The 571,240-nt window shown below is 38.0% G+C and overlaps 17 protein-coding genes and 2 long non-coding RNA genes across 50 annotated transcripts; 8 read left to right on the top strand and 11 right to left on the bottom strand.

The window, feature by feature from the left end:
- Positions 1-2,166: 2,166 nt before the first annotated feature.
- On the top strand, positions 2,167-24,477 carry LOC114151508 (occludin). Of its 2 annotated transcripts, XM_028028768.1 has the most exons (9): positions 2,167-2,406; positions 9,273-9,884; positions 10,629-10,820; positions 11,247-11,414; positions 18,038-18,192; positions 21,124-21,339; positions 22,078-22,249; positions 23,336-23,377; positions 23,475-23,573. In XM_028028768.1, the coding sequence occupies exons 2-9, from the start codon at positions 9,291-9,293 to the stop codon at positions 23,571-23,573; spliced, it is 1,638 nt and encodes a 545-aa protein (XP_027884569.1). In that variant the 5' UTR covers positions 2,167-2,406; positions 9,273-9,290. The 2 variants fall into 2 exon arrangements, with proteins under 2 accessions (XP_027884569.1, XP_027884568.1); XM_028028767.1 differs by lacking the exon at positions 2,167-2,406 and having other exon boundaries at positions 9,291-9,884; positions 23,475-24,477.
- A 5,065-nt stretch (positions 24,478-29,542) lies between these two features.
- On the bottom strand, positions 29,543-41,611 carry nr2f6b (nuclear receptor subfamily 2, group F, member 6b). 3 transcript variants are annotated; one of them, XM_028028775.1, is made up of 6 exons: positions 40,615-41,611; positions 39,833-40,514; positions 38,025-38,119; positions 34,312-34,640; positions 32,109-32,355; positions 29,543-29,980 (listed from the first exon to the last, which is right to left on the bottom strand). In XM_028028775.1, exons 2-6 carry the CDS (start codon positions 40,099-40,101, stop codon positions 29,706-29,708), a joined length of 1,215 nt encoding a protein of 404 aa, XP_027884576.1. In that variant the 5' UTR covers positions 40,102-40,514; positions 40,615-41,611; the 3' UTR covers positions 29,543-29,705. The 3 variants fall into 3 exon arrangements, with proteins under 3 accessions (XP_027884576.1, XP_027884577.1, XP_027884574.1); XM_028028776.1 differs by having other exon boundaries at positions 39,833-40,509; XM_028028773.1 differs by having other exon boundaries at positions 39,833-41,611.
- Positions 41,612-58,400: 16,789 nt separating this feature from the next.
- On the bottom strand, positions 58,401-70,787 carry ushbp1 (Usher syndrome 1C binding protein 1). Of its 2 annotated transcripts, none has more exons than XM_028028546.1 (14): positions 70,573-70,787; positions 69,622-69,845; positions 69,397-69,536; positions 68,064-68,227; positions 67,208-67,396; positions 66,868-67,124; positions 65,508-65,648; positions 65,326-65,414; positions 65,134-65,251; positions 64,821-65,055; positions 62,821-62,976; positions 62,078-62,175; positions 60,587-60,709; positions 58,401-59,237 (listed from the first exon to the last, which is right to left on the bottom strand). In XM_028028546.1, the coding sequence occupies exons 1-14, from the start codon at positions 70,576-70,578 to the stop codon at positions 59,072-59,074; spliced, it is 2,106 nt and encodes a 701-aa protein (XP_027884347.1). In that variant the 5' UTR covers positions 70,579-70,787; the 3' UTR covers positions 58,401-59,071. The 2 variants fall into 2 exon arrangements, with proteins under 2 accessions (XP_027884347.1, XP_027884348.1); XM_028028547.1 differs by having other exon boundaries at positions 69,622-69,748; positions 70,573-70,786.
- Positions 59,149-62,921, top strand: LOC114151380 (uncharacterized). Of its 2 annotated transcripts, none has more exons than XR_003596929.1 (3): positions 59,149-59,262; positions 62,559-62,684; positions 62,805-62,921. It is a non-coding gene; the product is annotated as an uncharacterized LOC114151380 (long non-coding RNA). The 2 variants fall into 2 exon arrangements; XR_003596930.1 differs by lacking the exon at positions 59,149-59,262 and adding an exon at positions 60,630-60,741.
- A 969-nt stretch (positions 70,788-71,756) lies between the features above and the next one.
- Positions 71,757-77,511, top strand: babam1 (BRISC and BRCA1 A complex member 1). Its single transcript, XM_028028888.1, has 9 exons — positions 71,757-71,899; positions 72,872-73,325; positions 74,168-74,226; positions 74,310-74,430; positions 75,130-75,208; positions 75,282-75,306; positions 75,395-75,524; positions 75,609-75,695; positions 76,994-77,511. The coding sequence occupies exons 2-9, from the start codon at positions 72,879-72,881 to the stop codon at positions 77,192-77,194; spliced, it is 1,149 nt and encodes a 382-aa protein (XP_027884689.1). The 5' UTR covers positions 71,757-71,899; positions 72,872-72,878; the 3' UTR covers positions 77,195-77,511.
- A 3,987-nt stretch (positions 77,512-81,498) lies between these two features.
- Positions 81,499-87,933, top strand: plvapb (plasmalemma vesicle associated protein b). 2 transcript variants are annotated; one of them, XM_028028385.1, is made up of 10 exons: positions 81,505-81,619; positions 81,726-81,955; positions 82,523-82,693; positions 83,113-83,170; positions 83,456-83,687; positions 83,778-83,997; positions 84,775-84,924; positions 85,418-85,513; positions 85,683-85,784; positions 86,161-87,933. In XM_028028385.1, exons 2-9 carry the CDS (start codon positions 81,752-81,754, stop codon positions 85,734-85,736), a joined length of 1,185 nt encoding a protein of 394 aa, XP_027884186.1. In that variant the 5' UTR covers positions 81,505-81,619; positions 81,726-81,751; the 3' UTR covers positions 85,737-85,784; positions 86,161-87,933. The 2 variants fall into 2 exon arrangements, with proteins under 2 accessions (XP_027884188.1, XP_027884186.1); XM_028028387.1 differs by having other exon boundaries at positions 81,499-81,955; positions 83,116-83,170.
- A 1,818-nt stretch (positions 87,934-89,751) lies between these two features.
- gtpbp3 (GTP binding protein 3, mitochondrial) lies at positions 89,752-110,843 on the bottom strand. Of its 3 annotated transcripts, XM_028028796.1 has the most exons (12): positions 110,587-110,843; positions 109,354-109,622; positions 108,740-108,826; positions 107,746-107,828; positions 106,942-107,061; positions 101,861-101,933; positions 100,965-101,108; positions 97,932-98,097; positions 94,908-95,038; positions 94,546-94,720; positions 93,268-93,528; positions 89,752-90,617 (listed from the first exon to the last, which is right to left on the bottom strand). In XM_028028796.1, the coding sequence occupies exons 1-11, from the start codon at positions 110,667-110,669 to the stop codon at positions 93,297-93,299; spliced, it is 1,563 nt and encodes a 520-aa protein (XP_027884597.1). In that variant the 5' UTR covers positions 110,670-110,843; the 3' UTR covers positions 89,752-90,617; positions 93,268-93,296. The 3 variants fall into 3 exon arrangements, with proteins under 3 accessions (XP_027884597.1, XP_027884596.1, XP_027884598.1); XM_028028795.1 differs by lacking the exon at positions 89,752-90,617 and having other exon boundaries at positions 90,920-93,528; XM_028028797.1 differs by lacking the exon at positions 89,752-90,617 and having other exon boundaries at positions 90,920-93,528; positions 109,354-109,533.
- Positions 110,844-112,680: 1,837 nt separating this feature from the next.
- Positions 112,681-114,978, bottom strand: LOC114151219 (uncharacterized). The gene is made up of 2 exons (XR_003596902.1): positions 114,644-114,978; positions 112,681-113,748 (listed from the first exon to the last, which is right to left on the bottom strand). It is a non-coding gene; the product is annotated as an uncharacterized LOC114151219 (long non-coding RNA).
- Positions 114,979-115,075: 97 nt separating this feature from the next.
- Positions 115,076-157,985, top strand: ano8b (anoctamin 8b). Of its 2 annotated transcripts, XM_028028298.1 has the most exons (20): positions 115,076-115,436; positions 137,728-137,838; positions 138,676-138,808; positions 142,349-142,487; positions 142,725-142,821; positions 142,923-143,039; positions 143,459-143,586; positions 143,680-143,841; positions 143,925-144,077; positions 145,018-145,144; positions 145,232-145,287; positions 145,365-145,439; positions 145,600-145,734; positions 148,323-148,570; positions 149,612-149,771; positions 149,844-150,233; positions 152,151-152,342; positions 152,484-152,615; positions 153,431-153,541; positions 153,807-157,985. In XM_028028298.1, the coding sequence occupies exons 1-20, from the start codon at positions 115,277-115,279 to the stop codon at positions 154,548-154,550; spliced, it is 3,570 nt and encodes a 1,189-aa protein (XP_027884099.1). In that variant the 5' UTR covers positions 115,076-115,276; the 3' UTR covers positions 154,551-157,985. The 2 variants fall into 2 exon arrangements, with proteins under 2 accessions (XP_027884099.1, XP_027884100.1); XM_028028299.1 differs by lacking the exon at positions 145,600-145,734 and having other exon boundaries at positions 115,077-115,436.
- Positions 157,986-159,016: 1,031 nt separating this feature from the next.
- Positions 159,017-163,575, bottom strand: dda1 (DET1 and DDB1 associated 1). 3 transcript variants are annotated; one of them, XR_003596921.1, is made up of 6 exons: positions 163,241-163,575; positions 162,746-162,826; positions 161,324-161,375; positions 160,968-161,029; positions 159,643-160,797; positions 159,017-159,552 (listed from the first exon to the last, which is right to left on the bottom strand). XR_003596921.1 is itself a non-coding variant. In XM_028028463.1 (5 exons), the coding sequence occupies exons 1-5, from the start codon at positions 163,247-163,249 to the stop codon at positions 160,690-160,692; spliced, it is 312 nt and encodes a 103-aa protein (XP_027884264.1). In that variant the 5' UTR covers positions 163,250-163,575; the 3' UTR covers positions 159,017-160,689. The 3 variants fall into 3 exon arrangements, 2 of the variants coding, with proteins under 2 accessions (XP_027884264.1, XP_027884265.1); XM_028028463.1 differs by having other exon boundaries at positions 159,017-160,797; XM_028028464.1 differs by having other exon boundaries at positions 159,017-160,794; positions 163,241-163,573.
- A 1,309-nt stretch (positions 163,576-164,884) lies between these two features.
- abhd8b (abhydrolase domain containing 8b) lies at positions 164,885-173,048 on the top strand. Its single transcript, XM_028026955.1, has 5 exons — positions 164,885-165,158; positions 168,690-169,493; positions 169,627-169,797; positions 170,450-170,666; positions 171,614-173,048. Exons 2-5 carry the CDS (start codon positions 168,700-168,702, stop codon positions 171,839-171,841), a joined length of 1,410 nt encoding a protein of 469 aa, XP_027882756.1. The 5' UTR covers positions 164,885-165,158; positions 168,690-168,699; the 3' UTR covers positions 171,842-173,048.
- A 2,909-nt stretch (positions 173,049-175,957) lies between these two features.
- ptprc (protein tyrosine phosphatase receptor type C) lies at positions 175,958-199,849 on the bottom strand. Of its 7 annotated transcripts, XM_028027957.1 has the most exons (32): positions 199,543-199,849; positions 194,369-194,383; positions 192,012-192,185; positions 191,687-191,857; positions 191,496-191,519; positions 190,785-190,808; positions 190,357-190,629; positions 190,028-190,261; positions 189,818-189,931; positions 189,465-189,596; positions 189,205-189,345; positions 188,672-188,848; positions 187,669-187,874; positions 187,524-187,584; positions 187,312-187,420; positions 187,064-187,101; positions 184,860-184,969; positions 184,583-184,673; positions 184,058-184,134; positions 183,583-183,619; positions 183,398-183,495; positions 183,143-183,268; positions 182,884-183,041; positions 182,119-182,254; positions 179,822-179,971; positions 179,442-179,532; positions 178,777-178,913; positions 178,504-178,629; positions 178,279-178,401; positions 178,002-178,159; positions 177,741-177,876; positions 175,958-176,933 (listed from the first exon to the last, which is right to left on the bottom strand). In XM_028027957.1, exons 1-32 carry the CDS (start codon positions 199,598-199,600, stop codon positions 176,616-176,618), a joined length of 4,023 nt encoding a protein of 1,340 aa, XP_027883758.1. In that variant the 5' UTR covers positions 199,601-199,849; the 3' UTR covers positions 175,958-176,615. The 7 variants fall into 7 exon arrangements, with proteins under 7 accessions (XP_027883758.1, XP_027883760.1, XP_027883759.1 ...); XM_028027959.1 differs by lacking the exon at positions 190,785-190,808; XM_028027958.1 differs by lacking the exon at positions 191,496-191,519.
- A 37,152-nt stretch (positions 199,850-237,001) lies between these two features.
- LOC114150452 (receptor-type tyrosine-protein phosphatase C-like) lies at positions 237,002-242,421 on the top strand. Its single transcript, XM_028026849.1, has 10 exons — positions 237,002-237,015; positions 237,111-237,224; positions 237,520-237,651; positions 237,771-237,911; positions 238,268-238,444; positions 239,242-239,447; positions 239,550-239,610; positions 241,555-241,666; positions 241,767-241,804; positions 242,117-242,421. The coding sequence occupies exons 3-10, from the start codon at positions 237,552-237,554 to the stop codon at positions 242,128-242,130; spliced, it is 849 nt and encodes a 282-aa protein (XP_027882650.1). The 5' UTR covers positions 237,002-237,015; positions 237,111-237,224; positions 237,520-237,551; the 3' UTR covers positions 242,131-242,421.
- Positions 242,422-244,462: 2,041 nt separating this feature from the next.
- nek7 (NIMA-related kinase 7) lies at positions 244,463-322,390 on the bottom strand. Its single transcript, XM_028027791.1, has 10 exons — positions 322,092-322,390; positions 300,977-301,064; positions 290,548-290,688; positions 289,623-289,685; positions 284,036-284,146; positions 277,631-277,739; positions 274,834-274,941; positions 265,445-265,539; positions 250,763-250,876; positions 244,463-248,415 (listed from the first exon to the last, which is right to left on the bottom strand). Exons 2-10 carry the CDS (start codon positions 301,034-301,036, stop codon positions 248,305-248,307), a joined length of 912 nt encoding a protein of 303 aa, XP_027883592.1. The 5' UTR covers positions 301,037-301,064; positions 322,092-322,390; the 3' UTR covers positions 244,463-248,304.
- Positions 322,391-333,432: 11,042 nt separating this feature from the next.
- Positions 333,433-348,222, bottom strand: lhx9 (LIM homeobox 9). 6 transcript variants are annotated; one of them, XM_028028124.1, is made up of 6 exons: positions 348,151-348,222; positions 344,437-345,060; positions 343,561-343,763; positions 342,426-342,784; positions 338,630-338,832; positions 335,959-338,085 (listed from the first exon to the last, which is right to left on the bottom strand). In XM_028028124.1, the coding sequence occupies exons 2-6, from the start codon at positions 344,614-344,616 to the stop codon at positions 337,831-337,833; spliced, it is 1,200 nt and encodes a 399-aa protein (XP_027883925.1). In that variant the 5' UTR covers positions 344,617-345,060; positions 348,151-348,222; the 3' UTR covers positions 335,959-337,830. The 6 variants fall into 6 exon arrangements, with proteins under 6 accessions (XP_027883931.1, XP_027883925.1, XP_027883929.1 ...); XM_028028128.1 differs by having other exon boundaries at positions 344,437-344,695; positions 348,151-348,219; XM_028028125.1 differs by lacking the exon at positions 348,151-348,222 and adding an exon at positions 347,961-348,119.
- A 1,080-nt stretch (positions 348,223-349,302) lies between these two features.
- Positions 349,303-362,477, bottom strand: c9h1orf53 (chromosome 9 C1orf53 homolog). Of its 4 annotated transcripts, none has more exons than XM_028028133.1 (4): positions 362,070-362,477; positions 358,956-359,057; positions 356,661-356,750; positions 349,303-350,091 (listed from the first exon to the last, which is right to left on the bottom strand). In XM_028028133.1, exons 1-3 carry the CDS (start codon positions 362,307-362,309, stop codon positions 356,679-356,681), a joined length of 414 nt encoding a protein of 137 aa, XP_027883934.1. In that variant the 5' UTR covers positions 362,310-362,477; the 3' UTR covers positions 349,303-350,091; positions 356,661-356,678. The 4 variants fall into 4 exon arrangements, with proteins under 4 accessions (XP_027883934.1, XP_027883933.1, XP_027883932.1 ...); XM_028028132.1 differs by lacking the exon at positions 349,303-350,091 and adding an exon at positions 353,053-353,966; XM_028028131.1 differs by lacking the exon at positions 349,303-350,091 and having other exon boundaries at positions 356,505-356,750.
- Positions 362,478-371,563: 9,086 nt separating this feature from the next.
- On the top strand, positions 371,564-512,859 carry dennd1b (DENN/MADD domain containing 1B). 2 transcript variants are annotated; one of them, XM_028027618.1, is made up of 23 exons: positions 371,564-371,959; positions 373,553-373,617; positions 399,048-399,091; positions 422,895-422,944; positions 425,093-425,212; positions 431,039-431,108; positions 432,810-432,890; positions 434,931-434,990; positions 439,392-439,445; positions 439,996-440,106; positions 452,333-452,433; positions 455,633-455,678; positions 458,591-458,692; positions 471,275-471,400; positions 475,783-475,884; positions 482,390-482,480; positions 485,746-485,786; positions 488,800-488,835; positions 489,197-489,253; positions 491,978-492,067; positions 504,813-504,898; positions 505,663-505,885; positions 506,860-512,859. In XM_028027618.1, exons 1-23 carry the CDS (start codon positions 371,943-371,945, stop codon positions 507,718-507,720), a joined length of 2,634 nt encoding a protein of 877 aa, XP_027883419.1. In that variant the 5' UTR covers positions 371,564-371,942; the 3' UTR covers positions 507,721-512,859. The 2 variants fall into 2 exon arrangements, with proteins under 2 accessions (XP_027883419.1, XP_027883420.1); XM_028027619.1 differs by lacking the exon at positions 434,931-434,990 and having other exon boundaries at positions 371,566-371,959.
- A 303-nt stretch (positions 512,860-513,162) lies between these two features.
- Positions 513,163-541,755, bottom strand: crb1 (crumbs cell polarity complex component 1). Of its 6 annotated transcripts, XM_028028278.1 has the most exons (14): positions 541,487-541,755; positions 538,151-538,387; positions 536,612-536,807; positions 535,874-536,013; positions 535,613-535,795; positions 532,429-533,388; positions 529,422-529,975; positions 528,453-528,624; positions 525,945-526,902; positions 523,881-523,925; positions 522,665-522,787; positions 521,681-521,807; positions 514,416-514,682; positions 514,220-514,322 (listed from the first exon to the last, which is right to left on the bottom strand). In XM_028028278.1, the coding sequence occupies exons 1-13, from the start codon at positions 541,566-541,568 to the stop codon at positions 514,443-514,445; spliced, it is 4,017 nt and encodes a 1,338-aa protein (XP_027884079.1). In that variant the 5' UTR covers positions 541,569-541,755; the 3' UTR covers positions 514,220-514,322; positions 514,416-514,442. The 6 variants fall into 6 exon arrangements, with proteins under 6 accessions (XP_027884080.1, XP_027884078.1, XP_027884081.1 ...); XM_028028279.1 differs by lacking the exon at positions 514,416-514,682 and having other exon boundaries at positions 513,163-514,322; positions 541,487-541,754; XM_028028277.1 differs by having other exon boundaries at positions 514,200-514,682.
- A 726-nt stretch (positions 541,756-542,481) lies between these two features.
- Positions 542,482-564,180, bottom strand: fam163ab (family with sequence similarity 163 member Ab). The gene is made up of 5 exons (XM_028028284.1): positions 563,304-564,180; positions 547,142-547,207; positions 547,042-547,063; positions 546,177-546,291; positions 542,482-545,115 (listed from the first exon to the last, which is right to left on the bottom strand). Exons 4-5 carry the CDS (start codon positions 546,267-546,269, stop codon positions 544,717-544,719), a joined length of 492 nt encoding a protein of 163 aa, XP_027884085.1. The 5' UTR covers positions 546,270-546,291; positions 547,042-547,063; positions 547,142-547,207; positions 563,304-564,180; the 3' UTR covers positions 542,482-544,716.
- Between the last annotated feature and the right edge of the window lie 7,060 nt (positions 564,181-571,240).

The raw sequence follows: 571,240 nt of genomic DNA, 5'->3' as shown, positions 1-571,240 counted from the left end.
GACGCCTTCAGCACATCATCACAACAACATTCCTTTATCAAGCATTCAACATTTTTACCAGCAACTCCCTGAGAAATAGCTTATGAGCTCAGAAGGCTCTCGGTTCCACCAGGTATTTGCTAATTGCTGCTGCTAGTCTACAGGAGTTATGGAAAGCCCAGCTTGGAGACTGCAGCTTTGGGAAAGAGCTTTGTTGAAAAGGTGGTACTCGGTTATATCACTCGTTTTCTACACCCAGAATAGTTGCCATGGGAGATTAAAGGATTTGAAACAAGTATGTCTTTTTCTTTTTTAATGAGTGAATAAAATTATGTAAATTTAAAAAAAATTATTTGACATCTTTATTTCAAGACAAAAAGTAGTTCATACAATTTAGAAAAGTGAAAGTAAAACCAAGATTTAAGTGCTGAAGTCCTTAAACATTACAATTTAGTAAATTCACAGAGTACAGTTTTAGTCTAGAGTAATTTCCACTGTCAGCATAGTAGTCTAATTTCTTGCATATTCAATATTTAATTGATATTAAAGCTCTATTGGAGAGAACGTGATACAAGATGCTACAGATTTGCTTGTTAACATGTTTATTTGAAGACGGACACAGATGACCAACCCCCTGCTTGTCGATCACTTTGCAGTGGGGCCCTAGATGAGTGGTTTTCCCAGGACGCCAAACAGGCTAGGACCGCCTCTGGTAACTGCAGTTAAAATAAGTCATTTGTTGAAATCCTGGAATGACTATTTAATTGTTTTTACAGAGGAAATGTCAAGATGAGGTTTGTAAACTTGGTGGAAGAGATGCCGAGACGCAGAGACTGACAGCAGCTCAATGTTAGCTGTAGTGATGAGAAAAATGCTGGCGACGGTGAGGATGATCAAAAAGAAACAGAGGGGGAAAATAATAATGAAACACAATGTAAATGTTTTTTTTTATCGCTGTTTGTTGACATAAAATTTCTGTGTCGCTTTTAGTTCATCGTTTACGGCCATACCACCTGAACACGCCCGATCTGATCTCGGAAGCTAAGCAGGGCCGGGCCTGGTTAGTACTTGGATGGGAGACCGCTTGACCCCCCAAAGTCCATATCCTGGGTCATGATCTCCAGGGGTAAAAAAATAAAAAAGAGAGATCACAGGTGTGAAAAACCCTGTTGACCTCCCCCTGTGCTCCTTACCAGGCGCTGTAAGCTTTTGCTGACTCTCCCACAAAAATGTATTTTGTGAAATATGATACGTAAAATGTACCAGAGGTATGAATAAATGTAGAAGTTCTTGATCTGTGCTGAGTGTAAAAAGTGTGAAAGTACAAGTCGTTACTTGTACTTTCACAAGTAATGATTTGTGAAAGCCACCAGAGGGTATTGAGTAATAAAAAGTCACATTTAACATCATACATTAGCGCAAACATCCTAAAAATTCCTAACAAACATTTATAATTTGGCATCACAAAACTTTTGATTTAAAAAAACACTAAAACAATCACAAAATCCTGAAGGAACAGCTATTTATTGATATTTTAACAATTTAATTGGTTTTATTAATGCATTGTGGCACAACCTGCCCTTTTAAGAACGTTCATATTTTTGATACGGCCCAAAATGAAAATAAGTTCCCCCCCCCACTACGCTAGATGTTTATTTTGGGATTATTTATAATACTTTCAAAGGATTACCTGTAAAGTTTTAAGGGAATGCTGCCCTCTAGTGGATGGCTGGATGAAGTACTGCGGACTACATAATGCAAAAGATCAACTTTACAAATGTAATTATAAGTTGGTGTTTAGATCAAGATGTTTTGGAAATCATCTATGAACATTAAAAGGGCTGAAGTTTCGAAATAGTTGCTATTTTTAACAATGTATTCAATACTGATGTGGGAAGGATGAAATAACTTCCAGATTTCTGCCTTATACTTTATGAAGGAAGCTAGAAATAATGGAGAACTAGATCCACCTTGATCTTAAAAATAGCACTTTGATAAATTTATATTGTTAGATTTAGAAATGAAGTTTTGCTGTACCATCCATTATTTCGCATGGATTTAAAGTTGCGCTTCTTCTCAGTGTTGTTGCTGTGTGAGACAGAAAGCCTGACCTCTAGCGGATGAAACGCGGAGGTGTCGAGGTGTTGTGCGGTGGGGCTCATCACCGCGGATAGGCGGGACAAAAAGCAGAGCACTTGTTCGGAGGCTGCAGCAGGAGAATCGTTCAGTTTGATCAGGACTGACGCTTCAAACGGAGAAAAAAAAACGGCATTTTGACGCAAAAAAGAGTGTGAGTAACAGCGACTTTAAAACAAGACAATGTGCTGAGAGTCTAACACCTTACCTAAACTGAGACGAAACTTTGGGCGGAAGGTGAGACTTTAACTGGAAAAAGGGAACAGGCTGACCAAGTATTCTCCTCTTCAGGTAAGACCAAAAAGTAGATAAAAGCGATTGTTACCTGCTATTCATTTCATGTTTTTGGACAGTCTTCTTTTTAATTAATCGCATTAGATATAATGACATTTTATGGGCTGATTAGAAAATTAGTTCTCTCTGTCGTTTTAGTTGAGGATTAAACCTAAAACAGACATTTATCATGTGGAGGAACGAGGAGAACTAATTTTGATGTAATTTGACTGAATTTTTTAAACTCTACTATTGAATCTGATGCTGGAATGATTACTTAATACACTTAGGTACCAGTTTACTGGTAACACCTGGCTAACATGGGTATTATTAAAACTCCAGAAGGATTATGTACTAACGTTAATTATGTACTGTCTACTAATCATGTGCTTTTTATTTATAGACCTGTTTTCATACACAATGAGGGCAACTCAGAATGTTTAAAAACATAAAATAATCAAACCTAACCAAGGCTAATTATGAATAAAACAGAAATGTGTAGGTAAAGGTGACATGGGTTTGAAGGACTGAGGAAATGCAATCGTTTTAATAATTGGACATAAAGTTAGACATATTTTTAGATGCTCTTAAAAATTGTTAAAACTAGGATCACAAACACGTAAAAAAAGACAAAAAATAATTAAATTTGACTTAAATACTGTGAAAAAATAATGGTGTGAGGCTTTTACTCATAATGGTAAATGCCTGAGATATTTGATTTGTTTTAGTTTACCTGCTGTTTTCACAGTTTATCAGTTTTCTTCTTCAGTTACCTAATCAATCAACCAATCAGATCTCTTAAGAATTGCTTGTTCTTCAGCATTTTTGGTTTGGATTTTAGCTGAGCGATGCTCATTAACTCAGGAAGTTCTAATTTTCAGAAGACAAGGGTGTTGCTTAAACACACACCACAGGAATTTATACCATTTTGTTTTTCATTTTTCTGTCAGCTGTGATTATGTTTTGGTACCTCAGGAGATTTTGACTGTGCAGTGTTGTTGTGGGCTCGTGCTGGAAGCCTTGGCTGACTCCTGGGTGTGTGTCAGTGGGACCCTGCCTGCATTGGTCTGTTGCCTAATTATTTTTGACTGCTGTGCAGCATGTGACTGTATAACTGGAATTCCTTTATCAGCGGCAGATGATAGAGTCTCTGTGTTTCCGTGGAGTTCAGGCTGGTGGGTGTCTGACCTGACCCATGACCGTCGTCCAAACTCATTGCTTTTTTCCTCAGAGCAACAAAACATGGAAGCCAGCTGTAGACAAATGCTTCTTCCATACTGGGACGCAAATACTTTAAAAAATACTAAACCAATAGTTCAATGGGTTTTGGTAATATTTATGACCGTACTAGTTCGACTCTCGACTAAAGATAAATGTTGCTAAATATAGCAAGAAAGTTGCTGAGTTGGCAACAGTGGGGTGACTACTGTTAACTGCAATAGTCAAACTTCTCACAGCAGAATAGAGCATGACAGTTTCTGATTTTAGGTCTGTGGTGAGGTAGATCAGAGCATGCAAGTCATGTAAGCATCAGCCGATAAACGATATCCTAAAATTAAGGAATTCGGAGCTGATAAATCAGCTGGCCGATAAATCGGTGCACCCCTAAAACACATGGAAACTGATGCTCACTAACTGAGTTAAAACCAAAATAAAATTGCTTATGACAGTTTTAAAAGTTGAATTTCAATACCTCGAAAAGCTTTTTTAAAGGAAATCACCTTTAACTTCTCTCTCCATCACACATTGTGTGATGCTTCTGCTCCTAATATATTTAATTGTTGATCAGTCATGATAAATGCTGCCTCAGGCTGCTGCACAATTTTGATAACTAATGATTTAACAAACATATAAAAGTAGGTCAGTTTTTTTTCTCTTAAATAAGAAGTTGGTCACAGTGTTTCATACGGAGCCCTCTAGGGGACATGGGGAATTTTTTTTCTTTTGCGTTACCTCGCAAAACTTTTGCGTTACCTCGCAATACTTTTGCGTTCCCTCGCAAAACCTTTTGCGTTACCTCGCAAAACTTTTGCGTTCCCTCGCAAAACCTTTTGCGTTACCTCGCAATACTGTACTGGTCAGTTATGCAGCATAATTGAATACTGTAAGCCTTTCTTACGGTGGGCGCCGTACTTTATGCTTTAATATAAGGTTATGTGAGGTTTTTCCATGAATGTTAGTATCTTTTTGTGAAATATCTGAAGTTTTATATCTTTCTTTAGGATAGAAAGGCACCACAAACCTACGATATAAACAGAAACTTTCCGTAAGTAGGAAAGAAATAAAAATACATTATAATTTGGACTATTTCTGAGTTATTATCGCGGGTAATAAGTCATCTGACAGTTTTGATTGTGTCTCTGTTGTGTTCGTAGTCTGAATGGTTTAAAGAGCTGCTTTCAGTGCCGCTCCATCTTAGCCTTAACAGACATAAACATGCAGTAATAAATCGATTTTCAATCAGTGTTTTGCACCAAACAGTTTTTACTGTTAACAAGTTTTTATTATTAAAAACACGACAAACTAATGATGGTAAAGGACCGCACTGGGTTAACTCTGGGAATCTCATCTGTCCGTTTATCAATCAAGTCCAGATCATTTCTTTGTTCTGTCACAATTATCGATTTATTCCATTTTGATGATCAGGTTCCAAACTTTGCAAGGACTGACCTTCCTAATACACACAAAGCCAGTATCCTTGCCATTCATACCTGGTGACGTCACGCCCACATCGACACACCCACCACACAAGTGTCAAAGTCGCTGCTCCTGTCATATCAATAATTACTTATTTCATTCATATGGCTCTTACAGAGCCTCAGTGAAAACTTGTTTATTATTATTAACTGTTTGGTGCAAAACACTGATTGAAAATCGATTTATTACTGCATGTTTATGTCTGTTAAGGCTAAGATGGAGCGGCACTGAAAGCAGCTCTTTAAACCATTCAGACTACGAACACAACAGAGACACAATCAGAACTGTCAGATGATTTATTACCCGCGATAATAACTCAGAAATAGTCCAAATTATAATGTATTTTTATTTCTTTCCTACTTACGGAAAGTTTCTGTTTATATCGTAGGTTTGTGGTGCCTTTCTACCCTAAAGAAAGATATAAAACTTCAGATATTTCACAAAAAGATACTAAAATTCATGGAAAAACCTCACATAACCTTATATTAAAGCATAAAGTACGGCGCCCACCGTAAGAAAGGCTTACAGTATTCAATTATGCTGCATAACTGACCAGTACAGTATTGCGAGGTAACGCAAAAGGTTTTGCGAGGGAACGCAAAAGTATTGCGAGGTAACGCAAAAGTTTTGCGAGGTAACGCAAAAGAAAAAAAATTCCCCATGTCCCTTAGAGGGCTCCGTAGTTTCACAACTGGCCCTCACTACGTAGAAGAACAAAATAAATTTTGAGTTGGAGTACTTAGTTTAATAGGAACTCTAAGTCAAGGATGATTGCCTAGAAAAATCTCTGAAATGATTTCCTGCCAGTTATCTACAAAGTGCCATGCAGGAAGTAAACTGGAGGACACTCATGCAAGACAGCCTGCGGATCAATAATAAAAGTCACCTGACACCCATCCACCTGTCCTCTGCTCTGTGTCTCACCTCACCCCCCTCAGGAGCTGCACAAAGGAGCCCTTGTTTGATCCCTGGACATGCCCCAATTTTCTTTTTTTAAAACTCTGAATCCATGGCAACGCTGTTCGTGTGACGAGCAGCCTTGACTTCTGGCCCTTCTGCTCCCGAAACAAAAGCTAAGAAGTTGTGTTGGGAGGGAGAGAAGCGCTGGGGGACAGAGGATGAAGGAACGGCGGGGGAGGGGGCGTAATGGGAAGGTGTCAGGGATGGAGGCTTTGAGGCGAAACCTCCTCTGCTGTGTGTCCCCACGACCTATAAAGAAGGAGAGTTATGAAGTGTGAACGGTGCCAGCAGCTGTTTGTCTGTCTCTGTGTCAGAACCTCTGAATGGACCGCTGTGTTGCTCCTGGCTTCCTTCACTGTTCTGCAGAAACCAGAATGTGAACAAAAATGTGTTTGGAGGTTTTTCTGTAAGTGTAGAGCAAAGCTATTGAGTTCATAAAGGAGGCACTTTTTAATGTCTTTGATATCAATACACTACAGTCATATTCAATAAATTAAAACATGCTTTCTGATGAAGCTCATTTGTCACATTAAAAGCAGCTGGTATTATGCATACCTTTAATTAAACTTTCTCTATTATAAAGTGTTTTTTATTGGTCTGGTGTAATATTAAAATTTTAAATGTCATATTTTTATTAACTAAGTGGAAAATCATCATAATTAACACAAAACTGTGTGTAATTAATCTAATATGTTTCACTTGGTGATAAAGTTTCTGAAATTAAATGACTTTTCAATAATATTCTTATCAGTTGATTGGCTCTGTATTAGTTCTGAGAACATTTGACATTTCAATCGGCTTAGTTAAATAGTTAAACCTTTTTTCAGCAGGAAAAATCATGGAGAACATTTTTTTATTTAAAATGTCAGCCTCAAAGTGCTAAAATCATTACACCTCCACCACCGTGCTTGACAGTTGGCACGATGTTTTTGTGCCGACAGGTTAAACTATAAACCAATAAAGTGCTAATACCATCTTTAAATAGACACAGAGCTTTGGTGCTGTCATCGTTTAAAAGAGAAAATTAATTTAACAACTTTGAATCAGCTGGTCCAGCTCAAATTTTTGACAAGAAATTATTGACTTAATTACTTAATTATTAATCAATAACATGTCAATGGTCTGTCCTAAGAACTTAAACTAGAAGTGACCAATATATGAATAAAAATGTCAAAACTGTCAATATATCACTGTTAAAAAGAATGAAAATTATTTTTTCTTTCCCTTCTTTTATATGGATGTCAGCTGAATATCTGACTGTTGTGCTATCAGTTAAATAAGATAAGAAATATTTTCAACTTGTAACCTTGGGGTTTGGGAGTATCTGCTGGAATTTTTTACCACTGATACTTTATCTATTCATTTAGCTACAGACAAAAATGAAATATGTGTTTCTAGAGTCTCAAAGATAGCAGAAAAAGGATACTAGTGGAAGTTTTTCTTTTCAACGGTTCATTCGTCCTGCTGCCCGCTTGGTTTCCCAGTCATACGTGTTTCCTGCCCACTCCCTTTAGGGCTCTGTGCAGAAGAATGGGCATTGTTAAATTATATACACAGTGGCCTTGCATATCGCTGCAAGTTTGTAGCAGAAAACATTTTAGCTGCTTGAGTGAATTTGAAACCTTCAAAATCTTTTTCACAGTGTGGGCTGAGCGATAGATTTCTGCAGCCAGAAGAGACAGAAAGGAGAGGATTGTTGTTGTTCTGTTTCTGTCCTGGTACCAACATCTCCACTGCGTTCTGCCACACAGCTGCTTCAGAGACTTCAGTCTAAACCTGCTGCTGTACTTCTTTCTAATAAAGGCAATCACATGATTTAAAAAATAACAAAGTGCTTTGCAAAGGGTTAAAACAGCTTGAACTTTTGTTAGGAATTTTGTCAAAAACGAGCATAATCATGATAATTAAGTTAATAATGAAGGAAATGATGCATGGATTTTAAAGTCTGGGCTGAACGGTGAGCAGGTAGTAGCAATTGCTTTACAACAAGAACGGCCTGGGTTCAATCCCAGCCTGGGGTCTTTCTGCATGTTCTCCCTGTGCATTGTGGGTTATTTCAGGGTACTCTGGCTTCCTCCCTCAGTCCAGAAACACAACTGTTAGGTTAATTGGTCTGTGAGTGTGTGTGTGCATTGTTGGTTGTCCTGTGTGTCAGAATTTATTTCAGGTTAAATTCTTGATTCTTGGTTAAATTTAGATCTGAACTTTGACTGGGCCAATGTAACACATAAATACGCTTTGATTAAAGCCTTTTAATTGTTAGTTTGGATTATTTTGAGTTGTGCAGCTGGTAGGTGAACATTTGCCCTCGTTGTAGGTCTTTAGCCTCTGAAGTGTTTTCTACTACAGTCGCTCTGTATTGTCAGATATTTTCCCAGCCACTATGACCAACTTCTTTGTCCTGCTGAAGTAAAGCAGACCACAGAATAATACAGCCACCGCTGTGTCTCTTGTAAGGGAAAATGTGTGCAGAGTGTTCTTGATTACATCCAGGATATTATTGCATGTTGTCAAAAAGTCAGACTTTAGTTTCATCTAAGATAGTCATCTGAGTATCAGTTTGCTAAAGGTCACATGTTGACATAGCAACATAACAAAGAAGAGAAAAAATCAAAAAGTACAATTCATAATGATCCTTTTACTGTTTCTCTAATAACTGCTCTCTTTCTATTTTTGTCAATCTAACCCTGCTTTAAACCTTTCTATAAATGTTTCTCTGATTTGTTTGGGGGTTTTCTTTGTTCACCATCAGGCTGAACAAAGAAAACTAATTAGCCGACTCCTGAAGGCAGCTATTGGAACTGGACTTTTCAGACTTTTAGTTTTTAAAAAGATTTAAAACCATGCATCATTTTTCTTCCACTTAACAATTATACTATTACTGTTTATTTTGTGTTGCTCTGTTCCATAAAAACATAATAGTACTCTGACATGTATCATTGTAATGTCACAAAATGTGAAAACGTTGAGAGTTTGAATGTTTTTGTAAGGCACGGTATTTTGAAGAACATAGCAAAGTTTTTACCCCCACTGGTCTTACTTGCCTTGAGATGGTAAAACATTTACACTGCTCTGTTTCTAAGCCTCATTAGCCATGGAGGACACGCCTCACTAACCCTTATCTTTCCACCCAGCATTATTCATATCAGTTTTGCTGAGAAACTGAGTCAGACTGCTCTTCTTGGTTTGGTTCTTACCACTCTCTGATTCTTCACGTCTGTTTCCAGTTCTGGACTCATCCAGCGATGTTTGACAAGCAACATTACGAGAGTCCACCAGTCTACAGCCCCCCCTACAGCCCGCCGTCCAACAACGGCTTCGGTCCTGCCGGCAGCTTCCATGGCCCTCAGAGTGACTACAACGCATACCCACCTCCGCCGGGATCTTACTACATCGAAGACCGGCCGCAGCACTTCTACAAATGGCGGTCACCTCCTGGGATCATCAAGGCCATGATGGCTACAGTGATAGTGTTGTGTCTGGCCATATTCGCCTGCGTCGCTTCGACTCTAATGTGGGATATGCAGTACTCATATGGAGGCGGCTACTACGGCTCCGGTCTGGGCTACGGCAGTGGCTACTCTGGAGGCAGCTACGGCTCGTCCTACGGAGGCCTTGGAGGTTACGGAGGTTATGGAGGTTATGGAGGCTATGGGAACTACTACGGCTCCTACGTGTCTCCTTACTCGGCCAAAACTGCCATGATTGCCATGGCAGCTGTCAACTTTGTCAGCTGTATGTCATTCTTCATCGCCAGCTTCTCTAAGTCCAGTGTTGTCCGTGGCCGAAAGTACTTCCTGGCCGTCCTTATAGCCAGCGTTCTCATGGGGGTCTTGCAGGTAACACTAAATATTAACCATTATTTATAATACATACACTGTATGCTATCTGTTGTGATATATACTTACAAAACTTTTATGATTAAGGAAAACACAGTTCGACAGTTTTTATAGAGGGTCAGGGAACATGTGAGGCTTACTTGTTGATCATTTAAGCTTTAAACAACAATATTTCTACTATTTAAGCATCATTAATGTAGAAATTATTTACAATATGTTGTTTTTTTATTCATCCCGTGGATGAATTATAACTCACCAAGATATTTTTTTCAGTGCACCTCAAAATGAGTAGCATTAGTTTTGTCCAACATAGAGAGACTTTAAAAAAGAAACATTAGATTTTATCTACCACACTTTGAGAAGGCTTTCTGCGATCAGTCATTAATAATTAATAATTAATTGCATTTATCTTGATTTGTCTTCTGATTTGAGAAATAATCCCATTTCACTTTGGGTGCATGCGACACACTGGATCTTTTTTGAAGGGTGTTATCCATCCAACCACAGACAATAGTCAAAATATACATTAAAATACATTGAAAAAATGCAGCATTGCAGAAGGTTATAGCAGTTTTGCTCCTTTTAACCTGCAGTAGCTCAGCAGGTAGTTATCTGGTTTAGTCATTCATGTACTCTACCTTCGTTCCTGCCATATGTTCAGTTCAGTGACGTAACGAACAGATAACTCAGGAGTGGCTCTGTGTCAGTATGACTAAATATCTATACGTTTTTTCTACTTTTCAGGGCATCATGACCATTGTCTACATTGTCGGAGTAAATCCCATGGCCCAGAGCTCTTCCAACATTATGTATAATCCGATGCTCATGATGTGTCAGAGCCTCTATCAGACCAGCTACTCACAGATGGGAGGACTGGGAGGTTTTCCTATGTACAACCAGTACCTGTACCACTACTGTTTTGTGGACCCCCAGGAGGTCTGTGGCTTTTTCTGTTGATACTAATTAGTCAACTTCCAGAAGTATTCATATACAAAAATGCACTTTAATTTGTGGCTAAATGAAGATGATTTGTAATGCACTTAGTCTGTAAATAAGGAAAAATATTTCAAGCTTAAAGTATTATTAACTTGTCTTAAAAAAAATTTAACAACTGTGAATACTAAACAAAACTGACTAAAAAGTAAAAACAGTCCAGGAAGCCAATAAAGTGCAAGAAAACTTAAAATCATTATCTATGCTTATCTGATTACATTTATTACACTTTTAATTAAAAACTGTTCTGTGTTTGTTGAAAGTATGTGTGCGCCTCTGTTCGTTCTGTACCAGGATAAATTAACTTTATGGCTCAGCTTATCTCTTGAGAAGTTTCTGGATCTGATCATCGTGTTCTTGCTTTCTCAGGCGATTGCCATGGTGTGCGGATTCCTGGTGGTCATTGCTTTGGGCGTCGCTGCTTTCTTTGCTCAGAAAACAAGAGGGAAGATCTGGCGCTACGGAAAACCAAATATCTACTGGCAAGAGCCTCTAGTTGGTGGGAAAACGTCAGAAGGCAGAGACGTAGAGGAATGGGTAAGAGATATAGCTGTCTGACACAGACACAGTTTACGAGGGATTTAAACTGAAGGAAAGAAAAAGACCCAAACTGACCTGAGGCTGTGGATGCACAGCTTCCAGTCAGGAAACAAGGTCACTCAGTGTTTAAATCCTGGAATACAACGTTCACAAACAGATTTGATTAGATTATAAAATGCTGAACCGCTGTTGGTTAGGTCAAAGATTCAGCCACAAAAAGTGACCTATTCTTTTAATCTCTGTCAAACTGTGTACCCTTTTATGTCAAATTGTTTTCCATCAGCTTTGTTTTTCTTTGCAAAGTTAAGTGGGTGACTGAGTAGGTCTGGAGCAAGGCAGTTATTGCACGGCGCAGGTAGTCATCAGGTGTAAAAACAGAAGGTGATTCAGGTGCTGTAAATAACCTCACTGAGGTTTACCTTTACCTGAAGCTGCTCTGCAGTTTACAGCCCTCAGCTGTTTCATTGCTTTTTTTAAAGTTTAAAGGTCAAAATGAGCTCCTCATGAGATCCAGGGAGGACATGGTCACTCCTTGGCGACAGTGTTTCCTATAAGAGAGTCACTTTGTTCAGAGTCAGAGCTGATAGCAGCCAGTGATTGTATTCTCCTGGTTCATAACCGGGTTTCACTCTGTGTAACCATTAACTACCCTAGAAGATACAGAGAGGCTTGCTGGTTTCTCTCTGCTTTGTTTGCTTTGCATTTTTAAGCGTCAACAACGCTCTAGTTAAATCGCACCAATATGCGAGATATGGGTTAATGAATAACTTGTCATGTTTCAAATATTGTTTATTTCTTCTCTGAGAAAGAGTATTTTACTAAAGCAAAAACATGTGGAGCAAGGAGTGGAGTGTGGTTTAGCAGATTATTTCTCTTTCATCTGCCAAAGAACGTAGTGAGAGTAAGGATGAAATCTCCACAGTGAATATTGTCCACATCAATTGTTTGCAACAAGCCACAGAGGGATGAAAACCAACATAAGCAGGAAGCAAATGCATGGATGTTTACATTCAAGCAAATTGTTAAAATATAAAATGTCTGACAACTGAAAACAAAGGTTGTTTAAAATGGTCAAACTATTAATGATTCAGAGCAAAAATACTGCAGGCACGTTTTAGTATTTTTACCTGGAGAATCAGGTAGAAGAAGTCTGTGCATGACACAACAAATTTCACTACTATATGAACGATGCTTAATGATTTCTGTAAATGAACACACACATCTGTTTCTTCTTCTGCTTTTGTTCCACTCTAAAGTCAGCTGGAGGGAATAATCTACTTCCTGTATCATTCTCTGTTTTCAGCATCAGCTGATAATGACGCACACATGAGGATGCTCCTGCATCAAAACAGTTTGATTTCAAAGTGTTTCTCCTGAATGGAGAGCTTTGCCCGAACAGAAAGGCACTTTTAAAATAAAAGCCATTCAAAAGCTGTAAAAACAGCATGTTTGGATTTGCATTCAAAATTAACACTTAATTTCTGACTATGTGTTGACTTTGCAGGCCTGGATGCATGTGATCTGAGTGCTGTAAAATACTCACCTCTACCCTATTTTAGGTTCATTCTCCAGCTGTAAAAATATATATCCTGGTCTTTTTGTTTACCTCTCTGTTGGACCTTGGTCTGTACACATCTTCAAATAAAAACCAGAAATAAACCCTTACACATGAGCAGCAGTTATAGAAGTGCTCACTGATTTTGAAACATGAATGCAAGTGAGAAATATTGACTTCTTTTCTTGCTGTGATATTTCAATGAATTAAATATATATTAGTTTCTCTATGATTAGATCAGGTCAGGTGAGGTTACTGCTCCCATCCGTCTGAAAAACAAATAGAACATGAACTTTTAGTCAAGAAAAATTAAGTTATCTCACAATATGTAAAAAGAAAGCAAAATACCACAGCAACTAAATACACCACGACTATAAATCCAGGAAAGGTAACATTAAGGTTTGGGTTTTAACCATCAACGCTTAAAGGAAAGTAGTGACTGAAACTGTGCAAAAGTTTTGACCCACAAAATAAAGTTGTGGGTTTTGTTTGGTTGAGAAAATAGTGACTAAAAACTCCTGAGAAAAAAAAAACATTAAAAGAACATCAGTCAATAAATATTTTATCTATTTTTCACCCTTCTTCTCCGAAACTTTTAGGTTTGCTCCAGCTGATATTTGGTTATTTTTCAAGACAGTGTGGGATGTTTTTCCACTGCTTTACACATTGACTGCTCATCAGCACTTCACACAAACCCAGTGAAAAACAAAAGTAAATTTAAATATCCTTTTAACTTCACCTATTTTCACAGCAGTGCCATCATATTTATACAGCATGAAAACAGCTAACATTAATTACTTTCACTCAGTTCTTATTGTTTATATGGAATTTGTAAAAAATATTTTTATTTTACATTATTGATGCAGTGAGTGAGCCTTATATTTTTGTATCATGTCTGGGGAAGCTTATTATTTAAATTCATGAGTCAATCAAAGACTGTGCAGCTCAGTCCGCCTCCTGCAAAGCCTGCTTGCAGAAGGAACTTTAAGCAGATGTGTGGTTATATTGGATTATATAGAGCCGTTTGTTTTGAAGATGGGGTGTCATTGCCTCATGAACGGCATCGTGCGCTGAGAGGTGGCTCCTGTGCCTAGCAGAGTAAATCCTCTGACTAGCACTTGTGTCTAATAATGGAGCGGTTCTCAGTGATGTCATCCTCATCTTATTGTTGCTTTAGTCATGTTGTGCCACCAGTCCGTTTGAGAACTTCAGCGTTTTTCGAGGAAATGATGAGAAGGAGGTATGGATAAGGATTAGAAAGGCTTAGGAGAAGGCACAAGAATTTTGATAAAATACGAGCCCTGGAAAATGTGATGTTGCTAACGGATTATTATTTATTCAAAGATTAAAAAACGGCACCCATTTGGGTTGGGCAACCTACTTTTTCTGTGCCTTAAGACTGTGGTGTCTTCTGAATCCTTTATATGCTTCAGCCAACACATTCAAGTTATATTTAAATTTCTTATCTTCCACTCCGCACTTCAAGCAAATCCACATGGCTGTTGGACTTCTGTTACACTCTGCCAGGAAGAGCTGAAGGCCGTGGTTAGTCTAAGGACTTTTCTGTGTGGTGGAGACTGGGGAGGCCCGGCTTGCCCTGATGACCTCACACACAGGCTTTATTCGGCTCGGCCGGGGGGGTCTGCATTGTGTCTGCAGCATGAAGTCATCAGAGTCAGTCGTAGAAGGACTGCTTGTGTTCTTCAGATGGAGGGAGGCAGCGCTCTGTGTTGGTGATGGATAAAAACATCCAGAAGATGAATAAGTGGGAGAGTTTCCTAAAGATGCTGTGCTGCTTCACAAAAACAGCATCAGTTCATTTCATTGGGGTTTTCTGTGTTAGTCCAACACAAAGTAGTTCATAATTTGAAGTGGGATGAAAATACTGCAGAATTTCTAATGTTTTTATTTTACAGGTAAAGATCTGGAAAGTGTGGCATGCATAAGCCTGTAGCAGTCAGCTAATTAACTGGAGTCCACATGTGTGTGATTTAATATCAGCCAACTCTTTGGCCCAAATAAACCCTGTGCACCACCCTGAATACACAAACCACACTGAGAATGGTGGTGGCAGCATCATCCTGTGGGGATGTTTCTCTTCAGCTTTTCTTATTAGAGGCCACTGAAGACTTGACACTTTGTCAGAGGGTCGGAGGCAGCACAACGACTCTAAACATACAGCCAGAGCTACAATAACATGGTTTAGATCAAAAGATCTTCATATAGTAGAATGGTCTAGTCCAGGGGTGTCCAAAGTGGGTCCTCGAGGGCCGGCATCCTGGATGTTTTAGTTCTCTAACTGGTAGTACCAACAACCTTTTCAGCATGTCAATGTTGTTCTTAGGGCTTCTAATGAGCCATCATTGGATCCAGGTGCGTTAAACCAGGGAGAGAACTAGAACATGCAGGATGCCGGCCCTCGAGGACCGACTTTGGACACCCCTGGACTGACTAGTCAAAGCCCAAGCTTAAATCAAGTTAAGATTATGTAGCAAAACTTTAGAAGAAGATTAATGTTCACAGACTGAACTGCTGCTAAGATTTGAAAAACATGTTGCATGTATTATTTTACAATCCACTTCACAATTATAGACAACTGTGTTGATCTGTGACATAAATCCAAATAAAATAAAATAAAATGTTTGTAGGTGTGAATATTTTTTTACACAGTACTGCACAGTTTACTGTATCAGCATCTGTTTAAACTAATGACATTTATTTTCATAACTTACCATAAACTAAAGACACTGTTCCCTTAAGCATCATGTGACACTATGGATTAAAAGTGAATAAAAAATGTAAGCTTATTCAACTAGCAGTATATTAATGTACAAAATCCAGCAGCAGTTTTGTTTGAAGTGTAAATAATAGTCACCAAGATGACAGGTTTCAGTCTCATTTTTATCTAGTTACACAGCAGCAGAGGCCCCATTTATTAATATATTAACATATTTGAGAACCGGACTTTATTATTGAACTTGTCATTTTATGCTCCTTGGTGCAAATAGTTTTAGTCAGTGTTTTTATTTATCGTCCTCCGGCTATGCATAGCCTGTCCCAGCAGAACGATTCTTCCTAAAACTCATGACAGAAATAAAAAGTGGCTTCAGATATGCGAGACTTTCTGTCTAACTATTGCTTTCTCCTTCTGTTTTGTTTATTTCCTCTAAACTTATGACACTTTCCGTCTGTCAAAGTTTCCCATCTGGGAAACTTTTGTACTTTGGTACTTTTATTTGCTGAAAGATTTTGGTTTTGTCTCCATATTCCGTCCTTCTTTCCTTCCTCGGGTTCGTCCTCCTCTCACTCTGAACGCATCCTGTGCTCACAGTTGATTGGTTTTTGTGTTGCACTCTGGGAAAACATTGTTGAGATTCTTACATGAAAACGTCTCCAAACAGGATTCACCTGCAGCTACAAGAAAGGGAGACGCGCAGAACTCAGCCTGCTCCACCCACCATGATTATTGTTTCTGGAGGGTTGGGTGTTATTTTAATGATTTATACATTGTAGTTCTTTCTTATCCTATTGAAATGCTGTACTACAAGATTTTGTGAAGATATTACATAGAAAATGCAGGATGCTAAATTTTTTTCTTTATCATTAGTAATTTATATGCTGGCATTGATCAGCCATAGGTTTTGGCTATAACTGTATTTTAATTTTGGCAGAGAATCGTCTGTATGGTTGCTGTAATCGTCTATGTATCCAGGAATTACGTAATAGTCCCAGTTTCAGCCCTTAATCTGACAAAAATATTCTAAGTAGCTGATTATCTTAAGTTTGTACTGAATATTCCAGGAGAACATTTCACGACTATTAAACTCAGGTCCTATTCAAAGCCCGTCCAACTTCATACTTAAAGTACTTTTTTATGATTTCGATTTTGCATTAGGGGCTTTATTTTTATGAGGCTTATGAGTCTATTAAAGGCAAAATACAGAAACCCTTTAGGATTATATTTTTCTTGCATCATAATATCTCTGGAAATCCTACACAGGAGTAAGCTTCTCACTGTTGTAGTCTTCTGTAATCTCTGTTTTTTACATGTTTTAATACAGTCTGTGTGCAAGAGTCTCAGTTGTTTCAACAACTGATTTTCCTGACATAAATGTCTAAATGTTGCTTTTCAAACTCTGAGATTGAAGTGGATTAAAATTACCTTATGAACATTTGTACATGCATGTAAAACCAAAAACATGCAACACCAAAAAGGACAAAAACAATGAAAACATGTGAATTAGTTTTAGTTGGTTATTAGATTATCTACGCAGGCCAAGCCCATTCTGCCGGTGATACAGCAGAAGGTGATCAATATTTGTTCAAGTGTTTAAGATAAACGAACTGAACTGAACCCACCCTGAATCTTTCTTTGTGAAACTTTCTGACCTCACAGGAAGGACCTGATGATTGTTTTTACACTTTTGTTCACTTTTAAAAGGAGGAAGAGAACATCTGTTCCATGTGTATGAAAACATAAGGCAAGAGAAAACAAAATAGTTTTTATGTGTTGTGTTTGCAGTCTGGTTTTAGTTGCTTTTTTTAGTTGTTTTTCAAATATCGGTCATTTCTTAGCTTCACCGTTTCATTAGGAGATTGCTGCTCAGCGTTGGGGATTATAATCTGGCTTGTTTTGTGTCAACTAGTCCGAATGCAGATCAGAGCCAAGCTAGATGGGAGTTGGCACAAATAAAATGTTTAGAGAATTTAATAGACATTTAATGACTAATAAGTTCCATAAATAATGAAAGTACTATAATAAAATAATAGAAAATAAACTCACACTGTAGCAAAACTAATGAATTCCAGGAGGAATTGTTAATTTTTCAGATGTCGCCCCGTACTGTTTAAAAGCTGTTGAGCAAACATTGACTATAGATGATATATGGGCTAATGAAAATGTCACAATATGAGAAAAACAAAGGAAGACATGTTTATTTATGTAGGATGTGAGTCAGAGAGCTTGTGCTTGTGGAGGTTTGGCCCTGACTCTTTGTGAGTAACGCAGATGTTTGTTTTTGTTTGCTCAGCCTTTTCTCTTTAACTTTCTTCCGGCTTGCTTTAGGTGAACAATGTGGAGGAAAGCCGCAGCGTTCAGGATGCGCCGACTCTGCTGGTGTCCGAGAAGGGAGGCGGTTTGCTCAACGCCTCAGCCAACAGCGTCAGCTCCTTCCCCCCCGCCAAGGTGGACAGCACCTCCTACAACGAGGACGATAACCAGTAGGCGACCCTGTTCTCTCTTCTCTTTCCTTTGTTCTATTTCAGTTTTATCAGATTCACAGATTTGGAGATACAAACATTATATTACAATAAGTAACAATGCACAACTTTAAGATGTTTTCAACTTCTCTACAGGTTTTTGTATTTAAATAATTACATTTAGTTAAAGTTAAGCTATTTTTTTCTTTTAAATTGCTAGGATGTGCAAATCAGTTAGACCAGGGGTGCCCAAAGTCGGTCCTCGAGGGCCGGCATCCTGCATGTTTTAGTTCTCTCCCTGGTAGTACCAACAACCATTTCAGCATGTCAATGTTCTTCTTAGGCTTTCTAATGAGCCATCATTGGATCCAGGTGCGTTAAACCAGGGAGAGAACTAGAACATGCAGGATGCCGGCCCTCGAGGACGGACTTTGGGCACCACTGAGTTAGATCCTCTATGCTAGCTGATTGCATTTGAGTCTGCACAGATAATTTTGAGAGGAGAGCACCGATAAATCGGCCCTGATTTCCTTAATTTTGGCAAAACGGTGATCGACTGGTAGTTAGTTACATGTGAAGCAGATCTTATCCACCGACACTTTGTACCTCAGCATAAGTCTAAAATCAACTTTTGTCCTCTTCTGTTCTGCTGTGAGAGAAGTTTGACTGACAGACCGGCCCACCAGGTCATGTTTGCACATTTGCAGTTAACAATAATCACCCCACTGTCACCCACTCAATGACTTTCTTACTATATTAAGCAAAATTTCAGATAAAAAGATCAGTGTCAGCCAAAACTGGAATTGGCAGGTCAGGCTTTTTAAAGATCGATAATCTGTGATCGGCTGGAAAACTGCAATCGGTGCACCCGTAATCTTTAACCTGTGTGGGTTGGATAAAATCCATAATAAATTTAAATATGTCCCCAGTTCTTGGTCATTCATGAACCAGTTTCCATGCACAGTTTCCTACAGTGCATGGAAACTGCCCTACAGACTAAAATAAACTTTTTCAGATAAATGCCTCTGAACTCACTGATATCCTCATCTCAGAAGTAAATAAACTATTAATCTCTAAGTATTTTTTTCTCCACATATTTATCCACATTACCAGCGTGAGAAAGTGCAGGATTACTGCATGTAACAGTTTTTTTCTCACTTCCAGATGATCCTGTTTTTACATGCAAACTCCATTTTATAAAACTGTCAGTTTTTCTATATTAAAGCAGCAGGAAAACAGTGGCGGCAACACAGGAGTCCGTACAGCGCAAAGCCTTTTCCCACAATGAGTGAATTTCTAAACATGTGACTCAGAAGCAGCTCTAATCACTACGCTGCTTTAAAGCCCATAAAAACATATTGCCCTGCCCACATGGAGAGCTGTTTGTGACCTTTGAGCCTTTGTTGGATTAACTCTCTCTCTCTCTTTTCCCCTCTTGGTCATTGGATTGTCTGAAGCAGAGGAGAATAGGCTGGATATTTATGAATAAGTGCGCTGGCTGGTCATCAGAGTACAGAACTTCTTAAGCACCTGATTGTTTTTGGTTTCATCATGGAAGAAATATTTAAGGATTGTCTAGACTCTGCACAAAAACACAGGCCTGAGTCTGTTTGAGTCAAAGTAGAAAATAATGTAATGATTTCCTCTCCTGCAAAGTAAACAGAGCTGGTTTCATAAGCAGAAGAATGCTGGCCTGCGGTCCCGCAGTGTGCTCTGCTCCTGACATAATTCACTATGTAGTAATAGCCCTTAATATCTGTGCCGTTGGATTTGGATTTCTCCACAAATCCCTACAAACCTACGAAATTGAATGGGCTTCATCATCCACAGCTTATTACAGAGGCGTACCTGCCTCCTGTTCACTGAGGATCTCCATATGCTGTTCTCAGAGCGAAGGGCGTCAGCTGCGGTGACCATGTAAACGCTTTCCTTCCTCCGTTTGGAAGTTATCAGTAAACACACTGATCTCTTCTGGGAAGTACATTTCTTCCTTAGAAGGCTTTTGTACCTCACAGCAAGTAAAGAAGGAAAATAACCTCAGAATAGTTTAACTTTATTAAAAATGTTTCAGTCTACCATAATATTGTGCAATTTAGTATTATGAAAATAAATTTGATTAATAGAAATATGGCAGTTTAGAAGTAAACTCAAGTTTTTCTGTAAAAGGTTTTTATCCTAGGAAGAGGCGTTGTTTTTTCAGCTGTATTGAAATTATAATTAATGTATTTCGCAAAAGTGCAGTGGATACATTTTTCTGCATCAAACGCGTCACATGATCAACAACCGGATGTTACTACTGGCGACAGGAGGATGATGGGGCAGCATGTTTTTAATGACTTATTCACATGTCATTTTTATTTAACATCGTAATTGCAAAGTTGTGTTTTTTTCAACATTAGCGGAATATCGACAAAAATTTGCGCACATTTCTGAAGGAAACGCAGCTGGTTTAAACGCTGACTCCGTGAAAATTTCACATAAACAGCCTGTGTCCAAATTTTCTTCTAGGACTTTAAATTTGAACCAAATTTATATCCAATTCCAGTTGAAAAGATAAATAAGTATAAATAAACTTAATAGGACTTGAATTGAAACCAGGGTTAAACGTATCATGACATATTGAAGATGATCTGATCTGTAGCTGGATCTAAAATGCTTTAAATTTAGTTTAAGCGATGCGAAAATACACAGCAGATTACACACAACAACCGTTCAGGTCATGTCTAATGACAAATTTGACCCTGGTTGACCTTAGCGTGTTAGCATTAGCTTCTGCTAAATACTATGTTAGAATTAATTTTTATGATTACCTTTACAGGGTTAGCGTAACTAGCTTTTTAGTCCAATAACTAAGTAATTCTTTGTATGTTCTTTTTTCTGAGGTTTCCACATTTCTTGTCTGGTAGCTTAACCTGTCAGACCCAATATTATGATGTAATCGTTTTCCTGCAGATACTCTGAAAAAATTACGAGCCGTCCATTAGAGGGGTATTCCCACGGCGGCAGGACGAGCTCCAGCCCCTCGGAGGAAACGGGAGGCCGCCGGCCAGCCGCCAACAGGGGCAAGAGGCGCAGACGCAACCCTGACATGGACGAGTCCCAGTACGAAACGGAGTACACAACTGGAGGAGAAACAGGAAACGAACTGGATGCAGAGGAATGGGAGAGGTGAGAACTAAGTTTCTGTGACAGAGCTACCTTTGGGCTTCTGACTCACTGCCTGGATTAGAGATGAAAACGCAATTAAGAACCGAACATGTAGATTACAGTGAAGCTCTGTTTCTCCCTCAGGACCAGACCCACATTTTCTAACATAAATCAATAACTGTAAGCTTTGGGAAACAAGCTTATGTGACAATAATTTGATGCAGCCAGGTTTTAAAAATGTTCTTTAAGTGTTGCGAGGAGCAAAAAGATGGTGAATGCCTTCACAACATGACTGCAAGAAGTTAGTGTGTATTCCTGGGTTAATCCTCTGAGGCACGCTCCTTCACATACTTGTTTTCAGTCGGACAGAAGTAGGACAAAGGTAAAATGTTGAGATACACCGGCCAATCTAAAATATTTTTATCTGCAAAAAAACAAAGGCAGTACTGTTCTTTTTTTTTTTGATGGATGTCATTTTAAATCCAACCCTAAATAAAGATATTACAAGATTATCCCCATTTATGCATCAAAGAAAGCATCCCTGACCTTTATGTGACTCAGAGCGAATTGAAGTTCAGTTCAGTTGTTTTATAGACTGAGACAAGAAATCTGTCTGAACAAATATTTCAGAAAACCATTTACATTTGAATATTGACTCTACTGAATATCATGATTGTAGATTTCTCAGATTGAAGAGTGTAATTTTTAAGTCTGATCTTTTTAATCTTTGTTTTTTCTTTGTGTTTGTCTGCCTAACAGTGTGTACCCGACGATAACTTCAGATTCTCAGAGGCACGAATACAAGAGAGAGTTTGATTCAGACCTGCGGGAATACAAGCGCCTGTGTGCAGAGATGGACGACATCAACGACCGGCTGAACAAACTCAGCCGGCAACTGGACACACTCGATGAGAGCTCAGCTAAATACCAGGTTTGATATCATCTTATAACCATATTAGGCTGAATGTTTAAGCAGAAGCGAATTATTAATAGGAGCTGGACGTGTTGTTTGTCTGCTGGATTCTTTAGCTCAGATTCTTCCCTTATTTTGCAAAATAATGTTCAAGAGTCAGGAATGAAGTTTAGAGGCAAACCTTCAACTTTTCAGCTGAAAAATGATGAAAAAGATTTTTTCTGGCATTTTGTAAGCATAAACTGGACTAAAGTTGCTACAGTTGTGACATCAGTTTATCAAAGACCTTAAAATGTTTCATATTTGCACAGTTTTATCTGCCTCAGCAATTTTCAAGACAGATAATGAGATTTGTTGTGTTCAAGACTTAAGAATACACTAATCTTTAATCTTTGCTGGAATACATTGAAGTTAATAAAGGTGCTGGGATATTTTTGGAAGTGTATAGGAAGGGATATTGATTAGTGACTTGCTAATTTATTCACACACCTGTTGAACTTTTTCACATTTTGTCAGGTTTAAATCTTCAAAGTGTTTTTTGGGGATTTTGTGTTATAGATCAACATAAAGTGCATTACTGGATCGGTGGCCCTGCAGGTTTAGATCTGGAGTCGAACGTTTAAATCAAAGAATATTCAGTTAGAAAAGTTCACACTTTAACATTGATGTCTCAGACTCTCTCCATCTTATCTGTTTTCCAAAGAACAAATAAACTAAACCTTTCCAAAAAGTTTTAGTCTGTAAATGTGCAAAAAGCTGTTAAAAACATGTTCTGTAAACACAGTGAATGTTGAGTAATTGATTCTGATTGGTTGAATTCTTATACATTCCACAGTTTTCAGCTTTTTGTGTTAAAAATGTTTTAAATCGTATACTTGTCTCCTTTCCTTTTCACAAGTATGTGATATTTTGTGCTTCTCTATCAAAAATCTCCCATTAAAATAAAATGTGTTTCATTTAATTTGCTAACCTAGTGCTTTAGGATGTTGCTGAAATATCTTGGCTCTTTATTTCTTCTTTACTGCTTGAGGATTTTTCTTCTAGAGAAGAAGAAACAAGAATCTGTAAATAACACATAATGACCCATTTGTTATTGTCTCTCAGGTTGTTGCAGAGGAATATAATCAGCTGAAGGATCTGAAGCAGGTGAGCTGAACTGGTTTATATAATCTGCACTGGGAAGCAGTTTTCTGTAGATTCCAGGTTGTTTTTTATTTGGCTAATTGAGCAAACATCTCTGCAGACTTCAGAGTACCAGTCTAAGAAGAGGGAGTGCCGTAGGCTGAGGCACAAACTGTTCCACATCAAGCGAATGGTGAAGGACTACGACAAGAACCACTGAAGGGTCCGCTCTGTTCCAACTCTCCGCTCGGTGGGCCGCACTGCAAAAACCACTCACCCATTGCTACATCGAGCTACACTCCCTAATACTTCAGAGACTGCAGCATGCTGAGGCCAAAGTTACAGCACACACACACACACACACCCACGCCCCCACACCCATGCACACATCCAGACTCACACTGCACTCAGTACAAAGCACAGAGAGCTTACCTGGGAAAATAATGATTAAGAGTTGTGTTTACTTTCATTTTCTGATCACTAACCGTCATTCGTCTGCTTATTGGAGCAAAATGAAGGCGTTGTTGACAGCGGTAGCCTCTCCTGATAGAACAGAGGAGAAAGCAGTCGTTTGAAACCGATTTTCAGTCAGCTGAGGTAACACCAAGCTGCGGACGCAGGCAGAGGTTGAACTGCTAACAGGGATTGTTTGGCAGCAAATATGCAGCTCTGTTAATCTTTGGTGTAGTCTTTGTTGCAGACGTGCTTCACCTGAGCTTTTTTCACATAAGTGTCAGTATTTGCAGCCACCTTAACCATCAGAGAACTGCCAGCCTGTGGGAACGTTGTACTGTTTTTGTTTTTTTATTGACTAATAACTGTGATCAGACCAAAAAGTGGATATACTGTGTTGTACTGTACATACTTTAAAGGAATTAATGTCATACTACATATCAAGAACAAACAGAAATTATGTCTGCTATATCTAGATTGTAGAGCATTGTTATTATTATTATATACGGACGACTTTTTAATCAGTGTCATTTAAAATCTGGTTAGTAAAATGAATCAAACTGGTTTTATGTTCTCTATCATGAGCACTCCACTGTAAACCTACCCTCAACCATGTTCTTCATTTCAATCTGCTGTAATATTCAAATTTTTCTGTCAAATGCAAAAAAAAATCTGCTGTAGATTTTAAAATTGCCTTTAATTTGTTTTGCATTTTCATTTTTATAGAGATTTTTATTGTCTTTTTAAAAAACTGTTTTTGAGCCATTTATTTTTGTAAGACATTTATTTTCATTGTTGCGTCATAAAATACTTGTTTTTTTCTTTTTTAACTGTACACCTGCATAAATTATGTTGTCTACAAAGCGTTAATTTAGCACCTAATAAATATCTAATTCTCAACAACATGCGAGTTTCTGCTGCTCTCAGTTGGTTCGGTGAAACCGGCCGCTCTGCATGTACTGTGAACGTCCAGCAGGGGGCGCAGGATGACTGGATCTACAGCGACCCAGCGAACAAGTCCGGTGAGTCTAATGCTGACTGCTGCTGCCCTCTCGTGGCAAACCAGTGAAATGATTTCAGTTATTTATGTCACTTCTATCTGCCGCTCACAAACCGCGCAGGATTTCAACCAATGTCCAGTTTAACTTCGCAAAAACTGTTAATCTGATGGCATAATCTGTGCTATTCTCATACGTTTCTGTCAATCTCTGATAAAAACGCTAGATTTTCTTTCTTTAGGTGTCAAAATGGATGATTTGAGATGAAGCTGACTGATAAGATGAGGACTTGGAGGCATTAATCTTTGATGTAAGTTCAACTTTTTATTTTATTTGATCATATTAGTTTGTTTCATACATAAGTGAACAGTTAAGTTTACATGCAGTGAATAAAAATTACATGTAATTTATATTGATTAATTTATATTTATATTATAATTTATTTTCCCTCCCTGTCTGAATTTAAATTAGATCAGATGTCTTTTATTTTAGGACAGTTAGAATGAGCAGAATTATTTCTGTTCGCTAAATGTCACATTAATGAGAGAAAGAATATGTGAGGGAGTTATTATTATGCCATTAAAAACAGAAATGTACATGTATTTCCTGGAGTTGTGGCTGAGTGAGACGGTTTAAAGCAAAACCAATGCACAAAAATAACAAAATTCACACAGAAACATAAATATAAAACTCAAAATAAGCAATTTTGACAATTTATCACAGAAAAAAAATTATTAATTTTTATTGTTCATTTGGAAGAACAATCTGTGCCTAAGCTTTAAATGTTGCGTCAATATTTCCACATAATGTTCTTTCCTCATGCCGCCATCTATTTTATGAAGTGCATCATTTCCTCTTGTAGCAAAACTGCCCCACAACATGATGCTGCCATCACCATACTACACAAACCTTACAAGTTTCCCTCTTTCCCCCACTTTGTAAATGTATCTGTTCCTGTTTTATAGTCAATAAAAGCTGACCTAATTCAGCGATCTCAGCAAGAGAGACAGCTTACAGCTTTAAAATAAATATTTCACTGCAGTAATGTAAACTTTTTAAATCTAATCTAATGTGAGGGTTTTAATTCATCGGAAGGAGATCCCACAATAAGAAATAATTGCTTTTATCACAATCACTTGTGTTGAATTTATTAGCACCTCCAACAATTACTGTCAAATAAATGAAATCGAACCATTTTCTTTCAAATTGACTGAAATTTTCTAAATTAAGTGGCACGTCTGGAAACTTTTCATTCACATTGGGTAACATTTTGTTTTTCTGGGGCGACACAGAGGTCCATTCCTCATCAAAAAAAGAAAGAAAAGAGAACGAAGGCTCAGGAGGTTGAAGATAGAAGAAAAGTTTGAAATAACCCGTAGATAAATAGTGTTAAAGTCCACAGCTTATGAAGGTTAATCATAGAAACATACAGTACATCTATTTACTGTGATGCAACAAATAACGAGTCAGGCAGACAAACTTCTTTAGCAGTTTTTAGTTTTGGCATGAAACATGATTCTTTTACATGTAAATCTACTGCCACAGTTAAATCACTAAAGTCAAAAATACTAGCAAATAAACACAAACTGTTGCACCAGGGATCACGGCTCTTACTGCCTTTTTTAAAAATCTTATAGCAGAAAAAATAAGTCACACCAAAACATGTTTCATCAATTATTAGTTTGGCAAAAATAAAGAGTTTCTGTTCACTGAGCTGCGGTTCATAGTCTTTATGAACTATGAAGTACCTGGATCCTAAAGTCACACCTAATCAACGTACCGTTCATCATCATCATTATAATAATCTAGAGACGACTCATCTCTTTAAGGGGGAGTAAAGTGGGGAAGAAATAAATCATCTACTCTTATAAAAGCAAAGGAAACAGCATCCAGGTAGCAGAGTCGTCATAAAAGATTCACTTGAGTCGGCCATCTTGTTTCATCCAAGGTGAGGCTTAAAAGATCCTCAAAGATGCTTCAGGTGAAGTCCGATGCCGCGGTTGATCCCTTTATCATGAACACATCAGTAAGTTCACCACACAATCTGTGTCTGGTGAAGAAAACATGAGGTAATAAAAGCATCCACAGGGATGTGACTGTCTGAACAACCAGGCTGTGTTTTAACGTTTAATACATTCGCATCATTGCGGAGAAACACGACAGGTCCCCGTCTTACAAAGAAAAAAAAAATGCTAAGGTATTTGCAAAAAAAAAAAAAAGTTGAGCTAACACTTTTTATTTCTGTACAGTGCTGTGAACAAAATCCCCTCCTTACAGCAGATTTTTCTCTTCATTTTCACAAGAATCAAATTTTAATTTCAGATATGTAGCTCTCCATAGCAGCCTGGGCAAATGGAGACGCAACTTGCTGAATCATGATTTAACTAGAAAGCTGAGCTCAGACCCAAAGAGTCAAAAAATGAGTGAAACAAAACATGTCTGGCAACATAAAGACGTCTAAAAGCGACACATCATGTAATGAAATTACCTATGAGAACAAAGCCTGACATCTGTCAGTGTGGAAAGAGTTACGAAGCTGTTTCTGAGGCTTTTGAACCCCAGAAACCCAGAATGTGAGACACTGACCACAAATGAAGAAAACATGGAACGGTGGTGAACCTTCCTAGCAGTGACAGTCCAAAGAGAAGTACTTCAAAAACTCTTCCAGGACGTCACATCTAAAGCACTGCAGACATCATGTTTCTCAGTTAAGAGCAATTTTAATTGTCCTACATCTTTGTAGGTTTAGAGAAAGCGAACACTGCAAATACACAAAACCTTACCACATACTTCAGTTTCTATTGCTAATACTTGGTGCACTTGAACTAAGATGAAACTAACTTAACCCTTTCAGACCCAAGTTTCAAATCTCTGTCTAAATATTTTTGCTTATTTTAATTATCCTCCTAATTGTTCTTTAAATGTCCTGTGAGTAAATATATTTGCCCATTTATCCACAACAACTGGAACTTTCAATATCTAGCAAGTTATTTTCGAAATTTACCGTCTATTTAAAGAGCGCCCCTCAGATTAATTTTTATTTTTCGTCTTAAAAATTTACAGGTAAAATAATCCAGTGGAACTTGCACTTTTTATTAATAAATATTCACTAAAACCAAGCAGAAAAGTCATTTGTAAGTCACTTTTGTCTTATTCCAACTGCGTTAAGTACTTGCACTAGAAACTAGACCAAATATACTTGGTTATATTTAGTTTTTTTGCAGTGAACAATTGAGCTTTTCAAAACCAAAACAGGCTGTAAGGGGGTGAATAGTTTTTCCACAGCACTGTAACAGACTCGTATTTACATCTCCTGGGTTTGTGATCCCTACAAAACGTCCCAGCCCTGATCTGGCTGCTATGGCTTAATTTAGACTGGACGACAGAGACAGGAGAGCACACAGCGCCGGGTTCAGCTGGAGTCACATTGGGGGTCATATGGGAGGAGGTAGAGGAGGCACATGGCCTCATGTGAGAGAGCAGTTTAATGGAGGCCCTGTTCGCTCAGAGGGAGACGAAGCCAGAGGAGGGATCGCCACTGACGGCGCTGCAGACTTCAGGAACGCACCGCTGTTTCCTTACTGCCATAACGACAAAATCAGGATCCGAAAACCAGAGTAGGGCTGGGCGATAAAACAATTTTTCATCATTTAATATTTGGAAAACCTTTTTTTTTTTTTTTTTTTTTCCACCATTTCACTCCTTTGGTTCAACTCATTTTCATTTTGGGTATCAAAATCACCAAAGAGCCGGTTGTGGCAGAATGTACTAATAAAACTTCCCATTAACAAGCTGTAAAAGTATTAATAAAAAGCTGGAAGCTGAAATTAAATAATACTGAACATGTAATTTGCCAGCATATAGATAAAAACGACTTTTGTTTGACTAATAAAATTATATGTAAGAGTCTAAAGGGCCACAAAAAATAATTCTGGTGGGCCAGATTTGGCCCCCGGGCCTTGAGTTTGACACACGTGGTTCAGAGTGATGTAATCTCACCAAGAGCCGCCATCTTGTTTGACAAACGTGTTTTACAGCTTCTGTTTGTTTGGACCATGAATTCAAGTCAACTTTACAGCAAAATGGGTCAGGCTAAGATGTTTTTCTGTTTTCATTACGAGAATAAAATCAGAATATTAGGAGGATGAAGTAGTACTTTTATGAGAACTACAAAAAAAATAAATAAATAAAAGCCTTCTTATTAAAATGACTTTTTTTCTCATACAGTACAGACCAAAAGTTTGGACACACCTTCTAATTCAATGGGTTTTCTTTATTTTCATTACTATTTATAAGGCAATAAATCCCACTTATTAACCTGACAGGGCACACCTATGAAGTGAAAACCATTTCAGGTGACGACCTCTTGAAGCTCATCAAGAAAATGCAGAGTGTGTGCAAAGCAGTAATCACAGCAAAAGGTTGCTACTTTGAAGAAACTAGAATATAAGGGGTATTTTCAGTTTTACACTTTTTTGTTTAGTGCATATTTCCACATGTTATTCAAAGTTTGATGCCTTCAGTGTGAATCTACAATGTCAATAGTCATGAAAATAAAGGAAACTCATTGAATTAAAAGGTGTGTCCAAACTTTTGGTCTGTACTGTGTGTTTTTCTAGTAAAGTTGCATTTATTCTGCTAATATTATGACTATGTTCCTGTAAATAAACTGGCCCTAATATTCTGCCATGCAATTAACAGAACGAATGACTAAAATAAAAGCCGCTTTTTGAAAATGTTTTTTTTTTAAAGAAAAAAAAAAATCAAGTAAAATCGGATCTGGTATGAAAAAAATGGTAGATTTAATTTTTAAGCCCCGCTGCCCAGCCCTAGCTCGCCTCCATGGCGACGCCTCCTTACAGTCTGACCTCAGCCCGTCTCTCTCCGACCCGGCGGGCCGTTCACTGTCCCGTCGCGTACGGCCAGCTGATGGAGCTCCCTGACAGCTGCATGTCTCGGATCAGCGTCTCGATGGGCGTCTTGCCCACCAGCCTCATGAAGAAGAGCTGAGAGATGAGGTTCGCCGGCACGGCGCGCAGAGCCGGCAGGCGCAGCAGCAAGCGTCCGAAGCGCTGAGGCTGGCTGGGGTACGTCAGCCGCTCGTACTCGGTCAGGGCGACCTGCGCCTTCTCCTGCAGCGACTCCACATGGGCCGGGTCAGACAGGCCGCACGCATCTGCCAGGTGGGAAACAGAAACCATCTGAAGGACTGTTCTGCTGGAAACGGTTTAGTTCGTCATAAATCAAATATAAACACAAAATCTTACCAAGTATTTCTAGATTTTAGTTAAAATGTCTTATTACAAGTGAAATAAGACAAAACTAAAATACAGCTCTGCAAAAAACTAAGAGTCCACTGTACTGAACCCCACTGAAATATCCTGGTTTTTCCACCAAATATTGATTTCTGAACTCTTCCTGAGTTAAAACATTAGTGTTGTTGTTTCTAAATGAATATAAACTTGTTTTCTTTGCATTATTTGAGGTCTGAAGCACTGCATCTCTTGTCATTTTGACCATTTCTCATTTTCTGTAAATAAATACAAAACTTTTGCTTGGAATTTCAGAGACATGTTGTCAGTAGTTCATAGAATAAAAGGACAATGTTCATTTTACTCAAATATATACCTACAAAAAGTAAAATCAGAGAAATGATTATATCAAGTGGCCTCTTAATGTTTTCCAGAGCTATACAAGTGACTTTTCAGCAACATACAGGAGGTATTTTATGTCAATAAATCCTTAATATTGATAAAAAAGTTCTGGTTCCACCAGCAGATTATTTCACTTATAACAAGGGAAAAATGTCTAGTAATAAATGAAATAATCTGCCAGTGGAACCAGTACATTTTCATTAATATTAAACTACTGCTTGACTGCTATGTTTGGCAGCGCACTTCCGCTAACCCGCTAACAGTGAAGCTAATTTTTCATCTAGCGCTTTAGCATTTTCGCTAGCAAACTCAACTTCCTCTAAACTAGTTTTCAGGGCAAATTCTAGGAAAGTGTGAGGAAAATATTGATTGATAGCAGCCACTAATTTATAATATTATGCTTTATTATTTCTAGTTCATGTCTTCCTGACATCATGCAACCATAATGAAGAAAATCTGAAAATAATTTATTGGAGAAAACGGAAACACAGAACCTTAGAGATCCCAGATAGCATTTTTTAAAATTATTTTGTTGATGCTGAAATAAAATAATGTTCTTCACATAAAACAGTTTCTTCATTTGGATTACTCACAGATTAAACAACTCATTTCTCCAACAGCCTGCTGGGAACAAAACGCCTGCAGGCTGACAAAATGCTGACAAAACATATCTACGTTTGTTATGTCGACACAACTGGTTCTTTTTTTAAGTTAAAGTGCATTTTAAAGCCTGAGTGATTCAAAGGTCAGAGTTCAGCAGCTTGGAAACTAAATACTTTCACCTGAAGGGGATCACTTACTGGGATGTAAATGAATAAAAAGAAGCAGCTAAAGTCAAAATAAAGACCTTCAGATAAGCAGTATATAATGAGGAAAAGCAATAACTGAATATTTTTGCACATCTAAAATAACATTTTACATATCAAGAGGAAATAACGGCACTTTTATTTTATTTTATTTTCTAATCCCCTGCAGATGCTTGTAGAAGAGTTTAACAAACTGAATGAACTCATCCATCAGCCACAATAATGCTTAAAATAATGTCATTCATTTCAAGGTAAATAGACGTACAAGAAAACATTTCATTGCTGATTTTTAAACACCTGGTTTTGAAAAGCTTCACACCTCTTGATTATTATTTCTCCCATTTTATAAAAATGCAAAAGCAGGTCAGTTTCGTCTCTTGCACTTATTTAATGCATGATAAAAACGTAGTAATTTCTAGTGTTTACAGACTTTTTTGATTTTTCTGACTGATTGTTCTAAACAAGCTGAGAATCAGTTGCTTTCTGATTTCCAGTAAATATGTATTAAAATGTATTTTATGTATTTAAGGTGGTAAAAGTTTTCCTCTGATTTCAGCCTTTGCGATGAGTAAATGACGTGTTTTTGTTGTTTCTCATCTACCTAATAGCTTGTTGACACACGTCAGACTACTGCTTTAAAGGAGTTTTCCCATTGTTTCTCCCTATTCACTAAGGTCAAAGGTCAAACCCAAACCAACAGCCCCCCTGCAGCTGGCGGTGTTTTGTTTCTGTGACATTTGAACCCGGTCCTAAACATCAAATGGGCTGATTTGTTTTGGTTTCCCCTGAAGGAGCCTGGAGTCAGATCGCAGCGCAGATATTTACAGTAAGCGTTCAGACGTACCGGGGGAGAAGAGGGCGATGGCTTTGAGGCAGCTGTACTCGGCGGAGTCCACCTGCAGCCGGTTCAGCTTGTCCACCTGGTCCTGGAACACCCTGACCTGGTCCATGAAGGACACCACGCGCTCCGCGGACATGGGGGACGAGTGGAAGCCGGCGGCGGCCAGCAGGGGCGCCATGTGCAGCGGCAGGGCGGATTGCGCCGCGTTCAGGATGAACAGCTCGCTCCAGCTCAGCCTCAGCAGCGCCACCTACAGGCCGACATGCACAGAGTTAAACAGGGAGAAACTGTCTGACCAAACGACAAATTTGCTTTATTAATGTATTTTTATTCATTTGAACTGAAGAAATTACATCAGATTTTTAGACCTTAACGTTTTATTTTATTAAATTAATCTGCTGTTAGCTGATGTTAGTTGATCAAAAATGTTGCTAGCTAGCTTAGCTTAAGGCGTTCAAAGTCCCACAAACCACAATTTAAGAATAAATTAAATTAATTAAAATGGCACAACAACTTAAACACACAGTGATTTTTTTTATGCTTTCTGTTTCACACCGACTCATTGACTCATATGTTAAAGAACCAGGATCATGTTTCCAGGCACACGGTGCCATTTTATAGTACAATCAACTTCAGTTATATAATGTGGTATATATCAGATATGACCTAAAAGAAAATTGATTTTGTCTCTGTCTCTTTAAGAAGCTGGTGCTCTTTCTGAAACTCTGCCTTCATGAAGTCATCACAACATGGCTCCCCTTTAACAAAGTTTTAACCAGAGTTGCACTGAGAATTAGCTTCTATAATGAGCTCAGCACATGTGCAGTTTCACCAGATGTTTGCTAATTGCTGCTGGCTAGTCTGAAGGAGCCGACTGAGGGATTCACGGGAAAGAGCTGGTCTGTGAGGCGGAAGCTTGGAAACTGCCGCTCTGAAGGAGTTTAGCACAGCCAAATGGTTGCCATGGAGATGAACAAATTTCTCAAACATGCATGAAAGAATCAAAGCAACACTCCAGGTTTGTTTGTGATGATGGAATAACAATAAAATCATGATGTAAAGCTTGAAAATGTCTTTTTAACATAACACTGCCCCTTTTGAATACAAACAAGCTGCTGCTGGCCACTCCCGCCCAACTCAACGTTTAAACTCGCAAGGGAAAACGGCTGAAAACAGATGAGCAATTATACAACCGTACATCTTTGAAAGGCAGAGTTGGAGCCTCCTGCACAACCAACATGAATGCAGCAAGTGGTTTCTGGATGGCAAGTCAACAACAAAACACTTGTCTTTTTGCTTTTTGCTGGATTTGCTAGGTGACGGCCGGGTTTCACTGTGGTTGCTAGGTAACGCCTGCTGATTTGTGAAGGTTTTTGATCGGCTCATTTTAAGCAAAGTAAGGTAAGGTCATTTTATTTATATAGCACATTTTTAGCTACAAGGCAATACAAAGTGCTTTACAGGAATTAAAAGAAAATACAAGCAAAATAACAAACCAAAAGAAAAAGCAAAAGAAGAAAAAGCTAATAATGTTGATCCAAAGTAAATAAACTAGAATCCTACTCAGGGTCGAATTCAACCCTGAGTAGGATTCGACTCCTACTCAGTAGATAAGTATAAGTAAGTATCCTCTGGTCTAATTCATTTTCTGGTTTGGAAGAATAGGAGTCTAAAAAGTACTTGCTAAGGTCGTTTTTCTGGGTCCCAAGTTCTAATCCCTGTTCTGGGTTACTAAATAAGTGTAAGTAAGTAAGTATCCTCTGGATTTCTGGGTTGCTAGATAAATATAAGTATCCTCTGGACTTTCTAAGTGTGCTCTAAATTTGTAAAAGTAATGAGTACTCCACAGTTTCTAAGTAATAATAAAAACAAAATGTTCCTGTTCTGGAAGAATTTTTCTGGATTCTAACTTCGTTCTAATTCCTTTTCTGGGTTGCAATAACAGGAGTCTCTGCATTTAAATAGTGAGTATTCTACTGTTTCTAAAACATAGGCTACAGAGTGACTAATAAACTAGAATCTCTGTTCTAATTCCTTTCCTGGGTTAAAAGTGAGTAATCCAGTTTCTACCAAATTAAAATAAAAAAGAGGAAAGGACACACTAGAGCACTTGGGTTGTTTTTAGAAACAGTTCAGACAAAGACGACCGTACAAAAAATTTGCCAAATGTGAATTTAACATGATGGGTTTTAAATGTCGGACTGACCTGCTCTGAGACGGGGAGTTCTGGAAAGTACGGGATGTTTCTGGCCCACTCGATGGTGCTGAAGAGGAGGCGGGCGGCCAGCTCACAGATGCTGTCGATGCCCATGACGGACGCGCCGCTCGCCGACGCCTGTATCTGCGCCTGAGTGTAGGGGGCGCCGTAGCGGCTGTTGCTGTACGGCTCGGCCCGAAGCAGCTGGGAGATGAGCTCCGACACCGGCTGGCCGTTGAAGTATTCCGCCCCGATGTGACCCGGACCCCCAGGTCCTCCAGACAGGGAGTTCGGACTGATACCTGAGTGAGACGGAGGGATTCGACCTCGCTGGACAGCTGCAGGGGAGCAGAACAGAAGAACCGAAACGTTAATAAATAAAACATTATTGCCTTAAGTTAAATAAGAATCCACAAAAAGTTTATATTTTATGCTGTTTATATGCTATAGATGATATTAAATGATTTATATATCAAGTAAATGTAATTTTTAAACACTTTAGGTGTTGAAATACCAATAAACTTAATAGCAAACTTTTGCTTTAAAAGTTGATTGGTTGCTTGTTATTGCAGCAAACATTTTTTTACAGTTAATTAATGCAGATGGTTTTATTTCCTCCTGGTAAATTCTTACTTTTGTACCAAATGTCTACAAAGTGAATCTTAAGTTTTTCTTTTCTGGTTGTATTCGTGGCCTCAAATTATACAACAGGTCTAGTTGAAATAAGCATCGCGATACAAGAGTTTCATACCAGTCGATATTGATAATTATTGATTAGCTTTTTGTTTTAAATATCTGAAATACTGCTAAACTGGTGGTTTTCCCTCCACACTGTTTTTTTAAATTTTTAAGCAAACCTTAAATTGCTGCCGCGCCAGTTACTCAGTAGGTTGTTGCTAGGCAACCAAAGAGTGAGAGAGTTAGTTGAAGCCACCGACCTTGCTTAGTTGGCCCTCAAAGGTTGAGCAGGTAAAGCCTTTCCTCTGCCTACATCTCCCAGAATGCAGTGCGGTTCTGGATCAGTGAATATCCTAAATATTGAATATTCCATCAGACGTATTATCTATTAATACTGAGATTGTGTTTATCGCGATATATATTGATTTAATGATACAGCCCTGCATATATTATATAAAGACTGTGACCTTTTTAACTTTAGTCTGTTTTTTGATATTTTATGTGACAAAACAACACAATTTGTTGCACAATAGTGAAATGGTCGGAAAGCTTTGAACACCTGATGCAGTATTGTTCAATTATCCTCCATTATTATCAGGTTGTTGAGGCAAAAGCGCAAACAGAAGAGCCCAAATTTTCCTGCATCTATATATTTTCTCTGTAAATATTGTAAAATATCGTAAATATTTGTATAAACCAAGAGGTATTTAATTATCTTTATTTGACTTTGTTTTGAATTTCTTTGTTTTGTAGTTGGAGTGCTGATTGACTGTAACAACTATTTTGTCTGATTGTTTTTTTTTTTAGATTCAATCGGTGACAAACGGAAACTCTGGGTGGTGAATCACCATCATTGATGTGCATTAATATGGTAAGAATGGCCTAATCCAAGTCTTAACCAAAACTGAATTGAGAGTTTAGGACATACGCTCTCCAGATGGTCTGAGTGAATTTTAACTTCTTTTTGAAGGATAATATAATTGAATTTCAGACTGTAGATTTGAAAAGCTGCTGGAAATAAACCTCAGATTTGCAGCATAGATTGAACCAAACATGGTTCTACAAAGTTCTGGTTAAAAAAGGCAATAAAAAAATCACACTTTTCTGATGTCTACTTGAATAGATGACCTAGTAAAATTGATCAGTACAACTTTCTAGATTGGTAAAGTCCAGAAAAATAGTTTAAGTTACGACTGTAAAGTCACAAAATGTGAGAGAATTCAGCACTATTAAAAAAACAAACCGGTTGATATTTAAACAAAAAGAAATACATTTAATTGATTACAAAATTTAGCTTGTAGTCTGAATAATATTCCAATGCTGATTTTTACTTTATTTCCTTTTACTAGTGGAGATGAAAACAAACTGCACTGTTAAGGTTTTGACAAACATGACAGAGTTGCAGTCATATAGCAGCAGAGAGAGAGAGAGAGAGAGATTTCCTCCTGGGTTAAAAACCGGCTGCAGGTTTCTCCTCTCGGCTCCGCTCTCTTCTGAACCGCACCTCCGATGGAAGAATCTTTCAGAAAGCGGTCAGCTGACTGGGTCAGAGGTGAAGCGGACGCTTCCAGGTAATGTGGAAACAGTTGGTCACGCGTCCAGTTCATTAATAACTGTGGAGCGCTGCCCCCCGCTGTGGGCGCCACAAACTGGACTTAGATTACAACAAAAGCACATAAATCCCAGGTCCAGCTGGAGTTTCAGAAACTGACTTTAATCTGACTGTGTGACGCAGTTTCTAATATATAAATCACAGTTTTTTGTGATCACACGCCTAATTCTTAGGTGTTAATAGCTCGTTATGTGGGATAAATCTGTGGAAACAGTGTGACACACAGCTCGTAAAGACGAATACATTCAGTGCAATCATTAACTTTCTTGTTTTTTACTCCTCTGAGGATTAAATGCAGCTGGATTCCCTGCAGCAGCCGTGCTGGAGGGAATCCAGCTGCAGAGTGAAAACATGCTGAGAATAAAGACTGTCCTCAGGTCACATGGCCGGGCGCGGCATGATCTTACTAGACCATAAATTGTCCCAGGAGTTATTGCAACGATTGATAATATTGTTGTTTTGAGACCATTTTCAAGTAATCTAATAGCAATGGCACAAAAATGCAAGAACACATTCTCAAAGATAAATAAACTTTAAATTATAATGGAACTGGAAGACACTTTAAATGTCCAACATAAATAAACTAAATGACAGAAACAGCAAATAAAATGAAATATGAAGTTTCTGGAAACAAAAAAGGATAGTTGAGACCAAAACACCAGACTGAAAAGTTTTATCATCCAGTTTTCAGTAGAAAGAGAGAAAACAATTAAATATTGAAATGGAAATTATTGAGCTTCTCTTAATTTATTATGTGACTAACTGATTTATTGCTTATTACAACAGGTCTAGAGCAGCATTCTGTCTAAATTATTAGCATTAGTTTGACCTTACTTGGATTTAAATCAATTTGAAGTTTCTCTGAACTTTAAACTGTATATTAAACACAATCTAAAAACAACTCGGCTATTAAAAACATTTAAAATGTCGTCATTTAAATGTTCCCCACCCCATTAATGAAGCTGAAGAGCTGCAGAGACAGACTGATGCATCCTTGATGCACAAAGCAGCATTATCACAGATCCTTCCTCCCAGCAGCTGTGAGACTCCATAGCCATCACTACATCCCTGCTGCTATTTGCACATCCCTGTTTGGTCTTAAAATATAAATATTTGCTATCTTTTATGCACACATATATAAATGCACCTGTGTATGTTTTTCTTTAAATTATTTTACTGAATGATTTCCGCCAAATTAAAGACAAACAACAGAGAAGGTTTGAGGTGCAGAGAAACCTCAAACCTGTATTTCTTCAACAACGCCTTGACGTTGTTGGACGTTTTAACAAAATCCCAACAAGTTTCAGGTTTCAAACACATTGAAGTTTGTTGCAATGTGACAAAATGTGTAAAAACTGAAGGTGTGTGAATATTTTTATGTACGTCTGGAGGAGAAACCAGCTTTATGCTGCGGTGTGAGAAGCTTTGATACCTTCTTTCCGCATCCCGACGCGAAAACACTTCTTAAGACGGCAGTATTGGCACTGGTTACGGTGATGCTGGTCAATTTGGCATTCTCTGTTCGATCTGCACATGAGGAACAAAAAAACAAATTAAATACATTCACCTTTTTTTTCATGACATAGTGAGGAAACAACTTGAAATGTAAGCCTGCCTCCTCCTGTTGTGAGTGAACTACATGAACTGGCTGCAGAACTACACAGACTGTGACCTTTGTAAATCATCAGCGTTACACACCCTCGTGTTGCTTTTTACAGCAGGTTGAGCTCTGCCAACGTTTTACAGGGAGCCCTTTTCAAGCCCAGATGCAAGAAGAAGAAGAAGAAAAAAACCCATATGGAGTTAATGCACTTTTTTTTCAGAGGAATAAACAACTGAATTTGGCAGCTGGGAGAGGAGTTGGTATGAGCAAAGGGCTGAACTGCAGCGCTGATGTAGCTGCGGTGAGGAATAATGGGAATGTTGACCTTCTGAGGCAATCCATCCTCACATGACAAACCTTCAGGGCTTCATTTGTGCTCCTTTTGTTGCCTTGTCTCAAGGCTGTTTGTGGGATGAAGCTCAGATTTAAAGATATTGTTTTCTCCTGACTACATTACAGATAGGATCATAAAAATCTTGTTGTCTACTTTTCTGTTTATGTGTGTTTAAGGGGGGAAAAAAACACAAAATCAAAGTATGTTTAAGAGATTTACTTCTTCTAAGAAAGTGTTGTGAGTTGAATCACATTTTTATTTGTTTTTTATCAGAAGGAATTAGGGCTGCAACTGATGATTATGTTAGTTGTTGGCTTCAGCTAATTTTATAATGTTAAAAATACAAAATAAACAAACCAGTTCCTTGTTTAAATAAGAAAATAAACATTTTAGTGCCTAAAATCCAATAATGTAGCTTTCCTTTAGTGTATGCTTGATTAGTTGCACATAAATTGATCATTTTTGCATTAACTGATTATTAATTTGATAGTAAAAGGTGCTTAATAGAATGTTTTGTTTTTGTTAACAATTAAAGTGACAATAAGATCTATTTACATTTCGTTTTTAGGTATCTGTAAGGTTGTGACTGCACCAATTATAGCTCCACAAACACAAACACTGCTCTTGAAAAACATTAACATTTATAATATGCTTCTTTAGGTCACAAATCTCATAAATACGTTTGCTTTGTATCACTAAACTGCACACATATTTTCACATTTATTGATATTTATTTATACTTTAATTGAACAAAGTGGGGAAAAAAAGTACAATTAACAATCCCAACAATACGAACAAATTTGGGGGGGTTATAAGAAATTTATCACGATACACAATACAATAAATACCCTCTCGTAATTTGAACTGGGTGAAGCTAAAAGTAGCTTGAGGAGTTCTGGGCAGAACATATAATTCGCCAAAAGAACTAGCACTTTTTTAAATCAATATTTAGTCATTATTGCTTAAAACAAGCTCTTATAGCTGAAAGTTACTTGTAAGTTAGTTTTGTCTTATTTCAACACATTTGTACTAAGATATCTGCACTAGAAACTAATCAAAAATATTTTGTAAGATTTTGCCGTAAATTTACAGACAAATGTTTTTTTATTATCTTAAATATAAAATACCTAAATTACATAATTACTGCTCTGATGGTGATGTTCTTTCAGCAAGTGGCCCTTTTTACAGTCTTTATACTCCAGTTGACGATTAATCGATTGCTAAATCAGTTTAGGTTAATCACGACTAATGGTGATTAACCGATTTGGTGCTATTGAAGGGTGGATTTTCCAGCAGCTCCTACCTGCAGGAGTAGTTCAGGTTCCTCCTGATGCTCCTCTTGAAGAAGCTCTTGCAGCCCTCGCAGGTGAACACGCCGTAGTGCTTCCCGCTGGACTTGTCCCCGCACACCACGCAGTCCACCACGCAGGTCTTGTCCTCGTCGCCCACGTCCACATCGCTGCTGCCGGCCTGCGGCGAGTCGTTGTCCTCCTCCCTCCTCAGGTACGCCTTGTCTCCCAGCCCGTTGGTGTCCCCGTTGGGGTTGCCCCATCCCCCGCTCACCATGGCCATGTTCTCAAAGACGCGCCGCCCCGTGAGAGGATCATACACGGACCCTTCGCCGTCTCAGCCGGGTTTCACGTTGCCCCCCTTTCAAAGTTGGAAGAACTGGCTTCAGACTCCGAGGTTGGGACGCCTGGTTTGAATTTGAGCAACTTTGTCCTGGAAGATCTGAAAACAGGAGACGAAGTTGTCCCGATTCGCCTGCGTTGACCTTTATCCCTTTCGCCGTCTGGCAGTCCTGACCCGGAGGTCCTTCCTCTGCGATATTTTTCCTCTCCCTTCTTTAATCCCTCCGCTCTCTCCCTCTCTCTGCTCTTGTTCAGCCCTGACCTCTGATCAATGGCTCTTGAGCTCGGAGAGAAACTTCAGACGCGCATTAAGTGGTTCAGAGTTCAGGCAGGAGTAAAGGGTGCAGCCCTGCTCTTTTCACAGGAAACAATAAATTACTCTTTGACTCTTTCTCCTTCCCTCTCACCCGCTTTCTCCGACCCCGGCTATGAAAGGAAGAAGAAAATACCTCACCTGCGATTGAGCATGATGAAAAGGGACGCAGATATTGGAAAAAATCTGCCTCCTCTCTTCTGTTTCAGGGCAGCACTTTCCCCTCAGCGCGTCCAGCAGGTGATAGAAAAATAAAACCCAGTCAGTTCTCCTTCAGGCAGGGTTAAACTGCCCTGCCCTTTCCTCTAACTTATAAACTCGTCCAACCAGTTCCTGCCGTGCTGAGGTGCTATCTTCTGATCTGAGCTCTTCCAGTCCAGACGCACGCTGAGGCTTTTTTCAGAAATGCACAGATGGCTAAAAGAAATAAGTGTTTTATTCTTTTGCTTTTCTGTTTTCGGAAACTATCTTTTTCTTCTGACTCAGCTGGTTTCTGGAGCAGCAAAGTTCACCAAAGACGTCCTCCTGCTCTGCCCTCTGTGACGAAACTCTGTTTTCTTCTGCTCCTTCAAAGCCAATGGGGTCAGAGGATCAAATGTCAGAGAAAAAACAAGCCAAAACAAAGGCTGAGTTGAGAAATCTCCTCCGTCACAGTCTGCTCCCCTTTCCCAAAGTCATGTCTCAGTTGTCTTGTTTTCTCAGAGCTTGTCCATCCTGCAGTAACATCTAGAGGCCAGAACCTCCCCGCTTCAGCTGTCAGAGACTCGGGCTTTTACTGCTGCGCTCCTCGCTCCTCTCTGATCGTCCTTTTCCCTTTTTTTTTTTTTCCAGCCGGCTTTGGCAGGAATAAATTAGGCGAAAACACAGAGCGCTCCTCTTCTGTTCGAGCCACGGCAGAGATAGCCTCCTCTCCCTCCGCTGCGCTCCCTCCTTTAGGGAGAGTGAGCGTGTGTCTGTGTGCTGAGGGATTTGACACTGCTATTCAAGCCCTGCAGTTGCCATGGCTCTGGATGCCTTATAAGGCCAGCGGAGTCAAAGAGCACCGAGTGGGCTGCGGCCAAACCCACACACACATTGAGAAAGAATGCCGGGCCGCCTGACTGGCTGCCTGCGTTCCCCCGCTGACCCCCGGGCCAGCCTGGGAGCGCGGGGAGGGAGGCGGGGCGCCGTACAACCGTGGCTTCATGTTCTCCCCGCCGCTCCATTCCCAAAGACCTCCTCCGGCTCTGTTGACCCAATAATAACAAGGAGGCCCTGTTGTTGTTGAGCAACTTGTCAAAAGGTTATATGATACTCTGCTGGCTGCTTTTCACACCTGCCGCTCACACTCACAGGTCCAAGTGAAGGATGTCGCCGATCGGATGGCGTTCGTTTTTAAAGGAGTCCTACCAGTCGTTTTGATACCTCGATGAAGAATTTCATACAGACTTTATGTAGCGATGGTGGGCATTAATCGTATTAGTAATCATAACATTTTGATTTATCATTGTCCCAATAAACTCCAATTCAGGGTTTTATAAGCCTGGCGGGCCACCAGGCTTTGCTTGTGCTCCCACCAGGCTAAGAATTGTTTGTTTATTTATTATACTTTTTTTTTCATACACTAGTAACTCTGGAACCACCTTTACTGGTCTACACGCTAACAACTTCAGCAAATAAAGCGACAAGTCACAGATAAAAGATCAACAAATTGCATACGCTTTAATTAGGACAAAATGACTGAAACAACTTGTTTTGTTTGCCTTTTTTAAGACTTTGCAGTTGGTGTTTAGGTATTGCTAATAATGTCTAACATTTTCTGTCAACTATAAACATTTAAACTCAAAACATGGTGGGCCGCAGGATGACTACCCTAGCGCTGCCCCTACCACCAAGATTAGCAAGGTTTTTTGCGGGATACTCTAAAACGATGTGAAAATGTGTTATTCTCCCCTGTTTGTTTAATGGAAGTTTCTATAAATGTCACTAAATCTAAAAACATGGTTAAATGCAGTAGTTACTGTGTCCAGTTTGGTGATACAAATCACACTTTGTCCTAAAGAAGCGTATTGCAAATGGAAATGTCTTCCAAGAGCAGCATCTGTGTTATGGAGCCAGAGAGTTAAATAAAATATTAGTAATAAATGGTTCTTATCATTACCACCAAATATTGTGATAAAACTTTAAGTCCATGTCGTCCAATCCAACATTAATATTTGTATTAGGCCTGCCGCAATAAACAATAAATAAATTTATCTCATGATAAATTAAGACAAGCTCAATAATTTCCATTTTGATGATTTATTGTTTTCTCTTTTTTTACCAAAGCCTGGATGACAAAAGTCTTCGACCTGGTGCAACCCTGTTTTATTTAGAGTCTTCATAATTAATTTTATTTGTTGTTTTGTTTATTTATTTTTGATATTTAAAATGTCTTCCAGTTCTAGTGTTAAATGTTCATTAGAATTTAAACTGCACACAGTTATTATATCTTTAAAAACACAGTATAAAAATCAAGTATAAAGTCTCTGGAACCAAAAATATCTTAAAAAATAGTAATTCAGCTTAGCCAGTGAAAACAGGCAAAAGTTAGGGCAAACTAACTACTTTGTATTGGGTTTTAAAATGCTTCCAACATTTTTCAAAATACATTCAGTGCATTAATTGATTTATTGTTTATTGTGACAGGCTAAGGAATAACGCGATGAAAAGAAGGTGCTCTGGTCAGTCAGATGAAACTACATGCAAACCGTGTGGAAAAAAACTAGCACTAAACACACCAGCAGTGGTAGCAACATCATGTTGCAGGAATGCTTTTCTGGTCAGAGTCGATGAAAAATGGATGGAAGTAAAAGCAGGAAAATCCTTGACTGGGACAGAAGCTCACTTTCCTGCACAGCAACAACCAATAACATAGATTCAGAGCCACAATGGAAATCATGCATTTCTATTAAAACACTCTCTGTTACATTTGTCTAAGCTTCAGTTATTCTGCAAAGTAAAATGCACAAAATTTGTAGTTTGTTCACTGAAACTATTGTTTTTAGCACTTCTAATCAGAATCCTGCATTTTAATTAGCATTTTTTAAATAATGCATATAAATTGTTGAAAAAAAAGACCGCAGAGTCACACACACACTTATTTTGCACGGTACATTTATAATAGTTAAGTAGTAAAGACTTAAACTGCAGCAGCTAATTTAAAATAAAGTGATCAAACAGTAGCTTCACACTGAATTTCCCCAACAGAAGAGTGCAAGGACTGGATCTGCTGACGCCCTCTGACCTCTAAACCCAGACTTGTGTGCAGGAAGATGAGGCACGTGCTTCTGCAGTCCAATAAAAGTCATGTGCCGGTCATGAAGCCATTTAACCTGGCAACTGCATCTCAAAAAGAAAGAAAAAGGAGCGTGTGAGTCATTTAGTGTTGTATTTATTAGACCAATGGACATGTTTCTCATGATCACAAGAAGACTGCTTAAACTAAAAGTTATCTTTATTACTAGTTGCTTCTTAATCGGTCATAAAGTTCCCACTGGCAAAATGATTTTAATGCTTAACTCAAAGTTTTCAACTTTTTGCTGCATAATAAAATGTTTCGAATGTAAACTGAAGGTTTGAATTGTTTATACAAGTTCTTAATCATATGCAAAACACTGATATATGACTAATATTATTGGTGTATTAATGATTGTCATTAAGGAAGCCAAAGTATCATAACGCAATGGTAATTTTACAAAGAAATTCCTCCCTTCCTTTTAATCTCTTGTTTTTGCTTATTTAATTTTCCCGCTGTAAAAATATTCACTTCAAATTCACAGTAAACATCAGTATTTTAAATTATAAAATCAAATTTAAAGTCTGAAAATATGTAGGAACCCCGACCAAATTTTTTAAAAATATATAATATTCAAAGTGACATATTATTTCAGCAACAGCACGGATTATTGTTGCTTCTATATTCTAAATAAAAACGAGAGGATCATGTTACAGTGGACCTCTGGTATTTGTTGGGGTTAGAGATCAGCTACCCGTAAATAGCTGAAATCCGCAAATACTTGAGCCCCTCTTTAAAAGCAGCGGCCTACCTTAATAGTTCAAGCACAGAATATATCTTAATCAGACCCTCCAGTATTTCTCAATAGTATTTTTCTTTCTTTCAATCAAAATCACCGATTTTATGGTCCTACTTTTGAAATACTTGTCCTGAATACCTTTCACTTTTTCAACTCAACATAGTCATTTTGAAACATATTTGAGGTGCTTAAAAAAGTACAAGTGACTACATCAAAAGTAGTGTTTTTATTTATTGCTTATATGTGCTTATCTGTGACGGTAAATGTGATTTTTTATTTATTTATTTTTTCGCCATATTGATAACTGACTGACTTGACATCAGGTAAGGCTGAAGTACAAGTAAAAAATACCTAGAAATGCCATATTTCTGACATTTTAGTGGAAAATTTGCCATAAACGCAATAAAATGCAGGAATCTGTTGATTTTGCGTCAATTTCCACTAGCAACATCAAGAAAACTGGACAGACTGTAACTTAACATGCATTAATGCACTGCTCAAAAAAATAAAGGGAACACTTAAACAACACAATATAACTCCAAGTAAATCAAACTTCTGTGAAATCAAACTGTCCACTTAGGAAGCAACACTGATTGACAATCAATTTCACCTGCTGTTGTGCAAATGGAACTTTGTACAGAACAAAGTATTCAATGAGAATATTTCTTTCATTCAGATCTAGGATGTGTTATTTGAGTGTTCCCTTTATTTTTTTGAGCAGCGTACTTACAATGGACCTTACCAGAGGGGCCGCTTTTCATTGGCTGATGCCCATTCTACATGGTCGTGTGCGTGGCCGTCTCACAAACACACGCATGTTCCTGAAGGTATTGCTTTAATATTGAAACCAATATCTAGATTAATCAAGCTTTATTGCTTTCCTTCATTAATCCATGAGAAAAAGTTTATCAGAAAAGTGTCAAACTGTTGATTAAGATATGGATAATTGCTTATTACGCTAGATTTCTGCTTCAACAAACAATGTCACAACAATAAAATAAATACGATATGTAAAATTTGAGGAATGTCCCTTTTAGATGGAAAAAATAAAACATTGTACTATGACTCACAGGTCTAACTGTAATTTGCCACATGAGTCACTCAGCCATCGTCTTGGCGGTTGGCAGAGCTCCTGCTCTGTTTTCCCTGCCGAACCTGCAGCTTTGTCTTGTGAAGGTCTCCGTGAAAAGAGGAGGTCAGAATAAACAATCATAGCCTCCATCCAAGGTTTAAAAATAACAAACTCCAAAGCTGGAGAAGGAGGAAAAAAATCACAGACAATCTGAGTTATTCACTGCCTCTCCCAAGATGGTTTAAAGAGCCTCTGTGTTCACCAAGAAGTGTTTGCTCATCACATGTTTTTACAGGAACCCCCCAACCCGAATGACAAAAAAACTAGTCCCTGTGGGCTTTAAAAGAACTAGTTTTCTCTCATAAAAGCCAAATAGCCAGAGAGTTGGATGTTGATTAAAAAGCTGGCAGGAAAGGAAAATATTTCACTCTTTTTGTTGTTGATTTTCTTCTTTTCTTCCGCCTTGTAATGTGAGCATTTGGAAACTTTAACCCACATCCTTCACAGCAGGACCCTTTGAGCATGGTTAGACCTTTTGTTTGACTAAGAGGTTAACAGGGAACCCTGCTAAGCTTCTGTAAGTTGAATTAGTATTTTCCCTTAAGCTTCTCTCTGTACGTGTTTTACCAGAAGTCTGACCTTTGTGCTGCTCTTATTTCATAGATCAGGTTGTAGATCGAAACTAAACTGCACAGTGGAAGTAGTAGCTATGTCAAGTCACTTGTGAAAAAATGCAGATTCAATGCAAAGCAGAAGCACAAAACCTAATATGCTGTGCAAGAAAAAATAAAAAGTTAAGAAAAAATAGAATCATAGTGCTCAATGAGTAATACAAAGTTTCATTTCCAGTCACTTTAAATCATGATTTCAAAGGCTTGCAATTTTAATTTTACTGATGTCATCAAGAATATGCAAGTTGCACAAAAATCATAGTTTGGTTTGTTTTTGTTTAGCTTAAATCAAGAAAAAGAAATAAAAGTGTTCAGTATAAAACTGAGAAGAGGTTTGGATAGATTTTTTAAAGTTAATAAGACTGTATAGACATTTGAGAGTCTAAGGCACTGTAGAGTTGTTTTGATAATTTGATAATTATGTTTTGATAATTAGACATTGCAGTGTACGAGATGTACTTGAATGCACCATTAAAGCACAGCTGTTGAAAAATCCCCTCTGTGTCACCTGGCTGAATGTTTCAAGCAGCTGGATTTGGATTTTAGCTTGAAATCATATCAGGTGATTCAATTAAGTCCAGAATGTGGCTGTTTAAAAAATGATTGCTGCGTGAGAAAACCTTAATATCTTCAAATATTTGAATTTGAATATTAGAGTTTGGTGACTTCTATGAGTCTTTTATGTTTTGTTTGTGGAGTCACTTGTTAAAGTTGCTCTACAGAATGTTGCATTATGCCATTTGGGTGAAGTTGTGCCAGAATTGTTTTGGATTCCTTCATCTATTCTGCTGAATTAAAACAATTCTGCAGAGAAGAAAGGACCAAAACCCCTACACAGTGATGTAGGTAACCCAGTTATCACAATTGCTTAATTTAAGAGGAAATAACTTTTCACATAAGGCCAGGTAGGTTTGGTTTTGGGTAACTTTTTTTCCCCTTTTAATTTGCTAAATCATAATTTTTTTTCCTAGTTATTTTTGAATTATGTGAATTCTGTTGTGATTTGATGATCTGAAACATCAACATTGTGATAAAAATTATTAGAAATTTGTAGGAAAATACATTTTTAGTGCAAATTTTGTGCTGTAGTTTCAAGAGTACCAAACTAAATCCCCATTGTAGTTTTATTCAATGTTTGAAAGACTCTGAGCATTATTCATTAGCAATTAAAAGCAACTAATGACTAAAAATACATCTGGTACTTGTGACACATTAAAATGAAACTAAAAATGTCACTGAGAGTAACATCTTATTTAATTCTTTGACATTCTTGGTGCTTAATACTTTGACGACAATTCACACAGACGTGCATCTTATTTATGGATTTCTCTTTCTAAAGTTAATTTAAACTTACGTACATAAAACTAAACAAGCAAAAGTGAGATCAAGTTATTCCGGCTGCGTCAGAGTTTTTTATGTTTACAGGAATCTGAACGAGTAACTCAAAGGTCAGATCTTTGACTTCTGAGTCGTCATGTGTTTTTGTCATCTGGCTTGTTTGCTGTGTGAGGGTAAAACAAGAGAGTTGGAGCACATTCCTGCCTATGTAACAGCAGAACATGTGCAGCTTACATATCTGTAGGTCTCTTTGTGTGTGTGTGTGTGTGTGTGTGTGTGTGCGTGGGTGTGTGTGTGCATGTTTGCTCTTTGAACTGCAGGTCAGGAATGCAGCTGTTCTCAGCGGGAAGTCGACTGTGGTGGGGTCTGTACATTCTCTGTGCTTTCGGCAGTGAAGCAGATTAACCTTCTCTATGTTAATCTGAACAAATCATTACATACCTACACAAACATTTAAATGATCTCAAACTTATCTCTGCACATCTCCTTTGGTTTGTAGCACCTCAGAATATGGAGAAAATGCTGGATATTTAACAGTGTTAATAATAAATCTGCATTGTTGTTGGTATGAACTACATCCTTCATAAACCAGGTGGAAAACGACAACACTAGAAGGTCAACATACTTAAGGGTGACATATGAAAAACATTACCCTGGCCCTGAGGTTTTATTGGAATGTTTCCCAGTTAATAAAGCAAAAATGCAGGAACTTTCAGCAACTGCAGAATCAGGATGAGGTGCAACAGAAAATGGCCAAATAAAATAAATATCTGTCATTAAAATCAAAATCAAAATCAAAAAATAACATCCATGCTGGTATATGTACAACTTTACTATTGCACAATTTTTGTCTGTATTAGTAAGTTGTCTGTCCTTTAATGCACAGAGACATGCATATTTCGTACATTTTTAATTAACCACATTCTTCTGAACTTGAGTAATTTCTAATAACTTTTTTATATATAATTTTGCCCTTACAATACATGATTTTTACTTTTTATTCTGTCTATATATAAATTATACTCTATCTTGTTGTCATTGCTTGTCTCTTTGTTTCTGTTGCACAGAAATATCCGCATTGCCTGACAGTAAAGGATATTTATATTCTATGTCTTCTATTTCTATTTATAGATAATTAGTTGCATGCTAAATGAGACAAAAGTTGCAAAAAGCAAAAATGTAGAAAAGAGAGAAAGCATTAAAGTGCTGCAAAATGTTTTAAGGTAATAAATGAACAAATAAAAAAAGCTAATATTAACTCCACTATATAATAGTTAGTGGCAACTTTTATAACCTTATATGTTTTATATACTGTTTATGATTTAGGTCTTCCATCTGAATGTATTATGATTCAGTTTATTCCCCTTAAGCAGAAAATTCAGAGTAGATGTGATGTAGAGCTGTGTATTATCTGTGTAGTTATGGTAACTAATTTTATATTTGTAATAATATGAGCTAGCAGGAGGATGTAGATATTAAATAAGAGAGTCCACAAGACTGAACCCAAGATAAATCTTTAAGATGCTGTTTGTTCATTAAGCTGCAGTATGTAACCTTTATGAAAAATATGCTTTTTTAATAATTATTGAAACTGTCACTATAATGTGATGGTATAAGACAGGTAAACTGTGAAAAAAAAAATCAAGATCCTCTGCCTTCTCCCAGTGTTTCCAGTGCGAACAGCAGAAATACATCACTCGGTCAGAAACAACCATTCAGAGCCAAGAGCTGTCAATCAACACTCGTTCCCCTTTCTCTCAGCTACGCTATAACTTCTTTCCAGTAGCAGAGCCTGTCATGAATTTTCAGGCTAGTTAGTTTAGCCAACAATGACTGCTGATAAACAGTTTTTCTGAAGCTTTCAAATGTTTCTCTGCCATTAGCACAATGAGCAGTGCATACAGCGATAAGACCCTCCTGATTGACAGCGATAAGACCCGCCTCCTGGCTCTGATTGGTTGTTTTTGACTGGAAGCTACATTTCTTTAGGCTGCAATAGTAGCTCAGGGAGAACGTGGAGGAGCTCGACCTTTTCACACATTGTTTGTCTCATATTAAAATGTCACAACATGGTCACAGTTTTTTAAAAATATGTTAAAAAAACTAAAATCATAATTTTATGAACATAATTTGCGCAGCCAGGCAGTTCATTGCATTAGCCTTTTAGTTTAAATAAGCTATTACCTATTTTTCTTACTTATTAACCATGTTTAGTATACCGAATGGAGTAAGTCAATTACAGACAACATGATGCTTGTGACTTTCCACACGCTAATGACTACTATTTAGCTAAGCTTAGCATTGATGCTCATGTTTAGCATCAGAACGCTGGGTCCAAACCGACGGGCACACTTTGGCAGGCCCCGGTTAAATTTCTTCAGGAATTTTCTAGTTGTTTGTTATTGTTTTCTAACAAACTACCGCCGATTTTACTGAGAATAAATTACACACAACTGGCTTCTTTTTCGTGATTTGGCAGCTTGTGAAGCTCTGGTTGTTTTTTTTAGTGCCATACCGAAAGGAGATGAAAACTTTGAATACTTTTTGAAGGTGTTAATAGAAGGTGAAAAATTAATCCATTGATCAGATTTTTGGTGGCTTTTGAGCCCGACTGTTTCTTTAGGCATGGAAGCTGTAAGAGTAATTGGACTAATGTCTCCATATACAACAAACCCGACTACTTTCTCTTTGATTCCCTAAATCAAAGCTGGATCCATTTTTTTGTTGTTTTTTGTGTGTCAGATGGACTTGACTTTACTTTGAGCTTACCTTGGCGGCTGGGTTATGCTGGGAGCTGCTTGTTTGCAGGTCTCATCTCTCACCAAATGTTAGTTGAGGGTTGCACACCACCAAGGCTTATAGAAACCTGCACAAATATCAGATTTATTGACTTCGCCAGAAACATTTTCAGTTCTTTTGCACAAGTATCTAAGAGCAAAAAATGTCTTGCTACATTTTCTTTTATCAAAATTGTTGAGACAAAAACTCTTTCATCATATGTACATTTCTCCACATTCCTGCAGGTAGTGTTTGTATTATTAGCTGAGCTATATATAACCCAGAGGGAGAAACATTTCATGTTTGTTCACCATACAGAGAGAGAGGCGTAAGGAGTGTTTCTGAAACAGTTCCTCTGACAATGGATGAACTGCATTAGTTAAAATGTACAAGAATTTAAAAGTGGGGTTAAAATTTAACTCTGAGGAGTAACTCTGGGTGAACAACCAACAGCACATGACTTTGTGCTCCTTCCTCATTAGACCCCATGCCCTTTGACCCCAAAGCCAGAAGAAAAATCATCTCTCCTCTCTTCCCCCTCACAGCATCCTGCACATCCTCAGGCCCTTTGACCTCCAGCGAATGGCGGAGCAATCTAAAATAAACAAGGCAGTGGAACCAGGCAAGGAAAAACATCTGCTGGGGTGACTCCACAGCAACACGTGATGTCCAATCAATATTTGCCGTTCTCTAATACTCAAACCTGCAGGGACGTTGGTGGGAAACTTCCCTTTCCATTGTCATTCAAACCAGATCTCTTGTCTCCACTGTTTGCTGAGGAGTCGATTGAGTTGTTTACAGTAGCAGCAGAACTTTTCCTGGATGTCTCTGCTGTGCTGATGAGATTTCTGATTGAAAATAGCTGTAAAGGTTTTCACATCCCTGAACTGATTAAACATTTTATCATATTATGCCCACAAATACAAATTGAAGGTGTTTTATTAGGGTTTACAAGCTAGACCCCTAAGTCAGAAGTATCCAAAGTGTGGTTTGTGGGCTATTCATGACCCTCTGGATGACTTTAGGCGGTCCCCCAACCTCAATTGGAGAAATACCAAATCTGTCCTGCAAACATAGTTGGTTGATGCAAATGGACACTTTTCCATTTTTAGGGTAATTGTTTAAAAAGATAAATAGTTTCCCATTTATTACCAAAGTTTTTGCATTCATTTTAACATTTGGAACTAAGATTACATTGGAGCCCCATCTTTTTGTGTTTTCACCTTTTCCTAAATTTTTCTACAGACTGAATTTTTTTCCACAAAAGGACAATAAAGAGTATTTGTATTTCTGTCATCTTGGATGTAGTTTATGCAAGGTTGTAAGAATAGATGTGCGTTCCTCTATTTTATTTTCTTTCTTCCATTGCTGACATGTTACAGTTAAGCTCAGAATATCAAAGACTGAGTGTGATCGGACTGATTTAAGGTTTTTTTTTTATGTTTGTGTGCGATTGCATGGGGCAGCTCTCATCTTAGACTTTGTGCTCATATCATCACGTAACCCCTGAAACAATATATCATCTTTATGACACCCATTACCTTCAAAGCTGTCATTCACTCAACAAAACATATGGAAACAGATTTAAAAATAAAACTCTGATTGCATGGGTCATTTTCACTGAAAGTCAAAGAGATTTATGTTCCAAAAAAACGCTACATAGAAAGTAATTATCTGGCAGGTTCATCAGAGTTGTTGAAACAGTTACTAATCACAAGTTTCCAATGTTTCCTGTTGAAGGTAAACCTTTCTCCCACTGACATTTTCAGACAAGGACTTAACTGTCTGCACCACCCAAACGGTTTCCCTCTGTTCCTAATCAGCCTCTCTCTTCTCTCCTGTAAATCTGCATCCAATCTGTTGCTCCCAGTGTGTGGCCTTTGTTACACCAGACATTGCCTCTAGGTCACATAAGATGCTTAGGATGACAGACAATTAACCTAATCAGCTCAGTGAACAAGACTCAAATGCTCTAACAGAATTAGGTCGAGGCCCCTCCTCCTGCCGTCTTTCCCCGTTCTGAACACCTCCTCTCTGTAATCTACTGCTCTCACGCTGAGATGAGTGACCTCATTAGGTCTTCCTTTCTACGGTTGTTGGGATCTTCTGTAAGTTTATCTCCCTAACCGGCAAACAGAAGCGTGGCTTTGTTATCACAAGAGAACCCGGTCAGGAGGTTATTTAACTTCAGCAGCGTTTGAATGTAGGTCAAACTGTGTAAAGCCAATGAGAACACATTATGCAAAGAATGAGGGAATCTGTTATTATTATTATCTGGGTGTCAGAGTTGAGTAGTAACAAGTTACTAGGTACTTGTTTAAGATATTACCCAACTTAAAACAGTTTAAAATAATGTATAAAAGGTTGGCTTTTGATTAGTATAGGAATGAGGACTAGAATTGAATGTTAATTAGAATTACTACTGTTATGTAATGTGCTATGTAATTAATTGGTTGTTAATTGTTATTGTTTTAACTGGCATTTTGTTTGAGTAGATGAAAGAAGTTAAGAGGGAAAAAGGGGCTGGATTTTATAAAAGTTTACCTCTGTCCTTTTCAGATAAGGAACTGATGAATAACTAGCAGAGGGTTTATTAATTTAGGTTATTTATTTAGTTGATCTTGCTTTGTTGTATTTCCACTTGCTTGTTTTGTTACTACAAAGGTCTGAAATAATCTAATAATAATAAACATTTATTCAATTACATTCACTTTCAAAAAAACAAAAAACTTTTAGGAGTATTTATACTGCATTGTGCTCTGTACTTTTACTCGAGTAACTTTATTGTAAAGTATCGCTTCTCTAATTTGAGTAAAATTTCTTGATACTTTACCCAAAAATTCACCAGATACAGACACACACCTGCTGTTTTTAGTAACTATTTTCATTTTGGTCCTTAAAATACCAACATTTCCACATAAGTTTATACTTTGGTCCATCTGATTATATAATTTTTATATCTTAAATATTGTTTTGATCAGTTACTCAGTACTTCAGTGGACATTTTACCAAATACTTTTTTACTCTTGATGGCTACTTTTTACTTTTGACTTATTGCTACTTTTACTTGAGCACAATTTCTGCGTATTCTGCCACCTCTACTGGGGGTTCAGATGAACAAACAGTAAACTGGACTGAACTCATAACACCGATTCTCTTTACAGGAAAGGTCAGCGCAGACTCGACCTGCTGAGGAGTTCTTTTGGAGTACTTTGAACGCTTCTGAAGGCATCAGCCATCTTTTTTTTGGTGTTTTCTGTTGGAGATAAGCCGCTCTACAGCAGCTTATCTCCAGCTGAAAGGAAGTGGTTAGGTAAGTTAATCAGAAAGTCCAGCTCTGTCCTAGGATTCCCTCCAACTCAGTACAGGTGGTTAAAGACAGAAGAACTCTGGATAAAATGACATCCCTGATGGACAATGTTTCCCACTTGTTAACTTGTTTACTGTAAATTTAGGGTTGTTCCAGCTGATGTTACTTTCAAATAGTTAAAATAAAATGGCACACTTAAATACCACTTTGCATTTCAGAATCCAATTTTTTGTTTTTTGGGTTTACTCCTCCTTTGAGGTTAAAATCATTAGCCATAACAACACCAGTGTGATGTAAGCTAATTACAAACAACACTAAGACAGTAGACATGTTACAGTCATAGGGAAGTTGGTATTGGGGGACTCCGAATGAAAATCTGCTTAGAACCCCAAAAAGGGTTGGACTGGCCCTGCCTTAATGTGAGGGGTCTAAAGCAAGCCATTGTCGAAAGAAAGCAATGGAATGTACTGTTTACAGTTTAAATTAAAATATTTAAGCTTTTTGCCAACATGAAAAATTTTAGTATTTGTGGAAAACTACCACCCTAAAGACACCATCCTCACAGTGAAACATGGAGGTGGCAGCATTATGCTCTGTGGGGGATTTTCTAATTTAATTTCCTACTTTCTTTTTCATATTGTCCAATATTTTAATTTAATTCACCCTTCAACTCTTAGAGGTTTTTAAACAGTGTTTTCTCCCTAATCCTGGATGTGAAGCGAGCTCCAACCTGCTCAGGACTTTATTTAATCTAATATTGAAACATGATCTAATGTCAAAAACAATTTTATTCCCAGCATACACATTTCTTTAAGCATCTGTGTTGGCTTGCTGCCGAGCTGCTTTGCTGATTGTCACTTTCCTAGATTAAAATCGCTTTTTTTCCTCCCTCTCTCTCAATCTTTCATCAAGCTGATGAGTTTTGATCATCAAGCAACTTTCTCAGTCAAATGTCACGCATACATACCATCCTGCAGTAAGCATGGAAATCACCTTACATGGACTTACATGCAACATGGTTTTACTCTTTATCCTCCGCTCCCCATGTCCATCCGGTCTGAGCTGTTTGCTCTCATTATCTGAGTGGGCGAGAGCACAAAGCGGATGTGCCCGGCCATTTGATTGAGGTCAAAGCCTTTTTTTGGTGTGTGTGTATGTGTGCTTTTTTTTTTGTTTTTGTGCCTCTTGCACCCCTCTCCACCCTCCTGACCTCTGCTTGGGTTGACTTGTGTCGGAAAGCTCCTAAGAGCGGGGCGATCGGGTCATGGCGGCAGCGCAGAGTGGATGGATAAAGAGCAGAGGAGGGGATGAGCGGGGATATAGAGTGGCTGTGACAGGTGAGCTAATGGCTTGGAGAGAGGACGCTTTCAGGCGGTGATCTCTTGATACAGCTTACAGCGGGACGACTTATTAAAATAAGGGATAAATGCAGAGAGCAAATGAGTTGACCTGAAACCCAAAGGTCGCCCCCTTCGACTCACCTCCTCCTCCTCAGTGTGTTCGTGTCTGCAGGCGTCCACCCCCACACTGATTGACAGCCACTGCCGTTATCTAATAATGGTGTGGGTATTTTTCCCAGGCTTTATAAAACTCTGCTGTGCTGTGAGGGGGGAGTGAAAAATATCCTGAAATATGGAGCTCAAAAGAAAACAGAGCAGATTCATATAGATGCTTGCTTATTAAAATGAAGACTAGGAGACAACTTTATTGTTGGAGCAATGTGTTTCAGTCTGTGGCCTTCATTCGGGTCTTTACTAAACACAAGGCAGTTTAAATAAAAATAAACGTATTTTTAAATGCATCAACTACAACCCAGTGAGTGCAAACCTTCAAGGAGACATTAAAATTGAGGCTGAAATTATTTCTACATTTTTCTCTTCATTTAGGAGTTCACTGTGTGCTGGCTTTAAATATAAATCATAAAAAGTAAACTTTTTATGCTGAACTAGCATAGAATAGAAACAGCTTTTATTGTCAAAGGAGAACATTCAGGTGTGACAGCAGCAACAGGTATAAAGGTTCACATATCTTTATACCTGGTATGTGAACCAGATATAAAGTGTTGAAAACAACATATAAAAAACAAGATTAGCAATAACAACAGTGTACAACTGAGTCTGATCACTTTTTCAATGAAGTCCATTATTTGATTATTTCTTTTATTTTGTTTGCAGTTTAAAGTGACCATGTCACATGTTGATTTAAACATGCTTTGAATGAAAGAGAGTTGAAAAGAATATTATGTACTCCTTTAATTTTTATCATAGGCGCTCTTCAACTGCGATTATCCCTGATGTGTCTGCTGTGTCGCTTTGTCTTCATGATGCTGCGTTTTCTTTAATGCTCTCTAACCAACTTTTTTCTTTCAATTAAACATTAATGAACTCAAATTAGGCAAAACCTGCTGTTTGTACTGGAGAAGTTTTGGGAAGATGAACACTGCCAAAGTATGTCCACACTTTTCAGGTTTCTATTTTAAAAATCATGTAATATTTTAAACTCTCATTTATATGTGGCAGGGTTTAATTTTAGCAAAATTATAGATGTGAATTTTGTCAAAATTTGTTTATATATTTACTGACAATAGCCACCAACTTCATTTTCTTTCTTGTTAAAATAAATACAGTGACCCAGAGTGTGTCTGTCGTGAAGTCAACGAACATATTAGAGCTACATAATATGCATTTATACACTATATTTGTTTTGATCTCATGAAATTTAAACAATATTAGGGAAGTTTAAGGATGTCATGAACATGACAAAATGTGGAAAGCTACCTTTGCACAATACTGTAAGTAAAAAAAGAAGTTTATATACTTTTAAGATTATTTTGTATCTTAGGCTTTAATATAAACAATCCTTCAATGATCTGATAAAACAGAAAACATGTTTTTAATTTTAAAAATATATTTTTGTAATAACTTAACCTAATTATTTGGATTGATTGAAAATTTTCCGTGCACCTCTTATGACATGATACTTCAGTTTTCCTTCACTTCTCACTTTAAACTTGTAAAATGTTTCCCTCAAAAGGCCATTTTTGTCGTTATTGTTTCGCCTTTGACTCGAGAGTCACCCAGAGGTTACAGCAGCCATGTTTTCCACCAACCTTTGATGAACTAAAGAGCTTAACATAGATCTCGGAGAGTGGCAACATAAAATTGAATGATAATTGCATCATGCACTCTAATGGCAGCCATTACAACAATAGCGTTGGTGACCTGGAGGTATGGGATGAGAGGGAGGAAAGGCCCACTGCGCTGACCTCCGCTCAGGAAAGGGCAAGCTCAGGCAACAGTCGGGGCGTCAGAGGCCCCGCCGCCTCGTCTGCCACTCCGAAGCTTCAATTCAGTGCCTGACACAACAGCCAAGCATCGCTGTGACCCTGTGGGTGTGACACTCAACCTTTGCCTTAACCTCCTGAACCGCCGGTCACAGCTGCAGCGCGAAGGTCAGGGTGCAGGGTCGACCAGGGGGGGGATTGATGGGTGAGAGATGAGCTGGGAGAATATGGAGGGGCAGGAAATTGAGAAAAAACACTGGAAAATGGACAATTGAGTGAGAGGCAAAGAGAAGGTGATAGAAGAGGAAGATGTGCTTCACTTGCAAAAGATAAGAGAAATTCAGTCAATTGGTTGTATCTAAAGAAAGCAACATATTTTCACATTTATTTATAATTCCTACTGTCGGAAATACTAAAGGTCACGGATCTACCTTTAATTTAAAAAAAAAAAAAAATTACTTTACATTTTTTTTTTGCATCCCAGTAAATGTTTAACTGTAATCTGCAGCGGGAAAAAGTTTTTTCTCTCTCTTTTTTTTTTTGCAGTTTGGTTGAGTTGACCTTTTAACTGAACTGTCAAGCGTGAAAGGCGAAGAACGTGAGACCACGGAGGTGCAAAGAAGACAAATGGGCTTGGCGTAACATTTCGTGTGAAGATCAGCCATTGTTGCGGGCCCCACCCCCTAACGCCGTTGGAAGGAAGGTTTTTATGGGAAAACGAACATGTCCGCTGTCACCTACCTCAAATCATCTGACGGTTCATTCTTTATTTAAACTGCATGACAGTTTTATTTAATGTTTGAGTTTTGCTATTTCAAACGGTCAGCTCTCTTTGTTGTGCTGCTGTTTTATTTTCCACATAGGCTCAATAAGACAGATGGTACAACTGCTACTGGTTAGAAAAGATTAAAAAAAGAAAAATTCTCCTTTTATGGCAGTAGTGTAGCTATAGCTGAATTAATTAAAATACAATCTCTAATTTGACTACATTTCTAGTAAAAACTTTCTTGAATGAATAAAAATCAACAATACCAGGGCTTTGTTGTTCAAGTCTATTTAACTTTTTTACATTAAATTAAGTGACTAAGTTTCTCTTTTGGGATATTTATATGATTTAAAGAAAAACTCAGTTTTCTAAGACGCTTTTCAAAATAGGAAAGTCAAGAAAAGATGCCATTCAACTAGCTTTGATATGTGTTATTCTTCAGGTCAGGTAATGGCAATGCAAAAGTATTTGTCTACAATAATTAAGCAGTTTTGCACATGCTCACATGTGTTTGGATTCAGGTGTTTACAGATATACTCTATAATAGGCTGCAGTTTCTACTAAATACCTACTTGTACTAATTAGATGTGAAACAAAATAAACATTCTTGCACTGTACAATAATCTTTCTTTTTTACTTTCTTTATATATAATATATAATGTACATACACATACATATGAAGAGTGCTCCTTTTATTCTTTATTAAAGCACATATATTTAAACTTAATGTCTGCAAACTGTGAGCACTTGAAACCAAAATCAAATTTGTTTGTTCAAAACATTTTGGGCAATAATGGTGATTCTGATGCCAATTGAAAGCCTTTTCTGTCCTACCATCCTGAACATAAACATGTGGAGTTCTTAAACATTTGAAACCGGTATTATGCAGAAAGATATTGCATATAATATGCATGGTGGAAGCTGTATGGTGCTGTGGGTCAGTTTCTCTACAAAATGGGTTGGCCTGGATTTTTTTAATTTATAGTATATATTTTTTAATATATACTACAGTATATGTATACTTCAAACAAAAAATTGGTTGTGATTGGGTCCTTTTAGCAGGATGGTTGGAAAATCACCACAGAAATGATTCATCAGACACAAGTGAGTTGAACGCCACTGATTTATAAGAAATATTTGCAAAAAATGATTCATTTATTTGAAGGTTTCCTTCCTGTAGTTTTACCAGTAATAATAGAAGTGCTACAAGTATTATATAAGAATAATTGTTTTTAAAAACATAATTTATACATCAGATTTGCACATGAAGCTTATGCGAACAGATTATGCGAACAGCTTATAGCTGCTACGGATCTATCTTTGTTTTATAAAATCGTCTCTTCCTTCCTCCACTCCGCTCCTTCCTCTGCAGCTTTGGCTGCTTCACTCTGGCTGTGTTGACTCTCCATCATGGCGGCAACCTTCTGCTCCAGCCGCCACACCTGCTCCCGATACTTCCTGCGAATCTGCCTGTAGGAACTCAAGGCTTTACTGGAATAAAGCCATCAAAATCTGGGTTAGTTCATTTATTTCATTCAACCTTTAGGTAATTTGTATTTATAATACCAACCTGATAGGGAAGGGCAACACATAGGAAGGGGAAAAGACAATATTATGTAGTTTCACAGTCAATAATCACATTTAACTCTTCTTATGCCTTGAACAGTAAACAACACTAAAAGTATAAAATGATAACACTTAGTAAGGTTAGGTAATACTCTTACCTCATTAAAACATTTTCATTCTTAATACTGAGATACACTTAAAACAAATTAACTAGTAAAGTTCAGCTATAACATGTACAGGCATCTGATAATTATTTCTTTACAATGTCTTTAGAATGACCTATATGAAAGTACACAGTATTAAACCTCTCTCCAATCCTTTGCTGCAGTGTAGTGGAAAGACTGTTTTCCATATTTTGATTTGATTTCTGGAACATTGTGCAAAATATTTTGAGCAGAACGATAACTGATGCTTATAAACAACCACATGCCAATGAGACTTCCTTTGATTAATTAAAGATGACCAATTACGAGAAAAACACAAACTGCAGTGATGTGTAAGAAAAGGTTATAAAATGTATAGTACATAAAGTTTCTATAGTGCGGACATAAGAACATGCCTGTAATAAATATTTATATAATCAAACTTTGGCATAACGATCATCTATACAAAGATTTTCCTTGCAGAACTAATAAAAGATGATCACCAGCGTTGGGTAGTAACTAGTTACATTTACTCAATTACATTTACTTTTTACTACGCTATACTTTTTCCCTGACTTGAGTAATTTTAAAATAAAGTATCTCTACTCTTGAGTAAAATCTCTGGATTTCCTACCCATGGAAACAAACATGTTTAAACCAAAATATCACCAGACAGACAAACACCTGCAGTTTATGTTAAAGTTTTTTAATGAAAGAAACTGATAACTTTATATTTTGTTCCATCTGATTATGTAATTTTTAAATATTAAATGATTGATAATTTGGTTACTTTTCTACTCTTACTTGAATAATTTCTTGGATGGATACTTTTTTCTTTTACTTTTACCTGCGTAAAAATATGTTGAAGTAGTGCTACTTTTACTTGAGTATACTTTTTGTCTATTCTGCCCACCTCTGATGATCACATATGATACAGGATGCTGAGTTTGGACTTAAATTTAAGTTGTGAAAAAGAGAGAATTATCACGCCAAATTCCCAGACATTTATATTCAGTCATTTGCTGAATTACTCCACCATCCCGGTTTGTAATGGTTGGGAGTAACAGTGATTATAAGTGACCAGTTTTCTTAAAGTGAGCATTGAAGCAGTGCGTTGCTGTCGATATTTACCTGTGTGCCTGTGTGAGGCGAGCGATCTGCTCTGCGTTGTCCTTCCTGTGGGGGGCGCCGTCTGCAAGAGCCGAGTTCAGCGAGTCGTGGACCATGGCCAGCCTCCTCTTCAGGGCTTGTTCCCTGGCAGATAAAGAAAACAAGTGGATCAGAAGGTAACTCAGTTAACAAAAGATGTTTGCTCACAGGAATAATACAATCGTTAAGAAAAGAGTTATTTTATTTACTTCATCCTTGGCCCGACAAGGAGCCTAATTTAAAATAAAGCGTTTATCTCTCAAGGTTAGAAGAGAAAGAGGAAGGTCTCTGGAGTATGCTTTATGTCAAAGTCTGTTACCTAGCAACAGAACAAAACCCAGCATCACCGCTTATCACCTTTTTTTTATTCTGGGAACATCACTCCAAACAATAGTTTCCTCAAACAACAAAAACTGTGCTTTGGAGAGATTTTACTTCTGTGTATTTTATTGGGATTTCATGTGATAGACCAAACAAGGCGGTGAATAATCTCCAAGTGGAGGAAAAATATTACGAGGTTTCCATATTTGTTTACAAGATGCTGAAAAGTGTGGTGTGAACTAGTGTCTAAAACCAGTTATCTTTATAAGTCTACTGCTGGAGTGTCCAAAGTTCTGTCACTCTTAAAAAACTAAATTCACAAAATATTTTATTGAGAACCTTTTTTTGCGGCTCAACAACAAACTAAACAAGAAATATTTTAAACAAAGAATGTAAATTGTTGTAGATCCAAAATTTCAAAAAATGATTTTGCATGAAAGAAAGGTGACCACTTTACTAATTTAGTTTGGGGTCAACAGAAGAAAACTAAAAAAAGATGTAGTTTATTCTCAGCAATAAAAACATGATTTAGGGCTCTCTTTATTTGAAAAACTTTCAAGAATGTAATTAAAAGCAGATTTGGGTGTACCAGAGTCTGCGTTGATAAATACTTTGTGTTGTTTCTACATTTTTTGTGAGAAAATTTTACTTTGTGGGTAACAGTTTTGACCTAATTGAAAAAAGTCTCTGTCTGCATCCAGCCAGCTGTGTGGTGGGACAAATTTGTATCATTACGTCATACGAGCCGCAAAAAATCAGTTCAGGTGCCGCAAATGGCCCCAGGGCCGCACTTTGGACACCCAGGACTACTGGTTTTCTTCAGTCAGACTGCAACATGAAGGAAAATTATAGATGTGGAGAAGCAAGGGTTAAGCTTTGAACATCTCACTAAGTAAAAGTAGGCCGATGAAAAGTATTGATAATATCAATACCGAGTCTGTATCAGTATTGGATCAATACTTGAGAAGGTTGTTAATATGGTTTCATATTCTTGAAATTTGACTTTATTTTTGTACTGTAGCTTCTCATCTCTGAATAGAACAGAAAGCATTTCTTGGTTTAGATTTTAAAAAGTACATATTATTATGTATATAACAGAAATATAACAGGAAGCCATTAAACTCTGGTCGTAGACATGCGATCCGGTCTCACCTCTGTAGGACTGCCTGCAGCTCTTTCAGAATGGGTCGGGTCAGAGAACTCGTGGTTTCGCCGTCACTAACGGCTTTGGTAGCGTTTTCACCAAACGTCTGAAACATAAATATGATAATGAGCAGAAAGAACGTCTAAAAACATCAGACATAACAATTCAGAAGGTTTCCTGTCAACAAATCATTCCAGGTTCAGAGCAGAAATCTGGTTCCAAAACCCACTGGATCCATCCGTCCATCCATCCATCCATCCATCCATCCATCCATCCATCCATCTGTCCATCCATCCAACTGTAGGTCCATCTGTCCGTCCGTCATTATAAAATGATATTTGTATGTACATTTTTGAGGAAATGGATAATTTAACATAATTTGTAAAAAAGCTGAAACATTCTGTGAATTATTTCCTGAGTTGCTGTATAAAACTCAGAACTTGTCCTCAATGTCAGTCACTCGTGCTGTTTTTTTCTGTCTTCTGACAGACTGAGGTGAGAGGTGCGGCGTGACTTGCTGCTGCAGGGACAGGACGGCCGAGCAGAAGACCTTGAGGAACTAAAATATCTGACTCGGCCTGGAGGGATTCTGCTTTGGAAGACGTAATTTCCCAGGTGAGAGAGCTGGATTTGAATCGGATCTCTCTCATGAGCCCCGACTCCCTCTCGGTCCTTTCACCTTGACTTTGTATTATTGCTCTTTTTTTTTTTAAAATGAAGTCATCTTTGCTGCAGTTGGAGTCCTTCATACCTGTTCGGTCTTCCGATCTTCCGCCTCGTCTCTGAGGTTTTCTGGGATGAAAACTCCAGCTGCTTCCTGCGACTTCTGACCCATTAAGCCCCATTCAAGACATCGCAGCTCCTTCTCCTTCAGACGGATTAAAGCTCGAAGATCTGACATCTCCTCCTGGACAAAGGCAGTCAAACCACAATCTATGATAAACAAGGGCAATTCATAGCAGCATAGTTTGTGTTAAGTGGCACAACTAAAAACTTTAATAGTTAAAGGAAGCCAGAAAGCAAAAATCGAATGTTATTTTTGACTTCGACAGTAGTAGAACAGCAATTTCTAGCTTTTATGACTGATTGCAGCTCCATTTAGTTTATAAATATAAATGTTTCAATTGGTTGTGAGCAACCAAAAATATAGTTAAATATATTTAATACTAGGATTCCTGTCTTTTAGTATTCATTAAACTGGTCTTCTTGCAAAAGTGCTGTTGTAAAAGTGTTTTAGTGTTGAATATGTAATAAAAACTGCTGGCTGGTGAAAGATTTAGAGCCCTGAAACTGAATATATTTTCATAATAATCAGGCTGTATAAAATATTTAAAAGATTAGACTGCTACTTGTAAATGTGTTCATTTTTAAAAATTTTGTTAAAAGTTTTGATAAGATGCAGCAGTAAATGAACTTTTCACAGCTTTTTGTTACTGTTTTGATCAATTTGCATATTTTTGTGCTAAGTAGGTAGCTGAAAATGACACAAAACAGGCTGATGACAGCATATTTTTCACCAGTGTATACATTTAACCACTGAGCAAACAAAAACAGGGTTTACAGTTCTGTTCATTCTGTGTTTTTGATGAAATACAAACCGTTAGCTGTTGCTAAAAAGCCTCATTTATTGCAAAAACTGGACTCTAGAGATCACTGGATGTCCAAGTCAGAATACTGGTTTCCAGGTGAATTTTGTTGATTTTTTTCCAATTTTGACTTTGGAATCTTTTAGTAGGAGTTTTAACAAACCTATTAAGAGAAAAATAATGGAATTGGATAAATATAATTAGTTCGTTTTGCCTTGAAAGTTGGAGCGCAAATGTTGGAATTACGCCTCAGTTAAATGTGTTGCTGTGGAAAGTCTGCTGCTAACAATTATTAGTAATAACAGCTTAAGCAACATATTGATCTACACTGAAAGACAATCAAATTGTCAGAAGTGCTAATAAAGAGTTTTTACCAGCAATGTTCACTTTGTTTTCAACACACTGCAGTCATGTTGGAATTGAAATGCTCAGAAAAGTCTTAGTTTGCAAGTTTGAGTTCTGTCTTTCGGGGAAGTTCTTGTTTAATTTTCAAAGTTTTAATAAAAAAAACAGTATTTGACAGTTAGACTGTAATACAGTCACATTAGAAGAATATTGGCACTACAAGGTTGACACAAGTTATGTAAATGAGACCTATTGCTCTTCCTTGCAGTCTGAACTCAACGTAATGCATAATTATAGCACCGTAAATCTTTGAAAAGCAGAAGTAGAACCTCCTGCACAACCAACAAGAATGCAGCAAGTGGTTTCTGGATGTTATGTAAGTCAATAAAAAAACTGTTGTCTTTTCCAGCAGCCATTGTACAGCACATACAGAGGTAAAACCAGTTGAACAAACTGGAGCTCTGCTTGGGTTCTGGGGTTTCTATAGGTAATGGGTTGTGCCTGCTGATTTGTGATGTTTCATTGAGAAGGTTTAGAAACGACTCATTTTTCCAGACACCAAACACATTAACTTATTACCATAAGATGGCTGGATGGTTTTATTAATGGCTTGTGCTGTTTTTAGAAGAAGTAGAGAGAATGGAACAACAAAAACATGCAAATTATGAATTTAGTATAAAAGGTCCCCTTTAAAACTTAGCAATGGGTTTTGAAACTCAAAGCCAAAATTTGTTCTATGTTGTGTAAGAAAATAGTTTTTTGTTATTGCAGCTAATAAAGAAAACTGACTTTTGTTAAAAAACAAAAACAAACCTCCTACCCTGACTGAGATCAGCTCGTGAAACAGCGATGCTTTCTCCCTCTTGCTCTCAGGAGGTTTGGTGTTGTCCTTCATCATGTGGCCCCATCTGGTACCGACCGGTTGACCGGTTTCTGAGCTCAGTCTGACCTCAGCTCCTGGACCTGGCTTTGCTGGGCAAATGGCTGACCGTTCCCTCTTCAGTCGCTCGATTTGTTGTCGAAGAATTGCTTCCCGGTCTGCTGGATCTGGAGTTCTGTGGCGTTAACAGATTTCGACTTGTTAATATATTTAATACGTCTTGTCTATATTTCTGCATCCTGACAAACGTCACCTGTGCCTCGTGTGACTCTGGGTTTCCTCTGTGACTCCAGCTGTGCAAAAGGAGGTGGATAACTCCTCAGTTCCCATCTCCGGGTTCTGAGCTGATTGCTGCATGTCACACACTGGCTCTGGTTGGAGGAAAATGTGTGATTCAGAATCACAGTATTTTTATTTATTTCTTTTGCTAAAACTTGATGATCACCTGCTGAGTGTATCTGCAGAGAGGGGCTTTGCTGCAGCTTGGCTTCATAAAGAAACAGCAGCTCGCCGTAGGCCTCCTCACACTCCTCACTGTCGGACAACAAACACAGGACAGAACCTCTACTCAAAATATTTGTGCTAGCAAGTTTAAATGTTAATGTGTCAGGTGTGGATGATAAATACCAGTATCTAAGAGCCATCTGCAGGGCAGAGCAGTCAGACTCCAGTCGGCACAGTTTCAGGCTGATCTGCTCCGAATCCGCCTTCCTTCGCTCCAGAGCCACAGTCAGACGCTCGTTTCTGGCCTTCAGCCTCTCAATGCATCTGAGACAACAGGAGGCCGGATTTAAAGCTTTTAACTGGGTATGGATGATATATCGACATTAACATCGGTATTAGTGATGATAGTGACGCTTTACCATGTCAGTATCAGTAAAACTAGGCCAATATTAACAACTAAGTCAGGGGTGGGCAATCCTGGTCCTCGAGGGCCGGTGTCCTGCAACTCTTGCAAGTCTCCCTGGTCCAACACACTTGAATCCAGCAGCTGAATCACCTCCCAAGTGCAGTCAGGTTCTCCAGAGTCCTGCTAATGACCTCATTATTTGACTCAGGTGTGTTGAAGTGGAGATGCATCTAAAAGTTGCAGGAGTCCGGCCCTCGAGGCCTGGAGTTGCCCACCCCTGAACTAAGTGATGCAACTCAGGATTTGGGGAGTTTAAAGCAGAGAAGAAACGTCAGCAGACATTTTTTCACAGTGTCAATAGGGAAATATAGACAGCTCTGGAAAATATGAAGAGCCCAGTGCACTGAACCCCATTGAAAACCTTCTGGTTTTTCCACCAAATATTGATTTCTGAACTCTTCCCGAGTTAAAACATTTGTATTGTTGTTTTCTTTGCACTATTTGCGGTCTGAAAGCACTGCATCTTTTTCGTTATTTTGACCATTTCTCATTTTCTGTAAATAAATATTACATTTTTGCTTGGAATTTCAGAGACATGTTGTCAGTAGCTCATAGAATAAAAGAACAATGTTCATTTTACTCAAATATATACCTATAAAAAGTAAAATCAGAGAAACTGATTATTTTAAGTGGTCTCTGAATTTCTTCCAGAGCTGTAGATACAATATATGATATGCAATATTGGTAAATACCGGTTATTAGTCATATGAGGCATATTACTGTCGAATATCGGTAAAGTAATTGGTGTTCCTAGAAAAAACAAACTTTTTGACAAAAAACAGCTGGGTGTTTTTTAAAGCATTTGGGTTCTTTTTAGAAGCAGTAAAAACCCAGAGCTTTTTTTCCCAGAGCTGTAGGCTATGTCATGCATCAACATGACACACAGCTCATTAGTTGAGGTCTTTTATATGGAAGATTTCCCCAAATGTTTCACATGTTAACACACGTCATACTTCCTACATGTAAAACACATGTTCACAAGTTTCTACAAGACCAACCAACCTGTCTTTCAGTGTCAGTTTACAGCTGCTGTTCAGTGTTTTGCTCTGGCTTGTTTCTGATAAGTCTTGGTCTCACCTGTTCAGTCTGTCGGTCTCTGATTCCAGGCTGATGGGGCTGAGGCAGGGACTGCTCGGGGTTACGCAGCCCAGCGGAGTCCCGTCCCCACCCAAAGACAGAGGAGTCGCAGCTCTGGACATTCTTCTGTGGAGTAAAGGTGAACCGGGGTAGTAAGGCGGCGATCGGTCCGGACTGAGAGCTCCTGAAGGAGGCCGGTATGAAGGAGAAAACCTGTCAGACCTCCAGGCCTTGTGGAGACCAGCCAGGTGGATCACCTAAAAAAACCCAACTCAATTTATTCTGATTCTAAAAACTGTAGAGTTAAAGCAATGAAACAAGACAAAAACATTTTCCCCACCTTGTTTTTCTCATCTTCCAGTGAGTAAATGTTACTTGGAGCTTTCTGCAGCTCTTCATTGTGACTCGGCGTGTTGTTCCTGAGAACAGATTCGTGTTTTTCCAGATCCAACAAGTCGTTCAGGTTCTGGTCCTTCGGCATTCCCACAGAACATGAAATCCCAAAGTCTCTTTCCATCTCCTCCAGCATCTGCAACCAGCGGAATATATTTACAAAACTCACCGGTATTTATTTAAATTCACGGCTGTAATAACAAATATTTCAACCAGAGGTGGGTAAAAAACCAAGAAATGTACTCAAGGTGAAGTAGCACTACTTTAACGTATTTGTACTCAAGTAAAAGTAAAAAAGTATTTGGTAAAAAGGCTACTCAAGTAACTGGTCAAAACATCAATCAGTTAATATTTAAAAATGACATCATCAGACGGATCAAAATACAGTCATGTGGAAATTTTTTGGTATTTTAGATCAAAATGAAAATAATTTATATCAATAACACAATTACAAAACAATTCAAAAACAACATTTCTTTAAAAATGAGACTTAAATAAAAACTGCAGGAGTGTCTGGTGAATTTTTGGTTAAAACAAACTTGTTCTGGATTCAGTGAAATCACTCACAGAATATATAAATATATATATAAAGTAGAGTATCCGAAATATTTTTGAACAAGTAAGAGCAGCAATATTTCATAATAATGTTACTCAAGTAAAAGTAAAAAGTAAATCGCAGTAAAAATACTCCACATTTCTTTCAAAACTTTACTCAACTAAATGTAACTGAGTAACTGTAACTAGTTACTACCCAACTCTGATGTCAGGTTAAATGTTAGAAATGTTTCCCTGCAGTTCATCACCTGTGTGGCTTTGGTCCAGTTCTCCTGAGCTGCTCTCAGGTGCTCCGTGTCCTTGTTCTGGTCGGAGGCTGTGATTGGAGCGGCCCACGTCCTTCTGAAGCTGATCGAGTCCTCCACTGATGATAAAACCTCCTGCAGCTGCGTCCAGACGACACCGCCGCCCCCTAGCGGGTAAAGAGTAGAGGTGCAGTAACGTTTAAAAACTTTATGAATCTTTAGCTCAAATTGAGGGGCTTTTGTAGTAATAACTTTTTACCAGAAAGGATATGGGAGTGTTTTTATGTAAAAGAGACAAAACTAATGAGTTCTATAATAGGCACAGATAGTATTTAATATTTTTCTTTTTAGCCGTTTAGGGTTTGCTTTGTTTTTGTGACATACTTTTCTTTACAATAGCAGTTTTCTAATGTTCAAACCCCTTAAAAATAGAAATAAACTTATTTCTGATGCTTAATTTCAAGTTTAAAAAATTTTATAGAGTATTTTATAGTTATAGTACAGTATTTTATAACGGTAACTGTATGTAACCATTTTTGCTCAAACTACTCTCTCTGTAAGAGGATTCACAATTTGGAACACACTCCCTGTTAATTTAAAATCTATAACCAGCTTCAATATGTTAAAAAATAACAAACAAAACTCTGTCTATGAAAAAACCCAGCATGGTATCCATATCTAATGTTTATTTTTTATTGTCATGTTTTTAATTCCTTCATACAGATTAAAAAAATACTAGTTACATTAGCAGATTATTTTACTTATAACGAGACATTTTTCCTATGTGATAAGTGAACTAATCTGCTAGTGGAACTAATACTTTCTAAATCAATGTTAAGGATTTAAAACAGCCTTCTGTATCTTGCTGAAATGAACTTGTATGTTAATTTTGTCTTATTAGATACTTGCAGTACAAACTAAATCAGAACTACTTGGTAAAATGTTGTGTTTTTGCAGCAAGAAGGTCTTGAGCTCAAATTCTGACTGAACTTTTCTGCCTTCTTCCTCCCACAGTCCAACATCATGTCTGTTAACTGGTCTCTTTACATTCCCTTTGGGTATGACTTGATCAATGTATGATTGTTGTGTCTATACAGTACAGTGTCATGAATAGGCAAAAAAGTCTGTTGTGTAAAATGTAAATTTTGTTTTGGAAACTAACTTCAAACTGACTCAACAGCATTGTTTTGCTTGCATTTGCATTGCTTTCAGTTCCTGAAATTCAAATCTGTTTTGTTGTTCCTCATTTACATTTCAATGCATTTTACATCACAAAGCTGGACAGCTTGACATATTTGTTCCTAAATCAGTCAGAACAGCAGTTCCTCATGCCCACCTTGGTTGGTTGTTGGATGTTTGGATGCGGCAGCAGAAGCAGAGCTGCTCTCTGGGCTCCTTCTGAGCAGCCGGTGAGACAGGAGGTCCGGAGGAACCAGAGGTCTGGACGGACGTGGCGGTCTCATGTCTCCTGGATCACTGGAAGAGTTAACCCCTCATACGAGTCATACCCTGAATCATGCATTATCTCTGAAAGAATCATTTATTCAGGAACTTTACTCACCTCGGAGCCTTTAGCGACCCCATCTTCTTGTTTAGATCAGCGATGATGCTGAGCAGGGTGCTTACTTCTGCTTCACACTGAGCCACCTCTGCTGGTGTGGGCTCATGGCCAATCAGAGGCTCAGAGGCTTCAAGGTCAAAGGTCACAAAGTCACCATGGCTCAGTACATCCTTGTTAAACAGGGAGCTGGTATCAAGGCTGTTACATCTGCTTCTTTTGGAATCCTATAGAGACCCAGTCAAGAAATGACCTTAAATATTTCAACATTTTCTTGCTAAATTATGACTTTTTAAGACTCAATCTAAAGGTTTTGCTCATGCTATTTGCTTTGGATTAAAAGTCTGTCATGAAGCTGGCATCAAATTGTTAAGCCATTGTTCAAGGCGGAAAAGGAGGAAACCAAAAACATCCTGAGATCCAGCTTCCTGCCCAACAAACATTTGCAGATCACACCATCTATTGTTTTCACTAAGATTTTCAGATAAATACCCACAGCACAAAACAAATCATTGTAAACTGCAAGTAAAAAGAACTACTTGGAGAATATCTGGATTTCACACATGCATATTTTAACTGCTTGAATTCCAACATATTTTTCTGTTGACCAGAAAGGACAGCATGTTTCACATTCCTGATCCCTGATTTTCAAGAACTCCTCATCAATGTCAGAGGCTATCACTGCATCTCAGGCATTTATTTCTTTAGCCAATTAAGTGGTGACATGGTTCTTTCACTGACATGAGAGTGGAAAGTAGCAGAGGAAAATATTTACCGACTCCTCAGTTCCACAACAATTATCTTTCAAACATCCTGCCAAGAGCTTACTTCTTAAAACAGCTGGAAACACTTTAAACAAGCATCTATTAAAGTGGAACTTGGTTACTTTACTGTACTGGCAGTGGAACGGATTTCATCTAAAACCAAACAAACATTTCAGCATGGCTCACTTACTTCCATCTTTCTTGTTTTTGATGTCTCCAGAGTATTACAATCCTTAACATTTGGGGAAAAAACAAAACAAAAAAAAAACGTGGATATTTTCTTCTTGGTCCTGCTGTTTTGTGCAGTAAGAGGCCAGAGGTCAGTCCCTGAGCGAAGGCAGCAGATTGCCGTCCTGCTGCATGTTTGTCTAACTCTGTTAACTGTGATGAATGAAGTCAGTGGGAAACACTCAGAGAGAGATCCACACCCATTCCCCTTCACTTTGTGTCCTTTCCTGTTTTGGTCGCAGTTAGTTTCCATGCAGTGTCAGCTCCTGTCTGGGTCTTTGGAAATGTGTTTTATACTTAAAAAATGGTTGTTAAAGGGGCAACATTAAGCATTCACCTGCCACATATCGCCATTTTATATCACAATCAAGAAACTATGTTACCTTTAGTTGTAATAAAAATTTTATAAATATGAGACTTTGAGCTTTTCCACTGCAAAAATGTGAGTGAATCCTGAAAAAAGGCAGAGGATTAATATTTGGAAAAATACCTCAATCCCACTTTTTCGTATGATGTGGAATTTGTGATCGTGTGAGTATTTTTCTTCCACAAGTTGTGGGAACCTTATAAGAGAAAAAGGCATTCTGAACTCTTAAAGTAACATAATATAAATGAGTGTAGTCCAAGTAAAGGCTAGAATTATTTAGTCTGAAATTCTTCTACTGCAGTAAAAGATGACTTTATGGCTTTTATGCAACTTTGCTATGGGTAACGATAAGTGTGGCTGAAGTATAAAGAAATGGGTTAAATGTGAGGCAACAGAAGTTTAGTTAACAAAAGAGAAACTGTACAGTTAGGAGCATTGAACTTGGACAATACAATAAGTTTACAAAAAAGGCAAATTTTATTGCCATAAAAGTAGAAAGTAGTAGGAGAAAAACACACATTGATACAACATTGCAAAAGGTAATAATTTTTTATTCAAAATAGAAGATTCTTGTTTTGTAAAGTTCTTTCATATTTACAGGCAGTGAAGAAAAGAGATTCTAATATTTGTTTTAACTGCATTCACTCTATTTTTTTTATATAATAAATTGTTATTGTCGTTATCACTGATGTTGAAGGTTATTTTATTGTGCTCCTGGCGATCTACAAAACGGAAAAACTTTAAATCAGCCCAAAAACTTCATTACCCACAATGCTGGGAGGACCGAAAGTTCCGGCGGTGTTGTTTCGAACAGGAAGCTAACCGTTCAAAACAAACGTTAGCTCAGCTTGTGATTTTTTTTAGCAGTATATATGACAGTTTGTTGCACATAAAACAAAGACGCTTCTTTTTTCTTAAAAACGTAAGTAGTATTTTTCCGATTAATATATGGCGCTTATATATTGAGCTGCTTGTTAATTTTATAGAAGCTAACTAATGCTAACAGCTAAACTTGTTTTTATGTTATCAAGAGTCATTCTGTACAACGTACCTTTTCAGTACAAAGTGTTTGTTCAACTCCTAAGATCGGTGTGGAGATTTAAAGATAAAGCTAGTTACATGTTCACTTAGAGAAAAAAATAACTGCAGAAATAGTGCTGTGATTTGGTAAAATAAGCCATAATGTAAGATTTAGGACAAATAACGTCCGTCTGAAAGGTAGAGATGTTTTATTAAAAAGGAAAATATGAGATATAAGTCTGGGATTCAGCCAATTTTAAATATTTTGTATGTCTAAATAACTTCAAATATAATTGTAAAGTTTATTTATTTGTGTATTTCTTCTCAGAAATTGGAATCATATATAGATTGATTTCACCCAGAGTGATACATCTGAATATTAGCTTATCAGGATTATGGTGTAGAAGTGGATAGAGTAGCCAAAAATTACTCAAATAGAAATGAAAAAGTATATAAGCATTGTTTTTTAAAGCTACTCAAATAAATTTAATGTAATGTTACTACCCCTCAACTAAAACTTCAGACCAGTCTATGATGATTTGGATATTTCATTATCCCAATTTTGAAAAATAATTTTGAATAGAAATATGTCACATTAATTGAGTTTTCAATTGTGGATTTATATTAACTGTATTGTGATAGCCATCAAAACTAAAACAACTAAATGCTTCAAATAAATCAAATCTTGTGTACTGAAACACTTGTTTCACTGGTGGAATTTAATTGGTGAAATAAACATGTTCTGCAGTGATTTTATTTTAATTCATTCTTAAATCCTTTCATTGATGTAAGTGGTTTCTTAGTTTGTTCTTCAGTTTTAAATGCTCCATCTACAGCAGACTGGACTCATCACCTCCACTTTGTTTGCATCCAGTGTTTCCATGGAGACTCCAGAGCCAGGCCCAGCTGATGGAGAGGAACGTCCAGTGGAGCTGCGACCCCGGACGCGCTCCAACCCCGAAGGTGCCGAGGACCGACGCAGCAGCACTGGCAGCCTCGGAGGCAACGGGAACCCGACCATGCCTCAGCCGGCAGTGGGGAACCGCGTGGAGGGCGAAGGCGAAGCCTCGACCACCGACAGCCCTCTGAGCTCTGTCTCAACAACGGTTTTGGCCGCTACATCTCAGGCCGTGATTCCCCCTGTCGCCGTTTCCATGGCAGGTGGTTCTGGAACAGCAGCTGGCACCACGGCCCAGCTGTCAACTGCAGCTGTGACGGTCAAAGAGCGGCCGAAGGCCCCTCACCAGCAGCCCGTCCTCAGTATGTCCATTCCTCCACCGGCAGAATACCAGCTCCGAGTTCCCAGAGTCAACTGTCCAGAGAAAGTGGTAGGTCCACTGTACACATAAATACTTTCTTATTCAAGAAGTTAAAGTGATCAAGAAAGCAAATCCTCAAGGTTCTGTTTCTATGAAAAAAACTGTAGTTTTCACCTGGCTTTATTAAATTAAATAATTAGGATGTTTAAATCTAACCTCAAAAGTAGAAAGGTTTAGTGTTAACACAATTTGTTGAGTTGTATTAACTTTCCTGGATACCACATTAATCTTGGGGCAAATTTGAGGTCTTCCATCTATGGGTGTGCATTTATTGTATTCTTCTTTTATTATAAAATTTTTCATTTTGATTTATTGTTGCCTCAATAAATTTCCATTAATGATGTTAAACAAACAAAAAACAGAACTGACATGTTATTTTCTTTTACTATTTTCTCCACTGTTTGTTCCACAATAACATAAATAAATATCAGTAAATTTGAAAATATGACCAAATGCAGTTAATATATGCAGTTTAGTGATATAAATCATATTTCTTTATGTAAGTGGCTCCCTTAAATGGGAAGAGCAGTATTTGTTTTTGTGGCACTATGATTACTGTGCCATTCATGCCATACAGTTAACTAAAAAAAACTCATAATAAATCATTTTTTTATCACAATTTTTATTGTTATCGCAGTAGTAGCATAAAATATACAGATAAAACTTTCATCTGAATCTTTGATGTTTTATTTAAAGCAAATTACAAGATAATGAAAGTAGCTCATTTTTATTATGCCCAGAGAAGCTATAGAATTGAAAAAGCGCGTACTTTCTTTTTACTGTGATGTAGATTTACATATGACTTCATTTTAATGTTTTCTGTCTTTCCTGCCTTATTTCCCTCTGTACAGATAATCTGTCTAGATCTTTCTGAAGAAATGTCCTTACCTAAGCTGGAGTCTTTTAACGGGTGTGTAAAAACACGGTAGACTGTCTCATTGTTTCATGGCTTTTGAGCTTAACATTGCATCATTTCATTGTCTCTCTGTTTAGATCTAAAACAAACGCCTTGAACATATCCCAGAAGATGATCGAGATGTTTGTGAGAACAAAACACAAGATCGACAAACGACATGAGTTTGCTCTGGTTGTCATCAACGATGATGCTCTGTGGGTCGGTACACGAGACGCTCAGTCACTGAAACGCCTGCTGGATGTTTGATTAATCTTGGTTTAATGTTTTATAATTTTTATCTCTGGTCACTCAGTAAAAACAAAACCTGAACTTACAAATATGATCTAGTATTTAAATTTGGAAATCCAATCATTTTTATGACTTGTATAGTTCTGTTCTAAACACAAATTAGGAAAGATGGACAGATGGAAGGATGGAAGGAGGGAGAAGGATGGAAGCAAAAATACAAAGAAGGAACAATGGAAGGAGAGATGAAAGAAAGGAGATATATAAGGACGAAATGATGGAATGAGAAAATGAGAGATATAAAAGGAAGGATAGAAAGAGAAATAGAAGGAAGATAGAATAGAAGGAAAAATACAGAAGGAAGAATGGAAGCGGTGATAGAAGTAAGAAAGGAAGTGTGGATAGGAGAAAGGAAGGAAGAAGACAAGGAAGGGCAGAAGAGAAGGAAGTAAGGAAAGAATGAGTCAGTAAGGAAGAAGGGAAGGAAGGACATATAGACGATCTCTGGGTCTGGAGATATTCATTTTTTTCATAGTTTATTTTTCTTTCCTCTTCAAAACCCTGCAACACAAAAACAATTACAGCTCATATATTTTTGCTTTTTGTGTTTTTATTTTATTTTATGAAGTTTGTGGAAATTTCCCTTCATAATTGTTTTGTTTTTTGCCCCAGCTGTCTGGCTTCACATCTGATCCCAGAGAGCTGTGCAGCTGTCTGTATGACCTGGAAACCAATGTGTGCGAGTCCTTCAGTATCCTTCCATCAAACATTCACCAAAATAGCTTTAATACTAAAATCAAGTTACCCTTAACCTAAACATTTAGACCTGGAAGATCTCCTTAACGTCATGTAAGCTATGTTTATGTTTTTCTAATTTTCTCAAATTTGTAACTTAAGTAGAAATTTTTTACGTTTTAAAATCTTGTGTCTGTTGCAGTCGTCAGAAGATTGAGCTGCCGTCGATGGAGAACGTTCAGACCATCCCGCCTCCCTACGTGGTGCGAACTGTTCTCATCTACAGCCGTCACGCGGGGCCCTTGCAGTTCAACCCTTCAGAAGCTCTCAGTGTGAGTCACTGCTCTGTCTGTGGTGTAGTCAAAGCATCTGCCTGTTTTATCTTGTGGTGATCAAGTTTTTTATTCCTGTTTCAGAAAATGCTGCAATCTCCATATTTCTTCTTTGATGTTGTTTATTTGCACAACGGGATGGAGGAACAAGGAGATGAGACCAGCTGGAGGGTGAGTGTTTCCTTTAGTTTTTTTAAAGACAATATTACATTTTCTTATTTTCGAAATGTATGTCTAAATGTTCACTGTGAAATCAATGAGGTCAGAATTTACCTACAAAACTTGCAGGATGGATGGACAGTGAATAAAAACCCAGAATAAATTGTTCCTTCATTGTCATCCAAATGTAAAAACTGTTTAAATTTGCATATTTTCCAGACTGCATTGGAAATTGTGTGTTTTTCATATTTTTCTTACCAAGTTGCATTTTTACGGCCTGTTTGTTTTTAAAGAAGCATTAAAGTTAACAGTTACGTCTCTGTTCCTGTATGGTCACTTAAAATAAACATATTGCAGAAGATCATCAGTGTTTGGTGAATACTTTTCGATGCAGCACATCGGAAAGTATTCACAGCGCTTCACGTCTTCTGCTTTTTGATATGTTACAGTCTTACTCCAAATTGTATTATGTCAGTTATCATTATCATTATTATAAAAAGTGCTAGTTTCACTGGCATTTATGGAAAAAATATCTTGTTATAAGTGAAATAATCTGCTAGTGGGACTAGTACTTATAAAAAAATTAATATTAAGGAATTATTTACTTATAACAAGCTTCTGTATATTGATGAAAGGTACTTGCAAGTTAGTTTTATCTTACTTCAAGTGTACTAAGATCTTTGCACTCAAAATTAGACTAGAAATACTTGATAAGATTTAGTGTTTTGCAGTGTTTTCCACATTCTCTGTTTTACTGTGATACAATAGTATTTATGCCTTCACTGCAAAAAACAAAACAATACCAAATGATTGTTGGTTTAGTTTCTACTGCAAAAAAGGAAAAAGCAACTTTTTGACAATATATAGAAGCTTGTTTTAAGTTAATAATTCCTTAATATTGATGAAAAAATACTTGTTTGTAATAAGCAAATTATTTAACTTATAACAAGATTTTTTCTCATATTATAACTGAAATATCTGTCTATGGAACAAGTACTTTTTCATTAATATTAAGGAATTACTTACTTAAAGCAATCTAATATATATTGCTGAAAAGTTACATATAAGTTAGTTTTGTCTTATTTCAAATATACTAAGATGTTTGGACTAAACCAAAAATACTTGCTAAGATTTAATGTTTTGCAGTGGCAAAGGGACTCAGACTTAAGGTTGTTTATGCAAACTTTAATAAACTGAGACAAATAAATTATCAGAACTACTTCACTTCTTTCATTCCTTTACATTTGTGAGATCTCTTTAAGTTGAGTAGTTCTTTGACCATCTTTTAAAGTGTTTCTTTGGTTTCCCAGGAGACCTACTCTTCGTTCTGTACCCTGGACTCCAAAGGCATGTGTTATCGCTTCGAGGTTTCCCTGAGTGGACCCGCCATCGAGCTGCACAACTGCATGGCCAAACTGCTCGCTCATCCTCTGCAGAGACCGTTCCAGAGCCACGCGTCCTACAGCCTGCTGGAGGGGGACGACACCCCGGACACGGAGGCTACAGTGTAAAACGGACAAATTAAAACGGCCTCACTCATCTGTGAATTCCACACATGCTGCAGATTCAGCAGAACTTTTTATTTTACTTTATTTTTTATCTGAAGGCACAATGTTACTGTTATTGTTTTCTTTGGTTTTGAACAAACGTTGTGAGAATATATGGGAAATGAGGGTTTCAAGAAGTCACTGATTGTAACCAAATTGTTCTGTTATGTGGTGGTGAAAGTTACTTGAACTGTCCTGGTAATGAGGGAGTAGATGATGAGAGTTCAAATAAATAAAAAATAACCTAATAAAGAGTGGAAGTTGCAATGGTTGAATCGTCAGGTTTTGCAAAGATCTCTTTCATATTTGTGTTTTTGCTTCTGAATGTAATGAATTTGAAAGTTTGATTATTTACAAACAAAACAACATCCTGACTGGCTATTTTAATTTTGAGAGACAGGATGTCAACAAAAGATTCATAAAACACACATTAAATAAAAGTTGCAGATTAATTTGTATGTCAGGATTTGATCAGAAACATGTGACTTATAAATTATTAGAAAATATGTTTCTTTTAGTTTGTCAGCAGGTTTGGGTTATTTTTGTTCCTCATCAAGACTTTTTAATTCAGTGCCAGAGATTAGCTTTAGCTTAATGTTTTTCTTCCTGAGCTGCTCCTTTGTTTCCATGCTGGAATGTTTTCTGGGGACTAAATACTGCCTGCCACAGCTTCTTAACTGGACCTCTCCACTCCAGAGGGACTCATAAATAGAACCTTCATCAGGTTAAAGTTGTTTTTATCTGTATAACTGTGAATTTATTGCAAATTATCTGAAAGACTCAAAAACATTGGGTTTAAATAACTAACTCCCACCTCAGCCATACTTGATGTTACAGTCTGTGATCGATATGTCGAGTAACAAATGTCACAAGCCAGATAAGCACAAACCTCGCGAAATTTCTGTCAAATATCTCTAAATTAGCCTCCTCACAAATCTGTAAATTTGATTTTGAAAAATATCTAAAACCATCACAGAATCCTGGAGGGACTGATCAATTTGAAAACATGTTCAAGACTTTAATTTTAAGAAGTATTTAATTGAGGAGACGGCTATTAATGTTTTAACAGTTTGCTAATAGATTTTATCAAAGTATTCTGGCACAACCGTCACTTTGAGAAATTTTATTTTCTTGACGACGCCCACAATGAAAATAAGTTTGACATCCCTGATTTCAAACTTCGTTTAGAATATGGCCAGTTTTCTTCACTTCGTCGCTGCTGTACGTCACACAATGCGATCGTGTAGGAAGGTTACACAAACACATTGATGGTTTTACCTGAAATGTAGCTATACCCACAACAAAAACTGCACGTAAAAACTTTTTGGGATATATTGAAAAGGCATATTTAATCCTATTAATCGTATTTTAAATTATTTAGCTGGTTTGGCCAGTAGATGGCAGCAGATTCCACCTTGAAATACATCCAGCTAATCAATCAATCAAATTTTATTTGTATAGCACATTTCAGCAGCAAGACATTTCAAAGTGCTTTACATCATTACAAACACAGAAACACAATGCAATATAGAATCAATAATCAAAACAAAGCATTAAGTCAAGTTCCATCCATAAATTTGTAATTGATTACATTTCAAATACAATTTTGTCACGGAATTTAAGCGCCTGTTCTCGCAGGACTCCGTCGTCCTTTTTTTCAACGGGTATTCGTCGGGCCCCGTCTCCCTGAACAGGAAGGCACCAGGCTCCGTCCACCTAACCACGGAATTTTGCGCGAGGACTCCGCCGTCCTCCACGGATTTCGTGCAATATTTTTACCTGTTAGAGTCTAGAATTGACAGGGTTTTCTGTGCGCGCAGTGACCCTCAGTCACTCGCCATTTTTAAATTTGTAATTGATTACATTTCAAATACAATTCTAAACAGGTGGGTTTTTAGTTGAGATTTAAAAGAAGTCAGTGTTTCAGCTGTTTTACAGTTTTCTGGAAGTTTGTTCCAAATTTGTGGTGCATAGATGCTGAAAGCTGCTTCTCCTCGTTTGGTTCTGGTTCTGGGGATGCAGAGCAGACCAGAACCGGAAGACCTGAGAGGTCTAGAAGGTTGATACAATAAAAGCAGATCTTTAATGTATTGTGGTGCTAAGCCGTTCAGTGATTTATAAACTAACAACAGTATTTTAAAGTCTATTCTTTGAGCTACAGGGAGCCAGTGGAGGGACTTTAAAACTGGTGTTATGTGCTCTATCTTCCTGGTTTTAGTGAGAACGCGAGCAGCAGCATTCTGGATCAGCTGCAGCTGTTTGATTGATTTGTTGGACAGACCTGTCCAGAAAGGCCCAACATGTTCTGCTGTCTCAACAGAACTTAGTTCAAATTTTCTAAATCCAGCAAATGATAACTTGAACACACATTTTTTGGATTCCTGTGCTGTGTCAAAAACTCTAGAAAAGTCTGAGAATTTTTTTTAAAAAATTCATATTTTGTTTTATCTTGTTATAAAACACAAAAATCTGAATTTTCTAGAAAAGGCAAAGCATTTTTTAAAATAATTATTCATATTTAGATAACCAGTTTTAAAGTTTCAAGCTAAAAGATAAATACAGAAATGGCTTTTTCAGGGATTTTTATGGCTAGATAATTCACCGATTATCTGTCTCATACTGTCACAACATAGTGATAGAAACATAATATAAAATCAAGCAAGTGTATTTGTTAAAACTATCATTTTGTTGGGCCACAAGCACTTTTGACTGAGCAATGTTGAACACCTCTCCATCAGATAGTGTAAATGTGCCACTTATACATCAATTGCCTGAACAATTCTGCAGTGCTTGAGATATATCCACTTCCTGTCCGGTTGGCTGGTTGTCTCAAAAGGTGTCAGTCTCCAACCGTTTGACTTCCTGCCTTTGTTCAGAAGTCATCAGTCTGCGCTGCCGCTCTATCTTCATAAATTAGTCTTTTTCCATTTGAAGGAAGACTGTCAGACATGTGTGGGCGAGCAGGAAAGCGTGACCTGGCGCTTAGAGAACCTTTGGCCCGTCACTCTCTTCCCAGCGGCCCGTTGTGTGCCTCTTGTCATCGGCTCTGATAACGGCTTGGCTGGGATGGAGAGCGCCCAGAGGGAGACTTTGTTATTCCCTCAGCTCTGAAGAGTGACAGCTACCTATTGTTTCTGTTCTCTCAGTCCTCCTCTGCCTTGACTCCTTTCCACGTAGGCTCAGCACAGGATGTGGGGGAAATTTTTTCTGTATTTGTTTGGCTTTTTCTGCTTTACTCCTTAACATGTTATACATTGTTCGTCCTTCACCAGGGAATAGGATGAGGAATTCTGCTCCTGCTATATTTAAAAGTGGCACGGATAGGTAATGCTTCCTGCTTTCTTGAGTCACACAAGTGGAAGTTTATTAAATGTATCCACATTATTTACCAAAAATATGCTTCCCACAGTTCTACAAATACTAATTTTATTCAACTTAGATAATCTACTGTTTGTAATTTACATACAAAGCATTCTTTAGAGTTGAAATGATTAATGATGAAGAATCGATTATTTAAATAATTTGTCATCTATTCTAGTAATTGATTAATTGTTGACTGCAGTATCAAAAAGGCTATGTGCTGAAAGAACATCCTCACAGCAGGTAATTAAGCATTGATATTTTGAAGACTCACCAAAAAAATATCTGTGTGACATAATATTTTATGGCTTTTATCACAAAAGGCCATTTGGGATAACTGAAAGTAACTTCTGAGAGGACAGCTAAATGGGGTGAAAGGTCAGAGATGAAGGTATTCTGTTCACAATAAAACCAAACTGCAGTCAAACAGTTCATAACTGCATGCTGATAAAATAGCGTTGTCCGGTTATCTGCTGATAAAAAGTGAAAAAAAGAAAATCCTGAAAATGCATGATTTAAAGGTCACATTTTTAATAAACAGCTTCAGAAAAAATATGAACATTGAACCAGAGAAGGGTAAACTGTACTGAAGTAGGACAAATTTGACATATTTTTACTCAAATAAAAGAAATGGTAGAAAAAATTATATTTCCACAGACCTTTAGCTAGATAATAGCCACATATAATGTCTTAAAAATCTGGATTTTACTCATATTTAGTTGATGTCAAACATCTGTGGGGGAAAATATACAGTAAACCATTCTGTGTTAATACTTGTGGAGAATTTTTTCATTATTATTTAAGTTTCTGTGACAATAAAGTGTTTTCTGTTGCATGGAAAGTTTTTGAGCATCTATGCTGGTCATTCAGGAAGTAGAGAGGAGGGGGCGTCCAGGACGAAGCCTTTATAAAGCTGTTCCCTTCACACTCATTAGGCTCCCTGTTCACATCTCTGCCTGATCATTTCACATCTTAAAAGACAAACAGAAAACCAAGGATTAAAAAAATATAAAACTCAGCTTCTACTTGGTAAACATCTGCTTTTTCTTTGCAGAGAAGATCAAGACTGAAGAATTTTGAAAAAATATTTTCTTTGCTATCAAATAATTTCTTTTACTGTTATCACAAAAACCAGCTGCAAACATTTCACCACCGGCTGCCATGTACAGCTCCAGCTGCTCCCGGGTCAAGCTCGGCCCAGAGGCCCGGCAGCCGCTGTACAGAAACAAAGGAAAGAGCTGCGGCTACTACATGAGGATCGTTTTCTTCTTTTCATCCCTCATCCAGTCGCTCATCATCGTCAGCCTGGTGCTCCTGCTCATCTACGGACAGCCAGAAAAGTCTGCAGAGGAGGAGCGGGTCAACGTGAGTGATTTCCTCTACGACTGCGTAAAAGTTACTTTTTTCATAAAGTAACTAAGAGTGAAAAAGTATTTGGTAAAAACGCTACTCAAGTAATAAGTAACTGTCCGAATATCAATTATTTATCAGATAAAAAAAATATAACTTTTTTGTTTGGGAAATTTTGGTATTTTATATGTAATTATTCATATAATTACAAAATAAGGAAAAATATTATCATTACAATTTATTTAAACATAAAACTTTAACAAAAACTGGTTAAAAGTTTGTGTCTGTCTGGTGAAATTTTGGTTCTTCATTCAGTGAAGTTACTTACAGAGGAGAAAAGTATCCAGACATTTCACAATACTTCATAAAAATCTTCTCAAGTAAAAGTAAAAAGTACATGTTTTATTATTATTTTTTATTTAATCTGTACTTACAATGAACGATCTGTTCAGAAAACATTAAAACGCCCTACAGCTTAATAAAAATACTCTTAAAAGTTCATTTTTTCCATAAAGTTTCTCAAGTAAATGTGAATATCCCACTCTGCATTGAACTATTGCTGATTCTTCATGTATTGTGCAGAAGTTGGAGCTGGAATTTAACAAGCTGAGCACAGACAACATGAAACTGACAAAGGAGAAAGTCGAGCTTGGAGCAAAGCTTGCTGCTTGTTCGGCTGAGAAAACGGCTCTGCAGAAAGAGATGGCGAAGCAGCAAGCTGAGGCCAACTTCACAAAATTCAGATTCAACTCTGTAAGTACAGAGAATAAACAAGAGGAAGCTGCCTTTTTCTCTGTCAAGTTGCAGAACTGCTCTGATGCACTTTGTCAAGATAACCCGAGATCATCTCATCATTCCCATCTTCACTTTCATTTCTGTTTTTTAATGGTACTTCTGTGGAAAAGGATTAAAGACTCTCAAAAATTAATTCTGGCTTTTTTCCCCTCAGATTTCTGACTTGATCTCAGAAGATGAAAGTCAGAAATATGAAAAAAAAAGTAAAAATCAGTCAGAATTCTTTTCTTTTTTTATTTGCTCTCCTCTGTCCATTTCTGTTGTGTCTCTGTTGGTCATCTTCATAATAGGTTTCATAATAGAAATGAAAACCTATTCATTATCTAATTCAGCTTCTTTTATGTTGTTTTCTTTTTTAATGGACGAACCTTGAAAAGCAGAAAAGCATCGCTCCTATGCGCTGTCCTCCCTGTCTTCCACCACCTACATATATCCGTAAGTTCAACACTGCATAAACATCTCTCAACGTAACCAACAACTTTAGCTGTGACTGAAACACTAAGAGTTCATAAGCAGTCCAAAGATGCTTGTAAGGTTTTAACTTTTCAAGTTTTCCAGGACTGAATAAGAATGTAATATGAATTTATTGCAAGTGATTGTCCTGCAGATCCTACTAATGTCTACTAAACTGACTAAAGCATGTAGAAATTATGCAAAACTGAATTCTAGTTGTTAGAATTGATTTTCTTGTGACACAAACCTTCCATCTGAATCCTGCAGATAACGCAAAGTGTCAGGAACTCATCCAAAATGAGACAGCACTTGTTAAATCAAAAGACAGTCAGATGGTTCAGAATCTGTTGTCCCAGAGGGACAACGCCATCAGAGATCGAGACAACGCCATCAGAGATCGAGAAAACGTCTTCAGAGATCGAGACGTTCATCTCATGGAAGTCAGGCAACTGCATAGAGATAAGACTCTCCAGGAGGAGAAGCTCACCACCTACAGAAGGTGCCGTCCTCTTGTCTGTCTGTCCAGATGGTGCATTTGTCCTAAAATGTAAAGAACAATCTAATGGTGGCTTTTTTTTTTTCAAATCAGGAAGTGCAAAGAAGACTTTGTTCAGGCTCTGAGTGGGATCCAGACTGTGACCACCAAGTTTTTGAATAAGATCGACAACCTGTTCCCTCACTCGCTGACGTTCCACCTCACCTGCAAGAGCCAGAAAGAACAACTGGAGACGATAAAAAGCAACTGCACCAACCTGTCCAGGGATGTGGAGAACAAGTTCCAGCCGTATCTGGACCATGTGGGCGAAAAGGTGCGTGAATGCAGGCTGGTTTACCCCACAAGCATAAAGAGATTGAAAAAACCCCCATCAATTCTGCCTTAAAAACATCCAATGCTGCAGCAATGTGACAATTTCTCCTGGTTTTGGTGAAAGTGAAGTTTTTTCTCTAGTTTAGTAAAGCAGAAAGAGTTTGGCTGCCTCATGGTTTCATTTAGCATTTGCAATGTTAGTCTAATTAAAAATCTAAATACAGACAGAAAATCCCATCATAACACCAAAAAGAAGAGATAATTAGAATAAACAATTTCACCAAATAATAAGTTAATACTATTACTTAAACCTCACAGGTAATAACCTCGGCCAAATCAACCCTGAAACTTTCCCACAACACGTTTCTTCCTAAAATCCCCTACAAAAAACAAGCTGAGCAGGAAACCTGTTTCTCCAGGGAGGAAGTTTACTCACGGCATCATTCCTGATAAATCCAGCTAAACAACAGATGTCCTGTGAGGCAAACCCGAGGTCAACGCCGAGGTGAAGCTGTCCGCCCTGCTGATGCAGCAGGACAAAAGACTAAACTTATCTTAAGCAACATGTTGTCAATCTTTAAAAAGCTCCAAAGGACAAACAGAAAGCTTTGCTTTTACATGATTTATTTTAGTTTCTTCACCTGATAAACTTTAGCTTTTCCTTTCAGAGTTCAGTTAAACTGACCTGTGCGCCCCATCCCAGATTAACTAGGGAAGGAAATGAAATATTCATTCAACTTTTTGTTTTTTAAAGAGAAAATATGATTTTATCCTGCAGATGACTGAGGTTCAATGGCGGTCCAGTCAGCTAGAGGTGCAAAACTCGGATCTGACCTCCAAACTGCAGCAGTGTGAAGACAAATACAAGACGGCAGTCGCTAAAGCTACCATGGATTTAGACGAGCAGCAAAAGCTTCATGATCAACAGGTAGGTTCTGGAGCAAAACTCTGAGAAAAGCCGTTTTCTTCAGTGACAAACCAAAGTTTAAAGCTGCAGTAACTTTTACAAAAATATGATTTTTACATAGTTGTTAAAACTAGTAGGAGACATACAGTATTTCCCCAAATAATCTTCTACTATTATCGTCTGAAGAAACGCACTGCTCTTGGTCAAAAACAACCAATCAGAGCCAGGAGGAGGGACTTAGGCGGAGAAACAAATGTTGCAGAAAAAACGTTTATCTGCTGTCGTCGGTAGTCATGCTAACTAGCCTGAGCTGATGGGGAGAAGCAGAGCAGAGAGCAAGAGGGGGAGGCTGTGAGCGGCGCGTACACAAGGATGATTGACACTATACTGTCACGATGTAATGATAACTTTAATAAATGGATGAAAAACATGTTTTATAAAAGTTACATACTGTAGCTTTAATGAATAAATTAAATGCATTATTTGTTTTAAATTGGTGCATCTTTTGTTTTAGTTAACGACATTACTGAAAGAGAAAATCGATCAGGAGCAACAACTGGCCCAGAAAGACACAGAGATTCAAGCGCTGCGTCAAACGCTGCCCAGCAAGGTAAGATACAGAGGAGCAATCTCTAAGTAAATATATTGGTTCACATATTGTATGTAGAGCTGTCCAGATTTAAGAATTTTGGTAAGGCAAAAAAGGTAAAACTTCACTGTGAGGAAGTAAATGCTCGATCTGTGGTTAACAATAATTAAATCATTCAATCTTTTCACAGGCTGGCCGACCAAACGCTGCTTTCCTGCAGACTGTGCCTCAGCAGGGGAGGTAGGCTGCTACCAACATGTCTGGCGCAGTCAGCTGCAGCAGACCTGAAGTGGTGAGTTCCCACTATGGAAACCTTCCTGATTAACCTTCAAATCAAACCTTGATTCAATCTTTTTCATGTTCTCATTTTGCTTGAGAGGGAGAGATAAAATTGACTCATCATTTTGCTTCATTAATCCTCTAACAAGCAGGAGTTTGTGTGAAGCTGCTCATAATTAAACGTGTTTTACTGCATCAATATTGCAATTAATCCCATTTTTCAGCAGCAACAAACAAAGTTGCTGCTCATCGTTTAGAGTAAAACTGCAGTTTAGACAATAATACTGGAAATTAAAAGACTTGACTATCTAGTCTATATTTTTTCTGCTCTTGCATGTGTAGTCATTGGTTGAACATGTGTTAATAAATGTTATTTTTATATCTTTCAGGTTGGTTGATATGAGTTGTGAATCCATCTATTACCTGTAGCATCGATTTCCAAAGCACAGAAAACCCACCGCAACTTTGACTGTGAACTTTCAATAGACATGTTTATGTTGCTATTGTTAAGCAATTTGACAAAACCTGTAGATATCATTAGCATAACAAAAATACACTTTTCTACATTTCCAGTATTTTACAGAACGTACTAAACACAATCTGATTATTTTAGTCTAACCTTAAATGTAGATGAAAGTGCAACAATTTCCTGGTTAAACGGAAGCAAGTAGAAATGTTATTTTATGAGATGTAAGACTGAGTTAGCATCAAGCTACTGCTAATTAAAGGAGCAGTATTATGTATTTTTCATTTTATAGCAGAATCAATCAATCTTCAGTCGTTTCAAAAAGGGTGTATATATCAAAATATCTTAAAAGAAATTTGACTTTGCAATTCAACACTTTGAAATTGGGCCTCTGTCTCTTTAAGAAGCTTCTGCTCTTTCCGACTCTCCGCCTACAACAATGTTTCTCCAATAAGCCGTCTACAATCGTTTTCAAGAGCGTTGCAATGAGAAATAGTTTTTATAATGAGCTTAGCAGACTCACAGTTCCAACAAGTGTTAGCTAATTGGTGCTGCTGCTAGTCTGAAGGAGCAGTGTGGGGGAGGCGCTAACCCTTTTGATGGGGGAATAACATTATAGCATGATATAAATGTCAAAAACTACATTTTACATAAAAGTAACTGATTAATTGATCATCAGTAAGTGTGATTGCTTTTATAAAGATGGGACTTCAGCCAAATTCCTGGTCTAGTTTGTAAACATGATGAAAAAACCCCAGAGGAATACAGGTGTAAATATTTTTCTTGTGCGTCGCTCACAAACTAAAAATGGACTCTGACTCACTCCAAAGCAGGTTTGCCCTCTTATTGTCTCAGCGGTCGTAAAAATGCAACAAAGACTCGAGACGAGGACACAGAGTCGCTGTTTTGTCTCCTACAAGCTAAAACAGCAACATTTATGTTTCCTCGTGATTCATGAGCAGTTTGCACAAAAGCACAACATCAAGTCTGGAGTTAGCTGCTCTATTTCTATTTTTGTGTTTATGGTGAGCTTAAAAATAGGTCAAATCTATTAGCTGCCTGTTTTATGGCTTATTTTATAGTTTTAGTAACTATTATAGGAACCGTTCTTTAGCTTTACAGCTTCCTTTTCCTTCCAGAAGTTAATAGCACAAAGGTTTCTGTTGCAGGAAATAGATGCTGGTCCTTTTTTTTACTATCATTAGAGGTCCATTTTGGTACACATGAACAAGAAAAGAGAAAAAATAGAAACATTGTAAAAGGAAAATTTACTCATCAAGTTCAGGATCAGGTTGAATTCTCCTTAGAGCTTGTGTAAATATTGTACAGATTATTCATGCTGGTGAGTAAAATTATACATTTATTATTCTTAAACTACATTTTTCTTGCTTTATTATAGTGAATTTACATTTAAATATTTTCCTTTTACTAACGTATCTATGCAAATATACACCTTCTGCTTAACTTTGAGGCACCTATAATAATCTGACTTAAATTTCTCTTTTAAATTTAGGATTTATTTTGAACTTTGAGTTTAAGCAACCCGTCTGCTCTGAAATATGTAAATAAATTGTGTTATTATATTACATATGGCTTGTTGAATCAGAAGTGAAAGTTGCTGTCCTGCCACCAAATGATGAAGGAAAATGAACCACTGATGTTGATAGATCTGTAAATAAAAACTGTTTTGACTTGACTATCTTGCGTTTGTGTGTAACTTTAGGTAAAAAAAAAAAAAGTCTCTTATTTTCCTCACAGGAAATTCAGCAGACATCACTCAATGGAAAAGGAGTATTAGTTGTAAAATACAAATTTTCAGCTGTTATTCATATGGTTTGTTTTAGATGAAGAGCTCCAAGTCCTTGTTGCCATTAGCAGAATTGGAAATATGTGGTAAAATTGAATTATGGAACAATAATTATTCAAAAAGAAGAAAAACGTTGCTGAAGGAAAGTTAAAAGTCTTCTTGGAAGAAAAGGATTTGGACCAATGAGACCGAAATTATAACTTTTGGTTGCAACAGGAAACAAAGAATATTAGAGAGTTATATAGGACCCCTTCTGTCAAATTTTAATCGGAGTTTGATTGATGAGTGATTAATGACCCTAATCATTAATTGATTTTAATTTCCGGTCACATGATGCCCCTCCCCCCATCCTGTCACGCCCCCCCCAAAACCCCATCCGATATTCCTTCACCTTCTGACCTCTGTGTTTTAAAAATAATACAATTAAAGAATGAATAAACATTATGAGTTTTAAGAGTAATACAATAAGTGTTAAATAATTGAGAATAATTTTGGAAAACAAATTTTCAGTACAACTTAAATCATCAGCTCGCAGACCTCAACCTTCTGGATGGGGTGCGGTCACCATGCTCAACGGTTATCGGCTCGCAGACCTCAACCGTCCAGATGGGCTTTGGTCACCATGCTTATTGATTATCAGCTATCAGCTCTCAGGATCTGCAGCACTCCATCTGTGTGCCAGTGGCACATGTGACCACTTGTGAGCAAATTAAAGTACAGTGCAATTAGAGCACAAAAAACAATAAGTGATCATCAGTATCAAGATTAATACATAGATTGTCACCTTTCCTAGATAAGTTTAGATTTATCCATGCCATCTGTGTGTGCATGTGTTTGTGTGTGTGTAGGACATAAGGACTGAGGGTCAGCAGTGACCCCCTCCCCTGCCCTCTTACTCTGGATGCGTGCGTGTGTATATGCGTGTGTGTGTGGGTGTGTGTGCATGTGTTTGTGTGATTTCTCCATGTGACAACAGCCACCCTTTGATTTTTTCAAAAACTAAGCTTTGGTCTCATCTGACCAGAGCACCTTCTTCTACATGTTTGGTAAAGCACCTGAAATAAAAAAAAAAAACTATAGTATTTTTGTTTTCTACTTGCATAATTCAAAAGGCGTGTGGGGGTGTGTGCGTCCAGGCGCAATAGTAAACACATACCTCTACAGAAAACCTAGAGTTTTAACTGTTTTACTGCTTTATTTTATGGTAGCACGATTAGTCAGTGCTGACTATGAGTTTGTGATTTCCTTCATCACTTAAATTTTAAACTCTTATAGACTTTTTTTTTCTGTAACACTAGCTAGTGTGAAACATTGCAGTAAATGTTCATTTGTACTTCGTTCATTTGTACTTCGTACTTCGTACTTCTGAAGAACATGTGACAGACAGTAAACAGGCCTAAGTGAGGCTGCTCACTTCACAGGATGGGGGGAAGGGCATCATGTGACCGGAAATTAAAGTCAATTAATGATTAGGGTCATTAATCACTCATCAATCAAACTCCGATTAAAATTTGACAGAAGGGGTCCTATATAACTCTCTAATATTGCTCAGTTTCATCAGATTTAACTGAGCCTGAACTATTCACCAAAGAACCAGCAGAAATGAGTAAATCTGGTAGAAACATCCCAGAAAACATGCAGCAGTGATTGAAGTGAATGGTGGTTAGAGAAAGTATTGAATCATGAGAGCTGATTACAAATGCACTCCACACTTTACAGATTTTTATCTGGAAATTATGTTGAAAACTGTGCGTTGTTTTACTTTCACTCCACAGTCACTACTTCACGTTCATTCACCTTTTTACATGTTTTTTTTCTTATGGATGTGACATATTTATATTATAAATGTTTACCGTAAATTACTCTTCTTTTAGATTTCAGTGTAGCTATTGTATTTTTTTAATCCCTTCCATCAACTTGGTAGGAAACTACAGATGAGAATTAGCCTCTCAGGCTAAATCTGGCATATTTACATGATGTATTCATGTTGATTAATATGAGTTCTCCCCTTTATAAAAATAAAATTATCCTGAAATTCATTACAAGAAATGTCCAAGGAAATACTTTTGGAAATAAGAATAATGCCTCAATCCTAACTTTTCTAAAAATATTATGTACCAGTAATTAGATTAATTAGAAATTAGCATGTTTTTCTTACATTTAAAAGTCAGTTTATTTTGTTCAAGTGGTTGGTGGCAGAGATCCTGAGATATTTAAGCCTTATGGAAACCAGTTATAATTCCTGTAGTCACAACTTGTTACCAGTAAAGAAGCCAGAGACAGAAAGAGAAAAACCGTTTGCTGCTTTCCATACTTCATAAGAAAACAATCTGTCAGGCTCACTTTTCTGATGAATGTGAAATCTACAGGTGAGTCTGTCTGCTTTCTGTTGGCAGGAAATCCTTTGTTTGAAATAAAGTGTTTGTGATTCCATGTATAGTCCTGGATGCTCTCATGCACACCGATTCACATGGATACGGGGCGGACCAGGCTGGATCCAGCTACGTCAACACTCACATCTCAGGATGGAGACCATTCAAAACCACAGGAAGCTGACAGACAGTTTAAAGTCCCTGCGATGAGTCAAAATGTGACAAAAAAGTTGGGCATCAGTCAGAAACCATGTGAAATTATGTTAGAAATATTTACCTGTTATGAGTCCTAATTTATTTATTAGACTTTTTGTCAATCAGATTTTTAAATCCCAATTTTCTAAGTATCTCAGAAATTTTCTAGAAAAAACTTGGAAATAACAGTTTAAAAAGATGAAACTATGTTTCAGACGTTCTACTTTCAAAGTTTTTTTTCTAGAAAAAAGAGCTTTTGTTTTCTGTCTACAATGGACCTAATATGCCATCATGCAAACATCAGCCAGTTTGGATAAAAATCCTTTATTACTTTGCAAGAAAGATGAATACATTTTTTCTGGGTCACTTTTGGTTGAAGCATCCAAATCAACAAAATAACTTTCTCGGAAAAACATGAAAATTTAGAAATTTCTAGCCAGAGCTAAATGTGTGTAGATATTTCCAAAAAGCCAATAACAAAGAAGCAAAATTGTATCGAGTTGTGCTGCATTCACAACAAACATTTACATCCAAAAGCATGGCTTAAGTATTTAAAGACAAAGCTCCAAAATTTCTAACCACAAATCACCATGACAGCAAATCCCACTTTTAGCTCAAAGTCCCCCAGCTTTGTCATCAATCAGAGAAAACATGAAAGAGAATCAGAGAGTTGACAGAGCAAAGCGGCAAGAGGAAGAGTCGCCAGCTCAGACTGAGTCAAACAAATGCAGAAACATCAGTTACGCCGGTCTGCAGCGGGCCGAATGTCGTCAGAGACAGGGAGAGAAAAACCAGGGGAAGAAGGGTGAGGAGTTCAACAAGGAAACATAAATATTTGATCAAGGGCAGATTGACAGGCGAACAAAGGGTGCAGAGATTATTGCCTCCAAAAACGCCCTTTTCCCACTGAAGGGAGAAGGGTTGCCCCTTACTACCTCCGTCTCCATTACAAATGTGTGCAAAACTTTATTGATATAGCGCTAATGTTGAAAAAACAGAATTTCGCAATAGTGGTGCTTGTGTTAAATAAGAAAACGTAAATAAAACCACAAGTTAATAAGTTTGTTTAAAAGATAAGATGGATGTCAGCATCCGTCTTCCACTTTCTGTCGTCTTTTCCGCCTTCTGTAACATCCGACATCAAAGTGTTTCTGTTGCAGTTTTGCGAAATACAGTAATTTTGATACATCATAGCGTAAAAACTTTTCATCAAAAAACTGCAGTATTTTCGAAATTGGTCTGTTTCCATTAAACAAATGTATTTTTGTCATTCCAATTTGTGCAATTTTATGGTCAATGGACACTCAACCATTGTCCTTCATCCAGAACTGGAGTGGAAACTGAGTAAAGTGAAGTTAAAAAACAAAATTATATACTAAATGCAATCTTACAATTCAATTAAAACTCAATTCAAAAAATATTTATTAATCCAATAGGAAAATAAAATGTTGTAACTTGTTTTACACAAAAACATTATATTACTTTTAGGGGGATAAAAGTAATGTAATGTACAGAAGATAAAATGCTTGAATTTGATCTAGTAAATGATAAACAGAATCATAGTTGTCATCACAATGTTATTGTCTGCAGTACTACAATCACAAATTAGTGCTTGGATTCAATATTTGGTACAAATTATTACTATTGGATGTTTCAGCTGGATGTTTCTGTTTCTGTTAATATCTGTAAATACAAAGAGAGAACTAAGCCTGAAGACGTCAGGAAGGAAAATTCTTCAGTTACTTCAAATAAATACAAAATATATGTATAACAAAAAATATGAGTTTATGATAGATAATTTACTCCTCTACCTACTTCAACCAAGATACAATGTTTCACTTAAACATTTGGTCCTTTAACAGAGTCTTTCTGTTTTGCTTATTTGTTGAGTTGAAATGTTGTAAATCATGAAACAAATAACAGATATTCTGAGTTTCAGATCATGATTTCAGTTTTTATGACAAAAAGTATCTGCCCAAATCAACTTATTCCTATTTAAAAGTCATTTCCTATATGTTTGGCAGCAACAAATTAATTTATAGAAACTCGCAGTGAATTATTTTCATCGATGCGTATAAATTCAGTCACACTGGAGGGTTTTCAAGCGTGTTAAGTTCACGCCATTGCCTCTCAATTAGTAAAAACTTTGACTAGGCAACCCTAAAACCTGTAAAGAGATGATAGCCAGATATTTTCTGTATTTGTTTTAACATGTGGACCTTCCTTTATAGTTGTCAAACATCAAGCAAAGAAACATTTACGAATAAACAAGAAATATATATATTTCCATGATAAAAGTAGACATCCGCACCCTGACCTTGTCGAAGGCACAGCTGATTTTGTTTTGTTGTGCTGCTGCCCTGAAGGACAATAATTAGCCTTGGGAAAGTTTTTCGGATGATGACTGAGTACGTGCCAAACACTTGTTCAGTATATTGGGCCCCTGAGACATTGCCATCATCCTAAAACTATTTCAGCTGGATTTAAAAAAAAAATGCCACCAGAAAAAATATTTTTGTCCTGGGAACGGAGGTACGTCAGCAGCCAAGAACACAGAGCCGACTATTTGGACCCTGAAGCATGGCACAGAGCCCGGGCTGTTCACTAAACGGTTCTGTGAGAAAACAGCCTTCCTCCCTGAGTGGGCAGTGATCACCTGTGTTCTGTGTTTTCACTCTCGCTCCTTTATTTTCCGATGCAGAAGTCTTTGAAGATAATATCCAGGATCTCCTCTGCCCCGACTCGTCCTGTGATCCTCCCCAGGCTGGTGAGCGCTAACCGGACGCCCTCAGCTGCCAGAGCGAGGTCAGAGTCGCGGTACTGCCGATACTGAGCTAGCGCCGCCACGCACTGCTGCAGGTGGGCCCTGTGGCGGGCCTGGGTCAGCGTGGGTGCTCCGGAGAGAGGGTCACCACACCTAGAGAGGAAGTCAGGAGAACAAAACGAACGAGAGCAATAAAACGATCATTACTTTTTGTGCTTCAGTTTGCCGAAGAAAATCAGACCAAGAATAACAAACATGAGGTTGAAGTCATAAAAGCTCATCAGCAGCAGAAAACAAACGCGATTTTACTCACCATTACTGTACATGAAAGAGGCACACAAAGAAAAAACAAGTGTTCACGAAACGTTTCACCTAAAACAGGACATGTATGGAGGTCTGTCATAATAACAAATTCTGATGGACGAAAAACTGTCGTAGTAATTAGGTTATTAGATTACTAATAATCTCAGTAATTAATGTGCTAGTAATTATTGAAATAAACGATAATATTGTTATTTTGAGACTGTTTTCGTGCCTAATAATGCAAGTTCCCTCCCTAATTTAGTAAATAACACTTAATACCGGAACTGAAATACATTTAAATATTCAAAATCAAACAAAACAACCAAAACCAATAAATAAAACAGAAATAAAAAGAACACACAACACAAACCATAAATAAGATTAATAATCAAATCTCTGTAAACAAAATTACCATCCAAAAAATATTGAGCATCAGAATTAAAATTAAAATTTTAATTTATCACACAAGTAACTGATTAATCCCTTACAGCGACAGGCTTAAATGTACATTATGGTCAAATAGTCATTTTGTTGTTTAACTTTTTAATAAAGATGTACCGATACAAAAATTTAGGCCGATATTGATATAAGATATTGTCTGTTATGGTTGGTAAACAATATTTACCAATATTTTATATATATTTCACAACCGTTTTGACACCTTTGGGGAAAAACCCTACCAGAAACAGATAAAAGTAAACATCAGTTGTTCATATTTGCCCAGTTTTATTTATCCGACCGATATCAATGTGTTACAAAATTTACATTATCGGCCGATACCGATGTTGACGCCAATATATCCTGCATCTCCCCTTTTAACTCCCCTAATACTAATACTGATTTGAGGTGATGAAATAAAAAACGTACATTGTTTTGACGCTGCTTTGCAACACAGTGAGGAAGTCCTTCAGTCCTTCGTTGGTTTGACAGGAAATCAGGCAGACAGGTGGGAGTCCAGAGACTCTTCTCAGTTCCAGATTCAGCTCCTCTCTGTGAGCCTCAGGGAGCAGATCAGTTTTATTCAGCACCAGGAGACACCTGCCTGCAGAACCAACACAAACGTATCAATAGTGTAATGAGATTTTAAGTGATAAGACTATGGAAAACGATTAGTCCCACTGAAACAAAAGGATTTTTGCTCATCTCACAAACACAAATTAACTCATGGTTCAACATTCAACATTTTACTAAAGATACACAAACACCTTGATGATGTCATCATGACGTACCTGCTCCAGGCTGGTCCTGGGAGGACAGGACGCTCCTCAGGTGCTCCAGCAGGAGCGCTGCAGCTTCCTGCTCCTCCGAGGGGAGGATGGTGGAGTCAACAACCAGCAGAGTCAGATCAGCCTGCTGCACCCTGCAGAAAACACAAACAGCATCCAGTTTTATCCTGGAGAATATTTATGGCACTTTTGTAGAGTTGGAGACAAAGACATTTTCTTTTTAAATTCTCATACTTGGCTAAATCCCTGTAAACAGAAAATGTTTTAGCTTGCAGAACTACTTCAGCCAACTGTCACAGCAGAGTATATGATCTGGTCATTTAAAAACCAAAATATTTTAAAGATAGTGGACTGAAGCCACAGTGATAAATAATAATAATGAACATTGATGAACATTCCCACTACTAATAATGTTCCTAGCATATTATTTTTTACTTTCTTTGATTGTTTAATTTACAATATAATTTGTTATAATTTCTGTCCCTGAATCTCATATCATCAGCTGAAGGAGCCTTACGACCAACACTGCTGCAGGCACAAAGTGTGACTGTAAATATGAAATAATTAAAGTTTTATTTATTTCAGAGTCTCATATTTAAAAGGTTGTCTTTAGATTACACTGTTTTATTTGCATTGAATGTTTCAATGTTTCTAATTCATTAATAAAAATAACTGATTTTCCTTCTATGATTTAATGTAATTTACTTATTTTTTGTTTCTATTCATCTAAAAAGATGGTCAACAAATGACAATTTTCAAGTCAGTTTCAGTAGTTACAGCTGTCATCTTAATTGTTTTGTTTAATTTAGGAAAGGAGAAGCTTCTCACTGAATATGTCAGTCATTTTTGCAGAGTTTTTCCAGTGGGACTTTCTGAAAAGATCTCTCATTTGAAGTCTGGGATTTTTTACATTATTATTTAATTTATCATTGTGAAAGGAATCAAAGTGAAATACTGCCTTGCATCCATTTAAGCGTAAGGTAGCGGCAGGAGTGGCAGCGGATGCTTGTATTCACCACGTCCTTCCTGTAGTGACCCGGGTCACGAGCTCCAGTCCTGCTCCCTGCAAACCGGTTTCCTACAGAACACAAAGTGCTCACCCTTCCTATAGAGCCACCTAACTGGAGCAAAATTACTCTAACATTTCTGTGTTTTTATCTTCGCTTTGATCTAAATTTGTTCATTACTACGGACAAACAAAATGCAAGAAACAGAGAAATTTGTTTTTTAAAATGCACCGATTTATCGGTCTAAATAACCACCGTGCTTTTCTTTTCTCCTGTGAGAGAGGTTTGACTGACAAACCGGCCGACCAGGTCATGTCTGCACATTTACAGTTAACAATAGTCACCCCATTGTTGCCAATTCAGCAACTTTCTTGAAATATAGAGCAGCAATTCAGACAAAGAAATGGTATAGGCCAAAATTGGAATTGGTAAGTTGGGCTTTTTAAAAGATGGATAATCAGCGATCGGCCAGAAAACTGCAATCGGTGCACCCTGGCAATGTTTTTTGGTATGGTGGGGAAAAAGAGCAGTCCATTATGACCTATGGAAATACAGCTCTGGAAAAAATGAAGAGACCACTGCACTGAACCCCATTGAAAACCTGCTTGTTATTCCACATAATAGTTTATGTCTAAACTATTATGTCTAATAGTTTAGACATATTGATGTCTAAACTCTCCCTGAGTTAAATACATTAATATTGTTGTTTCTAAATGAATATGAACTTGTTTTTTAGCAATATTTGAGGTCTGAAAGCACTGCATTGTTTTCCTTATTTTGACGATTTCTCATTTTCTGCAAATAAATACAATTTTTTTGCTTGGAATGTCAACGACATGTTGTCAGTAGTTCATAGAATAAAAGAACAATGTTTATTTTACTCAAACATATAAAATCAGAGAACAGATCATTGCAATTAATTTCTAAAGTTTTAGTAACATATACTGCTTTTTTGTACAGGAAAAGAGGTAGCAAAAAAGTGGAAAAATTGCAACAAATATTCTGGCCAGCTGCACTAATATCCTCTCTTTAAGGTGTGCTATCAGTGCCTCACAAATCCCATTTTAAACCAACAACACACACTTCCACAAAAATAAACATTATAAAGTTTTTCACTCTTGATCTTCTAGTTTCTTTTTATCACATTTTATTTGACTGTTAAGACACTTCAATGACTAACATTTTGTTTTATAAGAGCTGTTAAAATATATGTGACATCAAAAGCTATCCTTTATCACCAAAACAGAAGGCTAAGCCCTGCAGCACTCTCTAAATCTTTTTTATTGCTTTCTTTGCAGCGATACAGACTGGCTGCCAAAAACACAAGTAGTTTGGGAAACACTTGACATTCATTTTCTAAGGGAAGAAAATAATGATTTAAACAGAAATTGTTGAAAAGATTTTACATATTTACACCTAAAGTTCTTTATATTAATCATATTATAAAAATAGAGCTACTAGTTGATTTTGATAACAAGATCAGCTTATTTTTTTGGATATTTATGTCACAGTCCAACTAATTGTTTTAACTTGTATATATTTTTTCACTTGAGTGTCTGTTCTGTAAAGCAGTGATGACAAATCCAACAAGTATTCTTCGCTGATGTAAATACTGGATGCCTCTAAGAGTGAACCATCATGAACATATATCATAACACTTGAAAAACTCACAATGAGGAATGGTGACTCTTCATTGCACAACCTCCTGGGTGTGTTTGTCCCCTGTATTTATAACCGTGGCTCAGCAGTAATATAAACTGAGGCAGCTACACAGACATTACAGAGATGACTGATTTCTTCCTTTCTTTGTTTTCCAGAACATACTTCTTTGGTCTCCAAAGTCATTTGTTCAGCTAAATTATCCGCGTGAACATTTGCTGAGGCAGCATTCAGCACACATCGTTCCGTAGAGCTATCCTGTTTAACCAACATCGAATTTCTTTCTGGTTGTGTGGATTTAAATTGAACAGAAATTAACTGTATTGTTAAGAAGTTGTTTTGGTTTGCTCCCTCTCTGTACCTCTCTCTGGCCCGACGAACCCCCTCCTGCTCCACCAGGTCTGGGCTGTCTCTGAGGCCCGCTGTGTCGCTCAGCAGGACAGGGAAGCCCCCGATGTCCAGCGCCGACTCCACTACGTCTCTGGTGGTCCCAGCAATGGGAGAAACAATAGCTGCAGGTCTCTGGCCTGGGATAAATAATAATAAAAAAAGTTAAAATACAGTTGAAAAAAACCACACATTTTTTTCTTTTTCTTAATTTTGCTTAGTTAAAATTATCAAAATTATTTCAATTATTATTTCCAGAAAACTTGGCAAGACTCACTTTAAAAGACCGTTATCCCAGATACTAACCAAAAAAAAATTTGATTTGGGGGAAAGTTACAAAAATAAATGTCTAAAATATGTTCCTGCTAATGTGTTTTTTTATTCAGTGTATGTAAATATTTAATTACACTTTTTAAACCCAACCATTATTACAAAATTAAAATTCAAAGGAGCAGTGTCATGTATTTTCCAGGCACATGGTTACTGGAAAATAACTTGATTATAGCACAATCAAGTTACCTTCAGTTGATATAAAGACGCCGTATGTATATAATATGAGTTAAAATAAATTTGACGTTGCAATTTAACGTCTTGAAATTGGGCGTCTGTCTCTTTAAGAACAACTTTTTGAACAACATGGCAAACAGAACGACACATCATCCTGACCCCCAAATTCTCAAACTTTAACCTCATTGTTTTTCTGAGGGATGAGCAGGAAACACAAGTGTGACTCCCTTTTAAACTGTCATGACCTGAAGAATCTCCTGGAAACAGCCTGGTGCCTGATAACACAAAATACCTTCCAGAGGTCCTGAAGGGTTTAGGGCAGAATGAGTCAAAGCTGTTTATGAGGCATGAATGGGGACAATTCGTGGTTTTCAGATTATGTTTGCTTTAAATACAGAACTCAACGTAAAGACGTCAACCAACTGTATATACAGCTCTGGAAAAAATGAAGAGTCCACACTGCACTGAACCCATTGAAAACCTAATGGTTATTCCACCAAATATTGATTTCTGAACTCTTCCAGAGTTAAAACATTACTGTTGTTGTTTCTAAATGAATATGAACTTGTTTTCTTTGCATTATTTGAGTTCTGGAAGAACTACACCTTTTTCCTTATTTTGACCATTTCTCATTTTCTGCAAATAAATGAAAAAACTTTGCTTAGAATTTCAGAGATATGTTGTCAGTAGTTCATAGAATAAAAGAACAATGTTTATTTTACTCCTATACCTGTACAAAGTAAAATCAGAGAGACTGTTCATTTTAATGGTCTCTTATTTTTTCCAGAGCTGTATGACATAATTTTTGTCCACCTAAACTGGACATGGACCGGTTTCAAAATAGTGTCTGATCTTCCAATCACTTCTACTAAAACTAAAGACAATGACTCTGAATGTGCTGCCACGATAAGATGTCATCTGTCCAATAACTCCAATCAAGAAATTTACTTTCTATTAAATATCCCACACTCAGCTGCTGTAAAAGGGGATTTATTATGCAAAATTCACATTTTTCATTTTTTGTGCTTCCCTTTGGGTCTCAACTGATTCTAAAAACAAAGAAACCAGTAAAAACCAACCAAGTTAATGTTGTTGTTTTTTTTTGGTGTCTGGAAAATTTGTCATTTTGAAAACCTTCTGAATGCAACGGCACAAATCAGTAGTGTTACACTGTTAGGGTCTACAGAGGAAACCAGAAGTTTACATAAACTATGTAAAAAGTGTCTGACATGAAATCAGAAAACATTTTTCCTGTTTTAGTCAATGAGGATTACTAACATGTTTTTATTTTATAAATGCCAGAACAATGAGAGCAACAATTTTTTAAAGGCAATATTTTATTACTTTCTTTAAAGGCAAAGGTTTACCAGTAAAGTCACAAAAATTTGGGACATTCTTTGTAAGGTTTAATTGAAAAATGCATATGTATCTTTTTATATAGTTTAGGTAAACTTCTGGTTTCAACTGTATTTCAGAAACCATTGTGACATTTTTTATTCAATCACAAACTGCAACACTGGTATATGGAATAATTACACACTGACATGTGCTTTTTACACATTTTAATTAGCAGTTTTTATTTAATTATCTGTATATTTTATATCTTTTATTGGACTGTGGCATTTTTCTACTTGACAGATAGAAAAATGGATTTGTAATTTGAGCCTTTCCAGTCAACAGAAAAAGAAAACCCCCTTTTCAATTTTGCTCATTTAAATTTTATATTAATACTATACTATGTAAAATAATTTTTGAAGAGTCTCTCTTATGTAATCTTTATTACAAAACTCGTTTCTGCAGGTTGGATGTGAAACCAAAGAGACAGTTAATCAGAACTGGACAGGATAACCGGATTATTATTCTAATAGCGAATCTCTGCCAAGTTCCTGTTCCGGATTGGTTTATATAAACCATTCCTAAATGACTCCAGGAAACTAACGTAATATTAAAACAACGTCTCATGTTGACACCATGTTGTTTACACAAGTGGAAACAAGTGGAAGATAAGCTGGAAACCCAGCTTATCTTCCACTGAATCACCCTTACGGGTGATTCAGTGGAAGATAAGCTAACCATTTTCTGCACAACAAATAATGATGATTGACACAATAAGCTATAAACTCAAATATATTTTAGTTGAACAGAAATGCATATGTGACCATAAACAGGCATTTTAACACGTCATATATTTCTGAGAGCTAATTAGTTTTATCAGCGGTTTTTGATATAGTAGCACAGATTCTTGTGTCTACTTCCACTGAGTGATACTTCAGACTGATTTTATTTAATCTGTAAAGGAAGCATGTTTGTTTGTTTCTTTATTTGGACCCCTCTGGATGACTCAAACATCTCTGAGTCCATGCTAGGTTGACAGATTTAGCTTTTTTCCCCTAATAAATCAAGTGTGATTTAACAATAAGTCTGTGTTTATGTTTCAGCAGACTCATTTTAAGCTAATCCATCATGTGTGCTCATGCGTTCTGCTTTTCTTGGCTCTTACAGAGTGTGTTGAGGAGGCTACTTTTCCCTGCGTTGGTGGCACCAGCGATCACCACATGAACCCCGCTGCGAAGCCTCTCGCCTCGCCGCTCATCCTTCAGATGCTGCTCGATCTCTGCTTGCAGATCACACACTGAGATGTCCACTAATGGAGGAGGAAAAAAGTCACTGCACAGAACAGCAAACGATGGAGGGTTTAGAATCACTTTAGGGCTCTGAAGTTGTAGTTTTACAGAGCTTGTTAAGTTTTGAGTTGCGCAGACTCTTATAAAGAGTTAATTATACAATTGATTCAGGCAATTATACAATTTACTTGTGGCACATTCTTCAAACTTGTATATTAAACCTTATTCACTCATGAACAGATAAATAAAATCCAGTGGATCAAACTGCTTGTGTGTGATTTAATCTCAGTATAAATCCTGTTGAAAGAATATTAGAAAAAAATCAAAGGGTGTTTCCTTAGACAGTTAAAAATTTTACTAATTCACAAAGGAAACTCACCTCGACTGTATTGAACTAGAATGTATGCAACTGAATTTATCTGGATAACATATAAATTGGATTTTGCAGAGTTTCTTAAGGCAATAGTTGTTGTGAATTTAGTTGAATCCTGGAATAAACCGACAAAACCTCTTCAAATCAGGACAGAGGTTGACATTCCAGCAGGAAAACAGCAATAAACATACAAATTCATATGTTAGAATTGCCTAGTTATACCACACAGACAAGACTTAAAATTTCATGCTGAACTGTAACCGCGGTAAAATATTCACTCAGGTGAGTTGAACTGAATGAATTGTTCTTCAAAATCTAAAGTAAGTTATAAAGAGCCTGAGTTATTGGGCTCAAAGTGAATCTGCTGCGGGATCCACTCCGGCTGTCATTCACACACACCTTGGTCTAAAACTCCTTCCTCGATGAGCTCATCCTCGCTGAAGTCTATAAAGGCTTCGACATGGGCTAAAGTCTGAAAAGAGGCAGAAACAGTCTGAGTACAGCATGCAAGGACAGGCTGTTTTAGACAAATTAACAAAAAAAGACACCATGATAGTCCCACAAACAGTCTTCTGTCTCATTATACATCATTAATGTCAGAAAACAGAGAAAAGATGTGACAAAAACACAAAAGAGCAGAACTGATTAGAGTACAAAGTGCAATAATTTCAAAATTATTCAAACCTCTTTTTACTTTTTCTTGGGTTTTAATCACCAACTTCAATACATTTAAATTAAATGTTAATGGGTTGTCCTGCATTTATAGGTATCAGAATAAAATGGCTAGAAATCAAATGAATATTACTCTTTTCATGATGTTTTATTTGCAAAACAGTTGCAATAATTTACTAATTCTGCCAGTCTTTTTCATTAAATCCCAGTGAAATACATTAAAATATGCGTTTGTAATGTTGCAAAGGCTTAAGGTGTATGAATATTTCTGCATGTTCTCGCAGAGGATCCATTTTATTTCTGTTTAAAAATTCTAAATGTCAACACTTGCTATGTGCAAAAATACATAAATGAGGTTTAGAAGCACAATTATTTAACCAATAAATGGAATCAAAGGAATCGTTTCTTATTTGCAAGTATAATGTTTTAATTGACTTATCCATCCAACACTTGCTTTTCTAACTGGAGACAAAAAAACAGCTGGTTTCTTTCAGGTCTAAATGAGATATATACAATTTAAAATACATGTTTACTTAACATACTTAATTCACCAAAACTAGCTGAATTCAAGATGCAATGTGTTAAAAACAAGTCCAACCCCAATTCAGCCGCTTGCAGAAACATGTGCAGATGTAATAACTTGAAGTAATTGTCCTTTTAATGACGAGGCTAATATCCTTACTGTAGCCTTATTGTCTGACATGTTTCTGTGGAGGAAACGTGGCTATCAATGTTGTTCCAGTTAATTCATTTATGTCCAGCCAAGAGATTTTAATCAGCTAAGCTAAATGCCTTGTTTCTTTTCTTTGTCAACCACTCTGTTTTTTTAGTTATTGTTCAACAGAATTAACACGTTTTTAACAAGATAACATTTGAACCTTAAATATTTTGGCAGGCAGAAGACTTCGACTATATGATTGCTTTGAGCAGGATATTTAATTAAACTGTCTTAAAGTGTTTTATGTCTTTAATCAGCTGTGATTCCGCCCTAAACAAGACAAAGTGACTTTAAAAAGTGAAATGGGTCTTTATCTTGTGCTTGGAGATAATTTAATGTGCAGAAAATAAGAAAATAAAGAGCTGTATAAAATTATGTGCTCCCTTGGAGACTTATAAAGAGTTTGGTTTAAAGAATCAGACCAAAATAAACAGAATAAATACAAAAATTCAGCTTTAAAATGCTTCTTTAACTGAAAATCAACAAGTGGTGAAAAACATCCAGTGTTTTCTCAAAATGACACGCAAAGGAAGAAAGAGAAAAAGAAATGGGAGAGGGCCTATTATTGTACCTTGTGGTGCCCCATAAAAAGAAAGTACAAAGAAGGACATAAAATAACATATGCCAACTCAGGCCTTATCTCTCTCCATTTCTACTCAAAATCTTGATTAATTTTCCCCTCGGTGCTACGTGGTTCTTTTTTAATCTTAATCTAAAGTACATAAGGAAAAATGCTTCGATATTTCCCCCCCAACAAGATCGGCATCTTGATAAACATTAAGGAACATACACACAATAGTAGAGTAGCTGCAGAAAAACAGGAAGCATCATACTCCAGCACTTAGCCCCATGTTCAGTTACATGGAAAGGCATTAAAAACGTTGCATTGTTTAGGTGTCAGATAAAGATTTGACCTCTGTCATCATACAGATTGTATACTGCTGATTAGCTGTGTTCTCAGAAATCTGAGTGCAGAATAACAGACCGCACATCCAGCTTCAAGGAACCAAAGCTGCTGACAAGCAGATGAAACAAAGCTTCTCAGGGGAGAACACCTGGATCGGCTGGTGGGGTCTGCTGCCAAAACCATTAACAGTGGAAGAAGTTCTGGCCAACTTCCACTGGGATGAAACCATTCACCTGCGGTCACTGACCTTCTGTGCTAAGCTGCTTTCACAGGATATGTGAGAAAAACTCAACTTTTGTAACCATTAAATCTAAATGAGAAACACATACATCCAACGACTCCTTAAAAAAATTAGGAGGATGTTCAGTCAGAGACATCATCAGTACTCACTAGTGCATTTGGACCTGTTCATGTACCTGTTATAGAAGTGCAAATTATAAGCTTATTTCAGAATTTCTTACTCGACATTGAGCAGATCCATATTTATTTTTTCTAGTTGACCTTAAAAATTATGACAGAGTATAAGGGCCGGTCTAAGAAAATTCAGTTTTTTCAAATTACTAGAATCAAGCCATAATATTATGAGAATAAAACTGTATGACAATAAAGTCATAATACTACAAGAAAAAAGTTGCAATGAGTATACAGTTCTAATTTTACTAGAATAAAGTTGTGATAATGCAAGAAAAAAGTCATAACAATATCATAATAAAGTATTAGAAGAATAAAGTAGAAATTTTATGAGAATTCCTACACAAAACGTCAAATCACTGCTATGAAATGAGAAATGTTGAGAATTTTGTGAAGTAATACGTTGGTATTGGTTTTACAAGTATGGAAATACTTTATCATTCAACACATCAACATAAAATTATTACCAGTAGCAGTAGCAGATTGTGCAAACTAGTGAGTCTATTTTTAAGAAAGAAGCACACGGAGTCGCCAAGCTGGTCATGGTCACACCAAATGCTGATAAATGTAGAAGCTTTGTTCTTAATAAAACTACTTTTTTCTTGTCATTTTATTACTTTCTCATAGTAATATTTGTATCAGAATATAAATGATGATACTTCATAGAATAAGGAGCCTTGCAAAAGTATTAAACCTTTACATTTTTTGTCATGTTACATTTATAAACGCCAAATCAATTAAGACTTTACGCTTTTGACAAATACAAAGTAGTGCATAACCGAGACGTTAAAGGACAAATTTGAAGTTCTATGCGATTTTTACAAATTATATAATAGCATAATATGATGGTCGTGTAAACAGCAAATAGAGTCCACCTGTGTTTAATTGAATGTCAGTATAAATCCCACTAATCTTGGAGAATGCTTTGTAATTATGAGAAATTAAAAAGCTTTATCTTAATAAGTGACCACTGGGGGAAGGAGAGGTTTAGTCACTGAGTCAGTAAAGATACTCAAGGTAACTCTGGAGGAGATGCAGAGATTTGCAGCTCAGATGAGCGAATCTGTTGACAGGACAGCTCAACGAGAAAGAATGCAGCTGGAAGCGGGTTTTCGTATTAGATAAATCAAACAAAGTGATTATGTTTTCAAGCACAGTCATATGTTATGCAAGAGAAAACAACATTTTAGTTTTTTTAGTGAAGGTAAAATTCAGTGCTGTATAGAAGTAATCAAATGTTGCACTTTAGTCAGTGTTCATACAGTATTAGCATCAGAATCAGAAATCTTATTTTCAGCATGAAGTAGCAGAATAAAAAGTGCCAAAATAATCGCGTTTATCAATTAATTTTTTGACTGTTGGCATTTAAAAACACACGTACTACATGTCCTACAGCGACATAAAAACAGGAAGTCTCTGATTCCGTTAAGAGCAGCTGTAGAGATAAAAACAAAAACAACAAAAGCTTTGTGTGGGAGTGAAACCGCTGAGGTCTGACCTGCAGCTCGACACGGACCGCTTCTTCCCAAACTCTCCTCGAAACAATACAAAAATCAAAGAGTTCAGCTCGCTTTTTATTCCAGACACTTAAATAACTTTAATAATCTCCATTTTTATGCAACAATTTTGTCATCAAAGTGTTTTTATAGATATCTCCTATAGGGAAAAGCTCAGGTTGTTTTTTTTTTTTGAAAGATGCTTCATGTTTTACACTAGTACTTCTCTGTTTAGGTGAGGAAACTGCAACACATACAGCAGCTTAAGTCCAGCTACATTTAAATCTAATATTTCACAAAATTTTTATATGTTGGGTCTGGATTCCACAAAATGTCTAATCCAACACCAATCAAAGTGGTCAAGCATGACAATATTAATCACCTATACCTAATCCCACCATGTGACCACTTGTGTTTTGTCCATTCTCCATTTTAATGGAGGATTAGATTAAGATTTAATGATTTCTTATACTTTTTATAAGAACTGAATGGTAGTTGTCTTTGTTTTGTATTTATTGTTTTGAATTTACTGTATTTATTGGCAGAATTTGTACTGCTAAGTTTAACCTTTTGTTTGTTTTTAGCAAGGCAAATTTTTCAACAAAGAAAAAGAGACAAAATAGCCAATTTGGTGATTCTGGCGCATTTACACAAACATTTATTCATGTGTGTTGTTGCTACAAACAAATTAAAACATTTCAAATTATTTTGTGCTTCAGCTCAGCAACTGTAAATCAAATTTTACTTTTATTATCTCAAAAGAAAAAAACACTACAGCAGATATAAACGCAGTGCTTTATAATAACATTAAAGAAAATAGACTTAATTCAGTTTGCAGAGGAACTGGCTCCTAATCAGAGGTGAAAACCTCAATTTTCACACATCCTTTCTTCACTCTATCAGAAGGTCTACCTCAGGAGAGTCCAAAGTGTGGCTCGGGGGGCATTTGTGGCCCTTGAAATTGTTTTGTTCGGCCCCTGACCACAAGTAAAGAAAAGTAAAACATTTGGCAAACAAAATAGAAAACAATTGATGACCCAAAATATTTGGAAACTGTTTTTTTTTTTTTTAATAAGGCAACAGTTCAAAGTCCTTTTTATGTTTTGGATCTTTGATTATTTACAGATTTCTTTAATAAAAAATTGTTTATTGTTGAGGAGATAAAACTAAAGAAAAAAACAAAACAACTTATTTTTGCATTTTTAAATTAATAAATTCTGTGGCCCATCAGTAGTTTTAATTTGCCAGTTTGGGCTCTCAGGGCTCACTGACTTACCCGTTTCAGCCTGTGGCTCCAGTCCTGATAGAGTCGTCCCAGTTCTCCTGACATCTGTCTGAGAGCTTGTCTCCGCTGAGCCTCCGTCTCTGCATGGATCAGATCCCCGAGGCCTTCCACCTTCAAACAGAGTCACCCAGAATTACAAATCTGCATGTTTTTATTACAAAACATCTGCATTTATCTACATTTGTTTATGCAGTACAATCCATTTTAACAGGATTGAAAAAATGTCCTCTCTTAATGTTCCTCGTGAGTTCTCTATTAAATAAAGCTAAGTTTATGAAAAAAAATCTTAACTCGAATTATAGCAAACAAACCTTTTTGCAGTTAATATAATACCTGGTATCTTAGCAACTGCATTCGCCAATCTGCAGGTAATGCTATAAAAATCTAAATATTTTGTAAAGATGATAGTATATACTTAAGTGGATATTGTTATAAAAAGTCCTAGTAATAACTGGATTAGAATATGACAAAAGATTGAATTTATATGATATGAAAGTGTCTATTTTTATCTGGGAAAGCGTTCTGTACATAGCTGTTTATTTTCTAAGGAAAGTAAACTTTTATAAACACACAAAGCTGCAAATTTCAGTACATCACCTTTAATCTATAAAGGCCCAATAGCTGCATTTATGCATGAACCTATCACAACCCAGTGAAATAAACACCAGTGGGTAAATTTTCTGTTAACATTTCATACATTGGAATCGGCTTCATTAGATTTGACTCTTCACCCTACTAACTAACAAAACCTAAACACACAGGGTCAGAATGCTTTTACGCTCTCCTCTGACTTACCTCCGTTAAATCGAGCTTCCCTGCATGGAAAGCCCTGCGCGTGAACTCCCCAGCGTCAGCAGGCCTCATGCCAGGCACGCTTCCTGAAAAACACACACGCTAACAAAAATTAAGAAAAGGCATGATGTATGCATGCATCATGCATACAAAACATGCACACACAACCACAGGACAATCAAATAAAGGGCATCAGGGCGTCACGAGAGGTAGATCTGCAGGTTAACAAAGGTTGGGTGTGCATTGTTCGCTCAGCTGTTTTTCAAATTTCTTTAGGAGACCAAAGGGAAGACAAAACTATGCATGACAAATACACAGCAGAGAAAATATGTTAGATTATTATATTGGAAAGAGTTATTAGACTCTTTCCACAGTACAAAAACATGACTGCTAGATTAATTTTGTTTAATTTAAATGGCTCTTAGCTATCACTGAGTGCAGTCATGGTTTATGTTGCCCTGCGATGGACTGGGGACCTGTCCAGGGTGTAACCTGCTTCTCGTACAATGACTGCTGGAGAAAAGCACCAGCCTCCCTCTTCCCACAAGGATAAGTGCGTATAGACAAGGGAAGGATGGATAAATATCACAGCATGGATTATACAATATAAATATTCCTGAATAATAAAAATCCCGCAGCTCATGAACTAGCAGCCCTCCACTTTGCCTTGAGCAACACTGCCCTCTATGGAGTCCACAGAGAAACTGCTGAGAAACGTTCTCTGAAAATCACAATAGGACTGGTCATGCCTGCCAGTGCAAATATTTTAAGTACCTAAGAAACGTTGATGCTGGTGTCAGTTTTCCTTTTTAAGTCTACGAAATGACTCTGAAGCGTAGAGAGTTTATAATCACACTAAAGGCTCAGTGCTTGAGAAAGTGAGGCTATAAATACCCGCAGACGGAGCCACTGGCACTCTGAAACCGAGCGTTACTTTACAGTTTATAATCCTGGGTCATGTTGTGATACATAGAGATGCAGGAGCAAGAGTGTTCACCTAGAGCTTGTAAGACAGCAGTAATGACAGCAGGACCACCATGGATGTGGAACTCCACACTGTCTTCTCCAGTGAAACTATGAGGCGCTGATAACAGAAAAACAAAATTATCATCATAAGTTAACCAACAAATACCCCCTCTTAGACTTTTAGTCAAGATCTTCTCTAAATCAAGAAACCTCCAACAAATTCCAAATAAATGTTTTATTGTAACAGAATAAAGCTACAAAATAACAAAAACACGTAATCCTGCAGAAAACTTGAAGCAAGGAGGGTGTAAGAGAGTGAATGATCTAGAGAGAAGTGGTAAAAGATCCGTCTCTCTGAGTATGATTCAACCTAAAAAAAAAAAGTTACATCTTTTGAGATTCCTTAATGTGGAATTTCTTTACCTTCTAAGTAAAAGTACACATTTCACCTGAGTTTATGCTTTCAATTTTTTGAAACCAAGTGGTTTTGGTACAGAAGTTATCTGTACCAAAACCACTTCTGCATAATTTGAAACCATTTCCTTTGTTATCTGAGAAAACAGTTTTGCATCAGTAACCTGAAGTATTATGTCACAGCCAGAATGATACCAAACAAACAAGATCTGAAGAGTGTGGGAGTCTAACCTGGGAACCAGAGGACCAATCCGCGGTCCAGTACTTCTTTAGAGTGGGGGTCTGTGATGCTACGTAACAGCGCAGTTCGTGGAGGAGGCAGCTGATTTCCGAGCCCAACCATACATCTTAATGCTGTGGCTGCGGCAGAACCACTGATGCGGACCACTGCTACCCCACATCTGCCATGACCTGATGACAAAGCGAAGATGGTGTCAGCATCCGCTAGTCCAGCCAGAACTCTGCCTCCACAGGACAGACGGCGATACAGAGGGATGTTTCTGCAGGAGGAAAGGTAAATGTAACCTGCGTTTTTTATTTGGACTCTTTAGTCATGTCAGGCCAAGATGTTAGCAAACATATAGTACATTTTACTGTTAAATAATTTTATGTGACAAAATACTTTCTTGCAGTTACTTCCTGACATGTTAGTTAAGATAACTACATGTTATCTTATCTTTCTAACTTACAAATACTTAGGATTCAGGAAGATATTTTTTTATTATTTATTACGGTGTAATGGACTTGAAACCTAACGTATAAATTAAGATATGTTCAATTAGATTAACTTTACAAGATTGTTTTAGTGTTTCGATAGTGATTAGAGCAAAAACGAATTGTTAACATCATGATATGAAATATCTTTAAGCAAAAGTGATAGTAAGCATTTTTATTATGTTGGATCCCAACTTTAAAAAAAATATGTTTTAGATTTTTAGATATTTTCAATGGCAAAAAACCCTCCATTATTGCTTCTTTTGTTGCTGCCTTGTGTGTTTAGCCTATAAAACTGATCTGAATGTAATGTGATTATTTTGTATAACTATATTAAATAATTTGCTTTGAAATTAAACTCTTTTGAAAGTTTTATTAATATAGGTAAATACCTCTGGAAATAGTTCTACGACCTTATTTTATCACTGTGCTGTGTCCCTGGAATTTTTAAAGGAATAAGCCAAAGAAACTGGGACATGTTGAATCTCTGCGCCGGTCTGTAGGTTATTTTTAATAGTTTGTGATGTGCAGACACAACATTGAATCATCTCTTGAATTGTAACGTCTTATTAACTAAAAATTGTCACATAGTGGCTTGCAATAACTGACAAAGCGGGCAAAAATAAGCAGCTTACGGTTCTTGAACAGCATTGTTCCTTCGTGAATGATTTTCTATAATTTTAAAAAACACAACGCCCCTGCATACATTTAGTTTGAGTTATACAAATAAAACATAAACAGTGAACAAACCTTGTCGTAAGTGTGCGGATCACAGCTCTGTATATTCCTCCACAGACAGCTGAAACTGGCAGCATTATTGCAGAATAATACATTTAAACTTTAATTTATTGGCATTTTATTAAGTAATCTGAGATCTTCTACACCGTCGGTACATTTTAACCTGTTAACTGCAAACAGGTGATTATGAGAGCGAAATGTTTGCTAACATACGGACAGGTGACAATCTAGGACCTTCAGTAACAAGCAGACCCATGCTGTCGGCGTGTTCTTCCTGTTTCTGTCATTTTCTCCAGGATGTCTGCAATTGGTCAACACTTTTTTACGCAGACATGTTCTCTATTTCTATTCGTCTAATCAACAGAGTCCCGCCCTTTGTGCATCGGAAAATTAGGTCCGTAAATACTGTTTTCCTCAAACGTTCCGCCCCTTTTTCTGACTGTTCGCCGGGACAGTTGACAACAGAAGTGGAGGGGGAGAAGCTATTATTTTTTTATTCATTCCTTTTTCTCTTTTCTGCTCAATTTATGATGTCAAAAAACGTATATTACAATCCAGTGCCTTGTAATACTGGGTTTTGAATATTCACTAAAGATTTCCAAAAACAAAAAAGGTGGAGTGGGAAGAATCTTCACACTTTTACTCCAACAGTGAATTAAGGTGTTGCACTTTTAGCTTCAGCCACATTGAGGTAGGATCACAACTGTCATCTTCTAGATCAGAGGTCTGCAACCTGGAGCTCTATAGCTAAAAGTGACTCTGCGGTGCACTTAATATATTTAACAAATAATACCCTGTATTAGTTAGTTCTTTCATTTGTTTTATGCTCACATGAAAAAACAAAACAAACATCAACAACACTGGCCACATTCAGGTCCTCCTTTGGTAAAATTTCTCTATTACCACCACTGCATCTGTCTGAGTATATTTTAAATAATTTGCATGTTAACAAATCAAATCTTATGTCAACAGGACAAGTTAATAATGTATTGCCAATATGGTAACAGCCACCTTTAATTTAGTTTGGTAAAATAGTTAAAACAGATCATAAATGATACAATAAACAATCAAAAAGACAAGTTTAGGTTTTCTTTAATTAGCCTCAGTGATAGATTGATGGTGCAGTTCAACACAGGAACCATGAAAAACATAAACATATAAGAGGTGCACATGACTAAGTAGATTATTTTGATGTCTGCAGCCATCAAAAAGCATATGACCTCATGAATGAAACATAATTCACATAAGTCAGTCTTTATACCAAAGGGAAATCATCAGACACAGAACTAAATGTGGTGAACATTTCCAAATCTACAATTGAAAGCAGTGAATGTGTTTGGATTCTGTTTTCTTAGACTTCAATGTAATCAAAATCCTTTTAAGCTGAATCTTTTGTTTTGAGTTACTTACATAGATATTTATGGTTTTGGCTTGCATCAGTCTATCTCTATTATTCACAATGTTTTAATCATTGTTTAAACACACAACAATCGTGCATGCCGCAGAATAAAGTCACAGCGTCCAGACTTCATGTGCACTGATGTGAGTTTGTGGCCCACTGCAGAGTCTTGCAGCTATCAACCCTCTGAGCTGGTGAGTAAGCAGAAATTCTGCTCCAATTGGACTTGCCTCTGAGTTGTGAACCATGATACCAAGGGGAGGGACGTCAACCTGACAGAGTGGCTGCAAGGAGAAGCACAATGGAAGAGGTTCCTGATTGTGTCCACACAGAACATGTACAGCATGAGGCTTGGGAGAATTTTTTTAACCTTAATTTATAATTTATAGCATGCTCTATGTGAGCAAAAGGCATAAAGCAGCTGCTACCTCACAGCTCCTGAGTTCTGTATAAACGCTTTGAAATGACACCCTGGGTGTCATTACTAATGACAAAATTCTCCTTGTAAAGAATAATCATATATATTTGTTTGTTTATGCACATCTGAGATGCAGTTTACCAGCTCCATACATACATAAATAATATGATCTGTACCATAAATATTTGTTTTGATGTATATGTATTTAATGCATAAACCACTATTGTTTTATGACAGACCACAGTCTACAAATTGAGTTATATCTGTCAGCAAACATGACACAATCTTCTGCAATGATACAATTTATATTTATTCTCAGACATGTTTAATGAGACATTATAGCAGTTCATAAACAATCTGCACATTGCCATTCTTGATGAACTGGAAGGTGACGTACTTGTACCTTTACCTGGACACTGATGAATATTTAATCAACAGCTATATTTCTGCATTATTAAATAAATCATATAGCCTATTTAGTTTTCCAGGAAAGGGTGAGATAGTTAAAGAGATAGAGACTAGAAGACTCCACTACTCTGCCGAAGAGGACTATTTTTATTCTCTAAATTTAAAATCAAATCTATGTCGATGTAATTGGGGTTTTTTTGTGATAAGATTGGGCATTTTATTTTTTTCTTTTAATTTAATGTTATGGTTCTGCTAGACACAACATATATTCTATTAATATTTGTTAGGCAAATGCAGGAATGGTCCAGAAAATGACACTGATCAAATCCAGGACAGGAATACAGGTAAAAGTTAAACTGTTATAAGTTCCCTGAAAACAAAAATATCAAATTAAATTAAAAGTGGTCGATATATGATGGTAACTTTGTGCTGTACCTTTTCTATTTTAAGAAAACCTTTGTAACAATAACTGTAATGAAATATGGGTGACTTAAAACAACCTTTTCCCTCACTTTCATTGTAGAAAAACGTAATTTTTGTTCTTTTTCACAACTACTTGAACAACTGTGGAATCTGGAGATTATGTTGCAAAGAAGAATTTTTCATAAAATCAAGAAAATCATGGACCATCTTGTTCATGAGACTATTAGACAAAAACAGTTGAGTGCCTTCAGTCAGAAGCTTCTTCAGACTCGCAGTAATACAGACTCCTACAGGAGATCCTTCTTGCTCACAGCATTCAGCATCTACAAAAACTCTGAAGAAAACTTGGATATGACTTACAACATTTAGCTTCCCTTTGGGATCAATAAAGTGTTTTTGAATTGCGTTGAAGTAAATTGAACCACTTTTCGTCTCTGTCAATCACATCAAATACATATGAGATAAAATAAAGCTTGTAGTTGTTATGAGACCAAATGGTAAGTTTGCCTGCAACACCACCTGGTTCCTCATCCGACCGTCGGTCTTGCCTCAACCCAAATACATTGCAACAGACTTGGAGAAAAGACAAAGTTCCCGGAGGGATAAAGAGCTGGGTTTTTAAAGGATTTAAACCCGTTCTACTTTGTTACTATTCTAAGGAGGATTTTTCCATAAGGACAAAGATTCTGACCAAGGCTTCTGGATGTTCCTGTAGCTAAAGATCCATCAGCAACTGGGTGTGAGTTGAATTTGCCCCCAAAAATCTATCTCAGAACTTGCGACATAAGTTAGGGAAAGGAGACAGCATGGTATGGTTGTACATGTGGATCTTATTATACTGTTCTCGAATTTATATACAATTGATTATTGATTTGTATGTCACATATCCCTGCTTAAGCTTGCTTAATAAATTCATACTCTAAAATTCTAATGAGGTTGGTGGACATTGGAATTAATCGAGTCGTTTAATCATTTTTCAGTTCTTTTAATAAAGGTAAAACTAATGTACATGGTTCTAGTAAAGAGGAGGCTTCATAATTTCCTTTGGTGAGAGTAAAATAATGACCCAGGGACTTACATCCAAGTCACTAAAATTAGTCTAGCCGGTTCCAAGAGCGAGTTATATTTTAGAAAGCGAGCTACCGTTAACAGGAGTGGTTATTGGAATTATGCAGCTGTGAGGGCTACTCAGCTGATTGTTTCTTAACTGAAAAGGGTCGTAGCTTCTGGATTGAAGGTAGTTAGAGCTAGACGAATCGCTTTCGACACCAGTTTGAATAGATCATCTCTTATAGATCTCGTTTAGGGTAATACCCAGGTCTTAGAGATTTTCCGGACCTGTTAGACAGAGAACTGGTCAGTAGTCAGCCCCGGAGGGTTGTGATGAAGTGGGCGGGGCTAGCTATTGTAGGATAACGGACACAGTAAACAGCAAAATGCGCACTTCTCTGACTTCTTGCAGCCACGTAGAGTGATGAGTATAAAGGAACAATGCACATTTTTGCTCAGTTAACAATGTGAGCCATGCAGCAAACAATCATTCTGTATTTCTATTTCTGGCTAACTTACAGAGTTCGCTGTATGGTGATATTATTACATGTCTGTAGGAGATGAACAATCAAGGTCATGCACGTTTTAAAATGACTATTAGGAGTTAGTTCGCAGCTTCCATGCAGTTTAATTCAGCATGAGATGACTTTTGAGTAACACCTGCAAGTCCACTGTAATAATCTAGGACAATAGTCAATTATCAGGGTGAACCGCTGTAAGGTGAAATGAGTCTGTCATCCAGCCCCCTCCCCCCGCCCTCCCTGTCTTTGTCCCTCCTCCAGTCATCATCGGAGCAGCTCTCTCCATCTAGCCGCGCATCCAGCTCCAGAGCCCCGCCAGGATGATTCGCCGCCGCACCGACAACCTTCACTTCACTTTCACTCCTCTCCTTTAACAGAGCCCCTTCCTTCACCCATGCGCTGCCTCTCTCCTGAGATGCGACACCGCTGCCTCATTTCCCGGACGATACCTTCATCTTGCGTCGCTCCTCGCTGATAGAGAGCATGCCCGACGCGGGGACGGGAGGCGCTGCGGCCGCCGAGGGTGCGACCACCTCCGGCGACGGCTCCGAGAGCTCCCGCCACCGACACCGAGCGCAGCAGGGGGACTTGGAGAGGCCGGAGCCGGGTTCTGCCCCGCAACAGAGCTCCTCGGGAGTCCTGGGTGAGTCGCTTCGCTTCGGACGGTGAGGCTTGGAGTCGGAGGAGAGGACAGGTGAAACAGCAGCACCATTCCTCCTCCTCCTTTGTTTCCCCAAAACGATCACATCGTGTCACTTCAGGCCTGTAATTCATGGTCTTACCTGCACTTCTTGCCCGGAATATGTCTGTTTTTGCCTCTACTTAGGGAGATGGCTTCATTATGCACATCTAGAGCTAGTTTGATATTATTGTTGAGTAATGAGGAGCTTATTACCACCTCCTGTCCCACCATTCTTACTACACTGTTCCTCTGAGCCCCTTTTCTGCTGCATAATGTCTGTAAGGCCTGCAGCTGTTCACTCTTCTTTGTAAACAAATATTTTCATCACCCAGGTATTTTCTGAACTATTGCAGATGATGCCCTGCAAAAGTATTTCACTTTTATTTTCACTTTACAACCAGAAATCTGTGGAGAGCTGTGCATTCAGGCCCCTTTCCACTCTATTACCCCTAAGTAAAATCTAGAACAACTCAATCTGTAGTCACCCTATCGGAAAACTGCGTGTAATTTAATACAAAATCCAATAATCATTAAAAAACATCAAGTTCAGTTAATTTCAGAGTACGACAACCTACCAAAACAAGGCCGTCCACCTTAATTTGCAGGTTATTGGAAATGATAAAAAATAGCAGGCTGGTGTTAAGTCTGTAGGAGCTGCAGAAATTCACAGCTCAGGTGGGAGAATCTGTCAATTGAAAGCACGAATCAAAGTGCTTTAGAAAAGAAAAGAATAGTTTAAATTGAAAAGACTAAAATTGCTGATGTGTACTATGCTAAAACAACCAAAGACAGAGGACAAATAAAGACAAATTAAATCAAAAGGCCCTAAATGTCGTCATTTAGAAGTATATTTTAAAATAAGGCTGAACAATAAATCAATAACAATATATACTGCAATTGACACATGATCAATAGTATGGAAGAGGGCAAGATGTAAGACATTGTTGATAGAGAGCTACAAGAAGCCTCATGTGCACTTTAGAAGAAACCTTGTAGGATGTTTTTTTCTTTAGAAAAGACTGGGAAACTAGTGAGGACAGTCCTGGACAAAACCCGGTTAGAGGTTCTCAAAGGCTTGAAGGTCTCAAAGGCCCAAACAGTGTTATAATGGTATTATTTAGAGCCAAATGTTGTCGTGTTTGGAGGGCTCAATCAAAGTTCAGACCTAAATCCAATGGAGAATGTGTGGAAAGACTTATTTATTGCTTTTCACAGACACAAGCTGCATTTCCAATACTAATGTGTGCAAAACTTTGTGAATATTCTGCTCATTTCAGAAAATAAATTTTTGCAGTTATGGTTTTCCATTTAAAATCACACATGAATAAGTTTAACATAAGTAATTAGAAAACATGCTGCGCTATCCTCCTCCTGCTACTTCCTGTTGTTTTTTCTGCCAGTAGTAACATTAAGTTTTTGATCACGTAACTTGTGCGTTGCCAAAAAGTGTTCCCATTGCAATTTTGCAAAATACGCTAATTTTAATACAGCCAAAAAAACCCACCTCATCCTAGTGCAAAACTAGTGTGACTCAAATTGTTGAAACAAATTTCTATCTTTAGATGAACAAAGTTGGTAGAAACTTCCCCCAAAAAGCTCGCGGCTGCTAACCTCGTCCTGTTTTTTGTATTTCTCAATTATCACATAAAATCCTAAAAAGAAAGTAGAAGTTTATGGTTGTAATGTGACAAAATGTGAAAAGGATTAAATAGTATGATTTACTAGGACGTTGCTGTAGATTGCAGGTGGATTTTTCACCGTCTGGCCATCAGTACCAGCTTGTTATGCAGCATGAGAGGTTGGACTACGTATTGTGTTTTGTTGTGGTGCTGTTCATTCTTTAGACTCTCCTAACGTGATGATGATCATGTTTTTGTGCGATTCAGCTGCCTGAGTAAAATGTTATGGTTTTGATATTTCTGGATCAAACCTCATCGTTAGGAGAAGCCTTGGTTGGACTGTTTTCCTGCATGCAGGGTGCAGAGACGGCCTCCGTGCTCGATGCCAGCACTGCTGCAGAGTGATGCAGTGGAGCTGTCAGCTGCACATGAGAACTCCTTTCCACAGTCGGTGGAGGTAACCTGAGCAGGCAGCAGCTGACTGGACGAGCACGCTGATGTCATCCTCCTAAGAGGGTGGCACCACCGGGTGTTTGAATGGGTCACGAACACTCTGGAGGGTCAGTGCAGCACAGATTAGTTCAAAGACTTCATTTGTTGGAGGCGGTAGAGGAACAAAGGAAAGGACACAGAGCCTGAGACGTTTAAGAAAGAATACAATGAAAGAATCGTGACTTTTGAGATAATGTGTTGATGTTTCTTAAATACCATTGTATTGAGTTAATGGCAAATCAACTAGTAGGTGTTAAAATAGGGCTGCATGATATTGGATAAAAACTGATGGTGTTTTTATCTAAGCCTGTGATATTGCAACATAAAAACAGATGACTTGAACAGTACCTTAAGTTATGCTGCACTCCTGCCATTTTGTTGACAATTTGCACTGATCTTATGTCTTACTGTGAAAGTTACAAGTACGACTTTTGTCTCTATTTGATATTTATGCTTGTTGGGCTGCAAAATATTAGACATTTTTGCGATGGGTGATAATATTTGATCAGTTGCCTGTTTTATTTATTCCTCTCTTTCTCATCTGTGCTTGCATCTCTCTGTGACATTTAGCATTTTTGGTAATGTCATTAGCGTCTGGTGTGAGACTGTCCAGCTGGCTAAATATGACATTAGCATGAATAATGCTGGAATATCTTAGCAGACAGTTATTGCACTCCAAACATTGCGATGATGACATATTATGCAGCTTTACTGTAAAGCCTTAAAAGCTTTACATTAATCGCACAAAAGTGAGGTAAAAGAAACACACAGATCTAGAGAAAAACAACAAATCAATTTTTTATATAAATTGTATTAAACTGATTATATAAATCAGTTTAATCTTTCAGGTAAAGTCACAGTGATCATACAGAAAACCAATGAAATCAAGACATTTTAAATGTATTCTTTCTTGATTTAAACAGGTTTTTATATAAAAAACACACACTCTTTCAATTCCAGGTAGTTATCTTACAGGACATGAGTCCTAGTGAGCATGTTAGATTTAAAACTGAGTAACAGAAAAGTTAGGAAATATCTGAACAAGCATGTCTTTTGGGAGCTTTGCTATGAGAAAACTTCTTCTTTTTAAAAACAGTATAGCAGCAAAATATTGATTTGTTGAGTAGGAACTCAGTGAACCACTTCTAGAACAACAGTATTTGAACAATAAAAGTCCTTTATAAAATCATCCTAACCAAACTGGGTCATCAGCGAGACAATGATCCCAAACACAGCAGCAAATTTACAACAAACTGAGTGAAAAAGAACTAAATTAAGGTCGTGCAATGGCCCTGTTAAAGTCCAGACATCACTCTGGCTGATAAGCTTAATGGGGAACTGAGGAGAATACTAGCAAACGTCACTGAATGAAAGCTAATTTGAAAGGAAGAGTAGTTATCCAAAATCCTTTCACAACATGAAAAACTGATTCTAGAACTGCTCCTCTCATGGTGGCTGCATGTTGGAGTAAGTTTGTTTCTGATTTATTCTCTTTGTAGGTTTCTGCTCACAGTTTTTTAGGCTGAAGGGTTGCATGCATGGACAGTTATTGCCTCTGGTTTTGGATGCAGTGGAACTGGAAGGATTTTTGTTCTCACTTTTTTACTTTCTGACAGTTATTATGATGATGGCAACATATTATTTTTATAATTGGGAGTATCTGATTATTATACCTGAATTATAAACCCAAATCCTTGAAGGGTTAAAAAGGAGGCTTCATGGATGCAAAGCAGAGAGAGGGAGGAAGTTCAAACATCTCTTCCATTGATCATAACAGGCAAGGATCATATCCCCAACTCCAACGTCTCTCTGCTCAGCTTTCTAACCGTATGGCCAGACAAAGATTTACAGGGGAGTGGCAAAAGCAAATGAGGTGGATTAGCAGTGCTTGGCAACAACAGTCTTTAGTCAGAAGCTTTTTCAAATTTGTTGCAAGACTGACTGCTACCGGAGAACCATCCTGTCCATAGCATCACCATCCACAACGATGATTATAGGATTATATTAGTTACAGCAAAATTTAATTTCCCTTTGAGATAAAGTACTTTGAGTTGAACTGAATTGAATTGAATTTAATAGAGATGAATTGAGAGAGCTATTGCTGGTTATTGGTTTAATCATACAATGTAGATAGTTTTTACAAACAGTGTTTTTGGCTTGATTTTTCTTGAAGAAAAGAAGAATTAGGGGCGTTGCTGTGTGTTTTTCTACATTTGACGTTACAATTAAATGATAGAACTCATTAAATAATAATAATTTTGCATGGCTTGATTCGTAAAACCCTGGAACTGAAAGGAGGTGTGCTTTCTTTTCACCTTGACTGAATCTCTTAGTCCAGGTTTTTCCCAGAGGGAACTTTGTTGCTGGAATGCATGCTAAATGTGGTTTGTCTTTCTTAATCAAAGTATGGTGCTGAAATACCATGATATCACATGACCACCCTCGCATGTGTTGCTGTCAGTCAGCTAACAGCAGGAGCGCCGACTTCTTCATTCATTGGAGATTTGAAAGGATTTTCTTCTCTGGAGTCTTAGATTGTCTCCATCCGTCTTCCGTGTTTTCCTAATCCTGCCACAGTAGACCTCAATGACTTTGATCCTTGATGCCACCATCCTTTGTAGCTCAAACATTCGTTTCAAAGATTAATTAATCTCTCGTCATTAAAAATCGCAACATAAAAGTCACAGCAATTAGACCGTGTTCCCGGTGAGGCTGGCGTTGATAAGGTTCTGTGTTGTGGAAATTAGGTCATGTATTTTCTGGCTGTCCAATCAGCTGCCAGGGATATTTGAAACATATGCTTATATTCAATCTCGCTTAGGAAAAGATGTAATGTCCAAAGGTTGGAGGCAGAAATTTGAAGACTTTGCTGACATTTTGACAGATATAAATTAATTCTAACAAACTTTGTTGTAATAATGAGGTAAATTTAAGTGAAGACAGTGTTTTCCCAGGTTCTATGACATACATAGTATCTGGTCACCCCTGCAAATCATTAAGTGTATAAAATCCAGCACTGTCAGGTGTTTTTTGTCAGACTCTTTTTCTGAGCACAATTTCAGTGAATTTCAGTGTGGTACCATGATAGTTTGCTGCCTGTGCAATAGATTGAGTCATGACATTTACTTGCGACTAAATATTCCCACTATCGGCAAAATGTGAACAACAGCAACTCAGCCGTGAAGTAAATTCACAGAGTGGGGTCAGCAGATGTTGAGGCGCAAAGTGACCAGAGGTCACCAGCTTTCTGCAGTCAATAATAAGGGCTCTCTTTTGTTTGTCAAATGAGAATTCAAATTTCTTTAAGGAGGGAAATTATTTTGGTTTCAAACTTTCTTCATCTACTCTCTAAAAGTGAAAAGATTTCTAAGTTTCCCACAGAACATACAGATAAATACATCCTAGTGAAGCAATCGAGATTTTATTGAAATCAGAGTTTTGTGTTATTGTGGGATGAGATTTAATTCAAATTCACTTGTTCATTGCTAATTAAATAAAACCCTTAGCCATGTTACAGCTGTAGTTTTAGATGTAATATGCCAACACTGTCTTAACTACAATGTAATCACATTTTGCGTTCATGTTTTCATCTGCGTTCTGGACCAATTCTTGCATTTTCCTTTTGTTCCAATTTATATAATGCTTCATAAAGTGTTGAAGAAGGTTTTGTATTTATGTCATGATCTGTTTGCTTCTTTGTAAACTTAATTATTAACTCCGCACTTGATGCTTGCCATTAATAACTGCTCTCTATAATCTGGAAATTGCATGGAGAGAAGGTCTGAAGTGGAAATCTGCACTTTGGCTGTGGTCCAGCCACTTAAATAAAGTTGAATACTTCAGCTTTACCTCTAACAGGTTCTACAGTATGTCACATGGGTTTTTCTGAATACAATGGAGGGAAAAAAGCATTCCTCTGGAGTGTCGAAAGGAAAAGCTGTTTTCGCAGCAGCAGACAGTATGAGCTGCTGGTTTTTGCCCTCCGACATCTTCATAAGTGAAGGGGCTGAGGAATGCTGTTCTGTATGATAAACTACCAGCAGTATTTTCGCCTAATGACTCCCAGCTTAATGTGTTTCTCTGCTGCATCTGCTTCTGAGCCTACATTGGTTAACCGATGCGTTTTTTGTTTTCCATGCTCTTCTTCTGTGGTGGAGTATGTGCTGAGCTGCATATTAGCTGCACTTTGGATGACCTTGCTGCTGCTGAGATTTTGTCTTTATTAACCTGAATTGAAGGGTCAAGTACACATCTGGGATATTACTTTAGGAAAGAAACAACAAAATAACCATCATAATAAAATCACAGTGTCACAGTGATGTTATAGTAATTAGCAGCAATCAGGGCTCATCAAGGCTATCTGGGTTCTGTCCTTTTAAAACTGGTGTTTTATGTTGCTGCAAATATAAACTATAAGTTTCTATGTTCCTCAGAGCAACAGTGATTCGTCTAATTGCTATTGATGCTAATCTGACTGTATTAGGCGTATCATGTTTTGGCTACACATTAATTGCTGCCTGTCAAAATATAATGTTTCTGTCATAATTTACAATTGTACAGTCTCAACTGTGTCACTTTAATTTTCTGTGCCACATTTTCTGTGTCTTGACTTCTTCAGATGGAGTAAATGTTTCGTTGGAATAAATGAGTTAGTTTACAAGTCATCACATTCATTTGTCTTGTTTTTGATGACTTCCTTATCATTCAATCCCTTCAAAGGGGTTCATATATCGTTGACTCTAAACTTCCTCATACTGTGAAGAACATTTAAGGAGATACTATCTTTAGTTAAACTGGTTAATCAGGCTGGTGTAGATGTTTGGTTTCCCCTTTGCCTGTTTTATGAAGAAACTGTGAAGAACCGCTTTCGTTTTGTTTCTGCAGCTCTGTAGATGGCCAAACCTGGAGCTATTAGAAGTCGAGAGATGTTTCAGGAAGCTGCAGACAATTTCCCTAAGTTGTGATAAACAATTTGCCTTGCAAGTAATGATTTGCTCGCCCTAAATTCTCATGTTTTTAATGTATTTATTATCTGTTCGTACATAATGCATCTTTGCCTTCAGAGACGCACCACCAACTTCTGAGTCCCTTTTTATGCCGTCTTGATCTTCACACTTTTCCATTTATAGCCATGAAGATTATCAAACCTTGTGCAGAAAAATGATAATGCACACCCGAGAGCTTAAAATACTTTAAAGTACAGATAGAATAGCTGCTGGTGTTGCCCATTCTGTGCTTTCTAAGATGTGCAGCAGAGATTTTACCACTGAGTTTAGGCTCTGATCAAAGCAGTGTGTGACCAGGCTTCTTATACTGCGAGGAAGAAGTGGGAATAAAGGGGGCTTGGCGACCCTGTCCTTGATTTTCTCTAACTTCACTAAGCTTTGGTTTGATTTGCCTTTTTCCTAGCTGCTAAGCACACCCTGCAGACAAACAATGACCTTGGTGAAGAATGCTGCTTTTAGACTTGGTGGCAGAGAATTGCTCCACATTCGTTCCGTTCCCCATCCTCAACAACTGGAGGGCTGGGAAAGTGCAAAGAGGATTGTTCTGTCTTCCACAGCTCATAAATGGACGTATTATCCATGTCTGTGTCTGCACAGAGGCGCTCAATGTGAAGCTGGGGAGTTTTAAGCCACTTTATTGCACATCTTGTTCCTCTGCCGTTCTTGTTTATCTGATAACACCCTCCTGTGACTCATTTGGTTTGGCCACTCTTTTTGATTTGTTTGGTAGAGGTGCAATCAATTTTCATCCTCACCTCCTTATTAGCCTCTTCAGGAGGCTAAATTTCAGAGCTAAACCTCAGCATAAGGCAGAATTATCCGTTTGTTTGCAGACATCCTGCTGCATATCTTAGGATTGTTTTATTGCTTTTTTCTCTACCAGTTTTTTTATGTAATGAATGAAAGGTGAATGAAGTTTACTGCAGATTTTGCGATGAAATAAGAATTTATTGCTATCCTGTCGGAGAGTAAATCTTTCATCTTTGATGGCAACAAATCATTTTCTCCTTTTTTGTCAATCTCAGAAGCTGGCAGCTGTAGAGGACAGTAAAGCTTTTAAATTTTAATAAATTGCAGTCTGTGACGTCTCTTACGATATTTATTTCTTATCTTTCCTGAATCCATCCTCAGTCACTGGGGCGCCGAATAAATTTAATGGCTCTGTCCTTCTGTGTCTTCATGATGCTGGTACATTTAACCTTCAAAACCCATCCACTGAGCTGAGGGTCGACCACATCTCTGGAAAGAAAGCACATTCAGGATGTTACACTGATTAGATCAGAAAACAAACAAGCTAAAATAAAAAAAGTCCCAAAACAAATGCAAACAAAAATCACCTCAATCCATTTTTATTCTGTGTTTTATGTAGCTGTGTTTGGTGCTGTGAAAGACTTCATATAGTAAGCTAAATGTTTGATGTGTTAATTAATTAATTTTAGCAGCATACATGGAGATAAATAAAATGTAGCAATCTTTCAGTTTAATTTATTCATTATACAATGTTGTGAAAACATATGTCTGTGTATAAGCCTATTTACATCATGACAGTAGGATATAAATGTAGTTTGATTTTGCTTATTTGTCACATAGGTGTCATAATCCGTAGGTAACTTTTAGCTTCATTTGTTTCTGTTTTGATCTTTTCTTTATTGTCTTGCTTAGATCTTGCCTTAATTCATTCCTCTGTTTACTTCTTGGTTTAAGCTTTTAGATTTTTGTTTCTTTTATTAGTATTTCTTGTAGTAATTGTTTATGTTAATATTTCGTTTTGTTACTTTTTGATAGTGTCGGGGTTTTTCCCTTCATTTAATTGTATTCTCTCTTCCTCCTGCTCTGCTTCTGTTCCTCCCCTCAGCGTGTTTCTCACAGCAGCGAAACACACTGTGGTGAAGAGGAATCAGGTTTTTTATCTCTTCATTCTTCTTCTGTTTTTGCTTTCCCTCCAGCTGTTCCTCATTCCCTTGATTACACCTGATTATGTACTCTTCTGCTCCCCATTGTCTTTGTCGGATTCTTCCTCGTGTTATTTCTTTGCTTTGCGCCACCAAATCTTTTTAAAAGTGTATTTTTAAACTCTTTATTAAATTGGTTGTTATGAAACTTACGCCTTCCTTTCTGCATTTTGTCTGTCATACATTGCAACAGAATAAGCACTAAATGAAGTTTTTAAATTATGTTTTTAGTAATCAAAGCTCTCATTTCTAACCTGGCCTTATGTTAAAGTAATTTCACTTAGATTGATCACTTGATTCATTTAATTTCCCCTTAAACAAAAAACTGGAGTCTTCCTCTGTGCCTTCAATCTATAATGCACAATCACTGTGAAGAAAACCTGGCTTGTTCTTTTTTTTTTATTAGTTATAGGGTCTTCAAGCGTTATTGATCAACCGCCTCTTAATTGGATTTAAATCCAGGCTTTGACTAGGCACTCCAAATCCTTCATTTTGAATCTCCTTGTTGCTGAAATCTGCTGCACAGGCAAATTTGACTTGACTGCTTTTTTTTAAGTAGCTCGTTCAGAGGTACACTGTAAAACATTTGAGCTGCATTTAATTGTGTTTACTCTCTTATATGCTTTAAGTCAAATACATTTTGTGAATTTTAGATTTTGAACCTAAATGTGAGTTTGCGAAAGATAAGCTTGGTATTACGTTGTGTTAAGCTTTTTTATTAATTTAGTCAAACCTCCAAGAGTTGAATAAACTAGAGTTTTTAGGTTAACACTTAAAAAACTGAGAGAAGAAAAAGACAGGAGTGGGAACTATTTCCCAGAATGCTTAGCGGCATGTGTTTGTATCCTGACATGGAAGTGTGTTACATTGATCTGACTCTTGTTTTATTAAGACAAATGTTTATTTTTATGTCCTGTTCACACTAAATGTTTCTGAGCTGAATTCATTGCGATGTTTAATATAATTCATTATCAGATCAGAAATTTTGTTCATTCAATTTGAAACAAAAATTACAATTTTCTAAGGTAAAATAAGTAGCTATTTTAACTTGATATTGTGAGAAGAAATAAAAGAGATTGTGGCTCTTTAACTTGGTGAGGGCAGTTTTTTTTCTTCCATATTATGAAATAATTATTTGGCTTTAATTCCAACATTAAGTTAAAACTTACAATTCAAAATGAATTGACTTAAAACACAATGTTTAGACAACTTGTATCTTATTAAATAAACTTCATAAACTTTAATTTCTGAGTTAATACCAATTGGGGATATGATCCTTGCCTGTGATTGGCTTAAATTGCATTTTCAAGGCAGCAGGTGGATTTTCATGTTCAAGTTAAACCACCTTCAGATGTTTTGCAGTGTAGACATCTTGGAATGTTTTGGAATATTTTGTGGCTGCTTAATACAAATGATTCCTTAGCTGAAGATCAAAAACTGATAAACCTTCTGGATTTTCTGGTAGATAGCAGAAAACATAGTTTTATTAATTATCCTGGCCCCGAAGCAACCAGACATAACAGGACACATATCTGCTAGAAAGTTTCTATTTTGTCCTAAAAAAGTCAACTTCTAGATATACATATTACATATGCCACTTGTTGTATGCATTTAATTGTTGATTGCCAAGAATAAATGTTAAGTGGAAGAATGTGAAGTCACTAACTGTAACTGTGTGGAAACAGAGACTAAAGAAGGTGAATGATGGAAAAAGTGAAAGTGGATCTTTTCAACTAGAAGTAGAACATGATTAAACTTGTTTCTTAAAGTAGATTATAAAAAGTTTTGGAAATACTCTGGTAATGTTCTGTTTTGAATTGTTTAAACTTAAATAAAGAGTTCCAAAATAAAAAGTAGTTACAACTTCTTAGGGTTGCTCAGCAAATGGCTTACACACATTTTACACCACTGGGAAGCTTGCTCCCCAGTAAGGGACTTACTTTTTTAATTTCATTTATTAATTTCTAAAGAGCTTTAAAACATCCAAACAAGGAAACAAAAGTGCATAACAATAAAAGATTAAGAGCACTAAAAAGATCACAGAACACACAACGCAAAATTTGAATGCTAAAAAGTAAAAGCCTTTTGGTGATGTCGCAAAGATCCAAAGGAAACTGATTTGGTTCTCGGTCATCCCAGCGTTCAAACGTAGCCATTGGAAAGTCCAATATAAGCTGAATGAAAAACCCACAGGACCTGCAAATACTTGTAAGTTCAGATAAATGTCAATAAATTCTAAAACAATCAGGAATTCATTGTAAAGAATATAAAATAACCTCCATGTTTAAGGACTTTTTGATTGTGGCATTTAGTTTATTATCGCTCAGGATGGAGATTGTAGGTTGTGTGTTTCATGGTGAGATTGCTTTGGCTGCAAAGAGGCAACGAAGCAGGATTGCCGCATGGCAGCAATGAATAAATTACTAGAACTTACTTGAAGTGCTGCCAGTCCAGTGTGGCTCTTATTGGTGTGACTCCAGTGTGACTATAAATTCTCTGATGACCAAGCAGCACAAGTGCAGGTTAAGTGCTGAAGGGACTTTATGAGATCAAAAATGCTGGGAGTTTGAGAGACATTCAGTAGAATCTCAATAGGACTCAAACCAAGATCTAGTAATTCCCTTTTATGGAACAGCAAATGGAACCTCTAATGCTCATTTTCTTTTGTCTAAATGCTCACAAAGAACTGAATAAATCGAGATGTACTGTTGCATATATTTTCAGTTATCGAAGGCTTAGGGATTCAGTGCTGACTAAGTTATTAGTAATATCTTCGTCTGCTTCTCGCTGAGTAGGTAAGGAAATGGGAGGGGTGTTGTAGTAATCTACAATAATCGCTGGTTCCTCGGGGATATTGATCGGATTCTGAGGCTTCTGCATCTTTATTGTCCAGAAATAGATCATACAGATCAGCTATTCAAGTCCATCTGACTCAGTGCTGCTGGTCCTGTAAAATTCAGGATGATTTCTAATAGATGTTGGATATAAACAACAATTTACTCAGTGATTACTGGGTTCCACTGGAAGTTCAGATTATCTTGTTGATATCATAATTAGAACTACTTCCTGAGATAGAAACACAAACTGAATTTTCTTTATTTTGATGCCAACCAAAGTCTTCCATTACTCTCAGTAAGTCAATTAACTTTCATAAAATGGCTTGTTATGTAACGTCACTATTAAGACACAGGCTGACATCAGGCAGATTTACACCAGCAGGGTTACATTAAACTCTAAGTTAAAGGTTCGGCAGTTTTCCTTTGGTATTGTTTAAAGCAAAGGATAACTGGAGATGAATGGAAAGGAAAGGAAGGACTCAAAATGTAGAAGTAACTAGATTATTAAAAACTGAGGTGTGGTTTTGTACTGGGAGATATTTCCCAAAATGTAATTATTTTGTTATCCATCTATCTCTATCTTTAGACTGCTTTTTTTGTTTGGTGCCATATTTGTGTTCTTTTGTATCTGTTTATGTTTTTTTTCTGATTTTGTGACTTTTCATTCTTCGATTGAGCTGCACAATATATAAAATCGCAATCATCATCACAATTATCAATACCTATTATATCAGAGCTGGACAATAAATTAATAACAAACAATATCGTAAAAGGCATGTGATCAATATCAATAGAAAATATGTCCGATAGAATATTCAAATGTTCAATCCAGAACTGCATAGCATTCTGGGGGATGTAGGCAGAGGAAAACCGTCAGCTGCTTTACCTCTCACCAACCTAAGTTAGGTTGATGGCATCAACTAAGTTTTCTCAACATGTGTTTTTTAAAGTATCCTGCAACCAAATCTTTTATTCAGTGAGAAATGTCCTGTACTGCGGTGACTCTTAGGGCTGTTCAGTACAACATAGAAAGACCGCTTTCATGTATTAACATTGCTTAGGAGTCTAATCCATGTTCTTTTGTTTTCTGTTCTTCTGAAAAGCCTTCTTCCACACTAGCGGTTGTTCCCAGCTCTACAATGACGTCTCTGTGCTCCACAAAGGCCTCTATTCATTACTTTATATTTATCAGCAGCACTCGGCCATTCATAATTCCCAATCCTCCTGCTTGACAATGTTCAATTCAGCTGGTTAGATAAGCAGTGAAATAGTACTTTGCACTAATGGGGCATGGAAAGGTCTGTCTTTCACCTTGGTTACCTGAATGAAAGGCACACAACTTTATTTTCTTCATTTAACCTCGGCGTGATAATGCGGCCGAGGTAACACTGAGATATACCAGCTGACCCTGAATTATCCACCAATTAGCCCACTTGGCAGGAGGAAAGACACTGTGGGAAATAAAGGAGGGAGATTTATTGAGTCTGAGTGAGGAGAGCAGAGAAAAGTGATGAAAAAGAGAGAAATAAGATGGTATAGGGGAAAGTGAAACTTCAACTATTCTGCTGTGTGAGCGTTATAACTCCTCTTCCCTTACATTGTCTCACCATGTCCTCTTCCTGGCGCTCAGCCATGGGTGCCTCCAGTGTCACATACAGTCATTGGTATTTTGAAGCCAAGGACAGGTCCCTATTATCCTCCTTGCCACCGATAATGAGGAAACCAGAGTCCTGACATCCACGAAGGTTGACATCTTTGTCCCATTTGTCACAGGGGTGGAACAGATACCTTTGTCTTCCTACCAGAGAAAGAAAATCCTTATCTAAACTAAACGATGTGTTATTATAGAAAAGGTAGTTTTACAGATTTTTCTGGCCATTTGGCTATTGTTTAACGTTTCATAAGATTGGAAGATATAAAGATTCAGTGATGTGGAGGCTGTCCCATCCCACTCCCGGTAAAATGACTCCTGCTCCTGCATGGCTCCCATTTCCTTCTTCATTTAGCCTTTAGACAAAGCACTTAACTTTTATTTGATCTCCCCATTAGGGCTAGACAATAAAACAATATATATTAATATAATACATCTGATAGGATATTCAATATTACACATTGAATATATTCACTAGATATTCACTGAGCTCTGATCAAGAACCCCACAGCATTCTGGGAGATGTAGGGAGAGGAAAGGCTTTAGAGAGAGTGAGCTTAAGCAAAGTTGGTGGCATCAACTAACTCACTCACTCTTTGGTTACCTAGCAACTCACTCGTTCTTTGGTTACCTAGCAACTTGTTGAGTAACTTGCACAGCAGCAGTTTAATGTTTCATCACTGTATCTGATAACTGCTTAAAAAAACAACAACAATGGTGTGGAGTGAAAACTGGCTACAAGAGAAAAGGTCAGTTTGGCAGTATTTCAGATATTTAAAACAAAAAACAATATTATTGATATCGACAGATATGAAACACTTATATGATGTTTTTCTGCAATATCGTCCAGCCTAGAGACCCATTTTAGATTTCTTCGTTTTCTGCAATTTTGTTTGAAAAGATGTGGCAACAGGAATAGTTCATCTGTGGTTATAGAGGCATTTACTACAATAATCAAAACAAAAAACTTTCACTAAAACAGGCACGAAACACCACATCCACTGTGGGCTTCTGGGACATGCAGTACTTTTGACTTTAGTGAGTCTCTAAGAAAAAGGCACAATCTTTTATCTACTGAAAGTATCAAGGGAAATGTAGTTACATTGCAAGAATTGGCAATTATTCCTTTAGACTTTAAACACAGCCCCTTTAATAATCTTGGGAAGATTACAGAAAAAAACTACAAAAGTATATCAATAAAACTCAGTGCCAGCAGTTGAACACATGCCAAAGACAAACATATTTATTCTTTTGTATTCACTTTCTTTGGAAAAAGCCAGAGAAGGAATGAGGAAAGCCACAGGAGGAAGTCATTAACATAACTCCTTACTCCTTACAACTGGTTCTACAAAGAAGTATGACTACCAAAGAGATTTAGCAAGAAAATTTTCCTTTAATCTACTCTCAAAATTCTAATTCTTAGTTTGCAACATGAATTAAAACAGAAAACCTTCTCTAGTATATCAACAAACTGCTTTTTTAAAATCAAACTTTTTCTGAATTTAAATAAAATTACAGATTGTTTAATTGGTAGCTGTTAGCTGTTTGTCCCATCAGAGATAGCTGTTCATACTAAGCCTTAGCTGTTACCTTGCATTAGATGCTCTGCCCACCATAACATGGTCTTTCTTCTTTATGTTACTACAAACCACAGATCAATGCTCTTGGACGCTAATAGTAAACACTTAATGGACTTGATTAAGCTTTTCCCTATAGTGCAGTGATTACTCAAAACTTGAATCAGCTGTCAAACTAAATCCTGTGTGTTATTTTTCAAAGAACGGGCAACATATTTTATTTTTTAGTCTATTAATCCTTAGAAAAAAATCGGAATCATTCAATATTGGAATCAGTAGGTCAGATCTCCAAGAGAAAAGCCTGATCGGTGCATCTCTGCTCTTCAGTGAAGTGAAACTGTAAAAAGTTCAGCTCACTGGAACAACTGAGTGTTTTAGACCAGGTTTATTTGTAATATCAGTATCAAGCATTCCCGCTCTTCTCTGTCTCGCTGGAAGGCTGCATCCAGATATGCTCTCAAGCGCAATGATGACAAATACCTCTTGAGACATCCTGACTGTGAAGGCTGCAGAGCTGAGACAGACATTAAAGAAATACAGAGAGAGAGCGAGAGACGGATAGATCTGGCCTGGAGGGAGCAAAGAGAGGATTTGGAGGAAAGAAAGAGGCAGGAATGATGCTGGGAAAAACAAGCTAAGAAGAAAGAGAGGAACATGTAGAGGGAAAAGAAAGAGAGGAGAGGCAAAAGAATCTTCACTCATTTATTGACAGCTGCTAGTAAAAACACAGCGTTCAATCTGTTGTGGTAAGATTATTTCTGTAAATGTTTGCCGACTATGCAGTCAGGTTGCAGTGCAGGAAAATAGAGAAAATGTTGCAGCATAGAATAAAGTGAGTCAAGAGTTTTATTGAGAACAACAGGAGGGAGAAAAAGGTGAACTGACGTTACGTTTTTCTCTAAGATTTTTCTGGTCTATTCACTCTTCATTTACAAGTTGGTTTGAGCCACTGTAGCACTCCCATTATCTTACTTTTATATTTTACCAGAATGAAAAAAACCTCATTGAGATTAAAAATCTAATTTTCAAGGGAGTCCTGGACAATGCTAAGCTATTCTAAGCTTGAGCAAAAATACTACAGTACCTCAGTGTTTACACAAAGTTACAAACATGATCTAATTGTTTTAATTCTACAAAAGACAATTACTTCAACTGTTGATAAAATAACTCATCTGAGGTTACAGATAGAGTAATATCATTTATACCATCTATACAATTATATCTGCACCCACTGAGCCACCCTGTGTTCCCATGACTTTATCCACCTTAAAATATATATTTTTTATTTGTCATTGTGTTTCTACAACACAATAAAATTGTTTTGGTACCATAACAGATAAATAAATAATAAAGCATATAAATTGTATTGCTAATGTTTCAATCAGTGCTTAAGAAAACACCTATGAAAACAGGTCCAGTTGGAGAAATGTTACCACACAGGATGATGCTGTCTCTACCATTTCCAATGATAGTATGACTAATTTACTTATGTAAAGAAATAAGCCCTTTTATTTTATAAAAATACATTTTAATATATTTTGTTTTGAAAAGGTTGGAGTAAATAAAATTTGTTTTTGCACATTGACTAGAATTACCAGCATTTCTGCAAAAGTGTTTTTCACTAAAACACTTAAAGATGTGCATATTTAGAAGAATTAAACTTTACCTGCAGAGTGAAAACTGATTGTAATGATACTAATGAATATTAAAACTTGAGTCAGGACGTCAGTGGAGCATAAAGACCCTCCTAGTTATCAACACAGCTCACTGCAGACATTAAAAAGCATCATTAACTCATTGTTAATGTGACCTTCATTTTTGCGCTAAGGCGACTTACACTCGATTGATCTGGTATTTTAGATCACAGCCTGTCACACACACATAAACATCCCAGAAAAATGCTTTATAGAGCAGCTTAGATCACAGACAGACTTCCTGTGTGATCCTCCTGCCTGGCTGCAGTCTGATAAGCATTAGCCCTGGAACCATCATCTTGCTGTGAAGGCCGTGAGTAAAACAGGCTTTATCTGTTTCCACCGCCGGTCCTCATGTAAGCCACTCCGCAGCGACCTGGATTCTGTTGCACGGCTAAAGACACTTTTAAACTTTTTTTTTCTCAAATAAATATGTCAATGACTAGTCGATCAAAACATACATTCTTTGTAAAACTTATAAAGTGTTTATCATGTGTCTAGTTGATATTAAGAATGACCCATGTTATCATTCATGGCTTTAACAGCGGTTATCTAAATTGTTTTCACCTTGGCCTGCTTAGATTGTTGTAAGAAAATATTTACACTGCAACTTTAGATAATTACAGTTTGTCTAGATAAGTGGCATCCACACTTTTTACAGCATGGCCTAAAATTCCCAAATCTTTGTCTTTAATGTGTATGTTTTGCAGTAAACTAAACATTCTAACAATATATCTATTTTCTATACCTGGACAGGTCAACAACCATGCACACACACTCACGTGCAATTTAAAGAGAACAATGAACCTTTTAGTCATGTTTCTGGACTGGGAAAGGAAACTGGAGTTCCCTGAAACAAACTACTAACCAAGAAATGCACAGGGACATGCATTGCAGAGCCAAAAATAAAAAGATAATCTTACATGTTTGGCTTATTGAAACACTTAGCTTCTTATATATATTTTTTTACTGTCAAGAATTTTACTTTCTTCAGCAAGAAGCAGGATGTGTCACTCTTTCTTAGAAAATACATGCAATATTTTGCAAATGTTAATGATTGATTGATCCAAAGTCTGTTTCTGAGTGAAATATGAAATTACAATGAGGACAAAAAAAACATTGCTAAATTTATTGAATCTACTTTGCCTTGCCTCTTACGTTCTATTTTAATTGGAATAAAATTCCTATTGGAAATCTTCAAAAAATACATAAAAGCTACATAAAGCATTAACGTACATCAATCATTGTGCTAAAATATTGTCTGCAGCCACACAGAATCATTCCAAGTGTAGCAATTGCCCCTACATCACATTTTAAACAAATCTTGGCTAAATAGTATTCTCTTGACAGCATTTCAAGGAGGTTCAGGCCAGAACTTTGACTGGTTGAAAGAAAATTGTGGATTTCTTTCTTTTTTTCTCATTTTTTTGTAGATCTCCTACTTAGATTTGTAATCATTGTCTTTTTGGCTGACCTATTTTCTGCCGAGCCTCCGCTGTCAGACCGATGGCTTCATGGTTGACTGTGAATATTTTTTTGGAAAACTCAATTACTGGTGTGGCTGCATAAACACAAAATGATATCTTGTAAATTATATTACAAGACTACCTTCATACGAGAATAAAGTCATAATATTTCGACTTTATTCTCATATCATTTTGACTTTATTCTCATAATATCATGATGTTATTTCATTTTTTTTCATTTTCTTACTGTGGCCCTAATACTCCTTCATAGTAATCACTTGTTATTCTGTAAAAATTGCATTACCTCAATGCAATTGAGGTATTGCAATTACCTCAGTTAGAGTCGATACAGATCTATACCCACCATGGAGGTCAATGCTCTCTGGCTTCTATGCACTGATTGACAACAGCCTTTATTTGGGATCTTAGTTTTAGTTTATGCAAACACAGACACAAATCTGCATCATGCCTTAAATGTCCAATCTATCCTGGGTAATACCACACCGAGCAGCAAATCCATAAAAGCATGCAAAGTGTCTGAGCCGCTCTCTGCTGGGATTCAGAAATTGAAGCCTTGCAGAAGTGTTGAGGCCTATTCACCGGCTGCTCCTGGAGTGTGTTTGTGTGAGCTGCTCTCTGCGGTGAATACAGGACTCATTAGAATGGCTGTCATGTCACAGCAGAGCCTGCAGCATTTCATCTAAATCACAGCTGAGTGACCAGTTATGTTTCTGCTCTGGGAAAACCACTCAGGATGGAAAAGCAGAAAACGAAAACAACCCACCTCACTATGCTTCCCATCTATTTGTTGCCAGTCAGAAATAGATGTGAAATGGTGCAAAGATGGGGAACAATGGAATTTAAACTTACAATGCCTGAAAAAGGTTTTAACAGATTTCTTCCTTTTGCTTTTGTTTCAGCCAAAAGTAACCTGAGTAAATGCAAAAAATCAGTTTTCAAAAACCTCCTGTCCACCAAATATCTTGCAAAGGTTTTGCAATTGGTAAAAGTGAGATGGAGTCATCTGTCCAGATGAAATGGTAACAACCAGTTTAAGGGAGGTTCTTTTAAAAAGCCAAACAATGCATTGAAAGTAATATTTTGCTAATTTCTTTCATAAACAAAACTAAGCTTTAAAATTTGTGTCTTAAAAAATATATTTGGTTAAAAGGCTATGAAACTGCCCTGCATCACAGTTATTCCTACTTAATAAATAACCTCAGCTTTGCTCATTTTCAGTTCATCAACATTTATTATTTCTTAAGACTTTTTAACTCTACCAGGAGCATCAATCATAGCTAAAGAAGAAATTAAGTTTAATTTTCTGTCCTAATGCTATAATTCTCTATCTAGCTCTGATTTAGCTTCCAAAATCACTTTAGAAAGTGTTTAAAATGCAAATTACTTCCCTATATTAGTTTGTCTTGCTGTAAAAACTTGAACTCTGGTTGAATACAGATGAAAATGAGGTTGAAGATTATTTCCAGGGCAGAAAATCAAACAGTAAATCATAAAGGGATAGAACTGGGATTAAGACAGCAGACCTAATTTCCCTGAAATAAACCATAGTTCACTGCCAGAAGCCCCATGACAGGTTTGTTCTTTGCAGCCGCATCACGTTGCACATGTTTTGCATGGTCACAATGCAAATATAAGTGTTGCTAGAACTGTGTGTTGTGTTTCCTCTGAAGCCTCCCACTTCTTGGAAGGGGAGGGACAGATTTTTGTGACAGGTGTTTCCTGAGAGCCACAGCATCATTCTTACAGCAGTGATATCCTGCTAATATTTATATCTCTCATGGCCTTGACCTTTCTGTGTTGTGTGCACATCAACAGTATAAACTATTACTGCAGTGACAAAGAGGCAGGAACCTTATTAAATTATTACAAACCTGTTGGATTTCAGTTTAGTCTGGATACTTTAAATAAACCAAAATAAACAAGTAGTATATCATTATAATTTGGGGACTGTGATGTTAAGCAGCCCTCAGTGTGATCTTTGGAAACAGACCAATGTTTTGGCTCATCTTAGAGCCTTTGTCTCAGTTTTTTTTTTGAGCTGTTGAGGGATGGAAATTTACTCCAGGCTGCTGTCATTATTGTTCAGGAGTCAGGAAGCAGTTTTTACGAACTGTCCGCTGACAGCTGAGCACAGCGTGGCTCCACTGTGCTCACAGATCTGCTTGAAACTGTTTGCACTGGTGCATCAGTGTAAATGTGAACTTTGGAGGAGATGTCAGAGTGAAGAAAGAACTTTAAATATATTTCCAGTGAAGAGTTACCGTATCCAAGTCAAAGAAATGTCAGCTGAGTGAGTTAACTTGTTGGGTTGCATCACAGTAAAGATATTAAAGTTTGTTTTTGGCCAAATAAAAGTCAGTTTAAAATGAATTGCAAAAGTATTCGTACACTCTGAGATTTTTCCATTGCCTGTCAGGTTACAGCCACAAGAGTGTATTTTATGTAATAAATTTACACCAGATAATGCAGAATTGTGAAACGGGAGCAACATTTTTCCTGCTTATTTTAACAAATAAAATCTTTAAAATATGTTTTGCCCATTCTACTCTGCAAAATAGCTCAACTTCAGTCAGATTGGACATAAAGCATCAGTAAACATCTATTTTTAGTTCTGACCTCAGGATTTCTTTGATTTAGGTCTGGACTTTGACTGGTCCAGGACTATTATTTGATTAGAATCATATTATTGTAGCTCTGGCTATATGTTAAAGGAGACTGGTCTGCTGGAAGACAAACCTTTAACCTGTGTCCAAGTCTTTTAGATGGTTACCTTGCATTTAACTTTAAAAAAAAAAAAAAAAAGACTGCAAATACATACATATTGTTCTTTGTCGTCTTTTATTTTCTCTAAATTGTATATGTTTGTACAGTTTGTATGTATGCTGTGAGTGCTTAAAAACCAAAATCATATTCCTTGTTGAGCATACAACCTCTCAGAACATCTGGATTTATACTGAGATTAAATCAGTGGAAAAATAATTACTTATTATGTTATATTTGAAGATCATTTTATTTAAGGGTATCATAGTAAATGAGGGGGGTGAAAACAGTTTTGTATCATTTTCATTCTATTTCACAAAAGTACTTTGCTTTTGTCTAGCAAATAAAATCCCAATGAAATACATTTGGGAACATTTTCCCAAATGTGAAAACATTCAAGGGGTGTGGATACTTTTGCAAGGTTCTGTACAAATGAACTGAATGTATGGTTTTGTAATAATTAGTAAAAATATAAACCATCAAATCTTTCTCCAAACCTCAAAATGTAATTCATTATTCAGATTTTTTGACAAATTTCCTGGAAGCTCAGGGCATAAAACAGCCCTGACAAATCACAGCAGTTGGTCTCTTTGATCGAGCTGAATCTATTTGTGGGGGTGTGTTTGTGTGTGTGTGTACTTGTTATTGTTGCCTATTTAGGACATTTTCTGGGATATTTACCAACCTTCTGAAGACCAGTCGGTCTTATGGGGAAAAAAAGAACTTGGTCGTGATGTGGCAGATACCCATTTCTAGGGTCAGGGGTTGGAGTTATTGGAATGGTGAGGTTAAGGTCAGACTTAGGCAGAAATGCCATTAGTGAAATAAATGGATGTCAATACAAAGTCCTCACATGGGTAGTATTAAAATATGTGCGCGCAACAGTTCAAACAGTGCAGACAATTTACAGCCTGTGGTCCTGGCAGGCCAGGATTATTTCTGTCAGTGCCGTGTTGTGAAGCAAAGCAGTGTGACATTTAAATCTGTCCTGATGAGAAGGATGGTTTTATTTGTGTTTATGTGTCTCTTTGTCTCAGTGTGCTGGAAGTTTTTTTTACAAGCTTTTGGAAAAAAAAGGTTCCAAATGTCAGTGATCTGTACACATGTTGACTTTGAAATGGTGACTGTCTCCTTCTTTTGCCCCCTCCCCTCCACTCTGTCTCTTTTTGTCTTCCAGATAAGTTGTTTGGGAAGCGTCTGCTGCAGGCTGGGAGACACATCCTGTCTCACAAGTCTTGGATGAAAACGGTGCCCACGGAGAACTGTGATGTCCTCATGACGTTTGCAGGTCAGAAGCTTAAAGACGCCCACACAGATGTCACAACGTCTAAAGTTTGGGTTTTTAAAAAAGGCAACAATAAAAACATTTATCTACTTTAAAAAAAAATGATCAGGTTTTCCCCAAGGAGTGACCTGCTGATTTTGAACTCTATCATTTTCAAATTCAGCTGCTAAGTGTAATAATTGACTAAAGAAAATTGTTTCAGCATTTCTGAAAATAATGGATTGCTTCACTAAACTTTATCGGACGTTTTCTAAACTCAGAATAAACGTATCAGGGTAAACAAAGCAAAGTGTAAGGAAAATGTAAACTAATAATCAATATTCTCATCACATTTTCAGGAACTTTATCACAATGGAATATTTTCCTGCTCCTTTTTCTGCTTTCTTCTTTTTCTGTGTAACCCTAACTTGCTGTTTTTTTATAATTACTTTATCAACTTTAACAAATTAAAAATGACAATATAATTGTAATCTACCTTCAAATTAAGACATTTATATTTAGTCATATTGCTGAGATGAGATTAATAGTCAGGGGTTTACAGGAACAAATTTGCTTCCCAGTAAAAGCTTTTTAATTAATTTTATGTTCATGATCAAACAATATATATATATATATATATATATATATATATATACAGTATATATTCTCATCACATTTTCATATATATATATATAGGAAGCTGACTTATTGAGCCTAGAAAATGATTACTACAGGATAAATTCCTGTAGTTTGTTCAGTATTCTCAGCAGACAAAGGAGTAAATGTTAACTATGGATGAATAATGTTGAGCTTGCTTGTTTATGCATGAAAAATTCATTTGTGTTTCTTTTTTTGACGCAGACACTACAGATGACCACACGTTGCTATGGCTACTAAACCACATCCGGCTAGGAATCCCAGAGCTCATCATCCAAATCCGGCATCATAAGCACACCAGAGTCTACGCATTCTTCATCACTGCTACGTATGAAAAGTAAGAAACCTGCCAGGAACAGAGCTTTGGAGGTCTTAGTTTGAAATAGTATTTTTTAAAGCATTTATTGTAGCTTTTATTTCTTGAATTATTCGTCAATAATGTTATAAATATCATTAAACTAAAAACATGTGAGGGGTGTTTAATTTTTCTGCATTTTATTGGCTCTTTACATCTCATATTATAGATCCTTGACTGTAACAAAAGACAACTTAGTTTTGTTTTCTGTGCATTCGCATTTGTGGATTTCTTTGAAAGTTTTAAGTTAAAATGTTTCCTTTCCGAGCAGAATGACGATGCAAACTTTCTGTAGATGTTATCAGATTGACTGCTCCAACCTTGTGCTCTAAAGGCTGTTCAGCTGTGACTATGAATTAATCATTAATTCACATTCTGCAGAACTTACACAAGAAACTACTCATCTAACTTTCCTCCATAACAAAATTAATATCAAACAAAACTATGCACAAATGGCTTATGAATAATGCTACATATGACGTCTGTCTGCAGAAGTTCTAGATGCAGTTATTGTAGACGATTGCTGAAACTTCCTTTTTAATGGCTTCACATTGAGCTGCTGCTACAGTTGGCACAGCAGTGTTTAGAGTTTCATTAGTGAAACTGCCAAGATGTTTGGTGCATTCAACTGCTTCTCACTGCAGCTTTAATTCAAGTCCTGTAAAGTGGTTTGAACTGTATTTACACTGATTGTGCTTCATACTGTAGAGTCTCATTTTTCCTGTTTCCAGGAAAGTGGTGGAAGAATCCTGAGTCAGTTTTATCTAGGCTTTATTTGTTTAGATGGCAGCTCTTTGAGGCCTCTCCTCTCTTGATAGCTGAGGGTTTTACTTTAAAAATAACCTAAGAGTGGAAAACTGCCTTTGTTGAGGATTATGCTGACATATGCTTTGAGTGGGGTTAAACTGTGGCAGGAACTGCATCTTCTGATTGGTTCAGTGTTTGCATGCCAACAGAATAACGACCCTGTTTCAGGTTTTAGCGGTCAACAGAGATTTGCAGCAAAAAGAAGCTACTGGTTTATTAACCAGTCTTGCTTTTAAATTTTACTAATGTACTCCTCAAGGAATTGGGTCAGGAGGTCAAACATCCTGCAAAGGTCATTTTACTTTTTAAATAGCAACACTGAGGAACAGCCAAAGATCCAAATACAGACTGTTGATGGATGGATGGATGAATAGTTATATAGATGGTTGGATGATAGATGGATTGATATTTTGATAGTTGAATGGATAGATGGATGGATGGATGGTATAGAGGTATCAATAATATTGAACAATGTCAGGATTTAAATTGTTGCTAATGTTGCTCTTCAGGGTTTTTATTATTTTACGTTTTACAAAATAATCCTTTAATTGAAAACATTAACATTAATTTAAAACACGTCTTCTTCCTCCTTCTCTGTGACTTCTTACTACAAAAAAATCCTGTTCCCCTTCCCTGACGCAGCATTTATTACCCATTCCTCTGCTCTGACTGTGCATTTTACAGCATGCTGTCCAGTTCTGCTGAGATTTATTACTACACATTTTATGTCTGATAGGCATTTGTTAAATTAGCATACGCTTTAGCAGCAACGGCCTCCTCAGCAGAGTTCTGCTCCTTTACAAGGTTACCTTTGTGCACAATTTTCCTTTAACTCAATCCAGGTCTATCTGCACCAGAGGACAGAGGGTAAAATGTTTAATTGAAATAATAAGAGAGCATCTAATTTAGTTTCCTGGCTATAGCTGGTGCTTTAAGTTCTGAATGAACCTTAATTGTACTAAACATTTAGTTTAAGTAGATAGAGCCATTTTATTGCGATAGATAAGCTAAGTTTGCAGCATTCTGCAGTGATACAGCAGCTTGCACCTTACATTTTCATTGTCATCCGTCATGGCGCTGTCTGTACTTTATTGTACCGCCCCTGCAACTACATGCAGTTGCATGATAGATGGATGTTACAAGCCCACCTAAGCTGTACTCCCACTTGCTTGCATAAAGAATAAATATATATATATACAGAGGAGAGCAATGGAAGCTGATAACCTCCAGGGGAAAAGAGGGAGAGTCATGATTTATTAGCAGTGCAATTTCATCTCAACGCCTTTAGGAAGGACATAAAGAAGGGATGCAAGAGGTATGGAAGGCAAACAAGAGGTTAAGACTGATAGAAGTTTGAAAACTTGACTGAGAGGAAAGCAGATAGAAAATGTGCATGAATAGAAAAAAATGAGGAGCTGGGGCTTAGATCAAGGGGTTTAGAGAAAGAAGTAATCTCTGTTGGTTTTGCATTGTCCCTATTGTCACCGTTTCCACTTGACTTATTGAAAGGATTTAATAATATAACTAAAATTTACATATAAATCTGAATGAATACAGGAGTGTGCAAAACCATTACTCATGTTTGATGACAACAGAATTCAGCCATCTCAATTATTTTTGCTTTTGACTGTCCCACTAGAGAGAAACTACAACACCACGACATGCAGAATCTGCCAGAACAAGGATAATCTCAGTAGAAGATCTTGTCTAAAGATCTTCTAGGTTGAATAAAGAATGCAGTATTCTGTCATTTTTAATCTCTGTTTAACTGTGGTGAGATTATGATGGCTTGTTACCAGAGAGCCTACATATCTAGTCCTTACAAAATATTTTTGTCTAATTTCTAGTGCAAATATATTAGTACACTTGAAATAAGACAGAACAAGCTTACAAATAACATTTCAAAGAGCTATACGTGCTTGTTTTAAGTCGGTAATTCCTTAATATCGATTTAAAAAGGGCTGTTTTTTCTGGCATGATAAGAATTTTGATTTATTGTTGTCACAATACATTTCAAAGTAAAACAAAATCTGACTGAAATGTTATTTTTATTATTTTCTCCCATTTTCCCATGAGAGCATAAAAAATCAACAAATTCAAAAATAAAGTTTAGATAAAGTCTCCATGTGTAGATTAGTGATGCAAATCACATTTCTTTAAATAAGTGGCGTCCTGAAGAAGCTTACTTTAAATAGAAATGTTTTTCAAGAACAGTATTTATGCTTGTGGAGTTATGAATGTACCTAAAAATATGTAATTAATTCTAATTGTTATTGCTTTCACAATAATACTACAATATAAAGTGATAAAATCCTAAATCCATATTGCCCATATTGTTCAGGATGATATTTGATGTTATGGATGGAGTCTTAGTGTAACATGTAAGGGGTTCTTGGTGAAAAATAATGAATTTTTTAACAGCATTTTGTTGGTCAAATTTGACCTAAAATAGCTGAAATAGTTTTTTTCTGAAAGGAAGGAAACACTCCTGCTTTGCTGTTACTATGAGATCACTCGTAGTATTGCTCCCTCCGCCTACATGTTTTGTTGCAACAGAATGCAAAAGCTCGAGGGTCATTTCAGTGTGTGAGTTCTGGGATGTGCAGGCAATCAGTAACAAAAGGAGATTTAACCAGAGCAGATTGAGATGAAAATGACGAGTCACAGATCTGAAACAAAAAGTGAGGGAATAAAACTGCATTCATGTTGTTGCAGTTTGCTGCGAGGTGCAGAGGAGATGGGCCTGAGGAAAGGGGTGAAGCCGGAGTTTGGTGGAGGAGCACGGAGCTTCTCCTGCGAAGAGGACTACATCTACGAGAACATTGAGAGTGAGCTGTGCTTCTTCACCTCACAGGTCAGTCTGCAACCCTCTCTCTTTCTCTCTCTCTCTTTTTCACACACACACACACACACAGACACCCCTACACACCAATGTTACCAACAAGGTTCTATCAATCTAACCTGCCAAGAGGGGACTTCTGTTTCTGTTTTTTTGAAAAAGCAAAAACCCAATATAAAATTAACTTTTAAGTTCTGTTATGCACATGTGTGAAGGGAGTTCATGCATTCATGTGTGTCTCTCTTGTTGCAGGAAAGACAAACCATCATCAAATACTGGCTGGACAATCTACGTGCCAAGCATGGCGAGGTTCTTCATAATATCAGCTTCCTGGAGGGCCAGCCAATCAGTAAGCTGAAGCTGTTAGTAGGTTTAGGGTTATTTGATTGTTTTATTTCTTTGGTTTGTGTTTGTTGCTGTCTCTAACGGTCTGTAACCGCCTCTCTGCAGTCCCAGAGCTGAGAGCCAGAGGAGTGATCCAGCAGGTGTTTCCTCTCCATGAGCAGAGGATCCTCAACCATCTGATGAAGTCCTGGGTCCAGGCGGTCTGCGAGAAGCAGCCGCTAGGTCAGCAGGTCCACATATCCAACCATACATACAAACATCCATCCATCCATCAATCCAACCAACCATAAATCCATACATACAAACATACATCCGTCCAACCATACATCCTTTTATCCATTTTTTGTCCATCTGTTCATCCATCCATCCATCCATGGATGGATGCAATTATCCATTTATCTATCCATCCCTCCGTCCTTCCGTCTGTCCTTCCATCCGTCTATCTCCGTCCGTCCGTAGATTCATAGAATTATTCATTCATCCATCCAGGTATCTAAATAAATATTCCTCCATCCGTCCATCCAACATTCACTCCATGAAAATGACTTTTGCTTAAAATCTTTAAATTAAAGCATTCAGAATAAAAAAATTATGAACCTTTAAGTTCATTTTTCAGCTTGTTCTTTTTATATTATTTACAGACGACATCTGTGACTACTTTGGGGTGAAGATAGCGATGTATTTCGCCTGGCTGGGTTTCTACACCACCTCCATGTTGTATCCTGCTGTGATCGGCTTTGTGCTGTGGATGCTCACAGAGTCGGATCAGGTGAGAACACAACATTTGGTGGCCTGAATTATTAACGGGAAGACACCGCCGCTTGCTTGCTGCCACAAACACGCGCCTGTTTGTGTATCCCAGACGAGCCGTGACATCTGCTGCGTGGTGTTTGCGCTGTTCAACGTGGTGTGGGCCACCCTGTTCCTGGAGCGGTGGAAGAGGAGGGGAGCCGAGCTGGCGTACAAATGGGGAACGCTGGACACGCCCTCCAAATCACTGGAGGAGCCGCGGCCTCAGTTTCGGGTGAGAGGAACTGGATTTTATTCCTCCCCGTTTCCATAGGGACTCCCTGCTGTTTTGAGTTGTTTAATACTCTCTGTGTGCAGGGAGTGAAGCGCTGCAGCCCCGTAACGGGATGTGAGGAGTTTTACTACCCGCCGTGGCGCAGGCGTGTGTTCAGGTGGCTGGTCAGCCTGCCCATCTGTATCCTGTGCCTCTGCTTTGTCTTCCTCGTCATGCTCATCTGCTTTGAGCTGCAGGTCAGGTTTTCTTTAGTTACTTGCTACTTTAAATGCAGTAGCTGCGTGCTAAGAATTTAAAATGTTTGGTAAGCTGCAGTTTTGTAGCTGAATTTGAAGATTGATGTTGTAGTTCAGCAGTGGATGAAGTGTCAAATGTGCCAATGTTTTAGATATAAATTAAGGATTAACTAAAAATGTGGGAAAAGGAGAAAATAATTTACCTATAGCTATTTAAATATTTAATTAATCTCATAATTAACAGTGATGTTTATTAAATAAAATTATAAGTTGATATTGTTAAACTAATACTTTATTATTTCATGGCCAATTTCCCCTTCCGATAATTTAAATTGTCACTCTGGCTTATCACAAATAATCTAAAATCTGACTGTTTAACCTGCAAATACAAGAACAGCTCAATGAATTGTAATGTGAATGAATGAATCCAGTGCAAAACATGATACATTATATAGTTCACAGACATAATTATAATTATGACAATGCTTCTCTAGTAAAACTAATTTTTATTGATTGTTATATTTAGATTTTCTGAGAAACTAGGTTTTGGTTTATCATAAGCTGTATCTCATGAAATGCAAAATTAATAATTGCTGGAATTACAGGACTATTTGTAGTGAATCTGTATGAATTTCACTTTTTTAAATTAAATAAAATAAATGTATTGATATTATAGTTTTTTGTGATGCATTTGTACATGTACCTCAAATCATCTTGACTGAAACTAAACTAGCCCTACCCTCTAACTTTGATAGCTTAGACTGAGAGGTGAAATGGATGAATGATTTAAAATAATTAAAATAATAAAAACTGTGTAATAATCAAACTTTTGTTTCAAAAAAGATAAATATATTATTATTGACATGTATATGTTTATATATGTTTATATAAATATAAATATGTTTAGTTATTTATCAAACAATTATGTCTTTTGTTGCAGGAGTTTGTGATGGGGATCAAGGAAATGCCACGCCTGGCTCGCTTTATCCCTACAATCATGCTTGCTATCACTGTGAGTGCATGTGACGAGGTGTACAGGAAAATCGCCTGCTGGCTCAACGACATGGGTGAGAGTCCAGCTTCTGGTCAACACAATACAATTAGCTCTATTGATGTTTCCTGAGCTTAACACATTCTGCTCCTCCATTCTGTAGAAAACTACAGACTCCAGAGTGCCTATGAGAAAAATCTCATCATCAAAATGGTTCTTGTGAGTAAATTATCTGTCTAATTTTTTCATGTAGTATTTAATCAGTTGTTCTCACCTTTCTTTTGTTTTTCTTTCAGTTTCAGTTTGTAAATTCTTATCTCAGCCTTTTTTACATTGGATTCTACCTCAAAGACATGGAGCGTCTGAAGGAGGTAGGAAACGACTGTATATTTGCTTCAAGCATTACACAGGCTTACACAGTGTGTGCTAGCATCATTTTATCCCCTAAATGCTTTGCTGTGTCTGTCTCCTCGCATTGACATCCATGCCCATTCATCCACACATCCATCCATGTTTGTCTGTGTGCGGAAGATGCTGCTGGTGTTGTCTCTGTTACGAAGTCTGCAGCGGCAGGTCCGGGAAAATCTGCTGCCTTACGTCCTCTTCAAGATCCAGATGGTTGTGGTCTCAGTGCCCTGGTTCTTCAGGGCTTTGCTCAAGTCTAAAGTATGACTTCTGTTGACTCCTGGAGGGACTGAAGGTCCATTTTGTCTCACTCTGTCACCTCTGCTTTGTTCTGGTTTGTCTGTTGGTGCGGGGAAACTTTAATGCTAAAGATGCAACGATTTTAAATATGTGCCTACAGTTTTTGTGTCTTTTTACTGAAGATGGTAGACCCTTATCTCAGAGACCCCTTAAACCTACCGATAATCCATTCAACCTTCCTGTTATCTGATTAAAGGCTTGCTCTCTTGCAGCCTGAATGAACTGAGACATTGAGGATGTCTGAGGAAATACGTTTTCCTTTAAATAGCTACTTGTTGCTTCTTTCTTCCTCTGAATTTATTTTAAACATCTTAAAACATCTGAAAATTGCTTCAGCTAAGCCCAAAATTATTCATACTCCTGACAGATCAAGGCTTACGGTATTATTTTAACGTGTTTTGACTGAAAGTAGTTTTTAGATTTTTGAAAAGCATTGCCATTGTCATGACTTGATATCGTTGATGGCAAGGTCATAACTAAAGATAAACCTTCATGAGCACAAGGCAAAAATCTGTTCAGGCATTATAACTACAGCTAAAAAAGTTTTTTCTTTGATTATTGAGACGGGTGTGAATAATTTGCAATTTTTTATTGAAATATAACAAAATAAATACTTTTTCCAAACTTTATACTCTTTTTGCAGTATTTTATTTTTTTAGGACAAGACCTGTCTCATTTCCTTCTACATCTAAACCTTCTAGAGGTGTGAATAATTTTGGGTTAACTGTAGCTTTGTTACTCAGTAACAGTGTCCACACTAAAGACATTTTGTGGCAAAGATTTCAGAGCTTCTGACGGGCTCATCAGCTCCAGCCAATACCTCAGTGTTGCTTTATGTTTTGGATGTTTTCCTGTATTCTTGTACTTGAAGCCTCTGTTTCTTTGTAGCTGCTGGAACAAAAGTCTACAAATTTGCCAGGATCGTTTCTTGCATCGTATAGCATCAAACCTTTTTGATCTTTCTTCTTTGAGGTCACTGTATGAAGATGTTTTCCACTTTGTTTCCATATTTGTGACGGCCTTTAGGAAATTTGATCTTTCCTTTTTGTCATTTTTGTTTGCATTTTTGTTTATTTCTCTGCAACATCTGACAGTCTGCAGATCTTGTTGCTTCCTTAGTTGGATTGGTAATAGTTTTCCTTGTTCCTGTCTCTACAATCAACTTTATTCCAATATTTGTTGAGCTAAACTCATTAAGAAGTCTATGCCCAACAACTCGTAAGCAGAAAGTGAAATAAGCTGAAAATATAATTTATTGTGACTCTAAAATTAAACAGAAAACTTCTTAGTAAAAACAATATACGTGAAAATCTTTAGTCAGCTCTTTTGTTAAACTCTGTTTGTGACTGGCTGGTGTTTGCTCTGGCTGTTTCAGCTGGTATCAACAGAAGGACAAAAGCTCCTTTCCTCAGTTTCCTAGAAACTGGATGTGACATTGTATCCAAGTCCTGTCAAGAATTTATTGAGGCTTAATTTGCTTTAGTCTGCTGTCCTTTGCACTTGCCCTAACAATGTTACCATACATACAGTGTGAGCCTTTATCTATGTAAGCATTTCTGTTTACATATATATTGCAGAATGAGTAAAACAATTCCGGTATTACTGGGCAGTTTAGTGCAGTTTTAGCAGTATTTTTGCAAGATTTACCAGTCTTTTACCAGTATTGTGGAGCCTGTTTCAATCCCAGAGATTTAATGCAATTTAGATTTTTATACATATTTCAAACAAAACCTTTTGTAACTTGTGGATTATCTGTTTTTCAGACAACTTCTGACTAGGGGTGGGCATTTATGGTATCATTTATCAATTGTAAAAAATTTCTCATTGTTTTAAATTCTGACTTTCTTCATAAATTCTAATTAATGTTGAACAAAACCTCATCAAAATGACAGTATTATCTGAAATATTAGTTTTACAATTTCCTCCATTGTCTGGAGAAAATTGTAACGGTATCAACAAATATCATTACATTACATCATTCACCATGTCTTCAATTTAGTGAAATAAATTAAATAAATGCATTCACAGCTATATTGTAAGTAATAATTTGGTTATCATCTTTCTTTAAAACCAATATCAAAATTGTACCACAAAATATTGTGATAATATTCTAAGTCCATATCTCCCACCCCTCTCACCTTGGTGGGCCCCATAGTGGCCCTCGATGTAAATAATACTTAATCTTGGATACATTTTTGTTTTACTTCTTGAGGTTTTATTGCTCAGATTAGGAAACAAGCATTATCTGAAACAAATAAGTTGCAACTACAAAGGTTTTATTTTGCAAAAATTAAAACATCAGACAAGTTTCTTGTTTTCTGACCGGTTTAAGTGCTTAATTAAACACAAAAAATTAATGGCATTCAAAAAAATGTTCTACTTGCTATGGTTTGTCTTTTGATTGATTTTAGATTTGGTGAATTTTCCTAATGGTGGTATCCTGTTCTTTCTTCTAAAGCTCTTGCCTTTATCTGACACCTTGAATACTCCTTTTGTTTTCTGCTTTCCTCTCTTGGTAAAAAAACAAAAGTTTTCCCTCTTCTTGCCAGATGTTGGCCACTCTGCTCATCATCCGCCAATTCCTTCAGAACGTGAAGGAGGTTCTGCAGCCTTACCTGTACGAGCGCCATAAGCTGGGGGAGCTGTCAATGAGAGCCGTGTGGGACCTGGTGTTCTCCGTGTTGCTCAAATACGCCCGGCTGGCGGCCGGGAAGGTCCAGGCCTTGCCAACGGACCCGGCCGTGCCTGGACCCGGACTGAGGGGCACGAGACCTGGAGTGGGGAATACAGAACGAAGGTCAGCTCCATCAAAATTAGCTTTTAGATCAAGCGGGTCCAAACCATTTGTCATACAGGTTAAAATTGTCAAGTCAAAAGGTATTGAGGGCCAAAAGAATTTTCATATTTTCTAATAAGAACTTGTACTATAGTACTTTAATTGAATAAATTAAGCAGTCAGATTTTCTTTTGTGGACAAGATATGTGTAAACTATTGTAGAGCTAAAACCTAAGAAGGGTTTTGCAGATTTGTCTTGCAAAATCTGCAAAACAAATTCTGACATATATTAAAATAAATATATGTGAGGTGTTTATTGAAAAATAAATAGCAAAAACGTAGTCACTTCAGAGGAATAAAAGCAGGATTTAGGCAACTGCATAGATTTCGGCCTTACAAAAGAAGGCAAAAAGTATGGTTATGTAAAGATGAATATTTTGGGATGTGTTAGGCGAAATTCATAATTTGCACATTTTTGTACTCCCATTAATGTCTCAGCTGCTTCTAAAAACAGCTCAAGTACTAAAAGAAACATCCAACTGAGTTTTGGGAATACATTTGTATTTTTTGGTGTCTGAAAAGTGAGCCAGAATGTATAATCACAAATCATCTAGCAACCCCAGTGAAGCAAGTGTTTTGTTGTTGACTTACCATCCAGAAACTACTTGCTACATTCATGCTGGTTGTGCAGGAGGCTCTACTTCTGCTTTTTAAAGATGTCCAGTGGTACAATTGTGCATCTATTTGCAGCCATTTTCACATGCGAGTGTAAATGAACATGTTTTTAACTTTATATTATTCCTGAATTGCAGCCAGGGGCCGTAAATGGCCCTCATGCCACACTTTGGACCCTCATGTTTCAAATGAAACGATACTGTGCAGATGAGTAACTGACACTAATCATTTACTCTCACATCTGCTCGGGTTCACTCCATTTTCCTCCACCATTGTGCCGCTTGCTGTTATGATTCATTCCTGTCAGACGTTTAGAGAATAGCTCCAGCGAGCTGCTTACACTCTCAGCTTGCCCGACAATGTAACCGCTCATTTAACTCCTCGCAGGGAGAAGAAGTGTTTGAACGGCGGCTGTGGAGTGCCTGATGAGGAGGAGGGAGGAGAGCGGGACGAGGCTGATAGCGGGAGGTTCAGCGAAGGAGAGACGGAGGAGGAGAACGTGATAGACTGTGGCCTGAAGCTGAGGAAAGTCAGCTTTATAGAGAAGGTAGAGAGTGGAGCGTCAGATGAACTTTAACTTGTTCTGAGAGTAAAAATAACAACAGCTGCTGTGTTGAAGGTGGACAGAAGGCCGGCCTGTGGTGGAGCCCCCATGGAAAACAGCTTCCTGGAGGAAGGGAGCCCCACCATGGTGGAGAAAGGAATGGACCCGGCCTCTGTGTTTGAAATGTGCGATGACGACGACGATAATGGAATCCATGATGTGAAGGACTCGGGAGGGGGTGGCGCCGAGGGGCTCAGTGCTGCCGCTGCAGCCGTTGGAGGCAGCGCCGCCTTGCCACCGTCTGCCTCAGACGGCGCCGCGTCACTGCGTCACAGAAGAAGAGGCCAGAGCGTAGAGAGGACAGAGCCTAAAACCAAACGGGAGTCATGGATGGATCCTCCGGAGGAGACGGAGAGCATAACGCTAACTCAGGCTGAGATGGAGAGCTGCATGCAGACCTACGCTGTAAGAACGCACAGCTGTCAAACTGAGCCTCATTTTGGGCCACATGAGATTATGAATCTCATACTGGTTGTGGCAGAAAGTATTGCTAAAACCTATTAACAAACTGTTAAAATATTAATAAATAGCTGTCTCTGCTTTTGAATTTTTTTTCACACCATACAGGTAAAAGCTGCTTTGATTTGATTGATAAAATAATATTTAAATCCTGTTATCTTGACGGTTCTATTAATGCATCGTTAGAGTTTAGAGGGCCACATAAAATGTTATGGCGGGCCGGATTTGGCCCCCTGGCCTTGAGTTTGACACATGTGCTGTAGAGGTTCAGGTCCTGCAATAACAACCAGAAATCTGTCAGAGTGTCAGGCAGTCTGCCAGCAACACCATTATGTTACGCTACTGTTATTGTTTATTTACTGCAGCTCATCTTCCATCATTACAAGATTAACTGAATGGGAATCAGAATTGTGGTGTGAATTAATTAATTTTTCACTCAACAAAGGGAAATTTATCATTCAAGTCAAGCTTGGTTAGCAAACAAAACCATAAACAATGAAGTATAAATGGATCTTTAAAGGTACAGTATATAATTTGTACAAAAATATGTTTATTTACATATTTGTTAAAACTGTCAGCATGTTGTGACAGTTTAATGAGAGACAGATAATCTGTGAAAAGTTTCAGCTCCTCCACCTCCTCCCAGTGCTGTTATCTGAAGAAATACATCAAACAACCAATCAGAGCCAGAAGGAGGTTCTTAGTGCTGCCAGTCACCATCCTGCATGTGCTGCTCAGTGTGCTAATGGCAGAGAAGCAACTTACTTTTACAACTGTTTATTTGTTCTCATTGGTGGCCATGCTAACTAGTCTTAGCATTCCTGTCAGTCTCTGTGGTGGTGAATCAGGTGTAGTATAGCAGGTGTGAGCATTGCATACATGAGAGTGATTGACAATGCTAAGATCCTCCTCCTGGCTTTGATTGGTTGTTCCTGATGAAGCGTTGTATTTTTGTAGATCACCACAAAATTATAGAAGGCAGAGAAGCTTGATTTTTTTCACAGATTATCTGTCTCATCGTGACAGTTTCAACAAATATGTTAAAAAGCACTTGTTATAAAAGTTACATATTGCAGCTTCAATAAAGAGAAAACATGATAAAAGTCAAATTATGTAAAGATGTTAAAAATATATTATAGCTCCATGAAACATTTGATCTCAGTAACTCCAGGTCTCAAGTTTCATTTGTCCTGTAACTTTTGCTCTAACACACCTGAATCGGGTCAGACTGCTCTCTCGGCATGTCCGCAAGTTTTGCAAAAACCTGGTCATTAACTGTTCATTTGAATCAGGTGTGTTAGCGTTGGATGTGAAAACCTCTTTATGAACACACGTCTGACTGGTACGCCTCCTTCTGGCTGACAAAAGTATGGTTCTCAAAATATTAGTGCAACATGCTAGATTTCTTTTGTGGGAGAGCAGTGTGTTAATAATGTAGTTTTTACTTTGGTTTGTTATTTATTTTAGATGTCTTAAAGGGACAGTGCACATTAAACAACATGTGTTTCAGTCCATCATGCAATTATGTCTGATTTAGTCATCTAGGTTCAGTTTCGTCTGCCGTCTCTGTCAGACTGAAGGTATTGAACAAGATTAAAAATATTAAATGATTGTTAATTTAACAGATTATGTGATTGTGTGTCAGATTTGGTGTCAACTTTGTCGATCAATTCAAACAGAAAAATCCTGTTTGGCTCCTAAAACAACACTTTTACACTTTCACTCATTATACATTCATATATTATACAATCATATTTTAGCTGCACAGACAATTCATCAATATCACTAAATATTCAGAACTTTGTCACCAAGAACTTTATCTATATAGCAAATAAAGAGATTAATGTCTCACCTGTTTTTTAGGACACCTTCCAGGACTACCAGGAGATGTTTGTCCAGTTTGGCTACGTGGTTCTCTTCTCCTCTGCCTTTCCTCTGGCGGCCATGTGTGCGCTCATCAACAACATCATTGAGATCCGCAGCGATGCCTTTAAGCTGTGCACCGGGCTGCAGAGGCCGTTCGGACTCCGAGTGGAGAGCATTGGCCAGTGGCAGGTGAGGCTCATTCAGTCCAGAGCTAAAGTATGATAGTATTTATTTAACTTGCAAATTGCATAAAATTTTTTATAAAAGTAAAAAATTTTGCAAACAGAAACAACAGAGCTGACTGAGTTTTTTAAAATTATTTCTTCTCAGACGGCGATGGAAGCCATGGGCCTGATTGCCATCATAGTGAACTGTTACCTGATTGGTCAGTGCGGTCAGCTGCAGCGGCTCTTCCCGTGGCTCAGTCCGGAGATGGCCATCATCTCTATTGTCATCCTGGAGGTACCAAAGAGCAAACAGCGTTTAAATCACCCAGTCAAATAATACTTTTTTTATAAATACACAGAAAATGTACACATTCCTAATTAAGACTTTAAAATGTGCACAACATTTTAAAATTATTTTATGCAGTTGTTCCCAAAGGTGTGGTTGAAACCCTATTGTGGGTGGTGAAAGGTCAAGTCTTGATATGATTCTAATAATTATGTTTAAAAAAATATTGCTAAAATAACTCAAAATAATTTTTGTACAAAACTATTTTTTAATGCATTTTTCTGGATGTTTCTTCATTTAACTAAATCACACTCCCACTTTAAAAGATGCTATTGATCCCTGTTGACAGTGATTATAGGGAAGGACTAATCAATGCTCTACAGTGTTATACCCTAATATAATAAATCATTTCTACCAATATATCTTCCTAAATGTCCATATTACACCTTATTTGGTGTTTTTATATATAATAAAAATTTTTAAAAAAGTAAAATCTCATTACTTTTCAGACATAATATAATGAAATTGCTCTTATAAATTCTATATTCCTAAGCTGCTGCTCCAGTCAGTATTCTTTAGTTTTAGCTCGGTCAGCTCTGCACGCTGTGGCTGCTTGTATCTGAAAGACAAGAACAGCTTGCAGCTCTGTCCTGGCCTGATTAGGAAGTCAGGCGTAACCAGGAGGACAGTTCACAGCCCACAGGTTTTGGTGCAGAAATTACCTGAAGTAAATGTTATGTTGAGGCTTTATCATCCTTTCTAATATCTAATTCAAACATGGTTCATTAACTGCAGGAATCTCCTTCTAAATGTGTTTCTTTCAGCACTTTGCGATCCTCCTGAAGTACATCATCCATGTGGCCATTCCTGACATTCCTACATGGGTCATGGAGGAGATGGCGAAACTGGATTACCAGCGAAGGGAGGCTTTTAAGGTAAAGGAGGAAGCAATTTGTTGGGGTTTTTGAGGTCCATCTAGCATCTTCACTCCAGTACTTTGGTATTATGTGGAGGGAAAATGTTTATTTTATACCTGATTTATTTTAAATTTCGAAAGTGAAAAGGTTTACAGCTGGACATAGAAAGAAAAACTTCAGACGTCTTCCTGCAGTGAGGGGATTTGTAATATGAGCAGAGCGTTAGTTAGTGCTGATCCTAGTAAACACCTAATGTGATTTTTATTTTTTCTCTTCTTTGCAGAAGCATGAGCGGCAGGCACAGCAGCATTACCAGCAGTTGCAAAGGAGGAAGAGGGAGGAAGAGGAGAGGCAAAGGCAGGCGGAGCATATGGCGCGCAGGGAGAGGGAGCGGGATGACAGCAAAGGTGACCCGTCTGGGGATCACCACCATGACAAAATTCACGGGAGCAAATCTCGCTCTGGAGGCAGTGGAGGAGGCGGGGCCAGCGGTTCTGACAAACCCAAGAGGCCCAGCTCCCTGCTGGGCAACAACAACGTGATGAAGCTGAAGCAGATCATCCCACTGCAGAGTAAGTTCTCCTCCAGCGGCGCGCGTTCCCCGCAGTCGCCCACCGGCAGCGAGCCAAAACTCCCCGGGTTCCTCAGCTTCAAGTTCCTCAAGTCACCCGAGAACAAGAAGGAAGGAGCCGCCGCTGCTGCCGCTGCTGCCGCATCTGCTGCAGCCAGCACCAACACAGCCGCAGCATCATCATCATCATCCTCATCAAGTAGCAGCTCTCAGGAGCGTTCTCAGTCACCCAGTAAGGCCTTCAACCCTGGAAAACTGTTTAACTTTGGGAAATCCGAAGGGGGAGCGTGTGTGAACGGGGCTCCGCCGCCCAGACCCGGAGACGGAATGTCGTCGGAAAGACAAGCCTCCCGCTCTGACTTGAACGGTGTTCCCGACGAGATCCCTTCTCCTCCGGGGGAGGGATCTGAGAACGGACATGCTGCAGATTTGGACCTGGCCAGTTCAAAAATCTAGCAGCTCTGGAAGAGGAAAACTACATATCAGCCGGAGTTGATGTGCTTTACTGTGAGAAAAGGCCCGAAAAGTTCCTGTTTGTGTAGAGGGAAGCAAACAGGAAAAGATGAATCCGACGGAAGATGACTGTTGTTCCGGTCAGGTTTCTTGCAGAGAGACAAAAATAATCTGGCTTTGTACGACAGACACAAGTCCTTCTGTCATGACCGACTAAATCACACTCACTCAAATTCTTCCTTGTCTGCAATACGTAAAGAAATGCATGAGCTGCATTTCGACTATTTTAAGCCTTTAAAGCAGAGAGCTATGTTTCCTGATTTCCTTTAGTCAGAAATTGTAAGGATCTTGGTGGCCTCACGCGGAAAAAAATAAACAAATAATAAGCCAGTTGTGAAAGGATAGGGGTTAAAAACAAACATGGAAAGATTTCCAGACTTCATCCTTCCCAACACAAGTAGATATTTTATCTTTCTTTTTTTTATTGTGATTAATTTTTGGGCCCTTCTCTTTTGTAATAAATAGAAAAGCAATATCAGTCAGTGTTTTAATGATTCTCAGCAGTCACAGCATAAATCACCAGCTTTATTTTGAAAGCAGAGGTGATGTCTGAGTGTTCAGTTTCCTTCCCTTTCTGTAACAGATTTAAAAAATCACAAAGTAAAGAGCTTAGTAATTCAAATCACCTGTACCGACATTTTCCCCAGGAGAAATTTAGAGGCAGCGGCTGAAGGTGATGTTTGGGAAAGTGGAGCATGGATGATGCCTGTAGTGAGCCGGGTAAACACAGATGGCGCTCCGTTTCACACACTCCAATCTGACTGGAGTGTGTGAGGAGGTAAAGAGAAGAAAGTTGCACTAAACCCCAACGAGAAGCTTGATTCCAGTCTGATTCATTACATTACAGTATGTTACACAAAATCTTTTTGTTTTTAGTATCCACTGCTCCCTCCACACTTATTCTCTCTTGATGTGATGAAGCTTTGAAATGAATTAATCTTTCCCTAAAGCTGAATAATCCCACAGTAAAAGCTATAGAAAAAAGACTAATCTTAGATATCTCCTATGAAGAAGAAAACGTTTTGATCTCCTCAGCGCCCCCTGCAGGCTTTCAGTAGCACTTAGCTCGTCTTCTGACACGTCCAGTTCCCTGCAGAAATCACAAAATGTTTGTTGTATTTTAATGTTCATGACACAATCTAGCAAAGTTCGCAAGGCTATTAGATGTAAAACGGACCCACAGCATCACAGATCCTCCACTGTATCTAATAGTATTCATTCTTTGTTTCAAGAACTAGAATGTTTGCTGCCAAAAAGGCTAAAAAGACAGGAAAAGTATTTTTTCCTCCATAATTTCTGTTCTTAGACTTGATGATCGTAAGATGCAGTTTACTAAATGAGCTTTGGAGATTTTTGTTTAAATTTTTGCCTCCATTACCTTTGTCGTCTCTTTGAACAGTGGCAAGATTAACTTGGATCCTCCACCTGCCCCTATAACTAAGAGGAAAAAGATCTTTGTGTCACACCATATTAATACCCCAGGGAAACAAAAGTCCAAAAACATTAAAAACTACAAAGTAGAAATCATTCATATTTTATTACTGATGTCTATCAGTGAGATTTTAGTATTTTTCTCAGTAAACTACTGGAATAAAAGATAAATAATTTTTATTTTAAGGCTTTTTTTACACTTTGTCAATAAGTGTGGAGGGAGACGTTTTATTTTATCTCTGCTCTTAGCAGTTCTGATTGTTAAACACTGACCATACATTTTGTTTTTACAGTACAGTACCAGTTTTTTCCATTCACTTTATTACTTGCATCTTTTACAATTTTTTCAACTACATGTAGTATTTTTCAGGTTGATTTTTAATTTGAGATGTATAGTATTCTACAATAGATTTAGACACTAAAGAGAGAAAGGAGAAAATTGTTAAAACAAAAAAGTAAAGATGTATTCCCTGATCTTGTTGGAGTGTTATGCCTCAGTTGCCATTTTATTTTGTTTACAGAACCCTAAAATTTGAAAACAGGCTTTTAAGAAAGCTTTTGCAAACTACTCTATTATCATTTATATAATCTGTTCAGTTAACTTTATGTAAACTCATCATTATACAAAAAGTAAGTCATTATGTCATGATTTCCAGAAGGTGGTGCAAGCTTATAAAAATAAACATTTACCCATAAAACCATTCTGTGGGCATCAGGATGCAGCAGCAGCACAGGTTTAGAGGGAAATGCTTGGTGGAGTCATTACACTGTAAAACACACATTTTACATGTTTCAGGTGCCACTGAACTGTCCTGTGGGTTAACAGATGGAAACATTAACTATGCATTTACACACTTTCACCTCCAACAAGCACTTTGGCAATAACACTGAGCGGAAGCAGATACTGTAGATCGACATTGAGCAGCACATCTATATCCGCCTTTCTTCAGTTCTCTTTTTTTTTATTTATTTATGGAGAATCTTCACTGAACCTGTTGAAATAATGTCTTATTGTTGCCTCTGCCTTGTCAGACCAGTTTGAAATGAATAAATAAAAAAAGATTTAATGCAATACAGAAAAAAAAATCACAAGAGGGTAAACCATGTTGCAGCATCAGTATAAGCGTGTTCTCTTTAACTTCTCTGGACGCTGTTTGTTATAAATGTAAAATAGGAATTCCCGGGATGAGAGGAATATATTGTCTTTGTGTGTGTTGTTAAAAGGCTGGGACGTGAATTAATAAAGGAAATCGGTGGAACGACATAAACAAGATGTAGATGTTACAATGTAGCTGAGCTCAGTCTTATTAAAAAAAACCCTCCCAGTTTGCTGCATTTGGATTTCAGGGATGAAGAACATCATGATGCATTTGAGTCCCTTCGTCATCATCATCTGTACACGTGTTTTAGCAGAAGGCTGGGATCGGGCTGTTTGCTGAAGCTGTTAAGTTTTTATGTACAGTTCCACCTTTTCCTGTTCAAGCAACAAATAGCAAAATAATTTCTTTTCATCATAAACTCAAGGCAGCTGGAAATTTAGAACAGATGAGGGATTTTGATGAGCCTGAGTCACAGAAGCTGGCTTTGATCGGGTCGAGCCGTGACGTCCCTCAAAGGAAGCCTCTTCCTCTTTAACAGGAAATCAGTGCGATTGAACCAAGTGGATTTATCAAACGCGTCACCTTCTGGAATTTGAGTCAGATGTGAACGGGTGAGGTTCTCAACACAGCTTCATTAAAACCCGACCTTAACCTCAAAAGCCAGATGTTTTCATCACAGCCTCACTGACACGACATTAAACGCTCTTCCAATGTACAAAAGAGAAAAAACAAAACGCTCTTTTAAAGAAAAAGACTGGGAAATGGGATTATTTATTTCTGTTAATTTATTTTGTCATATTTTTGTAAAATCTGAAAAGAATAGTTAATAAAACTCTTTTCAAATGCATTTCATGTGTTGGGAGTTTGTTTAGCTGAAACAGTTACAGTACTAAATGGTATGTCAGGGCTTTTCTTCTTTTGTTCATTTTTATTTTATTTATTTCAAACAAGTTCTTAAAAACAACAAAAAGCAATCAGTAGGACAGAAAATGTGCATATATAACCAAGAAAACAATAATTAGTTTACCACTACTTTTCTGTTCGAAAGGAGTAGGAAGAAGCGAACACTTATTTAATCCTACCACATATCCAATTTAATGAAATATATTAATTGATGACTCAATAATTATCAAAAATAAACACTTAGGGTTCTGTGGAGAGGTTACATTTAGAAAACATTTTACTGGCGGTAGATAACAGTATCTGGCAAAATTATTAAAAATACTTGAACTTTTCTTTGACTCATATCTTCAGTTAGGATTACCAAATTATTTCTATTTGTTCAATATGTGGAAAATTAAAAATTTTGGGTGGGGGATTTTAGACAACCTGGAAAAGCCGGGGTGATTAGTAAATATGAAAGAAATATAGTTTCATTAGAAAATCTGATGTTGAATTTATCTTTTGTAATTGATTTTGTAATTTGATTTTTTTTTCTTGCTTTAAAGTCACCATCAAAAATTTTACCAGAAAAAAAAATTTCCTTCAAAGAATAAAATTGCCTGCTAATGTGGTGGACACTAAAACCATCCCAACAGTGAAGCATGGGGGTTTCTTTTCTTCAGCATGGGAAGATGGATTAATTTAAATACTGAGCAACTCAAGTAATAATCAAAATTAACAGAAATAAACACATGAAATGTGTCCTGCATCTATCTTGTATGTAATGAGTTTTAATTGCAATTAGTAAAACTTTTGATTATTCTAATTTATTGATGTGACTATATAACCATTCAAAATTAGAAAAATAAATCATAGTGAATTGTTAGATTTAAGATATATTTACCATTGCCTTTCTCTCTGCCCAGTTTTCTATATAATTTAGCTTTCTTTTTCCAGACAAAAACAAATTCAGATTTTAAGAACCACGTAACAAAATCTAGTTTCAGTGAAGCTTTATTTGAGCAAAGTTTAAAGGAACATCTGATCAAACACACAGTATGGAAGCAAGGCCTAAGGTGGAGCTGAACAGTCTATCAGAGCAGAAGCATGTCATGTTTTTATGATTTAAAAAAAAAAAAGGATATCTACACTGCTGCATCGGCTGTTAAAACATCAGGCTTTGACGTGACTCTGCTGGGCAGTGATAACAAGAAGCTTCATCGCAGTGTAGCGGTTTATGACCCCAGAACAAACTGAAAGTAAGTACGCTGCTTCCCATGCTCCATGTGCATTCTGTGGCTGAAAACGCTAAAATATCCCTTTTAAATCCCACTCTGTGATAATTCATGCCAGATCTCAAACTTAAAAAAACCTTCCGAGACTGGAAGATGCAGAACGTATCCAAGCCGGGGCAGCTAAAGGGATTCGGACCACGATGACGAGTTGTAAGGCCTCTAGGCCAGGCGTCTCAAACTCCAGTCCTCGAGGGCCGCAGTCCTGCAACTTTTAGATGTGCCTCTGCTGCACCACACCTGAACAGAATAATTAGGTCATTAATTTTCTGGAAAACTGATCTACACAAGGAGGAGGTCGTTAAGTCATTTCATTCCAGTGTTTTGTACCTGTGGCACATTTAAAAACTGCAGGACTGCGGCCCGTGAGGCCTGGAGTTTGAGACCCCTGCTAGGCTGATACCTTCGGTTCTGTAACAAAACATCCAGTAGTGAAAACAACATGCAAGCCAGAGAACATCCACTGGGCATCAGGGTGCTACCTTTCCTATCGCATCCATGGGTGTTTTTATTTATTTAGGAAAACACAAACTTGTTTAATTGTAATGTTAACTATTTACACACACAAAAATCATCTTTCCTTTCATGTAATTAGATTTTTTTTTTTTTTTTACCATCTGTGCTTTACGGGTCTGAATTTCTTCCTTTAAGAAAATAAAATTTTTTATAGCCATAATCACTGAGATGCTAGGTGTGAAAATGCATCTCAGACAAATCAACCTAAATCCTATGAGCACAAGTCCCAGATTAAAACACAGATATGAATATAGTCGCATCTTATGGAGGATTTTGGAAGAAATGGCTCTACTTTGTGCTCTTTGTCACAGTGCATTCTTGGTTCTGTGGATTTTCAGAGATGCTGAAGCGCCCCCATGTGGTTAAAAGTGGGCAGTGAAACCGAGTGGGCACTGCGGCTGGCAGGAAGCTCAACAACGACAAGTTGTAATAAAATTAACAGAGTAACAAAACGTTCACGTGGATCAGAGCGGATCTACACAGGTTTAGTTTTTAAACATAGCTTTTTCTGTCCAGTGTGTCTCCATCTCAACTCTACACACTTTAACACTCACCCGCTTCACACAAACGGAACGACACGCATCCACAGCGCAACACACATACAAACACTTACAGGTGTACAGGCTCACCCCAGGAGGAGTCGACATGTCTATCAGAGCCAAAATAAAAACATTATGATGGATTTTGACTCGATCTTAAACACAGTCAGCCAGGAAAATCCTGATCAGTGCACCTCTTTTCAAAATTACCACGTATTTTTATTCAGGTTCACCTAACTTTCTGTGTTCATCAGTTCACATAGGCTACACCCTGTATGTGCACATGCTATTTCATCCTCTCACACACAAACACACGCACACTTTATGAGTCATCATTCATCTCTTGGCTGTCTGTCCTGGCGATTTTCCTCGGCGGTGCCGGGCTGTCCCCCTCGCCTTGTTCCTGTTCCCTTTTCTTTGCTGCATTCTGCTTAAAACAAAACCACACGTGTGTACACGTCAGCGATAATCCAGCCATGACAAGACAATTTTTAAAATATAAATAATCTATTCAACACACAATTAACTAACTAATACTGATTAAAAAGAAATATTTGACTAAAGGTTTAGAAAAAGGTGTAAATGAAGGCACTTGCTCACCTTTTTGTCCCACTGCTGATGCAGGTAGCGCAGGAGGATGTTAGTTTTCTCTGTTGCAATAACTGCAACGTCAAAAAAGGAAGATCGGGTTAGTAGTTCTTAAAGGAAATTAACATAATAATATCACGTTAATAAAAGCACAGATTAATAACTGCACAAACTTTATATCATCATCGCTCAGACTTCTTTTCTTTCCTGAGTCAACAAAACCTCAACCTATTCTCGATCCCCCCACTGCAGCCAGGCACTTCTCTTTGAAATTTCATTGATTATTCAAGTGTTTATATCACCATAGTGCAGGCTGTTATAATAAATCTGCTAGTGCAGCCAGTCTGAAGCAGCTCCCAGTGACTCACTCTGTTCAGAAGGGTATTCCCGGGTTGGGAGGTAAACAGACGGCCTTCGGTTCTGCACAACAAAACACAAAGATGAAAGAAAGAACATTCAAGACTTATTCTCGTTTCCTAAATAACAAATTCCCAATTCAGTTCAAAGCAGTGAATAACAGTTTTTTATTTTTTTTTACAAATTGCATCAGCTTAATTTACAACATAAATGTACATTAACCATAAGTAGTATGAGAAATGTGCAAAAACTTCAACTTTAATCTTAAATTTACTCAGAATAACTTTTGATTAAGGGTTTATGGAGAAAAATAATCTGAATTTCTTTTTCTCCAATACAACTAGATTATTAACAGCCATTAATAACAGTCATTTCACACAGCGGATGAACAAACTGTTGTATGCAATGACAATCTAATGCTGCCCCAGCGCAGCATTAAAAGGCGTCTGGGGGAAATAACAGCAGCAGATAAAACAAAAGCCGGCCCATCCTTCACATTTATGTTGTATATTTTCAATTGCAGACAGTAAAGAGTCAGTTGGGTTGTCAGATGTGACCAAAAAAGAAAGGGAGTCCAGGAAAGAAACATTAAATTTTGATTTTAATTTGATATTGAAATTATATATTAGTACTTTCAAACAGATGGTGTTTTTTTAAATACATTTCAAAAATTCTTGTGAGGTTTTTAAAGCCCATTCAAGAGGCCAAATACACCAGTGACCAGCAGTCTAAATGCATGGGAGCTGGAACAAATTAGTTTATCCATTGCCACAGTGATGTCATGCATTGATATGATGGTGATCGTATTTCCCAATATTCACTCTGATTAAATCATCCTTTTTAGACATTAAACTCAGAGGCTAATGTTCCAATAAAACATCTACTGTAATGGGATTTATTCAATTTTTATTTCTGCATTTCATTTCAAATAATAGTAAAAGCCAGGAAAACTGCAGAGCTGTGTGACAGACTTTTGTCATGGACATGAAATAAATAATAACTGACCAAGATGGAAAAGTTTCTTAAGACTCCTAGTTATATATTTAATGAATATATTGTTTAAAAACCAAACACAAAACAGAAAATCAAATGTTTTTTCTCTTAAATGTTAAGCTGGATGCTGCTGTTATTTCTGTTGAACAGAGAACATAGGAAAAATATTTTGCAGATGACATTGTTATGCAAAGAAAAATATTAGTGAGCTATAATTTGTTTTGTATACGAGTTAATAAAATATGTGCTGAGTTACTTAACATAATTTGAGGGATTTTAAAGTAATACTAGATTTCTAATGATGCAGAGTGAAAGCTGTTACTTCAGGCTGCTACTGGAAAATCTTAAGTGTTTTTATAATGAACACTTTATATTTAACAATAAATCATAAACATCAAAGTACTCAGTACTATTATTATCCATTTACAAATATTACTCACTGATGCTTTACAAACTGAGTCTGCATGGAACCTGCTGAAGTTGCTTTTATTGTAGACTGGAAGTCCCTTTAAGAAATCAGCCTAAGGGAAAAGATAAGAGACGGTTATAAAAAAACATTTTGATGAGCAATATCAACGTTTTTACTTTCGTTTCCTTGAAATATGTGAAAGAAAAATCCCCAATTATTGTCTAAGCTGGACATCACCATCTGTTTTAGATCAAAGACTGGGCGTCACCTCCTCTATACAAAACTAGAAACGTACATTTATCCTGCTACTGTCCCTAAAACATCCACTGTGACCTGGCAGCACTGATCTGAGCCGGTGTTGACCATGAACATTTCAGAGAACAAAAATGCCGGTTTGGCCTGAAAAGAAAGAGCAGGTGTGGCAACCAGCAAGCTAACATTTAGCTACACTTAGTCAGAACGCCATCACATATTCTCTGTATTTCAGACAAAAGCCAAAGGACCAAACATGTTGTAAAAGGAGTACCTTCTCCATGATGACGATGGCAGAAATAACGTCTAAAGTCGACTCGCCGACTCGACTCGGTGTTTGTTGTGCTGCTCGTTATGGCCGCGATAGCTAACAGGCTAGTCCACCGAGGCAGCTAACCTGACGAATTTTACTGCAAAACACTGCAACGACCTTCACATAGAACTTCTGGTGTCCATTATATTTAGATATATATCCAGGTGTCAACTAAAAATGATACAACACTCATAAAACAAATCAATCCAAGCAGACATCCCATAAGCTCGTAAAGCTATTTACATATGACTCCGTCGGCTAACATGATAGCTGAATGGCAGGGATGTTTACTTGGCCACGCCCTTAAAGCAGCTATTGGCTTACTCGTGCAACCACGTGATAGAATCTTGTCCAGACAACCAATCAGGAGGCAGATCACAATTTGCCCTGTTGACGGGCCCCGCTCTTCGACATGTTGAGTAGTGATGGGAATTTCGTTTCTTTGCAGGATCCGAATCAATTGGCTAAACTCATTTAAAAGATCTGACCCTTGCGTTCAACTCTCAAATTGCACAAGTAATTGCACCTCTTGAACCTCATTTTCACATTCTAACAAATTATAAACACAAATGTCAATGTGTTTTATTGTAAAATACAAAATGTAGCCTAATTGTTAAATGAATGGATTTATTTTTGCAAAAAAAAAAAAAAAAAATTTTTTTTCAGATTGTACTCACCCCGAGACTGTACTATACCTCGCAGAGCCACTTCTTTTCTGCAATTGCGAATTGTTTTTAGGCATACCTCTGCTTTCTTTTTCAAGAAAGCGGAAACTCAGTGAAATCGGATAATGAACATTTAGTTTTCAACTTGTCACATCCATTTGGATTAGCCCAGTTTGACATTCAACTGGGCTATTATAACAAATCAATATGCTTTGACCTGATGGATATGAAATATCACGTCATTCAGTTGTATTCTGAGAGTATGACTTATAGAAAAAAGAATAATGATGAGTTTAGCAAATTTAGAAAGTGAGTGAGATGAACCAATAGCCTCATACTGATAACAGTGGTTTATTTTAAAACATGTTTTACTTAAAATGTTATTTTTAGGGGCTTTATCTCACTTTACGAGCATTGTTCCACATATCTATATTCCACTTGAAGATTGGTTTAAAAAGTTTTAAATATTAAGAATATTTGCTAAAATATTTTAAAATTTGACAGAAAATATTCCAAAAACTTTGACATTGCATTCAGAGAAACAGGGTACGTAGTGTGGTGGGTCTGGTTGCTATACACCGTCAGGGCAGACTTTCTACACACTTGTTTTTGTTGAGTAAAAGCCATGATGGACAACATATGATTCACCATGCAATATAGTAAGCATGAGGTCACATTTACAAAGAGATTGAGATGCTCTACGGGGAGATGGAAGGTCAGTGGAGACCATGTGATGCTCAGAAGGTATTTGAATCCAAAACTTTATTTCTGCAAGGCCACATTATAACACATTTTCTCAGTTAAACAAGCTTCCTCTCGTGAAGAGTTTGATATGCTGTCTTCCCCTCTTTAGCCAGCAGGGGGCAGCTCTTCACACGCTCATCAAGGACCAGAGGCAGATGGATTTAAAGGCCTCTGACACAGACGGAGCTCTGGAGCGTCTCCAGCCGCCTTCACTGATGTCCCACTATGAAACTGGAGGACTGGAGCTCCTCTTTGATATTTGGCTGTACCTCTGGTCCCTTAGAAAGACATGTTGTCTGCTGGCACACACTGGCCGGCCGCCATGTGGTGGCTCCCGACAGGCCAGCGAAATCCAGATAAATTAGATTATTGGATTGGCTACAACAGATTATAGCTCTCCTTCGATGCTTCATAAGAAAGCGGCACCAGTTTGATCATAGGAGGTTTTATGAGATAGAGCCTTGATAAAGGTAAGCTTTCTCCTTCACTTTGGTGCAAATTGTTTTAATCAATATGTTTAGTTTTGGTTGTTTCAATATTTAGTTTGAACTCAAGAGAAAGGTTCCTGCATACAAACCAACCAGAGCTGCAAGCTACACATTTTTAGTTGAAAATGTTCTGGAACTTCCCTCATTTTCTGCAACATAAAGCAGGGAGCACTCTGTTCAAATGAGCTTCACTGTTGCAGGTGAATAGATGGGAAAATGCCAACCTTAGCAACAAAAACACTGCAGCTCGGTTTTAAATACTAATTTATTTCTCAGTGAGGAGCATGCTTTCAATCCCACATTGTGTCAAGATAAATTGTTATGTGTTCAAAGTTTTGGTAAAAGTCTATTAGACCTTACATTCCAGTTTTTATAATAATAATAATAATAATAATAATAATAATAATAATAATAATAATAATAATAAAAGATGCATTTCTGAACTTTAACTTAAATTTAAGCCAATTCAAGCAGGCGGAATTTGTTTACTATAAACACATTACTGCAACAACTGGTAACAATTACCACTGTTTATTTTAGATTTTACCTTATTATAGTAAACATGTATAAGTGATCTTTAATAAAAAACTACAGGCTTTTACAAACCAGGTCTACATTTATTTCACTAACAGGTTGCAGCCTGTGAGTGAAGTAGACATTAGACACTTCTACCTGGACACCATGCAGTGGTTGTGTGTAACATGTGCATTGTTATGTCATAATCTTCTACAGCCAATGACAACAGGGGCACTAAAACCCCAGTAAAACAAATGAGGATCACCACATTATTTAATTTTTAATGATGTTCATATGCTCAGTCACAATAATCACCAAAGTAAAAAATAACCAAAAATGTTTAAATATTTTCTATTATTAAGGTTTATAAATTGCATTACTAATTGAACAGATGGTAATATGTTGATCGCATCAATCCATGTCATATCCTTAAAATGCATTAGCAGTAGTGTAAGCAGCTGCTAATATTGAAACAGTAACATCATATTTATCCTCATCGTTTTTCAAAAATGTTACATTTTCTGTAAGATTGAAGTCTTTCACTTCCTAAATCACATATTTAAAGGAAGAAGGAAATTCTGTATATTTCGTAGAATTAATCTAATCAAGAATTAGTGTCATACAAATTACACTAAAGACCGTTTTCTAAAGCAACAAAGACACAAACATGTCTGTTGTGTTGGTTCTGATTTGTTCTTTTATAGATTTCTGGTTTTTGTTTGAGGCATTGCATGTTTGGAAAGTTATTCTCTCTGGTTTTGGATGCTGCAGCTGGAAGGATTTTTGCTCTTGCATTGATACTTTCACTTAGCAGCTGTGGTTCTGGACAAAGAGGCCAGTTGGACTGAACATTTTTTTGTTTCTGATTCAGTTCTATGATTACCCTGGATGGTTCCTTACTTGCTCATCTCTCTGACTCCACTAGACAAAAAAAGAGAAAGAAAGTCTCTCTTACCCTGAGCATGGCGCTAATGGGGAGGAAAACCAAAACATTTCAGAACTTTGCAAATAAATTAGATGAGCATGGTGAAGAAAATGTGGGAAGTGAGGTATTTGTCTTTAATTAATCACCTTTTTGCTTACATTTTGATTAAATATTCAATGACCGTTTTCAAAGTAGGAGCAACCCATATCCTGTTATTTTTATTTAGCCCAGGGGTCTGCAACATGTTGGTGCAGAGCTGCAAGCAACTCTTTGGACTTTCCACAGTGGCTCTTAAATACTTTGACTTAAAATGATTTTTTTTTAAAAAAGTCTTGTTTTTAAATCAGTATAAAATGGAGCTTTTAAGAGTTTTTAACTTTTTCCACTGAATAATTTTCCCAGTACATGTTACTAAATGCACCAGTAATATTTATTTAAATGTATTTCCCTTGTTGTTAGTCTGTGCAAATATCAACATCCCATAAAAGAAATTTAATCTATCATCTTTTTTTGTAAAAACGTTTATTTTAAAACCTAAACATAGAAATAAAATGGTTGTTCTATAAAGATTGTAGCCTTCATGTAGTAGATATTCATTAAATTCTAAAAAAAAAAAGAAACAAAATGTAAAAAAAAGAAAATAAAATCATGGAATATTTTGTCCCTCTGAATAAGATTCATTTATCTGGACCGAGGACAGAAATGGCTCCTTGGATTGTAAAAGTTGCTGATCCCTGTCTGGACCAAATAGAGAGAGAGGAAACAACCCAAAAAAAGTTAAAGGAAGTTATTTGTGTTTCTTGTGAAACAACCTTGCAAAACTCTTTTAGTGTGTTAGTTGCTAATCCCTTTCCCACAAAGTCAGATCACGTTGTTTCAATAAAGCTGTTTGTTTATGGTTTGTAAGATTTAAAATAAAGGATTCACATGAAAATGATATTTCTTTGTGATTTCAACCTGCAGATTCAGCGCTGTTAGGAAAAAAAAAAGTATTTATAAGAGTTGCAGGAGTGTGGGATGGAATCATCTATAACATTATTTCATCATTTATTAATATAAAATTGTCACTAATATAACAATTTAATAACTTAAAGACCACAAACGGACAGCTGGATAAAACACCTATAAATTCCTGTAATAAATGTAAATCTTCTTTACCTCTTATTGTAAAGAAGATTTACAATAAGAGGTAAAACAGCATACACTGCTCTACATAGCACCCCTATGCAGACTGGGGTCTGCAACTGTAGCCAGTGTAAATCAGCCAGCAAAGCAGAGGCTGCAACACATTGTGCCCAAAACAAAAGCAGCAGCAAATGGAATTGGAGTGTAAAAAAATGCAGAAACTGAAACAGCAGCAGGTGTGACTGTTTTTCATCAAGATGAGGTGGAGAGATTTGTTGTTTGTACTTAGAGTTTAATCCCCTCCAATGGGGAGGGGAGCAACGGGAAGGTAAGATAATGCCACCTGCATAGAGACTTGCAGACCTTACTGCTGCTGTAGTTTCTGTGGCTCATAAACAACTGAAACTAAACTTGTGGCTAGCTGCTTTTCTTTAAAAAGAAACTATTAAAACTAATTTGGTCCATGGTATTACTAATACTGTACTTAGAGTCATTACAATTTCTGGACATTTACCATTTAGTTTCATTAACATTCTTTATTTGAACTTTATGAGACTAGATACTCCTGAAATGATACAATTATCTCCAATATCATCCAAAAGGAGCTGGTTGGTTCCCCTGCAGCCCTTCAGCGGACTGCACTGCTGCAGAGGGATCACATGGTGGACAGCTTTAACTCAATGAGCTATAACTGTCTGTAGCTATTTATATCGCCAAATGCTGCCGTAAGAAATGCGTAGAAAATCACAAAGGATTCAGTTGTAAATAAATACCTGAGTGTAAAAGGGCAAAGCTTAGCTAGGTTTAAGTTTAGCAAAGTAAAAAAAAAAAATATATATATATACATATACATATATATATATAGTCTAATAATAAAGCTTAATGATAATTAAGCCCATATTGTATGCCATCATCATATTGTATTTCTTTGTCTGTTGTCCATCCAGACTGGCAGCCATGCTGACCAGCTTTATTGAAGGCCTCCTCTGCTGTCTCACCTCCAAACCGGCCAACACTGTGGTTCCCGTGGAAACCTCTGAGCCTGCAGATGGGTACGAGTTTGTGGAGGTGAAACCAGGCCGTGTCCTGCGGGTTCGACACATCATCCCTGACAGACCGGCGGTGGAGGAGCCCTCGCTGGGTGGGATCGTGAGCTGCAAAAGAAAGATCACAGTCTACCGCAACGGACAGCTGTTCATTGAGAACTTGGGCGAGAGGGCGAGCGCGGCGCTGAAAACCTGCCAGAACGGAGAGACTGAACCCAACAGCACGGTGGAGGTTGAACTGACAGACTGTCGCAACTCTTCACCTCCTGTCAGCATCCCCGAGGCCCGGTCAGACTCTGTCGCAGCTGGAAACAACGGGGCATCTGAAACTGGGTCAGCAGGAGAGGCACCTGCTGCCGGACAGGCCGAGCAGTCCCAGCAACCCCGCAAACGAAGGAGGAAGCCGAAGCGCACCGTGGTGATTGACTGTGAAAGGAGGATAGCAGCCTGTAAAGGAACACATTCAGATGTTGCTCTGTTCTTTATCCACGGGGTCGGGGGGTCGCTGGATATCTGGGGGAGTCAGCTGGACTTCTTTTCTCGACTCGGGTACGAGGTGATCGCCCCGGATCTGGCAGGCCATGGAGCGAGCTCATCTCCACACATAGCTGCAGCGTACACCTTCTATGCCCTGGTGGAGGATATGAGACTAATCTTTAAGAGATATGCAAAGAAGAGGAACATCCTCATAGGACATTCATACGGGTATTATTAATGTTTACACCTTTATATCAACTATTAATGGAAAAATTTATAAAAGCTTCATTCTATTTAGCAGGTTACCACAAGATTACTATCTGTTCTATATTATAACCCTCATTCTGTTCCTATCTTCCAGCGTGTCTTTCTGTACATTCCTGGCTCATGAGTTTCCAGACCAGATTCACAAAATGGTGATGATCAATGGTGGTGGTCCCACAGCGCTGGAGCCCAGCCTGTGCAGCATCTTCAACCTGCCCACCTGTGTGCTTCACTGCCTGTCCCCACTGTTAGCCTGGAGCTTCCTAAAGTAAGACACATTTTTATTCTGATTATAGATGTCCAGATCAGGATTTTTGTTCTCAGTGAGTTACTTTAGATCATTTGCAGGTGTTGTGGTTCAACACAATGTCTGCATTTTTGCAGACTACATCCCATAAGTACCATAATGTTGACACAATCAATGCTACTAATGTGGTTTAGGCTGATTATACACGTGGTGAAGTTGGAAAGAAGAGATTCTGTCAGGATTCTGGTGTGTGATTAACAGGTGGAAACTTTGAGCAGAAGCTGGCTTAGTTTGAGCTGACATCTGCTGGCACAAGAGACGGAGTAAACAAATCTGTTTACAGGAAATTCTGTACAGTGACATTGCCATTGTCCTTTTCCTGTCATTTTCAAAACATAAACAGAATAACCTATCAATTTCTTCTTAATTCCAAGCAAAATAATTATGTGAGGAGTATGAAAAATTTGGGTTTAGCTGAGGTGACCAGAGGGAAGAACAAACTGCAGAAGGTAGAAAAATAAAATCTATCACAGTTAATTCTTTACAGTTTCGTCCACATTGGGAAGCTTTAGACTTTAGACTTAATGCCAGAAAGTGGGTGATGCAGTGTTTGGCACCATTTGTTTTCATTTATGTTTGTAACTTAGATAAATCTCTGCTTCTGCCTCTGCAGGGCGGGCTTCGCTCGGCAGGGATCCAGGGAGAAGCAGTTGCTGAAAGAGTACAATGCCTTCAATGTGTCGTCATTTGTATTGCGTGCCATGATGAGCGGTCAGTACTGGCCTGAGGGGGACGAGGTTTATCACGCTGAGCTCACGGTGCCCGTCCTGCTGGTTCATGGCATGCATGACAAGTTTGTCCCAGTAGAAGAGGACCAGCGCATGGCTGAGGTGAGGAGTGACCAAGGCTCTGGGTACAGAGACCAAACAGCTAATCTCGTTGAGGTTGAGTTTTTAGTTTGGGTAAAAAAAACAAGCACAAGATGAGAAAATGTTTGAATCAGTAAAATTGATATGATTACCCCAGAGGAAGACAATGTCTCTCCAGACCAATTACTTTGAGAAAGACTGAATGATTTCTACAAGACAACCAATTTGTGAAGGTCTTAAAATATCACAAACACACATATCACATTTTACAAAACTTGGGTTAAGCTGAGGTGACCAGAGGTAGAAATTAATAAATGGGTTTACAAAATAACTAGAACCTATGGTTTTGGCAAACATACCATTGAATATTTTAGCATGTAATGACTGCAGCAGGCTTGATTGATGCTAGTTCAAATACAAAGAAACTCTGGATTTTTCTACACAAGCAAATCATTTTACACCTAAAGAAATCTCATCCAGGTGTCGTAACAATGTGAAAGAGTCGTTTGAATTTGTATTAACACATCACATTATTACTCACATACAAGGGTGCAAAAAAGTGTTTTGCTCCCTTTCTGATTTCCTAGTTTTTTCCTGTTTGTCACACCTAAGTGTTTCTGAACATTAAACCAATTTGAATATTATGGTGCATTCACACCAAATGCTTTTTGAGCATCAGGCGCGTCTCATTTACATTCAAAGTCTGTGGAGCATCGGACGCATTGGATGCGCTCGCGTCGCGCTAGACGCTCGATGCTCCTCCACATAGACTTTGAATGTAAACCAGACGCGCCTGACGCTCCAAACGCATTTGGTGTGAACGCACCATTAGTGAGACAACATGACTAAACACAAAATGCAATTTTTAAATGGAGGTTTTTATTATTAAGGGTTTTACCCGAGTTCACAACATTCATGTTTCATGAAAAATATTGACTGTACCTCTTCTTTTTTACTGTTTCTGTCAGATTCTTCTAATGGCGTTCCTGAAGGTCTTGGAGGACGGCAGTCACATGGTGATGCTGGAGTGTCCTGAAGCTGTCAACACACTTCTGCATGAGTTCTTCCTCTGGGAACCAGTCACACTTCCACCACCAAAGAAAGAGCCCAAAGCCCGTCCAGAGACCGCCAAACCTCAAACTGACAACATTTCTGAGCCCGCCACAGTCCGGCCTGCAACCGCCAGGCAAACCTAATCAAACTGAACAGAAACAGACTAAAGAACGCAACTGATTGAGGCTAAAACTGAAGCAGGGGTAAATGTAAAACGTGGCTCATCCACTTCCTGCAGAACAGAGCAGGTTTGAATGGGACAGAGAGACAAAGCGGACGATTTATCTGAGCTCCTCGGGATTACAGTTGGATTTGTGGAGGTGGGACACTGCTGTTCTGGTTTGGTTTCAGTTGCAGTTTGAAAAGAGCAAATCAAGTCAAAGACTGTTCGAATGTCAGTTCAGAGGAGTTTATCCCAAACATTCAACAGAGGATCATGTGGTTGTGCCTTTGAAAAACTAGAAAACTGGTGAAAATCAACCAAGATAAACAATGATATGAAACTGGCAGGAGAGTAAATCAGATTCCGTCCGTCCATTCGTTATTTTGTCTGAGATCAGGTCACAGAGCTAACCCTCTCACCAACAACACTTTCCATCTCATTGGGGTCCCAAAGTGTTTCCATGCAAACCTGTGGTCTCCTCCCAGTTAGACGAGTCAAAAAAATCTCCAAATTGAGGTTGGTCAGATGCCACGATAACCTCAGTTGACTCCTCCCAACGCGGAGGAGAATCACCTTGGCTCTGATTCCCCAAGGATGATGGATCGACCCATCTAATCTCTAAGCTGAGTACAGGCACCCTGCAGAGGAAGATGATCTCAATCATTGAAGAATGTCTGAATCTATTTCTCATGGCCATACAAGAGACAGACTGGAAAAATGAGAGCCTTGCTTTTTGGATCACCACAAGAAGAGCAGAACACTGTCTGTAATACTTCAGATGAGGCCCCAGTTCATCTATTAATTTCCTTCTCCATCCTGCAATCATTCGTGAACAAGACACCAAGATACTTGAACACTCTGCTGGAGGCAGACCAAATCCTGAACAGGATTTTGCCAGATGATAGCCAAGGTTTGCACTTTTAGAATCAAACTATGATGCAAACTGCTGGAATCTGATTGTTTTTAGTTTTTCTACTGCTCAGACTTGATGAAAATCTTTCTTTGCGTGTGTCTTTTCTTTGTTAAATTGTAAAATAATACATTTGTAAACCATACTGAAGAACATGACCATCAGAAACAATTGTTTGTATAATAAAATTAGTCCTTGACTGTTTGAGCTCTGGCTGGATTATACAATGGAGTATTAAGGTCATTGCAGATAAAAGGAAAAAGAAAATATATAAAAACTGCAGACATTTTGAGATTAATTTCACATATTTAAAAGAAAAAAAAACTTAAATATGTTTTAAAACAACATTTCTCTGATGTTGGAAAGTTGAAAGTTTGCAAGATTTTCTTTTTGTTTTTTATTTTGTTTTAATTTGAACTCTTCCATGGTCTTAAGATATGGGGTAATTTGGTCCCCGAACTTTCGTGGTCACAAAAACCCCGCGTGCGTTTTTAAGAGATTTTTTATGTGCATGGTTGCAAGAACTGACGGTCCGCTGGAATAATCCGTCCTTCCCTCGCTGTCTGACCGTGACATCTGCTGTCCTCCTGAGCGTCGCTCTAACACCGTGGGAGGGAAATAAATATACGATATTAAAACTAAAATATCCTGACATTGTAAAGCCAGAAATTATAAGAAAAAATGAATTTATCAGAAAAATATCAAAAGTTTTTCATTATTAAGTCAGAGATTTGTGGCAAAATTGACAGAAGTCCTCTAAGATTGAGGTGGTAAATTTAAGAAAAAAAAATTAAAAGCATAAGCAGCAGATCTGGGCTCTTTTACTACATCAGAATGACATCTTACGAGTCTGACTTTGACTTTGTCTGACTTTCTAATCTCAGTAAACTTCTGAGGTTTTTTCTTAAAGGTTTCTAACTTTATAATGTCAGAAAATATCTAAGGGTTAAGATTATAAATGTATACTTTTAGTAAAGGAAAATTATTTTCTTCTTGCAAATTTTCAACTTTATTCCAGAGAATATTGAAATATTTTTAGTATAAATATTAAAGTTAAAATTCAAACTTTTTTGGTGGAAATTTACAAAAGATTTTATTTTATTTTATCTACATTAGCCGTAATACTCCTTCATAGATTTTGAGCCTCATCTAAATGTAAATTTGAGCATCCTCTCAGTATTTTTGTGTCGCGCTCCAGGGTTTTATAAAAACAGACATGTTAATGCTTGTTTGTAGTAGTTATTGATATACGGTACTGTAGAAAAAGGTACTAGAGGGCTGTTCGATTATGTTCTTGCAAGCTGAAAAAAAGGGATTAATGAATGCTGCTCAAGACAGGAGTGAAATTAAATCTACTGCTTCCTGAGATGATGTTCATTCAACTATACATCACTAAATTTAATTAGCAAGTAAATTACCAATATATATACAAATAATTTCTAAAAATATATGTTAATTCACTAAAACTGTGAACACTTAGGATACAAAGCAGGGAAAATTACAATCCAGACAGTTTTAAAGTATTAAAAATATTCTCTTTAAAACCCTTAAGGCAAAGTCATCATATTGTTTAGTTTATAAACTGTGTATTTCACCAAATGACTTTAATTTCATAATAAACTGTGCATACTACAGACATGTGTTTAAAAATTATACAATAGTGATGATACAATTGGGTAGTTTTTTTTAAATATTTGCACTGTTTTGATACAAAAAATAATTGTTTACAGTTAAATATGGATCATTTTATTAAACCTGTTATAGTTGTTTCTTCCTTTAGTTTAATGTACAGAACCAGTCGTGATTGTTGGCACCACCTGGTAGAGATGTACAAAGCCTTAAAATAATTTCCATTTTCCTCTGGGGAATAAATCTGAGACACAGGTGGCATTAAATGAGTCAGATGCATGCTATTATTTACAAAGGAAATTACCGCAAGAAAGTGGTTCAAGCTCAAGTGAAAGGTCACTTTCCTGGAACAATGTGTCCTTTTGGGTTCACCAAGTTTCCATAAAAAGAATATACTTTAAGACTTCAGTATCATTACGAGGGGTGCCAGTCATGGTGGAGAAAGCTGTGTCAAAGTCAGCACTGTACATTTTAGCAGCCCTTGTATTCACAAAACAATGCAAAATCATTGATAGAGTGTATTTAAAAATAAAAATTTCAAGGTTTGGGAAGCATTTTTTAAAATTTAGGTAATTACCTCTGCTCTATAGTGTTTGTTTCCAAAATCTTCACTATGGTAAAACACAACACATGCTCTTGTTATTGTGTTTAAAGTTCACAGTTGGATGTTTTTTATGCTTATAAGCCAAAAACAACTGGGTTTTTTTTGACAGACCTAAACCCTTCTAGGCAAAATTTGATCTAAATCCAAGATCTCACCCACACAGGGTCTGCATCAGTTTTTCTAAATGTTTAGATGAGCATCCCTGTTTCATTGCATTCTTTTTATTTGTGCTGCAGTAATTTGTTTGTATTTTTGCAAGACAACACAATTGATAATTTTTGAAATGTAGTTTTTGGTGTGCTTAGTTATAGAAAGTGCTTTTATATTGCCATTTTTGAAGTTTATTTAGAGCTTTGACTGAATTTTCGAGCTGATATTTTATTTAATATGCAACTTTAATCAGAAAAAACATGCAGCTGTTTGATTCTTGTGCAAAATTGAAGGAAACACTTTTCTCTTGTGTCTTAAATGTTGTAATTGTTTGCCTTTAACAGTCACAAACTGATTACAAAAAGTAATATTTATCAAAGGAAGTAAATATGTTTTTTTTTTTAGGATTTTTCTTCTTGTTTTTTACAATTCCTTGTGACAGTAAAATAAATTTTTATCAAGTCTGTGTGGGATTTCTCCATGAAATTAACAATCTCATTCACAAACAGAAGTGAAAGTTTTACCACATATTTACCGATATTAAATTGTGTTCAACTATGTTAGTGAACATAAAGTAATCTATCAGAATTAGTCTGGTTGAGAGTTTATTATGTTTAAATCATAATATGGGCAAAATTTTAAAAATCTTGGGAAAGTAAGTCAACATCCAAAGAATGGTTCTGATGTTTTCAGGACTGTAAGCAGTCATTTTTTCAAGTACAACTTCATGATTTATTGTTGATGTTGGCAAGCGAAGTTTTCTCATACTCCAAAAAATGTTTATATACTACATGACACCCAGAGGATTTTAATAAAATATTGTTTATTTCTGCTGGCAGAAAGGATATAACAATTTTTTCAGTATAGCACAGAGATGAGAAATAATTAAACATGTCCCTTTGAGAAAAAGTGGGAAATATGTTTTGGAAATCATTAGTACTATTATAATAAGCAAGTCTGCATAAATAAAACATTTTTCATTGTATTTCAGAAAGGAAATACAGTAGTAAATAATGAAATTTGAACTTAACAGCTAAATTATTACGATATGGCAGATGTACAATATGTAAAGGCAGACTGCAGTGTGTGAAAATAGCGAGAAACTAAAATATAAACTAAATTTAACCTTACACAAACTTAGAGTACCAAACAAAAAAGCTCATCTAATGTGTATTTAAACTTCATCTTGATCCATAGTTTGACAACAGCAGTTCTATTACCTTTCCCAGCAGGAAAAATAACCTTTTACTTAGAAACTTTATAACTTATAGAAGTTCAACATATGGAAGTAAGCATCAATATTTGATCTAATTCTTTTTAATTTTCACTCTCCATCTCATACTGAGTTAAATCTTTACACTGTTTATACATTCATAATGTATTTTTTTATTTATTTATTTTTTATAAAAGCATAAAACTGAAGTATTAAAGACTCAGGAATAAATGTGTCCCCTCATCATCTCAGACCTCCACAGTGACTGTGGGGCCGTTGCTGGATTCCTCCTGTGGTGTGGACTCCTTTGCGGGTTCCTCTTCTTTCTTTTCCTTTTCACTCTCAGCCACCAGAGGAGTGCTCTCTGCCTCCGCCTGCTGGTTGCTGCTGGTAGTGCTGGCTGGCTCCTCAGCCTTCTTCTCTTCTGGCTGCTTTTCTGCTTCTGCGGCTTTGGTTTCGTTAACAATTTCAACACTGGCGACGGCTGCACTCTTTACTTGTTTCACTTCCCCATTCTGGACGGGGAAGGCGCCCTCTAGAGCCTTGTAAAGGAACTGGTACTGCTCCTGAAAGTGATATGGACGAATTTTACAGGAGAGCGAAAGACGTATTGATGCTGCTGAGGTTTTTACTGGAGAAGAATGGTGCAATTATGACAATTAATCAGATTTTAAAGTCCATCCATAGTGCCAACAATTAGTAGAAAAGTCATCTACTCATTTCTAGTGTTATAAAAATCTAATCAAAATGTCTAAATTTATCATTTAATTTGATATTACACTGAATATTTAAATTTTAGTTTATAATTAGATAATGGCTCTTTTGCTGCAATTGCTTACCAGGACACTTTTTGAAGTTGAGAATATTTTTGTTTTAATAATACATCCAAAGCAAATATACGCCTTTGATTAGAAAGGTTTAGTTTGGAGACGTGATTTAAAAAATAATGATAATTCAGAAAGTAGTAGCTAGAAATGTTTAATCTGTTAAAGCGAGATCATTTGTAAGATAATTTTAAGAACATAACATAAATTTATCTTATGTTATATTAATCAAACATATTAATTGTTTGATTAATATGCAATCAAACAAGTTGCGTATCCTGCTGCAAACTGCTTTAGCAAGCTTTTAAACAATCAAAAATATTAGAATGGTTTTATTAGGGGGTTATTTATTTATTTCAGTTATTTATTTTTTAAAATGTTGAATTTCATGTATTTATTCCCATTATACATAGTATTGGCAATAGCATTTTAGAGTTTTATGTAATGCTTATTTATTGATTATTACTAAAGTAAAAATAACCAGTAAGGATAAAGTAATAACTCTTCTAATGTCGTTACAACCTATAGGAGTGAAAAATGTGTTTGTACCAGGCTGGTGATCATCCCCTTCCTGTCCTTGCGTAAAGTTTTGACTACTTGGAAAACATCAACCAGCTTCTCAGTCTCAGCGCTGTCCAGCAGATTCCACAGACCACAGAAAATTCCCGAACGTGTCGATCCGTCACTGAGGAGATGAAGAACACATATTAAAAAAGCTGCTGGTCATCAAATTTTTCAGAATTAACTTTACGTTTTTATCAATAATATCCAATTACTGAACAGCGGCCGGTTTGCGGGAGGCTGCCTTACTTGCAGTGGACGAGAATCGGCATCCTCTGGGATTTGCTGCCGACGCAGCTGCGTTGTACTTCCTTTGCCAAATCTACGAGTTCCTGCGGTTTCTCTGGCAGACCTGTGCCCTCCCACTTCAGGAACTGGAAATGTTTCACCTGCCGACTATCTTTTCGCTGTTGACAGAGTTGTTTTCATTAAGCAAACACATAAAACCAAACCTACGAGTAAAATTAATGCATAGAATTGGTAAATATGAAAAAGTGGCAGTCATAAAGTCCAGCTCTGATGTTACCTTGACATGTCGGACCAGCATGGTGCGGGTGATGAAAACTGGAGTAATTTCTGTACTTGAAACTTCTACCTCAAAATCTCCAAACGTCTTCTTTTCTTTTCTCCAGTACAGAGGTTCACCATCCTGTCAACAAGAGCAGACCAAAGAAAACAAGATCATTTACTCTAAACACTCTTTAAACGTGTGCAAAGATGCATGATAAGAAGTGAAAGAGGCTTTTTTTACCTCTTTGTGCTCTGAAAGCATGACAATAGTGGATAATTTCTTCTGGTGAACCATCGACCAGAAGTCGGTGAAGGAGTCTGGCAGTGGATCCTGGGCTGCGATCAGAGAACGAGATCCCCAGTAACCCTGAAAAACAGATTAAAAACAGTAGAAAACAGATTAAAAACAGTTCAGTTCAAACAATCAGAAAGTAAAACTCTAACAAAGATAATCAGCCCTCCTTTTTTTATCTAAAAAACCTTAATATATTTACAGGTGAGAATAATAGCATACATTAATGTGGGAGGCATTGATGTATCTAATGGAGTCTTCGTCTTCTTCATCTGACGAGTCCTCCGGTTCTTCATCATCAACTTCGCTGTCCTGACTGTTGTCTTCTCCTGTCCTCAGTAACACTCGGTTGTAATCATCTGAAGATGGGAGGTTTAGAGAAGGACGTTGAGACACAAGAGAAACGGATAAAAACAAATAATTTTGAAGAAACACAACCAAGACAGATGTAGAGCAGAACATCAGTAAATTAGGTCGTCTTCCTAGTTAACTCAGGTTGTTTTTCATAGTGGCTTTCAGCTCATTTGTTGACATTAGGATGATTTACCATTTATCAGTTTAGGTCAGACCAGTTTACTGGCCAGTCCAAAGCTTTGACTCCAGCTGCAGTCCACACCTTGTGAACTCTCACAAACGTTTTAATTGACTTTGCTTCACTATCCTATGAATGCTGAATTTATGCATTCATGGTTGACGGTCCATCCTTTCTTTATCCGCACTTTTTCCTTCCATTCAACTTTTCATTAATATGACTGGATATAGCTCTCTGTTAACAAACGTCTTAAGCAATGTTTTTTGTGGCTTACCACCCATGTGGAAGATGCCTGTTACTGGCAATTTCTGAAGATATTCATATTTATTAAGATGCTTCTGTAGCAGATACTTACATGGGATAACAGATGAAGAGCGATTCATCTTCTTGTTTTCTTCTGTCATCCCTATGTTACAGGTCCTCCAGTTTTTAAAAGAAGGGAGTCGCTGAAATGCAACACAAAGATTTTTTAAGTGGTACAAAATAAAAAGTAATTTAAACTGAAATGTTTTCCATTTAGGCTCTAAAAACAGACTGGAAAGAGACTAATGTGGACTTTTTAATAATGACAAAAGATGTTTAATCAATACTTTTTTTAAATTACAAAACAAAATGACGAATCCCTCACTTATGCTATCTTATTTCAGATAGGCCAACATGTACAAAAATAGTTAAACTAGCTTAATAAATAAGCTTTAGATAAATAAATGTTCCAGAAAAAAGAATAAAGCATACCTCAAACTCTTCCTCCATAAGCGTGGGTTCGCTGTCGGAGTTCTTCTGTTTGAGCGTGTTCAGCATGCTGTGCAGCTCCGACAGAGCGATCTCTGTCTCTCCAAACTGGTTGTGCTCCAGTAAAGCCTGATGGATCAGGATGTACTGGGCCTGCAGATGACACAATTAACCACATCAACCCCCAAATAACAACCAAAACATTTATTGATTTACTGGATTTACTCCTTTTATTAAACTGAAGTTTTTCTTTTTTTTTGCACTGTTGGTTTCACTTTGAAACACGCCATCAAACATCAAAATGGCTGACTCTCCCATGTGATATCAGTGATCTTTTTTTTTTCTTGAAAAATTTAAATATTATGTCACATAACGGAAAAAGAGATGGCAAATATAGTGCCTTGAAAATTTATACCGCACAGCTTTGTCTCCTTTGACTATACCATTCTAATACATAAATATGTTTTGACCTAAACTTTTCCAGGCTGTATGCTTAACATCTTAAATAATTTGCAGATTTTTCCCACCATAACCACATTTTTTACTGTTAAAAAATATTCATACACCCCAGCAGATTTAGATTTTAAATTCAATGTACCATAATCTTAATCTTAACCAATATGTTTATTCTGACTGAGCTGAAAATAAAAAAATAAAAAAATCAACTGTGTCTGTATTTGACACATATCTCACATAAAGGTAAGTGACCACAATTATTCATCAGACTGACAGTCTGTGGGAGAATTCAATGACCTGCTTCATTTGGATTAGGTCATGCTCCTCTAACGCTCGCTAACTACCCAGATTAACTGCTGTTTACACCAACTCAACAGGGGAAAAATAGCAGCTCTGTGGTTTGCTTGCTGCAAGTCATTGCTAAAAGCACGCTCAGTGAGGCCCTGTGGCTTCACACAACTCAGGAAGCACTGAAAAGCCATTTCTGAATGCCTTCTAATTCCGGCGACAACAGTAAAAAGCGAAACAAAAAAATACAAAATGGTTCCCACAGTGAAAAACCAATGAGGATGTTGGAGAAAGCCAAATGTTACACTGGTGCAACTGATGATTGTGAGACATGAAAAAAACACCCAACAAGGATCATGATCAAGACCTATCCTGGAGAAAACGAACCATTCCAGTAGCAACATCTCAAAGCACAGAGTCAAACGGACTCAGCATAATGCTGGACTCCAAGGCTACAGACTGACAAGGAAAATACTTCTGAGAGTAAAGCACAGCTTTTATAAGATCTTATCTGGTTTTGTTTTGTGGTCAGACAATACAAAAAGGGAATTATTTTGACACAATGTTGTATTCTTCATTTGGTATAAAAAAGCAGAAACATTTAAACCAAAGAAAAATCCCCAACGATTATGGTGATAACGGAATAATTTAGTTTTTTTTCAGCTAACGAGACCTGATCAAAGTTATGGACATAAAGAAAATACCAGACCAAGAGTTCTGACGACAACACCAGGCAACCTGCAATGAAAATCTGATCTTTTCACACAATAATGACCTGAAACACACAGCAAAGTGTTTTAAAAGTGATTTGCAGGGAAATATTAATATTTACAGAGTTCAGACTTAAATCTGATGGGATATTTGAGAAAAAAAGATTTATTAGCAGTTATGAGAAGGTTTTGGCTCCTGCCATTAGCAATAAAGGTGTTTCCACTGATTACTGAGAATGTTACAAATACTTTTAGAAATGCTCTGTTTTTGGTCCAATTTGTTTATTTTTATTCTGAACAAATATGTTAGAATATTTTAACAGCTGTGTCTCAATTTCAAATAAAAAGAAACTTCATTAGTTAACTAAAAATAAATTTAAATATTACAGTATTTGATATTAGCTCCATACATCTATATTTTTTATTCAGAGGTACAAGAATAAAAGGGTATGAATACATGGATATGCCATTTATTTGCAAATATTCCCATAAAAATACACATAAAGTTGTTTTTGTAATGTGGAAAAGTATTGTTTGTACTGTTTCAAAGCATTTTACATGTAAACAAAAGCATTTTCATCTCTAATTGTGATGTTTGTAGGCAAAATATTATTCCTCGTTCTGTCCCTGCATGTATAATAAATGCCATAAAATGGATTAGATTGAATGTATTTTTATTTATTGTTTACTAAATATATCCTTCTTGGTTTTCAAATACATTAAATGTTTTTTCCAACTTGTTTTGTGTTTAATTTTATTGGATATTGCTTTATTTATGCCCAGGACTTTGATCAGTTCATTTTTAAATATGCTTTACGATGATTGGATGCGATCTGCTGGTCCTACCTCCACTTGGACCATCAGGCATCTTTGTCTTCGAAGTTGGACAACGTATCCATAAATGTCCATCCTGCCCTCGGCTTCCAGACCCTCCATCATGGCATCGATGCCGATGTAAGTGCCGGTTCTGCCGACTCCAGCGCTACACAGAACAGAAATAACAGTGTGTTTATTTTAAATACTACACTTTGTTTGAAATGTGCAATGGAGAATTAAAAGTAAATAAGAGAGATGAGATTGGACCTGTCACAATAACAAATTTGCTGGATGATAAATTGTCCCAGTAATTATTGCGATAAATGATAATATTGTTGTTTTGAGACTGTTTTCAACTAATATATTGATAATACTATAATAATGCAAGTTCGCCCTCTCAATGGCCAATAAACTTTAATTTTGTAAAAAGCACTGGAACGCGAAGATATTGCAAATATCCAAAATTAAATATAATAACCAAAAACAACAAATAAGAAGGAAATAAAAAAAATGCACTAAAATAAAACCATCAATAAAATGGATTATGAACTCTCTGAAAACAAAATATCCCTTCAAAATTTATTGATCAGATTGGAAATTAGGGAGCTAATTTTAAATTTATCATGCAATTAATTAATTCATTGATCACTGCGACAGACTTAGATGAGATCATTGGTCCAAGTCTTTTGCAGACTAAACATATGATAGTAACAAAATTCAACAAACTTAAAAAAAATCTGGAAATAGATTAAAAGAATGAGAATATTTTAAATGACCATTTGATGTTCAACATGCCTGCAGTGAACAACGATGGGGCCGCTGAAGACGTTCTTGAAAGCGTTGACCCGCCGCCTCAGTTTCAGGAGGAGGTGCGGTTCTCCTGGGACGCCGTGGTCGGGCCAGCTCATGAACTGGATGTGAGTCACTTCCCTCTCCAGGTTCTTCTCTCTCTTCTGCAAAGTCAAACATAAACAGCTGTATAAACACCTCCACACATCTCTGCAGTGAAATTCTGAAGCGTTATTCCTTTCTTAGTGTCTGAACACAGACTCACGTTAGACAGGCTCAGATGGCGGATGGTGTAATCTGGGCAATGTTCTTCTGAGGTCAGCTTCACTATGAACTCCTCGTAGAGCTCAGTCTCTCGATCAAGAGAAGGCCAGTACTGGGCACACTTGATCTGCAAAACAACAATTAACCGACATTAGAAGGTTAAATAAAGTTTATACATTTGGCAAGAGACAAAATGTGTTATAATTGTCAATTATTTTTCTCAAAATTAAACATTTCTGCAGTTTGAGGTTCTCACCCTGTTTCCTTCTTCACAGCGGGTCACCATGACAATAATGGACGACTGCTGCTCCCAGACCATCCTCCAGAAATCGCTCACAGTTTCGTCCTTTGGTCCTGCAACAAACACACAGAAACACAGAATAAGACGTGTTACACTCTGTGGGCACTTTGTAGCAAAAGAAGAGGAAAATAAAACTTTACCTTGAGCTGCAATGTATTTTTTTGGCTCCTTGTATCCCTGCAGGAAAAAGAACATTGTAGTTATAAATAATAAAATTGTTGAATGTTGTAAATATTTTTTTCTCTTGTAGAAGTTAGTGGTGTTACAGTTAAGCCAAAAATGATTCATATCTAAATTTAGATTTAAGTTACTTCCATTCAACCAACGTATTCATTTAGAGAAAATGCCTGTTTTTATAAACAATGTATTTAAAAAAATTTAATATTGAATTTTTTCTATTATTAACCTTTTCAAAAGTAAAAACGAAAATCTTTCCAGCAATTAAAACTTTGTTTTAACTGCTGAATAGCTTTATGCGTGTTTCCAAGATTTGAGTTGGGGTCTATGCCACTCCAAACTCTTAGTATTAATTTCATTCAAAAGAAACATGTTGGTAACATTATGTTTAAACCTAAATCTGCCAAGATTGTGAATATAATTTTACGTTTAACGTACGTCAATGAAGCTGGCGTTAATATAGTCACATCCTGCTTCTCCGTTTCCTGTGGCCAGTTGGACGCGGTTGTAATCATCTAAATGAGAGCACAGAAAAAGAGAAATGAAATGCATCACACAGTAGATTTTAGTTCTTCATACCCACAGATAACAAAACTGGAGTGTCTGATATTTATGCAGATGATCTTTAAGTTAAATTTTGAAGTCTTGATGTAATCTGCTGCAGACAATAATAAACTGTAATAAACTCATGTAGCTTTGGTCATTACAAGAATAAAAAAATGACAGACATACAACTTCTGCAAATATTTAAATGCATCTGAATGAGCCAAGACGGTAGGTTCGAGTTTGGCCTTCCTGTTCTGATGTCATCACTTTATGACAATGCTGCTCAACAATGCATGGAGTAAAGAACGCATCTTTAAATGAGCTTAAATCTAACGGCCAAAATGTTACTGTATGTCTGATATGTGTGAAGCAGAGCAAGAAATAGCTCACAGGTGTTGCATCATTTCTCTCACTCACATGGCAGGATGTCCACATAGCGGTTCTTTGGGGCGTTGCAGCCCTTCTTAGCTTCTTTCACTACGTATCTTGAGAAGATTCTGGGAATGCTCTGCAAACAAAAACAAGTTTTATGTATAAAAAAACCTAATCAACGCTTCAACATTAAGACTTATAATATTCTGGTTCCTTCATTCATTAAATTAATAAATTATGCGCATGATATGTAGTTATATTTTCTGAGAAATAAGTTAGTTATATAAATATTACTATGTTTATCTAAAAGATGAGTTATTACCTGAAATTCTCCCAGGAAAAGCCTCGCTTCATCTGCTAGCTTCCTTTTATAGGTTTCCAGCAGGAGTTCTGCTGGTATCGGTTCAACAGGCATCAAACTATCTTCATCATCTACAACAGAAAATAAGACGACAAACATTACCAAAATTCAGCAACTCTTCATCTGACGCTTATCATAAATAGTTTGTAAAAATATCTTAAATCTTTGAGTGATTTAAACTGTATCATGACTTGTATAATAAAGATTAATCAATGTGTTTGCTTTGTTAAAATGTGAACTAATGTAGAGAAATAGTTAAGGGAAAACAGAGAAGCTGAGGTGACTGAGTTCAATTTATTTATTTATTTAAAATAAATGTTTTTTTTGTGTGACAAACACGTAAGAATAAAAAAGCCTTAGCTGTGAATAATATTCTTAGACAACAGAAGATATTGTAGGGATAAATGATGTAACGTGACTCGTTATTAGTAGTGATTTAAAGTCCCATTTGACCATATCATAATAAAAAATGATTCATTATCTTAAAGTAAATTGCTATGCTTTTCTATACATGGGTTAATTGTGATATGAGTTGCCAGTTTTAATTTCTTTTTATCTTAAAAAAATATTTTTGAACTGAATTGAACTGACTTGCTATAAGCTTAATTGAGAAATGAAATCACTGGAGGGTTAAAAAGTGGTGACAGTGACAAGATTGAATAGAGATTATTAACCCATATACTCCAGTCACACTATTACACATCTGCTCTTATATTTTAATATTGCATTAACTCACCTCATTGTAATCAAAAAGTGCTGCAGTTTTCCCCTCATCTGCGTTTGAGTCTTACATAATTTATTTAATCTGAAGCTAAACGAATCTGTCAAGGATTTTTATTGGACAAGTCAAAAAGCCATACGTTTTACTTCATGTTGTTACAAATATTTTCTGCTCTCATCATGATTTCCATTATTTATTGGATGAGAAAACTACTGAAATTAAGAAAATGAAGATTTGACCTGATATAAACAATCTGTAATTAAATGGAAATAAAAAAAATATAGCATTGATTTAGAACTAGAGGTTTGAATGTCCACAACAAGCAACAATTGAGAAAAATGGCATTAATATGGAAAACGTATTGAGCCAACAGTGGATGACTTAGCTGTGAGAATATTCATACTCATTGAAAATGTTTTATTTACTACGGGAAGTATAAAACCTCACTAACTCATGATTAATTTTTTACAGCTTTAAATAGTATTTTCTACTTCCAAACTGTTCAAACTGTTTCTAATAGAAAAAGTTTGTGTGTTTCTGTGAATGGAGTTGATGTGTGGAAAAGTTTGAGCTTAAAGTGGAATAATGTCCAACAAAAACTGAGTTTAAAAACAGAAACACTTGGAACATGACAGTCACAAAAGATGAAGAAGATGTTTGAAATTTGATGAATAATTCTGTCCCTTATTTACTACTCCCTTATAAATCAAATTTTGTAATTAAAATTGTTAAATAACATACAGGCTGAGTGGGATAAATTAAGTTACATCTCCTCCAACCTGTTTTTGAATATGTAAACTAAATCACTTAAACTGTGACTATACTGTTACTTTATTTTATTTGCTTGTATTGAGTTTCAGATTACTTTCTCTGTCGTTATATCTACATTATACATCCATCATCACAACAAAAACAACCTGCTAAATGATTCTGCATCATAATACTTCATGTTCACAACATTTTAGTTACAATTATTGATTTTTTATACAATAACATCCATATAAAGATAGATGCTGACCGATCCCAAATTAAAAAGGCTTTTCATTTTGCAGCACTAGCAGCTTGGATTCTGTTTCAAGACAAACTTCATTTGAGAGTTGGTCTAATTTTATTGCTTCAAGGGTTTTATAAATGAATTAGCAGAAATAAAGTCCACATGTCATTGTTTAAATTTACTTTAGGAGTTTTTATTTAATGATGTTATTAATATTGCACTGTGTTTTTTGTAACTAATTCTTTAACTATACTGTTGTACTCCTTTTGTTAAATAAAGGTTAAAAAGAAGAATAAGATAAGCAGCATGTGACAGTAACTATAGGAAGCTTCAATTGTATCTGAACCTCACTGCATTGACATAAAAGGAAGGATAAAAACACAGTTTAAGAAAAGTAAAAAGACAAACAGAATTACATCATAATGAATACAACTCATAAATAATACTCACTTCCTTGGGCAATTAGTGACATGTTTTCAGTCAGATCACTGCAAAGAAAAGACCAAAGACATGTTTCAAAGAAAAAGTAGGATGATAAAATGTGAACATGAAAATTGTTTCATATACTAAATGAAATTCTAACAATAAAAATAGTAGTTTGCAATAAACAGTTTCTTAAAAGCCTATTTAAAAAGTCCACTACAGTCACAACTGAACAAAGAGCAGAACCAGCTGCTGAGGAAACAAAATGTCCTTACTGGGACTTTCTGTTTTTCAACACGTAGATCTTATAGAGGACCAGAAGAAGAGCCACAGAGGTGATGATGATGAGGAAAACCAGAAATCCAATAAGAGCTTTGTCATTATCTAAGAAATGATATTAAAAATCAAACCATTTAAGAAGAAATTTGTAGAAATGCATTTGGAAAGTGTGAACATGTGGAACATGATTTAATGAAATGGTACGTACATTTAGTGTCAGCCTGTTTACTCACAAGTGAGCTGGTAAAATCTCTGTTGACAGTAAACACCTACAATAACAGAATGCTTCTTCAAATTAAGTTGAGTAATAAGATCAGAATTTATTCACGAAACAGGCCCTGATTATTACAAACCTCCACTCTGTAGGTTGTTAAGTAGCTCAGATCTTCAAATTTAAATTGACATGTTTTGCTCTCCTTTCTGCTGCCAGTAACGCCTTGAAGTTTTGCACTGAATTTTCCGTCTGGTCCATTAAAATCCATGTAATTTAATGAACATGTCACTTCGATCTTATTGTTCTCTGGAACTGTCACGACAACGTTATGAGGTTGTTCTGGTACTGAAAGAAGAGAGAGGATAAATATCAAGACACACATGGAGAGGAGAATCTTTTCTTTCTATAAGAACCTTAGAAACAAACCAAAACATAAAAAAGATTAAAAAAAAACATGACCCAAGTTTGTAATTGACCAAACATTGAACAAAAATTTTAAAATATCTGACTTATTTTAACTTACTATGACACCGTAATGCAGATAGAGTTATGTTAATATTTTATCTGCTGTCCAAAATAAAAAAATATTAAGAGAACTCAACATTGCTACATTGTTTTTTGTTGTTTTACCAACCATATTTGATTTACAAACATGGATTTCTCTATTATGCAGCACAAAGTCACACCAGCTTTGCGTTAAAGCTGGTGTGACTCTCCAGGTTTAGACATAATAAGGATGAATTTCTGGGTCTAAACTAACTTGTTATTATTTCTGTCTCCACAGAACTTTACAATGATGGAATATGTTGAAATGCATTTTGTGTTTTGAAAACAATATAACTTTTTTGCATGAATGGAAAACCAGATGAAATAATAATGACTTTCAATACTGTAATAATTCAACTGAATTGCAATAAAACTCATTTAAAAATTAGATCGGATGAAGGATTGACTGTGTGTCTAAATTTATGACTTAATTTGTTAATTGGATTTCCTAACAGATAACATTTACTGTTTATACCCTTAGCCAAACGAAGCATAAAAACAAAGAAACACACAAATTTATATCAAATTAATTTAAAACAGATAGTGTTTGTAGATTGTATTATTATTTCAAAAACCACTTTTTCTTGGTTACTTACTTCCAGACTTAGTCTTCCCTTCAACTCTTGTTTCTCTAAAATCACCTCGTCCAGTGTAGCTGGAATGAACTTTACATCTGTAATTCCTGAATGGTTTAATTCCTCTGGTGAAGACACACGTTGTTTCTTCAGGTCGATTAATAATTCTTTGTTCCATTGTAAAATATCCTCCATCACCTGTTTTGTGATTGGTTTGACAACAGCAGCTTGTTATAAAAGATATTTATAATCATGAAAATTATTAATATGTTGAAACAGAGTTTGGTCTGTTTTTCATGCTAAACATTAAATAAAGAAACATTTCCAATAAAATCATCCTCAGGTCACTGATAGTTTAGAGTCACGGCTTCACTGATCACATCTGGTTGTTTTACACATTTTTATCTCCTCTTGTGTAAAAGACATAGAGTTGATAAATTTACAAATGTTACACTAATCAGTTTATTTTAAATAGAAGTTGTGCTAATCCAAATGTATTAACATTATTTAATGTAAATATAATATGGAAGACTAAATCTACTCATTTCACTTGCCTTTCTCTTGCTGACAGCTGCAGTGATAAGAGAGATCATCCAGTTTGTTGAGAACATTTTGACAATTATTACTCATTGTTTCCCAGTTCAGCTCAATGGAAGTATTGGTTGAACTGGTCTCCAGGTTGTTTACTGTAAAATCTGTTGCAATAAAACACAAAAACAATAAATAATGTCCTGATAATGTTTTTCTCTCCATGTTGTGTTAGTAACATAAATTTGTTCTTATTTCCAGTGAAATGCAGTAAATACCAACTCACCACAGTTAATGTTGAACTGGACAAGTGGAAGTGTCTTATTTATGGAGACATTGTTCATCTTGATGTCACCAGTACAGCTGTAGTTTGTGAACGGCTTCATGTCAGAAAGTTCAACAGAGTCATTGTTGATTCCTGAAGAAACACAAACATTTAGTCATTTCTGCAAGATCTGCTGTCTGTATATTGACAGTGATCAGCTGTTTGCTTCATTCTTTACATTTTGACACAATTTACAAAGAGAAAGGGTTAAAACATTTTGGAAAATATTTATAATGTATTGTTAAGGCAGAATATGTAGTTTTCTACTCTAAATTGTTTTTAAATTGTTTTTCATAGATGTAGTTTTTACTCACCTGAACATTTATACTCAACCCTGAGATCTTTACAGCTTGAAGGTAATGTTGCGTTTATCTTTGCAGGAAGTTTATCAGGTTTAGTCTGGTTTATGTCATTTGGAATAATAAAATCTGAAGAATAAAAAAAATACCAGTTTAGTGTAACTAATATCACATCCACAGATTTGATCATTATATTAATTATTATTAATATGTTTTTGTTCATACCAACATTGAAGTTTTCAGATATGGTAAATGTGGCGTCTGAGCAGTTTTCTGTAGGAAACTTCAAAACTAAATCTGAACACATGTCGTCATAAGCGTGTTTGAAACGATATGATCCATTGTTAAAGTCTTCAATTGAAACCTTGTTGTGTCTTGATAGTAATTTGCTGATGTTCCAATCACTTTGGTAACAGAAATATCCAGGAGAGCAGGAACCGTTTTTAATTTCTTCTTTAGCTGAAACACAGAAACAACATTTGTCTCAGTTCTACACAGAATCTCATTTCAGTCAATAATAAAAGTAAAGATAAAATATGAAACATTTTACTCACTCATTCCAGTTGTTTTTGATGTTATTGTATTTTCAGTTTTGTTGCAGGATATTTCTGTACCATTGGAGCCACTAAATGTGACACGTAGCTCATATTCAGTGCACGGCTTCAGAAGTTTGATGTCATGACTTGAGTTTTTACTGGTGGAGGAAAAATTGCCTTTCCTTTCAAATGGACCTCCGACCTCAGCAACATATATGATGTAGTCAGCAGGAGCGGAATTTGTCATGTTTATCTTTAGACCAAACTTGACATTCTCAACACTGTAGGAACCTGGAAAGCAACAGTTTTAAATTTGAGCTCAAATAAAACCAAACCTAAAGTTTTTATTTCAAGCTGTTGGAATTAAATTAAAATGTTAAAAAAAACCTCAGGAGAAAGAGCACTATTAATAAATTCATATTTATAATCTCAAATCTGATACTTACACTTTGGATCTGTTTTGGGTTCAGCTGTTGGAAAACAAGACGGAAACATTTAAAAAGTCGAGAAGTGATAAAAAATTCTTTAGTCATTTTAAACTGAAATTATTTAGTCTCTGTTACTTCAGCCAACCTGAAATCCAACATCTAAAGTGTAATCCATAATAAAACTTTACTGAAGTCCTTCAAAGTAAAAAAAATAAATTTAAAGCTTCAAAGCGCTCTTAATGGCGCTCGGCTTGTAACTGGAAGTGATGCATCACATTTGTTTTTTTCTTAACTGCGACACTAAACTTAGCTGAATTATGTAAACGTTTTTGCACAAGAAAAGTAATGTCTGATTCCGATTAATGTATTTTAAAAAACTTCACAGAGAAATTTTAGAAAAAGTTATTAAAGAGTAAAAACTAACAATAAATTGATAGTAATAATTTTAAATTTTTCAAGAACAAATTATACTTTAAGGACAGAAGCTGTTTTAAAACCTTTATTTTACATTCTCTAACACTGAAACATTCTGTAATTCCAACATTCTGTAGGAACCTGCAAAGCAACAGTTTTAAATTTGAGCTCAAATAAAACCAAACCTAAAGTTTTTATCTCAAGCTGTTACAATTAAATTAAAATGTAAAACCAATTCTTTTGTTATTATACAATCTCAGAAAAAAAGAGCACCTTTAATAAACAATTGTTCAAAACCTCAAATCTGATACTCACACTTTGGATCTGTTTTGGGTCCAGCTGCAAGAGGGAAACATGAAAAAAGTAAAAAAGCTGAAACACATTCTCAAACCATCTTAAATCTACAGTTACCTGATCTCTGTCTTGGCAGACCTGCAGTCTGTAATCCATAGTTTGTATCTTAACAAACTTGTTAAAGTCTAAAATTTAATATTTAAAGTTCCAACCTGTGGTGGCAGTCTTGGTTGTGTTTGGATGAGGTGAGGGAGTTGATTGAGAAGATGACTGGTTGGTGATTGAAGTCTCATTTGAGATGTTTGCAGGTGAGGGGTTTGTCTGAGAGGATGGTTGCTTGGTGACTGAAATCTCTTTTGAGATGCTTGGAGGTGTGGTACCGACTGCAGGTTGGAGAGCATGCGGAGGTCATCATCAAGCTGAAGAAATCCACTACCAAGTTTCTTACCTTCTACGATTCTTTAAGAACAACTAATTTTATCATTCAAAAACTAACACAACTTTCTTAAAACCATAAACTAAAGCTGAATACATTACCAATTGTTTTGGTTGAAGAGCTTGGAGGATTTGAGGTGGCGGATAGAGAGGTGAGTGTGGGTTTGATTAAGAAGGAAGGTTTGGAGGTTGCAACAGGTGGTGCTGTTGAGATGCTTGGAGGTGAGGCAGCAACAGGTGCAGGAGAACCTGCGCCAGTGTGTGGAGGTGAGATGGCTAAAAATATAAAAATCAACATCAATAACAGTTCTTCTTAGAACTGTAAAGAATTGAATATTTAGGTGAAGGAACTGATCCTCTCCATCCTCAATGTTTTACAAGACATTTGCTCAAAGATATTTAAAAACGTACTGTAGATAAAATGTGAAAAAAGTTGATTAATTGATTGGAGTATTTATAATCTATCTATATAAAAAATAAGAAATGCTCATTAAGAAAAAATCTATTGCATTTAAATACTTACACAATGTCCACATTAATGTACAGTGTTACTTTTATGGAGTTAAACCTAAAGTTAATGTCATGATGCAGATTCACTGAAAATAGGAAAACTCTTCAAACTGTCAATGAACCAACCTAACACCTGGATTAAAAACTCATTAAAAACTGCTTTTTAATGATCTCACCTCAAACTAAATGTCTAAATGTCATCTACATCACTATAGGGTAAAGCAGGTTCATTTTAAGAGCATCATTCATGTACAAGTTGGTCCAAAGTTTGTCTTTTTTGTCACACAAAAAGAGAAGCAAAAAATTATAAAGCATGAAAGCATGAAAGCATTGGAAAAGAGAAAGAAATGTTTCATTTTTTTCATCAGGAAGATTCTTTGATCAAAAGCTGCTGGGAACAAAAACATTTTTTGAATTTAAAGAAGCCAACAGTTTCACAGGTTTTCAGGGAGTTTCTTCTAGATCTAGATAGCATAGAGACTAAATGCTGTCTTTACTTGTTTAGTTCTGGTCCTGCAGACACAGAGTGAGCAGTTCTCTGAAAACCTGAGGAGTCTGCATGGTTTATACATGATCATCAACTCACAAAGACAATTTTATTATTTATAGACCCACCAACAGACAAATCTGTTCCTGTGTTATAAAAATGCATCCTTACTTAACACCACCTTTTGCAGGTTTTAGTTTATTGTTAAAAATAATCTGGTGAACCACGACTCTAATTTATTTTACCTTTGAGACATTTCCATTTTCCATAAAACATCTGCATGTAAAAACTATAAGATGCTCTGTAGTTTTTTCCAATGACTTATAGATTTAATCTTAGATTTATTGTTTATTGTTGGACAGCAACATCATGCAACATATTTATCTTGGCAGGTCTGGATAAACAGAAATGAAAAATTCACTATAATTTGAAAAAAACAAAAGCATAGCCAATTAATAGCACACAACGTAAATGTTAGCTGCAAAGCAAAATTTAATGAAATGAGCACAGAAGTGAGTTGTTTCACAGCCTGTCATAACAAGGGGGTAAGTTCAATATCTGGAGTAAATTCACAAAATAATTTTGTGCATTTACAAAATTATTTTGCAAATTCACAAAATAATTTCTGTCAATTATTTTGTGAATAATTCACAAAATAATTCACAAATCTACATTAAATCTACAGGTGATTTCTGTAGACTGTGCTTATAGTTTTCACAGCATTCTGTTTATTCAACCGATAACTGATGTTAAATTGACAGTTTCATTATAAAAACTTACTTTCAACGCTGCACATAAAGCAGGTTAAGTTTGTGCTCATTTCAGTAAAACGTTCAACAGGTCTCTGAGCAATGGGCGGTTCTGCATTGGAACAAACAGGGGCCAGTGTCTCTGTAGAACTGATCCTGGTCTTTGTTATGGACCCGGTACTGAATAAATAATAAATACATTTTAATGGTGATGTGCGCTGACACAAAAACTGTCACTAATTGATCCCTTGAACCAATTTAAGCTTTTATCTTCACAGTTTTACTTTAGAAATAATTTTAAAATGAAGGTATTCACTTTTAGCTTCAGCTGTTTTTAGGATAAGATCACAGTTTTCATCTTCTAGATCAAGTGTCTGCAACCTAAAGCTCCAGAGCTCCAAGTGGCTCTTTGGCTCTGTGTTTCACTTAATAATAATAAAACAATTCAATATTGCCCTGTTTTTGTTGTTGTTCTTTTATTCTGCATCCCCATGAGAAAACACTGGCCCCCCTGGTAAGTTTGGTCTAGAACCGCCGCTGTCTCTGAGTCTGGTGGTTGTATATGAACACATTGTAGGAAGACTGAGTTGCTTTAAAGGTTTGGGCAACATGAAGCAAAGCTGGTGGCTTTTAGGAACTAAATATTTGTATTTAATGAATAAATACATATTTAACCAAAATTTTATTTTGGCTAAATATGAATCACTACTTACTTTTGCTCTCTTCACCTGAAAATATACAAAGAAAAGAAAATTATGTAAAGAAATCATACACACCATCACACTAAATAAAACAAGCAATAGTTTTTGTTTTATATTTCATTCATCTGGGATCATTTTCTTTTTGTTAAAAACAAAAGAAAAATGTGAAAGCATTATCAGCCCAAAAGAGGAAGATGGCCGCCTTATCTGGATGAGGCAGCTCTGTCAAACCTGGTTGCCTTGACAACATGACAGAACCACACTTGCTATTTCAGTAAGCACACCACCACTTCCTGCCTTGCACTAACATGTAGACACCCAGTACTTACAATACTGCTGTCCAAACCACCACTCATGAATAAAAACTAAACAAAACGGAAAAATCTGAATAAAATTTTAATTTAAATAATTTGTATGATGTATGTTGGGTCTCTGTTTTTAGATCTTGTTGAGGTTGATGTATTTCTTATTTTTAAATGCTTATTTAAACACAATTTAAAAAGAATAAAAACAACTTTAACTAATATTTTAACGTCTGTTTTAAGCGTCCCACAGTGCTTCAGTTTTCCTCCTGACAAGTGATGAACAATGTGATCAGGGTCTGTCAGACAGAGAGAGTCAGGATGTGGTTTGGTGCGTTGTTGTTTCACAGCTCTGAGCAGAGATGCACGCTCTCTGCAGTGACATTTCACCCCCTCGTTCAGACTCACTGTGTCAGTTATTAGAGCACTGGTGAGAAATGATTCAGTTAGTGAGGGAAGAGGTCGATCTGCGCCTCTGCTCCACAAGCAAAAACTTCATTATTTTAAATAGTTACTGGAAAAATGTTGAATATTTAGCAGAACAAATGTGGATCTAATCTCAAAGTTAATTTTAGTTAATGACTAACTGAGGGTTATGCAGCTTTTAATCAGTTCTCTGATAAGTTAAACAAGTGAGAAATCAATCTAAAATGACTGGATTATAACTCATTACCTATATTCTATGTTGGTTTATGTAAAAAAAAAAGATACATAAGAGTTATAAAAAGGAGAATAGACCTTTAGGTTTTTGGGAATTATACATCTTAACTATTTTTTAACTTTCCTGATCTATTTGATTATTCTACAGGTAAACAGCACAAAACTAAATGAAATGTATGAAAAGTATAAATTAGTTTCTACACTTCTGTGGCCCAAAACACACAGGTTGTAAAATATGTGTGTTCAAAACTTTATTTTGATCCAACATTTACTGACTTTCTTAATACTTCAAAACAAAACTACAGAATAGTTTGTAACTACTGAAACATCAAGGCATCATTACCATTCTGTTTATTGGAAACTCTCAGTTTCCTCTTCATTACCTTTGATAAATAAACAACAAATATCTAAAAATTAGAATTTGTCTTAAAGGCAAACCAAATAATACAGGATTTATTAAAATAACTAACAAATTATTGTTGTTTTAGAAACAGAAAATATAATTAACAAAATTCATAAGCAGAGATTTAAATTAATAAGATTGAAAGTATTTATTAAATTCATTCACTAAAAGGAATCAGGAATCACCACAGGACTAAAGAAAACAAAGCAGAAATTAGAAAATACATCATTTCATATGTGTTCTGCTCCTTATTTACAGTTAAACACAAAATTACTAATAATCCCGACAGACTTTGATTTTAAATTCTGTCTTTTAACTAATAATTTTGATTCCGACTGGAAATTAGAAAAATAACAAAACAACATAAGAGTGGTGTTAATTTAAATATATATATATTTGTATTTATTGACATTTTATTTAAAATATATATATATATATTTATATTTATACCCTTCTCTAATTAATGTGAAATATTTTCTTCATTGGCAGTACAGCAATAAAACCCTACTCGTAATTACTGACCGGATTTTTACATGTTTTCACTGTTTTTATTATTTACTATTGGAGATGAGCTTCAGCTAGTCTTTTACGTTGGAAGGCCTCATGACCATCACCCTAATATTTTGCTCTCTCTACTGATCCAATATGTTAATTATTCTTCCAGTGAGAAGAAGTGTGTTGGTAAAATTTAAACCCACATTTTAAAATGTCAAGTGTTCGTGAAGGAACTGATAAGAAGAGAGAGGGGTGGGTTACTGATATACTGAAAATCCATTATTTCTACTTTACAAGCTTAAATTTAGGTTCAGCATTTGCAGCCAATCTCATGACTGTAAAACATCATAATCTAAAATGTACCAACTGAAGATTCTCTGATGAAATTTAAAATGATCACCTCCCTTACACTGACACATGGTTTATGTAAAAAAAGAAGATGTTTACCAACGGATTAGAAGAACTGCGTGATTTAGTTCAGGATTGTTTACTGTTATCATTATTTGAGAAGCCAAAAATGTGAAGTTTATATAATTGATTGCAGAAACATTTTTGGTTATTTTTCTACTCAGAACAAATCTAGAAAAATATGACGAAAGCTTATAGTTTGTTAAATTGTTCATTACCAGATTGTTACAATCTTTCAGCCTATTGTCTGATAACTCATAATTTATGTATAATACATTCCAAGCTAAAGTAAAAGCACCGTAAATACTGATAATGTGTTAATAATGGAGTAGGTTTTGAATATTTACACATTTATCTGTACATCTAACAAAATTACAATTGTCTCTTAATTTCAGTTTAACCGGTCAATGTTGTTTAAGTGTTTAATGAGCAACATTAAACAGTGTATGTTGTTTAATGCTGCTCATTGTAAGACTGCCCCTACCTTGAGTTTATTTAAAACAAGGTTAAAAACCTTCTTATTTGATGGTGCCTATTCTTAATTTTTTTTATTCTATTCATTCACTATATTAAAAATTTTAATGTTCATTTTTAATCTGCTTGATTTTTTTTAATGTTGTTTTTAATTTTCTTGTACAAACACTTTGAATTGTCTTTGGCTGAAAGGTGCTATATAAATAAAGTTGCCCTGCCTTGCCTAAGAGAGTTTGGATAATTACTAAATCTTTTTGTCATTGTAAAATATTTTTTCTCCCTAATAATAATGTGTCTGCCCATTATTATCGGCTCACATCAGGGCCCAAACGTGTACAAAGCACAGGCAAGCTCTAAGCTACATTAAAGATAGTACAGTAAGGCCTAACATTATGAGAATATAAAAAAAAAATATTCAAAACTTGCCACCTTTAACATTATTTTCGAGATTTTCTTTAAGATCAACTCATTTCAGCTGTTTTCAAGAACGTAACGTGAAGTTTCTGTCGTCCTTTCGAGTACTCTCTGTTCCACTCTCCGCAGGGCAAAGTGTGACACAAATGTGTGATTTCCACACTTTCGTTTTGTTTAAATGAGATTTAGAAGATGAAGAAAATAAAAGAAGAACAAAGTCAGAGTGTGGAAGTGTCTGAAGTAACAAAAGCTAAATGACCAAACATCTGGACTTCATTTAGTCATTTGAGTTTGACCTTCTGCAAAAGCCTGAATGAAATGTGTGAATGAGTTTCTCATATTCTGGATGTTTTTGTGTCTCTGGTTTATTTTCTCTTGTTACGACTTTTTGTCTTCTCGCAGAAAAGGCCTTTCATTATGTTCAACAGTTCTGACCTCACTTCTTCATTTTTCAGACAGTTCCCATTTCTTTGTCACGAAAACTAAAGCTCGCAGCGCTCGACCCGGCCCGGCCATGCCAGGAAGTCAAGGCAGCCCAGAATGGAACAAGGAAGTGGTCACAGCTCCGTCCCGCTGCAGCTACTGCAAAATGCATGTTAAGAGGCGCACATTCGCCGGGTAGCATTAAGGAAATGAAAGGCCTTTGCTCTCTTCATTAAAATGTTGGAAAACCTTAAAAATGATCAAGTGAAAGTAGAAAAATGGCTGAACAAGGTGGTTTTTAACAGAATTTATATTTAGGAGTATTTCAGGTTCCAACTTTGGTTAAACTAGAATAAACTAAACTAAATATCAGCTGAAAATGTTTTATTCATTCTTTAGAACAGCTGTCCTTACTTTAATTTATTAAATAGAGAGTTACAAAACAAGAAAGGGGAATATTTACATAAATAAAAGACATCGGTTGTTGTGGTGCTCCATAAAGACACACCTAACAAAGCCTTGCTGAAAATACTGTACAACTTGCAAAACAAAACAAGCGACAAACTCTGACCCTGGCTGCAGAAAAAGACAAGAGAGCAAAATAATAAAAGAAGCATTTATTTCAGCTCGTGTGCACAGACGTCTCCCTAAAATAGAAAAAAGATGTTTGATGTGTTGAACGGTAGCAGAACTGTGAGTGCTGCTGCAGGCAATGAGGTGAGCCTGCACACCTTCTGCATGCATCCACGCACACACACGCAAACACCCCTCCGCCCCCCTCCACACACACACGCACACATAGATGTTTGTCTTAATCCAATACCGACAATGACAAAGGTTGAAGTGAAGAGCTCGCAGGGACACACCCCACAAGACAAAAAAAAACTAACGCAGATAGACATGTACACACCTTCACCCACACACACACACACACACGCAACCCCACTTACAGTGTAGGATCACACCATTACACACATGCACATTGTCAAAGCAGAACAGAAACATGATTGCAAAAATTCCCTTCGCTTTTACGGCGTGTTTTAACCAGCATCATCTTATTAACTGCAGCCTTTGATTGAACATCAGTGTTTATTCTTTTGCCAAAGGCGGCTGATAAAACCTGTCACTTTTCAGCTCCTCACATCTCACAGATGTGCGGCTCTACTGTCTGCCGTTCGTGGGGGTTGGAAAAGTTTAAGAGAGGTGAAGCAGCACAAAAACAGAGAAGCAACTCAAAGGTTTGATATACTGTAGCTTGTCATCCCTGCCCTCAGTTTAAATGATTACATTTTGTTCGGTGATGTTTTCCACTTCTTTTGAAAGAAAAGCTGATGACAGATTCATGTCTCACTCCAAAAAAAAATCCACCTTTTACCATAAACATCATCACACACCAAACAACAATCTGCTGCAAGTTCAGAAACTTAACTAAGGAGGTTAGACATCATCGCGTGAATGTTTTTTTATTTTTTTAAAGGAAACTCATTTTTAGACAAACTGTCAGTAGGCAAGAGTGGTACACAAGAAGACATTGAATGCATCACTTCCCTCCTTACAACCAGCTCATAAAAAAGCTTCACTTTTATTATATTTTTTGGAGTACTTACAGCAAGCCAAACCAACCATCAGGACCAGCAAGATCATCAGACCTCGGAGACCCGCCATGTCCGGGGTGTAAGGGTGTGTGTGAGCACCCACGATTCAAGCCGAGTCGGGTCCAAAAGAGGACGAAGAACAAATCGGACGCCAAACCTAACCTCTATTTCTAATATAAACCCCCTAAACGTTGATTTGTTTCAAACTACATTCGCTTTATCTGTCTTATCAGAAGACGCAGCTTCCTGGACTTGTTCCCCAAACCCTAAACCTTGCTTCTGGTTTCAAGTGAAGCAAATGGGAGTGATGTCACACATCGAACTGAGAGCCTGCCTTCACCTTGGCTGTCAGTGGCAGGAAGTTTCATTTCAGCTACGCCACCAAGAACAGGAAGCCATCTCTTGTCTGATCTTCGCTTGCTTTTGCTTAAGTGTGAAAACACTTCAACTTACAGAAAAAAAAAAAAAAAACATGCTCACGGAGCAGCTACTAATTTTCATATCTTAAGGATAACATTTGCTGGTTTTCGGTAAAGTGGCAGATAGAAAATTAGAAGACAATCCTGTACACATTGAGGACTTTGGGTTTTTGTCAGCTGCTCCTTTAAATAAAAAGGCCTGAAGAAGTGAAATTTCTCAGAAGACCTTTTGGATCTTCTCATTGACTCCTCCTCACAAAGCAGCTAACAGGCCCATCGATGCTCGCTCATGCACCAACATTGTGCCGTGCAAGCTGCGGCCCTTCCGCTTGCACACTTTCCTCCATGTTTTGATTTCCCGCTCTTCTTCCAAAGAGACAGACGAAAAAAGAAAACACGTGGCCACTGGCTGCAGAAGGGAATATCTTAATTTCTGCTGCTCATTTTGTGTGAAATAGCTACATTTATGAGCGCTTTCAGATCTCTTCAAAGTCATTGATTGCGCAAGTTGTTTGATCATCACGCTTTGCCCCGAAGCTTAAAATGCTTTACTTCTGTTTACATACACAAGAAAATGGGGGATAAAAGGGGAAGAAGAGGAGTAAAAACTCTCCGGGGAGCCAGGCTCTCACACCGGGTGGTGAGCTGACGTGAATCCAGATGAAATGAGGCTTTTCATACGTTTTTAATGCAATAATACACGGGACTCCTTTTTAGAGCTTAGATAATTGGAGCTGAGCTGACAGAGTTTTACTTGATCCTGCTGTGGGTTTACACCAGGCTCTGCATGGTGGCAGGATGATATGAATCCACACCATATCCTGTCAAACATCTAATATTCTTTTTATTTATATTAAAGAAGAAACTTTCTTTTACAGCTACAATTCAGTGTAAATTACTTTCAGGTCAAAGTGAACAGAGAGAAACCACGTTTCTGCCAGAAAAAAAAATCACATTTTTAGTATGAAGATCTAAATATGGATTTCCTCTGAGATCTCTGAAGCACATGATATTTGGCTATTTCCACTTCTGAGACTTTAGCCTCTTTTATTCAGGAAGTGGCTCTTAAGCAAGCAGCAACATGTTTAAGCAACCAAAAAGGAGCTTTTCACAGCTTTCTAATTAAACAAGTTGATTCTGATAAGTCACAAGACTCCCATTGCTGTTAGTTATCTTTTTTCAGAATGCAAAAAATTTTACCACAGTGTTTCCAGATCAGCCTCACCGACTTATTCTCAACATTAGAGCATCGGCCCAACAGTAAGGCTTGCAGTGCGTGCTGATTATTACAACTCAAGCTCAATAAGTGTTAAAGCCACAGCTGTATTGTTGAACCTTTGGTTAAAATGTGTCTCAGTGAACACAATGCAAACATGTCACTGTATGACGAAATCCCATCTCAGTACAGTCAGCTTAGTTTGCAACATCATCAAGGGTTAATATTTATATTTATTGATAAAGTTACCCTACAAACAAACATATATTAAGTTGAAACCGTATATTTACATACACTGCCTATCCTGTATGACTAAATGCCTCCAGAATGAGAACATTATGTTGCTGAAAGTCAGATTTTTAGAATTGCCTTTAAAATCTCTGACCTGAGTCAAATGTTTTGTGTATCTTTTGCACAAATCCCCACAATTCCTTCAAAACACTGACTATAACAAATTTACTGACATCTCATCGTCCACTTCAAACCATTTGGACCCAAGACTTAGTTTGTCTTTCAGAGGTTGCATAATTATTTCTACATAATGTTCTTTCCTCGTGATGTCATTTATTTTGTAAGTGCAGCACTCCCTCAAACAAACCCCACTGCCACTCTTTTACTTCACAGTTGTGATGGTACTCTAAGGCCTCTTTTCCCTCAAAACGTGATGATGATCTGACACTAGGACTAATCAATTAAAGAAAGGTTTGGATCCCAGGACAAGGTGGTGAAGGCTGGAACCAGGAGCTCAAGAGGACCTGATATGGAAAGTGTGCATATGAAACATAACCTCTGTCAGTCCTGTATGTTGGGAAATGCCAAAAATGGTGCCATATATGTGTTGTTCAACAAAGTTTGTGTCTAAAGATCAACAAGGAATTTCCACAATTGGGCCAAATTTGCTAATGATTTGGTTGTTCTGATAAGGGCTGAAGTTTGAAAAAATTTTTTTTTTTGCTGTTTACCTGAAGTCTTGCCTACAAAACCTTCCATCCATACATATAGAAGATATCCACTAACACACACCACAGTGGCCTTGATACCCATATTTCACATCTCTGTCCACTTAAAAAAAGGTTTCCTTGCTGGACAATCCCATGATGTTAATGTCACGCAAGGAAGCTGGAAGATGTTGCCTTAAAACACATCCAAAGATGCTCCACCATCCACCAAAATTGTTGTCAGAAAATTACAAAGCCATGACATCATTTGGGCTTTTGCAACATAGCAATTTTAGTGTCAAAAACCCAGCAGACTTTGAAGAAAGCTTAGCAAATAGAAACAAGTTTTGGTGATTTTGACATAAAACAGGAAAGGATTAATCTGCTATTATTGTCTTATCTCTTAGAGAGAGTGAGAGGTTTTACTAATTCCTCATGTATATTTTTTTAATGTTAGAATATAAAGCTATATTACTTTGCTGTTTATTTAAATATTAACATACATTTCTGGTAACCATTTAAATGTGAAATAGTTTATTTTTAATGTAAAAGAGGAAGTTAGTCGTGGACGTGACACGACTAACATAAAACAGGAAAATGTACATATGTGGCATTTTGGCTTCTTACAAAAGCATAAAAGCATTCAGATCAATCAATTGTAATTTTGAAAGTTAATCATGTAGGATTTTTTTCATACAGATGTTGCAGGCCTGTAACTATAAATAATGGACGACTGAATAAAGACGTACTGAAAGTTTTTTTTGTGTGACATTTTCTGCGCCTCTCCTGAGCGTCGCACTAAGACCTTGGTAGGGTTAAGACATTTACCTGACTTGAATGGCATGTTCCCTTGTCTTTTCCTATTTTAAAGACTTTTATAATCAAACAGTTTTATTTATTATAAAACTTTGTTGCATAACAAAATAATGCAACAGAACACAGAACAATCAAGCAAATCGGAAACACACATGGAGATACAGCTTTTAGTTTTAATGCTCCACTAATCTGGAACCAACTTCCAGAAAACTGAAAAAGAAAATGCTGAAACAATAAGTTAATTTAAATCAAGATTAAAAATCCTTTTGTTCAGAGCTGCCTTCAATGAATTACAATTGCAACATCAAAAAGTGTTGTCTGTTTTTCAACTTGCTGTTATTTTTCCTTACTTTGCCACTGCAATGTAATATTTTTAATTATTTGTTGCTGTATTGTCAATTTAATCATGTAACCACTCTGAATTGTCTAATTGCGGTAAATGTGCTATACAACAAAAATAGCCATGGCTGCAATTTAAATATGTGTTGGTGTAAACATATTTTACAGTTGACTTGGCTTACCAACTGCAAAATATGTTAACCAAAACAGAGAGTTGGCTTGCTGTATCGTGCTCTGACTTAAATTTTGTCAGGATGTGAGCAGAAATGCTACTAAGAACCAGAGAAAGTGGTCATCATCCCATGACTCTCTGTGAACTGAATGTTCTCATTTCCACTTGCATTATGTTTAAGAGGAAGAATTTCTTGCTTTGACTTAAACACATAAAATGAAAAATGTATGAGATCAAGTCCTTCCATCTACAACTACGTCCTACAATAATTCATCATAACGTTGTGGAAGTTTTAATACAGAAATAGATTTCAGTGAAGCAAGACTTCCTCATCATTCAAACAGAAAGGTAGCGTATAAAAAGATCCCTAAATCACATCACCCACTGACAAACTGTTCAGTAGTCCTGTTGAGTTTTTCTTTATCTTTTTTCAACGTAATCAAAAATCCAAAACAGGATTCATGTGGCCTCAGAGATGACTCAGTTCGTGGACAGAGTCAGCTGGTTGCTGCATAAGCACAGATCTGAGCTTTCTTCTGAAATTCAAGTTGCTATGGTCAGGAAGAGGGAAAAGGTTAAAAAGTCAAATGTGCTGTTTGATGCTGGGCAATGCACAGTGAGAGTGGTGTCCCAAAACACATAACAAATATAATACTTTATGAATGTTCATACATTTATGCAACATAGCAAACAGTAATGCTGGACTGTAGTGTGAAGAACTCTGAACTTCGCTGAGGTGAACTGGTCCTTGTCATCCGTTGTTTCAATACTGAGAAGGCCCCAGCACCAAGCAAGTTTTCCAGTCAGTCTATGATGGTGTGTGCAGTGATGGAGTGCAGTTGGCAAACCTCTATCTTTGGTTAAATGACAGTTTCTCAATTAGCTGATCCACTTTAGGTACTTTCTCCAACCCAAAGTCACAGAGTGTAGCCAGTTCAAATAATGCTGAGTCATAGTGGTCAACCGACTTCTGGCTTTTGGGCCCTCTGGTGAAAACTTGAACACACCGCACAAATCTAGCTGCTCTCACCCAGAAGCTTTTGAAGATAACTCAAACCTCTCCATTTTACATATAACAAATTATTTCTTCCAATAAAAGTAGTTTTACACACTAGCTGTATGCTGCTGCGTGTCAAATAAACATTTTTACAAACATACAGCCTGTACTACAGGTAAAGAAAAGTTGTAAATAATCCATCACTAACCAGGAAGTACTAACTCTGAGACTTCTGGTTTCCAGATTTTCGAAATTAAACTGAATAAACAATGCACAATCCTCTAAAAAACAGTGTCGCATTGAACGAAAACGTCAAAGGCTCTTTAGGAGCCATAACAGCTATTATTAGCTGGTCAAAACAATTTTTCTGGCATTCTAGAACTACAGTAATAATCTAGACACTTTGCACTGCATGAGATGCGTTGCAACCCATGCTGCATAAAGCTATTCAGTAGGTTCCAGTTTGACATCTTAATACATTTTTTTAAATCAGTCTAGCTGTTGCTGTGGTTAAGTCAAAACCTCCGTTTGACTTGCTGAACAATGACTGTTCTCCCAGAAGCCTCTGCAGACTCAACCAAACTCTAATCTTTTGTCCATCAAAGATGGTAGACCTGGCCCAAGAACAAGGCCTGAACAATCCTTGTGGGCTGTGGTTGCATTAGTTATTTGTTTGTATCATATGCTATGGTACGCTGTCTATTTTGAAGCAAAGCTCTGCAAGACCGACTCTCTGAACACCCAAAATGCTGAGTGTTAAAACTGACCCGGTTAGCTCAGCAGTGTCATAGCAAAAGGTAACTGATCATCTTTGCTAGTGGCTTCAAAATTTTAGGTTTCTCTTGTTTTTTGTCTTCCGTCTTGTTAATCTCCTCTACTATAATAAAATAAGTCAAAAATCCAAAGTAAACAATTAAAATGCTACTTTTCAATCAATCAAATTTTATTTGCATAGCACATTTCAGCAGCAAGGCATTTCAAAGTGCTTTACATCATTACAAACACAGAAACACAACACAACATAGAATCAACAATCAAAACTTGACATTAAGTAAAGTTCCATCAATAAATTTGTTATTGATCACATTTCAAATACAATTCTAAACAGGTGGGTTTTTAGTCAAGATTTAAAAGAAGTCAGTGTTTCAGCTGTTTTACAGTTTTCTGGACGTTTGTTCCAACTTTGTGGTGCATAGATGCTGAAAGCTGCTTCTCCTTGTTTGGTTCTGGTTCTGGGGATGCAGAGCAGACCAGAACCGGAAGACCTGAGAGGTCTGGAAGGTTGATACAATAAAAGCAGATCTTTAATGTATTGTGGTGCTAAGCCGTTCAGTGATTTGTAAACTAACAACAGTATTTTAAAGTCTATTCTTTGAGCTACAGGGAGCCAGTGGAGGGACTTTAAAACTGGTGTTATGTGCTCTATCTTCCTGGTTTTAGTGAGAACCTTTCTGTCTTTAAGTAGTCTTAATTGATAACAAGTCCTTGTCTTTTTATTTTTTATTTTTAGTTTGAGCTCATCAGTAACAAATAAACATTGAGTAATAGGTTGTTGGTGTGATTTTTCTCTTTAAAGTCATTACTGACATGGGGATAATATTATTTGAGTCACAAAAAAAGTCCTCTTTGCACACAGCGGCAAAATTGGAAATCATTTTTATGTTTGTGTGCACAAACTTGGCCAGTAAAACTGATTCTAACTTTATTATATAATTAAAAGAGCTTATGCCCATTACACTGCATAGGTATGATAAATTAATCAGTCATTCCTTCAACATTTTACCATCTTGATGTTTCCTATTTCATCTTGTTAGATTTAAGTCTGACTTATTTGGTACATTTAAAAGCAATAAATGTGACATCAAAAGATTTACTACCAAAGCAGATAACATAAAACACAATAAATGAGCAGAATATAATAAATCTGAAAATCACAATACAGAAACTTAACTCTATGTATTCCAATTGCGCTTGAATCTTAAGGGGATCTTAAGCAGAGGCTTAGAAGTCTGCTCTGCTGTGTGTCTGTGCCAAGGTTGTTGACAAGATTTGTGGCAGCTACTGAAAAATCTCAGCAACCTTTATTTTTAAATTTTGTGCCATGACATCGAAGAGAAACTGACTTGCCGACTGAAGTGCTCTGAGAGGCGTGTTCATGCTAAAACATCCAGCTACGTATGATGGGGTTCGACAATTTAAAGCTTTAAATTGCCGTATTAAAGCTATTTAAATGAATCCAGAAGTGGACAGAAGAAGAAGCCAGCTAAGAGACAAGACTGAAGCAATATGATCACAACAAAAGTAAAACATACAGAATTAATTTAGACCAACATTAAGATGTGTAAAGTCTGAAAGACACAAAATAAAAGCACTAATAACTTCTTGTCTTGTTAGTAGGAATATAAAATTTAACCTCACATTGGTAATGTTACCGATTTTATGAAAGCATTTATCTACTTCTCTAATTTGAAGGAGCTCTCAAAAACAAACCTCCAAACAGCAAAACAACAAGGAGTCAGAGGACAAAATGTGGCGGAAATGTTCCTCAGAAGAGAAGATTTACGAGTGATGTGACTTTAATTTACCCTCTTCTCTAACCCAACAAACTGGGCCACAATTTTGACCAAATGCTGTTTAAAATGCTCAGCCTGTGTACCCTCATACAGCACTAAGACTGAACAAACAGCTTGAATTGTGTTTTGTGTTGCCAAGATGAAGGTAGTTTAACTACAGCAAATGCTACATAAAAGACATGGGTATTCTGAGTATGCATTATGTTAACCTCGAGCTGCAAAATGTTTTATTTTATATTTATGTAAAAAAAATAATGGATGAATAACTTTTTGTGGCTAAATATCTGTTTTCCCTCAGCATGTTTAATTATTTTTTCATTTACTATCGTTGGATAAGCTCAGTGAAATGCATAAGCTCAGAATCTCATGCACATCAGAGGGAAACCTGCACAGCTGCAAGGTGAAAGGAAAGTTGATGTCATACCTCCCACTCAACAGTCACTCTGTCTGAGGAGATTCCAGGATCTAACCTCCACATTAAATGCAATTCTTGTGGCATTACACCTTCTCTTAAAGGGATCAGTTTCAAAGTCTTGAGGTCATCTTTCTTTATGGTCAGCCGGTAAAGTGAAATTAACAACTCTGTTGGGTTTTACTAGTTTCCAGAAACAGCAGAGTAGGAATTAACACAATTGCTTGTGTTAACAGTAAAAGTTGCCTCTGTTTTCTATTCTAAGCTCCTGCTGTTTATGTAGGAGTGGAGAAGGAAGGTGTGGTTTTACATAAGAAACTGTGTCACAGCTTCCCCAATTTCGATTTTTTTTACTTCAGTTTTTAACATCTTGAGTGGCTGACCAAAGTGTTTATTTTTGTAAATCAAACTTCATCTCCCTTAAAGCTTTATTGTGTCATCAACAGTCCTTTTTCCTCTTCTTTTTTTCGTTCTCATTTCTGAACCATATATTTTTTCAACTCCATAAAACAGCTAAAAATTGGTGAAGGAAGAAAGCCAGAGACTACCTGTTGAAATGTGTTGTTAGTTCCTCTCTGCAGTCACAGCTGCAACCACAGGGTGGTGAGATAAAAATGGATTGCAAACAATGCATGTGTGTGTGTGTGCACTACACCCTGATGCACTTACGTTTCTTCCTCCCGTCTTTGCACCCACACTTTGTAAGTGGGTTAAAACTTTCAGTCAACATCAGAATTAGTGCTGCCTGGTGACTTCTGTACTTGAAATGTCACTGGCAGATAATTTGGTTGGGGATATGATATGCTGCACAAAGATGACGCACTTGTAAAATTTGTGCAAAAGATCAGCAAAAGATTATCTGCTAAAGTTAGGAAAGTAGACTTCTCATAATGAATTGTTGTTTTGTATTGGATATGTGTGTTTGTCAACTGCTTCAGACTTTGGATATCCACTAACAGATTCATAAGATGGTCAAATGAATTAACGAACAGTCAAATCAAGCTTTTGTAAAGATTCTAATCTTATAATTCAGGAAGATGAAGAACACAAAATAGAGTTTTGGAGAAAGATGAGTCAACGTTTATCAATTGTTTGATAAACAGTGAATCAATCATTCACAAGGCTACTGCTCAATCCATTTAGGTATCTAAAGATGTTGGTGATGACTTGCAGAAGTTCCAACCTAGCAACAGAAAGAGGAAGGGCATTTAAGTGCCTTTTTACGCAGCATGGTGTTAGTGCAAGATGGGCTCCTTCGAATATTACAGGAACTACTGATGTACTGATATTTAATGTGCCATAGGAAATGAATAAAGAGGGAGTGACATTGCATCTAGTGTGTTGAGCCCTTGATGAGAAAATGCCTCCAGTTTGTGAGCTACAAGCATGGTTTTTTAGAAAGAGTTGACTAGAAGTCAAAGAATTTAAAACGTTGACGTATGCTTTGAGATCACTGTTCTGTTTAAATGCTCAAAGTCCGTGCTTTGGGTTCCTTACACACAGCACGATATTTTCTCCTGGGATTTTCTAATTCTTGAATGAATCCACCTTGCCATTTGGTTGGGGCTGGGCAATAACGTGATTTTATTTATTAATCAAATTAGCTGTTTATGAAGATTTCATTTTTATCATTGCACTCATTGGGGTTTGGTAGTTCAGACTGATGCCAGCCCACCCGGGGCCTACCATCTTGCTTAAAACGCATATTTTAGGTCTTATGTTTACTCGGACTTTGAATTTAGGTCATCTCTCAGGAGAGATGATTAATTATTTGGAAAATATTTTCTGCCATTCATAACCTTCTTTAGAAAAAGAAGGGAAGAAAAAGAAAACTAATATCCGATTTGGTATAAAGCAATCTGAGATTTTACGTTTAAGCCATATCGTCCAGCCTTACCCTCCACATCGTGGGAAGTTAATAGTCTTGGAATTTACCCCTTCAATATTTAATAACTGCCTAACAGTGGAAACTGAAACTGCAGTGGCTGCTGCCACAAGTCTTGCTGTACGTTTTCTTTTGCTGTCAGTTAAGGGTTTCTGACCACTTGCCTTCTCAGGAATCTGGTGGCAGTCATTGAGGGCTTCCTGTCTCTGCCACTCCGGGTTGTGCAGCCACTGTCCCATCCACACCCCTCACTGCGTCTCTACGAATGTTAAGTGACTTTTTGCATGTTTATCTTGGTGTGCATTGTCTTTGAGCTCTAGTCTCTTGAGTTTGCCATACTTCTGATGTGCAAACGTCTCAACAGTCCAGGTTTTTTGTGGGTTCTGTCTATAAGCAGAGCCAATTCAGTCAATAAAGCTGTTGAATGGCTGCATCAGGCGACATACCACATTTGCATATGTGTGCTTTGATTAAGAATGAAAAACTTTTGAGACTACAGTAATCACTGAAAGTAGAATTTAGTGATGAATTTGGATTAAATCCTGGCTTTACTAGTTTTATCTCACTATTTATTGCAAATGTGAATGATTCTGAATTTTACTCAGACATGTTCTTTGCAGTCAGGGTTGAATGTTTTAGTCACAACTCTATGCCTTGAACAATTTATGCTGTTATGGAGGCACTAGCGAGTTGAACCCTGTACTTGCAATAAACGAGCTAGTGAGTGTATTTTCAAAAGAGCTGTGTTAACACTTTTCTGAGTGTTAACACTCAGTCAAATAAAACTGATGGGGTGGTGATGGCATATGAGGTTGCATGTGACATAGGTGGCTTCTGGCTCTAAAAATACAATGTCCCAAGTGAAACAAATCATAAAAGAGCTTGCATTACTTGAAGATTAAGAGCAAAGTTTACTTTGAGTTAAAGACACTTGATGAATAAAATTGTTAACTCAGAAAACAGTTTTGACTCGGCTTATCTTCATTTTTGCCGCTAGAGGAGTTAAATGACAGTGAGACTTCAGTGGGACTGTGCGTAGTGTTTCAGATCATTGTCAGAACAACCTCTTTTACACTTCCCCTTTCTCCTTCCTGTCTGCTCTCTTTAGATCACTCCGTCTTTGCACACTGTGGCACTCTCAAGTTTTCTTTATACACCCCTCTGACTGAGTATACCACCCACGAAGCTATGCCTATCAAACTTGAAAAGAATATTTTACTATAATTTTGGTTCTCAAATCTGTACAGAGCACCAGTGGGCCTCATGTTGCGTTGATTAAACCAACAAAGTCAGCTTCCACCTTCTGAGTTTCACAACCCATCTGTGTCTTCTGCAGGAAGGCAAATAAAAAAACCACTGGAGGGCAGTGTGGCCTCATGTTACACAACAGCTGTTCCTCTTTTTCATACACATCTCTCCTCTGACTTGTTTTTTTTTTTTTTTGAGAATAGCCAAGCAGCTGAATGCATTTCACACACACACAAACACCCCACACACACACGCTCAGTGTTGCGATTTGGACTCTTTTTGGTTCCTCTCTGCAGATGACTGACAGGTTCTTAACGAGAGCAGCCTCGAGCGTTTGCCCTCCAGGCCTGTACATCAACCATCAACATACAACGCACGCACTCACGCACATGCACGCTCACTCCCATATTTATAGGTGCATACACACTCATGATCCAAACACACACATATCCACTCTCCTTGTTTTTGACTTATTTTTTTTTTGCAAACATTCACCATCCCATTTTCCAGGCTTGATCACTCAGTCCATTGCTGAGGAAATGTTTGACTGTCACTGGGAGACGATCAGGTGGCCCAGCATTGTTATGTTTCTATGAGGCAACCTCAACCAACATGGAAAAAATGCCAGCCACACCGTTCACAAAGGCTCAATACAAACAGCACCAAACAATGCGACAAAGGCCAAGCTGAAGTCCTTGTGGTCCATAGTGACGAGCTGGCATAGCCAGAGAGGTTAGATGGAAACCAAGAGCAGCACATCCCCCCTTCCTCCCACTCGTGATTCATCCCTCCTCTCACCTTTATTACCTCTCTTTTTTCTGAACAGGAGAGAAAACCCAATTAAAATACTATGTGGATGGATACGATGAAGAAAGACATACCTCCTCGGTGACATTCCTTCTACCCCCCGTGAGGTGACAGATCTGGTGCATTGAAGAGGAGGAGAAGAATGGGCAGGCTCCTACCCTGTACTGCTGCTATTAAATGTTGATGTATAATATCAAATTATAATGTACACCACACTGGGAGTAAATGTGTAAAATAAAAACCTGCTGCAGATTCCCCTCACATACATACATATACTATTTGTTTGTATGTTGCTGTAGCAGAGATTCCCACATGCCAGACAAATACCTGATACAGCAGGAGGTGGAGGATGTATCTATTTTTTACATTTCACTTACAAACACACATACACACACAATAACAGATTCAGGTCTTCCATGTGCATCACTCCCTCTACCCCCCACTTTCTCCTTCTCCGCTCTTGTTTTTCTCTCGTGCTGACCCAACATCCGGTCCTCCCAGGAGATTCTGCTTTCTGCTACCAGACCGGGCCTGAACTGCGTGCTCACACACACACACGCACACAGAAACTCTCCACACTCCGACTGGCTTTTTCTCTCTGCGGAGACATGAACTGCCTGTCAATCCAGCAGCAGTTCAGTGCAGACCTCACTGCTTCCACATTGCAGGGGTCAGGGGCTCGAAATATTTGTGTGAACAGAAAAAAAACATGGGGTCAAGGAGCTGGACAAGTGTGAGGACTCCTCTATTCAGGCCCATTAAATACGTTGCTGATATTTACCTGTATGTCAGGAATGCATGCGCACACCCCCAGCAGCAGAAGGTGGAAAACAATCAACTCCGATCACAAGACAGCCACATTATAAGCATATAAACATCTCTATTAAATGTCTCTCCTGCGAAAATATCCTTAAGGGATTTCAAAAATTGCAACAGAGCTCCCATCAGTGAGAAAGTACAGAGAGACAGGAGTATTAGCAGTATCCTCACACACATACATATACAGATCTTCTTTTGGGGCTTTGAGTGGCCATTTAAAAATCTGCACGGCAGTTCACTGACCCAGCACTAACGAGGCAGCGATCCGGGCCTTTGAGGAGTAGCGCCTCTTATCTAGTGAATGCACAGAGCTGGCTATCTGCTGACCGAGTTTGACCACTGCTTAAGCTGATTAGCCTGCCTTCCAGTCAAGTTACAGTAAGCAGGAATACAATGAGAAACATTTTCCACATGGAAATTTTTAAACTGTGAAATGGATGTTACCTTTTTCCAATCGGAAATGCCAGCATCAAAATCCCAAGCTCATATCAAGATGTATAAACAACAGCACACTTTTCACTTGCAATCTGTCAAGTTAGGTTGGATAAATGGTCAGTGGTTGAGAGATGGCAAGGCGGGCATGTGATGGCCTAAGTGTCAGGGACTCAGAGATCCACTCGTTTAATGAGAATCTATGACCCGGACTGATAAAGGGCCTGACTGAGAGACTGTGACAAGGCCTAATGCTCACATGTACAAATGATGTGGGTGATTGGCTGAAGAGGGTGGAGGACATCTCTGTGGAAATGATACCCCGACAGGATATCTCAAACAAGGGTCAATTTTACAAAAAGATGCAAAGCACGAAATATAAACTTTATAAGGAAACAACTTTGTTCAACACATTCAGAAAAAATTTTTATCTGAAGTTTTGATGGAAAGAAAACATCTATTGGCAATTTTATTGACACAAAGTTTTTTTTAAGTTCTTTTCAGTTGTTCTTTTTCTTCTTATTTTTTTTCTGCAACATGGGGGCACTCACCTTGACCCTCAATCTGAGTGTCAAGGTTACTCAACAGATTTATTTTCACAAGCATATTCATATAAAACATCATTAGAAATTTTTTTGGGTTTATATTAAATGTAATGGACACAGAGACAAAAACGAAAGCGAGAAAGGTGTGGAAAAGCTTTAGAAGGAAAGGAGATAGGAGTAGAGGAGAGAAATAAGCAAAGGAAGAACACAAGTCAACAGCCTTGAAGTCTCCCACTAAACCTTCAGAAAGAGAAAAAACAAAACCAAGAAACAACGACAACATATGCTTATATAATAGTAACAGTTATAACGTTTTGAAAAGTACAAGGTACATAATGCAAGAGGTATTTAGTGGCAACTGCAGCTCAACAGAGCGCATCTGACAAACACCTGTGTGTGTTTATGTGTGTCAGTTTGCTTGTGTCTATAAGGTTTCTCCATAAGAATGTTCAATGCGGGTGTGGGAACCCACAGGTCTGCCCACCAGGATGTGAGGACAACCTGAGGAAGACCAGAGCCACAGACACCCAAGGGCCCTCAAACCCCAGCTGTGAAAATGCATAAAACACAGGGGGCTGCAGCAACAAGACCACAGGCTACACCGGTAACCCGCGACACTTCAAGCAGACCTGTCCAAGGATATAGGAACCCAGACCCAAAATCACACCACCCCTCAGCAGAGACCTGGTGGGTCCTCTCAAGTAGCTACCAGGCAAGGCAGCACATGATCAAGCCCCAGACACAAAGAGCCACCAATGTCACCCCGAAGGGGAAACTCATCTCTGGACCCAGAAGATGGTTCCCTTCATTTCTTGGTGGAGACAAGCAGACAGTCTAAACCTCCATAGCATCAGAGCAGCCCATCAGCCCCTGCAAGGGCCATGCACCACCCAAAAGACCTGGGCCTGGACGGACTCTTTCTGATTCCATCTGGAGAAGGAGGAGAAAGAGTCCATGCAATCTAAACGAGCCAGCCAACCAGAGCAGACCCAGGTTGAAATAGTCCCAATCCCCCAGTGAGCTCTAATCTCAACTCTGAGGACTTTCATTCAAGCCCCAAAATGGGTTCCCCGACAGGTCCACCCCGAATCAGCACACAAAAATTGAACATGCAACCCCCCACACAGACGTCACAAATCTCATATCCACAAGGGGCACTGCAGGAAAGCTACAGAAAGCTGATGAGGACACACCCGCATGGTGCAAGCTCTGCTGTCCAAATCCCCCACTCCAAGGAAGCCTCTGCCGTATCCTGCCCCCAACCACACAACGTGCCACAATAGCAAGGTTGCATGACATTATCCAAGCCTCATATGCAAATGCAATCGATCAGACGCCATCAAGCCAGCAACCACACAAAACCCCTTTAATCCAACACCAGGACAAGAGCAGTTACCCCCACCAAGCATCTTTGGCAGGAGGTCCACACCAGGTGGTTAGCATAGCGTAGCTAGAAGAGCGGCAAGGTAACTAGCCTATGGAATTTCATAATTTTTTTTAAATTACTAGACATGTTTTGGGGGGTGATTGGATTGATATGAGGGCATTTATTATAGCATTAATTTATGCAGTTTATTCTGAATTTATATCATATTTTTCTATGCAGATAAAGTGTGAGAGTTAATTTAGCCCATCAGGTGCTGAGTGTCATTTACACTGACACATTTACAAAAATGCTGGTGATGTTAATTACCTTATATAATTGTACCCCTCCCCCTCTAAAAATAAGAATTAATTTAATGAGGAACTGGCTTCAAGCTGTGTAAATGAAGTAAAACATACCTAATAAGATTTTTAATTTGTGAAAATTGAAGGGGCATCAGATTTCCCTGGTGTGGTAATTGTTCAAAGATCTACAAATATTAAGACACCATCCAAACAGCACACAAATGCATGCAAAACCACACTCACACACAGCCTTTGTTATTTTGAGAGCATTTGTCTCTGTACGGCAGAGAGGGGTTAAATCCGATTGAGTCGATATCACTGGAGAATAGCACATACGGTGTGCAGTCTGAGTGTGTGCACAGGTTGTGTACGTGTGTGTGTTTGTGCGTGAGCAGCATGGAGCCTGGGGACTTCCTCCCTCTCCGTCTGCAGCCCTCAGTTGAAATAGAATTGAATAGTCTGAATTCTCGATGGTAAATGTTCACAAAGTCAATACGAACTGTTAAGTCTCCCCTGCATTGGGGTTAGGGGCATTACCATTTCTGAGACTTCAGGAAAACACACACATTCACACACACACCCCATGAAGGAATACTCGCCAGACACCCCAAGAGATGCTAAAATATTTTTGAGTCCTTTGCAAAATGCTTACTGTACATCCTGCTTAAAAATTCTGTTTTAGCGTAACTCAGTGATTGAAGGCTTGTTTTCAGTTTTGTTCACTAATGTCAGAACAATGATGATGGAGGGAATGTGCTGTTTTTAAAGTGACATCAGTGCCTGAGGGACAGTGGTTATTACTGATGTAACTATGAATCAAGACTCAAGAATCTTCAAACACAAAGAAAGATGGGAATTGTATAACTTACAGACTTCCCTTATGGAATATCTGTTGTTTTTTTAGGTTTTGTAAATGTTGTCAAAATTTTAACAAAAAAAATCCCACACAGATTTTAGAATATTTAAAATTCAACCAAGTTTCATAGTATGCTGCAAGCCAACAAATGGATGCAACTTATATCTATAGGTCTCATTTAATGATGAGACATTACTAAAGAATGTCTCATCATTAAAAAAATTATGTGATTTATAGACTGATTTAACTGAAAATATATTAGTTTTGTCCGAAAAATGAACATGGATTAATTTCAGATTTGACCTTTATAAACAAAGGTAGTTATAATTGTTAACTTATGCTATTTCATCTTTTTTGGCAGAAGTATTGTAATTTCTTAATTTTAAAGAAAGTAATTCATTCAGATCACAGAAGGCAATCAGGATCATACCTGGTCAGTATGTGGAAGGACAATGTTCTCTCCATGCATGCGTGGGTTTTCTCCAGGTACTCTGGCTTCCTCTCACAGTCCAGGAACGTGGTTGTTAGGTAACTGGTCTTTCTAAATTGCCTTAGGTGTGAGTGTGCATGTGCATCCACACACAACCCTGTAAGGATAAGCAGGTACAGACAATGGATGGATGGATGATTGGATGACTGCTATTTTATTGCCTAAACTGCATCAAGGTTTGATAGTAATGATTCACAACAAATTTAATCTCAAGACACTTCACAAGAGAAACAGCTTCTATTCTATAAAATCCAGTTTGAAGGAAAAACATCTGAAAAGTGTGGCATACATATGCAACTAGCTCCATGACTCACTAATTTCTATTACATAATTTTGCTGCAGTTACATCTTCAGATCTTTGGAGTATTTATCCATCAGCATTAAACATCTATAAAAAGAAGCTGAGTCAGGCTAACAGGAGAATGTCTGCAAGCATTTCTTTCTAAACTCCATTTTCTCCAGGTCTGAACTTCATCCATCCATCTTCCTCTCCCCTATGACCAGTTCTCATAAGCTGTTAAAAAGGAAAAAGAATAAAAAAACGCCCCCAGTATGTGTCCAGGGTTAGTTTTCCTCTCACTTAGCTTTTTGCATACAAGCAGAAAAGTTTACCTTCTTCTTTCTGTGGCATCTCCTACTTGACCATTAGCAAAACGTCTTATGACTTTCTGTCATTTTTCAGTAATGCCTGGATTTATAGAGTGTATGACCAGTAGATTCCTCTCTACCTCTCCTTTAAACTTCTCCACAACTTTTTTCCCCCAGTTTGCCATGTTCCTTGGTCTTCATGATGCTGAATGTTCACTAATATTCTATAACAAACCTGAGATTTTTACTGAGAATCAATTACACACAGGGGTGCTAAATTTACTAATCCTTTTGCAAGGCTCAGTTGGATTGTAAAATATCTTTTCTGTGTTAGAGACAGCATCAGCAACAGTTTAGAATATTTGTGTCCATTACTTTAAATAGCAAGCTCTTTGTAAGATGTTCCATTTTGTATTTAAAGATTTGTGTTATTTGGCTATTTTTAAGGTACATCTGTGTGATTTTCATAGCTAGATTTTGTTTTTATATTCTCTTATCACATGAAGTGTCTACCAAGTGAACGCTGCAAACATTTGGAGCTCTGTGCAAGCCTTCAGAATATATCCTGCTGCTTTTTGGCTCAGGTCGGTCGCAGGTTACTACCATGTGTGCAGTGTTCACACAGCGCTTCTGTGTAGAACCAAGATAAGTTCGTTTGGAGAAATTTGCAACGCAGTGTGGTGGTGAGCTTTTACGAGTGCTGAAGCCTCTAATATCTCCTGCTGGCCATTAACGGTGGGCCAGCGTGGACCTTTTACTGCGCCGCGGCATCTCATTGGAAGAGCGAGCCATAAAACCCCAGGCCCTGTCACTCAGTGTCATTTAAACCAGGACTGATTGGAACTTTCTCTGGCCTTTGCTTTGCCTCCTTCCTCCCCGCTTGCGTTCTTTCCTGGCCGGTTCATGAATAATGAATGAGGATATATGCAGGCTGGAGCTCAGATATTAATGGAGCAGGAAAACAGAAGGAGAACCATCCTTTGTGCTGCCAGCCATTTCCTTTTTTACGACACTGAAACTGCCCCTGCCCAATTCCCCTCTTTTTCCTACCTGGCCTTTTCCTCCATCTTTTCTTCCTCTCCCTCCTTCTAAGACGAAGCTCAGTTTCTGTCTCTTTCCAGCCTGGAGTTATTCTTTTCTCTTCTAGTTGTCACTGTGTGGCCAAAGGGTGGACAGGGACCAGGAATTGAGAATGTGTAACTATAAATTATACAAAGAAAAAGGCCAGACACAACTGGAGGACAAAATGAAAAAAAAAAAATTGACTTGCTCTATTAGCAGGGTGCCTATTGTCTGTTACAGCGTCTGTTTCATTCAAGGGCATGGCACAGAGTTTACTTCTTTGTCTGCCCTCATCCTGTCTCTCCTCCAGCCCTTCCGATCCATCCGCTCCGGCCAGAGCGTCCGGCCAAACCCTGGAAGTCAAGGACAAAAGGTACGGCAGAGTTAGGTGGAGGGCAGCTGAGTGAACTCTGCCCTCAGAACGCGTTCTTATTCAGCTCCACTACGCTGTTGCATGGTCTAAAAAATATTTATTTTCGTAAATAAATAATATCACAACTTTAAGAATGCATTGCAGGGTAAAAGCTCAACAGTTACTGGGACCAGAAAAGGTTTTCTGAAACCATGAGGCATTAGAGGAGCTGGCAGTATTTGAAATCTGGCAGAACCAAGGCCCATCCTTGGATGACTTGCCCAATAAGGCCAGAGGGCGCTGATAACGGGCACAGCCTTATAACCCTCCTTGCGTGCCAAAATGTCTCTGCGTACTTCACATCCGCACCTTATAAGGTCAGATGGGCAGGGAGTCGCTTCTCTTCGGTCCAGAATGCTGTGAATTGGCTGCTGGTGGAGGGTTGTGGTAGGCAGGCCAGATCCCACCGTCCTAAATCTCTGACCCAGAGCTGTTTCATCGTCTCCGGGACCAACTGTCGCCTCAGATGACCAGTTTATCCCATCAAAATGAAGTCCAGCTCTAATAAAGTCAATACCTTTCTGATAATGTAAGGATTGCTAGTAATACTTTTTTTATTTTTAAGCAGCATTCAATTTTTATGCTTCACTAATCTGAAACAAACTTCCAGAAAACATGCTGAGTTCCTTCAAATAAAGGCTAAAAGCCCATTTGTTTAGAGCTGAATTTGATTATCAGTCTGTTTTTCAACCTGTAATCTCTTTCATTTCTTTGCCACTTGAGTGTAATGTTTTGCTTGTTTTTTTAAATTTTGTCTTCTTTTTAAACATGCAAAGCACTTTAAACAATCCCGTTCCTCAAACATGCTGTACAAATTAAATCTAAATAAAATCTGAAGTTAATTCCTAACTGACTTAGATGCAAAAGTGATGCTTTAACCGCAAACATCAGTGCATTTTAATTGGGTGTATATGTTACAGATGCCAAGTGCCAGGACTGCTGTAACAGTGATAAGCACAATCTGAAGAATAGTAAACCAGGATTAAGCAATGACATCCGAAGCGCTGCCTTTAGGATCCAGATGGAGTCTCATTTATTTGTTAACCAACAAACCTTTTACAGTGTGTAACCAAGACATAGTGTATTAAACAGAATAAATCATTAGTTTTTTTATTTTTTATTTTTACTGCATTCAGCTGCTTATAAACTAGTCTAAACATCAAAATGTATACTTTTTTAAAACTTAGTACTGATCAAAATAGAATTACAAAACTTGTTCCAACTTTGACCTCTGAATTCCCACACTTCATGAACAAAGACTAGTTTCTCTACCTTTAGCTTCAACTAGATTCACTTCACTCTCAGGCTCTAAGCTACTTTATGAGTCACCAAGAAACATGCACTGAATATTATTCTAGCAAAAGAAAAATAAAACTCTTAAAACCCGGAGTTAGTAACATATTACAGTTTTCTAATCACCTAAACCCAGCGACACTTTCCCAGCTTGTAATTCTGTCAATCTAAACGTCGGCTGATAAAACGTACAGCTATTAGCAGAAAGATGGACAGAAACCGTAACACAATGCTATCTACTGATCAAGTAACAGGTAAACATCTTATATGATAGTTTTGATATGTTTTCACCATGAACTGACCTGAACAATAGTTAAACAAGACTCAGCAATGACAACCGAAGCTCCGCCTTTAGCATCCAGATTGCTTCTGAGGCAGACAGGAAGTCCGCCCCAAAATGAACCCAGGAGCAACGCTTCCAAACAAAAGTTCCGCTTCGACTCTACTACTGCTCCCTTCACACGCCAAGCGCTATAAATGCAGACAGAATAACATGCCAAAATGTAAACAAAAATAATTTGTTCATTTTTGGGAGAAACTTGAATCAATTATATATGAAAATATTTCAAAATTATAAAACAACCAAAATAACGTGGTGACATTTTTAAGTGCACTGTACATACAGTATAACAGATTAACACAAACTGGTTCATAATTAAAGTGAAAGATAAATTAAATGTATACATGGTTTTGTTTTGTTTTTAAAATTCAAATCTGAAAAGTGTGGCATGGGTATGTGCTTAAGCCCCCTTTACTCTGATTTCCTTAAATAAAAACCATCACAAGTAATTTCCGATAAGAGTCGCTGTCTGTAATTGAATCATATATTCAGCTGTGATGTAAAGGCTTCAGAAATTTGTCAAAGAGTATTAGAGAACAAACAGCATCATGAAGATCAAGGAACACAACAGACTGATCAGGGAGAAAGTTCTGGAGTAGTTCATGTTCAGTGCATAATCTGAAAATAGAAAGATTCTGATACACCTGCAAACCTGCACCAGCACAAGACATGGCCACCCACCTGGCTGTGTAAAGAGAGCATTGATATCAGCCAAGAAGCCCATGACATGAGAAAGGGACATGGAAAGCAGGGGGAAGCATTTGATCAGGTGAGATACATGGAAAACCATTTTTTTCAACAGGAAGATGGACAGAGTTTAAAAAAGACCAGTTATGGGGGGAAAAAAACTGTTTGAGGTTATCATTGCAGCAGTACAACATACGACCAGAGCTACAGACATTTAGTTATTTTAAAAAAATCTAGCATGTTAGAATAACCCAGAACTAAATCTGACTGAGATGCGGCAAGACTTGAAAATTTATGTTTACATACACATTTAATCCAGTCTAGCTGAGATGGAGCTAATTTGCATATAAAAATGGACAAAAAGTTTCGTCTTTGCACATCTAAATGGAAACAGGAGACAGTGGTCAGTGCTGTCTGTCACCCTATTAACATTTCATCTCTATATTCATTTATTCACAGAGGCATTACTATTTCTGCGCACACACGCGGTTCAATTTGAACTTTGCACAACTTGCTAATGGGACGTGCAAGTTGGCAGCGCTGTTTTGCTGTCCGCATACTCCAAAGACTCATATAAAATATATTTCCTCAGCGAGGAAAGGTTTTGATCTTGGAAGTGAAGCAGAGTGTCAGTGAAATAACGTCGAAAAGGCGTACAGTTCAAAAAGTTTAAAATCTAACTTTTTGTGTTTGCTTGGGTGAGCGTTTCAGCTAATTACGCAGAAATCCCTCACGCTCACTGTTCCAATCCACCGGCACTGCTGTCTCAGCAGAGGACAAAGAAAACAAAGGAGACTGACAAACAAACAGTGAGTGAAAAAAAAATGATATAAAAGAGCGGAAGCTTTTCTTTCCATATAGCAGCAGAGCTGAGGCGACGGTGGCGTTTAATCAGTCGGTTTTTGCAGCGCCGTCAGCGTGAGCAGCCTCGGCGGTGCAGCCCTCTGATCAGTGCTGGGAGATGAGCTCCCCGCTGAGCTGCTGCCGCCCCTGAACCACAGGTCAGTCCTTGGTGAGTAGGTTTCATTCTGCTGTCGCCTTCTTAGTGCCATCTCCTTCTCTCATTAAGATATAGTTTGTGTTTGAGTGTGCATTTGCTCATGCATGTGGGCTTGTGTTTGGTGTGCGTGGAATAACTGCACCCCAGGAGTAGCCTAAAGGGGATGTGGATTCCCGGCCTCCGCTGAGATGCAGCAGCACAACCAGGATTTCTACCAGTGGGGGGCTTTCTGTGGGTGTGTGTGCAATCCGCATCAAGTGACTCGGTGCCTCAGGGTCAGACACACACACATGCAGGGAAGGAGCTGGTGCTGCAGCAGGGTAAACAAGAGCAGCCTGTTAGATCTTATCAGCCTCATCATACGCTTTATTATGCTGATTTGGGAGTATACTGTAAACTAATCAGGAACCCAGGAGTCACGGGGGGACACCCGGCTTAAAGGTTAGGCGTACAGAGAGAAGAAACTTGCTTTGCATCTAAACTCTCAACTTTTCATCTTCTTTCTGTTTTTTCTTCTTTTTTTTTGCTCACAAAGCTTCACTGCAACAAAACGTTGCGAGTTTGTAGCAGAAAGGTTGTAACCTTTCACCCCTGGGCTTGAAAGGTCCAAATCATGCCTGCCTTGGTTCATTTCAGAGGTGTGTGGTGATTGACTGGGTCCAGAGAGCCTGCTGCGGCCTGGGGATTTTGAACTGAAGTCAGGACTCTTTCTGCCTGTCGCTGTATGCTAATATTGGCCTTTAAACAAATTCACAAAACACACTTCAAGCCTCATGTTTGTTCACTTTGCATAAATGCATATGATTCTTATTCTGCGCCCAACATCTACAACGACACGACACCACAATGTTAAAAAGTTCACAATGTCTATTAATTTTGAGGCATCTGAATAACACCTCTGTGTTTATTAGTTTCACTGCATGTAAATAAATATAAAATCATTCTTCCTTTGTGCTTTGTTAACTTTCTAAAAAAATAGTTGGTGACTTTTTTTTGGTGCAATTTTTCACAGTTCAACCTTTTCCGCTCAATTTGGCTTTCTGTCCGTCCATGTTCTCGTCTCAGCAACGTTTAACAAGCAGCCTGAAAGAAAGCGCTCGCACCGAAATGTGGCACATTAGCAAGCCAGAAACCAAGAAGCAAACGAGCTGGATGACTGGTGAGAAAACGCTGTTGAAAAGTGGGAGAGTTACCCTTTTTCTGGTCTCTGAGACAGAGCATAAACAAGAGCAGTAATTAACAGTTTTGTGGAAATGCAGGGATGGAATGGGACACAAAAGCAGCCTCTGGCAGATCTGTCATCACCATCAGCATCAGCAGCGGTGTGCATTTAAAAATATACTGAGCTCATCTGCAGCTGTGCAGAATAAAATCAGTTACAGTCATAAAGTTAACTGCAGGAAATACAGAGCAGATTTAAACTGAATTTTACTGAGTTTATGAGTTTAGAAGATGTGTTTAAATTTAAATTTACACACATCTTTTAATTTTTTTTAATGTTACAAGTAAAATGTGTTCCTAATTTAGATATTCACAACAAATGTTAATTGCTGATCTGCACAACTCTCTACAGCGATGCACATGAAGCTGCATATTTCAGCACTCCGTTGTCTGGATGTCCAAAGTGAAGCCAAGGGGCCGTATGTGGCCCTCTGGAGGATTTTGTTTGGCCCCTCAGCTCGCAAATATAGGGAGACATTTTTACAGATAAATAAAATCTTAAAAAATTTTAGGTATGAGACAAATTATTTTTCTTTTATCCACAATGTTTTTATTTTTCACTGATTGCACTTTGATAAAAACCGCAAATACTACCCAGTTTAAAAATAAAAGAGAAATGAGAACAATGATAAATGATAAAGCACAGTTGCTTTATCATTTTATAAAGCAACTGTGTAAATTTTGGCTCAACAATAATTTACAGAGTTCTTAAAAAGTAGACTGCCTTATTAAAATATTGTCTATTTAGCATATCGTAGAAGAAATAAAAACAACAAATGTTTTCAGATTTATTTTTCAGTTTTAACTAAGAAAAAAATGTGGCCCTTTGTTTCTCTTAGTTTGACAATTTTGGCCCTGAGAGCAGAAACTTTGGACATCACTGCTCTGAAGTCACAGCTGTAAAAAAATCTGCAGGTTTTAGATCAATATATAATTCCATCTTCCAAATTAAAAGGATGCCAGGTTCAAATTCTTGAACAAATCCCATTTCGTGGGATTATTTACATTTCATATTGTTTCATATTTTAGTTCAGTACTTTTAACTGTCAATTCTTTTTTTCTTTCTTTCCAGAACATTTTGCACAAAAACACAACATAAATCTAGTGGAGTCTAAAAAAACTGCTGTTGTCCACAATGAACAGAGACATCCACAGCACAGACTCAACTATATTTTACAGGAAGATGAAGGCTGTACCTGAGGGTCTGTGCCTGAACTGCTCTTGTGCTATTCAGGGCTTCAGAAAGCTGTTGTATTTTTTACTGCCACCTGGGGGCAGTCTGAAAAATATGTTGAGGTAGGTGACATGGAGGCCTTTTTTTAAAAGCTGCTAAAAAAAAACAAACAAACAAGAGCCACAAATGGCAAAAAACAAACAAAAAAAATGTTAGTTTTTTTAGTAGTGATAGAAAAAATAATTATAGCAAAATTGCAGCTATTATTTCTGCTTTTTGTCAGTGCTGATTTTTCCTTTTTAGTTTCTATGCCCCTTTTGTGAAGAGATAGCTGAATATCCTCTACCTATTAAATGATATACGCCTGAGGTTTGTCTTACTTCTGCTAAACTGAAAACAAGCATTCATCAGAGGAGTGTACAATGGTAACTCTGGAGGAGCTGCACAGATTCACAGTTCAGTTGGGAGAATCTGTTAAACTTGTTGAATGAATCTTTGAAGTGGGAATGGAAACCGTAAAAGATCCTGTCTGCATTTTACCACAAGCCATAAGCTATGTAAAAACAAACATAAGTGCAACCAAGTGTTAAAACACAAGTAAGAATGAATAAATATTGATTTCTTATTTGATTCTACAATGTGATTAAAAATTAAATATAAGCTCATAAATATTATGTAAATAGTGTTAAAAATCCATAGCAACTGTGCAATACACTTTTAGTATTCATTTTGGTGACGGCCTGAACAACCAATAGCTGGTATGATCTGAGAAAGGTTGATTGTGCAAAATATGTTGTTCAAAATATTAACTTTATGTTTATTTAACTCTAAAAAGCTTCTGTTGTGAGCAGACTGGAACCCAGAAATCCTGATTGTGTCATCATGAAGCATTACTGTCTGCTAACTATCAAGGGTATTTGAAGTAGGCTAACTTAGGGGTTCACACATTAAAAAAGTGGTGATCCAGCCAGGATTCAACAATTTGAATCTAATTTGAATTCATTGCAGTTAGACATTAAAATACCGAATGCAGTCATTCTCTGACTACATTTTTCAGTTTCTTTTGCAAAATTAAGATGCATTAGATTTACATCCTGAAAATCTTGTAATTGAAAACATTCAGTAGGGATTTCATCATTAAGCGTGATCATGTCTCCACATACTTTTTGCCTTCTCACTACAGTCATGCACTCATGTGGCCCAATGGAGAGAGAATCAGCTGTAATCTGCACCTGCACACTTTAGAGCACCTTGATATAATAAGCCGTCTTCAGCATGTTGGCACGGGCTGTCAGCAGGAGATCGTGTCTTGGTTGAAAGCAAACGGATCCTCGGCCCCCCTCCTCTAACACAGGAGGCTCCAGTGGGGCTGTCTGTCGTTTAGGACTCGTAAACAAGGTGCATGTTGAGAGTCGGAGGGGTCCTGCTGCTTTGGAGTTTCCTGTCTGCTGTCAGAGAACAAGCAACGCAGAAGAGCAGCGGAGAAGAGAAAAGACGAGGACAAGGCAAGGAAAGATGGAAGAGGACAAGACAACAAGACAGAGGCAGGCGTGTGAGGAAAAAGGAACACACAGGGAGGGAAAACATAGGAGACAAAACAGGAGAGGAGGGAAGAAAAAGATAGAAGACAGAGGAGGACAAATAGGGAACAGGAGAGGACAGAATGACAAGTGAAAGATTTCACGGGAGCAAAAATAACCAAAATGTTACATTCTCAGACAAATGATGAGTAAATGATAAAAAGATGATTGATAAAAATATCTTGGTAAATGTCCGTAAGGTGAAAGACAAATATGCTGAGTCAGGTGAGCCGGATCTCCAGAAAACTGGAGAGAACCAGGAGCAGATGAGTAAAACAGAATGCAGTTACGGACACCGGAAGAGAGGACAGAAAAAAATGGATGAATTTGGGTTTATTTGATAGTACTGTGTTGAAGCTTTAAGCAGCACTGGCTCAGGTTTTCAACCAAACCCAATGGATTAAAATGGACTAATATCTGCTGTTCAGCCTGTCATAGAGGGCCTAATCCTCACAGAGCTGCACAGGAGCAGGGATGAAAAGTATATATGTGTCTAAATGTGTGTCGGAGTGTGTTCAAAATGAGTTTCCATGAACATGTGTGGTAAGTTTTAAGACAGGAAAGTAAGAAAACTGATTATCCTCTCAGGTATTCATGGATTTCCTTTAAATGCACATGCTCTGAATAAATCCTTCAACTAGAAAGTGTACGCAGAAAAGCTAGTTGTGTTTAGAAATCAAATAGGTTTTAATTTTTGAGTAAATGTTTGGTTAAAATTTCTTTTGTTTCTGTCCCAACAGCATCAGTCCAGTAATTGGGTTGAAAGAATAACCTAGCAGTTTTTAAAAGACGTGAAAGATCAACCTGAGGTCTAGAGAACCAAATTTCCCCCATTAGTGGAGGAAAAAACAAAAGCAAATGGAATATCAGAATGAGAGAATACAAAGTGCCGCCTTTAGTTGCCCCCAAAAGAGGATGAATAGTTTTTTAAATTGAATTTAATTGAATTAAAAGACAGAAAAAAGCAAAGAGCAAACAGTTAAGAAAGAAAAGATTAAAAAGACAAGATCACAAACTTCATAAGGAAGGACAGGAAAGATCAAACAGAAAGAAAAGGGCACGACTTAAAGACAAATCTGAGCAAGATGAGACTAGAGACAAAACATTAAATCCAAAAGATAAAAGAACACAATTAAGACAGAAAAAGACACAAGAAGACTGGGAAAAGATGAAAAGAAACAGAAGAAGACAAAAAAACCACCTCTTACATGGAGCAAAAGAGTGACCAGAAAAGAGCTAAACTAATGGGACATATATATGAAAAATTAAGAAAATCAATGATCTAAGGAGGACAATCTGAAGAGGCAAGGACAAGATAAAGAAAGGCCAGAAACGGCAAAACTGAATGAAAATGAGAACAGGATTAAAAAAAACATGAAGAGACAGAAACAGAGAAAAACAACAAAAGACAACAATCATTCACAGAAAACCTAAATACGACCCAACAGGAGAAGGACAGTCGGAGACAGTGTCCACTGAGTCCCTTGATGACCCTTCATCTGACAGCACCACCTCCCTGTACATCATCTCTGTGTGATTCTTCCAAAAAAGCAATGCCTTTTGTTGTTTTGTGTGCACTCATGTACGCGTACAAAAAACATTTCGGCTTTCCCGCAAACACACACTGACATCCAGACAAGGCGCTCACCTGGAGGTGGTGGGTGGGAGTGGGAGGATGGGGTCTGTGTTTAGCTGTGGGCCCTGCAGACAGGGCGATCAAAGGCTCCTCAGTCTTTGTCTGCTAACGTTGAATAGACAATAGTAAAGAGGGCTCGCTTTGATTTCAGCTCACTTTTATTGATCACAGAAGAGCAGGGATTGAAATATGAGAGACAGCCCTGAACTGGATTCTTCTTTAGCTATTGATTATATCCAGAACAGACGGCATTTCACGATGATCCAAGTTTTTATTTTATCCTCTTTCTTTTTTTTTTTTGAACTATGAAAAAGTGTGTCTGGCTCCTTGCCTGTCTTTTTGTGCCGCTCTTAGCACTCACTACCTTTATTTTATCAGACAAAGCCTTGTCTTAAGTCTCATTTTCTAACTGCTTCTTAGAGTTGACACCCCAAACTTATTTAGGATGTGCTGACAGAAAGTCAGCCAGCTCCATGTGTCTCTTTTAAAAAAATCCTTTCAATAAATCAGACTTTTAGGAGGACATTTTGTTTCCATACCCTTAGAGACGATACAGATGGCAGGGTTTGAAAGCAGGGGACCCGATAGCAGGTGGAAAGGGTCAGTGGGAACATGGAAATGCTGCACAGTGACCATCCCACAGAGCTTTCCTTCTCTGCATGTTCAGCTTGACTCCTCAAATGGCTTAAATTTAATAATTGCTAACAGTTGAATGGGTCAGAATCTATTTATGAAGTGAGATACAAAAGTTTCTCTTGAGTTTATGTGCAAGTTGCAACACATTTAACTTCTAGTTTTCAGATGCTATGCTACTGACGAATATGATGATGAAATGAACATTTGGTTGAAAAGGTGTTTCTGTGCAAACGAATGCCACACTTTACAGAGATTTGTTTGGTTAAAATAAATAAAAAAAATTCCACTTCCCAATTAAGCACAACATATTTTGGTCTATTATGTTTTTATGGTGTGATGTATTTTGAACCGCCTTGTTGCTTAAAGGTGATATACAAATAACTGAACTTATTGTGGGAGACTCCACCTCTAGTCTTCCAGTTGAACTTTAAGACACTCCAACACAGCCGGATCAAATTATTGAATTATCTCTTCACGTTACCATGGAGATTGGCAGAGGCCTGATTTGATTCATTCATTTGATTCAGGTGTGTTGAGGCAGGAATGCATCAAGGGTCGGAGCATAAAATACCAATGAAATACGTGATGGATTGTGGTTAAATGTGGCAAAATGTTTAAGGTATGAATACTTTTGCATGTTGCTGTCAGAAACATTTTAAAAAAGAGATAATCTTCATATTAGCATGAAGCAGGTCCTTGGTTTGACTCCTGACCTGGGGTCTTTCTGCATGGTGTTTGCATCTTCTCCCAGTATATGTGAGGGTTAGGGTGACCAGACGTCCTCTTTTTCCCGGACATGTCCTACTTTTCAGACCTAAAAAGATGTCCGGGGGGAATTTAAAAATCGTCCGGGATTTTGGTCAACTGCCTCAAAACACATTACATAGCTTACAGTGCATTGTTGGGCACTGCGCACGGCGCTGCGTGTCATGTAATCCCTGAGCCGTGTCAGTGCGGGCAGGGCCCCCCCCCCGCTCCAAGGTCTTCTGGTTTCACCCCTCCACCCCCCCAGGTTGGCTGCAGGTTATCCGGGTTTTCCCAAAGTGAAATATGGTCACCCTAGTGAGGGTTCTCTGCAGGTATTTCGGCTTCTTCCCACAGTCCAGAAACATGACTGTCAGGTTAATTAGGCTCGCTATTGTCCTTAGGTATGATTGCATGTGTGATTGGTTGTTCAGTTTGTCTCTTTGTTGCCTTGTGATGGACTAGCGACCTGCCCAGGGCTTACTCTGCCTCTGACCCAATGACTATTGGAGATATGACCCTGCAAAGATAAACGGATGTAGAAAATGGATGGATTGATGGATAACCTTCATGCATTTAGTCCCAGCTAAGCATTTCATGGCAGAGGTAAGATCTTTTCCCTTCATCTTTAGGAGTTCCTCTTCAGGGCCTGTTTAAGTAAAGCAGACAGAAGTAGTTATTTGGGGACAGCTCTTGGTGAGTTTATGGCCTGAGTGCTTATTTTATTGGAGCTCAGCACATGTGTTGAAGGACAGTAAGAGAAATGCTTTTTCAACGTCTGGCATATGGCTGCAATGCAAGATCTTTTAAAATCTTGATGTATTTTTAAAAAGTTGGACTTTGACAGAAGACATGTGATAAAGTTTTAATTATGAAGCTGGAGTCCGGGGGCCAGTTGTTGCTTCGTTGTGGCCCCTAAATGTTATTAAAGAAGGAAAGTGATAAGTCACAGCAAACAGTTTTGGAAAAACAGCGACTGATATCCTGCTCTTATTCAATCTTTAGTTTATAGTTGAGCATAAAATGGGGAAAAAAAGCAAACAATGTAAATTTGATGTTTTTATTTCAAAATCAGGTTTTTGTGGCCTACAAGAGGACTGTTCATTTAATGTCCCCACCACCAGAACCAAACACAGGGAGGCAACATTGAGTTTCTTTTTTTGTCGTTTGCCTTTGGGGGTTTTTCTACAGCATTTCTTTATTTTCTATTTTTATTGTATTTCTTTTTTATCTCTTAGCTTTTCTAAGAATTATTTGGAACTACCTTGTGTGCGAGCGGTGCTTTCCAAACCGACTTCTCTTTATCTAAAACTGTCGGTGTGTGCTTGCATATTAAACGACAGTAAAGAACTAAGCCTGAGGTCAGTTGTGGTAAATATACAGATAATCTTTGCTTCTAGCCTGTGAGAGCATTTTGGCTGTGGTTTGCAGGCTGACTGCTGACTGGTTAACGCAGAGGGGGAAGAGATGGAGGCATTTAGTCTCATAGGAAGTGAATAAGCAGAAGTGTGTCTTGCAGTGTGTGTGCATCTGCTGCTCTAATAAAAGCCTCTCAGTGAGGATCAGGTTTCTTTTGAACATGTTGAAGACGACATTTGCTTCCAATAGTTTATAGTTTCTGGAAAGGCCCGCTCCGGAAGGCTGAGCTGATGCTTCCGAGTTAAGTTTTGTGGGGTTGAGTTTTATAAAGCCCCCGTAGCCCTGCTGGATGGACAAGAGAGAGGCAGTGCGTGCCTTTTAAAAGCCCCTGATGGGTTTAGTGAGCCACTTGGCTTTTTATTTTGGCTCAGCTCACTGCAGGCTTCTTGTTCTTTACCGTGCCCCCTCCGTGCCGGCCTGGTGGTTGCAGATTAAGGACGTGCAGAGCAGGAGTCACTCATTACACCGCTGCTCTGTGTGTTTGCGTGTGCGTGCCTTTGTATGTGTTGGTGTGTACGCAGCAGCGGTGATGAGTGACGCCAGTTGTGGCCTGCTGGTTGTAGCTTCCTACTGATAAATGACTGCAGGGACCGTCTTTCTCTACCTGAACCTCACAACGTTGTCCCCAGAGAGCAGCCGCTGACAAATATTCTAACCTGAAAACCGAGCAGGCCTACAAGACAAGTGTTTCATTCTAAATATGACTTTAACCTGCTTAAAGTTACTGAAGTTCAAACAATAGCAGCCTTCAAATGATGTGCAGGAGTGCGCTGCCGGTTCCCGCACGTGTTTGGAGACCGTCCCTGGTGATTCCCATCTCCCAGCAAACTAATATGTTTGAAGCCGGAGCTGCCACCGTCAGGCATACCCCACGAGCTATTTCAAATGTGCAAAAAAATATTGATATTCCTGGCTTCTAAAAACAAAACAAACAAGCAGAGGGGAGTAAAATAAATAAATCTAAGAGGATGTCCCTTGGAATGGCCTCATTCTTCCTCAGAAATCACCTGAGACACCCGGTAAACTTCTTTTTCCCCAAACCTTCACTTTTACACAATGCTTGTAGCATTACAGTATTTATTTATAGAAATGCACCTCTTTCTCTGTATTCTTTTTGCCAATAAGTTCTAAAGTAAACATTCTCAAATTTAAAAGGAGATCATAACACAATGGATACATGTGAATTCATATATAATTGTGAAGAAGTTTAAAGAAAACATTGTCTTGGTGTTTGATCGATTTCAGCTCAGCTTGAAATCGATTCTAGGTGTCTGTTTAAAATGTTACATTTTATGTGACAGACCAACATGTGAAAAAAACTACAAATCTTCTGCCGTCTGTCGGTTGTGCACATAGAGAGATTACATTTATTTCACTTTTTTAAGCAACATGGCTCAAGCTCAATCAGATTAGGTGGAAAACATCTGTGAACAGTAAATTTGTCAGGTTTTCTAACATGTTTGCCCATCTTGTCATTAATTTAATAATTTATTAGGTGGAAGTTAGTTACGCTGGATTTTATTTAGGTGTATCAGAGTACAGAAGCTGAATATGAGATTTGTTTGTTTGAAAAACCTATTGATGATCATGTATTATTTTCCTTCCACTTCCCGACTAAGCCCTGCTGCATGATGGGAAAACACTAATAAAAAAAAGAGGGATATCATTGTAAAGTGACAAAATTACAGAGCAAACCCTAAACAAGTTTAAGGAGTTTAAATACTTTCGCAAGACTGAAAACCACCATACTAAGAAAACAGTTCAACATGTGCTGGGTTTCCTCAGTGAGAGGCATTTCTCATATAAATGTCCTGAGAACATGTTGAATGACTCATCAAACCACCTGGCATCATGTGGTATCTGCCACTTAAGAGCTGTGAAATGTGACCTCATCTTAATACTTTAAGCTTTAAACATGGCATCTGACTGTTTTACAGTGACAGGCGAGCCATTTTCAGCTTAATAGGTCCATAAAAAAGCAGATAAAAGCGGATTTCTTTTCCAGAAAAGAATGCTTTAAAATGCACTTTTCCTAAAAATATATATAAATATCAAGATTATTAACAGTCAGCTGTGGCTTATTGTGGCTTATAGTTAGCGTCTGTAATACTACATCATGTTCATTTGTTCAGTTTCTTTTCCTTTATGTCACCTGGATGTTTAAGTTGCTCAGTCTTGGTGCAGTAAGGAGTTCTCACCACAAGAGGGACTTACGGATGCATGGACATGGAGCTGATGACAAACAAAAAGGTAAAGAAAAATGGATCAGAAACAAACTTTGTTCTAAATGTTGAAATGACAGCAATCCTGCAGAGTAATAAACTGTAGGAGGGGCAGAGCACACAGATGGTGTGAAAACCCAAACAACTTGTGTTTAATTCCAGATACTTACTTTTGTTTGTTTTCACTGAGTTGAGGGCTCCATGGGAGCAATTTTTTCCGTGATGAATCTGAACAGGAATCTCTGTGGAGTTCATTACAGTGAAAGAGCCGGTGCCCACTCCCACTGTTCGCTGGCCAAGAGGGAATTTGAGGACCCAGAGGGATGTTTAGGGAGGAGAGTCCATCAGGATGGGCTGCAGGGTGAGAGGGAGACTGGAGCATGGAGCTAATGATCTGAAACAAACACTAACAAATCAGCAATAATTAGGAGAATGGCAGAAATAAAAGAAAATTGGCTTTCAGTTAAAGATTGATCGTTTTTGGCTATGCAGTTAAGGATGCTTTGTAACTGTACCTTCATACAGTCAGTATCATACCTGTGCTGCACACATCATACACTCACTTCATTTAGATACAACATAAACACCTCAGATTTGACCTTTTACCTATAAGAAATGCTTATCTGAGCCTCCTCCAGAAATACTACCTGGACTTTATCTTTTATATTGAGTCAAACAAATGATGCAAATGATGCAGGTGGCAACATGAGATTTATTTGGTGAGATCAGTGTAACGAAACCACACAGAAAACTGCATGTTCAGAAAGCTTTGTATTTCACATTCTTATCACTCATTACGTTAACCTATAAATGGAAGATTTGTGAATCTATCAGTCTTACTGTTTTTACATCAATGACGTGAGGAAATAAAGATCTGTAAAATAACCAGATGTGATCAGAAAAGTTGTGACTCTAAACTATTACTGACCTGTAGATGATTTTAATGGAAATATTTTCTTGACTTAATGGTTAACATAAGAAACAAACTCTGCCTCAACATTTCTTTAAAGTCAATGATAATTGCTTTAAAGCAATTATCCGTCTGACTTCATGTTTTTCCACAGTGTTGTTAATGAAGAATAGATGGTCAACTTAGCAGAGAGTGAGTAAATTTCAGATGGAATCACATGAAGATAATAAACAGCATGTTTATTGTGAATTTTTAGTTATATAAATTCATTGATATTTCCTGGATTTTACTCCAGATTTTCGATTGTTTCATGTTGGAGAAAAGTAAAAATGAAAGTATATTGATGTAGTCTTAATGTAATGACATATTTCCTCTTGCTGTTACAGTCTATGTTAACATGCCACTGTGTTAACATAACACGCGAAATCATAACGACTACTGATGAAGATCTGATGGAGTTGCAGATCAAAACACTGTTTAATGTTGTTTTATGACATTACACACATAGTGAAAATACGAGAGAAAATGATATATAATGCTATATTTTCATTTGCTAGTCATGTCACATACAGATGTAGGTAAAATAAAGATGAATGCAACTGTATGTAAATAGTCTAAACTCAGTATTAGTTTTATTTTTAAGTCATAACATTTACTTGCTGTATCAGGAGAAACTGAATGATGAATTTTTGTTTCTCAAACTGAGGATCTACACAGCTGTCTGTAACATTAGGAGATACTGAGGCATTAGGCCATAAAACCTTGAAACTTTAAATGCCTGAATCACTGAAAAGAATTTCAGTTCTTAATGTATTGGAATCAAAGGCTAATTCATGAATTAAAGGAATGTTAGACTTCTTCTGGGTCTAATGGTGCACTTACCTTTAGATGAAAAGGTCAAGACATGATATTCTGTAAAAAAAAAAAAAATTCAAATAAAACATGTCAAGAAAAGAGAATAACCCTAAATGTAATAAATATAAATATCCTGTCCTCTGCTACTACAGGACAGCATTACTTATCGTACTGTTGCAAATGGATTGCTATTCAATCCATTAGTTTGAAACCAAATGGATTGAATAGCGCTGTTAATTAAAAACAGACATGCCAATAAATACATAAATAAAACACATTTCTAGGTCATTTTATAGTTGATGCTTGAATATCACTATATTTATACATGTAGCATGTAAAACAAGCTGCAAATTTCCTCTAAATGATCTCTTTTTTCTAGAATATGGAACCGCAGCTTTGTGCTCTTCTTTCACCACACCACAGAGTTCTACCTCTGCGTTCTCTGTTCGGTAAATCCAGAATGCATTTCTGACATGTCTGCACTCATTGTCGGCTAACCACAGCACTGACATGAAGTAAATTCACACAATCATGACATGTTTTTACACATAAATAGAAAATAACAGTCCTAATAACTGCCAGCTACACAGTTTGGTCCAAGAATATTTATTATTATGAAGTCATTTATCTGGTTTTGTTTATTTTTTCTTAATTGCAGAGCAAAAATACAACAATGCAAAAATTCACAAATATCTATATTGTATGTATATATATATATATATATATATATATATATATATATATATATATATATATATATATACCAGGCCTCTGGTAGAGGACCCGAGCTCAGAGGATAAGAACCACCCGCGGTGGGTGAGAAGGGAATTTTTATATACTGTATATATATATACACTGCCTGGCCAAAAAAAAAGTCGCCACCAAAAAATGGTCACACTCTCTAATATTTTGTTGGACCGCTTTTAGCTTTGATTACAGCCTGCATTCACTGTGGCATTGTTTCAATAAGCTTCTGCAGTGTCACAAGATTTATTCCCATCCAGTGTTGCATTAATCTTTCACCAAGATCTTGTATTGATGATGGGAGAGTCTGACCACTGCGCAAAGCCTTCTCCAGCACATCCCAAAGATTCTCAATGGGGTTAAGGTCTGGACTCTGTGGTGGCCAATCCATGTGTGAAAAAGATGTCTCATGCTCCCTGAACCACTCTTTCACAATGTGAGCCCAATGAATCCTGGCATTGTCATCTTGGAATATGCCCATTCCATTTGGGAAGACAAAATCCATTGATGGAATAACCTGGTCATTCAGTATATTCAGGTAGTCAGCTGACCTCATTCTTTGGGCACACAATGTTGCTGAACCTAGACCTGACCACCTGCAGCAACCCCAGATCATAGCACTGCCCCCACAGGCTTGTACAGTAGGCACTAGGCATGATGGGTGCATCACTTCACCTGCCCCTCTTCTTGCCCTGATGCGCCCATCACTCTGGAACAGGGTAAATCTGGACTCATCAGACCACATGACCCTCTTCCATTCCTCCAGAGTCCAATCTTTATGCTCCCTAGCAAACTGAAGCCTTTTTTTCTGGTTAGCCTTACTGATTAGAGGTTTTCTTACGGCTACACAGCTGTTCAATCCCAACCCCTTGAGTTCCCTTCGCATTGTGCGTGTGGAAATGCTTTTGCGTTCACAATTAAACATACTCCTGAGTTCTGCTGTTGTTTTTCTTCGATTTGATTTGACCAAGCGTTTAAGTAATCGCCGATCACGATCATTCAGGATTTTTTTCAGACCACATTTCTTCCTGGAAGACGATGGTTCCCCACCATCCTTCCAGTTTTTAATGATGCGTTGGACAGTTCTTAACCCAATTCTAGTAGTTTCTGCAATCTCCTTAGATGTTTTCTCTGCTTGATGCATGCCAATGATTTGACCCTTCTTAAACAGACTAACGTCTTTTCCACGACCACAGGATGTGTCTTTTGCCATGGTTGTTTAAGAAATGAGGAGTTACTCATTGCATCAGCTGGGGTTAAATAACTTGTTGCCGGCTGAAAGATAATCGCCTGCAGTACTTATCCAATAGGAGGCTTGTACCTATTTGCTTAGTTAAATCCAGGTGGCGACTTTTTTTTTGGCCAGGCAGTGTATTTAACCAGGTAAACCCCTTTGAGATCTAGATCTCGTTTTCAAGAGGAACCTGGGCAAAAAAATTTGCAATACATAGCAACCTGGTTACAAGATAAAAACAATTAATACATATGCACAAGTATAAAACAATAAAACAATTTAAAAACAATGACACTGTTTCATAGAATCTTGTTGCCTATCTTTAAGAACTGCTCGAAATTAGTCCAGTGAAATCATTTCCGACATCTTAAGTACAGACTGCAACTGATTCCAACACACTGAATGCCTGCTTTCTCTTTTCAGTTCGAAAGCGTGGGACATGCAGAGAAATAATGTTATATGCAAGCCCAGAACAAACTGTACGGTTTATTAAGACATTTTCAGAGCTGTGTGGTCTATGTGTGTGGTTTTCTACTTCCTGCTTTATGTTTTGCAACAGAAAAGCTAAAAGTTTGATACTGCAGCTCAGACCACCTCCCAGGTGCTGATGGAATAAAATATTTTGCATCAGTTGTGTTACTAAGACAGTTGATGCTCCTGGATATGGCAGGTCTGTGTGGTGTTATCTTGTTGATATGGGCTGTAAATGCCCTGGTCGCGGGTAAGTAATATTTAACTGTAACATAATGACCAAATTTGTGTTGCAAGAAAAAAATAACATGGATTTGAGTAAGGTTGTAAAATTACAGAATGTTGCAGTGTTAGAGAATGTAAAATAAAGGTTTTAAAACAGCTTCTGTCCTTAAAGTATAATTTGTTCTTGAAAAATTTAAAATTATTACTGTCAATCTATTGTTAGTTTTTACTCTTTAATAACTTTTTCTAAAATTTCTCTGTGAAGTTTTTTAAAATACTATGTTAATCAGAATCAGACATTACTTTGCTTGTGCAAAAACGTTTACATAATTCAGCTAAGTTTAGTGTCGCAGTTATGAAAAAAACAAATGTTGTGATGCATCTGAAAACTTCAATGTTGGTATGAACAAAAACATATTAATAATAATTAATATAATGATCAAATCCGTGGATGCAATATTAGTTACACTAAATTGGTATTTTTTTATTCTTCAGATTTTATTAATCCAAATGACATAAACCAGACTAAACCTGATAAACTTCCTGCAAAGATAAACGCAACATTACCTTCAAGCTGTAAAAATCTAAGTGTTGAGTATAAATGTTCAGGTGAGTAAAAACTACATCTATGAAAAACTATTTAAAAACTATTTAGAGTAGAAAACTACATATTCTGCCTTAACAATACATTATAGATATTTGTAAAAATGTTTTATCATTTTCTCTTTGTAAATTGTGTCAAAATGTAAAGAAAAAAGCAATGAATAAAATGTTCAGGAATAAAATATTCATGGACATTTATAAACGTGCACTCTATATGGAAATATACTGTACAGTGCACAACTGATCAGTTTGAACAGACAGCAGATCTTGCAGAAATGACTAAATGTTTGTGTTTCTTCAGGAATCAACGATGATTCTGTTGAACTTTCTGACATGAAGCCGTTCACAGACTACAGCTGTACTGGTGACATCAAGATGAACAATGGCTCCATAATTCAGACACTTCCACTTGTCCAGTTCAACATTAACTGTGGTGAGTTGGTATTTACTGCATTTCACTGGAAATAAGAACAAATTTATGTTACTAACACAACATGGAGAGAAAAACATTATCAGGACATTATTTATTGTTTTTGTGTTTTATTGCAACAGATTTTACAGTAAACAACCTGGAGACCAGTTCAACCAATACTTCCATTGAGCTGAACTGGAAAACAATGAGTGATAATTGTCAAAATGTTCTCAACAAACTGGATGATCTCTCTTATCACTGCAGCTGTCAGCAAGAGAAAGGCAAGTGAAATGAGTAGATTTAGTCTTCCATATTATATTTACATTAAATAATGTTAATACATTTGGATTAGCACAACTTCTATTTAAAATAAACTGATTAGTGTAACATTTGTAAATTTATCAACTTTATGTCTTTTACACAAGAGGAGATAAAAATGTGTAAAACAACCAGATGTGATCAGTGAAGCCGTGACTCTAAACTATCAGTGACCTGAGGATGATTTTATTGGAAATGTTTCTGTATTTAATGTTTAGCATGAAAAACAGACCAAACTCTGTTTCAACATATTAATAATTTTCATGATTATAAATATCTTTTATAACAAGCTGCTGTTGTCAAACCAATCACAAAACAGGTGATGGAGGATATTTTACAATGGAACAAAGAATTATTAATCGACCTGAAGAAACAACGTGTGTCTTCACCAGAGGAATTAAACCATTCAGGAATTACAGATGTAAAGTTCATTCCAGCTACACTGGACGAGGTGATTTTAGAGAAACAAGAGTTGAAGGGAAGACTAAGTCTGGAAGTAAGTAACCAAGAAAAAGTGGTTTTTGAAATAATAATACAATCTACAAACACTATCTGTTTTAAATGAATTTGATATAAATTTGTGTGTTTCTTTGTTTTTATGCTTCATTTGGCTAAGGGTATAAACAGTAAATGTTATCTGTTAGGAAATCCAATTAACAAATTAAGTCATAAATTTAGACACACAGTCTAAACTTCATCGGATCTAATTTTTAAATGAGTTTTATTGCAATCCAGTTGAATTATTACAGTATTGAAAGTCATTATTATTTCATCTGGTTTTCCATTCATGCAAAAAAGTTATATTGTTTTCAAAACACAAAATGCATTTCAACATATTCCATCATTGTAAAGTTCTGTGGAGACAGGAATAATAACAAGTTAATTTAGACCCAGAAATTCATCCTTATTATGTCTAAACCTGGAGAGTCACACCAGCTTTAACGCAAAGCTGGTGTGACTTTGTGCTGCATAATAGAGAAATCCATGTTTGTAAATCAAATATGGTTGGTAAAACAACAAAAAACAATGTAGCAATGTTGAGTTCTCTTAATATTTTTTTATTTTGGACAGCAGATAAAATATTAACATAACTCTATCTGCATTACGGTGTCATAGTAAGTTAAAATAAGTCAGATATTTTAAAATTTTTGTTCAATGTTTGGTCAATTACAAACTTGGGTCATGTTTTTTTTTAATCTTTTTTATGTTTTGGTTTGTTTCTAAGGTTCTTATAGAAAGAAAAGATTTTCCTCTCCATGTGTGTCTTGATATTTATCCTCTCTCTTCTTTCAGTACCAGAACAACCTCATAACGTTGTCATGACAGTTCCAGAGAACAATAAGATCGAAGTGACATGTTCATTAAATTACATGGATTTTAATGGACCAGACGGAAAATTCAGTGCAAAACTTCAAGGCGTTACTGGCAGCAGAAAGGAGAGCAAAACATGTCAATTTAAATTTGAAGATCTGAGCTACTTAACAACCTACAGAGTGGAGGTTTGTAATAATCAGGGCCTGTTTCGTGAATAAATTCTGATCTTATTACTCAACTTAATTTGGATGTTTTGAAATCTAACAAGAAGCATTCTGTTATTGTAGGTGTTTACTGTCAACAGAGATTTTACCAGCTCACCTGTGAGCAAACAGGCTGACACTAAATGTACGTGTTGTTTATATAAGTAACAATCAGTATAAATAACAGCAAACTCAGCTCTGCTCACTGTAACTTCAATATTAAAGGCTGATTGACCTCTGTTCACACAGACAACAGCAACGAAGCCCTCATTGGCAGTTTGGTCTTCTCAATTATCTTCATCATCCTCTGTGCGGCGTTCTTCATCAGGAAGAGGGGAAAATCCAGGAAGTAAAAACTTTTCAGCTTTCATATTTCTGTTTGTTGATTTTCATTGTTAACTTGATCATGTTTTCTAAAATTAATCTTCTGACTTGATTGATTTTCTCCACAGTGTTAATGAAGAACAGAAGATCTTCTCAACAGTCAGTGAGTAAATTTCAGGCAGAATCACATGAAGATAACAAGCAGCATGTTTAATATAAGAGTTTAGTTAAATCACCACATGATGTCTGTTAGATTTCCTGCAATTCATAGCGTGTTTTAGATTGTTTTACGCAAAGTCAAAAAGAAAAATCCTTGACAAGGTTTTCATGCATTTTCTTCTCCATTTGTTGTTACAGTCTATTCTAACATGCCGCCTCCCCAAACACAATAAAGGCGACTGATGAAGATCTGATGGAGCTGCAGATCAAGAAAACATTTAAAGTTTTTATTTTATTATGTCTGAGAAATTTAAATCTTGAATACTGCAGCCGAAGGTACAGTAACTGTCCTCCCTAAATCCCAGACATGATTTGTTGGACTTTTCAGTTCTTTGTATTTTATTTTATTCATTCTTATGTTGTATATTCTACAAGTCAAAAAAAAAATAAAAATGAAGCAAATCACCACTTGAATTTTTTAAAATCAAAATCTAAGTAGATTACTAAAAATACAGAAATTGTCTTCATGTTTCACGCATTATTAAAACCTGGAAGAACAGAGGAGATAAAATGTGGCTGAAAAAAAATTATTCTCACAAATTATCACTTAAACATGACATAAAATTGTAAACCCACAGCTGAACTCACACATATGTTCATGACAGAAAGTGAAAGCATTTCAGGGCACTTGGACAAAACCGCTGTGTAGCTTTGAGAAAACCACTGAATTCATGTCTAAAGCCGACAAAAGTTATTTCACATCTTTATTGCTTCTTTTTTAGGTTTCTGCTTTGATAGTGAGCACATCAAGCTCTAAACGCAACCAAATGTATTACTGCTTATCTTTGCACAAAAGGCAATATATTATAATATATAATGTTCACATTGTTTGTGTTAAACTATGCCTGAGAAAATTATAAATATTACATCACTCACTTTCTTCAAATTTGCAAAAATGAATCCAAATGGAAGCACAGCATGAATGAGATTCATGCCAAGATGTCATGTGCCACATATTTTTACTTATTTGTCATCAATAGATTTTTATTTTTATTAATGACAGAATATTTTTCTATGCTTTTACCGATTTTAAAAATAAATAAGTCGTAAATGCATCCATGATTTTAAAAAACTCTCTTTTATTTCTTGTATCAGTGCCAGATAAAGTTCAACAACTGAAAGTCCACCTCATAAAGTACAATGTGATCAGAGTAACTTGCTCCCCGCCAGTCGGTGGATTTAAAGGACCAAAGAAAATTTACATCGTTCGTCTCATTGGTGACAGAGAAGTAAAGGAAACTGCTGAGTGTTATTTTGAAATCGGAGATCTGAGCTACCGCACATCCTACACAGTCCAGGTTTGTGTTCAATCTTGTTATATTCTCTGGATAATTCAATTTTTTTCTATTTAACCCTTGATGAGGAGCATTTCTCTCTTCGTAGGTGGTTGCCTTCAATGGGGTGTTTGAGAGTGAAGCTGAAACAGCAAACGTTTCCACTCGCTGTACGTGTTGCTCAATAACTACAACAAAGTGTGAAGAACTTCACACACCGATCAAAACGAAACACTGCGTACTGTAACTCATGTTTTGTTTGTTTCATGCAGACAATGACAAAGCTCTTAGTGGCATTTTGATCTTCATCCTCATCATTCTCATCATCATACTTGTAGCGCTGCGTCTGGCAGTCTTCATCAAAAAGCGAAAGAAGTCAAAGAAGTAAGACTATTTACTTATGTTGATCTGACATTATAACACTGACTTTTATATTTTAATCATTTATCAAAAAATAATCAAAACTGATTGCTTTTCTAAACAGTGTTACTAAAGAAGAAGTTATGCTCACATCAAGAGCGAGTAAGTTTTCTCAATAAATTTCATAAAGATTTTATTTTAGAACAATGTGGTTGATTCAAGTTGTTACAACATTGTCCCAAGTTATTATGACTTGGGTCAATGTCATTTATATTTTATTTTATTACAAAATAAAATGAGACTTTTGATTTCAATAAATAGCTCTGTAAATTTTAATAATTTTCTGTTGTGATGGAGATACAGTACTTTCTAATTAACCAGATATATAATTGTGAAAATCCTCTTTTACTGTAGTGTCAGATTTCCTGTTTGTTGTGCTTTATGCTAATAAATATCTTTCTAAATATTTATTAGAGGCTTACATATGAAGACACCGTGGCGCTGAAGACCAATTCATCATTTGCTGTCTGTGCTTGAATATCAAGTTCGTTTGGAGAAGAAATTCAAAACATCCACGCCAAAATTTTCCAGATTTTGATTTTAATGTTTTGTAATATATATATTTTTTTATTCAGATGTTACAACTGTCTATAGCTGCGGTTGTTACTAAATGAATCTATCTGCTGCTATAGATGCATATGTTGTTTATCGCTGTGGTTTCTCTGTTCTCTTTGTTTCTCTTTTTCTGCAGGTGTAGAATCAAATAAACAAAAGAAGCATAAAAGATATTCTCCTTATCTAAGTATGCTTATACATTTGATGTTTGTTTTCACATTTATAATATATGTGTGACTTTTGGAATATGTACAAATTTCATTACTTCTTAAAAATGTCAAATAAAACAGTGATCATTGTTCATTGATTTTCTTTGAATCATTTCCTTCCACTGTTTTAACCTGACGATATTCCACTTCAATCATAATGAGGAAATAAAAAGCAAAACAAAAAAAAAAACTTTGGCACTAAAGTAGATTTTTTTGGTCGATCATATCTACTAATATTTTCCATAAAATTCACCTATTTGTGATTTTTTTAGGGCACATTTAAAATATTCTAAAGAAATTTAAAGGATAGACGGTAGCGGCTCTGTGGTGATCATTATTATTCCACCACCATGCTTGACATCTGGCCTTGTAAATGTTTTTCTTTATATACACAACTTTATTTGGCTTTAATTAAATGTTTAACTCAGCAACACCTGCTTACCAGTAAATTTCACTAACTGATCATGATACCCACAGAACATGCCAGCAGGCTCCTCATCAGAAACTTCAGAAGACGACGTTACGAAAATATTTCCTGTATGAAACAGAACAGCAAGAAAAAAAAAAGTCTGCTTCCTGTTGTTAAGTGGTTGCATTTTGCATGCAACCTACATATCTTTAGACAAATAAACTTTACAATGAGGAGTTATTTAAATTCAGCATCCAATGAGGAGTTACTTGGCCTTTGTGCAGATACTTGGAGAAAACAAGATTTCATGTTGGACACAAACAGCCTGAAATTTTTGCCCGTCCCTCAGTGTTGCCGTCAGTCTCATGGCAACATCACTGAACAGTTTATATCTAATCAGTTTTGGAGAAACATCCAGTTTTTGTATCAAATGCTCCAGAATAATTGTTTTGTTCCCTTCTTCTGACTGATACCTTTCTACAGTTAGATCTTTGCAGTTCTTTTTAAACTTTACTGCCAGTGCTGGTTATGTCTAAAGGATGTAAATGAGGAAAGCTCTACCAAGAAGGCTCAATTTGATTTCTGGTTCATCAGATTCACTATATTTGATGGCAGGAATGAACTCAAGAAGACTGAATGCTGATTCAAAGATGCCTTAACAGCAGCTCTACTAGAATTGATGTACAACAGTTGTTTAAAACCATTTGGTAAATGACAAATGGTGCAGGAACTTGTTTAAATGAAAACATGATCAGAGTAAATATTTTAACAATACACCCACCTTTTTGAAATACACTGACAGTCTAACTCCTATATGTCACTTTGAGCACACTATGCACCTGCACAATCACAAAACACCAATAAAGGAATGAATATAAAACTACAGACATTTAAAACTACCTGTGGTTTCTTCAACAAATAGAGTAGAAATACAGCTTCCTGTTGATTCGGTGAGTGAAGAGTAGAGGCAGGTGTACAAGGCTTCATCTCAGTCCTTTAACAACAAAACAAATGCTAAATTCAAAAGGTAGACTGTTAACATAACCTTTTAGATGTGATTTACAAATATGTGACTTTATAATCTGAACTGCTGAGGTATTAGCTCAATATTGGCAAAACATAAAGAAAATTTCATAGATGTAGTTACTTATAAAGTTAGGAAACATCTAAAGGTATAATACTCATAACAGTAACACATTTTAACACTTAATCAAATGTTATTTATTTATTCAAATGTTGCAGCACTGTGGCATTCAAGACTGGAGTTGCTCACCTATTTTATCGTCTTTTGAAATGAGAGTCTCACATATCTACACCGAAGGGAAACAGGAAGTAGTGCTGATACATTTAAATGTTTCTAAACAATATGATGAACTTTAATAAAGTAACATAACTCTCCCCACAGAACAAATGAAAAGCTGGATTTGTAGAATCACGAAAAGAACCTGACAGTAACCCTGAATACCCATGAACTGTTTCTTAGAAAATGTTAAATTTTCTGTCTTTTAACATTATTTTATTGCCTTATTCGGCCACATTACTGATAATATAGCATCACAACAACAAAGAAAACAAGTCTCAGTCAGCTCAATGTCCACAAAAATGTTAAAGCTTTATTCATTTTTAATTTGCATACATTGCATTTGTGATATGTGAAGTTCATTTGTCATAAAATGCTGACAAAGCAACTAAAGCTACCAAGACAATAAATATCGCCAATGTTTTCATTTTTACTTTCTGGACTCTTCAAAAAAAAAACTTCAGTGGGCATGCAGGAGAAAATGGACGAAAGCTAAAAAGGCACAGTCAGGCAAGTTACAAATAAAAATACCAAGAATACCAAAATCCTTAAAGCAACTCAGAATTTCATCTTCTTTGGAAAAGTAAAAGAAAACTCCACCTTTGTAGGTGATGTCTGCACAGATCGAGCTCAATTTTCTATATATAATATGCTTCATATTTCAAAGTAAATGCACTTTATGTGAATTTACATACAGTAAAATGCTTTAATTAATTATGTATCCAGGAAATATCAAGGCCTGCCTCCTGAAGGCGCTGCAGAGTCAGCTTTAGTACTTTACTTTCAATGTCGATTTGCCAAATTAAAACAAAAAACCCACCAAAACCAAAATTTCAAACATTAAAGCAACAAGTCCCAGACAAATACTAAAGAATACTGAAATATTTTGGTGCTATCTGGATACTCATTTTTAGAGCATTATCAGGACTGTAGCTGAGGGGAAGAAATTGTTTTATAATAAAAGAGTCGCAGAAAAGAGCCTAAATCCAAAGGAATATATATACTTGCAAAACACAACTAGCAAACACTGTATTCGCTGTAAATCTCTGTATTTCTGTAACTATAAACACATCATTAACATATTTGTTAACCAACCTTTCTTTTCTTGCACATGTAAGTTTTGATTCTGTATATAACACATATGATGCATTGGATGTTAAGGAAACAGGGGTTTAACAGTGTTACTAGGGGGTTTATTACACACTAAAATAGTGTTATTAATCACTATACATTTACCTTCAGAACGGTTTCATTATTGAAATGTAAACCAGTTACAGTCAGTGCTAGCTTTTTATGAAACACTGGTGTAAACTATGAAACTGAAAAAAAAAAACACATACTAACCAGTAATCCATCCCAAGAACCCAGTTCGTCTTTGGTATGAAGAGTAAACATCCCATCATGGCTTTTTCCTTTAAACAGGGCTTTATATATGGTCAATAAAATCTACTTTCACATAGATTGATGATAATGTTTGAGATTTGTCTGATACTTTGACTGAGAACACAATTTAGGCACACTGTGGTGTCTTCCTAACACGGACGGCTTGACATGCTATATTTATAGCATAAGAGAGAAAAACGCTGCAATACTAACGAGGCTGCCTTGAACTTGACCACCTGTATGGAGGGTCAGATGTGTCTGCTGGACACTGAAATAAAGGAAGCTTTATTTCATGTTCTTAATGTTTTCTTTGTGACTTTTACAGACCCAGAACAACGTGACACTTTGTACCTCGCTGGAGCTGAGCTAAGAAGAAAACATGGTGTCACGGGAAGGGTAAACAGCAGATATAAAACTGCTTTTGTTACAGCTTCAGCGACTATGGGGGCTGTCAAAAGAGACATTGTGAAGTTTTCAGACAACACAAAGGTGTCAAAATGACTAACATTCAAAGTGTTGTGGAGACATTTGCCCGTGTTCTCCCCCAAGCACGTCTCTAGTCTATCCTGTAAATGATTCTTCCTTTTCTAATACATTCATTTGACATAACCCTGCCAGCCTTGCTTTGCCAGGGTAAAAAAGTGCAACACAACAACATATCAACCATCAATTGCTCTGCTTTGTTTCAGATTTGCTGCTGTCACTCAGTGAAAACAAATCTCCACCAGAATTTTAAGTTTCTCAGGTTTTTCCACCGTAAAGCGTTGTCTGAATTTCTTTACACATTTAAAGCTAATACGGCTTTTTTTTTTTTTTTGCCAAGTATCTATTTTCTAACTAAGTGTTAACCTTCTCCACTTAGCAAATTTTCAAAACAAAAAAAAAAGATAAATATATTTTCCATAATTGTTTTTGTGAGCAGAAAGGGTTCGGTGCTAAGGCCTCATACTCTGCAAGAACAGAGACATGGTTTGGGAGTTCTTGTAGCTTTTTTTTTTTGGACATGTGGCTCCGCAGTGACGCAACTACCGTGCAGAAAGAAAGAAGGTTCTGGGTTTGAATCCCCGTCTGCGGTCTTTATGCATCAATTTGTATGTTCTCCCCAGGAATGTCTGGCTTCTCTCAGGGTTTTCTGGGATCCTCTCACAGTCCAAACACATCACTGTTAGGCTAATCGGTCTCTGTAAAGTGTCCCTAAGGATGAGAGTGTGTCCATGGTTGTTTGTCCGGTGTGTGTCTGTGTTGCCCTGCAATGGACTGGCGACCTTTCCAGGATGTAACCTCTGGAGATAGGCAGTGGACTCCCACCATTTTGCAAGGAAACGTGTGTACAGACAACAGATAGATGTTTTTGACATCAGCTGGGCAGAACCTTTTACATGTTACTTGTTCTTGCAGAGAACATAATGACTTTTAGTTGGGCTTGTCCTAAGTCTCATCTTTCTGGGCTTGTTGTAATATTTATTGGGCCTTGCAAAAGTATTCATAAGCTTTGAACTTTGTACATTCTAGCATATTATAGACACAAACTTTAGTGCAGAGGTGTCCAAACTTTTCACTACTAAAAGGTCAGCTTAACCGTAATTGAAGGCCACAAAATTTGTTTGCTGTTTTAGTTCAGGGTCTTTTTTTTGCAAAATGTGTTCTTGTTACCTGTACTAATAAAACTAATGATTATTTCTACTATTTTTAGATTTATGTTGAGCACCACCACCACCAACAACAACATCATATGGGTTCTTTAATTCAGAAAGAATTACTTTATTTAGCTGAGTTTAGTACCTCAAGTAAAAGTCATTGGATGTTTGCTGTCCTGTTTACTATAAAATTGAAATAAAAGAGAAAGACATGGTTGACAAAATTTTGTTATACTTTCCATTCAAAGAAAAACAATCAAATTCATCTGTATGTTTTTTAACGAAATCACATAATTGCAAACTTTACTATTTTGTCTGCACCAAAATCAAATTTGTGCCATTTTTGTTTTACAATTAAGGGCCGCACAAAATCACTTTGTGCCACACTTTGGACACCCCTGCTTTAGTGCATCTCTTTGGGATGCACTACGCATACCTTATGCCTTAAGTAAGGCATAATTGTTAAATTAACCGTGCATCAGTTTCCTTCCACTTTTTATTATACACTAGTTGTGTTTCTTTGTCATATAAAGTTACAGCAAAATACTCTAAAGTTTGTGGTTGTAATATGACAAGTGGAAAGGAGTATGGGAACGTGTGCATGGCACAAATAATAATCTGGGAGCACTGATATGTACAGCCTGCATAGGAGAATATTATTTTTGTTTCACAATGCAATACTGTTCAAAACCTTGCAAACCACTGAAAACACATGAGAGGTTGTTGAAAGGGTCTGAAAAGTCACTATTTCTACCAACTAATGTCACTGACTGAGGTAAATGATAGTCACAGCTGCAGGATGGATGCCAGCAAACACAAGCTGAGACAATTTTTCAACCTCAACAAAAGAAAAGTTGAAATTCAAATCCTAAAATTGAAAATCTACCTACTGAGAGAAGAACATCTAGATCACTGACTCTGGTCTGTTTCATAAACTTTACCCTGGTGGTAAAAAATCTGCTTCATGTACCAGGTATCACCAGGAGCTAAGCTCTGGAGGAAGTTTTTTTTTTTTTTGTAAAGGGCAAAAGTTGTGTTTGGAGTCCAACATAAAAGGCAGGAGTGGATGAGTGGAGGAGTTCTGCAGGGTGTAGTGTGCGACTCCAGGCTTAGCAGCCCTGTGTGACGCCCTGCATGTGTTTGGCGATGCCGTACACGTAAGCGATGTCCGGTCTCTTCTCCGGGTCGGGGTTGATGCACATATCTACCAGGTTCCTCAGCTGGTGAAAGGGCAGGGTGGGCAGGTAAAGAGAGAAATGATGAAACAGTTAATGATGCTTTACTACCAACATGTCAATTTTAAAAGGAAGAAACATCATGCAGGTTGTTCCAACACAGCAGCAAAACCAGGAGGCAATGGTGATCTAATCGGGTTTTGGTCAGATGAATCCACTTTAACCCGAGCTCACACATGCACACCTCCCGGTGCCACTCCACCGACACCCAGGGACATCAGTTACACCCGAAGCAAAACGCAGCAGCTGATTGGAGCAGAGAGACAGGACTATTGCAGCTGGGACAGTCAATGCCATCATTAAAAAAAACAAAAAAGGTAATAAAAGATGCAATGGGGGAAAAAAACAACAACAAAAAAACACATCTATACAAGGTCGCTATGGTAACCGTCTGTCGACTTCCTGGCTGCTGTTGCGTGGCACCGGCTTTTCATCAACCGTTGCGTGTAGGGGTGCATGTGTGTGTGTGCGTAAAAAGGATGGTTAAAAAAAAAAGTGAGAGGAAGATGCAAATTCAGACGGTCTGAGAATTAGTCGCATGGAGAGGAGACGGAGGGCGTGCAGAGAGGCAGATATGTAAAATATTCATGCACTTCTTTGCATGGCGAGTGGGGTGGGGGGTGGGAGGAGTGTCAGGTGGAGAGTGGAGGGGTGGGAAAGCGAAGGAAGGTGGTGGTGGTGAAGGAGCGGGGAGCGGAGATGGTTAAATGACACAACAAAGATGAGCAGCTGACAGTTTGCTGCCGATCCTTCAGGAGCATTGTTTACATCCAGACAGGCGCTGCAGGCACCCCCCTCATCTCCATCTCTCCATCGCCCTGTCTCCCGCTCTATCATTCCCGCTCTCTTTCGCTTTGTCTTCCTTTCTCCAGGATGGGGGTGACATGTGGGGTAACGCTTAAGCTCAGCGTGGTGTGTGTGTGTGTGTGCAGAGAGAGTTGCTGTTACAAATATACACTTGCACATTTTTTGGCAAGTTCAAAAACACACATGAAGATGCCACAAAGGCTCAAAATACCTCAGTAATAGCTCTTATTCCCCTAATGAAGTAATTACTGAGGCATAATAGAAGCTTATTCTCTTCAGGATTTATTATTAGACTACAGAAACGTGACTAACAATATTAAATACTTAAGTCTGACAGTAAACTTTAGTGAATCCAGGAAGTTAAAATAATAATCAAGAACCATTCAGAGCATCTTGTTATTGGGCATCAACATTTAAATGGAAAACTGCATAAGGCAGGAGCTACTGGTCCTCAAAAGGGACATAATGACCAACCTGCAGGACATTAACAGTCAGAGGCTAAAACAGCCCAGTCAGTCCCAGTACATCCTTCTCTTTACCACCATCAGATTTAGCCCAAAATAATTCATACTGATTCTGCAGGTTTCTTCTGACTGGAAGTGAGATTAATGTTTTGGAGAAGCTCAGAAAGAGTCCCAGCTAATTATGAAAAAGAATATAAAATTTCCATTTGCTGATTTGATTTGCTGAACTATTAATAGTTCACCAAATGTTCACTTTAAGTGTTTTTACTCTTTACACTTCAAAATGTGAAAGTACTATGTTTACATCCATGTAATTTGCAAATAATTGAAGAAAATAATTACTGCTCAGATCAAAAACTGGACATAAAACACCATCCTTAATACAGTACAACAGAAACATGGATTATAATTGGGAACAAAAAAGTCTTTTGTACTAAAATTTCAGCAATCAAGCAAATTTGATAACAAAAATCTGTAATGGATGTATGGTAAACACCTACCATACATCTGTGGATATGTCTCATCAGTGTTCTGAAGCATTTGTCTGAATACATTTAGAAGAAAAAGAACCTCCACCCACATGAAGACGACACGCAAACAAAAAGCCACGCAGATTCTCATGCTTGTCATCGGTAATCAGCAAAAGGGCAAAATGCAACCAGAAGTCTGACTATGTTACATTTTTATGCACGAGGAAGTCTTCACAGAAGTAAAGTAGATGATTAAACGATGATTTTTGGGAAACTCTAGCCCACTTAGTCTGACTCTCCTCGAAAGCATGTCCATATGTTTTTTATATGTGAATTTAATTCCCAAATGGATAAAATCACTGCCAGCCTTTTGATCAATTATACACCATTCACTGGGTCAGACAGATGGGTGGATTTTCAGAAAAGAAAAGTTACAAAAAGAAATGAAAAACAGGGCAGTAAAGTGTTTGTTATGCTTGTTTCAAGTACTAAGAAACCAATATTGTTGCGTCCTCTTGTAAAAACGCACAAGTCTACATATATTTAATGAAAAAGCAGAAAAAGGCAACAGATAACAGTAGAAGTACTTACCTCTTCTGAGTAGTGATCTGCGGGAAGAGGGGGGTAGTCACACTGTTCTATCTTCTTGCAAAGCGAGTAGAGGTTCATCTTATCCCCATAGAAAGGACTCTGTAAGGCTGCCATCTAAAGCATAGAGATGTAAAGAAATAGAGAGGAGACGTATAGAGAGAAAGGAGATAGAAACAAGAGGAGAGCTGGTGAGACTACAAAGACAAAAAGGAAGTAAAACACTCAATCAAACTCTCAACAGGTGGTACAGGCTGCACCGGGTGTTGGAATCAGTCTCTGCACAGTTAACTGCTCTCAAAGCATGAGGTTTAAAGGACCATGGGAGTGTGAAAGACAACAAGTTGATCAGTCTAAAGTTTTTTTTGTGCATGGCAGATCAGTGTACCATCAATGTTTATGTGAATCAAAACAGAAAAATCTCTTAAAAATTGTTCCCAGCAGATGTTTTTTTATTCCCGCTTGCTGGTCTTTTCCTTGGCACTACATCACAAGGCTGTGAATGAACATGTGAGATGCAGCTTTAACTGAAGAGGGGAATGGACACAAGACCAAATATTATTTCATTTTTCAGGAGCAGCAAGAAATGTGCAACTTCTAGACAAGTGAATGTCAATATTCAGAGCAGACAAAACTAAGATGGACTGCAAAACAGAAATACATGGGAACAGGTCAAAAATCCTTTCTGCCTCTAAGAATACTCTCCCAACATGATATTTTCTCTTACAATTGACTCACTGTTTAAAGCAGGGGTGGGCAACTCCAGGCCTAAGGGGCCGGTCTCCTGCAACTTTTAGATGCATCTCTACTTCAACACACCTGAGTCAAATAATGAGGTCCTTAGCAGGACTCTGGAGAACTTGACTGCACTTAGGAGGTGATTCAGCTTTTGGATTCAAGTGTGTTGGACCAGGGAGACAACTAAGAGTTGCAGGACACCGGCCCTCGAGGACCAGTATTGCCCACCCCTGGTCTAAAGGCACTCCAATTAAAATTAAATTCTTATGTTTAAAGTAGATTCTTAGAAGCTTTTCCAACCAGGAATGTGACATTGCTTAAATTTATTTTATCAGGTAATCTGATATATTCATGTTCGAATAATGTATGTACAGCATTACTGTGAAATTCATGTTCTGATTATTTCCACTGTGCTGACTTTATAACAGTTTACCGGTCCAAATATACAGATTTTCAAAAGTGAGAATTTCAAAGAGGATGACTGTCAGTTTCACTTTCGGTTTTAAGCGTCCAGCATGCTGAGGTGAGCAAATCTTTAGTGCAGACCGCAGAGTACGCTGCGACAGTATTGGGAAATAGTGATGACGTTACTTCTATGAAGCCTGTAATAATTTTTGTGGCAGTGTACCACCTGCTGTACTGCAGTAATTTTCCTCTCAGTCAGTGGAAAATATGGTTACTACACACAGGTATGCATGATCATTTTTGAAAATACAGTAATATAAAAATGTGGTCATACCGCCCTGCTCCATACCAATATTGTGTGTATTGCTGCCTTCCTTTTTGACCAGCATTATGTTATTCTATCTGGTTTTCTGCTTGTCTTTTGTTTCTGCTTCTATATAAAGCCTTACTGCTTTGCCAATTTTCAAGATCCAAATTTAGTTTAAAATTCCACTCTGAAAGCAATCTTGATGGTTGCTTCTGACCTTTGGATGGGCTCATTGTGAAAAACCAAACCTGCAAAGAGGAGCTATAAAAAGGAAAAAAAAATTCAGAAGAAACTTCACAGGTTCATCGGCGGGCAGAGGGAGTTTTAACACAATATTTTCTCAACTATTTTTCAGCTGTCCATGTATTGTTTTGGAGACAAAAGTATGTGTTTGACAGGTTGCTAATTTGGAGTGTGAAAGCTGACAAAGAGGAAATTTTCACATGTGAATCAAAAAGGAGTACTTCCATACAGAATACATTAGCTCAGTGAAGGTGCTATATTATAAAATGCTTGGCACCATGGAGAGAAAATATTTGTGTGAGTTGGACCAATGAAGAAAAGTGGCTGCAGGATAAATGACAAAATAAAAAAAAAATGAGATTCTGGGTAATAAATGTAAAGATTTCCAACCACAATCATAACATAGATCTGTAACTTTTCAATTCAGTTTACTTTTGTAGCGGAAGATCACAAAAAATGTACTTTAAATGCAAGTATACATAATAAAAGAGTTAAATAGTATTCAGTCCAAAGTCTAAAATCAATTAACTCTATTCAAACCAAATCAATTTCTATAATCAGGTTAACATTTCTGTCAGTCTGATGCAATGCATATTTTGCAGAGGAAACTTTCCATTTTTAACAGGAAGAAACCTCCATCAGGAAGAAACCTGGACATTTGATGAGACCAGAGAGCTGAAATGACAGGAAGAGTCCAAGAACAACCACAGAAGGACTGTGGTCGGTTTAACCGACCTCTTCTGCAGGTCAGTTAAACCTGCAGAAGTTTATACAAAAGACCTCGGCAAAAGTCTTGATTTTTAGACTTTTGGATAAGTTCGGCTTCACTTGTAAAAATTGGCCGATCGCTGATCTCCCAAAATTAAGGAAATCAGCACCGATATATTGGCTGGGCAATAAATTGGTCGGTCTCAAATCACTTCGCAGAAATCATTTCAATTCAGTCACACACACATGCATTTCAATTGATTCTAGTTATCAAACAGTACATTGTGCTCAATTAATTAACCAGAGTAGATTAAAAAGTTTCTGTCTAAGGAAACCCAGCAGATTGTCTTGCAGCTACCATAAACTGAAACCATAAAATCAGTTTGGAAACTTTAAAGCATTGACTTTATCCTCACCTAACTTTCTGCTTCCTGCTGTGCCTGCCTCAGTAGGCTTTACATCATTTTCCTCATCCTGTTGTATATTTTTCTAAGGTTGTAGTTCAGATATGTGTGTTTGAGTAATTGTGTCCAGACGAGAGAGGCCCACTGAGATTCTATGGCTGTCTTCTTCACTTCCTGCTGGCAGCTTCAAGTCAAAAATCTGTCAATCTGCTCAGTAGAACCCATGTTGTTTTTGGTCTCTGTGGCATCAGTGTTGACATATCAGCCACTGAAAACAGAAGTACCAAAGCTCCATTCAAGCTTGAGACAGAGGACTGTTTGAGCAGTGGCAATAAATTACTTTAATGGAATAAAAAAGTGTTTTTATTTGAGTATTTCTTTTCTTTCCAAACAACAACCTTAACTATTGAAGGAGTGCTAATGCAAATCGGTGCAACGGGTCATTAGTATAATGACAAAAACTGTTGTTCCCATAGAAAGTACTCCTTGTACAGTACAGTTTTTGACACGTCTGTCAATGATAAATGAAACCTGCATTTAAACTGGAGATATGATGTGTTCTTTCTGCTCTTTCTTTTCATTTTAATAGAAACTACCCCAGTCCCAATGTCTCTTTGTTTAGCTATGTTCTTTTGTGTTGTGTTTTTCTTTTGACACACAACATAATTATATACTTTTTACATGATATAGCAATCCAAAATATTACAGGTACTTTAATACATATATTATTTTATTAATGCACCATTTGTTTAAGTTTTCTTCCGTTTTTCTCATATAAAGTACTCATAACTCAGTTCTTCTGGGGTTTAGTTATGAGTCTGTCATGGACACATCCATTAACAAATCCCACCACAACCAAGTACATTCTAGTTTTTCTTTTATACAAAAGTACTCCTGTGGTTAGCTGTCGGTTTCCTTAACCAAGCTCTTTGGCAGAGACATTGCTGCCATTAGCTGTGTCATTAGTTTTATTTTTTATGGAAAGTTGACCTGGCCCATCAGGTCATGTCTGCATGTATAATTAACAATAGTTACACCACTGTTGCCAATTTAGCAACGTTCTTGCTATATTTAGCGACATTTCAGACAAAAAAAATAGGTATCGACCAAAATTAGAATCGGCAGGTAAAGCTGGTCAAGATCGGTAATCGGCGATTGGCCAGAAAACTGCAATCGGTGCATCCTTAAAAAAACTAAATGAAAATAATTTTTTGCATGCTAAAATGGTCAATTGCATTGAGGCAACCCTTCAAAATGTACGCCAGATTTATTCTCTGCAAAGTAGATAACTATTTTAGAATGCAATAATCGTTTTATGGGCAGTTGTGGCCTCTAAGCTCTCTCATCTGTACCTCCTACATTCTGTGATCTTTGGTGTTTTGGACAATGTCGTCATTGGTGTCTAGTGTGAGCATCTGCTGCCATGAGATTTTGTCCAACTGTCCAAATATTAAATTAGCATGAAAAATTTCAGTTTAGAATGGCTGAAATATATTAGTAAACAATTATTGGACACCAATAGTTCTTTGAAATATGAATGTTGCAGTCATTGATGTTGTGATGGCGATACCTTCACGATATACCATATCGTGGTATATCGTGAAGCCTTGTTCTCTAGTCATACTGTTGGAGACCAACATTGTCTGTAGGATGTAAGTTAAATTTATCAGTCTAGTCAAAGTGAACAGAGTTTGTAATAGTCTTAGGTGGGAGGAGTGAAATGTGGGTGAAAGGTTACATCCTGAGTGTCGTGGATATGTCTTATTTAAATGAACATATGATCTCATTAATAAGAACTTCCAGCTGCAGCAGGATATAAATATGTCACATGTGATGCAGGAATAGAAAGCTAAGGTATTTTTCATGACCAATTTACTAGTGCATCTCTTTCCAACAACTAAAGTTGAAGCTTTAAAATGTCTAAGATCAAAGAAGAGATCTAAATGATCCCTCACTGAGTTGGCTTCCTTCACCAAAAGACATTTTGTTATAAAAGTCAATTTCAGTTGTTTTAGAGCGGTCCATGTGGAAAACACTCCTAATTGCTTTGTAAGAAATAAACCGTGTGTGTATTTTTTAAATTAACCAAGTGCCTTTATGCCCAAATTTCTCGGAAAGCGTGGAGAAAAAAGACTGAGACAGAAACATGGGGGAAAAGAGGGGAGGGAGAAGCAGGCAACTGCAGACACCAGGAGGCAAAGGGTTAAACAAGACCCCCTCGTATTTTCATGCATCTTCTGCTTTTGACAGATGAAAAATGTCAACTGTCCTGTTTGTATTTGCGAGTTTTTGCACTATTCATCTGCTTCATTAGTGCCTGCTGCTCCTAGCCCCTGACAGCTGCCGGCCCCCTGCTCTAGGAGTGAGTACACACACACACACACACACCCGCACGTGCATAAAGATACATACCCACACAAAAACAGGAAAATACACACTTGCTCCTTTTTCAGACTGTGTCGTCGCAACGGTTTAGATGATTGACTCACTCCCTGACCTCTGAGGCCCTGGTGTGTGTGTGTGAGCCTGTGTGTGCGCACCTCGCGGTGTGCGTGTGTGTGTACACGGTTCATTGATATTCGGGAAAGACACGCTGCACACGCATGCCTGCTGTCTGTCTAAGGGGAGTGAGCTGCTGGTGGCAGAACACACGCACAGACACGCATCTCAAAAACCACACACACACAGCTGTATTTCAGAGAACTCCCCCTGATGTAGCACATTACTAGTTTCCCTCAGCTGTCACAACTAAAACATAATCCATAAAAATTACTCGAGACAAAACAAAATGAACAATAATCTTAATCCTCAAAGATCCCCTTGATTTAATATAAAAAGTTAATATTATGGGCTCTTTCTACTTAATGTTACTAATGCAATAATTTGTACCCAATTTAACAAAAGAAACTCTACTAAGTTGGTCAGATAGCAAAAGAAAGACTAAATTATTGCACCCAAATGACTTCATTATGCACCTAAATGTGTGCCAATTATTGCCAATACAAAGAAAGAACAATCGCTCCTTTATGACTGGAAACATAAAGTACAAAATCTCTCCATACAACTCAGGGTAGCATAAGTCCAAAGCTCAGCAGAATTTCAAATGTGTAGGCTGGAGTTCAGACCCCACTAACATGATGTTGTTAGTTGTCTTCAATGGACTGTAAAAAAATAACACCAAAAAGTTATTTTCTATTAAACAATTTCTACTAATTTGGAAGGCGTCTGACAAAAGAAAACAACAAAAAAAGTGTACATTTCCTTAACTCTTCATTTTCAAAGAGCACAAAAACTAGAATTGCACCAATGAGGCTTTAACTGACTGATGGCAACTTGTAGTTTTCTTTGACAGCTAACCTGCTTATTCCAGAAAGGAAATTGTTTAGAAAATCTTAGAAAAAAAATAATTTTTTCCTCCAAGATTAACAATTACCAACAGGATTTCAACAAATTTAATTTTTATTCAACCTTTACAGGTACAAACACTGTGTATAAAGAAACAAAACATTGGTGCAAGGGTTATTGATTTATTGAATCCAATAGGAAATACACAGATAGGCATGAAATTATTCAGATTTGGATTTAAATTTGCCAGCATACTTCTTCTGATCAGGAATAGTATGAACACTTAGAAGCTGTCCGACCAGAATCCTAACTGGGCAGCCATTTAATAAAAACAACTGCTGAAAGTTGCCTCCTGTAAAGTATAATAATAATATATGATCATTGAACCAATCTATGGCCATTATTTGTTCATACTGCATACAAAATATGCTACAAAAATATTGCCATTACAGACCATAAGATATCATACATGATCAACCTAGCTACTACCCTTCTCAGGATTATGCTCTTTTTTCTTCAAATCTGCATTTCTTTAGCTGTCTTAATTTGAAATTGAATTCTATTGATTTATTTCTCTTTTTATTTTAAGAGAAATATGACCATAAACCTTGCTGAAACCCACAGGCCACAAGTTTTAGCACAGAGTGCTTAACCTTTTATTATTAATACCTTAAACAGTGTATCTTTAAACTGAGGTTTGAAATTTTGATTCATCTCTTAAAAATACTCCAATAAAGCTCATCATCAAAACACAATCAAAGAGAGAACCAAAAAGACTATCCGTCTTTTTCAGCTAACTGGCCATGTTGTGCTCTCCGTAGCCTATGCATGTAAAACTGGCATGGCTACTTTGTAAATGTCTGAATGGGGGCTTTCCATTTTAATTACATTGATCTGGGTTTCACACTCCAGCTTCTCTCCCTGTACACCAATTAGGAAGAGCTACGAGAGGCAGCCATCTTCCTCCTCTTCCCCAACCCCATCATCCCTGGAGTCTTCACATCCTGGGACTAAAGGGCTTCTCACAACTTTTCACTCATTTATGAACACACACATTACCGTAATGGCAAAATAAACACCTAAATGTTAAAATGCTTCCATGATAAACATATATTGGTATACAGAATGTTTTAAGACACATAAAAAGTGAAATACTACTGTACAAGTGAAACCCGTGACTTCTTAGATGCTGCTGGTCCTTCATGAGTCTTTATGATGATATATTAATCAAAGTAACAAGTTACAATGTTGGGACAGTCATTAGGCATATACCTACACCCAGCGGAGCTATCAGTGCCCTACTTTAACACACTAAAAAGGGAAAGAAAGGGAGGAAGAAAGGGATGAGTGAGTTGAAAGCATAGAAATGTTAAAGTGGACTGAATCTTTGAAGAAAATCTTTTTAGGAATATGTTCACCAGAGCCAAACTTACTGCAGCCATACTGAGTGGAAATATTTTAATTCTGAAAATTAAACATAGTTTAACATCTTTTGAGAAAAGAAAAAAAAAACTTCTGTTGAAACGAAAGTAGCAAATTTTAAAAGCAAAACTATATTTCCTTTAGGAACACACCAGCTCCAACCTTTCACCCCTAAGACTTGCATTCTTCAAGCACTTAGAAAATATCCTTGATGGACGTCTTAGATAACATAAAACTATGACTTTATCCCACACTGATGGCATTCTGAATCTTGAACATATGAATGCTTTTTAGACCCTGAAGTGAAATTTAAAAATTCTGAAACCATTTTAAAATAATCAAGTTTGGGTTAATTTTACTAGTGATTAAAGTCTGAAAGGGAACTCTCTTTGTCAATCAAATTAATACTTGTTGTAACCCTGAATATGAAATATTTTAGCTTGGGGATAGTTTTATCGTCAAGGGCAGTTCCTTTTCCTTTATTGTCTTCAGTTTAATTTGGTAGAAAAAAAAAGTGAAACCAATTTTCTTATTTGCTGATTAACAGGATGTAGCAACTCATTTCCCAGAAGTCCTCTTCTGATTGGCTGATCAGGGTCACGTGACGACTCTTTTCCTTTAAGACAACAGAACAGCTGTTGGATGTGAAGAGGACTTTGTAGAATATGTGGGGGACCTAAAGATTAGGGTGATGGAAAGGAGGGCTTTCCACCTTTCCACAAAAGGAAACAGCAAAAATAATTTTCCACTTTCTTGAGAGATGCCTGTCTCTGATAGGGGTGAGCAATATGGACCTAAGGTTTTGTTACAATATTTTGCGGTATTGTAGTAATAAAGATAAACGTGATGACGGGAACCATTTACAACATCTGCTTTAGGTAATTACATGACTCTGTGTGTCACAACTATTATAGCCCCACTAACACAAATGATGCTCCTGAAAAACATACTCATTTGTAATGTGCTTCTTTAGGAGATTTAGAAGTCTGAACACGGTACCTTTATTTTCAAGTTTATGGGTGTTAATGACAATAAAGGTAGTTTAAAAATCATTAATTAGAATTTATTGTGACAGCAATAAATCAAAATGGTTATCATAAGAAATTTATCACAATAAATTATTCACAAAATGATAAAGGGCCACTCCTAGTCTCATAAGTAAACTTATTTTGTTGATCATTTTAAATCTGAATCTAGCAGGGGCTTGAATAATTATGAGATTAACCTTACATTAATATAGATTACATTAGAATATTCAGACAAAAGGAAAAACATGTTAAAACTGAAAAAACAGGGCCTCAAACCTTGTATGCAGCAGACTACTGACATGTTTTAGAGAACAGAAAAAAACGTTATAAGAGCTAAACAAAGGGAAACCGCAGAGGCAGCTCATCACATGCGAACGCCAGATGCTGAGAACTCAGTATTTTGGGGTCTCGTAAAACCAACACCAAAAACAAGGCGGGAGGGAAAGGCGGTGTACATGGGCACAGTCAGAGGTATAGATGCTTTGGTTTCATACAGGAAGGAGACACATTCCAGAAGATCTATTCAAGATATTTTTCAGCTATAAACCGTAATGCATCTGTATGAACAGGAGTGTAAAATGCATCTCTCTTTACAGAAAACACAGTAAGTTCGAGACTTACTGATCGAATTGCATGGGGGTATTGACCAGGACCAGGTGTCTCCAGCTTTGCTCGGTGCCATGTGACCAACCTTGTGATTTACTTCCTGGCGCTCCATGGGAGACATCCCAACAAGCACCCCTGTTTAGCACGCCATAGTAAGTTTGGGTGAAGGGCAGAGTGCAGGGTCAGGGGATGTAATAAGGTTGGACATGAAGAGAAAGGGATCAAACAGAATGGAAGATAAAGATGGACGCAGATACAATGGTGAGGTATTGACGGGCAGACCCTTCGGACCTCAACTCAACCCCCGGGCGCAGGAATGAAAAATGCAGGCTCCCTCAAACGGAGCCGCTTCACACACAAGGAACGAAAATCCCTGCACTCATTCATAGATGAGAAAACGCACCAAAAAAAAAAAAAAAAAAACCCAGCGCAATCTTCATTCCCAACTGTGCTTTCGTAGTGAAATCAATGAGGAACAAAGGAATCAGAAGTGGATTTCTATGTGAATTGCCTGGAGGTTAAGTGAGGAAAAGAAGGCATGTGGAAGGGAACTTTGCAGAAGTTAGAGTAGAGCAGAGAGGAATGAAGGCTCACGTTCTGAGAAAGAGATACTCCGTACTGTGGAGCCGTCTTGCTAAGAAAAGAGCGGAGCACGAGCCTGTTCTTCAAAGAGAATATGCATGGTGTGGTGAGTACTGCTCTGGTAACAATACGATTGTAAAATCTTTATCTCCACAGGCTTCGTGCATGACTCACCTTGACCTGATGGGGGGAGTTCTGTGTCTGCTCTTGTACCTGTAACAATTTCTCTCTGAATGAAACCGCCCCATCATTCTCTTTGCTACAGCAATCCATAACTCAACTCTCCCCATTTGTTATTCTCTCTTTCTACTTTTCTACTCTTCTGTCTCATTTCGTTTCACTCTCATGACTTTTTCTACCTTAATGCCCTTAACCTTTTCTACTTTTCTTTAGAGATTCCCATACTTTTTCACCCTACATCTCCATGTTTGTCTCTGAACCTCCTCTAGGAGCAACAAGTCTCGAGTAGTTTTTCAATTCTGTTCTCCAGATCCCTTCTTTCTTTTTTCCTCTCATCTCTTGGTCTCATTTCTTGTGGTTTACTCCAAATTCTGAAAGAAAAACCTCCAAACTGAAAATAAACTATTTATATCATGTTTAAAATTGCACAATGAAAGACAAAATTAAACATAATTTGATTTTACTATGAAATTGCACTTAAAATATTGATACATTGTGAGCCTAAAAACTAAAACTGACTGAAAATTACAGATAGGCTTTAAAGTTCAAAGACCCTACGCGTTCTCACGACTGCTTTACATGGAAAAGATTTTGCAAAGATGACCGATAATCTCAACCTGTGAGAGATGTAGAGAGATGCAGCACTGATATAACCCTGAAATCGATTGACCGGGTTTTGGTTTTGCAACATTATAATGTTGGATCACTGAGCATACGTTAAAATGAAGATGCTCATCACAACCCTGATGCTAATTGCAGGAAAGGTCAGAGAAAACTATCTGCTGAGGACACAGGGGTCTTTTGGAGTGCAGAGGGCGCTCCTGAAGGCGTTTTTCTACTCTGTGGTGACATCAGCCACCTTCTATGGCGTATTATGTTAGAGCAGCAGCTTCTCCACAACTGAGAGGAAGCTGCTAGACATGCTAGTGATGAAGGCCAGCTAGGTCCTTGAATGCCCCTCAACCAAGTGCAGGTGGTGGGAGACAGAAGAACTTTGGCTAAAATAATTGGATAATTTATCCAGCAGAGATGTTACTGAAATGGAAAGCTCCTTCAGTGACCGACCGCTGCATCCTTGGAGCACAAAGCAGCATAAGATCCTTCCTCCTTCCTCCTAGCAAACTGTTAAGACTTTATAACAATCACTACTCTCAAAAACAATCGATAAGTGTTTACAACTCTGCTGTTATTTGAAGTTTTTCCTAATTTCAAATAACATCGTTGCTATTTTTCCACATCCCAGCAGATGTTATAGTATTTTCAATTTCTTGTAAAATGTCTGATGATGCTTTTTTCCAGCACAAAAATTCAGAATTAGTACATTTCTTTAAATTACCCCATCGAGCCTCTATTCCTATAAAGAAAAAGAGAGTACCGTACTTACTGTACAATTTCTTATTCTTTATACTTTTACCTTAGTTAAATATGCATGTTGCATTTAACTCACTGCTGTTGCACCAGAACTTCTCCACTGCGGGACAATAAAGAATATTTCTATTCTATTCAATTGTGAAAGCACACCATGGCATACAGAAGGAGACAAAATGAACCAACACAGAGGAACAGGAAGGTGGAACTTGATGAAATTGTAAGGAGGGCATAGCGATATATCCAGCTCACTAAACATGCATTTCTAAGATAACTGAGAATTTCCATTTTTGCTTTAATTAAAGAAAAATGATTTATCAAATCACACAATTTGCTTTAAACAATCTGTAACCAATGTAAAATATTTAAATCCAGGTTTGACCAGCCCACATGTTGCTATTTTGTTGCAAGTCTATTTGTAAGGTGGTCCTAATGCCCAAAAATAGCACTTAAAATTCTTGTGTTTTGTGATTTTAAAAAAAGCTGTTTTTTTCTTCTTTTTTTAAAAATTTTTATTCTTTAAATCTAATTCTTAGATACAGTTTTGACATATCTAAAAGAGAATCTCTGTTCAGTGTAGATTTCTCCAGTTCAAGTCTGACCAATCTAGTATTTTAGATCTTGAGCTACATACAAGTTTTTAATAGTCAAGCACCACTTCCTTTCTTCTTCCAAATTAAGTGTCAAGTTAAAAGCCCTCACCTTCATATCAAAGACTCAAAATAATAGCATAAACTCCATCAGACAAAGACCCTAACTTCCAGTATTACATTTTTAGTTTGTGAGTAAAGTAAAACTTTTTAAGCTTGATTTCAATGTGATCTGATTTTTCTGAGTTAAAACGTGGGTTAGCTAAAACGCTTGTTTCTGTCTGTTTTTTTTTTTTAACCAGGAGAGAAGTTGTTGCACTTGCTGCTTTGTTCGGCTGCTGATGTTTCGCACCACAATTTTCACCATGATGCACCTGTGAACTTATGCCCTGCAAGCTGAACTCAAACTTCTTCCTCGCTCGTTCTCCACCTCTATGCCTGAGGCATTGTGGAGAAGGTGCAGTCAGTGATGCGTTGAGATGCAGCTCAAACCATCACAAACTCATGGGAGTTGGGAGACGAAGAGAGGAAAATGTGGGCAGGTCCTAAGTCAACAATCTGTCTCTGAATTTGGGCTCATCTGTGAGTAGTGAGGGCACAGAGAAGCTGTTAAACAGTAAGGTTGGACTGACTGTTGTCCACATCCAACACTATTCTTACTCTTACTCTTCCCCCCTTTGTTCGCTCTGCGGTGGGGTCTTCAGCTCTGTTTGTCTCTACTCACTGTGGTTCAGGAAAAAAGCCCCGCAGCGTTTTGCTCCCGACTAATCAAACTAGTCAGTGTCACCGTGCAGCCTTATCTAAAACACATGGCCATGTCAGTTTCCTTCATTCAAAAGCTTTTCAATGTTCAGCAGGTTCTACAATTTAAACAAACGCCAACACAGAGTTTCAGGGCCTCCGACGGCACAGAAAAAATCCAAAACTAATATTTTATACATAACAAGTAAAGAAATCTGTAATGTTACTGTTGATAACAAATGTAAATAAAAATACTGTGGTGTAGGAACATACATGACTGTCAAGTACAGTGCCATATGAAAGTGTGCATACCCCTCAAAATCTACAATTATTGTTTTATTGGCATTTCTGGTTATAGAACAAACAAAAACAACCATATATCCCCCTTTCCTCTGATAATCCAAAATAAAATTCAGTGGCTTCATGAGCCATTCAGTAAATCGAGTCAACTTGTGAGTAATTTAATCTCAGTATAAATCCAGCTGTTCTGTGAAGGCTGCAAAGTGAACAAACAGCATTATGAAGACCAAAGAACACAGCAAACAGATCAGGGAAGAAGTAGAGGAGATATTTTTAAAAAAGTAGATGTTTGGGTTATAAAATAATATCCCAGGCATCTCTCAGAAAACCATCAATCCATCGTCCAACAAAATGACAGAATGGGTAAGGAGACAATAACCAGAGAAGCACCCAAGTAGATTATGGTAACTCTGGGGGAGCTGCAGGACAACTGTTAGTCATGCACTCAGCAAATCTGGCATTTATGGAGGAAAGGCATGAAGAAAGTCATTGTTGGAAAAAATCCATCAGCAGCTCTGTTTGCAGTTTACCACAAGCCATACAGGGAACAGCCAACAGGTGGAAGTTGCTCTGGCCAGATGAGATTGAAATTGCATTGTTTTTGGCCTACGAGCAAAGCGCTACATGTGGTGGTAAACTAGCGCTTCACTTCAGCTCAGTTCTTTATTGTCCCACATGGGGAAATTTGGTTCACAGCAGCAGTCAGACAGTCGAGGCATAAACCACACACGTCAACACAAATACCACACTAAATAACAAGGAATAAAACTGTGAAATGCTCCAAAATGTTCTAAAATCTGCCAAGCTTAGTCAAAATTAATTAGGAGCTTCAAAAGCTCTTGGGACAAAAGAATATTTCAGCCAAGTGCATCCTATAGATGGCAACCTGCACATCTGACTTGAAGGGAAGAGACCACATTTCTCTAAAAGAGGATGGTCTCTGCTGGCTGGGACGCTTGCAGACTTTTTCCACAATTTGTCTGATATCAGACAGAGAGCACTGCCAATTATTTTGTTCTTATCTTTTAAGAATACGTTGCTAAAATAAGCAATAGACAAAATAACTAATCTCTAATCAGCATTTTATCAATGTCAAAAATATGTTACCATCTTAGAAAATACTGCCTGTGCAGACTTTTATTGCAAATCACTGCAGAGTGTTGTTCAAACTTGAGAAAACTGTTAAAAATTGTTCCCAGGTATCTGAAACTGTCCAAAATTTTCACTGGAGATTCCTTGAATATTATTGGTACAGTAGGGTGAGTGAGTTTTTCTCTTCATGTCATTTATGGGCCATATTCAACTTGAGGCAACGCTTATCACACTACTTCATAAAGTAGTAAAGAACAGTTCCATTTTGGATCTCTCCATCCTGCAAGCATATTGACTACAACAGTGTCATCTGCATACTTCAGGAGGTGTTTGTTTTAAAAAAAAACACTCTTGCCGTCATTTATGTATAAAACATACAACAAATTCAACAAAAAAATATATTCATGCACTACTTTATGTTGGTTTATACAAATAAAATTCATTGAAGTTGGTCATAATAATGTAAGAAAGTTTAGATTTTCTTATTACAGTGTACAGTATATCCCAAGTATGCAGGGTTTAAAATGGCCTGTCTGTTGATGTGCATGTTTGAATGTGTGTGTTCCTCTGTCACTCCCTCCTTCGACTGTAAGGTGACAGAGTGTGCACATATTCCAACAGCTTACCTCGTAGAGGAGGCATCCTAGCGACCAGATGTCAGATTTGAAGTTGTAGCCGTTTTCATGTATCCTCTCTGGTGACATGTAGTAAGGGGTACCCACTGGAACACAAAGGCAGTGAGAGGGAGGAGGAATGGAGCGAAGGGGAGACGAAGACAAATAGAAAGAAATAGGCAGAGGGATAAAAAAAAAAAAAGATAGTATTAATATGTTGCAGTAAACAATAAAAACAAAACGATTTTAGTCTATATTATATAAAAACATTTGCCTTTACAATTTATCACTTTTGTTCCATTGCATACCTCGGTGGCATTACACAGAACCAAACCAAACATAAAGCCATATATACACACGTATGTGTATATACATACACATGTACAGAAATTATACCCACACACATAAATCAGTTCCCATTAGTGAGACTCCATAATGATCTGAAACAGTAGTCAAAGCTGGCCCATTTCCAGTTCTGGTTTTGAAACTCAAGAATCCCCAACTGCCAAGGCGGATGGCAAAGCTCCAGGAAATCAGACCATCACCCAACTGGACCCAAAGAGGAGGCACAGCTCCGCTTCACATCCATGACGCACTGCAGGAGGCTTTGGAAATTTGCTGTTTTCTTAGCAGACTTTGACTGGCTGTTTTTATCATCTGCTTTCCGTTTACTGTGAATTCCCACGTAAAAGTCTATCAAGCAAATCCAGCGGGGGCATTTTATTGATCACATATGGTTAGAAGATGGAAACTTCACCAAGTTCTTAGGCTTCTTTTACATCCACTCAAACAGCAGCACGAAGGGTGGCTCAGTAAAATATAAACATAATCTGTAGGACTCACATAGTCAACGTAACCGATGACGACTATTATATGCAAAATGTCTACATCAATGTTTTTACTCAACACATCATGCTCATGCACTTATCTTTTATTTAAACTTTTTTACAAAAGTTACAGACTCCTGTCTGCAGACGTTTGTGTGTGTGTGTGTGTGTGTGTGTCGGGAGGGGGGGTGCAGGCGTGTGCGTGTGTCTGCAGGCAATCATATTAAACTGTGTTTGAAATGCAATTTCAAAACAAACATGGTGGAAAAAGCATCTGATTCCATGTCAAATGAGCTGCGTTACTGTAACATTTCTTCTCAAAAGTCAAAGTGGTCTATAATATACCAAGTGCTTCAAGTCAGGGGATGATAAACCGGGAAAATTTAGACTTTCTATAAGGTTTGTTATGGATTATAGTAAAACAGCCACTGTGCAGGAGGAGCATCCGAAGAGACAAAATAATCCTGACAATAAAGGCAGTATATGTATATTCTTATAATGTTGAACACAAATTATGAAGTTATTCTCTTCCGTGTTTTCCTCTTGATGAAGCATTTAGACCAGGGACAGCCAGAGTGCGGTCTGTGGGCCACTTAAGCCCTTGGAATGACTTTGTGCAGCTCCTGACCTCAGACTGAAAAGTAGCACAACTGGGCCTAAAACCACAGAGAGTTGATATAGATGGAAAGATTTTGTTTTTATTTGGGGTGAGATTTCATATCTGTGTAAAATGGAAAATTTTACATTGACACAAAGTTTTTGTCTTAATTAGCTACACATTTTGCTTTTATCAAGGCAACGTTTGGCACAGAGCGACCCATATCCTTATCTTGTTGCTCAGAATAGAAATACAAACCTAGATTAAAAAAAAGAGTCAACTCAACTCAAACAAGGTATCTTTCTTTTAAAAAACCAAAGGTGTACAACCCATTTTATGTTTCAAATCTACAATGATTTACAGAACAGCGCGTATGCTAGACAGGTGATGGAACAAATAAATAGGCTGAACAATTAACCAGCTGGTCTCAGCTTAATAAAATCATATTAATCTATAAAACAAACAGTAAAAATGTATTATTTTCTAATACTCAATTTATTTATTGCATATAAATATTAGGACATGATATAAAAGGTAGTGACCAAAATGTGGCATTAGGAATAAATGTTGCTTTTCTGTCTTTATTAAAAGCAACGAGTATCTTTCAACGAGTGACATGTTTTTGATTGAAAGATGCTCAGAATCCAGAAAGACATTTCTGTACATTTTCTCTCACTGGTTATATCTGGACTTAGGTAAATGTGCATTAGTTGTTGAGTTTACAGCTGAAGAGAGCTGGTGTGTGTGAGCATCCCTCATGCTTAAGCAACTCAAGAGATAAGTCAGCTTGGATAAAAATATCAAAAGAAAAATGTTCAAAAACGGGACTGAAATTTGTATACGCACAGATAGTCTCCAAGCTATTCAGCACATTAAATGGTCTAACGGAGGTCAAATTATAAACTGTAATTAATAAAAGTTAAAGGGAGAGGCATTAGACTCGACGTCTACTGACCTCAAAAGCTAGCACTTTTAAATTTGGTGAAGATCTAATTGGGTGGAGAAAATCAGCTTTAATCTTAGATGAGTGACTCTGAATAAAAAAAAGCGTTATATGTCATTCTGAAAATAATCAGTATCCACAGCGGCATATAGAGGAAGAAAGGGAGGAAGAGTAAGAATACAGGGATTGCGGCTTTAATTGGTTATCAGGTTTTCATTGTAGTTTAGATACATTATTGGCTCTCTGGCTGTGTGTGTGTGTGTGTGTGTGTGTGTGTGTGTGTGTGTGCGTGCGTGTGTGTGTGTGTGTGTGTGTGTGTGTGTGTGAGTGTGTGTGTGTGTATTAACACCCATGTTTGTGTGAGAGCTCTGTGAGGCCTCCTGGTGCGGTCTGAACAGGCTCCCCTAACATCCATTATTAGTTGATTAAAAGAATCAGCCTCCCTTATGCTAATAGTTGCATAAAAAGGGCTGCAGCGTCGGGCTCAGGCTCCTTTAGTGAGCCGAATTAAGGACACATTATTTATTCATGCAAATAAATTGAAAGTCATGTAGGGATTGATTTCCATTATAGTGAATAGCAATGACAACACTGTTTTCACTGCATAACGGCTTAAGTGTTGTTGAATGGGAGGTGAGATGCCATCGAGTATAAAGAACGCAGCACTTCTGAACCCCTGCTGAGCGTACAGTGAAATGAACAAAAACTTGTCTTATTTGAGATGCACTCATTGATTTGATGCCATTTCCTTATAAACTTTAAACCTAAAGCTCCAACAAGACTATTTCAATGTTTCAGACGGAGTTTCCATTAATAAACCTGCTTTTATCTGCGCTCCATTAAAGCTTTCACTTCGCAGAATTTTGAATCACAGTTGAAGGCGATGAATTAATTTTCATTCAGACTTCTCTGTTTGAATCCAGGCAGCAACACACAGTCAGACTGAAATGGAGAAAAATATTTTGAGATGTTTTCTGCTGCAGCTCTTTTGTTGTTGTTGTTTATTCTTTCTACACATCCATCTGAGCCATCACCCCAATTCAACTCTCTACCAACCTCTTCTTTCTTGATTGCATGCCTTTAAACCTTCCAACAACACATACTTTAAAATACAAGATGAACTCAGGGTAAATTAGAGTTATAAAAAAAATACACATAATATAAATTCCATTTATAACGCACCGTTTCAGAAAGAGAACATTACACCAACAGTTAATGATGGTGTAATCCGACCATCAGATTGTGAATTTAGCAGAATTATCCTTAGCAGACCAACAACTCCACCACTAAATGCCTAAAATAACCAAGTGGCCTAGTTAAAGTCTGGACTTCAATCTGACTGAAATACAGTGGTATGATCTTACCCAGGCAGTTTAGCTTGAAAACCTTCTAATGTTGCTAAAATAACAAGTCTATAAAAACAAAAGTGACCAAATCTCTTTCACATTGATGTAAAAGACTAATCGCCGCTCATCACAAAGCTTGAGGGCAGTTCTTGCAACAACCAGTTTGGTTTAGGGGACTTTTTCATAGAGTTTGGTTGGTCTGGATAGATCTCTTCCCCAACTTGTTAAAATGATTTATAAATCGCACTTTATACTTATTCAGGTTATCAAACATTCCAACATTATATTCTTGTTTGAAGCACATGGGAAACTGTTCCTTTCCCATCAGATATTCTGCTTCATTCTTGTCCAGGAAACTTCTGTTTTCCACATTTCATTTGGCCATTTTTGGGAGAAGTGGTCCAATGTGACTGGAGTAGCATGAGCAACAGACGATGTGGGTTCTGACTGACACAGCAATGCACTAAGATTTATATTAGCACTTTGTTGTAGCATTGGCTGGAAGCCATTGGTGAATGTATGTGTATATTGCAAAGTAAGAGAACATGTATTTATAACAAAGCACCTTGGAATAGATGTCACCTACAAATACAGTCAGATGAAGAATATGTCAGTCAAACAATCACCATGTTTTTTATTAGAGAACATGGGTGTGTTTTAGTACATTTTTGTTTGTTATCATTTAAAGCACTCCACACCAAATGAATGCAAAAGGACACACATGCTTATTTTTCAATTAGAATGGCTTTAGGTTTCCAGTGATATGGTAACATTGTAAAGGGAGCTGTAGATAGTAAACTATTCAAGGTTTTTGAAATGTGTTGTGCATTTATTATTAAAAGATAACATTTCTATCTTTTAAGAAGAGATAAAAAAGATTTCTTACTTTTCTTTTGTGAAAAGTAAGAAATTAGCATTGGCAAAGTGTTAATCTCAGACTAAGATTAGCACTTTGCCAGGACTGATACATTTTATGAAATAGTTAAATTCCCCACAAGGGACCATTAGACACTAAATTAATTATACTATGTTCAAACTGTGGTACACTGAGTATTTAATATGTTTATTTTGTATTTTCACATTGTAAGAAGATACTCAACTTTAACCCACCCTTTATTTTATGTTAGGTTTAGTAAGGCCTGATGAATTTAAAGACACAAAATTTAAACTTCTATTTTGTTCTATTTTCCTATAAACAATGATAATGTTTGACAGTGAATTATTGTACCCTCATCGAACGCATTTAACAAACTGTGATTTAATCTACACTAAGACCCCTGGTGTATGTTCAAACTAAACTGAGGGTGTATCAGCACAAGTCCATATCTGTACAGAAGACAAAAAGGGTCTCTTCTCTGTCTCTCTCAGTGTGTGTAGTGTTTTAGACAGGGGAAAAAGAAGTGTGCATGTGTGTTGGTGTATGTACTGAGAAGCAGCTGAGTTGAAAGCCTTGGAGCTGACAGGCTGTAAGCCTGGACCTCCATCTCAGCTCCACCACCCAACTCCTCTGTTCAGCTGGGTGGCTGGGCTCATTACAAACCCACGCAATGGCATGCATACACACTGCGCTTCTGTGTCTATCTCTGTGAGGTCATTGAATGACATAATGCAATCCCCTGCTCCTTTCCCTTCAACTTCAGCAGATGACTTCAACCTTCATCCTGACATTTCTCCCACCCGTCTCACTAAAGTCAGGGCTTCATTTGCAAACAGCCACCTTATGTTTTTCACAGGAAGAGGAAGAGACAGAACGTCCTCACTTTTTAAAAATGGGCACACTGGAATGATCAAAAACTAAAATCTGGTTCCCACAAAAGCAGTCAGACACAGATATAAATACCTATCTCTCACCACTCCACCACACAGCTTTTCTACCCTTTCTTCCTCCTGTGTTTCCTGCCATTCTCTCATTTTACTCTGTTCTTGACAACTTCTTTTTTCTCCTCTTTTTCATCATTTGTCACACTCCTTTCTTCTACCTGAGACACTGTACATTTTTTTCACTTTCTCTCTGTCACCCCTTCTTCTGTTTCTTACGCTCATTTCATTTTTTTGTACCATATTGCCTCTCTCCCTTTCTTCCTCGCTTTGCTCTCTCTTTTCACTCACTTCCATTCTCCCAATTCTAGTTTTCTCACACCTTCTCCCTCTCTCTCCTTCACCTACGCCGTCATATTTCCCTGACTAAAAGTCAAAGCACCAGAGGGAGGGACAGCGGGAAGGAGAAGTGACAACAAGCAAGGCACAGAAACAGCAGCAGGAGAGAAGGTGAGGTGACAGAGAGACAGAGAAGATCTGCTGTTTGAAACACAGTGAGAAATGTCAAGGGGAAAGCCAGACGGAGGAGGAGGTGGGGGGTGAAGCGCTCTGAGTCTCTTGTGTCGATAGGTCATGGTAACCTACAGACATTATCAGCTTTTTCCAGTCCAAGAACGTCCACAGATATCTGGATTTGGTAAATACATTTGCACATAAAATGAATGTTGTCTTTTTTTTCTTTTTTGTGTATCGGTCTAAAACAGAGAGGCAGTGGAAATCAGAAAAAAAAACCTGACAAGTTCCTCCTGATGCTTTAAGTATTGTCTGTGGAAAACAACATGCAAACGAACCCAACAGTATCAAAACTGTTGTTACTGACGGGGAAAAAATCAACGGTTAGTTGATTTTTAAGTGGTTTAAGTTTTAAAAAACAATGCTTTTTATGATTCTATACAAAAAAAATAATACATAAGCATTAACATTTACCATGTTCAGTGCAAAAACCTGCACTAGAAAAAAAAAAAAAAAATCAATCTCCACTGATTCAGACTCACTGATCACCTTGACCACACTTCAGGTGGGGCTGCCTGTCCTCTATCAGCCTAAAGAGGGTGCTGTGGACTCAGCTTTTAATGAGCAATCACACACACGCAAACACATTTTCAATCTTCTCTTCTGGCACTGCAGGATGTTTGGTTGATAGAGCTTCTGTTTTAGCTGGTCATGTGACTAACACGTTCTCAAAGTCTGAGCTGCTGTAGCACTGGGGGCTGAGAATAGCACACAGTTTGAGGTAATAACAGTTTGACACGGGAGGAGACACGGTGTGAATGGCATCCCAGTTGTCTGTGGAATTTGTTTTACTGAGTTTTCCAGTGTATGAAGTTGCAGAAATGTCCAGAGGGATGCTGGGTAACAGCACAGCTGATAGAACTCCAAGTGTCGAAACTGATATCTATCAGATTTTACATTGTTTTCTGACATTTTAATAATGTCTGAAGTCTGGCACTTTGGAGCCGAGACTGGAAATTACATGTGAATCTCAATAATCATCTGCTTTTTCAGGTGTGTGTATGATGAAAAGTATTTTTATACAAAACGTCAGTAAATATCGGTTTCACAACAAAATTTAAAATGTGGGTATTTCAGACAGTGAGGTAGAGAACAGCAGTCCTAATATTCTTCTCCTTTTTCTTTGTCTCTTCGATACTCCAAATCTAGAAAATACTTTATACCTTTTCAGACTCTGCGGGAGCAATGATTAAAGTGTATATTACGGAATATTTCTTATGTCTTGTAGTTACCACAAATACATTATAATCTTTTACTACCATCTAGAAAGATTGTCACGAGGCAGTCACATTTTTCCCACTGGAATTTGCTTAAAGTAATGTGTGCAAACATACGTATTTCACCACACAACTTCCGTATTCTGAGGGAAGCATTTTCAAGTTTAAGCTGTAGAAACCATTATGTTCAAATATGTGGCAACGACAGCTACTTTTTGCAATGCAATGCTCTTCTGGGAACCATGGGTTTTAACATCCATAAGACTTTTTTGTTCTAACTAAACACTGCAGCAGAACCAGCACACCTTGTCATTGTAAAAGAACTTTCTGACAAAACTGACGAAAAAGACCCAAAAAACATCCTGAGTATGAGCTCAAGAAACACGACAGGGCTTAAGGTGTTGACTTGGGCCAACCTCTGACTTCTCAGATCCCTACAGGACATCTCTGAGACAGACAAGAACAAGCCCAGTCCATCGAGACCACATTCTGCAATAGTTGGCACAACAAGGCTATAAAAACATACATGTCAACACCATGTCCCATTTAAGATCATGTTGTCCTGCAAATATCAAATGAATTTTAATGATAGATGGAGTTTCTGCAAAAGCAAAACATTTGCTTTCTTCCAGATGTTAAAATCTGGTTAATACAGGCGGAGATAAACAATTTACGACATGTTACTCCATGTTCTTATTTGGTAAAGAAAACCGAGTCATTAGGCTTGAACACTGTGTAAAAAGTCAAGTACACACCATAAATCTAGCGGCTGTGGAACTAATTTTAGCAGCTTCAAATTTAAGAGTCTTTTGTTTGATCAGTTCAGTTTTTCACCTTGCCTAGGCATCAATGGCTTGTATTGCCATTAATAATTAGAAAAACATCGATAGTCCGCTGGAGATGGACCCCCGTGACCCTGCAAGGATAAATGTGTGAAGACAATGATTGATGGATACTGTAAATCCCACTGGTTTTTCACCTTGGAACTAGAATGAGTTCAACTTAGTTGTAATGTTGTTCCCAGATTTGGCTTTTAAATCCAAGACAAAGCGAATATAACTGGGATTGGCCCTGGACTTTAATAGATCAATACATCACTCAACGCAGAAAGAGTCTGAGCTCCAACAGTAAGTCAGAGATCTCAGGACATCGACTATAACTTCTGCATTCTTTCTCTTAGATGTTCCTTATTTACCTGGGCTAAGGACTGTCACCTCTTGATAAAACACACTGACTAGCAAAGGTGATTTTGGTTGAGTTTGGATGATCTTAAGTCCAAATCCAGAGCAGCAATCTACCAGGAAATTCAAAAGCGATTTCTGCTTCCTTCTGCTAACAAGCTTTATGAAAATGCTGATTTTATTTTGCAGCTGGAACCGCTCCACAGTCAAAACTAATTCAGTGACTGCTCTTGACTCACCAAAAACATTTTTATTAGTCTTGTGCAAAATTGACATTTTTGGAAAAATAAAATTTGGGGTTTTATTTGCTGCAATCCACAATCATCAAAATTAACAAAAACAAATATAACAAATATATTGCCATGCTGTAAACAGTTCTATTTCTTCATACATTTTTGATATGTTTAATTAACTGGGACGCAGCTGTATAAAAACCCAGTACACAAAGAAAAAAACAAAACAAGACCAAAATTACATAGCCTACAAAATCTGTTAATTGTAACAGGTTCTGAGTCCCAGATTAAAAGCAAAATGTGAGAAGAAAATAGTAAAACGGAATTTTGCCCACTTTTTTACTGTGTCCGCACCCTAATTTATTTGGGGATTTCGTGCAGCAACTTTCACGTCCTTGAAGGAAAAATAGGGTGTTACAGGATGTTATTTCCTACCAGTGACTAACCGGTCCATGAACATGAACAATAGCCATGATTGTAGAGAAGGCTAGCTTGTTTTATTGCACCCGGTTTAAGTAAGACCTGTGTGACTCCAGCCTCAGTCCTTAACGGCGTCAGGGTCAAAGGTCAAGCTAACAGGAAGCTGTTAAGTGGCCAGTGGCAGAGCAGGACTAAGTGCTGAGAAGGCTTGATGACTACATGACACCAGACTCACCATGCCTAATGAAACACTGGTGGATTAGAAGCTCAGCATGCATACTTATGTGTAGACTGTTGTGAATTACCAAGAGAGTGAGCAGCAGTTGTTTTGGAGCTGAAGAATCTTCCCAGTCCCAAGTCTCCCAGTTTAACCACACCAGTAGCTGTGATGAACACATTGGCTGGCTTGATATCTGAGAAAAGAAAATCACAAACAAAATAAATTCTGAAAAATAGCCCAATTTAATTTGGCAACCGTTTTTTTTTTTGGTCAGCACACAAAACAGGCACCTGAATAAGAGACATTAAAATATCATTTCAGTTAATGTGGGCGTTAGCAAGCTGTTTTCTGAAGTAATGGTAATGTGACCTGCCGAAGCCTTTGAAATTTAGAGCTCCCGTATAATTGTAAGCAGCTTTTGAATAGGCCGTCTCTGCTAAGTGGCTGTTAGAGCTCAGAGCTCAGGGTTCATTTGTGTCCCTGTGTCCTAATCAAAGTCAGCATTAATGGAAATACATCACCTGTAACTGAGAGGGTCTCTGAACGAGCAGCAATCTGTGCACATGAATCCAGAATGAGACCTCATAAACAGAGCACTTTTTTTAGATGATGTGCTTGTTAACAGCTAGACTTTAAGCCTGTCAAGGTGCTAGAGCAGATAACAGAGATTTATTATTATTGTTTGACTTTCAGATTCGCCTTTAGCCAAGTTAAAAGGTCGGGTAAACAATTGTTTCACTTTCTGTTAACAGTTTGCTTAAGTAGTTTTCTTCTCATCATGGGATTCGGGGGATTAGAGGCGAATAAGAAATCGACCTGTGACCAGAATAAGACAATTTGCAACTTGACTGGTCCTGAACAATGACCGGCTGATTGACAACTCAAAGAAGCAATCCTTTTCCTAGTGGAGATGGCAAAATACATGAATGCTACTAAGAAGCATGACAACAACACTTCTTAATTTCAATGACGTCATAACGGCTGAAAACGAATTGTGAGGAATAACACTAAGGCGAGATGTTTAAGAAGAAAACGTGCTGAGATCAGTCAGAAACAAATAAAAAAAATCAGAAACAAATAAGACAGAAAGAAAGTCACAAAGTCAGAAAGAAAAAAGAAACAAATAAATAAAGAAAGGAAAAAACAAACAAACTTTGAAAGGATGGATGGATAACAGGTTCCTCTGTTTTATCTTTCGGAGATTTCAGCCACTGTCTTTTGAGGAACAAAGCGTAGAAAACATTCAGTTTTAACTGACAATGCCGTGTAGAACTTCAACGCTCAGAGTGAATGGGGGAAGTGTGTATGTTGCGATGGAAAATACGTCGGTGGTAAAGAACATCAAAATGCATCAACACAACGAGTCTAAAATGACATTTAAAAACAAGCACTTGACGGAGTCTGGCTATATTGAGGCTCAGGTAAAGCAGCGCACAAGTACCGACACTCACTCGGATGATGGTCAGAAAGCTAAACAAATAACACAAAAAATAATTTAAGTCAATGGGCTGGTGGTAGAAGACACTTGTTCTGCTTTTGTTGAACCACCGCTATGCGCTAGTGGTAGTAATATTTCACAGACGTAGCGCCGTTCAACCTCCACCCAGTGGAGAACTCTCACACCAAATGTCTGCTTAAAGCTGCAGCATGTAACTTAAGCAAACAAATACAAAATTTTACATATGTATTCAAACTATCTCTATGTCCTGATATGAGACAGATAATCTATGAAAAATTGATTGATTAATCTCCTCTGCCTCCTCTCTGTGCTTTGCAGAATTACTCCGCTCAGTCAGAACCAACCAATCAGAGCCAGCATTAAACAGCTAGCCTTGCGCTCAGGAAGTTTTGACTCAAGAAAAAAGGAAACTGAATTGAATTACTGACATTATTTGATATAGGAATTGTTGTGGGATTTATTTGACTTATGTATAATTTAGGGTACTGAGAACCTTACTGTTAAATATTATTTTACTGATTGCAGGTTTTTCAATTGTCCTTTTGACTGAATAGCTGCTGTATTGTGCCTGCAAGTATTTTGCATGTTTATGTCTAAATTTGGTGAATTTATTACCAGATCATTTTGCCATTTTGCCAGATCACATAGTGGCATTTATACCTAACGTGAAAAAATAAGAGGCGATCCAGATGATCGGCAGTGACTTCATGGATGATTGGAATTGGCAGCAAAAAACAAAACAAAACACAAATTTACATGTTATCGGGAGGCATGGGACCAGCATGAAACTCTCACAGTAAAATAACCTGAAGCAAAAATGCCTACCGACACAATTTTTAACAGAAATGTGAAATATGTTTTAACAGAGTATTACAACTTTAACTTCCACCTCATAAATGTCCATACATTTTTGACCAGAAATATTTATAAATATTGGTCTTTCTTGTAAGTGAAGGAAAATGGTGAAGACTTTAATCCCACTAACCCAGAGTATACAGCAACAGGTGGAGGAGGGGTCCTACACTACAAAACAGATCTGGGAACATAAAACTACTCTGGCAACTTCTCTCACATCTCAATGAAAGGACTTTAAATCAAAGAAATTATATGACATGATATTTTTCCACTTTTTAAAAAGTGACTATTTAAAATCCTGTAACACCTTGATGTTAGTAAACGTCTCATGGATAAAGGTAGATATGAAGCAACAGCGCTATTTCATACAAAAAACAAACATATGGGGAGTATGAAATTAGAAAGTCTGTAAGAATATGAAACAGTGATGGTGCCAAATGAGTGGCACTTCTAAAAGATAAAAACAAACTGTTTAATTACCATAGTGAAAGTACAGAACAACGCCCTGATCCATCAGAAAATTCCCTATTAAGATGTACTGAAGCATGTATGTGTAGAGCAACGCTACCTCTGTGCATGACTCTTCTGGAGTGCATGTGTTCAAGCGCACTGCAGAGCTGGACGAAGTACTTCCACACCGTTCTCTCTGGGATGAGCCTCCTCTGCTTCTTAAAGTGCTGCAGCAGGAAAACAAAAACAAAGAGCCAAGGTTACATTAAAATGCAGCAGGGGCAACAGACAAACAAAAGATTTTACTACAAATTGGAAAAAAGTACAAAGGATAGAGTTACTAGGTTGGCATGTAAGATTTTATGTCTTTGTAGAGTATCCTTCCCCACACACTGACTCCACTCCTAATGCAAGCCAGACCAGGCTATCGTCTGTCCCTTGCATATCCAAGTTCTGTCTCATTTTCTCTGCAGCGTACAATGGAAAGCACATGCATTCTCCGGAGCAAAGAAAAAGAAATTTGTGGTGCCTTCTTAAACTCCACCATCTGGCACACAGGACTCTTGTTGCGCTCAGCCCACAGTGGCAGAACGGTTCCTCCTGTTTTCAGAGTTTATGCACGTATAACTATTTGGAAGGCTAGGAGTTTTTCTTGATTATCAACACTGTGGTTCAGCTGATAAAAGCAAAGTGATGACACGAAGGCAAACTGATCAACTATGACTAAATGAATTAACTGGTTCTTGGAACTCCTATTTGGGCGGCTGTGCAGCAGTGCAGGCCATAAAAATGTATCAAGTTCTATGATCACAATTTAATGGGGTGTCCTTCAGGCTCCAGCTCCAGGAAAGAAAAGCCTGGAAGTAGACCAGGTTAGACGAGAGCTGTGCACACGAGGAATGCACTTGGAGTATTTAGCCAACTTTTACCAAAACAGAAAAAAAATGTCTTAAAATTCTGGACAGGATACATTTCACCAGGAAGTTCAACTTGCATGAAGAATTTTGTTGCACAACGGAGACCTAAAGCAAAAAATGTAAAATCTCCAAGCACATTAAAATGCAACGAAGGCAGGATTTTGCATGCGCTATAAAAATACTTTATTAAATTTCCTTTTATCATTAACAACTGTCCTTTTTATACAAAATGTTTCTCAAAGCACATAAAGGTGCATAATTTGGGATCTCTGAGCAAATTATTCCATGTTCAAGGTGCACAGTATGAAAAAGCAGCCTTCCCTGAGATCAATCAATGCCCTTGGTACGTTAAAAAGAGGCAACTAGTTTAAGAAGCGTGGCTACTAAAAATCCGACATGAGACGGAGGGGAAACTGAGGCAAGCTGGGAGTTTATCCAGGACTGCTTTACAGGCAAAAATATACCACAGGTTTTGTCTGCAAGTGGTCAATGATGTCCACCTCACCAAATCATAAATAATGCAACTTTTGCATTTGTAATGAGAAGAGTTGCATTGCACACTAAATCAAGGCTCCAAATAAGGGAGCTGCATGCAAGAAGAATAGATCACAGCATAATCAATCACAGGCAGAAAAGTTGCTTCTGTGTGTTTTTTTTTCCTTGGTAATGCAGGAAGATTTATTCCTAAAGTAATTTATGAGCTATTCAGTTTGTTTCTCTGATACATATTATGCTTGCACTGCAAATAAGTAAAATTCTATACACCTGTTCAAATATATGAATCGATTACAGAATTAGCTGAAAAAGACCAGCATGTCCTGGTAACAGCCAAATTACTGTATATTTTAGTTGTTTTTTTAATTATATTTTATACATATCCACTTATGGGTATAATGAATGTCAACCAAATATTATTAAAATGAGACATTTGGTGCAAAAAGGATTTGTGGATCTAATTCCCAGATGCATAAAACTAAAAATATACAGAAAAAAGTTCACATATTTTCAAGCCACCACAAGCTTCTGGCTTCTGACAAGTAAGTGCCGTAATTCCTCTCCACATAATAATCGGAAGAGTTCATTTAAACTGGCTGGTTTTCTGAAACAGACCCAGTATAAAAGCATAACCCATGTAGTTTCAATAGGGCTGAGGGTCGGAGCCGTTCCAGGAGCTGAAAATTGTTTTTCAATGTGTGTTTGGGGTCAACATCTTTATGGGACACACACATGGCTTTAAATTTCAACCAAATTATTGCTACTCTGGTAGTTCTTTTCATTACTCCGCTTTGTGCAATGACCAGTAACACTTGTGAAACAGTCCCTCAGCATGATGTTACCACCCCTATGCTTGACAGCTGGTATAGTGTCCTTAGGTTTTCAGCCTCACCTGAACTATAGATAAACTGAAATGATATAACAAACCAGCCACCTTCATAGTTTGGCCCAAAATTATTCATACACCTGGCAGGTTTAGGTTTAAAATAATCTTTTAATTCCTTGTGAAAATAAAGTTATGCATTTCAACTATATTTTTTGGAATTACTATACATTTAGCCCAAGGTCCAGTTTTAGTATTTTATCTTGCAACATTCACTGCATCTCCAGATTTCAAATCATCCCTGAAATTGAAACACTATACTTCACTTTATCTGTAAACAAACCATTTTATTTGTACGTAGACCATGACACAGTTTATTTTTGCTGGATTCACATGAATTACAGTCATAAAAATTCATAAAATTAGCTCTCAAAAATGGTATCTTTTTATCAGGGAACTTTGCATCACACCCCATTCTATTTAAAATTTAAAATTCTATTTGTGTTTTTATCCCCATTTAGGCCAGTTGACTCTTTTGAGGTGCAACACATGTAAATTAAGATCCCTGATCAACCTCCAAAAAAGACTACTTCTGGTTGAAACGTCTAGGCTATTTCAGGTACACAACATCCAAATCTGCAGAGGTAAAAAAAGAAGAAAAAAAAACATCTAAGGGATAAAATAAATACAGCAACCTTTATTGCTCTCTAAAGTCGATGTTTAAGTCATGATCTTATACTGCTGATGGGGGACTTGGACCCAGAAGCAACAGAGTGGCTAAATTTGGACTGTGTGGTAAAAAAGTGTAACATATTCCCCAAACCTCTTGTTCACCATTTGTGCCCAAACAATCCTTGCATTGACATCCCCTGTGAGTTGTTTCCTTAAATAACCCTTCAAGAGGATGTTTAAGGGGTGAGACGCAACTCACTGCATCCGTTAAGATATTACAATATTCCTACACCCAACACAAGCTAGAATATATATTTGTCACTGCAGCACTCTTCCAGTGAGAATGTCTTAAGTACCTGATTATATATATATTTAGGTGGCGATTTGCTGGACGTTGTTTATAACAAGAACAGAGGGGCAATAAAGACTTCAAAAACTGAAGTAGCAGAAATATAAAAAGGTGAGAGATAACTAAAAATGGATAAAGGTGTGGTAAAGAGAGGAATAGAGATAGACTGATGGATAAAGAAAGGGAGGAATAGACCTTGGCCTACATCCAAACAAAGCCTCAGTAAGGAGCCATTCTTTCTTTGCCCCCCATTTCCATATCAGAGGACCGTTTGATGTCAATGGGGGAGCACATAGACACTCACCAACACCCTCTTTTCTATGCCTTTAACAGCAAACACTGCACATGCAATATTCTGTAAGTGCATGCAAATCAGGGACCATCTGATATCATTCGAATCCTGAGATGGTCCGAGGGAAACAGAAAAGTAACAGTTTGGAGGAAAATACATAAAAAAGAATAATAATAATTTACTTTTTTTTTTTACAATGTTTTGTTTTTTTAAATATGGCATGTTGTATGAACGCGTTTACTGCACAGCCCAAGGCAGGGAAACTGAAATCTGGCAAAAACATCTGGCCTGCCACTGTTAGACTGGAATAAACAATCAATTAAAATGGTGAAGAAGACAAATGGTGCAGAGAAGTAGCATATATATTAAGAGTTTGTCTTGTCAGCAGAGATAAGGCTGATGACACAACCCCAATGCTCTGAGCATCCGAGAACGCTTAGCTAAGATAGCAGTGACACTTAGTGGTTTGTTATCCTACCACCATGTTACCTGCCATGTAACATCTTTGTAAAATGCAACTCAGAACATTTGCTTGAATTTGTGCCTCCATGTTTGTGTCTGCATCTTCTCTGCTTACAAAGTAGACTATATGTATGTGTAAGGTGTGTGTGTGTGTGTGTGTGTGTGTGTGTGCCAAGCCTGCCATGTTCACTCTCTTGTATCACTAATCCTCGCCTCTCCTAATTTGCTATGTTGAACTGTGCAGATGTGGATCTGCTGAGTATGACTGCAAACAGCTTGTCGAGCTGTGCTGATACAACACTGCAGCATCATTTATGCATAGCAGAATACCAGGCTTTTTCACATACACACTCCTAATTTGCTTTACTGGCAGATTTTTATGATAACTGGGGTGTCGGTCTAACTCGTACTCAAAAAAAAAAAGAAGAAAAAGAAAAAGTATAAGCTGTGGATAAAAAAAGCACTACTAATGCTGGATAACCCCAAGTTTTTCTTCTGCTTAAAAAATTAAGACAATTCCTTGAATAAAAACAAGCACACAGATTTGATGTCAAATTTTATTTTACTTAAACCTGTTTATATGGATAAAAATTAGAAGAAGCTCCAGCCAAAATAAAAAAGGTTTTATTCAAGGTTTTTCTAGGAACCGATACGAAAACAAACATTGCTACTACTTCAACATACAGCCTTAACAGCAATTATTTCAGTTTAAATTCATCCAAGTACCCCCTACACTCAGAGGCTTGAATTTTATTACCACTAACAGCTCAAGATTTCTAACAATGTCTCTTTCACGGTCTTGGCAGATGTAAACACGTTCTAGTGAGATGAAAGAAACTTGCAGGAGGCCTTATATATTAGTTTGTTCCAGTATGAAGGGATGATTAAGACTCAGTGTCCAGGATGTCAAACCCCTATAAAATAACCACAAACCACAAGCCTTCTGCAGTCAGGCCTTCATTTATCAAACCACTCACTGGCACTTTCTGCTTGTGTGTGCACATGGCTGTACAAGAGCATCATAAAGAGACGAACAGGGTATAATTTAAATCTGGCCTCAACCCTCAGAATTTAAATTTAAAGAAAAAAAATCTATATATATACATAACAGTATATGAAAGCGGTCAATAGCAGCGTTGTAAGTTATACTCTTTGTGGCAATTATCTTGATTTCTCTCTAAGTTTTGATGTAGCGCCAAGATTAATAACAGTGATAAATAACCGGTGTCTTGCTGAAGTATTTATACTCCTTAAACCTTTTCACATTTTCCCACCATTACAACCACAGCTTTAATTATTTTGTTGGGCTATTATGTGATAGACCAACACAAAGTAGAGCAAAACAGTGAAAATTTAGAAAAATACTGCACGGCTTTAGTTTTATAAAAAAAAAAAATAAAGATCTATGATGTGTGGTATGCATTTGTATTCAGCACCCTTAATTCAATACTTTGTAGAAGTACCTTTCATTAAAATTACATCTCCAGGTCTTTATAGATGTATTTCTACCAGCTTCACATATTCAAAGGCTGAATTTCTTTAATGCAATGTCGCTCAAGTTCAATAAGATCGGATGGAGAGAATCTGTGAACATCAATATTCCAAGTTTTAACACAAACTCTCAGTTTGGCAGAGCTAGGTTGTCCACTAGTCATTTACACAAGCAAAAATTATTTAATAGAATTAGTTCACTACATTAAAGAAAGACAACTGGGTTCCATAGCAAAAGATGATTACAATCCAGTTTTGCAAATTGACATGAATAATAAAATGTCAGTGATTCAACAACTTTCTTTTACAAGTAAAACATAAAACACATTTTGTTTGGTACATGTGCACTCTTCATGCATTCTTAAATTTCTAATAATCAGTTTTTTCCTGGTTCAACAATAGTTTTATTCTCAACTGTCTACCATGAGGCCAAATTTATAGAGTGCACAACTATTATCTGTCCTGTCAATAAACTCACACAGCTGAACTGTGAATCTCTGCAGCTCCTCCAGAGTAACCAGGGATCTCTTGGATGCTTCCCTGATGAATAATCTCCTTGCCCAGAATGCCTATCAAAGACAACCATGTCTCTGTAGGTTTGCAGTTGTGCAATATTTAGATTTTCAGATGAAGGAGTGAAGCTTGGAATATGTGCACACAACATCCACACAACGTCACTACTGAAGGTCTGCTGGCTCCTCACTAATGTTCTCTAACAAACCTCAAAGGCAGATCTATTTAAAATACACACAGTTTGATTGAGCTTACTACTTTGGCCATTTCTGAAGGTGATCGGTAACACTTGATTTTATTTAGGGGCATTAGGGAAGAGGTGCTAAATAAAAGGCACACCACAATTTCCAAAGTTTTTTCTGTAAAATCAACACATTGACCTTTGTTGGTAAAAAAAAAAAAGGGAGAAACTGTTTGGTTAACAAAACCTTTCCAAAAGTACAGTATAAAATACTGGTTGGAAGTTCAGTGTTTCAAACTGTTATTTCTGCTATGTTGGAGCTGCTTACCTTGATCATACGAGAGAGATCTCCAGCATCAGCTAACTCCAGAACTATGTTCAGCTCATTGTCCTCAATAAAAGATGCGTGATACTTTATCACATTGGGATGATTCAATTGCTGTTGGAAGGGAAAGGAAAACAAAGTCAGCATGTCAGAGCAGACAGAAGAAATGATGGTGACATTTGTCATGTGGGCATCCTTGGTCACTTTCACCAGCTTCTTTCAGCTGGTACAAAATCTTCAAAACAAGGTTATGCACAGCAAAGGTGTGTTTTTGTGCAACTCGCTGTACTCTCACCACCAATTAAAATAAAAATGGCTGAAACCATGCAAACAAAATACATTTGGTACATGGGGACCTAATGAGAAGGTTTTGTCCTCAACTGTGACAAAGCTGGATGACATGTCACAACAAACCCCTGTCTATGATGACAACAACCAATGTGTGTGAGACACATAGACACAAAAACACACACAAGCGTGACAGGCTGACATGGCTGGCAGTCTTTAAAAAAAGAAAAAGAAAAAGCTAGCGTCCCTGGCTCATCTCTAGCGGAGAATCCTTCCTGCTGGTTGGTCAATAAGGCAGGAACAGCATTCCCTGTAGTAAACAAAAACTTTCTTTCTATCCTGAGCAAGAGACACGTGAGAGGAAAAGAGGAATGTTGATGGAAAAGACACAAATGACACAGTGACAAGGAGGAGAAGGAATGCAGACAGGGCAAGGTTGAAGAGCTAGGGAGGAAGAACAAAGGCGTGGATGGAAAACAGAATGGGAGAGGGATAAGGTAAGCTGAGTTGGAGATAGGGGGAAGGGAAAAGCAGAGAGATGCTGATATGTGGATAGTTGGAGCCGTGATGTGAGCAGACGGAGGGGTGTGACACGCGTCCTCCGCTCGGCTCTGCTAAGCCTCCTCTGCTGTGATTAAAGAAATGTTCATGCTCTGGATGATGCCGAGAAGAGGGGAAAAGGAGAGCACAGTGGAGTACACTACGCTACACTACACTCTCAGACTCCATCTCTGCATCCTTCTGCAACCCTCTTCCTCATTCGCGCTCTCTGTCTCTTCCTCACGTCTCCATCTTCCCTTTCTCCCTCCCTTGTCCTTTCTTGCCAGATGTATTTTTGGCTCAGAGTGGCAGTTCTGCACGGCTCCACAATGTAGCACAGCCAGAGAGTGATGACAAGCCCCCCCATGTACCCCACTTCTCCTCCTCCTCCTCCCTTTCCTCACCCAACTCACTGCTCCTCCACAACTTAGACCTCAGGCGAATGATACAGAGAAATGAAAAGATATGTTAACATGCAGATGTTTATGTAAATGATGGATGGGACGCAACTGCAATACAACAATCATTCATAGGGAAATTGCACATAGAGCCTTGCATGATTATGTAATTACACATGCTGGCTGAGACCCAACAGTGTGTGTAATTACTTAATCATGCAAGACTGTGTGATGCGTTTGTTGAGCTGGTGATGTGTTTCAAAGAAGAAGACGATACAGACTAATGCAAACTGATGGTACAAAAGTGAAATGAACCACGCTGAAATATGAACCACACTGGTTTCAGTTACATTTGGAGATAAAAAAGGTCAATAAAGTAAAGTAATTTACTTTATTGTATTTCATGTATTGTATTTTATTGTATTTTATGTATTTCTGCATTACATTTTATGTAATGCAGAAATTTAATTCAATGAATGCATGGAACAAACGTATGTAATATTTTACAACTATTCCATTTCAACTAAATTCAAGTTTGTAGCTGAGAATATTAATATTAATTTCTATGAAAATAACAGAAGAAAATGTGAAAGGAACTAGCATGCACAGGGCAACAAGGAACAGCAGCAAAAGACTGATAGCGACAATAATTTTAGCGCAAAACTTGGGCATTGATGCAAAACACAATGCCCGCTCAGGACAAAAGGTGCAATAAATAATTCTTCAGGTTGAAATTATATAAACTGAAACTTTAAACTGTGATTTATCTAAGGAGAAAGAGGAAATCTGAAAAGATGTTTGCTAGGAGCAAAGGTTTGGAGATCTAACAAACCGGGACCCTACTCAATGATTTAAAAGTGATGTATCAACCCATTGTGCTTGCAATTCACCACAGTTTTAGATTTAAAAAATTTATCTGACAGGCTTTCTATTTTAGTTTTAAAAATTTTGCTCAAATTCACTTGGCTCAGATGCCAAGAAAAAATGTATCATGGCAGAAGCTAAGCAGTTGAATGAAATGAGATCAGGTAGTGTTAGCAGATCATTTTGTCCAGACAGAAAATTCAAAACACACACTGCGCGCTTACAAACTATCGCTGCTGTTGTCTTAGTGATGCAGCTATTCACTCCCTCCTCAAACTATTTGTCCTACAGCAAACATGTTTCATAATAGACTCTCCTTTATTTCTGCTGAAATAAGTTTGTTTTATTTAAATGAGTAGCTCTGTCTTGTCCTACATACAAATTGCCCTTCAGATGGTGTGAAAATTAATGGAAACCCCTGCTGTTTTTAGAAAAGCAGTTGAGGCAGAAATACGTAATGTAAAGGTCGATTCGGATTAATTTATGTTTCTTTATGATCAATAATTTACAGGATTCGTGGCCCTAACATATGATATGTGCCGTATAAAAAATGACAAAGAAGAATTATATGTTGTAAATTTTAAAGTCAGTAAGATGAAAAATTCTAGAAAAAGCAAAGGGAGAGGTTTTTAAAGTGTTGTGTTTGAGTAAGGCTGAAAGTAGCTGGTTCATGTCAGTTTCCTGTCTTTCCAGTAAACCCCTGCTGTAATCTAATCAGATGCAAACCCCAGACATGCGCATTCACAATCACATGCTTACAGTGTAATATTATTAAATCTTCCACTGCTGATTAGTGGAGATCATTAGTCAGGAGACAATTCAGGCATCACAACAATCACAAGTGAGAGAGTACTGTGCAGCTGTGGGATTTCAAACATGGTAAGAAAAATTAGCAGTGTTGAATAGGGGGAGCCCTTTTTTTTTTGCAAGCCACATCCCTCTCAAAGAGAATTTAGACGAAAGGAGAAAAGTGAGAAGTGAGATTCTCAAGTTGAAATCCCCATGCCAAGGCAAGAAAACACAGATGAATGAGCAGACATAAACACAGACAGACAAACAAACAAATAGGCATACTGTTGGATGGCCATGACTGAGTATGTCTGTGTAAGTGTGTGTATGCGATCACAGGCGACTGTGTGTGTCAATTCAGTCGGCCCATGCCAGTGCGCTTCTCATTATTCTGATTTAGCTGTGTCTGCTGTTGGCCTGTCTACTGGAGGATAAGGCAGAAGGACTGTCTCTTTCACATTCACTCGTTTATTATCAGGCTGGCTAGGCAGCACGAGGGGCCAGGCATAACTTCCACATTCACTAGCAATCAGCTTGCAGGATGAAAAAGGCGAATGAAAAGCTCTGAATAGAGGAAATGAGGCAAGGGGAAAAGACAGCGGAGAGAGATGGATACAAAAACAGAGCAACTAGCCAAAACAGCAGAGACAGAGGAGGCAGGAACAAGCAGAGGGAAAAACTGTATAGAAGAGCACAAAGGAAAAGAAATCTTATAATAGGGAGGGATAAACAGAAATGTAGCAGATGTGTTATATGAAGAAATGGCATCTGGAAGGGTGACATTTAACCCTGACCCCTATTATGAGGTCAGAAATATGAACCTGCTGTCCAGTAGAATCATTTCAATTATCTATGGCTTCAGACTAAAGCTCCGAAAAGGGTTCTGTCTGCTGCATCTTATTTTACTGGTCCACATCACCTCCTTTAGCTTTAATGTAATGTTTCAATGACATAAATATGTTGCTTTTTTTCCTTTTACACATAATGTAGTGCTGCCAGATTGTAGAAAAATTATTATTTTAGTAAATATTCAAATGGGGGTTTGTCATGAGTGCTTACCGAGTATTTATTGCTCTTTAATAGCTTTGATTTTTTAATTCTAAGGATGTGTGAAGTTCAAGTCAACAGATTTATTAAAAATACACTTTAGATTCAATGATAGATGGAATGAAAATGATGAATGATAGATGGGAGTCATTTCTATTTCGTTTTGGTGAAACATTTTAAAGTTGGACTACAGAATGTTGTTCGTTTAGTTTTGCATATAATATTCTGCATGTCTTCAGATGAATAATAATATATCTGTTTGGTGCATGTGCAAATATTTTCAGTGTGCCATTGCACCTTTACTAAATGCAGATTCATTAAGATATGATTATTTGGTATTTTTGGTGGATTGTTTTGTTTTTAGTGTTTTTAGTAATTTTAGTGCTTTGGCAGTTTAAGAACGAAAACTCTAACACACCTTGAAGTAAAATACTTATAAAATTGTCCCTTTTCAATTTCTGAAGAAACACAAATTGAGTCAGGGAGCAAAAACACAAAATATTGACTGGTAAAAAGTTAAAATCAAGGTTCAATGTGGCAATTCAAAGATAAAGCAATTTTATAAAATGGAAGAAGGAAAAATGTCAAAGTTTATCCATAATTTAATTTTCCCATACTGATACAGAAAGGAAAATATTTTTTAAAAGCAAATTTTATAGTTTTTAAGACTTTTTGTGACTTCACTGGAACCCAACTCTAGCAGGTCAGACAGAAGCAATAAATACCATCGGTCCTTCACTGTTCTCTAATTGCTAATGTGCTTTTAAAGGTTTAAAAAAATCCCTTTTCTCTAGGGGAAAATCAAAACTTGTTAGCTCATATCCACATCTTAAAAAGATAAGAATCTATATGTTCAGAATGTTCTAGTAGATTCCATGTTTTCTGCAAGCTGGAAGTCATAGGAAAAGCACAGTCTGGTCAACTAAATCAATTGAATTCATTCTGATAAATATAACTTTTAGAATGAATCGCTAGTATAGAAATTATAATGTGAATGCTAACATGTGTCACAACTAAAAGGCTGTTAGGGGAAAACAGTACTTCTGACAGACATGTAGGATCTTTTAGACAGGCAGAGATATTAAAACTGTCATTAGATTATTCATTAGTATTTTAGAGCAGCCCAGTTGACACGTGTTAAAAGTAGTTCAACAAATAAAACCACTTCACTGGAAAATAAGAAAAGGCAAAGCAAGGAGGAAGAAAAGGGGAGACACATGAGAAACGCTGTTAAATTTCCATGCTGCTGCGCTGTTGTTTGGCTTTAAACATTTCAAAAAGATTTGAGAAAAAAAGGCAATTGTTCTGGCATTCAAAAAAGAGCCAATAGGAGCCTGGAGGGATGTAATACTTCTGTTTCCACACACACACACACACCCCAACAAACACACACACGCAGAAAGTAATAAACTGTACAGTCACACATGCATACTCATTTATATTCCCATTTGTGTGCACAACAGCCCCCTGCATTTGTAACCATCCAAGGGAGAACACACATGTACACACACACACCTGCGCACGCACACACCCACACATGCACACAAATCCACGGCGTCTGGAGCAGATCAATTGTTTTCCTGTGGTGGTGGGTCTCAGCTGAGGCACCTTAAGAGAACAGAGCACAGCGCATGGTGCCGTCTCCCTTTTCTCTGGTTCTTTACCTTAAGGAGATCTATCTCTTTGATGCAATCTTGCCGAGCTTTGGCATCCATCAAGTCGAATATCTATCAAGAGATCAAAAGGGGAGAGAGGACAGAAGGGTGTTTTGACGTATTCAAAAAATGTAAGATTGAGAGATGCAGATAAACTGGTTAAAAAAAATATATATATATATAAATAAATAAAAAATAAAAACAGAACATGGTTGCTGTTATCTGGAGGGCGGCACTGGAGCGACTACAGGTGTTTCACATCTGAGTAACATGCACATATCCCTGTGTAAGGGGTTTGTCTGGATGTATGCTCCATCAGAGCAACATGGCGTCTTAGCGCTTGCATGAGTGTACAAGAGAACTACAAGGCCATGCATGAATCTAACTGCAGATTCACATTCTACTGAATTTCTTACAAATAATGTAAGTCAGTCTACATAGAGATGGCAGTTGCACAAAGGTTAATTAAAATGTATATTTTAGTTCAGAGGTGGGTCAATTTTGCGACTTCCAATCATAAGCAAGGCAAATTACCTTTGTAATAGAGAAAAACATCGAATATGTTTTTGTCCCTCTTTGAATGACGCAAAGCTCTCCAGGTTTCTTATCTACGGCAACTTTTTTTTAAAAGAAAAAACTACTTCTGTAAACTGTCACTGCAGTAAAAACCTCCTCAGAGCTGTCAGCACAAGACTATGCATTCACTGAATCTTGGCAAGTTAGAGTTTCACATATTTCACTACTATTGCCAATATGAAGCCCTTCCTGTGTGGAGAAACAATTGCAGCAGTTGGATTTGTTATTTTCTACAACTCCAGAGTGTCTCATAAGGTGTTGACAGAGCAAATGAATAGTGACCTTTAAACAAAGTGAACTTTGGCTAAATATATTCTCTTTCCACCTGATGCTGAAAATTGTATTTATTGCAGCTTACCTGGATTTTCTTTAAGGCCACCGACGTGTTGTCTAACAGGTACCTCGCTCGGTACACCTCGCTGAACTGGCCGCGTCCGATCTTCTTCTCAATTTGGAAGTTGGCCAATGAGTTATGGCCCATATCTGGCTGCAGCGGTTTCTATAACACAGGAAAGAACTCTTAGCTTTTAAGTGCACATATAGATTCATGCATTACCATTACATGAACTTTCCAACCAACATGTACAGCAAATCATCATAGCTATCGTGCAAAGAACCACATGTTGGTCTTAAAGTGCAGCTATGCTCGCATTTCTGGAAGAGGAGAAGATGAGGGCTGCAGGGTGAGGGTGAAACTGTGGTGAAACCTGGTTTCTCTGGGTTGTTTGATGAAGACGTTTACACTGGAACATGCAAACCTTTAACTGCAGCTTAATATTTAATCACGTAATGCACAAATCAAGTCCAAGCAGCTTCACACTCTAACTCTAACTCTGAACAGGCAGCAGAATCGGCAGACATGGTTTTACTCCCACATTCATATGATCTGAGTTCTAGGGTGAATTATGTGAAGGTTCATTTCCAGGCCTTCAGTACAACCACATGGTCGCCTATTCAGTTTACATATCAGCAGATGCCATAGCAGTCTCATTTATCATGCATGAAAAAATAGAACAGCTTTTACTTGTTACAGGCTAAATTAAATGACTCAACTGTAATATTTCTCTGTTATATTTTCTGTATTTCAGGACTTTGCAGTCACTCACTGGACCAGACACTGGAGTCACACCTCGGGTTTCACAAATGTGGGTTTGTTGTCAACAATCCTGACAGCCATTACTTCGAAGACACATGAAAAATAATCATTTATTTATTAACGATTCAGATGCAGGATGAGCTGATATGAAAATCTGGGCTGGTATCCAATATCCAGTATTAATATTGTTGTTATGGCTGATAGCATATATGTTTACTGATATTATATGTAAAAAAATAAATAAATAAAGATTATACTGTAAATATTGCTTCTGTGCTTTAGGTGAATGCCCCACAATCCTGCGCTGCATTGCCATTACTGTCAATTGATCAAACAAATGCCCCAAGGTCAAGCCCCTCCCAAAGAACACACATCTGGCAACAAGATGGAAATAAAAATCAGTTGCTAATATCAGCACAGCTTTTCCTCATGGGAGTATCATCGGCCGATATTAAAGTTAATACCGATATATGATGCATCTCTAATTCAAAGAGTAGATTTTCATTTCTGAGGATTTCTATTCCACTAATTATATCCCCAACAGTCTCACACCAAACAACTCTTCATCTTGCTCTAACAACTTGAGCTGTTGTTTAGAAAGACACTCACCTATCCCAATTAAAAAAAACACTCAGAAATAAACTAGAATAAGCCCTGAGATGAAATGTGTGAAAACCACACTGAGTACACAGTGTGACCTTTCCAGCCTTTTGGTTAACTCGTAAAAAGGCGTCGGCGGGAGCAAACACAAGGTGACAGATATCAGAATGCCACATGTCACCACTTCGTCTGCCAGCGTGGCCGTGGGAGCAGCTCAGGGGCAACAGACTGGGGAGACGGGGAACCAGGTCAAAATTTAACCGAAACAAACAAGACGAGAGTAATTACAATCATTTTCTGGTGTTTAGGATTATGACAAATTTACCATGAATTCAGATTAGGGATGTAACAATATACACATCTAAATACAAATAGTCCAAAAACATCAGACATAATGATAACAAGATGAACAGAAAAAGAAAAGTAACAGTCACCTAAAAGTTATTTTAACTTTGAAAAGCTGGTAGTCTGTTGGAGGCGGAAAACTATTCCTGTCCTTCCCTTCTGCACCGAGTGAAGACAAAACATCATAAAAAAAGAGTTCCTCGAATAGAAATTAACTCCAAATTACAACTCTATTTAAACAATCAGTGGTTTTTGAAGGTGGGAAAATTTCCTGGTACACTCTGTTGTGTTTGCATCAGAGACAATTAAAAAACACTTAAGTTTATAATAGCATGGTTATTTCCCTTTATTTTAGTTCTCCAGTTCAGACTGGAAGCTCCGGACATACATGAAATAAAGCACTTTGACATCAATCTAATAAACAACTTGAAACAAACTATCAGACATTTTGTCTAGAACTTACAAATCTTCAAAATATATAATTTAAATATATTTACTGAGAATTTCAAACCACTCGACCCAAAAAATGCCTTACTTTTTGTTTGATAACAGACAACTTGTAAAAACAATTCTTTAAAAATTTGAATTCAACAACACAAATTTATAAAAGCAGGTATATAATTTAACATGGGCAACAATTAAGCAGAGTAATTAGTGTTTGGCATAAAGGAAAAACTTAAAATGAATGCTTCAAATATAATAAAATTTGTCATAAAAATGCTGGATGTGAGAGAAAGTGCCTCTCAAACAGGATAGCTTGTAATGTGCTGGCAGACAGTCTGGGGAGGGGCGGGGTGAGGGTGATCATTTCAGCATTTTACTGTTTTTTCTTAAGTTGACAGCCAAATCAGGAGGCGTGAACCAATCAGATGCCGTGTCCAATTAACACCGCCGAGGTGTGTGGCTTTTCCGGCATGACACCACCATCAAGCCACGCTGTGTAAGAGTCACTGACAGCCGCCATCAGACGGCGCTTCACAAGCCTCTGCCTTACTCAACATTAGACTACAAAACAATTTATCTCTTTTACTCAACAAAAAAACTCAGAAAGTTTAGTATTAAAATCAAATGTACAAGAGATGGAAAACAAATCCATATAGATTTCATAATATTCACAAAAAGCAGCGCTATTTGACAGGAAGTATCAATAGTATAAAAAGGCCTTTAAACAGGACAGAAGTCCAGATTTTTATGTTCAAAGAAAGGATGGAGAAGGCAAGAACAGGAAAGAGAGGACAAGAGGGCATTGCTTTCATTCGCTGCGTGGTAGCTTGACAAATGTTAGCATGAGCCTCTAAAGCGCTGTGACAACCGCCTGCTGAGAGCACAGTCTCGCTAATGTGTCTTGGCATGCCAGCTTCGTAATCACACATTTACATATGCAATGACCTACATTTGCATGTCAGATCGCACACTGTCCAGCCTGATTAACAGTGGGCACCTCCCCGCGTGGAGTCGCCCTGGGTGGCAGCAGAGGCCATGCGAGGGCGGAAGAGAGGGCTGGAGGGAGGGCGGCTTTTCTGGCAGCCAAGGGGCCGAGCTGCCAGGCAGGATTATGTCAGCCAGCGGCCCCGACATTAGACACTTCATTAGAGCTAATCTGTTTAGCAGTGGGCAGTGTATGTAAACTTCACAGGCCATTTGCGGCACCTCTTCGCCCCCTGGCCTGGCCTTCAAAGGGCAGCCAGGCCGGGCCTGAGTGACAGGTCGTCTCATCTGTCGCACACGAGCGTCGCACAATCAGAAGCTTCGAGCTGAAAGACAAGGCCACAGCGCACACACTCTCACACTCACACGAGCACTCCCACATTTACAGACATATAAAAAGGGAAACAGAGTAATGACCCTGACTGAGGCAGGGGTCAGAGTCTGGATGAATCAGTTGCAGAGGGTCACACAGAGCGTTCTTTTTAAGGATTTCAGTCTGTGTGTTTGACGTGTTGGTGGAGATAAAGGATGAATGGTCGCATGCAGGTCTAATAATACCCACCAAGCACAAATAAGGGGTTTTGAAGGCAGCAAACAAAGTGTGCAAGCTGTTTTTGTGGACATTTCTTGCAACAATTTGCTCAAAAGGTCATGCATGTGGAACTTAGTCATGTGAAATCAAACACATAAACTGGATATGAGAGTTTACAGTAAGAGTCGTCTTTTAGGAATCAGAAAACTGTAAGAGAAAAGTGTGCTTGTAACCATGAGCACAAACATAGCTTTCATAAAAAGTATGTTTTATACATGTTTGTGAAAACTATCACCTTGTCTTGGACATTTCACCTGTGGAAAAATAAATACATCAAAATCGAGCTTCTCTGCCTTCTCTCAGTGTTAGCTGCAGAAATGCATTGCTCAGTCAGAAACAACCAATCAGAGCTAGAAAGAGGTTCTTGGTGCTGCCAATCAAGCTTGTGTACGCATCACTCATTTTCTCCCCATTGCTCTCTGCTACACTGCAGCTTCTACCTGACAGCAGATCTTTCCAGTAACGGCAGGTTTACTGGAAACTTGCCGTTACTGCTTCACATTGTACATTGAGCAGTATGATCATAGATTCATCATAGATTGATCATACTGCTCAATGTACGGTGAGCAGTTCATACACGAATGTGATTGACAGCGTTAAGACCTTTCTCCTGGCTAAATAATAATTTTAAAAAAGCATATTTCTACTTATAAAGTTGCATATTGTAGCTTAATGCACAATAAGCTACAGCATTTTGAAACCAGGAACACCCAACCACATTTTTGAGGAGTATTAACAGAATTTATGGATTCAGTTTAAATTAAAATTTAAAACTTCATCAACAGTAAAGAATTACTGACATTTTGTTAACAATTCACTCCTTAAAAATGTATGAGTGGCAACCAGAGATGGAAACAAACAAAAACTCAAAACTTGATGCACTCTTGCCTGGGACTGGAGTCACATGACCGATCCTTATCTCATGTATTCATGTGTGAAGATAAACCTGCAGAAAGCCACAGACCACAGCCATGCCAGGGATGTGCAATGAGCATGTAGAAAGGTGCAGGGAAGCTTGCCAAATTTACTTTAAAAAGTTGTGCATGTTAGTGGTGGTTTCATAAAAAAGACCACAGTGACGCCTCAGGAACTGAACACTGAATGAAACACCACTTCAAAAACACAAAAACACTTAGTTTGTCTGTTATTACGACTTAATCTTGAATAAGCGGTTGAAAACAGGGTAGACTTGAATTTAAGGGTTTCTTTCAAGCAGGTACAACCAAATGCATGCAACACTGCAGGAAAACCCAAAGAAGAGGAAAGGAAGAAGAGTATTCAACAGAGGAGTAACTCGTCTTCCTCCTCTGTTCACCAATCAGGACTTATAGGCTACACCGATGTCAAGAAGATTTGTAAAGTGCTCTTCATGTTTGTGGTGATGCTCTACATACGTTTAGTGAAGGGAAAAGTAACATGGCCTATTACAATTAGTCAGTTTGGAGATGTTTGTTTTTTAAGCTGGTGCTTAAAAAACAGGCTATTTTTCCTGTTTTCACTCGATTGATAAAGTGACTGTGCGCTCATGCAAAAATCTAAATTAATTTTACAAGATCCCTAATTAATATTTAATCGTGCAGAAAAGTATTTAAATAAATAAAAAATAAATTTACTACAAACCAGTAAAACCTTTAACATTTAATGTAAAAGTTAGTCTTCAATATAACATTTTAACTGAAATGTATAACAAAAAGATCATTGTTCCTTTGTAGGTCAAGTGATATTACTGTATCATGTTTTTATGGTGTAAAGAACTTAAAGCACTTTTGAATTATGCTATACAAATAAATTTGACTTCGGATGTGATTGAACTGAGATCTATTTTCATTTCTCGTTCATTTGCATCACATCTTATATTCTGAACATTTTCATTTGTAAACAGATGGACTTTAACTTTATTAAACTTAGACTGAAGGATATAACCCTAAAGATTGAAAGAAAAGTTTTTAGTCTCCAGTAGGAAAAAAGAGTTTTTTGAAGCTGGTGCTTAGGGCAGAGTAGGACCCCAGATGTGTAGAACAGCAATTTCTCTAAAACATTTTGTTAAATCTCTGGTTTGTACTTTGAGATGTACTCAGTCTGCTCACATTGTTCTGTTTTGAGAAGGGGACAAACAGTCACGGATGACGATTAAGTGGCAGATCGGGCTAGGCATTGTGGGTAAAGTCTGTGAGGGACAGAGTACACAAAACTGCCACGGGTAAGTCGGAGGCAGAGGAACTGATGGAGACGGGGGACAACACAGCGAGAGAGAGAGAGACGGAGAGGGAGCAGACAGACAGCTCATTGTTGAAGTGTGATACGAGCTGCCCAATAATGACACCATTGCCAAACACAACTGACAAGACACATGGAGAGTGGAAAAGGGGATGCTCAAGAGTGAAATATGGTGGGGGAGGTGGGGGACAAGCACCAGAGGGGAGAGGGTGTGATGTGACAGCCCAGCAGTGCCAGTAGCTGCCACATGAAGTCCAGCAGCAGCAGAGAGGCGCCGCCTTACATGGGCAGACAGAGAAGCAGTCGGATCTACAGCCACAGCAAAGTTTGCTTGTGGGCTTTTTTACTCACAATATAAATGTAACACTATAGATAAAAGGAAAAAACTCCAGCTCAAAAGACAAGACAAGATTTTTACAACGTTTGGGAAAACTACAAATCACTTATTTACTTTTTTATGGGTTGCAATTTATTTTTTAAAGAATTTGTCTTTGTGTGGAATACGTTAATCTTGGTTTAACAGGTATGAAGTCAGGTTCTCATGCTCGTCTTGATCCAAGGTTGTCCTAATACCTAACAGTGCTATTTTGCATTTCTAACGTAGAATAAAAAAGGTTTCATAAATCTCAAACCTTGCTTTAACAAATCTCTCTGCTTGGTTGACCACTCAAGTAGTATTTATTACTTTGAACTACTAGCACTGCAGAAGGGGGAAGCAAAAACTTATAAAGTTGCTTTTTAGTTTGGTGCCGACAGGAAGCCACAAAGCAGATATAAACTTTAACCACATCGACAGCTAGCTTCTGACATCACTTGTGCAGGCTGTTGTTGAGAAACATGCCGAGGTCTCAACCTGAGGAGATGGAGGTGATTTTGTAGATCATGAAGTGCTGTGATGCACTTTTGAATCACACACTCATTCATCATGTGTATACTGACCACATGGTGCGTAATTCACAGTGTTCCGCTGCATAATGACTGGGTACATTACTTTCAATGACCTCACTTTTTTTTTTTTTACATCATTGGATCAACTGACCATGTGGGAACGAAGACTTAGTCCTTTCAGTGATGCCCCTAAGAGTTTGATAAAGGACATTATATACTATATCTTGTGCCACAATGTTTTTCTAATGATTATGTCAAAAAATAGCAAAGCAATCCTAAATTTACCCATGAGAAGACATTTCCAGGGTGGTTATAAGAATTATTATAATACATTAAAGCTTGAAAATCCTTTCATGTATTAAAAAAAAAACTGTTCCCAACCCTGGTTTACATTGAAATCAAATAAAGGAGTTAAAACGCTTTTCTTGGAAACATAAATAAATGTTTATTCTTTGCTTTGGTCAATAAACTCCTTTGTCAAATGGTCTTACCATATTGCTGTAATGGAAAAAAATTATCCTCCCACGTCCTAACTATGCAGCACCAGTTTATTTTACTTGGTAACCAAGTATTTTGTCCACTTAATGTCATTACTGACTCTGTATTTTGTTGGAGAACTTTACTATGACAAAACAAGGACGGTTCAAATTTACCATTTCATTAATTAATAGCTCATAATATCAACCAATATTTCTGTCTGCTGGATGAGAACCAAAAGCAAAAAGTAAGATCAAGATTTTCATATCAGGTTTGGGTAGAGGAACAGATTTTCATTCTTGGGACTGTAACGCTGAAACAAAAAGAAATGTGCTGGAGGTTCTATTATAGAGGAAGCCAATTTAAATTTAATAGAAAATGTATGGCATTACTAGATGTGTTTCAGCCTACTATATGTTTAAACCTGTATCTGATTTTTACTCATCTCAAAAGAAGTGCGTCAACATACATGCTTGTGGACGATGCATTTACAAACTACAAAACAAATATTTCAAAATTGACATTGCACTCATCTTCACAGAACATACCATCCAGCAAACTAGTTTGGATTGAATGCAAGTGACAAAGAGGGGGAGCAAAGAGGAAGAGATGTGTACAGCAACTGGCAGCAAGGGAGGGGATGGCTCCCACCCTCACCAGTCACCAGCCCCCTTGAGCGGGCACCATGCAATATTCATCCTCAGCCAGTCAGCCAGTGAGCCAGGCAGCGAAACCAGCAGGAATCACCCCAAAGGTGCTTCTCATTCTTCTCCCCTCCAATCGGCTTCCACAACCACAGCGGCTTGTCTCGGCGCTTCCTTCCAGTCAGATCTGTGTCTGTCAAACTGTGCAGTGACGGCTGAAATCTGATCTGAGGGGGCCTTCTCTGAAACCCTCCCACTCACTCAAGAGCAAATGCACCATTAAAAATGCACATCTTAGCGGCTCATCCCGTTTAACTAATGCATATGCATCATACCTCCGGGACCAAGAAAAATTATATTGCAAGCGATATGGAGTATCCTTCATCACATATACAATTCAGATTTTTTCAGGAGGAGGCTGGCGGGATTTTTTTTCTCCCTTTTTTTCCCTGGCTGCCAAGAAAACTGAACCTTAGGAAAGTGAGAAACAGATACAGAACTTGTTGAAAGGCACCCATCTGGATGCTGCTTAGACAATCATCTACATAATCTAACTTTTTCCCCTCTCTCCCCCCTCGCCATCTCCCATTAAATGTGAAATCGGTTCAAACATGCTCTGTGTGAGTGAGAAAAAAAACATGATGCAACAGAGAAAGTTCACTGTGCATCTCCAACCCAGAGCATAAAAACAAGTCAGTCTAGAATTAACACTGATGTAAACTGCTAGAAATAGATTGAAAACCAGGGAGAGAAATCATTAAGCCAGAACAATAAACCATAATCAACTGCTGGGAGATCAGTAAGAAAAAAGAAATCCCCTGTTTTTGTGTTTGCGTAGGGGGAGTGTTGCCAAAGTCAAATTAATTATTAGAGCTTTTATCTGCAGTTCTTCTGTGTGCAGCCCAATTATCCTTAATTTTGCAATTAGAAATCTTAAAATAAATGAATCCCTTTGGCAATTCGAGTGTTAATGTTGCCATGCCCTTGCATACGCAGGAAAAACAACAACCAGTACTGGCCTATTTTTAGTGAGCTGCTGTGTTTTCCCAAAAAGAGCCCACGTTTACTCTGGGGCATATGGATGAACCTCTTTGTTTAAAGTCTATTCAATACTTATGGAGGCAAAAACATCCTCCTGTAAAGAAATCAATGTGCCTGATGTTCGAGGGCGGTATTAAAACCCAACAATGACCACATCTGCACAGAGCGAGCTTGAGTTGTATCGAACAGAAAGAGGCACGCAGGAAGGCCAGACTCTGCCAACCTCCTGAGCTCTGATCAATACCAACAACTCAACATTCATCCTCCGCCGTCTGTCTCAGAAGCAGGCTACAGTGGTGCGTGGCAAGATGAGACTGAAGGGTGCATCTTCACAGATCCACAGGAAAAAAAATGGCTTATTTAACGTTTAAAAACTCTTCAAATGGAGAAGCATGTCAGTGTAAAATAAGAAATGATCAACGGTGCAAAATAATTCAGATTCATTACAAGTGGAGAAACTTAAAATTAGAGATGCACCAATCAATTTTTTTCCCTCAACAAAACCAATATCTGCATCATTTATAGGTTTGACCTCTAAAGGACAAACATATGCTTTCTTCTTTGACTGAGGGAGTAGCTATGAAACTAATTGATTTTTTTACATGTTTATTAATAATGATATAGCCTGAAAATGTCAGGAGTTTTTAGGTTTGCCACATGTACTGACGATCACATGACAAAGGGAAAAGCTTAGATTTCAAATTAATCAAAATATACTCAATCAAATCTTAGACTTATTTGAGGCATCTTTGTTTCATGAAACAAAAAACTTACAAGTTAACCTAATCCATTAATTCGGACCAAAGTAAACCAACTGCAGGTGTGAAGAACACCAAAAAGAGTTATCAAATACAGGCAAGTCACTGTAGATGACTGTAATCTCTTATGGAAACAGCACTTTAAAAAGCTGAACTGTCCCTTTAAGAACCCAGGTTCTTACAGTCTGTATTTATTTTCCAAAATGGATATTTTATTAAATATTTATTACTATTATTATTCTTGTAGTCAGCTAAACAGCTTTTAACTAACAACTGAATATGTCGTTTTCTTCCAGCTCAGGCCTTTAAGCATCTATTCTGTTGTTTTCTATGAACTCATGATCCTGTTGAACCCCACAACTTGTTTAATAATTTAAAACTTTGAATGTAATCCCAGTTCTCTCAAGTTAGTGGCTCTAACTTAGGCCTAGATTTCTGAGCCACAAACATTCATATCTAACAACAAAACATTTTAGAAAATGCATGACTTTAAATGAAATGTGACGAACTTATAACAATATGCATATAAGCTGAGAATCTTTTCCACTTTATAGTAGTGTGAATCATGCCTGGCAACAATACAGACCAACAAATAAGCCAGCGGTAGATTGAAAATGATCTGAGAACTTCATGTATTCCTCACCTCACTTTACAACTATGCAGCTTGGCTTGTGTTGTTATGAGTCTGTGGGAAGTGTTACCTGAGGTTGAAATACTGGCACGCCTGCTTGCTGTCCTTGTGGGTGCATATCCATATCCATGGTGTTAGGAGCTTGATCCTGTACACCTCTGGAAGAAAACAAAAACAAAAAGTTCCTTTAAAAATGCTACAAAACTCCTGCAGCAATTCCAGTCAATCTCCACTGCCGATCACAAACAGGCTAGTTAGTGATTGCTGCCATGAGATTCGGTTTCAGAGGAACTGGAGCCCATGTCTTTGCTGTTGATTTGACACTCTTTGTCCCGACTCTCCTCAAGTTGCAACATGGACAAGCTACAACAGCCAGCAAAAGCAACTTCAAGGGAGCATCGTAACGCTTCACTGCTTTCAGCCTGCTTTCAAGATATCTTCCTTGGAAATGATCTGTTTTATCAGCAACTGGTTGAAGCACATTCTGTAATTGTTGTTTATTCTTTTGTTCTGAGGAAATGTAGGTCAGAGACTTAAGAGCATATAAGCTCTTAAGTCTTATATGCTTAAGAGCATATACGACTCTGTTTCTGGTGTACATCATTGGTCTGTTTAAGTGCATGTTTAGGCACGTGACCGATGGGGAAGCTAGCTGCGTAAGAAAAGTGCTCATCTTGAAATGACACTTTAAATAACTGGCAGGTTTAAAAAAAAAAAAAAAAAAAACAGCATGAAAATGTTTATTTAGTTAACATCATAGGATAGTCAATGCAATAAATGCAATGATTACGCAGACTAAAATTAACACTGATAAAAGACACAGGATCCAGCACTTACACATCACCTGCAAATAAACACCTATGAGGTGTTGTGTCTATTGGTTTTCAATAGAAGCAATTAGAACCAGGAAACACACACATACTCAAAACACACAGCGAAATAGAAACGGAAACATCACAGTTTAAGTTATGCTGCACTCTTACCACCTTGCTGATAATTAACCTGTAGAGAGATCTAATCTCTCTACAGATCAAATCCTTTGCCATATGAATATTGCACACAGAGATATTGTGATGACAATAAATTTGCAATACATTGTGCAGTTCTATGACATTGATAACATTTTTTTTAAATTCATATAAACTGATGTAGTTTTAAATTTCACACAATACATTTTCTCTTAGTTTTAGTAATTCAGTGTAAATTAGTAATTCTCTGCATGGACAGAGAATACATGTCTGTCCATAATCATATCAACTAACATCAGTTTAAGATGGTTGCTGATCTAATTAATGTAGATTTTTTTAAAACACGCACACGCACACACACACACACACACACACACACGTTATTTTACAATTCAACTAACCTTCAAACCTTTTGTTGTAATTCTTCTAAGCTTTGTATTTTGATAGAGTGAGACTGGCATCATTACTCTTCTCTCAAACCTCTCTCTGTTTCTGGCAGAGTGACAAAATAAGCAGTGTGAGTTCTGTATCTCACGTTAATGAGATCAATTACAACTGCCGTGTTCTGAGGACCCCCATTTACGGTCAGCAAATGGAAAAAAACATGTAAATCAGGAACTGATTTACAAGTTAATCTGACCCAAACAGAGCAAATTCTGCTTAAAATGCAGCTACTGTCGAAATTCCAAAAATTCATTCTTTTGCCAAAAACTAATAAAACCAATGAGACACATAAAAACTATACTTTCAAAAACATTTATTGGTGTCAAGAGTGTAAAGTGAGTTTAGTGGTATTTCAGTAATGTGGGTAAAATGGTGGCCAATGATAAAGGCTTTATCATCATCTACTCATACAAAAGGATCAGCTGTGGCCTTAAAACTTTGTTAAAAATAGTTTGGTGTGCAGAAGAAACACAAACTCAGCCCGTTATAATATGTGTTATGTATGATGTGTCTCCTTTTTATTTATCAAGTCAAAAATTTTTAACAGGATTAACAAAAACTTTACAAAAGATTGACAACTATAAGCTCATATCCATTTCTTTACTAAAAAAATGGATGAGATTTCCGTTACACTGGGAATTGCACTTTTATTTTTATCTAAACAAATTCAGGTTGAGGAAGTGAGTAAAGGGAGGGAAAATGCATTTCTTTCCATGCCACCAGTGACTGTAGACTAACAATTTTCTCACTTTACATAAGCTAATGTAAGATTCAAGCTATGTTTCCTCACATGAGTCCCAAATTCAAATTAGGAAGCAAATGGCAGAGGACAAAAATAAGGAAACAGAATGAGGCAAAAACTGAAACTGATACATATTTATCTCCTTCTAGATATATTTTAATTCATCCACCTTTTTGATTGCATTGCATTTCATTTCCAAAACTTCACTGACTCTTAGGACATGGTTTAGCTTCAACATTTACTCAAATCATGTCTATTTTTTTATTTCATACTTCCTCATATCTCAACAAACAAAATGTTTCAAGCACTCCATAAAAGATAATCGCTGCTTTTAAAATGCTTCTCTCACAACTACAGTTGTAGACAAGTTGTAACAAGCGCTGCATCAAGGTATACTATGGTGTTTTTACGGTTACAAAACCACAAAAGCAGCAATTGATTGGAATTCATAGAGTAAGGCAGTGGTAATCTGACTGGGATAGTGCAGCAACTGGTGGGGGAGGGGTAGAGCACAAACTTGCCTGTTTTAAAGTATTTCAGATCAAGAAACACAAACAGTCATGATATAGAAACTAAAGAAGCATGACCCTTCATCTTGCTAAAGCAATTACAAATTTTAAACTAAAAACAACTAAAACACACTCCAGGCTCTCTCCCAACACAGATAGACTAAATAAGCAACAAATACCAGCTTGTTGGTTAAAATGAACCAACTAATGTTTTTAAATATAGATATAAACTAAGGCAGTTTTTGAATTTTCACAAGGAAATGACACTATAAGATGCAGTGAACATTTTTAAGACCATTTCTCGTGCCTCATTTTCCACAAATATCAAAATCATGCAGACATTTTTTTTCCCCATAGGATTTTAATTTATTCTAAAACAGAAAAATAAATTAGAGCAGCAATTAACACAAAAATGAACTGAATGTATTTATACACACTTTACATTTAAAATGAAAACACCGTTGTCTGCAAATAGGTTTCACCCGAAAGTCCTCAAATGCTTCACCCGGTTCAAATTCACTGAAGGAATGCTATGTTATTGCATTTCAGGCTATGAAATGTTTATTTTCTTATTAAAAAAAGAACTGAATTATTTTATTTCATGTTTTAATGTATTTAAATTAAAATAGGCCTAAGTGGTTAAAAGAGAAATCTGAATAATGTGCAATTTCTTTTATCCGATTAATCATCAGAATAATTACTGCAGCCCTGGCTTTTCACTTTGTGGAAAGTTTCTCTCATTGCTATAAAAAGATTTTTCATATTGAGTGATGGAGAAATTAAACATGAGAACAAACAAAAAAAAAAAAAGAGTAGGCCACAGCAGGGATGATGAAGGACAGAGTGCAACAGATGCACAACTGAGGAAGAAATGCTGGAAGAGGGAAAAGGGTTCGTTGGTAACCCTGATGAGTTTGTGGTCCTGAGAGAGAGCGCGCGGTGCTGTGCACCACAGAAGTTGGCGCTGGCTTTAGCTCCTTTTTAATCCCCATTTCCTGCCTCCTGCATTATTCATTTAAAACAGGAAAAAACACAAAACGCGGGTGACGATGATAAAAAAGGTGGATTGAGGCTAACTGGGAGAGAGTGGGAAAGTAGCAGGGTCCTGGCATCAGGACGCTCTAAAGAGAACAGTGCTAAATCAGCTCGCAATCTGGGAGACAATATGAAGATAAACCAACTAGTCTGGCTTTGAGGAAGAGAAAGAGTGAAGGGCAAGTACGGGGGTGAACAAGAGAGGAAAAATGCAATGTGACACTATCTGGCCCGGGTGTAGGATGGGAAAGAATCAAAGCCACCTTTGAGGAGCCAGAAGACGACAGTGAAAGTGCTGGAAGAGTGGTGTCCATGATTACAAGAAATGGAGAAACCTTTGAGTCTGCGCTCATGAAAGCCTACCCCAGGCCTCCTCTCAAACCCCTGCCTGACGAACGCTGATGATACACAAAGAGAAAAAGAGACGGAGAGAGAGGAAGAAAGCCTCTAATGATGGAGGGGTCCGGATACTACAGAAGCGGCACACTTTTCAATTCATTTTAATCACTATTCAAAATCATTAGCCCAAATGTGCAGGCACTCGTGTTCATTGGGCCATGAGCTGAGAGAGAGACAGAGAGGGGGAGAGGACCAATTACACCTCAGCATGCAAGCCACTTTTTGAGGTCTTTTAGTAGGATGGTCCAAGAATTGACAGAATAGAAAATGAAGACAGGATATTTTTCACTGTCTTTCAATCTATGAGGATGGAGGAAAAAACAGAGGAAACAGCGGGTGATGAAAGAAGAAGTTCTGAAAAAGGCACTGAAAACCAAGTTCAACCATTCCTTTAAATCCTAAAATCTGCTAAACTTTTATAAGTATTAAAGAATCTTAAACAGAGGATCCACACAACATTAGTAAGTAATCCAAGTCCCAACTAGAAAATAGGAGACGTATACTGATCAGAAATTTGTGACCTGTTTTTCAATCTCCGATGCCGATTTTAGAAGATTTCTCTTGAACAGAGAAATACACTCCCGCCTGTTTGTGGTTAAATTTTCTAGTTAGTTCTTTTGCAGGATGACTCAATCTTTTCACATTTAATTCATTCTCATAATAATAACAGAACTACTGTACGTTGCCTATAACTCTCGGAACAGATTTTCGCTTTAAACACTTTTTTGCTCTTTTTAATTTTCAAGACCTCATAGGAAGTTTCTTTTTCATTGCAGGAGTAAATTATATACAATCCCAGCACAATAAGCTATCAGGAACTAGTTTGATTCTCATCAACCAACTAAGCCAATACAGTTTATGTGAGTACATTTCACCTTCTGGAGCGAGTGAAAAACTGAATTTCCAGCTGACCTTTCTTGGGCGAGTCCCATAAACAAAAAACCCTGAATCCTCATCTGCATCTCCCTCCCTGTGCCTGCACACCTGTGTGTGTCCTGTGCATGCCAGTTTTCACTTTACATCCTCTCCTGATGTCTATAGCGGTAAATGGTGACTAATATAGAGAAAAGAGCTCAAGCACAAACAGGTGTCAACCACAACCCCCCCGCTCCTGCCTTCTCTTGTCCTTCCCACGTCCTCCCCTTCCTGCTCCACTGGGCTCTGTTGCTCCTGTCTGTTATTCAACACAAGCTGGCACGTGGCTAAAAGCCTGGGCCACTTCCCTGCTCCATTGTGCTACCCACTCCACCAGGGTACTGACGGGCCCCTTGAGGCGGGGGGCCCTTTGTTGCCGTTCTGTCACTTAAGCAGGTGCCTCGCAGTAAAGGCAGGAGCCAGGCAGCCTGTGCTGCTTCGTTAGCGTGAAACGCCGTTTGATGTGCTCGTTTCATCAGCCAGAGATGGCTGCTAAGGAGGATGCTAATAATCGCTTGAAAAACAAAAACATTCCACTTAAGCTTGTAAAAGATAAACTCCAATTTCAATGATAAAAGCCGAGTGACAGGCAGCCATGGTACCAGTGGAAAGAAGACCGCCAGCCACACCACTTCAGACTTTTTTATTCTCCTCACTTCGATTACAAGGTGAAAATAATCCATCCTGTCAATCATGGGGAATAAACAAGGTATACCGACAAACTGCTGACTGTGTATGAGAAGAGAAAATTATGTGGGCAAAGTATGCAAAAATAGAGCTGCATTTAAGACAGCTGTGTTATCCCTGAGGATCAAGCTTAGTGTGTCAATGAGCAGGCTGTGTGAAGCAGAGCCCCCCCCCCCCCCCAGGCGTTAAGGAGAGGGGACCCGTGGGGTTTATGCCGTGTGTGCACACCCTCGCTACTTTCACAGCCTTTCAAAATGCCACATCACCATCACCCCTTAGTTAAAATAGAAGATGAATGCATAATATGTTGAGGAAACAGCAAATCAGTGGCTTCTAATTTAGGCTAGTTTATCAAACTGTAAGAGACGCCACAAGTTCTCAGGATCTCAGAGGAAACTGACTGAATAAGCATGACTTTAAGCAAGTAAGCACTCAGAACCGCCACTCTTCATCTCTGAATAAATGATGACTGTTTATAACCAGAGGATAGAAACAGTTTAGATTACAACTTTTACAGTGCCACATGAACTGAAGTAGATTTAATCCTTAAGCAAAGGTTACTACTTAACATAAAAAATTTTAACATTTATAATCTGAGGTTTAATATTAGACGCCAAGACGTACAGCTTTCCTAGTGGGCAACAGATAGTTTATAACATTTACTGATTAATCAAAGATGTTAGTCTATCAGTTCTTTGTGTTTGAAGTAATGCTGTCGATCTATTAATCACTCTACCACTGTTCAGTATATTCAACTTTTTAAGCTTGAAATGTTTTCAAAGACATGCAAAGATAGTGCTTATAAACGTGCAAATACACAAACATATTTTTATATTTAGGATGGTTTAAAAGAAGTAATTTTGTTTCAAACGTTCATTTTGAAATGTTAACTTTAAATTCCATCTGCTGCGGTGGAACGATAATTCATCATTGCCTTATTGACCGCAGTACAAGACCATGTAACTCGCTGCTGTGAACTAACTAACCCTCCACTGGAGAAAGGCTCTTCAGTTTAAATAGGTAATGCAATTAATCTGCATTATGTAATATTAAGGCTTTAAACTGTTTAGATTAATTGCAGGAGTTAATGTTGTCGTGGGAGGATCTAAAACGGTTCGACTCTGATGGTCTAAAGGATTTCTTTGGTGTTGGAGTGTTTTACGCTCTTTCACTTACTGACTTTTACAAAACTGTGGCAAAAGTCAATGTGTATGTAGTTTTCTTGCACTGTCACAACTATATATTTAGCAAGCATGAGCTGAGAACTAGTGTGAAGTTATATTTATAGTTTAAACAACAATAGTTTCCAAATTGCCGTTGCCAAACACTTTATTACAAACTCAATTTTCCAGGTTTTCTCTAAAGGCAAAACTTGTACTAAAAAATGTCTTAAATTTTTATATTTTTGTTCAGGTCTCCGTTTCAAAATCAGAAACAATAAATGTTCTATACATCATGATGACTGTAATAATCAATGTTATGCTATTTTAGCAAAAATAGAAATAAATATGTTCTGTTAGAAATAAAAACAAGATCCTGTTAAAACAGTTTTATTTAGCAACTTTGTGTAAATACTGTCATTCTGTAAAACAATTAGATTTTTACTAATGGAAATTTCATACCAGCCTTTGTGTGAGAGTGTTTTTCGCTATAGTTGCATATATTCTCAGTATTTAGAATAGAGCAACCCTAAATTAATTTATATTAGAATCAAAGACCCACACCCAGAGTTAAGCACCCCAGAATGATGAAGATCCCAGGGCTTTGGGCTGCCATCGCACCCTGTGGCAACAACTCAGTTTTTCACAATGCAGAACATAAGCAGAGCACAGCAGAGCAGAGATGTCAGCCCTCCAGGACCAACCAGGGCTTTGTTTGTTAGCCATGTCACAGACTGACCACCAAATTAGCTTCATCACCTCTGGCACCGGGATATTAGATGTGACATCCGGTACCGCGGGCTGTGGCTCTGTTTTTCTGCATGGCTAGAGGGCTAATATGTAAAAAATATTTATTAAATAAAAGGGAACAAATGAGGAAAAAAATTACAAAGGGATGTGTATCTTAAAAATACAACTGCGTATTAATCTAGATACCCAGAGCATTGTAATGTTCTGGTATTACACAGAATGAATGAACTTTGTGATTTGCGAAATATTTTAACAGTAGTTAGATTTAAAAAAATAATTTTAAAAAATCACATTTAAGCCAGCCTTAATAATGCAGTTATGATTGGCTTTTATTGAACCAATATTGTTAACTATACACATAAATATGTTTCAGCTCCCTAAGGCAAAACAGAATAATACAGTTTGTTTTTGTCTCACTCTGCTTAGCTGCAGCACATATTTTAAAACTCATTAACTCGATATTTAGAAAACTTCAATTCCATCAAGTCATTCAACATGTCCTGCAACAGAGTCCTGATTTATAGGACTGTCAAATGTACACAAATTTGTTAAAAATAAAAACTACTTGATCTTTCCACATAGTGAATAGTGCATACTAAGCAGCATCAGCAGTGGCTGTTGCTGAATTTGCCTTACATCAGCATTGCTGAAAAGTAACAATGGTTGTAATATATGCAGCAGCTGATAGGCTGCAGATATTATGTGGGAGCTCTGCTCACATGGGCCACTGACAGCATGGCGAGGAATACTAATGGTGTCCACCTACTGATGGATTTATTCAGTATCCCAACATGTGGAGGATCTGCATCACGAGGCATGTCTTTAGCTCACTAAAATTACTAATTGTAAATCTAAAAATTACAAGTAAGATCAGTTTTATTGCAACTTACCACCTCTTTGTTTACTGTAAATAATAGAACCAAAGACAAATGAGTTATTAATCTGCATCAGATAGTTGATGGATAACAACAGACTTCCACATAAACGATATGCAAAGATACAGCAATGCAAACCTGGTGACTTTATCGTTATAGCGCAACATTTTTTTCAGGAAGTTGGCTCCACTTTGTTAAAGACTAAGACAAACATGGAGGGTAAGCAAACTGTTCAAATGTGAAATGAGTAACCTCTTAAGTGGAGAAAAGTAAGGGAGTACTTCAAGTTACGTGACAGTAAAAGAAGAATTTGACAACACCCAGCCACCATGAGTGTCTACAATTTTATCCAAAACAAATGTTGGAGGAAAGTTTTACTCTTGTTTGATTAATGCTGAGCCTGTGTGTCAATGTGCAGACTTCTACTCATTTAACAGTAAATATACTCTAATATTTACATGAATCAAATTTAAACTAGACAAAATCCTTGGTCACATGCAGATATGAAATATAATATTTCAGTCTTTATTATTACACATTATTAAAAAGGATTAAATAGAAGCAGGTTATATATAGTGCTCACAACTGAGCCATTACTTTTTATTTTGTTCCAGTTTAATCTAAAAATTGTGACATTCTCAAACAAATCTGTCGTTTTATGAAGACTATCGCTTATGTATTTAATAAATTAGCCTTTTATAGAGGACTATTTATTATTTAGATTAATGGAAAAGTTTGTAATTCATTTCTGAAGAAGGCCGTTTGGAAAATGCAGGACAGATTAAACACATCATGCTGATTTGTTTCTGGGAGGTAAGAAAGGCTTTTTGTTAAGATTCCTCCCGAATGAAATTAATTTCAACAAAAACCAACTGTTTCCTTTTCAGCCCATTTTCCAAAAAAAAAAAAACTTAAATATATCTTACGTTCTCTTGATCTACAGTTTTCCTCCTCTCCTTGAGTTGCTTGATGCAGTTAGACTGTGTTAGCACAAAAATTTATCTAAGAGGAAGTGACAAGCACAAGATGTCCAAATCATTAGTAATGTGAGAGCAGCAGTTCCCAGGCATGTCTCGTTACATAGTTAGCTGCTATAGTAAGGTCTATGGTTTGGGTTTTTCATGGAACACATCTTACTGTAAGGTCTGTAAGGGTTATGGAGAAGGACCACAACCCCCCGATCTCCTTCAGAGTCAGTTAGCAAAGGCAAAATCTAAGACCCTGAACCCAAAACAACCTTGGCCACAGCCAGTCACTGAATAAGGAGAAAAAGGTACACAAACATTAAATGGAGAAGTTATTGTAAAACAAGACATCTACATTGAGTGCATATGTTAACCATGGAGCCATGGGAACAAGGCTCCACCAAAAAAATGAAAAATAAAATAAAATCAAGCTTTGGGCTGGCTGTTGCTCAGCTTCAGCCTGCTGTGGCTTCTGTGGAGGATTCTGCTGGCTGCTGCACATACATCCTTCCAACCAGATCTAAAACAGTCCAGCTCAGAGAAAATGTCCAACATGGCACTGCTGTTTCATACACGCATCCAGGATTTTGTTATGCAGTCCAGAAAGACGACTCCCATTAATAAAACCAATGGAAAACCAACGAACTTCACAGAATCTTTAAAGAAAAACTTCCAAAAATCTATTTAGTTTACCATTACATGATGCTAATAAAACACATGACCTTATGTTGAATTTCAAACAAAAAAATCCCAAATGGGAGCTAAATTAAAATGGAAACAAAAATCAACGTGAGCGCAGCATATACACACACACAAAAAAATAAAAAGTGCTGTGTTTATTTTTACTCCTCAGGCACTCATCTCTCTTTGCATGAGTGCATTACCCGGCACACCGTCACAGCATGCCAGCGTGTGAGCGAGTATGTGTGTATCTGACGATCAGAGAATAACGTTACCCCTAAGGGGTCGCACCTCTCTCCATTCTTGCCCTCCTCCCTTATACGCTCCTCTCTGCTCTGTGCCTGCAGGGATTTCCTTTTTCAGTTCAGAAGAGATGTCAGACCTGTTCCACCATCCCTAGCAGAGGCTGGACTCTGCCCTACATTCACTGAACATCTGGGAAACTCACCGCATCAACCTCATTTTAAGATGTCAGGGTCATGTGGGGTTTAGTGGGGAACATCAAAATATCTTAAACTTGAATAAGTTTAAGATATTTTGCTGGTCAGCAGCAGAGAGCTGAGCATAAAGTTAAGGCTTTCACACAGGGGTCTGTGTTTTAGCTGTTCAACCACAAATATAAAGCAGTAAAGCTCAGTTGCACTCAAAATTCACCTACAGTTGTGGTTCATTTCAGTTCAACGTTTAATAAAGTTTCCAAATCAGAATATGAATTAAAGCATGTGGTGATGAGAAAGCTCCCTCTCAGTCTGTAATTTTACAAATCCCATGCCTCTGACCGATCTGGACCAAAAACAGAAACGTGATGAGTGAAACGCTTGCAGAGGAATTTTCATGCTGCTGTCTAAAATGGTAGGGGTGGGCAAAATGGACTTAGAATTTTATCGCAATATTTTGTAGTGCTATTCCGATAATAAAAATGATTAAAAAATAATTTCTTATTTTTCAGGTAACTGTATGTCTGTGACTGCATGGCACAGCATTCATATCTCCACAATCTCATTTGAAATAGGCTTCTTCAGGACACCACATACTTAAAAAGTGTTATTTATATCACTGCAACGGCACACCAGCTGCATTTAATCATATCTTTCAATTTACTGGTATTTATTGATGATTTGTGGAAATAGGAAAATAACATTTCCAAACATACTGCCCGTTTTGTTTTTACTAGAACCTTTTCACGATAAAAGATAAATAGAGATAATAATGTCCACCACTAAAAGCCATAGAAAGGTGTGACCTGAATATACCAAAACTGACTGCAAAACAAGTTAATCTTCAACAGGAAATAACCCAACATATTACCTCACCTTCACACATTTCAAAATTCCAACAAGAAATACTACATTTGAGATTTCTTAAAAATACATCCATGCTGGACGGAAAGTAAATAGTTGGTAGAAAGTGAGTTTCTACTCTGTAAAGGGCAGCTTTTAAAAAGTCACTTCTGACTGCAGTTTTAACTTGATGAAATGCCTTTTTGACTCAACACAGCTTCACTGAAATCAAAATTTGGAACAAAAAAACCCTCACTTTATTGAACTCTTTTGGCTTATTTGAGCATTTAAGCAGCCTGTTCTTGCTAATTGAAAATCCAAAAGGTGACAGCAGATTTAGTTCAAATAGACTGTTTTCAATCCTAAACACAATCCCACAGCTCAGCCGCAACTTTCTGATCTAATTTATCCTACGGAGAACTCTATTTATATCAGAACGGAGTTCAGAAAATAAAATCGTCAGTTACCAAAATTGCAGAGAAATACAGAAGCAAGGAATGCGAGTAGGATCCACAGATAGGAGAGAAAAGCTCCCCAACAGGGCTTGAAAGCGACTAAACCAGAGAGGTCTTCCCTGCCACTTTCACACATTAGAATATTAATATTTATGAGACTTCCTGTCCCCAACCCCCCCTCTGTTTTTTCCTCAGATGATTTGAACATGAAAAACTTGAAAAGCGTAAATTCCAGGAGTTGCGTATCACAGTTTGACCTGGAGCCACACAGCAGACACCAGCCATGACAGACTCGCTGCTCAAAGCAGGCGGGAGCTTCTTTCATCACGGCATCCTGGTGGTTTTTTTGGTTTTTTTACTATAGTGTGACACTACCAGTCCATGCCATCTGCCTCTTTGGAGAAATCTGAACTTCAAGACATGCCTTCCTGCTTATGCGTTGTTTTTAGGTGGGCTTCACAACCAAAGCCCAGCATTGTGCAAGCTTTAGCTGCTAAGCTTCTTGCCAACTGCTGTTTACAGCCAAGCCTCGCAGTGTGGCGCAATGTTGAATATTCACCGTTAAACTGACAAGCCAGGACCAGTTGGGAACCCAGCCAGGATTCCCCCCCCCTGAAAACACAAACCCATAAATCAATCTTTTTTTTCCCAGCCAGTCCAGAGGCGGACCAACCAGCTTACATCCTCAAGCAACAAATCCAGAGCAGCAACAGTTTGGGGCATTTTCCAATCATACTTGAAGCAAAATTTAAATAATAATTGACAGAAATACGAATCAATACATTGATTCTGCTTATAAGACATTCATTAACGTCACCCATCTCTGTTGCTATCCACATCTGTAAAATAATTTTTTTTAGAGCGCCAATACCACACTGGCAAAGGTCCTTCATCCTTGGCTTGGCAGGACTTCTGACGGCGCCAGCCGGCAGCGCCATCCAGGCCTGACCCTTGCTGCTGCAGCTTCCTGCTGCGCTGGGGGAGTCGGGCTGCCTGCCTCCCTGACAGTGGGCCAGGAGGCTGGGGAGGAAGCCCCAGGTAGGCAGGACCTCCAAGAGTGGGGAGCCAAGAAACAGGGGAGACAGACTTTGAGCATTACAACACACCGAGGATAAACTTAAGAAGAAGAAGTGAGGGAAAGTGGTGGAGAGGGGTCAGGGGCTGGTAAGCAACAAGAGGGAAGATCCAGAAATGAAAAAGCAGCAAAGAAGGGAAAAGCGGATATGTGTGGCATGAAAATGAAGAAAGAGCGAGACAAAGAGGCTTGAGGGCAAGCCGGGCAGCAGGAGATGACAGAAGCGCCTTGTTATGACTCTTTTTGCTTTTTTTTAATGCCCCCAAGCATTCAGCACAACCTCAAAGCCCTAGGCCAAACTCAGAGACCAGGGAGACCACGGGAAACCGCTGTGAGTCAGGGTACAAACAGCGAGGGAGGCAGAGGAAAGACTAAAGGGACATCTTGCATGTCCTGGTTATAAACCAGACCAAGTGAAACGAAAATGAAAATGACAGAGTGGATTTCGTAAAATGTATTTCAAAGTGATTTATAAGCACCAAAACACCATTTAAGATTCATAAAACTGTCGTTAAAACTGATAAAGTGTTTCTATGTCACAATTTAAGATCCAATAATGGCATAAAAACACGCTTCTTTAAATTTAACAGAGTTCAGAAGGGCGAGTGGAAATTTTGCTGAGATGAATCATGGGGTGGACTGAAACTGCATCGCTGTATCCGGAGTTTAATGGAAAGTACAAATTAAAGCCAAGTCTGATTGGTAAAGGTCTGACTTGAACCAGGAAAAATGTCATATAAAGAAACACAAGAGATCATTATTAATATCGGTTTTGGATGATTTTTTTAGTAACACTGGGCTGATAACCGATGTTTAAATCAATCTTGTTGACATTTGTGTTTAAGTTTTCTTCAGTAATCTCATTGAGTTTTCCTGCCAGTTCCAAATAACTGTAAATTGAAATGCCGACAGGAAGCGTTCTCCCACTTTACAAACTACTAATGTTGCTTTAAATGTCATAATAACTATGTCCAAATGTCACAGCAGCAGACAACACTGTGATCAGGTCTTTCCTGTTGGTTGAGTGGGTCACATTATCAGAACTGCACCAGCAGTAGCCAAAAGAGTCCAAGTTTCGCTATGAAATGGATGAAACCCCAAAGATTGCTCGGGAAAACAACTTTGTCTAAAAGTCCACGGTCTGATATTGTTCAACAAATTCAGGGTTTTCTTTCTAATGCAGATGCAAATAAAATAAATCCACAAAATGTTTGAATGTGAATAACTAGGATTCATTAGTACAAATCTTTTGCATCCTATTCTGATCCAAACCATTTAAAATTGGTTATTTATAGGTAAGGTCTGAATCTAATACTACTTTATAGTGAATTAGTTTGTTTCCCTGCATATACTTACAAAATTACATGTTCGTTCATATTACATGGTCTGTTAGTATTGTGACTCTTTGCCATTTAGCTCACTAAACAGAATTTTTCAGGACACTGCAGTTACTTTTTTGCTTGAATGCAACATATTTTGACAATCTTTTCACAATGGAGTATCTTGCTGAAGACTAAAGCTAGCATCCTGCTCCTCAGTTCAGATGTGTTAATTCTAATTTTTCTGCTTATTTTGTTGCTACAATGAAACAACACCTACCGGAAATGTTTTTCTCCTTCATAGACTTAGGAAATTGCTTTGATCGTCATAGAATTTAATGAATAAGGAAACTCTTGATTAAAAAGGGAACTTGGATTTATCCAACTTTGTGTTTCTTCCTGTTGCCACTTTGAACCACAGTACATTGAGAAACCTCAAGATATTCAGTTGCATCAAGTGCTGAATGTGAAGAAAATCTGAGTGAGTGTTAATGTGGAAATACAAGCGCAAATGTTATTTTTAAATAAGAAAAACTAAGCTTTCAGTAAAACTAATATTACTTTAGAAATTTAGCTGTATATTAAAAGTCCTTATGATTCATGACATCTTTAGTTTTACTTACTATAAATAGTACAAGAACAGAAAGAAAAAAAAACTTTCCCAGCATTTTACACTGAAAACAGGGCGGTTAAAACAGACAATCTGTCAAAACATGCAAATTTTTGTTCTTCTGCAATAAATCCTGTGTGAGACATTTAGTCTCATTTGTGGCGAGCCTGGAACAAATGCCCATAGCATAATCAGCAAGAAACACAGACACAGAAAAGCGGATTCTTTCTGCTCATGAGTGCAAAATCATTTGGCTTCTGTCTCATTTCATGACAAATGTGTGCTGTCACTGATGTGGTGTTTACAGTGGCATGTAGCATCTTGCAATTATTCAGTGAAAGTGAACTGATCCTGAGGCATTTGGATATTTTGCATTGGGCATAATGAAAAGTGATGGAAAGAAAGAGGAAGCTCCAGAGTGATAGCAGGTTTAAAAAAAAAACTAAAAAAAACAGGGATCTGCTTCAAAGCCGTTAAATTACAACACTGAATTAAGTTTCATTCCCTACAATGGACACATATTGGAAATGTTGACAATAGGCCTGTCACAATAATCAATAAATCAATTAATCTCATAATAAATTAAACAAACTCAAAATTTTCCAATGGCATAATTTATTGTTTATCTATTTTGTTCTCTCTTTCTACCAAAAACTGGATGATAAATGTTTTTGGTGCTTTGGTCTCAACTAGACATTTTTTCAAGGACAATTTTTTTTACAGAGACATCATAAATCATTTTGTTTGTTGTTCTTTTATTTATTTATTTTGGATATTTAAAAAGTCTTCCAGTTCCAGTGTGAAATGTTCATTAGAATTTAAAGTTTTTTGATCTTTTAAAATGTGCTCTTGCATTATTACCATTATATTACTTAAAAATGGTCTCAAAAGAACAATATTATCATTTATCGCGATAACTTCTGGAACAATTTATTGTCCAGCAAAATTTGTTATCGGACAGGCCTCGTTGGGAATGGGCCAGCAGACAGTATTTTATTTTTATGTTTACGCATTTACGTATGGCAGATGTTTGTTTACAGCACAACTTACAGGTGAGGATATAGTGGAACAGATTAATACGAATAGACTCTTAGGACAACTGCTGTTGTCCTAAGAGTAAGACAGGCTGGGAGATGGGACAATGGAAACCACAGGTAAAGAAGTCCAGAATGGTTTACTGAAATGTAAAACTAGAACATTCTGGCTTTCAAAGTAAAAGGTTCTGCTTCTTCTGCTGATGTTATGGTCTGAGAAACTCATCTATCCAAAAAAATCTCCGACATTTCTTTAAACACCAGAGAAAGAAGTAAAACTTTGCTCAGCTTAAAATATTATTTAACTTTTAAGTTCTTAGGAAGTCTTAATAGCAAGTAGAGTGTCTGTTTATAACTTTGCTCAATTGTTTCATGCTTCCATAAATCAGCAGGAAATTGAACATAGTATGATTTGATAAAAATCTTGAACCACTTTTATTTAAATGTGAATGAAACATTCCCCAGGAAGGTGGAGGGTAAAATTGTTAAATTATTTCTGACAGATTATGAAACCAACTGACACCGATGTTTGATTTACATAAATAAAAATTTTAATTGTCATCAAATATGCCACTTTATCTAATTGTTCTTTATTTCACAGGAAAAATCAGTAATGAAACCATGCATTTATCTGTAATTTCCTGTAAGCTAAAATGTGCTATTTACGTCTTAACATATCTATCACTTTGTAGTTTGCAGGTGACTCTACGAATATAAATAGATACTTTAAATAAAGTAGGACTTATGAGCCAAAAACAAGGCCAATCTTGTCAAAAAGGTGTGAACAAAACAAACAAAACCCAAGTCCTTTGCTGTAGAATAAAGCACTGACACTGTGCGGTCAAAACAAAAGCAGAACAAGGGGCACTGAAAGCGTTTCGTTCGACTTTGAAACAGGTCTGAGGTCAGTAATTTTTGTGTTTGCATGTCTTTGTAGTTTGTTTTCCTGAGGGCCTGATGAGAAGAAGCAGCAATGCCAGACTTAAGTTAGCACCATTCACGTGACACGAGGAGCTGCGAGGCATCGTCCTAGGATATTTGGATGCTTGAACCATCAGTGACCCTGCATATAATAAAGGGAGATGGATATGAAAAATATTGACAGGCTGGCTGTTTGAAAGGAGTGCAAGAAGCTGCTAAGACAACCCACATTCTTTGCCAAAGACCTTCCTGTAAACTCTAACCAAATAGAGTTGGTGATGGAAAGACTATTTTTTTTCCTATTTATTAGTGTCCGTTTTATTTTATCCACATCTTTTCTCATATAGCTTCAATTATTCACTTGCTTCTAATGTACCAAACAACCATAAACCCTGCATCTTGGATCAATCCGAGTAGTGATCTCAACTACATTTTTTCCTGGTATAAAAAAGCTTTACCGAGGTCTTTCACATCATGCAAACGACAGTGTTTAATGTAGCTAAAAAAGGCCTCAGGAAGCAACTTCCTTCAAATACGCTTTGCAAAAAGAAAAAGAGAGCAACATTTTTTTGCTGTTGTGCTCCGTGAAAACCCAAAGGCAAGATGACTGTTAAATGTGGTCAGATGACAAATGTCTCATCTGATCTTTAATCCCGTCAAGGGGCCAGCTTCAGGGCTAAAATGGGAAACTTTCACAAGACTGAGTGATTTGGTAAATTCCTCTATGCTAAATCATTACTCTGACTTAATACAATATCTATGCATGAAACCATAGAGTTTTACATTTTAGTAGAGAAATTTCAAAATTTGATACCAAATCAAAAATCAACCTCACATCTTCTGTTTCGAACACTCAGATTTGTAAATATGTCTTTCAATACACAATCAACAAAACATAACAGACATTATTTGACAATTTGAGTAAATTTTTCAATGTGTTTAAAACAAAGTGTCTGCATAAGGACTTGATATCATGACTTTTCTACATAATCTAAGATGATAGACTTAGACTTAGACTTGTACTTTATTGATCCCTTGGGAAGACTCCCTCAGGAAATTGAAGTTACCAGCAGCTCCCAGGCAAAAAACAAAGATAACACACAGTAAGCAAAAGTGCAAAAGAATACAAAATACAAATTAAATACTAAGGTACACACCAAATGTGAGTAACCAAAACCTTAAATTATGCAAGAAAAACCTTAAATTATGCAAGAAACAAGGAATAAGAATGATGACTATATTAATCCATCAACATTGATATATTTAGTTTGAGTTTCAAAACAAAAGTTTTCTTCACTGACAAATTATCGGTGCTATGGAAGATGTTTTCTCAAATTCTCAAAGGTTGAGGCCGTCCAAAGTAAGCAAGTACTTCAGTAATCTGTAAGTTTTAATTGTGAACAACAGCAAAACAAATAGCACAAAGAAATGACACCCAGGAGAAATCTCTGAAATTAAACATGCTTTCTATCTGATAAGTGTTTAATCTCCAGAGAACATTTGAGCAAACTGAGCAAATATATTTCATTTTATTTGTGAATATCATAATAATATCTAACTCGTAATTCGGTTATGCAAGTTAGTTAATAGTTTCAGTTCCAATTATATTGATATGAAAGAAAGAAATCATTCTTCCTATGTTATACTGACTAAACACCGACAAATGTTTTAGTTGTTTTTTTTCTTTCTAAGTTTTGTTGACTTGTAAATTCAAAAAATAGATATTTTGCAATCAAAAAGTTGTCTGTTCAATTCCAGCTTTCTCCAGTTACACGTCAATGTGCCCCTTGTTCATTTTTTTATATTGAATAGCTTTATATTAGTAAATACACAGATAAAAACAGCTACATTTATTTATTTATTTATGTTGCACCAGAGAAGAGACTTTATGCATTTATCTTATTTAGCAATATACAATAGAGTTGAAACTTTATCAAAAACTTGTATTATTTTGGAGAGAAAATGGGTAATTTGTATAATTACAACTGAAGATCAATAAAATAAAATAGATGTTGAAGGCAGCCACATGCATAGAAATGCCTACTTTTCAAGTAAGGTGAGGGCTTTTATCTGTTTGCTTCCATTTACAAAAATAAGTAACTCATTTTATTTTTGTTTTAATTCAAAAGATCCGACTTAATTTATCATCATACATCCAACTTGCAAATCCAAACAGCAGAGCATGGATAATCATCTTGTTTTGCAAAAGCCTGTCAGATGTAATCCACCTGCCATTAGCTAAAACTCAAAGGGAGACATGGTGACAGAAATCCTTTCACCACAGAGACTGATGCAAACATTTGTCAGCCATTTTTCTGATCATCCGGTTTATGACACATTCCTTGATGATCCGACTTCACAGAGGCAGCCGGCGTTCATCTCAATCACCTACCGACGCCAGCAGACTCCAGCCTGTTGTTTCTGACGATGATCAAATGTGGCAACAGAGGAGTGAGTAATAATTGGGTCAACAAGGTATGTCAGCTCCCACTAACTCCCGTTTGAATCATCCCTTCTGTAGCTGCAGAAAAACGTGCGACGCCTTCAATCTTTTTACTGTGATGGGCAGCGACAGCGACATTTAATTGGAGTCTGTTAATTTTCAGCTAAACTTTAGGCCTAATAAGGATGGAGCCTGAAGATGGGAAATAACTGATGTTTTTACTTAGCTTATGTTGATTTAACCAATAAATTGTTACAAAGTATACATGCAGCCTGGCTTTAAAGATATGGGAAAAGATTCTTACAATAAAACTACAGTAGCAGAACGTCTCATCTACTCAAGTCCTACTTCATGTTTTGCTCACATATCAGGTTTGCTGGTTAACTGGGGATAAGATTTCACACTTTCTAACGTCATCTATTGATTCTATTAATAAAACATTTATAGATACACGTAAAGTGAACGCTTAGTCAGCGTAACTGCTGTGGAACAAAACATTTATCATCTCATGAGTCTGACCTGATTGTATATTTCCTGTATGAGCCTCCCGGTCCAGAACATAAATGCAATCCTCCATGTTCTGCCATGAAACGTTGGAAAAGCAGCACATGAAGTAACACCACAATCAAAGAGCGTGCAAAACTTAGACAAACTAGAGATTAGGATGCTGCTCTTTAACGTCACAGTTTGCAGTTTTGGAAAATTACAGTTTCTCTGTCGACTTCATAAATGATGAATAAAGAAAGTTCAATCAAACAGAAGGATAATGTTGGCATTGTTTGAGAGCAATAACAAACTTTATTGCTCTTCCTACCTCTCTCATGCCTTATTCTACGAAATCTTGTGCAATCTCTGTAGCTATGGGTTTAGGCTGCTAGAGAACAAACTGACAACTCTTCCTCACTCTACTACTTCCTTCTTTTACTACTCTGAATTGAATTATTGCTCACCTGACATGTAATCACATATTGGTAATTACAAAAAACAAGCTAATCGTTCCAACATTTAAACAACCAGTCTGACAGTTCAGACAGTCAGAGTACCCAGAGAAAACACACACGCATACACAGCGAGAATATGCAAACTTCAGGACGCAGAACAGTGGTACCAACTACACCACTGTACCAACTACACCACTGTGCAGCCCCTATTATTATCATCATCACCAGTACTATTATTATTAGTCTCAACTTCTCGCAAGTTTCGATGTAAATTGAGGAACTGCGTTCCTATTTTCTTTTTCATTTTAAACAATACACATTAGCTTGATGTCAATGTGTTTGGAAATATAACTCTGCAAAATATTGCTAAGAAACCTATTAAACCAGGCATGGTGAAGTAAAACTTTACTTTGAAGTTATAAGAACAATGAATCCCAATAACAGTCACGCTTTCAAGAAGGTAAAATGTGGTAAAATACATGGATATATATCCAAATCCACATAGTAATTAAAAGGTAAAACTACTTTATGTAGTTTTTGCCCCTTTTTACTTGATGATAACACGACAGCAACAGTGAGGCATGGCAAAAGAGCAGCCTCTGTCATACGTCCATCACATGTCTGCCTACAGGGCTTTCTTGTGATGAGAAGAGCAAAAGTTTTGTAAAAGTCACCTTTAACACCTATAACAGTGTAATTTGTGTTTTTGTAAGGTTGTTATTAACCTTCACTGAGCGTGTCAGCTGTATAAATAACAGGAAAAGTTTATGAAGTAGCATGCTAGTTGGCTAACAGGCAAAGCTAACCAGCGAACTTCGTAGAACTTTTTTCTCAAGCCTCAAACTCGAGTAAAAGCAAACAAACTAATGATAGTTAAATATTAGTAACTGCAATAGTTCCCCAACATCCCCGCTAAACAAGTGACAACAGTTTCCAGCGGTGGTTGCGCTCCAGGAGTGGACAGTGTCAGTACTCACCAGGAAGTGGGACTCTGTTGCTAAGCTATTCCTCCTTCACGTTAAGTTTCCTCCGATGGTTATTATGGCGCTCGTCTTTGTTGTGACTTTCCCCGTTTCTGTCCAAGGTCGCAACAAACCAGTGAACTCGGTGGGCCTCTGTTCTTGCGTGGCACTTTGCCTGTCCTACAAAAAGTTTTTTCTTCCCCCTACAGAGGCTGGCTGTGCCGCGGAGTCAGTGGAGACGTGTTTTCAGCCAGAAGGCCCCCCTCATCAGCTCACTGCTGCTCCGTCAGTCGCCGCTAATGTAAACAACGCGGCATTCCCGCAAGGCAGCTGTCAAATACCGCGAGATTCAACACAGATACTCTAACTCGGGAGTGTCCAAAATGCGGTCCGCGTGCCTTCTGTGGCCCATGGACTTATTTTGTCCATGGACTATTCAGGAATAGTACACTTCTGGTCTGCCAGCATGGACATTTGATGCAGATGGAAACTTTATTTTCTTTTAATTAGAGCTTTGTTCTTTACTGACGAACTGATATCTTAAAATGGAAAATGTTTGGCTCCACACAAACTATTTATCTTTTGATTTTGTGTTTTGATTTTTTTTTTATTCCATATTAAATAGGATCCAAAACTAGTTTTTAGCTTTCGCTTTCGCTGCTGGGAATAAACTGGAAAATAAAAAGCAGTCAACCCCAACAGAAATGTGGCCATTGTAATGTTTCTTTTAAGAAGACAAGTCTAGCCCATTTAGATCCACTTTAATTTATTGATCCTTTCCCTAAAAAAATACTACGGTACTTTATTTGTTTCGTTATAATATTACACATGTAGTTTTAAGCTGTGCTGGTTAAATAAAATTTCAAAGATTTAACATCTTTTTGGCCCATGTGGTGAAATGTTTGGACTCCACTGCTCTATACTGTCAAATCTGAACTTCATTTTCAGACTGGCCCAAATACAAGAAGAGAATCTTAAAGTTTTTCTTGTTGGAGTAAACCATAATAAAAATTCCCAAAAAGAAACACATAATACTTTATTAAAACAATCAAACATATCAAAATCAGATCATTTTATGCCCTTTTAATTATGAAGTTTACAATAAAATAATATCATCTTTAAAATATTCCACAGAAAGAAAACTAAGTAAATAGATAAAACAAACAAAAACAAAATTTTGATGCCTTATTACAATGACTTGAAAGAGTCTTTACAATTCTTTAAGCCATTCACAATTTTCACTTTACATTTACAAACCTCGATATATTTTATGGCATTTTACATGATGGAATGACACAAACTAGAAGCATAATTTTAAAGCATAAGAATAATTTGTATTCAGAATCATTAACAAGCAAAAATCTGAAAAGTGTGGCTTGCATAAAGTGTCCAACAACGTTTTGAAGAAAATTATACAATATACTACGACATTTTGTTCTCCCTGGGGATCAATGGAGCATTTTGGAATTGGATTTAATTGTTTGTAAATCAGATCAAGTTTAGTCAGATTGGGAGAAGAAAATCAACAAACGTCAATTTTTTAGTTCAGCTGAAAATGATTAATTAGATTGAAATCTAAACTTTTATTGGTCCAGTCTATCACATAAACCAGTTTTGATCTAAACCATATTACTGTAGCTGTGGCTGAATGTTTAGGTTTGTTGTCCAGCTGGTCAAAGACATTTTATTTCAGGATTGTTCTGTATGTCCTTCTGTTCTCATCATTCATGATCAGCTTCTCTATCCATGATAAAGCCAAGCATCCTACAGCATCATGCTGCCACCACCATGTCTCACAGTGGAAATGTGTTGGTCAGGATGATGTGCAGTTTTAGTTTTCCAACATCCATAATTTAGCATGAAGCCAAAAGTTGTGTTTTGATCTCATCAGAACATAGCACCTTCTTCAACATGTTTGATGTGTTTGCAAAATGTCTGGCGGCAAACTTAAATGTGTATTTGAGGTGCGTGCTGTTCATATTTACTTTGATTTGATTTCTGCAGTTTAACAAATATACATTTGATGTTTTGTGCAGTGAAGAAAACTTCAGGCTGTTACCACAATCTGCAGGATATAATTCTCCGTCAGAGTGAACATTTGAACATTTGAAATAGATAATATTTTCCTCATCTTTTCCTCTATTGACAGATAAACGCGGCCTGATTTTATGCCCATTTTAGAAAGAAGAGGATGGAAATCGTACTTTGAGTTGAACATGGTGACGATGAGGTGGAATTAAGTAGTGATGAAGATGAGGAGCAGCAAGAGTATTTGCCAGGAGAAAATGAAACTGGTGAGAATCAGAAAGAGGGCAGCCTGGCTGAAAACAGAGAGACAGGTACATCTAATACAGTGTAACAGAGACAGGCAGTGTGGTTTCCACTCTTAAAGGGCTCTATAGAAAGACTGGATTCATTCTGTAAAAATGCAAATGTGACAAACAATGTTTGGTTCTTTGTGTACAAACTTTACCCAAAAAAACTGAATGTAGTACTAACCTGAACTTGTTCTCTTGCAGACAACATTAAGTTGTAGATATTAAAGCAAAAGTATGATGAACAACTCTTTCAAAGATTCAGACAAAATAGTTAATTTTATTTTGTGTTTATATTCAAAGTAGCTTGAAACTTTTAAACATTTTCAAAACTATCAATCAAATGAAAGATGCGGAAAACTTTACACAGGTACAACAACCCCCGTCAAAAGAAAAACAAAATGAAACTTCCTGTGTTTATTTACTCTGTTTAAAGATATGAAATAATCTCAGGAATATTTTTTTCCCCTAATTTGAATCCAAAGACATGTCCTTTAGAATGGTGTAAAGTAAAAAGACAATAACAAAGAAAAATTTTATCTTATGATAAATGTTTTCACTGCTTCTCCTATATGCAAATCCAAAGAGAAATTAAATTTAAATTGAACTGAAAAGTTTTATAATCTAACCTTCTTCATAAAAAGTTTATGACGAGAAAACATGTTGAGGGGGCACATCATAAAAACTGTTTTATTTTATAGTTATGATACACATGATGAGCATGAGGTGCAGCTTCTAATTTGGGATTTTGAGAGTAACATTTTGGAAGAAGTGTTTTTGCAGATTTGTTTGCATGGACAGGAAGTACAGCAGCTGTTTCCAAATGGCTTCTTTTGCTTTGATAAAAGCTTAGATGCTGATTTCAGAGTGACAATCTAAACACCGGAAACACCTCTTTCTTCTTCTCATTCCCCGTTGTTAATAATCAACAAGTTATGCGTGCTTGTGTTTTTTTTTATCTTCCCCACTTCAGTAGCCGTTTTTGTTAACCTTACTGCAAATATGGAAAAGGGAGAGATGCCTGGAGTGTGGTACACCCCACCCTCCCACCCCCGTTTTTCTCCAACAACAGTTGAAGATTAAAAGAAACTTCTCACAGAAATCTGTCAATTCTGTATGTGAATAATGCTGTGTGGAATTTAATGGCATGAGTTATATTGAGTTTCCTCTACGCCCACATTTTCTTTCAACGAGATCAATGCAGCTCGGTGACAGATAGGGACGGTCTTTTGTATCTTCAAATTTCAGGTTTCTAAGGGAATAATTAGATGGATGGATGAAAAGTAATGCATGAGCCTGCACGGGGGAGCTGCACCCAGAAATCCTCTGCTTCTACACATGTGCCTCCACGCCTATTTGTTGGAAAACTGTTTAATAATCGTGTTGAATTTCCATTGTGCTAAAAGTGGCTCACTGCACTGATCTGCCGCTTTGAGCCAATGGCAAACTTTTTGTGTTCTTTTTGCAGATATTCCTTATTTAACAAAAAGGGTTTCTGTTTGATTCGGGTATAATTTTTAGCATGAAAAGTATCGTCATCTGCTTCACGCCGTTCCTTTTCAAACTTTCTGGTGTCGCTTGGAGGTAACCAGGTGAGAACAGGTTTTTCCTTCGGGGGAAACAGCAACGATGTAATCGTAGAGTTTATCCAGGCACTTCAGACATTTTACTGTAAAACGTGCCATTTACCTCCAACGTGTTACACCTCTCTCATTCATACTTTCGGCCTTTTTGCTATGAATTTGAGACTAGTAAAATCCACAAGAATACAAACACTTCTAACCTTTTTTATCTATAAAACCACTCTTCAAAATGAGAAAGACAAGAGAATATGTTATCCAAGTAAGACTGATTTGTATTAATCATCACAACACAGGTAATTGCTTCACGTATATATATAAAAAAACATAATGAAGTATATCAATAAAAGGTCAAAGTGAGCAATGAGGATGGTAACAGAGGTTTCACTATTAGAGAGCTGAGGCAGAGAGCAGCATCTTAAGGTTACCACTTGCCCAAACAAGTCTTTAGATCCCGTCTACATGATAACTTGTCATTTAGAAAAATGGAAAAGTATTTATTTAAACATGTGAAATTTGCTCAACTCTACATACTAGGATGTTTATTGGAGTAATGTCATGTCTTACCTCTCACTCTTCAGTCTTAACAAAGTTTCTGAGGGGAAGTGTGTCATATCAGTTTTTCTGGAGTAGGAAAAGGGTGAGAGCAAATGTTCTTGTAGCTCTTAGAATGGGGAACTAATCAGAGATAGACTTAGAGCAAAAGAGGCAACAGCTGCACTTCCACATCCTATTTTAAAAATGTATTTGGTCTTTTTCAAAACGATGTCAACATTATAAACTGTTGTCTTTTCAGATGCGCCCATGTCTAAAGATTTTAAACCAGTTTCTAGACTAAAAAAAAAAAATAGTTGAACAGAATCTTATTCTTGATCAACTAAACTCTAACATGCTTCAGGAAAAACACCAGTCTGGTTTTACTCCTAATCACTGATTAGGATTTTTAAAATCCTGAGGTAAAATGGATCAGAACAAACCTTCAGTACAGGTCTTAGTAGACCTTGAACACATCATCCCACTGGACCAGCTCAGACAGATTGAAATCTCTGAAAGTCTCCTGAAGTAGTTCTACTCTGTCTTTCTACTCATCGTCTGAAACACAAAGTTCCTTAAAATCAAGACTAAAACCCAATTTGTTTAGAATTGCCTTGACTAATAAATGGAACATTAATTCTAGTTTGGATAACAACTTTCAATACTTTTCATAAAGTAGTGTTTCTTTTTTGTCTGTTAATTTTGTTAAAACTAGCTGAACAGGAAGAAATACTTGGAGATAGATGCTTATTTACATCCCAGATCATAAGGAGGAATAGAGAATGATGCAAGAAAGATCAAACCAAGGGATTAAAAGAAGAGATGTCCAGTTTGTTCCACTTTTTGTTGGTTTTATAGGAGAAAAAACAGAAGCAGTCACGTAGACTCCATAAATACAGCATTAATGATAGGACAAACAGAATAAAACTTTATTCAGTGTAGGAAAACATCAGGATATAAATTATACAGCATGCAGTTCAGTAGGATCAGCTTAAAATGTAACATGATGTCATTCTTGTCACTTAAAAAGAGGGAAACAAAAAAGGAAGGCAATTTATGCCAGAAAGATTTATCTTGAGAATTTAGCAGGGAAATTGCAGCATGACTTGAGTTGGAAAACTGCAAAAAAAATACATCTGAATTATTTTTGAATTTGATTAAAATAATCACTCGTGTTATCCCTGTGTTTATTTTCTTTAACAGCATCCTCATGTTTAGCTGGTTTGCTCTGAATGTCAGGCCTCTTTGTCTTGTAATTAAATATAACAATTCAGTCTGAGCCTTCCTGCTGCTGAGTCGTCCAAAGCCTCAGTAGATCATTGGCAAATGGGTTTCTGCAAAGTATTAACAGCAAGAGTGCCAAAAATGTGGTGTACATGACTTCATTATTATTTTCTGATTGAATAAATGTGCTCAAATAAAAGCTGAAATGAAATAAATCTGCTAGGTTATGCTCCTGCAATAAGATATTAATATAGTTTAAGATTTCTTACAAAGTTTTATAGGGCAATGTAAATAGCTACATCATAAAATCTTTATTCAAAGACGGTTTTTTTCCCCCCTCATACATTCAAAATTAAGGAGCAATACACAAAATTCCTTCAGAGAGAGACTAAAAACGTGTTTTAAAACTCTCAAAAAGCAAAAAGGATGTTGCCGTTTTCACAAGTGTCATTTTATTTGGCTGTTTGTTAATGATGTGGCTCAGGGGTTAGGTATGTCTGCAGTGTGGTAGAGACAGAAACTGCAGTCAAAGCTCCTGTGATCAACAGCAGACTTCACAGAGACCAGCAGATGGAGGAGGGAGAAGCCTGCGTGCATCCTGAAGGTTTAGCAGAAACTGAGAGGTTACACTCCGTCGGTACAAAGATGACCTGTCACACGCTGAAACACACCGCACCAATGCAGACGAGCTTCCTTATGTGCCTCGCATATCGCAGCCTTCACAGGAACAGGGAGGCAGAGAGGATTGGGGGTGCGGGGGTATTACACCTGGAAGTGTGTGTGAAATGTCTCGCTCTGCATATATCCAGCCCCAACTTGGAGTCGAACCTCACGTGATGATGCTCCCCATCTCCATTTCCCCCCCTAATTAATGTTGTTTTGTCTTCAAAGTGCAATTGAAACCTGTAGTTATCGGCCTTGATCGCTGAAATCTCAAGGTTGTCAGGATGTGAGCCGTCAAATAACAAATAGATGTAAATATAGAATAACAGCACAACAGAGAAATGAAGGATTTACAGCATGCGGAGAGCGCCGCGTAAATGAGGCACAGGAGAGAAAGTGTGAGATAATGTGAAGGACAAAAGCTGAATATTGTTTCTGTTTGGGTCGTCTCATGAACTCTGTTTTGCAGGGACTGTTTGAGCATTCCCATCGTATATAACAAATAAAATATTTTCCATTTAATTTGGATCTTTCCACCTGTTTTGCATCATTCAGAGGGGCAGGCCTCAGTTTCTCTCTCTCTCACACACACATGCACGCACACACACCCCCACGCACAGTCAGGTTGTGTCTCATTCACATCGTCACCCCTCTGACATCTGTCTGAGCGTGTGTGTTTGAGTTAGTGTGGCGGTTGGTGTGTGAGGTGAGTTTAAATAGGCGCCTATCAATGGAAAAGGGGTGAACTGAGGCGGAACTGGCAGAATATCACACACACGCCCACACACACACATATATATATATATATATATATATATGCTCAGAACCAGTGACAATGGGAACGACACCATCAGAGCAGCATGTAAACTGCAGATGTGACCCATGCCTCAGTGATCATCCCATACTTTGGCTCAGTCGCCTGTCACTCTGTGTCTATGAGACCTCAAATGTGTGCGCAAGAACAATTCTTTGGTGGATGACCTAGAAAATCAGCCAGTCCCCATCCGATTGTAAAAATGTTGTAAATTACTGGATCACTTATCTGTTTTCTCTTGTGTTGACTATTTCTGATGCTTTGCAAAGCCCTTTGGCCCATTTCCCCATTTAATTTCATTACAACCACTTCAAACTTCACTGTATTTTAGACACTAGACCAATTCAAATTAGTGCAAAGCCGAAAAGTGGGAAAATAAAATATGCGTCATTTCCAGGTTTTTGTTTACCAAAACATCTGAATACATATGTACCCAACTTGCTTTAATTTTACCACCCTAAGTAGAATAGAAAATAAAATAAATGCTTTCAAAAGTTGACCAATTAGTAAATAAAGTCCATGTGTGACTAATTAAATCCCAATAAATGCAGCTGTTCTGTTAAGGTCTCAAAAGGTTTGTTGGTGAACATTAGTATCACAAAGATCAAGGAAAAGAGCAGACAGGCCTGAAATGAAGTTGTGGAGACATTTAGAACTGGTTAGGTTATAAAAACAATATCCTAAGGTTTGAAATTCTACAGCTGTTATGGTTGATACAGTTGATTCAGGGCCAAAATGCAGACAGGAACTTACATTAGCTAAGAAGAAGGAGGAAACTTACAGGAAAGAAAAACTTACTGATCTTAAACAGGTGAACAAGTGTAGAGTAATAAGCAGTAGGCCAGGCAGGGAACAAATCATGTCAAAGAGGGAACCGGCAAAGGATGGCGGAGCGTTAGCGTTTCCATTACAAATATGATCAAAATTATGTCAACATTCTGCTAATTTTGAATAAACACAATTTCACAGTTGCTGTGTTCCCATTAAATAAGAAACACAACTAAAATCATAAGCTTGTTCACACAATAAGGCAATAAAAAAAAAAAACATGCCTCACCTTGATCCTCCTGCCACTTCCTGCTCTCTGCATCTTTTCTGTCACTAACATCCAGTTGTTGGTCACTTGACTTGTGTGATGTGAGAAAAGTGTTTCTATTTCAGTTTTGCCATGTTTCCGTTAAGCAAATTTATATTTGCAATTCCAATTTGCGCAATTATGTGGTCAATGGCAACACATCTAATGAGGCTTAAATATTGAGGAGTTTGATTGTAAACAAGAGGCAGGTGGTTAATTCCTGACAGGGTGCAGCTGGGACAGGGAGGCAAACAGGTAGACTGAGGGAAGGTGAATAATTATCACTGACCGCTGAGCTGAAACTCAAAGAAACAACAAAACAAGAGGAAAGAGCAACACTGATGTGAGCAAATCCAATGTGCATAAAGAGCAGAGAAAACTGAACTCAAAGAAATGAACTTATATGTCAAGATATTTCTAGCAATAATAAATCCAGGGACTGGATAAAATATGGCAACCTAATTGGATATAAATAAACAAGTGAAACCAAACCAAAACTCCCAATGTTCAATTCATAATCTGAATATTGAAGGAGTACAGCAGAACAGCAAACCTACCAAGACATCCCTAGATCGATTCCTTTACAAATGTGCGCAAATCTTTGTCAATATTCCACTAATGTCGAAAAAACAATTTTTGCAATTGAACAATGACACAGCAAACACGTGGAAGGATTTGTTCTGGACAGAGGACACCGAAACTGCATGGTAAGCTCCAAAGCACCACCTCTGTAGTGAAATATGGTGGTGGCACTATCATGCTGTGGTGGGGCTTTTTTTCACCATTGAAGTTGATGCAGAGAAGACGAAGCAGGGCAATACTGGAAGAAACCCCATCAGAAGCTTCAATAGTGTTAAGGTCGAAGCAAAGGTTCACCTTCCAAGGAATGGATGAGATAAAAAATAATCTCCATGTGTTGGAGGCATCTAGACATACATTTAAATAAGAATCTTTGGTGAAACTTGGAAACTATCTTTCACAGATTCAACTCCACTTGATGGAGTCTGAGCTGTTTTGCAAAGACAAGGGAGCAAAAACGCTTCAGCCTCTAGATGTAAACCAGAAGACCTGCAGCTCTAACTGCAGTTAAAACTGTTTAGGCAAACTTTTAAATCAAATGGCTTGAATCCATTTGCATGGCAAACCTGTAAAAAAAAAAAGATAATTCTTCTCCCTGTTATGCATTACTTTGCAAAATAGAATACATTGGAGTTTCTAGTGATACTGTCAAAAAAATGCAGGAGGTGTTCATACTTTTGCAAATCACTGTATTCATAAAGTCTGCTGTTTAAGAACAACTACAAGTCATATAATACATCTGTATTAATTTACTGTCAATACAAAAATCTCTTAATATTTAAAAAGCATTACCGTAGATTTATCTGTCACTACATCTGTTCTGCTGCAGGGTTTATGAATGTTTACATGGCATAAACTGGTTTATCAAGTCACAAAAAGTGAAAACTAATGAGCTTATTGAAGGACAGTCTCATTTAATGGTGAGACATTTAAACTGCTAATTCAAATTCAAAGGGATGTAGGGAGGAGTAAGTCTAGGGGTAAGTCTAGTTAAAGGATCTGCGACATTTACCCTTTTTGTTTTAGTCCAGCTAAATAAAACTTAAGAGCTTTTCTTTAAAAAAAAAAAATAGAGACCACTTTGATATTTTTTGATAAACAATTTTTTTTAGAAATATCAAACATATGGCAAGTGTTGTCATATATATTTAATTTTAGGGTTTACGGTAATCATAAAACATATATTTTCTTCTATGGGATGTTTATATTTGAGGAAGATCATTTTAAAAAAATGCACATGAAAATTGTTTCAAAACAAATTACAAAAAAAATAGACTTTAAGGTCATACACTTGCGGAAGGTTGAAGCAATTGCTCCATAAAAAACAGAAAACAACTAAAACCTGCATTTTGTTACATTAGTTTGCTCTTTATCATTTATTAAGACCCTTTGTGGAGAGTTCAAAGAGCTACTTGCGGCTCCAGAGCCACAGGTTGCAAACCCCTGACCCAGGAAGTGTAGAAATCCTTTGCTAATTCCCTCTGTTTTTATTTCTGCAGCTGCATTCAAAATGATGAACAAGTTGTTGTTGTTAATGCACTGTGACCTCAGGTAACCTCCATCAAGAGCTGCATCTTAAACAAATTTAAGCCAAAGTGGCACTTATGAAAGGTTTTCCTGTTTCCTTTTATCTGCCATGTTTGTCAGGATCAGCTGAGATTTATGAACAAACTCTTTGTGTGACAGAAAATATGCTGCCTTGTCAGCATTGTTTTAGTCAGAGTACACAGCTGTCATTTACTGTAACAGGAAGAGGAGATAAGAGAGGAAGAGGAGGATGTCAGTCAGCAGAAGGACGCCGTTCTTACCTGTTGCTGCTTGACACAATGCCGTGCATGTCCTGGATTTTACATTGAATGTAGCTGGTATCTGGCAAGCATCTGAAATTATTTACTTATTTAAGTTAAAGGACCAAAATACATCAGGTGTTCAAATACATAAGCATGTTTTTTATTTAAAAAACCACAACAATACTTTGACTGGAATATAGCAACCCTTATGGCGGAACAGAGCTGGATCAAGAAGGCCTGCCTAAAAAAAACAACAAAAAACCCCCCAAAAACATTGAAGATAAAATACATTCCAGTGAGAAGCGAAGCTCTGAATTTCTTGCCAGCTTGGAGTCATGACGTTGTCCAGAATTTCCATGCAGCAGCTCCAGAACCCGGAGCAGGGGCTGGCTGTGTTTGTTTGTGTTCCTGCTTCCATCTGGGCTTCCCGTAGCTGTGTGGTGTCAAACCTGCCCACCTTCCTCCCATCAGACCCGAGAAACACAAGCCCTGCTGCCACGGCGCTCAGGCGCCCCGGCGGCTCAGCTTTTCTCTCGGACTGACTGGAGCGTTTCCCCACATTGTTGGAATCCAGCACCAGCCTGTTTACTGGTGTGGCTTTTTTTTTTTTCTGGCTCTTTCTTTATTTGAAATGCAAACCCAGCATTTGTGCCGCACAGCATAAACCCCAAACCTCCTGCTTTGCAGACTCAGATACATTTTTGTAAATCAGAAATTCTGCTCAATTCCACCGATAAAATGTTAATAAACAAACCTCAATTTAACACTCAAACTAATATACATCATGTAAATATTTCTGTTTTATTTGATGACTATGGCTTATAGCCAATGAAAAGCCAAAATTCAGTTTTGCAGAAAATTTTAAGATTACATAACAGCAATAAAAAATTATTTTTAGTACAGAAATCTCCACAGTAGAGAATGTACACTCAGTTCGTGATTGCTCCTTTGGCATAAATTACTGCGTCATTCTATGGTGCAGCATGCTGGAGGTGGTGCTGGTCTGCAACGTCATCATCACCATCTGTAAAATCCTCAACTTGGATTACCTCTCCACTCTTCCTCCACACTTTGGAACCATGATTTTAAGAGAAAAAACCAAAATAGGACTTTGGACCAGTGTGTCCAGTCCAGTTCTGTTAAACGCTTCAGGTTCAGCAGTGGCTTTGCACTAGTGGTGTCCATGTCCTGCATATCCTGAATCAGTGACTCCAGCTGCCTTGTTAGTCTATGTAGAACCATTAAATGAGCTTTGCACTTTTTCCTTCTACTTAATTTTCCATACACACAGCAGTCTGTGAACTCCCAGCTTCTTCAAAGATATTTTTCTGGCTTACCCTCTTCGCAGATGATTGCTGGACACCTGAACATTGAAGTTTTTCACATAACTTTGCTCTATCATAGAAAACTGATGGAATAATAATTTAGTAAGAAACTGAATTTTTTTGGTTGTGAGCCATAATCATCAAAATAAACAGAAGCATCTCAAAGTATAACCACAGTATGAACCTGTGAACCTTGATATAAGTTTCACTTTTTCCATTTAAATTACTAAAATAAAAAATGATTTTTAAAATATTCTAATTTATTCAGACGCAGCTGTCCGTTCACTGTACATCACATATCATGCTGAAAACAAAGTGCTTTTTCACCTTTATTACAAAAACAATTATTTCTGCAATTGCATGACTCATATTTCAAATAGCTTTAAGCAAAAAAGTGATGCTGAGAAGAAATGTAACTGATGAAGAACCTCAAGTGTGGGAACCAAAAATATTCAGGAACGTTCTGAGACTCACGAGAGAAATACTGCTTTCACAAATAACCACAGTTATGAGCTAAGAGAAACCAAGAATGCATTTTTCACCCTTTACAGTTATAAGCTGAATGTCAAGAACAAATAAGCTTGAAGCAATAGTGCCTATCTGCTGTCTGCTCAGGAGGTATATAATTCATGTGCTTCATTTTTGCAGCAAACAATAAATCACACAGCGGATCAAAGGAAATTATACACAACCTCGAGGAAAATGTTAAGATGATGAGGGGCATGCAAGAATTAGGATCTCTTCTTTATCCGCTTTGTCTCTCGCTCTCTTTTTTATACTTCCTTCCCTCGGCACAGCCAGATGGCAAAGCTCCAGCTCTGCAGTCCTCTTCATACACTCATCATATTTGATGGGCATCCTGCTGCCGAGTCTCAAGGAGGCCATGTGTTTTACGAAATGACACTTGTGACAAAAGAAAACTTCTATTTAGCAAGCTGGATCTTGGATGGGGGGTAGGAGGAGGGCAGCAGCATGTGTGTGTGTCTCTGTGGGGGTGGGGGTGTGCAGACGAAACTACTGTTGGGATGTATATCTTCTGCTTATAATAGGAGCAGTGTGTGTGTGCGTGTGCGTGTGTTCATATCAATAACATCTATATTGTCTCATTGTTTTAGGTGTCCTTCAATCACATCCTTTCTTTATGTGAGTAATTTTTTAAACTATATTACATGAAAAATGTTACATTTTCTACTCCAAAACAGAAATCTTCACTTTTACACACTGATAGCATAAATATCATACACCACTGTCTCTTCTGCTGATGCATTCAAACATTTTGCTCTTTAAAAGACAACAAAAAAAAGAAAATCTGTTTCACATTTGCATCTGACACAATTTTTTTTAATGTTGGTTGTTTTATTTGCTCTCGATTTGCTATCATCTTATCCTAAAATTGTCTTTGTCTTCAATGGTGAGGAATTCCCATCAAAGTTTTCCCCTTCTCTTAATACTTTAGGGAATTTTCAAACGTCGGGATGTATGGCTGTAATGCCCCAAGATTTGTTCTCCCTGAAAGAAACGATAGAGTAAGAATATATTAACTACAGAGCAACCTGGCTTTACGCGGTCTGCATTTTACTCTCATTTCACTTTTTAGATTTACCAATATGTTATGCATAAATATAGACGACGTATGCATATCGATATAGAAATCAATATGTGCTTTGCAGCATTCCTTTTATTTAAAATTTAAAGCCATGTTCATGCATTAAAAAGCAATTTCAATGTTTCTGACTGCAGGGTTTAGATGCAAATCCATGGGGCATTACGTTAAAAAACCATAAACATCATAAATTAGGAAATAGAACTTAAAAATGGAAGCAAAAATGAAGACGTTTAGCTTGTAGTTAATTACTGAATGCTCTCTCTCATGCTCCCTCTCTCTCTCTCTCTCTCTCTCTCTTGCATTTGCTGATGTGATAAACTTGCATTCAAGAAGGAACACAAAAACATGGCAAGTGTAAATGAAAAATAAAAAACCCGTTTAAAGCAAAGTATTTTTATTCACACAAATTTAATAAGATATATAACAACCGTTTGGTCCATAAATATTTAAGGGGAAATAGTTTCTATACACCATCTTTATCAAGAAACAGGGAAACATGGACAATCTTGATAGAACACTTACTGTACTCAACTATTAACACGGAGATCAATATATAAGGTTCTTGGATTACCCAACTATATCTGAAAGAGTGCACAAATGCTTTCTATGACATCGCTGCCCCTCCCTCCTGCCCACTTTTTTTCTTGTTTTTTTTACTTTTAAAACAGGATACACCATAAAAAGATCTTCGGAAATAAGATGCAAAACAGTACAAAACTAGTGAGGCGCCAAAAGGATGTGAGTCAGTTAACAAAGAGCACATAGATCCTGAATTTCACAAACTCTCTCCCAAGTTATAGCATTAAGGCACATAGTAGAACTGAGTTAGGCGTCTACTTCATGAAGTAGATCAAGAGCGGCACTTTGTTCTGCAGGAGAACAAACTGTGACGCTCACAATGAAATCTGAAGGTTTTCTCGCTCGATCTATCAGCCAGAAGAAACAGGGGCAGGTTGTTGGTTTTGTTTTTTTAAACTATTATTTTTTGGTCTGTTCAGTGGCAAGTGTCAATAAAGAAAGTGTAACAAACAGGGAACACATGGACAATGATTTCCTACTGGCTTCTTCTCGCGACTCCACCCATCTGAGGTCAGATGTTTTGACTGGTTCTGTCAGCTCCTAAAGTCTAGTCTGCAGCGTCGCAACCGTCTAATTTCTCAGCCCCTGACTCTTTTTTTTTCTTTTTTTTTTTTGTTTTACATTTAAAATCACGTCATTACCCTGAGCAACATGATAAGGACAATAATGCACTTTTCTCTGGGCAGTATGTTGTCACTGTGCAACTGAGTTTAGCTGTGGGTCTGGTGATATGTTTACCAGGCTCTGTGAGAACCACAAGTCCCCAAAAGCAGAAAGCGCTCTGTCATACAGACGAGTGATTCCAACTGATCTGAATTTCTTCTGCTGCTTTTTATTTTATTTTATTTAAATCATCAGTTTCTACTAATGGATGCGCTGAACAGTTACCACTGCACAGTGTGGGATTTGCTTCTGGATTCATGAGAAAAACGCCCATGTGTGGTTTCAGCTTCTGTCTGGCGGCCGTCTAGGTGCTTTACAATGTAAATTTAGATGCTTTTACATGTAGCTTCTGTCAGATTGCCGGCGTCTGATTCCATTAAAGTCAGCCTTTCAGACTGAAAACATTCGGTATTAATTAAAGCCTGTTTTCTGGAGTTACCCATATACAGAACATTCGACAGGTTTTCCAAATTATTCCAACGCAGAACCAGAGAAATTAAAAAATCTTGATAGTGCGAACACAGTGCATACATATACATACTTCTGGCACTATTTTTTCTTTTATTTCACCAATTAACAATAAATTAGGGAGGGCGTGTTTCAAACATATTTTACTACAAATACACAAATTAAGTCAGATCAGACAGAGTCTAAATTTCCAGCCAAGTTTCAAGTTTTTTTCCCCCGAATAAAATCTGCAACCCAAGACAATTTTTTCAATATCTTTGACTCCAAATAAGTCCAAGAATCCAAAAGTCAATCTTTGCAGCTTGAGATGCTACACATTAGAGAAATTTCCTAAGTAGTCGCTGCTGTTGTAGCCGTTGTTGTTCCTGTTTGTGTATACAGTACAGCACTGTCTCTTCCCAGGAGCGGTCTCTGCTTCATTTTAAAGGTGTCATTTACAAAAATAAATGTAAGTTAAAGAAAAAACTTAAAGAAAGTCCAAAAAAAGAGCAAAAACAAAACTCAGTTGAAATAACAATCAGTCTGATAGAGATAGCTTGTTAGAAAAGGTTTGTCAAGGTAGTTTGTGAAGGGCTCCCCGAATCATGGCTGTCCAAACTAGACGTGACGGAGGTCACTACAGTGATAGAGGGGTTTGTCAGGTCTGTTAGTGTGGCCGCGCTGGAGGGGGGGGTCAGGGCCCCACTGTCGGATGAGGGTGGAGGGAGTGAGGTGCCATCAGCCTTATCAACACCTCCATTCTCCTGTCGCAAAACGTTCCTTCTGAATTTGGCTCTTGCGTTTTGGAACCAAACCTGCAAACCAATCCCAGTGTGGCTTTTACTTTTTGTGTTTAAGTATAGTTGTTGTTTTTTATTATTATTATTTTAAAGAAAGCACCAAATCATTACATATCAAATTATGACAGGTTTTACTGCAGTTTCCCTTCTCTTTAGATATATAAACCTTTATAATATGATCATTATTTTGAACTGTTGTGTGATTTTGACAGTAAATCAAATCAAAATCCTGCACCTATTTTTTTTTTAATGCAAGAGATGCAGCTATGAAGAAAATATGCACTCTCATTATGAGTAATATAACAGTGTTTAGCTTTCGGTTGCATTCTTCATTACTACTTTTCAAATTTCTAGAAAAAAATAGCATTTAACAGTTAACAAATTTAATGTAAAGGCCCCTGGATGTACATCTAACGTCTACATGGAACAACAAAACAAAGCAAAACTAAAAGAGATGAAATTGATGGCGTGAAACAAGGGGAGATGGAGGGGAAGAGGGATGCAAACACTCAGTGTGAGGGATGAAAACATCAGTAAAGAGGAATGGCTGCTGGCTTACCTGCAGAACTCTCTTAGTGAGGCCTGTTTTCTGAGCCAGCTGCTTTAAGTCCTTGGCGTCCGGGTTGTGGTTGATGGCAAAGTAGGATTTCATTGTCCGGAGCTGATGGTGCTTAAAGGAGGTCCGCATGCGCTTGGTCTTCTGCGTCGGAGCGTAGGCCTGCTGGTCTCGGTCCAAGTGGTCGGTGTCGTTCTCGTTGCAGCCTGCACAAAGGCCAAGGAGCAGAGCGCAGTCAGAAAAATAAAACGCAAATTCAGAAACGCTAATGTCATTCGGAGACTAAAATTTCCAAAAATATTCTAAATCCTGTCAAAAATTAAAGTTATTTGAGTGAATTAATATCTGCATTTCACTGTTCACAAAAACTATTATGGACATTGGATTAATCTAAAGTTTGCACCTATGGATTTGGTTGCAAGGTGACAAAAAAATGTGAATAATTTATTCCTTGCAAATAAAACAGCCCTAAAATGGATTTAACTTGCTCCAAATAACTTAATTTGCCTCCAGATGATGCAATACACTCGGAGACCGATAAGGAAAAATACATTTTACATTAAAATACGGCTAAAATCAAGAGCTTATAAGTGAATAAACATTATTTTAGTCAGAATTGTTTTCTCAGCAAAAATTAATCAAATGCTGTCCGATTTGAAAAGTTTGTTTACACATTTGTGGTTTGCTATGAGGCAAGAGCATGGTGATTAAAACATGTATTAACCAATACAAATGCAACATACAACTGGAATCTACTGTTGTTTCATCTAAAATATATAGAAAGATATCGTTTTTAAAACCAACCAAAATAAAGCCAACAGTTTAATGAATTATTACAGTAACACTGGGACCAGGCTAAATGCTCTCTGCCTGTGTTTGCAGGGACTAACTGGCCTAATGGGCCTCATTTGTCAGCAGCTTTGAGAGTAAAACACCTGAAATGGATTCATTAAATGGTATGCATGCTTGGCTAAACGCTCCACAGATGCTCCAGCATTTATCAGCGTGACAGAGAGAATCACACCATTTCCGAAAGTTGGAAACGTTTTGGCCCGGCACACAGATAATTTCCTTCTTTTAAAATATAGAAATTTGGTTTGCTAAGATTGAACTTTTATCAATTTCGCTGCAAATGAGTGAAAATCTAATATGCAAACAAGAAAATTGCGTTGATTTTTTTTGTGGACTTGTTTTGTTATTTGAGGATAGTAAAATAATATATACTGTATATAGTTCATTACCAATGAGCAAAAACACTAGCAGCTTAATTACTGGAGAGACAGATGTTATATAATGTTATAAAACATGTGTTTAAAATCTGCTCTTTCATGTAGGATAAAAAATAAGATGCATAAAAACTTCTTTCTTTCTTTCTTATTATTATTATTTTTAAGGCATCATGAATATATCCCTCTGTCTGAAACGGTGTTTCTCTCAGCATCACCCACTAGGGGTCTCCATATGCATAGGAGAGCAACGTGTTCACCGAGCGGTGGGGAATACACACCTTTCCCCTGGTGGAAACATGCATGGATGTTCCTACTGAAGCACAAACAAAACCTCAAACGAAACCTCTTCCAATTTGTCAGGAATGTGAGTCTCTGGGTTTGACATGTTGGTGTATTAACATGAACAGTGTGAGACAGTAATGGGACATGTACACTCAGTCTGTTCAAAATGGCAAAGTCAAAAAAGGAAGGGAGGAGGGGATAATGCTTCTACTGCTGGAGCTGAAAAGCTTTATGTTTCATAGTTTTACCCGAAGCATTTATTAGACCCAAAATAAAGAATACAACTGATATACATTTATTTGTATAAATAAAGTTACAGAGCAGCAAAAAAAAGGGGTCTAAACTTGAGTTTATACACGTATATTGTTGTATGTATGTATATAAAATACACAATTTCAATCTATTACATTCTACAAATAAATTAAGAAATTAAATAATCCCATTGGGACCTTTACTTTGTCTGTGCTGCCTAATAATGACGTAAAGTAGACCAAATTTAACAGAGGGATTTATTATTGTCTGTAAGTGGCTTTTTACCGCTTTGAATTATTCAGTTTAACTTTTTATCTGCTGTGACTCAGTTTCACTTTAATGTTGTGGAGTATTTGACTAACACAATTTTTTATTATTATTATTAAAAATTATCTATCTATCTATCTATCTATCTATCTATCTATCTATCTATCTATCTATCTATCTATCTATCTATCTATCTATCTATCTATCTATCTATCTATCTATGTTATTCTATTAAAGAGTCCCACATGAGAGATTCCCACTGGGACTTTTACTGCGTCTGGAGCTTAATGAATTAATACGGACATCATTTAGCTGTGAGATTTACAATTGCCTGTCAGTGTTTGGTTTTGTTTTTTTCTTTTCTTTGTTTTTTCCTGTTGTGACGGCATTGTGGAGCGTAAACAAATCACAAAAGCTATCCTACTTCCTATAAAAGCAACAGTGGGAACTTTAAGATTTGCATAATCCTTCGCAGTTGTGTTTAGGGAAAAATAAAGCTCTTTTTCTTTCTTTCTGTCGAGCGCAGCTCGGACTGTACAGTGCTCTGTGCCTGTCCCTGCTGCAGGCCCCTGTGCGCGGAACTGCTCTGCCCCTGAGAACCGCACTGACCGCCGCGCAGGAGGCCAGGGATTCCAACGTCACCTTCAATTAACAAGGAACAATTAACGCGCAGATTACCCCTATTCCTCCCCCTGTTCTATTCAGCGGGGAACAGGGGAAACTGGGCGCACAATGACAAACTTTCTCAACCGCACACTAATTCGCGGAAAGCGACAACAAAATGGGGACGCTGCGGGGAAGGTTGGGGGTTCGGGGTCGTAACATTCAAGCGACTGAAAAGAAAGATTTCAGATGAAAAGTGGAGATTTAACGCAAGTTTACGCAGCGAGGATCCAGTTTAGTAGCTTGGAAGAACAAACTAGTAAAATATTTTTTTCCCTCAAAGCAACCCTCCTCCACCTCTCTAATAGCCTACTGTAAAGTCATCAAGATGTAATTTCAATATAATTATAGAAATTGACGAGCAGGTTGACGCAGAGGTCAAATTTCGATTATGGGTTACTATGTGTAATCTCGGAAACGGTGCGTAAAAAGACGCCTTAACAGAAAGCTGAGGCTCTACTAGCCTCAAATAATGTTTAATTGGTTTTTTGTTGTTGTTGTTGTTGCTGTTGGGGTTTTTTTAAAGGCCTGAATGAGACGTGTATTTATTTTAAAAACTGTAGAACGGAGGGTTTTTAGAGCGGAGTGCGAGGAAATTAGTCAGATTAGAGAACAAAGGATTTTATGCGTAACGGAAGCAATATTTATCTTCTTAAAATAAAAAAATATTTTTTTAATATATATATATATATATATTAATAACAATGATCCTATATGTATTTATTTATTTATTTATTTATTTATTTATTTATTTATTTATTCTGATTCTGAGTGAAAACGAGCTGAAAAGACGGAAACAAAAGGAGCGTCCCCAAAGAGAAGCAGTTTTCCACATCAAGAATCTTGCTTGACAAATTTCTGTAACAGCTTTCAAAGTTAACCTTCCATCGGCTCCTGGGAGCTTTTAGGATGTAGGCCACCGCAGCAATTAATATTCTGCAGAAATTATACGAGGGGGGTGATTCGTCTTACTTTGCTCTGCTGCTGCCGGGCCAGTCCAATTTTTAAGGTCAAATAGTTAATTTAGGTCCGGGTTAAAAAAAATAAATAAAAATTAAAAGCCCATGCATGTGAACGTGTGAGGCCCCACCCCCTGGACCACTCACCTGTGTTGTAGCTGGGTATGTCTATCCCCATGGCCGGGCTCTTCCTCTTGCGCGGCCTCCCTTTCTGCGCCGTCCCCGTGCCGTTGAAGTAGGGCAGCGCGAGGCCGCCGCCTTTGGCCGCCAGCTCGGCGAAGTTGAGCTGCGGATGGTAGTCCTGGCCCTGCACCAGCGTCTCGAAGTGGAGCCTGCAGTACACCAGGCTGTCCTTCATGCCGAAGTGGTCGCCCGTGGTCAGGGTTTTGTTGCACGTGGTGCACGTGAAGCAGCTCAGGTGGTACACGGAGTCGCGCGCTCGCATCACCATCTCCGAGGCGGATATCCCGAGGTGGCAGCGCGCGCACCTTTGCACGGAGAACCTTCTGGAACAGACGCATCGTCAAAAAACCCGCATACATAAAATAATAATCTCCAATTTGGCTGAATTCTAACTTGAAGCTGGCTAACATGGGGGGTTGCAGTGTTAAGGTGAGGTAAAACGTGTGTGTGACTCAGTCATAATGTATGCACGATTAGGCCCGCACTTTGATGTCGCTAATAGCCACATCTGGCTTGTAACTGAGTGTGTGCGTGTGTGTTTAAACAATTTCTCCCTAAAAGGTAGAAAAACTCAACCTTAACCTCAATCATTGCTTCATACAACACAATCAATTAGCATTATATTTGTTAATAAAACAAAAATAGAGGTAAGCAAAAAATGCTTCTGTTTATACAATTATATTTTGTATTAATGATTGCATTCCAGGTAGCACGCATGCCCGCTTTATTTCAACGTGAGAATGTGGGGAAAGCTCAACAGCGCCCAGGAAAAAAAGCCACAAATGGGTTACTTTAAAACTAAACGACGGCTTATAAAGCTCAAAACGAGTAAAAGGCGCAAGGAAAAAGAGACGGTGACTCATGCATTCATGTCCATGTGGTTAGCATTATACAGTCACAGCATTCCTGCCTGAGCCAGTGCCGAATACACTTGAATTTTAGTATCAAAACTTGTTTCCAGGATCACCATTATGATGTTAGTGTGCAAGAATGAGGCCTAAAGCAGATTATTGGATCACAGTTTATATTGACATGGCTACACTAAAGAGCTTAACACTTAAAACGAGAGCGCGCCGATGTTTATCCAACGTCTTCTTACCTGTAGTAATCCTCCTTGCAATAAATACTCCCATCCTTGGCAAAGCACGTCAGCTCCGATTCCAGCGCCAGCTTACATTCACAGCATTTGAGGCACCGCAGATGCCACTGTTTGTCCACGGCCAGCAGGTAGTATCTGTCCGAGATCTTCCCACCGCAGCCGGCGCACAGGGCAGGCTTCTCCGGGCTCATGGAGGTCATGGTCTGGGGTATGAAAGGGGGAAGATTACGAAACGATTTCGTTCATTTCTATAAAATTAGTTTATATATAAACTAATTTTATATATAAACAAATATGAATTTATATATATATATATATATATATATATATATATATATATATATATACTTATTTTAAAATAAACATTTTATTGTTACATCTCGAACTACGGTTAAATACGAAACAGCAGAAACATTAAGTACGGAGTTAAATATTTATAGTTTTTGTTTTTCCTTGGGCAGCTGTTATATCTAATCTGTTTAGTACAAAAGATCTACACTTTTTGTTTAATGTAAATGGAATAATAATAATAATGAATATAAAAAATAACCACAAGGAGTCAAATTGTCAAATGATTTAGATATACTTCAAATATATTGTTTTTGGTTTCTTTTGAGTTTCTTTTTAGAAGAACCGTATTTAATATTTCAAGAAGAATAATTATTCTATTTTTCATAATACATTATTAAGTTGTATTTCAAATTAGACAAATTCAAGCACAATATTAAGTTGAAAATTAGTGTCAATAAAGATAGATGTTAATGCAGCTCAGGTCTGCTTACCTTAGAAACAATACAGTCTCACATCACCTGACATGATCGAGTATTAAAAAATGAATTTTGGTCTGAATTTCAGCTCCATCTCCGCGGTTCTTACCGACTCCCTGCCGTTGAGCTGCATGCCCTTCGCCAGGCGCGACTCCGTCTTCGTCCTTCTCTCCATCTCCTCCATGATCCCTTGGATGTGATCCCCGGAGATCCCGTGGAAAAGCATGGCTCCCGGTCCTGGACACAACGTGCAACTGCTCGCCTCTGTTTTGCAGCTCACAACTTCCATATACCGTGCCTCTGCGCTGCGCCCCGTTTTCCTTTTTTTCTCTCCTTTTTTTGTTTTTCTCAGCGCATCCGACTGGGCTCTACACAAAACACAAAACAGGAGAAAAAAAAAAAACAAACCAAACCCTGGTGATTTAGACCACCTCCTCGGCTGAAAGCAGAAAAAAAAACTACAGCATGGGTGGGACAGGAGGAGAGGCGCTGAATTCCTGCTTCCCGTGAATGTCTCTCATCCAGTAAAAGAAGAAGAAAAAAAAGTATATAGTCCAAATGATGCGACAAAACGGTGTAGAAGCTGTGGTGGAGAGGGACCAGGGGAGGAGGAGGGGGCTACAGTGTGAACAGATGCCAAAAAATAATGTCACAAAGTTTTGGGTTTCTTCTTTTTGTGCAGCAGGAGGAAGGGAGGGGGTTCCTCGGTGCTTGGAGGTCAGGTTGGGACTGCCTGGATTTGAGAACCGTGTTGTATTTGTGAAGAGAGCAGAGCAGAGCAGAGCCGGCCCAGTGTGAATAATTTGGTAGGAGGAGTCCTCTCTCTCTCTCTCTCTCTCTCTCTCTCTCTCTCTCTCTCTCAGATTCACCTCTGATTTTCTATTCACCAACAAAGAGCTGTCACTATTTCATCAAAAAGCATCACTTTATCCTCACGTTTTCATTGCCTTAATCGGGCTTTAAAAAAACATGTACCTAAAATAAACCAAAATATTATATTATATTATATTATATTATATTATATCATATTATATTATAAATTATATGCAATTGATATACTTAAATATGCATCCAAAGCTTAGTATATATATATATATATATATATATATATATATATATATATATATATATATATACATATATAAAAGAAAAACTACATTTCCCAATGTGTTGCGTTTACGGACAGTTTTATTCTGAAACCACGCTGCTATTTGACTCAGATCGTGTGTTTTTATGCCCTGAAATAAGGCAATAAATCTTCCCGCTGTACAGCTGGGCGGGGCAGTGATCAGTGACAGCGTAGAAGGCGGGGACAGGTTGCATTAATACTATTTTGAAATATCAATAATAATAACAATAATAATAAGAAGAATGTAAAATAAAGCATATTATTAGGATTTTGTCCAAAACACAATGTTCATTTTTTAAACTGAAAAAATTAGGATAAATATTGTATGTATACTTTTGCATAGACCAAGTTCATCTCTATTTCCATTTGATGGAAAATCAGATTTTTTTTTTACTCCAAGAAGTAAATTTTCTTTTTCCACAATGCTGTGATAAAAGCACCTTAATATGTGCCTGTAAACGTCATGCAGAACAAAACTCCCTCTCCTTTCCACTATGTGTCACATTTTTGCAGGAATCTGGGGCTCATCAACACATTTCATCTCTTGTTAGATGTGAAAACCTTATTTACCAACAGGAGACTTGATGTGATGAAGCTTCACCATCATTCTTTGGTAATATTTTCCAAAAAGATTGCATGAAATGCTATTAAATATTACATTTCACGAGAGCCACTGGGGAGCAATATGATAAAGACCAGTGTCACTTTTAAAGGGTGTGAAAGCTGTTATATATGAAATAAAAAAAAGAAGAAGGGCCAGACTTAAAGGGTTTCAGCTGCAGGACCAGAAGGGAGTGAAAACTACCCAGACTCACACAGGGCCGGATTTAGGAGCATGGGGGGCCCTGGGATGGAGCCAGTTTTGGTGCCATATTCACTAATTAGTTTGTTGCACATTAACTTTGACGTTTTATGCCTTATTCACATATAAATAGTTTTTTCTGAGACAAACTTTTTAACTGAACTTTCAAAACAAACAAACAAAAATCTTCATAAAAAAAAGCAGCACTGTCAGTTCTGGAAACACACTCACACAAGAAAGGCCTAAATGTTTATGGTGCCATGCATGCTAGGACTGAATACACAAAGAAAGCAGATGTGGAGTTCGGCCTGCAAGATATATGCACTGATATATGCGAACTATTTTTATTTTATTTTATTTATTTATTTATTTATTTGCATAAATAAATTCTACATAAAAATATAAAAATTTGTCTCGACGCCCCCATAACTATGGGCCCTGGGTTACTGCCCCTGTAAGCCAGCTTTAGGTCCAGCCAGGGGATACAGGCCTTATTGCTGTACTAATAATTAACTTGATTAGATAAATACGCATAAAGTGACATTATAGCTCAAATAATAGATTTACACATGCTCAGGTGTGGATGCTTCATTTCAAGACATGTAAGATCATCGTGACCCCCCCCCCCCCCCCCCACCGCCATCCCGTTCCCCCTCCCCACCACCACACACTCTCTCTCACACCCCCCTAGTGAAGTTGTGTTGGCTTTAATTGGAGGCCCCTTGATAGCAGCGCTGTAAGCTGAAGCCTGAACCTTCCTGGACGGGCTGGAGCTGCAGCTGTTCTCAGAGCAGAAACCTTCATTTGCTCTCTGTCAGGGTCTCAGCAGCAGCCGCAAAGCGGTGAGAATGAACAAAACGGATCGCATTTCACCTGGACAAAGACACCCCGAGAGGGGGGGAAAAAAGGAGCAAACCATCTCTGTGTGAAATTCATTCACGCTGCTGATTTGTTTTTGATTTTTCTTTTTCCTCCTTTAGAAAATAGGAACTTGCGCATTTATGCTTTTTTTGTTCATCCAAACGCATTATTTTTTAAAAGTCTAATATGTATAAGATAATGTAATTTTTTTGTCTCGTTAGTTTTGACCCATTGCCTCCAGCGGTGACATTTCGTTTGACTGAAGAGGGTTTAAGCAGTGTGTCAGTGAACACCAAGGGGATGAAGAAATCAGCTCTTTGTTGCTGTCGTTTTGTTTGATTTCTTCCCCATCTCTATTCACAACCATGAACTTAGGGGCCATTTGCAATTTATTTATATGTAAAAATAAATAAATAAATACATATTTAGACTTAGACTTTAATATCATTATTATATAGACTCTAGGCTTAAATCACGGTAAATAAAAAACATATACCATATTAAAACGTGAAAGAGTTCTATTTTGAGGGGTTAAATGAAAAGAGTGATATATATATATATATATATATATATATATATATATATATATATAAGTACCAATTACCTAAATAATAAAAATTGCAAACGTCCAATCCCCCCCTAATTTTTGTAATTCTCGTCAGTGAGCAGAGACTTATAAATCAAAACTGTAAAAGTTCTCAGATCCAAATGAAAGCGCCTGATTTTGATCTGACTTTAACGCGTTTTTTCATATTTTAAAGCCACCTGCAAAATCCAGAGTTTGGCTAATAAACGACCACATATTTGCTGGCAGCACAAAAAAATCAATCCGTGGCCTTACCTTCCATCACATCCCCGTTCATCCTGCAGAATATCAACCGTGTCATCGTTACATCCTCACATGTGCCGTGCGCATTTCTCAACCCACATTCCTCCGTCGATTTCCTCCAGTTTTTTTGCGTCAAAAAAAAAAATGCCCCGCTCTGTGTTATTATGGCCCCGAGACTGAAGAGTTGCAGAAAGGGTCTTACCTGAGGCTGTGAGATCCCCCTGTGCGGCGCGCAGGCGGAGGAGCTGCGGACTGTGCGCGCAGAGCAGAGGAGACAGACAGGCGGTGGAGACGCTGCTTGTAGATGGGGGGCTTGGGGGGTGAGGAGGGGGCGGGTGGTCCTCGTTTCAGAGCGCGCAGCTCCCGTTCGTGCGTCAATTAAAACACAAGACATTTAAATATTCCCCTCTCTCTTACATGCAGAAAGCCCTCAACAGAGAGCAGCAAACAGAAGAACGGGAAGGCACGAGCCAATGGCCTGCTCTGCGTGGAGGATTTAATTCCCAAACAAGAACAGAAACTGAGTTAAAAAGCGGCTGATAAATTATAAAAGGTATTATTCTTATTATTTTTAAAATCTTAACAACCCGGGTAATGCAAAACGTGAATGCGTCTGCTCCAAATTTTTGGTTGCAATAAACGTAAATGAGAGTCACGGTCACAAAACGCACCAGCACCCGTGAATGTTTGTGTTTGCATAGAGATTAGAAGGGAACGGCAGCAGCTTCAGGTTCTCTCTGTCTGCAGAGGTTTGTGTGAATATGCAATAATAAAGGTGCGCAGTCAAACTCGATCACTCAGAAGATGTGGAGCACGGCAACACACAACTGCAAAACAAGAATGGCTTCTGTCTTCAATAAGCACATGCCAAATTGAAATAACACAGTGCGCGTTAATTTGTGTGTTTTTGCAGACGGGAGCACACAAAGTGGAGCCTAAACTCACAGCAGTGTTTTAATCAGTACAGTTTTTTACCCCTCACTTTCTCTTATTTTTGAAACATATTTATTATGAATAATGTCTCATTTTAAAATTATTTTTTAAAAGATAATATAAATATATTTATTTTGCACATTTTAGAAAGATTACAAAGGTGCACGTGACATGAATAAAAGTAGCAGCAAATCCCGTAATAAATTTAATACTAATTCACCTTTAGCCTACCCATAATTATCATGAATGGAAAATGTCAAATAAAAATTAAAACAATAATTTAAAATGACAGAAATCAGAAATCAGCACGTTTTTGTAGGAAGAATCAAACCATGTCAACTTTCATCTTCCTGAAATCTTAATTCACTTTTATCATCACCGTTTTATCTCAATTAAGAGGATAAAGTTAAGAAAAGGTGACTTGATTTGGAGAGGTTTTATTATTTATTTTCTGGCAGACTAAACGATAACATGACAACCATCTGTTACATTAAAGAGCATAAAGTGCTGGCTCCATTTGAACTGCATGTTTATTGTTAAATAAATGAGGAAATGGGCAGCATCCAGAATAGGATGTCCAAGGAGAACACACACACACACACACACACACACACACATGCACAAGGAGGCTCAGATGGACAGATTTCAAATGACAACAAGTTAACAGAGTACAGTGGTGCTGGGAGCAAAAGGGTGACAATTAATTACTCCTCTGCATAAACGATCATGTGCCACACTGCTAACAGTCATTTTGCTTTGCTTCTTCAGCCTGGGTTGACATCACAGTGCATCTCATCAATAATGCAGCGACGGCGAGATCCGTTTCACAGCGCGCCACGCACGGCACGTCAGCGCGCACGTGGCCGTTTCCCCGCGCCTGACACCCAGAAACATGCGGCTCTGCGTCCCGCCTGGGCTCCTCGGTGCGACCCGTCCCGGACGCCGTGGCTCCGATCTGCTGCAGGGCATGGTGGGCTGGATTACCACACATCCAAGGTTCATGTGGAGTTATCATTTCTGGGTCACCTCCAGTGACACTCTGTCTTGCAGAGCAGCTCTCCCCGAGCATGGACAGGAAAGGAGGTGGAGGAGGTGGTGGTGGAGGAGGGAAGGCTCCCCGGCTCTCCCAGGATCCACTGTGGAGCAGGGAACCACAAGCTAAATACTGACAGAATGAAGGAAAGGGAAGGGGAGAGAGGGTGGAGGGGAGCTGAGGAGGAGGAAGAGGAGGAGGAGGAAGAGAGGGAGGAGAGAAGCACTGTAAAGCTTTATAGTCACATGTATCACAGTCACAAGGAGCCTGGGTGGGTGGGTCGGTGAAAGGATGGAGAGATGTTTAAAGGCACAAAATGACCATGAAGGGAACATTTTTGAAGGAAACGGGAAATATCAGAACAGCCGATTTACTTGATTTTAAAGCAGCTTAATCAAATCTTCTGCTGAGATTATGGTTATGTTTTTGCATATCTTGTTGGTCATTTCTATCCAACTCAAACTCCCTGCTTCCTCCACTTTCTCCCCCCACCCCTCCTTTTATCTCCTCTATCTTTCCCTTCCCTTTCCTTCCCTTCCCTCCCTCCTTCGATCTCCTCCCTGCTCTGCTCTGCTGGAGCTCAAATCACAACCCCGGTCCCTGGCAGATGGAGGATAGGAGAGAGAAGCTCTTAACTAGCCAGCCTGAGCCTCTGCTCTCTGCACACCAACTGCTGCCTGCCTCCCCTCCCTGCATCGGAGAGAAGCTCCACCATCACACACACACACAAACACACTCCTCCGGCTCCTCTGGGGACGCCGTATCCTCCCGGGGAATGGTGCGTGTATTAGTCCAGATCTGGCCACACTAGAAAGGACATGGAAACATAATAGATGGATGTTCTGTATCATAATATACTGGTTCAGGTTATGTTGTCAAACGGGCAGAAATAGGTAGAGTAGTCAAAAATTGTCCCCAAGTAAGAGAAACACTACTTCAACGTATTTTCACTCAAGTAAAATAATTTCTCAAGAGCAGAAAAGTATTTGGTAAAATGATGACTCAAGTACTGAGTAACTGATCAAAACATCAATCATTTAATATTTAAAAATTACAAAACCAGATAGACCAAAACGTGGAAATGTTGGTATTTTACAAATATTAAATAAAAGTATGTAATTATGTAAGTAACATAATTACAAAATAACAACATCAGGCAATAGAAACAAGTTTCCAAATCTGTTTCTTTCAATATAAAACTTATGAAATTGTAACAAAAACTGAAGGCGTGTGTCTGTGTCTGGTGAATGTTTGGTTAAAACAAGTTTGTTCTATCTTCATTCAGTGAAGTTACTCATAGTGGGTAAAGTATCCAGAATTTTTACTCAAGTAGAGTAAAAATATATTTGGTAAAAAGGCGACTCAAGGCTACTTTTATTCAGTACTTAAATTTTATTCAGAAGTACTTGATACTTTTGAGTAAAAGTAACAAGTACATTTATTCAAGTACTTAACATTTAAAATATTACACCATCATTCAGACCAAAATATAAAGTTACATGAAAATATTGGTATTTTAAAGACCTACAATAACATAATTCATATATAAAACATAACTAAAAAATAAGATGAATGGAAACATTTTTCCAAATCAATTTCTTTCCATGTACTGTGAAACTTTAACAAAAACTGCAGGTATGTCCAGTGAATTTCTGGTGTTTTTCATTCAGTGAAGCTGCTCACAGTGGATGGAGTATTCATCCACTGTGAAATTTTATTCAAGTACCAATACTTCAACATATTTTTACTCAAGTAAATCCATCCAAGAAATCACTGAAGTCAGAGTAAAATTGTATTTGTTAAAAATCCTACTCAAGTACTGAGTAACTGATAAAAACATCAATCATTTAACATTTGGAAATTACATCACCAGAATGACCAAAACACAAAGTTACGTGGAATTTCTTTCAGTGTAAAGCTTATAAAATGTTAACAAACATTGTAGGCTTGAATATTTTGGTGGTGTTCTTTCAGTGAAGCTGCTCACAATATTAGAGTAGCCAGAAATATTACTCACGTAAGAGTAGCGATACTTCAAGTAAGAGAAAAACGCACAGCGTCAATAAATGTTGCTAAAAGTACCTTCTATTCAAGTAAATGTAACTAGTTCTTTCTAGTTCTCCTTTCTCTTAAAGACGCGATGTAAAGAAATCATGAGCGCTTTAATGTAGAACCAGGGAGGGGTAAACAGGCCAGAGCGCTCCTCGGGCTCCTAGGTGCCTTTGACTGCCCCTGACTTTCATCTGGGCTCATCTGGCGGCCGCGGCTCCGCCTGGCATGAGCCTGACCACCAGTTGCGGTCTGAGGGAGAGGCAGCTCCTCTGTGCTATTTGCAGCCCTGTCTGTCCAAAGGAATCTGGTGCGCTGACTGTCACTCAGCGGCCGCGTGTGTTTTTTATCACTAATTCTACCACAGGGATGTGGTTGTCCATATGACCACTGCGGAGGCTGCTGCCCCGAGGCGAGCTGACACTGTCTGTGTAGAAGGACCAGACGTTGATGTAGGGGCTGTTCAAATGCTGCTTGAATATCAAGACACTCGTGCACGCAGCGGCACGGGCGCGCGCGCACACACAAACGTACAAAGCAGTGCCCGACCAGTTGCTGGGACTGATGTTCCTTTCAGCCATCATAAGGCTGACACTCGAGGTTTTCTTTTTTTCTGTCTTCATGCCAACCCTGTGTCAGTTCCTGGCTGGTCTTTCCAACAGTGATGGAGACACTTTAACTGGCTGCGGTTGGGGCCTTTGGCCGCGGGGTTGCTGAGGCTCTGTGAGATGGCGGGGGCTGCTTGGCCTGTCAACTGGTTGTGACTAGGGCCCGTCTGCACGCAGATCCGATCTGGACAGCTCTCTCTTTCTCTGCGGCTAGCGGCATCGTCCTGCAGAAAGGCACACGGTGTAGAGCTGCCACTCTGCTCCAGTGCAGCATATGCTCCGGCTGAGGGTCAGAGATGTTCAGTCCAAAATGCCTGAAATAAAAACCTCACATGTCTGCCTGACAGTTGCAGTGCCGCAGCAGATCTGCAGTGAGGAGAGCAAGTAAATCTGGAGTGTTTGCTCATATGTTCACATTTGTTTTACCCCAAAAAGCCAATATTATCAGTCATATTCAATAGATTAGAATATGTGATTCAAATACCGTTGAAAATAACGACTTTTAATTAGGCATCAAACATACTTTCCATCAAGTCCACATTTCTGCAGTAACATGTTTTTATTGATCTGATGTAACATAATAATGGAAAAAAATAAACATAATTAACACAAATGAAGGCTTGAAAACATCTACATGACTTGTTTCATTTAGGTACTGAAAAAAATGAACTTTTCAATAATATTCTAATTTATTGAATGAGTCTGTAGCTACATTGCTGGGGAAATAATTTGTTCCTTACAAATTTATTGTGTTTTCATCACACTACATGAAGCAAATTTAATATTATATATAGCTTGAATAAAAACAAAATATAGTTAAGGGGGGGAAATCCAAGCCTACCTTGTCCTCTATGAAATTATAAATGCCCAAATTTGTAAATCAATAATTAACTGGGATTTATCACATTTTTAGGTTCAATTTTACTCTCTATGCAGGAGAATAAAGGAATTACTTAAGCAAAATATATCTGACAGCATAAAGTACACTAAAGGATCTCAAGAGAAACACAGAAACAGAGTCACTGACTAACATATTGCAAAGGGTAACAAAGACATTTCTAAATTTTTGGGACTCCAGTTAACCACAGTGAGAGTCATTATCCACAACTGCAGCAAACATGAATCCTCCAAATTAACAATTTACAGCAGACATCAATGTGAGATTCTAATACAATAATATTTCTTCCAGTATATTCATGTCAGGTCTGGATGAGCTGTTAGCGTTGTTTCCCTACAGGAAGGAGGTCCAGGTTCGAAACCTGGCACAGGCCTCTCCACATGGAATTTGCATGTTCTCCCTGCACGCAGCGAGTCTCTCTGGGTACTCCAGCTTTGTGACTGTGTTGCTCTGTGATGCACTGGTGACCTGTCCAGGCTGGACACTGTCTGGACCACCTGCAACAAGCAAAGAAAATGGAAAATTATAAATATTTTGCAGCATTTATTTTGGAATTTACAGTACAGTGACATGAAGATATATGTTAGGCATCATAGGGTTAAGTTAAATTGATATGTTGCAATTCGGTATAACATTGCATAAAACTTGAAATTGAGGATATCAAACCAAGTTAAATAGTTTTAACTGAAGATTACAAATCTATTTTACTACATGAAAGCAAAGAGGATACTTTAATACTGTTTGTATGCTGTCATAATGGTGGAAACATAAAAAAAATATTGCAACATTGTTTCCCCAGGAAATTCAGTTCGATTTGAATCTCTCTTCACTGTTCAGTCTGTGGTTTCTCCCATTGAATTGGATTTCTTTGGTAGAATTTCAACTAACCCGATCAGAGAACAGAGGGACAAGTTGTGAAAGATGACATCGATTGCTGTTTTAGAATCCTATACTCCCTGCAGTTTTAATAATTGCAGAAGAGGAAGTGAAGAAAACCATTCAGTCCACGCTTCTAAATATTGAACTAACATTGACAGCTGCCTCATTTGGTTCTACACTTCTCTCTTTGCAGTGAATGATGCTTGTTTACAGTGCAGGCCGTTTCCGGTAAGCTTCATAGCATGGAGCTGGTGAATTATGTCATGGCCAAATAGCCATTGAGTGAAATTTAAAACTTTAAACAGTACATGTAACAATCATTTCACAATAGCCTAGGATCCAGACTGTCTGTATAAAGTGAAGCCTAAAACAAGGGGCTGATTTTTACCAGGTTAAAAAAATTATAAAAATGCTCATAAAAAAAGCCTAAAGCCTGTGATAGTCGTGAACTGATAATATTCACCAGAATCTCCTGCTGTTGTGTTGCAGTCACCAACTGCTTAGTTAGAGCATAATGGGGTGTGTGTGGTGTGTGTGTGTGTAGGGGGGAGTTGGGGTAGGATTCAAACCTGGATGGGAAGACGCGGAGGGGATGAGGGCAGACATGAAAGTTGGCCTATTTCATGGTCAGGCTGCGAGACCGCCGAGGCCCTGAATGGCAATGCATCTACTTTAATGTGACAGACAAGTCCCGAGGCAAAAAACCCCACGGAGCTGCAGCAGGCAAGCGGGCCCCAGGTAGGGATGCAGTTGATGAGTGTGACACCTTCACCATCCCGCTGCAGCCGCCGCACGCTCCGCTGCCTCTGCTTAGAGGAGCACCAACAAACCCGCCCCAAACAAACCCGCCACAAAACCTGTCCTCCTCAGAACCTGTCCTCCCCAGAACCTGTCCTCCCAGAACCTGTCCTCCCCAGAACCTGTCCTCCCAGAACCTGTCCTCCCCAGAACCTGTCCCCCAGCCAGTTATGTTGGCTATACTAGTCTCCTTTTATAGTCGCTCGACGGGCTTTTTCTCCGATCACTGTAAAGCGCCAGCCAGCCTTTGGGGATCCCACTTGCCGTGAACACGGCGGCAGACACATCCTCTCATCACGACGCTGTTTGCCCAATCAGGCGGAGACGGGCGAGTGTGTGTGGCATCTTCAGAGCAGCAGAGAGAGACAGAGGAGCCCGGAGGCGCCGCGCTGCCTTCCCACATGCACTCACAAATCAAGCGGCGCCGCTTTCCCCGACGCCTCCTGCACGCACAGGTGGAGCTGCGTGAGCACTTGACCTCTCCATCTACCATTACTGTGGGCTACAAAGTGCTGCGTTAAGCGCAACCTTTCTTCTATATTGGCCTATTAGGAGCCACAGGGCGCTCTGATGGAGGGAGCATCCCTATGCATGTGTGCGTCTCAGCACGCTGGCGAACATGAGCTGATCTATTGCAGTCCTGGGATGAGAAGGCCCAGGAGTTCATTAGGGCTGCAGCTCTGGAGAGCAGCCGCGGGGAGCTGCGCTGTAGCCAAGTGTTGCCAGGAGGCTGAGCTGCGCGTCCGGTGGGGAGAGGAGGGGAGGGAGGGCTGCTGCTGATGTCCATGGCATGTTTGCTAACAGCCTGATTCCATCAAGTGGTGCAACAGCAGTGCAGCCAAGTGCGAGGGCTGACCCTCCCCTCACCCCCCACCTTCCTATTTTTAACAACACAGCGCATCAGTCAAAGGTAGACAGTTCAGTCAAGCACTTGTGGAGTGCAAATGATGCTAATATTCATGCATGTTTTTACATTTGGGAGCAACAAAAGATAACGAGAGATGCGAAAGCAAAAGAGCTCCGTCTGACTATTTGGAGTTACGTTCGCTCAGATGCCCTTTGTCTTGAGGGCGAAGATCTAAAATGCACTCTCAGTTTTCATCTCCATACTCCCACAACCCTTGTAAATGCATCTGAGGAAGGGAATACCGCAAAAATCTTAAATACTCTTAAAGAGACATGAAAAAACAAAGCTCGGGGCGTTCTGGTGGACATTGGAGAAAAAAGAAAAATATGCAGAAAACAAACCACGCTAAGAGAAAACAAAGTTATAAAAGACTATTTTACATTAAGGTCTAGTGAACAAATCCTATCTCCAAATCCTCCATTTGTGACAATGAAAACAATCCTGAGAGTAGTTGTGATTCATAAGAGGTAGGTATTGCACAGACACTACCAATATTTCATCATTTATTACACAGCAAAAAAAAATGACTCGCATGCAGGCAAAATAACGACAGGCAGGAGACAAGCCAGGAGAGCCGGGCTCATCCAAACAGCATTTAGCTTTTTACCTCTGCCTAGTTACAGCTCTATACGTAAAACAGGGAGTTGAAGCGTTTCTTCATTGCAGGGTCCTTCACATTGACTTGGCCATATGGACACTGCAAGAGAAAATGACTAAATCAAATGATGCATGTAGAGCAGCTCTTTAATCACACTGAGAATGGATGAAAATACGGCATATGAAACAAATTAAAAACACAATGAAACAAATTAAAAACACAATGCAAAGGGCCAGAATGAGACACATCAGGACAGAACAGGGCGATGCGGGACGGGACAGGACTAGAAGGAAGGAGTGGTGTGGTGAGACAAAGCAGGCTGGGATTGAATCGGCCAGAATCAGACTCAGTGGAGCAAAGCAGGATGCCATTTTCACAAGTCTCCTTTAGAATGAGCAATCCTGCACATAGTGTGGTAAAACAATTGAGACTAAAACCAGAGATCAATTCTGGTTTTGTAAAGTGTCATCTTGTAAGTACAGATATGGATTAAAGGAACTAAAAAAAAAAAATAAAATCAGAATTATGACTTTAATCCATTTGGGCACATGGGAGCAAACCGGTTCGATAACAGAGATGAGCAGTGCAGGTGGAAAATATCTTTCTGGAAGATAATGTCGAATTTAAGTGAATTTTTTTTTTTACGTTGTCAAGGCGTTCCCCTTTGGAAGAGGATTAAGTCTGAAAACATTTGCCCATTCTTCATAGCAAAATAGCTTGAGTTCAGTCAGATTGGTTAGATAGACTTTTTAAAAGTCTTGCTTTAGGTCTGGACTTTGACTGGGCCATTTTAACAAATGCTTAAAATGCTTTGATCTAAACCATTTCATCATAGCTTTAAAGGTTTTTTGGGATTGTTCCTCTGCCTCTGCTTCAGTTTCAGGACTTTTCTAGCACCAAAACAAAACATGCATTCTCAAACAAAACAGACTGAAGCCTTGGGTTGTTAACTCGCAGTAAGACTGTTTTTCTTTGGCATTAGACAATTCAACCATCTCTTATCACTCTGGTTTTTCCAGTTTAGCACGTTTCAAGTCAGAAAATAGGAAAACTGTTGCCTGAACCATTTTAATAATTTAATTTTTGCTCTAAATTGATTCATCAGTTAATTTCTCATACACATTTCTATTTTTGTATGTGATGCTTAGTTCTTTTACAATTATGGATCAACATATTTTGTGCTTTTTATTAGATTCTCCTTTCTCTCTTGCTTTACATGTATGAAGGCGCCATATGAATAAACTTGCGTTCAAAGACTTGTTTTGTTTTAGTGGCTCAGTAAAAGCACTTTTACCTCTCCTTTTTTTCCCGAACTTTCACCTTTCCAAATAATCAGCTTTTATTGACTCCAGACATGTAGTTGAGATTTGAAAATTTAGATGACTCTCAGGATAAATATAAAGCTATACCTCCATAACTTAGAAAATGTTTTCAAAGAGTGATTCATCCAAGCATACTGAAGGAAAGTTGACTGGAAGAAGAAAATGCTTCAGAAAAAAATAAGAACAAGAACAGCTTTGAGTCAGGCAAGTTTGCACAATGACAGTGTGACAAAGAATTCCTGGAAGACTTTAGGATCTTGATTTGCAAATTAAATGCAAAACTTTGAGAACTTTGGGCCATTAAGCAGCAGTCCACTCTTTTTCCAATATCTCAGGTAAAAACACTCCTGAATTTGACTTTGGTTCTGCAGTGGGTTAACTAAAGCAAAGCAACATTTATTGCCCATTTTCAGGGTGCGTCTGGAACTGATGCCTGGTGAAGCTCTGACTCCAGTCACAGGTCACGCCTTGTGAATCTCTTTTGAGCACCTTTCTCTGCAACTGGTTTTCCTTCCACTTAACTTTCCATAAATGTGCTTGGATACAGGATTCAGAACACTGTTTGGTAATGACATTTTACAGATTATTCTCCTTGTAGATGGTAAAAATGAAAATGCAGAGTAAAGTATATCAGAGTTTCAGTGCTTTTGAACTAAATTATAGAAATAAATAACATTTCTGATGATATTCTCATTTGTTTAGACGCACCTGTAGATGCAACAAAAGAACACACCACTATACTTTTTACTATTAATTCATTACCAATTACATGCTTTCTTTCATCTGTAATGTTACCAGTAAACCAAAAAGTACAGCAGACCAAAAAGAGTAGAAACACAATGGGGAAAAAAAACACAACAGAGCAAAATAACTGAGGCTGGATAAAGGAGACAAATTTGCAGAAGAATACCAGCGATCCAAAGGACGACACAACCTGGTGACAACAACAACAAGAAAAAGAGAAGAAGACAAAAGAGCTCACGTGTCTGCAGGCGCTGCCACAGCATTTCCCTCTCTGAAGGTGGGCATACTCTGTGAACACCTTATACCCACTGAAAGGGTCCACATACATCTGCTCCGTTGCCTGAACATAATGAAGATATTACAATTTAATTAGCATGACAAACAAGCATGCATGCCAGTGTGTGACCCCTGCATACAAACTATATACAGTACATTTAATTACACAAAGGTAAGCTCGGTAAGTAAGCAGCCTGAACTCACTGATCCCGGATATGGGTGTATACACACCAGCAGATTGGCTCAGGTGAAGGTAAAAAGGGAAAAGCTGACCTCTGTGCATAGAAACAGATGTAAAACAGGTTAATTCTCATGATGCTGCTGATTAATTTGTGCTATCCTTTCGTGCGACTCCAAAGGCGAACGATTAATCAACCGTGCTACCTCTTCAATACACCCTTTTTAGACAATTTATTTAGACTAATCGTTCCACAAAAACACCTCTTGAAGGCGAAACACACTGAACTTCTCTTGCCATGTTTTGGGAAGTTAGAAAATGTCATCTCTCAGTCTGTTTCAAACTGAGAGCGCACTAGTTGGTGAGCTTTGACAGCTCACAAAAGCAAAAAAAGCCTGGGGCCTTTCAGTGACACGGCCTGTCATTTCACATGGCGGTGCAGGGCCGCATAGTGAAGCTGGCATTGCCGGGCACCCCCACGGTATTGTGCTTTTCCCACCCAGGCCCTACCACTCTCCTCAGGTCACGGCCAACTTGCCTCAACTTCATCCTCACTCCGAAGAGCAATATTTACAACAGATAAGCCTAAAGGCACGTAGACGACACCTTTGCACCGCTGTCATCGAGGCGGAGCGCCTCGCCTCTGTTTGATGGAGGAGCAAGTCAGAGCTGGTGAATATGAGATGTCTGACAAAAACGATTACCGCTACCGGGTGGGTTAAAAACGTAATACTACAGATAATAAATCAAATCAGTCACAGTGGCTTTGCGTTTAGTGGGAAAATGCTAACTGTTAAAGTAAAGTTTTAGAAATACAAAACTTTTCAATAGTTTTTTACAACTAGAATCTGAAAAGTCCAATGATCTGTGTATATATTTAGTTCTAAAATCCTTACATTGGAGAATAGACTTTAAAATACTTCTGTTAGCTTATGAATCACATCCCCATAACAAGAACTTGGTAAAATGACCAACATGACAAAGGAAGAAAAGAAAATGAAAATGTGCGTAAATCATAATTGAAAAAATCGTGGCCGTTTTCAGCAATGGTATCCTGATTTTTTATTTTTATTTTTTTATTCCATGCAGCTTCAGTTAAACACTTAGACTGACCATGATCAGGACTTCACCTGAGGCGTTCTGGACACTCTCCACCAGGTCCAACTGTTTTACAAAAAATGAAACTGATGGGACAGACTGTTCATCAGAATTATATTGTGATGCCTCTTATTTCTTTTATTTGGGCAGGATCAGGTTCTTCTAAAGGTCACATGACAGTCTGGTCATTTTATCCATTCATCGTCTAAACCTACTTGTCCTTGCAAGGTCGCGGGGGGAGTTCTGGTGCCTATTTCTAGCGGTCATTGGGTGAGAGGCAGAGTACATCCTGGACAGGTCATTGGTCCACCACAGGGCGAAACAGAGACACACCGAACAAAATACACAAACCTGAGAGCATCTTAGAGAGACCGATTAATATAACAGTTATGTTTTTAGACTGCAGGAGGGAGCCAGAGTCACAGGGAGAATGTGCTAATTTCATGCAGAAAGACCCCAACCCAGGATTCAAACCAAGAACTTCTTGCTGCAAGGCAACTGTGCTACCAACCGCACCATCGACCATCATAACTGATTTTTCTATCAATTATTCGGACGACTTAACAACACTGATCTATTTATCGGATAAAAAATTTGGTACGTTCTGCAAATTTTTAATTTAACCACTTACGCCTTTTTATATGCTATTGGAAATACATTAAAAGATGCACACAAATAATTTAAATCTCTTTGTAAATAAGATTTTTTGCCTAAAATTCAATAACATAGCATTCCTTTAGTGTATGCTTGATCATTTGTAGAAAAAAAAAGATGCATCTGCACATGCTGCTTTTCACATCAGCATGTGAAAAGCTCGGCCCTTTCCAATGGTTAAAAGTGTAAAGCTAATCTGATGCTTCATATGATATCTTTTTTTAAAGAGTCTGAAACGGGTGAAGTTAAAACTATGCCACTTGAGGAGTTTTGAGTGGAACCTACTTATAGACCAGTGCCTCTCAATTCTGGTCCTCAGGGAACACTGCCCTACATGTTTTAGGTGTTTTCCCTGCTAACAGGTTCCTGCAGCACTTCATGGCTGCAGAGAAGGTCAAGAAATCATTTGAATCAGCTATTCTGGAACAGAGACATCTAAAACATGCAGGGCAGTGGTCCCTGAGGACCAGAATTGAGAAACACTGTTATAGACGAAGAGTTTTTTATATATTTCTTAAATGCAAAAAGCACATGTATTTTGTGGTAAACTTTTGCCTTAATTACTGCTGTGTGTTCTTTCAGCAAATGTCATTTTATTGAATCTGTCTACTCCAGTTAACGATTAACCTATGAGTAAATTTAACATGAGGTTAAAGAGTTCGTCTTTTGAGCTTATTGCACTTCCTTTTATATGGCTCACCTGTGGTGTAACTACAGAAAACTGCAGGTAGCCTGTCAGGATGTGTTTAGAAGCTGCAAGTCAAATGTTTGTCATGAGCAACACCCCAACTTTTATGCCTTGCTGGGGAAATACAAGGATAAATTTATGTGCTGTTTGAAGGTGTCAAAAATCTTAAGAGCTATTCAACTGTGTCAATTGTGACATATAGTGACACATGATATACCTCAAGCTTTATTAAAAATATTTTTATTTTATTTTAAAATGGTATGGACTACCTTTTGTCTGGAAATAAATTAGATTTGGATGGATGGTGCCAGGGATGCTTTAGAAGTACCATTTATGGTGTGACTATGTTGTGATCTTGTCATAATTCGGCATAAGTGGCGGTGTAAAAGCTAATTTCTCATGTTAACTAGAGTTGTTCTGATGCACTAACTGACAGTTTCTGCGGTGGTTCGTGGTACCTCACACGCCTCCCTGTGGAGTCTGTGGATGGTCACCTCCTGCTCTGTCAGCCTCTGTGCAGCTGCAGCGCTCCTGTCTTCACTGGTCTGCAGGTTGCAGCTGCTGCTTCTCCCTCCCTCCGAGCTCCTCTCCTCTGAAGGCTTCATCACTGACATCTTTACGAGTCGTTTATGAAGCTGGACACGGAGCTGAATCGACCTGCTGATGAATGCTCTGCTGGGGAGCTTTCTGTAAAACATGCTCGAGTAAAAACCCGGTTTCTGTCATTTAGAAACGCTGGAAACCGAGAGAACCCCGCGGACATTGTTTACATTAAACAAAGATTGTCTATGCAGCATGTTAACTTTCTCCCTACTCCTCCTAGTTTTCCCTGTACAGTCATGTGTTTTACTTCCTGATGTGCCTCTTTTCACATTTGTCACATGTGGTAATTTCAACTGCCAGACTGTACAGCGCCTCTGCTGTTTCAAAGCTGCTATGGGCTCTAGTTGATTTAGTTTTGAATGAAAGAGGAGAAGAAGAAACCTACAGGTGGGTCTCAGTAAATCAGAATAACAGCGAAAATGTAACTTATTTCATTCATTTAGTTTTAAAAATGACATTTATGTATTACCTTGATGCTTTACACACACAGTGATATATCAAGTACCGCAGTTATTTTAATGATTATAGCTTTCAGAATACTACAAAATTAAAATGTTACTAATTACCTGTAAAAAATATACATATCTTCAGTGAATAAATGTTATGTTAGCCACCAAAATCTGAATCCCTCTGTCACAAAAGAGAATTGCTGAAAAGGTTGGTTGTTCAAAGAATGTTATATCTGAGCACAAGGGTGGTGTAGAGGGGGAGTTCAGACAATTCCAAGGGCCCTTGACCAACAGGGGGGCCCCCCACAACATTTTTTTTTCTTCATAGAAATAGAAACAATCTGGGGCCCTGTCAATTACAAATTAAGCATATAAAGTTTAAAAAAAATGTTTTTAGCAGTAAAAATTAAATGGTACCCCTCCTAGACTAAAAAGCACACATCCATAGTTGCACTGAACCCCCCTGGATCTGCATGAAATGGTTCGTTTGTGTTCTCACTGACAGAAATTCAAACAGTCTTTATATAATGATAATAAAAACAGCTTTCTGTCTGGACTGGAGCCAGTCCAAATTCCAAATTACAGATGTCTGTGGCCACGTCCCTCCTGGCCTGTCCTCTCCTAAGTGAAATTAAAACTGCAGTATGTAACTTTTATAAAAAATTTTTTTTTTTTTTACATATTTGCTAAAACTGTCATTATGTTGTGAAAGTATAGCATGAGAGATAATCTGTGAAAAATTAATTCCCTCTGCCTTACCCCCAGTGCTATCTAGAAACAACCAATCAGAAGCAGGAGGCCAGTTTTAGTGCTGTCAATCATAATCTCATGTGGTTGCTCATCCTTCCCTCCCCCTTGCTCTGTTCTATGCTGCAACTAGCATAGCCTGTTGTGAATGCTACCAATGATGGCAGATAAACAGTTTTCCTGTAACAATAAGTTGTTTCTCCCCCATTAGCACAGCAGTGAGTGAGATTGATTGAAAGCACTAAGACGCTCCTCCTGGTTCTGATTGGTTGTTTTGGCCTGAACATTGCATTACTTTAGCCAGCAATAGTAGTTCAGGGAGGAGGTGGAGAAGATATTTTGCATGTTGCCTATGACTGTTGCTCGTGGGGAGAGACCTTTCAGTAAGCTAAAACTAATAGAAAAAATTTAAGCAACATTAGCTATAAATATTGTGCTAGTATCCAAAGATAGCAAGGCAGTTGTACGTCTTTAACATTTGACACCTTTTATGGGTCAAACAGACTCAAGAAATTGTAACAGCAGGGGGGTCCCAATTTATTTTTTTGTCATGGGGCCCAAGATTTCTGGCGGTGCCCGTGTCTGAGCATATTGACATAAAGCTAAGTGAAAGGAAGAGATGTGGTAGAAAAATGTGCAAATGTAACAGAAATTACTTTGAGAAGATTGTGAAGCAAAACCATTTGGCGATGATTCACAAAGCTTGGACTGCAGCAGCTTCTCAGACAGACTTAACCAGGATGTGGACTGGATAATATATTTAAAGTATTTACTTTTGATGTTTATGGATTACAGCTGCAGAGTTGACACCAGTCCAGCAGTTTCTGACATCCTGAAAAGAAATACATAATAGGAATCTCAAGGAAATATATTTCCTTGAGATGCACCTTATAGTAAAATCCACCGTACATAAATAAATTTGTATCAATACATGGTGAAATGACACAGAAAAAAATGAATAGCTTAAAATGTATTTTTTACATTTTCAGATCATTTTGTTTTAGAAATGCAATGTTACGCCTTTTTGAAAGATTTGTTACATTCACATAGTTTTGTTATGTTTGCATCTCAAGTAGTTGGTACTTTTCAGAAATGTTCGAGGTATTTTTTAGGAGTTATTCCATCTTCGTGCTATGAGCTCATTTCCTCTTATATGCTTGGAAGCACTACAATAATCTCTTAAAAAGGGTCTCATGTATTTTCTAGGTTATGCTATGAACGGTATAGTTTCTAACAAAGGAGCAGCTTCTGTAAAAACTGCTGACAGAGTTTCCAGAGCACCTTTAACATTTTGCTTTGAACATTTTGTCAATCCCACCACTCTGTCGGAGCAGGGAGGTTAACCTCGACTCCACAAAAAAGCTTCAGTGGCTTCGCTTTCCCGCAGCACACAGAGAAGACGCATCTTCTCTCCGTAAAATATTAAAGCAATACAGCTACTTGGACTTGGCTCTGCAAGGTTGATGAGTGGACACTAATGAGTCCTCCCAAGGTTACCCACCGCTGTAAGCCACTGCTGATTATGTGTGTGCTCAGAACTATGGATAATGAAACCTGACAAGCGTCTTTTGACTGACATTGTGCGGTCAATTCACCCTCAAACAAATTACATGTCGGTGGTAAAGAGGAATTTGCATGCACATTATTCAGCGTGGTCATCATTACAAAAAAAAAGATTTATTGGTTAGGCAGATAAATCTTAATAACTCCTTTGTGGAGGTTCTGCAGCCAACATCAACACCATGTGATTCAAAAACAACTCAAAAACGACATGAATGTTACACATTTGCAATGGAATGAACACTGGAATCAATGCGTTACTGTGGAATACATTTCTTAGAGTGAGCTTTGATGTGTATTGTATTTTAATGTGCATTTCAGTTCAGTTAGAGGTAAAGTGTGTGCACCTCAAGTTCATCTATAACCATTGTCTGGAACTCCAGTGATCAGAGAAAAGATCATTACACTTTTTTCTAGTACATCCCCCGTAATAAGTGCCATTAATATCCAAAAAGTATAGATTAACCTCCAGTTTATTAGTGAGGGTAATAATCTGCTGATGGTAATAAACCTCCAGTTTATTACCTTCAAGAATATAATTATCTTTTTATTTGTACGTCATGTTATTCCTTTATTCCTTTTGTTCCTATGTCAACAAAACATCTCCACCACTATAATTTCATATGAATGTCTGAAACAGCATGCCCCAGTCTGCTGCCATTTAATTACCTTCCAGCCTGCCTGAAGACATCTGGCTGTGATTCAGACAACCTCTCTGTTAAACAGTAAGGAGAAACCCATTGGAATAAAAGATAAAATTTTTGCTTTTGGAAACGTAAAATGGAGGAAAACATATGGTACATCATGCAATATTTGGTATGATTTTAAAATCAAAATATAAGAAATTAAACTTTTGTAGCTGCAACAAATTACTTCCTCATGACACTTTCCCAATACAAGCATGTTCAATTCGTGTTCACTTATACGGAACCAAATCAGTCAAAATTTAGTTTACATCCATTTTATTCCAATACAATCCTAACAAGTTGCCAAGGTCAGATCTGAAGTCAAATTCAGTTGATCATGTGCTTGGTAAAAGAAAGAATCTGTTTAATAAATCCCATCTGAGCACATCAAGTCATCAACCGTGCAGCAATCCCTCATCCAGAGCAAGCGTGTGGTAACAATGGAGAGGAATTGCACAATTTTAACAGGGCAAACCCTTCAGTAGAGTTAGGCTAGAACTTTTGAGAATACTGCATCAACACCTTCCTTTTGAAAAAAGAAAAGATAACCAGTCAATGGCAGAAATTGCTCCTTAAAAAACACAACTAAATACAGAAGCACTGGGCCAATAACACTTTGAATAAAAAACCAAAAGAGGGCACCGAGTGGTTAAGGCACTAACAGCTCCAGAAATAGCTTGGTTTTAAAAATTATATCTGAATACATAATCACAGGGTCATTAGTACTCTTCAGTTAGAGAAACAAAGAAAGTGAATGGCAGCAATTTCTCCATAAATGGATGTAGTCAAATACAAAGTCTACATGGTGGCAATGGCTACATAAACGGCTTGAGCCACAAGTACTTTTTGTGAGTAAAAACAAAAAACCTCAATCCAATAGAAAACCTGTGACTGGGCTTTTAAAGGTCTGTTCTCAGCCAGTCCCCACTCAATCTGACAGAACTGGAACAGTTTTATGGGGAAGAATGGGGTAAAACTGCAGCATGTAGATGTGCAGCCACAATGAGATCTGTTCACACAGACTCTGTGCTGTGATTGCAGCCAAAGGCGCATCTACTAAATACTGACTAGAAGAGGGTAAACTTTTATGCAATCGCTTCTTTTATGTTAAATATTTGTATTAAATTGTCACTATTTTTGAAGAAATCTGTTTTCACATTGTTTTTTTTGTTTATTAACTTTTGTCAAAAAGCCAAATTTTGCTGATGTGGACTGATGTGTTAAAGCAATAAAAGGTTAGAACACCCATGGGTGTGAATATTTTTAGGCATGATTGGAGCATTGACCTAAGTGTTCTTTCTTTGGCAGAAACAGAGAGGGTACAAAGTCATCTGTAATTATTCCTCCATAATTCGCTTCATTTAGGAAAAGAAACACATCTAAACAAGCCAGGACTTCTTTCTATGGGAACAAACTAAAACAAAGAGTATATAAAGTTAATGGCACCAATAACTATGTGAACAACTCTGTCCTTAAGGAGACCAGCTAAGCAAAAAAACAGAAAATACTTTCAGTGGAAATAAAACCAAAGCAAGAACACAAGATAAAAATAGAAATTGGATTATTTTTAAGGACTCAAAATGAGCATTAAGTTATGATTCACAACATCTAAACCATATTTTTATTCTAACTGTAAGGTTAACGCCAGTAAATTTACATAGATGCTGTGGTTTGAGCTGTGAACGCTGCACTAGGAAACAAGAGACTTTGTTAGTTTAGGAGAATTGTAATAAAGAGTCCTTAAATAAACCTTTAGCAGTAATTTAAAGTGCTAATGCATGTCAACCATTATTGGTAATTTAAAAACAGATGAAACTGAGTTATTCACAGCTGCCTCTGCGTTTGTTTCATGCGTCAACTGCTGCTGTCTAACATGGTTAGTGTTTAAGGGCCATGCTCTCTTGACACACTGTAATTATGCAGGAGAAAGTCAGGCAACCGTGCCAGCCTTCGCCACCCTTCCTCTGTGCACCGCAGTTGAATCAACTTCCCACTGTGCAGCATGGCTGCTGAGGCCACAAAGCTTTGCCAAAGAATACATCAGTGGTGTTGCTGAAGGAGGGGCCAAAGCTGCTCTTTGATTTTTTTTTTTACCTCTCAGATTCATCTGATTAATTTCCTTGCCTTAGTCTGCATTTGCATTAAGCAATAAAAAAAATGTTAGTTTCTGTTGCTTCAAACACTAAGTACCCATTTAAGATAACAGTTTTCTTGTGTCAGTCTGTGGTGACAACTTTATTTGTAAATCAGCTTCTAACACCACATGTCAACATGAGATTAGAGCAAGAAAGCTATTAAAACCACAAAGAAAATTGAAGTGCAGCACACACTGAGGCATGAAGAAAACTGAATTGCAGCACTCACTAATGCATGAAGAACGATGATAGAATGTGGTGCTTAACATGAACTCTCAATTTTCTTTTGCAGATAAATGTCTAAAAAGGTTCCTATGGGTGCAACCTTTTTGTTTCTGTTCAAATTCTGACATTTCTGTGTAAATTTGTTTAAATACTCTGCAGCGCTTCCCTCCTTAGGTTGACCATTGGCTACTGCAGTTCTTCTGCAGTTCTTCTACAGCACGTTCTTATTGGTTAATCTTACAGCTTTGTTAGCATCTCTGTCTCTCAGCTCTGGTTTACCATCTCACTGAGGAACGACCCTGGTGGCGAGTCAGGAGTTGAAATTGCGAGCATGCCGAGTATTGATCCATGTCAATGGATTTACTTTCACATGGTTAGTTAGACTTTTATGTTCAAAAAAGTAAATGTAAAAGATTTTTGAACTTTTACATTCAAAAATCAAATCATTGTTGTTTTTGTGACACGTTAGTGTCTGGGGTTTAATGGCACTGGTTTGCCTTTTAAAATGACTCTACAGGATTTAATAAGTTGAAGCAACAAAATATATTTTTCTCCCATTAGATATCATGAACCTTTAGAAGAAGAGTACATATATTTTATACGCCACTGAAATAGGAAACCAAGTGCAGGTCCTGTTTCATAATATTGCTTTTTCAGATAGAAGTCGAAAAAACATTTAGAACAGTGATTTCTAGCATTCAGATTTTGGGGGCCCATTGTGATATACCAACTGGATCGACCTTGAATTTTTAAAATCCAGTCTCATTGCCATAATTGATAAAAGGAATTTATTGACCGTACTTGTTATGTTTGTGTTTGTGTATGTTTGTCCACTTCAGCATCAGCCAAACTTTGGGCGGAAGCTGGGAAGTTTGAGACTCTCTGTCCATTATTATTACAATATAAACATCATTACACTGGCATCAAATTGTGGTGGACATGTTGTTGGAACTGTTGCCTAGCAGCAAAAAGATTCTTTGTGGAGCTTGCATTTTCTCTGAGCGCATTTGTGGTTTTTTTTTTCTTACTTTCTGGTTACTTGGGCTTCTTCCCATCATCCCAAAACTTGCATGTCAGGTTAATGGGCCACTCTGAACTGTCTGAAAGTGTGAATGAGTGTGTGTGTGGGTGGATGCGTGTTTGTCCTGTGTGTTTCTGTGTTGGCCTCTGGCCCACTGACTGAAGGAAATGAGTGTTTGTAACATATGGCCACTGATAATCTTGGCACACCAAAACATAGACCATGATCTTTTTTTTAAATCATCTAATATTCTACAACATATCTACCAACTCAATAGTCATATATTCCTGTTTTCAAACATCTATTAATGATTTCATATGTGTGTAACCTGCTGAGTCCCTGGAAGTTTGGTGTCCAGGAGTCAGGGGAAGATGGTCAAAGAAGGCAAATGAGTTACATAGATAAATGTCTTTTAGATTTGTGCATAAAAAGTAAGAAATTAAAATGGTTAGAGTGGTGGATGTGTCTTTTGTGGGTTTCAGAAAATGTTAAACTTAACCTCCTGGTGATATCTGCTTGCAAAATGTGAATATGTATAGAAAATGCATAGATAATATAAAAAATAAGATTACATACTATTTATTGATTTGATCAAAGAGAATGCCTACAATTATTAGATAAATTCTCCATCAATAAGCATTATTTTCATTCTTTGCCACATAGATCCACTTAGATGCCATGAACATTGCTCAGAGTTGCTCCGGGTTTGCCAGTTGTGATGCTAATCTCCCATTTCACCACCTCCCAGTGGTGATCTGTTAGACTGACAACCTGTGGCCGTGGAATGACGCTGCTGAACTCAAGACTCATTGTACAGGGCAACATTTTTCCAACCTGTCAGATTTTAGTAAGTCTGAAGGCATTGTAGCCCCGTTTCCTAACTGACAGGAGAGGCACCCAGTGTGGTCTTCTGTTGCCCATCTGCTTCAGGCTCAACATGTTGTGCATTTAGAGGCAGCTAGAGGGGGTATTCTACATACCTTGATTTTAACAAGTGGTTAACAGCTGCTCACTGAATAGTTCCTCTTTTTCAGACCATTCTCCTTAAACCCAAGAGGTGGTTTTCCTGTTAAAGGTGGAATTTGATTTCGCTACATGCATGCTATGTATAAAGTACTGCAGCAAAGTCAACAACAAAACACAAGTGACTGTCCACTGTCGCTACGTGCTTATCCAAGAAGAGAGAATACTGCGAGTCAGTGACTTGATGCTTTCTGCTGGGTTTCCTTAGATTGAAGAAATTTGAAATCAATTTGAATAATGAACTGATTTTACTACATTTTTTGACTATCATGATCAATTTGAATGTATGTATGATTGGATTGAATTGATCTTTTTTTGTAAAGTGCCTTGAGATAACACATGCTGTGAATTGGCATTGGATAAATAAACTGAATTGAATTAGCTGTGCATGAAAATCCCAGTAGATTAGAGGTTTGTTCTCTGAGGAGCCTGTCTGTCACATTCAGTCTGAATTTCAAACAAGAGATCTGGACTCTTCATATCTTGATGCTTAAAGTCACTGAATCACTTCCATTGACTTACAATTTGGGTTGACAAGAAACTGAACTGGTTTGTTTATATCGGAAAAATCTTCCCAGTGATGTGAATGTATTACACTGTTGCCTTGCAGCAAGAAGGTCATGGGGTTCTTTCTGCATGGAGTCTGCATCTCCTCTCTGTGTATGCATTGATTCTTTCTGGATACTCCACCTTCCTCTAACAGTTCAAAAACATGACCTTTATGTTAACTGGTCTCTCTAAATTGCACATAGATTTAGTGTGTGAGTGCATGTGATGGACCGGTCCCCTCATCAAACGACTGCTGAAGGTAGACACCAGAATGATGGATGGTCCCATGCATGTAAACTCCATGTAGAACGACACCAACCCAGGATTCAAACCCAGAACCTTATTGTTGCAAGGCACATGCATATTATTCCTGAGGATATGGATGTATAAGCATTTTTAAAAATACTTTTAATATTGCAAATATTTAACTGCTTGAACTTATTAAATTCTGAAAGTAGTGACACAATCACAATGATATTCTAACAATTGAACATTATTTTTATGTCACAATCTTGTACAGTATATTATTATTATTATTGTTAAGATTGTTTTTTATATATCTTTTAAGACTTTCGGAACTTTTTTGTGAACCTCTCTCTCTCTATATATATATGATGCTGCTGTTACACCTGAATTTCCCCTGTATGGGACATTAAAGGCTATTTCTATGCGATAATTTAATAATATATAAACTGAATTATGTAAATAAATTTGTGTAAAATATAACAGATTAATAAGCTACAAAAAGATAAATACTGCAAAGAACAATTTTGCTGTACATAGCAGCACCTGCACCGCTCCTGTAGGAGCCAGCGCTGAGGGCTACAATATTGTTGAGTTAATATTACAGTGTCATAGGGAAGCCCCTTTTTATAAGAGGCATGAATCACATGGTTCAGGTCTGCTGCTGCTGCTGCTGCATCATCATCCTCATCATCCTCCCTGTTACTCATCCACTGTGGAAGCAGGACGCTCGCGGGCAGCAAGGTGCTCATCTGACGTGCCGACGTCACCGGGTCTTTGACAGCACTTCCTGGAGTGGTGTTTGTTGTGGGAAATAGCCCCGGTGCTGCTGAGCTGAACTGGGGAATTAGGCCACATACACGGCAGGAACAGACGCGACACGCCGTTGCTTCGCCGTTCCTTCAAACATGTGGTCGCGGCTGCCTTTGACCGCTACCAGATAATAAGGACAGAGGAGAAAAAAGAAAAGGGGGACGCTGGAGAGTCTGAGGAAGGACGAGGTGGAAGAGAAACCCCCTCCAACATATTCTCAGAGCAGAACAGCAGAGCCGCCGACAGCACGGAGCTGTCGCGATGTTGTAACTAAACCATGGACAGCAGGATAAAGTAAGACCCCGGAGTTTCTTTTTCATTTCTCTCCGTGTTCTCACCTCTACCACCATTCAAACTGTCAAGCTAACGGCTAATGTGCAGCGTTAGGCAGCCAAGGCAAGGCAAGGCACGTAGCGTTGACTCGGAGCTGCAGGAGAAATGCGGAGGAATGTTCGGCGTAATTCGAGCCATCTCCTGCCGCGGATTTAACGGCCGAGCCAGCTGGCCCAGACAGCATGTGGGTCAGTCTGTGGCCGTCTACTAGCTGACCACCAGTTAGCGGCTTTGACAGCCAAAGCAGCAGGCGGATTCAAATAGGAAACACGAGCAAGGTCCAAATAATGGTGAAATTAGAGAACTTCTCTTTCTTAGATAACCAGCTCTCACTCGGTACGTTTTAATTAAAAATAACGTCGAAAAGTTAACTTATTTGGCTAATTTAATTTTAAAAGTTTTACGTCATCACACAGTAATATATTTCATGTATTTATGTTATAAAATTTAATATTACATAATATGAATAAAAAAATAAAGTGTTCCTCTATATCAGGGACGTCAAACTCATTTTTATTTTTTTGTCATACCAAGAATGTCTTCGAAAGGCTGGTTTTGAATGTATTAATAAAACTACCCATGAATAAACTGCTTAAAAACAAATATTGAAAATCTTTTCACATGGATGTAATTTGGAAGTTTGCAAATAAAAACTGCTTTGATTTGATTGATAGAATAATATTTAAGCACAAAGTTGTTATCTTAAAGTCCAATTTCTGTGATTCTTCAGAGTCTAGAGGGCCACGTAATAAGCTGTGGAGGGCTGGATTTGGCACCCCAGCCTTGAGTTTGACACATAAGCTCTTTACTGTACATAATATGCACTTAACGGTTAGACATGGCTCCTTTTGCATGAATTACTGCTTCAGTGCAGCGCTGCATGGAGATGATCAGCTTGTTGTGCTGCTGGGGCAGGAATTTGCAGCTCCAGTCACATTGGGCTCTTAAAAACCAAATAAAACATATTTTTAGTTTTAAAAGCAATAAGGATGGGTGGCTTAGCAGCTCCTCCACTCAAACTGTGTTTTTATGTTATTGAGTGGGCTGGATATCTTTATTCCTTTTCTTTTTACTTATTTATTGAAAGCTGGCTTTATTCACTGAATATTTTTTTTGAATTTGGTGGCTCTAGAAACAGTGACTCCAGCCACAGTCTCGTTTATGCACTTTTCCCACCAGTTTTTCCCTTCCACTAAACTTTCTATAATACTGTTGGACATAGCGGTGTATGAACAGCCAGCTCTACAGCAATAGCCTTTTATGGCTAATTCATGTCTGCTGGACAACTGTGAAGTCACTTTCTGAATTGAAATAATTGAAAATTAACTTCTAATTTATTGAGCTGTGCTTGTATGACTGAACTGTGGCCAGTATTGACATTCTCTGCTCTGGTAAAGTAGGACAGATCAAGCCTTTTTTTTCTCTAAATAGAAGTCCACAGGCAGCCTAATGCATTCCAACCTCACCACAGTTGGGTTTTTTTTTTATGCTGAATGCAAAGTTAAAATTAATTTATGTTATTTTTCTTTTAATGAAGTGTTTAATTCTTTGCAGGGAGAACCCAGAAAGAACATTCGATCTGGTAGTACAAGTGGCGTGCCCATCGTCTGAAAATGAGGGTAGGTGATGTCAATATTTCCATTCACAATATTTGGATTGTGTGTCCAAATGGTGTGTACATGTGCTGAAAGTTTATGAAGCTTTTCATTCATAGAGCTACAGCTGAAATATATACACTTTTAATTATTTGAAAGTTTAATTACCACAAGCTTTCTATTAATATTATAACCTTTGAATAAAAACAACACAGTTTCTTGGTTCTCACACAAAAAATCTATTATAATCATTTATCATTTTAAAGATGCTGTAGTGGGCTGTTAAAAATAAAAAGTAGTATTTTTCCTGTTTGATTGCCATTCATATAAACAAAATGTTGAGAAATAACTTGAGCTAATATAGCAGACATTAGCTCAAACTTAGCATTGAGTCTGAGAGTGCTAAGTGTGTTAGCACAACCACAATGGCTGTGGTTACTGTGTTTTTTCTTTTTTGTGTGTAAATCGGCTACTAAGGAGCACATTAAATTTGTGTGCAATTTCTGAAGAGCAAATGTTTGCTGTAAATTTATTATGTTTTTGACTGTTGAAACAAAACACATCTCCTGTCTGATGCTGTTTCTTCTAGGCTTGAATGATTATTTTCACTTTTCCTTAAGATTTTAAAGTGAATTGATTGTTTACCAACAGTAATGCCATAAGCATTTTCATGTGTATCCACAAGGGCTTTTTTTTGCTTCTCTGTGTTTCCAAAATATATTATTATCCCCCAGCCTTTAATTATGATAATTGTTCAGCTTTCCAGTCAGAGTGCCATGTAATTTCAGTGAGCGTTTGCTTGGGCACTTGCACATTATCTTAAAGCAAGACACCAAGTGTCACCGAACTTCAATGCATGACTGAGCGGGTCTTGCACAATGAGAGTAGTCATTATAACGGTCCTGTTGTTATGCTTGTGTTCACCCTGTCAGGATCCAGAGGACAAGAAAAGGTCAGGACTGAGTTCAAACAAAAACCTCAAATGTCAATAAGTTAGCTTTAACATCTTGCTCTGAGACTGATCAAGTAGATATATAGTTTATTTATTTAACAAATGTCTTGAGTTGAAGTTGAAGTTTTATTTTTGTAACTGTTACCCTACAAAAATGCTTTAGAAATCACATTATTGGGTCGGAAAGCTGCTTTACTGTTCTGCTGTTTGCATTAATAAAATATTCCATTGCTGGTGCCCAGAGTTTTTCTGGGAAATGACCGTGGCTCATAAGGAACAACGCTGTGTTCTACCTTTTCATGGATATGGAAATTAAAATATATATTTCACATCAATATCCACAATCCCACATCAGTTGAATATTGTGTAAAAACATTTTTGTTGCACATTACACCCACTGTCTTCTTTTGCCCGCTCAGTGGACTGGATTTAAAGAGGTGTTATTGGATGGCTCACTTGGGCAGCTGCTGGCCTGACTAGGGAAGGCTGAAAGTTGTCCTTGGATGTATTTCTCATATTGGATTTTAAACCAAACTCATAAACCGCCGGATTGGGCAGTAATAACTGACTTCCTTCTTGTATGATCGGGGTCAGGCTCATATCCGGACTCCCTGTTCCCCAGAGCAGACGCTGCAGAGACCAAGGCTTGCACTCTTCAGGGAAAATATATTCTGCTCAGTTATTTGCCCAAAGTGCCTGTTCTGCTCAGAGTTCTGACTGGATCTAAAACTTATCAGTTGAGGAAGCTGTTTGTGAGCTAACTCTCAGGAGAGGCTCATGGTTGCGGTGGACAGTGTTTGACAAGAAGCAGTTTCATTTACTCCAATGAGGAATGAATCACTTCTCCAAAAAAATTGGATCAGTTTCAGTTTCTTTGACTTAACCTCAACTAGTCTTTATGAAGTAGAATACTTCTTGGGTATTAAAACGTAGTAGAATACTTCTTAGGTGTTAAAACGATTGCCAAATTTATTTTAACATCTTAATGACCAAAATGTAAAATATAAATGTGTTATTTTTCTGTAGCTTTGCTTGCATTTTTTTTTTTTTTGTCTCAACGCTATGGTGAGCTTATATTGAGAGCGAAGTGAGTTAATGTTATGAGTCATAATCAACAGACCCTGGACACGCTGTGAAACCTCCACAAAGTCACACACACCACACACTAGCACCGTCTTCTCCTACAGTCAAACATGATCTTTTTCTTTTTTATTTGCCAAAAAGTGCCACTTCATATTCACACATTATCTTCCCACTCCCTCAGAGAAGCAAACAAACAGTAGGGTGACCATGACGGACTATAATTAAATTGTCATAGCAATATGATGTAGAAGATTGGAGCATTTGGCATTTGGAGAAGTGGTGGAAGCTTGCTTGTGATTTTTCACATCTCTTCCCCACAGTTCAGGGAACTCGAGCTTTATTTTAGATAGATTTTTGGCTGCATTTTCAGTGTTGTGCATTTCACCTATCAGTGATCTAGTTTAGCCTGTAGAAAGTGACTGAAGAGGTGGAGGAGAAGTGCTTGCTGCATGCGTTATCTTGCTGATGCCGCACCAGGGTTTTGCCACGCTCACCACATCCGGGTCCTGCAGGTTTGAAACTAGATCCATGCGCAGCACTTTGATTCAATGCCTCTACTATGTAAATGTTAGTCCCAGACACTTGTGTAGCTCACAGTTAACTTGCAAAGTTCAAAAAAGCTGCACAAAAGTCAGGTAAATATAGCTAACCCCATATGAAGGGTCACAGTGCCTGTACCCAAATTACTTCTGCTATTTGGGTTTCGCACCTTCTCTAGCCACAGTGCTGAAGACACCCACATATCTGCAGACAGGCCTGCAACGAGCCTGCATTTCAATAAGCTGTTCCATCTTGGCCTTGTTAAACAGACTACTCTCTAAATAGATTGTGCTCTATATAGTTACCATTTCACTTGGCAACGTCTTAACTTTCATTTGAAATGGTGTAAATAAAGTAGATATTTAACAACTTATAGAAGGCTGATAAAGTTCTGAGCACTGCTCTGGAGGTGAAGTTGCCACAATGGATTCTTCATATATTCATGAAAATTACAGACAACTCTCTGCATCCTCATTCTTAATACTGTCTTCAGGCAGAAGCCTCTTCAGAACTACTGTAATAATGGCTGCTACAGGAGATCCTTCCTGCTCAAAGCCGTCAGCATTTATAACTCTCTGATGAACATTTTATAAGTTAAAAAACTATAATTTCTCTCTAGGATTAATAAAGCACTTTAAACTGTAAATGAATCCTCCCACCTGAGCGCTGGGTCTCTGCAGCTCCTCTGGAGTTAGCATGTGCCTCATTACAGCTGTAGCTATGTTGAAATTAAGTCACACACAGGTGAACTCCTCTATTTATTTGACTTATACGACTTCTGAGTATTCTTCTGGAGTTTTCAAAGCAATTTTACAGTAAAGGTGACTGAATAAGTTTTAGTGAGATAAAAAATTAGGAACCTTCTATCACTTTCTTATCACAATTTTATATGACTTTGTTTTTCTCAAACAATCCCTTTAAGTTACATTAAAGTGTATGCTTGCAGTGAGGTGTATGAATATGTTAAAGGGCACATTATGTCACTTCACCGACCAATCCGTTTTTTCTTCAAGTGACTTCAGTTTGCATGACATTTGCTGCTGATGTATGTCCTAACATCTGGTCAAATACTGTAACCTTGTAAGATGAAAACTGTTAATTTGTAATTAGGAAGCAAAAGCACCTCATAATTTGACTCTGCCTGTGGTCTGAAATGTGTTGGATCAGCTCCCAGTCATTATTCCCCATTGGCAGCTTTTTCCTTTTTTTTCTTTGGCAGGCAAAGTGCAGCATGAGCAATGTAGGTAATCCACCAATTTCAAGTTTAGATTGTAAAATTTGCAGTGAATGATAAAATACAATTTCAAACTCTTCATCATTTGAATTAGGGCTGAATCAATTAATCAAACTAATCGTGATGAATCGATGATTGAAATAATTGCCAACTAATTTAGTGATCATTTAATTATTAACTAGAGTATGTAGACTAAAAACGGCTATTTTCTGAAAGAACAGCATCCTCAGAGCAGTAATTAACCTAAAACTGTACAAAAATGTTTACATTTATCTTTTAAGATGAAAAGAATCTTAGTGTGTAAATATGTTCAACTCAAAAATCTTCATAATTTTACCTTCACCTGATTCAAATTCTGTAAAAAAAAACCAAGCTCATAGTAAGCACCTTTTACTGTCCAATTATTAATCAGTTAATCCAAGAAATAGTCAAATATTATCTCTATGCTATATTAATGCTAAGTCAAGCGGAAATCTTATGTTGCTGCATTTTAGGCAATAAAATGTTTACTTTTTTTTTTCTTCAAAAAAATTTTTATTATTATTAAATGAAAAATCAGCAGAATGTGTCAATTATTTTTCTCTCTGTAAAACATCAGAACAGTCAATGGAATAATCAATTTCTAAAATAATCGTTATTTGTAGCCCTACTTGGAATTCTCCATGTGTTATTTTCTAAAAAGTACTGGTGTTTTTTTTTTTAATATAAAGTGCATCAGCATTCTGAAACGGTGTTGCTGGAAGGAAACAACAGTGAGAATTTAAAGCTTGCCACTGCAGGGGTGGCGGTGTTCATACCTGGACTCGGCCCCACACTTCTAACTACAGATCTGTGGCTAGATGACAGACACTGTCCCTTTTCCCCCCATGCAGGTCCACAGAGACCTGGCCTCCCTGTTCAGCACCCCGCTCAGTTCTGCTCAGCTCTGTTGGCACGCTGCTCTGTGGATGCTCAGGCTGTGAGCAGAGTGTTGCCTGAGAGCGTGACTGGCATGCTAGCTACTAGCGGCCCTGGCTACATAAAGCCATATTGATGTGCTTCCAAGACGCTGCCAAAGCTAGCAGATGACGCTAATGCTGCCAAAGCAGTAGGTGGGGACAGATGCTACCTGTCCTCGCCTGCTCCCTACAGCCAGATTGTTCCCGCTAACAAACCAATAAACTTAATAGACCAACATATCAGTTTTACAGCAACATTTATGCTGCAATTAGGGAAGCGATTTATTATTAACATAAAACTCAGTGATGGCAGCCAGGTTAGCACTGAGGTCTCACTGAATGGACAGAGGTTAAGGTTTCTCTTCTTGCCCTTTTTTTTCCTATTTTTTTCTTTTAGTTATTGGTACCATTAACTTTCCCCTTACTAGCTAAGCTAATTTGCTTTCCTAGAAGAATTCATGTCAGATTCCCTAAACTCTCTACATGTGAGTATCTTTATTTACATGAGAAGCCTTACTTCCTACTTTAGTTTATGAAGCAGAAGGGTAACATTTAAAATGTAGGAACGTAAGAACAAACCGCACTGGCCGCTTTATGAGGTACAAATGACTTAGTACTGGGTTGGACCCTTTTTTGCCTTCAGTGCTGTCCTGATTCTTGGTGACATTGATTCAACAAGAAGTCTGAAGCCTTCCATAAAGGTTTTAACCCATGCTAACATGATAGCATATTACAGTTGCTGCAAAGCTGTTACCTACAACGAGAAGTCATTGTTCTTCCACAGCTTAAAGGACCTCAATTATTATTGAAGTACTGGACTACTCATTGTCTTCTTCAAGGAACTAGTTTGAGATAATATGAGTTTAGTGACATGCGGCTTAATTCTGCTAGGAGAAGCCATGAGGGGATGTGGCATTAGACAGGTAGAGCTGTTGGTAATAGGATGCCAGGAAGATATCTCCCACACGTTAAATCACTGATACCAACTGTTGATACAAGGTAGGATGAATCCATACTTCCATGTTTGCTAATGAACATTTATGACATTGAGTCTCCTTGAATCAGGTAAAGGTTCTCTAATCTTTTATTATCTCATTTTGGTGAGCTTCTTTGGAGAGTTTTTTGTTCTTAGCTGAGAGAAGCAGCACCAGGCGTGGTTTTCTGCTGTTACAGTCCAGCATGTAGATGATGTTCTAACTGCCTTGGTTGTAACAAATCCCCCAGGTATGCAGAATCCCAGTAGCTCTGCAGTTTCTGAAATTCTAACAACCAGAGCACATTAAAAGTTCCTTGAATCCTTTTTGTTCTCCAATCTGATGATCAGTTTCAAGTCATTTTTAGCATAATTAGATGACTAAATTCATTGTTACCATGTGATTGGCTTACTTGCAATTTGTATTAAGAAGCAGTTGAACAGGTGTATTAAATAAAGTGGGCAGTGACAAAATATTTCTTTTTGGTGCGGAAGTTGGAGCTGTATAATTATAAAAAGAACATTTTTGTCTCTGCATCTTTTACTGTCAAACTGCTGTGTCTCAGCTTCCTCAAGCAGCACTGTCATGTCGTTTTACTCTTTCTTTCACCCTCCCCTTATTTAGCAAAGTTTTTCCCTTTATTAAGTACGGTAAAACTTCTATGGAGTACGTGTTTTAAAACATGATGACATTTTGCAAAATGTCACTGCTCTGTGACCCAACCATTGTTGGTTCTAAAGTCTGATTTTTCTGCCAGTTTTGTGTTGAGTTCATGGTGGGCTCACACCAAGTCTGGGGGCCCTTTGGAGAACTTGCCGATGCCATGGCAGCAAGAAGGGTGTTGATTGGTCATTAGACTCCTGAGACAGCCCTCGCTCCTCACACGTTGTTCATCTCTAAACTCCTCTGCCTCTCTCTTCTGTCTCAGCCACATGAATTTGTGAGTCTTGAGTGTTAAACACAAGGCTTGATATCATCTACTGTTATTTTTAATCAGTTTCCTTTGAACAGAATTGAGGAAGTGTCTTCACTTTCCTTCTTTGGCATGGTAATGAGAAGACTTTCAGAAACCCCCTAACGAGAGCAGGGTTGCAGTCAATCAATAAAGTAGTCTAAAGTTTTAGTTTGAGATATTTTTTAGTCTGCTGTTGAAGTCAGAGGACATTTTTGCTTAAAGGCTTTTGTGTTGTGCATCTTGCTTTTGTGAATTTGTCTAAATGGCATAAACATGATGTATTGTGCAAACGTAATAATTTTTTTAAATTCTACCTTTGCTAAAGAACTCTTAATGAGTAAGAGATGACTTCCTGTTTGCTGGGGTGTAAAATGTGTTGCTTTTAGCAACTATTTAAATTGGGAAAGAAAAGAGAACATTCTATTTTAGTGAAAGAAACATGAGTTATTCTTTATAACTCAGGAAATCAGGAAACAGCAGGGGTGGCAAAGTCCTTCCTGCAACTTTTACATTTGTCTCTTCTTCACTTTGTCACCAGGCCTCTGAAGAGCTGAAAGGGAAGAAATGCATGAAATGTTTGCAAGTTAGTTGCTCTAGTTGAGTGGACTTGGCCTCGACTGGGCTACAGGAAAACAACTACTCACCTAAACTTCCTATATCTACACTTGTTTAGACAAGGGTAGACAAGGACCAGAATCTCCATAACAATCATTATATACATTGCTAAGTCACTGTTTTGGAGTCAAAACAGGAAAAAGCCTGCATTGTTCTGTGTCACAAACAAATGTAAGCTTGCCGAACGATACTGACACTTTACCTGTAACCATGTACTCTAGTCAGAAGAGGCCAACATTAAGCTTTCCAACATCTAACAGTCCAGCTCGGTGCAGCAAAAAAGAAAAGGTAAAAATGTGGGAAAACACCTCATGCTGACTTTAAGTAGGGCAGAAGATCTGTGATGCTGTGGGTCTCTTTGTCTTCCAAAGACCCTGGGAACTTTATCATGATCCACAGCATCAGCAGCTGTGTTTCCATTCGCCTTATAATTTTACAAATTGAAATTATGAAAAAAGATTTGCTTAATGGAAACAAGCAGATTTAGAAACAAATAATGTTTTTCCATTAAAAAGGTGTTTGCGTTAGGATGATTTTAGGCTGAATTGAAATTAGTGTATTCTGCAAAACTACAGTAGAGATACTTTTTTTGCAACACACAAGTTATGTGATCAACAACCGGCTGTTACTACTGGCAGAAGAAATGAAGAAGGCGACAAGAGGATGATAGGGCGGCATGTTTTTTAATGACTTGTTGCGTGAACACGCTTATTCATGTGTGATTTTAATTGCTTTTCTTTTTTAAATGAAACACCGCTAATTGCAGAACTAGGGCAAAGTTTTGCACACACTTGTATGGAAACGCAGCTATTGATTGGAACTTTCTGCTTATTGGAAGTATTCTGGTGGCTTCTGGTGGAAAACTGATCTTGGTATATAAATTCTAAGGCTTTTTGAAATACAGTGAACCCTCACTATCACCTTTCACAGCCTCGCTGCTTCGCAGATTTTTTTTGTGCAGTTTTTATTTCACAGTTCATTGTGTTCTGCGTTCTGATTGGCTAAACAGTCTCCACGCTTCTTCTCTACCTGTGTGCCAATAACGTTACAGTATTTAAATATACGTAATACAGCTTGGCAAATTTTTGGTAAATGTTTTTACCCAGAAGAAAAATAGAGCGACAACAACTACCGATAACTATGTTCTTCTCTCAAATAAACACACCTGCACCACAGGCTTCAGAAGAAAAAGACACTAGAGAGCGGAGTCAGGCTGCAGCGTCACAGTCAGAGGAACAGTGAAATACGCGAGTCACAATTTGTCCTACTGTACTTAGTATTGATGATTAAAATGATTATTTTACTGTAGTTATTTGTAAGAAAGCGTTATATTTGTTTAAAAAATGCTTGGGCCTGAAAACAGGTTTTGTTCTTTGGTTTCAATGTAGAGTATTTAATTACCAGTATGCTGTATAATAATTGTAAAAAATAAAGGTAACTACTTCACAGATTTTGCCTATCACGGGTTCTTTTTGGAACGCAACCCCCGCGAAAAACGAGGGTTTACTGTATTTTTATGATGTTATACTGAAGACTAACTTCAGTAAGAGCTCTTGTTTTAAGTCTTGATTGGAGTCCTCACTCCCTTATTCACTCCTGCTAGCCATAACATAAAAACATTACAATGGATTTCTCATATTTGCAGGTGTAATTTCTCTGAGAACAATCATTCATGTTTTGCTTGCATATTGATATTAAGTTATTCAAACTAACCGCCTGTTCTGAAACTACTGGTGTCTTTTTTTATGTTACATCAGCCACATCTCTTGCTTCTTCCTTTGTGATCACACTGCTGGTTAAAGAGTGACAAGTTGCAAACTTTCTGTCTCACCTTCTGATGACTTGCAATGACAGAGAAAGAGACTTTTGACAACGAGGGTGTAGAGAGGAAGGAAATCATTCACTCTTGTGTGACTTTTGCAGACGTATAGTATTTACAATATAAACATGGTGCCAAGTGTTGGACAGAGAATGAAGATGGGAGGCTAAAAAAAGAGGCAAATACTCTGCTGGTGGTAACATAAACTCAGAACCAAGACTCAGAGGTTTGTTGGTAGAGCCTTCCCGCTCTCTGATGCAGCACTGAAACTCCAGGGGAACTGTATGTTTCGGCTGTGTGTGGATACAGGTAGATTCTGTGTTGTTTGTAGGGGTGTGTGTGTGTGACTGCATCTATAAGATTGAAACTCAGAAGCTGGGAGAACTGCAGGAGGCTCATCTGAATTCACTAATGCTGCCAGACTGGAGAGGGGTGTAGATGGTTAGGGAGGGAGGGGGGATCATGGAAAGACTTCTAGGCACTGACACCAGCAGGCTATTTTTAGACTTCCCCTTTTCATGGCAAAAAAGTGGGGAAAAGTAGGAACCCAATCAATAATTTAAAATGAAAAGATTTTGATGAATGCAGAAGAGTTTCATCACATTATCCCACTTACAGTCTTGCAACAGTCTTCTTGGTGGCGTGTCTTTTTTTTTTTGTTTTGTTTGTGTGTTTTCTCCATGTACTGTGCAATTTTATGGGCTGGCAGCTGGATTTATTTTCCTGTGATCACTGTTGAATTTTATTTCTAAAAATCTGTGGCAGTTTTATGCGCTTTTATGATGGATGTTTTTATGAGGCCACAAAAATGTCCATCTGCACGACGCTTCAAGAACAAAAAAAAAGTTATTGTTTTTAATTCACACGAGTCCTGTCAAAATGTGACAGATGATTTAGTGTATGCCGTATGCTTTGCACAGCAGATGGTGCAAATGTATACTGTTGTACTCCAACAACTGCGTAAAACCTGATTTTCTGAGTCAAAGCACAATAATTGGCAGGTACTTATGTGTGTAATACCAGTGTGGCCTAGTTTAGCCCACAAACGAACAGGATTAGCTCAGCCTTTGCTTTAATATAGCTTTGGTGATGATAATCTGTGCTAGTCTGTTAAATTGGATTTCAGGGGAGAAAAAAAAGTTGTTGACTTTTATGATATGTCATGATAGGATTTGACTGAGTATGGATTTCATTCATTTTTTTCCCCATCTCAAATTGAGATTTCATGTTTAATAAAAAAGCACACCAAAAAAAGAGGAAGCAATAAGTTGGTGAGAATTCAGCCGACAGTTGCAGAAAAGTGATCGTGTTTCGTTTTGAATTAGTGAACTCAGGCATCACTGCAATACACAATATCAACACACGATGAAAGCAGTTTATTGTAAAGCCTGGACCTCAAATTTTAAGTTAGAATTTGTCCAGTGAGGAGGAGGAAGTCAGGAGAAGCTATATATCGGTACATTATCTTCGATACATAGCAAACTGGCACCATACTTGGAGTTTTAGGTGTTCTGTGGTGATTCTGGGTTTATGTAATTTACATTTAAGTTGCACATGACCACTTGTGATAAAAATTACAGTTTAAAATGCAGAAATTAATGTATCTCTGTTGAATGAACTTCTCAAATAACAGTTTGAAATAAACCACACCAGTCGACACAATAGTATATCTGCGATACCTGAATACAGACACATTAGAACACTGTTCAGAGAGGAAGGATTAGAACAGCTGCCTATTAACAGTCACAATTTTTTTTTTTTTTTTTTTACAGAACACAGTTTTTACCCTAAAACATTTTGTGTTCTGTTTATAATAAATACTGTACAACTCAGGCAGAGCTTTAAGCAAATTTTATACCGCAATAGTCACAATATTGGTCATTTTAGACATCATAAGTTACACAAGGAATAATGCATCAAATGTTTTACTCGTTAGAACAATCTTAGGTGTTTTTTGAGAACTGTAGCCAGACTTGAACAGAGCCATAACTCTCTTCAACTATCATCTATTTCCTCAGCTCTCAGCTGTGATGACTTCACGGAAAAAGAGATAAGTGGTTCTATTTAAATTATTTTTAGCATTTTTAGCACCTCCCAAACATGCTAACTAGGTGATCAGTCAGTGAGGTAGTCTGAGGTGGTAATAACTTTTAGCCTGGCTTGATCTAGTCAAGTTTATTTGTATAGGTCATTCTAAATTTATTTGAGATTTCAGAGTAATTAAACATATTAGCATTTTCTAAATGTCCTACTTGTTAGAACCTATCCCAGATTTTTAAAGTTGGTTTCCCTTTGGCTAGTACTATAACTAGGACTGATCTGGAATGTATGAAATTCAGTGTATTTGGGTTGAATTGAAATAATGTAATTCTGTATTTACATTTCATGTATGTACTTTGTAAAGGTCCTTGAGATGACTGTTGTGGTGAGTTGGTGCTGTACACATAAATTAATCTAACTGTATTTGATTTAACTTATTTGTAAGAAAATAGCAGCTTTTTTTTTTTACATGCACTAAACATTTTTAACTATGTTATAAACTTCATCACTCTAATTTTTAGATTGCATTTATTTGCACGGTGAGAAAAAAACATGGCTTTGTTAAAGAATGAGTCCCAATTACATTCTAGTAACATTCTAGTTACATTCATTGGTCCGGTGTCAGTTTAATACTATGAAAGATGAATGACAAAAGATGAAAATGTGTTTCTCCCGCCTATTAAGAAAATCAGCCTCTTTACTGACATGATATGAGGACTGGTATCTGGACATGTAGACTACTCTTGTCCTTTAAACCTTAATTTTATGGTCAAGGCCAAATCCAAGCACAGCCAAGAGTACAAGCCGACTGTCTGTGCTGTCATTTCAGCTTTCATTCTTGATATTTACATGTCAACAGCGATGCCCTCAGGCTACGTCTCGCCACTCGAGGCTGTTCCTAGTTTGCCTAACATCAAACAATTACTGTAAAGACGAAGGCGTTTACACGCGTGTGGTACCCCTACTGGCCCCTAATTTGGGTTCTGGCCTACTTTTTTAGGACGGAAAAAAAATAGGTCAATCTTGATGCCTCTGTAAGTGTCCAAACCTTTTACCGTTGCAGATCTTCTCAATCAGTCTTTGTTTGCAAATCTGCATAAAGACACATTTATAAATCCCTCTCCTTCCAGTAATCATTAATGTCTCAACTGGACAGCTTTTTTTTTAAAAAGTGAAATCTTTTGTTAGACATTTCTTTTTTGTATTAATTCTTTAAGAGAAATGTAGCTAAAGTGTTGACATTTAAGACTCCAGTCAGTCTGGCATCACTTAAGTTAAACTGTTGTTCGTGTTCATCTGTGGGAAATCAAAAGGTTTGAATTACTTTGCACTGTTCTTTGAACACCCACAAATGCACCAGTGTTGGAGCTTCAAATTTTCATTGCAAATTTTAGTGTGAATTTCCGTGTACAAAGTTATTAAGACAGGTTTAGTTATTAACTGATGTTCTAGTATAAGACAAAAATATCTAGTCATATTCCATAAATTACGGTTCTGATGAGCCTCGTTTATAATATATAAAAAAGATAGGAACTTTAATGTGTTTAAGTTAATTACATTGATTTTGATGTGTTAACATTTTTTATTCAATTTATCACTTTTTTTTTTTTTGTTTTACATGCAGAAGTCCTGGGCTGGAGTCTTTTATATTGTATTCATTCATGGTCAAGAAAGCAAAAAAGTTCTAATCCCGTATCACGGTTTAGTAAAATGTATGTGACTGTTTCATTATCTGATACATGAACTTTGTTGAAGGTAGGCCTGTCACGATAGCAAATTTTGCTGAGCGATTAATTGTCTCAAAAAATTATTGCGATAAACGATAATATTGTCTGAAGATCTTTTTACACTGATTTAATGGAAATGACGTAATAATGCATGTGATTTCCTGTCAAAGATAGATACACTTTATTTTCAAAAGAATATTTAACACTGGAGCTGATAAACAAAATAAACAAAACAACCAAAAACAAAATGGATTCTCAGTCTCCATTAACAAAAAATGTACTTGATAAAACCTAAACAACATAAAGCCAAAGTGGAAATAAATACTGCATTCAACCTAAAGACAGCAGATTATGAAGTCTGTATATTATGTTGCTCTTCAGTAATAATTAGATTTAAATAGAGAAAATGGGCACATCGACTACCTGATGCAATAGTTCACACTACATGATTTTTTGCTCCTATTTTTCCCCTTATGACAATCTTAAAACGTTGGTCTTTCTAAGATTGTGTGGTGTGTTACGGTAGATCATCGTTGCCGCTCCGATCCAAATCAGGGGGTTTTCCCCACTGGGATCGTTAACGCAGCCTGTTGAATGTGACAGGTAGCCAATCAGAAAGCGAGGATTCTCCTCCGTGTTTTCTGAGGGGAAATTACGTCGGGGAATCCCAAACAGCTGACACGGCGCAACCCGAAGTCCAGCGGACGTGGAAACAACATTAATGTTTATTCAACATGCAAAGAACATAGAAATGACAAGAGGAGGAGTTGGAGCGAAATTGCTACCGCAGTTGATAAACCCGGTAACCTTTCAGCTGTTCTTCGTTAATGTGACGTAAATAGGTTCTAATGATTTTCATTCGGTCAGGACTTTACGCTGACACTAGCCACATGCATTGCAGGTAGATTGTAGTAAAGCATTGATTAATGTCTGGTTTTAAAATTAGTTCACTGGACTTGCAGCCATTATTTTGTGCCCATTGTTGGACACCACACGGCAGGAACGAACCCGATCGAACCGTTAAACCTAGGATTTCTGTCGAGTAATGTGTGATCTGTCAGGTTTTAAAAATGGGCCGACAATCGGCTGACAGCTCTAAGATCGTGTTGTGCGCGCTGGGCTTTACACTAAGGAAATGAGGAAGGGAGGAGTCAGTGGAGAGCACTGGAGTTGAGCCTTTTTTCATTCGTGTCATTAACAGAAAGAGAAAAAGGCCGGAAGAGACAATAATGCCGATAATTGAAATGACGTCGATAGTTTTAATTTATCATAAGATTGATCGATTTATCGTTTATCGCGACAGGCCTAGTTGAAGGCTATTTACCTTCAACGAATCAGTGAACAGGATGAGTCATTCCTGCCTTCTACAATCTGGAGCAGTGCATTTAAAACATCCACCACATTTAATCTTTTATTTGGAATTGCCATTCCAATTGTGGTTTTTCTTAATCATCAAGTGTTATTTTGTAAGTTTGACAAGTGTCTGATCAAGTCACAACCTGAAGCTCTCTGTTAGGAAGTAATTTGATCTCTCTTTGATCACTTTTGCAATTAGAAACACATCTGCTGTGTTTGTGGTTGAAGAAAAGATGACTCCAACCGCCTGTAAAAGTGGAAAGAACTCTCCAATGAGTGAAAAACTATAGTCCTCAGCAGTAATTAATAATCACAAACAATTTTTATCTAAGATGAACTTATCAATTACCTTCGTCTTTTCCGAGTTAGCTTGGAGCTTTGTCATTGTTTCATGGTCCTCTGGCTTACAGAGGCAGGGTTCTATCAGCCGTTTTACTTTTACCGCCAGGTGGAAACACTTGAATATATTGCTTCTCATTTCCTTCATCTTTTAAGATATTCCAGATTAAATTTACACAGCTTGAGTATTGTGTGGCCATTTTAAAAACTATTTTCTCTTGAAGGCAGAAGGTTCATCTTACCTTACAAAAGTAGCTCACTTGTGTATTTTTTATGTGTTCACAATAAATTGTTCAACTCCGAGTTCCTGTGTTCTTTCAATGTCTGCATTTTTGTGTTGTTCAGATTTAGCATTTGCATAGTTTTTCCACAAACTCAGAGCAAAGTTTGAGTTTGCGCTGTGCTAGATTGCATAATTTTGCACTGCAAGTTGTTTTGAAAAACTGGCTTTTCAAGATTTCTCCGATTTGTCAAAAGTTTGGTCAGCGTATGCTTAAATAAATTAATTATTGGTTTAAATAAAGTTTTAATACCTCACCTGTAAAATGATATACTTCTTTGTATTTAATTTTTTCCCTTCGGTTTTAGGTTTACGTTAAGCTGAACAAGCCAAATTTTATCAAAAAACCCAGCATGTTAACCTTCCAGTAAGTGTAGTTCGTCAAATGTTGACATGCAGTAGTTTTCTGCCAAATTACATGTAAGAGTGGATCATTCTTATGTGCAAAGCTGCATTTTGGTGATGTTTTGCCAGTATTTTTCTGTCAGTGCGCCGTCCATCAGTCCTGCAGCATGCTGAGGCCCCTGTGTATATGTTTGAGTTTAGGTAGAGTTGTACGCTTTTAACAGATCCAGGTATGTTGCCATCCCTGTGGAAGGATTGGCTGACTGAGAGCTGACTGCCTGACTGAGAGCTGTCTGTCTGTCAGCCTTTGCATGTGAACTTCAAATCACAGCTCGGCGGCACCGAGCATGTAGCCGCCAAAGGCAAGGCTTTACAGTGTCATCAGCGCCACGCGGCTGCCTCTGGGTGCTGTGCCATGTGACATTAACTGAGATCGATCCCCTCCACACCTCAAGGAGCTTCTGTGCTGTACACGGCTTTTTCTCTTAAAAACAATCGTCTAACAAAGACCTCAGCAGCTTATAGCAAATTACCAAGCAAACCCTTGAAATGTTCTGTGATAGACAAACACTAAAGGTGCATAATTGTTTAATAATCTTAATTAAATGGAGTCCAGCTTTTTTCAGCATTTATTTAGCTGTTCTGTGAGGACTGTGTGAGGTTTGTTAGGACTCATTAGTGAACAAGCCACATGATGAAGTTAAACTAATGTAAGAGTGAAAATTGGAGTTCTGAAAATGTAAAATGTTTTGGAAATGTTTTATTTTGAAAGGCTCCCCGGATGGGGGAGAAGAGCGAACGTTCAGGGACAGCCGAGTTTGGTGACAGCTGATGGAGTAGCGGAAAAGAAATTAAATGTTCGACACTGAGAAAGAGCTCAATTGTTCCTGTGGATTATTCTACAAAGGAGAATCTAAGTATCTGGACACCCACAAGTCTTACACTAACACACAATGTGGTGAAGATTATAGATTATCGATCGATCCAATATTAATATCTGTATCGGTCACGATTTTTCTATTGGGCAGTCATAATTTATTATTTATTTTACATTTTCTTAGAATTTCTAATTGCACTTTGAACCATTTGTTGCGGTCTGTTTTTACACATTATTTTTCTCAGTTTCTTTATTATTTGTTAGATCTTCAATCAGGCACACCTGATCTTTTTTGGAAAACTCCAACGCTAGCAGCACATAGCTGATGCACAAGGAGCGCAGTATCTTTGGTAGCTCTGGAGGCGCTCACCCACTGTTCAGGTGGGAAAATCTCTTGAGATGACAAATGTGGATCATTCTCTCCACAAACATGGCCTTCAAGAGTAATAAGAAAAAAAAACAAATTCTGAAAAAAAGCCATAGGATGTCTTATTTGCAGTGTCATCTAGAGGACAAAGCAAACATGTGGAAGAGACTCCTCTGATCAGATTAGAGTACATACAAAATCTTGTGTGGGTTGGAAAACCTGCACTGCACTGGGTGCATTAAGACTGAAACAATTAATTACAATGAATCGATTATTAAAATAAAAAAAGTATTTATTAGGGGTTCTAAATACCAATGCACATCACATTCCTCAGATTCTTAATTTGTAAAAAAAAAAAAAAAAAAAGGAAAAAAATCATAAACAATATATAATTTCCTTCAACTTAGTAGTTATGGACAACTTTGTTGTCTGTATATTAAAGTTCAAGCGGTTTAAATACTTGCAAGGAACTGTGTATTATGCACATTAAAAAAAACATCCCTCTGTATATTAATGTAGTCACACCAGCCCTCTCCTTCACTTTGCCTTTGACTGAGTTCATAGAACTGTTATTTGTCTTTATTTTCATAGATGTTTTGATGAAAGCAGATGGTTGGAACATATGCAGAAACATATGCATTTACATAAAGACATGTTTCAGCCAACTAGCAGCACCCACCAATGAAATCACTGTTTACTAGGTGGCACTCCGACCAAAACGACGCTGTTTGCTCCTCTGTCATGTGTTTGTAAATAAACACTGATAGTGGCCTGGAGTCCAGCTTTTTATATTATACATTATATTTTAATGTCTAAGGCCTGAAACGCTACAGAGTAAAGTCATTGGACTCCACCCATAGAGATGCCGTTTTAGTTTATGTTCCTGTTTAAAGGAGGACCCCCTCCTCTTAACAAACTCGCTGTGTGGTGGCTGTGTTGAAGATGCAGTCATGCGACGCTGGTGTTTGACATAATGTTGGACCAGTATGGAATCTGACTGGGAATATCAACGCTGATACGTGGTGATACAGAGAGGCTGTCACAAAGGTTGCATCCATATGCTGTGCCACTCATTCGTGAAGCTGTGAAATTGGGTTGCATCCCAACTAGCCCGGAGACAGTATCGCTTTCACTCCTCTCATTCTGTCTCTCTCACTCTCTCTCTCCACCTCTTCTCCACCCCCCCCCCCCCCCTCTCTCTTTCTCTCAGCTCATCCCACTGAAGCATTTTTCTCACATTGCTGGGGAAGACGGAACAACTAATGTGGCATTAATAGGGTCACATCATCTCCATGCAGCTCGGTCTTTCTTCCCCTTCCAACTGAGACTGTTGTTTATCTTTTTCAGATGTATCTGTAGAGATGGCTTGGAAATCCCTCAGGCCAGCATCTCTCACATGTGAAGGCTGCCAGTTGGGTTTTTTGGCTGGCAGCTCAGACTCTACCTTAGAGGTTGTTTTTTCTCTTTGTTTATTCAAATTTTTAAGCATTTGGAGGCAAATCTCATCACTCCTGTGAAAATGGAGACCTATTTATAGATGTTATCTAGATCAGCTTTGGGATGCATTTGATGGCGCTTATCTAAAAAAAATAAATTATTTTATAGTGTTAGATATAACTAAAACTGAAAATTAAATAAAATAAATATGGTAACTGACTTGAATCCAGGAAAGTTTTCCAGAAAACTGGGTTTTTCTCTCTCTCACTTTGCAGTCCTTACTTTAACAACATAGTGTGACCAATCAAGATTAGTAAACTTAAGGAGCATGTCATAGTTTTAAGATATGTCTGAAAACATTCAAAATCAGCATGAAATGTAATGCCATTTGCAGTACGAGACGTGATAGGCAAATTGAAAAACCAGTTTTAAACGTCCCTGAGTATGTTTTTCTTTCTGCTGGCTTTTGAAAGATGCCAGTTAATCTGCTTAGTCCTTTAATTGTGAGTGAAGGGGCCGGGCCTTCTCCCGGCCAGAATAAGACTGCTGATCCAGAAGTAAAATGATGACCACTGCACTTATTCCTTCCTTTAGGTTGTTCAACCCCCCTTAGTTTTCTTTAGCCGCCCCTCGTCTCCGCCTCCTCCAGCGTTGCCTCCATCAGAGGGAAGAAAGCTTCTTCTTCTGACAATAGACATTTTTTGCCATATGTTGGCTTGACATCTTCATCAGGTTCACAGCAGGTTACCTTAGTTAACTTTCACTCCACTGCCTGATGGGATTTTCTCCTCCCGATTCTCCAGTCGGCCCTGGCTCAAAGTCTAGACGGCCTCCGAGGCAGAGTCCCTTTAGCCCCCTGTCCACAATGGCCATATTGTGGACGCTTAGTAGTGCTAGCTTCCTCCAGTTATAGCAAACAGGCTAGTGCTAAAACAATGCTTTTGTCCAGGGGCATATGAGGGGGCCTAATCCACTACATACTGTGAAATAAGTCTCTGCCTGAGATGAGAGCAAGCGAGAGAAAGTGAGTGAATGAAATCTTTGCCAAGGAGGTTAGAGTGCAGCAGTTTAACCCCTGGCCACGAAAGAAGGAGGAGAGGAGGCAAAGGGAGAGGGAAGAAAAGAGGAACAAGAAGAGGCAGGCGCTACATCCCTTCATCTCTTCAACACGGATGGAGGAGAGGGGCTGCCGGTGGCTTTCTCAGCTTCTCTTCTCACCAGAAGAGCTGCTGTTCGCCATATGGGATTTGGCCTCCCTTAACAAACAGGCCTTCTATTCACTCACATTCAGTCGTCGATGGAGAAAAAAGTGCATTTTTATGCCTTTACAACACTGCATGGCCATGAGGGCTCCAAGTCTGTGTTTGATTCACATAGTATAGAGAATTATAAACCAAAAGCTTTCATCTAAATGTGTATTCACACTGGATTTAGAGTTGGCTCTTTTTGTGCTTCACTGAAGTCCCAGTTTTAAAGTGCCTCTGTTACTGCTAAGGTGATCATATAGAAGTACAGAGCACAAATCTGCCTCTGGTCCGTGGTTCCACGTTCATCATATGCTTATTCCAGTTGTTTGAAAAGGATATTTTTATCCAGCACTGTGTCAGTCAAAGTTAGTAGGCATGTTTTTTTCCTCTCTCTTTCAGTGACAAAATGACTTCAAGTTGAATAACTCGCTGTGCAGCGCTGGGCAGTGTGAGGTTTCTGACACACTGGTAAAATGTGCCAACTTTTCCTCCAACCAGCAGCATTAGGAATGACATCCTCTGCCAGCAGCTTCTTTTTACCCTACTTGAAAATCCCAAGAAGCACAGATTTATGCCAAGACGAACATGCCAACGTTTCTCATTTAGAGGCAACAGACAAAGATTTGTGGGTAAAATTAAAGAAAAGGGAGATAAAGCAGCAAGTTTATTTCATCTCTAATCTTAGTACATGAGTGAGATGGGTTGCAGTTAGAGATTCACCAATAAGATTTTTTTTAACCAATAGCAATTTTTATTTATTTATTTATACATGTGCATGACTGATGTGTTTGTAGAAACTGTCCAACTGGCTAAATAGTTCAGTAGCATGACACATGCAACATTTAAAGTATTTTAACCAATCTCAGTTTAATTTTATTGAATAACATTGAAGAATAACTGTGAAACAATACAAAGTTGTTTTAGCTGCACATGAGGCAGTGCTCTTAAATATAAATGAAAAGTTTAGATGTCACCTGGAGGGCGGGTCTGTAAGTCATTCTGCTCTCACAGCAGAGCAGAAGGGGAAGCTGATTTTCACATATTTGCGGAGGCAGACGAGATCGATGAATAAGATCGGTTTCTAATGCAAGTATCAGCCGATCGCAAATTATCCAAAATCAACTGATCAATTGCCAGTTGATTGATCAGTGCATTCCTGCTCCTAACAGTCCTTTGTGATATGAATATTGCACATTGATGTTGTGATGTTGATATTAATTTGATGCATTTCTGGAAAATATTTTAATTTAAAAAATCTTTTTCCAGTATTTACCCTTTTGATTGCTTATTAGCGAAAGGGGAGAAATAATTGTAAGCCGATTGGTTCATTTTAGAACCAGTGTCTGTTTAACATGTTGCAAATCTAATTGTTTTGTAGCTTTCATGTATTATTTCTAATTACCGGCTGACCCTCTCGCCCCCGGCTTTTAGTGACAGGCATGTTAAAAGTAGCCAAAACATTGATTTTTGAACCATATCAACCACCCAGGCCCCCTCCATCCCTCTTCCCTCACCAGTATCTGTGTCATGGCTCAGGGCTGCCGGATTGTTGCCCCCACTGTGACTGGGGGAGGTCAGCCATGCTTGAAGCCCTCAGGGATCAATGGACAAGTCACTGTACTGTAAATACTCACTCCTGAGCTTGCTATCCATCTGTAAACACATATCTACTCATGCAGTACACATTTTCACACACGCTGCACGCAGGCACCAGTGGTCACTTCTTGAGCTTTTTCGTCACATTCGCCCATCTCGATTTTCCTGGGTGTGAATGGAGGAATCTAACTCTCAATAGGTGATTTCAATTCAATTCTCACCCATTGGATTTGTTTACATCGCACTGGGGTGATATATGCTATAGGTTGTTTTCATTCTGTCAGTCTTGCTGCCACTAGTGTCACATAAAATTGACTGTTTTTATGCTGCATCCAACAACTTTTTATAGATTGTGTCAGCTGTAGAAAATCCAATAAAAACCTATTCAGCCTTTTTTTGTTTTTGGCATTGATGGAGGTGACAGAGTATTTTTTCTGAATAAATGTATCATTAAAGTAGGTCTTAGTGTGAACGATGGATGTGTGCACAAGCAGCTGCAAAGAGGGTAACAATGTGAAAAAGAACAAGAACCTTGTTAGAAATCTATCAGTTCAATTCTGATGCGCATATGTTGTTCAAGGAAAGACTTTTGTATAATGCAAATGTTTTGTAGAATTTCCTATTTCCATTAACTGTACAGATTTATTTTTGACTACACAAGCCTGCATTGTTCTCCAAAACTTCTGTTTTTCCAGTTTCCAAAGTAAATCTACCTTACCTAAGCTCTGTGTAAAAGTTTTAACAGACAAAATGAGGCATTTTCAGAGTTTGTGACGTGATGGAATGTAAGTTTCTGGAAACACAAAAATGGTGGGAACTCATAAAAAAGACTAAATGCCTCAACTTGGATCTTTGGCAAGTTGAAACATCCACAGATGATTCAGGCTGCAAAAGAGAGCAAGATTTTCAGCAGGTAACAGGAAAACTAACCATATTTTGGAAAAGTTGCCCTTTTTCTTATTTTTGACCTGTCTGTTGTGAAAAATCCTGTATTTGGAAATGATGGTTTTCCCTTTGGAAAACTCTAGAATACTTGCTGTTTTAGTAAAGCTAGCCACAAAATGCACTAATCACTAAAATAAGAAGCTAAAGACAACTCCAACATTTTCTCTTTGTTTTGAAATAATAGTAAAATGCTTTCTCATATGGTGGGATGCCATCTTTTCCTCAAACATAAATTGCTAATGACTGTTCTTGGCAGTAGTTTTTGGATCATCAGGTCAATGCTAATGCAAAAAACAGAAATCTCTCACAAAACTTGGATTTCAATTAAATTTTACCTTTTGAGCAGAAGAAACAGCTGACGTGGACATTTCAAAACTGTGATAGCTAAATATTGAAGATCTGTCATGGTGACATTCGTGTCCCTCCATAGAGCAGCAGGGATCTCTTCACCTCTGTAACCTTCAACTCTCAGCTTTAACTCCTTCAGCGTCCTTTCTACACCCACCATTCACCCAACACCTTCAACGGAGGGGTGCATGAAGTGCGAAAAATAGAGAAGGAGGCAGGGGGGGTGCAAACCTGAATATGACAGACATCTGGAAGTAGTAGGAGGGGAAAGAGTTGTGTTGTAAAATGTCTTAGGTAAGCATGGCGGAGTGATGCTTACCATTTCAGGAGATGAAGTCCTGAAATGAAGCAGAAATATGTGTTAACTGAGAAAAATCATGGAGGGAGAAGATGGTGACAAACGACAGGGAATCCAGAAGAAAAATGATTAGCAGTTGAAATAGGAGAAATAAGCTCCTGAAGTAACCTGGAGTGAATGGGATGAAAAGGCGACATGTATTTACATGTTCATGTTAAAGTTTTTTGTTAGAGCTGTACGTCCTGATATACACCCAGCAGGAAAAAAAAGTCTGTTCCTGTGTAAAGGGCAAATATTCTGAAAAACAATTACTGCTTAGTGCAAGCAAAATATTTCCTTACTGTACTTTCCTTCCTATGTAAAATAAAAACACATCAGAACATAAAGCCAAGATATTATCGAGTTAAGTTATCAAGAAGTTGTCAAGACATTTCAAAGGTGGAGTTATTCCATCTAAAATTTGTCAGAAAGAAAATTATTGAAAGGACAAAGTTTAGAAACTTTGTTGATGTAATCGTGATGTAGGCAGTGCATGCGTCAGATGCTTCATTGACTTGGTAGGAAATCATATAAACTTCTGAAGAGTTCCCTAAAAGGTTCTCAGCAATCAGCGTTGCATGTTTCTAATACTGTTTTTATTCTGCTTTGTGCCATCTTCATAATCAATTTCAAATGTGTTTTTCAATTGCATGATTTAAATGTGAAGATCTGCATTAAACTCTACATGAAGAAGTGGGTTGCCTCTCCGGGTCTGTTAGTTTGTCTGCCTGTCTGTTTTTCCCCCTCCATCCATCCATCTGGAACCATGATTGTTAAAAAATGTGAGTTGGTTAAGAGAGAGACACTATTTTAGAGGCATGTTTGCTCATTTTTGTTGTACCTTTTTTCACAACTTTATTTTGTGTTCAGTCATGTTCTCCACATTGGTGTGGACATGGTTAAAAGCAATAAGAAACAGGAATATAATTATAGTGGTTCTTGTTAGTGGAACCCCCACACAACTTTGAGTGCTAAAAGTAGCCGCTCTGCACAACAATCTCCATGTTCCCATGTCTTCTCAGGCTCTCTCTCGTCTCCAGACTTCCTGTCCCTCTTCATGTCTGTCATTCATCGCCAGCAAGCGTCTCCATTCTCTCACCCACTAAATCACCATAAAATAGCCCTGACTGTGCCAGATCATAGGCTAGAAAGAAAGGGGGTAGTCATAGTTGGATTGCTGAGCTTTGAGGTCTGGTGTTCTTTTTATTATTTTTTTTTACTGGGCTGCTCTTTTCAGGATGAGACCCATGAAATCATCCAATAGGATTACGTAAGGCACCACGGGTTCTGCTGCCGCTCCGTCGTGTACGCTGCCATTGTGTTTCTGATTCTCACAGACATCCTGGGTTGTTAGCCATGAAGCCTCTCCTAACACTGTGTGATTACATGTTGGCTTTTCATTTGATTTCTTCTATTGGTTTTTATTCACAGTTGTTTAAGACTTCTGTTTCTTTTAAAATTTCTTCTCGTTCACTCATTCAGTTTTCTTTGAGCAGAGATGTAGACGTGTTTATTTTTTACTCTGTAGTCCATCTGCGACAGTGAACTTGGCACGCAAAAGCTGGTCTGCTTAAATCGTTGCTGTTCCTGCCAGGGTCACTGGGTGAACTCAGAGCTGTGGAAGCCATGTTTACCAGATAACCCCCATGTTCAGACTATAGCTGGGCGCCCGCCTGCTCTCGAACACATGGCACAAACTGGTTCTATGGTGTGAAAACTCAAACACAAGTTAATAAGAAAGTGAAACTGCTAATTCTTTCCTTTGTTCCTTTCTCAAGTTTTTGTTTAACTTTGTCCTACTGAAACGGATTTAAGCCTATTGTCATTTTTCTTTACCAACTATATTAAAGTACGACGTATAAGAACTTGAGCATTAAAATATGTATATTTTAAACACTGTTAATGCTGCCGTTAAGTCAGTAATTTATAGATATTAGGAGCAAACCTAACATTATGCCATGCACACCTGTTGTAAAACAGGATTTCCTGTTATTTTACAGTAAAAACATTATTAGAGTTGACTTTCTCATCTGGCTTCAGTATCTTATAGTGTTAATTGTTTAGTGTAGCTAGTTGTACCATAATGTTATCTTTGTTTATATATTCTACTGAACGTAGACCCTAACAGTAACTTAGGTTGACATTTCTAAATCCATGAGTGATGAAGCTTAAAATGGAATTAGAGAGCAGTGTAGCTTGGCTTTATTTAAATCAGCCTTCCTGTTATCCGCTAAAAGTTCTGCCTCTTTAGTTGTGCAGCAGCAGGAATGAAAAAAATACTGTTTCCTAAGGTCTGATTTTTGAGCTTCCGACCGGCTGGTTTTAGTGACCTTTCAGTTTCTCATTCCTTCTTTTTTGCTCTTTGCCACCATCTAAATTAAGAAAATTATGTAAATTTAGTTACTTTGACAAGTCTCAGCCTTATTTGTTCAAAACAGTAATAAATTCCCACTGAGTCTCACCCACTCACTCAGATGATATGCGCAAATATCCAGAAATGTCTTTATTCACCTGATCAGCTCCTACTGTTCACTCAAAACATTTGAATAATAGTGTTTATCAAAACCAGCTAAGCTTTTGCATCGAACAAAACAGTATTTATTGTAAGTAGGTAATTTACTTGATCTGCAAATCCAATGATAATCCCATTTAATCTCTCATTTATGTTATTCTGTTGTTTACTGAAAATAGAAATCAGAACCCTTTTATAGGAATCAACCTTTTGGTTTAAGATTTACATCCCAGCAAAACAGCAAAGCTTGCATCAATGTAGGAATAATTAAGCAAATAAACCAGAGTGTGTTATTGTGACTTTGTTAAACGTGCATGATTCGGTGTATAATATCAGCTATCATATCTACACTGAGGATATAGATTTGCATATTTACAACACAGTCAGCCTAGATACTCACTTGTCTTTCAGTGTGCGCTGCTCCATGTGAGTGTGTGTGCATGTCAGCATATGAGTGTGTGTGCGTGCACAGGCTCGCAGCAGCCACCCTTGCCCCCACCCCTCTCATTAATATGTATGTGATCTGAGGCAGCTAGCGAAGACGGTGTGTTTCTCACCCGCTGATTAATGCTGTCTGTCAATTACCTCTAGATCCAACCGTGCTGTGGAGCTTCCCCCAGGACCACACAGACCAGGTTGGAACACACTCTGCTTTTTCTTTTTCCACTCTCTCCAAATCTCTCACTCGTTCAGTGTTACAGACAACCTCTACCGCCAACACCACCACCGCCATCTCCTCCTCCTCCTCCTCCTCTGCCGTCTCTCTTCCTTTTTCCTCATGCCCAAACTCACCCTGCCTTCCTGTGGTAACCTCCCCCAGCACCTATCACCACCACCGCTCTCCTTCAGGTGCTTCCTCTCCTCCTCCTCCTCCTCCTCCTCCTCCTCCTCCTCCTCCTCCTCCTCCTCCTCCTCATCCCCAACCATCCTTCTCTGCCTGACTGTACGTCTGTGGTTGGTAATGAAAAGCAGTGAGCAGGTCTTCAATAAATGGTGAATCTGTAATTATCATGCATCCGTGACAGGAATGCACACCTCTATTTTCTCCCCCTTTTTCCTTCTCCTCTCCATCTCTTTTTTTGCCCTTCTCGTCATTCCTCCTTTTGTCTCGTATTTACTGCATTTAGTTTCAGTCCGAAATACATTGTCGTTTTTATAAGACAGTTTAAGGTAAGTATTTTCAACTTTGTGCTGCAAATGAAATATTACTAAAAATGTATGTAAATGATCCCTAACCCTAACCCTATTTTCTGAAAATGTTTATTATTTTTGTGAGCCAGACATGCGTCAGAGATTTTTTTCATTCATTTTAGCCAATTCAGATTTTTCTTTAGGAACTATTTAATTAAATGTATATAAAATTATAAAAAGTGTTAAATTCATGTATATAAAATTAAGGTTTCAAAATATCTTAAACTCGATGGAAACAGTAAGTTGTTCTTTAACTTGTTAACTAGGGTTAAAATGTAACCGTACCATAAGACTTCATTTTTTCTACAAGATCATTTGAAAATAGTGAGTGTGAGAAAGTCGATATTTGAGAAGAAAAGTTCTAATTTACTGTTCTGTTAGAATGTTAAGCCATTCGTTTAATTATTGTACCTTAGAGCTGCTTTTTAGTTGTCTTTAAGTGTTGTTTTCTTTTTTTTTTTTAGCCTTCTATAACATGAAACTAAAACTAAAAATGCTTTAGATGGTAACAAAGTCCTCACCAGAGTCTTATTACCTGCATTCACTGAATGTGTGTGAGGGTGCAGGGGGACAAGTTTCTAGCTTCCAAGAGGCTCAAAATCTTAATATTTAAAACTGTTAAGTTTGGTTGACATTTTATGCTTCTGATTCTTTGTTGTCCAAAGATTCACTGTACTGGTGTGATGTATCATAGTAAGCTCTTGACCTACTACATTACAGCTCATAAAAAGATAAAAATAAATCAAGTTTACTTTATACATACCATATATCTGTTACAATAATGATCATTGATTTAGTTATATGCAAATCAGTCAAGAAAGAGTGATGCATAATCCTGGGATTTTCTTTTAGCGCTGCTTTGTTTCAGTATTTACCTCTGTTACCTCCTGTCACTTCATTTAGCTGCACTTAACATTGTTGAACATGAACTCAGCATCATTATATTATAAACAACTAAATAGGACCCAGGAACTAAATTATCCTTCATGCCAGTCACAGATTTTAGCAGCTGTCTCGAGGGGACGGTAAGCGCTCTTGATTTGATCGGATTTTATTTGAAAGGCCTGCTCTTTCCCTCCAAGAAAAATATTCCGCCTCAGCAGGGTGTCTGTTTTATTTTCCCTGCCTGAATTCACCTCCAGAGCAAAACACTTTAGATCCAAGTTGATCAGAATGATCTCACATGCTTTAATACAGGAGTATATTAGTATAACTGTGTAAGCAGCACATGAGATTGAATCAGTCTCCTGTGCTTTATCAGCATGTGACAAGTCCTGATCTGTGGTTTGTGGAAGAATTTCAGTATTTGCACTGGTGATAAAATGATGTAGCATATTACAGTCATAATATCTACATCCTATACTAATACTATAAATAGCATTAATAGAAACTCTTAATTTTTTATGTCTCAAAATGCTGAAATTTTGATAGGTGTGTAATCAATGTTTTGGCTACTTATATATATATATTCTTACAATTGACCTGGAAAATAAACAGTACTGTTAGTGAGAGAATTCTAAGAACATGAGAAAGCTGCAATGTGTGCATATCCTTGAACCAATGCTTTGTTAAACTATGTATTTCAGTGTTTAGTCTACAGCATGAAGTCTTTCACCATAATAAATCTCCAACTGTCAATATTGTCTCACTTTTACTCTATAAAGCTGTGGATTGTGAAGATCTTTCCAGTTCACACCCCCTGAATCAGATTTAATTCTGAATTCTGGCTAAGTCAATTCCCAAACATCACTTTTCATTTTTGTTTATTTGGATGTAAGCATTAACAGCTTATTACACCTGTACAAATACCTAAATTCAAGCAGAGGAAAAGTAACTACAGAACATGAGATTGCTACTACTTTTTACCCTGATAGAATGTTTGAGTAAGAAAATGTCATGAAAATCCAAATAGTAAGCTGAACTACATTTCAGGTCAGACAGATTCAAGGTAATCAGTGGGTATGTATGACATCAAGAAGGCTAAAGGCTTAATTTTTAAGTACAAATAGAAGTGTTCTTACTCCTGTATCTAATATTGTTTCAATAAAACATTCTACATAAATTTAAATCACTGAATTTAGTAGCAGTTTTCAAAAACGTATTGTCATTCTGCTGACGCTAAGTAAATCAAGCTGATATTAGCAGGCTAACTTGGTAGGCTATAGCTTACCAAGCTAGCCTGGTAAGGTTTGTAGTTTCAAAGCAGCATAAAATTAGAGTGATGGATGGCACTAATGTTTCCACATCATGACTTGAAATATTTCCAAATTGCTGAATTTCTCTTTCTTGAAAATGGGGAAAGAAGTGTAAGGAGCCCCCTTTCAGCCAGCTGACTGGCAGTCCAGAGGTAAAGGTTTGGGGAGAGGCAGTGCAGTTTTTCCACTACACTGCTGTGTGAAACTCTGTCATCATGTTAAAAGGACTTTGAACTCTTTGAGTGTTGTATCTTGATACCAGTGAGCATCACATGCTTAATCTCTATGGGTTTCGTCTAAGTGCAGCAAATGGCCAAAGAAAACCAAACCATGCAGGTTTTTATTCAGCTAAAAGTGGCCAGAGAACAGAAATCGAAGTATTTGACAGGTGACTGTAGAAATAAATGTGCAAGGTAACATAAACAGGTTCAAAAAACACCCGCTGTAGTTTACACAGCAGTCTGGCACTTAGGTTTAAACAGCTCTACTGCTTCTCTGATCCACTTTGAGGAATAAACAGACTTGTAGAAAGATGCTTCAGGCAATTTATATCTGCCCCACAAGAACCAAGGCATGCTATCAGAATAAGACATAAAGAAAAGAAAACGGTTAGAGATTTATACATATCTGAATCTAAGAAAGATGTGTTTGTGTTTACTTGAGCCTCATCCGTCTTGTATCTCCAACATCCCCACTTCTCTTTCAGTCAGTTGTTTGTGTGCATAAGATGGTCCTTAAGTTGTGTAGTTAGTGTGCTGTATACAAAGGGATTGGTCTCTTTCCCTCATATACATAAAGGCGGTATTCACAGGCCTCATTACCAGGATTAGGGGTCTTTTCCTCCTTTGTGGAGCTGAAGGCTGGAGTCCTCTAGCCACAGTCTCTGTCTTCTGTGGCCTGAGCTGGCCAGCATATGGCAGCAGCAGCCAACAGTCTCTGCAGAGGGACTCAGAGCTCAGAGCAAGGCCTCCTTTTGTTCAGGCCGTTATTGTTGCGCAGCGTAATGACATTTGTAGGCCGTAGGATCGAGGTGGAGGGGTTAGTCTTCCCCAGGGGAGGGAGACGGAAAGAGGGAGGAAGACAGAGTGGGATGGAGGGAGGGAAGGCATGTAGACAGAGAGGAGTGTGGATTATGGAAATATGAATTGATTTTTTTTTCTGTTCAGTGGTAGAATAGAAAGCTCAAAGGAGAACAGACTGCAGGCTGGCTGACACGCCGGGGTGGTGCTAGGCAAATCTGAAGTGAGAGGGGCTTGCTGCCTCTTTCTCTCTTTCTCTTCCTGTTTTTCCTCGTCTTCCCCCCCCCCCCCCTTCCTCTTTTCCTCCTTTAGCCCCTGAGACTCTCCATGCCCTGGTCATCTACAGATGCCACTTGGATAGAGATGGAAAGATGTAAGAGAGAGGGAGGGGAAAGGAGAGGTGGCTAAAGCATATATTTGAATCATAAGAGAGTTTTTTTCTTGTCTTTTTTATGTTTTTGCAAATGAAGCAGACAGATGGAAATCTGTCTGTTTTCTCTTAGATCTCATCCCAAAATTATTGAGGGGAAATCAGCAGACAGAATAGACACAGGATACAACCAGTTACATCTAGCTAACTCCTGCATGGCGTATGCAGCGCTGGTGGCCGACTTCTCCTGTGAAGAACAGATGACGATACGATAAACACTCTGCAAGCTTCACAAACACAGAAACTAAGGCTGTTAGTATCTCCTCAGTAAGATGCTCACACAAACATACACTAATGCAAATAGCTGTATGTATGTGCTTAAAAAGAAAATAGCGTGATTGGCTTCAGGGGTGTTATTTCCCCCTAGTCTGTGATTATCTTTTACAGTTGGTTTTCAGAGTGGAATACACTGATTAGACATAATATTATGGCCATTGATAGGTTGATGCCTTTATGTGTAGCCCAGCAGCTCAAATTGACAAAGACGTTGATGCTGGTTCTGATAGAGAAATACACAATGCATTACATATTGTTGCATTTGGGTAACCAACAACAACCTGCATGAAACTATCACTGCTGGAATCTGGAGTAATAGGAAAACGATCAATCTAATTTTACATCGAGAGTACGACTAGTTTTTTGTGCATTGCTTGCCTGGAAAACACATGGCACAAAGCAAAAATGGTTCAGGAATACTTTGACTTAGTTTTTAAAATTATTAGAAACCTGAAGATATTTGACATGCTTAAAAAAAGGACTGTAGTCTTGCTGTTTATCTAACTTGTCTTCTGTTTGGACTAAATTATGGTCTTGCTTCCTGTATGTGTTCTTTCTCTCTCTACACACTTTTTCAGTTTAAGAACTGACATGAAAACTTAACTGCATGTTTTTATAGGCTTTCAATGTCAATCTGTTTTAAAATCATAAAGGAACTCTTAATGTTTGCCCTCATCGTCTTTGTTCAGTTCTTTCTCTTTACCTTCATTTTATCTCCATGCATATGTATTCATCTTTGGGTTTACTGTATTTTCCACCTTGCGTGGTCATCAACCCCCTTCCTTCCACAATTCTTATCCTTTTGCCTCACAGAATACTGCTACGAGATATTGCAAATGCAAATTACACACAAATTACATTTATTTTTCTACCAGTCTGGTAGTATCAAGGGAGGAATAAAGGAAATATTGAATTATAAATAGAATTCACTCCAAGGCCCCACATGAACTGTAAACTAAAGTTGATGTTAACTCTCCGTGGCTATTCCGCACATTTTACTGTAATAAGGAACCTTTGATCTTGCTGCTGCATACTGCGCCGAGCTGACTGTACGAGACGCTGCTTTCATTTATGCCAAGGTTGCATGTGAGAGTTCGATACTAAAGAAATATCTCTGCTTTGATATGGACACGTACGGCTATGTATAATCAATTTGTAAAGCTTTCCAAAATTTCCCAGTTCCTTTTATAAGCAATTGTTGACTTCCTGTCATGCAGCTTTATGATCTCAGCAAATTTAGAATATGAGGGCTCTGCAGGGAGGAGTCATTGACTTTATCAAAGAAATTGTTCATATGTTTGGAAAAACAGGCCTGTAGCTCTTATTTAAAACATGCTGTTTGAGTTTTACATTGGGTTTAATCGTCTTAGAAGGATAAATGCTTCCTTGCTTCTTTAATCATTAAATTCCTTTCTGATTCAAAGAATTCAGAGTTTAATCGAGGATCCAAAATAAACACTTGCTAAGTGGTAAATACAAACAAATTAAATCACACTGTCTGCCTCTACCTCTGACTGTCCCAGACCTAGACATTTTGGCAATAAAAACGTGTATAATTTTATTATATTGTTTATCTATTTCTGTTTAGAGATAGAAGTTATTGATTAAATAATCTAAAGTTGATTGATGTTATTAATCGACTACTGATTACCGTAATTGATAAGTGATCATTTTCCTAAAAAAGCTTTCTCTTGTCTACCGAGTTGACCTTCTTTCCATAACACAAACGGCTATGTTTTCATAATATATTGGATTTTAAAAGAGCACATAATTATATTTTTTTAAAATATTGTCAGCCGTATTAAATACTGACTGAATAAACAAAGAATTGTGGTTTTCTCACTTTATTAACCTAAGACATATACAGTATATAAAATATAACAAAACGAGAATTTCTTAGGTTGTTGAAAAGAAAATATGAAAAGAATAAAACGTGACACACTTAATCCCACATGAACAGAGAGATATTCACGGCAGACTTTATTTGCCACACCATGCTAATGAAGTGGACAGAAACTGCTTGAGCTTGTTGAGTGTTTATATTTCTAAACAGACCCTTATAAAGAGCATTTTGCATCCTACACCAGACTATGTTTGAACCGTTTCACTTTCCTGTTGAGGGACGCACCCTCCGCCATCTTTGTTTCACTTACAACTGGCTCCATGACCAGCGGCGCCCTCTTCAGGGATGGTGGCCAAACTGGAACACTTAAAGAAGGTCTAAGCAGACGTTATTAGTTAATCGATTGGATTAACTAATAATAATCAAACTAATTTTAATCTAGCAAATCAGTAATCGACAGTTATTCGTGATTAATTGTTTGCATCCCCATTTCTGCTGTTGCATTATTTTGTCTAAACTACTAGCCACATTCATTAGATGTGACTTGAGGCCAAACTGGTTCTTGTAGTTCTGTAAATCTATTACAGAAACACTGAGAGACAGACAAAGATGAGTAGAAGAAAAGAGGAGGACGGTCTCTCGAGGCTTCGTCCTAGGTTGCTCTGAGAGCTGCTCTGACACCATTCTCCATCAGGACAGTCTGGCTGACACGCTGTGATTGGTGGCTGCAGCTCTGTGGACTGACTCTGGATGGGGGGGATGCAGGGACAGGGGGTCGATGGGGTTGGTGAGGAAGAGGTGGTCTGCGGGAATGAGGTAATGGAGAGGAGCCTGTGGACATGATTGGTGATTCTGTCCCAGAGGGAGTTGAGTGTTGACCCTGAGGAGAGAAGAAGATGGAGGGTGAGATGTGTTGGTGGAGGAGTCCATGTGGGTGTGCAAAGGTTGGGTAGCATGGGGTCACAGATACTAACCTGAACACAATGATATGTGGGCCTCAGATGATATGCTGCACAACACCCAAAGGAAGCAGGTGCAAATAAAACAATAGGTACAAGAAAATGTTGTTGAAGTAGTCAAAGGGAATGTTTGCAGTCAAAATGAAACAGCTAAGGTTGTTTACTTGAGGTTGGAGGTGGAATTACTTGGGTACGATGAGGACTATGCAAAATGAAATAATTCATTTTTGTTTTCATAAATTGTCAATACTTTATAAAAGCACCATTTTCTGAAAGTTACTTTGCATATCTGACATTTCTACCCACTCTTTTTTGCAAAAAGCTCAGGTTTAGTCAGACTGTATGAGGAAATATGTTTGAACACTAAATTTTAAGTCTTGCCACAGATTTTAAAGTTGATGTAGACTAGTCCTTTAATTAAAATTTCTTTTGTAGCTCTGACTGAATGGTTAGTGTCATCCTGCTAGAGGGTGGCTAAAGATACGTGTTGGTATCACCTTACCAAAGCACCTTCTTCCACAAGGTTGCTTGGTCTTCTTCATGGCTTGTGACAAAGAACTGTTTAGGGTTCTTATGAATTTCCTTTAATAAGACAGAAAGCCAAAGGAACCCATACCTACACCACTACTCCTTAAATAATAGTTGGCTTGTCAACAGATTCCCCCACCTGAAGTGTGGAGAGTGTGGAGTTACTGCTTTTATTTGCAAAAAATGTAGAAAGTCAATATATCATTAAAAATGTGTATTTGTGCAACAAAATGCCTGAAAATCTTGTTTAAAATTTGCAGTTTGTAAAGCTACCTGCCATCTCTAGACACTGGTTTCTCTGAGTCCTCTCAAACTGTGACACTGTTGACTATAAAATAAAGCAATGGCATCATGGTACGAGGTATGGGAGGCTGGTTTGAAAAAAAAAGAGGATCCTGTCTTACCCCTCTGTGTTTTCATGTGTTGAGAGGTCTAAATGTGTGTGTATTTGTTTATGCCTATGATGTCTTGGTGTGTCACAGGGTCTTGTCTTTCCCCTTCACTGCATCCTGACAGCAGTGTCAAACAAGGCCTCATATGATCTCTGTATGTCTTTGAGACTATATCTGTGTATGCGTCTGGGTTGATATTGTTTTTATTCTTCTCCCTAACCCCTTTCACCTACGATCCCCGAGGTGTTTCAGGGTCCTGTCTAATGGACAGTCTCGCCCCGCTAAGCTGGCCTTTGACTCGGGCACTGAGCTGGATGCCTAACTAGGCCCCGTTGTTGCTCATGGGTCCTGATTGCGCTGACCTCTGGGGCTGGCTTCCTGGGAGAAGAACGGTGGTGGAGAGGGAGAAGCAGAGCAGAGGAAGTACTTTTACGCCCCGTTGCTCACATCTCTCCAACATCAACCAGTGACTGGCAGAAAAGAAAGTGGGAGTGTGTTTTGGCAGAAGAGAGAGGAGCCGTTAGCTGCTTGTGTTTCCCAAGCTGTAGGTGAACAGGAGATTAACCAATGTGTTTTCTGGTTAAGGAATCCCTGGATGCATGTAATATTTGAAGTTTTCTGTAAAAGAGAGTTTTAGTGCAATTTCTTATAGCACTGCAGTTGGGCTTTTCACTTGGATGATGCAAAATCTTCAAGCTTTCTTCTTTTTAATATTGATAAAATAAATCACAACTCAACTGACTGAATCATTTGAATTTGAGCCCTGCTCATAGGTACACATTGCTGGTACATGTTTGGGCATGTTTGCCTTCAAAATAACTGTGGTTCTTTGTCCCATAAATTCAATAAAAAGATGGAGACATTATTTAAATATTGATGACATGATTGGATCATTCAGTTGCTGCATATATATCAGCTGCACATCAGTGATGGGATGCATCACATCCTGAAGGTGCTCTATTAGATGGAACTGGCTTTGTGTGACGGTGTATTGTCCTGATGGAAGAAGCCATTAGAAGGGGAGTTCACTGTCCTTCAGCAACAATAGGTAGGCTGTGCCTTTACAGCAGACATCCTTAACCTCCGGGACTTGGACTGCCACTGGTCTGTGGGTCAGTTAGTTCTGGCACTATTCAGAAAAATAAATGTTTTGTAAGTTTGGTGGTGTTAATTATTAAACTGTGAGTAGTTTCATTTTGAAAAACCGAAAGTATTTGTCTGCTTCTGTCTGTGCACTTGACACATATAGCAACTGAGACGGTTCAAGACGACAAGAATGTGAGCTGACATAGTTCTGGGAGCATTCAGTCCGGTACAGAAATTTCCTGTATGCCCCCCCAACCTCAATCTAGTCAGTTAAAAACACATATGCCAGGTTGTATAGCTGGAAGCCCTTCAATTAAACAGAGCTTAATTGATATCCAGGAAATATCCAGCAACACCAGACTGATACCTTTGATACAAGGGAAAATGTGTCCTTACTTTCTCTACCATCTGAATGTTGCACCCAAAATTAATTAATTGGAACAGTCAGCAATTTTCCAAACCATTATTTTCAAATTTGGTTGAGCCTTTGTGAATTGTATGGTAAGTTTGGTGTTATTAGCTGACGAAAGTGGCCTTCTGTGACTGGGTTAGGCTTAGTACGTTGTGTATTCAGCAGTAATATTCCAGAAACTTTTTCTTTAACCCTTGGTTATTTTAGCCACTATTGCACATACCAGTCTGCCACATCAGACAAGTTGCACAACTGTGACTCACAGGATATTTTCTTTTGTTTCAGGACATTCTCTATAAAAGTGACAGATGGTTATCCATGAATATCCCACTGGATCTGCATTTTCTGAAATTCTCAGACCAACATTCATGACAATCTCATGTCACTTAAAGCTATTTGCTTACCTTCTCTTCTTGATCCTAAGTTTGAACTAAGAACTTGTCTTCCCTGTGTCTAGATGCCTAGTAAGCAGTTGTGTAGGGCTGCTTAATAAACTGTCCATCTGCTTTTATACTCTGGGGTCTTTAAGGCAGCTTTTATGCACAGTGCCAAATTAAAGGAACAGAGATTTTAGAATGGAGAACATGGACATTGTTTAGGTTGGGTCAATAGATTGTTCTGCTTTGATTAGTTTTTGCACTCTATATTGGTTTCTCGGTACTACGTGCTCAGTATTAGTGTATAATGCATAGTGAAGCTTGGCTTGTGAATTTGAAGTTGCCAGCAACCCTTAGTGTGGTAACTGCCATACACGGGAAGGAAGAGGACACTTTATGTGGTTTCAAGTTGTTTTGTTTCGAACAGAAAAAGTAATATTTAGATATATGATGCCAAACCGACCGCAGCACGTTAACATAGCTGTGTTGCAAAGGACATTGTGGCTTAATTAGCAAGTATTTTCTCTGAACTACCCCAGATATGGCACAACCCCAAGGCTCAAATCACAGACAGAGATGGAAAGAATGGCAAAGGAATAGGGTGTTGGAAACAGGGGCAGTAAAAGGAAGGGAGAAGAGGAGGGTGCAGCAATGACCTGACCCTCTTCGCAGTATTCCTTGTACATCTGTCAACGAGACGTCCGCAGCCAAATGTTTAGCAGCCCCGTGTTGGGCTACGGCTCTCCCGCTGAGCTGCTGTATATGCGTTCTTATTGTGTGTGAGTGCATTTGTGTGTGTGCATGTGTTTGTGACGCCATGTGTTGGAGGCAGGCCCACATCAGGGTTCATACAGTCGAGCTTAGCCCAGTGGGAGTTGAAAGCTTAAAGAAGGAAATCCCCCCCTTGGCTTCTAGCTACACACACACACGCACACACAAACACGCACACTCTTGCCATCTCTATATCTCGCTCTCTCCTCCTGGCACTTCATTAATGAAACCAATGCTTGTATGTTTGGGGCATATGCAGCTCTCTTGGCCCAACACTACTGTGTGTGTTTGTGTGAGAGAGATTGTGTGTGTGTTAGGAAAAGAGACATCTCCCCCATCACATGGTAATATATTCAGTGGAAAATCTCAGCAGAGGCATAATACTGCCGCTCTGCCCTGTCTGAGCCCATCTGTGATGTGTGGAAAGGACATCGGCAGGAGAGGGTATTGGCTCTAGAATAATGCACATCGTTATTGTTGACGGTCCATACCTATTGGCTCTAAGAAGTTTGCCCTTTCACCTCACAACATTGGTAGGTCCAAAGTAGACTAAGCATTAAGAAATAACGTTATGTTGGAATTGACTCCTTTTACAGGTGCCAAAGAGGGACAGTGGAAGTTCCAGAAGATAGTTTTAGTCTTCCAGGTGGATCTCAGTATATTAGAATGTCCCATAAGGTTTAATGAATTTCATCATTCTAATTAAACATGGACTGAGGTACAGCCAGCCATTGGACATGGACAAGTATATTTAGTTTATAGTCTCAGTACTTGGTCAGTGCTTGTTTTGGATGGATTTATGCTTCAATAGATTCATAGAGTTGATTATCCTGTGGCTCTGCTAAAGTTCTGCATTTTCACACCTAGTGTCCTTCATTTTCCTCTTGACAACACTTCATAGCTTCAGTAGGGAGTTTGGGTCAGGTGAGCTTGCTGGCCAATAACATGGCTCCCAAAAATATCATTAATTGTGGAAACTTCTCACTGGCCTTCAATCATTTTGAATTCTCTGCCTCTCCACTTTTTCTCAAGACTCTGTGATTTTGACTTTGAAATGAAATGCAAATTTTACTTTTCATCTGAAAAAGCATGACTTTAGACAAATTAGCAACAGTCCAGTCAATTTTCCAGGTAAGATGCTTCTGACATCTCTGGCTTAGGAGTAGATTAAAACCAGGAAAGCAGCAAGGTTAGATTTGGTTCTTAATGCATCCCTGTGTGTTTTTTGTTCATCCTTTTCAACAATATTATTTTTCTTCCACTAAGCTTTCCATTAATATTCAATTTAATGCTCACTCTCTTTTGAGTCTCCTTTAGCTTTAAGACAGTGGTCTCTGACTGCATTCCTTGGGGGCCGTAGTCCTGCAACTTTTAGATGTGTCCCTTGTCCTACACACTTGAACTAAATAGTTAAGCTGCCTCACTAGCTTGCAGTAAAGCCCTTAGACCTCTGCTAATGAGCTAAAATTGGAGCCAGGTGTGCTGAAGCAGAGAAAAACTCCTAAAAGTTGCAGGACGGTCCTTGAGGACTTGAGTTCGAGACCACTGCTTTAAAGCATAGTCTTTAACTTTACTATAAATAAAACACCTAAAAAATCACTTTGTGTGTAATTAATCTATATAAACGTTAATCTTTTTAAACTGAGTCAATGAAATAAAATAACAATTAAATGGTGCACATATAAAGCCAAAATGTCCTTCTTTAACTCCTCCTAATGGAAACATTTAGTGTTTAATTTTTTTTTAACTGCAGAATGACAGAAGTGCAGTAAAATGCATGACTTCTTACTTTTTTCTTCTGCAATCTAAAGGTGAATGTAAGGTTGAAGCCTGTGGAAACATGCTGTTGAGCGGCTCACAGGAGGCCCAAACGCACAGCCTTCGTTTTGTCCTTGGTTTATTCCCAGTTATGTCCTTCAGGTTCCTGAAGCAAGATTTGGAAACTCGGCTTCCTTTGCTGCAGTGTCTCTCTTTATGCGAGTGCTATGAATACACGAACACATAACGTACCTGTCAGGGTTTGGCAAGTGTTTGAGAAGGCCTGAGGATCAATCTGCCACCTTCAACACCTCCTGAAGACAGGCTCTGATAACACAGGACTGCTGTTAATCACAATAACCCCGTTCACCGGAGACGCTCTGCGTCAGAGGAGTCGTTGGGATCAAAAACATGAAGAGGGAATTAATAATAATCCAGAAAGACACAACTGCTCCCTCCCATCTCTCACCAATCAGCGGGAACGGAGTGAGCAAGAATGTGAAAATGTAACGCCCCCGTGTCAATTTTAAAAGTGCACCTCATCGGCTCATATGCCCCCCTTACCCCAACCCTCCATCCCACCTTCCCCCTGCTAAAGCAGCTGTGTTGCTTTGGTCCGGCTCTGAAGGCCGTTCTTATTACCGGCATAGAGCGCGGGTCAGAATGGCAAACCGGCAGCATACTATTAAAGCCTAATGAAAGGAATCTCTGCAGGGTCTGAGGTCTGCAGCGTCCAGAGGAGACACTACCTCTGCCCATTGTTCTTCTTCTTTCCCTGCAGTTCTGCAGGTCTTTTTTTATTTCTGCTCTAAATTTCATCTCTTTGCCTTCTGCTTGGTTTTTGTCACGTTTTTTTTTTTTTTTTGGGGTCACTGTCACTCATTTTCATCTGTTCTTCTGCATTTTAAAGGTCCCCTCTGTGTTAGCACCAGATATGTTTCTCATGACATTTTCACACTTTTTTCCACTTTCTTCTGTGTTTGCCTTCCTCTGTGATGTTCAGGCTCATAAATAGTTTTTTGAATTCTTCATGAAAACAGTAATGAAGGTTAAAGTTTCATCTTGGTGTTACATGTTGAATATACCCAGGGGATGTGATATTCCCTTTTCTTCTCAAAAAGGTTAGGGTCACTGACTGTGCAAACAGTTCACACTTCAAAATAAGACCTAATGTTTCACTGAGATTTACCTGTATAAATAAAGCTGAAATGATAATAATTATAAAAGGAATATTATCCTAGAGGAAACAAGTTGTAAAAACCTTCTACATTAAGTTTAAATCTCGAAAAATGATTAACACAAAAGTGGATATTTGTTGTTTAAATGCACCTATGGCCAGAATAAAGCTGTTACCTAGGAGTTATTAAAAAAATATCCATCTTGTATTAGATTTTTCAAAGTCTTATGTGAGCCATTCAGACAATCACCAAACAAATTTTAACATTTTAATCACATGTAACTTTACCGATAACAGAAAATGCTATCAAGTAATGTATTAAGGGGAATTTTCCCCATGTAGAGTCAAGAAATCATGCAATAGAACCTATCTGACAACATGAAGTAGGCTGAAAGATATGAAGAAGTAACACAAAGAAATTCAGAAAAAGAAGAGACATGGAGTCACGGTTTATATCAGTCTGGAAAGGATCCCCTCATCCTTTACTCAGCCACTGCGACTCCAGCAGAGCATGGGTGAAATTAACAGCATTCCAGTTAATATATTCAGACAAGTCCGGATTCCAATATGGCAATGCTGAAATAGCCATTGTTCATAGTACCTCTTAAGTATGGCTTAAAGCAAACATTATTTTAAGCCATACTTTCTACATGCAAACACCACGTTTAAGTTGTTCAACTTAGAGTCACAGTTGCTACATGTAGCATTGATTTTATACGCACTCTGACAAGTGTGTCTTATAAAATATACACGTTTTCACCACAGCTTATTGTTCTTGATCTGAGGAGTTGCCATATTGGATCTCGAAATCAAAGAGCAGAAATAAGAAATTTACAGTAAATACCACAAATATTCTGTGTTCCACTTGAAATATTGACAGTTATTGTTTTCTCAGCTATTTTGAGTCTTGGGTTCTGCTTGTATCTTTGTGTTTTTATCCAGTTTTCCCCTTAATTTTATTGCACCACGTTTAGCCCATGTGAGGCTTCAGACCATTACACATTTTTATTCTGCATTATTTATTTTTTCCTCTCTCCCTCAACTACCAAGGCTCAGCTGTCCTTGTGCCTTTACACGTTGCAAATGAATGCATATCCATGCAAATTCTTAAAAAAGAAAGGCTGAAAATTTGAATATTTTGCTTAAAGCTGCACCCAGGTCGACCCTGCCATTCGGCATTTGAAAGTAGTGTGTCTGTTTGAATACTGAGGATCTCTCTTTGTCATGTTCGCCAGAGGGGCTGGGTGAGCGAACCAGCACCGGCGGATGGGCAGAGATCGGCTGGGTAGCTGCACACAGACAGACTAATTGGGAAAGGGGGGGCGAAAGAGGGGACGAGGGGTGTTGGTGAGGAAAAAGGTGGGGTATGCAGGAAGGGGGGATCTAGGAAGACGACAGGGGGTTTAGGAGGGAGGTGAAAGAGGATGGAGATTGGGGGGATGGAAGGAGTGAAGGAGTAGGGAAAGATGGGAGGAGGTGATGGAGAGGGCATGAATGTATGCTGGGGAAGAGGTGAAGGAAGGGTGAGTTTAGACACGGTGGGTTCCAGCACTGATGTGTTGGTAGCCCTGCTGACTATGTCATTATGCTGCTGAAGGCCGGCTGGATAACCGCAGTCCCTGCTTGCTTCAAACCACTGTAGCCTTACACAGTTTGCATGACACATGAGCTAGCCCTTTGCAAGCAAGTTTTTATGCATTTATTAAACATCCAGATAAGAACAAGTTTTCCTCTAACTTTAAACTCAAACTCTTTAGACATACCAGCGAAACAGGCCTCTACTCATGGGTATTATATATATTTATATGCATACGTTGGCTGAGATAAAATATGCTGTTAGCTGAACTAAGATTATAGTGGTCTTCCAAACTAATTAGTGGCATGTCAGTTTGAAAAGGCTTGTTAGCAGTTTCCATAGATTTGTTTGTCTGATAGTCTTTGTGTTTCTAATGTTTTTTGAGCATTTCAAGTATAGGAAGAAAACTACAAAAAATTGGCTTCAAAGTTATTTTCTGCTTTTCCTTGGTCGACAGTCTGTTCACTTGACCTGCATTATAAGGAACACCAAAGCAGCGCAAACACAGTAAACTAGTAACTTCCTAATTTAAGGTGTTTTCTCCTGGTTATTAGTCTGAGAAGAACATCTATTGGCACAAAGCCTTAATTCTTAGAAGAAAAAAAACAAAGACTGGGATAAAACCTAATCCAATATTAATTTGGCCTTCCTATAATAACAAACAGGTGCATGCTGGTGAAAGGCATCAAAATTTCATTTTTATTTGATTTAGTTTATTGCAGTTTAAGCTGTTGGTGCAAGATATCAGTATTTACCATTAGAGCCGCATGATTTCAATGATGGTATGACTAGTTCTAAATAAACACTTATGTATGCAGCCTTAATGTCATTGTACTCTGAGCTGATTGCAAATGTAGAATCAAGCTTGTGAGTAGTGTAATGAGATTATATGCAGAAAAATGAAATTCGTTTATTTTATTATATGAGCGTAACAAACCACCTAATTCCATGGCAGTACCGTTTCTCATAATCTTATCAAAACCTCCTTATGCCCAGTAAAATGTCTTCTTCAGAGATTCAGCTCCACAGAGGATTCATCATACTAATTTTTGCCAAATTGTGAACTATTATGCCAATGGTCAGTGTTTGCTACAAATATCTAGCATGCTGTTCAGTTTTTATGCAGCTTCCTGGCAGCTAATATTGCCCCTTATTTTTATTTTTTTTTTAGAACCGTTTTCTCAAAGTAATTTTTAAAAAGGCATGTAGAGCCTGTGATCTCAGCTCTGTAAATTTATGGCTTAATGTTTATTCATAGTTTTTTGTTTTAAGCTGAAGTTACCAACTTGTTTAAAGGTAAAGGTATTTTGGATGCCCTCAGACCCTCCCACACATTAGCTATTATAGTGATTCAGAGATTTGAGTAGCTTGACCATAAAAATCAAGCACCTTGGCTTCCAGACTGCTTCTACAAACATTTGTGAAAGAATAAATTGCTTTCAGGAGCTCACAAAATTACTATATGCTATTGTGATAGTGGGCCACCTGTGCTGTAAGTCCATTTCTGAAAATTCCTCTGTTCTAAAGATTTAACAGTCAGTGGTTCTATAGCAAAGTGGAAATGATTGGGAGGAAAAGTGACCCAGCCAAGATGTGGTAGGCCACTTCAAATCACAGAGCGGGTCAGCGGATGCAGAGGTCGCCAACTTTCTGCAGAGTCAATAACTGCAGACCACCAAGCTTCATTCGACCTTAAGATTATATCAAGAACAGTGCATTGAGAGCTTCATGAAATGGGATTTTATGGCCACGCAGCTGCAGCCAAGCCTTACATCATGCTGCCACTGGCATCAGGAGCAATAAAGACATGTTTTCTGGAGGGACGAATCGTGCCTCTCTCTCTGGCAATCCAACAGATGAGTCCAGGTTTAGTAGTTGTCAGGAGAACAGCCCTTGCTGGATTGCTTTATGTTGATTGTAAAGTTTGGTGCAGAAGGGATCATGGTGCAGAGTTCTTTTGCTTTTTTTAGTAGTTGAGCTTGGCCCTTTAATTCCAGTGAGAGAAACTGTTAATGCTGCACCATATGAAGACATTTTGGACAATGTTATGCTCTTGACATGGTGGCCTCAGTTTGCTGGGCTCTTCCTGTTCCAACAAATGTACGCACCAGTTCACAAAGGCCCATAAAGAAATCATTGAAAAGCTGCAATGAATGTTGCTTTTAGCTTTGCCTTTTCCGAGTTAAGGAGTTGCATTGACATTGCTTGCTCTTAGGTCCTAGGTTTTATGGAGACAGGTAATACAAGCTGTTTTTCTTCAGCTTCCAGGTGGAAACGTGCAATATGATTTTTTGCGTTTGCAATATTTCTAAATATTTCAGTTTAGTTTTGCATGGCCTCATTATGTTGTGGTTCTTGTTCAAGATGTCCTTCAATATGTATTTCTCGTCAGCTAGCTTCTCATTCTTCTGTCACCATAAATTTACTGGGTACCATTTTTTTGTGTTTCTGTGTGTGGCCTTTTGCATTTGCATTTTGCAACCTTTAAGTAACCAGGATAAAAAACTGCTTGAGATTTAAAATATTTTCTACTTGGCAATAATAAATCAGTTTAAAAGCAATGACACACAGACTGCTTTTCTGTGGTCTTTTAAAATGTCCTTAAAAGAATAAAATGAGACCAACTCCTTCAACTGAAGTTCATTCTGAAGCTGATTTCATGCACACGATGTTGCAAAATTAAAAGCCTTTTTGAAAAAAGTGTGGGCTCTAGGGACAGTTGGTAAAAGTGATTTCTCCCAGTGAGGTTGTAAATTAACATTGAGGAAAGTCATTTTTAACATTTATTAATCAATCAGAATAATTCATGCCCACACCTCGATGAATCAAAAGTTTTTTTTCTTCCCTACTGCTAATTTTAGCTTGATTAAACACCTTTGGAAAGTATTAGACTATAGGCTGAAGGCCAGGCCTTCTCATCCAACATCAGTGTTTTACCTCAGAAATGAGATTCAGGAAGAATGATCCTCTTTTTTCACCCTTTATATGTATACATTTATTTATATGCATTACATGCAAGTGATTTTCTAACAGACAGGAAATGACATTTTAGAAAATGCGCCACATTTCTTCAAGGGTATTTAAATGAGACAAGACACATGGAAAGATAAATAATGTTCACAGTGATTCATTATACGGTAGTAGGAATTACTTGTAATGTGAGGCTTAACAAAAAAGCTCTGAAAAAATGTATGAGTAATATATGTATGATTTGCATTAATGGGCTAACATGAAAAGAAAAAAAAGACATCTGTTTAAATTTTTTTTTTTAGTATTGGACCACTAGTTCCGGATTCCTATTTTTTTCTGCTACCTTCCTCCCTTCTTTTATAAAACTACATCCTGTCAGACGGGCTCAGGGGGCCAGGCTGAACAGACCCAGACTCAGTTACACTGGGTAGCTAGCTACATTGATCTGGCTGCAGTAGCCAAGGGAATATAAATCAGGACAGGGGCTTAAAGTCTTGAGCCCCCCCAGGGAGGAGTCCTCGCTGCAAAGGGAGAGGGGCATGAACTGAGCTGCCTCCCTCTCTCTCCTCCTCACTCACACTCCTGTGTCCATCATTCTCCACCTCTCCTTTCCTTGTGACATTCACTTTTGTCAGTTTGTCTGTCTGACTCTCTCTCCCTCCTGCATTTTTTTCTTTTACATCCCCCTTATTTCTTCCTTCTCTACTTTTGCCCATATTTTTACACACCACTCTGCTGCTTCTCTCTGTTTGCTCGCACATGGGAACGTGTAGATTGCTCATGAAGTTCACACCCAAAATGAAACACCACAACAAATTCTGAGCTTGGGATTTAATCAGTTTATAAACATGAATCATTTTTAACAGGCTTAAGTCATACAGCCTTGTTTTTGCAGTTTTCTTGTTGTCCAGCCTAAAGACGGGTGCCTCCCTTTATGTAGTAGACAGCCAAGCCTAGCCCACACATCAGTATTGTGTCAGGTCTTTTAAGAAACTGGTGTAATGCCAGACCATATATATAGCCTACCTCAACACAGATAGTTCTATAGGGGGAATTAGGGTAGAGCAAGAATAAAAGTAAAGTTTAGACCTATTTTTAAGAGGAGAAAAGCGAAGTCGCTATGTGAAGTTTGTTGCTCTCCCCTGCTGTACTGTGTTATCCTGTGGGGGCACAGTGCTGTTGTAGTGATGTGATGCAGTGATAGCACGAGTGTCCACTGGGGGAACCCAGAGCATTCTGTCTCACTGAATGATACCCCTGTCTCCACTCACGATAAACAACACACACACACACACACACACACACACACACACACACACACACACACACACACACACACACACACACACACACACACACACACACACATCAGTGTCTGCCAAGCCCAGCCTAGCAGCAGATTCCTCCTCACCCTCCCAGCAAAAGCTGCAAATATATTAGCTGCCTCTTTTTCTTTTGTCTTGGGAAAATGGCATGTGGGGGGGACGAGTGTGTGTGTATATGTGTGTGTGTTTACCATGCTAAGGAATAGTAACAGAACATCCCCTTTGTGCCAGTCGTGTTGAGATATCCCAGTGGTATAGGGCCTAGTGATGGGAAGAGAGTTACAGATGCCTAAGAGTTGCCAATAACACAGGTGAGATGCTGGGAATGGAAAACAGAAAACTGACTGACAGATGAGGAAAAGATTTGTGAGTTTCAAATTACATGCCACCGTCTTCTTTGGTTAAAGCAGAAAAGAACGATGGAAGAAAATAATGGGTCAATTCACAGGTATAAAAAGAAAATAAAACTCCATCTGCAGGCAGTTTTACAAACTGAGTGTTTTTTCCCCCTTTGTCTTAAACTATTGTCAAATAAAACAAAAAAATATATCTGGCAGCTAGTGAGAGATTCCAGGTAACCAATCAGTTTATAAAATGTAAATGTTATTTGATCTATGTAAATACATTTATTTCCATTGTCTTTATATGGAGCAGAAATTTTTCATGCAGCTTCTCCTTTTTAAATTTTGAGACTTGTTATTACTGCAGGTAAAACTACAATGGTTGCATGTTTTCAGATTAGTATAGTATGTGTTTATTGTTTTAAATTTAAATTGACTAATATTAAGTATTCTTAAGGCTGCCAGAGCAGTATGCCACATTGATTATGACTACAACGATGATGTTGTCTACAGTCAGAGGTCACTTCTAGGTTATGGGTTGGACCCTCTCACACATTCAGATCTGACATAATTTTTCATGTCATAAATTTAAGATACTGGTGAATGTTGACATTTTGGTATAAAGTTGCTGCAGATTTCTCTGCTGCATATCCACAATACAAAAAGCCCACACCACATCCCAAAGGTGCAGCTATTGGTCTGAGATCTGGTGAATGGCCACCAGTAGTTTAGGTTAGCCTGAGTCATGTGACCAGAGATGATTCTGCATACCTTGCTTGTAACATGTGGTTAATCGTGAACTTATATTATTAGAGGTAGACATTCAAAATCATTTAAATCTCCTTTCCTTCCTAGTCTGATGCTCAGTTTGCACTCCTGCAAGTCATCCAAATATAATGATGAAGCTTTTCATTCAACTGGAGCTTATAAGCCATATTCATACCATGTTAAGAATTGAAGAAGCATTTTGGATGGAAGATGAAATATCTCAAAGTAAGCAGAGAAGAAGTTAGGTTTCGTACTACTAAAAACTTAGAAGTGTCTTAAATATTTTTAATGCCTGAATTCAAATTACAGTACAACTACACTGAGTAAAATGGTTGGAGTTGGATTTTGATTCATAAATGTAAGGTAAACATTTTAAATAACACCTGCTTAGTACTATTTTTTTTTGTTAATGATAGCTTATATTGGCTGGTTAATTAGTTAGGTGATCTACCAGGTAACTTGCAGTCAGCTGCTTTACATCCGTAGTGCTTATAGTATTCTTATAGCAGGATTTGTCTTCCTGGTTGGGGATGAAAAAGAGCAGTGGGTGTCTTTCAACCAGCTGACTCGTCAGCAGCATGCAGTAGAGGCCTGTTACTCTACGCTTCCAACAGCTGGAGAAAATCAAATTCACTCTTACTTTCTTCTACTTTAAAGGAATTGAAAATGTAGGAATGCTATATCAGAAAAGTTTTATATATGATTTATCTATGCTTTAATGTCAAAAGCTGGACCATTTCCAGATCACAATAAGAAAAGTTTTTTAGTTTTAAGAGTAGGTAAAAGAAGAGCATATTTTGCAGAATGAGAACATTACCTTTACAAACATTACTTTAAATTTAAATTTGGTCTCGTAAGAAACATTTGTGTAATTCTATAAAATCCTGACTGTCTATGCCTTTGTTAAGATGTGTGAAATTTCCACCTTAAATCATTATACTAGGAAGATGAAGAGAAAGAAAAAAGGTGGATCTTGTCCAACTTCACAAACATGCTTGCAAGGCACAGCTGTCCGGACTGTTTAACGTCAAAAGACAGGCAGTCTGAAAGTGCCTATATGTTGGATGGCGTCCTGAGGTTTCTTATATGGAGGGAGAATATAGCTGCGATTTCAATGTCACACTCTACACAAACACAACCTCATCACTTCACTTCCTGCTGATTCTGTGTGAGATCAGAGTCTCTGCAGCTCCTGGACTGTCACTCAGAAACAGAAACCCGATGTGGGCAGGGCCGCAACAACACCGCAAATCTGGCAACTGGAATGTTTTTATTTGCAGGAAAAAGAGCGTCTCTCTATGTGTGTGTGCTGGCGTGTGTGTATGTCTGTTTGGGTTTGTGTGCCATATGCAGTGTGCCAGGGAGGGCTCTCTGGAACATATTGGTGTGCGTGCATTGTGGTTAATAATAGTAGCAAACGCATAAAATGATGGCAGCTCTGATGTGTGTGACAGTTTTACAGCCGCACACGCCAAGACTTAGTCACACACGCACACACACACGTGCCGAAAAAACAGACCTCCTCTGCCACTGTACCATCCGTCTTTGTTGAGTTCTCAATTTTATCACGGATCCAGATAAGGAAAAACAGTCACTTCCCACCCACCCACCCACCGCTCCTCGCCTTCAGCCCCTCCCTAATGCTCCATATCTGGGCACAGGCTCTCATAGAAGCATATAGCCCACTGAAAATCATCCACCCACACAAGCACATAAATGTACAGGCCTCACCAGCCTTGGATGGAATGAGAAAAGTCCTTGAAGCAAGCATAACATTTAAATGCACAGATTCACACGACACACACACATTCTGTCATAGCTCATTGCTGCTTTTGGTTGGCTGTCTGGAGCAATGTTTGTGTTGTGCTGGGGTGACAGATTTAAGTTTTGATGAGGCGGGGTGGTGGCGGGCGGGAGGGGGGGATCAGTGACTGCTCCCCATGGTGAGGTCTTATAGACAGTAGACAGCAGCAGCAGCAGAAACCCAACCTGTCGTCCGGATCAATCTCTGGGGGAGGCAGGGAGAAACTGCATCACTCACTGCTCGGATGTGTCCAATAAAAAAAGACCAAAACCTCAGCTCAGTGGCCGAGCTTGGCAAGTAAACGAAAGAGGAAGAGAGAGACGGATGGGGAGGCCAGAGCGTAGCAGAGAGCCACCCAGTACCCAGGATTAGTCTTTGAGCTTGGCAGAGAAGGACCAGAACTGAGGGAGAGGTAGCAGGCAGACAGACGGCCAGAACGGACCTGGCAGCCATTCTGGGCCAGGTTAGTGGCCAGAGAGAAGACGAGCTGGAGCTACAGGCGGAGTGGGGACCCCGCGCTCGCTTTCTGTGTGGCTGGGCTGGAGTGGCTCACCCATATGGTGCACCGCACTGTTCATGCTCCCTGTCTAAATCCATATGCCGCTGGTGGAAAAGACCAGCGCCCCCTCCCCGTCTCCTCTACCTCGCATCAAGAGCACGCAGACCCACAGGGGAGGTGTTGGGAGGTAAAGCCCTGCAGGCTTGTACCCCCCCTCCATACCTCTTAACCCCACAGAGCTGCTTAGCCTATTGTCACTACAATCTGCCACCATAGCCTGGGTGCTGTGTGTATCCCCCCCTCCCAAACCCCCAACCACCCTTGCCCTCTTTTTCTTTTCCATTCTCTCTCGTCTCACTTCTCTTTCATCTCCCTTTGGCACCTGATAATCAATGAACTTATTAACTGCTAATTATTCAAGCTGTGCATTGAGGATCCCTCCCTTATTCTTGGAAAAAAGGGAACGTTTCCACTCTGTTCTGCCAAATAAAGTGGGTTATATTGCCCATTCATTTGGATTAAGTGCATTTAGGCTGCACTGTTTGGGATGTTAAGACTTTGTCAGATTGCTATCAGTACTGTTTAGCATTAATCCCCATTTTGTTCTGCCAGTTGATAGACTAACCCTAACCCCTACTTGGTGGAGGCCCAAGAAATTTCCATACTGAAATATACAATCTTGTTTATTTTCTCTGTGATATGTCTAAAAGGATTTGTTTCTTTCTGTGTTCTGTTTTTTAGGAAGTTCTTCAGACAATACCAAAGTTCTGCTTTCCCTTTGACGTGGAAAGGTATGATTCCTCTCCTCTCCCTCTCCGTTTCCTGGTTTCACCTCATTTGTACAGAAGACACTTGCTCACACACCTCAAAAAACTGATCACTTCTCGCACCTAAAGATAGAAAATGAGATGTACAGTTTATACTTCTCAGATGTGACAGCGATGAGCTCTAAATTGCAATCACTTAGTGATATTGTCACCTGCCAATTTCCTGACTGTCGGAGCTTAATGATGAGTGTTTATTGTGGTCGTGTCCACATGGGTGGGATTGCCTGTTCAAAACAAATAAAAACAAAGCTGAAACTTTTTTGTATGCCTTGCAGGCTGCATGAAGGTAAGAAAACGCAATGTTCAATAACAATGGTAAATGTTGTGACAACGGCATGACTAGAGATAGTAAAACACATAATTAATTGTTACAGTCTTTCTGCTATTGTGGCAGATTAGTTTCTTGTCAAACGTGAACCCAAGATAATGAGTATTAAGTAGTTCCATCTCAAGTTCAGGTTTTTATGGGGAAAAAAGTTGCTTCTGACTGAGTTCTGCTGTTTGGCAATAAAAGCATTCAGTGGTACTTTAATGACTTGACCACCTTACCAACTCTTTACCTTCAAAATCCTTTTACCATACCATGCCAATTTTATTTATAAAATCACCATCTTGTATTATTGTAGTCCTGGTTGTGTTAAAATGGTCCGCATGGTGTGGAGTTTTGAATGTTTTATTCTAATCTTGGGAACCACTGACTTATAGTAATTTTCTAAACTCTTTTCTTTCTAATTAGAAAAGAGTTTAGAAAACAAAAAAATAAATACAAGTGAAAGATTTCTTAGTTATTTTTGGATCCATCAGGAATCCTAATATGTAGTATTTCATTGGAGTCAAAATGAGATTAGAACCATAATAACCATAAGATGAGTGTTTGTGGATAACTTTTAGAATTTAATAAACAATTGCATATGCATCCTATTTGAGCCTTTTTGATTTTATCTTTGTTTTTAAATTGTAAAAATACTGAACTTCCAAGTTAAATAAACCAAGAGTAAAGCTTGTGGTTTGTTTACAAGGAAAGAATTGTTGAAAGGGGAAAATTAGCCCAGAGAATATTTGCAAAAAGATCTTAAAATCTCACATAATTTAACTCCAATATATAATGTCACATTCTGTGTTCATACCACAGTCCAAAAACATGGTCGATGGGTAAATTGGTCTTTCTATGTAGCCTTGTACCACGAGTGAGTGGTTATTTGATCTGGATCTCTGTGTGACCTAGTGATGGACTGGCGACCTTTCCCGGGTGTACCCCGCCTTTTACCCAATGGCCGCTTTAGTTAGGAACTGTTGGCTCTTATAAAACAGATTAAGACTCCTGATTATACTGAAATGACTCCAGGCCACATCCTGCTGGGATGAACACGTTTTCCTAAAAGTAGTCTGTGAGTGGAATCTTGAAAATTACTTTGAAATGTAATTTGGTAAAGCAGGTACAAAAATGACCCATGAATGGCACTAAGTCTTGGGTGCCATCCACAAATACAAAATCAAAACTGCAAAGATATAAAATGTTTTAAGGGTTGAAATGAAAATATCAATGATCTGATAAAACAACTCAATATTCATCAGAATATGTGTAAGTGATTACAGATTAATGTAGAAAATGAGACCAACAAGTGTCATTGGTGAAAATGAGGTCACCTGTGACAGCCAGTGTTATTGATGAGTTGTATTATGATCTGCTCAGGCCTGAACTATCTGAAAAAGTCCCAGTTTTTATATTGGAACATGTGAAATGATCCATTCTTAAGACAGAACAGGGAGCAAAGGATGTAGGGAGGACTCTGAGCTTTTACTGAAGCTGAGCTGCTGCCATCTAGTGGTGGAAATGTGACTCGAACTTAATACATATTTATCTCAAAACCTCAGGGAAGCTTTGATTTTATAACATTTAAACATGAAATATGTGATATTAATATATTTGCAGTTCATTCTCGAGGTTAAGTCAAACAGAATTGAGCCATCCTTGAATGAAATGGGTTGACCCTCTGCATTAATTTAGCTTAATTTTGTCTGTTATTAATTGCTCCTAATTCTTCCCACATTTATTAATAAACTGCTGGCTGTTTAGCCTTCACTGCATGCGCCCTTCTGTGTCGTCAGCAGGGTTTCCCAGAATCAGGTGGGGCAGAACTTCACCTTTGTTCTCACAGACATCGACAGCAAGCAGAGGTTTGGTTTCTGTCGACTCACCCAAGGCTGCCGGGTCTGCATATGTCTCCTCAGGTAACACACACAGCCACTCTCTAATTGTCATTTTAAACTTCATTATTGAAGTTTTTGTTTTAAAGATTATGTCTGATTTCAATACATTAAATTAAAAGTCAGAAAAAGACGTTTTTCCAAGTAAAGTTGCAAATCCTAAGTAGCCATAAACGTAAATAAATACATTGTTTACAAGCTGCTTTTATTTTTTACTTATTTCTTAAGTACTTATCATAAATATATGTGTATCTATGTTTGTTTTGTATGGTGGAGGATAAAATCTTTTTTTAATTTACAACATCTTAGAAATGATCACAGATTTTTGAAACAACCTTTTCATTCATTCTCACACCGTTCTGCACTTTGCCAGAAAAACAAATTTATGTTCTTATCTGCCCACACAAATATGTTTCTGAAGTGCCTATAATTATCCAAAACTTTAGCCGTTTTTATATTTTTTTATAGCTTTATTCCTTCTATCACAGCACAGACAAACGAGGACCCCGGACGTTGAAAAATTTTATTTCTCTTTGCATAAATATGCTTCTAAAAAAAGTCTATTATCTGTTAATTTCCAAGTAATTTAATGTCGATGCAACGTTGTTGTTTTTTTTTTTTTCCTTTACAGATGCAATTACTTACCCATTACAAAGAATGAGCACTGCAGTGAAAATCTCAGTGGACAGGCTTGCTGCACTTTAATAATAACTAAGAAAAAAAGTAAAAAGATCAATTTTTAATGAATGTAATAAGCAGTTTAAGAAACAACAAATTGGAAAAGCAGCACAAAGCCTTCCTCTGTTCTCTGTTTGTGTAGCAGCACTCCTGTAAGGCTCGCTCTCGCCTCTGTGTGTGTTTGTGTGGCTGGTGATGGACAGTCGTGGGTTTGTCGCTGGCCTGATGAGCTACTGTGAAGAACAGGGCCCTCATACCCCCCCTCCCATCCTCTTTCCCACACATACACACTCGTATATACCACCCACCCTTCCCGGCCAGCTTCCGTGGCCTTTGTTTTTCCTTTCTCTCCCTCTCCCATCTCATGCTCTCTGTCTCTCCCTCTCTTTCCTCCTCGTTATTCGGCTGCTGCCACAGTGCGACAGCAAAGACGCTCGGCCCATAATTATGCATGAAGCTTCGCTGCCAATTAGCAGAGGCTCCCCCGTCCCTCTCGCTGAGTTAGACATGCTAATTCATTTGACATATGATGTATAAAATTCATTATGCATTCTGAGTAGTTTGCATGACTTGGTTCATTTATTATAAAATAACATATAGGAAGTTATTTTTTTTCCGCTTTTTTTGTGTATTTGTGCTGTCCAGTTTTCCTCCCCAGATCTTATTTTATTGAATTTTTTAAAAACTACTAATAGCCATATTATGTTAGGATCATACCCAAACATAACACTGTTGTAGATTTCTCAGATAAGGAATGTGAACAATTTTTAAAATATATTTTTTCAAGGTCCTGGGTTGAAAGTTCATTTTGTTTAGATAGATGATAAAGAACATATCACAAAATAAAACAGGGAAGACTATCTGAACTCCCTAGTTTTATTAAGTTTTAATCATTTCCAAAGAATAAGAGCTAAACTTTAATTAAAACAGTTTGCTTCTGTGATCGCTGAAATGTCGGCTCTGTAAAATTGTCACCTCTGCTTACAAGAGGAAGTGCCTTAATGAGTAGGACAGTTTTATGTGGAAAGGCCTTTGTAGTCTCGTTGCTGAAGTTGTGGCCAGAATAAAGCCACAGATCATACCAAATAAAGAAACGCGCTGAAATCTCATTATTATTTTAATGTTCTTTTCCTCATATCTCCTCTCACTCTTTCCCACTAGGTGTTAAATCATTTTTGTTCCCTCTTTTATATAGATAAAAAAATAGTTTTGTGTAACAGCAGATGTTTTAGGATACATTTTAAGTACTGAGTGGCTCCGGTTATTGGTCACTTTTTCAGGACGACACTTCCTCCCCTCCCCGTACTTAACCCCTGACCCCAGAAAGTAAATGTGTAATGCAATCTTCAGCTGAACCGTCTACAAAGTGTAGGTGACTTATGATTACAGATTCCTGTGCAGTAAAAACGATTTAAGGCTCATCGAAGGAACAGGAATAACTGTCGTGCTTAACACCCAACTTACTTTATGGCAACCAAAGTGGGCTGGCTTTTGTCTAAACATTTAATTTCCAACATTTAGACACTTTGTTGTTGAGATTTTTTTAAGTCTTTATTTTTTTTTTTACCTTTTCAAGCTTAGACTACTTTTTGCTTTTTCTCTGAGTCCCAGAGTTGCTTCGTTTGGGCCCGTTCAAACATCCACGGCGTTAGGTGGTCGGAGCCTGGAACGGAGAGACTGATAGTGGGTCGCAGATTAATTGGTTCGCTCTTTGAGTACATGGCACTTGGAGAAGACGTGTGCTTAAAATGGTAGGAGAGATCGCGGGACCCCCACGCACTGAGCACTCCAGTGATAGATGCCTCTTCCCCTCCCTCTCTCTATCGGAGGATTTGCGAAGCACAAACAGATCTGAGCAATGAACTGTGACGAGTAGGAGTATCTCTCAGTGAGCTTTCCAAACTTTAACTTTGTGTGTACAGAAAGCAGAGCAGGGCAGGGGAGGGGAGAAGAATACACCAATGCATCCTTAAAATATATTAATTTGCCTCCTTTTGAAGAAGGAAAACTTTCTCCATCTTTCAAATATGAGTTTATTATTGATAATTTGCAAAGGTTTAGATTTACCAGTGATTGTGTGTATTCCGTTAAATTTACAGCACTTTGGTTAAGGAGTGTAATGTCTGTGAGCTCTGTGAGGCCTGACGGCGCCGCTGACGGCGAGGGTTTCATTTATATACCGCACATCCATGAAAACTTGAAGGTTTAATGTCCAGAGAACACAAGTCGTAAATGAGTCAGGTAATTTATCGAACTTACACCGCCCCTATCAGAGTGAAGCGTGTAAATACAGAACCCTCCACATTCACACTATGAATTTACTCGTTAAACTGCTGCTGTAGCATTATCTCTGAAAAACTGCCTTAATTATCTACTAGAAAACTTTAAATTTTTATATTTTCTTTGTCACTGTGCACGGTGACAAAATAAGCTTGAGTTCTGCCTTGGTTGTCATAGTTCCAGTTATTTAACTGTGATGTTAGTAGTCTTAGCTACAGATACAGGCAGGTTTAAGCTGGTAGCTATTTTCTTTGAGCTGTTTTATGACTTGAATGGCATGTTCTCCTGTGTTTCCCATCTTGAAAGTTTCTTTAAAAGATGGGCTTCATCTTTAAATACTTTCATCAAGCTAAAATTCTTCTGTTATCAGGTCAGATCTCTTGTGAAGAGTGCAACTCCTCTATTTTTAGTAGCCATTACCTTGAGAACATAAGTTCTGTTTTATTGTAGCAGTGAATGAAAAAGGTGCAGTTCTCTATCAATTTTATATTTTTACGTACTTTGCCATCTTCCTCATTTTCCATTGTTGAGATTCTGCATTGCCTGTCACAGTTGGTTGTTTTAAACTTTTAAAATATTAATTACTCAGACTGTTGTTCTTTGTATTCGAGAGAATAGTAATTTTATTTTAACCATTTACTGAATTTGAATACGGCTCAACAAATATCTGGCTGGCTGTAGTTAAAGGAATAGATTGCTAATTAAAAGTTCATAAAACTGAACCTCAAAAATTATATAAATAAATAAAAAAAATTCTCCAGTTGTTAGACCAGACTTTTTGTGGTTTTGCAAATATAGCACCTACTGCATGTATAGTCATCATTCCTATTATTAATATTATTGTAATTAAATACATCTTTTGTCATGATTATATATTGTCAAACTGAATAAAAGAATGGTGTCATTCTCTTACAGAGAGCTTGAGATTTTCCTTTATCATTTTTTTCTGTGTGCCTGAAAGCAAAATAAAGTTGGACTTTATCTTATTTGTCTCACTTAAAGTTAGATTTTTATATTAAGTTGACTGTCTGAGTTGTTGCCTGTCCTGTCTTACGTGAATGGAATGTTTTGTTGGCTTTCCAATTTTGACTGTGGAAAGTCTTTACCCCAGGTTAACATGATGTCATAGACATCGTAATTATATTTTACTGATTACGTAACAAACTGTAAGAATGAAAACGTACCTCAATGACTTTCAGTGTAAATTAATTGTGCTGCAGATATTTATTTACTTTAAAAAATGACAGTTAAGCCTTGGATGTTTTTTGTTTCTCCACTTATCACTGAAAAAATTTGATGTATCTAAATTGTCAGATTATGTTACTGTAATGAAAAAATGCATTTTGCACATCAAAAACTGACCCGTTTGTATTGCTTGACATGGCAGAAATAGGTCTTCAGGTTAATATCCGGTCAGCATGTAAATTAACATAAGTATGTTTGATTGAGTCTCTCCTGCAAGTGTGACCTGATTGTTGTAAATCTTCATGCAGATGTCAAAATATCGGCATGTTAAGAGTCTGATTGTTTCAGACTAATGGTCACTCAGCCTCTCTGATTGGCGCGCTTGGCTGCACTTCTCCTGAAGACCCAGGCTGTCATTGGCCCCTTGCGGATTTAGTGATATGAAAATTTGCATTAGGTCCACTTTATTGTTTTCTTGTTGTCTGTTAATTCCAGTCTGCAGAGCAGCCAGTGACCCATGCCCTGGTAACTCCTCGCTCTCCAGCCAACAGCTTTAGTTTGACTGTAAACTCTATCACTTTAAAACCCGAGGTTTAAACATTTCCCGCAGCAACAAAATACTTCAAACTTGGGCCATTTTATGAGATATGTAACTAAATCATTGCTCACAGAGTTTTATATTGAGATTAAAATAATATTTACGTAAATTTTCAACCCCTGCATCCATCAAAGTTAATAAAGCATTACAAGGAGTGTCTATTTATTTAATTGCAGTCCTAAAAGTCCTCAGCCAGAATTATTGCTCATTCAGGGTCTAAATCTGCATTTTAAAAACCCAAACTGCATCAAAATTCAATACCATGATAGGATCTCATGTTTTTATTATTTAATTGCATAACATTAAATGAACTGAGCCCTCACAGCCTTTTATGCTGGAGTAAAGTGTTGGCCTCCTTCCACCCAGAAAGCGAGCCTACTTGGCCAAGAATATGTCAACTTTGTAAAGAAAGCCATGCTGCAGATGCTTTAGCTTATGTTGGGTGTTCTTACTGATTAGCCTCAACACAAACACTGCTGTATGAATTATTTGGAGCTTGTTAATGAATTAATTTACTTTACATTAATTATATAAAGTAATTTTAAAAAAAAATATGTGCAGTGCATGAAAAGCAGCAGTTTGAGCGGCAGAGCAGGCGGGTGGGGGAGGATGGTGTAAAGGGGGAGAGGGAGTGGTGTATTTTTGTTAAGCTTGTGCATCTGGGATCAGCATGCTTGTAAACCATAGTATCCCTCTGCACCATATAAAAGCAATACAGTTTTTTTTAAAGGATCTACAATCTTGTTTTCTTTTCATCTTTTTTTTTCTTTACTGCCCTAAAGAGGAGACACGACAAGAATTTATCACATGCAAAGGCCAGAAAGAATGTAATAAGAAAGATGTGGTAGCATATACGTTTGGAGTAAGAATCGGGATCTTTCCTCAATAATCTATGCAATTTATTTTGAAACAACAGGTCAAATGATGAAGACATTTTGAGAAACACACATTCAAGTTTTCTGCAGACTGACTCCCTTTGCGCTTGTATTTTAAATAAATAACACACCAGTCCGCTTTGATTCGTTGCATCTTGTTTGTTTATTGTAGAAGATGATGAAATGAATGCCGACTTCACCATATTTATTGCATTAATGTGTTTCTCTCCGCAGTTATCTACCATGGTTTGAAATCTACTACAAGTTGCTGAACACACTGGCTGACTACTTAACAAAACAGCAGGTAATCACTCATTCTGTTTCTAATAACCAGAAGGTGCCTGGAGTTTTTATGCATCTACAAATAAGACAACATTTTATTTGGATTTGACTGATAAACAATCACACCATGTATTTTCTTTAAGTCTGTGTTGTGGTGAGACGTTTCCCTCCACTGTGTGTTCGTCTGCATGCTGCATGTTTTGTATTTTTTATTTATTTTTTTTGTCTCAGGCTTGAATTGGTTCCTCTTGTTAGCAGCAACAATGTTGACATTTCACAGACCAAACGCTGATCTGACACTGGAAGTTATTCCTGATGATTTACTGGAAAACAAATCGTTAAAAACAATACACACACGCAAGCTAGCAAACAAACACACACATGCCTGCACTTCACAAAAGTCGTCTCCCCAGACTATTCGCTGCATTGTACGAGCAAAAGGGAGGGGAATGTAAAATATGCAACAAACTGGGGAGATGTGCAGAGTCTACTGCATAAGGTGTAGGTGATGTTCCAATGTTTAGACTGAAGAGAGGGTGAAAAGAGAGGAAGGGAGGGCGACAGAGGAGAGGCAGAGAGCTTTGGGACCACTTTTCAATTGTCATGTAGTCGCTGCTTCTCCCCGGATCCTCAGGGAGCTGTTATCAGGACAGTGTGTCGTGCTAAAACAGAAAGAAAAAAAAAAGAAAAGACAGTCACATCACATAAACAATCAACCTACATCCACATAATTCTTCAGCTATAAGAGATTCAGTGGAATAATCTAATGTGGTTGAAGAAAAGTAAATGCGGCTGGAGCGTTTTTTTGCGAGTGAGGAGGAGAGACGGAAAAGAACGATGGGAAAGAAAGGAGGAGAAAAAATCCTGGGTGACTGAAATGTTAGTGTGCATGATTTGGTTTCTATTTACCCCGCTGTCCGTTCCAGGCGAGAGGGAGATGTTGACAGACGAGGGAAGACAGAAGAGCGATGAGGGTTTAGAGCGAGGGGTAAATGAACTGTTTCCCCAGGCCGTGTTGCTGACCATGCGTGTGAGCATTGAGCCTCTCATGACAGGAGGCTGTTCGATTGCACACACCCCAGCTAGCACCCCTCCCCTCCTGTCTTTCCCCCTCCTTTGCTCACTGTACGTTGCCACCCATCGCCTCTCTGAATCTGTGGCTTGTACACAACTCGCAGTATCTTCTTATAGCCCAGACCGAAAACAAAGTTCTTGGTGAAGAAAAAAACTCGACAAAACTCCACAGCAGTTCACTAACTGCTTTCCCAGAAGTTTGAATAGGAGTTTCACTTTTTAGTGTTGCCTTCTGAAAGATTTTCCTCTTCCAGAAGACACGGGATTGTAAATAGGAGTCATAAATGTTGGATGAGTAAATTTCAAAGCCAGTTCTGTGGTCAAACCCGGCTCTCTGACAGCTTCCTTAAGCCCTGTTTTTGGAGCGGGGACCCCCTGGTTAATTAGTCGCAGGCTACTCTCGGCTGTAAATCAGCGCCGCTGGATAATAAGCGTCTGCAGCCATACACTCCGCCGTCTTTTAACCCCAGCACTTCTCGTTAAACATATGTCAGTCGGATGTTGTCGAGCCCTTCAGGCCTCGCTGCAGGTTTGCCCTCTGGTCTGCCACGGTGCCTGTCCCAGCACCGTTGTCAGGATTGACACATAACTTGTATCAACAAAACAAGTAAATATAATTCATGTGTCCCATGTTTTTTCTCTCCCTTAGGAAAATGACTTGAATGACTTGCTGAATTCCCTCTATGAGCTGCCTGTGCCAAAGCCTTTTACACCAGTCAACTTGAGTGTGGTAGGTATACATCTGTTATTCTGCTAGATCAGATGCAAGACAGCTGAGGCAGAGACAGACAGAGGGAAAGGTACCGCAGCAGCATGTTGCATCAGAGACGGTGACGACAATTGGGTGAAGTAGTTAAAAGTGAACCAAGAGACACTGAGGACGTAATGTAAAGCAGAAAACACAGAGAGCAAAAGGGAAAGATAATGAGAAATAAAACGAGATTGACAGAAAAAGAGACCAAGACGGCATGAGAATGTGCAGAAATAAGGAGATCGGCAAAGTGCAGAGGTTGAGATGTGAGAGAATAAATGAGAAAGAGGCAGAGGAGATGCAGAGTGCGGAGCAGGAGGAGGTTAAGGCACGCCAGGCGGGAACGGACACGCGCACGGGGCCCGGGACTGACACCGTGTTTGGAAACAAGAAGTGGCGCTTACAGGGTTTTTTTGTGTGATAAGCTCAAGCTGGACACGTTTAAACATGAAGGGCCCTTTCACAACTCATCATGTCTCCTGCTTATCAAGAAACTACAACGGCCTAATGAGCCCAGGTCCCTCAAAGTCAGCTTCTGTTTGAGTTAACTCTGACACGAGCTCTCATGGAATGCCTCCAACATTAAACACTGTCACTTCTGTAAGCCCGGCCGATTTAAGCGCAACGTAAAGGTTTTTAGCCAGTCTGCTAAGCTCACAATCTCCAGACTCCACACCATGAAGGGATCAAAAGAGTTTCAGTGTTAGCCTTTGTCCTTAAGGACCACCGCTCCACCCCGTACACCCCCCCTTTTTTAACCAATTAAGCAAGCAACTGTAAGTCGACTCCACAGCAAAGGTCTCTGAAGGATGTACATCTAATTACCCAGATGAATTTGCAAAAAAGAAAAAAAAAACAGGACAAATATCAGGTCAATAAAGTCAAGATTTAGTTTGTAGTTTGCGTATTCTTGTCTGTCTGTGAATAAACTAGTGATGCACCAGTCAGTCAGACAGATATTGTATTCAGCTGATTTTATCTTTTTATTTAACTACTAAAAAAATTTATTTTCTTCCCTTTATAGTCATTAAAAGTATCAAAATTAAGATTTTTAGTCTGTAAACAGATGAACAAACAGGATGAACTTTAATGCACTAAAAATCTAATAAAGGTTTGACACAAATGCTCTTTGATGATCTTATAATACCTTTATTTTAATCTACTGAATCTGTCAAAGAATCTGCACCACATTTTTCTCTTCTTTGCTAAACTAATCATTTCAAATCTGAAATGGCAGGACAGATTTCAAAGAAAGTTGCACCTGCCTGGAAAAGACTGATCGGTGCGTCTCCAAATCAAATGTCTCTCCAATCTCAAATTATATTAGCTTTTGACTTATTTTTGTGTTGTACATTGATTTCTTTAATTACAATTGCCTTACCACGGTTATGCATAGAGATGCACCAATCGATTGCCCAGAGATTGGAATCAAACAGTTACCCTTGTTTAGGTCTGACTGATCAAAAACTCAACAGCTTGGGCTTTTTTCCCCATTATTGAATGTATCAAAACTACAAACTTCCATAGTTTTCATCCTATATAAACACCATGCTCTTTGATGCCTCTTATGAGTTTAATAAGAATCAGATCAAGGTTATGAGCAAATGCTTTGATGCTTAAATAGTCATAATCTTGTAATTCCTTCATTTTCTGTTGTGTTCAAAAGAACCTGGATCATATTTGTTCTCCAATGTGTTTTAGTCCTGGGCATAGAACATGGAGTTGGAAGGACTTTGAATCTGCAGGTCACACCCCAATGAAAACCAGAATCAGTATGGGCTCCACAAAACGTCTCTTGAATAAACTTTCTTTATCTCAATCTGAAGGCGACGCTGGAGAACAGAGGTGATAGCTTCATCTCATTCCTAGAGAAGCCGCTAGTTTAATATTTAATTGATAAAGCAAAATTATCCCCTTACAGGAACCTTTTTTTATTTTATCATGCCAGCCGAGAGCAGAAGCCTTGTCCCCTTTCATGTGTGAACCCTGTTTTGTTCTCTCTCTGTCTTATTGTGCAAGAATGAGCGGTTGTGTATTGCCAGTGGGCAAGTACTGAGAGATCAGCCAAGCAAGGAGCCGGTGAGTGGAAGAGGAGTGAGCGGCAGAGACTGGTGGAGGGAAGGATGCTGCTGTGAAATATGAAACTGCTTCTACACTAATCACATGGGAGCCACTGATTTCCAATTTGGCCAAATAAGCTACGCTACCATTTTTACATATAACAAAAACAAACTATCCTGGGTTTGGGTGTGTGTTTCTTCTCCTCTGGAAAACAATCAAACTTTGTAAATGATTAATGTCTTTCCACTCTGCTATATTCTCTCTCTAAAAATCAAAAGTTTTTTTTCTTCCTCCCTTTATGTTTAAAGCAAAAGGCAATTGTGCTCAAGAAATCTCCTTGATGCCTTTCCAGTTAACCCACTTTCAATGTGTTTTCGTATAAACAAGTCTTCGAAAGAACAAGGAAAGAGGCTGATAAGCAAGCAGACACCCAATGAAAGCTACTGCTGCACTGAGGAACGTGGCTTCTGATTATCACAGCGCCATGAATTTGTAGACCAACAGGGGAACATAATTTAGCACACAAAGCACAAGAAAACAAGAAAGAATAGAAATCACACCCCACTGTAGTTGTTCTATGTGGTTTTTAGTAGCTGTCCTCAGTCTCAGAGGTATGACCCAAGTCCCTGATCTTTTAGTACAATTTGTTTATCTACAACTGCTGTTATTTTAAGTATTCTTTTAATCGTCTTTGTTTTAGTCAGCTGAAAGCACTCTTTTTTTCTATTTGGCAGACAGAAATTATTCAGAAGCAAAGATCAGATCAAAACGTCCCTCTTGTGCCAACATACTCACATTTTTAAAACTGTTGCATGTAAAGTTTTGTAAATAAACTTCTTTTTTTTTTTTGGGAGGAACTGAAGCTTAAAAAGAAATCTGAAGATGTTATTTGTGCTGTTGCATTTGACACCTGGGGAGAAACAAAGCTTTTTTTAATAATACAGTGCCAATAAGAGAAGCTCCAATCAGAACTTAATGCCTTATTTTTATTTATTTCTGAAACTTTGACCTGAGCTGAATCTGATTTATCCTACAGTAGGGATTGCTAACTGAAGGTTTAGTTGCACTAATCCTATAGCACTAATTAGAAATATTAGTTCCATTAATGTTAAACCACTAATCAACATATTATTTAGCAGAAGCTAATGCTAAAACACTAACTTCAGTTTAAATTATATTTGTTTTTAAAAAAACCACAACCCTCAAGCACCAATTTAATTTTGACATTAAACTGTGAATGAACTCCAGACACAAACCCCATATCATTTAAAAACAATTTCTTTTAAACCTTTTACATATTTTGTGCTTCCTGTATTTCTAAGCACCTTAACGATATTAAAAATGTTTTGAGTCTTCTTCACTCAGTAGTGACATCCACAGCAAAGAGGCTTGTTGTCAGCATAAGTCTGTTATGTATGGTGCATTCACTGATCTAAAAAAAACTGATCAAACTGAAAATTGTCTGTTCTCTGTCATCAGTGGGTTTATGTGTGTATCTTTGCGGCTAATTTACTCATTTACAAGCTATTATTTGCAATGCATATTTATTATGACACATTTGGTCCTCAGTGTAAATTCATTTTTCAGTTCAAATGTTGCTGCTGTTAGGAAATAGGAGCAAACGCATTAATAAAAACCCAGAGTAAAAGTGAAATTTTACACATAGTTGTAGAAAATAGACATGAAAGTTTCAATTTCCATAAAATGAGCGGACATATTATTGATTGAACTAGCTATTTTTTCTTTCTTTATCTTAGAATTTTTTTTAATCACAACTTGAAGGCAAAGCCCTACATGTTAGTTCCAGTTTAGTGTTTGTTTGTACTGCCTCATCTACAACAATGACCATCCTCTGGGAATTAGACAAGTGTTTACTCGGGATAATTGTTTTCATGTGTTTATCGCTTAATACACACCCACTTGGAGGAAAAATGCAGTATTTGTTCAGTGCTTTCAGTGTTTCTTAGAGGCATGGCCTTGAGTCACACCTAATTTTTACCCCTTGCATGTTTACTGAATGAAGTAATAGTATTTTTTGTCATTTGTAATTTCCAGGCCATTAAACTACTCAGAATCATGCATAACACAACATCCAGTGAAGTTACAGAAGAGTACAATGAAGAAATAATCATTATATGTGACCCATTTTGATAAAAACTGTACCATGGACCATTCATTTTACAGAAATGATGAAGTAGTGAAAAAGAAGCATATGTGCATAAGGAATACCAAATAAAATCATGAAAATTAAAGACTGCAAAATTATTACAGTATCCCCCAGATGGTCTTGGCATATGGTTGCTCATACTATGCCAGGTTTTGCTGGAGGTTTCTTCCTGCTAAAGGGAAGTTTTTCCTCTCCACTGTCGCTACATGCATGCTGGGCATGAGGGATTGCTTTAAAGTCAACGACACAATTCAAGCGATTGTCTATTGTCCCTATGTGGACATCCATCAGAAAATAAAGCAAGTCAAAGAGTTTTCTTACATAGAAAACATTTTTAACCAAATTGAATAATGAACTGAATTTGACTGCATCACAAAATGGTTTTAAACAAAAGTCTTTCAAACTTTTTTTTTTTTTTAACTTTTATTATTAATTTTTTGCATGACTTTAATTGTGTCGGTGTTTTTGTCTCTGCATTTGTAATTTAAAACCATTTGTTTGGGCTCTATTTTAACTCTATTTTAATTGTTTTTCTTACTTTCTTATACTGTGTTTTATTATGTTCAGTTAAAGCAAGATGTTTACATACATTATAGAAAAAGACATTTCATACATTTTCTTTCACTCCCTGATCAGCCTAAATCTTTGTATTTTTCTGTTTCTGTCTTATGGGACTGAGATCAAGGTTTTATGATGACATCTCCAAAACCATGACCTCGTCATCCCTAAAGCCCTTTATTAATTGATTTGGCTTTATGCTTATGATTATTGTGTGTTTAGAAGAAACATTTTTCTAAAAGCTACACTCCATCTTGAGATGTTGTTTCAAGAATAAAAAAAAGAGTAGACAGTTGATCAGTGGTCCAAAATCTGCCTTATTTGAAGTGCACCATTCCCTCCTTCATCCCACAACATAATGCTGCCTTCCCTTTACTGAAGAGTTGGGGCTGTGTTGTTGAAAGCGTTCTCTAAATGTAACAATGTCATTTTGACCAAGCTCGTCAGTTTTGGCTTCAGCGCATCCTCAACATGGCTTTAAAACTGTAGTCTAGATTTTTATGTTGTTTTTTAGAATGATGGATGTGTTAGCTTAGCATACATTCACAGATTGGCCTCCGCTGAACTCAGATGTTGTGAATTAATATTTTAGAAGCTTACAAATCCATGACTTCATCATTTGTGCCTTAACAAATAGCTTAACACCAAAGTGACCTTATTGTATGAAGAACTCTGAGTTCAGAATGATTCACTTGCTCATTCTTCTGGGAAATAGAAATAATATTGACAATACTAACAGGCCTTAAAAAAACAGAAGTTTTATCTCATTTGTTGGCAGAAAGGGAGAAAAACAAGTTGTCTTTTTCAACATTTGTATGAACACATCTGGTTTCAGATCTGGTGTCTTGACCTTTTTTGGAGGGATTTTATTTTGTTGTAACTTTTGTATTTGTTTTATTGCATATGTTTTTATTTTGCAAAGCTTGTGTTGGATTTTCATGTCCATTTTCCTTCCCAATGGGGGCCCCAGCTCCAAGAGATCCTCGGCGATATGAGGAAACTGAAATGTTTTTAAAGCAGCGCTTAAAAAGTATATCAGTTTCAAATCTGAACTCTTACAAAGTTGCCTTAGACATTTCACCAACATCACAGTGGATTTTTACGACAACTTGCAACAGGTTTGAGTGATGGCCCAGAGAAATGCAGGTATACCAAACATTCAGTAGTGTGTAGAGAGACGCAGCAGTGTGTTTCTCTTGGTGGTTTGTCTACCTGCAAACAGCACCTCTCTCAGACCCCTTTGATCTGAACACTGAACCTGCCCTGCTCTCCCAAAGTGAGACAGGCAGCCCTGTGATCCTCTAAACAACCTGAGTGTGTGTGTGTGTGTATGGAGAAGTGAATGTGCACACATGCTGGCGTGGGTGTGTGTGTGTGTGTGTTGGTTCTCCACAAACCTCTTTAATGCTTAAATAAAGACTCAGTTTTCCACCGGAGACATCACCACAGTGTGTGTCTGTGGGGAGCAGAGCTGCTATTCAGCTTTCTCTGTTCTGCAGGCCTGATAAAAGCATTGCCACGGTTCAGACACCAGCTCAGCAATTCATATAGACAGAGCAGAAGATGAGCCATAAATCATACAACAAAGTGAATGGCCCTTTTCTCCCCTCTTCCCCTCATTCTCTTCTGAATAAGTGCTATGCCTCACTTGTGACCTTCCCTCTACTCTTTCCTGCATGTTTGTGTTTTCGCAGCACTCCTACTTCATCGCCCCGGATATCAATGGACTGCCAACTATCCCAGAGAGTGTAAGTGCTCATGGAAAAGAGGAGAAAAGGAGACAAAAGGAGATGAAGGAGAAATCCCTCCCTTATGGAAACATCCCTGCCTCTAATCGTTTTTAATCTAATACACATGTCACCGTTTGAAATTATTGCATCATCCTCTTGTTTCAGATTTATCTCCTGCGGTGCTTGTGCTTTAATGTTGAAGTTCAGTGATTGGCATAAAAGATTCAAACTGAGCACATGCTCTTTGTTGATTTTTGTGTTTAAATTCGAGCTCAAATTTTTATGGCAAGGGACACAAGATGACAGCAATTATCGGTCTCTCAGGCTGACGTTGAGTGAAATGTGATCCGTTTTCCCCAATCTGACTGTTTTGGATGGATCACAGGCATAAATACAGCTGAAACACACATAATCCTTACCATTTATTTTTAATGTAAATCAATCTCTGTAGTAGTTTTTTTTTCTTACACTGTTCTTTGACATATAATCAGGCTTTCTCACAGTCTGTACAGTGATGTAGTGCTTACATTTTACAAGCTAAAAACATTTTCTTCTGTTGTATCTCCAGAGGAACCTGACGGAGTACTTTGTGGCTGTGGACATCAACAACATGCTCCAACTCTACGCCAGTATGCTGCACGAACGGCGCATCATCATTACCTCAAGGAAGCTTAGTACTGTGAGTGTGTTCCTCCCTAGTCATCCCGAAGCTTTTGGTTATTGAGCCTCGCCTTTTAGGCACAGTCTGATAAAAGCTTGGAAAACAACTAGAATACGGCATCAACCTAAAGGATTCTTTCCTTCAAATATTAATGTTGCTATTATGTTTATTTTGAGAATGTTGTGCGAATTTATGCCTGGTGTTCAGGAAGCCCAGTTTGTTTTGGTAGCGACCGTCAGCTCATCTGCATTGTTGGGTCTGGTGTCTCTGATCTTCATCTCAACAATAAATGATAGATTATCTATAAAGGTTCAGGTCAGTCCAATTTGCTGGCCAATAAAGCAGAGAAGCATCATTGTCATCGAACCAGCGTCTGGTACCTTTGGGTTCTCAGTCTTGCTGTACAATGAAATCAGTGTCTCCATAAAGCTTGTCAGCAGAAGGAAACATGGAGGGCTGTAAGGTTTCCTGGTTGATATCTGTGCAGGCTTTGGACTTGATGAAACGCCGTGGCCCAACAGCTGCCGTTAAGATGGTTTCTTAAATCATCACTGACAGTGGAAACGTCACACTGCACAACAAATAGTTTGGATTCGGAGCCAATCCACTTGGATCTTGATTTCCAAATTAAATACAAACGTCACTTGTATATGATTAGAAGGCTCCAGTTCGTTTTCTTTTTAGCCCAGGTAAGAATCTTCTAAAGTTTGATATGGTTGAGGAGTGGCCTAGTACAAGGCATCAGTGTAACACCTGCTATCGAATCGTCCGCAAACTCTTAAATGTGCTTTGCTTCACGATACTCCCAAGACTGTGGTTACATCAGTTGCACTATTATCCAAAACATTTTTTCCTTCCACACAAATTCCCATATATATTCTTGAATGCATCACTCTGTGAACTTCTGGGTTGGTTAGCAATGACATCTTTGCGGCATATTTTTCTTGTGATGGTTGTCAATAACTGTCATCTTAGCTGTCTTTGCTTATCTATATGCGTAGTGTTAATTCTTAAATGTAATGACTTATATGAATTTTCTTTAAAATTACATCCTAATTTATCTGCACATGTATCTGTATGTCTTTAAGCAGTGTGATTTCCTCAAATGAAAAATTACTAAAAAACAGTCTTCTCTGATTGGAGGAGGGGAAACAAAAGGATGTAAAAGGTTTTAAATACGCAATACTTTTATGCATAAAATGCAGCTGTTTTTGTTTTTTGTAATGCAGGACTTCTGCACTTTAATAATAATTCGGAAAGCTTGTTGCCAACTTGCAGACCTGCACCGTCATGCTTTAAATCAAATTCAAATGCCAAATTATGCCACTAAAACTGGATCTAACCTTAGGCTGTTCAATAGATTGAACATGATTTGCTTCATCAATATTCCAGCTGGATTTCTAACCCTAAATATTGCGAAGGGAATATTTATCTGACATGGCTTGATAGTTGTTCAGAGAGACTTGAAGCAGTTCCCCCTCTCACCCTCCTCCCCTCTTCTTAATCATCCAGCTCTGACAGGCTGTGAAATTCAGGCTGAAGCTGGGTTTTATGTGGCTGTTTGTACCATATAACCGCAGCATATTAATGTCCAAAATGCCTTAAATTATCTATTATTACATGCCTTAGCTTACTCTTATAATTTAGAGTCATTTTTGTGTGCATGAGGGAGGAACTCTGTGTGTCCATCTCCCCCTCTTCCTCTCCCATGCTATCTTTGCAGCTGATGAGGCAGAGCCAAATGTTTATGACAGATTAGATGGGAGAGGGAAGTGATGTCATCCAACTTCTATTTGTATCTGTAGCTGAGCGGCTCCTGCCAACGCAATCTACAAGTCTGCAGAAGGTTTAACAGCTGGGGGCCTTTGGTGGTGTTTGGCGCTGCGGGGAAGTGTTCCCAAGGTCTCTCTTCGGAGCTATAATCAGGAGGAGCTGTAAAAATTACCCAGCCCTCTGAGAATTTCACCTGTCTCCCCCTCCTCTGCTCAGACCGCTTGCACCTCAGCTGAGGCGGCACCCTCTGCTGTGACACAAGCAGAACATGATGTAAATTATCAAACTCGGGGGAGGGGTGAGAGTGTTTTCCTTTTTAGCACGAAGACGATGTGTGATTTAAAGCTTTCTGTAACTTCAAGACAAAGCACGCTTTTTGCTTTTATTGCAAATATATGCCGGCAGAATATTTTAGGAGACCTTTACCTCCGTGAGCCTTTCATCCTCCGCAATTCCTCACCCAGTCGTCTATCCATCCATCTTCCTCAGGGAGAGGTGTTTTGGTTTGGTAGCTATGTATGTCAGGCAATGTAGTACAAATGTATTTTCACGTCCCCAGTGGGATTACTCGCTGGCCTAGTGTTATTACCGCTCCTGTGATGCGTTATTTTTGCTGTTGGGATAGATTGACCTCGTAGTTCAAGCACAAATGGCTGCCATGATTCTTAAAACCAGCTAAGTGTATAGATACGCACCTAACCAAAAATATCTCCACTCATTACCCGCGCCATTGTCATGTGATCAAACACCTTAAAGGATGAGAGACGTGTAATTGCTGTCAGAGTTTGGCACAGCATTATGTTAAAATGAGTGTTATCACTCATTGGATGGACGGGTTATATTTCTATAGTCTGATCTCGCGGATAGAAGACGTATAAAGAAGATATTGGGAGATATTGTTGGAAACATCGTTAGTTATATCCAGCTGCTTTCCACCACCTCCGCCTTCCCAGCCGAGCAGAAACATGGGATAGAAAGTGGGAAAAAAAAATCAGACACATCGCAGCTCATGTATTTATATATATTCTGCCTTCGTAAGGTGCTGCCTGTGTTAAAGCCCCCAGTGAACCCCGCATGTCAGTTTGTCGGTACATGGCTGCCACGTCTTGCAAGCAGCCGAAAGCAAAGGAATAAATCATGATCTTACATCCATGCGCCAGTTGACTTATTGCTGTTTTGTGACCAGAGGTGAATGGTACCGCTGTTTTTAAAAAGCCAGTTGGTGGTGGTGCAGGGGGCGGCAGCCAGCCGTGTGTGCAGCCTTGTCATAGGCCCGTATAATAGGGGTGCATCGGCCCTTCTTCTAACTAGTCAGTAGGGAGGACCCCCCCACCGCTGCCGCCGCCCCCCGCTCGTGTCTTTCATCTACCCAGCCTCCCCCTCCAGCCTCTGCCCTGCCTATCGGCCAGCGCCGGCTGACAGCAGCCCTCTCATCAGGCTGTCAGGCCTATGCTAACAAGGAGCTATCCATCTACCGTGCCCTAGAGTGCCAGCTGTCTCCTGGTTTCCAGCTTTTTTCCTCTGTTGTTCCTCTTCTCTCTCTCGCTGACTTCTCTTTGCCTCTCCCAGCTCTTGCTGTGTTAGTTATACTTTCCCTGTGACATATTATTTTCTGTCCATCTGTCTCTCACTCTCTCGCTACACCTCTTTCTTTCTGACATCGCCTTCCTCTTCCTGGGAGTCCTAATGTGTCCTTCAGTTGTTGGGCAACTGCAGAACATTGGAACATTCTCCCCCTGCATCCCGCTCCCTCAGTACCTTCCTCTGCTTGTCCTCGATGAACTTCCCCTTCCTTATGTGTCCTGTGCGTTGCTGGTGGGACTGTAAATGTGCATGTGTTTTTCCTTGAACAGTGGATGCTGGGGTACACTTAGCCTCCCATTATTGCTAGGAAACGGTAAAAAACACTGATCATGTGACCAAATACTTAGGAGGAAGGCATCCTTTATTCAAGTGTGTGAAGGTAAGAACCTCATGGGTAAAGTGGTTAGACTTTGATTTCTTAAAGTTTTTATAAAAATTATATATATACGTATATACAGTATATGTTTTATAAATCAGTTGTGCTATGTATGAGTTATAACATGAGGTCATAAACCAAAGATAAAAGTGTTCCTTTTTAGCTGTGGGCACAAATAAAGTCAAAATTGTAGTTTTGGTTAAGTTGAGCCGCTAGCATGACATGGATCGTCAACTTGCCAAGGATTCAGTTCTAGCGCTTGGGGTCGAGTTGGAGAAGAGGATTGTGGTGTGTGTGTTTTAGGGAATACAGTTCAACTTACCCCACATCTACACTCAACTTACCCCATACACGGGTAAGTTGAACCATGAAACAACCTTTTCTAACATGCTATTTTTCAAAACTGCTTCTGATTGTTTGAAGACATGCACAACATCGTAAAATATATGTGGATATACAAGTTAGCGACCAAACCAAAGTTGCCTTTGTGTAGTGATCCTAAGTATGAAAAATGGCTCATCTTACTACAGTCTCCCCTATTTGCTCTTGCAGGTGTTTTTATTTGCCCCTCATGCCTTCTGTCTTCCTGTGTGGGAGGCCTGGTGTTAGCGGCTACATGCGCCGCCTTGAATGCCCTCTACTTCTTTCCTAGTGCAATATACCCGTGTTTGTGCCCTTACGAGGCTTGACATCAACGTTTGTCAGCACAGTGGAAAGCAGAGCATGCATAATTGGTGACTTAGTGCATAGGATAAGAGAGGGAAGGGCCAATGCAGTGATAAAGTAACAGGATAAATGAGGAAGAAGAGGGAAATGTAACTGATACCAAGAACCTGGGCGGCTATATGGCCCGTTTTTTCTTTTTTTTTTTTTCAGATTTACCAGAATCGTTCAAAACTCAGTCAGACTGGATGGAGAGCATCTTTGAAAATCAGTTTTACAGTTTTCCCACAGATAGTGATTAGGTCATTCGATCACATAAATATGCTTCAATCTTAACTATTCCATTGTAATTCTGGGTTTTTCCGCTTTTAATAGTTTTATTTCCAAGATTGTCCCTTATTTACCATCTTACCGTCAACTTTGACCAGCTATGACCTCTTTTGAATTCCTCTTAACAATTCAGCTTTGCTGCCACCAAAGCCAAATATGTGATGTGTATGTTCTGCTAACAGATTCTTTCCCCACATACTTGTCCTCTTGAATGTGTCCCTGATAAAGAATTTGCATTTAGGTGCATCAGAGTAAACAGGGATGAAAATGAGTGCACACAACTTTAGTTGCAGCAAATTTTAAAAACCATCTATTATTATATAGCCCAACAAAATGCATGGAAGTTTGTAATGGTAATGTGATGAAATGTGAAAACCTTCAGTTCATATAAATATTTTTGCAAGGCACTGCAGGACTGGGTTTGGCAAATGTGTGGGGATAGAGTTGGAAGTAAAATGCTAGTTGAGGGGAAATGAGCGTTTAAAGCTGGTGTGAGAAGGTCAAGAGCAGCTATGTTGATACCGTTCCTCCTGTCAAATTAAATTACACCGCCTGGAGCAGCAGCCGGTTTCTTCCGCAATCTGTTTCTTCACAGTCGAACAAGTCCAGTAAGACACTTCAGTATGGAAAAGCAGAGTATATTTTATAGCTTTTAAGTCTGCTTTATTGTTTATTCCAAAATGCGTGAATGAGATTCAGCGATTTTATGTTCCTTCAGCATCCAGTAAAGAATAATGATGTGGGTTGAAAATGTTTGCTGATATGTGAGCTGCATGAGGTAAATATATATATTTTAGAATTTCCTGACACAGAGCAACATAAAATAACACTTAATTGTGCATAATGATGAAGGGAAATATAAAACTCATGAGTGTGGCTTGAAATTTTGAACCTCCTTTACTCTGATGCTCCTCAATAAATTAACAGTCTTTATGTGTGTAGTTGAATCTCGGTGCAAATCCAGCTGTTTGGTGTAGGCCACATTGTCCATCGACAACAATAATGACCAAACACTGTCATGGAAAATTTTATTCTATTTTCTTTTATTTATTTTTCTTTTTATTATTATTAGAACAAAAAAAAAAGATCAACACAGGTATACAGGAAAACAGCATACACAATGTCCATCTGTACCACAGCCAGGAATCATTTACATTAAAAAAACTAAATTTAAATTGGGGTACAAATTATATTTTGGATGCCTTGAGTTGTTTGAATCTAGACAGTAATTTAAAATATGAAACTACACAACTAAGGGATTCAGTGATCAGTGATTTTCTGGTTCTCCATTGCCTTTACACATTCTGTAAAAAATATTCTAGAATACAGCCTGGAGATGAACATAACATAACTAGAATCTCATTTTTTATTGCCATTCCTTCCTCGCTTTCAAGCTCTTTATGCAGAAATATATTTTTTGTCTTAACTCTCTGAGAAAGATTTTTTTTTAAAAGTGATACAAGAAAAATAGATGTTTTTGAATTTGGATTCATGGAGAATCTTAAAGTAGAGATATCTTATAAAACAATATTCCAAGCCTTGAGTAACTTCAATCCATTATCCAAAAAAGAAAAAAGTATGGTACAGCTGTAAATCTACCAATACATGGCTGCCCACCTAAACTGAATAGTAGGATAAGTAACACATTATTTAAAGAAGCAGCTAAGAAGCCCAGGGTGAGTCTGGAGGGGCTGCAGCGATTCACAGCTCAGCTAGGAAAATCTGTTAACGGGACAACTTTCTGTCCTTTACTCTACAACTGTGGTCTTTATAGAAACGTTACAAGAAGGAATCCTGTGCGCAGTTAGCCACAAGACATGTGTGCCACAAGAAGGTGTTCTGGTCATGTCGCTTTCTGACCTACTCGCAAATCTGTGAGTAGAACAACTCAACTTCAAAACTCAAACTCAGTCAACTTCTTCCATTATCTATTGCCACCTCCATGTTTTCACAATCCCATAGTGAAACATGATGGTGGCAGTGCCATGGTGTGGTGATCCTTTTCGTCAGCCAGGACAGTGAAACAGGAATCTTGGAAATAAATCTCTTTTATGCAAAGTTTGAGACTGAGGTGAAGGGTCACCTTCCAGAACAACCCTACACCTACAGCTGGAGCTGCAGTTTGTATCAAAGCATATTGATGTGTTAGAATGGCACAACCAAAGTCCAGACCTGAATCCAAATGAGAATCTGGGGCAAGGATGGGAAATTGACATTCACAGATGCTCTCCATCCAAGCTGACTGAGCTAGTGCTGTATTGTAAAATAAATAAATGAAAGTTATAGATGTGCAAAGCTGGTGGAGACATATCCCACAAAACATGTAGGTGTAACTGCAGCAAAATGTTGCTTTGCAAAGTATTGGTTCAGGGTGGCTGAATACATATGAACATGTATCAGATTTTTATTTTAAATAACAGTTGTATCATTTCATTTCCATTTTACTAGTATGCTTCACTTCGCATTTATCTATTTATGAAATCACAGTAAAGCACACCGAGGTTTGTGTTTGGGACGTGACAAAAAGGAAACTAATTGAATAGTATGAATACTTGTGCATGGCATCAATAATAATGAATTGCTACACATGCAGATTCACTTAACCTTTTGCCCATTTGTTTATGTAAGTGAGGTTTAATGTAAAATTTTAGAAATAGTATAGATTTTCTTTTTCCTGAAATGCTTTTTTCATGCAAACATGAACTACATTCAGTAACAAAGAAGAAAACAAGATCTTCTGAAAATTGGAAAGACATTTGATAACAGCCAAGATCGCTGATAACTGTGCTGAAATCTTTCTATTTGTTTTTAATGTAATTTACACTTGTCTTCATTGTTGTAAGTGAATATTAATTAGTTTTATTTTTGTGTTAGAGCTGCATAATACCTTGAATCGCAGTTGTCATCGCAGTTTTAATGTGTGAAACTTCACAGGCCCAAAAGACTGCTCGGATGCAATATTTGTTTTTTTATTATACTTGAAGTGTCATGAATTCACCCTCAGCATGCATTTAATCAGTTGGATTACATGGTTCACTGTGCCTGATCTCCAAATATAATGTAAATTTTAGTGGCTGAGTTGTTTAAGATCACTTCAGGTTTTGGGGACATTGTGATGATTTAAAACAATGATGAGTAAAGTTTCTAATAACTTACGGAAGCAAAACTTTATGAAATACTGAGCTGTTTGCTGCTTGTATGAGGTACGAAATTAGACTGGATTTACACAGCAGGTCTTTATGCTCAATTTCAGTCGTTCATGCCTTTAATCAAACCCGACCGCAGTGAGACTTCTGTGTGAAAGATTTATGACCCCAAATCGACCCACATGTGCAGAAGAAGAACAATGACGTCACGCAGCAGCGCGTTGTTTACGGAAGTAATATGCCGTCTATGGATCGATTTTAAAGTTTATTCAGCAAAGAAAGCTGAAAGTATTGTTACAAGATCATAACAGAAATAAAAAAAGCAACAGATTTTTGTGCAGCATTGACTGCAACTTTTGTTGGATGTATAGTAAGACCCAGGAGTAAGAGTGGAGTGATGTGCTTCAGTGACAGACTTCTTTTCCAAGTTCATAATCATAATTTTCATACAATGTTTACATCAATGTATGATGTAAACAATGTATGAAAGTTGGATAAAATGCAACATCACTGTTCAGACTGAAGACACTTTGAAACAACGGGATATGTGTCCAAATTAATTCCACATATGGAAGTGGCACAGATTCGATTTTTTGGGGGTCATTTGCGCTGCATTTGCCTGTTGTGTGAATGTTACCTTAGAGTTGGAAGTTGACCAACTGGTGTCTGAATTCTGAGTTTTAGTTTGGCTTCCGGTGTCAAAGTTTGCGTTCATCTTGTCCTTCTTTACTCCTTCTTTCTTCACCAACTTTCCCCTCCTCCCCCTCTGTTCTGTCTTTCCGTCCCTCCGTCTGTCCCCCTTCGCCCCCCGTCCGTCCTTTAGTCTCACTGAATGGGTCTGCAGAAACCGTCGTTCGTTTGGCCACTTTCCGCCTAAGCCACAGCACACTAAAAAGCTCTCAGGGCAGAACCAAAGACCTTGACTGCTTTTTGAAGCAGGCTGTCGCTGTATAATCGGTTAGCTTCTCTCAGCGGAGGGGGCAACACACACACACACACACACCCCTACACACACACACAGCATAAGAGGCAGGCAGCCCCTCATTACCGGGCAGAGCCCTGGTCCCCAAGGACTGGACCCAGCACCTAATCCTGTATTTGTTCTTGGGGACTGTATCTGTGATTCTCCATTGAATGGAATATTAAGCACCCAGGTCTTTTGTGGAGCGTGTAAGCCATTTGGCTCCACTCATCTATTATTTATCAGCCTGGCAAATATTTTATCAGCCTTAGCCTCTCATGACCCACTCTCATGTGAAGCTCTCCTCTAAATGAAGAAAAACCGGGGGGTTATTATTTTTTTTTCTTTTCAATTTATCTCCCGTTTTACTTTTTGCCTCATTTGTTCTAAAACCTGGACAAGGACACAGGGATTTGCATTAATCTAAGAGTTTTGAGAAGCAAATATGTGAACTATTCCTGTGGAGTTCCTTCCAACTTCCTTTATCTAAGGAAGGACACTGTTGCCTCCATCGCTTTGAAGATAACAAATAAAAGAGGAGCGTAATCTAGATTTGCGTTATAAATCATAATCCAAGTTTCGGACTCCCTTTCCCAGCCAGCTCCCCCGAGCCCAGCCACCCAGCCTGAGCCGGAGCGAGACAGAGAGAGAGAGAGACTTGTTTTCACTTTCAACCTGAGAGTAAATCATGCCAGTTGGGGGGCTCACCTTGAGGCCTAGTGGAGATAATTGGAGTTGGTTAGCGAGGTGTTCTGTGCCATTACCTCCTGGTACCAGCGAATGGCTGGGGCTTGTCTCGCACTCCCAGAGGAGGAATCCACCCGCCTGTTGGCTCCTCACTCAGCGTGCGTGTGTGTGTGTCTCAGCGTAGGTCCGCAGGCAGATTGGTGACCCCTCTTCATCACGATTTAATGGCCCCTTACTAGACGGAAGAAGGGTGTGATAGTTTTGATAGCCCTTCTTTTCGCCTAGCGCACTCAGTTCAGCTTATTAATATTCATCGCATTGATTTATTTTCAGAATTAACAAAAAAAAACAAAGTGTTTGCCAAGAAATTAATCCTGACAGGAGTGTGGCATTGTTGTTTCATTTCCAGACAGCAGGAAGCAGGAATATGCATATGCAGATACACAGAGCAAGACACCAATTAAATGTTGATTAAGTCTTAAGTATTGTGGGACTCTGTGTGTGAAAGACAATAAGAAAGAAAATCATTGCTTTTTGTTTGCCGGCTGATATGAAAAATGAATGCAGTTAAAACAAACGGAGGAGGGGTGGGGGGCTGGACACACAAACACATGAATGCTTCTTTTCTTTCTTAGATGCCTGAGCTTCATCAGAGGGTGTATTTGGATGCCCCCCACATCCTCTTCATCTTTTTCTTCATCTCTTCCTCTGGCTGCGGTTGTTTTCAGCCACCGCGCTCTCCGGCTTTTGGCCGGTCAATTGTGACACTCTGCGTGTCAGCGAGCTGGGGGGGTCTCCTGGTAGCTGTGCGTGTGTGATAGTGTGTGTCCGCTTCACACTTTGGCTGTGAAGCTACAGCAGTATAACGGCGGCTGCTGCTGCGGGGGTCCCGGCGGTATTGGCCTAGCCCGCAGTCTCTCTTGGCTAACTCATGTTTCATTCTTTGGCAATTTGCCCTAATGAAGTCCCGCAGGAGCCCCTCAGACCTCTGTTCTCTTTCCATATTTAATCATGTTATTTTAATCTGGGGGATGAGCTAACGCCTCTGTCTCCTGCTGCGTCTCTCTGTGTAGGCGTGTGTGAGTGTGTGTGTGCTACAGGTCATTACCATTGCTGAGTTTTTGTGACATGTCATGTCAGGAAAGGAGGGGGCCGCTTGCTTTAAGACAATGGGAGACGATGACTTTAATTCCGAGTGTAATATTGGTTTGACAATGTAAAAAGGCTCTTTGAAAAGCAATGTCATCCTTACATGATTGCGGCTCATTATTTGTTAAAAACGAGGTTAATTATTCAATTTTTTCCCCAGTCATTTCTCCGTTTTTCTCAGATTTATATGGCTGCTGTCAGTGCTGTTTTTGCCTTTCTTTTGTTGTCTTTTTTTGTGCAGGTCACAGCACAAACCCTTCTTCAATAGAAATACTTTGACTTCATTGTTTTCTCATTTATAATAGAAAAGCATATTTTTTAGACAAAAATTCAATGCAGAGCACAACACTTTAATTAAAACAAATGTTGCCTTACATTAGGTCAAAATATTTTCCCTATTTTATACCAATCTCTTTTCTCCTTTATTGTCTTTTTCATCAGGGTCAAGGAAACATCCAGCCTGCTTGTTTAGGTTTTAATCTGTTTTTTTCCCCTGTTTTCTCTGAAAAGTTTATTTTTTTTGGCTTTTATTTATTCTCACCTCAATTTTTCAATGAGTAGCATAATTACAGGCACCTGTTAGTAAGTTATATCATCAGCAATTAAATTCTGTCAATAATTTCAAAAAGTGATTGTGGCTCACATAACTTTGTGAATGACTGCTGATTTGAGATTTGGACAGCCCACTGTCACTGACTCCAAAGAGCATATGAATTTTTTCATACTGGCAAACTTTTTCTAAGGTTTCCCTTAGGAAATTTTATTAATTAATTTATTTTATCTCAGTGAGACACTGCGTTGAATAAAATAAATATGAAATGAATTAAAAAGGAAAGTTAAGTGGAAGGAAAAACTGGCAGAAAAAAGAAACTGACGATCACAGCCTTGAGAGCACTCTAATGCCAAGCCTATCCAAGAGTTCAGAGGAGAATCGTAAGGTATAAAGTGGAGATTGAGTCAGTGTTTCAAGAGCAAAAAAACACAGACATATCCAGAAAAAGTGCTGAATTGGGCTAAGGAGAAAAAAAAAAGAAGAAATTTATCTTTTCAGATGAAAGTAAATTTTGTATTTAATTTGGAAATCAAAGTTCCCAGTCTGTAGGAGGGGAAAATAGCAATCAGCAAGTCCACATGCCTCATTGATGCAGTAATTCATGCTAAAAGAGCCCAGGTAAAATATTAACTGCATAAAGTACAGCAGATCAACACACTTTTTTTCCCTTTTTAGCTGATATTTCTGTCTGTAAAATATGTATTTTATTTGGTCTGCTGTAATATTTCTGAATTTGGGGATTTCATCTGCTGAAAGCTGAAATCATCAAGATTCACAGAAAGAAAATGCTTGAAATGTGTTCATGTTGTTTCCCATTCTGAATGACAGATTAAACAATCAATCAATGATATCATTATGTATTGAAATGAACATGTACATCTCTGAAATAAAAGCATATTTTATTAGCCTAGATGTTGTTAGTAATAGTTGCTGTGGTTTTGTTGTGTTTGTAACAGTGAGAAGTCATTTCTCTGTATATAAAGTTGGGCTGACGGTGTCCCCTCCTGTCTTTCTGTGTGTAGTTAACTGCATGCGTCCACGGTGCAGCGGCTTTGCTCTTTCCGATGTACTGGCAGCACATCTTCATCCCGGTTCTGCCTCCGCATCTTCTGGACTACTGCTGGTAAGCCTGACAACCTCTAAAGCACAATCATTATCAACTTAAAGAAAAATGTTTCTGCTGCTATTTTTTTTTTTTCCTTCTCTTTCCACCGTCTCCTCTTTGCTGTCCGTGCCTGATGCTGGACCCCGGCATCCAGACGTATAGCCACACACACTGCGTCAGGTGCAACAATTATGCATCAGTTTTAGCCACTAAGATCTCTGTGTTAAAGCGCTGCCACACATGTTCACACGTTCTCCCACTCAGTCTTTGTGTTTCTGCGCGTACGCCTTCTCCAGCACTGCTCCGCACATAATGAACGGACCAGATCACCTTACTCTATATTTTATGGCAGTTCTTAGCGGCACGCTCTCATCATGGTCTGAACTCTCTGAGGGGTTCATTACCTTCCTTCCAACACAAATCCAACAAATCTGATTGGACTTGATTGAAACTGAACGGAGAGCAGAAGTAGTGTCTACAAAATCTGCATGGTTTCAGGTTAACTTTTTATCAGTGCAGACGTAGTGTACATGTGTTGACGTCAGCATGGTTGAATGGGATTGCTTGTACAGTGCAGAGCATTTCCAGGAGGGACGGATCATCTCAGCGAAACTATTCCTCACTGACAGGGAAATGTGATTTCCATCACTCTGTAAAGACTCATCGTTGCCTTATTAAATGACGGGGTGTCCTCCGTTCCCTGATGCAATAACTAAATTACATTAGATGTTCTGTGTTCCTCTACATTACATCTGAAATTCTGTAAGTCAAAGCTGGGCATCCAATAAACACGACAGGCCTGCCTATTTGTTTTTATTCTGTCACTTTAAAGTGATTACAAGCTTTTGGTTTATAAATCACTTTGACCAGAAACATGCTAAAGTAAAGGACTGAATGCACCAGAAAGCCTCTTATTTTATTTTATTTTTTTTTCAAACAAGGAAACTTTTTTATAATATTCTTACACAGGTAAGCAGTTTAAAGAGAAAAATGAAAAATTATATTGAAAGACAAAGTTTTAAGAATAATAGTAAAAGTGAAAAAGAAACGGCGAAATGCAAAAGACATTTTAGAAATGTACTGATCTGAAAAAGCCAACAGTTTATTGGAAATCGTGTGTTTTCAGTGAGTTGTTTCCAGTGCTAAGCAACATAAACAAATAGGTGCAACCCAGTTGCACCCAGTTGCAATAATTTTTAATATTATTAAAAATGTATTTATATAATCTAATTCAAAACTTTAAACTCATGCATAACTTAGATCTTTTACACACAGAGTAATGTTTTCCAATCTACTAGTTTTGAATATAACAGTTAATGAAAAACCCCAAATTTTGCTTCTCACAGAATAGGGATGTTATTTTTGCAACTGAAAAATATCTTCATGTTCTGTACAGCGTATGCACATATTTATGGTTTGGGCTCCTTTTGCTTGACTTCAGTTCTTATACATTGTTGGGTTTGGTGTCTCATCTTCCTCTTGATAATTAGGTCAGGTTAGCTTTGATGGGTAGTCAGACTGATAGTTCCCATTGTTACTTTATATTGGAGCTTTTGACCGTTCTTGCAGGTGCCAAAACCTTCTAGAAAATGGACACTGGTAACCACGACGACCTTGAAAATGTGCTGTTAGATATCTGCTCCCAGTTTGGGTTTGATAAGCCACAGTGGACCAACACAAGCCAACGATCATGGCTCAAAAAAATCATCATTGTGGAAATTTCACACTTGGCCTTAAATAACTCGTCATGTAGTGCTTGCCTTCAAATCTGAATCCACCAAATTATCGATTGGGCTTCACCAAGTCCTCTCAAGATTGATTTAGCTGTGTTAATTGTGCCTTTCTTTTCCACCATATTTTTCTTCTAACTAATTGTCCATTCATATATTGGGATGTAGCTTTCTTGAACCTTATCTTTGTGAAAGGCGACAGTGATTGTCTTGCACATACCTGTCAAGTCACTGTTGTATTAAAAAAAAAATTTGTGGTCTAATATTCTAAGAAACTGAATGTTGTTTTTTTTAATCAACTTTAACAAAATTCTGTTTTCTGAACGTTACTTCCTTTCTTTTTGTTCTGATCCTGGAAACACTGAGTGAATAGATTGAACCTGAACAGCAACTCTGAGATCTATTCAGGGCCTAATCCCTTTATTACTTTATAAACCAATCACTATCCTTTAGATTTCAGAGAACCTTTAAGATAAGTATAATCACATTTAGTGATGCTGTCAATTTTTGAGTTAAAACATAAAAAAGAGAATCTCAGAAATACTCCTTGGAATACGATCAGTCATTTACCAGCTGTCTCTGAGGAGATTCAAGTTGCCTGATCAACTTTCGTTGCTGTCTACGTTCTTAAACTATGTTCTATTCACACATTAGTGACAGCAGTGTGTATTTTTCTGTAGGGGCAGGAAAAGGGAAACAGCATTTATTGCACCTGGATTCTATAAAAATAACTCCACTGTTCTGAGGGCCTTGGATATAAAAAGGCTTGTTGCTGGCTGTGACATTATCATGTTATGACATCCTGATATAGAAAAGAATCTACACTTCAGATTATTTTCCAGTGCACGTTTAGTATTTTGTTCTGTGTTAAGTATTGGCTTAACATAAATCGTCTTCATTTTTGATGTTTTGTATCTTTAATTGATCAGTCTGGATTATCAGACATGTTTTTCTCACAGATTAGTGTATAAAAATGCACTAATCAATCACACAAGGTAAAGACTGACTCAATAATGTACTATAGAATCTGATTTTTTTTTCCTTTTAATTAAACTTTAACACTTTTTATCTATAAAAACATTAACCAGCATGCAGTTGGAAAAGTTTAATCATATCCTTTGAAGTATAAATAGGATTAATCTATTCTCCTATTTTTTGTTGCATTAAAATTTGCCACCTCTATCAAAGAACCTGCAATATATTCTGTTTTTATCTTTTAAATCTTATTGTCCTTAAAAAGAAAAATAAGACTTGGTCAAATGTAAAATTGTAAAACAGAAAATTGGTATGTGCCTGGAAAAATCCAGATCGGTGCATGTCTTATTTATGAATTTTGGAAAAAAGCAACAGATCCATACAGTGAAGACACTTCAATCTTTAGTTATTTAAATTAGTATAAAATGACTGAAAGGTAGATGCTATTTTCCAATTAAACATTGCGTCTGTATACACCACTAACAGATGTCTTGTACTTTCTACATCCTCAGTGCTCCGATGCCATACTTCGTGGGAGTTCACTATAGTCTGCTTGAGGTATGTTACCAGATTAGTTTATCCATGCATATGCTAAAAATGTTACTGTAAAAAAGTCAAGATGCTCCATGAATGTCCTGTGTTTTGAAACCGGGGGTTGAAATGTGTAAATGGTGAAAACTGATTTTGATTATTCATTGCTAATCCAGATGTTTTGTTGAACTTCGGTGTCGGAAACAAATGACGACTCAATTCTGAGTTTGTGTCGAATATTTAAGAGTTAATTCATCATGAATGAAAGGATGCTACTTTTAAAAATCCCAACTTTTTACACTTTCACATCTTTTTCTTTTTTAATTATTTTTTTTGTCTGTTTCTGCTCTGTCTACTGCTTGTGTGTGCCTTGGCTTCTGAACCAGAAGTACAGAAGGCAGAGACAGAAAGGCAGAAAAAGCATCTGCAAACAAAGAGCTTTTCTTCTTCATTGTTAAACCCTGTGTTGGTTGGGGAGCAGGCCGTCATCAGTGCGACTGTTTCATGTGAACGCATGACGCAAGAGCCCACACATTTTTGCACTCGTGTGCGAGTGCTAGTTTCTAGGTGTGTGCGTGTGCGTGCATGTGTAATTGCCTATAATGTTATGCACACGTGTGTTTGCGCTCATGCGCGTGCATGTGTGTGTGTGTGATACTTGTATGACAGTTGCGGCAGTGGCAGTATTTATCACACTCTGCATCCGTGACAGACCTTCTTTCCGCCACTACATAATTAGTCCAGATCAGCATGTGAGCCTCCGCTGCACAGGCTGTCACAAAAGTGACAAACTAGAAATTCACACACTATGCTGCCTCCCACCCCACTCACACATGCACGCACACCCCCACACACACACCACACCTGCCCATATCCTGCACCACACTGAAATAATTGTTGAATTTGTCGCCATCAGGATGCGCACGGCACAGCACAGCATCGCTGGGTTGTTGTTGATGCATGATGTTTCTGGTTCTGTGGAACGCGCTTAGAGTCCAAATGTTTCCTCTCAGCCCCATTCTTCATTTTCCATGTGTGTGTTATAGTAAATGTGGTCTACTTTAATTTTTTCCTCCTTTCGCAATTTTTTATTGTTAATTATCAAGCCTTGTAAGACTTTCTCTGTAGTGCTTGAAATAGAAAACAAATTCCTTACTTGTGCACAAAACCTTGGCCAATAAAACTGATTCTGATTCTTAATTTAATCTGATTTTATGCAAAGAATATGTATAATTAAGATAATCCAAAATGGTCAAATCATTTAAATAGATTTTAACACAATTACATGCACTCCAATTCTAATTCAATAAAGTTAAGTGAAATTCAGTTTATAATAAAATTTGTGTGAAAGTTGTCTTTAAAAAAAAACGTTTTTTCCCACTTTATAGGTTTTGTTTCTTTTTTTTACTTCAATATTTCAGATCATCAAACATATTTGAACAAATACAAAATGCAGTTTTCAAATTTGAATAAGTAAAACAGAATCACTGTCACCCAAATCAGACAAACAGTTGTGATAACTGTTGAATGAGTCTTGCGGCCTCTTCTTCTTTGCAGAAGTCTTTTAATTCAGCCACTTTTTGAGCATGAACGGCCTATTTGAAGTCAGCATCTAAATCTGTTCATTTTTATTCTTTCTTTGAGCTTTTCAGGGATATTTATGCTGCATATTTTGGATCATTGTCCCTTTCCATAGCTTTATCACTCTTGACTTTAAGGTGACAAGCTGATGGAGAGAAACATTCTCCTTCAAAAAACTGAGCAAAAATCTTAGTCTTGTCATCCAGCAACGCAAAACCAAACTAACACCACTATGTTTCACTGGACGTATAATGTTCTTTTCTGAAGTTAGTTTTTTCCCAGGATGCAACACTACCCAAAAGGTTCCTCGTTTTCTCAACAGATCACAGATCATTTTCTTTTCAATCATCAAGATCTTTGTTTGCATATGATGGATAGGTCAAAGTGTAATTTTGACCTTCCAACTGGTTCTCAACATTGACTCTTACTAAACCTTAGTCATGGTGTTTTAACCCTTTTCAGACTGATAGATGTTAATGTCTCATCTGCTTTTGAACGTAACCAAGATCAGGGCATGATCTGTTCTTTCTGATCTATTAGCCTATAGATTCTGTTTAAGTAACTGGTGTAGCTGTAGCAGTAAACAAAAAATATGGGCAAGCTCATGTAGTTTATTCACTAACATTGGGGGGTGGATGGCTATTTTTCCTTTTGACTAATTAAATTATCTTTTGGAAATTTATGATGAATTTACTTCTGTTATTTTACTTTGATATTAAAATGTGAACATTTAGTTGGGATTTAGTTAGTCTCTGTAATACATAAAAGCATCAAGCAGGCCTTATATGTTAATGTAGAATTATGCCGTTTAAGAAGAGCTTTAGACATTATACACAAAAATATTTGTTGTTATAGAAGAAAACTTATAAATTATTATCTATTATTAGTTCCGCTAAAATTCAGACCGCTTTAAAAGTTCTAGTTTCAGAATTTTGCTATTTTTTTATGTGTTATTGTCAAAATTTGAGGAATGCTTCTTTCATAACATGAAATAACAATAAACAAGTTCATAAAATAATAACTTTATAACACAATGTTTCACGATTTAACTTGAAAAATAATTTTTTTGTACCAGAAAACCCCCGATTTGTTGCAATAATCTGCATTTTCCATCCCAGCTTTCATGTGTCTCAGGATGTTCTCCCAGCCGTCTTTCCCTTTTGCTGTTTGTTTCAGGTGATCACAGAATCATTCCTCATTAAGTCGAGTTTTGCATGCTTGTTCTGTGACTCAACAGACAGTGGAATAAGACAGACACACGCAGTTCCAGTCCCTGCGTTTTTCCAAACTCGATATATTATGAAGTTTTCATTCTGTCCACAGCTGCTATAGATCACACTACACATTTTGTCTTATAGAGGGTACGCAGTCGATCACTGGAGGATGTGGTCATTCTGAATGTGGACACAAACACCCTGGAGACCCCGTTTGATGACCTGCACAACCTGCCCAGCGATGTGGTGAGAAACACACAACCGTCTCCAACATCTCAGCCTTTTATTGTGTCATTCCACATGCAACACATCAAGGTTATTTTCCCTCTCTCCTTCCGACGTAATCTCGCTCTCACATCTCTGCCCACATGTGCACGCAGATCCGCGAGCACACCCACATCCAGAAACTTGTCAAAGTACAGCGCTGTCCCCTCCCCACATCATTAATGACTGCAGCTCTGGCTTCTCAGATTGTGGCTGTCTAAAGTAAACTCCCGTCGCGTCGTATGACGCTTGAAGGCAAACAGCATTCCCCGACCATCAGAGGCATGTGGGAAAATGTGAAACTCCCTTCCCTTCATCTTCATCCATTCTAATCATTATTTCACAAAGTCTTGCGTTGCTGCCTGCCCACTGGCACGTTTCTGAGAGATAGGGGGAGGGAACGAGGCAGAGGAAAGAAAAGAAAAGGCAGAGATGGGTGATTTTGTAGGGGGGGAGAGAGTGGGTAGAAAGGGTCCAATTACCAGTGTGGGCAGTGAAGCCACCTGCCAGCGCATCGTCTCTTTAATTAATGGAGCGCTGACGCTGGTCAGTGCTACAGGAAGCATCGCCGTGGCGTCAGGGTCACTCACACTTTTACACACACATCCACAGCAACAAGGAACAACACATGCACTTGTCTCCCCTGTCTTGGTGGAAGAAGGAATCTGTTTGTTTAATTGGTCTTCACAGTGTGTGTATTAAAGCTCCTCTGTGAGGCGCTGGGATCCCAGCTGAGGCGGTGGATGCACTATTACCCACGCTGCTAACAGCATACGCTCAGGTTCCACTGCCTACTGGACTCCTTCCCCCAGCAGCACTACATAATTCAACCCACTGCCCAGCAGACCCCAGACCTGCTCACACTCACACACTTCTCTGGTTCTCCTGATTTAGCACTGCTCTGCCAACATTGACTGCTAGCGCGTACGAACGTCTCTTTACCTCGTGAGTTCTTTTCTCCACTTTATAACATTTTCTGCCGACTTTCAATCCTGCCTGCCTTATTGCTTTCCCGGCTGCTCGGGTTTCATGGCACCTGTCTGCCTACGTGTCTCTCTCGCAGTACTTCCCGCCAACCTGGACGTCTCTTGCACCCGCTGTTTGCTTTCTCATACTTCTCTGCCTGTGTGCCTGTCTGGCTGCAGTACCGTCTTCTCACTTCCTGCCTGCTCGCTTCTCTGCACCTGGGGACTGAAGCCCTAAATTAAATTGCAAACTGAGTTTGTCATAAAAAGAGTGGAGGCTTTTGAAAAGCGACAGAAGCAGAGAGAAAAGCCTTTGTCTTTTTTGCTGTGTGATAAATTAAGTGGCAGGCTCAGTGCCTTTTTCGCTTTGATCCCCTGCTCACCAATTTTTCTTGACTAATGACAGAACATAGCTCGCATATCATGTCAAATTACAGCACCTGAAACAGAAACTTTGCTGGCATTAATATATTTATCAGAACAAATTGTTGTTGTTGTTTTTTATTCCCATACAAGTTTTTTTCTCTCCCTCCTGTCTCCTCTCATCTATTCACAGAGGCTAGTAGATTAATAACAAAGCGAGCAGGTACTAATTGAGTGGAATTCCAGGTCTCTTGTTAGTTAGCTTGTTAGTGATGAGGACATGCCACATGGCATTTGATGTTGGTGTTTCCACACAAGATGTTACAGGCATTGTGCTGTTTACTGAACTGGGGCCTGATTTCCTTATTAATGCTTGCGCTTCTCTGTCTCCACGTCATTTCGTAGCTATTAAAAACCGCCTTTTATTTCTCTCCAGTTCTCACTGTAACACCGGCTACTTAACACTCAAGTTTATTCAGAGTGAAGCCCCGGGCCTGAGACCTAAGGAGTCGCAGCGATCCTCACTCGCAAACCCCCGGCGTCACTTTCTAAGAATATATGCAGCACGACATGAATTAAAAGGTAAAGGCTACAGGCAAAATGCGTCTGTGTCTTAGGTCCAACCGTGATGGAAAACAAAACGCCTCTGATGTTGATTTAAACAAACCTTTAGAGATCCTTGTAATTACGGCAGCGCAGGCTGTGTGCACATGTGGACTTGGTTAGGCAGCCCGGCTGACCAGTGGCCGTGCTTTTAGCAGGTTCAGAGTTCACAGTTGTCCTGAATTAGCCGCTCCCTTTCAGACGGGACCCCTAGCCCAGCTCCACAAGTGCCCGCCCCATAACGGCCTTTTCTCACAGTTTCACACATAATATTTCACATTTATTGACTATTACAAATTCTAGTAAGCTGGTAGCGGTTCTGTTTTGCAAAGGAAGGCTAGATCTATTGAGACAGTAATTATTAAGGGTGCAAAAGGAAGCCGTGATCTTCTGAAATTAACTTTGAGAATTAAATTACTGATTTATTATTATTATTATTATTATTATTATCTGAACTCATTCATTTAAAAAGAACATATCCAAAAGGAGCAGGAGGAAGCTAAATTATTCTTAGATCCAACCTGTTCTGTTGACTTCCTTTTTTTTAATTTCCTGTTTGCTTCACACATTTTGTTATTTTAATCACATTTATACATGTGCATACAATAAATGACTTAATTTCTACCAGCATATAAATCCACATAAATTAACAAAAATATAAACAGTATGAATCTCAACATTTTTTATACTCCTGAAACATTTAAAGTAGGACTTTAATTTTACTGACATGTTTCTTCTGGATTCTGAATCTGATGGAGAATCTGCAGAGTGACGTAATAATTAGGGTGATGGCAAAGAGGTTTTCCCATCTCACACACTTGGTGCTAATCATCACAAAGGAATCGTCAAAATATTTGTGGAAACCTGGTCAGCAATTATGTATAGAGTTTCATAGCTGTGATCCCACAGCTACCGAGATTTATCCATTGGTTATTGAGAAGGGTATAAATAATTTTCAACATTCCATTTTTTATATAAAATGTAAATGAAAACAACATGAGTTTATTTTTAAAAATAAAATTTCCTTTTAGATGGTTTCTGGATAAGCTCGTCTTATATCAGGTACAACTTCTTGGTTAAATGATATTAATTTTAAATCTCAAACTGTCAGGAGTATTAACACTTCTGGGCTTAACTGTGTGTGTCCTCATTTAGCTATTCTGTGTTGCATATTTAGTAACCGTATGAAAACCACTGGGACTTTTGGGGGTCAAAGCCCAGTACTGATGCGGTGGAGCCTCTTTTGCCAGGTTAGCTGTTGGCTTTAGATGTATGGTGTGAATTAAGTTTTGATTAAGTTGAGGGTTTGGAATATGCTGGCAATGTTTAGGGTTAGCTTAAGTGTTTGGGATATGCATAAATGAAGTAACTAAAATAAACAGAATCCAATACTACGTCCCAATATGGACAGAAATACAAACTTGTGTATGTATAAACATATATAGTTACACACTTGTGGAAGCCTTACTTTAAAACAGTTTAGTCAAACTTGAGCGTCATTTAGGATCTGCAATTCATCCATTCTGCATTTCAACTCCACATCTAGATTAATAGAAGCATTTTTACATTACATCCTCCATCTCTGTGGGAGAACAACTTTGTATATTAGCAGTGTCCATTATTTTATACGTGGTTACTGCTGTTAAAAAGTGAAACTGAGAAGTGAGTTTGAATATTTTCTATTTTAATAATAATTATTATTTAATTTCTATAAACAGTTTTTGACTATGCTTTTTTTCTGCAACTTGTTAGTGTACATAGTTATTTTATAAGTACTGCTTCTCAATTCAAATACAGTTAAACAAGTAGACGGTTTGTTTTAAGTGATTTGCGGTACTGACTGTGCTTTATTTTATTTACTAAAGATATGCTTCTTGATCTTAATATTTTATACATGATGAATAACATATACTGTGTTTTACTTAATTACAGCCAAAGCACCTTTTTATTTTGCACATTTCCGAGTATGTTCATATACAGCAGCTCTTTCTTTTAAACCAGATCAAAAAATACTTTGATCTGTAAGCCTTAAAATTTTGTTACTGTTGGAACTCTACAAATGTTTTTTTTATTTTATTATTTAAATAAAAAATCTTGGACACAAAGCCCTGAGGAACACCAAATGAACTTTAGTAGGAAATGGTGTCAAATGAATCAAAGATTCATTTTACTGTTTTTGCGCTATAGTTATTTAACGTATAACGCGAGGCTTTGAGTTAAAAAGTAAAATAACAATGTGCATATCTGATAATAGTTAAAGGTCAGCCATGCAGATTTTCTAATGCTCTCTTTATTGTGTGAGCAGCACTGTAGAGCTAGGGTAGTCTTTGTTCTCTTGTTTGAATCGTTTTTTTTCCCACAATTATTTTAAAAAAGTGTTGGGAGAAAATAGAGCATTCTTTAAATTTTGCATAATGTGTTTTAGCAGGCCTTTGCATTCCTGAAAACTCGTAAAGTTCAACCAAAAGTTGCAATAGTTTGCTACTTTTTTAATCTTTGTGACACCATGCTTTCAGTAAAATCAGTGTGTTGACAAGCAAGCTGAGAAGAAATACTCAATAAAACAAAAAAGATCAAGGTATTTTTGTTGCTTTTTGTAAGATCCACATCTCCTCTCCCAACTGGAGACTGATAAAGTTATAATTGACTTTTGGTTGGTGAAGTTGTTTACCTTGCTAGTCATTAAAACTATCCAAGAATAGCAAATTAGGAGTCGGTTAATTCTGAAAACAAACAGCGTGTGACTGAATAAGGTTTTTATTTGATTCTGGCAATTGATCTCAAACCAATGACAGATTTTTTTCATGTATTATTCTTTCTGTGCCACACATTCAAGTTGAGGAGCTACAATGCAGCTTATATCTTTATTTTCAGATGCTCCCTCTCTCTCCCTCTTTCTCACACATCACAAACCTAATTCCTTCTATTCTCCTCCTCTCTGCCGCTCGCTGCTTTGCTGACACCGTGTACCCATACAATCCTAGCCCTCGTACATTTGATCATTTGTATTCCCAATCAAGGGAGGTGGGGAGGGGGGATTTACAGCACACACTCCTACTTCCTGTATTTCAAGCCCGCATTTGGAGGTTTACAAATGAGTGAGGGGGTTGAGACTGTGTCTGCCGCGCCTCTCCTGAGATCACCTGGCACACTTAATCAAACATCGCGGCTTTAATTTGGGCGCTCCCTTTCTGGGGAGCAACATCTACATCATCAGCTACTACAGAGCGCAGCAGACGGCAGGCAGCGCTCACATGTAGGTGCACAGATGCACTCAGGCACTCCTACACGCTGTCAACCGGGAACGTTCATCAGCGACTCTCGGGTGGCGCTCAGGAGGAAACTTTTGCCACTATTTGTTTGTCCATCTGATCTTCTCTGCGTTTGTTTCTGTTTAAAACTGAGTACGTCTGATCCATTTAAAGTAAAGTTTCTCATTCGATTCGTTCGGAAAATGTGGCCGCCCAGCTCACATACTTGCTGTACTTTACCAGGAACAGTCCACAGTGTATAATAACAAGCTCCAAACAAAGACTCGGATGTTGTTTTTGTTGGCGAGCCAGTATTTTACCAGCTGCAAATGTCAGAGTCTGCTCATTTGACAATTATTTCCGGGTTGTGATTGTTTTAAATGTAGGCAAACTCGTTCATTTCCCTTCACTGCGACTCCTTGGTTTACTCGTGTGGATTTTAAAAGCTCTTCATTTTCACATATAGCTGCCGATGGTTCACTCCGGATTAGAAGTCAAAAAAAAAAAAAAAGGAGAGAGAAGCAACACCCACTGCGATGGTTATTGAAGCGAGAGATGACATTTAGCTATAGTTAATTATGTATGCAAAACTCTGCCGCTCAGCTGCTATAAGAGGTCAGCTTGACAAAGTAACCCCACACCGGGGAGAAACTCATAGCCCTATTAAAACACACACACACACCCCTACAGCATTTCCTCTTTTCTGCTCTCCCACTCTTCATTTTTTCCTAACAATTACCTGCTTTGCATTAACTCAACAATAGATCAACAATTTCTGTACGTTGTAATTGATCTCATCTTGTTTCTTTTCATTCACGCACATTATTTCCAGTGAAATTATGTTTTAAATGCTTATGCTTAAAACTAAAAATAGATATACTCCATTCCATTATTTTATCTAATAATCCCTTCTACTGTGCAGCTTAACAAATAGGGAAGAGGTTAATTGGGAGATAAAATTATGAAATCTAATATTAATCTTTAGTTTAATGAATGAATCTGTTTCATAGACTTCCGAGTCCCATGCTCTTTGTGTGCATGTATGCATCTGCAGTTGTTAGACTGTGCTGTATGTCTGTTCTCTGTGTCTTTGTTCGGATTTGTGTCTGTGTGTTTTGTGCGTACGCTGTGTGTGTACACTTCAGACTGCAGCACATCAAAAGAAAGTCGGAGATTTTCATAACTATTTTTTTCTTTGTAGTTCTTTAATTGCATCCCCATGGCTTTCTTTCCCTGGACAGAAGCTTAAACAAAACACTCTTTTTGCGAAGAGAAAACTCAACTTTTTATTCCCATTTTTTCCCCTCCAACAACAGACAAATGTCGGGGTCATTATTTGGGGGAGAGGTATGCGATGTATTAAAATTGTTGACTATAATTCTAAATTTATATTCAGGGCCTAGTGAATCTTTTTTTTTCTTTGATTTACTGCTTCTTATATGTATATTGTATGCAATATTGTCAGTCAGGGTTTTATTTTTTTCCTTTTCTCTGGTGATAGTTGAAGTTCATGGTTTATGCAAAAATCTCCATATGTTTCTTTTTTTCTTTTTTAAGCTTTATCAATGCTTTGATTCTGATTTCCTACTTTGATTTTAACAATTATTGACTGCATTTTAGAATAAAAAAAACATCATAAAACTTTGAATAATAAATAGGTTTCTGGGCAGAGCGTCCTCAAGGCTTTAGTTTACAGGACAGCTGTGGTTTGTATAAATAAAGTATATGATTAAAAAAGCTTTATATCAAACCAGACTGAGATGTGACACCAGTACAATCACTTTTACACTTCAGATTCTAATGGACCACCAGAGAAATTGTGAATGTGTGGCAGGTTAAGGCTTTCTGATGCTTTTGCCACTTCTTTTTGTATCTTCAAACATGAAACACTCAAAATTGATTGTTTTTAGGCTTCTGTCAAATTATTTAAGATGATTTGTGTTTTTTCTTTCATGTTTTTATCTGTGAGCTCTGTCTTGCTATGTAGCAAATAGTAAAAAGTGCTACATCTTTAATCTTAGACAGGTAGAATCAACTTAAAACTACTGTATAAATTGTTTTATTAATAAAGGAACACTACAATGATTCTTTTTTCTGAATCCAAAAACTGAAAAATTTCCTTTTTCTCTCTTGCCCTTCACTCATCATTTTTTGCATACAAAATCTCTGTTTTTCAATAAATAGATGTATTTAAAAATAATATTTTAGCAAATATAACTGAAGTAAGTTATATGAAGCTATAATCATTTTGTACACCAAGAAACAATAAATGACACTTCAATTGTCTGGAAGTATTTTTCCATCATAAAAATGATTATCTCTTTTAAAAACTCATATATTTGTCAAAAGCAACCTGCAAATCTTTATATACCATGCAGTAACACAGCTTTATTTATTTGTTCAAGAAACCTGCATATGTTAAAATGCAAAACATGCACAGCAAAATGCCACCAATATTTATAAAATTAGCCTATCACATTTTTGGTAGTGTATCTACCGCTATAGGGGAGTAAACAGTGGGGGTAAACGGGGAAAATGTCAGATTTACAATGGATTTGTGCTAGATTGACTATAAACTGAGTAAAATGAACTCTGAATAGTTGACGTTGGGTATAGAATAAATGTAGCTCTAACTTTTAGACAAACCAGATGTTGCTTGAAAAGGACTTCAACTTTTCTAAGAGTTAAAGTGACACTAAGTTTTCTTACTGGAATTTAATCAAGCATCATATCAATGACAAGGATGGAAGCACATTTATCTGCTTGTTTGTTTTAACAACAGAACTAATATTAAGTCTTCTTATTGTTGCAACTCGCATTTGTTCTTGCGTTGCACAATCCACAAGTCAGGCTCTGCAAGGCAAGGGGAGTCCATCCAGCTCACTCTTTATGGTCCACAAAACCTTACAATAAACATCTGGAGGAACGGTTTGGTCACTCAATCGTGTCGGAGCTAAAACTTTTTATTAACTGGAGAAGAAGTTTCCTTGAATAAGATTCAGAACCCAAATGAATGGCAGAACTTTGGAATAGTCGCTACACCTCTATGATGGATTTTGCATAAATGTAAACCCATTTATAGAAGAGGTAAGATTTAGAAGCAGAAACCACATGGAGACAGTTACCTTATAAAGATTTAGTTAAAAATAAAAAGCTAAATAATAATAATAAAACAGACTTTTTTGCACCTACATTTCTCCTACTACCAGAAACAGGAATGTTACAAACCAGCCTTACCAAACTCTGATAAATAGACATTAGCAGCTCAATAGTGAAGGAAAAAAAATGTTTGCAACAAAAGAATACTTCTTAAGCAGTATACTTTTTTTGTCTTTTACAATAAATATCTTGTGATATATCTAATATGAATAACTGTGAAATTATAAGATTTTATGAAGTTTCTGAATCTGAATGTATTTTTATGAACCAGTCCAACTTTTTGTTGCATTGGAACTAAAACCTGAGAAATCTAAAGAAAAATGCATTTCTAGTCAAAACTAATCATTCAATTTCTTTAGGTGATTTCAAAGCAAATATATCTACTTAATTAATCCTGTGTTAATCCTATTGTATAGTTGTAATTATTGTAGAAATTAGCTTTTAAAATGTAATGCAGCTTGTTTTATACAGACACACATGTGATAAGCGGTGACGCTTGATGAATGGCGGTGTGTATGCGAGTGCAGCAAGGCCCTCCATGCGCGCCGACATTCTCGGCCCTTCGCACTCTGCTGTCACCTATGGAGGTATCATCCCTTACAGTCAGACAGGGATCATGATTGCACCTGCTAATTATCATCTCCAGCTGGAGAGTTAAATGGAGATCTGTTCTATGTCTGACCTTTGACCCCGTGCTCTTTATATGACGCACTTCAAACCCTGTTTGGGGCTGTCTGGGCCGGGCCTTAATGAGGCACCATGTCTGCCCTCTGTGGGCTGCGCGCCTCGGATGCCCCGCTTTCATCCCCGACTATCTTCCCTTGATGTAAATTGAAAAGATCACAGCTATGGGGAGAAGACCTGTACTGGAAAGGCCTCTCTGCATAGATTATGAATATCATAACTCAACAGTTTTTTTTTCTTTTCCCCTTTCCCTCAGCCACCCACTCCCCTCTCTTCTGCTGCCACCCCTTCCCTGTACAATGCTATAGTTCTAATTGGACCCAATGGGGGAGTCTCTGCCTTTGATCTCATCACCGCCACTGTGACTTTACACTAAAAAATGTCACTGCCAAATAGGGTTATCACCTGTAGAGCCTGGCCTTCCTCTGATGCCTGTACACGTCTCGTTAGCTTCACTCAAACTGTAGAAGTTAATTAGTTTGACAGAGCCATTACCGCGGAGGCATACCTGATGATTGTGGCGTAGGCACCACATTCAAGATCCAATTACTAAATACACGTTTATTTCTTTTTTCTTTTTTTTTTTTTTCGGGAATCTGAGCGAGAACGGGTCGCGAGGTTTGATTTCTATTAGTAAAAACGAGGTTTGCACTCGTGTGGCGCAACTAAAAGCGTTTGATTTGAGAGATGTAGCAATTTATCTGAACATTAGGAATATTTTTTGCCCCAGTCTTTTATTCTTCTTAATTTTAAACTCGTTGCTCTTTTGCGCATTTTTGTGTTATTGAGAAGTAAAAATCAGATTGTGCCCCAGCCTCATTAAAAAGTGTTTGCTCACCCTTTCAGAGCCGCAGTACGGGACTCTGCAGGGTAAACTCGGCTATCCCGTCTGCTCTGACAGTCTTCTGGGTACGCCTCCCCCTCATAGACTGACGACGTGTTCGCTTTGATTCCTCCCCACAAAAAGAAGACAGTTTAATGATTTGCAAAAATAAAAAAATAATAATAAAAATGTGTGATAAGCACATAAACATGAAATATTAATCCCACAAAGGGCTTTACATGAACATAAAAGCATTTAGTAGAATGAGTGAATATGGAGATGACACTTGTTAATTTAACCATGGTAAACTTTCTGTTTGATGCCTGGAAGCATTTTGTGATGGCAGCGTGGGGACGCTGTGGAGAGTGGGGAAAGCCCAGGGGAGTGGAATCAACACTGTTCGTTTTGTCTTTGTCCCAGTTTAAGATCGACATCTTGCTTTCTTCCTGTCTTTCTTTTGTCTCTTAGCATCTCAGTTCTTTCCTCCATGTGTGATCTGCTCAGACTTCCCAGTTCCAGTGATATTGATCTCACCTGTGATTGAAATTAGACGGGGGCCCGGATGAAATTGTCACTGTATTATATCCTTTAGTAAAAATACTACATTTTACAGTAATAAAAGATTTATGCCATGATCTATGGTTAACCAGAAAAGCAACAATTAATAGTAGTGCTGCTAAAAATAATCCAAAATATTGGTAGTTATGGGGTTGGTAACACTGTTGCCTTGCAGAAAAATGGTTCTGGTGTCTAATGGGGTCTTTCAGCATAGAGCTTGCATGTTCTCCCTCTGTGGATTCTCTCTAGGTACTCCAGCTTCCTCCCACAGTCCAAAAACATGACATTGCCCTTAAAGCTGGGTTATGTAGGTTTTACATGCATACATCTCAGGTTTTGCATATTTGTTAAAACTATCACGATGTTGTGACAGTATAATATGAAACAGATGATCTGTGGGGAAAAAATCGAGCTCTTCTGCCTTCTCCCAATGCTCCCAGTACTAACTGCAGAAATACACCATTGGGTCAGAAACAACCAATCAGAGCCAAGAGAAGGATCTTAGCGCTGTCAATCATGCTTGTGTACAAATAATGCAACTGAGCAATAAAATATAAGCCATTACACTTAGAATTTAATTTTTGTATTTACCTAACAAAAATATTTCTTATAAAAATAACAGACAACCCTATTTAAAAAAACCTCCAAGTTTGAGGTTTTTAAAATGGATATAGTACACAAGAGTGCTGTAAGTTATTTGATTAGAGCAGTAGATTTCATTTGTCATCTGATTTATCTATTATTATGCAAGTGCTGTTTATTGATGGGTTCATAAAAGAATACAAATAAAACTTATGTTTCTGTATTTTACCAGCTGATCGCAAATCAGATCCAGTCGACAGAAATTGAACTGATTCTGATTCCCGATTTAGTTTCATATCTTTACCCATAACTTTTAAAAACGTTGCTATATCTTGACACACATGCCTGATTTAAAAAGACAAAATGAAAATGTTTGTTTAATGCATTTTTCTCATAAGAAAATTAGAGAAAAAATCAGCAATAAAACACTCACAGCAGCGACACACCAGAACACACACACACACACGTCACAACGTGGTGTTGCATTGTTTTAAACAGTGACTGAGTTGGATTGCTCAAATTTACAATGCAGTGTTAAATGGAGGAACCAGACTGCTAAATCTAAATGTTAATTTACTCTTTTTCTGGTTTCACACAGCAGCACTGCATGCAAATTTGAATCAAAAGAGTTTTTATTTGTTACCTTAAACATTGTTTTCTTGCATATAAAATTCTAAGTTATTTTAACACAATATTACATATTGCAGAAGTGGAATTGAAGCTTCAACTCTTCGTTTCCTTCTGTGCGTCAGCTTACAATTGATTTTTTTTTCCGAGTAATGTAGAAGAGAAACATGCTTTAGTGTGAAGCTGGTGCAACCCACACAGAGACAGTGACAGTCCCTCGCTACATGACATCACTACCGTATCTCTGCCTCCTCCTCGCACTTCCACAACACAGTCAGACCACTGCTGAGCAGGTGAGGAGAGCCTCTTGACAACTTCCTTCCCAGACTCCCCAGGGCCCGGTGGCCAGGGTGAATCTTTTGTCATCCTGAAACAAGCTCAGGCCTGCTGCTCCTCCACTCTCGCCTGGAGTCCTGGAGACAGAGCCAGGAGAGGGGGGAAATAATTAAAGACGTTTTATGTCAAGAATCCCTTTCTAGAGGGAGTCTGAGAGAGCCAAGAGGGGAGGGGAGAACAGCAGGTCTGGATGGAAGGACCAGGAGACTTGAGACATGGAGGCAGAAATGAAAGGAGGGAAGGTGGTGGCGGGGGAAGAAGGGGGGCTGAAGGAGGAAGTGCAAAGATACAACTTTCTATTTCCTCTCTTCTTTACCTTCTCTTCCAACTCCCCCTCCCTCCTGCCCCAATGCGCTGCTCAATTAGCAAAGCAGCAGGTGCTCCCAGCAGCACAGCAGATAAGCTTGAAGGAAAGGCTTTCATTCTTTTCTATCCCTTTTTTTGAGATGACCTGCAAATGTGATACTTCACACCCAGAATAGGCTAGCTGTTTCCTCCACCAATTTCAGAGGTGATAATTTAACTTTTACCCTTCCATGTCTCCCTCCCCTCTCTTCCTGATCCCTGTCTTTATCATTTCCAACTCTTTCCCATCCTCGATGTTTTCCACCAGGTGTCCATTCTGAAGGGCAAGCTGAAGAAGCAGTCCACGGCAACAGGAAGTGGCGTGGCCGGGGCCTTCCTGAGAGCGCAGGCCGCTCTGTTTGGATCGTACAGAGATGCGCTGAGATATAAACCTGTAAGCTCCTTCATCGTTATTTACTAACAGTTATTGAAGAGTTTTTCCCCTCAGTTTTATTTTTTTATTCAGTGTATTTATCGAACATGAAACTCTGTAAATATTATTGTAACCTCTGTAAAAAGTTAGTGTTTTTTGCAAAATCATCAACACTTCATTCACTCAATAATGAATATGAAATCATGAATGAAATTTGTAGAAAGATGTATTAACTTACCCCCCATACACATAAAAAGAAAAATAGCTGTTCAGCTCAGAAGACTGTAGCAGACATATTTCAATGGGGTGGCATCAACTAACTCTCTCGCTCTTTGGTTACCTAGCAACAACCTGTGAAGTACTTTGTGCAGCAACAGTTTCAGGTTTCGCCACAGTTCCTCAAAATCGCTTAAAAATAAAAATAAAAAAAGCAGCGTGGATTAACAGGAGAAGATGAGAGCAGTGTGAGTAAATTGTGGATAAAACAGGAAAGGTCACACCACCAGTGTGACAGTATTTCAGCTATTTAAAACACACACAAAAACTAATCAATGATTATTGATGTCGACTGATATGAAACACATTTTCAGTCATATCGTCCAGCCCTAATCTCTGTATTTGCAGATTTTAGCTATTTACAAGCAGCTGTGTCCATAACCCCTATGAATTCCAGGGATCCAATCATTCCTGATATTTCGGATGTACAAGTGGCCTCAAACTAAATGAAACATAAGCATAGTTTGACTCACCTTTAAAAGCTGTTACACTTTTAAGACTGTCTCAAAAAATAAAACATCAAGCACATAATATGAATTCATATTCACAAGCTGAAGCATTTTGTGAATAGAGCTGATTTTCTCTTGGTGATGTACAGGACATGGTACAGTCTTATCTGAAGTGAAGTGAGTCGAACTTCACTTGCGTCTGTTAAGGCTGTGGCAGTTTTGACTCAGGGTAAGAGGTGTGTTTTCAGATGGAGAGCAGAGCTAAGGTGGGCTTGTCTGAAGCAGTGAAATGTCAGAGGAGCTGGAAGGAGTCAGGACGTTCCCTTTGAAGATCCCTTTTAGCCACCTTTGGTGTTTAACTCTCCTTTACTAAGCCCCCCTAACATTTCTTTTCTAGATCTTCTCTACTTATCAAGTCAGAGCAGAGCAAACTACACCATGTCCTGTTTGTCAAATAGCGAAGCCTTTGTTCCTTAGTCTTTGAGATTAATTGGACTTTGTGGACTCCCGGAGTCAAGATGCTACATTATTGATGCTGTCTCTCTTTTTCTCTGTATACAGACAGTACACGAACAAACTGCCTCCCCTCTGACACTAGCACAGAGATGCAGTGTGTTTGTGTGTGTGAGCGGCAATTTCTCAGTTCACTCACGCTCACAGTGTTTGCTTGTAGACAAGGTCTGCATAAAAGCCTCAGATTTAACATACATGTTAAAACCTAAACAGAGCATCCAGTTTAATGAAGTTGCTCATAATTTCCCGCAGTATTTGTTGAGTATCATGGCGCTGCTCATTGTTCTGAGCTGAAGAAAAGATCCTCCTGGAAAGAGCTGAGTTGTGCTGAGCGGTTCACAGACCCATATGCCTCAACAGAAGGAGGGGTGTGGATGCTTAGTGGGAATCTTGCTGAGCTGTAAATGAAACAAAACTGGAGCCTGATAATGAGCTGAAAGGCAATCAGCTGATTATACGAGGTTTTCTTATTCCATCAGTTTGAGCTCGACGTTCTTCTGCCAGGTGTTTCTCGCTATCTTCTGTTAAAAAACTTGCGAAATTAGTTTTAGCCAGCAGGACTATTAAGATTCAGCCTCAGTTAAAGTTTGAACAAACTATTCGCTAATCAGTTCTGAGAGTTAAGCAAGATGGGATCTTAGAAAATGGCCAACGTGTCATCACGTTCAACACCCTCTTTTTTGCCACTTTTGTTTAAGATGTGTTAAAAATCTTTTTAAAATGTCGGCTTTTACCACAGGAACAGATCTACACTCAAACAAGTGAGCTTTAAAATCTTTGTCTATGTCTTTTCTCTGCTGCAAAGTTCAATTCAATTTAACAAATGTCTTCTTGAGGCACTTTACAAAAAAGTCATTTCAGTTCAATCCCACATACATTTCAATTAATCTTACTTATCAAATGGTGCGTTAAGCTCAGTTTGTTATCAAAATTAGTTTTAAAAGGTTTTCAATCTAAGGAAACCCAACATATTTCAATGAGTCATTTCCTCCTCCTCGACGAGCATGTAGCGACAGCAGACAATCGCTTGTGTTGTGTCGTTGACTGTAAAGGAATCCCTCATGCCGAGCGTCATGCATTTAGTGACAGTGGAGAGGAAAAACTCCCCATTAACAGGAAGAAACCTCCAGCAGAACCAGAACGTGGCTCTATACGCGCAGCGATCTGCCACAGATATTTCTAAATGAAACATAAAAAGTGAAAGGTTAGGGAGAACGTAAATGCTCATTTAGCCTTGATTGTCACAAAATAATTAAATTATTGCTTTCACTGTTACTGAAAAAAAAACTGGCAAATCAAGAAAAAGAGATATTTTATCTGTGGCTAATCTTTAACTTATAAAAGATTAACACACATTTGCTTAGCTTGATGACATGGTTTCTTATCTTTACCGTTTTCAAAAAAGGAAATTATTTATGTCAAAAAAAAAATGTTTTCTTCTCAATAACTTTGACAGAAATAACAGAAATAAAGCATTATGATAATTGCTGATTAACTATATTCAAGTCTATTTATATTAATGAAACCAGTGGAGACTTGCACTGAGATTCAAATCTTAAAGGTTGGAAAGCTTCCTTACCAGCACCCTAATTTTTAGCTCACTCCACAGATTCTCTATCATAATAAAGTTTCCACTCCAAAACATTATATAACAATATAACTTTCAGTCACAAGGAACATGTTGGTAAATATAAAAGCCTAAATCTCCAAGGTATATGGATATATCTGGGTTAAATTATAAATATGCTCAAAGTAAATGTTTCACTTTCCTTAAATTTTCATTGTAGGATTATGTCTCCTTTAGAAAAGCACCTTTTAAAATTAAACCTCGCTTCTCCAAAAAAAAGATATAAAAATAAGTCAATAAAAATGTAATAAAAAATAAACTAGCACAAGGAGATACAAACCAAATTATAAAGTACATTTTAATATATAACAAAAAAGAGGAAATTAAAATAATCAAATATTACATCATTCAAATCAAAATATTCACTGCCAAACATTACATTAATTTTGAGGCAGATTAAAAGGGCAGAAATGAATTTGCCAGTGTGATCTCATCAGGAAGGATATTGTAAAGAATCAGCGGTCCAGCAAAAAAAGTTTAATATTCTTCGGTCCTTACTGTAGTGTGACCAGAAAAGCTCTGACTGAGCTATCAGCCAGAGGTATGAAGTGTCTCTGTGAAAAAAGAATTAGGATACGTCATTACACATCCACTTCTTCTTTTAAATGTTCAGGTATGGATTTCTAACACAGATATATATTATGTTTCAGCAAAAGAGTGACTTAATTGCATTTAAACAACAGAATTGAGCTTTTTTATTCATTACATAAAATATATCAATAACACTGGTAGTTTGGAGAAAAAGTTAGGACACCCTACTCGCTAGCCTTACCCTCTTTTAGTTGAAAAATCTTCTTTTTGCTTCTAAAACTTTTCACAATTTAACTGGAGCTGCGTTCTTGTGAAGTAATTTGGGCCACTGGTATCATTTTCCCATCCTTGAAAATGAGGTTACTCTCCACTGTTGTTCAGTTGTTTGTATGAGCCACATTGCGCTCGTAGCCTTGTACAGACAAAGCTCATTGTTTTCACTGCACTGGAATTTAGAGCATCGTTGAAATATGTGAGAGTTATGTTAATTATAAGATAACATGAATTAGAATTGACTGGAGGGCAGCGTGTGATTGGCCCGGAGTGGTTCTGTTGTCATCCTCTGTGTCTATAGCTCACAGGCCAACAGACATGATGTAAGAAATGGTAATAATGTGATAATGTGTTTATACGGAGGACTGGGAAGTTTAGTGGGACACCGTCATCTGGTCCAGCGCAGCTCATATGAGCGCTGCCAGCGGAAATGGTTGTAAGGGAACTGTTTTCAATTTCTTTTAAAAACTTAAACTTCTTGTTTCCTTTCTGTTTCAGTATTATTCGAATCTTCTACTTGTTTCTCACTAATAAAGAAATCAGTTGAAATACTCCAATAGGAAAGCTGATATCCAGTTCCTCGCACACTGTCATGTTGTAACCATAAACTTTCATTAATTTTATTTGTATTGAGTCCCAAGCTCAGCAACCTTTGCAACTCAAGCAGCCATTTTTTTCTTTGTGGCTACAAAATAAAACTTGTATTTTGTAAAATGAAACATTTCTCTCTGCAGGGAGAACCAATCACATTCTGCGAGGAGAGTTTTGCCAACCATCGCTCGAGTACGATGAAGAACTTCCTGTCCATGGCTGTCAACCTGCAGCTCTTTAAACAGGTACAGACAGCTGTGTATGTTTATCTCTGTTCCACTGGCACTCCTTTCTGCATGTTGGAGATAACAAAAGTGGTGCAACCTTTTAAAAATAAAAAAAAAAAATGTGGGAGTTAAGTTTGTTTTCTGTTCTATAATTTAATCTGTGTGAAAAGGGGCATATTTTTTATCATTCTTGCTTATCATTTTCTTCTTTCGCAGTTACTTACACAGTGTATCTTGTTGGTGTAGCGTATCTGAAGAACACACAAGTAAAAAAAAACAGGACAGAGGCTTTATTTAGTCACCGTCTAGGAACTGCACTTTTGTTAGGATGCTTAAGCGGGTTTTTTGTTGGGAAGTGATTGTTACAGATGGACGCCATCTCTCAGCAAACTGTCAGCTGCTCAGAGTTAGCGGTTAGTATCTTGACAGTTCAGTTGTTCAGTGAGGAGGAATTTAGAAGAGCAAAGCCTGGATTATGGACGGTTACTGACCCTTTCAAACTGTTTACGGTCATTATCTCCCTGCCCCAGATTTTAATGTTTCTCTGTTTATTCAGTTTTTATCATCAGCACAAACAAAAGTGATAAATTAGGGCTGTAGAGTCCACTGACTGCATAAAACAATAACAAGTTTGCATTCTGTCCTCAGCATGTTTGTGCCAGTCTTTGAAAGCACAAAAAGCGCATGCCAGACTGTAATTCATGCCGTAATGAATGTCGTTTCTGCTCTGTGGTGCTCAGTGTCTTGTCTGCTTAAGCAGGTATTCTCTACTCATGTGTGGTTTGTTTTAAAAACAAACAAAAAAAAATCACTCATGTATACTTAATGTTTTCCCTCCAAGTCCCTTCAGTAATGCTAAACTTAGCGAAGCCAGAAGAGGAAAGGCACCTCTGGCTTTCCTCTCGCTCTTTTTCCCTCACCTCTTTGTGCTCTTTGACCCATGATAGTTGTGTGATTTCCCCTCGAGAGTACAGAACAGCGGCCCTCAATCAGCCTTTTGTTTCTCTGGACACCCTTTTCATAATTTTCCCAGGCAGAGGAGATAGTGAGCATCAGTTCAAAGCCTCCTCCGGGCCGGCTGCCTCCTGAAGCGGTAGCATTGGGAAACAGGTCCTTATCTCCTCCTCCTCCCCCTCTCGAGAGCAGGGGATGGGGTGAGCTTATCTGCTCCACTCCTCTTTCTGCTAAAGAGAGCAGGGCCAGTGGTTTTGCCCGAGCGATGCTCTGACCATGACCCACATCCGCTCAGAAACACACATGCAGTGCTTCTCTTGCATGGCCACACACATGCGCGCATAAATTTTTATATTGATAGGTACATGCTGTGAGAATGAAGATGTGCTCTTGGTCAGTAGTTTCTTATTCAATAGTTTTATCTCAACTACTTTTATGTTTTGGCCAATATTTCCCCTTATCCTGTTCCCAGACACATGGTCTACATACTGACAAACACACAGGTAATGGAAACAAAAACCAAGACAAAAATTGCAGAAGAAAATTGGTCTTCTATTTGAAAAACCAAACTTGACCATTGGTCAAGAGCAAAATGATCATTCAAGATAAAAGTAGTGATTGCAGCTTTTGCAGCTCGAGTTTGAGTTCATAATGCAAAGATCTGTCTGGTAATTCATACAGTGAGGAATAGGAAATCAATTCCCTTGTTGTCTGAGTTGCAGTACATTGGAGACCCATTAAGCTGGCACTGTGCTGGGACTTAAGTGTTGTTAGTCGAGTCCATCCTACCATTTTTCAAATAACCACACTGTTGTTTAATACACTAAAATTGTGTCAACATTCATATAGATACTGTAATTTGTCCTCCTGTTCTGACCAGTAAACAGGACATATTATGGAAAATTCTCATTTTGCAAGTTTTTGTATTTCCATTTGGGTTTCTACTGCTTATAATAACAGGCCAAGCTCTTAGAAAACAAGCTTTTTTGGTGTCTGGAAAATGAACCGTTTCAAAAACTGCCCGATTGTTAAGTCACATTTGAAAGGCACTGCCCATTTACCTAGCAACCCCAGCCAAGCCAAGCCCTGTCACCTAGCAACCCAAGCAGAGGTCCCTCATGTTTGGTCAGCTGGTTTTACTGCTGTATGTGCTGTACAATGGCTGCTGGAGAAAACAAGTGTTTTGTTATTGACTTACCTTCCAGGAACTACTTGCTGCATTGTAGTTAGTTGTGCAAGAGGCTCTATTTCTGCTTCTCAAAGATGCACGGTTGTATAATTGTGCACCTGTTTGCAGCCATGTTCACATAAACGTTTAGTTGGGAGGGCGTGGCCAACAGCACCTTATTTAAAGCGACAAGGTGCCTTAAAACAGCTCATTCTGAAAGGAGCTCGAAGTAGTCTGAACTGAGCAAACTAAAATTAATGTTTTTGTGCAAAAAATGTTTCAAACATTTGATCCAAGTCATACAATTAAGACAGTGCCACCAAATACATAGAAAATGTATGTGAACTTTTGATTTTGAATAAATTAATAATTAAGTCTATGACATGTTATTTCTCCAACTTTTGTGGCATTTAACAAATAGAAATAATTTGATCATGCTAGCTGACCTAAAGCAAGAGGAGCTTGCTTTGATTTAACTTCAGAGAGTAAAAATGCTGTACTTTCATACGGTCTATGCAAACTTCTGGTTTTAACTGTATTTTTATTTTGAAGGTCTGCAGGTATGTTGGGTTTTATGATCTTTTGAAAGTAGAACAGTTTCCACAAAAGTTGCATTGCATAAAGCCTTAGTAAATCTTGTTTTAGTCTCATATTTAATAGATTTTATCTTTTTTTAATTTAAATAATTTACCCCACTCTCTAGTGGAAGTCCATACATCTTAAATAAAATCAAATTCACTGTAAATTATTCATTTATTTATTCTTAAAACAATGCCCAAAGTCAGGGTTTTATACTCTTGGCCTTACTGATTTTAAACCTTCAAAATTTAAACCATACTGTTGGACTCTGTTGACCTCAGTCCACATTAAACAGTCCAAACCACATGTGAATACCTCTGAAGTGTTACCTGAGGTGGAGGTGTTACCATAACTTAGCAGGAAATTGCTTTTCTACATGTACTTTTTTGATTGATTGTAAGTGTTTTTCACTCCCTTTAAATTACCCGTTTAAGTAACAGTCCCCTCATTTGAGCAACATGGAGCTGTTAATCTAAATCTGCAGCACATTATGAATAATTGGGAGACTTAAATTGCTCAGTTAACTGAAAGAGTTTGTCTTTTTACTAGACAAATTTTACTGACAAATCTTACTTTGCAATACACCTGGTTATATTAATGTTAGAGAGGATATGGTTAAATTACCATTGTTTTAATGAGTTTATCTGACCTATCAAGCGATAATAAAAAAGAGCGTATTGGAGTGGTGCAGGAAAGAAAACCAGAACCCAAACCATAAATAATTTTATCTTTTTTTTCTGAGTAATAGTCTTTACACTAATCCTAAAATACACACGCAGAGGCCACATGCTTCTTAAAATGTCACGTATTCACCTTCTTGCACACACAGGCTCTTTTTTTTTCTTTCTCCACTCGGTCAAGCAGTCCATCTTTGTTCAGAACAGAACAAGTGGGAGAAATCTTCAGAAAGAATGCGGGGGAACATCTGTCAACATTAACCTGCTTCCTATCAACCGTCTCCAGCTCCTGCACTCACTCAGACTCTCAAGCACACTTCGATTGTCATGTGGATATTATGCAAACAGAGATAGAGTAAATGAACCCTTTTCTTCTTGTTGCAAGAGCCTGAAGGGGCACTTGTACCCAGATGGTTTACTGCCAGTAGTCTTCTATATGTATATTTATTCAGTTTTGGTGTATATGAGCAGAATTGCCAAGGCAGTATTGGAAAGAGTTGCTTAAAATAGTAAAGCCAATTTTAACATAAATCTTGGATCTCTTAATGCATTTCCTCTATAAAGTATACAGTTAACAAGCATGTGGCACCACTGAACAGATTTCAGTACTGTCTATTTCAAATGTTTCCATCCGCGCCTCATGAGATTTTGAGTTTTTTTTTTTTCCTGTACACTTGATTGACATCTCTCCTAACATATCTTGCAGTGTCAACAGCTGCCACTTACTCCTTAGTCGTAGTCTTTACTCAGGGGAACTCTTTAAATAAGGAAGTGTTTGGACTCCTTTTAGGCTCTACATTCATGTAGCTCTAAATGAACTTCTGTCAATTCTTTGCTTAATTTCTGGTTATGCAAACTAGAGGCCAAACAAACTGAGGCAAAAGCTACAGGATCAATAACTTTCCCCTTTCTTACCGTATGAAAGCCAAGTTAAAATAAAGTCCCTTTACTATAAGATTATGAAGATTGATTTTGTTAAATTCACAACCTTTGCATGGATTTTTAATTGCAATTGGCAAAGCAACTTTTTTAGCAAATAAACTAACTAGGTTTATAACGGTGCTATCTTTATGTTTCTATGCAAATTTGGACATTTTTATGTACATTTGTTTAATTCTGCAATATTTTGCCTAAGACCATGTTAGATCTGACCTCCTTAAGTTGAACAGTGGCTACTGCAGTTGAATTTTCCTATTGGTTATAACACAACAGCTTGGTTAGCATATATGTTGCAGACCCACTATTATTATTATTATTATATTATTATTTAAAATAATAGCTTGCAAAATAGTTCTTGCAAGCTATTTTGCAAGAGAAATGTAGAGATATTGAATTGTATTTTTCCATTTTACAATTAAAGACAATGAGATGCATTGAGTTTGTGGCTGTCAGGTGAGAAAAAGTTAAATAGATCTGAAAACTGCAATATTCTAACATCATCTGTATTTTGTGTTAATAAATCTGACCCCAATTTGGTCTTGGAATTTTAAGTGCTTTTTCTTCTCTCTCTAAAAGCAGAGAAAATGACTATCTCCCCTTTGTTACTGTGTTTGTGGCACTGCTCATGCAGATGTAACAGATGTTTTTTTTTAGTGGTGGTTTACATGTTTGTGATCACAGCCTGCCGTTGTTGAGTAATGTCCAATTAAGGCCCACAGCGAGGCAGGTAATCTGGCCGAGGTTTGAGTGGGGGTGCAGGGTGTTTAAGTGGAGGCTCGGGCTAGGTGATGATTTGGGTTGATTATCTCCGCTAATTGGACCAGCCATGTAGCGGAGCAGCCGATGGAGTCGGTCTCACCTCTCATTAAAATGATCTAATGATTAGTTTCCAGCTCTCCTGACCAGAGGAGCGGGTAGCCGTGTCGGTCGCTAGTTAGCAGGCTGTCCCTGAGGACATGCACCCAAGAACAGGCTGTACTGGTGTTACACTGCGGACGTGCTAACACAAGGGGGAGGAGTAGGATTGTTGCGTTCAAAAAAAAGTGGTCTGACAAAATGTTGCTGTCAAGTTTTTCTTTCATTTTTGGAAGACTATTGTGCCATTTGTTAATTATTAAAAAAGTTAAATAGCGTTTGGAAGGTTGAAGGTTTATCTCACTAATTAATGATAGCAGTTAAAAAAAAGTTTGCCTTGAAAACACAGATGGATTTTATACATAAATTGTAATTATTTTCATTATGTTGTTGCAGATTTTTACCTGTTTTTCCACCTACTTGGACAAAGAAACATGGCTACAACTGAAAATATTTCTGCTGTCAAAGATCATATTAATATATAAACATATCCAAATGTATGTATATGACTTCTGAAAGTGAACTTTTCTGTGTTTTAAAGGACTTTGTTATATATTTTTATTCAGTTTCTAAAAATGCTAGACAATATATTACCCATTTTCCCAGAGCATTATTAGTTAGCAAAAATATTGAGACTTTACCAGTAAAGTGAAACTTGGGCTCAGTTAACATAGGGATTCCTAGGATTGTTTATTAAATTAGGAAGATTTTCATTGTTAATAACTATGTAAAAGCATTGTATTAAAAATCCAGCTTTGACAGGATATGCAACAGAGTTAAACTACTCCTGCTGTGGCAGCAGATTCTTTATAATGGTCCAAAATGTGCTAAAGAGGCTTTGATGCGTTTGTAACTGTTATCTCTTTCCTCTATTTTGATTTAATCATACTCTGCAGGAGCCCAGCAAGCAAACTCTTATCGCTTTTTTATCCGAAGAATGCACTTAGTTTATTAATTTAACTCGACGAGTGTTTGTTATTGTTTATTTTGTGACATATTGATGTGCTGTTTGTCACTGAGCTAATAAAACGTGCAGCTGTCTCAGCTGTTAAGTGCTTATTTATGACGTGGAGTTTAGTGGGCTCTGTGTTACAAAGGGAGGAAATGAAACTTCCTCATGTCTCAGACAGTGTGCAGAATTTAGACTGCAGCTCTAATCCCTCATCTGCTCCATATTAACATATCCCTATTACCTGGAAACCCACCTAATCTCTGGATGTAGTTTCCGTCAGGTAGGATTAATAACACCCCTCTGAGGCTCAAGTGTTTGAATCTGTGTATATGTGAGTGTGCCCCCTCTCCCTCTTCTCCTCCACTCCTTTAATAAGCATGTTGTAATTTATGGTTGCAGTTCATCGACGGACGGCTGGCCAAATTAAACGCAGGCCGCGGCTTCACCGATGTGTTTGAAGAAGAGATCACAGAGGGGGGCTTCTGTGGAAGTGAGTAGTGCCAGACTTGTCTGTCAATAAGATTAACTGTATTTATTTTTCATATTTATTGTACCTCATTGATGCTGTTGTGCTATTGTTCATGTGAAGCACAGGGAGGAGAAGAAAAATAAACCAAAAGAGTTATGTTTGACCTTTTTACTGCAGTAGAAATTGTGTTTTCAACCAAGTAAAGCTTTACGTGTTTAAAAAAAATTGAAATAAATATGTAAAACCCATTATGATGCTTGAGTTAGCATCATGAGCTACAAGTGTCATAAAATAAACTCCTGGTTGTTTAGTCGTGTTGCTCCAACTCAAAACTCTCAGTTCTGACACCAGAAAAGTGAAAATGAACAGACCCTCTATCACTGACTAAATTAGCTAAAAACAATGCCACTGTAAATTTACCACAAACTTTTCAGTTTATCCTAAGAAGCTCCTGGAAATCTTGACTCTTTTTGGGAAAGAAGAAGAAGTTGAAATGACAGAGCTGATCTTGAGTCTTTGGTTAGGCCCAACTATGAATCACCAGCATGTAACACTCTAATAAAAGTTAAGTGGAAGGATAACTACATCTTTGAGAGCTGTAGTTATCCTTCCACTTAACTTTTCATTAAACTACTTTGATACATCACTAAGTGAGGGCCTAGTTTCTCTATCAATGACCGTTTTTATTTTCTTACTTACCCTCCTCGGAGATGTCATTGACTCAGCTGGACAGATTCCAAGTGAGCCAAAGATTTTCAGTACAACTTCTTTTTTCCAACATCTGGTAACATGAAGATACAGACCAACAGGTTTTGGCTCTTGGCCTTTGTCACATACAGCAATTTTACTCTATATGTTAGAGTAAAAAAGCCGATGATCATCAGGATGACCATATTATAAAATGTCTAAATATATCACTCCGCTTAATAATTTGAAACAAGTTTCACTTTTTGCATTTAAACTAAAGAAATCGGTTAACTTTTCAATGATATTCTAATATATGGGTTTGTGCCTGGATTGTATTTCTGCTTCACATTTTTATGGTATATGAAGATGCATGGCTTTGAGTAAATAGCACTCCTGCATCATCTCTTCACGCATAAAGCAAATGTAAATAATCTCCTGCTAAGTCAGCATTGTGCCATTTATAGCACACATATAACATACATTTCACTGCTATGAAATGTATGTTCCTAATGATAATCGTACCTATTGTAATGCTGCGCTTTGCAAATGTCATGCCTGCCCTGACAGCTAGAGGAATCCCTGACTACAAGTTCAGTACTTCTTGCCAAGCTGAAAGCCAAAGCAGAAATTTGTGCGTGTGTGTGTGGGTGTGTATGTGTGTGTGTGCGTGTGGGTGTGTGTGTGATGTTTCTCTCTTTGTGAGCATGACTAGGTGGATTTTGTGGAAACTGGCAAAAAAGAAAAACCTGTTAAATTTTAGTGAAAGAATGAAAAATGCATCTGAAAACTAAAATAAAACATTGCTCTTGATCGCATGGCCTTTCAGAGTTTCCTTTCAGATTCCTGTTTGAATTCAGAATCAAAATTTTATCTCATGCTGACAACAAGGAAGCACAGATATCAGAAAAATCCTTTTCTATGAAACTGAAAAAGAAGTTTAAGGGAAAATCCTAGCAAAATATTTATCAATCTTCTTTTTATATTTCTTATTCATACTTCTTTTTATGTTTTTATATTTATCAATCTTCTTTTTATATTTTAATCTTCTTTTTTGATTTATAATGTAACAGTTGTGTTGTCCCTGTACAGCTAAGTACGGAAATGTTTAGATGTAATTTTCCTTTTGCTTCTTAAACAGAAAACTGAAGGTGTGCACTAAAAGAAACTGAAAGCAAAGCACCACAACCCAATGGTTTGGTTTTATAAAAGATTCTTAAAGCCTTAGAGGATTCTCAACAAAATGTCATAATGCAACTTTTATGGTTGTCGCAATTTGTGTTAAGTTTTAACTCTCAAAGATGAAGGTTACAGCTTAAATATTTATTTTGTTCTTACTTTTTTACACTTTGACGTTTGTGATCATCCAAAAAACCATGTTAACATCAGACAAAGATTAACCACATAAACATAAAAAAAGTGTTTCAAATGACGATTTTCTTTATTAAGTGGAAAAATTTGAGAGTTTATGTGAAAATATAGCTGCCCCTCCTGGTAAATCACACGTTCACCTTCCAAACCTTGGTTTGATTACTGCCAGACCTGCAGATTTAAGTAATCACTTGCATAGAACCTGTCTGACAGCATGAAGTAGGCTGAAATGTCACAAAAAGCAGCATCTAAGGCATGTGTTTCTGCCCTGTGTTTCTACATCATGCCAGAAACACATGGTCACTTCCATCCATCGGTCTACAAAGGTTTTAAAGTAATTTCCAAGGCTTTGGGACTCATGTGAATCACAGCAGCTGAATTTCCATTACAAATGCACATAAAACTTTGATGAAAAAACACAACTTTGCAATTGTGGTGTTTCTATGAAATGAGAAATGCAATTAAAATCGTGCGATGAATCACACACTGCCCCATCCTCCTCTTACCACTTCCTGTCTTCTTCGTCTTTTATGAAACCAGTAAAATCCGGCTGCTGATCACATGACTCTAGTGATGCAAAAAAAAAATATTCTATTGCAGTTTTGCAAAATACACAAATTTTGTCACAGTCGAAAACCTACCTCATTCGCGCACAAATTTTTTTTATCGAAAAACATATTTGGTTTTTTTTTATTGCCATGTTTCCATAAAGTTCTTCATTAATCCAATTCATTCATTTATACAATCAATGGAAGCGCTGCAGCTGATTGTCAAAAGTCCTCCAAAGTGATGGAAAAGACTAATTTCTAGTTATCACAAACACATTGTGGAAGTTATGATGTTTAGGGGGAAAACGTCTTCCACATAGAGCCTGGTTGGTTTGGATATTTATTTTTCTTTAATAAAAACAATCATAGTTTGAAAACTGCATTTTGTATTTACTTGTCTTTGGATGATGTTCATATTTGTTTGACGACCTGGTGTCAAACAAATATATGGCAAAAAAGAAAGATTAATAGTAAAAATATAAGAGGTGAATCTTTTTTCACAGCACTGTAAGTCATTCAGGCCTAAAACCTTTTTTAAGCTGTAGTTTATTTAGGATTGTTTTTCTGGGTCTGAGTGTTGCTCATAATGATTCATAATGTTGCTTTTGAATCATCCTGAAAACAGCGAGCGTCTGATGAAACGGTGATTAATTCATATCCCTGGTTTTCCCTCATCTCCTCAGGTAATTCAAGGTCCTACCAGCAATGGATGCACACTGTGAAGGTATTTACACAACGTCCTGTACAGCATCCAGCTTCTCTCTCCAGGTTCCTTGTGTTTCATTTTTATTCTCCACTTATATTTAATTGAAGGCCTGATTGACACAGCTCAGTGTTTGAAGTCTTGCTGTTGCCTTTGGAATGAAGGGGTTGCCTGAACGTACAGATCCAGCTGGAGTGTGTGTGTGTGTGTGTGTAGCAGCGCATGCAGCAGGACACTGGATACAGACAGGGAGGAAGACAGAAGCGATTTGACGTGACAAGACGTCCTCCGACATGACATGTTGATCTGGCAGCAAACACAGGCGTTACGCCGCTGAACCAGCCCAAGAACATACATCTCTTCCTCCTTCATCTCTTTCGGGCCCTTCCCTCATATCCTTTCCTTCCCTTATCTATCTGTCTTTATCTCTCTCCCCCTTTTCATCTCTGTCACCCCCCTCCTGATTTCCCCCCCGTCTCTCACTCTCCCTCACCCTCCCTATCTCCCCACGCCGTCAGCTAAGGCTGAATTAGTTCTCTAGAGTGCTCTTCAAAGGTTTGTTAAAGTTCACATTTCCTGACTGACAGGGATCTATAAGAGAGGCCTTCACCTCGGCCCCTCTCCTCCTCTCTTTCTGCCAACTTCTGAAACGCTGTCTGCCATTTACTCTGTTTAGCCGTTTAGTCGCCGTTTTGTGCTTACACTAAAGACCAAACTGAGAAGAAAACGGCAACTCTGGGAGAAAAGAAGAAAGACACTGAGAGAAACAGATCGGGCACCATAATGTCAGCCTTCCAAACTCAGAGGATGAATTGAGCACGTACAGTCCCCTCCATCACTCCTTTAGGCTTCTTTTTAATAAAACGCTCATGAATGCTGTGAATTGCTTAGTTTATTGAAGGTATGCTAGTTTATCAGCACCGTTTTCTGCTGTTCCTACAATATGACTGAGCGATGCAGAGGTCTGCATTAATTTTCAAAATCATTTCATTGGTCAAAGCTTTGTTTGGAATAATTTTAGACTTTTTATCTTAGAAGGCTGTGACACTGACACTAAATTTATACTACAAACAAGTCAAGTCCAACACTTATCAGGAGTTTAGCCACCTCTAAGGAGTTTAAGCAAATCAGTTTTAGAGGTTGAAATTTGATTTCTGATGCCTGACATTAACCTGAAGGGGAAAACGGAAAGGAGGAGGAGCCACCTTTTAATCCATCAGCATCAGAACCACCAGTGAACTTAGAAAGAGCCTCATATTGGGTGATTTTCTTTCTCCGAATGCTATTCCATGTTTTCATGTGTCCATTTCAGCTTGAGACATGACTGGCTTTTGTTTTATTTAAAGCAAGATTCTCCAGAGTTTGTGTTTCTTGTAAATATGTGTACTCACTGAAAAAAAGATTAACCTTCAGTTTTGGTATTTTGTATAAAAATGAAAAAAAAACTTTTACATTTTTCTTATATTTGACTTGTTGATCAAAAAAAAATTGGCTAATTTTTAATCCCTTTCTAGTTGATTAGTGTCTCATTGCTGCTATTTTTTTGTATATGATATTTTGCTTCTGACAAAACCTTTCTCAAACCCAATTTATCAGGTCCACTATAGCTACAGATTAATTCAAATAAAAACAGGAACATTTATGCACCTAAATCTTGTTCTTTGACTATTAAAGCAGCTATCTCTTTATGTGGATGACTCTTAAATCTATTGAAATCGAGACTGTCATCCTAGACTCAAAAATCATTTTGAATCACTTTATTAGTTTGTATCTCTTCAACATGTTTGACTCCATCATCCTGCATTGTGTGTCTGGTGGTGAATAATCGTCTATGTTTTTGATTGTGTTTTTTAATCGTGGTCACACTCTGAAAATAAAGTTTTCAGATCGTTTGAAAACTTTATTTTCAAATTTCAAGTAAGTTTCTCACATTTCAGGATTCCAACTCACTTAATGGTCGGTTTGGAAGATCAATTCAAAGCACAATCCAGCCCCTCATTTACAGTGAAATGAAACTTTAGTCACCTTTAGGAAACATTATAAAACGTAAACACGAACGTGTTAAGTTGATTTGTTCAATGGAACCAGGGTGGTCCTTTACATCTCGATTTTTATAGTAATAATAATAAAGCAGACGTACTTTCCCTTACCCATTTAGACTTTAATTAGTGCCTTTCTGCCAATAGAGGAATCTAAATGTCACACAGGGGAACTTAGCTGGCTCATGTAACATTTGAGATATCCTATTTATCGAATGTTTCAGATTCAGATACTTTTCAGTTTTAATTCATGATAAAATGCGTTTTTCTAAGTGAAGCCTTTACAGATTTTTGTGTTTAGTAATTATCACCAGAAAACATTTTTTTATATAATTTTTTTTCTTGATAAAATGACCTTTTGCATGTTGTTAACAATATCTAACTGAGTCTTTTTATCGGTTGAGCTCACCCTGGGTGAGCCATCTGAGCACAGACATTTTCCTCTCTACATAGGTGTAATAGGCTTTAGTCAGTTTGATTCAGCACAACTTCAACGTTTTACAAAGCCCACTTCAATGTCTGTTGGTTTACAGTTTAGGCTGTTAAAGTTGCAGTATGTAACTTTTACTTAAAAAAAAAAAGTTGTTTTTTTTTTGTCATGACGTGATGACAATTTCAACAAATACGTTAAAAAAAAGTTGTTTTTTTTTTTACGTATTTGTTGAAATTGTCATCACGTCATGACAGTTTAATATGAGACAGATAATCTGTGAAAGGATAGAGTTCCTCCACCTCCTCCCTGATCTACTATTGTTGTCTGAAGAAATGCTCCAAGTCAAAAATAACCAATCAGAGCCAGGTTGGTGTCTGACTGCTGTCAATCATGCCTGTGCATGTGTTGCGATGTCTTATGTCTTGTGTGACGACACTAAAAGTAATAAAATCCATAACATCCTTTAAAATCCCCTATTTTTGTCCATGTATGAAAGCCTGGTTTTGTGTGTTGATATGTAAAATCTTCAAATCTCTGAATATTGTTTTCTTTTTTATCACAGAGAGGAGGAGCATTTTTCAACACAGCTGTGTCAAAGGTATTTAATACTTGTTGTTGGGGGGGGGGTTTCAGTTCTTCTCTACAGAAAGAAGTGGTACTCTTGAATGTTATAATGTATCTTCAAAAACACGTTGATTATAATTGGTAATGTAGCTAGAAAGCATTGTTCATGGCTGGCTGTGGCGTTGTACGCTGTATAATAGGTGGTCAGGGTGCCCTTTCATGTTATCGCCTCCTGTTAGTGAGCGAGGCGCTCTCATCCAGCCTTTTGTCTGCGTGTTTTTACCACATGGATCAAAGAATTTCTTGATGTTACACCAAACCAGAACAGAATGCTAATTCAACATGTTTTGATTAGTAATCTGTCTTTGTGTCTGTGTGTGTTTCACCACTCCTAGGCCAAGGGTCATGCCAGGCGGGGCATTCGGGACTTTAAGGACAGACTTAAAGCAAAGGTGAGCCATGCACCTTCACACCTTTCCGGCACAGTTTGCTCTGCATGCCAACACACACACACGTACACAACTTTGTTCAGAGGCACGCAGACAGACACATGCCTCCCTCATAGAAACAGACAGGAAGGCTGCTTTACATGGAGTGTGTGATTCTGACGTAGGGGCCTTTTAATGACTGTTGAAGCCTGCTTAGCGCTTTGTTCGGGGCTGTACATTTTTAACTAGCGCCCCTCTGGCTATGGCCTGTCATGTCATCCAAAACCCCAGCCCTTCTTTCTCTTTTATTGTCTGCATATTTCATCAGTGAGCCTGTGATTTCCTCAAAGCTAATGTAACGAGGTGTATGTTTCCATAAGCCTGATGGATTTGATAAGGCAATAGCAGTTTGATCTGTCAGTGGGAAGCGAGGAGAGAGGGCAATGATGACGAACACGAGGCGTGCGCTTCGTTCTGCACAAACACATTCGGTGGAGGCAAACACAGGTGCAGAAATCTGTTTGATTTTGAAGTTTCATGTTCGTTCAGAGGAGAAATTAATTTGTGATTGCACAGAGTCTCTACTGCACTTTTTTCTATCAGCTCCAGGGATATGAGAGCATGAAGAATGTGTTCAAGGTGTATCATTAATATTCTATGCTTTTAATCTTTGAGAAAATTTGTTTAAAATATTAAGATAAGCATAGAAATATCTTGAGAGTAGGCTGGATGATGTGGACTTTTTTTTTTTTAATCATTTTATCACAATATTATGAGGAACTATGCACGATGGTGTATCAGGGCCAATGTAGAGAGGGAAAAAAATTCTGGCAAAAACCTCAAATTTTCTAGAACAAAACAAGGAAAATTCTGAGTTTGAAAAGTCAAGAATTTGCTTGAAAAAACATACATTTTTAGATGAATCTCAGAAATAAATAAAAAATAACATGGGAAATTAACAAGTTTTTTCTGCAAAGTTTGAGATTTAAGTTTCTTCTTTGGGTTAGAAATTTTTGCTTTTGTGAAAACATCTAAAATTTTATCATATGCATTTTAAACGCCAAAAGGGCACGTTTGTAGTCCTTGAGTGGGTTTTGTAGTTTTTTTTAAGATCTCGATGTTACCTTTTCTGGTTGTGTTCAAATACTGTATGCTTCTGGTATCAATGGGTACTATTTTGTTATCTTTTACTTGTATAAAGGTCTTGAAAAATTCAATAATTTGTATGACATGTAGTTGCTTTTTTTTTTTTTCACTGTGTACATAGTTGACATGACCAGTTACCAGAGGTGTCTCATATGGTAGAGATGTTTTCCCCAACTCGTTGCACTTTTCTGTTGCTGGTCACAGAAGACCAACATTTGTTTAAAATGTTAACAAATGTTTTCATGTTGTTCAGAGGAGAAATTAATTTGTGATTGCACAGAGTCTCCACTGCACTCCGTGGAGTGCAGTCACAAACATTTTGGATTAATTGTGCTTCACTAATCTGGAATAGACTTCCAGAGAACTGCAAAAATGCTGAAACCCTGTCTTGCTTCAAATCAAGAATAAAAACCCATTGCTTAGAGTTGCCTTTGATTAGAAATAACTGGAACATAAATTAATCTTAGTCTTTATTCCAATATCTTATGATGATGATTTTTGATGACACTGGTGACCTGTAAAGGTGACCCCGCCTCTCGCCCGTTGTCAGCTGGAGATGGGCACCAACACCCCTCCCAACTCCATGGGATAAAGGTGTAAGAAAATGAACGGATGGATGGATTTTTGGTGATGAAAATATGTTTCTTGTTTGTTGTTTTATATTTTCATCTTGGAAAGCACCTTGAATTGCCTTGTTGCTGAAAAATTAATAATTTTTATATTATTAATTCAGCAATACAATATTTCACTGCAAGAAGTACATAGAACTTGTCCTATTTAAGTTTCTCACATTAATCTAAAATCGAAGATTAGATGTGTTTGAAATTTTTCCATAATAAAAAAAACTGTTTTAGTAGGTAACATTGTTCATTACTGAATGAGTTTAGTTTAATGTTCTATCCTCCTGTAATCCATGGATACCATTTCAATTAACGTTTATGATTTACTTCTCCAAAAACACAAAAAAGGCAATAATATTCTCAGGTTTACTTGGATGTGTTAAAGATGTCTGAAAAGTACCAGAATGAGTAGAGTAGCGCGGTGCTGCTCCTTCCCAATATTGTTGCTGCACACTGCCAGTCGACTGGCTGAAAGAAAGTCTCTAAAGGTTTTGGGGGGATTTTTTCACGCTTTCAAGAAAAACAAATTCAGCTATTTTGACATATTTACAGTTGGAAAAAATACAATCATAGATCCAGAACTAAGGTATCTCCACCCTTAACTTTTACTAATGCAGCACTGTTTCTAAACTACAGCTTAAGAAATTTGAATATATTTGTAGCAAAAGGAGAAATAATTTTGTTTTAAATACAGTGAAATGATATTTTTCCTCAAGATTATCATGCTTATATTGGTCCATGCCAAACACAGCTCATTTATTTTAAAATGTGTTATGCAATGATTTTTTTCAGGCTATAAATTAAATTTATAAGCAGACTGATCTTTTAACCTGTGAATTAAATGTACTTTACTGGATGATGTGCCACATTTATACAGCTCAGAAATCCACACATCGGTGCTCACACTGATCACTCATTAGACAGAAAGTCTCAGATTTATATTCATCATCTCTTTCTCTCTCTCTCTCTCTCTCTCTCTCAGGAAGACGAAGAAGACGGGATGACAGTCCGTCCAGGGTCTCCCACCAGCACCAAGAGCCTGTCTCCAAGGAGACTGCAAAAGATGAGACGGGTACAACGTTCACCCACACATATAGTGATACAGAAGCACATCAGTAAATGAGTTATGCACATTTACACTGCCTGATCACACCACAGCTCAGTTTTCACTTGACCAACATGAATTCAGCCTTCCACTTTTGCACTATTTTCTGTCCACTTTCCTTTCTTTATATGATTTTTTCTCCTTTTTTTGTAGCTCCAGATCTTTTTTTTCTTTTTATCACCATCCTACTTCTCCCCTCTCCCCCCTCCTCACGCTCTCTGTTGGAAGTACAGCAGTTTGTCAGGGTTCCAAATGTAATCATAAGCATTTTTCCTTCCCTTTCAACGTTGTTGTACACTCAGTGGTTTTCTCTGAACAGCACGGACAGTCGTAGCAACTCATCTGCTGGTCAGCATTTTCTCTGAAGAATTTGCTTGTGCTCCAAAAATGGATTGCAAAAATCTTGTCTTTGTTGTATGCAAAGCTGGCGCTTGATGTGCAAAACACAAAATCATCAGTAAATATACCAGGAAAGATGACATGTTTTCTAGTTTAATTATAACAAACTAATGAAGAAGTTTATTTTTTCTAATTCTAAAAGTGAACATAAGTTTCATAAGGTAGGGGAGTTTCTAATTATGCACAGTGTTATGCGAAAGTATTCACACCTACTGAACTTTTCCAAATTGTGTCACAACCACAAACTGAAATTCATTTTATGTGCAAAATAGTGAATAACAGTGAAGCAAAGAGCAAATAATACAGGATTTAAGGATGTTTTTGAATAAAAATTAAAAAATAAAATCTGAAAGAGTAGCGTGCATTTCTGTTGAGTGAATACTTTAAAGAACCAATTTGTGCTGCAATTACAGTTGCAGGTTTAGGGGGAATGTCTCTCTAACATTCTTGAAATCTAGCAAATTTTCAGCAACAAGGCAATTCAAAGTGCTTCACATGAATTAGAATGAAATACAAACCAAAGGAAAGACAAAAAGGTTAATGTATAAAACTACATATTGGTTTCCCATGTTTAATAAGAATAGGTAGTCCATAATTAATTAACTAGTAGGGGTTTCTCTGGATTCTTGATCTGATTAAACTAAATGTTGGTGCTCCATGTTTGACTCTTGCTCTGGGTTGTTAAGTATATTGTACTTTCTAAGTTTGTTCTACATTTGTAAACTAATAGGAAGGAGTTTCTCTAGGTCTTGCTCCAATATTTAAACTATAAAGCTAAATATTGGTCTAAAGTAGTAAGTACTCCACAGTTTATAAAAGTAGCTAAATGTTGATCTAAGGTAATGAGTATGTCACAATATCCTAAAGTAATAAACTAAACCGTTTTGTAGATGTGCCGCTGATCTACACCATTCCATCCTGGCTCTGTGTTTAGTGTTGTTGTCCTGCTGGAAGGTGAATGCTGCCTCTAACCAGTTTTCTTTCAGAATTGTCGTACTCTCAAGTCTCATCACAAACATCACCACAGGATCATGCTTTCTGCTCAGAGTGTTAGTTTTCCTCCATTCGTGTCACTCAGAAATATCAATGTGTCTCTCCTCTGGCCAGACCTTCTGCCACAAGTTTGCTATGTTCCTTACTTAGTTTGTGACAAACTCCAGTAGCAGTAGCGGCTGGTGCTAAAAAAACTGAGGGGGGCGCACACAAACAAACAAATGAAAAACAAACAAAACAAATCTTAAAAAATAGCACTATTTGAACATGAATTTTGCCCTCCTTTCCTTCTGCCCTGCAAATTTCTCAATTACATTCTTGTTAAAGTCAGTCATCTCTGTGACTAGTCTTTTCTCCATTGACAACATGGCCAATGCATTCAGCCTGTCCTGAGTCATTGAGTTTCTCAGAAAAGTCTTGATTCTTTTCAGAGTTGAAAAGCACCTTTCAGCTATGCTAAGTTTCCCCCAAAAACTTAGCTTCATTGCATTGTCTAGGTGGCTGCGGCTGTTTTCGTGCCGTTTGCATTTTTCTGAAAGATGTTTTAAGTCTCTTACCCCAGTTGTTGTCCACATTGCCTCCGTGCCAGAACTTTGAAATAGCAAACACGGAAAGCAGTAAAATGCATTGCTTAATGCAAACGTAACCGTGAATCGACCTAACGAACTGCAGCTGCGCTAATGAGTCGAATCGGGGATTGTCCAATCACACAATGTTTTAAAAATAATTAGCCAGTACTGACGCTCTACCAGTAATGACACAACAAAATGGGTGTGTCCGGGACGCAGAGCGCTGCGCCCTGTGGAAAACCTTAAACAACCAATTAAAAGTCAGCCTCAGATCACCTGCTTGCCAAAAGTTGATGCGCCTACATACACACTCATTAGGACGGCGCCCTGCACATAGGAAGTGTGCACAATGTGAGCAATTAGAATTATGTATTTACTATTTTAATAAATTCTAACATGTCTATTGGACACACAGTATGAATAAATACATTTCTAAGTATTTTGCAGTTCAGAATAGAAATCATTTATTATCTAAACAATTTAAAGGGGGCGGCGCCCAAGCGCCCCCTACTGGCCAGCCGCCACTGTCCAGTAGCAATTAAACATTCCTTCCAGTCCTCCATAAAAATGGAGTGAATGACTAATAGTTGTCCTTTTGACCCTTTCCTCCTTCCTGCACTGTTTGTGCATGTATTTTATTGTCATGTATTTTGGCTACTATTTTGAACAATGCTCTCCTTTTGCTATCGGTGAACATGAGTTTGTTAGTAGGTTTGCATTTTTACTACATCCTTTTTGTTTTTCAGTCGTGGTTTGAGCAAAATGCTCAAAGCTTTGGGGTATTGTTTTATAACCTATCCCTGCTTTTAATTTTACCGACAGATCTGACAGATCTCTGATCTGTTTACAAGCAAGTAAACTCAATTTACAAATCACCTGATGGCAGTTGTTTACAAAATATTTTACTTTAGGGGTATGAAGCATCAGAAGGGATCAATACAAATGCACACCACATACTTCAGATTTTTATTTATTCCAAAAATTGAAAGTGATACTAAAAGAGAATAATTTACACTAGGACAAAATCCTTTTATTTGGGATAAAATTTCAAGTTATTATCTGCAGGCTATGTGGAAATGCATATTTGCAAGATATTTTGAAAAATTCACAATAATTAATTTCTTTGCATTTCTCCATCACCTAAAATCCGAATAAAATACTTAAAAATTTGTAGTTGAACCGTGAAAACATATATAAAAGTTAATACTTCCTCAGGGAGCTTTTTGTCATCTCCCACCTCATATCTACACCTCTGGAGGATTTTCCACCTCTTATTTTTAAACACATAAATTGTAAGTGGACTCTGGAAAAAAAAGTAGCAACAACAACAAAAAAAACAATGGATGCCTGCATGCACATGCTGACATTTCGGTCGCAGCCGCGTAGTGGTGTGATTAGGAGAGCTTGTGCTGTGTCTAATTAGCGTTGTGTTTCCTGTGTGTGTGATGAAGCTGGAAAGTCTTAGTGTGGGGAAGGTGTGACGGCCGGGGGAGAGAGAGGAGAAGAACGGCAATTAGGGATTTTCTAAAGGCCTCCTCGGACACCCTCCTCCCCCGCCTTTCCCCCTCAGACAAAGACGGCCCGTCGTACACACAGATTGACTGTTAACACACACACACATACCGGGCTCAGGATATACACTCACACCCATGTTCATGCCACTGAGGCCTGCTCATTGCCACAGTAACAGGTCCCTGGAGACGGCGGGAGGAGGAACGGTCAGGACGCAGGACGGCGTGTCCCACAGCGTGGCTTTTGTGTGTCTGTTTACATGTAGTCAATCACTCTCTAGTTAATCATACACTCTGACCATTACTGTTTTTTCTTACTGGCCCGCCTCTCTTATTTTGTTGGATTAATAATTAAACATGTCTATATGAAAACTCTTATAAGCTCATCAGGGTTTGTGTGTAAAACATAATAAATGAAAACAAAAACTGTAAATTCAGAAGCCAAGACTACCTTCATAATTTATGGTTGTCGGTTTATATTAACCGTCACAAGATGGAAACTCCACAAAAATTTCTTTAGAAAATGTTGCAAAATGTATAAATTTGTCCTATTTTCTGGCTCATCTTTTTAATTTTTCCACTGAGTCTGGAAACAGAAGCAAAACCCAAATCATTTAGGTAGAGATGCTCTCAAGGTCTTTGTTTTCTGAAAGCACTCTTTTCTATTTTCACCTGTTTATTACACGGCATATTTACATTTCTGTTTGTGGAAACAGCAATTGTTTCAACTCTTTGTTATTCACCTTTTATCCATAGTTTTTCCTCTCTTTGAGACTGACTCTTATACTTTGTTGATACTGATGTTCGTTCTGCCTACAACCGTCTTGACCAGGTGTTCTTTCCTCGAGAAATTGATCTCACGAGACCAACACAGTTAAATAAAGGTTAAGTGAAATTACCTGCAAACATCTCCCACTCGGCAAGCTCCCTTTTGCTTGATCAACCTTTTATTCTTCTCTCCATTTTTAGGGTCAAATCTTTGTCCATACCATCTGCGAATACTACAATGACAGCATTTTGTTGCCAAATTTAACAATAATGCTTTAATCTGGCTTTGATTTATTTATTAAATACTAGGCAGTATGTACTTTTAAATTGTTCTTTGGTATGCATCTTAACTTAAATGTTTTAACAAAGTTGAATGATTAACTTTTTTTTAGGTTTCATCTGATAGGCCAACACAATGTTGCTCATAATTGTGAAGTTGGAGAAAAAGGATTAATGGTTTTTGAACATTTTTACAAATAATTCTGAAAAATGTTCTCTGCATACATATTCAGTCTCATCAGTACTTTGTAGAAGCTTCAGCTCTTGGTGGTGAAGTTTCTACCAGTGTTACACATCTAGAGACGGAAAATGTTGCCCTTTCTTTACAAAATATCTCAAGCCCAGTCAGGGTTGATGAAGATTTAATGTGATGATCAGTTTTGTAGTCTCATCACAGTTAAAAATGACCACACCATGATGTTTGCACTGCCATGTTTCGCTGTCTGTAGGTTCGGTTCTGTAGATTTGTGGGTTGACAGATTGTCCAGCCTGAGCTGTGTGTCTTTGCAGCTCCTCCAGAGTCTCTATGGGCATCTTGCTGTTCTCTGGTTAGTGAATTTGTCTGACACAGTTTTTCCTCTGACCTGTCTGTTGTGTTCCTTGATCTTCATGAATCTCAAGGAAGTTCATAAATTTTCTCCATCAAACCTCTGAGTTTTCACAGAACAGCGTATTTACACTGAGATTAAAATACTGAGTCAGAATACAAAAATGCAAGCCACATTTTTTAGATTTTTATTTGTAAAAATCATATTTTTGTTTTATTTGCCTTTGTGTTGGTCTATTATTTAAAATTTAATTAAATAACATGTAAAAAAAAAAAAAAACTTAAATATACAGGGCATTTTATATCCAAGTTTTAAATGACTAAGGGACTTCAGGAAAAGTTTGTCATCAAAACATGCCAAATAATTAGCGGCATTGCACGTTATTGTATAAAGCAAAGATTCCTTTTGCATTTTTAGCGTTGTTCATATTTGAAGCCAACATCTCTGTCTGCCTCTTTTTAATTAATCACGGAAAAATAATCAGTTATGAAATTCCTATTCTATTTGCTCAGCTAACTCCTGCGCCAAAGTGGAAGTGCCACTGTCACATGTGTCTAAATTTCAGCTGCATCCGGCCGTGTGAGTGATTTGTAATGATCGGTGAGTGTGTCAACGGAGGTTGTGGGCATGAATCCTTTCGTTTGACGAGAGCAGGACTGAATTGGACTCCTGAATTCTTTTGTATTTCTTCTGGCTCCTTTAGCACCAGATTGCGTTTAATATTTATTTTACTATATGCAGCATGTTTGCTTGTGTGTTTTATGTGCTTTTGTGATGCAAATAGAATGTATGTCTGTACCAGAGCCCTTTAATCCAAAGACTACATTGTGCCTGTGTGCTCAGCGTGCACAAACAGGCATGCATTTTGCAGTTTGCCTCAGGTTGGAAGCTGCAGAGTGACAGCTGTTAAGAGCATAGAGGAGAGGTAGAGGTTGGGACAGTGTTATGGACAATGACAGCCAGCAGGCGCGTGGCCGGTCTGAGCCCCAGGCTCACCTGGTGAGGCAGGAGGGATGCCAGCCTGGAGAGCAACTCTGGGTTCAGGGGAGACCGGGGGGGCTAACACAGATGTAAAACAGGAAAAAGAAATCACAGGTGTTTTTTATTTTTAAAGACGGCTCCGTGTTTGACTGTTCGCCTGAGTTTTTGTGCCTCATGTATTCACCGCCTGCAGTGGTTGAGTGTGATTCTCAAGAAATGTAAATTAGGGCTGAAATTTGTCTTGGAGCTCAAAAATTGATTTCTACACATGTTGCTCATTGAGAGTTCACTGTGTTCAGGCTACACCAAAGAGATGATTTTTGCAGAAAGTGAATAGATGGTGGATAATTCATGCCGTAATAATGAGCTGTAAATTATGGAGCATATTTGATTGTGTTTGTCGAAGTGAAAATGATATTTTTTAGTATATTTAGCCCAGTTATGATGATAATTTCTTGTATTAATGCTAGAAATTTGAATGCATCACAGGTTAGTTTAAGTGCAGTGTCTCTCTCCATAGCTGAGCATGTGTTTTCATGGTTATTTGTATGTATTTGTTGTCTCCTCTTGCTCTGTTCATATCCTCCTCAGAGACTTGCTGCCTTCCTCTCTGGAGCTAAAGTGCCATCTACTGGTGGTTATAAAGGGCTGCACTGATTTACAGACATGGTCATTTCACTGTAAGGGTTTAGTTTGCTCTGACAAAATGAGCATACTGCATTCTCATCCTTCTTCTTCTATTGCTCCTGTTTAAGGCAGAAAGGAAGCAACGTTTCAGCTGCAGCCAGCTGGATAGAGGAACTGTGAATTTCTCCTCCTGTTATTTCGTTTTTTATTTGTTCTTTTAAAGCAAACAAATAGTTGGCCGTTCATATGCGAATTCTTTGGTTCTCCCCAACGTTTGCTTGCATTTTATCAGCTTTCCTTAACATGCACTGCCAAGCTGTGAGATCACTGCCCACTCAGAAATACTATATAAAATATAAGTCCAGCTCGTTTTTTTGGCCCTGGTGCAGAGAGGCGTAGCTGCTTCACATCGCCGGTCGCACAGAGAGAAAAGTCGAGTGTAGGGAAAAGTTTTTCTCCTGATCAAGCTACTGTAATACATTTAATGCATGACTACTTAGAGCAATTTAGATCTAAAGATATATTAGCTTGGATGCATTTTATAGCATGACTTTAGCAAAAGAACATTTAAAGAGTAGATAAGTGATTTTATTACAACTTTATATATGCAATATAGATTTATATTGTAGACTTGTAGCACGACTGTTTTTATCAAAATTCACAGATAAGCTCTGATTGGTAATAAGCAGATTTGAATCGTGAACAATCTGATGTTTTATTCCTATTCATTAAAAAAGTTTTTAAACAAATCAACCAGCAGTGTGTGCTCTAATGTACTTTGTTTTAGTTTAACCTTATTAGTTTATATTAGGAACATGTTTTGATAATTACAGAGGCTTGTCTTTTAATTACATCATTTTTTGTTGAATTCAAAGCTACCTTAACATTTTGACCTGTTTAAATCCATAGAAAATTCATAATTGCTTAAAAATCAGCAGATCCGACCTCAAAGGCTCATGAAAATTGGTCTAAAAGAGTCTGGTCAGGGCATCTGTTGAATAAAAAATGCCTCTTTGATGTGATTTTTTTTTTTTCTTTTGTAAACGACTATTTCAATTATCAGGCGTAGTCTGCTCACAAGCATTGATAAAGATATACAAGTTATAGGCCAGAGATGACAATACTCAGTGTTGTGACAATCAGTCAGTGTTGTGAAGGTGAAATACTAAAACATTATGTGTGGATTATACCATACAGTATTTTATCTTCTGTTGTAAATTTTCTCTTGCTTTAGAATCTCTCATATTTTCATGATTGATGTTATATTTTCACCCTTTGTGTGAACCTGCATCCATTTGCCTTACACTTTTCTGCTGGTAATGAGTTTCCCCACAAAGGAACAACAAAGGATATTTCTATTTCAAATGATCAAAGAAATACATTTCTATTATAAAGCATCAAGACTAAGTTTTTCCATCAGTTTCTGTTTAAAGGCATCCTAGCTTAGCGTGTGGCATAGCAGTACAGAGGTTTTCTGTCTTGCATGAAACCATCCATGTTGCATGTCTCCCTGTATAAATCCTGTGAATAAAGGCCACTAACATCCCTACATCTTAAAACAAAAAGACACAAGTAGACAACTGGTACTTTTAGTAACAGATCCGAGACATTGAGGTATAAAGTGAGGTATTACATTCCTCATTTTCTCTTGGAATGAGACATGCAACCTCTTTTGAGCAAAGTATTATTTTTAGATTCAATTAAATGATCTGATTCATTTAATTGTGAATCAGATCTAGTCATAAAAGACTGATATGTGCAGCTGTCATAAATTGTCTAAATATTTATTTTGATTAGGGGACCCAGACTTTGATGGATTAATGGGGATAATCACACACCTCTTTCATGTGCTGTTGGATTCAAAACTACCTCTGTCAATGTATTTTCTGCAGCTTTTTTCTCTTTAATATTTTATAACCAATAGGAAAAAATCTCAGTCAGCAGGTAATCTGGTATATCCTCAGAAAAGCTTAAACACTGTTTCTCTACTTGTAATATTTTGGTATTTTTTTAGGCTTCTGTTGAAGGTCAAAATAATTAAATCAAGATACAAATAGGAAAAGAATTAACCTTCTAGACATTGATAAAGAAGCAGGCATTCCAATCTTTTCCATATTAAACATATCAGTCTTCTCTGCATATTCAGAAAAACCGAATCAAGTTACTGAAATAACTGTAGCATGTCTGGGGTTTTTTTTTTTTTTTTGCTTCTCCTGCTTCCCCCCTGACTCCTTCACTGCCTGAGCTCTGACTGTGTTCGGTCTTTACTTGTGGCAACGCGGCACAGAGGAAGGAACCAAGAGCCAGGCAGACAGACAGACAGACAGAAACGGTGACATCTGTCAGTGGCAGCAGAGTGACGGAGGGAGAAAATGAGAGACAGTGAGGCATGGAGCGGGAATCGCTTTTTCATTTTCACCTTTCAGCTTCCCATTAGCCGACAGCGAGGAACTAATGAAGGAGCAGTATGATAATCTGTTGTTCTCCTATTTCGTGCTCTCCACTGCCCTGTCAGGCCTGGGGAGAAGTGGGATGGTGACAGAGCTGTCACGGCTTCAGCGGAGGGAGAAGCTCTTATTGTGAATGTCTGCATGTTTTTGTTATTGTTATTGTTGTTGTTGACTTATTGTGAATCAGCTTCTGTCTGAGGTCTCTTACAGCCCTGGAGAGGCAGAGTGTTTTACCTTGTGGGTTTTACCAACATGAATTCACCATGTTTTTTTTTTTTAAAGAAAGCAAATTATCTAAACCAGCTGGTGGCGCTTCAGTCATAAAATGCTTTGTTGTTGCAGCAGTTTAATCTTAAATGTCGCACTGCAGGGTCATGATGAAGAGCGGGAATGACAAATTGATAAAGCCGGGAAGTGAGGTCCCATCCGTTTATGGCTCCCTGTGGAACTTCCTGTCAGGCAGACGGCACCAGAGCTGTAACCGAGATCAGAGAGCCAGGCGTCGTGACCTGTGTCTGCTGGTGTTTGGGTTCACCTTGCTTTAATAAACACCTAAATGCAGAGGAGGGGAGAGGAGTGGGGCTGCCCTGGTTGAAACAAACAGTTTGTACTCCGATCATACGACACATGTAACAGTCATGTTTCTGTCTGAAGCGGACTCGTCCCCGCTGTCTCACAGGTGCATCTCCGCTCCGCCGGCCTGCCACGGCTGGCTGGCGTGTCGGCCCGGGCCCCAGATTTACGGCCCTGACACAGGAACCCATTAAAGGCTGTTTAGGGATCCCAGGCCTGAGCCCCTCTGAAATCTCTTTCATTATAGCTCCAAGCTACCATGGCAGGGGAGCAGCTCGGCCAATCAGCGGTGCCGCCACATGTGTTCATGTTTAGCCTGATGGCTGAGAGGCTTAAGTGGCTACTGCACACATCTCCTTCACTGACTTTTATGGAGAAAGTGGCACTTTAACTCTTTGTGTTTTTTTGGTAATGGGGTGCGGATGTGATGGAGTGTGCGTGTTAGCGTGCGCGTCTCTCATGGCCGAACACGGGCCCTAAATGAGGGCAGCGCAGCCACACGTTACATTCCGCCTGTCTGGCTGGCACTGGTGCCACTAATCAGGACCAGCTTGATTCGCAGTTACTCTCCCCCTGAAACTCGCCTCTACACACACACACACACATGCACGTACACCCCTGCATTCATCCATACACACGCCTTTCCCATCAATTCATACAAAGTTCTTCCCTCACCTTCCTACATTTCCTTCTCTCCACTTTCCATTCATCGCCCTCTTCACTGGTCACATTTTCAGTCAACTCTGACTTCTTTTCTTTACTGGAGTCATTTTCTGTCTGAGGAGTTTCATTATTGTGTATTTAACACTTCCTGAGTAAAAGTGCATGAAACAAACATGGAGGTGGAGCTAAGCGCTCTTAAAGATATCAAACCAGTGGTGTGTATAATCCTTATTAACAAAATGCACTGACAATAAAACCACATGTAGGTACTGAAGTGTGACTTTCGGCAGCGAGATTATATAAAATTACGTTTTTAAAACAAGAAATGAGTTGCTAATTGTACTTTTTGTGAATTTGGGTTGATGACATCACAAGGGGCAGAAGAAACAAGCCGATCAGCTGGCATCATTGAAGATGTAGGAGGATTTGCAGTTGACTTTGACACTTTATGGTTGGTAAATCTGGGGGAAACTTTAGTCTTTTGAATTTCCTTTTTTGACATCTAAGGAGGAAAATCAGGAAAAGAAATGGCTAATTTGAGTAACCAACTTAGTTTTTGACAAAGCAGCTAAATAGAGTTCATTTAGTCTAAATCATATAATCCAGCTGAAGTGGACAAAGAGTCTGAAATTGAAAATTGAAGAGTTAAAGTTTGGTTCATGCTACATCTTGGATTTCTAATGTTGATATGAATAATATATATATTTTATATGCACCAGAACAAGTGCAAGCACAGTGGCACAAATGTAAGTCTGGCTATCCGGTGATCAGTTTTGACCATAATGTATCAGAAAAATATGGCTCTAAATTATCACCAAGGATCTTAGAGTTGTTATTAAACACCTTTGAAGATAGAATTTGAATTACAAATGCAAATAAAGAGAAAAAATTAAACATTACAAATGGATCCAAAAGAACTCTTGCGTTGCCTGACAGGATGTCACCAGAGGCAAAGTGGAGGTCAGATTTTATCTGGATTAGGCCTGTGATAACAAATTTTCCTGAATGATAAATTGTCTCAGAAGTTATTGCAATAAACTATAATACTACAGACCATTTTCAAGTAAAATAATGGTAACAATGGCATAATAAGGCAGGAACACAATCTCAGAGATCAGTACACTTTAAAGTCTAATGAACATTTCCCACTGGAACCGGAAGACATTTTAAATATCCAAAATAATTTAACAAAATAACAAACAATGAATAAAATTAATTATGAAGTCTCTGTAAACTAAATTGTTCTTTTAAAAAAAAAATCTAGTAGAGATCAAAGCACCAGACTGAAGACATTTGTCATCCAGTTTTTTTGGTAGAAATAGAGAAAAGAGAAGAACAATAAATCATGCAAATGGAAATTATTGAGTTTGTTTTAATTTATCATGTGTTTGATTTACCACAGGTAAACCAAACGCATGATTTACCAGACTAAATCTTTATCAAGATTTAGTCTTGATAAAGATTTTTACCAGGAACAGTTTAAGAAGTAGAAAAACAGACCATGGCGTTTTGTTCTATTAACAAACTACACTTAAATCCAGTTTGATTTTACAGAAAAGTCTGTCAGCTTTAAAAAGATGCTAGCTGGAACTCCTGATTGTTTCTGGAGGAAATGCAGACTGGGGGACAGTTAGAGCAAAAGAAAACAGACACAGAAGGTGAGCAGCAAACACCAAAGAGTGTAAATTAGAAGATGAGAGATAGTGTTAACATCAGTGAACATGAACACATAGTGAGAGGAACATGTGCGTCGTAGTGGAAGGCATGTTAATAAGTGGCCTGGGGCAGATTTGGGCTCCCATGGGGGGCAGTCCTGCCCTGCTCTGTAAAGCTTCTGTCTCTTCCTTAACCCACCCATTAAACACGGTACACAGGTGGCTTATTAAACCCAACACGGCAGACAACTACGCTCCACACTGATCACTCAGCTCTCTGTTGTGACAAATACAATCACATGTGCCGGTGCCATAATGCAAATGATCAATGTAGTCACCCGTGTTGCAGCGCTCAAGTGCCTTTTAGCTTATACATAATGCTGAGCTCGGCAAATTACTGCAGGGGATCTTGAAGGGTTTTCTTTTCCCCTGCAGATCCAAATTTGACAAATTTAGTCTCAACCCTCAGGGTCTGGACTCATTAAAAACAGATACTTGTTCTCTCTTATGGGGACTCACCTGACACGCACTTTTTTTCTGTAGTCTTATGAATCCCTCCATCTCTGCAGAACCCTGGTTATTATTATTATAGTGTAACTGAGACCTCCCTTTCCCCCTCCCGGGTCCACTTTTGTTGTGATCATATTATTCCGAGTGTGTAACCGCTTCCCCTTGCTTTGTTATTCTCATTAACAGCACAACTTAAACAAGTCTCCCATGAGCGTGGGCCCTCGAGATCTTGGCTATGGGCTCGACGATGATGAGTTGGACAATGCGAGCAAGTAAGTAGCTGAAGGCGATGCTTTATTTTTCTTTTCTGTATAAACAAAGATGCTAGATTATTCAACTTTGGCTGATTGAGAAGTTGACTTCTTTTGGTCCAGACAGAAAGTCATATGTTTCTGTTGCTAATGATAATACTGCCCTCCAGTGGACCCATTTACTTACAGCATCATTTGATGGACACCGCTGCAGGGTTGCTACAGCTACAGGTGCATTTCAGTACATTTGATCTAAAAATTAATTTATTTCAGCAAATCAGTTCAAAAAGTGCTCACTATCGGGCTTTGGTCAAGCCAGTTTTTAAAGTTTTCAGCACTGGTTTTGGTTGTAAATAAACAGAGTGGACCAACACCCTGACTATAGAAAGTTAAATTATTAATTTATTTTTATAATATTTATTTACACAACTCCCACTGAGATGCTAATTTTAGCATTTTCTCATCTACCACATATTTTGTTTCTCAGTTACTGACAGAAAAGCCTCACTTTTATAAAAGCTCAAACATGTGTAAGCCTGTTATGGACACCTGATGTTTCAGTTTTGCTTTGGGGTTTTTCTTCATATGACATTTAAAGACTGAAAAATTTCTGTTATTCTGCACAGCTAACATTTATCCTGACCTTTTGTGGTTATACTGGAATGGAAACTCTTAATTTATCAAATTTACTGCGCAAGAACCTTGCCTCAGTCACATCTCTTCTTTTTAATACATTACGTTAAATATAATTGTGCTAAGTGGTTTTATTTGGTTTTTTAAACCAGGATCTCCTCTGAAGACAGCGGCGAGGTCCGTTCGTACACAGAAGACAGCGACGATTCAGACTCCTTCTATCCAGACATCGACCCGTCACCTTCCAGCCAGATGAACCTGCTGGAGGAAATCCTGGATTCTCTGACCACCACCACAATGGACCAAGGAAAACTCAGTGCTGCCAAGAGCTTGGACTTCTTTAGGTCCCTGGATGACTTGGACTTCAAGGTCCAGGTATGCCGTACAGATGAAGTTAATCTGTGATAGAATAACGATGCAAAACAAAGACCAGAACGTATGGAGCCCCATAGAGGACATGGGGGGAAATTTTTACTTTTGCATTCCTGCTCAATTTTGTATTTTTTAGTCAGTTCTTGAATACTTAAAGTTTTTCTGCTACAATATAAGGGTTTTCCATGTATGTCAATATCTTGGTTGTGACTTATCTAAAGTTTTATAACATTTTTTTTTTGTTAAATGCACCAAAAAACGTATTTGCAAAATGACAGAGCAAAACAAATAAACATCGACTTTCCATCCCTCCTCTAAAACATAAAAATGAAGGAAACTTTCTGCAAGAAAGAAGGAATATATCCAAACTGTTGTGACTATTTCTGAGTTTTTTTCACAAGGTAATATCGCCATTTGATGGTTTTGTTTACCTGGAGGGTTAAAAAAGACACATTTTCACGTGTCTTTTTCCATCTTCACAGGAAATATATGAATATAATATAATATCATTGGAGAATATTATATAAACAAATTTTACTAACAAATTTTAGTAGATAGATTTTAAACCATTTTTTGCACCAAAGAGTGAAGAATGCATAAACATGTTTTCATTGAGGCTTTAAAGGTGTACATAGGTAGAATTTTAAAATGACATTTGTCAACAAGATGACTGTATAGAAAATAGACGAGGGTGTATTTGCTATTTTATTGTGAAGGAATGCAATTATTTTGTACGGACATGAGGAGAGAAGTTGAGCCTGCAGAGGATAAAATGTTTTGTTAAAATGGTTGTGTGTAAAAATCCAGAAATGAAACTTATTTGCCTAAGTTTACATTTTTATGTTTTTATGTTTACATTTTTATGTCTAACAAAACATAATGACTGGTATAAAACACAACTTACAGATTCTTAAGAGTGCAGATGTATTTTCTTTTTTGTAATTTCTGCTTTTGTTTCCTTCTTTTACCTTCTCCAGTCAAAGCCTTCACCCTGCAGCGACTCCACAGCTGCAGACGACAGCAGCTTTGATGGTGGCGCCGATCACGGCGGATGGAACATGGGCCAAGATGACAGCGCCGTCCATGGAAAACACCTTCCTCCGTCCCCACGCAGGCAGCCCAACAAGAGCAGCCTGAAGAGGTCCAAAAACCTCGCAGCCTTCTCTGCAGTGACCCGCTGCTCAGCTTCACCTCCTTCCAATGATGCCAATGGCACCAAGTCGGATCCTCCTCCCCTCTTCTCCTCTAAGTCCCGTCCTGATTCCCACCTCCTCATGCCTTCGGGTCGACCTCCAGGAGACCACCGGTTGTCCTATTCCCCCCTGCTGCCCCATAAAGTTACACCCCTATCCCCACCTGCATCTCAGCCAGACTCTTCTCCAGAACTGACCAGCCGGAGTCGCACCATCTCAGACCCTCAGGGCAACTCCGAGCCCTCCCAAACCCAGAACCAAACCGGGTCCACCGGTATCCTGAGGAGAAAGGTCATGTCCAAAGAGATGGTGAAAAACTACCACGAGCGGTCGATTCGGAGGCAGCGAGGAGGAAACCACGAGAGCCAGGCGAGCCCAATGAAGAGCAGCCAGGTCCAGGTCCCCTGGAAGAAGGAGGAGGAGGAGAGGAAGGAGGAGAAAGAGGCTCCCAAAGACAAGCTGTTGGGATTTGGGCTGTGTCTGGGTCAGTGTGAAGGCTCGGAGACGGCTGGTGGGCCGGATCCGGGCCTGCTGGAGGAGATAGAATCCATGTGTTGCCTCAGCTCATCGCTTCACAGCAGCCTGCACCTCTCTCAAGTCCACTGCAGCAACAGCCACCAAGGAAAAGCCACAGAGAAGTCCTAAAGATCACAGGAAAAGGAAAACTGACTCAGGTTCCTGTACTCTATTACAGCTGATCAGCTGAACCCTCCATGATAAGGGAACATTATGAACAAAGTTAATAAGGGCCAAAACAAACAAAAAGCCTCAGAGCAAAGAGCTGGTTGCGCTGGAAGGAAGCACTGCAGAGTTCTCCACCTGTCCTCCATCTAGTGGAAGAAAAACTTGGTCAAATAAATTAGTTTACATCAAGAATACCGAAAAAATGTTCAAAAACATGGTGAAGAGTGAGTAAAATTATAAAAAGCATTCAATTATGATTCAAATCAGGAATACATACTGTCAAAAGGTGAAATAAATTTAAACGTACATACATTTATGAGATATTAATGTTAAACTTATTCTGTAAAATAAATAAGATGCATGAGAATAGGTGGAGATTTCTGCTTCGCTTTCAGTTCAGTTTTTTTCATCTGTCTGCAAATATCTGAACACTAGAGATGCACTGATCACCATTTCCAGGCCGATACCGATTTCTGATCCTCCTCCAGGTCTGAACTGGACTGGAACTGCCGAAACAATTTATTCTGAGGACCATAACACATAAAAGAGAAATAAACATGCTGCAGGTTATTTTATAGAGGTATTGTTATTAAATAAGATTTATTGTACTTTATGCTTCAAAGCAAATATTACTAAACATTATCTGATTTTAATAAACTAAATGTGCATGATTATCGGTCGATGTTTATAGAACCATTTTGGTGGACGTTCTTACATTTTGTTGCAATTAATGAATAGAAAATCTTATTTTTGAGACTTTGACCTGGAAAATTGGCTGATTTCAACGTCCAGCCAGTCGATCGGTGCATCTCTACTGAGCACTTTAGCTTCATTTATTTAATGTCAGTACCTTGTAAGGATTTTAAAGGGCCAATTTCCCCTAAGCACAACATCATGTTTCTTTAATGTTGTGTTGATACTAAATGAACATTTCATGTAGTATGAAATGTTCAGAAGTGTTCTGAACATTTCATACTACAATTTTGCACTCATGGATTAATTTATGATAATCACCCATTACTACCTGGTACTAAACTGCAAAACCAGCAAGATGCACAATGTCCATGCAGGCCTTTGAAACTAATTAAACTCTGTTGGATTCATGATTTTGATCAGTATGCCTTAAGCGGACATGTGATTTGTTTTGATACTGATGTCTTAAACTTTAGAAATCACTGCAGGTACTTTCTCATCAGAACCCTAAATACAGCAGTTCACATTCATAGAGAAGTAGATGTTCTTGAAGAGTTTTGCGTTATTTTTGTGTTAATTTTACTCCTATCTGTTGAGACTAAATACCTGATGAAGCAAACAGTCGAATGACTGAGAAAAGCCAGAGTTTTTACTTCATTTCTTTTTCTTTATGTTTCTGTTTCCATCGGCCTTTTGCTACTCTTAGCATGTTTCTCAATGCCGGCTTAAATTGAGAACAGTTGTTGGCGAACTTTGAAGGATGTTGATGAATCCAATCCCACAAACGGTCCAAAACAAGCTCCGTTCCCGTTATTTCACCTCTCTGTGCTTTTTCCCTAACCTCTGTGTGGCACTTTGCCTTAAGGCTGTTTACGTTCTGAAGATATCAACCACAAAATGGGTCATGAATAGCAGGAATATGTCGTGTTGAAGTTTTTGAAAGATTAATTTTAACTGTGTGGAATCTTTGTAGGATTTGTTGACAGATATCATGCTTATGTTTCTCCTTTTTTGTCTCTTTTCCTTTCTTTGTGTTTTAATAGGAAATGCAACTTTTGTCTGACTAGGAAACCCTCTGCACTGTACTAAAGTGGAGGACGATTGTAGTGTAATGAAGCAATATACTGCAGGTCTTTGAGTCGCTGCGTGGATGTAATGTGTTCAGGGTCTAAAGTATTTTTATAAGCGTTTCTCCTGTGGAGAGAAGCATCAGCATCCAGGGATCCCGGCTTTGTGTTGTTCTCTGCGTCACCACAAACCCAGAGGAAGAGAAAACTCTTTCACTTGCTTGGGTTGGGATTACTACATTTATGGTCCGTTGTTCTTATGATTTATGCCAGACGCCAGTCGGTGTGGCAGTTTAATAGCGGCTGTTTCTCCACTTCTCGAGTGCTGCTCTGCGTTAACGATTTGACCATAAAGTCTTTGGCATGCTTCTAAAAAGCTAAAAAGAATCAGTCATGGTAATTCCAAGAATGGTTAAAGACAAAGAAAAATACAAAGTCCAGAACAATTTCTGCACTGGCTTCGCTCACTGTAAACACTTTAACAAACTTGTGTACTATGCAAATATTTAGAAATCTTAAGAGGCCAGTTTTCTTCACCGCTCGGGTAGCTAGGAATGTCCCAGTGAGGAATTATTTTTGTCCTTGATAGTAATCAGTAACTTAAGATTAAGGCATTTGCTGCCACAGAGTCTGAGCCCAATAAGTCTTGAAATAATAACACACACAAGCTTAAAGATGCCGATTCGGTCTGCATTTGTTTTGTGACTGTGTCCAACATAACTCACGCGTCAATGATGTGCCAGACAGCAACAGCTATTTTTATCCAATCAGTTTTTAAGCATCTGCAATGAACTCATGTTTTACTCCTGCTGATGATAGCCATTGTTTGGTCCAGTTTGCTGAGATGCTAGGCTAACACTAGCATGTTTACTCTAGTATAGTAATTTATTTATACATTTGACAGCTATCCGATCCTAACTGGATTTTGTTGATAAGATCTTGAGTCTTGCTCCTGCTGATGAGACGGTCATCTGAAGTCCTGAAGTGCTCGGCTAATGCTAAGATGTTTACTCTTTCTTTTATATTATTATTTGTTAATAATTTGACAGATATTTTGTCCTAGTCGTTAGTCTTAATACAGTTAGACTTCAGGAAAATCTCATCTTGCTCTTGGTAATGAGCTCTTCATGTCAAGCAGTTTGCTAGTGTGGTAGGCCAATGCCACCACACTAGCATGTTTAACCTTTGTTTAACCAGTCCTCTAAACTGATTCTGAAGTAATTTCTGACGGAACTTGCTAAATGCAGCTCACATTTTATTCCTGCTGATGACTTTTTTTAATGCATAACAGTTTGCTGAAGTGCTGGGCTACTGTTAGCTAGTTTATTCTTTGTTTTGATTCGACTTGACTATGTGAAACATATTTCAACCCTATTTGAGTTTCTAAAGTTACAGCTGCACTCTTCAATAAAATCACATCTTGCTCATACTCAACTTTTTCATGCGAAGAACTTAGACATGCTAGGTTAACGCGTGCATGTTTTCTGGTTACATATTTGGTGGTGTTGACAAAATTTAAAGACAATTGTTTTCTTGAATTACAAACTTAGAGTTTCCCTTAAACAACATTCATTTTAATGTCTAGTGTTTCTGCTGTTCTCCTTAACATTGACAGAAGTCTGTGTGCAGCACACATAACGCGGACTGGAACAAGCAGCAGCCAATACAGTCTCTATTTAACTCTGAACGTCATTGCAAAGACTAAAAGGCGCTTCGTTTTCAAGATTAAAACTGTTTTGCAAACTGTGCACATGAAAATAGGTGTTGATTTTTACAAATCAGCTGCATGGTTTGCTAGATGTGGCGCTGTGGTATCAGGAATTGCGTCGGATACAGATTACTGCAAATGCTGAGATCAGGACCCCATCTCTTACAAAGACATCCCTCTGAAAAAATAACTTTTAACGTGTGTGGGTTGACCTTTACGGATGTAGTGTGTTGTGTGCCTTATGCAGAAAGTACCCCTCTGTGTAATCACAACATGGTACTAATTTCTAGACCAACTTTATTGTGGTAGGAACAGAGTATGTTGGGTTTTAATCAACAGGAAATCCCACAAAATGAACTCTGGTGTCTTGTTCTCACGGCTGTGGTGAGTTTTAGTTTTTTCTCTTTGGAAATCTTCCTGCTCATATTTAAAATAAAAAAATAACTGCAAACTGAATACTTTTTCTGATTGTACTCATAGGTTAATTGCTTGTATAGTTTGTGTGCATTTTTTATTTCACTTTAACATCTTCCTTTGAATTGGAATTAAAAAAAATATATATAATTTTCAGAGGAGTTTCTCTAGTTGATTTCATATGGATAAAAAAAAAATATTTTCAACTGAATAGATGTGTATTTTTTCTGGCTTGAATATATTTTACATGGATTAAATATATATATATATATATATATATATGAAATATATGTTTATGATTGGTGTTGAATATTGTAAAGAGATGACACCTGAGCTTTGAATGTTGGAGATTTTATTTTTGGAAAACGAAGAGAACATTAAGAAATGTCCCATGTAGCTGTTATAACGGTGCAGAAGGATGTGATGACTTCTGAGCAGAAGAGACAAAGGCTGATGGTTGTTTGTACGTGATGCAGTGCTCACTGTGTGTAACCTGCATGTTGGTACTGTACACTCTGTTGTGTATCTGTCCTGTTGGTACTCATATTCTTTCAGTATTTAAAGCCTCCATAAAATCCCTGTAATTCTCTCTGTGCTTCACATTAAATTAGACGTCATCCGCTGCACATTTTTCCTGTCGGGAAACAGATTTCTGCTGTTTTCTTGTTCTGGTTTGCGTCAGATTAGGGCGCTGTGGGAGGACAGGCCCACTTAAAAAGCTTTAGTGACTTAGCTCCTGAAACAGAGACGGATTTTGCATTTCAGGGTTAGGATGACACTGTGTAATGCTCACAGTAATTATATAGTTTTTGCTTTATAATTACAGATTTGGAGTGCAAGGGAGGGGATGTCTGATGTAGCAGCTTTCACTGAATAACGGACAATGTTAGCAAACATTAACGTCATTTTCCTGTCTGTATTTGAAGCCAGTGTCAGTGTAGTGACCGTCACGCTGAATGTTACAGTCAGCAGCTTTCTTCAGACTGGCCTCTTCATCAGGACTAACTCTTTGGTATGATGTTTTTGGTTTGTTTTATTTTTTTTCTCTTAATTATTTTTTGTAATCTTTTTTTCTATTTTTTTGATGTGATCTTTTGCATGTGCTCATCGTGGCTGTCTCACAGCTGAGGTCAATCTAATGTGCTACTGATGAGTAACCTGGTACAACAGCACACAATGTACACACTGTGAACGGGAAATAAATAATGTTTCATGCTCTGCCGTGTTCAGACTGATTTTTTTTAACATTCTTTGTGTCTTTATTTGGATTTTAAATGAAATTGTGCAAAATAAATTTTGACTTTAATATTTAATGGAGGGGGTTGAGCAAAAATAAGTTAAAATGTAGTTTTTGCATGAGTAAATATATTAAAATTCATTTTTGAAAACATTTAAATTGCTATGGTTTATTTGTTCAATGCATTTTTTTTTAAATAATCATCCACCTTAATCATGTAATGATTTGTTGCAGTTTTGACCACAAAAATTTATTTTTTATTATCTTAACACTTGACAGACAATAAATCAATAAACATTCTGACACGTTACAGAAGTTAAGAAATAGAAAGTAAAAAAAACAATTTTTAAAACATTTATAGGTATGTACACTGTAGAAAAAAAATTGAGATTTTTACATTTTGAATCAGTTCTTTAAAGAAAATTGTTCCCTAAAAAAATAAAAGCTGCAACACTAAATGACTAAGTATCACACGATCATTTTAGTCATTACTCACACATTTCTCATGTGTATTTTAGTGGCTTAGATCTTTACAAAGTAGCACACAAACGTGAAAAAGAGGAAAAAAATTATTCAAAGGTCTTAAAATTACAAATAAATTCCTAAGAAGTGTGGCATAAGTCTAAATCAGTTCTATTTTCTGATCCTCCTAAATATGATTGACAAGAAATCCTAATAAAATACATTGAGATTAAAGTGTATTTATTTAATGCATGTATTCTCATACCTTTATCTCATACAGGTGTTCAATATAAAACCAGTTTAACATCTCTAATCAGAACAAAAGCTGTTTCTCATTGTTGTTATACCTCTAAAAAGAAAATAAATGTATGCTGCATATGTATTGTGCCCCTTTTACTCTGGCACCCTTTTAAAAAAAAGTGCAACCAATTTATTGCATTAAATACCAGTAAAATATGTTGAAGTTTGATTCTAACCTGACAAAATGAAGAAAAGAAATCATGAATCCTTAACATTTCCAAGAACAAAGTAGGAACATTTTCTAAACTTAAATATACACATTAAACAGAAATACATTCAGATTGACCTGCAGCCTAACGCTGACCTGCAGCACACAGGAGCTTGGACTCAATTATTTGCATGAAATGTTTCACTCAATGAAAGCAGCAGCAGTGTAAAATGTTTCCATTCAGCCTGCAGGCTCTGAATATGTTCTCATCCATCTGCTTCTCTCAGGTTCGTCTCCAACTCAAACACCTGGATCTCATATGAGTCTCTCCATCGGCGGCGGCTGCGTGATGCTCCACATCTCCACCCGGGATCCGTCTTTCTCCTGCCGGCTGGGGCTGTACGTGCCGTGGGTGGCGCGCCGATTTAGAGCGGCCACCAACCCAACGGAGGTCAGGATCAGCACCAGAAGCAGGAGGACAGATGCCAGACTGATGGACAGCAAGAGGTTGGAGGTCAAACCCTCAGAGGTCAGCTAGAAGGACATAATCAGAGGAGTCGCATGTGATTTATTTAAATAACTCATATTTTTTTGGATGCTTTTACCCTCATTTTTTTCTCCCCTCACACTTTTTCCTCCCCTGACTCCTTCACACTACACCAGGCGCTCCACGCGCTCTGCCAGTGTGCTGATGGATGTGTTTCCCAGCTCAGCAGGTGGGTTGCGACCACCAGGAGCCTGGAGCCACCGCGGCCTGAAACCTCCCTCCGTCTGCCGCCTCTCATGCAGCTTGGCTGCAACGAGCGCCAGCCCCAGCATCGCCGCTATCGCCAAGCAGACCAGACATGGTGCCAGCACTGCAGCCACCCGCGAGCTGTGTGGAGCACGCGCCGTCTGTGAGGGATCACAAACACACACACACATACAGCCAAGATGCTGCCTGATGATCCCGTCCTATCAGAACTGGCACCACGATCCATTGTCCCCAAAATAGCTCCCACAAACAAACACCAAAGCCCTTTAAAGCGCGAATAAAAGCGAGGACTGATTTGTCTGAAAAAAAAGGTACATATCATCTTATTGTGGAACCAGAGAACCTGAAAAAACTAAATGTATGAAGTAAATAAATCACAATTGGCCTTTGATTCATTTTCATACCAGATAAGTAGTAAAAAAAATAACCTTTTCTGAAACATAATAGCTCTTTGAGTCATGCCCACTTATGCAGCAAAATGAACAAAAAATACTTTTTAAAGTAGCAGTGTTATGTATTTTCCAGGCACATAGAGCCATTTTATAACACAATCAAGTAACTATGATACTTTCAAAATACTGCATATATCAAATGTCTTTGACCCTTTGCAAAGTCAAAGAAATTTGACATTGCAATTTAACACCTTGAAATTGGGCCTCTGTTTCTTTAAGAATTCCTACTTTTTCAGACACTCCTTCAGGATGTCATCACAACAACATTCCTCCATTAAGTAACTATGCCTTTAACAGCGTTTTCACCAGCATTTCAGTCAGAAACTCAGCAGATGCGCAGTTCCACCAGATGTTTGCTAATTGCTACTGGCTAGTCTGAAGGAGTTGAGTGAGGGAGTTGTGGGGACGGGTTGCTCTGTGAAGCAGAAACGCTGTTGGAGGCTGCAGCTCGAAGGAAGAGCTTCTAGAAAGGGCGGCGATCAGTGGGACCAAGCATTTTGCAAATCTGAATAGTTGCCACAGGAGATTCAATAATTTCTCAAACATGCATGAATGAAACAAAGCAACACTCCATGTATGTTTTTGATGAGGGGAATAACATTATAACATGATGTAAGGCTAAAAACATAAATGATTTTACATAATACTGGCCCTGTAAATAATATTTCCAGTAACCAATATTTTCCCCAGAAGGCTGAGCATGACTCCCTATTATAAAGTATTATGTTTGCATTGCAATGTTTATCTTAAAGCTACCAGAATATTTCTATTAAAGTTTTTGACACTAACGATCATTCTCGTTATGATGAGGCAGATTGGCCTCATCATGGCGCACTCGTATATCACAGAGTAGGATGCCGGTCTGCTACTGAATCTCCTTAGAAGTCTTTACTGCATGAACTGAAATCGTTACTTTTGCCTCAGGTAGACATGGGTTATGAACCAATGGCGTTCCACATGTAACTCTTTTCTCTTTCTTGAGCAGTTTTACATACTTCTCTATGCTGGAGTTGAAAATAAAAATTACTATTGCAAGCTACAAGCTTGGAAACAACTGAAAAATACACAAAATGATGATTTGTGCCTTTTAAAGCTTTGCAGTTCTTTGATCTTTGCAGACAACAAACCACCACCTGGAAATGATAAGGTTCTGCAGAGAACACTGGGAAAAAAATCTTACCAAGAAATGTTTGTGCAATTACAAATGCAAATATGTTAGTGTACTTGAACTAACTTACAAATAACTTTTCAGTGAGATGTAGGAGCTTTTTTTAAGCCAATAATTCCTTAATATTGATAAACTGGCACATTACTTACAACATGGGAAAAAATGTCTTGCTAAAAGTGAAATAATTTGCCAGTGGAACTAGTATTTTTTAAATTCAATATTAACTTAAAACAAGCTCCTAGATCCTGCTTAAAAGTTACTTGTAAGTTAGTTTTGTTGAATTTCAAGTGTACTAATATATTTGCAGTAGAAACCAGATCAAAAGCACTTGAAGATTCTGTGTTTTTCTAGTCAAAAACACAAGTTCTGACACAAATCACCTAGAATTAAGGAAATCAAAGCCTCTAAATCCTGCAGTGGAGTGAATATTAGCTTTTCATTAACCAGCAGTAGAAAACAGAGCAGCACTTACACCAGTGGTTGTGGTTGGTGTCACTGCTGTGACTCTCTGAGCCGCTGCTACAAGGTTACAACAGCATTAGCAGCTGTAAGTCTCCACAACACTTCAATTCCCCGCTGACAGCATCTTCACAACTAAAAGCTTCTTGCTGAACTTGGCAGGTTACACAAAAATAATCTCAGAAGTCAGCAAACTTTACACTGAGCAATCAACATGGAAACATACTGTAATTCTAATTTAAAATACAACCATCCGTATCCCGAGGCAAAAAATAACCCTGGCGCTCATGCTTGACGCTGTAGACATGAGAGTTTCCTTTCCCCTTCTACAAAGTTCTTTGTTGACTCTTGGAAAGTGCTTACCTGTCACTGCAGCACAGTTGGCTGTCAGAGCGAGTGTGACACAAGCGAGCCGGAGCAGCCTGCAGCCAGGACCTGCCATCAGTCACCGAGTGCCTCAGACGCAGACACAGAGATGTCTAACTAACCAGTCTCTGAGGTGCAGAGTGAGGCCACCCTGAAGCCTCTGCAGAGCTGCTCCACACACAGCAGAGACGGCAGCGATGCTTCCCTGCTGTCAGCACTATCAACCTGCTCGGCGTGTGTGTGTGTGTGGGGATGTGCGCGCGCGTTTGTGTGTGTGTTCCTGCCAGATAAGCTGCCCTCATACGTTCCTGTGAAGCAGACCGAACTTCTGTGAATGCCACCAGCTCTCTGCTGAAACTGCACTTCAGCACCAGATGCTGCTTTTTCCCTTTTTTTCCTCCTCTCTATCTCTCTCTCTTTTTTCTTTTTTTTTTGCTGGCAAAGCACATTTCTTCCTCTCCGCTTCTTTTGCTCTCAAAGGATGGCCACGTCAGTGCCAACAGTAAAAAACCACTTCCCCCGTTCCCTCCCCGCTCTGTTTCCCCACCGTCAGGGCTACCTGTGCCTCCAAAGGACACACAGACGCACACACACATGCCTCAACTTTAAAAAAAAAATAATGCTGCAACGACAAGATGCAGGTTGCAGGTTGAAAGGAGACGGGAGCCACTATTGGTGCACTTTAAGTTCAAAAAGTCTGTATAGATTGTGTAAATGTGTGAACTGTGCTAAAGAAGCATTTTCTCCTGTCCTAATCAGGTTTACTAATCAATCAGCCAGATATAGGAACCTTATTGGCTCCTGATTGGTGAATAGCAATTTAAATACTGAAAACTTCTCTACCTATTTATTAAATGCACTAAAAGTTTGTCATTAAGCACATTAACGAACCACAAGCTTCATGAGTTTTCTTTTTCCTCATGGTTCAATGCATAAACCCAGATAATGTTCTATTTTTATTCATCTTCTGTTGGTTTGTGTGTTTTATCACTTCTCACAGATTCTTAATTGGTATAATATATGGACTTTGACAGGGCCATTCTAACACCTGAATGGGCATTAATCTAACCCACGTGTCAAACTCAAGGCCCTGGGGCCGAATCCGGTCAGCCATAACTTTTTATGTGGCCCTTTAGACTCCAGAGGAACTCATAAATAGAACCCTCAAGATAACAGTCGTGTGCTTAGATATTATTTTAATCAGTCAAACCAAAGGTTTTGTTATCTGTATACTGCCAAACTACATCAATGTAAAAAGATGTTCAATATTATCTAACTTTAAGAAGTACTAAAGACTACAGAGACGGCTGTTTATTTATATTTAAATGGTTTGTTTATGGGTTCTTCCACAAGCGGCCCTTTGCGGACATTCATGATCTTTATCTAAACCGTTTCACTTTACCTCTGGCTGAATGTTTTGCGTCGTCGTCCTGCAGGAAGATGAACTTCCAAAAACAGGTTTTGTTATGATTGTCCCAAAGTTTAGCCACATCCATCTTCGTATGCAAAAGAATCAAATCCCCACATCCAACAGAATTTGGTAACTACTTACATTTACTCAGTTACATTTACTTGGAAATAGTAGAAACATTTTTACTACGCTGTACTTTTTACTTTTACTTGAGTAGTTTTATTATGAAGTATCACTACTCTTACTTGAGTAAAAATGTCTGGATTCTCTACCCATTGAATGAAGAACAAACTCCTTTCAGCCAAAAATTCACCAGACACAGACCTGCAGTGAAATAAATTGAAAAATGTTTCTTTTGCCTGATTTTGTTAATTTGTGATTATGTTATTTCTAAATATGAAATGATCAGTTTTGATCAATTAGTCACCTTCTCTCTCATGTTTTCAGCGTCATCTCCATTGATTGTGCAATTGCAAACAGGACTTCTTATGACTTATAACACAAAACAGCTGAATTTATACTAAACATGAATGACTGAATGACGGTGGACCCTTTTTTCTTATTAAGTCACTCACACATGCAATTATAGCACTGGATTTATGGGTAAAGATAGGTACACTGCACACTTTTCAGATTTGTATTTGTAGAAAAGTGTTGAAAATTTTAGGGACTTTTTCTTACAATTCCTATTTTGAGTTCTTACATAGAAAATCTCAAATGCGCTGACGTTTGTGGCTGTAATGTCACACAGAGAAGAGATCAACTCTTTCCTAGCTGTGTGCCGTGCGTGACGACAGTGTGCATCTGAACCTGCGCTATTCTGGGATCAACATCTTGTTAAAACGGATTAACTGTCTATCTTTGATGTCATGGTGTACACCTGAGAACAGTAAACACACACACACACACACACACACACACAATGGCTAACAGGAAGAAAATCAATGAGCTGATTTTGATGTTTATCACAGATTGTTTTGAAAATGCAGAAAAATAAATGATACAACAGGTGACTACGGAAAAAATGAGTGAAGAGACATTAAAAGAGGACAGAAAACAATTTTTTTTGATTTTGTTTTATTAAACAACACGGACGATGGATAAAGACGGGAAACACAGACAGAATATGATTGATGAACATGACATTACACGCATACCCTCATGATGTTCTAAAATTCAAACCACACACGAAATCTACCATGAAAAACATTCATGTTTGCTTCAGCGCTGACCACAGCCGCGCAGTAACACTTCTAAACGTACGGCTGAAGCAGAGCCGCCGAGAATTTACGGCTCAAAATATCTTTGGCTCAGACAGAAAGGCTTAGATGCAGAAAACTTCTTCTTTGGTGAAAACAACACTCAGCAGTCAGTCACGAGCTGCTCTGAACACACATCAAGAACAAGCGAGACATCCGGGGCCCTCCAGGAGCTTTTGTAGCTACAGCTCTGTTTTTCAGAGTTCACAAATTCATCCGTACACAGCTTCCAAACCCCAAAGTTCAGACGAGACTGACAGGTTATCAGGTAGTGGGAATCGTATAAATAACTGGATTTTATATTATTCCTCAGCTCCCCGAAAATGTTTTTTCTGAATGCAGAGCGTGCTTCTCTTTACATCGTAACTTAGACTTTTACGTCATTGGACAGATGGAAAACAGATTGCCAGAAAGTTCAAGGTGATCATTAACAAAGTAAATGACTATTTCTAATTTAAAGTCCTCAAATAGTGCGACAAACTTATGTTAGTTTCTCTAAGTTACCCGCCTGCTGAAAGTCATTATACAGTTTGACTCCTACAGAACAAGTTATGGTCAGTTTTTTTGTTTTATTTTGTTGTAAAACTTTAAGACAAAACCTAGTCGCCAAACTCAAACTTTCCATTTCTGTTCAGTAAGTCTGTATTTGCCTCCTTGTTTTTGTTCCCTTTTTATTTACAAGTTTTTAATCACACTCCATATTCCAAAGTAGAAATTAATTCAATCCTGCTGAACGTCTCAATACTTGAGCCTCCTTTGATGTCATCAACCCAAATACACACAAATCTAAATAATTTTTTTTTTTCCAGTTCTGCCCACTTTTAAAGTTTAGATCTTGTTGAATCCTTTTGCAGTGAACCATACTTTATTCCCAGCTGAGTTTTCATTACAACTGTACATTACTGAAAATAAAATTAACCACTGCATAGCATCTTTAAAGAACTCGGTTCATGGTGAAACCTGTAATCTTGTAGGAAGCAAGTTGGGCTTGGCATTACTTTTTGAAGATTGCACATCAATCTGTACCAACTGTGCAAACCTTTGATGTATTTCTTTAAAACTTTGCTCATATTTGTCTACTTAAAAGAATTTCACAACATTCTGATTACTGACACTGAAAAACATTAACCAGTGACCCAGCTGCACACAGAGGGCCTGATTCACTAAAGCACTGCTCTCCTTTTGCATCTAATTCACAAAACTTCTACAAAGGAATATTTGCACCTCAAACTGCACTGTCAGCAAAAAGCCTCTCTCCTGCAACAATACAGTCTGGTGTTACGCATGCCTTTATGCCTTTAGATGAAATGGAGCCCACATTTGCTGTACTGCTTTTTTTATTATTCATAAGACAAGTGAGGAGAACCTGAAATTGTTGCGAGCTAATTTTGTAATTTATAAATACATTGCCAAATAAGTGCACAATTTGATCAATTTAATCAGTTAAGTCAAATCTGTAAATAAGATTTGTTGCCATCTTACAAAAAGTAAGAACACCTTTATTGAGCGACTGCATCCTGACCAAGAAAGATTGCAGAAACCCGATAAGCCTTTTAGCTTCAGTGTCTCATTAGTGCTACTTGCTTTGTGATTTAGACACTGAAATGGAGGCAAAGACGCAAGACAGTGTATGTGAATCAGGACATATGTGCTCATCCTTTCATGGACAAACAAAACAAGTTTTATAAACACCGACTATAAATAAAGTGCTGCTGATGTGAAAGGCACAGAATCACTCTGTGGTCCCTGAAATCAAACCACAGAAGTCCCTAATCTTTCTCAGTACTAGCCAAAATAAATGTCCATTCTCATCCCTTGCAATCTGACAGTTACTCATTCAAATGCAGACATTTTCCTAAAGCGTCTCAAAAGATATTCACAGCCCTTCCACACTCACACACACTCAGTCGTTTGCTCCCCAGTCCACCTCTGGCCCGTCGTCCAGCCTGAGGATGAGGTAGGACAGCAGCTGGAAGAGGTTCTGCCACAGGAGAATCGCCACATAAAAGTAAATGTCGCTTACGTCCGTCTGGCACACGTCTCCAGCGAAGCTCATGTCGCACACGCAGACGAACCTGTTGACCAGGTTTCTGCAGTAGCCGCCGTTCAGACACGGGTTGGATTTGCACTCGTCCACATCCTGCTCGCACCTAAAGACACACGACAACATAAAACAGTGTACAATCTATATTTATATACACATTTTTCTTTATAAATTGCACACTAACACAGTTATTTAGATGGCAGCAGAAAATGTAACTGTGAACAGACACCATATGTGCTTTTTGGTTAAATTTGCTGGCTTCTACCGACTCCTGATTGGTTCTCAGACACCACCTGATCTTGTTTTAGTTTTGCTAACAAATTACATGACCAAAGCTTACTTATCATTAAAAGAAAAACATAAAGAAACACATGACAGACTTTCATGAAGTAATTAGCTTGAATTGGGCCAATTCAAGCTAATTACTACAGGTGTCCCACAGAGCTCTCTCTTAGCGTCTCTTTTGTTTTTAATTACAAATTTAGCTTTTGTTAGATGACATTATTATTTTCTTGGGACTCTTCTGTAATCAGATCTGAATAAAGTTTCATCCTGTTTCTCGTTTTGCAGAAAGATTTTATAAACAGTGATACTGTAATGCAGTGAAAGCCTAGCTTGCTTATTGTCTCTATAATACAACATACTTTGTGTTTCTTGTTGTCTTACAAGTTTAAATTTTTTCTATATCTTTCAATTATGCTTATTTTGCATCTGTTAATGTTTTTACAGATTTACATTTTATTATTTGATTTATTTCTTGTAGCTGCATCATTTTTATTATTGTTGTTTTTTGCTGTGTAGAAAATGATGCACACCTTTACAAGGAACCCGCTGAGAAAAGACTGCAGGGCAAACAAAGAACTCACTGAAAGAATAATATTTACCTTTTGCATGTGGGATTCTTGACCCAATCTCGAATGGTCAGAAGACAACGGATGAATGAAGGGAGCGACTTTATCTTACCTGTGTCCAATGAATCCTGCAGGACAGTCGCAGGAGAGCTCCCGGTCAGTGCAGTTCCCTCCGTTGAAGCAGGTATAATTCCTGACCTCATCACCACACACAGAAACAGGCAGCTTGGGAATGCTAAGAGAAAAACCAGAGGTGAAACACGTGTTTCCAGGGCTTCAGCACATTTTAAACTTCCATAAATGAAATGCATTCAATTTTAGAACAATTTTCATAAATAGTCTGAATATTTGAATGCAAAACATTTACCTTAAAAAATGGGGCTTATTACTTGTATGTTTCAGAAACAATAAAACAGCACAAATCGTGAGTAAATGACTCTTCCGCTTCTATTTTTGCCATCTGGACAAGCAAAGCTGAGTTTAGCTTTAAAATGTAAAATCTTATTCTCATACCAGAATGTATTCCTAAAAAATAGAAAATTCAATGCGTTTTTGTTTTTGTTTTTTTTACATTTGTACGACAGATTCAGTTTAGGAGTCAGACTGACTACTAAGATGTTAGTAAAGTTATGATTTCGCACATCAGAAATAAGTCAAACCTATAAATACAAAACAATAGAAAACACACTTTGGAAACTATTATGTTAATCTTTTATGAAAATGTGGATTATGTACTGTAAATATCAAAATGTTTTCAATACTCAATTTTATTTCTCAATACTTATTTGGAAAATGTGATATATAATTGCAACTTCGAGACTTTTCAAGACTTTGCAGGATTCCTGTATTTAAACCAGAAGGTGCATTGTTCTGGATGATTTGTTTGGCCTCCTGCTGTTTCCCAAGAAAGAAAATAAACGCGGCAAAATGAGATTATTGGCCAGCAAACTGTCACATCCAAAGTGCAGGAATCAGCAAGCAAACAATCTCTCTACAACCTTTTGTAACAATGTGAAAGTCAGTCCTCAGTGGATGTAAAAATAGGTACTTATCTCTGAAAAGGTACAATTTTGTTTGGGGAGTCTTCTGTTTGAATGGTTGGGAATGTTTTGAACAACAGCTGTCACTCATTTGAAAGACTGGTTGGCTCATTTTGACAACAAACATCGTCAGAGGGAGTGTTAATATTTGCTTTTCTTGGCATTTTGTTGCACACAACTCAACAAAAGAACAGGATGCGCTGTGCATGACATGTGAGAGACAAATATCTAACAGGAAGCAAACACCTGGGAATGCAGGAGAAATAAAGAAAGAAAAACAAAACTCACATTTTTCTGACAACGATGTACCAAGGAAGTTCTTCCACGCGTTCGCTGCAGAACAACAGAAAGGGGGAAAAAAATTGAAAGGAGGAAGAAAGCAGCACAAACAAGTGAGAAAAACAAAGCAAAGTCATTTTGATGAAAACTATGCAGCGGAGATGTTCCCAGTAAAGGGAGATCGCTTCACTGGCTGCTTTCTTAGCGAGACACTTGCAAAGATTTTACCCGTGCAAAAGAGGCAAAAAGGCAGGAGGCTGTGTGTTTACGGGATAAATGTTTGGAGGCGTTCCCCCGCTGGTTCTCAGAGGCAAACCGTAGATGACAAGGGAGAGAAACTGGCGCCGAACCAGAGAGACTGAGGCCTTTTCTGGCTGACACTAGAATAGAAACGCAGCTTCTGAGACGCTTACTGCAACTGTGGTTGAAGTGCTGAACAGAGGCAAAGACATGGAGACATTTACAGTGAAGGATTTTGTTTTGTGTTGTGGTGCGCTCCCTTGGCTGTGTGCGATTTTGGAGCATTTATTTGTGTATTTTGTGCTTGCTAAGTAAGGTTTTAGTTCTGTTTTTTACGACACTTTTGGAGCATTGAGAATATCTTAAAAGGGAGAGGTTGTTTGTTATCTGATAATCCACATTTTTCAGCTTTTTACATCCAGGAAAAATAGAGTAGAAACCACATGTTTACATACCCAGTTTTAAGAGACCCGTTATATTTTCTTCAATAAAAAGAAAACAGTTCTTTTTATTCTTTTTAACAGCACAAATAATGTCTGTTTTAAATATCAAATAATGAGCAAGAAATTTTGTGGGGAATTTTTTATTACTTTATCCAAAGTCAGAAGTTGGCATACACTAAGATTACTGTGCCTTTAAACCATTTGGGATGATTTCCTGCTTTATAAGCTTAAACTGAATAAAACTGATGCCCGACACCACATGTATTTTAATACTGCAAATCAAATAGTGGTTTCATGTCTGTATAATTAAACCATAGCAGAAGAGGAAACAAATAGAATTTGTTGTAAACAGACACCCTAATGTGTAACAACGCTGTTATTACCAATTGGTTAATTTTAAAGTTTAATTCTTATTTTAAAAGCTTCTATAAAATTTCCTATTTTAGTAATTTTACTAATTTGAAACAGGAAATATTTAGTTTGACTCAATTTGAGACAGTGGGGAAAAACTTTGTCTCTTTATACAGTGGAAGTTAATGAGTGTATTAGCACAATATGGCTGAAAAATATATCAGGATATAAGGGTTTGAAATCGATAATTATTGATGTCGATAATTATTGATTCTTTTTTTTGTTTAAATATCTGAAATACAGTCAAACTGGTGGCGTGACCTTTCCTGTTTTATCCTAAGCTTTTACTCCACATTGCTGTTTTTTTATTTTTAAACAGTTTTGAGGCACCATGGCAAAACCTTAAAGTTACTCAACAGGCCGTTGCTAGGTAACCAAAGTTAGTTGATGTCACCAGACTTGATTAGCGCCATGAGAGGTTCAGTGACTAAAGCCTTTCCTCTGCCTACATCCCCCAGAATGCTGTGCGGTTCTGGATCGGAATCCAGTGAAATTATTGAATGTTCTAGCAGATTTTTCTCGATTGATATTGATCACGTGTCTATCACAATAGATATTGTTATTGGCTTATTGTCCAGCCCTATATGCTGTGCACTACTCTGGAAAGACACAAAATCTTGCCAAGTATTTTTGTGCAAATACACTTAAAAAAAAGACAAAACTGACTTATAAATAACTCTTCAGTAAGAAATAGGAGTTTAATAAGTTAATATTGATAAAAAAAGTTCCACTGGCAGATTGTTTCACTTTTAACATGTCTTCTTATAAGTGAAATAATATGCCAGTGGGACTAGTATTTTTTTTAATCAATATTAGGGAATTATTTACTTAAAACAAGCTCCTACATCTTGATTAAAAACTATTTGTGAGCTGGTTCTGTCTTATTTTAAGTGTATTTGCACTAAAAACTATACCAAAAATTCTTGGTCAGATTTGTGTTTTTACAGTGTTCTGTCTGCAGAAAAGCACCTGAACTCACCTGCAGAGCGGTCCAGTGTAGTTCTCGGCACAGAGGCAGGCATATTTATCCGGCCCATGGAGGCAGGTGGCTCCATTGGCACACAGGTGGTTCTTACACACATCTACCTGTTCCTCACAGTCCACACCTGTGTACCCGACCTCACAGGTGCACTCGTAGCTGAGCCCGTTGATGCTACAGTTGCCATGGAGACAAGGGTTCGAAGCGCAGGTGTCTATCAGGACGTCGCAGCGTCTGCCGGCCCAGCCCTCAGCACAGGTGCAGTTGTAGGTGTTGAACAGGTCCTGGCACTGGCCGCCGTTGACACAGGGGCTGGGCTCGCACACCGAGGCGCCTCTACAGCCGGGCAGCGCCGAGTTCGGGGATTTTTGGATAAACTGCTCGATCTGCAGACGCGGGAGGTTCACCTCCGAGGAGCTGAAGTAAGGCAGAGCGATGCCGCCCAGCTCCACTGTTCCCAGACAGCCGGCCAGGGACCAGCCAGTGAACGGAGCCAGGCCGCCCAGGTAGATGTCCACCCCTTCCCTGAGGAAGTTCAGGTTGCTGCCCTGGCTCTTGGAGAGGCTGGCTTCCTCTATCTCATCATCCAGAACCAAAGTCCAACGAGAGGACGGCGCCCACGGCGCAGTCATGAACAGATGGACGGCGTGCCACTCGCCGTCAGTGATGCTCCTCCTGCTGCTGAGGCTCACCGTCGACACCCTCTCCTCTCTTTTCTCCTCTTTCTCCTCCTCCGAGCCGCTGAGGCCACCAGAGGAGCTCTGGAGCTCCATGAAGAGGAGACCATCCTGAACGGAAACCGTGATGAAGGAGGAACCTTTCTCCGCATGCAGGATGGCTGCATTACGCTTCCGTGAGCGGAGGTTTAGAGACAGGCTGGTGATGTTTTGGAATATGTGGCCGTTTCCCCGATAGGTCATCACAGTGCTGTCATTCAGGAAAGTTGCATTGGAGTAACCTGGAGGAATAACAGGGACAATCTGCAGTAAATACAGCCGTTATCAAATCTAAAACCTTCAAGCAGACACTTTGACTAAAAGTTCCTTCTGAAGAAAAATCAACCCGGAGCATTACTGTCTGCATTTTTCTCTGTAGATATTATCTTCAGCCTTCTATCACCTGAAGAACATTTCTGGGATTAAAGGACTAATGTCCCAGCAAGCTGTAGAGAAACTCATCCATCTGTTTATCTTTAGTCGTATTGACACTGCAGCAGTGTTTTCACAAGTCTGTCTAAAATATCAATCACTAAAACCAGGCAGATGGAGCACATCACGGTCACACGTTATCCACTGGGTAAATTTTAAAACCTCAACAGAGTCTTTGGCTCCAGCAAGCAATGAGTTCTCATCAGCCAAGGCTCCAAATCCTTTTGTAGGAAGCAAAAATTAGGACAAGAGGCTGTGGTTTACCAGGCTAATACTCTTCTAGCTTAACACAAATTATCAAGTCACAGACCCTTTATTTAACAATGTTATAAAGCAATAAAGTTATTTGCAAGTAGAAAACAAATTCAGTTACTCTTTGTGCCAACAGAGAGCAAAACAAACAGGAGACGTCAGCAACAGATGAGTTTAAGAAAATGTTTTCATTACCTTGATGCAAGTTGGAGAGTTTCCAGTCAGGTTTAAGTTTTATTTTGCTTTCATCAACATTAAATGATTTAATCATACTTAAATCAAGTAGCTTGAACCTAACAAATAACTTTGCCCAATTTTACAACACCAGTTTCAGCAGATAATAAAAATAATCCACTGCAAAAACACAAAATCTTACCAAGAAGTTTCTAATGTAACTATCTTAGTTCACTTGAAATAGGACACAACTAACTTACAAATAACGTTATAAGATATATAAGATATCAGAGATTGTCTTAAGTCAATAATTCTTTAATATTCATTTAATAAAAGTACTGGTTCCACTGGCAGATTATTTCAGTTATAACAGCACATTTTCCTAAGTTATAAGTGAAATAATCTGCCAGTGGAACTATATTTCATCAATATTAAGGAATTATTGTTTTGAAACAAGCTTCTATATCTTGCTGAAAAGTCACTTGTGTGTAAGCTTTGTCCTATTTAAAGTATACTAAGATATTTGCACCAGAAACTAGACCTAAAACTCATGGTAAGATTTTGCAGTGTAAAGATGAAGAAATGAACGTATCAGTGGAAACGGGTTCCTTAAAAGACAGAGAGTCATCACTAATCCCTTTGAGAAAAGGATAAAGTAGCTTTGGATCAATCCTGCTTTACGGATCAGATACTGAATACAAGATTGAGGCCAGAATCTAAATAAAACTGCTGTGACATTCAGTCGCATAGAGACAAGTTAAGAATGTAACTAGGAAATCCTAGAACAAGGGCAATAATGAGATAATATGCAGAACATTCACCTTGTATTGGAGTAAAACAACAGAAGCATTTTCTGTTTTAGTAAAAACAACCCACCTCTGTCATCTTTCATTTTAAGCAATTTCAGCTGTGCAGGTAAATTGGAGTCACTTACATTCGTATCCCTGCTGCTGCTGCACCATCTTGCACTCTGCAGGTGTGGGGCATGGGGACAGCTCACACCACTTTACCTCGTCACAGCGCCGCCCTGCTGTGCTGCTGGGGCAGGTGCAGGTGAAGTCGTCCCACCCAGAGAAGCAAATGCCCCCATTTAAACATGGATTTCTCTGTGAATGAGAAACAAACATACGCTGCATTATTATCTGGTAGAACTGTCCTTTACAAAGTGTTTTGGTTTGCTAGAGTTTTGGACTGTTGGGTCAGTTTTTTATCATTTACATTTTATAAAATCACAGTTGAAGTTTTAGAATATTTATAAATAAATAATTATGTTTTCAGCCAAAGCTGATGACAACATAAACTCCACTGATATGCAAATGTTGTACGATTCTCAGATTTTGCAAATAAATCCTTCCAGCTGCTTCTACTTTAATAATAAAGAAACTACTCACACATCAAGATGCAGAAAAATATTCCCTCTTTCATAAAGCTTAGCTTTGAATATTACTGTCTTGAGCTACAGACACTAAGATCCCCCCTTGTTTAAGTCATAGTAACGTACAACCTGCTGTTTTTATGCATTATATTGTTCATAACTTTATCTAACATGCTCTTCTCTTTTGCTGGACTTTTGTTGGATGTTTCTCTGTGACCTGATGATACTTCAGCTCTAGATCAGATCAAATGGTTGTTCTACTTCGATTTGAGCTTTTTCAGCAGTTTTCTCCATCAGTTTCAGCTTCTGCAATTCACAATGCATCTACTGTATTTTCTCATCACATTGTTTTGGAAATATTTGCTCCTCTAATATTTGTGCTCCACTTTTTAACTCTTTAATTACATCAGCCCCTTTCCCTTTGGTCCTTCCTTATTTCATAAAAACACTGTACATGTGCAATTTTCAGGTGTTACACAACATGTAACTCCAGCATGTATTTGTGCAGCTATCAGTGTGTTTGCTTACACTGCAGGCGTTGTCTCCAGGGCAGCCCTGAATCACATTTTCTATTTGCTCAAGAGGATATGATGTCAGCGAAGTGTCCAGCCCGAAGAACTGCAGCCTCGTGTCGCCGATCCTCAAATCCTGGATGCAGCCTTTGAAAAATCCACCAAACTCTGAAGTGCTACTCTTCTCCGGCAGACCTCCAACAAAAACTACATCACCTGCGTTGACATCTACAGTCCTTCCCTCCACATCACCTTGTTTCTGCCCCGCTACATACAGCGACATGCGACCATCCAGAACCTCTACAGTTACAAAGTGGACCTCTCCATCATGAATGGCTCTTTGTGCCCTCACGCTCTCAGAGTTACGGAGACGAACTTTGACCCTGCCGCCCTCCAGCCACATGTGCAGGTATGGGCTGCTGCTGCTGTTGGAGAGCACCAGCAGGAGTCCGTTCCGCCTCCGCGTGCGCAGGAACAGGGAGACGGAGAGGTTCTGACCCAGATCGTCGTGGATGGCGAAGGCCGCAAAACTGTGAGAGTCCTCATTCCCAAAGCGAGCAGTAACATGTTCTGCAAAAAAGATAGTCAATTTTTAGTCTGGAGGACATTATCATCAAGATTATGTGTTTTCATACGATGCACAGACACAAAATAAACTAAAAAGCCCAAATTTATTTGAGATACGGAAAAACAAAGATTTGTTTCTATGACTGCTAAATGAGAAAATAATCTTATAGATTTGAATCAGGCTGAAATTTAACTGTTAGCAGTATAACCCTAAACATACAACCAGATTAATGCTGAAACGATTATATATTAATCATAATGAATTGATTATTGAAACAATCAAGTCAGCTAATTTAGTAATTGATTAATCGCTAACTGGAGAATACAGACTATAAAAAGACCATTTACTGAAAGAACAACACATTCACAGCAGATACACAGCAGTGAATCAACCAAAACTTATTTCTTTATTTGTATTTTTAATGTATTTCAAATATTGTTTAAAAATGCTTAAGTAGTTAAATGATAAATCTGCGGAATGTGACTATTTTTATCCAATTAATCATTAGAATAATTGATTGCTAAAATGATAGTTATCTGCAGCCGTATTACTGTCAGAAAGGTTTTTTGAACTCATATTTTTTGGAGATTTTATGTGTCCGATTAATGCAAAGCAGTACACAGTTGTGAAGTGGAAGTAAAAGTTTTCTAAATTTGTTCAAAATAAAAACCTGAAAAGTATGGAGTGCATTTGTATTCAGCTCTTTTGATTGGTACTTTCTAGAACCATCTGTTGCTTCAAATGTTTTAGAGTATTTCTCTACCATCTTTGCACATCCAGAAAGAGAGATTTTTGCATGCTTACACACAGGATTACTTCAGTAAATTCTGATTTTCTTGTATTTTATTCAGTGGTATTGGAAAAAAAGAGGGCTGCACACAAATGCATGCAACACCATCTATTCTTTTCCTTCCAGCTCACAATCATACAATAAATCTGTGTTGAATCCAATCCCGATGGATAACATGTAAGTTTGTGTTTGGAACATGACAAAATGAGTATTAATACCTCACTAAACTTACTGTATTTTAAGAAAATCTGTATTAGTTTAGAGTTTCTGCAGAACTGTTGGAGTTCAGTCTCAAAAAGAGGAAAGTTTACGGTGGCCCTCATTGAAACGTGTTCTGTGTCAGCTGTCAGCACTTTCCACTCTGGGTCGGTCATCTTATTAGATAGTGAAACCACGAAGGAAAAAAAACAGGCTCAGGCCGGGAGAGCGCGTCACAAAAAACCTTACGCAAGCTTCAAAACGTTTCCATGTTGATGTGTCAAAATTTGTAGCCTTGCAGAAATGTGTTTGTGTCAGCAAACAAAGGATTTACACTCATAAAGGAGAAAAATGGAGTGCTTTCCATTTTACACCGAAATTAAAGAATAATCTGAAACATAAATCTAAAATGAGTATAATTCTTTTCCTGCTGTTTTAAGTTTGTGAAATTATGTTAAAAAATGTGCGACATTTCCTTGCAGGACATGATTATTTTCTAAATAGGATCCTTTGTATCCTTAATCCGCTACGTCGGATAAGAGGATCTCTTCCCGGGCCTCTTTGTTCTGGCTTTTGATTGGACTTGTCTCTGGCAAATTCTGTTACACAAAAGCAGCTAAGGACGTTACTTAATTACCCATTTATGAAATTTGGAGCCTGTGATGTAACTGTTTCTCCTGCAGTTCTAATTATTCAGGTCTGGAAACTAATATCAGTTTAAAGTCAACCTATTATACTTCATGCAACAGCTTAGAATAGGTCTGTGGACTACACAAAACATGCTCTTTACATATTTTGAACAAAATCTTTCTTATATAATGACACTTTAGCCTGATCAGTTTAGCTTATATTGATCTCCTTTCAGATTGAACTGTTTTAGGGCCTCTTTCAGTTTAAATCCAAATAAGCTGCTGCTGGCCACACCCCCCAACTTAATGTTTAGACAAAATGGCTACAAACACATGCGCAATTATAGAAAAGGACATGTTTGAAAAGCAGAAGTGGAGCCTTCTGCACAATCAACAAGAATGCAGCAAGTAGTTTCTGGATAGTAAGTGAACAACAAATATGTGTCTTTTTCAGCAGCCATTGTAAAGCGGTAAAATCAGCTGACCAAGTGAGCTCTGTTTCCTAGCAACCCGATCGGGTTGGCCTCTGCTGGGGTTACTAGCAGAGGCATGTTGTAGTGCCCAACGACTGTGACCTAACATTTAGGAGGTTTTTTAAGCAGCGCATTTTTCAGACACCAAAAGAAATTAACATATTAGCAAAAACAGCTGAGTGGTTTTTTGGAGCGCGTTGAAAAAGAGTTGAGACCCAAAAGTTAGTATAAAAACATGCAAAAAGTGAATTTTGAATTATAAGTTCCCTTTAAATATTTTATATCTGACAAAAAAGAAAACAAAAACTAAAATGTGCATTTATATATAAAGAAGAAAAATTTGTCTCTTCCTGTTGTGAACTTACCCTCCTCACAGTCGTGCCCCTCGTAAGGCCTTGTGCACTGGCACTGGTAGCTCTGCCACAGGTTCTCACACCGGCCTCCGTTTTGGCACGGCTCGTTCCGGCAGCGGTCCCTGTGGCTGCAGCCGGGCGACACGTTAACTGCTGAGTCGCTCAGCCATTCCTCTGGAACAACGAGCTGCCAGTCTACGAACACATCACGCATGCACCCGATGAACACGGGCAAACTAAAGTGTCTACTGAACCAATGTGGGTTTTTGAGGCCCCCCCCTATAAATGTGTCCTGAGGGGAAGTCTCAAGCTCTGTCAGATTGGTTTGGACTGGGGTCACCGTGTGATACAACTGCCTCCCATAGCGTCCAGCGTCATCGAATAATCTAAGGCTCAGGATCTCATTTGTGAGCACAACCTCCACAGTGTGCCACTCTCCATCCATGACATTATGTGGAAGCTCCAGAGTATGGATCTCTCCATCGGACCCAACAGATTTCTCGCTCCACAGCATCAGAAACAGCTGACCCCTGTCCAGCTGAAGCTGCAGCGTCATCCCCCTGATGTTCCTCTGGAACAACAACGCAGATGGCAGAACGGTCTTGAAGCTCAGCGTGATGTTGGTAGTCAGATCAGCGTTCACCAGGGGGTTGTGAAGCAACAGGTAACCTCTGCGCTCAAAGGAAAACGTGGTCGGGGTGTTGCAGAGCGGTCCAGTGTATCCGGGTGTGCAGGAGCAGGTGTAACCGTCAGTCCCGTCCAGCAGGAACGGAGAGCAGGAGGCCCCGTTCTGGCACTCATGACCTTCACAGCCGACTAATTTCACGTCGCAGTTCGTACCTCCATAGAGAACGCCGTCACGCGCCTGTTTGAGGCATTGGCAGGTGAAGCCACCGTCGAGGCTCTCACATCGGCCCCCGTTTTGGCAGGGACTGGACTCGCACTGGTTCACCACTTCCTGACAGTGGAAACCTGTAGACAGAAAATATAGAAGCAGAAACTTTCAGAAAAGTCTCTATGCTGCAAAAACAAATATCAAGTATACTTACCAAGTATTTTTGTCTAGTAGAAACTAGACCATTTTCTATTTTCTAACACCCTTGTCCCTAGTGGGGTCAAGAGGTGCTGGTGCCTATCTCCAGCTAACGTTCTGGGCAAGAGGCGGAGTCACCCTGGACAGGTTGCCAGTCTGTCGCAGGGCATACTGTAAATATCTTACACTTAAAATAAGACAAAGCTAACTTATGTAACTTTTCAGTAAGATATAAGACATTGTTTTATGTCAATAATTTCTGAATATAGACAAAACGTGCTAGTTCCACTGGCAAGTTTTTCACTTATTACAAAACCTGCTGTCCATGTTATAAGTTTAGAAAAGATCAGCAAATGTTCTAATTTGTAGTGAAAATCTATATTTATTCAAGAAACTAGACCAAATTTGACCAAAATACTTGGTCTTTTGCAGAATAGAACAACAATTAAACAACTAGATATTGCTCTCTGATGTAAATTCAGATATAAATTGTGAAAAATATTCCTGTTGTTACAAAATCTTCTGCCATGACAAATATATATTTTTATATGTGTTTTGTTGCTGAAATGATATAGAAATGTGTTATTCTGGTCAAATTATTTCCTCCAAAATCTCTACATGAATGTCTTAACTTGGCATTTTTAGATATGACAAAGATTTTTTTTTAAATCACTAGTAAATGAATTTAACATAAATTAAAGAATTTAAAATATAGAACGTCTGTTAAGCATTAAACTGTTTGAAAAAACCAGTGATTAATGATGAAAGAACCAGGTGACTTGTTATGTAACAGCATTACCAAATCTATTCATATAAACACAAGCTCCAGTTTACCTGCCCCAAGAAACAAAATCGACAAAATCCATGGTGCGGGTGCCCACATCATGCCGACACGTTTGCAACCAGAACCGACCCAAACTTGTTTGACTTCATATTAGTTTATGTTTGCGTCCCATCGAAGCTCTGCTGCTTGTGTAGCCGTGTGCTCTGAAGCATGTCGAGGCGAATATGTTCAGTCAGGAGACCAGCAAAGCCAGATCCCCGGGGATTAAGCTAATGCTATTTAGCCACCTTACTGAGTCAGAGCCGCCGCCACTGGCAGAGAGTCAGTTTTCAGAACACAATTATCAGTAGGCAGCAGCTCACAGTGGGACCAACACTTAAACACAAGAAATAATGTGAGCATTTTACAGCTCAAAATGTATCTTTTGCTACAAAAGAGATAAAGTTAAAATTTGCAAGTTCAAAAGTTACAATTTTTAAAAAAAAAATGTCCACTCTCATTACTGGTTAGTCTGTCACAATATACAATTAACCAATTAATTATTGATAAGTTATCATTTGAATTCTGATGATCAGTATTTCTTTTTATTTTGGTTTGCTTGTTTTCGGAGACATCATGATCCAGTATAAATAGTTTCAGTTGTGTGTGGTTTTTATTTACTTTTATTAATAGTTTTTTGTTGCTGTGTTTTATTTTGTTATTTTTTTAATATCTTCCAGTTCCAGTGTGGAGTGCACAATTATTATTGAAAGGGCAAACTTTCATGATGCCATTATCAGAATATTAGTTGAAAATAGACACTTTGAGTGTAGAGAAACTCAAAAAATTGCCATTTGCTAAAAGAACAACACATTCACTATTCCAAAACTGTACAAAAAAATATATACATTTTGCATTTAAGGAAAGAAAAACATTTTTTATCTGTTAATACCAAGAAATTCTCAGAGCTCCTCAAGATTCAGTTTTCTCTTCACTTGGTCCAAGTTCTGTAAAATATTTTCTATTAAGCACCTTTTGCTATCCAATTATTAATTGGTTAATCCCAAAAATACTCCACAGATCAGCCCTACACTGAGTTAATGTTAAGTCAAGCAGAAAGTCCTTCTTACATGTTAGAAGGATTTTTACCTGCAGATGCACCATTTGCTACAAATGATCAAGCGTTCACTAAAGAAATATTATTGCATTTTAGGTGCTAAAATCTTTATTTACTAATTTAAAAAAGGAATTTAGTAATTTCTTTCTTTGTATTTTTATGCATTTCTAATATTATGCAAAATAAGCTTAAGTTGTTAAATAAAAAATCTGCAGAATGTGATTTATTGATAGAATAATTGATCACTAAATAATTGTTAGTTGCAGCCCTGGTTTCAGTGTACCTGCTGTTCCTGGAGGACAGATGCAGATGTAGCCTGCAGCATATCTGTGGTCGTATCGTTCAGGCAGCAGAGGCTCGCTGCCGTAAAGAGCCTGCCATGACCTCTCCAGGCACCTGCCACGGTTCATGCACGGACTGCTGCTGCACTCGGTTGTGTCTATCTCACAGTTACGGCCCTCAAACCCTGAAATGAGGAGCCAGACTGCAGTTATGATTAGATCAAAGCTTCATGAGCACAAAAAATTTTTTTTATTTTTCTCACCCGGCCAGCATTCACAGGTGTAGTTACCCTGGTTGTCCTTACAGATGGCGCTGTTGAAGCAGGGATCAGAGTTGCACTGTGGCAGCAGCGTCTCACAGTGCGGCCCAGTGAATGCTGTGTGTGAGCAGTCGCAGCTGTATCTGAGACAATCACATATTACCGATATATATAAGAAATATATCGGTAATATTTTTCTCAGAAGTTCCTTCAATCAATCAATCATGTTTCTTTGTGTGGCATTTTTCATTAGCAAAGTGCTTTACATAATAAAAAACGTAAAAAAAAAAATTTTAAAAAAAAAACATTGTGCGCTCACGAATTGTGAAACCAATGACAAACATTACATTTTTTGTCAAATGTCATTATCAAACTCAACAATACACATAAAAATGTTGGTTAATGTTTCAGTAATAATTATTTGTTGAAATAAATTCTAAACAGGTGGGTTTTTAAAATAACTCAGTGTTTCTGCTGTTTTGCAGTTTTCTGGAATTTTGTTCCAGATTTGTGGTGCATAGAAGCTGAATGCTGCTTCTCCATGTTTGGTTCTGGTTCTGGAGATGCAGATCAGAACCAGAACCAGGAAGCCTGAGAGGTCTGGAAGGTAGATACAACAACAGCAGGTATTTCATGCATTTTGGTGCCAAGCCGGTCAGTAATTTATAAACTAGCAGTATTTTATCTTCAGTTTGTTTCCATGATGGCAGCATTAACAGGCGTTTATCCGTAAAGACTTACTCATTCACCCCGTCAACACACAGAGCCCCGTTTTGGCATGGCTGCTCCTGGCAATCGTCTGTGTTGATTTCGCATCGGTCTCCTTGGAAACCAACATGGCAGATGCACCGAAAGCCTGTGGCGTGGTTAACACAAGTGCCACGGTGAAGACAAGGCTGTGACTGACACTGGTCGACCTGGAGCTCACAAATGGTTCCTGTGAACATCATCAAAGCCACACAGATGTCAGAGTCCAGGTGAGCCCAGCTGCACAGGCTGGGGGCGGGGGGCGAAAAATAAGCAAAGCTTTCAGGCCGGCTGACTGTGATCAAGGGTTTCTTTTTTATGTCACAGGAAAGTGTCCCTTTCTGCAGCTGGTCTAAACTTTGGAAACAAACTGTGCTTTGTATGCAGGATTCTAGCTCTATGTGGGTTGTCTCCTGAAGGAAAATGAGGAGGATCTGAACCTTTTCGCAAGAGCTGCTAAGGGGCGGTAATATGTATTTACCAGGAACATAAAGCCATTTTATAGCACATCAAGTAATTATGTTACCTTCACTTGTTGTAAAAATACTGTAAATATCAAATATGACTTAAAAGAAATTAGATTTTGCAATTTAATGCGAAATCATACTGGGCCTCTGTCTCTTTAAGAAGCTCCTGCTCTAACAGATACTCCTTCAGCACATCATCACAACAACATTTCTCCAATAAGTCTTTAAAACCGTTCTTAGGAGTGTTGGACAAGCCAAATAAAAGGTGTTTGCTAATTGCTGCTGCCGCTAGTCTGGAGGAGCAGAGTAGAAGAGCTGTAAGAGGCAGAGAATGCAAGTATTTATATACTTCAAATGGCTACCTTTGTTTTGTTTGTTTTTTTATTATGAGAACAGATCAAAGTCATATGAGAACAAAGTCATATTATTACAAGAATAAATCACAGTAATTCAAGACTAAATTAAACAAATAAAATATTACCAGAATAAGGTTATGGTAATAGGAGAATAAAGCCGTAATAATACAAGAATAATGTCATAACATTGCCAGAATAAGGACGTAATAACATAATAGTATGAGAATAAAGTCATATATTAATAACGAAGGAGCAATTTTATAAGAACTCCTACACAAAAAATATAAAGAAATTAAAATGAGATTATGTTGAACATCTTGTGACTTTGGTATCGGTATTATAAATAAGGAAATACTTTTTGTCAGATTTAGAAAAGATCATGCAAATGACTATCTAGTTTGGAACCACATTTATATTTACCAAATATAAATATATTTATTTATATGATATTTCACACAGATTAGTCTATATGTATTGACTAGTGTGTGTAGGTCTGTCATATAAAATCTCCACAAAAATCCTAGTTTGTGGTTGTGATGTGACAAAATGTGTTGTTTTGAAAGGCACCGTAAACCATAAGATGCTAAAATATAAACGTTGTCCCCACAGACTGTGTCATATGTATAAGTTAGCATAAGATAATATAAAAATATATTAAAAAGTCGTCTATTAAACTTCTACACATTTAGCTTAAAACCAAACACACTCACCTGTGAATCCAGGAGGACACAAACAGGAGAATCTACCCACTCCGTCCACACAGGTGGCTCCGTTCCTGCAGGGCTGTGAAGCGCACTCGTTCACGTCTATCTGGCAGTGAGCGCCCTGGAAACCTGGCACGCAGAAGCAGGAGTAGCCGTTCCCACGGGTTCTGCATATTGCCTGATTTTGGCACAGGTTCTGGAGGCAGGGGTCTGGAGTCTGAGACAGCTTGTCAGGGGACGCACCTAGGAGCATGATGTGTTATTTAATATCAAACTTCGAAGATGTTTTCCTTTACTGAAACACATTCATGATTCTTTATTTAGCAAAGCATACACCTTTGTAAAAAAAGTGAACATTGATCTGACGTCTCAGCAACAAGGACCATTTTCATTAAGTCTGTTCAAAATATCCTATAATTCAGTCACAACAGTCAGAACACGCAGACAGAGTCCTAACTCTTTAAATTTTTATGATCCTGTGAGTTTCTGTCAATATGTGACAAACTGCTCCTGCATGAAAGACCTCCTTTTCTTTTTGTTAGTTTCTTTAGAAACCAGAAAAGCTTTTAAAAATAGTCACTAACTGGTTAACTTTACATATTGTTTAATGTATTAAACTTAAACTGTATACCTGTCTTTTTATTTTAGTGGAAACAACCTTGAGGTGGTTTCATCTAAAAGTAATTTTAGTAAACCCTGTTTTTAGTACAGCGAGATTTTTCTCAAGATTGTGGAAACATTGGCGTCATCATTTATTTGTGGCTAAGTGACAGTCATGTTTCTTTTTGTTTTTTTTTTCTTTTTGTTTTACTATGGACCTCTTTTGTGTCTGAAATAAAGATTGATTGATTGATTGATAAAAGGAGAGTTTGTTTCCACTTAAGTTTTTTCCTGAAACCAAAAGATGCGGTAGAAGAAAAGATTGTAGAATCCATATTACTTATTACTTATTAACATGATCAAACAGATGCGCTTCTCAAAGTCTGCTTCTGATTGGTTGATCAGCACCTTGTGGTGACTCCTTCCCCTCCAGCTGCTCTACGTTCTGGCACACAATCAGAGAAACAGAACCAGTGAAGCCTTTCGCTTTTTTGTCTAAGATGGTGTAACATTCCTGCAAGATTCAGATTTTGCATTTTCTCCATATCTGTGACATGTTAAGAGACTTTCTTTCTGAGTCACAAATGTTTGAATTCAAAGTGTGGAACCACTAAAATATCCAAATTACTTAAAGATGACCCATTATGTTTCTTTCAATAGGTTGCGATAGGTCTAACTTTCATTTTATCTAAGCACGTTACATAAAATGAAAATTTATCTTTAACTCTTCATCTTCGTATTCATTTTAGTATTCAATTTAGGGTTCATCTGCCCAAAGCTACTTCTTCCACATGGTCGCTGTGTCCTCTATATGAAGCTTTTGGCTAATTACAAACAGGTTTTCTTTTAGTTGTCTTATTAAATACTGCTTCTTTTTGCAGGTATTCTGTAATTGCTGGATTTGTGGACTGCATGACTAAAGACCAATATATACTTCACAAGAACAAAAAAAAAATTGTTCATTCTTCCAGAGCAACAATGAACAAAACATCATTCTGAAGATGTTATTTTCAGAATGATGGCCAAAAAATTAGTGAAAAAAAAAACAGATTTGAAGGAAGGCTCATCTTCAGAAGTGCTGCTCTCTTTTTGGTGACAATCAGCCTGTACTTTCCAAATGCCCTCAAAGTATCACATGGATATCCAAAGGAGAAAAGACCATTTCTAAAGTGTGATTTTCATGACTAGTGCAAGAAAATTACTAATGTATTAGAGGGAACAAATTGTTAAGATGTTTCAATAATCATGCAAAGTAATCAACCTTCAAGAGTGCAATCAGTCTGAGAGACCTGAGAGACTGATTAAAGGACATCTTCTCCATCTCAGAGACCAATCATCTGTCTTTAATGGAGGTCAATCAATTGTACAAAGGAGCAGCTGGTTTCTCCAGAAGCTACCATTTGTGTCTACAGAGTTTGATTCAGAATATGTTGGCGATTGATGAATTGACCATATCTGTATTAACAAGAAGGACCAGCTGGTACATGCATTACATGTCCATTTTACTTATAAGCACAGTAAAACCTAAATAGTTTGAATGTAATTGTCATAGAGGATGTCTGATTTATTTTTCAGCTGAAACTGGTGATGCTTTGAGACAGAGCTCAGTAAAATTCAGAGCACACAGCCCCCCTCCCGCAACGTGTAAGGGCTCCTTCATATGCAAATTACCCCTGAGGCTCTTTGTTTGGGCCTATGAGGGGTCCTCATGTTGGGGACCCAATCACCTCTGTGCTGATACACTTTGCTGCTGTGTGCCTCTGTTTCAGTGGCGATAAGAAAACAGGTTTTTATTGGATGTTTTGGAGAGAAGTGGAACAATGAAGAGAAACCCTTTTTTGTGAAATCTCTTCTCCCCAGGCTCCTGAATTGTTTTGAGGGTCATTGCTGCCCCTTCACTGTTACATCATCTTTTCAATGTGCAGACACTGTACAGAGCTTAACCCAGCTAATGATGTCATCCGACAGACATGTAATTAAAATTCCAACCATGAATTGGTTCAAATGCATGAAACAATAATAGAATTACAGGAAACAGGATTAAAATATTCAGAAATTACAATATTAAAAAGGATTTTATTGGAGCAAAAAATGTTGTGACTGCAGTTAGTTAGACTTAGGCTGTACCAGATATTGATTTCTGAACTCTTCCTGAGATAAAACATTAGTATTGTTGTTTCTAAGTGATTATAAACTTGTTTTCTTTGAATTATTTGAGGACTGAAAGCACTGCATCTTTTTCGTTATTTTGACCATTTCTCATTTTCTGCAAATAAATGCAAAATTGTTGCTTGGAATATCAGAGACATGTTGTCAGTGGTTCATAGAATAAAAGAACAATGTTCATTTTTCTCAAACTTATACCTATAAAAGGTAAAATCAGAGAAACTGAACATATTAAGTGGTCTCTTAATTTTTTTTCCACAGCTGTATTCCTCACATTTTATAATGTGATTCTATTTATAATCTCATATTTTAATATTACATGTATAATTGGCTTATTTAAAAGTTTTTTATGTAATTTTACCACGATCAAAGTTTGGTTTTGTCACCTGTGCCAAGATTTCCTCAATATATTCTGTATTTTAAATCATGCAGGTGGGATTAACCTCCGTCTATGTGTCGTAAAACATTCTTATTAGCAGAAGCATAAATCAGTGTAAAGCTTGACAACAAATAAGAATACATGCAGCTAATAACAGCTAAAACTCGATACAGAGAGCAGGACTAAAAGTCACTTACCAACTAGTAGAAGCTGCGAAAAACTAAAAACTATCCAAGTAAGAATGTCAAAATTACCACAGCGAGTAAAATGCATTTTCATTGCGATGAACCATCCTGTTCGTGGTGTTGAAGTCCAGTCACGAGTGGATCTGTCTCAGTGTCTCTGTCTCCAGCTGCTCCGCCGCGGTTGTCAGCGCCAGACCCACTTGATGCGCACTTCTGCTCCCTTCGAGTTGGAGCACCATCCGCAACAGCCTCCATCAGAGAAAACAATTAAAGACTGAAGCGTGGCGCTCAGGGAGGCACGCGCGAACGTGCACTTGCATGCACAAACACAAAGTAACCATGGAGACGAGCCACGTGGAAGAAATTTTTATTAATCAGATGATGAAAACAGAGGTAGCTGACTGATGAAGCGCGCTAATGTACGTGCCAACAAAGATATTGGATCAAAACGTGAACTTACATTTGTAATGTATAAACTATAATAAGCTTCTATTGCAATTCAGAAAATTGCATAAGAAATAAGAGGATTTTATAGATTTCAGATTGCAGTCTTCTTTATATCTTTGCCTGGTGGATGTAGTAAATGGGCCATGAAGGTGGGATGCACATCGACTCCCATGTTGTTGTAGTTTGATGCATTAATATATGGCAGGAAAATGGTTCCTCCAGTTTTTCTGTACACTTTTCACCACTTAGCTACTAAATTGTGCTACTTCCACCATTCAACTTTTACCATATTCTGCTCATTCAGGACATTACAGCTATGTCTTTTGGTATTGACATCTTCTACAGTGTATAAAACATTCAGCTTTTTGTAATCATCTTTGGCCCCATCGAAATTAATGGAACATCCCATCATTTCTGAAAAATCTGCTGAAAACTTTGAGCTGTTTCAGTTAAGTACTCCCCCCAGCTAGAAACACCATTCAAAATTTCAAATACAACTTATTGTTGCATTTATTACCTATGTTTCTTTACAAGACATACAATATTGAAGAGTCGATTTATAGACTTAGAAATATTTAATTGTCAAAAGTTAACACCATCAGATATTCAGTTTTTAGTGTTATGTACAATTGTCTTTCAAACCACATTTAAAAACTTTTTTTTAGTACTTTAAATATAACATGTTAAGTAAACATTAAAATATATAGTTGCTACACTACATAAATAATTGAAGGACATCGAAGCTGTTCAAGATTACATCCACATTTTGTTAGAGTATTTTACAGAATCCCCTTGATCTGAAATATTATAGCTTGTTAGTGAACTTCATTTGGTGTAATTTTAGTTAATTTGTGATTGAAATCCGGCTGTGATTCAAATGGGTCATCCTTAGTTCACAAAGAAGCATTTAGAAAGTATCACTGAGAGATAAATGTCATCTATACCACTGCTGGAAAGAGGTTACAAAAGTTTATATTTGCATTTTTAACATCAGACCCATCTAAATAGGCCTTAACTCTTGTTCACACCGGTCAAATCATTAAGGTTTATTGCTCCAAATCTTCAACCATGCTGTAGACAGAAGACCAATATCACACAAAATGTAATTTCCAATGGGAAATTGTAAGTAAAAAGAAGGTGTATATCTAATTTTTTCAGTCAAATTGTCTGATATTTAATATGAGAGTAGATGAGTATAATAATGGGAGTGTAGAAGAAATCCCATAAACCAGTAAATCAAACCCCCTTATTCCTAACGTTCAGATTCCTGCTTGCATCACCATCTTTCACACGGTGGGATCAAGAGATTGCTTTTAGGTAAATATTTACATAACTTTTTTGCATCTTTTTCAGACAAGAGAAAGTCACTGGGTTAATTTTAAGCAGATTGAGGGCTCAGGCTCTGCCATGTTTAGTTACATGTTAAGAAAGAATTGAAACGCCATGTTTCAGTTTTCTTTTTAAAAGAGTTGGTAACATTACACACTGCAGCCCTTTCTGTACTCAAACTTAGGAGTTAGTCTTGGGAACTTTCCGACAAACATACCTGATACTTACTGGAACCTTCTTGATGTTTTTCAGTTACTTTCACATAAACCTTTTGGGAAATTACAAGGTAATTTGCATGAAAGTTTCCCATAACGTACCAGGTACTTACTTGGTAATTTCCAGAACTTACCTGTTACTTTCCCAGAGTCTATCAGGTCCTTTCTTTAACTTCACCATTCACATTCAGGAACTTACTAGATCCCTTTTGACGAATGTTTTTGGAACTTGCTGGTTACTTTGTTGGGTTTTGCAGTTTGCTTTCCCAGGACATACTAGTTATGTTCCTGGAACTTAGCGGTAAGTTTTCTGAATAGATAAGGTGTTTTCCTGGAAGTTTCCTAAACTTAAACTGAGCAGGTACTGTTCCAAATCATTTAGGAAATGTCCTCCAAGAACTGAAAAAGTACTCTTATGAGAATAATTTGTACATAGTAGGTTGCAGAAAAGTACCTAATAAGTAGAATTAGCTTCCTGAATATTTCAGGAAAGGAACCTCTAACTTCTCCACTTGCTATAGGATCTGGGATAGTAAGCAGTAAGTTCCAAAGAAAACCTTTATTTTCCAGGAAACTAACAAGTAATTACCAAGAAAGTGGCCCTTTAGTACAGGTTGCATAATATGGTGCTATCAAAAGCTTTTTCATGTCTATCTACATGTATAGAATCATTACATCTTACAAGTTGTCAACAACATATCCCAAATATCCTGTTCACCATAAAAACTGCTGAGACGCCTGGAAATGAAAAGTTATGATGCTGACTGAAGACCTTGCATAGAGGATTCAAATCCAGGTGTCCTCTGCTGCACACTGCCACACCTCATGCTTGCATAAATCCACAAACTTTTCTGTTTGTCAGCTACTTAAAAAAGGTAAATGTTTCAGTCTGGTTTAAACTTATCCATACATCTCATCACAGTAACGTTTGGAAGAAGATACGTAGCACAAGAAAGTCGTACATGGACCTAGCTACTCCTCAGTGGAAAGCGATCCATTAACAGTCAGCAGGCGTACCCTTCCACTGGGTACATGTTTGAACATTTAGAGGACCGGTTCTTTTTTGAAAATAAGGAGGAACTTATTTTTCATCTCCAGCTTCGGATTGTCAGAGCAATCCTCAGTTATTTCCATTACAACCCAGATTGACCCTAAATGTGTCGCCTCCACAAACTCACTGGCATCTGCAGTGGAAGCCAAAATCTACAATAGTGGTTGTGTCTTTTCAGTGGCACTGACGTGTAGAGGTGGTCACACCTCAGTGCTGATGGCTCGAGTGTTGGTGTAGAAATCAGGAGGGCGACCGCGCTGGCTGTCCCTCAGCAGGGAGCCTCGGACAGCGGGCAGCGGCATCACCAGCGCCTGGTTCTCATAGTGTGTTGGCATGTAGGTGACGCGCTCTCCACCGTTGCGTATCTCGTCTGTGGTACGGATGTAGAAGGGCGAGTCGTAGGGTGAGCAGGTGGGACAGTAGCGGTGTTGCCCCACGGTAGGTTTGGTGGGGTTAAAGGATTTGGCCGGCTCTGGTGGAGACAGTGACAGAGGGGTGATGATTGGTCCGTCCAGGCCAGTAATGCTGCAGGCGTTGCAAGCAAAGTGTTGCTGAGAGAGGGAGCCACTGTCAGACCCATTCTTCTTACAGCAGTAGTACTATAAACAAAGAAGTTTGAGAGAGTACAAACATAAATCAGCAATGAACTTTGGTGATTAAATGTGATCAATTATGGTATTTGAACAGGTTAGGATAGGTCTGTGGTCTAAACCAGGGTTGTCAAACTCAAGTCCTCAAGAGCCGGTGTCCTGTAACTTTAAGATGTGCCTCTGCTGCACCACACCTGAATAGAATAATTAGGTCATTAAGGCTCTGGAGCACTGATCTACACAAGGAGGAGGTAATTAAGCCATTTCATTCCAGTGTTTTGTACCTGTGGCACATCTAAAGACTGCAGGACACCAGCCCTTGAGGACTGGAGTTTGACACCTGTGGTCTAAACAAAGCATGTTAATTGTATTTTGTGTTTTACAAAATTATTCTTAGATAATGACATTCTAATCTGCTCAGTTCTGTCTATTTTGAACTCCTTTCAGAATGAGCTGTTTTAGCGATTCTTGCCACTTTAAATCCAAATAAGCTCCTGCTGGCCTGCCTCCCAACTCAATATTTACATTTGCATGTGAGAATGACTGCAAACAGATGTGCAATTATACAACTGTACATCTCTGAAAAGCATAAGTAGAGCCTCCTGCACAACCAACAAGAATGCAGCAAGTGGTTTTTGGATAGTAAGTCCAGCAGCCATTGATATGTTAAATATGTTAAAACAAGTCTGTTTTAACATATTTCTGTGCTAAATACAGTTTTAATTACTAAATTAGATTAATCATCGCAATGAGTCTCTTTTGTCAAATCAAAAGTACCTTCTGAAAATAACCTTTAGGGAGGAATTAAAGACATGGTAACATAGCATAAATAAAGGCTTGACGGCATCAGTATGTGTGTAGTTAATCTATAAAATGAAACATAAATGAAAATAAATGCACTTTTCAGTAATAAAAACAATATTGACTATGTCTAAATAGGAAATTACTTTCTAGTTTTCTATTGCTTTAACCGGTATTTGGGATTTGTTTTTGACCTGAAAGTGGGTCTTCCCTGTATAAAACCGTTGTGGCCCCACACCCATCTGGAAACCCATCCGGCGACGTCGTACCTGGAGTCTACAGTAGCAGAGCACGGCTATGATACACAGAAGTATCACTGTGGCCAGTATTCCTCCAGTTATGACAACAGTTCCAGCTGTCATCCGACCAACTCTCCATCAAACTCTAGACACAGAAACGGAAATTATCAAAGGGCAAACAGGAAATTTACACACCTAGGAATTAAATTAATTATGTGCTGCACAGTGCAGGAATTTATATACACGCAGAAGAACGAATGTCCAAATGAATTAATATAATAGTTAATCAGTTTTTTGTTTGAGACATTCCACGTTTAGATAATTATTCCCTCTGGTTTTGAATGTTGTGCAGCTGGAAGGATTTTTGATTATACCTTATTTTTGGTACGGTTTAAGAAGGGCGACCGTGCTGGTATACAGGCAGAGCATGTAATTTGAACTATCTGATATACCAAGACATTATGTTCACATTTTAAATTATTGTATAGTTGGCTTTACTCTCTTTAAACACATTTTTTTTAAATCAAGGCTGCACTTATTTAACAGAATTTGAGCTGATTACATTTTTCCTTACTGATGAAAACAAGCTTTTTTATATTGTTATATGTTTAGAGATTGAGGCCTAACATTTCAAGTCGAAATTTACAGTTTGAAGAAGTCTTTGTTTTTCTGGGTTTACAAAATTACTGGGTATAAAATTACTTTATTTCAAATACCTGATTCACTGTGACTGGATTCAAAATTTACAGTAAATTCCAGTAAATGCTAAAAAATAACAGAAATTGTAATTTATGTGTTTTATAGTCCTACAGAAAATGCGTTCATTTTAAACATTAAGATTGTTTAGAGAAATTGTCACATTGTGCAGACCTAGTTGCTACTAAGCAATACTCAAGTTCAGCAAAGTAGCTTAACACCTGAAAGCAGACAAACAACATATGTAAAATGAGCAATACATAAAGTTTGTTGTATTGTTAGAGGTAAGACACACTTACATCAGGGGAGTGTTTGGAAATTATTTGATTTGAACTTCAGTCAAAGGAAATTCTCTATGAACATATCTAAAAATAGGGAAGAAGAAAAAACAAATCAGCATAAGAGAAATTGAACTGACGCTACACTGACTGTCTTTCTCCACAAGGTGGCACTAGAAGAACAGAAAAATATCTCTTAAACTGGACAAAGACTTGTTTAATTTGACACTCCTATAATAAAAAGAGGGAGCATTAAAATAAAAACAACATTTGCAGAACAAATATCAGAAAAATCCATACAGCTTGTCTTTTTCTTTCTTGCACACAGAAACACTCAAAGACACACATGGATCACCACAGGACAGGAGCAGTAAAAGTGATTTAGAAACGAAGGCTGCAGCTGATTGGAGTTGGTCTGAAGTCTGAAGCTTGTCCAGGTGAAGTGAAATCTATTACTGCTGATAAAAACATGTCCAACCAGCCCAGATTGGTGTGCAGGCAGAGCGTGTAATTTGAAGCAATGAGAGAAAGAAGCACCGTAATGGAAAAAAAGACTAAAGCTCGCCTAAAGTCTGAGGACTGTAATTATAACAGTAATTAAGACAGCTCACCAGCAGAACACAGAAAGTCTCTTACTGAGAGAGCAAACCTTGTGGCATCATATTCAAAAAGACTTCAGGCTGTGATTGCTGCTGGATCAGCAAAGGTTGTGAATACTTGTGTACATTTATTGGTTTTCTATTTTTAATAAACTTGCAAAAATCTCAAAAAGCTTTTTCCACGTTGTCATAATGGAGTATTTGTGTTTAGAATTTTGGAGAAAGCAATTCACTTAGTAAAATGTTAAATAAGGCTGTAAAATAACTATGTGGAAAAAGTGAAGGACCGTGAATACCTTCCAGATGTATGTGTCTGTTTGTGGATTATAATTTATTTTCTTTGCTATCACTTCTGTTAATTGCAGTAAAATAAATGATAATGCCACAAAACATCCAATCTACCCCTTTTATTAAGTTTAAGTTTGCAGTTTTTGGTTTGCAGCATTCAAACCAAAAACCAGTTGTGCAATTGTTTGCAGCTTTTGTTGTATTTTGCTCCTGGAATGTTTTAGTTTGTCCAACTCAACAAAGACACAGCACATTTCCCTTCCAGAGTCAGTAATATGAGCATCTACAAACCTGCCAGGAAGGACACCATGTTTATTTATCTTAGAGATGATGCAGCGTGGCACCTGTCCCATGCCTCCATGTCACCATAATTTTACTCCAGCTCATGCAATTCAAATTCAAAAATACCTTATTGATCCCAATGGGAAATTAAATGTTACATTATCCATGGTTCTTCAAAGATGACCTCAGTCTGAACTATTTTCTACAAATAAAGCCAGCATAGTGACTTGTGTAGGAACAGGAAATGAATCACTGATTTCATCACATCATCCTTTACTCACATAGACACAAAGCTGTACACACATTAGTTTTCATTCTTGCTTCCATGCTTATGTGGTGCTCCGCAAGCAAACTTGCTGGTTAGATAAATCTGAGTTTACTTCACTTGACAACCTATCTGCATCAGCACACACATTACAAATGCACAAGAGCTACAGCAAGCAGAAGCAGAATTTGATTATTTACTGCAGAGTGGCCTCCATACCTCTGATAAGCCTCCAAAACACACTGAGTCCCAAAATGGACAAACTTAACCAAATAAATCTGCCTTCTGTAAAATACAGGCACTAGAATTGTAAGTATACTTTTCTATTTCTTGTGTAATTGTAGGAAATTGCAGGCAATGTCAAGTTAATTGAACCTCATTTCAGCTAAACCTCTTTGTTTGCAAAGCAGTACATATATGACCCACATATGAAACATGCACTTCATCTGCAGCAGTCAGAAATACCTTGTAAGACTCTCTGTATCTCTATTCAGTCATAAAACTAGAATATTTTATTGAATGTGGTTAAAAAGAACTGTGTTTTCATTAAATGGGTAAGAAATGTGTTTCTAAAAGCCACTCTGTTACAAATGGGAGTTGCACTTCGCTCTCAGCTCAGCACATTCAACACTAGATTGGATTTAGACAAGTCATTATTTTTCTTAAAACATGAAACTGCACCATTTCAGCTGGAGGCAACACTTTTCCAAGCTGACATTCATCCCTCATAATGACGGAGCTGGAGGTCTGGATTAGTGTAAGAAATGATGTTGGCTGAAGGTCAGAGTTATACAAGGACCTTCATACTTACATTGTGTGCACAGTTATTAGGCAAGTGAGTATTTACCCATATCATCATTTCTAGACAAGTCTAAGCTGAAGACATTTGAATTCTCAATGGATTTAATCATTGCAGGTGTTTATGTGTTAAGAAGGAGGGTGTGGCCTAAGGAGGTTAAATACCAAAGTGTGTATAATTATTATGAAGCTTTTTTTCTAGACAAAATGGCCCAGAAGAGAGATTTAATTCTGAAAAGTGACAAAGTACCTAAAGCTTCTCAGAGGGATGCAGCACTCTTGAAATTGCTAAGATATCGGAGCGTCACCAGGGAACGATCAAACATTTTGTTGCAAAGAGTCAACAGGGTCGCAAGAAACATACTGAGAAAGAAACATGCAAATTGACTTCCAAGGATTTGAGAAGAATCAAGTATGAAGCTACCAAGATCCCATTAATGTCCAGGTCTGTCATATTCCATAAATGAAAACTTCTTTAAGTACCTAGAAGTAAAAAATGTCCAAATGTCAAAAAAACATTTAAAAAAAAAAAGACCTAAAAAATGTGAACAAACCCAGTGCAAATGAGTGATATTAAATACAAAACAAAATTTTAATAACATACAAGAAAACATATTTGGATCATTTGTTTCACTAACCCAGCTCTGACCAGTTGGAGATTATGTATATCACAAAGAATTATTAAAAACTTTGTCTTGACTTCTTTTTTGCCTCAAAACAAACAATAAAAACAAGCAAAGTCCGGTGCTGCTGTCCACAAAATAATTTAAGCACCACATGAATTATTTTTGTCTTAATATATATTGCATGCTTTAATAAACCTCTGGTACCTTGAGTAGTCATTACTTGTCCTCCATTTTGCAGCTATTTGGAGCAGCAACAGCCCAGCAGGCTGAGAGTGATGACTCAATGATTCAATTACTTGATTTTGCTCAGGGTCATTCAGGTCAGAAAACACGGACTGCTCTCCAGCGCGATCCTGTTGGCCCTCTGAGGCCAGATGATCAATACTGGTGTTGGTTTTTGTGGATATGAGCAGAAATAGGATGAGAAGGAGTGGGAAGAAAGTTCAGATCCTTTTCTCACTGCAGCCTGCAACTTTCTGTGCAGCTGTAAATCCTGATGGCAGATTTATAACTGAAGATCATTATGTCCTCTTCAGGCTACTGTACTGTCTTCAAGCCTGCCAGTTCCTGATTCAGCCCTTTCACACACTCATTTTCAGTCAAAATGTATCTGTGACCTTTACTCACACAGAAATTCACAATGTTTTTAAGTCATCAAAGTCAATTTATTTTAACCCAGAAAAACACAGTATACCATCGCCAACACATTTATTACTTGGTTGTTTTTATTGGGGGGTTTTTTCAAAACAGAACAATTTACCGAATAAGTGGTATTTGTTTCCTCAATGCAAAATTGGTTATCATAATAATGAACTCAACGAATAAGTAATGTTGCATATTTTTGGCTTTTGCCCTCTTCAGCATCTTATTCACAAAGCAAGCTCTGATAGGTTCATCCAAGCCCACACGTAAAGTACAGGAGGTAAACAACTTATATGCTCATTTTGCATCAGATCACAGCCCCTTACAATCTAAACCTTTTTCATATCCTGCCATAATATAATCCCAAATGTTTGACTTTCTGCAGGCCTGAGAGGTTCAATAGAGAACATTAAAGAACAAACAAAACCAAAGAAAACACTAGACAGTTCAGGAACAAAGACATGTTAGGGTCAGGTTTATGTCAGACCTAGAAAATGCAGGAAATGAGGTGAAGCTCATCTTTTCTTTTCTTCCTGGGACATGAACATATTTAATCAGAAGCACTAACAATATGCTTGTCGAGATCACTTCTTCCCCCTTACAAGCAAACTGCTGCATCCAGCCTAGTGGGAACACTTCTAACCACGATATAGACTCACTCAGACCTCGAGCTGAATTGATTCTCCGTCTAATTTATGTCCGGTTCAGACAGATTCCTTGTAAAGGACGTGGGCAGGGAAAGCACCTGACGTCAAACATGCAGACTGCTTTGCATTCCCGTTTTATGAGGTTTACAGGATTTCATTATGGTTGCTGAGCTCCTCCTCTGTCGCCCCGCCAGCTTCTCCTCGCATTTGGCAGACGTGCTGCATTACTGAGAGCAAATCCAGCAGCACGGGGCAGAGGACAGGCAGGGAAGCTGTAATTACTCCACTCCTATTTTGCTGGTCAGCATGGCAGGCTCATAAAGCAAATTGAAAATGTCGAGCTTTCATCTTTGAATGAACATTGTGCCACAAATAGCACCTAAGCTAATATTCACATTAAGCTTCTTAAATGACTAAAGTAAGAAAGCGGAGGAAAGGATGATGAGGAAAGCAGAGCTGGTTTCTTAAGCTTCAGTGTTTCCATTAGAGTTAAATCATGGTCTTCAGAAGGAGCCTCAACATTAAGGAGAGCAAATTACATTAGAGACACTAGAGACACAGTACGTTCATAATACATAAGAGCCACAACCCTGTGGGTGATCCTGCTCCTCTTCCAAGGGATGAGAATCAACGTATGCTTGAATATCTTCACCCTTTCCTTGACTGATTTCACACCTAAATTAACAATCCATCTTTTGTCATCGCACTCTCTTTCCATTCAATGGTTTTTACATTCAATGGATTTCACACCATTAAATGAATCAAGTCTTTACTAAGTTTAAAATAAGTACACCTTAGCTGCTTTCTAAAGTAGCAGCCAGGTGCTCCCCATGTTAATGCACGTAAGTATTTGCTTGTCAGTACCTGTGAATGCCTCCCCTACAAACAGCAGTTTCAGGCATTTGTGGGGTGAATTACTGATATATTAAACTGATTCTATATCTACAGAAGGACAAAATATATACTGAGAATATTACATGCTAAGACTGAGTGATATGGCTGAAAAATGTATCGCAATATAAAGGTTTCATATCAGTCTACATTCATAATTACTGGCTATTTTTTTGTTTTAAATATCTGAAATACCGCCAAAGTGCTGACTTGACTTTTCCTGTTTTATTCACGGTTTCTCCTCAGCCTGTTGTACTCTCCATCCCATTGTATTTATTTATGAGGTATGATGGCAAAACTCGAAACTGCTGCAGCAGAAGTTACTCAACAAGCTGTTGCTAGGTAACCAAAGAGTGAGTGAAGTTAGTTGATTCCACCAACCTTGCTTAGAAGAAGTTGAGCAACTCAAGTCTTTCCTTTGCCTACATCCCCCAGAATGCTGTGCAGTTCTGGATCAGAGTTCAGTGGCAATACTGAATACTGTATTGGATGTGTTTATCCTAATAAGACACATGATTGCCTGGCCCTATTAAATGCACATTCTATTGTTTTTACGTGTGCTTTTACTTTAAGGAGTGACTAAAACCCATCCATCTTCTTCCGCTTATCCGAGGTCGGGTCGCGGGGGTAGCAGCTTCAGAAGGGAGGCCCAGACTTCCCTCTCCCCAGCCACTTCTTCCAGCTCCTCCGGGGGAATCCCGAGGCGTTCCCAGGCCAGCCGAGAGACATAGTCCCTCCAGCGTGTCCTGGGTCTTCCCCGGGGCCTCCTCCCGGTGGGACGTGCCCGGAACACCTCACCAGGGAGGCGTCCAGGAGGCATCCTGACCAGATGCCCAAGCCACCTCAACTGGCTCCTCTCGATGTGAAGGAGCAGCGGCTCTACTCTGAGTCCCTCCCGGATGACTGAGCTTCTCACCCTATCTCTAAGGGAGAGCCCAGCCACCCTACGGAGAAAACCCATTTCGGCCGCTTGTATCCGCGATCTCGTTCTTTCGGTCATGACCCAAAGCTCATGACCATAGATGAGGGTGGGAACGTAGATCGACCGGTAAATCGAGAGCTTCGCTTTTTGGCTCAGCTCTCTCTTCACCACGACGGACCGGTACAGCGCCCGCTTGACAGCAGACGCTGCGCCAATCCGCCTGTCGATCTCCCGCTCCCTTCTTCCCCCATTCGTGAACAAGATCCCGAGATACTTAAACTCCTCCACTTGGGGCAGGACACCCCCCCTGACCCGGAGAAGGCACTCTACCCTTTTCCGGCTCAAGACCATGGCCTCGGATTTGGAGGCACTGATCCCCATCCCGGCCGCTTCACACTCGGCTGCGAACCGATCCAGCGAGAGCTGCAGATCACGATCTGATGAAGCCAAAAGGACCACATCGTCTGCGAAAAGCAGAGATGAGATCCTGAGGCCACCAAATCGGATCCCCTCAACACCTTGGCTGCGCCTAGAAATTCTGTCCATGAAAGTGATGAACAGAATCGGTGACAAAGGGCAGCCCTGGCGGAGTCCAACTCTCACCGGAAACGAGCCCGACTTACTGCCGGCAATGCGGACCAGACTCTGACACCGGTCATACAGGGACCTGACAGCCCATATCAAAGGGCCCGGTACCCCATACTCCCGGAGAACCCCCCACAGGGCTCCCCGAGGGACACGGTCGAACGCCTTCTCCAAGTCCACAAAACACATGTAGACTGGTTGGGCGAACTCCCATGCACCCTCCAGGACCCTGCTGAGGGTGTAGAGCTGGCCCAGTGTTCCACGACCAGGACGAAAACCACACTGCTCTTCCTGAATCCGAGGTTCGACTATCCGACGGACCCTCCTCTCCAGGACCCCTGAATAGACCTTGCCAGGGAGGCTTAAGAGTGTGACCCCTCTATAATTGGAGCACACCCTCCGGTCCCCCTTTTTGAACAGGGGGACCACCACCCCAGTCTGCCAATCCAGGGGAACTGCCCCCGATGTCCATGCGATATTGCAGAGTCGCGTCAACCAACACAACCCTACAACATCCAGAGCCTTAAGGAACTCCGGGCGGATCTCATCCACCCCCGGGGCCTTGCCACCGAGGAGCTTTTTAACCACCTCGGCGACCTCGCCCCCAGAGATTGGAGAGCCCAACCCAGAGTCCCCAGGCTCCGCTTCCTCAGTGGAAGGCATGTTGGTGGGATTGAGGAGGTCTTCGAAGTACTCTGCCCACCGGCCCACAACGTCCCGAGTAGAGGTCAGCAGCACACCATCCCCACTATAAACAGTGTTGGTGCTGCACCGCTTCCCCCCCCTGAGACGCCGGATGGTGGACCAGAATCGCCTCGAAGCCGTGCGGAAGTCTTTCTCCATGGCCTCTCCAAACTCCTCCCACACCCGAGTTTTTGCCTCAGCAACCGCCCGAGCCGCATGCCGCTTCGCCCGCCGGTACCCATCAGCTGCTTCCGGAGTCCCACAGGCCAAAAAGGCTCGATAGGACTCCTTCTTCAGCCTGACGGCATCCCTCACCGAAGGTGTCCACCAACGGGTTCGAGGGTTGCCGCCGCGACAGGCACCGACAACCTTGCGGCCACAGCTCCGATCGGCCGCCTCGACAATGGAGGCACGGAACACGGTCCACTCAGACTCCATGTCCCCCACCTCCCCCGGGACGTGTTCGAAGTTTTGCCGGAGATGGGAGTTAAAGCTCCGTCTCACAGGGGATTCCGCCAGACGTTCCCAGCAGACCCTCACAACACGTTTGGGCCTGCCAGGTCTGACCGGCTTTCGCCCCCGCCACCGGAGCCAACTCACCACCAGGTAGTGGTCAGTGGACAGCTCCGCACCTCTCTTCACCCGAGTGTCCAAGACATACGGCCGCAGATCCGATGAAACGATGACAAAGTCGATCATCGAACTGCGGCCTAGGGTGTCCTGGTGCCAAGTGCACATATGGACACCCTTATGCTTGAACATGGTGTTCGTTATGGACAATCCATGGCGAGCACAGAAGTCCAGCAAGTCTGTGACTAAAACCCTAATAAAAAAATTTTGTGCCCTCCAGGTCATTCACAGAGTAGGTCTGAAGCAGGACGGTTCATTTGTCCTGCTGACAGTCTGCCAGTTCGTGCTGCTGCAAAACATCCACATAGCATGATGCTTCCACCACCATCCTTAACACAATCTTGTCTCAGAGGTCTACTAATAATCCTTTGATTTAATGCTTGGTGTTTGACCTCTGACCTGCTCTGTCACACAAAGGAGCTTATATAGCTGGACTCAGTTTAAGTTGTAGAAACAATTCCCAAGGTCAATTTGGAGCAAATATTTATGTAAATGTTGTTTCTTAGTTTTCTATTTTTAGTAAATTTGCCAAAAACTCAAATGTTTTTCCATATTATCATAATTCAGTATTTGGCTGTAGAATTCTGAGGTTTTAAAACGATTTGGAATAAGGCTGTAATGTAAAAAATTGTGGAAAAATTGAAGCGCTGTGAATACTTTCCGAATTTCTTTCTGTATTTTTTTTTTCTCTTTGAGTTTCTATTTTTAAGTTCACATTAAAATCCCAGATTCCTTCAGCTGACCTCTTTCATTTTAGATTCAGGTATGTGCAAAATAAACACAGACATGAACTGAGAGCTACACCAACAACATATATGTGGAGACAGCCTTTTTTAAATCAGTCAGTCAGACTGTGTTTTATTAGCCCTCAGTCCTTAATGAGTTTTTCCCACAGCTGTCAATACAGACCACAGCCTCATGAAACATAAATAAGGATGAACTTCAGCATGTTGGCTAAAAGCTGACCTTTAGCTTACAGGACGGTAACTAAATCTGCTGCACCGACCTGCCAGCAGCCGGGCAGACAGACAGAAAATGCAACACTTCCAGGACAAACATCTCCTCAGATCTCTGATCTGGCAGGTCGCAAAACCAGCTCAGAAAGCAGCTGTGTGGCAGTTCACTTATGAGAATTTTAAGAATTTTTAAAGAAAGCTCAGCTCTTTTTCTCCTATGTGAAAGCATTAACTTGTGTTTGATAAAAAAAAAAGGTCCTGTTTTCTTAATCCTCCACATGCACCATAACGCTACAAAAACATCCCAATCGACAGTCAAGAGACAAGTGTTTTTGAAATATTTGGGCATGGATGTAGATATTGGAAATGCCAAATTTTCTCTAAAATGTTATAAAAAATACTATCTCTACTGAGAAAAAAATTAGGACATCACTTATCTACAGTACAGACCAAAGGTTTGGACACACCTTTCTAATTCAATGGGTTTTATTTTCATGACTATTTATAAGGCAATAAATCCCACTTATTAACCTGACAGGGCACACCTATGAAGTGAAAACCATTTCAGGTGACGACCTCTTGAAGCTCATCAAGAAAATGCAGAGTGTGTGCAAAGCAGTAATGACAGCAAAAGGTTGCTACTTTGAAGAAACTAGAATATAAGGGGTATTTTCAGTTGTTTTACACTTTTTTGTTTAGTGCATATTTCCACATGTGTTATTCAGTTTTGATGCCTTCAGTGTGAATCTACAATGTCAATAGTCATGAAAATAAAGGAAACTCATTGAATTAAAAGGTGTGTCCAAACTTTTGGTCTGTACTGTATATTTACTTAAAAATGAGGAACAAAGAATACAACAGACAAAATGTTACCTAGCAATTAGAAACAAAAGTTTGAAAGCCAGTCCTCTGTATGGAGCAGAAGTAGTGGTTCAAAATAACCACACCCCAAGCAAGTTTACCCTGAAAGCAGACTGAACGATGCAGAAATGAAATCTCCAAAAAAATCTAAAATGTCATCATGAGATGTGCAGCAGGCTCTTGCTCCTGTTGACGTAACAGCAAATGTTTTTATAATCACAAACAGACTGATCAAGTTGTTGCAAGAAGGAAACTAATGCACTCTGAGAAAAAAAGAAAGGAGAGACAATAGAAAAAGATCACGACTTCTGGAATAATCCTATTTGGACAGAAGGCTCCGTCCAATATGGTGATGGACTCAAACCTGAACCTCCAGGGACACTTAAAGACGATTACAAAGACGGCCTTCTATCACCTGAAGAACATTTCCAGGACTAAAGGACAAAAATCCCAGCAAGATCAAGAGAAGCTTATTTATATGTTTATTTTTAGTTGCACTGAATACTACAACAGTGTATGCATAAAAAAACAAAATCAATCAGGCTGATGCAAAACCTCACACTAAAACTAGAAAAATAGAGCACATCACTCCATTTCTGAAATCCTTACAGTGGCTCCCTGTATCTCAAAGAAGAGACTTGAACATACTGTTAACATTAATTTGTAAACACAAATGATTGACAAGTCAATTACTGAATGTTGTCGACATTCAGTAACTGACCTATTAGGCCGGTTGTATCAACCTTCCAGACCTCTCAGGTCTTCTGGTTCTAGACTATTCTGCATCCCCAGAATCAGAACCAAACATGGAGAAGCAGCATTCAGTTTTTATGCTCCTTTAATCTGGAACAAACTTCCAGAAAACTGAAAATGCTGAAACATTGAGTTCTTTTAAATCAAGGCTGAAGATTTGCTTAGACCTGCCTTTGAATAATGTTAACTGGAACGTCATCGATTTTATCTGAATTCCAACTTTTCATTACTTTCCTTAAAACACTTTGAATTGCCGCGTAGCTGCAGGATTCAGAGAATTTCTCTTGCCTCCCAACAACTATTATCCAATTGTGAGCGTAAAGTCAAAGGGTTTTGTGTCATTTTTAAGTTTCCTCGCTCTGTGTGTGTTTGTCATTCTGATCATATCAGGAAGAGTCCGTGTTTTTGATGAGTCACCACAGACACAGCAGCAGCAGCTAAGCTACGTTTGCAGATAACAGCGGTTCTCTTCCAGAGGCCTGAGGCTCTGCCAACTCTATGTGGCCTCATCTTTACTGATATGATTTCACTTCACTTCACAGCAGTGTTCACTTCCACGCTGCAGGATGCAAAAAGCCAATCCTGCAAAGTGTAAACTAAACCTAAGACAGGGACTGAAAGGTAAAGGCCGCTTTTGTTTTTGAGTGACTCATTATTAAACACTTTAGAGTAGAGGTTTGTGAACAATATTGTTAAGAAGAAATGTTTCTTCCTCGTCTCATTTGAAGAAGTAAATATTTATAAGCAGCAGAACAAATCAAGATGACTGGAATGAGTCAATTTTGCAATAATCTTAAAAACCTCCTTAGAAAATCTGAATATTAAATCAAACCAATAAAAAGGATTATAACACATTAACAATCATGGAGAAGACTGCTGACTTGACAGTTGTCGAGTAGTCAGTATTTGACACCCTAAAGGAGGGCAAGACACAAAAAAGCTGGCTGTTCAGACTGTTGAGGTAGAACAAAGAGTAAGGTACAGACGGCTGTAAGAGGAGAATTAATCATTTTCAGAGTTTAGCAACAGGAGTGTTTCAGAAACCAACTTAGATAAATGTACTAACTTGGGTCAAAACTTGCAAGTAGAGCTGGAGGTGGATGATATGGACTTAAATCTGTCCAGAAACACAAATACTGCGCTTGAAAAACATTCCCATTTATAATACATCTATTTAGGACACCAGTCAAATAAAAAAGTGAAATTTGTATCACTAAATTGCACACAGAGACTTCATTTAAAAAATTTCAAACTGGATAGCTGTTAAGTGATCTGAAATAATCTTTTTACATGAAAGTACATTTAGCATTTGGAGTCTAGGAGGCCAGTTTCACTGTCAGAGATTATTTGTGACAACATGTCATCTGCTAGCTTTGGTTTATTATGTTTTATTAAGTCCAAAGTCAGAAACATTTAGAGCATAAAAGCTTCCTTCTGCCTATAGGCTTTGTGGAGAGGCTGATTTCATTTTCAAACAAGACTTTCTTGCTGCCCACACTGCTAAAAGTAGCAATAGCTACTTTTATTGATCAACTGAGCTGGATTGGCTATCAAACTGGCCTAACCCTAAGAAGAAACTATAAGGTTTAGTTCAAGAGGAAAATAAGAAACACCAGAATCAACCATCCAGATATACTGAAGGCAACTAGAAGCAACCAACCTGGGCTTTCTCAGCTGAGATACAGGCTGATCACCTCCATAAAATCCAGGCAAAACGAACCCAGAGCAAGTATACTGCACAGTATAGATATATGTTTTTCTTTTTTTTTTTTTATCATTTTCTTTCACTAGTCTTATGCAGTATTCCAATTTTGTGGCAAATAACATTAGAAAACTAAATTACATCAAATCAATATCAGCTAAAGAAATAATCATTAAAAATAATAGAAATAATGCTTGAAATATATCACTCTGTAGTAAAGTGTAATGTAGGATTTTCAGATTTTTAACCGAATTGCTGATATTCAACATGTATTGAGATACACTCCGTACGTGAGATTATTGTTTTGAACCGAATTAGACTGAACTCTATTTAATTGGATATAAATTGGACCTGCATTCTCACGTGAGATTAAATTTGCAGAGAAAACATTCACTGAGGTGGATTCAAATGGAGGACGGTTTTTCTAACGTGACCCAGAAAACTGTGAAACAGTCTGATCTAACTTTCTGTAGCTCTTTGTGGCGGTCCTGTCCTAAAATGTTTGCACTTTGGACACTGATTGGTCACAGCTCTGCTCACTTTTAGTTTGTGATTACAGTGCACTCAACTGGCAATTTTACGCCAAGAAATACCAATCCTGCAGCCACAAAACCCTTAAGGGATTATGAATTATTCAAACACAGCCCCTGAAACACTGAAACACTTCCCTCTTTGCTGGCTGGTTCTAGACTCTGCACACGTGCACAAACATACAAACATATAAACACTGCACAACTATAACACACTCTTCCATGCATGTTGTTCCAGCAGAAGTGCTTTACAACCAGTATGGAGTACTCTATCCCGCCTGCGGGTCAGATAGAGACCAAATCTGACAGCTAACCATTCTCTACAGCAAAAATAGCTTTAATGATAAAAAATATATAAAAAAATACTAATTTAAATTCTTCTCACGGAGTACATTTTACACTGTAATTATGTCGAGAACTCTGTTTCAGCAGGGTAAAATCTTCATTAATTAAAGAATACCAAATGTCACAGTCAAACCCTCAGATGTTCTTCATATCTGGACGTGATGCAAGAATGTGGCTCCTGTTCTTTTAACCACATATACGCAACGGTGCTAAGAATCATTCCAACCAGCCGGCTCAGTTCTTTAATATTACAGTTTTCATCTATTTTACAAAGCATCACTAAGATACAAGGAATGTTATAAGATAAAGATTAGGGTTCAACAAAAGTTGAATTGTAATAAACCTTCACCACTAATTATTAGAGATGAGCTAATCTAATATTAAAATCTTTATTGGTCCCGGTACTGAAAGAGGTTCTAGATCGGTATCGTAACAATGTGTCCTGTTAAAAGGGCAGATCTATTCAAAATCTATTCTATTTTTACATTTTTGACCAAGGTAGTCAACCTATTGTTTTTGTCAGTTTAATTTCCTTTATTATTTACTTTTCATTGGCTGTTTCTCCTAATTGCACTGACTGAACAACTTTAAGTTGTTTTGTTTTTACATGTTTGACCAAGCTTATGAAGCTGAAATGGAGAAGAGTTATAAAATAAATTTGTAATTTAGTACATTTATGTCTATGCTTTGAAAAAGAAACATGTTAAGTGAGTTCAGCACTGTTTTTCTGCATCGGATCAGGGTCAGCATCATTTGTGTATATCAAAAACTATTTTAAGACATTTAATTGGATTTAATTATCCTGATATCCAGGTAGAGTTCTTGCAAATGCCTCAGACTATTTATATACAAATAAATGCCACTCAGGGCAGACATGATCAAAAATAAGAAAAATGTCATTATTCGAGCTCTGAGGGGTTGATTTACATGCACTGATGTCTCAGAAACAAAATGTAAAATTTTATTTTTTGGAAAGAGTAGAATTTATTAGAATAAATAGTTATTGAAAGTGAACAGTGGCCTATTGTTTATCAATGACAAGATAAATAAAAACTGTTTACTTTTACAGCAGAAAATCCTTGTATTATAAAGCATCTACAGAACATGGGAGGTCAGTGTATTACTTAATGTCAGGTATACATTCGATTTTAAAAAGCTTTCATTTGTTCAATCAAGCTGAAATTTTGTAAAAGCTTATAAACACAAAAAGCAACTATATCAAGAGTTTTTAAGGTTATGCAGGTAAATTAAATCTGATCTTCAGGCAGCAGCAGGCTGTATTTTTGTCAGCTTTGAGTTGTTGACTCATTATTCAACTTGTATTAGATATATTTTGTCTGTTGCTGCTCTGTTGGCAGTGGCAGCCCTGACTACAGACTCCTCTGGGAAATCAGCCCACTTCCTGTTGCATTGGAGGCAGAGAAGGAGCAGCAAGTGGAAGGAGAAATCTGGAGGATACAAAGAGGCTGCTCTACAGTTATTTAGTCAAGCTGCACTTTTCATCCTTCCTGTGTGAGAAATGGGGTCAATGTAGCACATACAGCACTGCACCTGCTGCTGAGTGGTGATGTGAAAGCTCTCCTGACTGTATTTTATAGCTGCTCTTTGCACGTAATGTACAGAAAAGCCAAACTGGAAGCAATTTTCTCTTTGTTTATTCTGAGAATGTAGTTTCAAGATGAAAGCTGAAAAAAAAAAAAAGCAGGACAAAGGCAAAAACTCTTTACTGTACATTTAACTATTTTCACTGCTATAGAAAGAGGTGCAGGAATAGCATCATGTTGCACATGTGTAGAAAACAGAAGGAAAACACATCTGGTTCCATCTTTACCAAGTTATTTGCAGGCGTATCTAGTACGCTGATTTAATTTTCCTGAAGTGACATATTAGAATGAAACTTTAGTGTTGTTCAAGTACCTTTTAATAATCAAACTTTGATTTTGTGCCTCTGGGACCTTGATATTCTAATGAAATGCTAGATATACGTTTATCTGAGAATACAACTTTGGACTATTGGGCAACGGTTCAGTCCTTTTCCTCCTTCACCTGTGGAAAGACGTTCGGATGTTCCCTCTGCTTAACTCAAAGAGGTCATCAGTTGTAGTCTAAGTCTTCAACATGTCAGTACGTCCTTCCAGTTTTTTGCTATTCTGCGAACACTGAAATATATGAAAAATCAACAGATTTCCGTCAGTTTTCATGCTATTGAATTTACTGCAGATTTTCTGCTAAATATAGTCAAAACCGTTGGGTTTACATGACAGCTAACTCCCACCTGCAGGTGTCGGTATTTCTTACTTTCACTACAGTACAGCTTCAGCCTTACTTAAGTTATAGTCCGTGATCAATGTGGCAAGTAACAAAACTTGAGCTACTTAAATTCTTTAAAGATTAAAAATATTTGTGTTCAGACTGCTTTTTTTCTATGCAGTTTTTGGAAGGGGTTTAATGAGGAAAATATAAAAAAATTCTCGCAAATATTCCCACAAAATGAAAGATTTTTAGTGAAAAGAATCACAAAAACAATCATGAAATCTTGAAAGAACTGATGTGTTAGAGTGAGCGCCTTCTTCTACCTCAGTTTTTCCTTCCACTTAACTTTTTCTTATTATTCTTGAATACATAACTTGATAAGCAAGTTATGAATTGCTACAGCCAGGTTCTGTATTTCAGAGGTTGAATCTTTGACTGTCAAAAAAAAAAAACTTTCTATACAAATTCCTTCTTTTGAATTGAAATACTGAAAGAAAGTGTTAAAAGATCATACAAACCTGTGTTTCGTTCCTTTCGAACCCCAACATGGTTTAATTTCTGGACTAATTTATGTGGCTTTATTAAACTTTTCAACACTTCTTTACTCAAAAGCTGACTGCTTTAAGTGTAAGTTTCAGTTTTTGCCTTACATCATCCTCTCTCGGTCTGTTTTTAATGAAATGTCAGAAGAAGATCACAGCAGCTGCAAAATGGCAAACCCCCAAGACTCGGTCCTTAGCTGAGCTTCTTTAGTCACTTCATTTACAATGACAGCTGGAAGTTAAACATTTTCACATTGAAAGTAAACATGGACAAGCTGTGCCTGCATTATGTATTATTTATATTATTTAACAAAGACTAATGAAATGATGTGTCGGAATAAAAAATCTGATTATGCAGCTTTGTTTCTCCATAACAGCATACCTGGTTCAGATGCTCGGACAGCGCATCTCGAAGCGACCCAGTGGATCCAGACCGAGAAAAGCCGCCAGCATCCTTATCTCAGCCGCAGAGGAGCGCTGGGCATGGGACTGCGGCGGAACTTCTCCAAGAATGAGCCGGAGTCCGGCGCGCACTCCGCCGCTGCAAAACAAACGCAAACCCCTACAGTCCGAGGGACCAACACACAGCAGTTCACCCCGACCAGTGTGGAGACATCCAGGACCGGAGGTGCACAACCAGACGGGTCAGAGAACGGAGACACTCCGGGACAAGCGCCTTTTTACGCATATGTAGCCTTTAAAGCTACGGGTTCACCTTCTGATCTTCACGGGAATCCAAAGATACAGATGTAAAGAAATAGACCAAAGGAAACATAAAAACAAATGCTGAAAACATTGAAATAAAATAAACATCCAACTAGTGATGGACTTAGAGGCAAAAGCAGGGAGCACTGGTGGGAGGACAGGGAGGAAGAGAAAGGAGAAGAGCCGCCCCGCGTCACAGACCCTCTCTCTCTTGCAAAAAGAGGGGGGAAAAACGTGATCTCCTTTATTACACAAGCCGCACTGTAAAGATATCTGCAAAAATACAGCACCAAACAGTGGGAGCATGATGAGGGAAATGACTTAATTTGACCTTTTCAACTGTAGATTATTGCTGAAAAAGTAAGAAAACTCGGCTTACCTCAGTCTCCAAAATGTTGCCTTATTCTGTATTACTGTAGCTTAAAAATCTGAAACCCGCATAAAAAGACAAGTTTAAAGAATAAAGCAAAACCTCCCACTGTTCTTTAATGGACTCAGACCCAAACATACATCTCTTTATGAACCTTTGTTCTCTGAAGTCACAATTCCCCAGAAGTTTCCCACCAACCCCAACCTCAACATCCAACATGGCCACCACACAAACTGCAACACTAGCAGCTTTTTATTTGCTCTCCTGATTATATTGTTAAATCAGTATTACTCAGTAGATTTGATTTAATGTCTTTTTAGCAGTATAATGTGATTAATAAATTTATGCTTATACGATGCTGGTGTTTCTTTCTGAGTCTAATCATAATCCATGTACATTTCAGTGGTCTTGATGTCTCCTCTGGATGGAATGAGTCCAATGGAAGCTACTCGCTATGTCAACATGACATAGAGCCCTAATTTTAGCGAAACCACTCAACAATATGTACAACCTGTCCAACTGTTTATGTGCTCCGCCATAGTAACCCAATACAGTTCAACCAAGACATTTAAGGAATTCTTTAAAAATCACCGTAAAATATCAGGCTTTTCCAGTTTTCAATGCCCATCTTTGGTGCACTCTTGCAGAAATGGGTAGCTTTGTGTCATATGAGAGGTTTCCTCCTGCAGGTACTGTTTTATGGTTTTTGGGATGCAGTCAGCTTCAGGCCCCAATTTGTTTTCAGCATTTGTCGTCATGGACTCCAGTCAGCTCTTCGAGCTCAGTACAGGTGACGCTGTTTGGGTCTACCACTTTGTGTTTATTCCTGGATCTTTCAAGAAGTTGAAAATCCAATCTCCCTGCATCTTGAAAGAGGCCTTGATTCATTCATTTACTTATTTATATAGCACTTTAAAAACCAAAAGCAACCAAAGAGCAGTAGAGGCTGTTCAACAGCCTGTTTGAATCTTCTTTTTGCAATTTCAAACATAACTCACACTATCTTTAATTTGGCGAGTTTTACGATTTTATTCATGAATATATAAATACCTCTCAGCTGGGTTCAGCATGTTCTCAGGAAAGTGGGCGATGTGATGTACAAGGTACAATAATGCTACAGTAAAACCACAAACACAGACCTCTGAGCTACAGTAATTGATTTGCCCTAAATCACTGCTCCCTTAATCTACTTACTGTTGCAACCAAGTCAACGCAAATATCAATAGAGAAGGAAGGTCTGGCTGACTAAACAGGGCTCTGCTTGTGTTACAAACCAGCAGAGGCACTTAGAGATTGATGCAAGCTTAGAGCTGAGGACATGAGGGTGGTGGAAGTCTGCGATCACACAATGCTGCAGGAGTAAAAAATCTTAAGCAAAAAGAAAAAAGGCAGAGGGAGAGGAAGCTGAGGAAGCAAGATATGCACAAAGCTTCTGTATAACATGCTGCAGGAGATCTGCTCAAAAGGAACAGTGAGTTTCACCAAATCTGGGATGTTTTCAGGTTAAAACTGTATATTTATTTAAACTTTCCAGGGCCGCATCTCAAAAAACAAACAAAAAACCTCAAAATGACTCTGCAAAACCACTATAACTCTGCACTCAGAAAATAGTCAATATAATTAACTGCTGTTCTTGTGACTGGCATTGCACTTTTTATTCTAACCTGCATACAAAATCTTCACCCTTCACTTATCTTTAAGAATAAACGAAAGGAGGGAATCAAATTTGGTGGGCACTAACATTCAAGTAAATCATAAAATTACTGAATTGCACATCAAGTTTTTAATAAACTGATGCCTAATAAATGTTTACTCGGGCAACCCGTTCACTCAGCTTTGAGAAGTTGGAACGAGCTAATCTAACTTTAAACTAGACAATACAAATATTTTGGGTCAAATTTAAACACTTTTCTGGACTCCAACTCCACATTCCTCCTTTTTGTGTATAACCAAAGAAATTCAACAGAACTCTGGGACATTTCTGCAACTGTCAGAATTAATTGTTCAACTCAAATAGTGCATTAAATTTCACTATCTTACAATCTGGATTTTTTACTTTATTAATACTAAAGACAAATTAAATGTTGTTGCAACTTGCACAATTTGAAACAAGAATCATAGAGGCTGATATCTGTGGGAAGGGTCTCCTGTAGCAGTCCATAATACAGCAATTCTGAAGAAGCCTCTGACTGAAGACACTTCTGTATTGCATGTTCTGTTTTATAGAGTCTTTCTTTGCACCATAATCTCCAGATGTTCCAGCGTAGTCACCAGAACAGAACCAGCCTTCTTTACCAGATTGTTCAGCTTTTTCCAGTCTGTCTCTGATGCTGCTAAAGGCAGAGGAGATTTGCACTCTCCACAACAAATTTATAGAAGATATGCTGCAAACACAGAAGTGTAAGGCTGCTTCTTTAAAACGTTTTAAGTTTAAATTCAGCAATTCATCATAAATTCATGATCAAATTTAGATAGTTGATTCTTAGTATTCAAGAAACCCTAGACTGAAGGAATAAACAGACAGAGGGAAGGATGTGTTGATGATGCTCAAGTTAAATGATAATTTACTGGATCTTTCCCCTATTTGGAAAGATGACAATTGAACAGGAAGTTAAAGTGGAAAGCAAAAATATTTTGCATACCGTTTAAGTAGTACTCCAGACCATAAACACTTCAATTTCAATATTTTTTCATGTCACCATGTAAAAGAACCCTGCAATGTATAGATCAGCTAATGCAAAGCATGGCAGTATTTTCCAGGAGTCCGTACTCCATATATAATTGTGTTTGAACGAAATAACAGTGCTGTATTCAGGGGGAGGTGCAGACACTAGATCTGAGCATCAGATTGCTGGATCAGTCAGCAGTGACCTTCCCTCTCATCATCATCATGACAGGCTGCTCTTAGTATTACAAGATTACATTTTAGCCAGACAGGAAGTGCATGATGCTGCAGCAGATGGACGATGGAAAAGTTTCAGGTATCTCAGTGTTTAAATGACGGAGGTGACACCAAAAATAGAGCCTCCCATCCACAAATATAACAAAACGTTACCACAGCTGAAGTTACAGTGGTTAAGTCTTGGGTAATAACACAGACAGAAATCAGGGTTCATGCACTTTTTCCGCAGTAAAATTCAAACACTTTTCAAGTATTTTAAAGGTAAGCTTTCAAACCTCTCCAATCTCTCCTCTCCCCAAAAAATTTTCCCACAAAGGTTTTTGGCATTAAGAAAATAGAAATAATTTTGGAAATAGTGATAATTTTGGTGATTCTAACTGACCTAAAAGAAGTTTAGTTTGATTTAACTTCAATGAGAAAAAAATTAGATGAAGAAAAATATCTGGTTTTAACTGTAAATAACAAATTTAGGCTTTAAATCAATCATTAGATTACACTTCATTACAAAACTAAAGAGTATGAATATCATGCTCTTTAAAGGACCTTATACAGAAATCAAACATTTATACTTAAATGCTTGATTTTATACTTAAAATCAAGTATAAAATCAAATATTAGATTTTATACTTAAACATAAATCAAATGTTTAAGTATAAACAAATGATTTATACTTAAATCATATGTTTGATTTCTGTATAAAGTTTAACTTGTGATGGTATGCCATGAGACAGATAATCTGTGGAAAAAACCTCAACAACAATTAAATTTCAGCAGTCAGTTTTCCATCACAGTGAAGAGTTAAAGCCAGAGGTTTATTACTATGCAAGTGTCTCCTCCTTGATTCAATACATCAAATTGTGAGAAAAAACTGTACAAACAAATCCTGCACAGCTGTGCAAATACTTTATGGGTTAAAGCAAACACTGCAGCCTTTAAGAAAGCAGCCTGTGCAGCTTTTTAGAGCTGTGTACAGATGAGCAGCATCTCAATGGCAGCCTGTAGAGTTAAGAGGTCACACCTAGTGTGTGTGTGATAAAAGAGCTAATGTTATTTCCTGTGTGTGGATGAAGCACTGATTTGATTTTTATCTGCCCATCCCTGGTATGAAACTTGAGAGACAAAAGCAACAATAAAGCACTAGAAGAGAGTTTATTTGTCAATTCCCACTTTAAAAAAGAAGCATTATTTAGAGATACAGTATATATGCTGCAGTCTAGCCTGAGAAACATCTTTAAAGAGAAGTATGGAGGATGATTTAAAACTTCTTTAATAAGATCAGGGTTTGAGAGCCTGATCATTAAGTGAATCCTCAAATTCATTATTATCAGAGTGGCTGCCTGCCAGCTGCAGAGTTTAAGGTGGTGCAGCAAGTGGAAGAACATTAAAAAAATCTACCTGGAAGTGTTCAAGTATGAAGAAATACAGCAAAATTATCCTGACCAGGGCCGTGCAGAGACCTTTGGAGGGGCAGGGGCTCAAAGTTAAAAAAGGGGCACATTGAAATGGTTGCCCCTAGAAATGGTTTAATTGTAACACAGACCATAGATCTAAACCTGTAGCATCATTTATAGAGAATGACAATGTTATTAAATTTTATTTAATGCATTCACCTGAGAATTTTTTTTTACATTTGTTAAAAATCTAAAAATGCTGCCAAAAAAACTTGCGCTTTTTATGCTGTTAGTCAATATTAGTAGACGACAATCGTCGTCCCTGTTTAATCTAATGACTAATTAAATGCTGAGTGTTTAATTTTTGTCAAACCAGACAACAAAAAGGAAAGTAGAGAAATAGAGAATATTGAGAACTACAAGGACAAAAAGGAGAAGTAAAGGAAAAGCAGAGAAATGTGTGAGATGACGGATAATGACTAAGCATTAAACTGCTTGCTCTAAGTAAAGCCATTCATCAGGCAACCTGCAGCTCTCTGTGCTCTTCACTCAGAGCTGCTTTCATTTTCAACAATATTTCATCACCTAAATGAACAGAAAGCACGTCAGCTAAAAACTGCAGTTTGCCATCAATATCACTCTTTACTGGAAACAGATGTGTAACTTTAACAAGTCATGATAAATTACCAGAGGTTTTCCTAAAAGATCGACTATAAATGCAGGAGGAGGAATAAGCACAAATCACTTTGTAAGAAATCCTTTAAAGCTGCAGTAGTTAACTTTTATTTAAAAATATACTCTGTTACATATTTGTTGAAACTGTTACTGTGTCATGACGGTATGCCATGAGACAGATAAACTATGAAAAAGAACAACAAAAAGCAAGCTCCTCTGCCTTCTCCAGTGAAAAAAAGTGTTTTTTCTGTAATGGTAAGTTGTTTCTCCACCATTAGTTTGAGCACAGCGTACTGATTGACAGCACTAAACCCTTCTTCCTGGCTCTGGTTGGTTGTAAAATATTCATTCCTTTTGAAGCTTTTTTATTGCAAATGACAGAAATTAAATAAAATAGAAACCTGTTCATATCTTATGTTACACCTACAAACAACCCTTATATAATTTCTACCCATTTATGGTTTTAAATGTAGCAATATTTTGGTAACAAAATGCAAATCAATGTTCACATGAAAATAGCTGCGAACAAATGTGCAATTATGCAACCATACATCTCTGAAAAGCAATAGTAGAGCCTTCTGGACAACCAAGAAGAATGCAGCAAGTGGTTTCTTAATGGTAAGCCAACAACAAAACATGTGTCTTTTCCAGCAGCCATTGTACAGTGCACACAGTGGTAAAACCAGTACACCAAACATGCTGGAGCTCCGTTTGGGTTACTAGGTGAGGGGCAGAGCTCGGCTGGTGTTGCTGGGTAACGGTGCAAAGCCAGTTGATTGTGACTTAACATTCAGAAGGTTTGTGAAACTGCTCATTTTTCAGACACCAAAACAGAGCTGGGTGTTTTTTAAGCGCTTTGGCAGTTTTTAGAAGCAGTTGAGACCCAAATAGAAGTATAAAAATGTGAATTTAAAATTTTAGGTTCCCTTTAAATACTTTACATAAATATTTAAACCACGCTGTTAACTATTGAGTCTTTGTATTAACATATCTACAGCACAGACCCAGAACTGAAACACTGCATGCTAGTCTGTTCCTAATGTCAAAAACACGCATGCATGCAAGTCTGTTCATGCCAGATATGGTACATAGCTCAAAGTCTTTTGTTGTATAAATCCTGTCTTGCGCAACAGTGGGTCAGATGAGAGAGAAAGAGCAAGGATGATAACACTTACAAAAAGCAGAAGCACTTTGTTCAATAATTATATTTCTATTGGTAAATTATATTTAATATGATAATAAATTGAACTCCCTGTTATTTTATTTAAAGAGGGAAGCAATGAGGTTGGAGTGCTGAAAAGATGATGGTTTAAGACAGGGAGCACAGAGTACATATCGTCCCTGTTGTCACTGAGCATGGCAGTTTGATGCATTGCACTCTCAATAAAAGGACAATACAGCGAATGCGTACAGGCCTGCAGATCTGCATATCAATTATTTGTGGCGGCCGTAGATATTACTTAATGGAACTGTCCAAGTCTGCCATAGTATATTAACAATGCCTGGAGCCCAGCTGCAGCTGGTTGCTGCGGACAAACAGAGGCTGGCCGGGTCCGGATCCATGTGCACAACTGGAGGAAGAGCAGCAGGGGAGGAGGAGCCTGTACTGCATGGATTATAGTTTATAAATGATCAGAAAAAAAAAATGGTTTTGTCCACATAAATATGGAACAAAGATGGTTAAGACCAACTTTAGAGGGGTTGTTGGAGGACTCCTGACCCTGTTCAGCTATGCAACAGAGCAGACAGACATTACAAAAACACAAACTTACCAAGTATATTTGGTCTAATTAGTGCAAATATCTTAGCACGCTTGAAATAAGATCAAACTAACTAGCAAGTAACTTTTCAGCAAGAAATGGGAGCTTGTTTGAAGCCAATAATTCCTTAATATTGATGGAAAAGTATCAGTTACAAGTGAAATAATCAGCCAGTGGAACAAGACATTTTCACTTGGATGGAAAAAATGTCTTGTTCCACTAGCAGATTATTTAGCATTTTCTAACATCATCAAAATAAAGACTTGATGAAAGACTGTTTTGAAGACAAAAAAAAAAATACACAAATACTATAGCCTGACACATTAAGACCATTAAACAGAAACCTGTTAAGAGTTCCTTTCTGAAAGTCGGGTGTCGGGTTTGGAATGTAAATCCAAACATCTGTTCATCGTGGTTCAGATGTTCTGCTGCTGTTAGAAGCTAATTCAGCAGCAACCTCATTACTCCAACCCTTAATAAGGTTTACAGAGTCTCCATCTTACCAAGCCTTAGCCT

Source organism: Xiphophorus couchianus, chromosome 9 (genome assembly GCF_001444195.1).
Source record: "Xiphophorus couchianus chromosome 9, X_couchianus-1.0, whole genome shotgun sequence".
NCBI lineage: Eukaryota > Metazoa > Chordata > Actinopteri > Cyprinodontiformes > Poeciliidae > Xiphophorus > Xiphophorus couchianus.
Note: the sequence above shows the minus strand (reverse complement) of the source record. Positions and strands in the feature narration are given on the sequence as shown.

Coding starts and splice junctions, on each gene's coding strand:
- c9h1orf53 (XM_028028133.1), bottom strand. CDS start 362,309: ATGTTTTACAGAAAGCTCCCCAGCAGAGCATTCATCAGCAGGTCGATT. Junction 359,058..362,069: donor TCCACAGGGAGGCGTGTGAG/GTACCACGAACC, acceptor CATTATGTTCAG/GCAACGGAGCAGATGTATGT. Junction 356,751..358,955: donor GTGGCAGCGCCTGCAGACAC/GTGAGCTCTTTT, acceptor TTTCTCTTGCAG/TGTCCATATGGCCAAGTCAA.
- LOC114150452 (XM_028026849.1), top strand. CDS start 237,552: ATGAAGCCGTTCACAGACTACAGCTGTACTGGTGACATCAAGATGAAC. Junction 238,445..239,241: donor AGGGAAGACTAAGTCTGGAA/GTAAGTAACCAA, acceptor CTCTTCTTTCAG/TACCAGAACAACCTCATAAC. Junction 239,448..239,549: donor TAACAACCTACAGAGTGGAG/GTTTGTAATAAT, acceptor CTGTTATTGTAG/GTGTTTACTGTCAACAGAGA.
- gtpbp3 (XM_028028796.1), bottom strand. CDS start 110,669: ATGTATTATTCTGCAATAATGCTGCCAGTTTCAGCTGTCTGTGGAGGA. Junction 101,934..106,941: donor GGAGCCACAGGCTGAAACGG/GTAAGTCAGTGA, acceptor GCCTCTTTTCAG/ACTTTAGCCCATGTCGAAGC. Junction 95,039..97,931: donor GTTCGTCGGGCCAGAGAGAG/GTACAGAGAGGG, acceptor TGTTTTCTGCAG/GGTGCAGCAGGCTGATCTGA.
- crb1 (XM_028028277.1), bottom strand. CDS start 541,568: ATGAAAATGCATTTTACTCGCTGTGGTAATTTTGACATTCTTACTTGG. Junction 536,808..538,150: donor GTGTCCTCCTGGATTCACAG/GTGAGTGTGTTT, acceptor TGATGTTCACAG/GAACCATTTGTGAGCTCCAG. Junction 533,389..535,612: donor CTGTCCTCCAGGAACAGCAG/GTACACTGAAAC, acceptor TTCTGTCTACAG/GTTTCCACTGTCAGGAAGTG.
- nek7 (XM_028027791.1), bottom strand. CDS start 301,036: ATGGATATGGATATGCACCCACAAGGACAGCAAGCAGGCGTGCCAGTA. Junction 250,877..265,444: donor TAGGATGCCTCCTCTACGAG/GTAAGCTGTTGG, acceptor TCTATGCTTTAG/ATGGCAGCCTTACAGAGTCC. Junction 248,416..250,762: donor CAGATCACTACTCAGAAGAG/GTAAGTACTTCT, acceptor CCCTTTCACCAG/CTGAGGAACCTGGTAGATAT.
- fam163ab (XM_028028284.1), bottom strand. CDS start 546,269: ATGACAGCTGGAACTGTTGTCATAACTGGAGGAATACTGGCCACAGTG. Junction 545,116..546,176: donor TCTGCTACTGTAGACTCCAG/GTACGACGTCGC, acceptor CTTTGTTTATAG/TACTACTGCTGTAAGAAGAA.
- LOC114151508 (XM_028028767.1), top strand. CDS start 9,291: ATGTTTGACAAGCAACATTACGAGAGTCCACCAGTCTACAGCCCCCCC. Junction 21,340..22,077: donor GATGCAGAGGAATGGGAGAG/GTGAGAACTAAG, acceptor TCTGCCTAACAG/TGTGTACCCGACGATAACTT. Junction 22,250..23,335: donor AGAGCTCAGCTAAATACCAG/GTTTGATATCAT, acceptor ATTGTCTCTCAG/GTTGTTGCAGAGGAATATAA.
- ptprc (XM_028027957.1), bottom strand. CDS start 199,600: ATGGCGGGTCTCCGAGGTCTGATGATCTTGCTGGTCCTGATGGTTGGT. Junction 189,597..189,817: donor GGTTGAGTATAAATGTTCAG/GTGAGTAAAAAC, acceptor GTGTTTCTTCAG/GAATCAACAATGACTCTGTT. Junction 178,402..178,503: donor TGCTTTCAGAGCACAAAGAG/GTAAAAAAAGCC, acceptor TCTTGTTGACAG/GATGGTGAACCTCTGTACTG.
- lhx9 (XM_028028124.1), bottom strand. CDS start 344,616: ATGGAAGTTGTGAGCTGCAAAACAGAGGCGAGCAGTTGCACGTTGTGT. Junction 343,764..344,436: donor AGCTCAACGGCAGGGAGTCG/GTAAGAACCGCG, acceptor TTCATACCCCAG/ACCATGACCTCCATGAGCCC. Junction 342,785..343,560: donor TGCAAGGAGGATTACTACAG/GTAAGAAGACGT, acceptor CGTCTGTTCCAG/AAGGTTCTCCGTGCAAAGGT.
- ano8b (XM_028028298.1), top strand. CDS start 115,277: ATGCCCGACGCGGGGACGGGAGGCGCTGCGGCCGCCGAGGGTGCGACC. Junction 142,488..142,724: donor TGTGCTTCTTCACCTCACAG/GTCAGTCTGCAA, acceptor CTCTTGTTGCAG/GAAAGACAAACCATCATCAA. Junction 142,822..142,922: donor CCTGGAGGGCCAGCCAATCA/GTAAGCTGAAGC, acceptor GCCTCTCTGCAG/TCCCAGAGCTGAGAGCCAGA.
- nr2f6b (XM_028028773.1), bottom strand. CDS start 40,101: ATGGCCATGGTGAGCGGGGGATGGGGCAACCCCAACGGGGACACCAAC. Junction 32,356..34,311: donor AACTCCCCGTCTCAGAGCAG/GTCAGTCCGACA, acceptor GTCGGCCTGTAG/GTGGCGCTGCTGAGGCTGAG. Junction 29,981..32,108: donor CATCGCCCTCTTCTCCCCCG/GTACGTCTGAAC, acceptor CCCACCTGGCAG/ATGCGTGCGGCCTGTCTGAC.
- plvapb (XM_028028385.1), top strand. CDS start 81,752: ATGTACAGCTCCAGCTGCTCCCGGGTCAAGCTCGGCCCAGAGGCCCGG. Junction 83,688..83,777: donor AAGCTCACCACCTACAGAAG/GTGCCGTCCTCT, acceptor TTTTCAAATCAG/GAAGTGCAAAGAAGACTTTG. Junction 83,998..84,774: donor TGGACCATGTGGGCGAAAAG/GTGCGTGAATGC, acceptor TTTATCCTGCAG/ATGACTGAGGTTCAATGGCG.
- dennd1b (XM_028027618.1), top strand. Junction 489,254..491,977: donor AGGACAGACTTAAAGCAAAG/GTGAGCCATGCA, acceptor TCTCTCTCTCAG/GAAGACGAAGAAGACGGGAT. Junction 504,899..505,662: donor GAGTTGGACAATGCGAGCAA/GTAAGTAGCTGA, acceptor TTTTTAAACCAG/GATCTCCTCTGAAGACAGCG.
- babam1 (XM_028028888.1), top strand. CDS start 72,879: ATGGAGACTCCAGAGCCAGGCCCAGCTGATGGAGAGGAACGTCCAGTG. Junction 75,209..75,281: donor CAATGTGTGCGAGTCCTTCA/GTATCCTTCCAT, acceptor CTAAACATTTAG/ACCTGGAAGATCTCCTTAAC. Junction 75,696..76,993: donor GAGATGAGACCAGCTGGAGG/GTGAGTGTTTCC, acceptor TTGGTTTCCCAG/GAGACCTACTCTTCGTTCTG.
- abhd8b (XM_028026955.1), top strand. CDS start 168,700: ATGCTGACCAGCTTTATTGAAGGCCTCCTCTGCTGTCTCACCTCCAAA. Junction 169,494..169,626: donor CTCATAGGACATTCATACGG/GTATTATTAATG, acceptor CCTATCTTCCAG/CGTGTCTTTCTGTACATTCC. Junction 169,798..170,449: donor TTAGCCTGGAGCTTCCTAAA/GTAAGACACATT, acceptor CTGCCTCTGCAG/GGCGGGCTTCGCTCGGCAGG.
- dda1 (XM_028028463.1), bottom strand. Junction 161,030..161,323: donor GGAATACCCTTCTGAACAGA/GTGAGTCACTGG, acceptor TTGACGTTGCAG/TTATTGCAACAGAGAAAACT. Junction 160,798..160,967: donor ATCAGCAGTGGGACAAAAAG/GTGAGCAAGTGC, acceptor TTTTGTTTTAAG/CAGAATGCAGCAAAGAAAAG.
- ushbp1 (XM_028028546.1), bottom strand. Junction 67,397..68,063: donor ACTGGACCAAAGCCACACAG/GTGATGAACTGC, acceptor CGCTGGTTGCAG/ATGCTGGAGGAGATGGAAAG. Junction 59,238..60,586: donor CGCCTCACACAGGCACACAG/GTAAATATCGAC, acceptor GCTTTATTCCAG/TAAAGCCTTGAGTTCCTACA.